The sequence below is a fragment of the Heteronotia binoei genome, chromosome 4, assembly GCF_032191835.1.
Source record: "Heteronotia binoei isolate CCM8104 ecotype False Entrance Well chromosome 4, APGP_CSIRO_Hbin_v1, whole genome shotgun sequence".
In the NCBI taxonomy this organism is placed as follows: domain Eukaryota; kingdom Metazoa; phylum Chordata; class Lepidosauria; order Squamata; family Gekkonidae; genus Heteronotia; species Heteronotia binoei.
The window spans coordinates 67,789,867-68,366,582 of NC_083226.1; the positions used below are offsets into that span (position 1 = coordinate 67,789,867).

Here is a 576,716-nt window from a genome sequence, read left to right on the forward strand (position 1 = left end):
TCACACTGCATCAAGGGTTAAACTATTGAGACCATGTTTTCACAGGAATCAGTTAATATACCATGGGAATGCAGATGGTTTGGCAGTGAGAAATTGAAATATCATAAGAATGACTCATAGGCAGATTTGTTGAAAGTATGATAAATTTCAAAATGGTTGCCAGAATTTTGGGGTGAAACTTTTCAAATGATAAAACTTTAATAAGTGAGTTAAATTTTGCAAATGTTTGTAAGCAAGGCTGCTGCTAGCAATTTCTGACTGATTTTCAACAGGATTACCTCAGGAAGACTCTTAGTAGAGGTTGCATATGCATGCTAGTTCTGTTTACAAGAAAATCAACAATATGTCTATGTTATAGCTTATTCTGAGGTTTCACTTATACCTCAGGTAACAAAGAAATGAAGACTAAAGTGTTTTGGACCCTGACCTAGTTTGACCTTATCCCTCCCCCATGGCATCTTCAGTTGGGACATGCCCTACTGTATGGCCAAATATGAGAGGTGAAAGACCCAGGCAGAGTGAACAAAAAGGTCTAAACTATGAAACAAATATTGTAAAAATAAGTAAAAGAACAGTTATGAAAAACAGGGCATATTAAAACAGCATGCACTGTAAAAACACAGGGCAGGGCAAAACTTCCAGGGAAATAAACTGGCTGGAAAACAATAAAGTTCCCTAATGTGATTATCTTTGCTGGACTCTATATCAACACCTAATCCTCTTCAAGCCAGACCCACCCCCACCTTGGGGTGATGGATCAGCTCCTTCCAAAAGCAACCTCACTGCTGCCTGGCTTCAGAGAATGAACACCTTCACTCCCTGTGCAGGTTTTCTTTCCACCTTCCCTGAACCAATCCTGAATGTGCCTAGGAAATATAGATGTGCAGGAAAAATTGCAGTAAGACCGGAGGCCTTTGTGTGGAGGAAAGACTTTCTGGATGTCAGCAGTCTGCACTACTCCACAGCCTCAGGTATGGTTTCCAACCTCCAAATGGTGCATGGAGATCTCTTGAAGTTACAACTGATTTCCAGACTGATTTCCATCCTCTCTTCACTATCCTGTCCACCCTACCACTGGACTTGAGAGGAGTGAACACTTCACCTACCAGGTCCCACTTTACCAGTGCAGCCTCAGTTGGGGTGCAGCCTCAGCCCTGCTGACAGCAATTGAGCCTTCCCGTCCCATCCTGCCCATCCTTGACAACTCACACCTGGGTTCACATAAGTGGTTTTAAAGGGCTCTTGAGCAAATAACTGTTCATGTGCTCATCACTAAAAGGTTTTTTAAAAAACAGGAAAACAGGAAGCAGAGGCCCCAAAATGCTTCACCCCACAAGAGAGTGATCAGACAACTGAAGAAGCACTTGTAAACTGATAGGTGCAGTAAATCCTGGACTTTCTGTGGTGTCAGGGAAGTAGGGGGTGAGCATGAGAGGCTGACAGCTGAAGGACAGGAGCCAGATGTTGCTGTCTGATCAAGTACTTTAGGTCAGGAGAAGCAATGATTGCAGATCAAAGTGCTCATTTGATCACAGCCTATCTTTACCAACAGTAATCTCAAATATTGTCTTGATGCGTGCTTCAATAGACATTCCCTTTAAAAATGTATGATTATGCTGTACAGCGTAGATGAGGTAAAGGGATTTTTAACATGTTGATGTGTTAAAAATATGATCCAGCTTTGATGCCTTACAAACCTTGAATGTACAATTTAAAATAGTTTGTATCAAATAAATTTGTTTTAAGCATGATGACATTATCTCCCCTAAATTATGCATTCCATTTTTAAAAATACAAAAACAATGGCTTGATCATAAGTGTTTTCATCTCTTTCATATCATTATGCTACATGACTGAGAGATATTTTTGCCTCGAAGTCCTTGGTTTGTTTGACAGCAGGACTTTTCCGGGTAGAGCTGCCTGCAATTAAAGCAATTATGTAGATTGCACATCTTTCTAGATAAATCCATGCTGGGTTTCTGTTTTCAAGTATAGCCTCAGATTTGCCTGGCCCAATGGGAGAAGACAGGTGGAGAATAAGAAAGACATTTACTACCTCAAGATGTTCCATAATGTAGCATCTTTCTGGTGTTGTAACTTTTCTTGGGATTCAGGCTACCAAAGGTCATTCTTGCAGATATCTCCTTTTAATTAATTAATTAATTTCAGTTATATGCCACCTTCATCTCCAATGGAGATGAAAAGTCCTTCCTTCCTTTATTTTATCTTCAGAACAACTCTGTGAGGTAGGTTAGGCTAAGAGTGAATGACTGGCCCAAACTCCTCAGCAAGCTTCCATGGCAGAGTGGGGTTTTGACCTGGGTCTCCCAGATTCTTATTTGACACCCTAACTACAACACATGCTTCCCCCAAAGTAAAGGGTATGACGCAATGGGAAATACTGATCAGATTGAGGTGTAGGTGTGTCTGAAAGAATTGAAATACATTGCATTAGACAATGTATTACCTGATTGTTACACTGTATATAAGGTACTGACTTGTCCAACATCAAATTAATGGTTTGTTTAAACCAGTACTATCAACTTCTCATACGAGAGGTTTACTCCTTTAGGGCCCTCCCGGCCCCGGAGATCAGGGGTGTTGAATGTGTCGGCCTGATGTGGGATGTTGGGGAGGGGTTGGCGATCTGGCTGGTGTACCGTCCGCCTAATGCACCGGCCTGCGCCTTACCATCCCTGGTGGAGGCCGCGGCGGGCTGGGCGTTGGAGTACCCAAGGCTGCTGGTCTTGGGTGACTTCAATGTTCATGCCGATGACGCGGCCTCCAGTCAGGCGATGGACCTGGTGTCATCCATGGCGACACTGGGACTCTCCCAAGTTGTCACAACGCCCACCCATCAGGCGGGGCACATGCTAGACCTGGTCTTCGTGGTGGGAGTTCTAGTGAATGATATTACTGCCAGAGCAGTGCCATGGTCGGATCACTATGCCCTTAAGGCTCGTGTGGGTGTGCCACCCCAAACCTGTTTAGGCAGAGAGCGTATTTTAGCTCGCCCGCGGAACCTGATGGACCTGGAACGGTTCCTGATGGCTCTGCAGGATCCCGAGCTCCCTGGCGATTCCTTGGATGATCTGGTGGAGTCCTGGAATGATAGACTCTCCAGAGCCATCGAAGAAATCGCACCTAGGCGTCCTCTGTGCCCCCGTTTGAAGTCGACACCCTGGTATAACCAGGGGTTGCGACAATTAAAGCGGGAACTCAGACGACTAGAGAGGCAATGGCGGTGTTCTCGAGACGAAACGACTCGAACATCTTATAGAGAGATTATGAAGTCCTATGAGGTGGCAATCAAAACCGCAAAGAGAACATACTTTGCGGCGGAGATTGCGTCCGCAACATCGCGCCCGGCACAATTATTTAATATAATTCGGAGTCTAACAACACTGCCGCAGGGCAGACCAAATTGTAAAGAATTGGAGATTGGCTGTGAAGCTTTTGCGAATTTCTTTGCAGACAAGATCGCGTCGCTCCTCCTCGACCTCCCTGCCACATTGGAGGCAGTTAGCAAAACCGAGGCTCCAGGCCTGTCTTCGGATTATGTCCTGGATGGTTTCAGCCCTCTCAGCTTGGAGGAAGTCGACAGGATCCTCTTATCTGCACGCCCAACAACCTGTAAATTGGACCCATGCCCCTCCTGGCTTATTAAATCCTGCCAGAGGGAGCTTAGATATCCTGTACGGGATATCATAAATAGATCCCTCACGGAAGGGCAATTTCCAACACAGCTTAAAGAGGCGGTGGTCCGCCCCCTCTTGAAAAAAACATCATTAGACCCAGCCCAATTGGCACACTATTGGCCGGTCTCGAATTTGCCCTTTTTAGGCAAACTTATCGAGAGGGCAGTGGCGATGCAGCTACAGACTTTCCTGGATGACGCTTCCGTCCTTGATCCCCTTCAGTCCAGCTTCCGCCCGGGCCATGGGACGGAGACGGTGCTGGTCGCCCTAGTAGATGACCTACAACGGCATCTGGATCGGGGCGGCTCGGCGGTACTGATGCTGTTGGACCTATCGGCAGCGTTCGATACGGTCGACCATCAGTTGCTGGCCCGCTGCCTCGCCGACGCGGGGATTCAGGGGTTAGCCTTGCAATGGCTTTCCTCTTTCCTTGAAGGTCGGGGACAGAGGGTCGCTATTGGGGACAAGCTGTCCCGTAGGCACACGCTCGATTGCGGGGTGCCTCAGGGTGCAGTTCTTTCCCCGATGTTATTTAACATCTATATGCGTCCCCTCGCCCAGATTGCCCGAAGGTATGGGCTGGGTTGTCACCAGTATGCTGATGACACCCAGCTTTATCTGCTTATGGACGACCGGCCGGTCTGCGCCTCACAAAATCTGGACCGGGCATTACAGGCTGTGGCTGGGTGGCTCAAGCAGAGCAGGCTGAAGCTAAACCCGGCGAAGACAGAGGTCCTTTGCTTGGGCCGTCGGGGTCCGGGAAGGGAAATACCCCTTCCGGTTTTTGACGGTGCGCCGCTGACGGCGACGCACAGAGTCAGGAGCCTGGGGGTACTTCTGGAGCCTTCCCTAACAATGGAGGCCCAGATAGCAGCCACCGCCAAGTCCGCATTTTTCTATCTTAGGTGGGCAAGGCAGCTGGCTCCCTTCCTGGAGCGCGACGATCTAGCAACGGTGATCCATGCTACGGTCACCTCGAGGTTGGACTACTGCAATGCCCTCTACATGGGGCTGCCCCTGTGCCGAACCCGGAAATTGCAGCTGGTGCAGAACGCCGCCGCCCAGTTGTTATTAGGGCTCCCAAGGTGGGAGCACATTCAGCCGGGACTTCGGGCTCTGCACTGGCTGCCAATATCTTACCGAGTTCGGTACAAGGTGCTGGTTATTACCTTTAAAGCCCTATATGGCCTAGGACCTGCCTATCTGAGGGACCGTCTCTTCCCACACGTTCCCCAGCGAGCACTAAGATCGGGGACCCAAAACCTCCTGGTCGTCCCCGGGCCAAAGGAAGCCCGTTTGAAAGTTACAAGAGACCGGGCCTTTTCCGTAATGGCTCCATCTTGGTGGAACCAGCTACCGGAAGAGGTAAGGGCCCTGCGGGATCTTACCCAATTCCGCAGGGCCAGTAAGACATCCCTCTTCCGGATGGCCCACAACTAATCGGCACAGAGCACTGAGTACTGAACATCGAACACGGAACATCGAATATTGAACATGCAACCGATGAGTGTAGCTGTAGGTCCGCTTTGTGATTTTAATGTCTATGTATATAACAAATGTTTAGATTTTTAACTATAACTTATGAAATGTTGATTTTAATGCTTAATTTTAGATTTTATGTTAGTTTATATGTTGTAAGCCGCCCTGAGCCACCTAGTGGGAAGGGCGGGATATAAATCTTAGATAAATAAATAAATAAATAAATACCCTGACTAGTACCAAGTTCTGAACTCAGTTCTCCATTGCACATGACCAAGGCCTTCCTAACTCCATTTCCTCAGATTATTTAAATGGGACATCCAATCTAAATCCTCAGGCATGCCAAAATATTCAGTACTTGCAGCTGCTCTGGACAACCAGCTTTTCCGCTTCTACCTGAGGGAGTGACAGATTCTCCCAAGTTTGTCTTCCATTCTTTCTGGCACTTCATCATTCTTTGCTGCTCTGGTCTCTGCTTCTAGATTCATCCTCTTGTTGAGTTCCAGATCAAGTTGGCATGATCTTGTAGCTGTGGTGCAGGGGTTAGGAGGGAGCAGGAGCTAATTAGGAGGGAGCAGGAGCAGCACATCCAGGATTATTTGTTAGTAGGCTGGGATCGGTTCATGCTCTTTAGTGTCCCACTATAAAAATGCATCAGCTGAAGCACTTTGGTAGAACGTTGAAATAGTATCTTTCCAAAACCTGATATTCTCACATTCTTCTTTCTCATCGGTAGTCTTCACACCTCTCCATCATCTTCACATTATGAGCCAGTTGCTGCCCCAGGCTAGGGTCAATAACTCACTTCTGTTTTCTGGAACAGCAAAGAGTGGCTTTAACTAGGGGTGAGCAAAAAAAAATTCGGAATTAATCGGTTTTGGAAATATACAGGGCCAAAAAATTCGGAATACCATATATTTCCGAATACCGGTATTCAGAATAGCCGCATATACGGTAGATGCATGGCTATTTCCGAATATACGGCCCCATTATACACTATGGCCATTGAAATCAATGGCAAAATAGGGTATATTGAAAGCCGCCTGGAGGGGAGGGGTTTGAGGGAGAGCCCCCAAATTTACAGGGGACTTGCAGGGAACCCTCCCCTACAAATCCCCAAGTCCCAAAAAGATTTGGTCAGAGGGTATCATTCCAGCGGCACCCAAAAAGGGTGCCCCTATTTCACCATTATACTCTATGGGCCATTGAAATCAATGGCAACATAGGGCATAACCAGAGGCTTCTGGGGGGCAGGGGGGTTGAGGGAGGGCCCCCAAAACTGCAGGGAACCCACTGGGGACTCTCCCCTACAAACCCCCCAAGTCCAAAAAATATTAGGCCAGGGGGGTCCCTATCTTTGGGCTCCCCAAATGGCCCATTGCCAACAATGATGGGGAAAGCCCAATTAGCCACTTCCTCCACTATAATTGCTCTGGCCAGAGGGGGGTTTGAGGGAGAGGCCCCAAAGCTGCAGGACAACTTCAGGGGACTCCCCAGCATGAAACCCCCCTGGCCAAAAAAGGCTACACCCATCTGTGGGAACCCCAAAAGGAACACTGTTCTCAATGGTGAGAAAAAACCAATTAGAGCCACTTCCCCACTGTAATTGTCGTGGGAAAAATGGCTTTGGGGAGCAAGGGGTTTTGAGGAGAGCCCCCCAAACTGCTGTGCAGCTTCAGGACACTGTTCCACACAAAACCCACAAAGCAAAAAAAAAAAATTGGACCAGGGGGTCAAATTCCTGGGGAACCCAAAGCCAAACCTAACTTCACACTAGATAATCTCTACAGGACCCAAATGCACTATATCCATCTATCTACTCTATGAACCCTGCAGGCCTGGAACCAATATAAACCCAGTTGCCAACATCACTGCCACACAAAACACAATCTGCTCAAGGTCTGCTCTGCAGACTTGGCTGCAGCAAACCCAGATGCCAGCTCTCCAGCTTTGCCCCAAACAACACGGGGAGAGCTGGCCAAGCACAACAAGCATGCTCGTTCTGGGTCTCTCACCCAAGTGCCAGCTTCCCTGCCACAGAACACACAATCTACAGATGCCAGCTCGCCAGCCCTGCCCCAAACAACGCGGGGAGAGCTAGCCAAGCACAACAAGCAGGCTGGTTCTGGGTCTCTCACCCAGGTGCCAGCGTCCCTGCCACAGAACACACAATCTACAGATGCCAGCTCTCCAGCCCTGCCGCAAACAACACAACTCTCAAACAAGAGAAGCGGTGGACCACACCTAGCTGCACATCATTCTGTATCTGACACAAAGCAAGAAGCATTTAGACTTACCTTGAGTGATGGATGGTTGGTTGGTCCAGGCTCTTTTGCGTTACCCAGGGTGCACCATGAGGAAGCGAGCCAGACTTGCAACCCCAATGAGGAAGATCACTGGGAGGGCCTGAAATTGTATGAGAGGAAGGGAACCATTCCTTCTCTCTCAGCTCAGCAGCAGCACACCAGCTATCACTGTCCCATTAGAGGGACCTCAGCATTGGTATGGCTGCTGGCTGCCTGTCATCATCACTGGCACCTCCCTCTTTCTTCCTCCTGCCCTTGAAAAAAAAACTGGGTTATCCTGGCTAGGCCTGTGGGTGCTGTTGGTTACAGTTAGGGGCTGCAATGGCCTTTTCAGTATTATTAGGCATGTGTGGATAAGGACTGGGGAAATTTGGATTGCTTTGCAGATTTTAAACCAGCATTCACTTTTGGTTTGGGGATGGATGAGGGTGCGGGGGGGATGCACTGCCAATCAATTTGTGAGTGAGTTTTTGGGCTGTCTTTGGACTCTAGTCTATTTTTAGTGGAGGAGCGTTTTACAACCACCTTCCAAGCGCGGGCCAAGAGAGGATGCAGGCACAAGTAGGGGCTCACTTCATTCACTCTCAAAGACTACTTTTGGGGAGCCAAACAGAGGCAAGTTGACCTTCAGGAAGACCAACTGCTCAACTGTTCAGGGTTGCAGGCGATTGCAATGTGGGCAGACAATGTCGCCCATATGCGAAAAGACGCACTCGCTCTGCACGCTCATCGGTGGGCATGAGAGGAATGCCTTGGCCACGGAGGAGAGGGCCAGCCAGACCCCCTCCTTCATGACAAAGTAGTCCAAAGGAGACGTTTCTTGCGACTCGTTGGGCTCTGAAAGATAGTCCCTCACCATCGAAGCACCTGTCTCCGCTCTCATGGGCCTACTGCTCCCAGAGGGGCCAACTAACTGCCCGATGAGTGTCATCTTGACACTCTTTGTGGCATGAGTCTGGTGGGAAACACTGCCTAACTGGGAAGGTTGGCGGTGAACAGCAGTGGAAGCGGCAGATGAGCTGCTTCCATCCCCCTCCTCCTCAGTTACCGGCACTGGGCCCGCCCTGACTCTGCATCGCTCGACCTTCTGGGAGAGCTCGTTTCACCAGCAATCGAGCTTGTTGGCCTGCTCGGCGACTGTGCCCTTAAGACACGGGTCTAACATAGTCGCCATCATGTAGACCTTATCCTGGGTGAAAGTCTGAAAGTGGGCCTCAAGCCCTTCTTGCAGCCTAACAACCAGGGCATGCACCACTGGAAGAACATCTGTACGGCCTTGAGCTGGCACTAGAAATGAGGCCAGGTCCCTATGGGCCATGTGGACCATGGGGATGACCAGTGCGATGCTCGCCGTGTCAGACGAGAGCATTTCTGTGTGGGTCTTGAAGGGCCCAAGAACCTCCACAGTCTGAGAAATGACCACCCAATCCACTTGGGTTAGACGTTTCTCATCCCGAAAGACCCTCATCTCAGAGTCAAAGGCATCCAGGGCTGCTCTCTGCTCCACCATGTGCTCCAGCATGGCACAGGTGGAGTTCCAGCGTGTGCTGGCATCACCAATCAGGCGGTGCCCTGGCACACCTGTCAGTCTCTGTTTCTCATACAGCAGATACAAGTCCGTATTGCTGCATGAGAAGTGACCCGTGATGTGCCGACACTTCTGGAGCAGAAGTTGGTATTCATGGGTTGCGGCTAGATACCGACAATCCAGGCTTTTTGTCTGGCCCAATGCGTCCTTAACCACGAGGTGGAGAAGGTGGGCCACACAAGGAAGGCGTTTTAGGCCCTGTCACTGGACAGCTGCCTTGATGTTGGAGCCACCATTAGTCACCACGAACCCTGGGCCAGTGTCCCCGCAGCCTACCCAGTCCTCTAACTGCCATGAGAGGATGGCTCTGAGAGTGTCCACCGTGTGCGGTGCATCGACTGCTTTGGTGTGCAGCAATGCCCAACAATAGCCGGCCTGGCGGCCTTGACCCTGCCTGCCCCTATTGCCAGTGCCACCCCCACCCTGCAGCTCTCTGGGTTGCCACCAATGCGCAGTCAGGGAGAGATACCCCTTGAACGCATGTTGGGAGCTCCAGATATCTGAGGTGAAATGAACAGTCCCCCCGGCAGCACGGGACAAATGTTCCCTCACCACAGATCTGGTTGCCCTGAAAACAGCTGGCACAATGATCCTGCTAATGGTGGTTCTAGCAGGAGCTTTGTACCAGGGTGCCAGGTACTCGAGCAACCCTAGAACCCCAGGATTCTCGACCACTGAAAATGGAAGCCCATGGGCAATCAACCTGGCAAGGTTCCAGGCGATCACCCTCCTGCCATACCTGATTACCCCTCCTGGCACACAGGTGCCACCCCCACCAGACATCTCAGGAGAGATGGTTGGCGTCCCTGCACTGCCACGGAACTCTCCTGGAGAGCTCTGGAGGTAGTCGTGATGGGACAGACCTCCTGGCTGGGTAGTGTTGGCTGCTTGGGCACCTTCTCCCCCTTAAGAAGCACTGCTGGGTGGTGCTTCTGGAGGTGGTTCCGCATCCCCCCCAGAGTCAGGTGGGCAGGATCCTGCCCACAACTGATCCGGGTCCTGCACAGCTGGCACTGCGCATAGTGTGGATCCTCCATAAGTTGGAAATGCTTCCAGACTTCGGAGGTGTACGGATGCCCAAGCTGACTGGCAGCTTGGGTGTCCGGAACCACCTCCTGTGAGGGGCAGACATATCGTGTCTTGGGGTGGCAGGAGGGGCTGGCCACTGGGGGGAAGTGGACGGAGATGGAGTCACCTTGTGTGTCTCCATTTCTTCCCCTCCACCCCATGCAGCCTCCCCTCCTGGCCATCCCCTGAAGGACTGCTGGTGCCCAAAGGAATCGAAGAAGGGGGCTGGTCCTCCTCAACCAGCTTCTCCTCCAGCTCCTGCATGACACTCTGCACCATCCTTGGGGTGATAGTTTTGGACAGAAAACTGTCCCCAAAGCTCATCTCCAAAAAGGGCTGCTCTTGCTGCCCCTCCTCCGGCTGCTGAGGCCGAGCGACATCAGCTGGAGGAGAGACTGCCCGAGCAGCAGACCCCTCCTCAGTGCCAGCACCTAATGGCACCTCTGCTGGGGGCACCCCAGCAGCAGCCTCGATGAAGGGCCCAAGGTGGGTCTTCTTCTTCATCACACTCCAGCCAGAGGTCGGAGTGCTGGAAGGTGGCTTTGGAGTGGCCCTACACACAGGTGTGGGGGCGAGACCTGGGTCCTCCCCCTCCCCTCCACCCCTCTAGTCTTCTCCTTGGCCTTGCCCACAGGGCCCCTCTTTTGCTGCCTGTCACTCATGTCACCCTTGGCCAGTCTCACACAACCTGAACTGAGAGTGGGTTTTTTTACAAACCTAGCTCACTGCACTGTACCCTGAACCAACAGGTGCCCTGACTTCTTTTTAAAAACCATCCCACCCCAACTTGTTCGTGTTTTTTTGGTCCCTAACCTGTCCTTCTTTGGGTTGGGGTAGTAGTCTGGTAAAGTTTAGGAGACTAGGTGATCCTGCCTCTACCTGGCTAAAGTTTTTAAAAGTAGGGTGACCATAATGTCTGAAGGCCAGCCAGGGACACGTTGGGGGGGGGGGAAGGTAGGGGTGCGTGCGCACGAAGCGCGCGCGCCGCCGGAAACAGGAAGTGACGTCACTTCCGGTGACGTCACTTCCGGTGACGTCATGCCACCACAGGAAACAGGAAGTGACATCACTTCCTGTGACATCATTTCCCCCAAATGACATCATTTCCCCCAAATGCCACTGCCGGAAACAGGAAGTGACTTCACAGCACTTCCTGTGACATCCCCAAAAATCCCCCAAATATCACCGCCGGAAACAATTTTGTTCTGAAATCCTGTATATACTTCATCAGTATATGGGATAAGGCACTTTCTCAACTGTGCTGCATAATGCAGCCTATTTATTTTGTCCTGTTTGCTCTGTTGGCTCTATCTGCGCCACCTTCATCACTTTCGGGGTGTGGATCCCCCAGTGGGGTGGTCTCGTGACTCCCTCCGCCGGCTGTTTCTGATAGCCCTGCGCCCCCTCTTTCATTTGATATGTGTCCCGTGCGGGTGCCACCCTCCCGCCGGGAGATGCCGCAAAATGAGCCCCCTTGAGGCTTATGGCGGCAGGGCTCGGGGGAAGCGAGCTAGACTGCTGTTCTTTTGAGGGGTTATAGAGTGTTTCGAGCCCGTCCCTGTGGCATCGGTCCCATCGTTGTGGGACCCAGGGGGCCGGCGCAGCGGCACGCCGAAGCAGCCTGTCACTAATAACACAGGTCAAGATGCAGGACAGGAACCCGGAAGTGACCGACAGGCTGCTTCAGCGTGCCGCTGCGCCGGCCCCCTGGGCCCCACAACGATGAAGGTGGCGCAGACAGAGCCAACAGAGCAAACAGGACAAAATAAATAGGCTGCATTATGCAGCACAGTTGAGAAAGTGCCTTATCCCATATACTGATGAAGTAAATACAGGATCTGAGAACAAAATTGCACCAGAAGACACAAACACAAAGCTCCCTTACACTGAATCAGTGCTTGGGTCCACCAAAGTCAGTATTATCTACTCCAGTCACAAACACAAAGCTCCCTTACACTGAATCAGTGCTTGGGTCCACCAAAGTCAGTATTGTCACATAAGAACATAAGAGAAGCCCTGTTGCATCAGGCCAGTGGCCCCTCCAGTCCAACACTCTGTGTAACATAAGAATATAAGAGAAGCCCTGTTGCATCAGGCCAGTGGCCCCTCCAGTCCAACACTCTGTGTAACATAAGAATATAAGAGAAGCCCTGTTGCATCAGGCCAGTGGCCCCTCCAGTCCAACACTCTGTGCCACATAAAAATATAAGAGAAGCCCTGTTGCATCAGACCAATGGCCCCTCCAGTCCAACACTCTGTGCCACATAAAAATATAAGAGAAGCCCTGTTGCATCAGACCAATGGCTCATCCAGTCCACCACTCTGGTCACATAAGAACATAAGAGAAGCCCTGTTAGATCAGGCCAGTGGCCCCTCCAGTCCAACACTCTGTGTCACATAAGAACATAAGAGAAGCCCTGTTGCATCAGGCCAGTGGCCCCTCCAGTCCAACACTCTGTGCCACATAAGAATATAAGAGAAGCCCTGTTGCATCAGGCCAGTGGCCCCTCCAGTCCAACACTCTGTGCCACATAAAAATATAAGAGAAGCCCTGTTTCATCAGACCAATGGCTCATCCAGTCCACCACTCTGGTCACATAAGAACATAAGAGAAGCCCTGTTAGATCAGGCCAGTGGCCCCTCCAGTCCAACACTCTGTGTCACATAAGAACATAAGAGAAGCCCTGTTGCATCAGGCCAGTGGCCCCTCCAGTCCAACACTCTGTGTCACATAAGAACATAAGAGAAGCCCTGTTGGATCAGGCCAGTGGCCCCTCCAGTCCAACACTCTGTGTCACATAAGAACATAAGGAGGGAAGGAAGGGAGGAGGGAGGGAAGGGAAGGGAGGAAGGAAGGAAGGGAGGGAGGGAAGGAAGGAAGGAAGGAAGGAAGGAAGGAAGGAAGGAAGGAAGGAAGGAAGGAAGGAAGGAAGGAAGGGGGGAGGGAGGGAGGGAAGGAAGGAAGGGGGGAGGGAGGGAGGGAAGGAAGGAAGGAAGGAAGGGAGGGAGGAAGGAAGGAAGGGAGGGAAGGAAGGAAGGAAGGAAGAAAGAAAGGAAGGAAGGGAGGGAAGGTGGCGAGGGAGGGAGGGAGCTGCCGGCGCTGGCCTCTGGAGGCCTCCAGGGACCAGCGCTGGGCCTCTCCTCTACCGGCGCTGGCCTCTGGAGGCCTCCAGGGACCAGCACCGGCTGCTCCGCGGCCTCCGCTGGTCGCTGGGGGCCATCCAGAGACTCTGGAAGGCCCCCAGCGACCAGCGGAGGCCGCGGAGAGGTCTTCGCTGGTCGGCGCTGGTCCCGGAAGGCCCTCCAGAGTCTCTGGAAGGCCTTCCGGGACCAGCGCCGGCTGCTCCGCGGCCTCTCCGCGGCCTCCGCTGGTCCCTGGAGGCCCTCCAGAGACTCTGGAGGGCCCCCAGGGACCAGCGGAGGCCGCGGAGAGGCCTTCGCTGGTCGGCGCTGGTCTCGGAAGGCCCTCCAGAGTCCCGGAAGGCCTTCCGGGACCAGCGCCGGCTGCTCCGCGGCCTCTCCGTGGCCTCCGCTGGTCCCTGGAGGCCCTCCAGAGACTCTGGAGGGTTTCCAGCGACCAGCGGAGGCCGCGGAGAGGCCTCCGCCACTGCTGCCGGCCCCGCGCGCGGGCGGGGAAGGCGGCGAGTGAGGGAGGGAGCTTCCCTGCGCGTGCGCAGGGGGCCTGCGCACGCGCAGGGACGCTCCCTCCCTCACTCGCCGCCTTCCCCGCCGGCGCCCGCGACCCACCGCCTCCGGGGCTGGCTAAACCGGGACCTCTAAATGGTCCCGGTATAGCCAGCCCGGGAGGCGGGAATAGGGGGCCAGAACCGGGACATTCCCGGCCTCCCAGGACGGTCTGGCCACCCTATAATTAAAAGGCTACCTTGAGATGAAGGCAATCCTTGTTATATCCTCCTAGTTTAACTTCTCCTAACTAGATCCTGGGACAAACCTGATTTCCTTGCAAACTAGAAATCAGGTGTCCCCTATAACTTGAGAGAAGCTGTGGTTTACCTGATGGAAATCTAAGGATGCACCAGCTTTCAGTGGCTGAAAGCAAGATGCACTGCAACCCTAGTCTCTTTAAAAAGGAGCCTGATGTGGCCTAGTAGTCACGCTGCTTTTTATGAGAAACCTAAAATCTTTTTAAATTGCCCCTATCTGGCCTAACTAAATTTTGAAAGAAGATAAAGTCCTCAACTAGATTTTTTTTTTTTAATTTCAAAAAACACAATCCCTAAAAACTCCCTTATTAGTGGGGCAGCCTATTTAGTGCCCTAGCCAAACCAAAAGCACCCTCAGACTCCAATAATAACTCTATAAAAACATGAACTCCACACAGCCCACACGCCAACCCCCTCACACCAACCAGAGGTAATTAAAAAAAACCAAATGTGACAGAAAGAAACTTAACTTTTAACCCCCCCCCCCCAAAAAAAAACCAGAACCAGGAAAAGGGACAATAGGATAGGAGAATGCAAAACCCACAGCAACAGTGCATAGATCCAAACAGATCACTAACAAAAGGCCAACAAAAACCTCAGGCCAAATCAGTCAACAACACCCCACCCCCCAATAAACCAGAACCAGGAAAAGGGACGATAGGGCAGGAGGATGTAAAACCCACAGCAACAGAGAATAGATCCAAACAGATAACTGACAAAAGGCCAACAAACTCAACTGTTAAAAAAGTGACCTTTTCAACAATGCCAATTAGGCCAAACAACTCCCCCCCCCCCAAAGAACCAGATACAGAAGAAAAAAGGAACAACAGCAGCAACAAATCAAACACAGAATCCTTTTTAAACAGTAAAAAACTTGACTTTTAACAATACAAGAACTTTACCACCCTCCCCGCTCCCAAAAAACTTTCACCCTAACCCCAAGAAATCCAAGCCACCCAAACCAGGAAAAGTAAAACGACACTGCACTTTTAAAAGTCCTCTCACTAAAATAAGATATGGGCAAACTGGAAAAACCCACCCCACCCCAGGACCCCCACCCCAGCAGAACCCCCTAACCCCAAACAAGCTACCCAGTACTCACCCACCCAAATCTGGATAAGTAAAGGGATTCTGAGTCTTAAAAAGTCCTTTTACTAACTAAAATAAAAACAAGAACCCCAAGACTATCTTACCTTAGACATCTTCTCTACCCCAGGCAAGTCAGGCAAGGCTGATAGAGAGCAGCAGCAGCTGAGGCCAAGGGCCAGCACAGCACAATCTCTCTCACACACCAACACAGCAGCAGTGGAATGGAGTCCAGTCAGGCAGACTCCATAAAAAGGTTCTCTGGCCCTACAAAGAGCAGTTTCAAAAAATAGCACTGCTCTGTGATTGGCCAGAGAACACTGTTTACTTGGATACCCAAGTAAACAAAAGAACAAAAGTACAACAATGTTCCTGATGGCTGGGGAATTTTGCAAATTCATGCTTTGGATTGGCTGCTGGGCCTGCTCTCCCCCTCCCTCCCTGATCCCAGGGAGGCTATGGGAGAGGCAGGAAAAGCCTTCCAAAGGTGGGAAAGGAGGCAAGCAGCTCCCCTGAGGCTGCAGAAGCTCCTTTCCCGCCTTTTTCATGGACTATATGGGGAGCCGTATGCGGCTCCCATATAATGAGCTCAAAGTGGATTCAAAAGTATACGGTGCCGTATACCTCCGAATCAGGGGTGATTCGGGGGTTGATTCAGTTCAACCGAACCGAATGCACACCCCTAGCTTTAACTTACTGTTTTACAGATCAGAAGCTGACTTGACCTTTTGCTCCTTCTTTTGAAATTTTGCATCTAGTGTTTGACCCTTCATTACCTCCCAGCAGCTCTTTGCCCTTTCTTCATCCATTGCTAATCCTGTGCATCAAAGAAGATTGTAGAGATATAAGGTAGCAAAAGACCATTTCATTCAGTCCCCTACTTTGAAGAATGACCATTCATTTCTGTGTCCTTGCATCAGATCACCCAACTGATAAATCAATTATGTATCATGCCATAAACTTTTTTATTTTCCTACTATTTAAAAAACCCTTGTCAGTTAAAGATAGCACACTACAGATGTCACTTTATTTTTACGGATGCAAAAAAGTGACTTTTATTTGCAATCTTTATGTTTTAAAATGTATTATTTTCTATTAAACAGATGTTCACAAAATGCTTCCTTCATAAAAGAGCAGATCACTATTAAAATGGAAAACTGTTCAAAAAGAGACAGATTATTAGTTCCTTTTAAACAAGCAATATAACCTTATCCTTCCATGTTAGACATATTTACTACTTACATGAAATGTTAACAACAGTGGTGTCATTTCTTCAATTGTTAGTATAAACAGTGTGAAAGAAGGACAACAATGTGTATGTGCACATGTGTGTGTGTGTGTGGTGTGTATTTGTGGCTAGCACCTTACTTACTTAAGGGCATATTAAGCTTTAAATAGTTTCAGAATTGAATCTTCTGTTTTCCAACAGAATAACTGAAACTGTTTTTTTGTTTAATCTGGTTTCCCCATGAGCTGTAGCAGCTTAATTTCCCAGCAATGAATTAGGTGGTGGCCTCAATATACATAAATATAGGTGGAAATGCACCTCCACTTTAAAAACCTGTTAAGGTTCCTCCAAGACATTATACGCTGAATCCCATCTCATACAAAACAAAGACACTGTCCCGCCCAGCCCGGTCGAGGACTACGCAACGGAGACCCCCCGGCGCCTGCCAGCCACTCCCGGCCCCCGCCGCTGCCCCGAGAGCCTCCCACGCCTTCCCAAGCCCCCGCGGCGGCCCCACCCCTCACCTGGGCGGACAGAGTGCCAACAGCCGCCCGAACGGCGCCTCTCAGCCACCGCGCCCATCTCCGGGTCCGAGGAGCCTGGCCAGAGCGAGATGTCGGGGAGCAGAAGGGAGAAGCTGAGCCCAGCACTGGGCAGAGAGGGGGAGAGCCGCCGGACCCGTGGTCGCGATAGACGCCACACCCCAACATGCTGCAGAAGTCTGAGGCGCCCGAGGCACGCCCAGGCAGCCCAGCCCCGGCCCGCCTCTCCTGGGCGTCAGGGGCTTTGAAGGGGGGGAGGAGCCAGAGAGGGGCAGAACCCAGGAGGGGGGAGGACTGAGACGGGGGGATAAAGGGAGGGAACGAGGAGGTCGGGGAGGAAACTGGCCGGTGCTTATGGAGGCTGCCTCCCGAGAGAGAGCAACAGGAGCCGCAGCACAGCCAGGAGGGGAACGGGGGCCTGCGATGAAGTAACCTGGCTCCCACCCCTGTTTCTGAGACCTCCGGGGAACGCCCCAGAGTGCCCGGGAGGGGCGATGGCAGCGCCGAAAGACCGGGAGAGGTACCCAGAGCGTGACAACGTGGTTGAGGAGGCGGGCACTCTCCCGAGCCTAAGACAGCCACGCCCTCATATTCCAGCCCCGCCCGGGTGGCACTCAAGTCGAGTGGCGACCCCACACATCGAGCCGGAGTCCAGCGACTCGTCAACGGATGAAACGAGTGAGGACTCCGTGATAAACTTAGAACTGACGTCCGCTATGGACACTAACCCCGCCCCCCTGGATTTGGCCTAATTTGGGCAGTGTCTGGCAGACCACCAGGCGCAGCTCCTACGGGAGGTCACCCAGCAGCAGACGGCGGCTCAGGCCACCCTGGTGCGGGACCTCCACCAGGCGCTCCTGCCCCGCCCGGAGCTGGCAGGGCCACCACCATTTGGCGCCGGAAGGAGCCCTTGGCCCCCTCTGACGAAGCTGAGGGCGGAGGACGATGTTGAGGCCTACCTGGAGGCGTTTGAGCGAGTGGCTGAGGCCGCTCGTTGGCCCAGAGAGCAGTCGGCCTTTATCTTGGGACCCTACCTGACAGGGGAGGCCCAGGCTGCCATGAAAGCCCTGGAGTGGGCCCAGGCGGCGGACTATACAGCACTCAAGGCAGCCATCCTAGACCGCCTGGAGATCACGCCCGAGGCCCACCGCCAGAAGCTGCGCTCCTGGCTTCCGACGGGGGAGACCCGACCACGCTCGGCGATAGCGACCCTCAAGGATGCTGCCACCCGTTGGCTCAACCCCACCACCAGCGACGGGCGGTGCATCGTGGAGCTGGTGGTAGTGGAGCAGCTGCTGCAGGTGTTGCCGCCGCGTACCCGCCATTGGGTGGCCTGCTGAAAGCCAACCCGCCTCAGTGAAGTCCAGGAGCTGTGGGAGAACTTTCAGGCCGCCGACCACCGCAGCCTGCCCCCCCGCGCAGAGGGTGGCAAGCCAGGGAAGGGCTCTCCCCAGCCCGGCGGCCGGGCCGCCCCAGGAGCAACACAAGGAAAGGCACCCGGGACCGGAGACCGCGGAGGCCGGGCGCGGCTGCTGCCGGCCCGCGCCGCGCCTGGACGGTGGGGGCCCGGAGGACGCCCGACGTTACCCGGACCGAGTCTACGCCCCGGGGGCTGCGAGGGGGAGAAGGAGGGACGCCCGCTGCCGGAGGCCCGCCGCACGGGGGGAGACATAGGGCCCTGCTTCACCTGTGGCCAGCGGGGCCATCTCAAGCGGGAGTGCCCCCTGATGGAGTGCGACGTGAGCTGGGAAGAGTCCTGGCAGGTGGCCGAGACGGGGACTTGCCCCCCCTGGACGATCCCGGTATCCTTGGGAGGGCGGCAACTGCAGGCCATGGTCGACAGCGGCAGCTCACTGTCCATGATACGGGCCCACCTGGTGACCGCCCCGCTGCCTGTCATCCGCACCGCCGCCATCAAGTGTGTCCATGGACACATTGAAAGGAGCCCAGTGGTGTCCATCCCGCTGAAGTACTTGGGCCGCTACTGGAGCGTGCCGGTCGCCAAAGTAACCAGCCTGCCCTACCCAGTACTGCTTGGGTGGGATGCTCCGTGTTTTGGAGACGTGGTGGAGGCAGCAAACCCTGACCAGCAGGGCCAGCCTGCCGGGGGCGGCTATGACGCCGCCACCCCCGCGGGGGAGACAGAGGATGCCAACCCCGGGGAGGGCCCGTCCACTGCAGAGCGTCCCACGACAGGCGGCCGAGATACGTGGCCGGCGGACCCGCAGTTCGTGGAGGCTCAGGCCGAGGACGAAGAGTTGGAGGTGTTGCGACGGCACGAAGCTGTCCGGGACGGGGTGGTCGTGGATGAGCGCCGGAGCCGCGCCTGCCTCGGATCATCTGGGAAGAAGGCGTTTGGTTCAGAGAGGTAAAAGGGCGGCTGGGCCCCGGGAAACAGCTGTTGGTCCCCCATCGGTACAGGCCCGAAGTTCTGAAGGGCGCCCATGACCACCAATGGGTGGGCCACCAGGGGGTGAAGAGTACTCTGACTCGGGTGTTAGCCAACTTCTTCTGGCCTTCCATAGCGCGGGAGGTCCAGGCCTACTTTCACTCCTGCGACATCTGCCAGCGCCTTACATCTAGGGCAGAGCCGCAAGCCCCCCTACCCCCTTGCCGGTAGTGGGGGTTCCGTTCAAGCGGGTGGCCATGGACTTTGTGGGGCCCCTACCCCGCACCCCTTGGGGGGCCCGCTACATCCTGGTCCTCATGGACTACACCACCCGTTATCCTGAGGCTATTCCCCTGCCCACCATGAAGAGTGCTGGTGTGGCCAGGGCCTTGATGCATTACTTCGCACATGTAGGGCTGCCTCGGGAGATACTCACAGACCGGGGCACACCCTTCACGGCGAGCCTCATGCGACAGGTGTGCCAGGCGCTGCACATCAAGCAGCTCTTCACCTCCGTCCACCACCCCCAAACTGACAGGCTGGTGGAGCGGATGAACCAGACCTTGAAGGCCATGCTGAGGAAGACAGCATACGACCACCCCACCGCCTGGGATCTCTATGTGGATCCGCTGATCTTTGCCATCCGAGAGACGCCCCAAGCGTCCCTGGGGTATTCCCCGTTCGAGCTGCTGTATGGGAGGCAGCCTCGGGGGATCCTGGGCCTGCTCGGAGAACAGTGGGTACAAGGCAGGGGAGGGCCAGAGGAGACCCCAGAGGAATACGTCAGGCAGCTGCAGGAGCACCTGGAAGATGTGCGGCGGGAGGCCCGGGAGAACCTCACACAGTCCCAGGAAGCCCAGAAGAGGCGGTACGACAGGGGCACTAGGGCCCGGGGGTTCCAGGTGGGAGACAACGTCCTGGTCCACAGGGGAGTGATGGGTCAGACCCAAGGGGACCCGTGGCGGGGACCCTTTCAAATCACCCGAGTCCTAGGCCCCCTCACGTACGAGGTCCAATGTGGGCCCCGAGCCCGCCAAAAGAAGACCCTCCACGTGAACAGCCTAAAGGCCTGGGTGCAGCGGGAGGCGGGGACTGAGCAGGGCCTCTTGGCCGAAGATCCAGGCAAGCTCCAGGACGGAACCCTGCCCTGGACGACCGCGGAGGGTGCCGAGGGAGGCCCGGTGTTGGATGCCGCCCTCACCCCCAGCCAGCAGCGGGATCTGCAGAAGGTCCTGGCCAAGTGCCCGGCGGTGTTCTCCGACCAGCCGGGCTTGACCACCCTGGTCAAGCACCGAGTAATAACCCCCACCGGCCAGGTGGCTCGTGCCCCTTGGAGGCCCATGCCACAGAAGCGCTGGGACGTCATCGCCCGGGAGGTGGAGGAGATGTTGCGCCTCGACGTCATCGAACCATCACAGAGCGAGTGGCGCAGTCCGGTGGTCCTGGTGCCAAAGCCCGATGGCAGCGTGTGCTTCTGTGTGGACTATCGGGAGGTGAACAAACTGGCCAAATTCGATGCCTACCCAATGCCACGGGCGGATATCCTGATCGACCAGCTGGGGGAGGCCCGGTACCTCTCCGCCTTGGATCTCACCAAGGGCTATTGGCAGGTGCCCATGCACCCGGCTGACAGGGAAAAGACCGCCTTCGCCACCCCACAAGGTCTGTTCCAATTCAAGCGCATGCCCTTTGGCTTGAATGGGGCTGCGGCCACGTTCCAGCGGCTGGTGGACAAGGCCCTGGCCCAGTGCGAGGGTTTCGCTTGGGCCTATATCAACGACATCGTGGTGTGTAGCCCCACCTGGGAGGCCCACCTGCTCCACCTCCGCCAGGTGCTCCAAGCCCTGCGAGCCGCCGGGTTCCACGCCAACCCGCGGAAAAGCCGCCTTATTTATTTATTTATTACTTTACATTTATATCCCGCCCTCTCCGCAAGCGGACTCAGGGCGGCTTACAGTATCATAAAAACAATCAATTCCATAAAACATATAAAACCATAATACATTTATCAGTTTAAAACTATTACACTATCTCAATCCAGTCTGGCGGTATTGGGTTCTGACTATGACCACCAGCTTCTGTAGGATGTCCGGTGGCAGCCCATTTTCAGTCAACCAGAAAAGCCTGTCTAAACAGTTCGGTCTTACAGGCCCTGCGGAATGCCGACAAATCTCGCAGGGCCCTTATAGCTTCTGGGAGGGTGTTCCAGAGTTCTGGTGGTTCCAGGAGCTAAAATACCTAGGATTCCTAGTGGGGAAGGGCCAGCTCCGACCCCTGCCAGAGAAGGTCATCACCCTGGAACAACAGCCCCGCCCGCACACCAAGAAGCAGTTGCGGCACTTCTTGGGATTCGCGGGCTACTACAGCAAGTTTATCCCCAACTTTGCGGCTGTGGCCACCCCGTTGACGGACAGCCTGCGGAAGACGTGTCCGAACGTCCTCCAGTGGGGGCCAGCCCAGGAGGCAGCGTTCGAGACGCTGCGCACTAGCCTCTCCCGTGACCCCGTGCTGCGCAACCCGGACTTCTCCCAGCCCTTTGTGTTGCACACCGATGCTTCAGGGACCGGTATCGGGGCGGCCCTGCTCCAGGGGAGCCCTGGGGATGAACGCCCAGTGCTATTCATCAGCCGCAAGCTCATGCCCGCTGAGCGGGCGTACTCCACCATAGAGAAGGAGGCCCTGGCGGTCAAGTGGGCCGTTGGGGCGTTGAAGTTCTACCTCACCAACAACCCCTTCCGGTTGGTGGTGGGCCATGCCCCCCTGCTGTGGATGTCGAGAATGAAGGACTCCAATGACCGGGTCCTTCGTTGGTACATGTCTCTTCTCCCCTTTTCCTTCACAGTGCACCATCAAGCTGGGGCGGACCACCGCGTGGCCGACTACCTCTCCCGGGTCTTCGAGGAGGAGGCTGAGAAGCAAGGGACACGGGGGGGTGTCCCGCCCAGCCCGGGCAAGAACTACGCAAGGGAGACCCCCCGGCGCCTGCCAGCCACTCCCGGCCCCCGCCGCTGCCCCGAGAGCCTCCCACGCCTTCCCAAGCCCCCGCGGCAGCCCCACCCCTCACCTGGGCGGACGGAGTGCCAACAGCCGCCCGAACGGCGCCTCTCAGCCACCGCGCCCGTCTCCGGGTCCGAGGAGCCTGGCCAGAGCGAGACGTTGGGGAGCAGGAGGGAGAAGCTGAGCCCAGCACTGGGCAGAGAGGGGGAGAGCCGCCTGACCCGTGGTCGCGAGAGACGCCACACCCCAGCACGCTGCAGAAGTCCGAGACGCCCGAGGCACGCCCAGGCAGCCCAGCCCCGGCCCGCCTCTCCCGGGCGTCTAAGGCTTTGAAGGGGGGGAGGAGGCAGAGAGGGGCAGAACCCAGGAGGGGGGAGGACTGAGACGGGGGGATAAAGTGAGGGAAGGAGGAGGTCGGGGAGGAAACTGGCCGGTGCTTATGGAGGCTGCCTCCCGAGAGAGAGCGACAGGAGCCGCAGCACAGCCAGGAGGGGAACGGGGGCCTGCGGTGAAGTAACCTGGCTCCCACTCCTGTTTCTGAGACCTCCGGGGAACGCCCCAGAGTGCCCGGGAGGGGCGACGGTGGCGCCGGGAGACCGGGAGAGGTACCCAGAGCGTGACAGACACTTAACTCAAATACACATTGAAAGTTATCATGTTAAGAAAGCTATGCAACACCACAGCTGAAAAGGTCTGTGGCTTTAGGGTTTACACACATACAGACACATACTGACACACAAACAACTAATCAAAATCTGATCAGGTGTATAATTTATAAATTTATAAACTTTATAAATTTATAAATTTATAAACTTTATAAATTTATAAACTGATCACTTTATAAACTTTGGAAGGGTAACTAAGCTTAACAAATTTACTTCCAACTTAGGACCCCAATTTTTTTCTGGCAACATCATGATATTCTGTGCTGCTCCCTGTTTTTAGTTTCTACTTATCTACAGTGTCACTATATTTTGTTTCTCCTGGGGTGACAGAGGTGGCAGAGGGCAACAAGGAGAAAGAATGACTTAGCAGATATGTGCTGATGGGCATGCTGACCTGTTGAGATATTATTCTATATTTTACTGTGCTGGCCACCGGCCCTGAGACCAGTCAAGGGGCCCTCATCTCCTCCCTTCCCCATCTGAGCAGTAGATGGGGCCCAGAGCCACCAGCCTAGACCCCACTTCCTCCCAGTCTGCTGCATAAAAGAGCAGATCACGCTGGCATCCAAAGTCTGCTGTCTTCATCAGCTTTCCCTCTGGCATCAGAGCCTATGATACCATTGCCTCCTGTTTCCTTGGGGTCATGATGCATAGTCTGCCAACCACATCTGCAATGAACATCAGGGAATAAGCACCTGGGCAGGGGGGTAACATTGCAGTCACTAGATGGGAGCTTCCACCCACCTGCAGAGACCTGCCTCCTGGCTCACACCCTTGGTGCTGCCTCACCTCTGCTAGCTTCCTGCCTCAGAGACTCTCCCCTTCAATTGACATCTCCACCACTGAGCTCCATTTCCTCATTGCTAAACATGTGTGGGCGGCACCTTTCCTAAGGGATTCTAGGGTTCAGTTCATTCAGATTCATTCAGCCCTTTGATGCCTAAAGACATTGGTCCCTGGATATAGATGGAAGGGAGAGAGCTGTGTGTCATCAATATATTGATGACAGTAGGCTCCAAATCCCCAGTGATTTCTGATAGTGAGTTCCAGGTTGTTCTCATATAATGCTAGGGATGATAGAAACTTGAAGTTTGCCATAGGTTAATGGCTGTAGAGCTAAACAGAAATCCCTGTTGGTTTCTGATAGCACTACTCTCTAGTTGTATGTAGAAAGGTAGAGGTACTGCTTAAAACAATCAAGAGTAGAACTGATGCAAAATATCTATTGTTGTGAGGAAGAACTGCAGGATACCGTGTTTAAAACACAAGAGATTTATTGCTTCATTCACCCATTGAATGAAGCAATAAACTCCTTGGCTTTCAAGCTGAGGGGAGATGATTTCACTTTATGGAAAAAATGGGCAGGATGAAGATGACCACTTGCCCACCTTCAACACAGATCATTGTTGGATATCTTGAGATGAGGCCATAAAAGTTGAGGACATGCACCTTGAATGCAACTGGGTAAAACTACAGGTCTCAAGACCAGAATACAGATTAGGTGAAGACTCAGAGGAGGAGGCAGGCTAACACCATCACAGAAAGAGGCATTTGAGACACCTTCAAGAGTTGCTTCTGGTGTGCAGGAAGAGCCACAAGACTCTGAGTCAGCCCACTCATCCTGGGATATAGCCCTGCCTTCTTATTTGGACTTGGATCTTGAACCCTGAACCCCAGAACCCGCTGCTGAACAAGAAGTCTCTCATCCACCAACTGTCCAAACCTCTCAAAGTCTTGGGCCACCTCAGCCCATTACAATACTCACCACTGTAATGATGCATGGCATCTTGAACTACTGGCAGTCTGCTCCTCAAGGGGCAACTTTTTGAAAGAGTATTTGAGGCACCAACTTCAAACCCAGATTTGTTGGTACAGCATCCAAGAGACATGACTCCTGCCTTGACTCCTGGAATTCATCCTTAAGCACACGTGGGAACACAAATCCAATTTCAGATAGGTCAAAGAAAAACCCTTCTAGCTAGAGGAGAAAGAATTAAAAGGTTTAGCACAGTCTCTGAAGGTGCATAAGCCAAGGACTGGGAATCAGGGAACATGAAGTCTGCATTGATCAGCATCTGTTTCAGAGTTCCGGCTTAGCTTCTGTCTATTCATGTGAAAGGAATAGTAATGTATATCCAGTAACTTTTACAATTTTGTTAGCCCGTGGTTTTGTTTCTTTCCTATTAGCTTCCATAACATTCCTGCTAATGTTCTCATACTGATTTCCCATGTTCTTGTGTTCCTAGAAACTATGGTGTTACATTAGTAAATAAAGGTCCCCTCCCCACAAGGATCTCACTATAACCAGAAAGGCTCCTGGTCATTCAGCCACACAAAGACCAAACACCTGATAAAGCTTGAGGGCTAACAGGACAAGGGGAAGAGCAGTGTGTAGGACAACACTGTCAGTGCCTCAAAAAACTGATAGCAACGGAAGGGCAGAACAGTTTGAGTGGTAACGGTCCTACCCTGTATGATAAGGTTATCATATTTTGAAAAACAAAAAATATTTCCTGACTACTTCAAATAAATGAGCATTATCACAAATCTCATTTTAAATATCCCTTTATTTAAGGCTGTTATAATTGGTACTAACTAGGAATATTCCTAACCTTCCAACTCCAAAAGACAACATTTTCATCAGTTCTTTTTTAATATAAACCCCAAAGGGGTTGGACACCAGAAGAAGAAGATATATCCTATAAAAACAGGATATCTAGTAACCTCAGGGCTTTGGGGGGGCAGGAACCCACAGGAATACAGTCCCAGCTGGTTTGGTTGTCAGGGTCTGTGGTCTAATATACAAATGAGTTCCTGCTGGGCTTTTTTTGCTGGGTAACCCTACTGAATAATGGATGGAAAGGAAGCAAGTGGACTAGCCCCTTTGCTATTATGCAGATTCCCCAACTGCTTCTTGGGTTGGGCAAGATACTTAGAGAGGTAAGCATCCCTGATCATATGCCTACCATTTATAGTTAGTCTCAATTATAGATTTGTTAATCTCAATTACTTCTCTTTCTCACACAAACTGGTTCCAGCAGGCATTTTGCTATATTGCTGAACCCAGCCCTGAAAATCATTCCCTCCTTTTGTAGGAGGAATACTGTGTTTTAGTAATGACACAACAAAGTAAGTGAACCAAACAGAAGTATTTCAGATGTTGTTTCAAACGGAACAAACACTTATAAAACAGCCATCATAACTGGCAGAGAAAGACAGTTGTCCAGTATAAATTAATCATCAGTTTTCAGGAAATAATCTACTGAAAATGCCTAAATTAATAACATTTTTCATTAGATAATGAATTTACCCAAAACATACATAGTCAGATTACTTAAATGTTTCATGCTGAAGCCTTATAGTGTGGCTTTGACAGAGATATCATGACCACCGTGTAGCCAAGGTAATCTCCAAAATTAATGCACATAGTTACATTCTTCATGGTTCAATCACAATATACAAATTGATAATAATTCACTTTTATATTTGTTATTAAATTAAATTGTATGTAAGGGACATATTAAGAATCTAGTTTTCACTATGCTATATAATGGCAATCCTACCAAATTGTACAAATACAGAGCTTGTAGAAAGGCCTATAATGAGGAAGGTAAATCTTCTTTAGAAGCCAATGACATGATCCTAGCTCTACTCTTAGACTTTTTATATGCATCTTATGGGAAAATGAAGCTTGCAAGTCACATTTCTGTCCCTGTAGGAGTTTGGAAAGATCTGTGGCCATCCTAGGCCTCTAGCTGGTGAGGCTCTACTTCCTCTTACTCTCAAATTGCCTACTTGTCTCTGGGTATTTCTGCTGCCACCTTCTAGGCTTAAAGGGTATCTCCTGCTGATGGACTAGCACTTCAGCACTCTCTACCATGACAGTGCTTGAAGGCTCTGCCTCTTTGCCTAGTTTCTTGCTTCACACTAAACAGCTACTAAGGGGACCAGCGTGCACATTTATGCACTCTGGGAGTGAAAGGACCTAGAGGCTGCCAACATTCAAATTATAAAGAGGTTTAAGATAGAAATCAAACCACTTACAAGGTCTGTGTACACAATTTACAGAGCAAGGATCAAACATGGAAAGACGAATAACACAAATCTTCTTTCCTTGCTTTTGTACATGCCCTGTGAGATGGTTGAATAAGGACAGACTACTTATTCTTGAAGCTGCAGTGTTCAGAAATCATTTGTTACCGTTGGGGCTCCTCCCCTTTGTTCAGTCACATGTGCTGTAGGTGGTGTACATGGCTTAATCCTTCATGCTAACAAACAGAACTTAAGAGCAGAACAGAACAGATCTGGACAGAGTTTTGGCTTCGTGACCAGAGGTTTTTTAACCTCTTGTCTGACCTTCCAGTTGTTGGCCATTCCTTTCATTTCTCTCTAACATAAAGCAAGAGGATCTAGCTGTGGCTTTCCAGATCTCTTTCTCCTAGATGTGAATTTCTGGCCAAGGTGTTAACTAGTAATGATTTGTCTTCTTCCTGCCAGAGCCATCCATATATCAATAGCATTGAATTGTCCTGTCTCTGGGAAGCTGACTCATTCCACCTTATCTTTCCCATTGCCAGTTGTTAACCTGTAGAAAGGCCCTTAGACCATGTAAAAAGTACAGAACAATTATTTTTACTGTGGTGTGAATCAAGGGTTATAATGTGTTTATATACATTTTTATTTTATTTATGCTGATTTCTATTCTGCCCTATCCCACGGACAGGCTCAAGGCAGATTACAAGAAGTTAACAATCACAATAAAACCAAAGCAATAACATCGGCTTTAAACAATGAGCAGCTTGTTTTCTGTTTTGCTTCAAGTTTTAGTATCTTGCTATGTATAACTTAGATGTACTCAAACATACTTATGTTTCCCAACTTGAGTAGGATATATTTCTAATCAGAAATAAAAAATAAGAGAGAGAGAGAGGTATTTTTAATGGGTCTCATATCCATATGGACAATGAAAATAGCTGATGCAGAGTTGAAAGTTATAGTCCTGTCAGTGGGAAAACTCGTAATGGCACTGAGTATACTCTGTAGAATTCTTAGACTCTGTATATCAATAATCTATATGTCAAAGTCTGCATTTACGAATGAATGCATTTGGAAATTCAGATATATCTCTTCTTCTGATAGAAATACAGATCAGAAATAAAAAGTATTTTTTACAGAAGCCATTATCTTCAATCTACTTATGCCATCTCAAGCCTATTGGTTTGGATGGGACTACTCCAAAAATAAATAAATAAAAATGAGCTGTATGCTGAAGAAAGAGTTATGTCAAATAGTACTCATTCTTCAGCACACCCAGAGGAAGTGAAATGAATACATACATCTTGCAGGAATTCACTTCATAAGCTTGAAACTAGTTCCAGTGCTCAAGACTAATGTGTAAGGGAAATGCTAAGCATAAATCAAAATGTTCTTTTATCAAGTGTTGAAGCTGAAAGTGAATTAACATCTAGCGATTTCAGGGTATAGCTTTATCGACTACTGATAGCTAGGCTTGCCATTTCCCAGGTATGGGTGAGGGATCTCCTGATTTTGCAAGATCCTACCCATTGCCTGTCAGCTTGTTGGTGATGAAAGCCCCACCCCAACAGCCAGGTTTAGAAGAAGTTAGCAAACTGTGTTTTGGAGTGTGTGTGCCTTTAAATCTCAGCAAGAGGAAAGCCACATGGAGTCTGGGGCAAGCAGGCAGAGTCACGCCTCTTTTCAGTGAGTGTGTGAAGTGTGTGAGAAAGGAAAAGAGCATAGTCCCTCTGTTTGTTTTCCATTCATTCCAGAAGTCATTTGTATAGTAAAGCATTAACCAGAACCTGATTATGGGATGGAGGAAAACTCCACGCCCTAGACTGCTTTATTTACTTTGGATTTCCCGTGTTAGTCTGAAGAAGTTGGTTGAAGTACAGCAGATTGTTACACTCAGCAACTCCTGTGACTAAATTGCCCCAGTGCTATCACAAAAATGTGGGCTTGAAAACTGTTTGTGTTTATTTTGGCTGCTTTGTGTGTGTGTGTGTCCATCCCTTAATAATACTATGCTTGGAAATGCTACCTTGCCTGGCAAGGGACTTGTGGGGGTATGACAAATTCCGCTTTCATTTAGTGGAAGTGTAGCTGCTGAAAAGCTTTTTGAAGGCAAAAAAAAAAAGATGAGGAAATGAAGACTATTCAGGACCTGCACTGCTGTATTTTATTTATTTATTTTAGGGAAATGGAAAGTCTCTAGGCTCCACCCCCAAAGTCCCCAGATATTTCCTGAAGTGGACATGGCAACCTTCACTAATATGTAGATTTTCTTTCTAACATTGGGACCATTTGTCAAATATCTTCTAGCATTGAACCAAAGATAGGCTCAAAGTAGTAGTTGGAAAACGTCTGTTTCCAGAATTTTTGTTTCTTTTACATTCCTTGCCTAGATTACTCTAGCTGCTCTTTGATTTCCCCCCGGGATAGGATATCATTGTGCTTGCAGCACTGCTGGAGTTGGGGAGGTGCAGCTATAGGCAGTGTTCTCTCTAAGCTGAGTTAATGTGAGCTAGCTCAGAGTTTTTTAGCCTCCAGCTCACACATTTTTTGTCTTAGCCCAGGAAGGATGGCTCCAGAGGAAACTAATTTATGCAGTAGCCAAATTGCTCATTCACAACTTTAATTTGCTCACAAAATAGAATTTTTGCTCATAAGACTCCAGGGAACTTTGGCTGTAGGCCATTTTAATCATCTTCTGGGAAAGTCAGTTGAACACTGCTTCATCATGGAATAGGCTGATGAAATCAGCTTCAAGAGGGGATTGGATAAAAATATGGAGCAGAGGTCCATCAGTGGCTATTAGCCACAGCATATTGTTGGAACTGTCTGGGGCAGTGATGCTCTGTATTCTTGGTGCTTGGGGGGGGGGGCAAAGTGGAAGGGCTTCTAGCCCCACTTGTGAACCTCCTGATCAATGTTCTCTCTAAGATGAGTGAGCGTGAGCTAGCTCACAGATTTTTAGCTTCCAGCTCACACATTTTTGTCTTAGTTCAGGAAGGATGACCCCAGAGCACACTAATTTATGCAGTAGCTCACAACTTTAATGCCAGTGGCTCACAAAGTAGAATTTTTGCTCACAAGACTGCAGCTTAGAGGGAACATTGCTCCTGATGGCACTTGCGGGTTTTTTTGGCCACTGTGTGACATAGAGTGTTGGACTGGATGGGACATTGGCCTGATCCAACATGACATGGCAGAGCCGGCCTCTAGTTTCTTATCTTGGAAGGTAAAAGCCTGGTGTTTAGGTTATTCACATATAATTGTTCTGTTGAAACATTCCAGAAAAGATGTGTATGTATGTAGAGGGAAGGGGGGATGTGCCCTAAATGTAATTGAGTTGACTGCTTATCTCCAAACAGTGGGCAGAGGGGAACCTTGTGTGTACGTGTGCACAGGGATATGTAGCCATGTTTGTTTCCCTCCATCCCATGCCCCTCAAATCTCAGAAGCATGTCATTCTCATTCATATAAATGACCTTGTTACTTGATCTAAGGCAATTAACTAAACTAAAGTTCTGTTGGCATTGCAGTTTGTCTGGCAGGTATGCATGGAAGGAGCAAGTTTTATTACTGGGCTTTTAAGAGGGCAGTGGCTGAGATGGAAAGAGTCTGTTGCCAAACATACTTTGAGTCAAAGGTAGGGAGAAGCAGCCCACTAGGGACAGCTGAATGTAACAGCAATTTTTCATTTTTGAGCTGCTCTTGCCTGGCAGTTATTGGAGCATATGTAGGGCACTGGCAAAAACAAACTAAGATTAATCCAGGATACCACATCTGTATATATTGTAAAACCATGGTTAAGAGTAGCTGTAAGTAGTAAATAGCCCCCCATGCATTTTAATGAAGGGGGCATGGCCAGTGTTGTCACTTCCTTTACTGGCTACTGTTTTTAAAGAAATTCTGGGGAGGGAGAGACTATTTATAGTTGGCTGTTGCAAACCCTTAGATACTGCTTTAAAAGACAGCCTTGTTGGTTTCTGGAAAGACTTTGAAAGAATTTTACAAAGTTCTACTGTATGTCCAAATGGGGGAGCTCTGCAGATAGGCGCGGGGCAGGTCAGGGGGCCTCGTCACACACACAAAAGGAAAAGCAAACCTTTGAAATTGAGAAAGGTCTGGCAAAGAGTCCTTCAAAAGCGCCTCAGGAATGCAAAAAAGTTTAAATCTAGACAAAAAAGAAGTGACTCTTTTAAGGTTTCTTAGCAGAGTCAGGACCTCTGAGTGTATAAATGGTAATTCAGTTCACAGTGCCCCTCTCAGCACAAAGCCGGCTGTCGCTGCCATTTTGCCAAATAACAATATAGCCCCTGCCTCTGAGTGTGCAAATGGTAATTCAGTTCATGGTGCCCCTCTCAGCCCAGAGGCAGGGACTGCTACCACCTCCATATTGCCAAATAACAATGCTGCTGCTGAACAAGGTCCCTCGTCACCCCCACAAAAGCAGTCCTCTAACCCCGACACACCAAAGGTTTACCTAGAAAAAGTTGGAGAGTGGGAAAGACATCTTGCAAACTTGCCAATGAATCAGTATTCAGAGGCCTTCAAGTTTGTAAACTTAGAGCAGTTAAGCCACCCCGTTCTCATACAAGAGGCAATACGGGAAGCTATTCAGGGGCTTTTTAACTATATGAGAGCCAGAGTCCAGGATGGTGATTTAGTGCAGCTCCATATCGATGGGGCAGGACTAAGCGATCCCCTGCATTCTGTAAGGAGGCCAGCAGGTGGCTTTCCTGCTGATGAGTTTATAAATCAGATGTCAAACCTCATGCAGAGTAATGCCAAAATTCATCTTCATGGAACCCTGCGCTTAATTATGACGGTGATAAGGAACAGGGGAGGGAGGGGTAATAGGGTCATCAGTACCGTCCTCTATAGTGAAGTTATCAAAAAGAAGCAGCAGCATTTATTAAATCCAGATCACAGCAACCATATTCTTTGCTTTGGGATAAGTCTCATTGGTGTCATGTCAGAGAAGTTGGTAACCATCTCCGAATTAACAGAAAGGGCGCGGCTGTTGTACAGAGAGCTTGGGTTTTCAGATGAGCAGGATATATTATTATCGGATGTTGCCACCTTTGAAAAACATTTAAAGGTAAATATAGGAGGGGTATTGAATGGTGGTAAAGGTTGGGAAATTTTTAGAACAGGGCCCCCTATATACCAGAGAACCCATTTTGTTTTGAATCATGAGAATCATTATTATGGAATAATTAATTTGAAAGGGTTTTATGGCCAGAAAATACAGCTGTCACGTGTGCTTGGACCTCAAATGTAGGCCTCAGCAGAAGGTACAATGCAATAACTGCAAAGTTTATTGTAAATCCCGGATCTGTCCTGAAAAACACAGGGATCTGCCAGATATCTGCAAAACAAAAATATATTGTAAATCATGCCAATCCTATGCTCCAAAGAAGCACACATGCCGTGTTTGCTGGTGTAAGCAATGCAAAGAGCCTGCTAGGGCTATAAATAGCCACCGCTGTTTCATGCCTTCTCTTAAAAAGGTTGAAATTGGCAACAATTATATTTTTTATGATTTCGAATATATGCAAGAGACCGGCATACATATTCTAAATTATATCTATGCAATGGGGCTAAAGGAAAGTGATACCTGGGAATTCAAAGGAGAGGGCTGTGTGACAAGCTTTGTTAAAAAATTCATCAACAAGAAATTCAAGAATTATAGCTTCCTAGCTCATAATGCGAAAGGGTGTGATAATTACTTTATCATTAGGCAATTATTAGCAGAGAAGATGGAAGTCGACCTGCTTACACAAGGGAGGAAACTCATGTGCGTCATGGTTAAGAAGCTAGGCATCAGATTTCTGGATAGCTTAAACTTCTTGCTAATTAAGCTAGCCAAATTGCCACAGGCCATGGGCTTCTCGGGATGTAAGGGGTTCTTCCCCCATTACTTTAACACAGCTGCTAATTGGGAGTATGTTGGGCCAATGCCTAAGATGGTGGATTACAGGATTGATAACATGATGAAGGATGAGAAAGCAGAGTTTCTTTCCTGGTACACAGAGAACAAAAGCAATGAATTTAACCTACAAAAAGATCTGGCCTATTATTATCAACAGGATGTTAAAATCCTGAGAAAGGCTTGTCTCTTGTACAGGGAGGAATTTATATCCATGTCAGGAATCGACCCCTTTAATCACATAACTCTCGTTGGGGTTTGCATGGCAATGTATAGGCACATGTTTTTGAAACCTGGTACAATTGCCTTCCTGCCACATGACCATTACCACAGGCAAGAAAAGCGTTTTTCAACCCCATCCATACAATGGCTGATGTATATTGAGCACAAGGAGGGTCTCCAGATACAGAACACCCTGAAAGGTGGCGAGCTAAAAGTAGAAAATTATTTTCTTGATGGTTTTGCGATGGTTGGGGGGTGGCCAACAGCCTTTGAATTTAACGGGTGCTTTTTCCATGGTTGCCCCACATGCTACAGCCCCAGTGATAGAAAGCCGCTGACAGATTCATTCTTTGCTGACTTACACTATAGAACCCTGAGGAAAGAAAGTTACTTGAAAAGCCAGGGGTATGCTGTTAGGTCCATATGGGAACACGAGTGGAGGAAGATGGTTACAGCTGACAGGGAGCTTGGAGGCTTTCTGAGTGAGAAGAAATTTCCATCACCACTGCTCCCCAGAGATGCTCTCTTTGGGAGCAGAACAAATGCTATTTGCCTCTATTACAAGGTTGAAGCTGGTGAAAAAATACATTACTATGATTTCACCAGCCTGTACCCTTTTGTCAACAAGACAAAGAAATATCCAATTGGGCACCCCCAAATTATTTATAAGGACTTTGCCCCCATATCTGAATATTTTGGTCTGGTCAAACTGAAGGTGTTGCCACCTCGAGGTCTCTTTTTTCCTGTATTACCCTACAAGTTGGGGGGCAAACTTCTGTTCCCCCTCTGTCGCACATGTGCAGAAATTAAGCAACAAGAGCGTTGTATGCATTCTTCACTGGAAAGAGTGTTAGAAGATGTGTGGTGCACAGTGGAACTGATGAAAGCCCCCAAGAAGGGGTACCAGATCATGTCTATTAGCGAGGTTTGGCATTTTGAGGAAAGCCCTGAGACCTATTTTCGGAATACATTAAAGTGCACCTCTGCCAAAAACAGGAGTCTTCAGGCTATCCTAGCTGGTGTACAGATGAGGGGAAAAGGGCCAAATACATACAGGATTACCTAGAGAAAGAGGGTGTTCAGCTGCGCCCTGAACACATAGCTGTCAATCCTGCAAAGAGGCAGATTGCCAAATTATTTTTAAATTCCTTGTGGGGCAAGTTTGGACAGTGTTCAAACTTGGTAAACACAACCATAGTGAGGAATGCTACCAAGCTTCTAGAATTTGCCTTTTCCCCAGCATATGATGTGTCAGGGTTTGACATAATTGACAATGAAACAGCAAGCATGTCCTGGAAATACACAAAAGATATAGCTGGCAACACGAACGTTCTGATTGCATGCTTTACAACATCCTATGCTAGGCTAGAATTGTATGAAATTTTAGACAGGCTGCAGGACTGCGTCATTTACCATGACACCTATTCAGTCATTTTTGTCAGTAGGGAGGGGGATTTTATTCCAGCTACTGGAGATTTTTTAGGAGATCTGACACTGGAACTCCCACCATCTGAACATATCACAGAGTTCATGTCAGCAAGTTCTAAAACCTATGGTTACAAATTGTCGGGTGGAAAGGTGTGCATGAAAGCCAAAGGCATCACCCTGGAAAGAGTGTTAGAAGACGTGTGGTGCACAGTGGAACTGATGAAAGCCCTCAAGAAGGGGTACCAGATCAATGTTTGTAACTGTGAAACAATTAACTTTAATACATTGAAGGACCTGGTCTTGGATTACACTGCTATGCAGATATCTAAAGAGATCAGAGTCCAGCAACCCTCCATCATAAGAAAAAAGAATCAGTGGCTTATTGAGACAGGGCCACTTAAGAAAACCCTCAAAATAGTTTATGATAAGAGGGTCCTTGTGGACAACTACAGAACATTGCAATACAGCTTTTAAAATGGATGTACAGTGGAAACATCCATTTTCTGCAGTACTGGCAGGGCCTAGCAATTGTGGCAAGAGTGTCTTTGTAAAAAATATGCTCAGCTTCAGATGATCTGGTCGCAGCTATATCAGAAATTGTGCTCAATACTTTAAAAGGGAACATTCCTCTTTCACCACGTCAGGTGTGCGTGTTGAGGAAAAGGAGACATTTCATTAAGAAACTGAGTGGCAAGAGAGTACCACTGAAAAAGAAGAAACAGCTGGTGAAACAATCTGGCGGCTTTATAGGGCCTCTGTTAAGCTTTGCTATTCCTCTCTTAATTGGCCTTTTAACAAGCAGGTGATGGAATATGCAGAAAAAATGTACTTGGTTCCTAGCCATCAGCTAGAACAATTAAGGAACCACCCTTCCTTTAAGGAGGAGAACATCAGAGCTAATGCAATGCATTCCCTAGATACTGAAATGAAGGATGTTCTCCGAAGGCCCAATTTAACAGAGTTTCAAAAAATAAGCCTATTTGATACTCTTCTGCAAAAATCTTTAGCTCACGTGAAGCAGGGGGAAACTGAAAAATCTAAACTGAACCTGTTTCTGCCTCAGACAGAGACAGCCTCTGGAGAAACCAATACAAGTTCTGATGTGGTCTTCCAAGAAATAATAGACAGCGTACCTGACAGGTTTAAGAACCATGCGATGATACTGTTAAACAAAATGAAACGAAAAAAATTATTTCTTCTTGGGATGGCAATGGAACCTTTGTATATCGAGGTGAAAATATAAAGGGGTCTCATCTTATGGATTTGGTGAAGGCCATCACTCAAACACATGATCTGCCTAGCCGTCACCAGCCTAAAGGTTGGGATGTTTTCATGAAGGCTATGGCTGAACTAAATGTTCCATCTTCTGTTGTGGGCAACACGGCTAATCGCCGTGCTTTGGAATACCTAAAGAACCCCTCCTCCATTCCAGAGACACCACAGCTGTCTTGCAGAGCATCTAAAAAACACAAAGCTGTCACACCCCCTGGCTGGATAACCTTGTAAACATGTAAATAAATGTTTTTAATTAAAAGAAATTTTGTTTAGTTAGTTTTTTTTTAAATGAACAGACAAAAGGGCTTTTTAAGTCCACAAGGGGACGCTTTATTGAAATACAATGTTGTTGTTGTGGAACTCACTGCAAGATATACATGCCTGGGGTTGCACAAAGAAGTTTAGAGCATGTCTGGGCATGCCCTTCTTCTTTTTTACAAATTGCTCCACCATTCGGTCATTCTGTGCTAAATCATCAGAGTATAGCTCTTGAATCTGCTCAAAAGAAAGGCCTTTACTGCGCAATTGTAGAAAAAATATGCAGTGATATCCACAGACCACAGAGTCAGATGCCTGTAATTGCCTTGGTTGGAATGCAGTCTCATTGGCATTTTTTTTCAAAAATCTCACTATGGATTTAGGAAATAAAACACTGCTAGGCGCATGTCCATATGAATCAAAGAACTCGCCACACCCATCCTCTGTCAAGTCTATGGCAAGCCAATGTTCTCCAGGGAGGTCATGTGGGTGGGTATTTACAACTAGCCCTGCTTGTCTTTGATCCACTCTCTGTTTGGGGAGCCAGTCACTTGGATACACTCCCAAGAAAGTCTTTTTGGTGTAAGGGTTAGTAGATAACACAGTTGTTAGCTGCAGGGTGTCCATGTTACATATAGTCAAACAAAACATTTCGCCTGTGGTTTATCTCTATAACATTGTCAAAAACACCATAGACTATCATGTTGACAGTGTGAGGCAATACTCTAGCAAACCGCACTTCAGCCCGCAGGTTCTCAGTTTTAATCGAGGAATAGTGATCTGGGGAAAGATCGAATGCAAATAGCATGTAGCCCTGTGCAAATTCCTCACAGTTTACTAACAAAGATCTGTCTTTCATATGCTTTCCAGTGGCCTGAACCAGCTGCATGTATTCCTTCACACAGTTTCCACCTTCAAAGTCCGGCTGCAGTGGTTTTGTGGGTACCTGTTCTCCATCCAAGTAGAGAGCAAAGAAATTGATGTCATAATGCTTCAAGTTAAATGGGTTTTTATTATGGGCCCCGCTGAAGGATTTGTTATCCACCAGTCCAATAACCAGCAGCTTGGGTAATTGCCCCAAAAACAAATTCTCTTGGTTGCTGACACGACTTCCTGCAGGGATGCTAAACACTTTGATGCCCATGCGGTCCAAAGGATATTTGGCATTAGCTGTGAACAGCACCTCGGCGTGGCCTAAACGGACACCCGGAGCTACTCTGACTTTCTTGACGAAAAGGGAGGCAGACAAGATGTTTAATTTGCAACCCCTGTTTAAATCATCTGCCATGAGGCAAAAAGTATGTTTACTGCGTGTCAGTTTAATTTTGACATCCACACCATTTAAGAGCAGTTTTTCTTGGAAAAACAGGTCACTGTGAAGCTGACCCAGCAAATCTATTTTTCTGCTTCCAGCCGCTAGAGCTGCTCTTTTAACAAACCCTTTGTTGTTCCCATCCAGGGTAGTTGATACATGTTGAGCAGCTGTGTCTTTGTAAAACAGGCCTGCAGAGAACTGAATGTTCAGAGTATCATTGCTGTAATTCAGCACAGCTTCTATAAACCCTCTGTATGGATATGTGTTATGTGACTGCAAGATGAGCCTGTCTCCCAGAGTCACATCCAGCTGGCTAAAGATGGACGCGATAGGGTAATTCACCAGACTAACCCTTGCATTTCTGTCAAGGTTTGTCCCATCTTCTTTCACAATTTTGAAGCACAGGTAAAGCAGGGTATTATTTAAATCCATATAATCATCACCATTTCCAGCGATGAAAAAGTCAAGTGGCGCTGATTCTGACAAAGCAGCCAGGGGTGGAAATTCAATATATAGACATCTCTCAATGCTGGTTTGCGTGGGGGCTATTTGGAAAAGGTCCAGTTCAGATTTGGCGCATTCTTCTGACCCACTGTGAATAAAAGCCATTGCTGTTTAAAATATATCTCGGGGGCTCGGGAGACATCTTCCTGACTTTCTCTTGGTCTTCTGCTTCTACGGGACCTTGTGCTTCACAGCTTTTCTTTTAAAGGGGCATGGGGGGGCAATTAGTTGCGCCCACGATGCCTTTCCTTTAGCTCCGCGCTGTCTTTTAAGGTACATGAGGCCTGAGCCCTCTTGTGGCATAGGGGGACTCACTTTATTTAGAACAGCGCCAGAAACGTGACCTACTACATCTTTGGCTATATTTCTGGCGGCGGTTCTCACATAGGGCTTCATGAGTTCATACCCCTTCTCAAAAGAGGAACAGCTTTTCTGAAAAAGCACCAGAAGATTCCACCTACCCCAGACCCATACATCACTGAGGCACCATGGTACCCAGAAAGAGCATAGCCAGCCTGGTTCTTGTAGTAATTCCTATAGAGGTCAGGTTCCCCATAGCTTTTTAAGATGACCATCTTTGCGTGCTTAAGAGACCAGGCTTTTCCACGGACGAAAGTGAAGCTTCACGATCACCTTACCAAACTGGAATGGCACGTTCTTGTTCTGGTCCATCTTTATTTCAATAGTGATGGTGTCTATGTGGTGCTTATTCACAGGAATATAGTGTGGCTTGTCATAGATATTATTGATACAGTCACCAGTCTCCCCTTGCACAGTGATACAATGCAGTAATGGAACATATGCATCACCCACAATTTGGTGATCCACGTAAATGAACAAAGTGTTGAACCCACCTTTGATGTCTGCTATAAAGTTTATATTTTGGATTGTCTTATCTGGGGGTGCCCCTAAAAGGTGAGCCAATTCTTTAGAAGCTGAAAAGGTATAAGTAGACGGTGCTCTTAGACCGATCTTCCTACACAGTGGGTCATAGTCCATGCTCAGTTCAGGAGGGAAAAAATGTGAATGTATGGTGTTGTTCAGTTTCACCACCAGGTCAGGAATGCTTTTATAATAGCTGCTACTGAATCTGTATTTCCAGTGTTTCTCCTTGGTAGCGATTACAACGGTGGAATCTTCGGTGAGTGTCTTCCAGCTGTGAGGATACTGTATTTCCACAAGCCCAACCTCCCAGGCCCCTGGAAGGTCCAGTGACCATGCTAGATGTGTGGTAAAGGCCGCTATAGTGTTCTGTGGAAAAACACTTGTGCAAGAGTTGCTAGGGAGCACAATAAAAAAGCTGATGTCAGCCATTTTTTTTTCTTTCTATATAGGATCACAGAGTTGAGAAGCAGGAACCCAGCTGTTAAATTTATCAGGCCACCCTAGCCACTTCACTAGATGCTGTTTTCTCTTCCCCCTGCCTTTGGAGGCTAAGATTTTCTCAATTCGATACACTCTGTCTGCTTTACTCTTAACTTTTTGTAGCTCTTCAGGATAGAATGAACCTAAGATGAGGTCTCTGGCATAATCTTTGAGCAAGTACACAGGCCTCTTGCCTCTACAGGTGACCTGTTCTACTGTAAATAGTTCATCTGTGAAGCTCCGTTCATATCCTTTTGCAAAAACTCCTTTGCTTTTAGACACATGCACAAGATCTCCTTTTCTAATGAAAGGCCTCTCCTTTACATTTGCCCCAACACAGTCTCCGTAAAGCGTTTTCCACACGGTCTAAGCATTGGTGTGGTTTACATCTGCAGGACGGACTCTGATTGTCCTGTGAAAGCTGTGGTTGTAACTTTTAATAAGCAGCGGCAGCACGTCAATATATCTGAAGGTGTTGTTGGCAGTAAAATACCTCCACATTTTTGTTTTTAATGTTTGATTTAAGCGCTCCACAATAGCTGCTTTGACTTCATTATGGGTGTAAAAGTGGTGGACTCCGTGTTGCTTTAACACGCTGCTTACAGACTGGTTTAGAAACTCTTTACCTGCGTCAGTCTGAAGCTTGGCAGGTATTCTACCTTGTTTAAAAATTTCCTTAAGGGCTTTTGACACCCTCCCCCCATCTTGTCTTTTAAGGCTGAAGCCCAGGCATATTTAGACAATATGTCAACAACTGTTAAAATGTACTTGTAGCCATCATTATTTTTGGAAAATTTCTGCATATCAACTAAATCCGCCTGCCACTGGGCATCGAGACCAGAAACCATGATCTTGTTTCTCTTAAAGCGGACATGGGCTTGCTTATGCAATGTGTAAGCATCTTGCTCTGAAAGCCAGTTAGTAACATGGTTTTGAGTGAGCGCTTTACACTGCTTTTTGGCTGCCTGGAAGAGAGGCCTCACCCCACCAAAGCTCCCTGCTTCTCCGGGTGTATAATACATGTGTCTTAAGGCCTCCTCTTCATCAACTGCCCCCATCATCGCCCTGCTTAACTCAGAAATGATCATACAAGGTTATAAAACAAATGCCTTTATTGTATCAGAACTACCTCTTCCGCTTATTATTCATTTTATTCTTCGTCTTGTCACACTGGGTAACTTTGGTACAGAAACACGACACACACGATAGATTCACATCAACAGGGTTACCGATGTGAAGATTACTGAAAGCCTTGATAAAATTCTCATCAAGCTGTCAAAATAAAATAAAAAGAACAGCTCAGTAAAAAAGCCCATCACCCGCCTTCATTATACACCCATTCACAAAAACTGCTTTAACTGATTACCTGTGAGTTTGACACCGCATTCTCTTGTTCCGTGGATTCGTCTAAAACCTCTTCATTTTCACCCCCCTCTGGTGTTTCATCATCATCTTCAAACTGCTCAGCAGGGTCCCGGTAAATACACCACAGTGGGTTGGGCATTTCCAAGTCCATCTCATCTTCAGGGCGGCTGGAAAGTGCCGTCCACACATCATGCCGGCTGCAATGGGTGGCGCTGGAGAAGGGGCAGGGGAGGGGGCTACACATGTGATTTTCGGCCTACTCAATTAATATGCAGGGTTGCTAGGTCACAGCGGGGTGGACGTAGACGCCGATTGGCCTGGCTACGTCACGTGGTGTGAGTCAGTAAGGTCATTTCCTGGAGGAGGTGTTTAATTAATTAAATATGCGGGGTAGCTACGTCACAGCGGGGTGGACATAGATGCTGATTGGCCTGGCTACGTCAAGTTGTGTGAGTAGGTAAGGTCATTTCCTGGAGGAGGCGCTTAATTAATTAAATATGCGGGGTAGCTACGTCATGGTGGGGCATAGATGGTGATTGGCGGGGGCTAGGTCATGTGGGGGTGGGGTCATGACCTGGGTGACGTCATTGGGGTCATGACCGTGATGACGCAGTTTCTGGTGATGTCGGCGGAAGTGACATCACTGGCCACGCCCCTTCATTAATTATGCAAGGGTTGACAGCGTTTCTGGTGACGTCACCAGAAGTGCCATCACTGGCCACACCCCTTCATTAATTATGCAAGGGTTGACACAGCTTCCGGTGACGTCGCCGGAAGTGACGTCACTTGCCATGCCCCCTTCATTAAAAATGCATGGGGGCTATTTACTACTGCTGTGGATAATAAATCAGCTTCATGTGCTGGCTTCAATTCCTTTCTCTACCATGTTGAGAAAGTTGTAAGGTCTTCCATGCTTTTAATACATACTGAAACTGTTGGGTGAGGTTGCCCAGATATTTGGGGTGCAGTGCCATCAATATGCTGAAGACACTCAGTTCTGTTTCTTCTTGATCTGAGTGAGTCAGTAAATTTCCTAAACTATGTGTGTAATGGACTACATTAGTCTAAACAAACTGAATTCAGTCCCTGCAAGACAAGAGGGAAGTAGCTGTTATTGGAACAGAAGATGCTCCAGATCTCTGTGCTATGTACCTTTGGAGTTACATTACCTTTGTAATGCAAGGACCTGGAAGCCTTTTCCCACCATTTATGCATGGAAAAGTACTCTCTACATATGCAAGAACAGAACAAGAAAGAACAGGCAGCATCTTCACAACATACCACCACACAATCTACTGGAGAACAGCTGCCATCCCTCAGACTCAACAATGATGAACAAGATTCTTACCATCACGTTCTATCAAAACAATGCTACAGAAACCAGAATCACATGGAACTCTCCTCCTGATGGTTGCAATGTCACACTGGATGTCTACATAGAATGCTTTCTCTGTAGGGCTGAACTGATGTGCTCAACAAACAACATTGCGAACAGCAGAACCTCAACCATGCTGAAAGGAAAGCCATATACAATCTCAGGAACAATCTAGATATTATAATTGAAGAGGCAGACAAAAGTGGAGCTATCATCATGAATACATCCGACTATATCCAGGAGGCTCAAAGATAACTAATACAGCTTTTTACCAATAACTGGGTTCAGACTCCACACAGGAATACAAAAAAGAACTAAACAAGATTATAAAGGAATTACTTCTCCACATTCAGGAACAAATCCTTTCAGACATACCACTTGAACCTCGACCAGGTACCTTTTATGTACTACACCAGAGGTTCTCAAACTTATTTGGCCTAACGCCCCCTTTTCAGAAAAAAAGTTACTCAGCACCCCCTGTAAATCTACCTTCAAGAAATGGACTAAAAGATGCAGTGACATATTTGCGCACAGGGTAAACAAAGATGTTGTAAAGAAGACACTTTGAAGCTTGAAATCCTAAAATTATTTTATAAAATCAACCATAGTAACATTCCCATACAGAAAGAATTTTTGAAATTTCTTTATAATTATTATCCACTCTCCCCTTGTCAGTTCCAACTAACGCAATGGGAAGATGCCACCGCCCAGCTGCTTTCAACCTGAAAGCAGCAGGCAGCAGTAAAATGGGGCACTCTTCAGAGGCTTCCTTGGAAGCCTCTGACAAGTGCAGTCAATGTTTGCTCTGGGAAGAAAAGCGGCAGCGTGGCAGCACCACCTGGGGCTCTTGGCTTGCCTGCTGGCTGGCGTAATCGTGCCACAAGGGAAGGGGGGAGTAAGAGGGTGCCCAGCAGCACCCCTGGCAGGGTGGTACCCTAGGTGATCGCTTACTCACCTACTCCCATGCGCTGGCCCTGCAAAAGCAGGGTTGCCACTTTTGGGAAAGTCAGGGAAATGGAAATTGGTCAGGGAAAGTCAAGGAAATTGTGATTAAAATATATTCAAGCAGTGGATTTTTGACCTGCTTCTGAAAGAGCATGATCTATTCTTGTGGCAACTGGAATAGAGCAGTAGCAAAATACAAGTACAACTTAATTATGCCCTTTCCCAGTTCCACCTTTTTCTCAGCTCCAACCCCAGCAACCAGCCTAATGTGTTTGTTGAGCTCTGTCCCTGCATGATTTCCAAGGTCTGCCTGTAGCATTGGCAAAGCAAGCCTAGTTTAAATGTTTAGCAATATACAAACTTTAAACATCTGTTTTCATTCCTACCTGCTAGTACTACATTTAACTTACATATAAAAATATGTTTTTGGGTCATGCTTGTGTATGGTATGGACGTTTTATGTCCTGCTAAACCCAGCACAGAGTTGCAAATGAGTTTGGCCGCTGTTAGATTTCACAGACAATTAGCACTTTCTACTCTGCACCATGCAAAGTAAATTTTGGGAATGTGATTGTTTGTTCCTGCTGGAGTTTACAGAATACCAGCTCTCTCACCCTCTTTCCTGACTTCTCCCATGCATAAAGGTTGCAAATGAGGATTGTCTGCTTTTCTAGATTGCAGAAATTCTACCTCCTTTCTTGCTGCTGATTTGCTCATTATACTTTCTGGAACCAGAAAGTGAATGTGAAACTTTCCCAGATTTGGAAAGTTTCTACTTGTTAGCATTCAGAGTTTACTTGAGTTGAAGTTTGCATCTTGGTGTAATTTTTGGTGCAATTGCAAAACAGATGTTGCTGCAGTTTATGTTGAAAAAAGCTGATATTAAATCTCTTACTTTGACAAATAGTTTTGCAGTTGAGACTTGTGTAGTTGTAGAGTGGAACATTTCATTAAGCCTTGCATTAATGCAACACAACTTATTCATTTTAAAACTTGTGGTTATATTTGAATGGTGGTCAGAGAAATTGACACTCTGACTGATTTCCCACTCATCTTACGCCGCTCCCAAGGTCCTCTTCTTAGCAAGGCTTCCCTCCGATTTCACACTATCTGCCCTGGGGCTGCAGCTAGCTTTGGCTTTTTCGTGCTGCAAACAGAAACCTTTAAAACCCAGTTTCTGTTTGCAGCGCAAAAAAGCAGACACTAGCTGCAGACAAAGAGTGTGAATCAGAGGGAAGCCCCGCTGAGGAGTTTGAGAGCCGTGTAAGACGAGTGGGAAATCAGTCTCTGTGTCTGGGACATTGCGGTTGGCTGAAATCAACAGAAGCAACCACCTGGTAACCAGAGGACTGTAAGAAGCTTGACGCTCTGCAGAAAACCTTGTGAGGAGCAAGCTACAGGCTGAAACTCTTCAGAGAAATTTGTGTAATTGCCTCAGTGCTTCTACTGTCCTGACTTGAACTGTATTGCTGAGAGAGAAACTACAAGCAACTTTGAGAAGCTGCTACCTATAGCAAGTATTGGCTAGGATTTTTGTTTCTGTCTTTCTTGTTGTCTGTATACCTCTATTTTTTTTTATTCTGTCTTGTAAATAAACTACATCCTTCTTATATTTTAATTGGAAGGAGTTCTGGTCCTCATTACCAGTCTAATTGGGTGAAATTGCACTAAGTAGCAGAGAAAAAGAAAACCTCTATTTTTGTTAATTGGAATTTTCCTCTAAATTAGAAATTTAGGACCCCTCCCAGAAACATGATGTTTTGACACCTCCCACCCTCTTTTCTTTTCTGTTCTTCCTTTATGCTTCCACCGCCCCCTTATTTTTATTCACCACCCCCAAATTGCACCCAAGGCTACTACCACCCCCCTGGATCATTCCAGTGCCCCCCAGGGGGCAATATCGCCTACTTTGGGAAACACTGTACTACACAAACCCTGCAACTCAGGATGCCCTACTGTCTCAGGTGTAGGCATTATCACCATGGGTGTACCTGGATATATACTCTGTTCTAGGACCCCTATGCCATCAATTCTGCTAGTTATGTTAATGACATCACAGAGTTTCTGAGGAAAATACAATCTTTGAACAACCTTCCAGAGAAGGTTTTAGCCACCATGGATGTGGAATCTCTGTATGACAACATCCCACACAAAGCTGAATTACAAGTCATAAGGAATATGATTTCTGACAAAAACCCAGCTGACTTTGCCACCAAATTGTGCCATTTTGTTCCTTCAGATAATTTGTTCCTTCAGATCATTGGTACAGCCATTGGCATCCACATGGCCCCACAGGACGCTAGCATCTTTTTCAGGGCCAGTGCATGGAAGTAGGCAACCTAGGCAATTACTTAGGGCACCAGCTCCCAACAGGGGCACAGGGCGGGCGCCCCCTCCCCATTCGCACCATCCCTGAGCCTCCGATTGGATGCTGAGGGGTCAGAGGAACTCAGTGCCCAGAAACAACAGGCTTTCAGGCGTCAGTGTTCTCTGAGGATCCAGGCAGTGATAAGTCATCTTGCACGGAGTCCAATGCACCAAATACTCCTTCCAAACAGAGCCGGTGAAAAATCAAATTGCAGCAAGAATTTGTCTGTAAAGTGTTTTGAAGCAATGGCCTTTTGTGAAAATTGTATAATGGTTCTTTGAAGCTTGTAGAAGCCTCATGTGAAACAGGGCATCATGTACAGCACTGTCACGGTTCTTTGTGCCTTGCTGTAACTTGATTTTACTCCGGCTCCATTTGGAAGGAGTATTTGGAGCGTTGGACTCTGTGCAAGATGATCCACGATTCTGGAGTGAGCGGCATTAACTTCAAATTGAGAGACTTGGGGTATGGCCATGGTCAGTGTTCTGATATTTAGAATATGTATTATCTCTGTATTATGCAGTAAGCATTCCTTGATTTTGTATAAAATTTGTGATAAATGTTTTTCCTATTGATAGAGGCTAGTTTTTCACGGATGCCTTTGTGCTGATCACCTGGAAATTGGCAACCTACAACTCAAACAGTTCAATGTATCATCAGTGACTTACAACCCCTACTGGAAAATGAAAGTTCTCTTTCGCAAGTACTGGGGGAGGGGCAGTTTGTTGAGCACAGATAGCCCCCCAATCTCAACTCCTTACAACATCTAATGTGAACATGGGCACTGGTACCAGAGCTTGCAATAAACCCAGATGCCAACTTGGTTGCCACATACACCCAGACAACACAATCACCGGACCTAACAACATCAACTACGCCATTTCAGGCTTACTCACATGTTTATCTTCTAACATTGTATATACCTTTATATGCCAGCAGTGCTCTTCAGTTCTCTACATAGGTAAACAGGTCAAATCCTATGCCAAAGGATAAATGGATACAAATCTGACATCAAGAGAAACCTGTAGGAGAACACTTCAACCTTCCAGGACATTCAATGGATGATTTCAAAATAGCTGTTTTGTTGCAAAGAAACTTCAGGAACAGACTAGAAAGGAAAATTGCTGACATTACAGCACTCAAAACAATGGCATCCCCAGGAGTCAACAGAGATATTGGTTTCTTATCTCACTATATATGCCAACCTCATTTAACCCTTGCATCTACATTCTCACCAATCCCCCAGAAGGGACACACATACTCTTTATTTCGTATTTGGAATAATAGATTAGAATACTAGGTTGTAATGAATAAGTAGAATGTAATGCAATTTGGAATGGTAGGTGGAAATGTAGTTCTCTGGTCTGGGGACAGGGGAGATAACTCTACACAACCAATCACCCCACTTCAAAGAAGATGCTGTAAGGTCACCTCCATGCTTGAGAGGAGATGGATGGAATGTAATGGCAGGGTCCCAGTTAATTACTCTCAGCATTCCACAATTAAGGGCACATCTGCCCATCAATCTCCAATGATGACATAATTATTTCCTTCACTATGTCCCCCCCTTCCCCGAATTAAACCAAACAAATGATAACCATATAAACGAAATGTTTTATTCCTGTTTGGTCCTTGAATCTGTTAGACATCTTAATTATGCTGTATGTTAATTTATTGCTCTTCCACTACCTATATGTATGGACTGGTAACTTCAGTTTCATTGTATCTGAAGAAGTCTGTGTGAACATGACATCTTATACCTTGAATAGAACTTTGTTGGTCTTAAAGGTGCCACTGGCTGGTCTCAAACTTTGTGCAGCTGCTTCAGACCAACACCGCTACCCGCCTGAATTACTTTTGTATGTTCAGTTGGCATTCATTGCTATTAGTGCCTTTCAAACTTCAGCTAATGTGCCAGACTTCAACTAATGTTCCCTTCCCAAAGAACAGGGATCTTGTCATTGTTATTCATGCCTTGATAAAATCTCCCATTTTGGGTCACAATAACATGGGACTGCTTTTGATGACCATGTAAAAATATGAGTTGGCTTTTAAAATTCAGTAAAACATGACAAGGGTTAGTCATAATGAGCAGAATATACCAGTTCTTGGGACACTTCATTGACTTCCACTAAATTTCCAAGAACAGTTCAGCATTTGGGTACTTAACTTAAAACAAAAGACTCTGGGCTCAAGGTAAATGCTAAATAGTCTTTTGTTTTGTATGTGTACAGACCTCTTAGTATGCTTATGTCATTGGCGAGTTCACCTCCCGTACCTTAAACATTTTAGTGTGGTCTGATAGCTTTATGGAATAGGACTTGGAGGAGAGGGTGGCACCATGTATGGGACTATACTGTTTTAGATTTTAGAAGGTAAGGCTAAGTAATGATTGATGTAGTGGCTTGTAAATAAAATGTTTTGCTGATTTTACCTACTTATTTTGATGTTTGCTGTTTTACTGTGGGATATAACCTTTCATATATATATATATATATATATATATATATATATATCAGATTGTAACTTGCAAGATCTAAGGAACCTGGTAGGTAATAAATTAGAATAAAGGGAAAAGACACCCTTCCTGCTAATCCTAAAATAAAGGATTTTAGTATATAGTATATGTAATTGATATATAGTATATAATTGATATATTTTTGAAAGTCCAAGCAATTTGGAACATTGCTATCTGTTCTGCCCTCTCAATACCTCTTTGTTGATATCAACTTGCATTGTTTTTGCAATGCAATAGGATTTGCATTTACAGGGAGCTAGCAAACACTTTTCAGATCCTAGTAGTGATGACAAACATGTTAAATACCATGTAATTTTATTTTTACCACAATAGACAAACATGACTACCTGTTTAGTTTGATTTGTTATTGTTTGCTAACATTCCAAGGCATATACATTCTGATTAGCAATGAGGAGTGGCCATTGCTTGTTATTGCAATGTTTTGTTGAGCTCTTTTGTACTGAACACAAACTTTAGTCGGCAAAACCCACACCAAGACGGTGTGACATATTGCATACCAGGCTTCCTCCCTGATCTCCACCAGCAGCATCTTTTTATGTTCTTCTCCCTCTTTTTTTAACATATAGCCAGCCAGAGGAAGACTTCTGTGAAACCTGGACGCTAGCTTGCTACTGTTATGACTTTCAGTTAGCCCCGATATGCTATCATTAGTCCTGATGTGTGGATTTGTGTTTGTTTTGTAATGGAGAGACTGCCGACACGGCTATTCACGTTTTAAACGTCTGCTCTCTGCTGTAGGTTGTTGTTTTGTTTTTTTAAAAAAAGATCCGTTGGAAAAAGTGACTGTGCGTAAATCAAAGCGGCTTTCCCGCTGTGTGATCGTCTTTCTAACAGTCGGAATGAGGAAGCGCTAGGACCGGGCGTGCTCCGGGAGACCCTTGGCATTGGGCGGGAGGGGAGTTGAGAGTCTCTTCCATGCAGAGACGGCTATTGCTGCTGCCATTTCCACTCACACACTCCGCACTCCCCGCTTACAGAAGGCGGGGGGGGGGAGCGTGAGCGGGAGGGAGGGAGGGAGGGAGGGAGGTTACAGAGCATGACTGAACGGAGGCGCTCGGCTGCCAACACTCACACACTGCCTGCTGCTTCTGCCGCCGTTGCTGTTCCTGCTCTGGGCAAGTGAGGAGAGCAACCAGAGGAGGAAAAGAGGAGGGGGAAGAAAAAGAGGAGGGCAACTCGGACTCGCAAAGCGAAAGGAAAGGAAAGGAAAGGAAAGCAAGCCAGAGACGCGACCCCCCCCCCCCCCCCGCCCGCCGCTGCGGTCCTCGCTCTCTTCTCCCGGAGGCTCTCATGGCGCAAGGCAAAAGGCTGAGGAAAGTGTGAGGGGGGGAGAAAGGTTCTTAAGTTTCTGCGCTTGGAAGGGAATTGGGAAGCGTGGCGAGGCGTTCATCTTTTAAGCCCCCTCAGGAGGCTCAGTGCACGATTCCAGGCTCTTTCGGGTTTCCTTCTTGAGGTAACTTTCGAAAGACTTGTGGCTGCCGCCGCCGCTGCTGCTGGAGGTGCGTGGAGGTGAGCAGCGCGTCTGGAAGGAAGCGAAGGCAGGAAGGAAACTGCGAGGAGAAGTTTTCAAGAAGACCAAATCTCGGGGGATTGTGGTTGTTGGCGTGGTTGTGGAAAAAAGCCGAGAAGAAGATGGGCTGGAAAGGCGGCTGCTGCTGCTGGGGAGTCCGAAGCGGAGGGGATCTGCTGTGGCTGCTCACCCTCTGGCTGGGCTTTCTGCTGCCCGCCTGCAGGACTCGCGTGTACACCAACCACTGGGCGGTGCGGATAAGTGGCGGGCTCCAAGAAGCCAACAGGATAGCTAGCAAGTACGGCTACATCAATATAGGACAGGTAACCGTCCGGCTGCAGGCCACGCGCTTTCGACCCCTTCGCCGGGCGGGCGGGCGGGCAAGGCAGCTGCGGGGGGGGGGGGGGGGCGGGAGGGCTGTGGCGGGAGGAGGCGGACGCCCCTCCACTCCCCCGCCCGGCGCGCCGCTTCCAGTCACAAAGGTCGCTGAACCCGGGAGGGAGCGCGCGCTGCGGAGGCGACGCAAAGGGCAGGTAAAGGTCTGCCCCTCGTTGCCTCTCTCGCCACGGCTCCCCTGGGAAAGCTCCCGAGGGGGTTTTGGGGGAGTCTGGCTGGAAGCTGGGGCGGGGGAAGGAAGGCGCATTTAAAAGCATGCCCACACTGGCTGGAGCAAAGGAACAGGTTCTGTTGTTGGGAGAGTTTGGATGGTTAAGAAGCTCTTGGGAGGAAAAGAAGCTTGCAGAAGCTGGGGGCAGTTTGCCTGAGCTTTAAGGGGGGAGTGTTGGAGTGTGCCCGCTGGAAAGGAAGGATTCGGTAAAGAGGTGACTTGTAAAAGATGAAAGGAGCCAAGGCTCTGCAGAGCCCAGGGCAAGATACAAAAAGGGGGAGTCAGCATTTCAGAAGATGATTATGCATTTACTACTCAAACTTTCTCCAAGGAGAAATACCTTGCTGGATTCAAGCCTACCTGGAAGACAGACTACTTCAGTTGGATGCAGTCCCCTAATCCCTGTTCCAGAAAGTCACCTTCACTCAGCACAGGCTCAGAAGCACTGTGCACTGGGTTCTTGCTTCACATTATTCCACAACTGAACACTAGCACTGTAAACAGGTTATGAGCCATGAGTTTTTCATCGTCTGAATCCTATTTCCTCCAGCTCTATCTTTCACTCCTTTCTTGCAGTCTTTGCCCTAATGGTGCTTACCAAAGAAATGTCAATAAGGTTGCTTAAGTGGGATCTAAAGGAACAGATTTCAGCTTGGCTTCAAGTCCAGAAAATAAGGAATGATAGTGTCTGTGAAAATAGTCAATCCTGTTTTTGTGGTCCATTGTTGATCATAAAAGATGATCCTCACATACAGAGCTGGAAAAGAACTGAGAGCATACAGGGGATAAAGGCACATTACGCGTTCAGCCAGGTGGATTTCCCAGCTGCCCTTGGAATTCTACCCCTCTGGCTGGGCCTGGGGCTCCCTCTCTTGAGTCAGAAAGCAGGAATTTGATGCATCTGCTGTGATGTTTGCTTTGCTTCTCTCTGGGCTTGCACTTAGTTGGCTTTAGGATTGTGGTACTTGATTACAGGGGACACAAAGTTTGTGTGTGCAGGCATAATTAAAAGTCAATGCGTTGTCAGTTTACAATCTGAACCTTCTTCACCTCCCAGACTCTTCCTTGCTCTTTGTGCAGTGAACTTTGAGCTCAACAAATGGAAATCAAATCTTCAACAAGCAGATGGTGTGTGTCCTCCTGCATACAGGGTCCAAGATTTTGCCTGGGCTTCTGCCAGTGTAACAGAAAAGGAGGAGGCAGGATTTAATTTGTGCCAAAGTTCATCTAGGCTGAGCCCCGGAATTTTTCTGTGCTAAGCTGGGGCTCAGAAATATGCGAAGGAATAATAACTAGGAATCTCTATGAACATGAACAAGACAGCCTTTCTCGTATCATAGGGTTGTGTGATCCTTCCCCTCCTCCACTTATCTGAGATTAGGCAATAAGACCTCTGAATCCTAGAATGAGGCTTTCCAAACATATTAGAGTTCCAGTCCTTTTCTATATATAAAGTTCTGGGAGTGACTATGTCACCCTTGCCCTCACTATCTAAAGGGTTAAACTGAAGAAGGGGGAAAGTTTCAGAGGTTACTCTGTATGTCACTGTGTTGTATGCTGTCTACTGGTGTTTTTTGCCTGATAGAAATGGAGGTAGAGCCATAGTTTTACAGCTGAAATATTCTGGGTCTGTCAAAGATCTTTTGAGTATCATGACATTTCTTTGCCCAGGATTTAGTTTTAGGAGTATTCTTTTAAAAAGTCTCTTAAATTCAATTTGACTTTTGTTTACTATCAATTTGACATGTTTACATTTTATAGAATTGATTTATTTAATGTATGTAGGCAATATATTTGACAAATGTAAAAACTTGGTTTAATTTAAATAGATTTATTGCGCTTGATCTGTATCAAACTAGTTAGGAAACACCTGGAATCTACAGAATCCTCAGATGTTTATTTAATGAACACCTGAATTCACTGGATCCAAAGCCTATCAGTGAGAAAATACTCGGAGCTGGGTAGGTCTAAGCACTCCCTAAGGAAATACCTCTGGATCTAACTTAGAAAACATTCTGCTGCTGCATAATTGCACACAAGAGGGGGAAACAATCACAGGATTCTGATTTCTGACCTATTCTCTGTGATAGCACCATCACACATTCAATGGCACTTAGCCCTCTGAGGTGTGAAGCATGTTACCTAATGCAAAGAACAGCATGGTTGAAACAACACACAATTGCCTTTTGCATTTATTTTTTATGGCTCCAGCACAGGATGGTGTTCTCTTCTGCTCAGCACATTTTATTACACTAATTAAAACATTTAAGGTTGCAAGCTTTAACCTATACAATACAGTCCTTTATTTGATGCAGTAGGGATCTGCAAAATAAGCTGCACTGTCATACAGTTTCCTCTCAGTTCCTCAGATCAAAGGACAGTAACACTTGTCCAGTTGTTATTTGTGCCATAAAATCAGTTCACACATATTGTATGATTGCAGTGAATGTTTCAAAAACGGCTTATAATAGTCCCTAGTATGAAGAGCTTCCTTCATCTTTTATGGAACTATGGTGCTAGTGGATGAGGTACTGTAAAACTCATAGAAGTTTGATTCTGCCACTGAAGCTGTATACACTGTTAAAACACCGTCAAGAAAGAATGATTTTTGGCCACTTTTTAGTAGTAGTTCTTGGTCAAATTGCTTGATCAAACAACTGAAGTAGCTAGTGCCAGTGGACACAAAAGTGCAGCTACTCAATTTGACCATAAAGGTTTCAGGAGCCTTGTTGGTCTGTAGAGGTAGATAGGGCTTTTTGATATAAAAAGTCCAACAGGAACTTATTTGCATATTAGGTCACACCCCCTGATGCCTAGCCAGTTGGAACTGCATTCCTGTTAAAAAAAAAAAAGCCCTGGAAGTAGAACAAAATTTGAGTCCAATAGTACCTTAAAAACCAACAAAATGTTCCAAGATATAAACTTTCATGAGTCCAAACTCACTTTATCAGTGGTATCTTTGATACATGAAAGTATATCTTCTGAAAAATATTGTTAGGATTTAAGGTACTTCTGGTCTTGACGATAAATATCGCTGGGCCCTAATAACTTCAGTAAAAAAACTTGCTTGACTATGTGGGTATATACAATAGCATGTATTACTCAATCTAACTTCTGTTTTCACATTTGAAGCATGGTTGTTTGAGCAAAAGTTTTTTAAAAACCTTTTCTTTATATGAAGAAACTGAATTAAAGTTTTGCAGAGGTATAATTTCTTCACATTTGGCAGCTATACAAATATTACTGAAGTTATTATTGTATATTCTAAGTACACAAAGTACTTGTACAACAATGAATAAATGTCACAGAATGCCTGTATATGACAACAAAGAAATGCACATCCCACCTGTGGTTTTTATTAAAGTACTGGTTAAAGCTGAGAATTTAAATATTAGATAATGGGAAAAGAGATAAACATAAAGGATAATGTGAATAAATAGAATAAATATTAAGATAGTGTGCAAATGCTGTACATATTTATTCCATTTTGTATATAGTATTGGGATATTGTGAGCAATGCTACAGTTTAATATACGCTTTATTGCGTTTCAGACATGAAACACAAAAGGCAGTTCATGGTCATACAAGAAAATGTTTATATGTTTACTTACCGTACTTTGGATATCAAGACTTTTTGTTGATAATTGTTTTTTCCCTACCATAGAGAGGGCCCTAATGTTTGTTTAGTTCAATTAATACCTTTCAAAAATGAGAAATACAAGATGAATAAAGTGATATACTTTAATGGAACCAGCAGTCATAGGAATATGCATACAAGTGTTAATAGTAGTAATTATAGTGAATAAAACTGGTTAATGTACCTTGCTGATTTTCTCACTTGAAAGAAATGATATGATTTTTACTTTATAGACATATATCTAGTGAAAAGTTACAGTTTATTTCCATTGCAATGACCTAAGAACCCAAAGTTCACTTGTTCTTTGTATTCCATAACACAGTAAATACTAACTTTTAAAGGCTGTGTTTTCTTTTAGGATAAAGAGTAAGAGGTCATAAGGGGAGTGGTGGTACTGACAGGAATGCGCTCCCATGGGTAACAGGCTATTTTTCATAATCCTTTTTCTACATGAGTTCCTACAAGATACGAAATGTTATATAATTCACCCATTTGATAAATATTGTGACATCATACTAAACATACCACATGCTGTATCTAGCATTTTGAATTCTTTGTTTCTTATCAGAAATGTTGATATTGTCTATTGTATAGAAGTTTCTGCAGATATCATATATGGGAAAAGTCTTACAGCAGTTTTTCTCTTGACAAGCTACATTTCAGTTCTGCTTCATTAAGGTTATTGTTCAATTTGAAAGTTTACTTAACCTTATCCAAACAAAGGAGGCCCATTATCACTATAACATTTTTGAGTTTCTTATTCTCTAGGATCAATTCATCTTAATAACAGTCTTTATAACAAATACATCTTTATAACAACCTGAATATTATGTGTTCATCTTCCTGGAATTTTCTTTCCAGTAACACATATTGCAATCCCTTCTTTCTCTGTATTCAGAGCAAGACTCTTTTTGTTCCTGATCATTCCAAGCAAAGCATTCCTCAGATGGCGTTTTATCATCATATTCACTCCTGTTTTCCACAGCATTTAGTTCTACAATCTGGAACAATCTTTTCTGTCCCTTTAATCCATATATTTCAGCTTTTTTCCATAAGGAAAAAATGGCCACTGCGACTACTTTATTCTATGTCAAACACTGGGTGCTTTCACACAACAACTGTTTACAAGTGGATTTTGCTGTTTTTACACAATAAAAATCCAGTTGCAAAGTATGTTATTTAGTGTGTGAATGTACTCATTGTTATGCACTATGTGTTCTAAAGTAACAAGATGCAGTATCCAAATTAGTATTAAATATGAAGATGCTTAACCTTTGTATATAAAAAAGATAATAAAGGATATATCTGGATTATAAAGAACATAGATTAAAAAGGAGTAGAATTATGATGTTTTAATTCTGATGTTTGTTTTTTCTTCTGTAAGCCATCTTGAGCCCGCTTGCAGGATAGGGTAGGGTATAAATAAAAAATAATAATTTAATGTACAATTTTCAAAAAGTAAACATTTGAGGAGTTCAGTAATACGAGCCATATCCTCCCCTAAAAAAAATGGCTAATAGGGATATGAACAAGGAGCAGAATGCTCTTTTGCAGATATTAAGAGTATTCCAGCACTATTAGTATAATGTAAAAGAGTCATTTTTATGTTCATTGTAACTGTGCCCTGTGAATAATGTGTACAATAGAGCCTTGCTACCTTGCCATTTGCAGGGGGTTCCGTTCCTGGAATCTTCACAAAAGGTGAAGTCTACAAATACTGGGAGGAGATGTGTCAGCTGCCTCCAGGTGCTGATTATGAGGTCAAAACACCCTGGGAAAGCGCTTCAATCCTTTATGGAGAGAGGCCCAGTTGGGCAAGTTGCATGTGGTGTCTGACTGGGCTACAGCATTGCTTACCAAGTTACACAGCAGTGTCCTGACCTGGATATCCCAGGCAAGTCTGATCTTGTGAGATCTCGGAAGCTAAGAAGAGTCAACTCTAGCAAGTACTTGGGTGCGAGACCTCCTTGTAATACTAGAGCTGGGAGGGCAGGAGTAGGCTTTATTTTGCTACCTCTCTGAATATTCTCCATTTTCCCAGAAGGGGTCAGTCACCAGAGGCTGCCATGACTTCCAGGTGTACACACACACAATATAAAAACACAAAAAAGTCACACAGCAGTAACCACTTCACCTGCCCAACCTGGGCAAGTTGAATGGCAATCCTGCAGCTGAGCATAGCATGCAAAATGCCTGGCTGGGTAGGTGAGGTGGATGCTATCGCACAAGATGCCAGACAGCAGATGAAGTGAGCATTGTGCAGCTCACCCAGCATGCACACTCCCTCCTCCCTGCATGTCTAGATACAGTTTTGACAAGCCAGTGATCATAGGGAGGCAGGCTAGTGTTCTTATGTCTGTTCATAACTAGCTGTATTTCAGTGTTGGGAAAACCTATAGTAAGGAAAAACTAAAATATCATGTTTAGATAATTACATTGGCTTCAAAAATTGTGCATGAGGTAGAATGGACAACGATCTTTTTATTCCTCTCCCCAAATACTAGAATTCAGGGACACCCGGTGAAGCTGATGGGCAGTAGATTCAGGACAGAGAAAAGGAAATAATTCTTTATTTAATGATTAGAATGTGCAATTCACTGCCAGAACATGTAGTGATGCCTGCAGGCATAGATGGATTTAAAAGAGGATTAGAAAGATTAATGGAAGATAGGTTTATTAAGGGCCACTAGCCATGATGATGAATAGGAACCTCCACACTGATAGACAGTAAATCCCAGAATATCAGTGTGTGGCAGATTACCTAGCAATGACAGGGCAGGACATGTCCTTGGGTCCAGCAGCAGGCCCATAGCCAGTAATATTTGGATAGGAGGGCCAGAGCGCTGGGGCAGGGGAGTGGTGAGCGAGGAACTTCAGCTGAAGCCCTTTCTGTCCTGAGGAGCTGCAGTCGTGGTGCTACCCTCCAAGCAATGCTCTTTCTGATGGTCCAGGCAGATGGTACATTCTGGCTGGCTGTCCACCATCCCTGCCCCATGCCTCACCACCCCTGCCCAAAAGGTCAGCCTATGTTGGAGTGTTTGCGGTACTGGATTGCCTTGCTACAGGGCAAGACAGCGAGCCCTTAGTCTAACCATCTTGGTTGGATCACATGATTTGTCTCATGACTCTTCAGTACACGTGCACTGTGGAGAGGCCTGCCTGCCTGATCCACCTGCTCCTCATCTGCCCACATGGTTCACTCACCTCCCTGTCCTTTAACAAAGAAATTGAGCCACACAAACTGGCCTTTTAAGTGGGAGCGGTGAGGTGTAGGGCAGGGGTGGTGGAGAATGAGGCAAGTGAGCATGTCTGGCATTGCCATATGAGCTGGCCTTTTGGAAGTTGGTGGTGGGGCGGACAGTGGCCCTGAAATGTCCCATTGTAGTTATGGGCCTGTCCAGCAGCAAGTCTTACTTAGATGGAGCAGAGTGGGATCAGGGACAGGAAAATGCAGTCAGGATAGCCTCTGCAACAGGACAGCCTTTGCAGTCTGCCCCAGAGAAGCTTAAAAGATGTGGAGGCCGTAAGCAAGCTTGGATGGGAGAACAATGACTCTCTAGGCCTGGGTGGGTTAAGGAAGGGCATAGCAGTGGATAGCAAGGAACAGAATAGCAAGGAAGAGGAGTCTGGTGCTTAGCTCAAGGGCCAGTTGTGAAGCTGTGTGTGTGTGTAAAGTCCTGTCAAGTTGCAGCTGACCTGCAGGTGGCCTCATAGTGTTTTCAAAACAAGTGATTAAGCAGAGTGTGCATGCAATTGAAAGCTCACAGCCTGAATAAAACTTTGTTGGTCTTAAAGGTGCTATTGGACTGTACTATACCATTCCACATCCCAGTGTACAGCTGGGAATATATAAAAAGGAGGAAGGGGAAATGGAAGGATTCTGGCTGGAGAAGAAGAGGGATGAAGGAGGCAGGTTGTGGTGTCATGGCTTTTCTGTGTAATGTACTGTAACCTTGAAGTAGTTTAAGTGGATCGGTGAATAAAGTAACCTGCATAAGAAAACAGGGACTGGGCTATTGATTTCAAGACCTCATGGGCTATAGGTATGGTGTTCACCTGCCCTCAAAGAGTGCTACACAGTACCAGGTGACATCATCAAGAGAAGTCCTCTAAGTCTTTTTTGCTGGCCCTACAGAGTAACTGGTTGGTTACTTTGTGAGTCAGGATGCTGGATAGGCCACTAGTCTGATCCAGCAGAGCCCTTCTTATGTTCTCAATACAATTAATGCCTCAGAAGAAAACACTGATAGAAGAATATGGTAGATATTGACAGATAAATTGTAAATTGATATAAACAGTTAGAAGTGCAGCACTAACAAGCGCTAGCTATATATTCTGCACATCCTGTTGTTATTTTGGATTGTGATAATATAGTTAAGTAAGTTTTAAAGAATCTTCCATTTTATTGTGTCTTTGGCTGTTGTATGTGATTATGTCAGTCTGAGGTTTCTTATTTGCATCCCTTAAAGACAAGGTAATTGTACTGAAGTCTGGAGAAGCTGTTCACTGTGTAACATGCACAGGAGAGAATGCCCCTCCCCCCCAAAAAAGGAGAGATTTGGAGGGATATAGTATGTTAATGTATTAAAAAGAGACACTGACTGCCAGATGTCTTATTTAAAAGAGACTTCTCAATGACATGCAATAACCTTGTACTTTTTACAGTCAGTGGTAGTTTTGAAATACGCATTTTAATATGATGAAGTTTCAGTTCAAGGGCCCAAAGGAAAAAGAACTACAGATAAGAAAGAATGAAGAAATTCTTCAGAACAGATGACTAATTAGAATGATTTTTTTTGAAGAAATTCTTAAGGGTTTTTTTTTTTTTTGCATGGTGTGGTGTAGTAAAATGCATAGTGTAGAGTTAACTGAAACCTGATTATGGGTTGGAGGAAAACTCCATCCTCCCTGGACTGTTCTCTTTTTCTTAGTTTCATTTTCTGTGTTGGTTACAATAAAGCAGTTGTGTTACATTCAGCAATTCATGTGAGTACAACAAATATATAATTCTCCTTTTGTCTTGGCAAATCTGAGCTCCCTCATTGGTTGGGACTGGATGAGACTGTGGTGCATCAGTGTTTGGCACATCAAACCATCAATTAACTGCTCTCACATTGCATTGACTGACTCCGCTCTCCACCATCCACTGGTGGCCCCAGGACAGACAGAGGATTGGCCCTCTGGGGAGAATGCTAGGCAGTGGCTGCTACTTGGCAACTAATGTTGCTTGTCTCAGTAAAAAGCAACTAAGCTTGTTTCTCACAGTAGAAGTCAGTGGGGAAAGCCCTTTCAAGTCCTATTTTAGCCTTTGAGGAAGAACTCATTGGTTGACTCCACTCCTCTTTCCTACCTAAGTGGCTGTTGCTAGCTAGCCAAGCTGATTCTGTCAGTAGAAGGCAACCAGCCTTGGTTCTGACAGTTGCTATGTCTCCCTACTCTCCCATTGCTAAGCTACCTGCTTTTGTTTTTTGGAGATCTGGAAGGTGCGAGGGAAATCGGTGGGAGCCACAGATCAAAATGCACCCATATAGCAACTGGTGGGGATTTGAATGCTTGAGCTGGGGAAAGCAGAAGCCTGGAGGCAGAGCAACTGCTAGTGGTCGAGAGAAAGAGATTGAGTTTCTAGATGCTCTCAATGACTGTGCTATGGAGCAGATGGTCTCAGAACCTACCAGGGGTGGGGCGATCCTGGATTTGGTCCTAAGTAATGCCCAAGACTTGGTGAGAGATGTAAAAGTGATCGCACCTCTTGAGAGCAGTGACCATAACATTATTGATTTCACCATTTGTATAAATAGAGAGTTGCCCCAAAAGACCAGCACAAAGGGGTAAATTCTCTGAGATGAGGAGGCATGTGAAGAGGAATCTGAAAGGAAAGGTAAATACAGTCAAAACCCTTGGGGAAGCTTGGAGGCTATTTAAAACTACCATCTTAGAAGCTCAGATAAAATATATACCACAAGTCAGGAAAGGCACAAACAGCTTTAAGAAAAGGCCTGCATTGTTAACAAAGTAATGGAAGCTGTAAAAGGTAAGAAGGACTTCTTTAAGTGGTGGAAAGCTAGTCCAAGTGAGATTAATAAAAGGAAACACAGTCAAATGCAAGACTGTGATCCGGCAGGCAAAAAGGGACTTTGAGCATATTGCAAAAAACATAAAAATTATAACAATAAAAATAACCAACAATAAAAATTTCTTCAAATATATTAGAAGCAGGAAACCAGCCAGGGAGGCAGTGGGGCCCTTGGACGACCAAGGGGTCAAAGGATTACTGAAGGAGAATAGGGAAATGGCTGAGAAGCTGAATGCATTTTTTGCCTCCATCTTCACTGTGGAAGACGAGAAGTGTTTGCCTGCTCCAGAACCACTAATTTTGGAAGGGGTGTTGAAAGGCCTGAGTCAGATGGAGGTGACAAGAGAGGAGGTCCTACAACTGATAGATGAATTAAAAACTAATAAGTCACCAGGTCCGGATGGCATACATCCAAGAGCTCTGAAAGAACTCAAAGTTGAACTTGTGGATCTTCTGACAAAAATATGTAATCTTTCATTGAAATCTGCCTCCGTTTCTGAGGACTGGAAGGTAGCAAATGTCACCCCCATCTTTAAAAAGGGTTCCAGAGGAGATCCGGGAAATTAGAGGCCAGTCAGTCTGACTTCAATACCAGGAAAGTTGGTAGAAACCATTATCAAGGACAGAATGAGTAGGCACATTGATGAACACGGGTTATTGAGGAAGACTCAGCATGGGTTCTGTAAGGGAAGATCTTGCCTCACTAACCTGTTACAGTTCTTTGAGGGGGTGAACAAACATGTGGACAAAGGAGACCCAAAAGATGCTGTTTACCTTGACTTCCAGAAAGCTTTTGATAAAGTTCCTCATCAAAGGCTCCTTAGAAAGCTCGAGAGTCATGGAGTAAAAGAACAGGTCTTCTTGTGGATCAAAAACTGGCTAATTAATAGGAAGCAGAGAGTGAGTATAAATGGGCAGTCTTCGCAGTGGAGGATGGTAAGCAGTGGGGTGCCGCAGGGCTCAGTACTGGGTCCCATGCTCTTTAACTTGTTCATAAATGATTTGGAGTTGGGAGTGAGCAGTGAAGTGGCCAAGTTTGCAGATGACACTAAATTGTTCAGGGTGGTGAGAACCAGAGAGGATTGTGAGGCATTCCAAAGGGATCTGTTGAGGCTGGGTGAGTGGGCGTCAATGTGGCAGATGAGGTTCAATGTGGCCAAGTGCAAAGTAATGCACATTGGGGCCAAGAATCCCAGCTACAAATACAAGTTGATGGGGTGTGAACCGGCAGAGACTGACCAAGAGAGAGATCTTGGGGTTGTGGTAGATAATTCACTGAAAATGTCAAGACAGTGTGCGGTTGCAATAAAAAACGCCAACGCCATGCTGGGAATTATTAGGAAGGGAATTGAAAACAAATCAGCCAGTATCATAATGCCCCTGTATAAATCAATGGCGCGGTCTCATTTGGAACACAGTGAACAATTCTGGTCACTGCACCTCAAAAAGAATATTATAGCATTGGAAAAAGTCCAGAAAAGGGCAATTAGAATGATTAAAGGGCTGGAACACTTTCCCTGTGAAGAAAGGTTAAAACGCTTGGGGCACTTTAGCTTGGAGAGACGTTGACTATGGGGTGACATAGAGGTTTACAAGATTATGCATGGGATGTAGAAAGAGAAAGAAGTACTTTTCTCCCTTTCTCACAATACAAGAACTCGTGGGCATTCAATGAAATTGCTGAGCAGTCGGGTTAAAATGGATAAAAGGAAGTACTTCTTCACCCAAAGGGTGATTAACATGTGGAATTCACTGCCACAAGCGGTGGTGGCAGCTACAAGCATAGCCAGCTTCAAGAGGAGGTTAGATAAAAATATGGAACAGAGGTCCATCAGTGGCTATTAGCCACAGTGTGTGTGTGTGTGTGTATTTGGCCACTGTGTGACACAGAGTGTTGGACTGGATGGGCCATTGGCCTGATCCAACATGGCTTCTCTTATGTTCTTATGAGGAATTGATCAAAGTTCCCTGTCAAATTTATAACTAAATGTGGCATTGCTATAGAATTAATTCAGAGTGCATATAGGTAGTATCCTAATTCTGATTTGCTATGTGGCACTTTAATGTCATCACATACACAGTGTGATCCCTAATTGGTTAGATTAATAGTTTCAGGTACAAGAAGAGACCGAATTGGGGGAAATGTTGCATATCACAAAACATTAAAAAATGAAATGGTTACTTTCTATAATTTAACATTGGCTAATATAAATGCACATGGATGAAATATTAACAATTAGCCATTTTAAGTATTTACTTGTCAGGCTAACTTTTATCTTGGAACTAGGAATAAGGCCTGTTGTGAGGAAAAATACAACAGGCTCTAGAAAGAGGCTCTGGGCAAGTGCACCCCACCCTTGCTGTCTTCTCACCCTCCCAAGTGAAGGCATTCACTCCCCCTGCCCTTGGTGTATCCCCCCCTCTACCACCCTCAACCACCTCTTCCTCTTGAAGAGCAGTTGTAATTTTGAGTAATCCCAACCCTCACCTGGAGATTGGCAATGTTGTTTCCACACAGGGGAATGACTGGTTTGGAGGCTGGAGTCTATGGCATTGCACCTGTCTGAGGTCCCACCTCTCTTCAAACCCACCCTCTCAAGGCTCCATCCCTCAAATCTCCAGGAATTTCCTAACCTGGAATTGGCAACTCTATCTCCTTCCCAGCCAGCCATCAACTGATCTTTTTCTGGCCTCCAGACTCCAGCTTTCTGTCTCCTCCCCCCTCCTGCAGCCTCTACCAATGAAAAGGACAGTCTTTCTCTACAGTGTGAGCCAAAGCAGCTTACATCATTCTCCTCTCCCCCTTTTGATATGCACAACAACCCTGTCAGCTAGGTTAGGCTGAAAATCTGAAATTGGTCCAAAATCACCCAGTCAGCTTCCACAGCAAGAACCTAGGTCTGGCAGACCCTGCTCTGAAGTGCTAACTGCCATGTCGCACTGGCTGTCTTGGGGGGCTGCTGCTGAACAGGAGTAAGCAACCAGGCCTAGTTAAGTCATGTCTGTCAGATGGCATCAAGTCACCGAGAGGGTGCTGCCAGGCCTAGGGTAGCCTACCTCCAGGTGGAGCCTGAAGATCTGGTATCACAACTGAACTCCAGACAACAGATCTCTCTCTCCCTGGAGTCTGTGGCATTATATTCAGCTGAGGACTGTCCTGTCCCCAAACTCTGGCTTCTGTAAACTCCATCACAAAATCTCCAGGAATTTCCCACCAACCTGGATCTGGCAGCCCTGGTCAGGACTGGGCCAATGAGTGTCTGTTTCCCTTCCAGCGGAGGAGGGAGAGGAGCCCTCAGCCACTCAAGAGAAGGCTTTCTCTGGCTCTTTCCCTCCTCCCCCCTCCCTCAGCTAATTGAAGGAAGACTTTCTCTCCTCTGCAAAACAGTCAGCCAATAGGAGAGTAGGGAGAGCCAGAAACTGCCAGAGACAAGGTTGGTTGCCCTTTACCTATATAATTAGCTAGCTTGGCTTGTGAGCAACAGCCACTCAGGCAGGAGAGAGGAGTGAACTTTACCAATGGCATGCAAGTATTCTTGATTTATGGTTTGATGGGCCAAAGGTTGATGGAACTTCTGTACGGGACCCCCATCAGTCCAGCTTTTGCCCAGGTCTTGGGGTGGAGACAGTACTGGTCGCCCAGGTGGATGATGGACCAAGGCGGTTCAGTGATACTGATGTTGTTGGACCTGTCGGCTGCATTTGACACGGTTAACCATCAGTTGCTGATTCACCGCCTTGCCGATGCAGGGATTCAGGGGTTGGCCTTACAGTGGCTCTCCTCTTTTCTCCATGGTCGGGGACAAAGGGTGGCGATCAGGGGACAGTCATCCCAGAGACACCCACTTAATTGTGGTATGCCTCAGGCCCTCTTCCCCAGATTGCCAGGAGGTATGGGTTGGGTTGCCATCAGTATGCTGATGACACCCAGCTCTGTCTACTGATGGACGGTTGGCCTGCCTCTACCTCAGAAAATCTGGATCTGGCATTGAAGACCGTGGCAGGGTGGCTTAAGCTGAGTCGACTGAAGCTGAATCCGACAAAAACAGAGGTCCTTTGCCTGAGCTGCAGTGGCCTGGGAAGGGGAATTCCCCTACCAGCTTTTGATGGTGCGCCACTTGCAATGGCGCCCAAGGTCAGAAGCTTGGGATGCTATTGGAACTTTCATTGACAATGGAGGGCCAGATAGCAGCCACTGCCAAAATCCGCCTTTTTCCATCTTAGGCGCGCAATGCAGTTGGTCCCTTTCCTCGACTGTGGTGACCTGGCAACTGTGATCCACGCTATGGTCACCTCAAGATTGAATTACTGTAATGCCCTCTACATGGGGCTGCCCTTGTCTCAAATCTGGAGACTGCAGCTGGTGCAGAACGCAGCGGCTAGGCTGTTATTGGGGCTTCCCATGCGGGAGCACATACAGCCTGGCCTACAGGAACTGCACTGGCTGCCGATAGTGTACTGGATTCGCTACAAGGTGCTGGTTATTACCTTTAATGCCCTACATGGCTGAAGACCTGTCTACCTTAGGGACCAACTCTTCCCATATGTTCCCCAGAGGGTACTCAGATCAGGGACACGGAACCTGTTATCGATCCCTGGGCCGAGGAAGGCAAGATTGAAGATCACTTGAGAGAGAGCCTTCTCTATAGCGGCCCCCTGTTGGTGGAACCAACTACCTGAAGAAGCAAGAGCCTTGCGGAACCTTGTTCAGTTCCTCAAGGCTTGCAAGACAGCTTTATTTCAACTTGCTTTTGTTAGCCACATATGAGGATACTCAAGAAGACTGAAACTGAACCTACTGGAATGTATTATTAGTACCAAATTGTTTTTAAAATGTTTTAATCGTTATATTGTTTAAGGTTTTAATTAGTTAATGTTTAATATTTGTACATGTTTTTACTGTTGTGAGCCGCCCTGAGCCTGCTTCGGCAGGGAGGATGGGATATAAATCCAATAAAATAAAATAAACTTACCCTCAACCAATGTGAGAACTTCATTTTGCCAAGACGAAAGGGCTTTTATATCTATTGGTTATTGGTCAGTTAGAGTTTTTAAAGACTGCTATAGGCAGGCATGGACAATGCACCAAAGGTAATTTGGGGTGTGTGTGTGTACACCATTGTGTTTGGCTGAAGCCTGATAGGGAAGAAGGAAGAGAGAGAAAGGGATCCCATTATACTTAGCAGTGATCACCTGTGAGTTGCACAATGGAAGGTGGGGATGAATTATGTTCTTGATTTTAAAATATCGCTATGTTTGTCGACGTTCACACCTTCAGGGTTGGGTATGAAAGAGTCCTCCTGTGTCTTGGCTATTAAAAGATACCTTGTAGTAATCAAAAATATAGGCTACAACTAACATAAGGTAATTCTTTGTTTGATAGAAAATTGGACAGTGGTCAAAGAATAGTCAACTGACCCATCATTTGGTGGTCTTGATATGTCAGTTCTTGATGTTCCCTAAGGATTTGTCTGAGATAGGATATTTTTGAAGTTTGTTTTGCCCATGTTGAATGCTGTAAGGCATCATGAGCCAAAATATTGGATTTAGACAGCCTTTGCAACAACAGATTTGATTTGGACAGCTTTTGCAACAGATCTGGGCTTATCTGTTTATAAAATATCTGTGTTAAATATGCTGTAAAACTTTCTCTCTGCTTTTAAACTAACAGATAGGTGCTAAGGCTGGATTTCAGATTCTGGGGTTTAATTAATGTGAATAATTATCTGCATTTATTGAAAATTATCTAGTGTGGTTTATAGTTTATTTTGCAAATTATAAAAGTAGGTTTGTACTGTTGTTGTTTTTTACTAGTGTATGTGTGTGTGAGTCATGGCTGACTTCTGGTGACCCCTACTGGGTTTTGGATGTTCAGAGAGGTGGTTTTTATTGATTGCTTCTGCATCCTTTTCCTTGTATTCCTTGGAGGTCTCCCATCCAAGAACTTGCCAGGGTTGACCCTTTTTAGCTTCTGAGATCTGAGAGCCAGTTTGGTGTAATGGTTAAGTGTGTGGACTCTTTTCTGGGAGAACCGGGTTTGATTCCCCACTCCTCCACTTGCAGCTGCTGGAATGGCCTTGGGTCAGCCATTGCTCTGGCAGAGGTTGTCTTTGAAAGGGCAGCCGCTGTGAGAGCCCTCTCAACCCCACCCACCTCATGGGGTGTCTGTTGTGTGGGGGAGAAAATATAGGAGATTGTAAACTGCTCTGAGTCAGAGAGAAGGCGGGGTATAAATCTGCAATTCTTCTTCTTGATGAGATCGGGCTTGCCTGGGCTAACCAGGTCAGTTGTATTATTCATGAAGAGTTGTCAGAGGACACATCAATGGAATGGATGGAAATAGCTTTTCTGAAATCCCCATGAATGCCTCAGGAATAAGAGAGGCCCTGGGAGAGAAAGCAGGAACAGAAAAATAAACACATTTCAGAAACATAGGGAAGGTCCTTGCCTGGTGGGGCTTGTGTTTGCCAGGTGGTTCCTACCTTGAAAAAGTTGTAATTGGAAGTTAACTTGGTTTCTTTGATTGATAGGTTGCAGAAGAAGGCAATGGCAAACCACTTCTGTTAGTCTCTTGCCTTGAAAACCCTATGTGGTCACATAAGTTGGCTGTGATGACAGCACTTTACACGCACAATTGAGCATGTGGCTCTCAATGAACCACAGAGTGCTATTCTACTAGAGGATGAATTTCTAGTTTGGAAAGAGTAATTTGCAGACAGGTGTAACTCTGAAATTGCGCATCATTTTTTCCAACACAGTTTGATTCCTGCCCCAACACAGTTTGATTCCTGATTCCTGTGCAAATACTAACCTTTTAAAAGATGTGTGATTTTTAAAAAAATCAGTAGCAAAACATGGGATGATATTCCTAAAGAAAGTATGTAGTGTTTTGTAGACATAACAATGTAGTTCTACTCAGTTACGGCAGTCTAAGTCATTGATTTTAACTTGCTTAGACTAAAGTAACTCTGCGTAGGATTGCACTGTGAATAAAGTACAGCTGAATTCCTGATCTTTCCTGTCATCTTGCTTTTGACTCCACCCATTTTTCCAGTCCTTCCTTTTAGAGCTTACGGTGAAATAAAATTTTCTTCCTCCTCCACTGTATCATTATGACTGTTTTGGGAGGTGGGTTAGACTGAGAGACAGTAACTGTCTTTAGCTCTCCCAAAGTGAATCTGGATCTCCCAGATACTAGTCTGATGCTAGTAAGTACCACACCAACTTGTGAAAAGAACACAGAACTTGAAAGCAGCAATGAAAAAACATCAGTATACTGACATATCAGTATTCTGTGAAGAGCAACCAATAAATTTTCTGCAGTGCATTTTTTTAAGAACAGGTAGTTTGTTGATGTTGCCTGTTACTTGTTAACGGATTGAAACTGAGAGCATGTCACAGAATAAGGGTTTGCCATACATGCATTGTCCTTTCTAGGGATCTCTGCCCCCCCCCCCCCACTTTTCTCCTGTCCCTTCAGGTCTGGAAAAGGCAACAGCCTTAACAAACTGCCATCTCTGGCTCTAGGGCTTTACTAGAGAGGGCCCAGAGTACCTTCCCTGCCCCCAGGCAACCCCCTTTTTAGTCATGGCATGCCATGATTCAAAAGACAGTTACTGTCTCTCAATCTTACCCAGGCAATCCCCTTGTTAGTTATGGCTTGCCAATCCCGTTATGGTGGGGGTTCCCTCAGTTTTGCAGACTCCACACCACCAGCCAGCTGGCTGGCAAGGGGAAGCCCCACCCCAACGGCCACAATGTGCCTTTCCACCTTAGAAGGCACAGAAGAAGCTCGGTGTGAGCTGGCAGAGCCATGTGGCTGTTCCAGTGAGCGTATGAAGCTGTGAGAAAGGAAGAGAACCCAGGACAGTCCCTTTGTTTGTTTTACATTCATTTCAGAAGTCATTTGCATAGTAAATAAATAGTAAAGAGTAAACTAGAACCTTTCATTTCCTGAGTTAGTCTGAAAAAGTTGGTGGAAATACAGCAGATGGTTACATCCAGCAGCTCCTGTGAGTAAATTGCCCCAATGAGATAAAAGTGTGTGTTTGCAAACTATGCTTATTTTTGCTGCTTTGTGTTGGCGTGTGTGTGTTCACTTTCATTTAGTAGAAGTGTAGCTGCTGGGGGATGAGGAAATGAAGATTATTATCAGGGGAACAGAACTGCTCTATTTTTAAAATTTATTTTAGAGAATGGGAAAGTCTGGCTCCACCCTCAAAGTCCCCAGGTATTTTCTGAGTTGGATTTGGCAGTCCTAGCATGCTCTGATATATGGTTGAATTTGAAATGTGAAAAACCCAGGCAGAATAACAAGTAAATGAGGACAGTTACAAAAATGGGGCACAATTAACATAGGGACACTAGAACTACACATAGTAAACTTACAAAAGAAGAAGTCAGGCAGAAAACAACAAAGCTCCCTGACAGGACTGCTTTATTTATTTTTTGCTGTATTTCACTACTTGATCCTGGTAGGCCAGACTCATCATACTATGGGCAAGGGATCAACTCCCTCCAAAAGCAGCATCACTGTCACTCATATATCAGGGAATGAACACTCTCCTCTGTGCAGTTCTGCCTGCTTCACAGGGACTGCAGAATTTTCACAAGGCATCAGTCCTTCGTGGAAGAGACGCTTCCTTGACTACAGGCTCCTTCTTCATTAACTCTAGGCCTATGATCATGACAGACTATATTGTTATTACTAGGAATTAGGGTTGTCAAGTCTGAATTGGGAAATACTTGGAGATTTTGGGGGTGGAGCCTGAGGAGGGCAGGGTATGGGAAGGAGAGAGGCTTCAATGAGGTATAATACCATAGAGTCCACCTTCCAAAGTGGCCATTTTCTCCTGGTGAACTGGTATCTGTTGTCTGGAGATCAGTTGTAATAGCAGGAGATCTCCACCCTTCAGCTGGAGGTTGGCAATCCTACTAGAGATGCCACTACTGTATTTCACACACATCAATACACTCCTCTCTCCTTCCCATAGTGCTTGTTGCAGCATTTTGGGAACCCAGACAAGACACTGTCAGTAGTGAGATACGCTCTGTTCTCTGTTAGAGTTGGTTTCAGGGGCTTCTCCCTGCCATGAGCCAGCTGGCTAATGAGGGAAAGCCCTCCCCTAAAGTGGAAGTGATGTTATTGCGATAGGGATGTCGTGTGGGGGATGCTCTGTTTTTTGAACAATTCTATGGTTTAAACCCAATTTAACCATAGAGTTTGTAAAAAAAAACAGAGTGTCCCAAATGTGATGACGTTCCTCACAGCCACTCCCGGAACGCCTCCCAAATCCCCCTGCCAAATTGGCGAGGGGACCTGGCAACCCTACTCTGTATCCATGTCAGTCTTCACCCTATTGCTCACCTGCCCTCTTGTATACCTGGCATGAAGTATACCTGGAAGGAGTATCCACTGTGGGAGACAAAGATTGATTCTCATCTTTCAATAATTCACAGAGGTCTCAGAGGAGGGACAGAATCTTGTATTTCACTTACTGGCAGGCTTATGAAAAAGACAAGCGGCTTCTGTTGTGCCATCCATTCTTCCCTTATGCCTTGTATAAGAAGAGACAGAGTATCTACCCACCATATTCTGGTAATCATTGTCTACATATACTGATAAGGTGATCAAATGTAGCAAAGTAACAATGCCATGTCAGTTAAAGGATCTGAGGACAGCTACAGTCATGGTACAGGATGAGGTCAAGAGAGCTCTGTATGGTACTTCAGTCTGTTACTGATTTGGTTGCTGTTCTGGTCACTGTAGGTGTTAACTATGAGCAGATATAAGATAATACATATGCTCATGAACACTTGTTCTGTATGTCTATGTGGTCCTGAGGATGGAGGTAGCCAGGCAGGGATACAGAAGACATATTAGTCAACCTCTCCTATGTGAGACTGCTTTAAAATCACCTGCATAGATATACAGGGCATTTGTATTTGTTTACGTGCTAGTCATTTGGATATTTATAACCTGCTTTTTTCTGTAGTGCAAGACCCAGAAGTGGCTTTACATCATTCTCCTCCTCCATTTTATCCTTACAACAATATCACTGAGTGATATGTTAGGCTGAAAAGAGAGTGAGTGGCCTAAGGTTACCTAATGAGCATCTGTGGCAGAGGGGGGATTTATACCTACTAGTTGAACTTGTATTCACACACAGATTTTTTTAAAGCCGTTTCATGAACTGGAAGTGACAGCACACTGATCTTCCATTGTGGGACAAGCTATATGAAATTAGTGCAATTTGATATAGAGATTTGGCCAAATTGGTCAAATGATCAAGATCAGATCCCGTAGTTACCTTTGTGGAATGTGGTGGGTTTTTTTTTCTTTTTCCATCCCTATTCCTCCAACAGCCACCTATGAATAAAAAAAAGTGAAGCTCAGCATTGGGAGACATGGACAGTAAGTCATATGGCTTGGGTGGCTGTGATGATGAACTGGAAGTGGATGAAATCATCCTTTTCCCACTTTCACCAGCAGAGCCTCTTTCTCAAAGAGTGTTGTGAAGCAGAAAAGAAGCATAACCTTTAGAACATATTACTTGCAAGTTTCAGTTAGATATGCCTGAAATACGTTTTGTGTGTGTGTGTTTTTTTTAAATGCAGTTTGTCACTTTTATATAACATTACAAGAAGTTCCATAGTGAATATAACAGATTTTTTTCTTCAGCAACATTACTTGCACAAATCAATAATGTTGCATTCCTTTCTAGATTGTTTGGCTCAAACGGAACAATATCCTCTGCCTTTAAGCAGTACTGGGAAACAACATCTCTGTTTGGATGACCAAATGGAACATGAAACTGATAGCTGTAATATAACCAGAAAGTACTCTGTACGAATGATGGCTGCTAATATCATTGATGGTGGGAGGAGAAAGCTGGCAAGCTCTTGAGTTGATGCTGTTGCATTATGCCAGCCTAACTATATTTTTTTACTGAACCATTCAGTGACCATGGGCAATATTTGATGCCATTGGGAGGCTGTATCAAACTGCACAGCCTTGAATCAAAATACATAATCAGAGGAGAGATGCTGTCAGGAAGGCTGCTTGATCAGTAAGACAGAGAAAAAAACTGATCAGTAAGAGGGAGGGAAGATAAATGCATACATTAATACAATTAATATAAAATCCTGAATCCAGTTTAAGTTATCAATAAGCAATGTACCGGTAACTGCTTGGTATAATAACTGTCAGCATAGAATGTAAAGGCAGCTCATTTAACATTACAATGTGCAAAAATACATTTATTTTAATACCTGAAGTATATATTTTGTAGTTGTAAAAAGTCTACATAGAGGGTACAGCAGTTGACTGCTAACTGCTCATGTGAGTATAAATTTAGTGGACTATTTTATTTAGATTGTAATGAGTACAAGCACAGAAGAATGGTGCTATAAAAGGTATATTTTTAAAAAGTGAACAAGTGTTGTCATATAAACTGCAGTTGTGTCTTTTACCTTTATGACAGTAGAGTTCCCTGTTCAGCAGTTTTTGCCAAATCTCCATTCTTTACATGAGATCTGACCAAAGTAATTTGAAATAAAAAAATGGTTCTCTCATATGTCTTTATGTTGATCGTATTCAATTTTAGCACCTATTAATATGGCAAGTATCTAGAGAGGTGTTTTGACTATGATAAAAGGGTAAGATCAATCTGTGTTCAGAATGCTAAATTTTGACTAGTCAATAAAAATGTTAGGATTTGTAATTAATTTTAATTCTTCTGCATCTGATAAAAATGGCAATAGTTGAGAAATATGTCATAGCATCAATTAAAAGATTATCTACTTGAGTATAGAACTTCTAATTGGTTTGCAGATGATTGTTCACATTTTGGTTTGTCTGACAGATTCCAATTTCATCACCATTTTCCTGCCTGTCCCACAATGATCCAACTGGTATTGAAATGGCCCTTGAAGTGCAGGTAGAACCAGGAAACAAGCTCGCATTATTCCAGAATGCCTGCACTTCTTTGTGTATTGCAAAAAAACAGTGTTCCCTCTGGGGCCAGCTCTATGGGGCATAGCACCCCAGGCAGCCTTGCTGCTCGCCACCTCCTGCCCCCACCCCACCATGGCACCACGCTGCATCCACCACCCCCGCAGCGCCTCCTCCTTCCTCCCTTTCTATTTTAATGCCTGCAACTGTGGTACAGCCCTGTGTTCCGGGGCTCTTGAAAAGCCTCTTCCCCCCCACCAATCAGCCAGTACCTCATAATGTAGAATTTTTGCTCACAAGACTCCACAGCTTAGAGGGAGTATTTCATAAAACCATAGTTAAGTAGTTAATAAACCAACTTCAAACTGTGGTTTTTGGTCCTGGTTTGATGGACTTATCTGACTGCATCTAATGGACATACGCACATTTTGAGAGAGTATAGTTAGTTAATAAACCATAGTTTTGTGTGATGTCAGTACTTGGTCTAAATTTTGCCAGAATGGGTGAGTGGCAGGAGATGATTAAATTGATAGCATTGTGCTATCAATTTGCTTTCTGTTTCTTTGTCTCTTAATACACTGTATTAATTTCCTGTTTGTATATTATTAGAGCTCTGTTAATTAGTCTATAGGATCTGATATAATACATTTTAAAAAATGATCTGTGACTGTTTTGCTTTGTTAATGCATTTCAGCCACAGGTTTACTTAACCTATGTATACTCTGTGGTCTTTATTTTATATAAAAACAAGTATATAGAAAACTGGATAAATTTTCATTGTCTAAGAGTGATGATATTTTGAGGAAAAACAAGTCAATTTCTTGATATTAGTCTTTTGGTTACATATACATGCTGCAAAAGCCACCCCTTGCCTTGAAGAGTCCTTCAATTCTGCTATATACTGTTGTTCTACTACTAACATTTAACAAATTAATAAGGGTGCCAGACTTTTTACATATCTTTTCAAAAACTGACTCTCTTTGAATGACTATCCTAGGTAGTATTTACTCAAGATAAACTCTTCCTCTGTCAGATGAAATTTAACAAATAGGCTTCAAGTTAAGTAAAAAAAATTCTGTTAAATCAAAATTGTAGAAGCAGGGTTGAATATTTATTCTTGCAGCAGCATAAAGTTTATACACTATCTCTGCATTGATTAAATAAATGCTATGTATGTTATTATTGAAATATCTTGAAATAGAAAACCATTGCTGTTTTCTGTGCTTTGTTAAAACTGTTTTACAGATGTTCACATGAATAGACTTTGATTCAGTACAAAGTCTAAGAGGGCTGTTACAATTTTACTGCTGTGGCAGTTGATGCTGATAAAATGAATGAATGAGCTGCTGTGATGGATATTTAATACCTCAACACATCACTTAGTGAATGGAACTCATTCCTAATAATACCTGAGTCGGAGCTTTATTATTTCTCAGTAAATTGTATTGAGGTTGGTGATGGGGAATTGTTTAATCAACTCTGATGCTGGAGACAGTAAAATGAAAACATTGCAGTTATTCTGACCAGTCATAGCCAGTTTCAGATTTGTAAGGCAAAATTCAGTGTTAAAATGTTTATTGATGATGTTGTTAAGTGTTCAGTGGAAACAGTATGACATTGATAGCTGCATCAGTAATCTTGAACACTGTCATAAATGCAAATGTATATTTTATGATGAAGTTAAATAACCATTCACATTTTGCTCAAGACCCAATGTCAATATATCAAATGCTTTCTTTCTTTTGAACCAAAGTTCTTGATGTGTATCAGTTTAACTATATTAATCTCAGTGATTTTTATTTCTTATCCATGCAAGAGTCTCTCTCTCTCGGCTTGGCTTCGCGAACGAAGATTTAAGAAGGGTGCAATAGTCCACGTCTACTGCAGGCTCGCTGGTGGCTGACAAGACCAATGCGGGACAGGCAGGTCCGGCCACAGTGGCTGCAGGGAAAAGTCTGATTTAGGGTTGGTGCTGTAGCAGTGCGATTCTTCCTCAATCTCCTTTTGTCCTCAAGACCAGCTATGCGTGCGTTCTCAAAAGAAGAGACAGCCTGGTGGATGGTGTGCCTCCATGCTTTGCGATCTGAGGCTAGGTCAGACCACTGGTGATGGTTGATGTGACAGGTGCCAAGGGATTTCTTCAAGGAGTCCTTGTACCTCTTCTTTGGTGCCCCTCTATTTCGATGGCCGGTGGAGAGTTCGCCATACAGGGCAATCTTGGGAAGGCGGTTGTTTTCCATCCTAGAAATATGCCCTGCCCAGCGCAGCTACGTCTTCAACAGCAGTGCCTCGATGCTGGTAACTTCCGCCCGCTTGAGAACTTCAGTGTTGGTCACAAAGTCACTCCAGTGGATGTTGAGGATGGTGCGAAGGCAGCGCTGATGAAAGCGCTCAAGGAGTCGCAGGTGATGACGGTATAAAACCCACGATTCGGAGCCGTAGATGAGGGTTGTCATCACAACCGCTTTGTAAACTGATCTTTGTGCCTTTTTTCAGATGCTTGTTGCTCCACACTCTTTTGTGCAGTCGGCCAAAGGCACGGTTTGCCTTTGCCAACCTGTTGTCGATCTCCTTGTCGATCTTAGCATCTGAGGAGATGATGCACCCCAGGTAGCTGAACTGCTGGACTGTCTTCAGAACTGATTCACCCACAGTGATGCAGGGAGGGTGATAATCTTCCTGGGGTGCAGGCTGGTGGAGAACTTCTGTCTTCTTCAGACTAACTTCTAGGCCAAATAGCTTGACAGCCTCTGCAAAGCAGGACGTCATATGCTGCAGAGCTGATACCGAGTGGGAGACGAGTGCAGCATCATCAGCAAACAGTAGCTCTCGGATGAGTTTTTCCATTGTCTTGGAGTGGGCCTTTAGTCGCCTCAGGTTGAACAGGCTGCCATCGGTGCGATAGCGGATGTAGACACCATCGTCATCATCTAGATCTACTGCGGCTCTTTGAAGCATCATGCTAAAGAAGATCGTAAAGAGAGTTGGCGCGAGAACGCAGCCTTGCTTTACACCTGTGCCTATTGGGAAGGTCTCTGAGAGGTCGTTGCAGTGTCTGACTTGGCCTCGTTGGTCTTCGTGTAGCTGGATGATCATGCTGAGGAACCTTGGGGGACATCCTAAACGTTCCAAGATTTGCCACAGGCCTTTCCTGCTAACGGTATCGAAAGCTTTGGTAAGGTCGACAAAAGTCACATACAGAGCCTTGTTTTGTTCCCTGCATTTCTCTTGGAGCTGCCTGAGAACAAATACCATGTCGGTGGTGCTCCTGTTAGCTCTGAAGCCGCACTGGCTCTCTGGGAGGAGTTCTTCTGCAATGGCGGGCACCAGTCTGTTCAGGAGTATTCTGGCAAGGATTTTGCCTGCGATGGAGAGCAGGGTTATCCCCCGGTAGTTGGAGCAGTCTGACTTTTCCCCTTTGTTCTTGTATAGGGTGATGATGATTGCATCGCGAAAGTCCTGTGGTAATTTGCCTTGTTCCCAGCAGGTGACAAGTACTTTGTGAAGTGAGCTATGTAGTACTGTGCCCCCATGCTTCCAGATCTCTGGTGGAATTCCATCAACTCCTGCTGCCTTGCCACTTTTCAGTTGCTTGATGGCTTTAACAGTCTCTTCTAGAGTGGGGATCTCATCCAACTCTGTTTTCACTAGTTGAAGTGGGGTGAGGTGAATTGCTGAATCTTGAACTATGCGGTTGGCACTGAAGAGAACCTGAAAATACTCCGACCACCGGTTCAATATGGATGCCTTGTCTGTGAGGAGCACTTGGCCGTCTGCACTACACAAGGGACTCTGAGTCTGATATGATGGACCATATACTGCCTTCAGGGCTTCGTAGAACCCTCTTAAATCACCAGTGTCTGCACACAGCTGGGTTCTCTCAGCAAGCTTGGTCCACCACTCGTTCTGAATGTCTCGAAGCTTGCACTGGAGGTTGCTACATACAGCGCGAAAGGTTGCTTTTTTCCCAGGACAGGAGGGCTGAGCAAGATGTGCTTGATAGGCAGATCTCTTTTTTGCCAGTAAATCTTGGATCTCTTGATTGTTCTCATCAAACCAGTCCTTGTTCTTCCTTGTGGAGAACCCGAGGACTTCTTCAGAGATCTGCAGGGCGGTAGTTTTTAGGTGTTCCCAGAGTGCTTCTGGAGAAGGGTCTGTGGGGCAACTGGGGTCCTCAATTCTTGACTGGAGTTTTGCCTCGAAGGCAGCTTTAACTTCGGCTGACTGGAGTAGTCAGTTAACTTCGGCTGACTGACCCTATGCAAGAGTAGATCAGTAGATACAGACTGTAAGATATTTTGTTGATAAATTATTCACACATGCAAAAGTGACTGAACAGTTACATATTTCCCTCTGCATTGCTTATTTTTTTAAAAAAAATCTGGGGACCCAAAGTGGCTTGTCACATTGTTCCGCCCCCCTCTACTTTATCCTCATAACCACAACCTTATGAGGATAGGGTAGCTGAGAGATTGTGACAGGCTTAAGTCACTCAGCAGGCTTCTATGGCAGAGCAGGGATTCTGACTCAGTCATTTTAGGACTTAGTCTGACACTGTAACCCAGGGGTATCAAACTCATTTGTTATGGAGGCCGGATCAGACATAAATGAGACCTTGTTGGGCCAGGCCATGTTTGTACCTATTTAAGATTAGGTAGCAGAAATATAAACTTTATAAAGGACACAGACAAACACAAAGATTTTTTTAAAAAAACTTAAAAGTACAACATGCTCAAAACATTAACAATGGTTGGTCTTAAAGGTGCTTTCTTTGTATCTCTTCCATGGGATCCTGGGAACTGGGCAAAGGAAGCTCCAGCTCTTTCCAGGAGAGGGAGGAGTCTCAGCCAATAGAAGGAAGAGAGGCTTGGCTCAGTAGCTCTGTGGTGTGATTGAGGGAGACTGGCAAAGCAAGCTCTACCTTCCCCCCTTCCTCCCCAAGAGAGGAGCCTCAGCCACTGGAGAAAATAGAGGTTTTGCTCAGTAGCTCCTGTGCAATTGAGCAAGCCTGGCAAAGCAAGCTGTGATGCAGAAGGAAGCAAGAGAGAGGGAGAAGGAAGCAGACAACAGCTAGTTGCTCGGGAGCCTGATAGGAGCCTTCTGGGGGCTTGATTCAGCCTTTGGGCAGCATGTTTGATACCCCTGCACTAGTATGCTGTCTTGCTAGGCTTGCTAGGACTACTTCTACAATGAAAGGTCTCGTGCTGGCAAGCTCAATTGACTGGCATGATCAAAGCAGAGGTAGAAGGGGGGAAAAAAGCTAGACGTGACAAAGGGTATCTCTAGGAATCACTTAAACTCTGTGATTTTACCATTCAGTTTCCAGTGATCCCTAAAGCTAACCTTTGTCACTTCTAGGTTGTATCTGGAAGTGATGTAGCAATATTGGTGCCATCATACCCCCCATGCCCCACCCTCAGTCCTCCTGAAACTTCCCAGGCTTGTCCTGAAAACCTTACCTCTTGGGTGATTTCCCCTTTCTCATTGTTGATCCTGGTACAGTCGAGGTCTTCCATACTATGCCAATGCCTTTTGGGGGTAGGGTTGTTAGGTCTGTGTTGGAAAATATCTGGAGACTTTGGAGGTGGAGCCAGGAGAGGGCAGGGTTAGGGAGGGGCCTCAGCATGGTACAATGCCAAACAGTTCACCCTTCAAAGAAGCCATTTTCTCCAGGGAAGTTGATCTCTGCCAGCTGGAGATAAGTTGTAAAAGCAGGAGATCTCCAGGCCCCACCTGGATACTGGCAACCCTGTTTGGGGTCAGAAGTAGCTGCTGGGGAAAATGGAAGGCAGTGAGTATTTGCTTCCATAGGAACCATGCCCTTGTGATTTGTAGGATCCAGCCTACCATTTCCCCACACAGCTTTTAGTTAAAATATTTGTATGCTTACCAGGATTTCCCATAGTGGCCACTGCAATTCTTTTTTGCATTGTGTTTTACCTTAACATTGACACCACTGGAAAGTTTACTTCAGTTGGTGCTGTACTTTACTTTTACTCTATGTAGAATTGTGATATTCTTAGCAGGGCAACTGGCAGTCTGTAAGAAGAAGCACTCCAGAAAGAAATGTTATCCTGCCACTGGGTAGCCCTGCCAAATTTGAAAGCAAGTTTACCCAGCTTGCTGAGGGTAAATTGTAGGTGACTGGGGAAGGCAATGGCAAACCACCCCGTAAAAAGTCTGCCATGAAAACGTTATAATGCGAAGTCAGAAATTATTGGTGCTTGCATGGGAATTCCTTTAACTTTTTAAATTGAGATTTTAACTTACAAAGGGAAAAAAAATTCAATTGCAATTTATAGATAATTTTTGCACTTTAATGTTACATCTCTTTTTTGAATTTTGTATATATTAGTACTATAGTGATGGGATCAATATATGTTGTCAAATGTGCTTCCTCCTCTGGACTGAAAATATCTTCAATAAATTTGTTAGTTTTATGGTTCCACAGAATAGGTTTTCCCATTGTGGACTCAGACAGTGTTCACTCTGGGATCTGGCTCTAGAACACCAAGCCCATATAATATAGTAAACTGTTTTCTCCTTCACAATCCATTTAGTCCTAAATAATTTATTTTTACTTTATTGATTGCCCACCTACTTAACTTAACTTAAGGCATCCACTGAAACAGTACTATAGTGCAGAATTTAAAAACTGCCTAAGGTAAAGTATACTATAAACAATATAGTAAGTGGAATTACAGACATGGAGGACAATCCAGTAAAAGCAGGATAATACCTAGAATAATTGCAATAGGCTACAATCCTATTCTGTTATCAAGGCAGCCTCCAGAACTATTGCACTTTGCTACAGTTCTAATCCTCTCATAAAAATGACTTCCTGAATGTTCTGTTTTACATATTCTGTGGAGTAATAGAAGTGTAGAAGTCTTCCTGACCTCAGGCAGGCTGTTCCATAAACTCTAGGGTTGCCAGTTCTAGGTTGGGAAATACCTGGAGATTTGTGTGGTGGAACCTGGGAAGATCAGGTTTTGGGGAGGGAAGGGAACTCAGTAGGGTATAATGTTATAGAATCCACCCTCCAAAGCAGGCATTTTGCTCCAGGGGAGCTGATCTTAGTTATCGGGAGATGAATTGTAATAGTAGGAGATCTCCAGATGCCACTTGGAGATTGGCAACACTAACAAAGTGAGAAGTATCACAGAAAATGCTCAAAAACAGGTAGTTGTCAATTTTACACATTTGCAGGCCTTTGATTCAGTGGGAGCTCACAGGAGTGCAGTTCCTGAACCTTTCTGAGAGTTCCACCTCCTTCTGAGAGTTCCACCTCCTTGTCCACTGAATAGTAGGTGCAGCTGCATAACAATCCCTGAATGAGCTCCACCACCTATTTTTCTACAGAACAACCCCTGCACATTTGTATGATGGCACATTCAGAAGACTTTGTTCAGATATGTGAAATAATCACAGCGGAGCATAGCAGGAGAGGTGGAGCTAGGGTTGCCAATCCCCAGGTGGAGGCAGGGGATCCCCCGGTTTTGAGGCCCTCCCCCCGCTTCAGGGTCTTCAGAAAGTGGGGGGAGGGGAGGGAAATGTCTGCTGGGAACTCTATTATTCCCTATGGAGATTTGTTCTCATAGAAAATCATGGAGAATTGATCTGCGGGTATCTGGGGCTCTGTTTGTTGAGATAGAAGCACCAAATTTTCAGTACAGCATCTAGTGCCTCTCCTCAAAATACCCACCAAGTTTCAAAAAGATTGGACCAGGGGGTCCAATTCTATGAGCCCCAAAAGAAGGTGCCCCTATCCTTCATTATTTCCTATGGAAGGAAGGCATTGAAAAGGTGTGCTGTCCCTTTAAATGTGATGGCCAGAACTCCCTTTGGAGTTCAATTATGCTTGTCACAGCCTTGATCTTGGCTCCACCCCTAATGTCTCCTGGCTCCACCCTCAAAGTCTCCTGGCTCCACCCCCAAAGTCCCCAGATATTTCTTGAATTGGACTTGGCAACCCTAGGTGGAGCTTCAGGCTTTTTGGTCCAGAGCCATTAAGCCTTCTGTGAATAATAATTAGTAGCTTGAATTGCACTCAGTAAATGATCTCTAATGGAGTAATGGGAGAATAGGTGTGGAGTGTATTTTCTGTCTGGTGCCCTGTAGTAACTATATTGCTGTTTAAACACTGTAGCGTCGACTCAGGGTGCAAGGGTGGATTTGCCTAATTCAAGAACAGTTTCCAAGGCTCTTATATAGTATTAGGAATAAGCAGGGCTTTTTTTGGTATTAGGAACCCCTGATGTAGCCAATCCTCCAAGAGCTAGCAGGGCTTTTCTTACAGGGCCTACTGTAAGCTCTTGGAGGATTGGCTATATCAGGGTTGTGTAGCCTAATATGCAAAGGAGTTCCTGTTATAAAAAAATCCTGGGTATAAGGCCTATTGTGAGGGAAAATAGACATGTTGTCTAGAACATGGGCTCTAGAAAAAGGCTCTGGATGAGTGCCCCCACCCCCGCTGTCTTCCTACCCACTCAAGTGAAGGCATTCACTCTCCCCACCCTTGGTGTCTTCCCCCCCACACAACTACCCCCACTCCCAACCACCTCTTCCTTTCAACTACCTCTGCACCTTTGGCACTCCAGTACTACCTCCATCTGTGAGATTTGCTCACTCCCACCCTTGCTGTCTTCCCACCCACACACCAACCCTTGGCCTTCACTCATCCCCCCATCCTTTCTGTTTTCCCACCCATTTCCAACCCTTGGCATTCACTCACCCCACCACCCTTGATGTTTTCCCGTCCACCCCCATAGCTGAAACAGATGCCAGCTTTTCCCCAGCATGTGTGTGTGTGTGTCCCTATGTCTGTGGTGGTTCAAAGCCTTGAAAGAAGCCCAGAATTGAGATGAGGAAGAATAATTATGGGGAGTGTGGGGGTGGGTGCATGACAAAGGTCACACAGACGTTGAAGCTCAGCATTCCTTTTGTTTGCAGTGCACTGCTGCTGCCTTTTCCTGTCATATTCAGCCTTGTGGCATTTAGCATCAGTGTGAGGTTGTGGCGTGATATGGGGTTTTTTGCCTGTCATGGTTGTGTTATGGTATAGCACAGAATATGTTTCTCAAGGCAGCCATTTTCTTTAGGGTAATTGAGCTGACTTCAGCTTTCCATCTCCTCCCCTCTCCCTGAAGCCTCTACCTATGAAAATTACAGTCTTTCTCCGCAATGAGGACTAAGGTAGGAGGGAAGTGACCTCAGCAGGGTATAATGAAACAGAGCCCACCCAGCAAAGCAGCCACTTTCTCCAGGGGAGCTGATCTCTACCATCTGTAAAACAGTTCAAATCTCCAGGAATTTTCCACCCTGGAGTTGGCAACCCCATCTCCTTCTGAGCCAACCATCAGCCTACCTGTATCTGCCCCTCTGACTTCAGTTTAATATCTCTTCTCCCCTCCCTGGAGCTTCTACCTAGGAAAATGAGTCTTTCTCCTCAGTGAGGACCAAAGCAGCTTATTTCATTCTCCTCTTTCCCTTTTGATCTGCGAGGAGAGGTTAGGATGAAAGTCTGTGACTGGTCTAAAATCACCCAGTTAGCTTCCACAGCAAGAACCTGGATCTGGTAGAGCCTGCTCAAGTGCTAACTCCTATGTCATACTGTCTGGCACAGGGGAACAGTAGCAAGCAGCCAGCCCTAGTGTAGCCAACTCTAGGTGAAGCCTGAAGATCTCCTGGTATCACAACTGAACTCCAGACAACTTATCTCTCTGCCTCTGGAGAAAGTAACTGCTTTGAAGGGGGGACTCTATGGCATTATATTCAGCTGAGGCCTCTCCCTTTACTGACAGAACAAACCTTGGTTGCCTAGCAACAGCCTCTGCCTAGCAACTTCTCCACTGGCCCAACCCTCACTGTCCTGAGGCGACGCTGAGATGAGGAGGGAGGGAAGGAGTGGCTGACATGACCCTAGTTGCATTACCACTTTTGTTCCCTGTCTCTTCACCGTCACCCTGTTGCCACCTATTTTCTCTTCCGAATGCCACAGGGAGTTGGTAGGCAATAGTGGGTGGGAGAGAGGAGTAGACTCAACCAGTGGAATGCAACGGAACTTGAATGGTGGTTGATGGGCCAGTGGCTGATGGAGTGTACACCACAGCCAATGGGAGGGCTGGAAAGTGCTAATATGCTTGTGCTTTTATATGTATAGGATTCTGGAGGGCAATCATTCCTAAATAAAAGTGTATCTTAGTTCATTTGAATAATTTTCTGTATTTACAAAGCTTCCATTTTTTATTTGCAGTGGAATAAGGTTGCCAATCTGTGACTGGGAAATTTTTGGAAGTTTGGGGGGGGGGGTTCCTGTGGAGGGAGAGATTTAGGAAAGGATTTCATCTAAAATCATGACTATACCGTAGAGCAAGGGTGTCAAACTCATTTGTTTTGAGGGCCGGATTTGACATAAATGAGATCTTGAAAGGCCGGACCATGTCAGGTTGGGCCGAGCCATGTTGGGCTGGGCAATGTGTGTACCTATTTAAAATTAGGTAGCAGAGAAATAAATTTTATAAAGAACACAAACACAAATACATATTTTTTAAAAAATTAAAACAATTTTAAAATGTTAGCACTCATTGGTCTTAAAGGTGCTTTCTTTGTATTTCTCCTGTGGGATCCAGGGAACTGGACAAAGAAAGCTCTGGCTCTTTCCTTCCTTCCCCAAGGGACCAGAAGGGGGAAGGAGCCTCAGCCAATAGAAGGAAGAGAGGCTTATCTCAATAGCTCTGCTATGTGATTGAGAGAGCCTGGCAAAGCATGCTATTCCTCCCCCCCTCCACCTCAAGGGAGGAGCCTCAGCCAATGGAGAAAATAGAGGTTTTGCTCGGTAGTTCCTGTGCAGTTGAGCAAGCCTGGCAAAGCAAACTGTTCTACAGAAGGAAGCAAGATATAGGCAGACATCCGGGGGCCTGGTAGGAGCCCTCTGGGGGCCTGATTCGGCTCCTGAACTGCATGTTTGACACCCCTGCCATAGAGTGTACCCTCTGAAGCTGCCATTTTCTCTAGGGGAATTCATCTCTGTATACTGGGGAGAAGTCTAGACCTCCCCAGAGGCTTGCAATCCTAAAACACCCTGTCTTTTTAAATGCACACATGTACGACTCTGACTCTCTGTACCATTAGAAACTGCTTTTCCAGGGTTTCCATTAAATGATGGCCTTTAGAGATTGTAAAGATTTTTTAAATACAATTACAGATTAGAAATGAACAGTAAGAGATACACATTGCTACATAAGCATGAACCCAACAAAACATAATGATTTGGAGAAGTCCTATAGGTTCCAAGTTTGTGCTGCTCAACATATTTTTTTTAAATGTTTGAAATTTGAGAATGTACTGTGGAAAGGGCTGGAACTATTAATGAAGCATATGAATTCTAGACATGTCAGATTGCTGTTTGGCAAACATTAATCTGTCCTTTGAAAGAGTGTCATTTCTCTGTGGCATTACATTTGATGTTTAACTCAATGTGCTGGTTCAGCTTCTTCAAAGTGGACATGGAACATAGCAAAGGACAGGGCTTTTTTTGAGCAGGAACGCAGTTCCAGCTGGCTTGGTGTCAGGGGGTGTGGCCTCATATGCAAATTAATTCCTGCTTGGCTTTTTCTACAAAAAGCCCTATGTGAAACAATGGTGACATCAGGGGGTGTCACCTAATATGCAAATGAATTCCTGCTGGGCTTTTTCTACCAAAAAAGCTCTGGCAAAGGTTACCTATGAAGCTAGCTGAAATTCATATTTAGAAATTTAGCTACTTACTTAGCAGTATGTCCTTGGTTCAAATCAGATGCTTTGAATCAAACTGATAGTGTTTCAAATACAGACCTGCATTATAGAACATGATGAAAAACCCTAGGCTTTGTGACACAAGTTTGATTCAAACGGGATGTTAATATCTACATTATAGTTAGTTGAAATAATTATGTTTTAATGAATAGAAGGTCATAATGTAAAACCAGCAACAAAATAAAGAGAAGATATCAATAGGAATTGACGTCCACAGTTTCAGATTAAAAAGGATCACTGCTGCAAATTAGAAAAGCTTAATTTCTCCATGTTAAAAATGCAGATAAAGAACAAAATAGATCTGATCCTAGGAAAAAAAATCTGGGACAGGAGATTTAGAAAAAAGTGGGCTTCAGAATAATGAGTTGAAATGGAAGAAAGTAATAAGTCCTAAGACTAATTATTTGACTACAGATATCTAGTTTACAGAAATGACCATTTACAGAGAAATGTCCAGTTTAAATAGTAATGACTGCATTTCTCCCTCTGAGGCAGAGGACATATTTGGCTGTGTAGTGGGAGAGCTATACTTTACCAATTTTGATGGACCAATAACAGAGGCGACGAGGCGTTGTCAGGAAACAGCTTCTAGTTTATTGCAAGCACGTGCAGGGTCTCAGACTCCAAAGAGACTGAGCAACAAGCATAGAAAAATCACAGCTTTTATAGGCCTTCAGAGCCTCAAACATACTTCCTCTTTTCATATAATACATACATCATCATTCCCCATCTAGGCCTGATACCCGTTTCCCTTGTCCCTCGTGACACCCTCCTAGTAGGTGTTCTCTGCCCATATTTAGTCATAGGAAAGGGGACTCGGAAGGGGACTCGGTCTTGTTAGTACTGTTCCTGGGTGTTACTCGAGGTCACTGCGGTCTGGGCATCCGGCCTTTCTAGTCTTATCTGGTTTCTCCCTATGTGGGGTGCAGGGGGAGAATACTGGGTACATATTCTTAGGGGCTTTCCAGCTCCTTTTCCTTTCTGGTAAATAACTCTTAACTTCTGCTTTTGCGGTTAGCTTGTGCAACTATGTTCTCTGCAGCTAAGCTAAGGCATAGAGGAGCTAGTTCCTCTTTTCTGAAAGCTCTGCTTTTCATTGCTAATACAAGCCTCTTGTGTCTGCCTTTATTAAGCCTGCATTTCTGCTCACACTTTGATTATAGATTATTGGAGCTATCAATCTGGGGGTCCTGCCACATCTCCCCCCTTTCAGGGGAACTTGAGATTTCACAGTTTCCCTGACCCTAAATGCATTGCGATCTAACAGCTTTCATCTCTTCATATATTGGTTCTCTGCAGGGTGGGGTCCTATATATGGGGTAGGCATCCTGAGCTTTGCGCGAAGCTATCGAGGGCACACACCTAATATAACCATACACAATAATACACACCAAAATGAATATAAGGAAGGCAATAAATCCTTCTTTCAGCCAGGCAAAATCAGGGAGCCAGCTGGTGAGCCATTTGAACAAGTCAGCTCCTGAGTTAAAAGCTGTATCTGCTCCTTGTGCTTCTTTTACTAGTCCTCGTAAGGTCTTAACTCCACTGAGGATTTTACCTGATTCATTAACATAGAAGCAACATACTTCTCCCAGATAAGCACATGCCCCACCTTGTTCGGAAAGTAACTGATCCAACACTCTTCGGTTCTGGAGCACAACATTAGCTATGCTATCAACCTCTTTCTGCAGTGTGAACAGAGATGAGGCTGTTTTCTCAAGGCCTTCTTGTAAGATTCGGGACAGGTTTCTTGTATAGATCTGTAAATCATAGACTCCCCAACCTGGGAACACAGAGCGTAAAACATCTAAAATTCCAGTACCCCAGGACCTTTTCCGTCTTTTAGTCTGCTGGCCCCAACGGTTGGAGGGGTATCCTAGATTTAAAACTTCATGGGCCATGATATCTTTGCGGTGCTGCCCTGCTAGTGTTAAGTGAGCCACCGAACACATGCCCTTCCAATGCATAGGTAAATATTTATACCCTGTATTTCCACACACCCAATAGACACCTGGTAAGTCAATGTAGATGCCATTGACTCTAGCATAGGAGGCATTACATAAGTTCTGGAACATTTCCAGGGTTTTAGGATATGTGGATGTGTTGCAGGCCTGTAGGTATGCCAATCCAGTTAGCCAAATAGAGGCATGTGCACTAATCCATGTGGGTGGATTGCCAGAGAGTAACCATATTATGCCTCGAGTGCCCAATTGCAAGGTGTAATTTTGAATTCCTGTTACTGAACAGTTAACACAAATTTGAGTGCCATTCCACATCAGTGGGGAAAGGGGACTAGTGCAATTAACATGAGAATCACTATATTTGCATTCCTTCTGTAAGTAGGCTGGTGAGGTGGAACGGTTGGTTTGCCACCCAGGTTTATCAGGGTCCAAATAGAGGATAGATGTACAATATTTAGCTTCCAGATATCCTACTGCTGGACCCGTACCATTTCCCACTATACACCACGGATACTGTCTTTGATGCTTGGCCACAATGGGGTGTAAATCAAACATGGTTCCATTTTCCCTATTACACGAAAACTATCATGGGGGTTCCAAAAAGTTTTCTTACCATCTGTCTTTGTGAACATTGGTTTCCCACAGGTTTGGAATCCTATATATATATCATTAGAAGAGTTCAGGATCCAATCTGGGCCACGGAGGGGATCCCAGGCTAGTGCTCCCCCTGCCGCATGGGTGTGGGCACAAAGCCAGCATTGGGAAAGGTTAGCTACTTCTGACACATATTTGATTGGTTCATGGAAAGGATGAGTCGGGGTCTTCTCATGGAAGAGGGGAAATACCTTTCGGGTGCCAGAGGGACCCATGCTCTGGGGCGTATTAGGGGTCGAGGTCGACACCGAAGGTGACGTACCGGACGGGGACGTCTGGTTTGCTGCTTGGAACTTCAGGGCACCTGCGGAGGCTGCTTGGTGTTTCTGGCAGGGGTCGGGTATGTGCATTGTCACACTCTTTTGGGAGCTCGAGGCCGTGGCCTGTATTTTCCAAATCACGGGGGCTTGCATCCAAAAGATCAATGCACTCACGCCTATAGCGGACAACATTTTCCCTGATGTCTATCACTCTCTGCCTGAGCTTTTTCTTCCTTTTACGCTCCAGGCACCACAGAGAACAGCAGAGAGATATCAAGAAAGATATGGTCCCAATAGCCCCTGCGCTGACTGGTATGATGAAACCGTAATCTAGAGGAGCTATTAGGGGAGCTATTAGACCCATTTAACGCTCAGGATAAGTTGTTGCTAGAAACCCAGGCTGTCAATTGTCTCTGGCGCAGCTTGCGGAAGCAAAAGAGGAAAACGAAATACAAAGCTGCTAAGAACCCTAAGATGAATATCACTATGAAGGCTATGCCTATGTAGGGTGCAACAGAGGACTTAGATTCTACATCAAACATTACAATACTTCAAAATACATAATCTTCAGTTCTTCTGCTGTGACGAGGTCTTCTTCCCTGTGCACTCCACCGTTTCCGGTAGGTGGAGCTCAGAGGGGATGAACCCTGTGAACCCAGCCGTTGCCGGTAGGCAAGGGTCCAGAGGATTAAGTTCTAGAGAATCTTAGTTTTAGTCCATCTCCGGGAACCGGCTGCACCTGCCAATCTGGAGCGGCTCGCTTCACATGTGTCCAATGGATCCACCTGGGCAGCCCCTGGACTTTTATCGCAGTTGGGGTAGAGAGCAGAACAGTAAACGGGCCTCTCCACTTCAGCTGGAGTGGTTGTGATCTCCAGACCTTGACCCACACTGTATCGCCAGGCTGGAACGGGTGGACCGGATTATGGACCTGCAGGGGCAGAGTTTCTAAGACATATTTTGACACAGCATTCATTGCTTTTCCCAATGACTGTATCTCCTGAAACCACACAAGGTTCCCTATCTGTGCTGGGTCGGCTTTTATTCCCTTTACAATCGGAGGGGGTCGCCCAAAAACAATTTCATAAGGACTGAGTTTTAAACCTTTCTTAGGCAAGCATCGGAGCCTAAACAGAGCGATTGGCAACGCATCTGGCCATTTTAAGCTTGTTTCTTGGCATAGTTTTGATAATTGAGCTTTTATTGACCTGTTAGCTCGCTCGCATTTTCCTGATGACTGGGGCCTATATGCGGCATGGAGTCGCCAATCAATATGTAATACCCGTGATACCTCTTGAACCACCTTATGGATATACGCTGGACCGTTATCGGATCCGATAGTCACCGGAAGACCCCAGAATGGGAGAATGCTTTTTAGCAAGTGCTTTACCACCTCGGCCGCTTTTTCAGTTCTGGTGGGGAAGGCCTCTATCCAGTTGGAATAGGTACACACAAATACAAGCAAATACTTCCAGCATCCTGACCTGGGCATTTCAGTGAAATCTGTAATAATACACTCAAAGGGGGTAGTCCCTGTGTGCTGGATCCCCGGGGGATGGCTGGGACCTTGTCTGGGGTTGTTACGTGCACAGGGAACACATCTGAGAGCTGCCTTTTCACATAAGCTATGCAGTTTTGGAATGTACAGCTGCCTGTCCAATAGCTCAGCCAAGGCAGTTTTCCCAAAATGCGTTCCCTCGTGGGCCTGAACCACTAAGGGCCAGGCCAAGGCTTCAGGCACGAACAAACGCTTATCGGGCAACTGAATCCATCCTTGCACACGTACCTGGGGGGTGCCCTGGGCTGTGGCCCAGCTTTCCTCGGCCGCACTATATCTGGGGGTCCATTCAGCCAGTGGGACCTGGAAGATGGGACACACCAGCTCCTCACTCCTGTCTACGTCTTGCATGGCAGCTTGTTTTGCAGCTTCATCTGCTTTTCGGTTTCCTATACTTACAGGGCTTAGGGGTTTTTGATGGGCCCGGCAGTGCATCACAGAGACCTTTCGTGGAGCCCATACAGCCTCCAGTAACCTCAAAATCTCAGCGCTGTACCTGATAGCTTTTCCTGCCGAGTTCATAAGTCCTTTTTCTTTGTAGAGTGCCCCATGAGCATGCAAAGTCAGAAAAGCGTATTTGGAGTCTGTGTAGATGTTGGCAGTCACTCCCTCCGCCAATTCCAGAGCTCGAGTGAGGGCGATCAGTTCGGCCTTCTGAGCAGACGTTCCTGGCGGCAGTGGTCGTGCTTCAACAGTGCTTTGGTGCGTGACGACAGCGTATCCAGCGTAGCGGTGCCCATCTTGGACGTAGCTGCTCCCATCGGTGTAGTACTCGACGTCCGGACTGGGTAAAGGTGCATCAGTCAGATCAGGGCGGCTGGAGTATACCTCGTCCATGGTTTGGATGCAGTCGTGGTCGACAGGCTGGTCACTGATTGGGAGCAACGATGCAGGATTTAGAGTACCTGTAACAGTCAGTCGAAGTCTTGGATTTTCACACATCATGGCTTGATACTTGGTCATTCGACTATTCGTGAACCAATAGTTTCCTTTGTAGTCCATTAAGGTGAGAACAGCATGAGGTACTTTGACTTCGAGTTCTTGCCCTAGAGTCAATTTGTCGGCCTCTTTGATGAGTTCAGCCGCGGCTGCAATGGCACGAAGGCAGCCGGGCCATCCTTTGGCTACTGAGTCCAGCTGCTTTGACAGATAGGCAACTGGTCGTTGCCAAGAGCCCAAAGCTTGGGTCAGAACTCCGATAGCCACTCCATTTCGCTCATGGACAAAGAGAGTGAAGGGCTTCTCCACATCTGGCAGCCCTAAGGCGGGTGCTTCCATCAGTAATCGCTTCAGTTCTTTGAAAGCATTCGTCTGTTCCGGCGTCCACAGGAATGGTTCCTTCTCTCCGGTTGAAGTTCAATAGTGATTGGGGCGTGATTTCGGGCCAAGCCTGGTGGATTGTCTTCGGCCCAGACGCCTGGAACTATGGAAGCCCATTCGTCCGACAAAGTGGCAGTCGGGGGATTCTGGAACAATCTCCATTCCTCTTCGAGGGGGCAGGTCAGCACATACATTCCTGCTGGGTCAGTGTTGAATGCCACGGTGGCTCGCCCATCTTTCTCGAAGTGAATGGCTGCCCGTAGCTTGGACAGGATGTCTCGCCCTAGCAACGGTACGGGGCACTCAGGAACGTACAGGAACTTATGCTGGACAAGATGGGATCCCAAGTTGCAAATTCGCTCCTGTAGGAACGGTCTGGGCCCTGCGCGTCCCGTGGCCCCGGCAATGGGCACAGTTTGCTTGGTAACAGGTGCAATTTGTGTATTTACTACGGAAAATTCAGCCCCAGTGTCAATCATAAAAGACAGTTCCTGGCCCCCTACTTTCATCTTGACCAAGGGCTCCCCGGGGCCAAGCGATAGAGAGCCCGGTCTGTCCTAATCGTCCCACTGGTCCTGCGGGCCCATGCTGGCCAGACCAATGAAATCCATATCATCCAGGCGGCCTCCTCTCTCATTCCTAAAGGGGCGACCGGTTCCTCGTAGTGGTGGCATTCCTCCCCGGCCTCTACCTCTGCCTTGGACTCTGGGCGGGGCCATTTGGTTTCTCTTCGGGCAGGATTCGCGCCAATGGCCCAATTCCCGGCAAAAGGCGCACTCATTGCGGGCCAAGGGTGGGCGCATGGGACCCGGCCCTGCGGGTCCGGTCTGGGGTCGGGGTCCGGACCGGGCTCGCCTGCCTTCTCGGGGTCCCTGATTTCCAGTGCGTTCCCCTATGGCGGCAGCGAGCAGGGCGGCTTTCATCTTAATCTTTTTGTCTTCTGCCCTTTTAGCCTCTTGCTCCCGGTTGACAAACACTTTCTGGGCTATCTCTAACAGCTGGCTGATGTTCATGCCTGCGAAACCCTCTTGCTTCTGGAGCTTTCGCTTAATGTCACCAGCCGACTGGCTAACAAAGGCACAGTTAACCATCCGCTGATTCTCGGCTTTTTCTGGATCAAAGGGCGAGTATAGTCGGTAAGCCTCGTAGAGGCGCTCAAGGAAAGCTCCGGGGGCCTCGTCTGGTCTTTGGAGGACCTCAGCAATCTTACTCATGTTGGTGGCCTTTTTGGCAGCTTCCTGCATTCCGGCCAGCAAATAGCCTCTATATGCCCTTAACAGTCTCATGTGGTTTGTGTCATTTGGGTCCCAACTAGGGTCAGCGTCAGGGAAGCTCTCCGCTAGCCACTGGGCGCGGTCCGCTGCATCGGCGGGGGTGGCTTCTTCGGCTTTCTTTTTAGCGGCTCTGAAAATACGTTGCCGCTCCTCAGTTGTAAAGAGGGTCAAAAAGAGTTGCTGGCAATCTAGATAGGTAGGGCAATGCGTGCCCATTATGCTGGTCAGAAGGCTGGTAAGCGCTTCAGGTTTTTCAGTATAGGAGGCTACATGGGTCTTCCAGTTAAGAAGGTCGGCCGAGGAGAAGGGAGTGTAAATATACCGGCTCTCTCCCCCCTGGACCTGTCCACCTGCACCCAAGAACTGAGGTGTCTGAATCTGCCGCAAGGGCATCACTTGAGCCTCAGAGGGGTGCAGTGGAGAGCCAGGAGATGGCAGAGCCGCCGCGCCCTCAGGCGGGGCCACTTCCTCATTCTCCGCCGGCTGGGTCTTTACCCGTACTGCACAGCCCGGGCTGAAATCAAGGGGGCCCGTAAGAGAATTGGATCTCTCTCGGCTTTTTCTGCCCTGAATGCTGGATATAGTGGGGCTCCATGGGGCCTTCCATGAGTACCCCGGCCATCCCTGGAATTCCCGAGCCAGGGCAGGCGACACCTGGGACCTAGTGGTCATTTGGTGCGTTCTAACGGTTCTCTCTGGTGCGCCAAGGGCCGGGCGGGCGCCAGATTGAGCCGGGGTTGGGCTTGGCGGGGGCGCAGCAAGGGGTGCCATGGGAACATGTTGTTGCTGGGGTCCCGGGTTTCGGCACCAAATTATGTAGTGGGAGAGCTATACTTTACCAATTTTGATGGACCAATAACAGAGGCGACGAGGCGTTGTCAGGAAACAGCTTCTAGTTTATTGCAAGCACGTGCAGGGTCTCAGACTCCAAAGAGACTGAGCAACAAGCATAGAAAAATCACAGCTTTTATAGGCCTTCAGAGCCTCAAACATACTTCCTCTTTTCATATAATACATACATCATCATTCCCCATCTAGGCCTGATACCCGTTTCCCTTGTCCCTCGTGACACCCTCCTAGTAGGTGTTCTCTGCCCATATTTAGTCATAGGAAAGGGGACTCGGAAGGGGACTCGGTCTTGTTAGTACTGTTCCTGGGTGTTACTCGAGGTCACTGCGGTCTGGGCATCCGGCCTTTCTGGTCTTATCTGGTTTCTCCCTATGTGGGGTGCAGGGGGAGAATACTGGGTACATATTCTTAGGGGCTTTCCAGCTCCTTTTCCTTTCTGGTAAATAACTCTAACTTCTGCTTTTGCGGTTAGCTTGTGCAACTATGTTCTCTGCAGCTAAGCTAAGGCATAGAGGAGCTAGTTCCTCTTTTCTGAAAGCTCTGCTTTTCATTGCTAATACAAGCCTCTTGTGTCTGCCTTTATTAAGCCTGCATTTCTGCTCACACTTTGATTATAGATTATTGGAGCTATCAATCTGGGGGTCCTGCCACAGCTGCTTCCTACCATCCAATCAGGGAGGCAGGAGCTAATTTTCTGTCTCTTCTTGACTGGTGTGTGGTGCACCCTCATTTCAGTTTCTGTTCCTGCCTCAAACGGAGAGCAGTTAGATAGCAGGCTCTGCCTACTATTCTTTTTTCCTAGGATTAGATCTATTTTGTTCTTTATCTACTTTTCTCTTCTTACAAACCTCTTTATCTAAATACCTGTTTTCAAACTCTCCTGTCTTTTTCTCACTGATCATCTGGCTGCCCTCCTCTCCTCTACCCTCTATTTCCCTGGCCAGCAAGAGAAACTGTGGACAACTGACTTCCCTAACATGATTGTCAAGCCTTGTATGGATGCCAGGGACTCTGAGGACAGCTTCCTTGAGGAAAAAGACATTGCATCAGCAGGCGCTCTGATTGCAGGAGGCAGCAATGGAACTGGAGCTGACATGCCTTTGTGACTCGCATGTGCTTCCAGCAACATGTCAGCCATTTCAGAACTGCAGAAGACCTCCAAATGCCCCCCTGTGCTCCAGCTCAGCAGCTTGCTTTGACCTATGGAACTGGTGGCAGATAGTTCCACTCAACGTATACCCATTCGCCTGAGGCGCCTCCCAAATAGCTCTATCAGATGGCATTTGACAAGAGGCTTGGTGTGACAAAAGGGAGCTGGGAGGCTTTCCAGCTCTGCAGGGGCCTTGGAATCCAACCATGCCAACCTCCTGACAGAAGATTCCAATGCAGGATTTTCTTTTCAGAGTCTAGACCTGCAATTCCAGCAAGACTGTTCTCTCCAGATGGGTAACATACCAGGGGCAATAAATATGCCTGTGTTTGAGAGCCAGTTTGGTGTAGTGGTTAAGTGTGCAGACTCTTATCTGGGAGAACCGGGTTTGATTCCCCACTCCTCCATTTGCACCTGCTGGAATGACCTTGGGTTAGCCATAGGTCTGGCAGGGTGTCTGTTGTGGAAGAGGACGATAAAGGAGATTGTGAGCCACTCTGAGATTTGGAGTGGAGGGCGGGATATAAATCCAATATCTTCTTCTTGCTGATTTTTTTTTTAAACTTCAGTGAAGCAAGCTGTGTGAGAGAGGGTTTATAATATTTGCTAGGCTGTGGCTCCTATTAATGTCAGAGCTGGATCCACCTTCTCCTCTCCTCCTCTTCCCCCCAGTTTGGACCTAGAGGGGAACAATGGACAACCAAGTCTGTCCACAAAAAGCCCTTGGATGGGAAGGCTAACAGGGATTCCTGCTGGGAAGAACAACCCCTGATGTCAAGGCAGAAGGGGAATTCTTAGCAGCCTTCATTTCTGTCTCATAGATCTTAATAAATATTCTATAAGATGTTCGTGTCACTTCATCATGAGTATGCTGCCACACTCGCTCTAGCTGTCTCAGCTCTTATTTCATCCTCCACAGTTCCAGGTTATACCATGGAGCTTCAAGTTGCCTTGAAGACTCTCAGATGGCTCATGGCCAGCAAACATCTGCTTCATTTCTGGAAGGTTAGCCATGCAAATGAATAATGCCCTCTTCCCATATGATGATGATTAAACATTTGTTACTAATGATGCAATATAAGGCTTTTTTAAAAATTGGGAAATACATTTAAATCCTTTGAGGGTTTTTTGCAACTAATATACGGGATGGGGGTTTCAGCTTTCCTCTCAAGTCTTCCGCTCCTTATAGATTTGCCATATCTACTGATAACATGAACATCCACTTTGCAGAACAGGTGCAAAGCCTTGGTTTATCTATTTTGTTTTTAGATTCCCACCAGCTGTCTATCACTTCTCATCATGTCACTTCTCCCTGCACAACACTGCAGAAAAGCTTCCATTCTTCCTTCTTGGTGGAAAAATCTGTTTTACTCTTTGAGGCCTAGGGAGGACAAGAACATTACTGTGGTATAGTGCCATAGAGTCCATCCTTCAAAGCATCTGTTTTCTTCAGGGGAACTAATCTCTGTAGTCTGGAAGTGACATATAATTCTGGGGGATTTCCAGGTCTAATCTGGAGGCTGGCACCCCTAGCTGTAATGTTTCTCACTGATCTTCTATTGTTATTCCAGAGCCTTCTATCCAACACACTGTCATCAAAATAATTCTCTTTTGTTCCTCTGACAATGTGATGTTCCTCCTTAAGTTCCTACAATATCTTCCTGTCCAAATTTTGGACAAATGCTTCATCCTTACCTTCAGTGTGACTTTCTGGCATCTGATCTCTCTAGTCACATACCCTAATATCCTAACCATAACCTTGCCCATAATCTGACCAGCTGATCAAAAGATTCCTGCTATCTGAAATGACTCCTCCTTTATTTCCTTGTTGCCACACATTGGAATTCTCTCCCAGAATACCTCTGTGATATCATTAATTCCACTTACAGTTCCTCCTCAAAACCCTTCATGTTCTGGGATCAATGTAGATGAAGAAACATCTCCTTCCATGTGTTCCCAAGTACCAACTAGCATCTTTTGGCTGCCATCTACTGGTTGTTCCCCAACCCACTGGCCCATTGGCAAGGACCAGACCATGGACATCTGTCATCATTGCTTGCACTTTTTGGAAATGGCTCCTGAAGTGGTACAAGGAACTCCTTCTCTGGAGATCTTCAGGAAGTGCTGCAAAGCTTGGACTTTTGATGGGGCATGAACTGTAAGCATCTTTTATTTTTTGGGGGGGAGGGGGAGGTATTTGGGGTTTTTAATCTGTAATATTTTAATTACCCCCTATAAACCTCCTTGTCCCAAGAGGGCAGGGTACAGATATTTTAATTAATAAATACTTGAAGGGTAGCTTGATCTCTGTTCTTTTCTAATGTAGGCTCTATTCACATCTGTCTTTTGAAATAAGAGCTGTTTGCTCTCTCATTAAAGAGCAATAAAACCTTATTTTTGTACCATATGCAGTGCTATTTTAGAGGGAGTGAATCTACTAATAAAAGAGGATAGCTATTTCCTTGTGTTACATAGTGAACAAGTATTTAGAATAGGTAACACTGCCCCTGTTCTTCAGGATTTTAGAGGGACCAGGGCAAATCATGTGCACTACTGGTTAGATTTAGGAATCAAACTAGTTTGTTCAATATCAAAGCACTCTATTCTAGTAAAAGGAAATAAGTAAACAGCATGCAAAGCATTTATGTTGTTTCTAGGATTACCTGGGAACTGGTGTGAGCTTGGGGAACACAAACTGTGTGTGTGTGCGCCAAGATTGTGTTCATGGTGACATTACAAACATGATATCATGTCATTCTAGGAATTGCTGTGGTAAAACCATAGATTTTTCTGGTGATTCCTACAGCGATGTGACACTGTTGTGTTTATTTTTAAAATTTTTCTTAGTGCAGTGGTGAACTTGGCGGGGAGGGCGGGGTATAAATAAAATTTATTATTATTATTATTATTATTATTATTATTAAAAAACAAGGGGTGCCAGCAGGAGGTCACCCAGCATCGAGGGAGACCTGGCAAACTTAACCTCAGGCGTCAGTGGCATCAAATGAAAATGACAAGGTGGCCAACCATTCGCTTAAGTAGTAGAGAAAATGATTAAGTTGTGGTTTGTTCGTGATGCAGAAACCCAAGCATAGCTGTACATCTATGGCACTGGAAAACATAGAACCAAGCTGGGTTTCTTGAGATATTATCTCTTTGCATTTCTCTTGCCCTGGAGTACTGTGTTCTCTAAAGGCCAAATAATCCAATTTTTAAAAAAATCCATTGCTTTCTAAGACTACATCTAAAGGTCAGTTGTACCAACTTCCTGAAATAGGCTTTGACCCTCATAATCCAACAACATCAACTTCAGCCACAAATGGTTAATAAAACTTGAACCAAATTTATCTTTTCTAAGATCTTCTGTTTTACCTTCCTCATGACTATCTTTACATGTTCCTTCAAGCAGCAGTTTCTTTTCTACATTTTATTCTAATCATTACTTATTGTAAGCTATGCTTCCCAATTTCTCACACATTCATGCAGAGAGTCTCTCAAGAATGAACTTCTGATCTCTGTTTAGTTTAACCACAAATTGCTTCATTTATCTCTTGCTCCTAGATGTTTTATACAGAGGATCTTCTGATAATATACTATGTCTTGGGTAACTACAACTTAGCAAACATTCTCTTTTCATTTTGTAAGGTTCCTTTTCCATCTGGCAATCTTCCATCTCAGCTGCAACATCTGTGCTTTTAAATCCACAGCCACGTTCTAACTTGTCCCCTAAGTTCACAAGTAACACAGGCATTGAATAAGGCTATATGGAGCAAAAATTCACTCTCGTTTCTGTACAGAAATAATGGTTCTGAGCTGTGACCTATGCTGTCCCTTTATTACTATTTGCTTTGTGGTGTTTTAAACTTTGTAACAGTAATTTAACTTCAAACTGCTACTGACCAAATGGGGCTCTATAACGTTTAGCCAAACATCGAATGCTAATCTATGGTGAGGTGGTTTGGCTGCTGTTTTGGAGCTGTCCTCATCACTCAAATCAGCAATGGGTAGTATGAAGAAATCATTATTTTATTAATTTTATTCCTTAAAATGCAATACTTAGAAAATGAGAAATAATTTAATTTATGAGTATTATATTACAGGTATGCATTAATTCTACTAGATAGGCTAGAGTGAAAAGCTCCTAACTAAAATATGCAACCTCTTTGATTTGTGCTAATTGGAGCGAGGTCTATAACAGAAGATAAAATTCTGTTCTTTAGCTTAATAACTATAGTAAGTGAAAAGTATAGCTAGAGAAAATAAATATTGTCTAGTTCTTGAATCAAAGCTCATGTAGAAGAGAACCTTATAAAACTAGAAAGACAAAAAATGCTTGGCCATTTATCCATAAAGAAATATTCTTGATATAGTGATTATGAGTAAGAAATGCCATGCTGTAAATTAATTGCACTGGTGATACACATATATATCATCAATATATCTATTCCCAAACCACACTGTAGATAATGTGATCGAAAGACCTGCAGAATGGAGCTTGGAACAGACTGGAGGGATTTGTCTACAAATCTGAAGTCTCAGGGTTGAGGAAAAATCTGCAATTTTTGTTAAAAAATTGGCCCCAATTTTGCACTTTGCACTTGGCCACACTGAACCTCATCTGAACCTCATAGGGTTGCCTGGTCAACTAACCTAGCTGGCAGAGGGGTAGGAGGGAGCCTTCAGGGAATGGGAAGGGCCAGGCAACATTGCTGTGTGTAACATCGCCAGCATGATGATGTCATGTAGAAGTGCGTCATAAGAACATAAGAGAAGCCATGTTGGATCAGGCCAATGGTCCATCCAGTCCAGCACTCTGTGTCACACAGTAGCCAAAAAAAAACAGGTGCCATAAAGAGATCCACCAGTGGGGCTAGAAGCCCTGCCACTGTGCCCCCCCCCAGCACAAAAATACAGAGCATCACTGCCCCAGACAGAGAGTTCCAACAATAAGCTGTGGCTAATAGCCACTGATGGACCTCTGCTCCGTATGCTTATCCATAACCCTCTTGAAGCTGTTTATGCTTGCGGCTGCCACCACCTCCTGTGGCAGTGAATTCCACATGTTAATCGCTCTCTGGGTGAAGAAGTACTTCCTTCTATCAGTTCTAACCCGACTGCTCAGCAATTTCATTGAATGCCCACGAGTTCTTGTATTGTGAGAAAGGGAGAAAAGTACTTCTTTCTCTTATCTTCTCTATCCCATGCATAATCTTGTAAACCTCTATCATGTCAGCCCTTAGTCAACGTTTCTCCAAGCTAAAGGGCCCCAAACATTTTAACCTTTCTTCATAGGGAAAGTGTTCCAACCCTTTAATCATTCTAGTTGCCCTTTTCTGGACTTTTTCCAATGCTATATCTTTTTTGAGGTGCAGTGACCAGAACTGTACAGAGTACTCCAAATATGGCCGCACCATCGATTTATACAGGGGCATTACGATACTGGCTGATTTGTTTTCAGTTCCCTTCCTAATAATTCCCAGCATGGCATTGGCCTTTTTAATTGCAGTTGCACACTGTCTTGACATTTTCAGTGAGTTATCTACCACGACCCCAAGATCTCTTTCTTGGTCAGTCTCTGCCAGTTCACACCCCATCAACTTGTATTTATAGTTAGGATTTTTGGCCCCAATGTGCATTACTTTGCACTTGGCCACACTGAACCTCATCTGCCACATTGACGCCCACTCACCCAGCCTCGACAGATCCCTTTGGAGTGCCTCACAATCCTGTCTGGTTTTCACCACCCTGTACAATTTAGTGTCATCTACAAACTTGGCCACTTCACTGCTCACTCCCAACTCCAAATCATCAATGAACAAGTTAAAGCGCATGGGATCCAGTGCTGAGCCCTGCGGCCCCCCACTGCTTACCATCTTCCACTGTGAAAATTGCCCATTTATAGTCACTCTCTGCTTCCTATTAATTAGCCAGTTTTTGATCCACAAGAAAACTTGTCCTTTTACTCCATGACTCTCGAGCTTACTAAGGAGCCTTTGATGAGGAACTTTATCAAAAGTTTTCTGGAAATCAAGGTGAACAACATCTATTGGGTCCCCTTTGTCCACATGTTTGTTCACCCTCTCAAAGAACTGTAACAGGTTAGTGAGACAAGATCTTCCCAGGCGTATCACACCAGGCACATCACACAGAGACACTCTAACATTTTGACCAATGCCGTCACTGCATAATGTGCCTGGCATGATGGCATGACTTCCATGTGATGTCATCACACTGTTGACATTGATGCAGGAGCAGGCTATTTGGGGATGGGGCTTTCCCCACTAGCCAGCTGGCTGGTGGGGATTTGGAGCTGAAATTGGGGGAAAATCCATCGACCTGGGGTCTGGCAACCCTGTTTAAAAGTCTTGGGATTAAAACTCTCCCATTCCAGCATTTCAGAATCTGATTTTTCTTTCAGCTTCTTTTTTGCCTTTTTTTGTTGACATTTTTAAATCTGCATTTTCAGTAGTGACCTTTCATTAACTTATTAGCTCAGACTAGATGGGGGGTTGAACTAGATGACCCTGGAGGTCCCTTCCAACTCTGTGATTCTTTGACTATTCATTTGATTACAATCACCATGATAAACAATTAAAATTAAACTTGGACCTTGGGTTCTATTTGTAATATAAAACTCAATGTCAAGATGGAGTTAGAGTTCAGTATTCAACAACAGAGAGCTTATATTTCAAGCATTCAACAATGGGAAAGACAGGTTGCTTACCTGTAACTGTAGATCTTTGAGTGGTCATCTGTGCATCACACTTGTGGGATACTGCGCCTGCGCTGGTCCCCGATTGGTATCTGTAAGAAAGCCCGGGAATTTTCCGCGGTCGGCGTCACTGGGCATGCGCAGGCGTCCCATTGCGCACGCCCAACGGCGCCATCGCGGTAATCCCACCAGTTCCTTCATGACCACTGAAAGCTCCTATTGAAGGGAGACCGTCAGCAGTGGGGAAGGAGGGCGGGTAGTGTGAATGCACAGATGACCACTCGAAGATCTACAGTTACAGGTAAGCAACCTGTCTATCTTCTTCGTGGTCTCTGTGCATCACACTTGTGGGAGATTAGCAAGCAAGGCATACCTGGAGGTGGGAAGACGGTCAACCGGAGACAACAGATTGTAGAACCGCAGTCCCCAACCGAGTCCTCTGTTGAGCATGCACGTCCAGCGCGTAGTGCTTCATGAAGGCATGCGGGGAAGACCAGGTAGCAGCTTTGCAGACATCCGCCAAGGACACGCCCTTCAGGAACGCCACCGATGTCGCCATCGCTCTTGTGGAGTGCCCACGAACAGGTCCTGGCAGTGGCCTCTTTGCTAGGAGGTAGCAGATCTTGATGGTCTCCGTCAGCCACTTCGAGAATCTCTGTGAAGAGATCCTGGCGCCCAGTCTGGGCGCAGTGTATGAGACGAATAACTGCTGATCCCTGCGAAAGGCTTTAGAGCGCTTTAGGTAGAAAAGTAAGGCACGCCTGACGTCTAAGGAGTGCAACCTCCGCTCCTCGTCCGAGGAGGGGTTAGGGAAAAAGGCGGGTAGCCAAACCTCTAGATTGAGGTGGAATTGGGAGGGCACCTTAGGGAGGAAGTTGATATCTGGGGCCAGGGAGACACCAGATTCTCTAAAGGCTAGGTAGGGGTAGTCACAACGCATCGCCGTGAGCTCCCCCACACGACGAGCAGAGGTGATGGCCACCAAAAAGGCAGTCTTCCAGGACAGGAGCTGCAGGGAGCATGTGGCCATAGGCTCGAAGGGACGCCGGGTTAGCATGTCTAGGACCAGTGTCAAGTCCCACAACAGAGTGGGAGGCTTAGATGGTGGATGCAGTCTAAACAGCCCCCTCATAAACTTTTTGGACTGGGGGTGGGCGAAAACTGAGTATCCGCCCACAGGTTCGTGAAAGGCAGATATGGCTGCCAGGTAGACCTTAATGGAAGAGAAGACCAGGCCTGCGTCGACTAGGGACAGCAAAAAGTCAAAGATTGCCGGCAGGCCTGCCTCCCTTGGTGCGCCTGGCCGGTCAGCCATAAAGTTCGAGAACTTCCTCCACTTCCTATCGTAGGATACCCTGGTGGAGGGTTTTCTGCTATTTATTAGGACCTCCTGGACCCTGCCCGAGAACTCTAAGGGTCTATGAGCCACGCCGTCAGTTTCAGGTGTGGCACGTTGTGGTGCAGCACCAGCCCCCCCTGAGATGACAGGAGGTCTGGTTCCGCTGGGAAGTGGTAAAAGTTTCCCCCCGACAGGTGTAGTAGGGAGGAGAACCAGTTCTGGCGAGGCCACCAGGGGGTCACCAGGATGCAACGTGGCCTCTCCGTTACTATCTTGTTGATTACTCTTGTCAATAGGGGGAGGGGTGGGAACAGGTAGAGGAAACGGCCCTCCCAGGGGATGAGAAGCCTGTCCCCCAGGGATGCTGGGTCGGCACCCCCTCTGGAGCAGAACATGGGGCACTTCTTGTTGTCTGCTGTGGCAAAGGCATCCAGCTGCGGGTATCCCCAAAGCTGGAAAACTGGTTGCAGGAAGCGCCACTGGAGTTCCCACTCGTGTGGTGAGGCCCCCCCTCTGCTCAGGGAGTCCGCCTGTATGTTGAGGACCCCTGGGAGATGTGCGGCCTTCACAAAGACGTCGTGCTGGATGCATTCCGTCCACAAGTCCATCGCCAGTGCACAGAGGCGACGGGACACCGTCCCGCCCTGTCTGTTGATGTACGCCAGGGCGGTGGTATTGTCTGTGAGCAGTGCCACCGTCTTTCCCGCCAGCTTCGGGCGGAATGAACGAAGGGCAAAGTGGACCGCCAGCAGTTCCAGGTAGTTTATGTGGTGCACGGCCAGCTTGGGAGGCCACTGGCCCCCCACGCACAGTCCGTCCATGTGGGCGCCCCAGCCCCACTGGGAAGCGTCAGTGGTGATGGTCACTGTGGGAGCCGGGAGGTGGAAGGGCGCTCCTTGGCAGATATTGTCCCTCGACTCCCACCACTGGAGCGATTGGAGCGTCGTAGGAGGAATAGTGAACCTCTTTCGAGGTGAGTCTTTGGTTGGGCGGAACTGATGGAGAAACCATAGCTGCAGGTCTCTCATCCTCAGTTTCGCGAAGAGAAGCACGCTTGTCGTCGCCACCATCAGCCCCAGCATCCGCTGAAGCTGTTTTGCTGTGCCCCACCCTTGACTCTGGAGCAACTGTACTGTGTTGGTGATGTCCTCTACCCTCTGGGCGGGCAGGAACGCTCGATGCAGGTTTGTGTCCAGTACTGCCCCTATGAACTGCACTGTCCTTGATGGAGTGAGTTTTGATTTCTCTAGGTTGACCTGCAGACCCAGGGCATCGAGAAGGCGTAGTGTGGTTGTGATGTGGGCAGACAGACTTTCCCTTGAACTGGCTACCAGGAGCCAGTCGTCTATATATGGGAAGACTATCACCCCCTGCAGCCGGAGGTGGGCAGCCACTACGCTCATCATTTTTGTAAACACCCTGGGTGCTGTGGAGAGTCCAAATGGTAGGGCCGTGAACTGGAAGTGCTGTGGGCCTACCGCAAACCTTAGAAACCTTCTGAACTCTGGGTGGATGCTGATGTGGAAGTAGGCATCCTTGAGATCTAGGGTGGCCATCCAATCCCCTTGGTTGATGAGGGGCAGGATAGATTGCAGTGTGGACATCCTGAACTTCTGGTACAGGATGAATTTGTTCAGATTCCGAAGGTCCATGATGGGTCTCAGCCCTTCATCCCTCTTGGGAACCAGGAAGTAGCGGGAATAGAACCCACCAGTTCTGTCCCCTGCTGGTACTTTCTCTATGGCTTGTTTCTGTAGGAGGGTGGCCACCTCCGCCAGCAGAGGTGGGGAGGGAGGAGTGGTAATCACTACGGACTGGTTTGGAATCTGAGCAAAGTCTATTTTGTAGCCCTCTTTGATGATGGAAAGGGCCCACCTGTCTGAGGAGACCCGCTCCCAGGCAGGCAGGAAAGGGCGGAGGCGGATAGTGAAGTGGGTGGGGGCGACGATGCGTGGTACAGAAGAGTCAAAGTCCCTGCTTGGAGGGGCGGGCGCCCTTAGGTTTGCCTGAAGGCTGGGTGCTGTAGCGACCTCTGTTGTTTCCCGAGTAGGCCTGCTTGTCGGGCTGCGAGGGACGTGGGCGCCACTGTTGGTCTGAGGACGGCTTGTGGGGGGGTTTCCTAGTCCAGGACCTGCTCCACTGCCTGGCTCTGGGTTGTCTGGAGGGTGCCTGCACCCCCAGGCTCCTGGAGATCTTTAGGTTTTTGTCTAGTTCCTGCAGGGCGTTATCTGTGGTGGAACTAAAGAGCCCGTCTCCTTCAAAGTGCAAGTCCTCGATGAGTGCCCTGGTGTCCTGCTGCAGGGCGGTAGACCTCAGCCAGGAGTGCCTGCGGATGGAGACGGCGGACATGATGGTCGAGGCAAACACGTCCACCAGGTGTTTCGCTGCTGTTAATTGCTGCTTTGCTACCTTCTGGCCCTCTTGTTGCAATCTCTTGGCAGCGGTTTTCTTGTCCTCGGGTAGGGAGGACAGGAGGGGGGACAGCTGTTCCCACATGGCGTACTGGTATCTGGCCATGCAGGCCGTATAGTTCGATACCTTGGTGCCCAGGGACCCCGCCGAGTAGATCTTCCTGCCCATGGTATCCAATTTCTTCCCCTCCTTGTCAGGGGGGGCAGAATGCACCCTGCGCGACCTCGAGGAAGACGAGACGATGGCTGAGTTTGGTTTTGGGTGCGTGAATAGAAACTCAGCCCCCGTCTCCTGGACCTTGTACATATGGTCCAGCTTCCTCGAGGACACCGGTGCCGAGGATGGCTTCTTCCATGGGTCCTTGAGTGCCTGTAGCATGACCGTGGTCATTGGCAGGGCTACAGCTGCAGAGGTGTCCCGTTGGATGATATCAAAAACGCTATCGTCCACAACTGGCTTGGGCTGTGAGATGGGTAGGGATTTGGTGGTTGCCATTCGTTTGACCATCTCTGCATAGGACCGCAGGTCTTCAGAAGGCGAGACTGGAAGGTCCTCCGCTGTGTTGGGATCCGGTGAGGGTTCCCAGGTTCTCTCCCCGTCGCTCTCCGACCCTGATGGCGAAGACTCTCTGTGGCCCGAGCGCTCCGACAGGTGTGGTGATGGCTCCCTCCGTGGCGACTGGGTCGGTGTCGGTGGTCGGTGCGGGGGCTGTGTCGGTGCGACGCGTCGCTCCGGTGGGATCGAGACCGATCCCGATGGTTGCCTGGATCGGTGTGATGTCCTGGAGAACGAGGACATTTCGGACCGATGCTCCCATTCCGGGTGCTCCGCTGGCTGGTACCAGTGGTACTGCGGGCAGCAGGGATACGTCGACTGCCATCTATGCTGCTCCCAGGGGGGTATCGGTGGGAAGCGGCGTGACTTGACCGACGGCTCCCTTCGTCTCACGCGCTTGGGCGCTGCAGGTGTCGCCGCGTCGGCCGGTGGTAGTGCCTCAACGTCCGATGCCGAGTCGATGCTCCGCCGACGAGAAGCCACCGATGGGGATCGACGGGTTAGGTCGATCTCCACTTCCGATGCTGGAGGCTGCGGCCGATGAGCGCTGGGCCCGGGGATCGGCGAGCTGCGATGCCGATGAGCGCTAGCCCTTGGAGTCAGAGGGCTGCGTGGCCGATGGACGCTAGCCCTTGGAGTTGGAGGGCTGCGTGGCCGATGGACGCTAGCCCTTGGCGTTGGAGGGCTGTGCGGCCGACGCGCGCTGGCCCCTGGAGTCGGGGGGCTGCAGAGCGGAGAGGGGGGAACCCTTCTTGGCGGCTCGGTGCCGATCGGTGCCGACACGTCGGGGGAAGGCGGAGTGGAGCGTGGTTGCTTTCGCTTCTCCTTACTCTTCGCCTTCTTGGAGGATTCGCACCCCGCTTCCTCCCGTCGCTTCTTCGTGGGCCTCTCGACCGACACCTCGAGGGCCCGTTTCGCGGGCTGCTGCTCCCTCGGAGCTTCCACGTCTACTAAGGTCGCATCGGCCAATGGGACCGTCGGGGGTTGGGCGGCCGCCATTTTTGGTACCGATGCCGAAGGGCCCGCCGTTGGTTTCGGAGGGCGAAGTGCCGAGGCAGTTAGTGCGGCCGAGAGCCTTGCCGCCCTGTTCTTCCTGGTTTGCTTGGAGAAGTGGAGGCAGTGTGGGCAGGCCTCCACACGGTGCGCTTCACCCAAGCAGAGAAGACACAGGGAATGGCCGTCGGGAGGGGCGATCTTCTTCCCGCAGGCCTGGCACCTCTTAAAAAACCCCCAGCGACTGTCCATAGACAGCGGTCGCTGGGAAGGTCCTCTCAGAGTCCTCTGAGAGGGGAAAAACTAGGGAGCAACAGGGGGGGGAGGTCCCGGAGGACGACCCGCCGCAACACGCACCCGAAAAAACAAAGACTTTTTTTTTTAAACTAACTAACTAACTAAGAACTAACTACTACTCTAAGGAAAACAACAAACAGGCTAATATTTACAGAGGCTAGGGGAAAAAAGGGTAAAACCCGAAGCTCACCGACCGGGAACACGAGGAAAACGCAGCTTCTTCGCGCAGCGGTCAGAAAGGAACTGGTGGGATTACCGCGATGGCGCCGTTGGGCGTGCGCAATGGGACGCCTGCGCATGCCCAGTGGCGCCGACCGCGGAAAATTCCCGGGCTTTCTTACAGATACCGATCGGGGACCAGCGCAGGCGCAGTATCCCACAAGTGTGATGCACAGAGACCACGAAGAAGATCTAGTATTTCAGATGTTTGATAGCAGAAAATTTATTTATCTAATACTCTAATTTATAGTTTATGTTAAAAGAAAGAGTACAAAAATGTTAGAAAAGATAAGAAATGCAAGTTTGGAATAGTAGGGTTTAAAATATAAAAGTTAAGTTAGTTAATAAGAGTTAATATTTGTTAATTATATTCTTATTCATAAGCGTTTCACATAAGAAATGACCTAGATTTGTTATTTTTTAAAAATATTATTAATGACATTTTGTTCTTGTGTTGAATCCTCTGTTATCAGTCTTCACTTAACTTCTTTAGAAAGCATCACAATTTCACTTGGCATTAATCCAAGATTTCAGTAAAAAACCTGGGCAGTAGTTGGTTCCACAGTATTTATAAATTCCACTGCTGATAATTGTAATTTCCATTAGATGGCATCAAAGACCACAACATAAACTGAGAAGCCAGTTTGTGCTGGTTTAGACTGGTTTTGGCTGAATATGAGCTCAGAGAAAATTTTCCTGTATTCCACCCCCCCCCCCATGGTTCCCCAAGCAGAATATAAATGCTGCAAAGACGAGAAAAATTGAGAAAAACTATAATCCAGTTTAAGACCATTAATTCAAAATGTTTTGAGAAACAGTTTATGCCATAATCTCAGATGTCTTTGAGAGAAAAACTAACTTTTTTCTTCAAGGAAAAGAAATAAGCATTAGATTACAGAGGCAAAACAATGAGTGGAGTAGTGGTAATAAATTTTAGGTTGTGAGAATCCTCTGATTAGGTATTTCTCATCAGTGTTAAATGAAGTCTTTAACTTGAATAATTACCTGCTATCGTCCCAGTGAAAACAAAAGCAAACCAGATCGCCATTAATCTGCGTAGAATTCTTTAAACAGAATGTCCTTATATATAAAGATAAATGTTAAAAGAAAGAGTACTGCCTGGAAGTCCAAAAGAAAAAGAAGGTTAAAAAGGGGAGGCGAAGAAAAAAAACAAAGTAATGGGAGACCCTTCTTGTCAGCACGAGGCACAAAGCACACAGCTACCATAAACTCACATTTCCAGCTGAAAATTCAATCTGGTCTGATCAGTTCTGATACAGTTCACTTTGTGAATGGCTTCTGACAAGGAGTGAGCAGATCTTATCTCTCACCAGCACTTTCAAATGCCCCTAGGGAGTTAAGGTCTTGGAGCCTAATGAGAAGACTCCTTAACTAAGGGCCATCTTGCCAGAAGTTCTCCAACAGAAATGATGCCTGTAGCTGTAATAAAGGAATGACTGCTGAACTCTTGTGGCTGATGGGGGGAGGGGGTTAGTAAACAACCACAGTACTATAGCCAAACCTTTCAACTCAGCCCAGTTCAGTCTGGTAGCAGCAGATGCACAATTGTGCCTGGTAAGGTTACCATCCCTGGGTTTGGAAATTTGAGGGTAGAGCCTGAGAGCTTTACGGTGGGGAGTGATCTCAGTGGGGTATAATGCCATTCAGTCCACACACACACAAGCCTTTATTGGCATATGTCAGCCATTTTCTTCAGGAGAAGTGGAATAAATATTTTAAATAAATAATAAATAAGCTATGTTGGAAGTGTTGAACTCATTTGTTATGAGAGCGGGATCTGACATAAATGTCACTTTTTTGGGCTGGGAATCATTCATGCCATAAAATGTAACATAAGGCACCAGAGATATAAACTTTATAAAGGTAATTTCAGATGTCAAATAGTAATAGCAGGTGAATGACAGTAGCAGGCTTGACTGGATTAGGTGTGATATGCAGAGGAGTAGTAGACATGGAGATATCAGCATTGGTAATTAGACAGGAAACCTAGGTTTCAACTCCATACAGGAGGATTCAATCTAGGAGGATGAAAAGAATAAATGGATACAAGTCTGACATTTCTCTCCTGTCCCCAGTTTTTAATTCTGCCCTCCCCAAACGAGTGTAGAAAACACAACTTGCACTTCTTATGCTAGTAATCAAAATGAATTCTATTGTTGGTTTAGGTAGCTGTGAGATGCAATATTTTTGCAGGTGTAGGAACCCTTTCTAACTGGTTCTCCTGTGAAGATAGTTAAGGGTTGCTAGGTAGTATGTTGGCAGTGCACACTCTATAGGCTTTATTCATTAACAGTAGCATTTTTTTCTGACAAAAATCTCAGTATTATAGACCATGGCAAACTGTAGAATGCCGCTGCCTTCATTTTTACAGCATGTGCGAGTTCTTTTGGTTGGAATACATAATAAAGTTGCATTGCACTTCAGAAGAAGTTAATATGGACATCTCTGCATGGCATTTGCAATCTAATAAAATATGTAGCACTGTAGGAAACAAGCAACCCAGTAACCCATAACAGCAGTCTGAACTGAGATAAAATGACATGTAAGAATCTTTGTTCCATATACATCTTGCTTTACCCTTTTTCAGTTCAGTGGCAGTTCAGACTTATCCATTAGTTTTTGAAGTGCAGTTGAGGATTACAGAGGTATGACTGACACAGTCATAAAGCAATTTTTAATTTATTTTTGAGAAATTATCTTCCTAATTTTTAAATTAAAACAATAAGTACTTCAAGAAATTGATTAATTTTTCTGAAGTTACTACAGAAATCCAGTTATGAGTTTATTCATTGTGAATGTTCAGAGAATTAGGTCAAGGGTTTTATTTGTGTGTGTGTGAGAGTGAGAGCAAGTAAGAGAGCTAATGTCATATAAATAGCTGAACACAATACCTTTTTACAGTTTATTTCCTTAAACATACTAGATGAAATACTTTAAAATAATCATATAGCTATTTGATGATTTTTATATTTGCCTTGTGAAGACAGTTTGGATAAGAGTTTGGTATGGAATTATTTAAAATACTGCATATAAATTAAACATTAAAAAGGTAGATATAGACTAAGCAGCTCAGTCATAATCTTTGGTTATGCAGTTACTGCCTCAAGGACACTTCATCCATTTCATATCATATGTCTCCCTTTTGAAAGATGAGCACTGGGGTTCAAGTAACATTTCAGAATAAGCAAGAAATTGCATAATTTATAAACCTTTTAAAAATAAAAAACAGACGAACTGCTTTTCATGAATTAAATCTTTCACTGTTTTCCCTTCCCACCATTTTTATTTCTACAGATTGGAGCACTGAAGGATTACTACCACTTCTACCATAGTAAAACAATTAAAAGGTCAATTATCTCAAGCAGAGGTACTCATAGCTTCATTTCACTGGAACCAAAGGTAAGATAATCCATCTGGCAAATCCTATAAAATGAAAGCATCTGCATTTTTAATTTGTAATTTTATGCCAGGAGATGTTTACTGGGATGGCATCTAAGATTACAAGAGGTGACATAGTATCTGTTCACCAGGCTTCTGCTTCAGATTATGATAGAATGAAGACTAACATATTGATGGCTGTGCTGGTCTAAGAACATCACAATTGGTTTAGTTTGTGGGAATAGTGTTGTCGTTGTTGTTGCTTGTAATCTGTATTTTGCTAAATTGAATTGTCACAAAGTAATGGTGTATTTATTGGGGGGTGGGGGGGGGGAGACAGGATAAGCAGTAACTTAAAAAAATAAATAAATCCAGAAATAAATTGTAGGAAAATAGGCAGTATTGCTGTGCTTACTTAAGTTGCACAGCTCCATTACTTGCTGGAGCACACTCTGGTGAAATTTGGCAAGCATGTTGGCTCTGCAGTCTGAATGTACCCCCAAAGGGTATATAGCCCACAAACCACTTGTTGACTTCAAAGTCTTTTGAATTTTAGGATTACTAGAAACATATGTTTTGAGGAGAGCTGCATATTTCACCAATAAAATGATTTGTGGATGTAGTTGACATCTACGTTTTACTTCTAAGAAGCAGGTTCTTTAATGGGTTCAGTAGTCTTTATTTAACACTTAGCATTTCCTGATACATAGAAGAAGGCATTGGAAAAGCTGCATCTGGTAATTTCTTCCTGTTGTGTAACTCTGCAATTTATATAGAACACCCATAAGGTGGGGTTGCCAATCCCCCAGTCTGGCCAGGGGTTCCTCCGGTGCTCCAATCAGCTGGCCCCCAACCCCAAACAAGGATGTCATCGTGCAATGTTCTTGATGTGACGACATCACTCAGAAGTGATGCCATAACAATTTCTCATGACTAATAATATGATGATAAATAACAATTTATCATGGCTAATAATATTTTATAATGTTTAAATATGTCAATACCAAGAACATTAACTGAATATGAAAAGCCTTGGGATTCCAAATACCTTTGTCACAAGAAAAAAACAAACACCAAGGATACTTTTATGTTAATTGATCATGGAGGGGAATCACATGCAAAAAGCCTTTGCAAGACATGCTGTTGTTGTCAGAATGTCTTGATAATTTGTTGAGTGGTAGCCAGGACTTCGCATTTGCTGAGGTTTAAACTTCAGTGTATTGCTATTGGGGGAAATGCAATGTGTTTCCCACTCAGAGGAGATTTAGGACAGGATGGCATTCTATATATTCTATGATTGTTTTTTTTTGTAGATAGGTTTTAATTTATGATAGAAACCTATCTGAAAAAAGAACAGTATATATATACATATAAGAACAGTATATAATATACAATTCTCCTTGGTTTAGCCGGTGGGCCTGAGAATTGAAGGCGAAGACTAACAGAGGGGGCTTTTATCCTTTTTCCATAGTGCAATTTTCTTGCAGAAAATTTGTCTTCTTTGCTGGGGGAAATTTATTGATAACCAGTATGTTTTTCGCAGCATGGGTTACTGCTTGGGGATGTTGATTTTGTAGGAAATGGTTAAAAAACCCATTTCCCCCTACATTCCCCCTCTTTAAATTGAAACTTCAGTGATTGCAGCTTTAACCATCTGTAGATTAAAACCATCTGAAGAAAGAATCACAGAACCTGTAGTTCTGCCCTTTGGGAACTGTGTGAAATGTATTTGGACATTCATCCATGAGCTGTCTGTAGTTTCACATAAAAATTGCGTTTTTACTATTCACAATATATTCTGCCTCACAAGTGTATTATTCTGTGAAAATTGGCATATGTATTATTTATGTATTAGATATTTGAAGGCTGATGCAGTTGTATCACTCACAGAGTAGCAAATACCAGCTATATAGCCCTCTACCCCCGCCCCAGCAGTTAAGACAGTTGGGAAGCCACTAGTTCTGGCATCATTTCCTCATCAGTAATGTATATATGGTTTGGTTTGCCAATCCCTGGTTTGGGGCAGGGGATCCTCCAGTTTGGAGGCCCTCCCCCTGTTTCAGAGTTAACAGAAAGCGGGTGTGGGAGGGGAGGGAAATATCTACTGGGTACTCCATTATACCCTATGGAGACTGGGTGTGGGTGTGGGTGTTTTGAGGTAAAGGCACCAATTTTCAGCGTAGCATCTGGTGCCTCTCTTCAAAACACCTTCCAAGTTTCAAAAAGATTTGACCATGGGCTCCAGTTCTATAAACCCCAAAAGAAGGTGCCCCTATCCATTATTTCCAAACAGAGGGATGGCATTTTAAAAGTGTGTGGTCCCTTTAAATGTGATGGACAGAACTCCCTTTGGAGTTCAATCATGCTTGTCACACCCTTACCCCTGACTCCACCCCAAAGTCTCCTGACTCCACCCCCAAAGTCCCCAGATATTTCTTGACCTGGCAGCCCTAATGTACAGGACTGGTGCCAGATCCTAGGCCTTAGGACCCACCCCCACTCCAGGCAGACCCAGGAAGGTGAGGCCACCGTGTCACCCCACCACTCTCAGATTTGAAGCCAAGAATGGTGGGGCATGCTTTCCTCCGAGTCCACCTTCCCTTGCTAGGAAAGGCGAGCTTAGAGGAGTGCACATGATAGTGCCCTGCCCAGCTACTCTCACTTTCAAGGTGAGAGTGGCTGGGCAGGGTGTGCTCTCTTCCAAGCCATCCTTCCATTGCAAGGGAAGACAGGTTCAGAGGAGCGCACACACACCAATGCCCTGCCCAGCTGCCCTCACTTTCAAGGCAAGAGCGGCCAAGTGGGTGCGCTCTCCTCCAAGCCCACCTTCCTGGCAGCCCACCTCCAAGCCCTCCATAGACCAGGTGGCACCCTAAGCAGCCACCTACCTGCCTGTTCCCACATGCCAGCCCTGCTAATGTATAATATTGACCTTCCTGACTCACTTGTCTGTCTGCCGTATAAGGGAGGCTCTCCATATGTTTTTTGCCTACAACTCCAGATGTTTTTTGCCTACAAAATCGGTGGCAGCCATGCTGGCTACGGCTGATGGGAGTTGTAGGCAAAAACATCTGGAGAGCCACTGTTCCCCACCCCGGGTTCAGGGGAAGGGTTCCATCAGGGGCTAGGCCAGTGATGGTGAACCTTTTAGAGACCGAATGCCCAAACGGCAACCCAAAACCCACTTGTTTATCGCAAAGTGCCAACACGGCAGTTTAACCTGAATACTGAGGTTTTAGTTTAGAAAAAGGGGAAGCGGGGAGAGCAGGAGAGGCTAAAATGGGTGGCGGGGAGAGCAGGAGAGGCTAAAATGGGTGGCGGGGAGAGTGTGTCATGGGTACTGGGGACCCTGCAGAAGAAGCTGAGCCTGCGGAAGAAACTGTGCCCCTGCCACCTGCACCAGTGCCCCTGCCTCCTGCTGGAGAAGATCCAAGCCCCCCTGCCTCGCCCTCTCGGGTGGCTCATGTGCGTGACCGCCTTCGTCAGGACCTCAGGGATCGGAGGAGGGCGGCACGCTCACGAGCAAGACGCTCCCTGAGCCCTGAGTTTTGAAAGGATTCTGGCTCTTCTAGGAGTGAGGATGCTTGAGTCTCAGCAGGATCCTGGCTGCCTCTCTGAGCCAGCAATTAGCCCAAATGGGCAACAGACAGCAGAGGGCTATATAGCTGTGGGCTTTGGGAGGAGGCTTTGTGGAAGCAACTAGTCACTTACCTGATGTTCTAGCATCCACTTCGGCTTTTGACTTTGGCTTCTGGACCCCCTGACTTTGGCTTTGACTTCTGGACCCCCTGACTTTGGCTTTGACTTCTGGACCCCCTGACTTCGGCTTCTGAACCTCTGACCTGCGATACCTGGACTGTGATTCGTTTTTGGCGCCTTGGACCCTCTTTGTTCACCTGCTACAGACCTTGGACTGCCCCTGGACTTTGCCTGACCCGGCCCCAGCCCATGACAGATTGCTTCCACCCCCACAAACACCCATTCCACAGGATGGATGCTGAAGCAAGTGGAACCACAGGACTACTGGCTGCCCTCCAAGCCCAGGTACAGCAGCTGACACAGGCAGTAGTGCACTTGCAGCAACAACCTGCGGCCAGTGCTCCAGCCAAGTGCCCAGTTCCCCCACCTGACAGATTTGGGGGTGCCGTGGAAGAATTTCCTGCTTTCCTAGCGCAGTGTCGGCTGTACTTTGAATTAAGAGCACGGGACTTCCCCAATGAAAAGACAAAGGTGTGTTTTATTATTAGTCTGTTAAAGGGGCAGGCGGCCAAGTGGGCCACACCCCTACTGGTTGAGTCCTCTCCCCTACTGACTGATTACCAGGGGTTTGAGGCCCACCTGTCTGCTGCCTTCTCAAACCCAGTCCAAGCAGCCACAGCCACCCGGAAAATCAGGGCCCTGAAACAAGGCAAATCCTCGGTGGCTCAGTATGCCACCGAATTCAAGCTCCTGGCCCAAGACTTGGCATGGAATGAGGCTGCTCAGATGGACCAGTTTACTGAGGGGTTGGCAGAGGAAGTCCTGGACGAACTGGCCAGGGTGGAGCAGCCACCCACGCTCCAAGAACTTATCACCCTCTGCCTCCGCATCGATGGCCGCCTGGAATGTCGCCGCCAAGCCAAGACCAGAGGGCGCCAGCTCCCTGCGCCGTGCCACTTGGCTCCTCTCCCATCCCCAGCTAGTACCAGAGACGAGGGTGAGCCTATGCAGCTTGGAGCTGCTCGACCCCGCCTGACTCCAGAAGAAAAGGCCAGACGCCGCACGCAGAATCTGTGCCTCTACTGCGGCATGGCAGGCCACTATGCCTCTGGCTACCCTGCTAAGCGTCGGATACCCGGACCTTCGTTGCCACCGCCGCCAAAAGGTCAGCCCCAGGCGTAAGTGGACCCTCCAGCCTGGGGCGACTAGCTGGGTCCTCCGAACAGCAGGCTGATACCCCGGGCCCGTTCCTGCTACCAGTCAAACTCCGTCTGCCCGATGGACGCTGGCTGTTCGTGTATGCCATGCAGGACTCGGGAGCGGCCCACTGTTTTGTAGATGCCGCCTTTGTAAAGCAGCACCAGATCCCAGTGCAGACAAAAGAGATTCCAACGCTGGTGGAGGCTATTGACGGGCGCCTCCTGCGTTCTGGCCCCGTCACCCAGGAGACCTGTCCCATCACCTTCCATGTCCAGCAGCACTAAGAACAGCTGCAGTTTGATGTTGCCCGCATGCCTCGCTTCCCGCTGATTCTAGGCCTTTCCTGGCTGAAGCTGCACAACCCCATCGTGGACTGGGCCCAGCAGGAACTACGCTTCCGAGACCCATGCCCCCATCTGACTCCTCCCACCACTCTAGCAGCCAGCATCCCGAGTGGTGGTCCTCAGCTCCCCCAGAAGTATGCAGATTTTGCCGATGTCTTTGAAGAGACAGGAGCTGATCAGCTTCCTCCTCATCGGCCCTATGACTGTGCCATTGATTTGGTACCTGGGGCGCCACTCCCGGTGGGGCGTCTGTACCCAATGTCGGAGCCTGAGTTGGCAGCTCTGCGAGACTTCCTGGACAAGAACCTGAAACGCGGATTCATCCGACCCTCAACCTCTCCCCTGTCTGCCCCAGTCCTCTTCGTGAAGAAGAAAAGTGGGGAGCTCCGGCTGTGCAATGACTACCGGGCCCTGAACAAGATCACCATCCGCGACCGGTACCCTCTACCACTGATCCCTGAACTCTTGGATCGCTTAAAGGGGGCCCAAATCTACACCAAGCTGGACCTCCGTGGAGCGTACAATTTGGTGCGCATACGGCCCGGAGACGAGTGGAAGACCGCGTTTGGGACCCGATATGGGCAGTACGAGCACCTGGTGATGCCCTTCGGATTGACCAATGCCCCTGCTGTCTTCCAGAGGTTCATGAATGACGTATTCCGGGACCTGACTTTGGCTTTGACTTCTGGACCCCCTGACTTCGGCTTCTGAACCTCTGACCTGCGATACCTGGACTGTGATTCGTTTTTGGCGCCTTGGACCCTTTTTGCTCACCGGCTACAGACCTTGGACTGCCCCTGGACTTTGCCTGACCCGGCCCCAGGCCATGACAGAGTGGGAGAGGCTAAAACGGTTGGCGGGGAGAGTGGGAGAGGCTAAAACGAGTGGCGGGGAGAGCGGGAGAGACTAAAACAGGTGTCGGGGAGAGCGGGAGAGGCTAAAATGGGTGGCTGGGAGAGGCGAAAACGGGTGGCGGGGAGAGTGGGAGAGGCTAAAATGGGTGGTGGGGAGAGCGGAAGAGGAGAGCTAGAGAGGCAAAAATGGGTGGCAGAGAGAGCGAAAGAGGTGAAAATGGCTGGCAGGGAGAGTGAGAGAGTTGAGCGAAAGAGGCTAAAATGGGTGGCAGGGAGAGCGGGAGAGGCTAAAACGGGTGGCGGGGAGAGCGGAAGAGGCTAAAATGGGTGGTGGGGAGAGTGGGAGAGGCTAAAACGGGTGGCAGGGTGACTACACGTGTGCCCAGAGAGAGGGCTCTGAGTGGGGCCTAAGGCAGGTGTGCCATAGGTTCGCCACCAGGGGGCTAGGCTATTACTATGGTGATTCCAACAAGACTTGATCACTGCAGTTTTCTATGTGTAGGGCAGGATAGAGCAGTCTGAAGAATTCTGCATATTTAATTTATCAACTGCCCTCATTCTCCTTGAATGCCAGATAAAAAATATGTAGGCCATGACACATGCAGAACATTTGTAAAAGATTGCTTTAGCTGAAGTGCTTTGGTGATGGTTTGTGTTGCTGCATCTAGAACAGCATGTTCTTTGCTGTGTGGGGTTAAAAGCATGAGTCTCTGATTTATTTTTTATTTGAAACTCTGAAAACCCCATTATCCAAAAATTAAGGTGTACAGTTGCAGTGAATCAGGAGCTTTTGGGCTTACTGGAAAGGTGTATCACATTCAAGGCAAAAACTGCCTGATTTGCTCCTACTAGAGTCAACTAAGCTCCATTCACTGTGCTGGTTTTCAGTTTTGAGGTTGAAGAAAACTCTGGTGGTAGTTGGTTAAAAATGGGAAATATTTGTTTATTTGCATTTCACAGAAAATCTGTGATGAATAATAAGCTATGGGAAATTACCATTTTGTAAACATTTTAAATTAGTCACTGGTATATTTACACCACAGTCATAAACAAATCAAACTGAACAAAAGATTAATAGAATTTCTTGTTAGAAATTTCTTTGGTTACAAGCAGCTAAAGATTGCTGATACAAATGAATCTAATTATTCACTCGAAGACTGTGATCTTACCTTAAAAACACTTGTTTTTTACTACCTTTGTTTTACAATTCACATTCTTTGCAATTATCCAGATTCTTGACAGGTATCTCAAAAAGTCTCAGCCTTCATATAATAAAGTGGGTTCTATGGATCGATGAGGCGAGGTGGTAGTGAAACATCAGCCCTTTATTGATTCAGCATAGTAAGGCTAAGCATAAGACTGAAGACTGGGCCCACAGGGCCAGCTTAGGTAATCTTCCATTGAAATCTGCCTCCGTTCCTGAGGAATGGAAGGTAGCTAATGTCGCCCCCATCTTTAAAAAGGGTTCCAGAGGGGATCTGGGAAATTACAGGCCAGTCAGTCTGACTTCAATACTGGGAAAGTTGGTGGAAACCATTATCAAAGAGAGAATTAGTAGGCACGCTGATGAACACAAGTTATTGAGGAAGACTCAGCATGGGTTCTGTAAGGGAAGATCCTGTCTCACTAGCCTGTTACAGTTCTTTGAGGGGGTGAACAAACAGAGGTCCATCAGTGGAATAGTTTCTGCAGACTTTTACACATCTCCCTTATTATTGTTTAAGCCAGTCATCTGTTTGTTGTATGAGCATTACACTGCTTCATAACACCTAAGAGAAACGTATACATCATGTTTGCATACATTTCAGAGAAACTGCAGATCTTTGCCACTTTTATGCCAGTGAAAATCTAAAGACCCTAGGTTCATAGCTCAGAAAATCACAAATCTAAAAGGAATAACACAGCTGCCTTTCTTAGGATTGTCTGAGTCACTGGGAAGCAGGACATTGTTGATACAATTAATAATTTAATAGCAAACTGTTTTGATCCAAAAATAATTGTTTTAGACTGTTGAACTATTTGGAATCTATATTTTAATGGAATGACAATTTTAAAAAGGGAAGGAAACTAAAATATTGAATTGACTTTCAAGGTTAAATGTGACTTATATGAGAAGTACTAAAATAAACATGATATTAAATGGATTATATGGATGGGCTTAAGGTTAAAATGTTTTATTTTATTGAACTGCAATGATACCTCTTTCACAAAATATTACGTGGTACAAATATATGGACTATATTCATAAAATGTTTGTGTTTTAACATGTTTTATCATACTGATAAAACTCTATGCCTACAGGCCTTGTATATAACAGTTCCTAGTTCTAAGTTCAGTCAAAATCCCCCAGAGGTATATGGCAAGGTACTTTTCTCCCTTTGTCATCACCTCATCCATGTAAGAATAATAATTTACTTTAAACAACTGTTGTAAATGCAGTTGAAGTAATAAAAGTAAACTGATTTGAACACTTGGGGAAAAAACTGTATAAATATTTTTTTATGAAATGAGTCACAGTGAATTCAGAAATGCTACAATTAAAAAAACCCCTAGCCATATCAATGTTATTAAGAGCTTCAATTTTACCTGGTTTCCATTACATTCACCACAACGGAACAGTAACCTATGTTTTAAAGTCTAAAAATTCAAATACATTAATTTGCCTTCCAGACAATGCCTATCAACACTTTGACTCACTGGAACATGATACCTGCCCGTTGTTTGGAGTTTAGGTTTCTGAGATGGTCTGATAAGATAAAATGGACGTGGGTATTATTACTTTTTCCACGACCTACTGTAGCTCAGAGTATCTGACCTGCCTCAAAGTGCTAACCCATCCTTGTAGTCCATCTTCCTCTTAATGAACAGCTTAAGTAAAAAAAAAAGTACAAAGTGCAGTCCTATTAAGTATATTTCACATTCCAATCTATTTCACTCTAATTGGAAATGAATCATTGTAAAGTTGTAGGTAGATATGTTTCTTTTTTCAGCAATGTACAAGGAGAGTGTCAGTATAATGGAATCTCACTACAGCTTTAGCACAGAGAAAGGAAAAGAAATCTCTGGTATGATGGCTAAACAAATGCATAAGCAATTAATAATATGAAGTGTTATGTATTATGTATGTGGCCTCATGTGAGAACTGAATTGGGTGTTTTTGCCTCGCTTATTGGAGTCAGACGACCAGAGCTTGGGGACTTGGAAACAATGGGCAGCAGGATCCTAATTCCTACTGAACCGCTCTAATCACGGGCCCCCTGCTGGTTTGAATGGACCAATAAAGTGTTTGCACGGGAACCCTGACGTGTATATACCGTATTCTTCGCACCATAAGACGCACCCCCCCCCCAAAAAAGTGTGGGGGGAAAGTGTGTGCGTCTTATGGAGCGAAGGTACGTACCTTCCTCCGGGGGGGGGGGCGATCCGCTGCCTCCGCCTCTGATCCCAGCGCTTCCCCCGCACCTGCCTGCCTGGCTCCAGCTCTGACGCTTACAGCAAGCGCCAGGATCGCTCCCTCCGCCCTCCGATCCCAGTGCTTGCTTTAAGCATCAGAGCTGAAGCCAGGCAGGCGGGCACGGAGAAAGTACACCGCCCCCTCCACAGCTGGCGCTCGCAAAGCGCTGGGTTTGCGGAGGGGACGGGTGCTTCCTCAGTGCCCGTCTGCCTGGCTTCAGCTGATGCTTAAAGCAAGTGCTGGGGTCGGAGGGTGGAGGGAGCAATCCTGGCGCTTGCTGTAAGCATCAGCTGAAGCCAGGCAGGCAGGCATGGAGGAAGCACCCGCCCCCTCCACAAACCCAGTGCTTCATGAGCGTCAGCTGTGGAGGGGGCGGCATGCTTTCCCTGCGCCTGCGTGCCTGGCTGGGAGACAAGCGGCAAGATCGCTGTCTCCGCTCCCATCGCAAACCCAGCACTTCACAGGGAGCGATCTCGCCACTTGTCTCCCAGCCAGGCATGCAGGCACCGGCGTGCTTCTCCCGTGCCTGCGTGCCTGGCTGGGAGACAAGCGGCGAGATCGCTCCCTGCGAAGTGCTGGGTTTGCGATGGGGGCGGAGGAAGCGATCTCGCTGCTTGTCTCCCAGCCAGGCACCTGTTTCTTAATGGTCCGGAGCGTCTAATGGACCGAAAAATACAGTAATCTTTTTGCGGCTTAGATACCACTGAGTTAAAATCTTAAAGTTCTGTAGCTTCATGTGACGTGATGATGAATTAGCCAAAGCAGAGTTCCAAATTTCTGACCAATGATCATCTGTTAACACAGTCCTTGTTCCAAGGCTGTTGATAATGAAGTGACTTTGGTTTGGTAATATGAAGCAATATTCTGTAGATTTGTGAAGTCAAACCTCGGAAGTCTCAATCAGTCATATCTAGTAATTTTTCAAAGGCTGTCTGAGGAGTCCACAGTATTGAGGAGAGATTTATCTGTGAAGCTACATGCTGCAATTGAAAATTTAAAAAAAACCATGGGATTTTTACGTTTAATCAATGTTCAAGCATTTTTGGAAATAGATCCTGTTTAGATGCCAAGTATTTTAACCTTGTGATCCTAGTGGATTCTTGTGTATATTGCTAGGTTGTGGGGAGGGAGATGACCAAAATATCTCTGGGACAGTCTCAGGATAGATAAACAGAAGTAAAGTTAGAGTCCTGTCTGCATAATCAACATGTCTAAGAATCTGTACTGCAATCGGAAGTATAACAGATCAAATCAATCAGTCCTAAAGGAAATCAACCTGACTGTTCCCTGGAAGCTCAAATACTTTGGCCACCAAATGAGAAGGGAGCACTCACTGGAGAAGACCCTGATGCTGAGAAAGACAGAAGGCAAAAGAAGAAGGGGACGGCAAAAGATGAGATGGCTGGACAGTGTTACTGATGCAACTAACACGAATCTGAGCAGACTTTGGAGGATGGTGGAAGACAGGAGGGCCTGGTGTGACTTTGTCCATGGGATTGCAAAGAGTTGGACTCAACTGTGCAATTGAACAACAAAGTAAATTCAAGCCTACTTGGGTGTAGTGCAGTTTCAAGATTTTAGAGCCAATCTTTTTTTTTATGGTGCCATAGAAAATCACTGAGTGTATTTTGGCATTGCTTCAGTATAGATGAAGGAATATTTAATGGAAGGGAGCGGAAGAGGAAGGGAAGAGGAAAAACAAACAATTTTATTAAATGATATTGATCATTCTAGTTGAGCAACAATTTCTCCCACCTTCAGAGATCTGATTTAATATCCTGAAATTTGTTGAGGCAGTTGAATTTCAACAAGTCTTTAATAAAAAGTGTGAGAAGAATGCCCAAATAGGGCAAAGAGGCATGTGGCCATTGAAAGGAAAAGTTTTGCTTAAGTAGTTTAGTTGTCAATGGAGATAGATTAACAGGAAATATTGCGGATTTTGAGGTGTTGATTTTCAAGCCTGAAATTTTGCTGAACTGCGATAGAAGGGCTTGTAGACATTGTAATGAGAAGTAAGGATCCGTGACATACAGCATGTCATCAGCAAACATACTCAACTTGAATTCTCGATCGCAGAATTTTACTCCTTTAATGAAGTCAGTGTGATGAATTTCCCAATAGCAGAGACTTGAGCATGTACACATTGATCCGTGATTGAATTCTTTGTACTGTGGCTCCAGTTAAAATAGCATTGAGAGAAGACTGACGAAGGGTAAAACCAACAAAACCATAGGAAATCCAGGAAATATGGTCTTTTGATCTCTTTGTGAGAAGTTGTGCAGAACGACGCCCCTGTCTCCACCCAGATTCTGAACTGCAAGAAGCAGCTGAAGGCAGTGCCTGAAAGCAGTGCCAGTGTCTGAGACATGACTTTAGAAAACAGACTGGGGGAGCGTCGTGTGGGTATTCGTTCTAGTATTTTGCTGTATGGACTTAATATAAACTGTGCACTAAAAGTTTGTTTACACACTTTTGTGTGAGAGTGATAATTCAGCTGGTGAGGTTTTGAAGGATATATTGTAGTTTCAAGGACAACTGACTGTACAGAGTATTGCAGTAATCCAAACAAGAGGTTACAAAAACATGGATTACCATGATCAGATTGTAAGAAAGAGAGTTGGCAAACCAGATGCAATTGATAGAAAGTACTCTTAGCCACTAAATCAATCTGCTTTCCAAACAGCAAAAAATGGGTTAATGAACTTCTTGAAGCTCCTAACTTGCTTTGTAAATACCAACTCTATTCCCTCCATCTTAAGTGGATCCAGATCCACCAAAACATCAGCATTCCTGAGCAGACTTATCTCCATCTTGCCTAGATTCAGCTTCCCTCAAACAGACACATCTGAAGTATTGGATAATGAAATATAGTATTGTGCCATCTTTATATTGATATCATCCAATCTCCAAGCTCCAGACAATTTCTTTCATTGGTTTGTTATATATATATTGCACACAGGGCAAGCAGCTTCACTATGGACAACATGGATAATACAAACTGATTGCCACCAGGACAAAAGAAATGGAAGTAACTAACCTTAAACATCCTCTAATGGTTAGCATACAAAACAAAACCTAGATCAACAGATGCATATTGGTTTGGAGCAAAATGAACACACTCATTTTGCAATTATCACTGAAAAATGAAAGAAAAATTCAGGTCCTGCACTGCTCCATGGACAAACTGTTTATTTCCCTAAATTATCTTCAGAGCCAGAATCCTTCAAATGAAGGATGCCATCAGCATATTCAAAAAATGGGTTCAAGAAAGCTGAATTAATGAAATCTGAATTTAATAGTGTTTGCTCCTTCACATGTATTTTATAACACAACTAAGAAGTAAGTAAAAGCTGACAGGACAAACAATGTAGGAATGGTCAGAAAAATGTCAATGCAGAACCCCAAATCTACTTCAAAAGTCCAGTTAAGATCTATTTGTTAGTCATGGTCAAAGTTCCCTCTAAGCTCGACAGTGTTGTGAGTAAAAATTCTACCTCATGAGCAAAAAATGCTGTGAGCGAGCCTACACCTGACTATCATATAAATTAGTTTTTTAGAAGATTATTTTCATAACCTTGTAAAAATCTTTTAAACTACATTTAAACTATATTTTAAGAATAAAAATATGATGCTTAAGAATTTAAGCATCATAAGAGAAAACAATAAAATCAAATTTCATTACAGAAATGTTGTCCTCTATGGGGGTAGACCAGGCCTCCAGAGAACAGGTTTGCCCACCCCTTTTCAATATAGGGATAGACCTGGCCTTTTCCCTGCAAGGGCCTAATAGAATAGGAGATAGGATCCCTAGTTTTGGTGGATTGCAACCTCTTTGGGGAAAGGGTAGCAATTCCTGCCCTAGCCTCCATTTTGCTGCCTCCAATCACAATCATTTTCACAGTGACTCATCTGGCTTTGGTGCTTGCACAAGGCCATAGCAACCTCCTTCCCTAACTAAGATTCGAGGAAGGGGGGAAAGGGTGAGAGGAAGAATATAAAGAAAGATGAAATAATGTTCTGAATGAAAAATAGAAAACTGGAGTAGACCTGCTCAGTACAGTAGCCCCACAATGTCATATCAGCTTGCCAGACAGGGCCAAACTAGGAAGCAGAGAACTGCTAGAGCTGTAGTAAAAAGTTAATGATCCTGCCTGCATCCAGGGAGATGTGCTTCTCCCAGCAGCCTAGACATCTTGGGAACCATCAGAGAATTAATGAGGACAGGGTTTAAGTATTCTTCCCCCATGATGACTCTCAAACAAAATTATTCTTTATTAACTGAATTACCATTTTTGTATCTTGAAATTACTCACAGATGGCAAGTATATACATTAGAATCATTAACTAATCCTAAAATGAACTGAAAATACATAATTGTATTTCTGAATTTTAAACCTCTATTAAAGAACAATCCTTTTTTTTCCTGGCCAGTTGGGAACCTTAGATGCATGAATCATCAGAACACACAGCCCTCTGGTGTACCACCCAGGTAGGATGGTGATTCTGTAGCTTGAGTCATAGTTGCAGGGATCCATGCTGTGCCTGATTAATAGTTCCTGACATACTGTTATCTTGGGCAAGTACATACAAGGGCCTTTGGACTTCACCTGTGACAAGGTCATAAGAATTATTTGGTCAGCCCTGGCAGGTCATAGATCATATGATCTAACAGAGCCATTGGCTACCTGGAGAAGGACATATCACATAAGAGTACTCCAGTGATCTGAAGCACTCTGAAGTAATTTCCATGCAGTTTGTGACACTGCTTTGACCAATTTGTCTCTTGTGCTTTCTTTATTTCACAAGGAACTTTTCTATGCATTTCATGTCGTCCTCATTGCCAGAATTATATATAATGAAGCAGGCATGTGAAAAGTGTACAACCAACTGGTAACTTTATTATAGCCACAAAAGGAACGTCAGAAGAAAACTTTAAATTCAACTGGCTGTTAAGACAGTCAAACTGCGCTGGAGCTGCTCATGCTAGAAGGCTTTTTTGCAGCAGTTCCTAGGTTGGCAAACTAGAAGGATCAATACACTACAGATTTGAACTAAATAGCCCAGAATTTGCTCTCACTGTGTCATACTGAGTTTCCACAGTGATAAGATATCTGAAAAATAGAAGTCAAGCAAAAGAAAACAAAAATGAGGAACATGCATACTGGATGGGGGATATACTTTTGGGAAGCAGTGTGTATGATCAAGATCTTGGGATCTTGGGATCCATCTTGGATGGACTGTAAATTAAATATGACCAGCCAATGTGATGCAGCAACAAAAAAGGCTAATGTGATCTTGTGGTGTATCAACATAGGCAAAACATCCAAATCTAAGATGTCACAGTCCCTCTGTACACTGCATTGGTCAGACTGGACCTGGAGTATTGTATGCAGTTCTGGAAACCTCACTTCAAAAACGTTATGGGCAGAATGGAAGTGGGTGCATGGAGAGTGATGAGGATGGCCAAGGGAAACCAAGCCACATAAATAAAGGTGGAGGGACTTGGGAATGTTCAATCTGGAGAAGAGAAGGTTGAGGGGGGACATGATTGTTCACTTTAAGTATTTGAAAGGCTATCCCTTAGAGGAGGGCAGGGAGCTGTTCCTGTTGGCAGCAGAGGATAGGACTTTAACTGGAAATTCAGACTAAGGAGTTTGTTCATGTAATTTATGTATTGTTCTGCTCCTGAGATATAGGTATTCCCTTGGAGAATAGGCCTGGGAAGGGAAGGGCTGTTAGTCCACAAAGTTGTTTGTCATAAAAGAGGTCACAAGAAGCCTGAGGGCTGGCAAGTTTAAGCAGAAGCTCAGGAGGTAAAGAAAGTGGGACCAGAGAATAATCTATAAGTATTTTTTGTTGACCTGAAGACCATAATATGAAGCTGGCTTGGACCAAATTCAGCAGTGGGGCCCTTGGATGACCAAGGGGTAAAAGGATTAATGAAGACGATAGGGAAATGGCTGAGAAGCTGGATGCATTTTTTTGCCTCCATCTTCACTGTGGAAGATAAAAAGTGTATGCCCACTCCAGAACCGCTGATTTTGGGAAGGGTTTTGAAAGACCTGCCTCAGATTGAGGTGATGAGAGAGGAGGTCCTACAACTGATAGACAAATTAAAAACTGATAAATCACCAGGCCTGGATTGCATACATTCGAGAGTTCTGAAAGAACTCAACGGTGAACTTGTGGATCTCCTGACAAAAATATATACCGTATTTTTCGCACCATAAGGTGCTCCGGATGATAGGATGCACCTTCCTCCTGGGGGGCGATCCGCTGCCTCCGATCCCGGCGCTTCCTCCATGTCTGCCTGCCTGGCTCCAGCTCTGACGCTTACAGCAAGTGCCAGGATCTCTCCCTCTGCCCTCTGATCCCAGCGCTTGCTGTAAGCATCAGAGCTGAAGCCAGGCAGAAAGGCACAGAGGAAGCACGCTGCCTCCTCCACAGCCGGCGCTCGCAAAGCGCTGCGTTTGCGGAGGGGGCGGGTGCTTCCTCCGTGCCTGCCTGCCTGGCTTCAGCTCTGATGCTTACAGCAAGCGCTGGGATCGGAGGGCAGAGGGAGTGATCCTAGCGCTTGCTGTAAGTGTCAGAGCTGGAGCCAGACAGGCAGGCGCGGGGGAAGCGCCGGGATCAGAGGCAGAGGCAGCGGATCGCCCCCCCCCCGGAAGGTAGGTACCTTCGCTCCATAAGACGCACACACTTCCCCCCCACTTTTTTTGGGGGGGGGAAAGTGCGTCTTATGGTGCGAAAAATATGGTAGCTTCGGTTTCCTCATCTTATTCAGCCTCATGTTGGAAAGGCTGTGGAAATGTTGGTTTCTTTGCACATTGCTGGTGGAAATTGTCAAGTCTGCTGCAATGTCTAGTTAAGTTTGATCCCAAACTCTGGTTCAGGAAAAGGATCCTGGGTAAAAACCACTCTGTATTCAGATGCTGCTAGCTTAAACTCTCCTTCCCCCACCTCCCTTCTTTTGTTATGTAGCAATGCTTAGAAATGGGAATATGGGAACAAGATTGTGGTGCCTTCTCAGAGATAGCCGGTGCTAAGGAAGCGCCCAAGGCCAGCCAAAGCTTGAGAACGATAAAGCAACAATAATGTGTGAATGTGCCCTGCATAGAGTGCCCCCCCTAAGGAATTCCTTTGATGTATACCTTAAATGTTTGCTCTTTGTGTATGCTTGCCAGTCTCTCAATCGTCTTCTACAGTCTAACAATATGTTACAATAAACTAGAAACTTTTTATCAAGAAGGTCTTGTTATTGAACATCAGACTTGACATTTTGAGAGACTCCCTTTTTGGAGTTCAACCTTTCCGGCAACTTGAAAAGCCTGATGGCCGACCAGACTCCGGACAACGGAGAACTCCCACCCGATATGGGACTGGAGGGAGCTGCCCCGTGGCACGTCTTAGACCCGAGAAGAGCCGTGGAATCCCCCCCCCCCGAGTTCCAACTGGTGTTGTCACCCCAGCAGTATCGACCGAGGACCTCGACCACCATCATGGATAAGGCCGCTCTACGCCGGGACGCCATCCTGATCCGCCACACCATGCTGATCCAGGGGGCAGGAACGGAGGCCGTGAACCCAGGCTCAGGGGAGACGGGTGAGACGGACAGCATCATCGTCGTCCAGGTCGGGGAGGACGAGGATGATGGGGCAGGACGCCGGGGGGCCGACAGTGGCGAGCCGAAGCCCAAAGACCAGTACGAGGAGGACTACAAGTTGTTCCGCTCGATGGTCCGTAAAGAGATCGATGGGGCCCTCGGAGGACTGAGGGACGAGGTCCGCGACCTGACGGTCCAGCTGGGGAGGGCCCTGGGGGAAACAGCCTCCTGAAGACCGGCTACGACCCAAGCGGGGACGCAAAGCTGGCCAAGCCAGCCGGCGACAGCCGCAGCACCAGCCCCTATGAGGGCAGGTACCACGCCGGTGCCTGCCCCCCAACCTCAAGCGGGGCCGCGAAACGTGGGGAGAGAGTTGGATGCCACCTTCGATGGGGACCCGGAGGAGGTGAATTATTTCGGGATCCAGGCAAACAGCTATATGCATTACTGGGGGCACTCCTTCCCCGATGAGTTCAGCCGGGTCGACTACTTGGGCTCGAAGCTGAGAGGAGCGGCCAAGAGGTGGCACGTGAGCCTGTGCGAGACCAGGACCCCGATCCTGGACAACGTGCACACCTTCCTGCAGGCCCTGCTGACCCAGTATGAAGACCCACTGCAGGAGTCGCGAGCGCTGGCGGCCCTGCGTGACATGCAGCAAGGGGCCCGACCCATACGCGAGTATGTGGCCGACTTCCAGGCCAACGTCGCCCGAGTCCGAGGGTGGAACGAGGTGATGAAGATAGAGCAGTTCACTAATGGACTGAATGCGAGCATCCTAGATCGGGCCCTCACCCAGGCTCGCCCAACTACCTTGGTGGGGTGGATTCAGCTGGCAGGGGAAGTGGAAAACAACCTCAAGCGGGTGGCCATGCTGCGCCAGCACCAGTCCGGGAAAACCCAAGCGAGAGGGAGACCCGCTAAGGCCGAGCCCCCCAAAGGGAAGAAACTGGCCGCAGCAGTACCGGTGGGGCCCCGCCGATGCTTTAGGTGCGGGGACCCGAACCACCTGGCCTCCAACTGCCCACACCCCCTGCCACTGCGGGCTCTGCTGGCCCCATCTAGGCCGATCGCCCCCACCTTGAAGAAAGCCCCCGGCCGCCCTAAGGATGCGGCGAAGAGCAGCGCGGTAGCGGTGCGAGAGGAGTTGCTGGAGGAAGAAGTGCTCCTGTCTGCGGAACTGGCCGACCTAGCGTGGGTGGAAGAGCCGGTGGGAAACGAACCCGACCTGCTGCCCTAAAGGGTGCCCAACAGCAGGTCGATCGTGACGAGGCGCCGCTGACGGTGAGAGTGACGGGGAGATTGTATTTTGTGACTGTGAAACTGCTGAACCCTAAACTACGGAGGTTCCTGCAGATACGAGCCCTTATAGACTCGGGGTGTAACAGAGAACTGATCTCCCCCAAAGTGGTGGAGGCGTTGGGACTAGAGAGCTCGCAGCTACCCCACCCCATGCTGTTTGAGCAAATGGATGGGTCCGTGATGTGCGGAGAGCCCTGCACACGTGAGACGCAACCATGTCCCATGGGGATCGAGGAGCATTGGGATCAGGAGTTCTTTGTGATTGCCCCTTCGTGCTCGTACCCGGTAGTGCTGGGGGTGGGATGGTTAGAAAAGCACGAACCCCTAATCCGGTGGAGGGCGCAGACCATCAGGTTCCTGGACCCTGGGTGCAAAACCCACCTCTGGAACATGGCGTGGGGACCGAAAGCCCCCGCCGCAAAAGAGAGGGCGTGTGTGACGGTGGAGGAAGTGCACCCGATCCCTGAGGTTTACCGCGACCTGATGAAGGTGTTTAGCGAGAAAGAAGCCAACCAATTACCCCCTCACCGGAGCACGGACTGTGCTATAGAACTAATCCTGGGGGAAACCCTACCCCGAGCCAAATTGTTTTGTTGATTAATAATTTAAAATGTTTAATAATGATAGTTTTACTTATTCAACTTATCTCTGTAATATTTCATCATTTGTATACAGGCTTTTTTTTATGTTCTTCCTTTGTTGTTATCTGTATCATAATAAAAGGGAGGTGATCTTATTGAGTTGCATAATAACTTATGCTGCTCAGTCATTGGGATAGAATGAATATATAAGATGTTTGTTAGGCAAAAGCATTAGCTCGCTCTTTCTTTCTTTCTTTCTTTCTTTCTTTCTTTCTTGAACTGGTAGGGTTCACTTTTAAGGGCTGTTGGTGATATGATCTATGCAGATGTGCTATTTAAATGTATTTTAAATGACTAGAACATTAAAAGGAATTTAGTATCTAAATATGCCTTTGTGCCTGTTAACAGCAATATTTTCAGATTTTATATTTATTTTAGAATACTCATGATAGCTTTTTTTAAAAAATTACTGTTTGTGTTGTTTGTACAATATTTGTTTGTATTGACAGGTGGAATGGATAGAACAACAAGTTGTAAAAAGAAGGATAAAGAGAGATTACAAACTTGGTGGTACCCAGTCCATGTATTTTAATGATCCCAAATGGCCAAGTATGTGGTACATGGTAAGTTCCCATAAGACTAATAGTTTTGTTGTATGCTGCAATCTTTAGTAGGCAGAATAGTATGCCAGAATTTTCTTATTTGTTTTATGTGAAATAATAAAGGTTAGCAAACTTGGTGACTTGCAACCAGTGCAAATGTGGGTATTTATAATTGCCCTAATTTACATTTAACCAGGATAGAGAGAGATTAGGAGCTATTTTAGTACAGAAACACTTCTCTTGGGGTGCTGGATTTAAATGCTCTTAATGAAAGCTTTTATTTTCTTAAAGTGGAAGTTTCTCTTCTATGATCTTGTTATAATTTAACTTACATTACCCTGTTGCTTAGTTGTCTGTTAACTGTTGACATTTTAAAATATACAGGTTCTGATATTAACAGTGGATACTTGAACATATTCTATGCTTTGATGCTTGGCAATGTCCAAAGTGGCATGAGGAATTGCTGTAAAAAAAAATGCTGCTGCATATCAGTATCTCATGCTTTCTCATGAGTGGGATTTCTCATGTTACTTTTCTATCCTGTATTAGAGCAAATTCCTGCAATTATTTTCATATCTATGACTTCCCCAACTAAATTAGCAGGGATCTGACATAGGCACGAACCGAACCATGAATCGTGATTTGTACTGTAATCCTTAATGCCATCTTTTTAGGTTAGCTATTGTGGTTTATTGTGAAGCCTTCTATTGTACATTCACCCAGTTGTTGACATATTCCAGATGCATAGTGTTTGGTAACTTTTTTGTAAAGACTGTAATAAATTACGCTGTACTGCAATTGTATAAAATCAACAACAGCCCATGCATATGCTTTCTCTATCATAGTGCCCACCTTAAGGAATGACCTACCTAAGGAGGTCAGGAAGGCTTCCACTCTTCTTGCTTTCTGAAAATTATGCAAAACTGAATTACTCAATAGAGCTTTTCTATACAGGTAATAGGATTGTTCTGTAATAAACTAGTAGCAAAAATAATTTGGGTAAAAAGTAGGAGCTGTGGTCTGTACTACTGTGTATAGCTCATACAGCCTGTTAACTGTAAGTGGGATGCTACTATGTAATTTTTGCTTTATTTAACACATTAGATAAAGCAAATAAAGCAGTTGTGAACTGCTTTGGATTCACTGTGTAAAGAAAAGCTATCTATCATCTGTAAGCAATGATAAATATACTGAAATAGAATACTACAATAGACATTATTCATTTCTAATCTAAAAACTAGCATTATTGTTTTGGAAATCTGACTATAGCCCAGTACAGTGTCATTTATTGCAGTCTTTACAAAAACGTTACCAGATACTATGCATCTGGAATATGTCAACAACTGGGTGAATGTACAATAGAAGGCTTCACAATAAATGGCTTGTTATCTTATGAAGAAGTAATGGAAGAAATAGTGGGCTGCAAAACTCAGTTTTTTCAATATCTGCAAGCTTATTTAAGAAACATGCTCGAGTGATATCGAACTCCACACAATCTTGTTTTAATCTGTAGTCTTTAATTGGATGTCAGAGGTTCTTCAACCACAAATTTGTTAATATTTTCTGGAGTTCCTTCATGCAAGTATTCTGGCAGCTGTTACAAACCTAAGTTTAGATGTAACATGATATTTTCACGCATTGACCCCAAAACTAGACTAGATTACTGTAATGCCCTCTACATGGGGCTGCCTCTGTGCTGAACCCGGAAGCTGCAGCTGGTGCAGAACGCAGCTGCTAGACTGTTGTTGGGGTTCCCAAAGTGGGAGCACATACAACTGGGGCTGCGCGAACTGCACTGGCTGCCAGTTATATACCGGATTTGTTACAAAGTGCTGGTTATTACCTTTAAAGCCTACATGGCCGAGGACCTGCCTACCTTAGGGACCGTCTCTCCCCATATGAACCCCAGAGAGCACTGAGGTCAGCAGGGAAGAGCCTGCTGACTATCCCCGGGCCGAAAGAGGTAAAACTACAGAGTACCCGTGCCTGGGCCTTCTCTGTTGTGGCTCCATACCTATGGAACCAGCTTCCGAAAGATATGCAGGCCCTGCGGGATTTTGAACAGTTCCGCAGGGTCTGCAAGACCATCCTTTTTGGGATGGCCTTCACCAATTAAAGAGAGAGACTGCTAAGTAAACTTACCATCTACTGTAATAGCACCAGCATATTAATTTTATCAATTTTAGAATTTTAATTAAATTGTTAAATTAGTCTTTGTTTTAAATATCATTGTATAATTTAATGTATTGATTTATGTTGTTAGCCGCCCTGAGCCTGCTCCAGCGGGGAGGGCAGGATATAAATAAAATGATGATGATGAACTATTCTTTTACAATATTTGGAAAACAAAGTTTTGAGAGAACAGATTTAGAATTAGTTGTGAGCCTTTTACTTGCTGCCAAGTTGTATTTCACAGCAGGCTGGAAAGAAGAAGGTGCTCTTAGCATTATGGATTGATTTGTCTAAGAGATAGCTGCTTCTTTGTCAATAACATGCTACACTAGACAGTTGAGAGATCATGCAGACAGGATTGTGTAAAATTGACTTTATCATATTTTAAAATGACAGATTTTTTGACAGAAGACACTCTTGTATTTATTATGTTCTTACATCCCATCCCATGAAAATAACACATCTATGGATGAGATTTTACATAAATTACTGAATCAGGCAAGCAATGTATTGGATCCCTTGGTAAAAAAAAAAGTAGATATGATAGAATGTCAGAATTTACAATTACATGAGAAGAATATCACTTGGCAACATCATTATATCTAATTCTAAACCAGGAAATAGAGTGTGGATCAAAAAAAATCTACCAAGTAGAGCCAGAGCCAGACATAGGTGGTATTTCTAGAAGTTTTGGGTAAGGGTTTGTTGAAAAAATATGACTTGTTTTTTAAAAACACATTGGGTGGTTAAAACAAACTGAAAACCATAGGAAAAAAGTCCTGTGTGCCATTTAAGAAAAATGTGCCATTCAGATTTCATGTGACTGGGAAGTATTGGTGGCCATTTTGGGAGTTGCTAGGCAACCCACATCTAACCTTGCTTAGGATTTCAAGCCTCAGTTTCCTGTCAGGAGGAGAGTGGAGACAGAGGAAGAAAAGAAAAATACAGAAGGGGAGAAAACTGGGAGAGAAGGTTCAGAAAAGTTAAAAGAGACAACTGCAGAAGGGGGAGAGGAACAGATGAAGTTGGGGAAGGACAGAGGGCATGAAGGATTATGCAGGAGAAAAAGAACAAAAATGGGTGGGTGGAAAAGACAGAAGAAAAGGGGAGAGGCTGCAGGCACAAAAGAAAAGCAAGGGGCAGAGAGTGATGCAAGTCCTTGTGTGTTCTCCTCTTAATTCTTTTCAGTGGATCAGAGAAGAGCATTTAAATGAAATTTTAGTCAGTTTAACATGTTCTGCTTTGTGGGTGGGGTCTTCCCCATCACTTGCTGGTGGCTGCTGCAGGAAAGACTGCTGGTGACAACATGGCCTTTTAAAGAATTGCCACATGAGCTATGAAACAGTGCCCAAGCAAGGCTGGCAAGTGAGACCCAGAAATGGGCACCTTACCAGCTGAAATGTTGCAACCCTTCCCCTCCCAATTTGGAACCATTTGAAGGAACTTGGCAGCAAGCATTATCCAAGAGAGGGTGGAACTCTGATGTAGGTGCCCCAGATTTCACTATTCAGAACTTAATTATTATTCATTAATTAGAGTAGGACAGAAAATAACTTCAAGCAAAATTTTGCTTTATCCCAGAAAAAATATTCTTAGGGTTGCACTCAGAGTCACTTAGTGTTTCTCCCACAAGTGAATGGGGAAAATAAACCTGAAGCTGATCTGTTCATTTGTTTCATAACAAAGCACAGAATTAATTTACAAGTACATGTGATGGCAAAGATACAAGTGTATCTTTGTGTAATCATCAAAGATACACAGTTTATGACCCTTAAGCGGCAAACAAGAAAAGGGCATTTCCCTTCCTTCAAACAATCAATGAGCATAAACCAGACATTTATTTGTTTATGTATTTAGATTATTTATGCCCCGCCTTTCTACACAAAGAAACACCCAAGCAAGTATACAATAACCTTAAATACTACTTGGGCACTTTTTTGTTTCACTGATGTGATGTGGGAGGAATTTGAACATGCTTCTTCTTCCATTGAAATGTTCTGCTTGTGAAAAATTTGTGTACTTAGATGTAATGGATTCATTTTGCTTGCCATGATTAAATTTTTAGAGTCACTGTTTGCTTCATATGCAGTCCTTTGGTTTAAGTGTCACACAGGAAGCACTGATAAGCAATAAAATTTTTATCCTAGAGTGCCCTCACTTTTATTCTAAGAAAATAATAGGATTTGACATTCAATAAGTAGAATAATCTGGTTTTGACCTGAGTACACCAAACAACAGAGATACAATTCAACAAATCCTGTTGCTTTTAGTAAGATTTTACTGTGTTTAAATGAAGATTGACACATTACATGCTTGAAATGTAATACTTCATAGTATCAGAGACCCTATTTTGTTTTAGTACATTACAGCCTATAAGCCAAAATGCCCTCGAAAGAAGTTGGGGAATTAACAGGTGGGCACCTTTGGCTTAAAAAGGATCTAGAATCTATGTATACAGAATTCCACTTCCAGAAATTATTGCTAAATTTACCAAGGACACTAATTAAGTAAAACAATTGATTTTATTACAGAAAAATATAGAACACACACATACAAGATAAAAGACTCATATAACATACATACAGACCTAATAAAAATAGAGAGAAATGCATAGAAGTAACATAAGGATGGACAAACAGGGTGATAATTACCGATTGTAGTCTTCAAGGAAGGCGCCAATGGTGACAAACGAGGACGATGGGAAGGAGACCCTCAATTGGCCAAGAATCGGGGATGTATCTAAACAGCAGGAATTGGGTACTGCTAGATGCACACCTGTGGGGAGTTGAGACTGTAATGGAGTCTGGCACTGCAGAAAGATAGCTGCTGGTGATGTTAGCCTTCCCATATGGATTCTGTGGTCAAGGCTAGAAACTGCTTGCCTGGACAGTTCCTGGCGGCACAACTTCTTCCACTGCAACGGCCGAGATGGTGATCGTACGGAGTGACTGGAAACCCATCTGATCTTCTTCGTGGTCTCTGTGCATTCACACATATGGGTAATCCGCAGGATTGGCCCCGACCTCGGAGAGTTCAAAGCAATCTTGATCGTAGATCTGGTGCGCCTCCCACTTGTCCTGGGAGGAGGCAGCTACTGCGCATGCCTGGACAAGGGGGAGGTGCTTAGCCACTCAGTTTCTTCCTTACCGCCGACCGGATCGCACCTTCCTCGTTGATCTCCAACTTCTTCATTGCAATCTCCAACAATTACCTTCTCTTCGCTTCAATTCTTCATCTTCTACTCCTCCTGGTATCGTATAAAAAAAAAAAAAAAAAGCCTTCTCTTACTATTCTTTCTGGACTTTCCCCTCCCTCCCCCCCCCTCCCCGGGCGGATGGAAGGAAGGGACAAGATAATCTTTAAACGCTGTACCAGCTGCTCATCCAAAATCCCCTCGTCCGACGGCCACTCTCTTTGCTTGTTCTGCCTTGAAGAGGCCCACCGTCCAGACTCCTGCATGCACTGCAGCCAATTTGGCAAACAGGCCCGCAAGAACCGCGCCGCGAGACTCAAGAGCCACCTCATGGAAACCACACTCCGACCGGCCATGCCGCATGGCGGACAAAAACAACCCGCGCCATCTTCCCCACACCTCGTGGGAGAGACGCAGTCGGCAGCTTCCGTGGCACAGAGTCCCTGTAAGCCTAAGACCGGCAAACACTCCAAGAAGTCGGACGACCCCAAAAAGCGCCGCCGTTCCGATTCCGCCCACTCGGACCCGACGGGTAGCGTTAGCTCGAAAAAGCACAAGAACCGCCCTCTCGACTCGGCCTCGAACCCGACCACCAAACCGAAGGCACCGAACCCGAGCGCCACTGCCTCCGGATCGATGCCGAAGACTCCGACGTCGAAGTCGACGGCAACACCGTCAATCACTCCGTTGGAAATCATCCGCATCTCATCGAAGTCGCCGTCCATTCCGAATTCCCCACCAGACCAGCTGCTGGATACGCACTCTACCGCATCCGTTAGGACCCGGCCTCTCGACCCCACTAAATTCATAGATCTCGCACAGCCAATAGACGCCCACGCGCTCATCAGAGAACCCTCGACCCCGAGAGCTCTCCCGACTAGACCACGATCTCGCAGTCGCAGACGCACCAGGTCCCGCAGTCGCCGACACACCAGGTCCCACAGTCGCCGCCGCACCAGGTCCCGCAGTCGCCGCCGCACCAGGTCCCGCAGCCGCCGACGCTCCCGCAGCCACCGCAGGGGGAGACACTACTATTACTCTCCATCGAGATCCAGGTCTCCATCCCCACGGAACCGAAGACGACACCGACGATCACCCTCCTACGATCGCCATTACCACAGCTACCAAGAGTCTCCTCGCTACCGAGATCACACACACAGACTCCAAACTGCATCGGTCGAACCGCTTCACCACCATGACGACCCTACGAGTCTCGGCGCCGAACCGAAACTCCCATCGCCACTGGGATCCTTACACGCGGCTCCCAAGACAACACCTCAGCCCAACCTGCACCAAGGAACCGACGACGGATCCGAGGAGGAACTCTCCGACTCCGACCACTCTTCGGGTTCGGACCTACAATCCCCAGACTCCGACATAGCCAAGCCAGCAGACCTATCACCGTCTGAGGGCCCGAGATCCTACCTCGACCTCGTAGCAAACATGGCAAGCTCGCTAAATCTGAAACTCAATACGGACGCTCCCAGAGTCTCGGACGTCGTATTTGATCTAGTGCATGCGGATCTTCCATCCAGCTCCTCTCTTCCCATGCTCCCCGTCCTCCTAGAAACACTCAAAGAAGCATGGGACAAACCGGCATCAGTACCGCCAACATCCAAGAGGGTTGAAGCTCTGTACAAGATACACGCACCTGATTCCAAGTTCCTGTTCACCCACCCGGCTCCGAATTCGATCATTGTGCATTCGTCTTCGAAGTCGAAGCAGACTAGACACCCGGTACCACCAGAACGGGAGGGCAAAAAACTCGACACGATTGGGAGAAAGATTTACGCCCTCACTACAGCCACAACCAAAATCCTCAACTACATGGCATGCTTTTCCGCATACACCCACAACCTGACCACTTCCCTCGCCGCATTGGTACCATCCCTGCCCGAGGCATCCCAAAAGTCAGCCACCACTACCCTGCAAGAGATGGCCAGAGTGAGCAAACAGCAAATCAACACTGCCCGTCACGCTGCACAGTGTTCCTCCAGAACCTTGGCCTCAGCCATAGCACTCCGCAGACACGCGTGGCTCAGGTCCTCCTCCCTCCAACCAGACATCAAATATAAGGTTGAAGATTTGCCCTTTGATGGCCTTGGCCTGTTTAGCTCATCTACAGATGACATCCTCACATCAGTAGACGATGGCAGGAAAAGGGCGAAACGACTGGGAGTCTCCCAACCTCTGACCCAATCCAATCGGCAAAGGAACTGGAGGTCCAGCCAATACAAAGGGACCAGATCCCCACGGCAACAGGAATCATGGAAGCGCAAACCACCGCAGTCCAAACCTTCCTTTCAAAACAGACGCCAAACAACCAAGAAACCTTCAACCACATCCAAACCGTCTCTCTGACCTCCCTCCCCCGAGCCGTCCAGTCTCCCTCCATCAGCCAAACCGATCAACACGACTACAACCATTCTACACTGCCTGGAGGACCATAACATCAGACGCCTGGGTCCTCGCCATCATTCAAAGAGGCTACCTAATAGAGTTTACCTCCACTCCAAGGCACCACCGATTCCTCACCACACCCCCGTCCGCACCCCTGCAGACAGAAATCGCGTCTCTGCTGGACAAAGGCGCGATAGAACCAGTCCCACCCCAATACCATCGCACCGGCTTCTACTCCCGGTACTTCCTGGTGCCAAAAAAGGACGGAGGACTCCGACCCATTCTCGACCTCCGCAAACTCAACCTACACATAACCTACAAGAAATTCCGTATGGTCACGCTTCAGGCAATCCTCCCGCTCATCCCAGAACGAGCATGGATGGCGTCCATAGACCTCCAGGATGCCTACTTCCACATTACAATCAATCATCATCACAGAAGATTCCTCAGGTTCGCCATAGGGAAGCAGCACTTCCAGTTCTGCTCCCTTCCCTTCGGCCTCTCCACAGCACCAAGGGTCTTCACCAAGTGCATGGCAGTAGTAGCAGCCACATTACGCCAACAACAGATATCAATCTTCCCTTACATAGACGACTGGCTGATCGTCGCCCATTCCAGGGAGCAACTACAACTGGACGTCTCGACCACTCTCTCCACCCTGGCCACCTTAGGCCTCCTAGTCAACCTCTCAAAATCCAAACTAGTCCCTACCCAGAGGATTCAATTCATAGGAGCAGACATCTCCACGCTCTCGCAAACGGCTTTTCTACCTCAGGACAGGGCACTCGCCATACTGTCACTGGCCAACACTATCATCGCCCAGCGCTCCCAAACAGCGCTCACTTTCCAGAGAATGCTAGGCCTCATGGCAGCAACCACAGCAGTTCTGCGGTTTGCGAAGCTGCACATGCGTCCCCTCCAAATGTGGTTCGTAAGGACTTTTCGCCCCCACACACAACATCAATCCACACTACTCACCCTTCCACTACACATTGTGCCATCCCTCAAATGGTGGACCAAGGAACGTCACCTCTACAAGGGCATGCCATTCAAGCAGACACCGCCCTCGGTGATTGTAACCACAGATGCCTCCAAGTGGGGATGGGGAGCCCACTTGGAAGACCTCACGGTGCAGGGCCAGTGGACAGACTACGAACGCTCTCTCCACATAAATTGCCTGGAGCTCATCGCAGTGCACAAGGCTTTGCGGTCCTTCCTCCCATCGCTAAGGAACCAGCACGTCCAGATCACCTCCGACAACATCGCCACAGTCTTTTACATCAACAGGCAGGGCGGCACCGCCTCCGTCAGACTCTGCAAGAGAGCCCTGGCACTGTGGCATTGGAGCATAAGCCAGGGCATCTTCCTCACGGCCGTACACCTACCAGGGGTCGAGAACACCCAGGCAGACGCCCTGAGTCGCCACTCTACCAACAACCACGAGTGGTCCATCAACAGCCGATACATCCGACAGATCTTCAGCATCTTCGGACAACCGAAGATAGATGTATTTGCTTCACCGTCAAATGCCCAATGCACCCGCTTCTACACGAGAGGTCCTCCATCCCACCTCTCCAGGGGGGATGCCTTCCTACAAACTTGGAACGGAACACTCCACTACCTCTTCCCCCCCATTCCACTTATCACCAGAGTTCTACAGAAGATTCAGGTAGACCACACAAACTGCATCCTCATAACTCCATGGTGGCCCCGCCAACCCTGGTTTACGACCTTGCTGCTCCTGTCCAACAACACCTTCATCCAACTCCCTCAAACACGGGATCTCCTCTCTCAACAGGACGGCAGGGTCCTTCACCACAACCCGGCATCGCTCAAATTAACAGCCTGGAGAATCAGTTTCTAGACTTCCCCCCGGAGGTCCGTCAGGTCCTAGTGAACTCCAGAAAACCATCTACTAGGAAATCCTATCTACTGAAGTGGAAACGCTTCTCACACTATGCCTCACAGCACAACTTCGACCCCAACTATGCCACTATACCTCAGGTACTAACTTACACCTTAACGCTCTCTAGAGCGGGTCTGTCGTATTCTTCCCTGAAGGTACACCTGGCAGCCATCTCTGCTTTCCACCCCCGCATCGATGGCACAACGGTATTCTCTCACCATGCGACCAGAGCTTTCCTCAAGGGCATCATTCGCCTACACCCACCAATCAAACAAGTTCTACCCACCTGGAGTCTGTCTCTAGTCCTGAGCCAACTCATGAAACCGCCCTTCGAGCCCATGGCTTCCATCCCACTACACCTGCTGTCATGGAAGACGGCATTACTTACGGCCCTCACCACAGGTAAGAGGGCCAGTGACATCTGCGCATTCAGAGCAGACCCACCGTATACGATATTTCATAACAGTACGGTGATCCTCCGACCTGACCCGACCTTTCTACCCAAGGTCGTCTCTCCTTTTCATCTAGGAAGACAGTCCACTATACCAGCCTTCTTCCAGCACCCCGCGGACGCGGGACAAAGGGCGCTCCACAACCTGGATGCACGGAGAGCCCTAGCCTTCTACATAGACAGAACCCGCCAAATCCGTAAAGACCCTAGACTTTTTGTCACCTACGCTACCCATGATAAGGGCAGCAGAATATCTACTCAGAGACTCTCCAAATGGATTGTTGCTGCCATCGAACTCTGCTACCAGCTGGCAAAACAACCCATCCCTCAACATATACGAGCCCACTCAACCAGAGCCGTGGCTACCTCGTCCGCCTTCATGAAAGGCATCCCTATAGAGGACATCTGCGCCGCAGCCGTCTGGTCCTCCACATCTACCTTCGCCTCGCACTACGCTCTCGACGTTCGTGCCCGGCGAGATGCCTCCTTCGGACAAGCGGTGCTACGGTCGATCTTCGACTAACCACTGTGAGTACCACTATCATTACGTTACGCTCTAACTTTACATATTCTTACAGATCCAGCACCCACCTCCGAAGAAATGGCTCGCTAATCACCCATATGTGTGAATGCACAGAGACCACGAAGAAGATGGACAGGTTTCTTACCTGTAACTGGTGATCTTCGAGTGGTCATCTGTGCAATCACACAGACCCACCCAGCCTTCCCCGCTGCTGGAAGCTAGTTAGCACAGTTATTTCCACCTATCCGGCGGCGGGAAGAAACTGAGTGGCTAAGCACCTCCCCCTTGTCCAGGCATGCGCAGTAGCTGCCTCCTCCCAGGACAAGTGGGAGGCGCGCCAGATCTACGATCAAGATTGCTTTGAACTCTCCGAGGTCGGGGCCAATCCTGCGGATTACCCATATGTGTGATTGCACAGATGACCACTCGAAGATCACCAGTTACAGGTAAGAAACCTGTCCTTCTCCTGGTTAGCACTCTTCCAGAGTCATGGAGTGCTGCTGCAACATTGTGACCGTTATTACTTACATAAGTCCCTTACATTCTGGTAGACAAAACCCATGTTTTCCTGGCAGATGTGTGTGAGTTGTGTCTCCAGGCACCCTGGCAACCAAAGAGATGACTACAGTGTTCTGAAATTAGGGGTCTTTTTCTCACAAGTCATTTGCCCCTTCATTATCATAAATCCTCCAGTCTCGACTAAGGCTAAATGTTTATGATAACACAAATAGTCTGAAGTAAAATAACTGGCTTCAGCAATCATTTTGTAGAAAAATAGATGGTGGCACTCATTCAGGAATTGTTATGCAGCTGCACCTACTATTCAGTGGACAAGGAGTCTCAGAAGGAGGAGGTGGAACTCTCAGAAAGGTTCAGGATCTGCACTCCTCTGAGCTCCCACTGAATCGGAGGCCTGACTGGCTTCCTCTAAACCTGTGACACACTGTAACAATATCAATATGAATCCTATTTCACATTCATCTGTTGCACTATGAAGACAGTACAAAAAGGTCTGAATCTTAAATATAGCTTGATAGATGAAGACTGAAATTAGGAAACGGAAAATACAATGCAGGTCAAAGCAGTGAGGAAAGAGAGAAACCTTTTATCATCTTATGATGACATTAATGAAGCAAAGCTGGAAAATCTTTCAGGTCCTAGGTAGCAATTTTACATACAGGATCACATTTTAGCTCCTTTATCTTGATGGTGGAGCTCATCTATATGGAATATATGGAATAAGTAATTTGATAGTGGCAATGCCATCACATTTAGGGATGGGCATAAACCGGGAGAATGTGGTTTGGTTTGTGGTTTGTGGAGTCACCTGTTCATGACCCATGAACTGTTACAAACTTTTCAGGACTAAATGAACTGGTTTGGTTTGCGAGGTTAATGATGCAGTAGAACTCCACCCCTGGCTTGCTAGAGGTGATCTTTGGCTGACTATCCTCTACAAGCTCTCCAAGATTGGTGAGGACTGGACTTAGAAGGTTCAAGTTATAGCCTCCCAAAGATTGTGCCGCCAGGAAAGTGCTTTCTGGGGAAGAGCAGAAATGACAGGTGTGGGTTCAGGAGGTTGACAAGTGCATAGAATGGACACTGTGCAACTTACAGGCACCACACATGCAGGAAACCTCTCCCTGATGCTTCTCTATATGCCATCCAAGTGTATAGAATGGACCCCTATGCAAACTATACACACCAAACACACAGGGAACCTCACCTGCCACCCATTTTTCTACAGTCCTTACAATTAATTTCTGGGGTCCTAGTTATGGACCAAAGAAGATCTCTCCAGTGTTCTCTTTGGAAAAGATAGCTGCAGTTACAGGAGTCTATGGAATGGCTCAGGAACAAGCCAAACTCACAAGGAAACTTTGACCTGAGCAGACCACCCACCCTCCCACCAGACACTGGAAGCAAGTCAATCAATCCCCCTATGCTTGCAGCCCACCCCCAAGTCTCCAAAAGCAGGTTCCAAAGGGCAGAAAGGCAGACGTCCCCCAGAGTTCTGACAGAAGGTCCCCAAAGTAACCGCATGACAGCTTAGCAGACACTCTAGCCACACCACATTAACAGGGAAGCAGAGGAGTGGCTTTTGAAGGAAGTACTGGCCACACAGGGCTGTCATCTGGTCCAATCTCTCTTGCATGGCCATGATCCCTGAGTCCACACCACACCCAAACTCCAGCAGGGTAGAGGAGTTCACAATCAGGATGTTATACAATGTTTGTCCTCAGTCATGGCACTTGATGTGAGCAGAGAGATGGGGTGGCTCACAGCCCTGAGTCCACCTAACATCCAAACCCTAGCAAGGGAGAAAATTTCACAGTCAACAGGGAATAAAATGTGAGTTCTCACTCAGCCAAGGCACTCAGTAACTAAGTCTCACCACTTGGCATGGGCAGAGAGATTAGGTGGCTCAGAGCCCTCAGTGCACATAATACTCAAACCCCAGCAAGGGAACAAAGATAACAGTCTGGAGAGTATGAACTGTATATCCTCAGCCATGGCAACCACAAAAAGAAACTGAACCAATCAAGCAAAAACCTCCAAAGGAAGTTTAGAATACTAGTAAGGGACCAACAGTTTTTTTAAAAATAAAAATCAATAGTTATAGACCTTTTGGGGGGCAGGAATGCACAGGAACACAGTCCCAACTGGTTTGGCATCAGGGGGTGTGGCCTAATATGCAAATGAGTTCCTGCTGGGCTTTTTCTACAAAAAAACACTGTGTGAAACAATGGTGATGTCAGGGGTATGGCCTAATATGCAAATGAGTCCCTGCTGAGTTTTTGCTTTAAAAAAAAGCAAACGTACACATGCTTATTACAAAAACATATAAAAACCTTGTAGGGGCACAAATGAAGCTTTTGGTGGGGAAATACCTGGAGATTTTAGGGGTGGAGCCTGGGGAGGGCAGGATTTGGAGAGGAAAGACATTTCAGGATACAATGCCATATAGTCTGATCTCCAAAGCAGCTGTTTTTTCCCAGGAAAATGATCTCTATTGCTTGAGCATTGGTTGTACTAGCAGGAGATCTCCAGACCCTACCTGGAGGTTAATAATAACCCTAATATACAAACCAAAACATATAGCTTGTACAGTATTTATTTGTAGAAGCTATAACTAATAGATCTATTTCAATAACCCTCATAAATGCTCTGAGAAAACCCTAGGCATTATTCAGTCTTTACTTGGCTGGGGCAAGAAACACCAATTTCTCTGCATAGGAAAGTATGCTTCCTTTAGACCCTCTACAATAAGAAGGAGGTATTTCCTGAATGGAAAATTGCCTTACTGATATCAAGAATTAGGAGCTATTTCATATGTCCCAAGTTTGAAGTTCTGAGAATGAAAATGAACACACATTTGATGCTAAGCCTTGGTGAGCCTAACCATAGCTTGTATGAAGCCATTCATGGTCCAAAATAATAATATATGTTCATTCTGACACAGTGACTTGGAACTGAACATGGATACTAAATTAATTCATTTTAGATATAAATACTTCACTTTTCTCCCCAATGAGGACCCAAAGCGGCTGCAACATTGTTCTCCCTAGCTCTGCCAACCCTCAGATGGGGCTCCCAGAATTACAGCTGATCTCCAGATTACAGAAATAATTTCCTTGGAGAAAATGGTTGCTTTGGAAGGTGAGCTCTGTGGAGTTATATTCTGCTGAGGTCCTTTCCCTCCCTAATTTAACTTTTTCCAGACTGCATCCCCATATCTCCAGGAATTCCCTAACCAGGATTGGCAGCCTTATCTTCCCCTCCTCCATTTTATCCTCACAAAACAACCCTGTGAGATAAATGAGGCTGAGAGAGAATGAGTAGTCCAAGGCTACCTAGTGATTTTCTGCAGCAGATTTGCCATGTAGCCCGGGTGAGGGTCTGCTGTCTTGAGAGAAATATGCCCTCCATAAACTCATGGCATTTATTTTACTGTTTTTGGATTCTGGCCACTATATTTCTACAGCACCAAAAAACCCACATGGCAGAGTGCAATTTTTAAATCTTCTGCAAAGTGAATTCAGCTCATAGACTTATTTGCTGACTTTACTGACATTCAGCTTTGGATAGGTAGGCATGCTTCGTAATCATATCTTCAGGGCTGTTTTTTGAGCAGGAATCCACAGGAATGCAGTTCTGACTGGCTTGGCATGGGGGGGGGGGGTGACCTAATTTGCAAATGAGTTCCTGCTGGGCTTTTTCTACAAAAAAGCCCTGTGTGAAAACAATGGTGATGTCGGGGTGTGACCTAAGTTCCTGCTGAGCTTTTTCTACAAAAAAAGCCTTGCATATCTTAAATTTGTCAGTGTGAACATTGTAATTGTTTCAAAGTACAAGAACAGCCCATTATGAACTCATAACTGTGGCAACCATCTGAAGAAAGTTAATGAAGGGTTTCACATAAGCATTTGCCATTTTCCTGCTTACAAGGTGCACCTTAACGACTCCAAGGCTCCCAATACACAGTGCATGTGCATGCATATGATGCTCTTAAGTGTTTTATTGCCATCAGCTACATGAGGTTTCTGCTATTATGATAATTTCAATTAATTTTATGAAGTATCATTCAAACATTTCATCATCATATTGGTTGTAGACTTTTAAAAGGTATATTGAATGAGTGGAGAAAATCAAGGGATATGTAATGATAGTTTTCACTCAGGTGTAACAAAGCTTAGGTAAGTTATATAAGAAGACAGTTCCAAATGTGTATGCAAAAATGTGTAACTATGATGATGTCTGTTATGCTGTCCCTGCACAGCAGGAAGCAAAATATTTCTTCCCCACACATAGTCTTTGTTTCTAGATAGCAAATTATCTTCTTATCTGTATACAGTCAGGAAAAGTATGTATTGGAAAAGCATCCTTAAATGGCATTAGACTAGATAAGCACATGAAAGTAGTTAGACACATTCAGAAAAGGAATCCACAGACCACAGAATTTCAAAATTATGCTTTCTACCTTCTTTGCAAATTTTGCCTACATATTTCCCCTGTTGGGTAGGTTCTAAGAATGACATAAAGCATGGTAAAACTGCACAGTGAAGGTGTCCCCAAGTTTGATCCCTGGCTATGGAAGAATGCAACGTCCACTCCTCCTCTCACTGCAGTGTTCTGAAAGGCATAGGGAGTAAATTGAGAGTCTATAGGAGGAAGGGGCATTGGTAAAAATCTCTCTCTCCTCCACTGCAGATGGAAAAGCCATTCCTTCAGAGGAGCTCCTGGTTGTCTGACAGAGCAGTGTCTTCATGTCCAAGCAAAAATCCTCAGTGGATATTGTTATGGCTCCCTTCTAGCTCATGGCAGTAACACTGTTTAATTTTTCGTGCCTGAAGGAGGGAGGCATCTGGAGGACTGTTGAGCTGTTGAGGTTTACTGTCGTGTTATTTTTAATGACATTCAGAAGTGAAGGGCATCGTGGAGCCTAAATAAATTAGACCATTGCCATTTGTCCATGCACTAATACTTCTGAGTCGCTACTGTGCTGGATTCTACCTTCCAACCTCTTTGTGAGTGTATAGCCTGGGCTCTGACTCCCTCATCAACCCTTACCATTGATGCCTCCCTGTCAGATTGGGAGGTTGTGAAGGTTTCGGAGATGGTTGCCTCTTCAAACGAAGTTATATTTTTACATCCTTGAGTTCCTTGCCATACATTTTGCCCTTACCTCCTTTGCAGATATCCTCCAGGGCTAGAGAGTGCTTGTTCAAACAGACAACGCAACAGCTATGTATTATTTGAAGAAGCAGGGAAGGATAGGTTCACAGAGTTTATGCATGGAAGCCATCATAGTTTGGACAGAATATAGCAATCTGTATCACTGAGGGCTGCTCTCATAGCAGGAGCCATGAATGACAAGGTTGACAGGCAGAACCTTCCAACAGGCTATGAGTGGTCTATTCAGCTCAAATATGTTATCCCAGGCTTCAAGGTTCGAAGGTTTCTTCAAATCAATCTCTTTGCTACATGAGATATAACAAAAGCCCTAGCATTTGCTCTGGCAGGCAGAAATGGCAGGTGTCCCTAGGGGACACTTTTCTAATCCAACAGAGAGAATGCTTGTTTTATGCTCCCCCCTTCCCCTTTCTCAGCAAGGTCATATGAAAGCTGATATTGGAAGGGACAGATTGCATCCTAATTGCACCATTTGGCCTCATCAGAGATGGTTCTTGTTCCTCCACCTTGTGGGGACAGATTAGATATCACTCCACTGGCCAGAGACCTACTAACATGGGGCCCCATGCTGTATCACCATGTTGCGCTCCTCCATCTCACTGTGCGGAGGATACGTTTTCAGGTTTAGCTTTCACATCCAAGGTGCATGACTTCCTAGTTCTGGTGAGAAAGCCTTCAACCAAATATTCCTATTCTAGGAAATGGATTTCATTTGAGAAGTGGGCTACTTCAAGGGGTTTGTTCCTGAGTCTGTCTCGGCAGGGAGGGCGGGGTATAAAAAAAAATTATTATTATTATTATTATTGTTCCCTTTCCTTGTCCCTTACCAGGAGTGCTTGAGTATCTTCTGTCTTTAGCTCCAAGATATCTGGTTGTTTCCTTGATTAAGGTACATCTAGCAGCCATTTCTACTTATCATGACCTCATAGGTGGTTCTCCCCTGTTTTCCCACAGATTGTCTCAACATGTTCTTAAGGGATTGGTTAATGTTTCCCACCCCTCTGCCAGCTGTTTTCCCCCAATGATCTCTTTACAACTCATTCTAGTTCAGCTCATGAAGCCTCCCTTTGAGCACTTTGCTTCTTGTACCTTGGCCATGTTTTCCAGGAATGTAGCATTTTTGGTTGCAGTCTGCCAGGTGGATGAGTGAATCGGCAGCCCTTCAAGTAGACCCTCCCTCCTTTCCTAAAGGTGTTAAGTGAAAGGATTTTTATACACCCAAGTTTAGAGTTTCTCCCTAAGATAGGGCCTTTTCACACTTTCCGGTGGAAACCGGAAGGGAGTCGGTATTGTGCCGCTTGCAGTAATACACATGTTTTTTTCCCCGGTAGGGTTCCGTGATTGAAGCGTGATTGAAGCGAGCCATTTCACACTGTTCCGCTCTTATCTCGCTTCCACCAGCGCCAGCCGGTTTCGCGCCGTTTTTCGCCCGCCGGCGCGCGCGATCTCCAGCTTTTTTTTTTTTTTTGGAACGTCAGTTTAGATCGATATAGCGATATATCACTATATCGACCTGTCAAAACAGCACCACCATAGGGATTGCAACGGAGCCTAGCCATCCCTATGGTGGTGCTGTTTTGACAGGTTGATATAGCGATATATCGCTATATCAATCTAAACTGACGTTCAAAAAAAAAAAAAAGCCGGAGATCGCGCGCGCCGGCGGGCGAAAAACGGCGCGAAAACTGCTCCTGGGTTAGATACTGGACATTTCACACAGCACCCCATAGCGATTTCAACCCGGAAGGAGGGGTTGAAAAGTGGAAGAAGCTGCTCTTTGTTTGTGACGACTCAGGCACGCCTCACTACCGGGACAGCCGCGGGAGTGTGTGAAAAGGTGAGAGTATTCCGGTAGCAGCCAGTTACTGAATCGGGTCTGTCTGAAATGCCAGCAGAAACCCGTTACTGTTCAGTAACTGGCCAGCTGCTATACCGGAATACTTAGGCTGTGTGAAAAAGCTCATAGTCTCCAAGTTCCACTTAGCCCAGGAAATTATCTTACCATTTTTCTTTCCTTCCCCTTCATCCAAAGCTGAGAAGGCCCTCCACTTGTTAAATGTTAGGAGGGCACTGTTGTATTATATTGATAGAATTATGCCATTTAGGGTTGACAAGGCTTTATTTGTCTGCTAATCTGGTCCCAAGAAGGACAGGGTAATCTGCAGTCCAGATTTAGGTGGTTGATTTCAGTGGTTTGGTTATGCTATGCTGCTGTTGACAGATCCTTCCCTCTGGATGTCAAGGCCTACATTACCAGAGCACAGAGTTCCTTGGCTGCCTTGACCACTAGTTGACATCTGCAAGGTTGCTACTTGATCAGGTGAGGACACCTTCTTAAAGTATTACATTCTGGATCTGTAATCAAAAAACAAGGCAGAGGTTGGAAAGGTGGTTTTTCAGTTGTTCCAGTGAGGGCATCATTCCACCTACTCTGGTGAGTAGCTAACTAAAATCCCATTGTGGACTCCACTGAAGACAGAAGATGAAGACAGTTGCACTTACTTGTAACTGCCGTTCATGAACATCTTCTTTTCAGACACACATTCCCTCCCTCGTGCCCCATTGTGAACTCTCAAGATTTTCATAGTAGTTGGTGTTTTTCTCCTTTACTTAATGTGGGAGCTTGAGGCAAACAGGAAGGAACTGAGGAAAAGCACTGTACTTCCAGAACACATGGCAGTTTAGATGGGAAAGGGCCATTCACATTGGTTCTAGAAGGCAGGGGTGTCACCTTTTGTGCTTAGAAGCTAGTAAAATTCCTGTCTGAGGTTGGTTTGCATGCAGCTGCAGTCACAATGTGTGTCTGCATAGAAAACGTTGATGAACAACAGTTACAGGTAAATGCAACTCTGTTTTGCAGAGTTGTATTAGTATAAGGACTGGGCCAGATTCTGGCTTTGTAGGAAAGATTGGATATATTCTGATCACTTCTCTGTTCCTCCCATCTCACACCCATTTCCACCCCCCCTCTATTTCATGGTTCACTACTAGGATTCCATCAGTGCAATGACTGTACCAACCCAGGAATGTTTTTGGTCCTTAGAAAGCATTGCTAACAACAAAGCGAGCGGAGATGACGATATCTCAATTGAGCTATTCAAAGCCCTAAAAGATGATGCTGTTAAAGTGATGCACACATTATGTCAACAAATTTGGAAAATGCAACAGTGGCCACAGGATTGGAAAAGGTCAGTTTATATTCCAATCCCAAAGAAGGGTAATGCCAAAGAATGTTCAAACTATCACACCATTGCACTCATTTCACATGCCAGCAAGGTCATGTTAAAGATCCTACAAGCTAGGCTTCAGCAGTATGTAGATCGGGAACTACCAGAAGTTCAACCTGGGTTTCGGAGAGGAAGAAGAACTGGAGATCAAATTGCCAGCATTCGCTGGATTATGGAGAAAACACAGGAGTATCAGAAAAATGTCTACTTCTGTTTTATTGACTATGCTAAAGCCTTTGATTGTGTGGATCACAACAAACTGTGGCAAGTCCTTAAAGAGATGGGAGTACCAGACCACCTCACATGTCTCCTGAGAAACCTGTATAAGGGTCAAGAAGCAACGGTCAGAACAGGATATGGAACAACTGATTGGTTTAGAATAGGAAAAGGAGTTTGACAAGGATGTATATTGTCATGTGGAATGCTGGCCTGGATGAAGCAGAAGCCGGAATTAAGATTGCCAGGAAAAACATCAAGAACCTCAGATATGCAGATGATACCACTCTAATGACAGAAAGTGAGGAGAACCCAAGGAACCTCTTGTTGAGGGTGAAAGAGGAGAGCACAAAAGTAGGTTTGAAACTCAACATCAAAAAAACTAAGATCATGACATCTGACTCCATCACACCATGGCAAATAGAAAGAGAAGACATGGAAGTAATGACAGGCTTCACATTTCTGGGATCCAAGATAACTGCAGATGGTGACTGTGGCCATGAAATTAAAAGACATTTGCTCCTTGGGAGGACAGCTATGGTAAACCTGGGCAGTATAATAAAAAGTAGAGACATCACCCTGCCAACAAAAGTCTGTATAGTCAAAGCGATGGTATTCCCAGTAGTACTGTATGGCTGTGAGAGCTGGACCATAAGGAAGGCCGAGCGCAGAAGAATAGATGCTTTTGAGCTGTGGTGCTGGAAAAGAATCTTGAGAGTTCCTTGGATTGCAAGAAGATCAAATCTGTCAGTCCTAAAGGAATTCAACCCAGACTGTACCCTGGAAGGTCAGATGCTGAAGCTCAAATACTTTGGCCACCAGATGAGAAGGGAGCACTCCCTGGAGAAGATCCTGATGCTGGGAAAGACAGAAGGCAAAAGAAGAAGGAAAAGAAAGGTCCCCTGTACAAGCAGCAGTCGTTTCCGACTCTGGGGTGACATTGCTTTCACAGCGGTTTCACGGCAGACTTTTTCCTGGGTGGTTTGCCATTGCCTTCCTCAGTCATCTACACTTCCCCCCCAGCAAGCTGCGTACTCATATTACTGACCTTGGAAGGATGGAAGGCTGAATCAACCTCGAGCTGGCTACCTGAAAACCCAGCTTCCACCAGGGATTGAACTCAGGTTGTGAGCAGCGTTTAGGACTGCAGTATTGCAGCTTTAACACTGCGCCAAGGGGCTCCTGCAAAAGAAGAAAGGGGTGGCAAAAGATGAGATGGCTGGACAGCGTTACTGATGTAACAAACACAAATTTGAGCAGACTTCGGATGATGGCGAAAGACAGGAGGACCTGGTGTGACTTTGTCCATGGGGTCGCAAAAAGTCGGACTTGACTGTGCAACTGAACAACAACAACAACAAATCAGAGAAACAAGATACTTCGGCCAGCTGTGCTGGCATTCCACTAGCACAAATGCATTTTGGACTGCTTCTGTTGCATATAGTGGGTGTAATTTGCAGACAGCATTGCACCATAAGCCTGGGAATAGATTCTGAGTTAATATGCTTTTTTAAAGACAGAAGTCATGAATCACCCAATACATGGGAAAAGATTAAGGGTCTCCACACTGTTACCCTGCCTGTCTCTCCCCCCTGCCCCGAACCATTGCCAAACACACTGCTCAAATATGTCTGACCAGTATTAGTAAGCTAAGCCCCTTTTCTTCCTTGATGATGTGCATTCAGTGACCCACTGGTTTTCATGTCACTACACACATATCACACATCATGGCAACAATATATCCAGCACAGGATAGCAATAATTACAATATGCTCTATAAACAGCTTTTGCACAATCTGTTCTCCATGTGAAAAAGGAGGTCAGATATGCTGAACAACTTTCTTACTGCCTTGAGTTCTAAAACTCTCCCTCGCGCCTGCACTTTTAAAATAGAAAAATAAATAATTAATAAATAAGTTCATATAAAGTGTTACAATGTGATTTGTTTCCTTTGGCATCTAAAATATTTTATGTGCCTTAACAATCAATAATAATTAAAGTAAAATTAACCCCTTTTATAGCACATGACTGAGCAGTTATGCCTTTGAGAAAGGTTGAAATGAATGCTGAACTGTGTTTTTGAAAGTGCTAGCCATTTAAATTGAAGTATCTGGTATTTAAACTTCTGTATAGTTTACTAAGTCATATACATTGCTGCTGTAATTTTTTTTGTCCATATTGGTTAATTCAGGTGCTAATTGGGTTTGGCCATGCTTACTTGTTAATCCATACATCATGAAAGAGCACCCAAGATATCATAAATTATGTGTCAGTCGAGTTAAAATGTTGTTATAGATAAGCATTTCCAGATAGTTCAACTAATCTTTGAGGAATGTCAGTTAACTTTTTCCAGTTCCTTCTCACTCTTACTTATAAGTCTTAGAGCTATACTGATCTTTATATCAATTCCTTTATATTCCAGGCAATTCTAGAACAGGTTTAAATCTTTGATTTGGTGCTACTATAATGCCAGAAAATGGTATGCCTTGAAATAGCCTTGGATTCATTTGTCCTTTCCTTTTTCTCCCTCTTTTCGCATACTATGAGCTACTGAGTTATTTTCTGATTTTCAGGAAATCACAGTTTGCCATTCCATCCCAAATCTGAACCAGGAAGAAACTCTAATTTGCAACATTGTGGCAAACGATGGCTTGTCAAGAACCAAGAAGCAGGGCCCGATCTAGGGGGGGCAGAGGGGGTAGCTTGCTCTGGGCACCGCCTGGGGGGGTGGGTGGGGGGAGCAAGCCAGGAGCTCTGCAGATCGGCCGCCATGAGAGATGGAGAGAGGGAGCCCACACCGTTTCCTTCAAATCTCCCTGTTCTCCCTAAGAGGTGGAGGACATCTTGGATGTTTCCCACCGTCCAATCAGGGAGGCAGGAATCTTAAAATCTTCCTCTTCCTGTGGCTGTGGGAACCACCCCTCTCTCAGTTTATTTCCTGCCTCGACAGGGAGAGCAAGCATTTAGGATAGGTTCCTATCCCTCTATACTTAATCTGTTGTCTTTTTTAAAAAAATCCTTCCTCTTTCTTTACCTTTCTTACTGTCTGTTCTTCACATCTCCTGGCTAACTCCTTCAGACTTTTCTATCTTCCACTTTAACTCCTCCAGCCTCCTCCGTTTTTTCTCCAGCTGATTCCTCCATCCTCCCCCCCCCTCATCTCACAAGGAGCGGCGCTGCAGCGGTCCCGGGCCGAAATCCAAGCCGCGGCTCGAAGAGAGGTAGATGGTGCATCGGACAAAAGACGCATTCATGAGCGACGGACCGGCTCTTGGCGCTGGACGCAGAGCCGAGAAACAGCTTCCTGGAGCTGGCATGACCACTGGGCTTGCCACGGCTGCCGGCAACGTGCCCTGTAGGGGCATTCCTCAGGGGAGCGGGTGCAAGTGGCGCTGGTCTTCACCAGCCACAGAGGAGGCTTCCTCGTCAGGGTCCTTCCCCGGCACCGGCAGCCAGTTTGCAGAGCGCAAAAAGGCGCGAAATGAGGCCGGCCAGCAGCCTTGCAGTTTTCAGGCGCGGGGGCCCTCTGATGGCAACCTCCTGGCGGGAGACTTCGACTTGGAGGACAGCCAACCTGACCAGGAAGCCGAGCAGACCTACCAGCCCCAGAGGGGCTCGGGTAACGTACCCATGATGGGATCTTCATTCCTTTCAGAATTCTTAGAGTCAACAAGACAACTGTGGGTTCTGCAGTCAGGGCAGCTGCCCATAAGAGATCGGGGCCCCCCAGCTCACGTTCTTCCTCCAGATCACCATCACCCAAGAGATCCAGAGATAGAGCCGGGCACTCTATGGCCCATAAGAAGACCTTAGTTAGTGATCAGCTAGAGAGTGAGAGATCCATGTTTGGGTGCCAGTCTGAGGATTCTTATGGGGGAGACTGGGAGGAGGGCGAATTCTTATCGGATGAAGAGATAGAGAACATTACTGTTCCAGAACCCTCTTCATGTTTCTTCAAGGCAGAAGAATTCCAGCCCCTCCTGGCTAAAGTGCTATCTGCCCTAGAACTCCAGGCGTCCCCAGAGGAACAGGAGTCTTCCAGTCCCTTGACTAATCCCAAAAATAAACCCAAGGGAAACACGGAATTTTTTCCCCGGTACCAATCTTCTGATAAGGTTTTTCCCTTCCCAGAGTTCTTTGAACTCCAGTTAAAATCTGAGTGGGCCAAGCCAAGCTCTAACAAACAAGTGCCCAATTTTGTTAAGAAGCTGTATGAGTTGCCTTCCTTTGCTAATGATATGCTTCAGGTTCCCCTGGTGGATGCCCCAATTGCAGCCTTGCAGTCCCATGGTTTGTTAGCCGAGGACGGTCATGGTTCGGTCCGTGACAACTGGGACAGAAAGATTGACCTAGCATTAAAGAGGAGCATGAAGCTACAGCCCTGGCCATCAAGGCGGCTGCCATCAACTCGATAGTGTTTAGAGCAGCAATCGTCTGGATAAAATGCCTAACTCAGCTATTGCCGTGGATAAAAGGATCCTGGAGGGCACCAACAGACTTCTTAGGGTGGCCGAGTTCTCAGCGGATGCTTCTTTGGATACTCTTACCTTCTCCGCTAGAGCGATGGCGTCAAACACCGTGGCAAGAAGGGGCCTTTGGCTTCGGGCCTGGCCGGCAGACATTCATTCAAAGTCGATCGTTTCAGCCTACCCTTTTCAAGGAGAGAAACTGTTTGGAGATGCCCTGGATAAGATCCTGGTGGAAACCCGGGACAAGAAGAAGGCCATGCCCAAGTATCTGAGATGGTCTGACAGAAGAGGGTTCGGATCTAATTCCTTTCGTGCCTCCACCAGCATCTCCAAACCTAAACAGGAGTATAGAAGATCATCCTGGGGACAACCCAAACAGAACTTCCGTAAGAACTTTACCAATCCCCGATTTCAGAGAAATCAGCCCGACAGGTCAGACAAGTTCGAGAAAGGCCCCAAACCCAATAAAGCATGACTGGGGATCCATCCCAGTAGGGGGCTGCCTTCTACATTTTCACCATGCGTGGGCGGCATTGAAAGGCTGATTCTTGGACTCTGGAAATTGTGTCATGGGGCTACCTGATAGAGTTCAAAAGGACTCCTCAGGATCGTTTCATTATGTCTCCTCTTCGTTCAAACCCGCGACGAAGAGACATCACCTTCAAAGCTATACAACATCTACTAGAAATCACAGCAATAAAACAAGTACCTCCGCAGCAGAGATGTCAAGGTGTTTATTCCATTTTTTTCACGGTTCCCAAGAAAAACGGGGACTGGAGGGCAATCCTGGATGTGAAATTTCTGAACAAGCACATAAAACTTCGCCACTTCAGGATGGAGTCCATCAAATCCATAACGGAAGCCCTGCATCATCAGGACTACATGTCATCTTTGGATCTGACAGAGGCCTATCTCCACATACCAATTCTTCCTGCACATCGCAGATTCCTTCTTTTTTGTGTAAATGGGCACCACTACCAATTCAGAGCCCTACCATTCGACCTCGCAATGGCACCGCAAGTGTTCACCAAGGTATTGGCACACCTAAGGCAGAGGGGAGTACATGTGCACCCTTACCTCGACAACCTGCTGATAAGATCCACATCGAAGAAGAATGCAGAGCAGGACGTTCAACGTACTATCAGTTGTCTTCAACAACACGGTTTCATAATCAATCTATCCAAGAGTCATCTATGCCCAATACAGAGACTGGAACATCTGGGCATGGTCATCGACATGAACTGGAACTCTATTTTTCTCCCAGAAGACAAGATACTGAAGACCAAGAGGTTGGTACAACAGGTGGTACAGGAGTCAGCGTTGTCTCTTCAGACTTTGGCACATCTCATGGGCCTTTTGATATCAAATCTGGAGGCGCTCCAGTGGGGACGTTTCCACACCAGACAGTTACAGATGTTTCTACGTCCATATCAAGTCCGGATCATGGAGAGGCGTGCCATGTCTCTGACGGTGCCCAGGAGCGTCAAGGAAAGTCTGCTGTGGTGGACCAAGGATGTCAGTCTGCGTCAGGGGAGAACCTACTTCACGGAGAGAGAGATACAGCTGTTCTAGGATGCCAGCCTCTCAGGTTTGGGGGCAACCCTCAACGAGATTCACACACAGGGTCAGTGGACGACCAAGGAGTCGAGCCTTCCGATCAACCTCCTGGAACTTTGGGCCATTCGTTTGGCTTTGCTACATTTTCAAGAACAGGTGTCTGGGCAGCAGATCCTAGTTCGGACGGACAATATAGCGGCCAAACAATCAAGGGGGATCCAGGTCCAGTTCCCTCCTCAAGGAGGCTTGGAAACTGTTCGAATGGGCGGAGATTCACTTGAAGTCGATAAGGGCAGAGCATATCAAGGGGACTTGCAATGTCAAAGCAGACTGGCTCAGTCGGGAGAGCATTCAATCGGGGGAGTGGTCCCTCAACAAGACTCTGTTTCTAAAGATAGTGGAGCACTTTGGTTCGCCGGTGTTGGATCTATTCGCGTCTTGTCAGAATCACCAGCTTCCTCGATTTTTCACGAGGTACTACCACAGTCAGGCAGAGTCCACGGATGCTCTGACATCTCCCTGGCCTCAAGGCCTGCTGTATGCCTTTCCTCCAATCCCGGTCATCCCAAAGTTACTCAGAAGAATCAGTCTGCTGGGGGCCGAGTTCATTTTGGTGGCTCCTTGATGGCCTCAACGTCACTGGTTCTCATCAATCCAACAGATGTCAATAACGGAACCATTTCATCTGCCAGCATGGCCAGACATGCTATTACAGGGACCAGTGTGGCATCCTCATCCAGACTGGCTGAGATTGACCGCCTGGAGGTTGACAGGAGATCGTTGTTAGATTTAGGTTATACAAGCGACGTGACGAATACCATCCTGGCTTCCAGAAAACAATCCACGACACGGATTTACAACATGTCATGGAAAGCCTTCCATAGGTGGTGTTGGAGAAAGAATGTGGACCCTCTGCTTCCTTCTGTCCCTAAGATTCTTCAATTTCTTCAGGACGGTCTTCATTCTGGCCTGAAATCGGCTACCCTCAAGCGTCAGGTCGCGGCCTTGTCTTCGGTACTCTAGCAGGTGGGCAATGTGAATCTGACATCACATCCTCATATTCGTCGCTTTCTTAGAGGGGCTTCTATGAGTTCTCCACCACAAACTCATCGCTTTCCTACCTGGCGACTGAATCTAGTGCTTTCAGCCTTAACAAATCCACCATTTGAACCTTTAATGTCTGTGCCTTTAAAGATGATGCACATGAAAACTATCTTCCTGGTGGCAATAACATCAGCCAGAAGGGTATCCGAAACTGGAGCCTTGTCGGTTATGCGAGAGTTATGTGTGTTCCACAAGGACAAAGTTGTTCTTTATCCGGACCCTACCTTCCAGCCGAAGATTTCGTCTAGGTTCCACCAAAGCCAAGAAATCAATTTACCATCTTTTTGTCCGGATCCTAAGCATCCCAAGGAGCGCACATGGCATACCCTAGACGTGCGTAGAGCAATCAAGGTTTACCTGATTAGAACTGAATCTATTCGTAAGTCAGATTCCATGTTCATTAACATAGCAGCGCCCAGATTGGGTCAGAAAATGTCCAAGTCGGCCATTAGTTACGCCATCAAGCAGTGTATAACGGAAGCGTACAGAGCATTACATCTTCAGGTTCCCGCAGGGATCACTGCGCATTCGACCAGAAGTGTGGCCACCAATGCAGCCTTTAATAAGAACGCCTCTGTCGAGGAGGTGTGTAAAGCAGCTACGTGGTCATCTGTCTCCACCTTTATACGCCACTACAAATTGAATGCATACGTGTCGGCGGATGCAGCCTTTGGCAGACGAATCCTGCAACATGTGCTGCCTGAGTAGGGCGATCCCACCCTGACTAACATACTGCTCTGGGAGCACCCAAGATGTCCTCCACCTCTTAGGGAGAACGACCCTTGGCACTTACCGTGAGGGGTCCTTCTCCTAAGAGGACAGGAGGACATCTTGCCCTCCCTTCTCCCGCCCTACCTTGGGCAGTATCTACTTCTGTATCTACTTCTGTAGCCTTCATCTAAGGTTTTTTCATGCTAATATCTGCTACCTGTTTTTTACCTATTTATTCCTATAAGGGTTTTCTAGTCGGTTGGCCTGATTAATGCCATTGTTTTTTCTCACCGACTGTTAGTAGTTTACATTAGGAGTGTTTTAGGTATGATATTCTTCTTACTGCTTCTCGGAGTCACCCAAACTGAGAGAGGGGTGGTTCCCACAGCCACAGGAAGAGGAAGATTTTAAGATTCCTGCCTCCCTGATGGGACAGTGGGAAACACCCAAGATGTCCTCCTGTCCTCTTAGGAGAAGGACCCCTCACGGTAAGTGCCAAGGGTCGTTCTCACCGCTGCTCTCCTAAGTCTTCCATATGACTTCTCCCCCCCTCCCCCCTGCAGTGCTCCAACCTCCCTGTTCTTGCCGCCGTCACTGCTCAGGGAGCGTGGCTGGGGAATCCTGCTTCTGGCAGAGGCGGTGAGGCACATGAGCACCAGGATTTAATTTTTTTACTTCAAGTATGTTGCCCCCCCCCAAAACGAACCTCTGCCTTTGCAGCGAGAGGTGTGTCCACAGCCCAACCACCCTTCTCTCAGAGCCCCCCCTTCCTCCCTCCTCCTCCTCCTGGGGCGGCTGGTGACTCCACCATTCCAGGGATAAAAGCTGGTTGCTGCTGTGCCTGCGCTTACCGATTCACCTATAAGGAAGCCACCTAGGAGGGCGGGGGCAGCTGCATGTGCTGCTCCCACCCTCTTAAGGTTTCCTCCTTTGCATGGGAATGTGGTAGCAATGATTGTGCAGACTGAGAGAGCATGTGCTGCTTGCAGCTGGGATCACGGCTTCGTTAGTTCTCTCGCTTCTGGGTTGGGCCCAGTAAAGGGGAAGAGAGAAGTCGGAGGGGAGGGAGGGCTGCGCAGAGGAAGCACTCGGAGCAAGGACTGAGAGGGCCCTTCCACACTCAAGCTTGTCAGCTTAAAAAGGATTCCAAAAAGGTGCAGTTGGGTCAGGGAGAGAGAGGTCTGAAAGATCTCCTCCTTCGCCTCCATCACCCACCAGCCCCCTCGGCAGCTGCTGTGCCTTCTTCCCTGGATGTAGCTGCTCAGCAGCATGATGACCTGCTTCTCTCTTCCCTCCCTTCTTTTTCTTTCTTCCAAAGTAGTTGTCCCACCTTGCCTCTAGTTCACCTCCCACCACTGTCTCTTCTCCAAAGCTGCATCAACCTCCTTCCTTCCCCCTTTCTCCCCTGTCACTCTTTAGAACAGCCCTGTTTCACAATGAGGCTTTTCCTTTCCTTTCCTCTCCTTCGCGCAAGACTTGTGCCTTGCAAAGACTTGCCAGGAGAGGGTGGGGCAGCTGTTCCTTTCTTCTCCTTCACCACTTCCTCCTCCTTCCTTCTGACACCCCCTCCCCCGACCGATAAGAATGGCCCACCCTCTCTCCCCCCCCTTTCTCTCTGTCTGTTTCCTTTCCTTTGTTTCTCTCTTATCTTCTTCGTGGTCTCTGTGCATCACACTGATGGGATTAGGCGCCAGCGCCGATCTCGATCAGTAAACTTGAAAGTTGCGGATTTCCGCGCTGACATACCAGTGCACATGCCCAGAAGCCCCACTGCGCATGCTTACTGAGACGGGAGTGGACATCCCGCCAGTTCTCTTCTGACTGCCGCGCTGATCAGTCAATCTTTTGTTGCTTCGGTTGGTGAACTTCTTTAATCATAGTATTTAAAAAAAAATTGTAAAGTTGTAGTTAGTTATAGTATTAGTTAGCTAGTTAGATAGGTGCTTTTGTTATGGGGCAGAGTGGGGCTCAAAGAACTTTCCTGTTTTTTTCCAAACCCCCCCTTCCCTCTCCCCCCAACCCATTTTTCTCCCTCCGTCTCTTGTATGGAAAGATGGTGGGGATTTTTCAGAAGGTGCTCCAAGTGTGGGAGTAAAATAGCCCCACCAGACGGACATTCGTTGTGCCTCAGAGAGCTGTATAGAACGGACTCTTGTGTGCATTCCGCTAAGTTCTTGAAGCAGACCAAAAAGAACAGAGCGGCACGGCTTGCAGCAGCTCTTATGGAGCAGGCGCTCTCCCCTCGAAAGATGTCCTCAGAATGGGCCGAACACCCCACCACTTCCGCTGAACCATCGACATCGAAATCGGTCAATACCGATCATCCCTCCTCTGACGCCGATCACTCTAACAAATGTCCAGGCTCGGCTGCTTTGTCGGAATCCTCCACATCTGCAAAAAGGCATAAGGAGGATAAGGGGTCGCATGCGGAGAAGAAGAAGAAAACCAAGAGATCGGATAAACCGAAACGCAGCAAATCTGTCTCTCCAGCTTCTCCGATTTCACCATCGGACCCGATGGCACCGATCATTCCACCATTGAAGCTATTTGCTTCACCGGGTCGTTGGCTAAGCCCTCCGATACTCGCCTCGATGTCGACTGAGCTAGACATTTCTTCCGATTCCGAACAGATCGAACTAGCGCAATGCTCCGGTACAGAGAGGAGTCCACCTGATCGAGCTCAAACAGCTTAGACCCTTCGATCCCGAAGTCCTCTTCTTTGGGGTTGATTGCAAGAACCAAGAAGGGATCGGTCCTCAAGAAGCCGCTCCCCTTGATACCGAGAGGTCGACCGTTCTCCTCCTTACCGCCTCCCTGCTCAGATTCCTTGGGATCAGCGTCAGTGGCAGTATTTATATGGGGCATACCCCATGCAACCTTCTTTTCCCTGGCTTCCTCCGTTTCAGATGGAATGGGATCAGTTTTCCGAGGCATCCTATCGATCCCAAAATTCATATAAACCTCCAAGACGAACTTCATCTGCGTCGGTATTGAAACCACCCGAGGTTGAACCAATCAGACATCATCGGGAACCCATTCAGCGTACCTCTTCGGAGAGAGCGAAGGTCGTATCTGCAGACCCTGTGTCATCCCCAACTCATCACTTATCAGAACATTCTGTTTCTCCTGATGCATCGCCTAGATCCCTGGAGGGGTCGTCCCCGGAGAAGCAAGAAACGTTGTCACCTGGGGAACCTTCTCCATTGCAGAAGATAGCGGAGGAACAGCCCGTTTCACCTACTGAGGATCTAAAATCATATGGAGACCTCATTAAGTGGATGGCTCAGTCGTTATCTCTCACTACTGTCCAACTGCAACCAGTCATCACTGATAATGTTTTTGACATTGTTCAAATGGATACTTCTACCGCAGTTGCTTTACCGCTCACCAATGTTATGCTGTGTCATGGGTGCTGGGGACCCCGCAGAAGAAGCTGAGCCTGCAGAAGAAACTGTGCCCCTGCCACCTGCACCAGTGCCCCTGCCTCCTGCGGGAGAAGACCCAAGCCCCCCTGTCTCGCCCTCTCGGGTGGCTCGGGTGCATGACCGCCTTCGTCAGGACCTCAGGGATTGGAGGAGGGCGGCACGCTCACGAGCAAGACGCTCCCTGAGCCCTGAGTTTTGAAAGGATCCTGGCTCTTCTCGGAGTAAGGATGCTTGAGTCTCAGCAGGATCCTGGCCGCCCTCTGAGTCAGCACTTAGCCCAAATGGGCAACAGACAGCAGAGGGCTATATAGCTGTGGGCTTTGGGAGGAGGCTTTGTGGAAGCAACTAGTCACTTACCTGACGCTCTAGCATCCACTTTGGCTTCTGACTTTGGCTTCTGGACCCCCTGACTTTGGCTTTGACTTCTGGACCCCCCGACTTTGACTCCTGGACCCCTGACCTGCGATACCTGGACTGTGATTTGGTTTTGGCGCATCGGACCCTCTTTGCTCACCAGCTACAGACCTTGGAGTGACCCTGGACTTCGCCTGACCCTGTCCCAGCCCGTGACATGCTGCACACTACAAAATCATCATGGGAGAAACCAGCGTCCACACTGTCTCATCTCGTTGTCTGGACCACATGTACCGCATCCAGGAGTCCAGTGCAGACTTCCTCTATGACCATCCTAAACCAAATTCAGTTGTGGTATCCTTGTCCTCTAAGGCGAAGAAGACACACTCTACTCCGCCAGATAAGAAAGGGAAAAAATCGGATAGCATGGGAAAGAGACTTTACTCAGCTGGCTCCTTGGGGGTCAAGATTGCCAACTACACAGCGTGTATGTGTCGTTATCAATATGCCCTTTGGGAGCAAGTCTTGAACATCTTGCCTAGCCTTCCAGAACAGAACAGGAATGTCCTCAAGAAGATCCAAAGGGAAGGAATGACTCTGGCCAAGCAACAGCTTAATTCAGCCAAACACTCCGGTGATACCTGTGCCAAGACCTTGACTACAGCCATCACGTTGAGATGCCATTCCTGGTTACGCTCTATGGCCCTTCAACCAGATACACAGGCTTACATTGAAGATTTGCCTTTTGATGGTACCGGCCTTTTCAGCTCCAATACTGATACAGTGTTACAGGAGTTAGACAAAAGTATTAAAACATCCAGGAATTTGGGAGTTTCTACACCTCGCTCTCAAATGAAACGACAATGGCTGAAACCATGGAATAAAAAATTCTATTCGAAATCTCCAGATCAACCTTGGCGTTCAAAGCCTACAGCAACATTCTCCAAACCATTTTATACGGCCAAGCCGAAATATTTTCCTTCCTCGACGCAGCCTTCTTGACAGAAAGGTCCCAAACAGCCCAAGCAGGGACTTTGACTGCGTTTTGCTTTCCCTTCTTTTCCCAACCTTCGTCTCTGGGCCATACACGCCTTTTTCCCTTTTTCCAGGCATGGTCCAAAATAACCTCAGACCAGTGGGTCCTATCCATAATCCGGCTGGGTTATGTGATCGAATTCAGTCAGAATCCACCCACTCCTACCTTTGTCCCTACCAGCCCCTCAAACACCTTGAAAGAAGAGGTTCAGTCTTTTCTTCTCAAACAAGCTATCGAACAGGTTCCCTTAAGCCAAAGAGGCCTCGGCTTCTACTCTCGTTACTTCGCAGTTCCAAAGCGGGACGGAGGTCTTCGTCCCATCATGGACCTTCGAGCTCTGAATTTGTTTATCACTTACCACAAATTCAGAATGACCTCTTTACCCAACATTCTCCCTCTTCTCAATCGGGGGGATTGGATGGCTACGCTGGACTTACAAGATGCGTATTTCCATATTTCCATTCATCCCTCACATAGGAAGTTCCTAAGATTCACAATTCGGGCAGACCACTTCCAGTACCGATCACTACCTTTTGGCCTTTCTACAGCCCCCAGAGTTTTCACCAAGACTATGGTAGTTATCGCAGCCCATCTGAGATTGCAGGGTATAACCCTGTTCCCGTACAGGGTATAACCCTGTTCCCTGGCTCCTTGTGGCAGGATCGAAGACCATTCTGTTGCGTCACATCATTATCACTCTCACTCTCCTGAGGGAGCTAGGCCTGCAGATCAACCAAAAAAAGTCACATCTTCAGCCCTCTCAGAGGGTACAGTTCATCGGTGCCATATTGGACACCCTCGCTTGCAGGGCTTTCCTTCCACCAAATCGAGCAGACGATATAATCCAGCTAGTTCGCTCTTTTCGTTGCAACCCGACGGTTACAGCTTGCCAAGTTCAGCGGCTTCTGGGTCTCATGGCTGCCACCACTTCTGTTTTGGTTTTTGCAAGGCTTCATATGAGGACCCTACAGCTTTGGTTCCTCAAACATTTCAAATGCAATCGCGACCCTCCTTCGCCAGTTTGGAGAGCCAGTTTGGTGTAGTGGTTAAGTGTGAGGACTCTTATCTGGGAGAACCGGGTTTGATTCCCCACTTCTCCACTTGCACCTGCTGGAATGGCCTTGGGTCAGCCATAGCTCTGGCAGAGGTTGTCCTTGAAAGGGCAGCTGCTGTCAGAGCCCTCTCCAGCCCAACCCACCTCACAGGGTGTCTGTTGTGGGGGAGGAAGGTAAAGGAGATTGTGAGTCGCTCTGAGACTCTTCAGAGTGGAGGGCGGGATATAAATCCAATATCTTCTTCATCTTCTCGTCGGCTGACCATTCCTCCAGAAGTCCTGTCTTCTCTCACCTGGTGGGATCAGAAGCATCACCTGGGGGGCGTGGCGTCGCACGCATAGGGAATGGACGCCTGAAAACAGAGCTCCTTACTTACCCCTGCCAAATCCACTTAAGCAAGCGCCCAGCGTTGTTGTTTGTTTTCTTTTTTTTCTTTAATTAGTATGGGAACAGTAGATGGTCAAAAGCCCAGATCAAAAAGAAATTCAAGGAACTCTGTTAAAGACTATTTTCCAAAAAAGCCCAAGGCTAAGGCCTCAGGAAAAGCAAGCAGCCCTGCAAGCAAGATGGCGTCGGGAGAAGGGGAAAACACAGCAGCAGACCTAGCTTCATTTCGTTCTGAGGTAATGGAGGCTTTTCAAAAACTGGAAAAAAATATGACTGACAAAATATCTGCCATGATCCAGCCCCTTTCTGCTCAATTGGAGGGTTTCAAAACGTCCTTAGAGAAGGTGGCAGAGACGGCAGATTCTGCTTTTAACATGGCTTGTGCAGTGCAGGAGGACACTCAATATTTTTATAAAAGAGATGAATGGGCCACTGATAAAATTATTGCACTTGAGAACCAACTGAAAATGGGGAATGTTAAAATTCGCGGGCTCCCTGAGAACTCTGCCTCTCCCTCTGACCTAAAATCTCTTATAGCCTCCTGGCTATCAAAGGCATTGGGTTTTTCTGAATCTGATCTTTGTGCCCTGGAGGCTGCATATAGAATTGGCCCTTTGCGCAGACAGAAAACTTCGTTGCCTAGGGACATTTTAGTCCGTTTCTCTTCTGCCTCAGTTAAATCCAAGCTGCTGCAAAAAGCCCGGGCTATAAATCCACTTCTGCTAGGAGATTACAACATCCAAATTCTACAGGATTTGTCTTCTGAAACCTTGCAAAGGCGGAAAATTTTGAAGCCAATTATAGAAATCCTGAACAGGGAACACATCAGATATCGATGGGTTGCTTCGTACAAGCTGCAAGTTACTGTACAGGATCGGTCGTTTGTCGCTGGAGGCCTTGACTCAGGCCTAAGCATGCTCAGTGATTTGAATCTTCCTGTTCCCACCGGCCTTATAGAAGCAGCCTCTCATGCTCACTCAATAACTTCAGACACTAGATGGCGTCGTGTGCCTATGAACCGTCCTGATCGGCCTGTTTCTCCTAGAAGCTAAACGCTGGAACTGTTGCTATGCAGAAATCTTCCCTTTTTTTTTGTGGATTCTTGACGTCCCCCCTTTTTTTTTTCCCCTGACATATAAGCTTTGCCTACTGAACTGCTGATTTATAAGCTTTGCCTACGTGTAACTCTGTCACGGCTTAGAAATATGCTGATGATTGTTTCGTGCCTATGAAGCAATGTTTACATACGAAATTGGGGGTTCCCCCCCCCTTTTTTTGGTTATTTATATCTTTTGAACACAATGTTATGAATGTGAGGGAGTTATTAATTCAAATCAACTCATTAAAGGAAATCTTCTTGGTTGATTGGGTATGCATGATTGGAAGAATGGGGTGACTTGGAATATATGGTTTGAGTAGGAGCTGGAATGGGGAGGCTGGGTGTTGAGTGAGGGAGTGGGAGAGAGGGAGGGAGAGAGAGAGAGTGAGGGGGGGTAGATCAGAGTGAGAAACTTGAATAGTATGATTAGGGTTTTATATCAATATATTTCTTTCTACTATGAGTTAATGAATTGTCAGGACCTTTTCCCTTCCTGTGTGAATTGTTGAATGGAAATGAATCTGTGAGACAGAGGATGGGTAGGGAATGTATGTGTGTGTCAGTTTGTGCCTTATGCTACTATGAAGGTTTGGAAACTTGTTTCCCTCACCATCATATCTCCCTACATAGGCTTATAAGTGGCTGAAGGATAGTTGGTGGGGAGTGTTTGGGGTGACCAGTATTTAATAGTGTTCATAGTTCTGTTTAAAGTTTCATTGTATTTTTATCATAGTGTCTTAAGTCTTACAATAACTTTGTGATCGAGATCTGATGCTGTTACACATGGTATATTAGTTTGCCTGTAATTATCTTTAATTCACTAACCTGAGTTGGTAAAAGGCACAGGTTTTATTATATGTGGCTTTCTAGGCATTTTAGCCTTGACTCGATCAGCTTTGTTTGACCTTTCATTATAAACTTTCTATACATTCGGCTCTGTTATTCTGTTTATAAATTTTATTTTTGCTGGGTTGATAGTGTTAAATATAAGCATTTTTGGCAGAGAGGGAGAATGGAGAACTTCAGTTTTTTTAATTAGCTCCATTTGGTAGTTGTTGTTAGTTGTGTGGTGTCTTCAGTAACGAAGACTTCCGCTTCAAATTTATCCTTTTAAGTAAATAGTTGTTGTTTTCCCAAGTTTGGGTTAACAGAGTTGGAGGGTGAGTTAGTGGCTAGTGTCTGTTAATGCTAGACCACTGGTGTTGGTTATGGTTTTTTGTTTGTGTTACGGGCAGCATAACTGTATTGAATTATTATGGATTTAGTTGGAAGTTTTTTAAAGCCTTTGATCTGAAATCTGTCCTCATACCTTTGAAATTTGATCTACAGGATTCGCCTCTAGCTATCCTGGTGGCACCTGGGTTCAAAGCTATGAATTGCAATAATTTTGATAACCTTGGTTATTTTCTCTTTCAATTATGGCAGAGTGCCACTTGAAATTTCTATCTCTAAACTGTAATGGGCTAAATAATTTAATTAAGAAAAAACGGGTTGCCTCTGCCATCTCTCGTCAGAAACCAGATATAGTTTTTTTGCAAGAAACTCACCTTAAGGGTAACCAGCCCAAGGTCTTCCAGTCAAAATTTTTTGCTCATCAATTTCAAGCTTACGGGTCTTCCAAAGCAAGAGGTGTGGCTATCTTAATAGGTAAATCAGTCCAATTCACTTTTGAAAATTCCTCAATTGACCCTAGGGGTCGGTATATTTTTATCAATGGGGTCTTTAATGGTAGCCCTTATACTCTGGCATCGGTGTATGCTCCAAATGATGGACAAATTGCATTTATTAAAGATACGTTGTCACAACTTCAAACTTTTCATAAAGGGCCCATTATTTTGGGAGGAGATCTCAACTATGTTGTCAATCCTTCTTTAGATAGATCTCAAAAAAGCCTGCTACCTCTATCTGCCAATAAATGGTCTCAATCAAAAGATTCGAATGGCCAAAATGATTTAGCTCAAATTTTTCAATCCTATAATCTGTCAGACATTTGGAGAAGCAGGCATCCAAAAGAAAGAGACTATACCTTCTTTTCTTCTCATCATCAAACTTATTCCAGAATAGATTTTCTTTTAGTTTCGGATTCTATTTCTAACCTTTTTTTAAAAGTAGACATTGGCCCAATGATTTGGTCTGATCATGCATGGTTGGAAGGTTATATGTCAGGAATCACTGAAAGATCTTTTTCTTTTAATTGGAGATTGGATAGTAAACTTCTGTCTATGAAATCGGTTACAGATTCCATTGAAAAAGACATTAAAGAATTTTTTCAATTCAATACTGAGTGTGGAGTACCTCAGCATATAGTTTGGGACTCGTTTAAAGCTGTAATTCGTGGCAGATTTTTGGCTATTGCCTCTTCGTATAAAAAAGAAAAAGACAAAATTAGATCTGATTTGGTTGCCAACATTACCAAATTGGAAGAGAAATTTAAAAAATTTGGTAGCAAAAAAACTTATTCAAAACTTCTTATAGAAAGGAAAAAATTAGAATCTTTTGACGTCTCCAAGATTCAAAAACAAATGGCTTGGACACAGATCTAGTCGTTAACAGGGACAAGTCTAAAATTATAGTCTTCACCAAAAGATTTAGAGAAATGAATTGGCGTTTTAATGATTAAAAACTGAAACAAGTTAAAACATACAAATATCTGGGGGTTGTTTTTCATCACACAGGATCTTACCAAGGGCACATTGAAAACGTACACTGTAACGCCCAACGCACGGCGCTCGCTCTGCAGGAGTTTTACACCTCCAAGGGCGTTTATAACGCCTTAGCGGCGATTAAGGTTTATAACGCTAAGGTTATACCCCAATTAATGTACGGAGCTGAGATTTTCCTGTATAATAAAATAACCAAATTGGAGATGGTTCAATCGAAGTTTGTACGATGTATCCTTCAGGTGCCAAAATATGCCTCATCTATTGCAAACAGGCTGGAAACGGGGCTTCCAAGCCTCTCCACAGTAATGTGGAATAGAGGTTTGAGTCTCCTTTTAAGAGTGCTGGCCAATCCGGATGACATTGTACACCAAATCTTCTACGACTCTTTTGTCAGCAATTGGTTGAGGAAATTAAATTCCAAATTAGAGGAATGTGATCTGAATATTGATTCCCTAGCCCTCATGTTCAAGAACGGGGCAAAAGAAATTATCAGAGACCGATTACTGGAATTGGAGTTAAAACAATCTCTGGCCAAAGTTGGGGGGATGTATATCCCAACCTTTTTTACAAGTGACCTTAAATGTGCCAGGTATCTAGAAAAGATACAGCCAATTAAGATCAGGCGGATGCTGTCCTTGGCACGCCTGAACATTCTGGACACAGCAGTACTAAGGGGCCGTTTCCACAAGATCCCGTTAGAAGACAGGATCTGTCCGTGCGGCCTGGAGGAGGTCGATACGGTTTCCCACCTTATTCTGAACTGTCTTTTCCATACAGAGGCAAGGTACAGACTTTTGCGGAACCATCTAATGCTAGCTGAATCTTTAAATCAGGCCCAAACCATTTACTTCCTCTTAGGGGATGGGAGTGATCAACTTTCTTTGGATCTTGCTAAGTTTCTATATGTTACCGACCTTGACAGGAAGAAATTCAATGCTGTCTGTATTTGAAAGAAGATGCTTTTAGTTAAGTGTTGCCTATGTCAGCTAATTTTATTACCACTTTGATGGATGTACAAGTTTTATATTGTTACGTTATATTTCTACTTGGTGTTGTGTTGTACTGTTATTGATGAGTTGTGTTGTTGCTGTCGATTGGCCTAAACTGACTGACTGACTGACTGACTGGCTTATATAAAACAAAAATATTGGTTTCGAACTCCTCAATCCCTTAAACTCCTATCATGGAAGGTTAAAAAGAGAATATCCTCAATGGCTATTTCTTCCATTCGTTCTAAATCCGGTACCTTGAAACATTCCACTAAGGATATTGTAGGAGTTTTTAAAAAATACTATTCATCTCTATATTCCTCCCAGCATCCAGCATCAGACCTTATTTCATCTTTTTTAGACACTCAGTTATTAAGCCTGTTTCTCCTGAGGTTAAATCCCTTTTGGACAAACCTTTTACTGCACTTGAAATACAGGAGACTATCAAGTCTATGAAATCCAATAAATCTCCAGGCCGAGATGGCTTTATACCAGAATTTTATAATTTTTTTAATACTTTGTTGGCTCCCATCTTGGCGGACGCCTGTAATCAGTTTGTACAGTCTGGTTCTTTTCCAGTTACTTGGTCACAGGCAAAAATCATTCTTCTACCAAAGAAAGACAAAGACTTGCTAGACCCTAGTTCATACAGGCCAATATCGCTCCTTAATTGTGATTACAAGATTTTTACAGCAGCCCTGGTGGCTAGGCTTAATACTTTTATAGGGAACTACATTCATCCTGACCAATCGGGCTTTATCCCACACCGTGAGTTAACGGACAATACTAGAATGGTCCTTGATGTTATTCAATACTGCCGGAAATTTAATATTGAGTCTTCTTTTATCTTGTCTATTGATTTTGAAAAAGCCTTTGATTCCGTTGAAGTTCCTTATCTTACAACCTTACTGCAGAAAATGAATTTTGGCCCGAATTTTCTGAAGATAATCCATTCTTTATATAAGTCGCCTTCTGCTATTCTTTCTATTAATAATTTGGATTCTGAAGAATTTAATCTTTTCAGAGGGACGAGGCAAGGTTGCTCCTTGTCTCCTCTGCTTTTTGCAATCGCAATTGAACCTCTTGCTAATGCTATCCGTAATACCAATATTATTGCTGGTATCCCTATTAGAAAGAAACAAATTAAGGTGTCTTTGTTTGCAGATGACCTAGTGCTTTTTGTTACAAAACCTAAGACTTCTTTACCAGCTGTCTTTGATTTATTATCTGTATTTTCTTCTATATCGGGTCTTCGAGTAAACCCATCTAAAACCATTCTTTATCCCATCACAATTTCAGATGCTCTCCAAGATTCCATCTACTCAAATTATCACTTCAAAAAAATGGATAGATATTGGACATATTTGGGGATCAATATACCTTTAAAATTGGGAGATATTTTTAAAGTCAATCATCATTTATTGATTAAGGACATTCTTACTATGCAAAAGAATAAAAATTCTTCACTCATTCCCTGGAACGAAAAAATTCAGATTATTAAATCTTTTATTTTTCCCAAATTTCTGTTTTTATTTCGAGCCATTCCTATTCTTATTCCTGAGGATTTATTTGTGGGTTGGCGTCGTTCGTTCTTAAGATACATTTGGAACAAGGGCTTATCTAGAATAGGGTATGCAACTCTTATTCGTTCTAAATCCTCAGGTGGTCTGGCTCTTCCGGATCTGCATAAATTTTATGAAGCTGCCATTTTAGGAGGCCTTGTCAGATACCATGATGCTGATTTAAATTCAGGCTGGAAGGTCCTAGAAGATACCTATCTAAATAACAAATCGTTTCAATCTACATTATGGGAATTTCCAAAGAAGAGACCTCCTAATATCTCCTCCAACCTTTTCCTTAAAGCAATTTTTCAGATTTGGGACAAACGCCGCCTCTCTTTAGCCCCTCCTATGTCTCCACTATCTCATTTTATGGATGTTTCTTGGTTTCAACCGGGGTTTTTTTACAAGTCTTTTCCAATTTGGAAAAAATATAATCTTTATAGGTTTGTGGATATTTTGTCCAATGGAAAAGTGCTCGACAAAAAATCTTTAGAAGAGAAAACTGGTGGGACAAAAATCCCATGGTTTGAATACTTGCAAACTAACAACTTGGTGACATCACTCTCAAAGAAATACAATTTCAATTGACCTCTTACTTTCTTTGAATCCTTGCTACAATCTCCTTTTTTAAAGCGGAAGGGACTGATTTCATTTATCTATAAGGGTTTGCTAGACATTGATGCTGTTGATTTGTTATCCTATCAAGAAATTTGGCAAAGGAATAGTTCAATTAATTTTCAGGAGGATGTTTGGCAACAAATCTGGTCATCTCTTTCGTTTGTTTCAAAATCATTGAATATACAATTACAAACTCAAAAAATTTTGTTCCGGTGGTATTTAACACCTCAGAGATTAAGCCATATGGCGATAAATCAATCCTCCAAATGTTGGAAAAATTGTGGAGAGGTGGGCACATTTATACACTGCTGGTGGTCTTGCCCGAGGGTGCAGTCGTTTTGGGCAGTAATTGTGGCAAAAATCAAGGATATCACGGGCTATAGTTTACCCTTAAGATTGGAACTCATTTTGCTTGACTGTTGGAAAGGTATTTCTATTACTTCTCTCAATAAATCCCTGATATCCCTGTTACTAGCTGCTGCTAAAATGGTGTTAGCCCAATTTTGGAAATCTCCCAATATTCCTCCAGTTAAAGCCTGGTATGCTAAAATCTGGGAGGTTTATGCTATGGACAAGATAGCAGATAGTTTATGCAATATAAATAATTCAGAAGGTAAAGATTCTCTGATGTACAAGTGGCTTCCATTTCTTAAATTTTCTTTTAGTCCTGTAGATCAGATGCGTACATGTATTCCTGGTAGATATTATGACATTATTAATTTGATGTAATTAACATATGGACAGAGTACTTATTTTTTAATTCAGCTGCCAAGTATGTATGTATGTGTGAATGTATGTATGTGTTGTTTTGTTTGTATTTTGTGTATATATATATATTTTGTTTTCTGCTGGTATGCTATGCTTATACACAAAGAATGATTGCAGATACAGTCATTGATTGCTTTATTTGTATGTTTACTAAATTCAATAAAAAAGTTTTTGGACAAAAAAAAAAAAGAAGCATCACCTGACGGAAGGTGCTCCCTTTCACAAACCATCCCCGTCAGTCACAATAACATCGGATGCATCTCTGTGAGGCTGGGGAGCACATATGAACGGTTTCTGTGTAGGGGACAGGTGGCCCAGTCACCATGCATACCACCACATAAATTTCCTAGAACTGTTGGCGATTTTCCATGCTATACAGTCCTTCCAGGGCCCATACGAGCCCACTCTATCCAAGCTATGGCGACTTCGGCAGCATTCATGAAAGGTGTCCCACTCAAGGACATTTGTAAGGCTGCCACCTGGTCCTCCATGCATACCTTTGTGAATCACTATGCGCTGGACTTACTCTTACATCAGGACTCTTCTGTGGGCCTTGCTGTTCTGCAGTCTATTTCCTGATGCTGGACCGTTGCACCCTCCTCCAGGTAGGATTTTGGCTTGTTAATCTCCCATCAGTGTGATGCGCAGAGGCCACGAAGAAGATAAACAGGTTGCTTACCTGTAACTGATGATCTTCGAGTGGTCATCTGTGCAGTCACACTCACCACCCTCCTTTCCCTCTGCTGCCGGTCCATCTTCAGGATCATGCAGCGGTCAGAAGGAACTGGCGGGATGTCCCAGTGAGCATGCACAGTGGGGCTTCTGGGCATGCGCACTGGTACGTCGGCGCGGAAATCCACAGCTTTCAAGTTTACCGATCGAGATTGGCGCTGGCGCTTAATCCCATCAGTGTGACTGCACAGATGACCACTTGAAGATCATCAGTTACAGGTAAGCAACCTGTTTTTCCTTCCTTTCATCTTAGAGAACTGCCTCGCATTGGTTTGAGATGAGGCTTCTGATCCCACCCCCTGGTTTAATTTCTAGCAAGCACCTTTCCCACATAGTAAATTCCATTAATTTTGGTGATGTTTACATTTCTACCAAGTAACTTTCCTCTGAAGTCCTGCCATGTAGGAAAAGCTCTTCTTATCGTGAGGATGGTATGTATAGTTATTTTGGTTCCCCCCTCCACCTGTTTGCTACCCTGTTGCATCAGCTTCCTGTGAAAAACAGTGACCACCAGCTATATGTAGCTCATTCCACTGTCCCTCATTCCTCGTTTGAAGAAGTATGCATGCACAGGAAAGCTTACATGCTGAATGAAACTTTGTTGGTCTTAAGGGTGATACTGGACTCCTACTTTGTTCTTTTGTTTCAGACTAACTCGGCTGCCTACCTGGATCTTCCTGCGAAAAGGATGATGATTATTCTTTTACTTTCTCACACCTCTTTCCCTCCAATGGCTCAGTTAGGTGAAGGATACTTGTGAGGCTGCTGCTTTGGTGCATTCAACTAACTGTGCAAAGCCCCTTGCATTGGGGTGATTATTCATGTTTTTACCCCTGCTCTTGGTGCATCAGCTTCCTGTGCAGAATCTTTTGCAAATGGGCAGGGATGGGGAAAGGCAAGAGAGGAAATGTTGACTACTGTGTGCTTCGATGGGGAGGAGGGGCATTGCCCTGGTATGCTAGCATCTTGTGCACTGTGCAGAATCCTTTGTACTTGGGGCAGTATAATATAGTGGGTTCTATGCATGGCAGCATCTCAGAGTGAGTGATAACAAGCTCTTTAATAGGAATCACATAGTAAAAGGTTACAATACAAGACTGAGGATATGGCCTACCAACTCAACTTATACATCTCTGGATTCCCGCGCTAGCACATCATTGGGTCATTCAAACCGGTGGAGGCCTGTGATTGGTCTAGGGCCACAGGGATTTGGATCCTGCAGCCCTTTGTTCCCAAGTCCCAAGCTCAGTCTGCCTAGCTCCAATGAGCCCGGTGAGAGTATCCAAAGTCTTCTCTTGAGTTTACATACATAACATCCCTCCCCCCCTTAGTTCACAAGCCCTAATGAACATGGTCTTTAAGGTATGCGGGCTTGCGGTGCTTTCGCATCGACAGCCTGAGCACTGGAGCTGGCAGAGACACAGTTTCTACACCAGGCATTCCTGGTGGAGGTCCTGGTGCCGAGGGGGATTCTGTCAGCTGGACGAGGTCCACCGTGGTCTCTGGTGCTGAGGGTGGTCCCGTCTGTTCCGCTGGTGCTGGCACCAATGTAGCAACGAGCTCTTCCACTTCCTCCGGCTCAGGGGTTGTTTTGCCTAGATCCGGGACCAGAGTGGTTGCATTCTCGTCCTCGTCTTTCCCCCCTGGTGCCTCTCATGCACATAATTGGTCAATGTGCCGCCTTATTGTGAATACCCCTTTTGAGATGGCTTCGTACATGACGACCCCTAGTACACAGGATACTCATGCTGGTATTCAGGCTGGCCCTCCCCCAAAGTTTTTGGCAAACACCATCCCCTATGTTGAATCCCTGGGGGGCCCAAACCGCCTCTGGTACCTCTTGCAGGTCGGGCGCATGATCCGGGTGTATGCAATCCAGGAGGGTTGTCAGCTGCCGGCCCATGAGAAGCTCTGCTGGGCTGCGGCCGGTGACCATACTGGGGGTGGAATGTTGCGCTAGGAGGCACTTGGCATGGTGCACTTTCCACTCCCCATATATGATGCGACGGAGCGTTTCCTTTGTAGCCCGCACCATTCTTTCCGCTTGGCCGTTTGTGGCTAGGTGGAAGGGGGCCGACCTTATGTGTTGTATTAAATTCCGGCCACAGAAATCCTGAAACTCAGCCAAGGTGAAGGCCATCCCATTATCGGATACCAACAAGTCTGGGAGGCCATGTGTGGCAAAAACCCTGAGGAGCACCCCTGATGCTGCCCAAGAGGAGGTGGAGGCTACTGGCACTACCTCTAACCATTTGGAGTAGGAGTCCACAATGAGGAATAATATAATAATATATGCATAATAATAATAATATATGCATGGTTAACAAACAAAGTAATGGAAGCTGTAAAAGGTAAGAAGGACTCCTTTAAGCGGTGGAAAACCAGTCCAAGTGAGATTAATAAAAGGGAACACAGGCAGTGGCAAATCAAATGCAAGACTGTGATCAGGCAGGCAAAAAGGGACTATGAGGAGCATATTGCAAAAAACATAAAGACCAACAATAAAAATTTCTTCAAATATATTAGAAGTAGGAAACCAGCCAGGGAAGCAGTGGGGCCCTTGGATGACCATGGGGTAAAAGGATTACTGAAGGAGGATGGGGAAATGGCTGAGAAGCTGAATGCATTTTTTGCCTCCGTCTTCACCGTGGAAGATGAGAAGTGTTTGCCCGCCCCAGAACCACTAATATTGGAAGGGGTGTTGAAAGACCTGAGTCAGATTGAGGTGACAAAAGAGGAGGTCCTACAACTAATAGACAAATTAAAAACTAATAAGTCACCGGGTCCGGATGGCATACATCCGAGAGTTCTGAAAGAACTCAAAGTTGAACTTGTGGATCTTCTAACAAAAATCTGTAATCTTTCATTGAAATCTGCCTCCGTTCCTGAGGACTGGAAGGTAGCAAATGTCACCCCCATCTTTAAAAAGGGTTCCAGAGGAGATCCGGGAAATTACAGGCCAGTCAGTCTGACTTCAATACCGGGAAAGTTGGTAGAAACCATTATCAAGGACAGAATGAGTAGGCACATTGATGAACACGGGTTATTGAGGAAGACTCAGCATGGGTTCTGCAAGGGAAGATCTTGCCTCACTAACCTGTTACATTTCTTTGAGGGGGTGAACAAACATGTGGACAAAGGAGACCCGATAGATGTTGTTTACCTTGACTTCCAGAAAGCTTTTGATAAAGTTCCTCATCAAAGGCTCCTTAGAAAGCTTGAGAGTCATGGAGTAAAAGGACAGGTCCTCTTGTGGATCAAAAACTGGCTGAGTAATAGGAAGCAGAGAGTGAGTATAAATGGGCAGTCTTCGCAGTGGAGGACGGTAAGCAGTGGGGTGCCGCAGGGCTCGGTACTGGGTCCCATCTTCTTTAACTTGTTCATAAATGATTTAGAGTTGGGAGTGAGCAGTGAAGTGGCCAAATTTGCGGATGACACTAAATTGTTCAGGGTGGTGAGAACCAGAGAGGATTGTGAGGAACTCCAAAGGGATCTGTTGAGGCTGGGTGAGTGGGCGTCAACGTGGCAGATGCGGTTCAATATGGCCAAGTGCAAAGTAATGCACATTGGGGCCAAGAATCCCAGCTACAAATACAAGTTGATGGGGTGTGAACTGGCAGAGACAGACCAAGAGAGAGATCTTGGGGTCATGGTAGATAATTCACTGAAAATGTCAAGACAGTGTGCGTTTGCAATAAAAAAGGCCAACGCCATGCTGGGAATTATTAGGAAGGGAATTGAAAACAAATCAGCCAGTATCATAATGCCTCTGTATAAATCGATGGTGCGGTCTCATTTGGAGTACTGTGTGCAGTTCTGGTCGCCGCACCTCAAAAAGGATATTATAGCATTGGAGAAAGTTCAGAAAAGGGCAACTAAAATGATTAAAGGGCTGGAACACCTTCCCTATGAAGAAAGGTTGAAACGCTTAGGGCTCTTTAGCTTGGAGAAACGTCAACTGAGGGGTGACATGATAGAAGTTTACAAGATAATGCATGGGATGGAGAAAGTAGAGAAAGAAGTACTTTTCTCCCTTTCTCACAATACAAGAACTCATGGGCATTCGATGAAATTGCTGAGCAGACAGGTTAAAACGGATAAAAGGAAGTACTTCTTCACCCAAAGGGTGATTAACATGTGGAATTCACTGCCACAGGAGGTGGTGGCGTCCACAAGCATAGCCACCTTCAAGAAGGGGTTAGATAAAAATATGGAGCAGAGGTCCATCAGTGGCTATTAGCCACAGTGTGTGTGTGTGTGTGTGTGTGTGTGTGTGTGTATATATATATATATATATATATATATATATATATATATATATATATATATTTGGCCGCTGTGTGACACAGAATGTTGGACTGGGATGGGCCATTGGCCTGATCTAACATGGCTTCTCTTATGTTCTTATGCCCCTGAAAGGGCCCCTCGAAGTCAAGGTGCAGGTAGGACCAGGAGTTGTAAGTGGACTCGCACTGTTGGGCCAGGGCACGGGGCGATGCCGGACGTGTCTCCTGGCATGGCTGACATTGGGCCACCCAGGATTCAATGGCTTTGTCAATTCCTGGCCACCAAACATGGCTGCAGGCCATTGCTTTCATGCGTACAATCCCTGGATGGGTTTCGTGCAGCGCTATTAGGACTCGTTGCTGCAATACTGGGGGCATCACCACCCTACTTCTCCACAACAGGCACTCCTTATGTACCGACAGTTTGTTCCGGTGGGATGCAATCACCGAAAATTCTGCGCCCACCCGTCCTTCTGTCCACCTCCTCCATACCCAGTCCAGAACTCGAAAGAGGGTTTTGTCTTTGGAAGAGCAGCGGCCAGTGTCCTTTGCATGTACCGGGAGGTCCAGGAGAGCTTCCTGTGACATGATCTGGAATGCCAGAGCTGGGTCTGGGTCCATGGAGGGCAGCGGCAGGCAGCTCAGAGCATCAGTGTGACCCATTGCTTTCCCTGGGCGGTACCTAAGATCATACTGATAACTCACCAGAAAAATGGACCACCTCAGCACTCACGGTGAAAGCATTTGGGGTGTTTGTCAATCGGAGGCGAACAGACCCAGCAGGGGCTTGTGATCCGTCAAGATAGTGAAGGGCCAGCCGTACAGGTAATCGTGGAATTTTTTTACCCCTGCCACGATAGCCAGGCCCTCTTTGTCTATTTGAGCATAGTTTTGCTCTGGCTTTTGTAAGGAATTATAGGCTACCGGGACCTCGCGCCCATCCAGCAGCCTGTGGGCCAACACGGCCCCGTAAGGCAATGCGTCGCATGCAAGCATGACGGGTAACTGCTCATCGAAGTGCGCCAGCAATCAATTAGAAGTCAAAATGTCTTTTACTGCCTGGAAAGCAGCAGCTTGCCGACAACCCCAAACCCATGGTGCCCTTTTGTCCAGCAGTCTGTGTAAGGGCTCTCCTACCACCATCTTGTGGGGAAGGAAGGCATGGTAGAAATGGATAATACCCAAGAACACTTGTAATTCAGCCCTGTTGGTGGGAGCCGGCGCATCACAAATGGCCTTTATTTTGTCCTAGGCTGGGTGAATGCCATTCGTGTCCACCGTATACCCCAGAAAATCTATGGTGGGCACCCCCAATACACATTTTTCCCATTTTATCTTTAACCCTGCCCCCTCGAAATGCTGTAACACCATTCGGAGGCGGTTGCCGAATTCGTCTTCCATGGCTGCCACAATCAGCATATCGTTGAAGAACGGCTGGACTCTGGGGATGCCTTTAAGAAGGGAGTCCATTAAGTTCTGAAACAGTTCCGGAGCCACGCTGACCCAGAACTGCAAGCATCTAACTCTGAAGGCCCCCCGGTGTGTTACGATAGTTTGTGCTTCAGCTGTGGCTGCGTCCACAGGGAGCTGTTGGCAGGGTGGGGTGTGTGTATGGGGTGAATGACTGAGGATGTTTGGCCGTGTTTCTGCTCATTCCTCAAGTGTATCTGCTTCCTGCGCAGAGCCTCTTACACTGGGAAAGGGGAAAAGATGATGCTCTGTCTCCACTCTCTACCCTGGTACATGATCCCTTCCCTTCCCTGCCACCCTTACTGCTGCTGTACTAGAGTTTGCTGTCTTACTCACTCTGCTTTAGTTTCAATACATCCATCCCCCCCCCCCAACCAAGGAAATAGGGGCAGCAGCACAGCCCATTCCTTAGGCAAAGGGAAATCAATTTGCTGCACTGACACGTCAAGTAGTCCCTCAGGAGAAGCCTTGAGGTGTCCCTTCCTTCCCCATCCACAGAGAGAGAAGATGGGGAGCCTGGGTGAAGGGTGGGGGGTCAGCCGGGCTCCCTTTTAGCTTTTGTCTGTGCTTGCCTGCCTCTTATTTTCTTCCTTTGGCAAACTCTACCCTTCTCTGTGTTCCACCAGTAGACTTGGAAGAGGCAGATACAGGCAACTTCACTCATTTCCCCCTTGCCAGTGTGCCCATTTGGAACTCTGATCTGATCTCCTTCTCAAAGTAATGCTGATAGAAAAAAATATTCAGCTTTTAAAAGCGTATTTTTCTGCTTCTTACTAAGTAATCAACTTATGACACATGATTTGTCTCCTAAAATTTAGTTTAAGCCTTTGCACTTGTTCCCCCCCCCTCATTTGTCCCGTGACCAGTGCCTCTGAAGCTGTTTATTATGTATTTATATCAAAAACATTGATCATATACATTTACATAAGGAAAAAAAATAAGGGGCGCCATTTTTTACTTTTGCCCCCCTCAAAAAATATGTAGATCCGGCCCTTCCAAGAAGTAACTAATCAGTTGACATGTACCAAGCCAATTGTTTGCCATTCCATTCTGCGCCAAGCAGACCTGAAAACAACTGTGAAAAGAAATAACGGATGAAATAAAATGGTGGTCATGTTTTAGAACAGAGAATAAAAATTATGTACAAGTTTATACTCTGTTCATATGATAGAGGAATCTGAGAGATTTCTTGGCCTCAAAACCTTTTCATTGTGACAGCCTAAGGCCCTAAGCCAACCTATATATTACAGTTACAAGGTAGAAGCCAGCTGAAAGAGCTCTCCCTTCAGGGCCACTTCACATGAAATCTGTAACATGTTGATTGCATAGTGAGTGTCCGTGTCTTCCTTTACATAATCCCAAATAGGAGTGATGGCAAGTGTTGATGTTACTGGCAGCAGCCAAGGTGTAGCAGTAAGCATTTGAGTGTTAGCATAATCCATAGGCCAAGCTGATTGGATACTCAAGCAACAAGGGTGAAGATACAGGAACCATGAGAATAAAATATATCAAGTTTGAATTATAATAAAGGTAACAAACCCATAAAAAAAGGATTATGAATGATGAAGAAGCATGGTACTAATCATGTCTGAACATGGTAACATGTGGTGTGCTGTGATGTTGTGGAATGGTTCTCATAGCACTGTTGGATGTTTCATGTATTCAGTATTTTTAAAAGTGATAATCTATAATTATAATTGATGCACTTCTCCTGGCCATTCCTTACCTGGTCTTGTCATTTGCCTACTCCCCCACCAGCTGTAACAAAAAGACTAAAGTTGCATGGAAGAGGGGAGATGCTATAGTGGCGAAAACCAACTGTCTGGGAAATGTAAAGCTATACGTAGGTTTTTCCAGATTGCAATCTGGCAGGCCTATCATTGTTCTTCTTTTCAGATCCATGTCTGTCTGCTTTTCAGTACTTCCAAAAATTGCTTATTTGTATGTATTGACTGTATTAATAGCATTTCATCTATAAAACAAGTGACTACATTTGGCCTTTTCTGTACAACATGAATAAGGCAGCCAGCCAATGAAAATAAGGATTTTGAGCTTGCTGAGGAAGCAAAAAGTTCAGGCAAGGACATTCTGCTGACATCACTAAAGGAGGGAGGACTCTTCTGGCAAGGATTCAAATCATTTCAAGGAAAGAGGGTTTATAATCTCACACCCATTTATGTGGCTTGTCTGAGCCAAGCAGCAAAACTTCTGAGTGATTTCCCTCAATAAGCTGGCTTCAGGCTATTTCTGTCTGCAGTTTAGAGTTGTCAACTGACTGGAGAAAAACGGCAGGTTCTTTAATAGAGACTTAATGGGATGTTATTTGCCAGGTAATATTATTTATTTGCACCCCACAAAGAACTTCAGTTGCCCATTTCCACGCATTAAGTCTCTACTAAAGGAAAAAAGAAAGGTCCCCTGTGCAAGCACCAGTCGTTTCCAACTCTGGGGTGACGTTGCTTTCACAACGTTTTCACGGCAGACTTTTTACAGGGTAGTTTGCCATTGCCTTTCCCAATCTTTTACACTCCCCCCCCCCCCAGCAAGCTGGGTACTCATTTTACCAATCTCGGAAGGATGGAAGGCTGAGTCAACCTTGGGCCGGCTACCTGAATCCAGCTTCCACCGGAATCGAATTCAGGTCGTGAGCAGAGAGTTCAGACAGCTGTACTGCAATACTGCTGCTTTACCACTCTGCGCCACGGAGCTACTAAAGGGCAGGGCATATTGTCCAGGCTTGCTGGCAACCCTGCTGCAATGTGGGACTTGAGCAAACTAGTGTATTTGTATGAAAGTATATATACCTAGAGAGCAATCCTAAGCAGGTCACTGAGAAGTTTAATAATTTTATTCAGTTTGCTTACTCACAGGAAAGTGCTCTAGAACTATAGTCCTATTTCACAATAAGATGAGGGAAGGAGGACCTATGAATTATTGACCATTAGTTGGTATGGGAGATTTCCTTATGGTAATTTTAGGAGTAAGAAATGTAGAAGTCAGAAAAGCTTTTTACTTTCATTTTCCTTACCACATTTATACTCCATATGCTAGTGTAGTCATTGTCCATCACAGCCATACTTGTGTGAGGCATTTTAATTAGTGTTGCACACTATTATTCATCAGTTGTGAAATGTCATAAGTGGCATTTATTTCAGAAGTGTTCAGCCTCCATTTGTTGCAGAGAGGGATCTGAAGTTCATCTTTGTGGGCTCTGTGCACTTCCACATGAGACTGCACATGTGCAGGCCAACCACAGCAAGGAATTGGGAAGCTTTAAAAAGAACTTTCTCAATCCCAAGAACACCTCCCCTCCCCTCACTCTATCTTGCAGGTTTTCCTGCCCAAAGCACTCTCCCCTCAGTTCTCTTCTTGCTACCATAGGGACAGGGCATGTAGCAGCAAGCTGACTAAACTGATGTCCATTCCTTTGCTAATGAAATATCTTTCAGGTACTGCATCAAATGGCTCTTTTCAAGAAATGCTGAGAAAGTGCTCTTTTTAAGAAGTGCCACATTATTTCAAGATTGCTCAGAATGATGAGTATGACTCATGTCTTCTTTGCCTAAGTAAAGGGTATAACCCTTCAGCCCGTATGGCTTGCCACTTGTTAACACCAAAGATGAGAGAGGGAAGAGCGAAACACCTCAAAGCAGCGCTTTGAGAGAAGGCTCTAAAAGCCATGGTCCTCATGGAGAAAAGATCAAGATAACTGATAACATTCCAATAGCCCCATCAGTTAGTTCAGTGCCAGGCTCAACCAAGCCTCCTGAATGTTTGACCTGCCAGCAGTTGGCCTTGGAGCCACCTGCAAAAAAAGGCTAAGAAGAAAACAAAACACTTTTAGATAGTTTCTCCAGGGTCCTTCTCATTGCCCAAATGAGCCTAAGCCTTGAAGAACAAAGTCACCTCAACATTGACAAAGCAATAACAATGATCCTTGATCTTGGGAATTTTCCTGATGTCGAGTAACGAAACCGGGCACCTCAGGGTTGAGATTGGATCAACATTGATCAGTGACACCAATAATGAAGTTGAGAAATTTGAAACCAAACACACCCTCACCTTTGAGGCATACAGATCAATCATTGGAAATATCCAGTGATGACATTTTTGAAGTTTGTCCCGCTAGCCCTCCTAGAAAGAAGTTACGTCATAGAGAGAATGGAAGACAAGAGGATAGATCTGTGAATGTCCCCTGTTTTTTGTTTTGTACTAATTGGAAAGATTGGGATTTTAACACTTTCCCATCTGGGGACCTACCAAGAAGCCATCAAAGTCAGAAGGGAGCAGGCATAAGAGGGAGAATCCTGTGTCTGATATTGATGATGTATCTCTCAAGTCAGGTTTCAGTGAACCATTAGAGACACTGTGTGGGTCACAACCTAATGTCACTTCTATGCAGGAGAGGGTGAGCGAACCTTCAGCCCCATCTCCTAAAGAGGATTAGAAGCTCTTCTCTGATCAGATTATAAGTATGGCAAAAGCTCTTAAGTTAGAATACTTATCAGTGAAGCCAAAGTCATCTGACCTTATTATGGAAGTGCTCTATGCTCCAGATTCTGGTCCAGTTGCACTGCCATTCATCCAAGGGATGAAGGAGGTAGCCATGGCAGCGTAGAACTTCCTTCAGTGACTGTCTCGGCAAAGAAAATGGAGAATCTGTATAGAGTCAAGGACACATCCAAATATCTATTTCAGCACACTAGAGCTAATTCCATGGTGGCAGAGGCGGCCACAGGAAGATCTGGTACCTGTTTGGCTCCCATGGACAAACAAGGAAGAAAAATGGACTCCTTAGGGAGAAAAAATTACTCTTCAGGACTCAGAGTAATGGGATTTATAGTTGCTAACTCTAATGGGCAGATATAATATGGTCATATAGGAGAGAATGTCTCCGTTTCTAGAATTACTTCCAGAAGACAAAAATACCTCTAGTGGACACTCTTAATAGAGAGGCAGAGACTAGGCAAGCAGCAACTGAATACTGCACAGCATGGTGCTGACTGCCATGCTGTGCTTTGGTTTCTGGAATAGTTCTAAGGTGGTACTCATGGTTATGGTCATCCACCCTCCTACTTGTTACCAGGTAAATAATAGAGGACCACCCCTTTGAAGGGAAAGAACTGTTTAGTGAACAAACAGATTAGGTCTTCAACCGCATAAGGAAATATAAAATTACAGCAAAATCATTTGGGATTACATCATCTAATAGTGCCCAACAGCACAAATACAGGCATTGGCAAAAATTCTCAATAAAGTAATTATACTAGATCTTTCAGATACTCTGACTCAAGGTTTACTAATCAGAATTACGCAAGTTAGAATTCTGGCCAACAATATGCCCATCACTGGAACAGTGGGGCCGCTAAGGTGAGGAATTAGCAATCCTCCCAGTCTCCCAGAGAGAACCTACAAAGAGGTTCTAACATACCATGACTAGATATGGATGCATTTTTCTTAAATAGATTGTTGCTGTTTTATGACTCTTGGTCTATGATAACTTCTGACAAATGGGTGTAATAAAAGTTGGCTATTACTTGGAATTTAAATCCATTCCTCCTTGCCACCTGTCTTCAAATATGTTTGAGAGTAGTTCTGCTATCTTCAGTCAAGAAATATTCTCATTGCTTGATACATCCATTGAAACAGTCTCATGTTTTGCTCCACTATTTGTTATATTCACAGCTTCATAACTCTCTACTGCGTCCCATTTTGGAGAAATCAGGAGGCTGTTCGGATGCCAGTTTGGTGTAGTGGTGTAGTGGTTAAGTGTGCGGACTCTTATCTGGGAGAACCGGGTTTGATTCCCCACTCCTCCACTTGCACCTGCTAGAATGGCCTTGGGTCAGCCATAGCTCTGGCAGAGGTTGTCCTTGAAAGGGCAGCTGCTGTGAGAGCCCTCTCCAGCCCCACCCACCTCACAGGGTGTCTGTTGTGGGGGAGGAAGGTAAAGGAGATTGTGAGCCGCTCTGAGACTCTTCGGAGTGGAGGGCGGGATATAAATCCAATATCTTCATCTTCTTCATCTTCTCCTGTAGGCTCCCGAGTGGTTTCTCCCCGAAAGACACTGAAATAGTAGCCAAGTTCATTTTTCTGGCCACCATGATACGCCAAAGGATTTTGTAGCCATAGTTTTAATTGATAACGATGTTTCTAAATTTTAACTGTACTTTTTGTATTTTATGGGTAATTTTATTCAGTATAATTTGGTAATCCTTTTAATCTGTATAACTGATTTCTTTTATGCCAGTAAAGGCTGATGATGATGATAAAGGGGAAATTGCTAGAGTATCACAGAGCTCTGACCCATTATGGTTTTTACTCTGGGTTTTTTGCTATACAGAAAAGGATGGAGGCATGAGACTTATTCTAAACTTAGTAACCATAATAAATTTATGAGAATTTCAAGGTTCAGCATGTTGTTCTTCCAAGAGATTATCCCCTTGCTAACTCCAGGACTCTAGTTCACCATCCTGGACTTAAAGGATGCTAATTTTCATGTAGACATACATAAAAATGCAGAAAATAACTAAGGTTCATGTACAAAGGTAACATACACTAGTTCAATGTCTTACCTTTTGGCTTGGCTGTAGCACCCAGGATTTTTGCTGAGTATGTCTCAGTCATTGTCTCCTTCCTCAGAGTTTAGGAATGTATGTTGTACCCATATTTTGATGATTGGCTGTTTGTAGTGGATTCACCCAGTCATTTACAAAGTAATGTTTCTATGGCCTTGCAAACTATTGAGAACTTTGGGTTGCTTAGTAACAAAGAAGAGTCTAGGCTTACTCCAACTCAGTCAATAGAGTTCGTAGGTGCTTACAGACTCCCAGGATGGCAAGGCTTACCTGTCTGTCTCCAGAGCTATTAAAATACAGTCACTGACTCAGCACTTTCTGTTGCATAGATTTCAATTAACCATGCAAATTCAAAAACTATTGGGATACATGGCTTCTACAACTAATGTTACCCACACACCAGACTGTTCATGAGACCACTGCAGAATTAGTTTATTAGGCACTTTCACCCAGAATCAGATTCTCAATTGAAGAGGCTCTTGATTCCTAGATCTGTCACAAGGAGCCTGTCTTGGTGCACAAAATCTTTGAATTTGATTAGAGGAGTCCCACTGGGGAGCTGATCGTATGACGCAGATATTCACTAATGCATCACTTACAAGTTGGGGAGCCCATTGTAGTGTTCAGATTACAAGTTGACATCAGAGTCTAGGATACTATTCTGGAAATGAGAGCAATAAGATGCACTCATTTCTTTTTCAGATCTCGTGAAGGGCCACAGTGTTCTGATAGCTTCATACAACACTTCTGCAGTGTATTGTTTAAACATACAGGGTGGCAGGTTCTATGAGTCTGTGCAGGGAAGCATCAAGCCTTTGTGGTCTGGTCATAAAGTGCAAATTATTTCTAACAGCTATTCATATACTGAGAAGACACAACATCCCAGTGCTGGGCCATGGAAGCCTCAATACTGGGTCACAAGAAAAGCCAAAGCTAGCCCTGCCCCCAGCAAAGCATAAGCTCTGCTTCCTTCCCCCGTTTCTGTGTTGTGCAGAGAAAAACTAGCCTTGGAAGACTGACACAGGCTGCAAAGCCTGAGTTCCATTAGGCTTCCTTCCTTCCCCCATCTCAGTGTTGTGCAGAGAGGAGCTGGGCTGCCTCTCTTTCCTTCTCCCCCCCTCCCAGTGTTTGAGAGAAAAGCTGGAGTGCACTGGCACTTTAGACCCATGAAGTTGTTCTTCAAGGCTTTCATGTGCCTTGTAGTGTGTTCTTTTGGGGAAATTTCACGGGAGGCCTGGGCGGCAAAGAAGGATGGGGATGTGTTTTTTCAACCAGGAGAGGCAGGGAGTGGGCATTCCAGTAGCTATTTTTTTTTACCAAACATGAAGACATGGGCAGAATTGTTGCTAGAAGGGGTCATCTGATGGTGAATAAGGCTTTTCTTTCTTTCTTTCTTTCTTTCCCAACAAGTGATGCTTTGTCTGTATTCTTGGTGCTGGGGTGGGGGGGAAGCAACAGTGGGAGGGCTTCTGGTGCCCTGGCCCCACTGGTGAACATTCTGGTGCTTTTTGGACACTGTGTGAGAGAATTTTGGACTGGATGGTCCCCTGGCCTGATCCAACATGACTTCTCTTATGTTCTCTCTTTCCATGTCTTTCTTTTCCTTTCCTTCAATTACATTCTTTCCTTTTGTCTTTCTTTCTTTCCTTCCATTTTTACTAGATGAAACTTTTCTGTTCATCCTACTGTTGTTGAAGACATAGGAGCTCTGCCAATGAAAAGTTGGCACCCCTAGTTTTAGCCAGCTGGCCTTTCTATGAGATTTCTGTGTGAGTGAGTGAGAGTGAGAGGTGTGGGGCAGAAAGAGATTATTGGAGATATACGGCAGTAATGGAAATGATGGTACTATGAATTTAGTGCCATTTTATTGGTCCTGCTTTTAACAGCTGCCTGACACCAAAATTAAACTCCTACTGCAGATATTAAAAAGGATGAAAGAAGTTCACTGGCTAAATATCTGCACAACAAGTTGCTTTTAAAGGCATGGGAAACACAGCCAGTAAAAAGCTGTAAGCCCCTCATAAATATCCTTTTTGGGATAACTGCAGAAAAACTTGTATGAACTTCATATAACTTGAAATTAATTCATTAATTGCAGTACAATTCTCTGCTACCTTTCACAGCAATTTCCAAGTGTTTCAGCCAAGGAAAAGTATGAAAAATATCTGTCAAAAGATTTTCTTGAAACCAAGCAAGCTTGGTTGTAGCTTGAGGCTGGGTTCCAGTAGTAGCAGCTGAAGGAAGGGCCTACTATATGTGTCAGCATATTTTGAGGTAGAGCAGCTGCCAGGGCTCAGGGTGGGTTCTACATAGTGCTGACATTCCTGATAGCAATGGCAACAGCACTCCCAACTGCAATCACTGGCCAGTGCTGTTGAGGAAGGGGTGTGTAGGTGGTGCATGTCATTAAACCTGGGCATTAGGAGTGCTTGCAAGCTGGAGAAGAACACACAGATAGGTGCATGTAGGTTTAGGGGTGGAAAGAGAGGACCCTAGGAATATATGAAAAAGTTGCAGACCGCCTACTTTCCACCCCCATTTTGGCTCAGCATGAGTTTCAGAGAGATTTTTCAGAAAACAAAATTACTTCAGAAGAAGAGGCAGGTTTAGGGAACTGCCCTGGAAGTGACATCACAGGAAAAGGTGGAGTTTTGGTTCAGTGTGCTCCGGAAGTGACATCACTTGACCCTTTTCTTGGAAGTGACACCACAGGAAATGACATAATTCCTGTCTCCCGGCTCCACCCCCAAAGTCTCCTGGCTCCACTCCTGAATTTTAGTGGGCCACGAAAAAAAAGTATAAAAATAACCGGGCCATGGGAAAGAAAAGTTTGAGAAACCCTGCCCCAGTGGACATTCCCAGCAGGGAAGCAGTTTTGATCCAAGAGCAGTCTCTTGACATACAATTTCATCACACCTATTTTTCAGGAATGGGGATACATGGAGGTGGACCTTTTTGCATCAGGAAGCAACACAAAGTGTGACATCTTTTGTTCCAAGGAGGCACTAGACAGCAGGTCCATAGGATATGCTTTTCAACGTAGGTGACATGAGTGCCTATTCTATGCCTTTCCCCCCATTTGGACTTATCCAGTGGGTAGTGGCAAAGCTACAGGTGGACAGGACATGGTGTATTCCCATAACATGCTGAGTTCAGACCCTGCTTCAGACCCTGGCAAGGATGTTCACATTAATCTTTCACTGGAAGAAGATCTCTTGACAGTAGGCCCATTGCACCATCTGGAGATCAGGGCATTGAAGCTAACAGTGTGGATGATAAAACCTCATCTAATTTAGAGGCAGAGTAGCTGAGGTGCTGTTAGCATCCCGTAGACCCTCTACTCATATCCTATGAATATGTGGGAAAAGTTTGTACATTGAGCTACTGAAAAAGTAATGTGCTGTAACTTTTTAATACCTACTTTCCTTAAAGATGTTTTGTCATAGTCATCCATGAAAGTGTACTTAGCAGCTATCTGGGAGACCCAGGTGTGAATCTCCAGTTGTGCCATGGAAGTTTGCTGGGTGACCTTGGACCACTCTCTTTGTTTAAGCTACCTTGAAAGGTTGTTGTGAGGATACAATGGAGGAGAGGAGAACAATGTAAGAGGTTATGTACCTTTGAGAATACTCTTGCTATGCTAGTACCTCCTCATGTGGCCTCCCACCCATAGAATCAAAGAATCACAGAGTTGGAAGGAGCCATACAGGCCATCTCATCCAACCCCCTGATCAATGCAGGATCAGCCTAGAGCAACCCTGACAAGTGTTTGTCCAGCTGCTGCTTAAAGACTACCAGTGAGAGGAAGCTCACCAGGTAGCTGATTCCACTGGAAGAGTTGTGTACACATGCTTAGAGAAAGTCACCGTAGGCCCAGCGCAGCCAAAGTGAAGTCATTTTAAAATTTATTTTATTTATTTACAAAACATATATCCCACCTTTCTACACCCACAAGGGATTCCAAGGCAGCTAGGAATTAAATCATATATAATAAAATATTTTAAAACCAGTTAAATCTAACCGCCACGCACAAAAAACCCACATCATTAAGACAATTAAAAACGGAGCTAAAGTACACATAAAAATAATTAAAACATAGGGCAGGAAGGAAGAATCACTGAGAGAATGCCAAACAAAACTAAAAGTGTACCTGCTGGTGGAAGCTGTCAACAGAAGGGGTCAGATGAATCTCCTAGGGGAGAGAGCTCCACAACCAACAAGGCCCTCTCCTGGGTTGCTACCCATCTAATCTCAGACGATGGGGGCACCTGAAGCTGGGTAACTTGTACAATAATTCAATAATTTCTATAAGATCATCAGTGCAGTCTTAATAAGTTTCCTGCTGAAGGAAGAAGGGTGTAACTCTGCTTAGCATTTCATAGTCAGTGACTGCTTAACTTTTGCTTTGAAATTTATAGGACTAAACATTTGGCTGAAGAATGCCATTATATGGAGAAGGCGGAATGCTGGAAAGGATGAATCATCTCTTTTTTTGTTCCAGTTTTGGATATTGGGTATATAATTTTGGATATATAAATCATTAACAAAGGACTCCTTAACTGACTTGCTGCTATTTTTACTTTAAGGTGTCCCAGCATTGTTGCTTACCTGTAGATTGAATGTAAGCTAGAAATAAGTTTTCTGAACTTCTTTCTTATTTCTAGCAACCGTTTGTTGTGTGACCTTGACAGCTTCTTTTGTATTTTAAATTGTGAGCTGCCCTGAGCCTGCCTTGGCAAGGAGGGTGGGATATAAATCAAATAAACCTAAAGATATTTGGTAAAGTGGGTCAAAGTGCCGTTCTTAAGCCACAAGAGAGTTTGCAGTGTGCAAATATCATTATATTTAATGAACATTCATTAATTTTCACTGGTTTCAAAGCAGAAATGTGTTGCTTCTTATTGGATAGTCTACTTAAGGTTTATTTTTTTAAAAAATATTTTATTAGAAGTCATCATTGAAAACAGGCACTCGGTTTATGTATTTGTTTTTATTCTTTCCTCTGTTTAGAATTTTGTATAGCCAGTTTACTCAAAGCTGGATAGTCTAGCCTAGCACAATCTCATACAATCTCAGAAGCTAAGCAGAATCTGCCTTGGGTATTTGGATGTTAGGACTACCAAGGAAGTCCAGGGTTGCTAAACAGTCAATAGCAAACAACCACTTTTCATCTCTTTCCTTGAAAACTTATAGAATTACCATGTCAGCTGTTACTTTGTTACTTTTTCTCAATTTCATCATGTGATCATTAATATAACCACAGATTTCTAAAAGATCACTGTCACCAAGTTAGGTTGTTCAAAGACTCATTTTTGCCTATGTATTCTAATTTGTTTGCAGTATATAAATAGTAAACAGTTATATAGTCTATTCGTAGCTCCATAAAATCTTTTATGAAAGGTTACTCATTAGGATATTCATAAAATTGTTATTAAAATAGGTAGACATCTCATTTTCAAAAGATCATGTCATTTTGAACCTTCTCAAAATAGTAGCCAACTTTTGCCCATGTTGTAGGAATTTATTTTAAAATTTAAATCCTATCTCTCCAAAGCTTGTACCATTACAAAATATAATGTATAATTAAAACACCAAATAATACCACTTTGAGAAGACAAAATCGACAGTTCACAAATCCTTCAGTAGGATATGAGAGATAACCATCTGCCTACTATTACTCAGTGCCTTCATGAATTAAATGGCTTTGCTCACTTTATGGGAGGCTGTTGCAAGTGATGATGTTCCTTTGACTACTTCAGTTGGGCCATTTTGAAGAATGTAAGGTATAACTACAAAGGAAGAAAATTGTAGTGAAAAAGAGCAAACTCAATCTTCTGTAAATCATGTCAGTAACAATTTATGTGCCAGTGTAAGGCCCTTTCTGCATTTGTGTTTACCATGACTATCGCCTCCCACCTCAATTACTTCAGAAACTTGCTTCTATATTCACTTGCATGCTCCATCAGATTTTTAATTCCTTCCACATCCTTTTCTAAGCATTCTGCTGTCACTCTGCTGTATCGCCATAGTTTCCAAGAGCAGTTTTTCAGAGGAGTATCCCCCCCCTTTTAGTTTGCTTACAAGCCTTTAAAAGCAGGCACATTTCCTTGAATTTTTTCTTCCCCCTCCCCTTGCTGACCAGCTGGTCTCTCCTTATTGGTCAGCTTTGCACCAGGCATGTCTTTTGAAACAGGAAAGTAGGAAAGTAGCTGCCTTTGTCTGACTTGTTTGCAGGAATAGCCAGTGAGTTAAGATACAGTGCCTTTCTCCACTTCTCCCCTTCATGAACCACTTCCTCTCTTGCCAGGTGGTTAGTGTTCCCTCTCACTAAACTTTTAAAGCAGTGCCTTTCAGTGATTTTTATTCTCCAGCCATTCCAGATTAGTGTTAAACTCTTTGACTACTAGTAAAGGTGGTGGTGGGGAGAATACTAATGGTGCCCTCACAGTAAATTCAGCTGGAAGAATTTCCTATCTCAAAAGGCACATCCAGTGCAAAACTAACCAGTCAGGAGAAACCAACCCCACAACACTACCTGGGTTTTCTCATCGGTATGCAGAATATATACACCACAATTCTTAATAGGAATTGGAGAGAGAGAAAAAGTGAAAATCAGAAGTAAGCTGTGTATGCAGAAAGGGCCTAAGTTGACAGGATTGTTTATACTGGTAGAAGAGGTATTTCAAGTAGGTGAGTCTTAGACAACTTTGGCCTTTATAGGACTTTGAATTGAGCCCTAAAAGGCACTGGAAACCAATGTGGGTATTTCAAAAGAGGGGTCATTTGCTCCAAACTGCCTACTCTTGTAAAAATACCACATGAAACCTGACAATTGCCATTGAAAAAGTTCTAAGTTTTGTCTATATGAACTCTCTGCAATCAAAGCAGGCCCTGTTTATATGATTCATTACAACAAGAGTATAGGTAGTTGACTTGGGCTGAGCTCATTATACCCATAGCAATAGTTCCATTTACATTACTTTTTTGAACCCATTTTAACGTGGAGAAAAATAAGCCAGGGTTCACCAGAACTCATAACTATGGCAAGATCAATAGCTTTGAAATAGAAGTGAAACCATTATATTTTGCATTGTATAAATGCCTTATTTAACTAGCACAGGTGTATAGATCATAACATTGTAAACCTGTCTATTCAGCATTAGGATTTCTGAGTAAACCGAAAATGAAAAGGTCAGAGAAGTCTCGGTAACCAAATTGTTGTTCAAATGTTTCATTTCATGAGATTGTAGACAGGAAGGAAGGAATAGAGTCTTATTGGAACAAAATACAGTCGTCCCCCCACTTATCTTCCACCTTTACACATTCCAATATGCTAATACATTATATAGAAGTTGAGATTCAGTACAAGTGGGAAGGAAAGGAAAGTGAAGAAACAGTGAGAGCTGTTGTGGTGAGAATGTGTTGCTATGATACTAGTTCTAAGAATTTATTTGTCCTCTTTCCTACTCATTCTTGCTGAGCCCAGGGGAGCTGGAGCAAATCACTACTACTGAGGGTCTGAATAGGTTACGCATTAGAAGAATTCATTCTCTCTGTTGTGCAGAGAGATGGGGTGGGGCCTCATGAGTGCCCAAATGTCAGTTTTATTTCTTTATAAATTGGTCTGCTTCTTACAAAATAAAGATATATATATATATATAAGAGAGATCAGATCAGTTGTTACTTAACATAAATTCTTCATTCTTCAACAAATGATACCTCAGTCTTTTGTCGTTATAGTTAGCTGCAATTCAATAAGCACCTTAAGCTGCCAGTATTTAAGAGGATTGTTTTGGTTACAGGTTCTTAGCTACTGTTCATCTCCTGCTGATGCTGTACTAAACATGCCAAGAACCCCCTTTTTTATAGATATAAAAGAATCTGGATGTTTCCAGACAGCTATTCCAGAAAATTGTACAGTATGAAACACTGCTTTCCTCCAACTTGAGTTTCTGTGACTATTTAGTACAGGCACTTTGTTTACATTTGTTCTGGTACAGTTGGCTATGCTGAAAAATACAAATGCAGTTTTTGGGTGTGTGAAAGGCCCCCCCAAAAGAGCTGTTTTATTGTCTATGATTTCTAACACTCAAGTAGTGTAATAACTATTCCTTTGTATGATAAGCAATTTCAAAAGAAATAACTAGAGCTCTGTTTTCATCTAATTATATATTGCTTTTTAAATTATCTTGCTGTTTGCTAATTAGAGCATTGCTTGTCTTTTCAGATCGATATACTCATTTGCTGATAATTTAGTTGGTTATGCTGATGAATAGGCTAATTATCTTCCTGCCCCTCACTATTCACTAATCTACCATTTTTTTAAATTCTTCCTCTAGCACTGCACTGATAATACAAACCTCTGTCAGTCAGATATGAATATAGCAGGTGCCTGGAAGAGAGGCTACACTGGAAAGAGGATTGTGATCACTATCTTGGATGATGGTATTGAGAGAAACCACCCAGATTTGATGCAGAATTATGTGAGTGTTGTTTAACCTGCTCCTTGACTGTTATGTGTACTGAAACTGCTATGTGTTAATCTATGGTATTAATCTCATTTGCATCTACTTAAAATACTTACTATATGTGCAAGTATTAATAATTTTAAATAACATAGCAACATTTTCATAGTTTTGTTAGCCTAATTAAAAATTAAATAAGATCAGATAATCAAACAAGTTTCTCCAGAGTTCTCTCCTCATAAAGAGAGAAACTCCCCTATAAGTTTTAAGGGAAACAAATACTATTCAAATACTGTGTTTCTCAGGCTCAGTGCTCCTGATTCATCTTTGGGTTAGAATCCAACCAATGGGACACTATGTCTGGGGCAGTGATGCTCTGTATTCTTGATGCTTGGAAGACAACAGTGGGAGGGCTTCTGGAGGTCTGGCCCTGCTGGTGGACCTCATGATGGAACCTGGGTTTTGGCCACTGTGTGATACAGAGTGTTGGACTAGATAGACCATTGGCCTGATCCAACATGGCTTCTCTTATGTCCTTAATGTTTCTAATCTTAGAAGTTAACCTATTTAAGGATATGAAACCTCGCAAGTTATTCTGAAAAGTAGTGCCTTAGAGTGGATTCAGTTAATCTCAAGCAATATAGCACAACACTTAAAAACATAATAGTGAAAAAAATGTGCCTCAATACATGTCAAGGGCTTGAGCACACCAATCCTCCTTCCCTCCCTTTGTGCCCAGCTGGGAAAACTGAAGACTTCTTAATTCTGGATACTCTGGTTCAGGATATTCGGAGACAAATATTTAAGTTTGAGGATTTCAGAGACTTGTTTCATCCACATCAAATCTTGGTTTGTTTATAACCTGGTTTTACAAACAAAATACTTATTAAGTTACGAATCAGTTCATCTCTTCTTGACTATCACACATGTTGGGAGTCTTAACTTAGTCTATAGTTAGAATTAACCCTATTAGGAAGTAAGTCCTTTAGCATTCCTGTGAGTTACTAGGATCAGTATCTCAGGTATGTAGATAAGACTGATTTTTATGTCATATACAATGACTATATAGGAATTAATCTCATGGCATCTAGAAGGAAGCTGGGAAGCATAATGGACTTGTGTGCCATTGTCAGCATGGTGTGCGAGAGTTTACTTATCCTTCTTGTAAACTTATCCTTCTTGTAAACCTTGCACACCTGTGAGTCAGTAGTTCTTTCTTGAAGGTGTTACTTATATGCCTTAAATCAGGAGTGTCAAACTTATTTGTTAGGAAGGCTGGATCTGACATAAATGGGACTTTGTGGGGCTGAGCCATGTTTGTCCTAAAATGTAATGCCAGATAGCAGAAATATAGACTTTATAGAGGACATAGGCCAACACAATTAAAGATATCATTTTTAAACTTATAATACAAATGTGCTTAAAACTCTTGCAATATTTTGTTTAAAACAGAAAGGGGGGATAGTGGAATTTTGCAATGCAATTTAAAAAAAAAATCAAGAAAAAGCACAAGGATTCCAACAGAAACTTTTAAAAAAATGCCTTCAGCCTGGGAAAACATGAAATGGCAAGGCATTGCAAGCTTCTCCCGGGTCTACTCAGATTAGCAATGGCTCTCCAGTGTAATATCCCTCTTTGGCTGTGGGTTTCCAAGTTAGAGTACTCACTAGGCACTAGTTCTCACTCCATTGAGAAGAGACTAAGCTGGCTCAAAGCATCAACACTTGATTTGAAACCACACAATTCCAGGAAGCTTCAGTTGGCCATAGGAACACTGGAAAGTTAAGCAGAGTTCCTCTCCATTGAAAAAGACAAAGTTGCAAGGAGAATGTGGAGTGGATTTTCTGTTCATGTCTGCTCTGCCCAGAAGCCTAGAAGAAAATCCATTCTGCATTTTCTTTGCAGCTTTGCTTTCGGCAAAGAGAAGGCAGAAGGAGCTGGGAACATTGTCGCAGCCTCAGAGCTTCACAGGGTGAAGACAGTTGGGGGAGAGGGGGAAGACAAGAGCCCCACAACTGATTGAAGCCCTGGGTGGGCTGGTTTGGCCCGTGGGCCGCAAGATTGACATCCTATTCTTAAATTTATATCGATTTTGAGGGCTCATGTTCTTGCCTGCATTATTCATTTCAGCCGTCATTACGGTAGAAGAATAGAAAGGAGAAAAGGACGAAATCTTGTACACTGTTCTGGCAGCCAGGGTTAAAAGTTCTTTCTCTTACTTCCCAAGTAAAAAAAACTAAGAGAGTTTTCAGTAAGGTTTGCTATTTATCCAAAATTAGTTTAAACTGAGTCACTTGGGATCATACTCTGACGATGAGGAACACTTTGCATAAGATCTATGACAACATATAGTCATTTTTGTTAGTTTGCATGGGCATGATGATTATTTCTTCATAAACTTTGTTTAATATGTCAGTTAACCAGGCCAAAACTTCAAAACCCAATTAGCGCTCAGCTTTTCAGAGCTTGCTAGTCTTGCATCCGTTGTAAGGAAATTGTAGAACAAATTTCACTAATGTTTCAATGAGAAATAATTACATATATCAATGAACAAGACTTACAATATGTTGACATGGAATGAGTTTTGAGTAAAAATAAAATTTAAAATAATTATTTGCCATTTCTTTCTGCCATATCAGTTCACTGGAGCAACAAATATAAATAGCTTTTTGTGCTGTTTTTACAGGGAAATGTGACACAACAAAGCCACATTTCATACCCATTAAAACTCATATGTTCTTCCGGATGATAAGAAGTGTATGTCATTTAGGAGTTACTGTTAATAAAGAAAAATTTTTCCAGAGTGGTTTATTTTTCTTAAGTATGTTCAGATTTGTAATAAACATATAAAAATATTTCCTTAAGGCAAGTAATGTTCTCATAGAATCATTTAAATAACTGTGCCTTTTAACAAGATGAATAACAAGAGTGCTTTTGTTTGATTGATAAGGTAAATAGGATTCAAATGAAAAAAGCCGTGAAATACAGTAATGAAAAATTACAGTAGGTTATGCTGGTGAGAAGAGGGTCCTTCAATCCATTTTAAACATTTCTAAACAGAATTGGAAATATAAATGTTCTAAATTCTTTGAACATGCAGTTCCTTCCTAAATCAGGCAGTAGGCACAGAACTACAGGAATGTTAGTTAATCAATTGCACTCCTGTAGAAACCTGCTGAGGAATGCATGTGTTAAATGATTCAGTGGCTAATTAATGAGGATTTGCCATTCATTTTAATTCTATTTCTTGTCCCCTTTCCTCTCTGTTTTGGCTACAGGATCCGGAGGCCAGTTTTGATGTCAATGGTAACGATATTGACCCCATGCCTCGGTATGATGCCAACAATGAAAACAAGTAAGACCAGAGCTCAGTGGAACATATGACATTCTAAATGTAAATGCCTTTATCAGTCAAATGTGTTTATTTTGAAAAACATATACTAATAGCACAGGTGTAACACCAGACAAAATTCTATTTTTGTTAGGAACTTTTAATTAGTAATACAATACACAGAGCTTTTTTTGAGCAGGAATGCAGTTCTGGCTGGCTTAGTGTCAGGGCTGGCTTAGTCTAATATGCAAATGAGCTCCTGCTGGGCTTTTTCTACAAAGAACCCCTGTGTGAATCAATGATGATATCAGGGGATGTGGCATAAAATGCAAATGAGTTCCTGCTGGGCTTTTTCTACAAAAAAAGCCCTGACAATGCAAGTGTCCTTTATATGTCTTGTATTCAATTTTGGCTATACCCGTGACCAAAGGCAGCATCAGGTGAAGGCCTCAGACTCCTAAACCCTATTTGGCAACTGGTTGGCCACTGTGGAAAACAGAAAGTGGACAAGATAGACTCTACTTATGTTTTTATATATGCCTCCAACATACAATCATATTCATTATTCATTTTCCTCATTTTATTTACCCGTATTTAATGTCTGTGTGAAAGGGGCTATTGAACATCTTGAATTATATTTGGAACTGTTATTTGTTTTCAGAATAATTTTGGTGTAGTGGTTAAGTGCACAGACTCTTATCTGGGAGAACTGGGTTTCATTCCCCGCTCCTTCACATGCACCTGCTGATATGACGTTGGGTCAGCCACAAGTTCTCTCGATGTTCTGCTCAAGAGCAGTTCTGGGAGAACTTGCTCAGCCCCATCTACCTCACAGGTGTCTATTATAGGGAGGGAAAAGGAAAGGAGATTTGTAAACCACTCTGAGACTCCTTTCCCTAGTGAAGGGTGGGGTATAAACCCAATCTGTTCCCTTCTTCTTCTGTTAATTTTTGAAATTTGTTTGCAGTTCTGATGTTTGAATGGTGCTGAAATGAAATTGTGTTTGAGCAATTTAAACATGGTTGCCATGGGAGAAAATGGCCTGCCATCTCATATGCTATGCTTAACTTAGAAAACTTAGGAGGTAAATTTGTGTAAACTTAAAATAGACTGTAGGTTAGCTGTGTGACTAAGATAACAGGACAATTTAAAAGTGTTCAAGGGGTAAACATCACTTCTTATGTAGATGTAAAAGTTAGGGAGGTTAATATGGCTTCTCATATGTTTGGTGGCTAGATATTTCTAGTTTAACTATAGATTTCTCCTACTTTATTATAAGATTTAGACGTTACAATGAACTTCAGGCTAGGGATAAAGTGGCCAATTACAGCCAGTCTTCACTTTACCTTTTCTAGGGAAGGTAAATTGAGTATGTGGTGGCAGGGCAGCTCCAGGACTTCCGTGATGATACATCTGCCCTTAACCCATTTCAATCTGGTTTCAGGCTTGGGTTTGGTACCAAAACAACTTTAGTTACACTGGTGGACAATTTTTGTTTAAAGTTGGACAGGGACATTTATCACTGTTGATACCGTTGGATCTCTCAGCAGCCTTTGACACAGTTGACCATTCCATTCTTATACACTGGTTTGAATATGGAATTGTTATTAAGGGCGTAACCCTTTGGCGGTTTCACTCTTTTCTGTTTGATGGTATACAAAGAATCTCTACTGGGGGTACAGAGATAACTGGATGGAATTTACCTTGTGGAGCACCATAGTGCTCTATTCTCTTTGGGGTTAGGTATCATCAGTATGCATACGTGGTCAGGTAGCTAAGGCAGAATGAACCAAAGATGAATCTTAACATGACAGTGGTAATGCTAGTCAGGATTGATATTCTATTCTAGAGGGTCTGAATCCACTTGTCCTAGATAGAATGACACTAGCTCTTTCAGAGCAGTTTAAAGGCTTGGGGTGCTTATGCACCCTGCATTGCTGATTGAAGAGTAGATTGGCATGGTGACCAATAGTGCCTTGTCAGCTATATCTGATTTGGCCATGTTCATTCATGCTTTTGTAGCCATATGGTTAGACTACTAATAATGCCCATTGTGGGGAGAAATACAACAGGTGTAGAAATTTGCTGTGGGTGACTGTCATGGCTTGAGGGGTGCTGGGAAGGGAAAGGAAAGATAGAAGTAGGCAAGGCATATGTCAAGAAGGCAGTTGTTAGAAAGGGAAATGGAGAAAGTGAAGGAATGTGGGGTGGGTTATCAGAGAAGGGGTAGATTAAGAAAGAAGGGTTTGGGGGCAAAAGAGATGGAGTAGATTGCTTTCCATCTGCTCCCCACCCTCCTCTGCAGCCTCTTCGTAGGATTACAGTCTTTCTCTACAGTGAGGACCAAAGCAGCTTACATCATTCTCATCTCCCCCTTTTGATCTGCACAACAATCCTGTGTGGCAAGTTAGGCTAAAAATGTGTGACTGGTCCGAAATCACCCGGTCAGCTTCCATAGCAAGAAGTGCCACCTGCCACCTGCTCTGAAGTGTCAACTGCCATGTCACACTGGATGTCATGGGGGGATGACCTCAGCAGGGTATAATGACTCCGAGTGTATCATTTTCTCAAGGGGAAATGATATTCAGGGGAAATGATACAATCTGTATTTGGAGGATATGAATGTTTAATACTTGAATATGATTCGCTGCACTTCCATCACCAATATAGCACTTTTAACATCATTATAATAGTTTTAAATGGTTTTATGTTTTAATGTATGCCTGTTGGTCTTGTTCACCATTCTGAGCCTGCTTTGGGCGGGGAGGGCAGGATATAAATGGAATAAAATATATAAATAGATACGTCTGCCCATCTGGAGAGCAGTTGTAATTCTGGTATTGGCAACAATGGTTCCCCAGGAGGGAATGGCTGGTTCTCCAGTGGTCCCAGTAGTGGGTCAGTCCTGACCTATGGGAATATAGCTCCTCCTCTATATAGGCAGGGCCAGCAAAGCAAGTTCCTTCCAGGAGGGGGTGTTGTTCCCCTTAACTTTCAGTTTTGCTTGGCCCTGCCTCCAGAGCAGGATGTGCCAGCTGAGCTTCGACTCAACTTTGCAAAAAAATAAAATAAAAAAATAAATAATAATAATAAGACCGCAGAAGCGATGAGGAAAGGGACGGGGCAGCTTACTCTCCCCCCTCCCCTGAAGCTTCCTAGAATCCGGCAGAAGCCAGGAGACCCAGGAACGTGGCTGCAGTTTTCCCCACGCCTCCCTGAACACGGTGGCGAGTGGCAGAGACTGCAGACAACCGGGGTGGAGACAGAAGCACACACGTCGGTGGCCCCATGGACATCCCGAGCCTCTGTCCGGACCCGGCAGCGCGCACAGGGGAACAGGATGGCAACGAATTCCTCCTCCCTCCTGAGGAACAGGTAGGGTCCCAGAGATCTATAGAGGAGGAGGAAGTCCAGGAATGGGGGAAATTAGGGCGGCCTGTGCAAGGTTGCCTGGGGGAGGACTTAATGAATAGTCTGCCCCCCCCCAACCCTTTGTCTTGCCGGCATAACTGAGCCTTAAGGGCCCCTAGTGCCAGAGTTTTTCCAGAAGGCGCAACAGCACTAGTCCAGAGGCTGATTACTTCCATAAAGGAAGAGCAGGCGAAGAGGAGGTCCAGAGAATGAAAGGGAGTCCCACAGCCCAGTAGCAAGGCATGAACAGGGCCTACAGGGTGTGGAAGGGGAAGGAAAATTTAGGCAGGAAAAGCAGCCATTTTGTGTCAACTCTTTTTTCTCCTCCAGTATTCTGGGCACTTCAAAATGGCTACCCCATCTGAATTCCCCAAGGGCAAGGACACAGCTATATGTGATTTGGACTTCTCTGACTCCCCCTCTCAAGAAGACCAGACAGAAAGCCCAATAGTGGATTTATCTGGAAGAGAGGCCAAGGCAAATCTTTTTGCCTAGATCCAACAGATAGTTAAACAAGAAGTAAAGGGGATCCTAGTTAGACTTTCCAAGCTGAAGTCTAAAAAATACACAAAAAAGACTAAGCATCTGATAGAGGAGGAAATTGAGACTGCCCCTTCCCAGAGAAAGAAGAGACGCATAGATTTGGAAAGTTTTCAAGTGTCTGAGCTAGGGGAAGACTCTGAGGACTCAGAACTATCTTCCTCAAGGAAAGAAGGGGAGCTTTCTGAGGAAGAGGTGGAGATAATTCAACCATCTCAGAATAGGTTGTTTCCCCCTGACATTGTTCACAGCTCTTCCCTAAAATTGTCAGAGCCTTGGAACTGAATTATGACCCTAAACTTAAAGAGGAAGAGGAAACAGATTTCCCAGTGGGGTCAGAGAAAACTATTCCTAAGGCCAGATCTAAGCCACAGCTGGTACCACTGCCAGCAGGGTTTTTTTCCATTATGAAGGCAGAATGGGAACATCCAGCCAAACCAAAGGCAACCTATTCAGTTTTTTCCAAGTTTTACACTCTTATTCCAGAGGCCATAAAACGGCTCAAGCTGCCCAGAGTGGATGACCCAGTTAACAGCCCCACCTCCTCTTCCATCCTACCATTGGATGCAGATGGCACACCAAAGGACCCCACAGATAAAAGGATTGAACAAGCCCTATGAAGGGATTTTGAAGCTTCAGCCACCTCTTTGCAGGCGTCAGTGTCGGCTTCTTTGGCTGTCAGAGCCATTTATTCGTGGGCTTCAGAACTGGCCAAGGCGGAACAAGACGTGCCCAAGGAAGTTAAAAATGAGCTAAAGAAGATTGCCTTATCTGCGGCCTTTGCAGTGGACACTACTCTGGACGCTATGCAACAATCTGCAAGAGCCATAGCCTCGAGCGTGACGGCCCAACGGAACACTTGGCTGCGAAACTGGGACGCAGATCTGTCTGCAAGAGCCAAAGTAGCAGCAGTCCCTTTTAAAGGTGATTTACTCTTCGGCCAAGGCCTAGAGCACTACCTGGTGGAAGACAAGGATAAGAAGAAGGTTCTTCCATCCAAAAAGCGGGACAGAGATAAGAGACGCTTCCAGCCCTTTTGGGATCAAAGGAGGGACTCCAAGTCGAATTACTCCAAATCCTACAGGGGAAGATGGCAACAGAAGCCCCGTGGTTCCAGATCTTCATCTTTCAATACCAAAGGGCAGTCCTCCAAAGGCCCGAGGAAAGGCAGTATAGAATACAGTATAGAATTCAAGACAGTTCCACGGCACAGATTCCTGGAAGTTCTCAGGAACAAGTCTCCTCAAAAACATCAGCTTTTGCTATCAGCCATCCTCCATCTCCTCGAGATAGGGGCTATACAACCGGTGCCGGAGGAGGAGAGGACCCAGGGTGTCTACTTGATCTTCTTCATCGTCCCAAAAAAGAATGGGGATGTGAGAGCAATCTTAGACCTGAAATGGCTCAGAAAGGTGGAGACGAAGAAGTTTCGGATGGAAACCTTGCGGTCGATCCTCCTAGCCCTACAAAAAGGGGACTTTCTGGCATCGATAGATCTATCCGAGGCCTATTTACACATACCAATTTGGCAGGGGCACCGCCGTTTTCTGAGATTCTCTTACGATGGCAGCCACTACCAATACAAGACATTGCCATTTGGCTTAAAGTTTTCACTCAGAGTCTTCACAAAGATACTGGTGACTCTAGTGGCAGCCCTGCGTCTCAGGGGAGTGTTATTGTTTCCATACCTGGATGATAACTTAGTCAAGGCACCATCATTTACGCAGACGAAGGCAGCCCTGGAGGAGACAATGGATGTTTTATCCTCCCACGGATTTGTCATAAATCGAGAGAAGAGTTCCCTCTCACTAGCTCAATCCATCCTTCACCTGGGGGTACAGATTGATACCAGGAAAGACAGAGTCTTCCTCACCCAGGAAAGACAAGCGAAACTGACACAACTGATCCATTCAGTGTTGCAGGCCAAAACCACGCAAGTGATGACTCTAGCAAAATTGGTGGGACTCTTAGTCTCGTGCCAGGACCTTGTGCAATGGGCATATTCCCATACACAACCCATCCAGTTCTTCCTACGTCTCTTCCAGACAGCCATTGCTCAGAGTGCCAAAACGGGTGAAAGTGGCCTTGCGATAGTGGTTGTCGCCACGGCGGTTCCAAACTGGACAGGCTCTGCAAGAACAAATTCGAACAGTCGTGACGACAGATGCCAGCTTGTTTGGCTGGGGGGCACATGCAAAAGGATAGATGGTTCAAGGGTGCTGGTCCGGTCAGGAGACCTCCAACAGTATAAATGTCCTGGAACTGAGGGAGATCAGACTAGCTCTGCTCCACCTTTTGGACATAGTGAAAGGCCAACATGTTCTAGTCCAAATGGACAATATGACGGTGAAAGCCTTTGTGAACAAGCAAGGGGGGACGTGATTGAAACTCTTGCAGTGGGGACGCGATTGAAACTCTTGCAGTGAGAGGCAACTCTGCTGATGGACTGGGCGGAGACAAATCTTCTGTCCCTGAAGGTGACACATGTTGTGGGAAAGGACAACATGTTAGCGGACTGGCTCAGCCATCAGACCCTGGATCCAGCAGAGTGGTCGCTGAACAAGATGGTCTTCCGTTAAGTTTCCCAGAGGTTCGGGTTTCCAAAGGTGGACTTGTGTGCGTCGGAACTAGACCATCAAGTTCCAAACTTCCTGTCAGGAACAAAAAACTCAAAAGGCCATGGGCACAGATGCGTTGCACGCAGAGTGGCCCAATTCTCTTCATTATGCCTTTCCCCCAGTGCAGGTACTGCAGAGGTTCTTGCTCAGGGTACAGGAATTGGGGGCGGAGGTAATAGTAATAGCACCTTTTTGGTCGAGAAGGGTCTGGTTCCAGAAGGGTAGCTGAACCCTGTATACTTCCACTAAGGAAGGATCTTCTGCTACAGGGAGAGGCACTGTGTCCACGACTGGAGATGCTAAGCCTCACAGCGTGGAAGTTGAACAGAGGCAACTGACTGAGTTGGGGTACCAAAAAGGGGTTGTAGATACCATGCTGGCCTCTAGACGAATGTCTACTAATAGAGTGTACAATGCCACTTGGCAGACCTTTGTATCCTGGTGTCAGGAGAACAGTGCAGACCCAATGGCTGCTAAGATAGCAGACGTGCTAGCCTTCCTTCAGGTGGGTTTGGAGAAGGGACTTAGTACCAACACCCTCTGAAGGCAGGTAGCGGCCATTTCAGCGGTGAGAGGTGATAGGAAGGGCAAGTTGCTGTCCAAACAGTCACACATCAAATGCTTTTTAAGAGGTGTGTCTCTCCTTAATCCACCGCAGGCACACAGGTTCCCTTTCTTGGAATTTGAATGTAGTGCTTGAGGCATTAAGTCACAAGCCTTTTGAGCCTATGGCTTCATGCAGTTTAAAGATGCTTACTTTTAAAATGATTTTCGGCACGCAGGGTGTCTGAGATTAAGGCATTGTCTATACACAAAGATCTTTGTGTTTTCCACCGAGTAAGGTGGTCTTGAGACCTGACCCGGCCTTTGTCCCAGAAGTTAATTCACTGTTTCATAGATCGGAAGAGCTTATTCTTCCTTCCTTTTGTCCCAATCCGCAGCACGAAAAGGAGAGACTATGGCACTGTTTAGACGTTCGCAGAGCCTTAAGCTTTTACCTGGACAGAACTAAGCCTCTAAGGTCTTCTGATTTCTTATTTGTTTCTTTTAGTGCCAGAGCCCTGGGTAAAGCCATTTCTAAATCTACAATTAGTAGATGGTTGCGAGGCTGCATCATCAAGGCATATAGAGCCAGGGGATTGGACCCTCCATCATGCATCACAGCTCACTCCTTAAGGGGAGCAGCCACTTCGGCAGCTTACAGAGCTTTCCCTTCTATGGAGGTGCTCCGTTCATTCCTTTACAAAGCACTACCATATTGATAAGCTTGCTTCAGCTGAGGCGGCATTCGGTAGGAGGGTGTTGCAGGCTGCTATTTGATCCAAAGGACTGAGTGGGCCCACCCTCGGGAACAGCTGTTATAAGTCCCATAGGTCAGGACTGACCCACTACTGGGACCACTGGAGAATGGAAGATTCTGTTCACTTACCGTGAAGTCTTCCTTCTCGGAGGTCCCAGAGTGGGTCAGTCCTCCCCGCCCGGTTTGGGATTGAATCAGTCTTTGCATCAATACACTGGGAGGCCCGGGAGTTTGGGCATTTGTCTTTCTGCTGAGTTTACTGTGGACCATGTAATTGCACACGGGGAGTTATTGGTTATGGGCATTCTGGTTTGGTTGTACCAAGCTGCTAAGTTCCACCGTTATGAATAAAGGAAGTTGGATGATTCTGTGTATGCTTCCTTGATTTCGGGACTGGGAGGGGACGGCAGATATTACTGTGGTGTTCTTCCCTCGGTTGCAGTTTGTTTTCTAGTTTCTAGTTGGGAGTTGACTGGCTTGAAGACGAACTGAAAGTTAAGGGGAATAGCACCCCCTCCTGGAAGGAACTTGCTTTGCTGCCCTGCCTATGGAGAGGAGGAGCTATGTTCCCATAGGTCAGGATTGACCCACCATGGGACCTCCAAGAAGGAAGACTTCACGGTAAGTGAACAGAATCTTCCTTTTGGAGGGTGAAGGCTATGGCATTGTGCCTCTCTGAGGTCTCACTCCTCCTTAAACCCCGCCCTTTCCAGGCTCCACCCCAGCTGGGGCCACTCCCCTCCCCAAGTCCAGAAAATGCTGGCCTTTCCTGCTAAACCTATCCTTGTACCATTGTCCTGTCTGTAAGGCCCCAAAAGGGCAGTACTTGCTCATTGGAGGTGCCATGTGCGCTCATAGGGTACGGGTAGGTTTCCTCACAAGAGAAATAGAGATTCCCCAGGGCTGTCAGGTCAGGTGAATAGTATTGTGGAGGTTTAAGTCCTTTCTCCCTGCCATGTGTAGTCCTGATCCAAATTGGGCCCATGCATAATGTGGAGGAACACGTTTGCTGACCTGACCTGGAACATACTGAGGAAAAATGGACTGTGTAGTTAGGCCCTGAGTCAACTAAGTTATTTTACAACTTATCTTATTGGTTCTAAAGCTGTTGTACAGATATTACATATATTGAAAGTGCTTTCTGAAATGCATAAGTGCTACAGCTTCTGCCTGCATAAAACAATGCATTTAAATTGTTCAATAACCTTCCTGTTTGGTGTCAATTTAATATGTCCTTGTACTGTGGTCTTCTCTTGCTGTATTTACCTAAAGCTTCCGTCTTGATGAAGTAAAAGCAAAGTCAGTACTATTGACTTCAATGGGACTAAGCGGATAGTTGTGAATAAATTCTAAATATGCAGAATTCTTGCATATGCATCTAAAAATGCATGATGCTAGCTGTGGTTCTCTAGAAACATCTTACAGATTTCATCTGAGAAGAAGAAAAAACCTATTAAATACAGACATTCTGTCTATCTTAATGGACAGTGTTGCTTACTTTAAAATATTTGTTTTGCCTACAGGCATGGAACCCGTTGTGCTGGAGAAGTGGCAGCTACTGCAAACAATTCACATTGTATAGTAGGAATTGCATTTAATGCCAGGATTGGGGGTAAGTTTTAATTATTTCATGTCATTGAAACAATAACATGATTTTTGTTTCTACATAATATTTGAAAATATTCAAAAAATATAATTTTATGATTTTATGGTAGTGTTTTTCCTTGTAAGCTGCCTCAAGTAGAACTCTATTGAGGCAGCATATAAAGTAAATGCTTTTGATAGGGAAATGTCTATGAAATACAGTAACTATATAGAAACGTACTGATGGCATATAATTATGTAGTGATAATCTGTATTATCATTCACCTATTCTAAATGGCTAATACTAATAGTTTTAGTATAGATATAACTTGGAAAACTTGTCGGTTTTAGCCATTGCAGTGATTCACATTAAAACACTATTGCGTATTCTGGTATTAACTTTGGTGCCTTAGTGAGAATGCAGGGGTAGCATCTGTGTTACATTTCCTTTTACAAATTCTGCTGTGCCCTTTTGGTATGGTATTCTAACGGGTGTGAATAGATACTGTTTTTCAGTGGTTGAAATATCAGAAATATGTTTCTTCTCATATGGATCTTAAATGTTTGAGGCTTATTTGAGGCTATTCCATGCTTCTTTGTGGATTCCTTGTTGTTAATATGGATAAACAGGGTAAGAGTCATTTTTAAAGAGAATTTGAGAAGTAAACTGAAGTCAGAAGAATGGCAATAAAATTTAGAATTAAAAAGGTAAAATGTGTTTAAAAAGTGTAAATTATGAAAAATGTTTTTCCTAAGCATTAAGGCTGATATACTATGTTAAATAATGTAGCAGAAGTTTCCTGTTAACAAATACCATTCAATAATATTATAAGGTGTAAACATTAGAGACCTCCTTTAAAACTTCCATAAAGTAGAAAATTTGGCCATGTTGCTACTATCAGAAAAGCACTGTGGTGGGAAAAGTTCAAGCTCATCCCTCAATATCACGTGCATATCAAAGTCTGTTCTTTGGGCTCTATACATGTAGGTTACCATACAAATGCAGGCATCGGAAGGCTGCCATGCCTGAAATGGTGGTATGAACTTGAGTGATTCTGAGCTACACTGCATATTTATTCAGGAGTCTGCAGAAGGCAAGTTTAAAGACTTATAAAGCTTTGAAACCGTATTGCAAAATACAACTGCAAGCAACATTTTTGCAATGACTCAGTTTATAGGTTTAGCTACCCTGATATTTATTCCAAAATTAGATAAGAACATTCAGAAGACACATTTTAATTCTTCTAATTTTCTGTGCCACAAATCTTTATGACCTTCCATGTATCAAAATACCAGCATCTTTTCGTTAAGGTACACAGTGTTATTAAACTTTCTCCATTAAATTAAATATTAGTATATTGAACATGACTAATGATCTTTTTTGTCGCATTGTTAAAGTTTCTCTGTTCCCAAACAATTTTCATTTATAAGAGAACTAATTGTTAGTAAGTCATATTTCTTCACTGTAGTTTCTGTTTATACAACTTAATTCTTTTCATCAGTTGTGTGCAAACACATTTATAGAACCATATTTTGCCTGATAAGTGGGATCTTTATTATATAGAATTATAGTTACAAGATTTAATATATATCAAATGCCTAGAAGTGTCACATATAGAGTGCCTGACTACAGGCTTACAGTCTAAACCAGTTTCAGAATGTAACTGTGTTGATCTGCAGTAGAACAGCTGGATTCAAGTCCAATACTACAACAAAATTCAGGTATAAGCTTTCAAGAGTCAAAACTTCCTTCATTAGATACAAGCAGAATAGCAATATCTCTTATATCCTAGTCAGAAGGTGGGAAGAGTGTTGCAAAGAAAGAAGTCAACAAGCACCTTATACCGGCTACCTACTGATCAGCCAACATATCTGCATACCTCCAGTCACCATCTTCAACACACCAAATGCTTAGAAGTGGGCACAAACTGGCTGATGAACTAAAGTCACAAATTTTGGCTGGTTCTTTGTGAAGTGATGTTCATCAACTGAAGAATCAGTATGAATGCCATGAATTTTAATGCAATTCATGGTGGTTTCTGGCAATTCTTAAAGAGCAATCGCAAATTTAGAACGATGAACTCTTCTAGGGCTGAATAGGGACATAGGATTCTTATTTCATCATAGATGGTAATTTTACACCTCCAAGGATTTCTCCTCTGCTCTAATAAAGCTTATTACAATACTCATGGTACTTCTGCTTTTTGAGTTCCTTTTTTGCAACATCCCTTCTACTTTCTGACTGAGATGTAAGGACTCAGAGATCTTCATTCCAACTTGTATCTGACGACTGGAACTTTGACTCTCAAAAACTTATACCTTGAAAATCTTGTCTGTCTTTTAAAGGTGCTACTGGACTCCAATCTAGCCATTCTGAAATGTACAACATATACATAAGGAGAATGAGTGGAGTGAAAGGAAGAAAACCAGAGCTGAAATGTCAGTGATTTTTAACCCTCTCATGGAAAAAAAATCCCCAACTATGCTACTTTGACTTAGGGGGTCACAGATCCCACATTACAGCAAAAAACCAGTGGAATCCTGATAGCTCTCAGTCATGGCAGCTACTAAGAAAAATCAGGATTTAGGAATAACTTCCTACAGAAATGCAAGACAAAGGAGAGTAAAATTTGGAATTGGGATCAAAAATACCCCTCATTGAAAATGGCAAAACTCCACAAGAACATAAATGGAGTCAAATTGACCTAAGGCTCCTTAGTAAGCTCGAGAGTCATGGAGTAAAAGGACAGGTCCGCTTGTGGATCAAAAACTGGCTAATTAATAGGAAGCAGAGAGTGAGTATAAATGGGCAGTCTTCACAGTGGAGGACGGTAAGCAGTGGAGTGCCGCAGGGCTCAGTACTGGGTCCCATGCTCTTTAACTTGTTCATAAATGATTTGGAGTTGAGAGTAAGCAGTGAAGTAGCCAAGTTTGCAGATGACACTAAATTGTTCAGGGTGTGAGAACCAGAGAGGATTTTGAGGAACTCTGAAGGGATCTGTTGAGGCTGGGTGAGTGGGCGTCAACGTGACAGATGAGGTTCAATGTGGCCAAGTGCAAAGTAATGCACATTGGGGCCAAGAATCCCAGCTACAAATACAAGTTGATGGGGTGTGAACTGGCAGAGACTGACCAAGAGAGAGATCTTGGGGTCATGGTAGATAACTCACTGAAAATGTCAAGACAGTGTGCGATTGCAATAAAAAAGGCAAACACCATGCTGGGAATTATTAGGAAGGGAATTGAAAACAAATCAGCCAGTATCATAATGCCCCTGTATAAATCAATGGTGAGGTCTCATTTGGAATACTGTGTGCAATTCTGGTCACCGCACCTCAAAAAGGATATTATAGCATTGGAAAAAGTGCAGAAAAGGGCAACTAGAATGATTAAAGGGTTGGAACACTTTCCCTATGAAGAAAGGTTAAAACGCTTGAGGCTCTTTAGCTTGGATAAACATCGACTGCGGGGTGACATGATAGAGGTTTACAAGATTATGCATGGGATGGAGAAGGTAGAGAAAGAAGTACTTTTTTCCCCTTTCTCACAATACAAGAACTTGTAGGCATTTGATGAAATTGCTGAGCAGTCGGGTTAGAACGGATAAAAGGAGGTACTTCTTCACCCAAAGGGTGATTAACATGTGGAATTCACTGCCACAGGAGGTGGTGGCGGCTACAAGCATAGCCAGCTTCAAGAGGGGGTTAGATGGAAATATGTCCATCAGTGGCTATTAGCCACAGTGTGTGTGTGTGTGTATATAAATTTTTTGGCCACTGTGTGACACAGAGTGTTGGACTGGATGTGTCATTGGCCTGATCCAACATGGCTTCTCTTATGTTCTTACCATTTTTGAAGCAGATGACTCAGGGAAATCTATAAAACTGTTTATTTTTAAGAAAACAATCATTTTTAATTGTTACAACATTGAAACAACACGATTATAGTGGTATAACAAATATAGACAAAGGGAAGCAATTAGCTCAGAAAGCAGGTGGCCAGTTTAGTGGGTCATCTAGAGTAACATCCTCCTGTAAAGCTGAGATGGTCAAAACAGAGCTTTGGAAACTTTGATGAACAGTTCAGTGCAAAGGTCAGCTCAGGGTGCTGGGGTCATCAGAAGTACTTCCCCCACCCCAGATATGCAAAGTTGAGAAGATTGTTCTGAGGCTTGCAAAATAAGAAGAACAAGGGGAAGCAATTAGCACAGAAAACAGGTGACCAGGCTTCATGGCTCCTTCAAGTCTGAAAAATGTGAGATTCAGAGGCTGCCTTCAAACATGTCCAGGCTTATCCTGCTGGGGAATGGAACAACCCCATTTCCAGAACCTCAGTACAATTCAATTTGAACTTTTCCATGAGGCTTTGGGCATGAGGGATTCTTTGATAACACAAACACAGGGCTTTTACCTGCTCCTACTATATACTCAACAGGTTCAGGTTGCAGAGATTGGTTTCCTTGGGGGCCATTGCAACCCCAAATTCCAAAAGTGGTGTAAAACCTCAAAGCAAAAAAAGTCTATAAATATGTTTTCACTGCTTGCTCCACCTCCCAATAAAATGGAGATAATAGGTGTTGGTCCATTTATTTAAACATGGGAACATTTTTTCAGTATTTGTTGGGGTAGTTAGAAACCCCAGTAATGATTATGCATAGTGCTAACAAGCCAAGTCTATTGGGAGTCAGATGGACCCTATTTACAATTTTGATAAAACTAAAAACAAAAAAGAAAGGCAGTTGGGAGGGAGATAGGGACTTCGGGCAGTGCAGTTCATTGAGGAGAAGGCTCAACAGGAGTTTGGTTCCTGTAGAAAGCTTTAAATTGGTAAACCAATTTGATGACTTCCTGTGTCAACCCTCCCCCCAACACACACACCAATTGCTTGGAAAGGGTAAGTAAAAGAAATAAGCTTCAAAATGTATGAGAGGAAAAACAATTGTCTTTTAAAACAGTGGCTCCCAACCTTTTTAGCATCAGGGACCAGTTTCATGGAATACAATTTTTCCATGTACCAGTGTGTGGGGAGGTGCTGGGGTTTTTGCCACCCAGGCTGCCCCCCCTGCCCCCACCCCATCCCTGCTCCTCATAGGGGTCTTTAAATGGGGGGAGACTGGGGCTGCTTCCGCCGCCTCCCTTGCAGGTGGCCAGTTGACAAAAACGGCCAGTCTGCCTTCCCCTCCCATTTAAAGATTCGACCAATCAGCTGCTCAGGGGGGGTCTATAAATGAGGGGTAGGTGAAGCTTGCAGCAGCACTGCCCCTTCCGTCCACCCAGGTCCAGCCTCTTCAGAGTGAGGCTGCACAACCTCTTTTATCCGCCCAGGTCCTGGATGGGCAAAAAGGGCAGTGGGGCTGCTCTGCCTTGGAGCAAGGCTGCAATGCCTCTTTCATCTGCCCAGATCCCAGGTGAGCAAAAGGGGCAGTGTGGCACCTCTGCCTCATGGCCCGATTGCTAACAAGCCATGGACCAAGACTAGTCCATGGCCCAGGGGTTGGGGACCCCTGTTTTAAAACTTATGCTAGACAAGAAATTCACTTGATTTCAATAGACTAAGACTAGATTAATTCTGGATTGCCTTGTAAGGCTGTGGTCAAGTGTGCAGTTTCCTGGGCTACATTGAACACAATGGAACTTTCCTTCAGGAAGACATGCATAGGATTGTATTGTAACTTGGTTATGAAAACACTTTCCGGTCAAAGGGTAGATTGTAGGCAGCAGGAAGTTGTAACTAGCTGATAATGCTCAGAGGTGTTATAATGCATTATTATCAACAAGCAGCCACTGTCCAAATTAGGTTCTGGGCTAACTGTGCTGTTTGTAAGACCAAGTAGAATGGATTTTATTGTGCTTTCTTTGTATTTCTCCCATGGGATCCAGGGAACCAGGCAATGGAAGCTCTGGCTCTTTTGTTCCTTCCCCAGGAAACCAGGAGGGGAGGAGCCTCAGCCAATTGAAGGAAGAGAGGCTTAGCTCAGTAGTCTGCTGTGGGATTGAGAGAGCCTGGCAAAACAAGCTCTGCCTTCCCCCTTTCCTCCCCAAGAGAGGAGCTCAGCCAATGGAGAAAATAGAGGTTTTGCTCCATAACTCCTGTGTGATTGAGCAGGCCTTGCAAAGCAAGCTGTGATGCAGAAGGAAGCAAGAGAGAGGGAGAAGGAAGCAGATGGCAGCCAGTTGCTCGGGGGCCTGATAGGAGCCATCTGGGAGCCTGATTCAGCCCCCCAGGCCACATGTTTGGCACCCCTGAAAAGGTTTCATAACTGGACCTATATAAGATAGTCATAGCCTACTACCCCTAAATCTCTCAGATTTGGGTTGCAGTGAGTCTAGCTTATATTTTCTGAAAACACTTTGGTAAGAATCTTAGAAATTCTTTTTATCTTTTAAATCTGAGATAGGATAAAGGATAACATATTATTTATAATTTCATTGACATATACTAGTGTTCTTTGTGTCATTGTGATTCTTTAATTATTTTGAGAATAATTAGATTAATTTTAAATAAAGCCGTTAAAAGATAACATTGATTGAATTTTGGCTTGGATACAAGGTTTTTATTTCATATGGAAGAAATAAACTTCTGACCTCTCTTCATTCCGAGGGCTGACTACCTGTAACTGTCAGAGACAAATTATCAGAGTGAATAATAGCCTTAGTACAGCATTATGGCCCATTATTTATTCATGTTTTATTTATAATTTAAATGTATAGACTGTCTTTCCCTAAGTATACAGGGCTCAGCTGGTGAACAGCAGTGTATTTATTTATTTATTTCCATTGATTTATACCCTGCCCCTCCCATGAACAGCTTGGGGTAGCTTAGTGGTTAATTCAGTTTTGTGATTAATGTATTGCTTTGAAATTCAAAGAAACACTTAGTTTTCATGTACCTATTTTAAAAGTAATGGTTTTGTCCACAAGTGGGATAAAACTATATGATAGTGTTACACCCTTCTAAATCCACCGAAGTCACTTAGCCAGTGTATGAAGTATAAATGACTGCTAGTGAGGCCCCATTTCATGTATCTGATTAAGATGGCAGTAGTCCACAAAAATAAAACTGCTGGAATAAAACCTTGTTAGTAAACAAAGTAGCACTGGGCTCCTCTTTATTAGTGCACTTTTGAGTTTCTCTAGCTTCATGAGAAATAATTAATGAAGTGCAGTGAAACTTAAAATGCCCCCCCCCCCACACACACACACAATCCTGGATGCCACAAGGGCAAGAAAGTGACACTAGCTGGGTGGAAATCTTTGCACCTGTGGAAGCTGGTCTGGATCCAAGCAAAATGTTCAATAAGGTATTAACTCAGGTGGGTAGCCTTGTTGGTCAAACTTAAACTTCGCTCTAACTGCTAGAAGCTGGATTAAATAATAGAATATAGTGAATATTTGTATTTTTCCATTCAAATGGCTTTGCCTGGTTCTTTTGTTAATATAACTGCAATCTTAATCAATGAAACAATGTTAATGAAAGTTAAGTGTTTTGAACATGAAATAAAAAGTTGTTTCATATTTACCAAAACTATCAATATGATAAGGAAGACAAAAACATATTGTAAATGCCCATAGCTTAGTGGCAGGGAATATGCTTTGCTGACATAAAGATCTATTCTATTACTGGAATCTTCACTGAAGTCCCTAATGAAGAAGTGCTTGAAGTCTTTGCCTGAGATCTTAGAGAATTGTTGCCTGCCAGAGTAGACAGTAAACACTAAAGGCTAATGATTTGGTTTAGTATAGGCAGCTGTACAACAACTAATTAATTTTTTCTGATATTTCATGGCATTGCAGTCTTGAAGATTTCACTTCTTAGGATAAAATATAAAGAACTGTGACCTGATTTAAAGTAAACTTCACAGTGAGATGACTATTTGTGCAAGTATTATCTCACAAAGTATGGGCAGCTTTTATGTGAACTTCACAGTATGATCATCATGCAGTTTCAATTCAATTAGAAAAAGGAGAGGAAAATCAGAGCTGTATTAACAAAACAGCCAAGCTCTGTTTTAATTGGAACTTTAAGAACTGGATAAACACTCAAGCTAATTCATACCAAAGGCAGGAGCAAAGCTGCTCAGTTTTATAATTAAAAGATGCTAATTTGGCTTTAAAATAGAAGTGTACTTATTAAATGAGGAAATAGTTTGGCTGTGTTCACTGCAGGAATGTCAAGACATGTATAGCATGTGATGCTGCTGTGTCTTGACTCTTGTTGAATCATACAACCTGCATTGTAGATTATATAGGAGAAGTGGACTGAGATGCAAATGTTGACCTGGTACCAATTGAGAAATGAAGCTCTATATTAGTTAAGCTGTGCAATTAACAGAGGCGAACACGTATTTTGACTAGTTCCAGGTAGAGCACACAATCAGCATTTAAGATTTTCTTTTTCAAAGAGAAATGCTTAACAACTTCTGAAATAAAAGAAACAAGATCTATATACTATTAGCTACGTGTAGCCACAATCTACAAATAACTAAATCTGCAAATCAGGGCCACATAGAGGATAAAGAGATTTTTATGCACACTTGGGGGTTCCCAGGTGTGCAGAAAAATATCGAATGTTTAAGAAAATACATGGGTGGGGATTTAAATCCACCAAAAAGTAAAAGGACTGTTCTCTGAACTTGGGCAGAGAATACTCTTTCCTTGCCTATTTGATGGAGCCTCAGGGCCATGGCGGACCATATGGCAGCAGATGCCAGGAACTGCTCTGGGTTTTCCCATAGTGGTGTGGTGCCATGAAATGCTGTGGTGGCAGCAGATGCCAAGAGTCATTTGGGGCCCTGCTACGGCAGCAGCAGATGCCAGAAGCTGTCTGGACCTTACCATGGCAACAGCCACAGGGAGCTGGTCCAGGCTCAGCAGTAACAGGCACTGGGAGTAGCTCTGAGCTCAAAGTGACTCCCTGACGCTGCCACCACAGAATTTCAAGGTGGGTGGGCTGGACTCATGAAAGGAGGGGGAAATCAGATTCACTGGACCTGACATTCTGTTTAAGCTCAACACGAAACCTGTGGGCTGTCTAAAGCACAATTAATATTACAATTGCTGAACAGAATCTTCCTGAAAACTGTGGTATTTGGCTTCCATACAACATTCAGCACCAAAATTCTGACATGCCATCACATCTCCACCACCACCACTTCTATTTTGCTATAGAGAAATCCAAATTCTATGCGTGTGATGCTTTAACTGGCAGGGCATGAGCATAAAACTGACAAGCTGATAATTTTAAAGCTGTTTTCCAGAGGTTACCACATGGTCAATAGTTGTGTGAATCAGGAGTGTTATTCTTTGGCATAGGCATCACAGCAAGAAGAGAAAGTTCAATCCCAACCATGAGTAATGTTTCAATGGACAAAATCAAATAAAATTCAACTAATATTGAACAGTGTTGCTCTTATGTTTGTGATGAATATGCAGTAGGCTTCCCAACCCTCCTGCCCTGGCGGGGGACCCCAAGAGCCCATCTCGGAGGAGCAGCCAAGAGGCAGCAGCAGCGCAGGGGAGGGCGAGGCAGGCCAGGAGCATGGCGAGCCGCGAATCCGGGCCCTTCTAGGACCCGGACTCGTGGCTCGCCACACCCCCGGACTGCCTCCACCCCCCCTCCGATTCCACCCCAGAGGCGGAGCGGGCGAGGCCTCCGTGCCGCTGCCGCCTCTTCTCCGCTCGCCATGGCTGCTCCTCCGAGATGGGCTCAGACTGAGCCCATCTCGGAGGAGCAGCCACGGCGAGCGGAGAAGAGGCGGCAGCGGCCTTGCCCGCTCCGAGACGGGGCGGCTCGCCGTTTCCCCCCCTCCCCCTAGCTCCACCCCAGTGTCTCCTGGCTCCACCCCCAAAGTCTCCTGGCTCCACCCCCAAAGTCCCCAGATATTTCTGGGGTTGGACTTGGGAACCCTAATATGCAGTATCTCAGAGTGCTAGAATGCAACTTTGAAAAGAAGTTAAAGGGTAGGAAGAAATTCATAGTAGCATAACCTACAGAAGTTGAGTTTATAGAAGTATTTAAAACCCAGTTAGTTTGCTTGAAAGCCTGTTGTAACTTTTGAAGTCCAAGCAACAACTTACTTTAGAACTAAAATTCATTGTTTTGGTGCTTGTACTATCTCACATGGGTTCTGCATGGGTTCAGGTCTCTTACCACAGAAAGGGTTTTTTTTTTTAAGCTCTAAAGAAGCAGAGGGTTCTTTTTTCCCTCTCCCATGCTGCTTCCCCACCTTTTTGTGGCATGAAAAGTAGGAAGGAGCTTCCTTCCCTCATGTTTTCCTTTCTGCCACATCTGAGAGAGGTCCTCCTGCTCAAAGCTCCTTCTTTGAGGAAACTTCAAAAGACTGTATACTTTTCTGAAAACAGGAGGCATTTCTATGTTAAGCCCAATTCTCCACCAGGAAAAATTAAGAATAATATTAAAGATCAGACAGTGGCAAAATATGGCACAAAAAGTTCTATTTTAAAAAACCTATATCTTGTGAGGCAAAAATTCTTCACTCTGATGACCATAATCTCTACTCTGCCTGAGTGAGGAACATAATGTCTCCAGGATCCCCATCTGTAGAAAGTTTACTCCAAAGGAAAAACACAGAAGGTGGGAAAGCAGGGTGTAGGGATAGGAGGGCCTTCTTCTTTAGAGCTTCAGAAGAACCTCTCCACAGGAGGCCTGCGCATACACAGAACCCATGTATATGATGGCCAGTCAGTGAATAATAGTTACAGTTAAGTCAAGTAGGGTTGCCAACCTCCAGGTGGGCCCTGGAGATCTCCCATTTTTACAACTGATCTCTAGCTGGCAGAGATCAGCTCCCCTGGAGAAAATGGCTGCTTTGAAGGGTGGACTCTATGGCACTGTACCATGTTGAGTCCTATCCTCTGTCCTCTCCTGGACGCACCCACAGAATCTCCAGGTATTTTCCAACTTAGACCTGGCAACCCTGGAAGTGTGAACATGTTTTCATAAAGCTCAATATTAGTTGAATTTGATTTGATTTTGTCCGTTGAAACATTACTCATGGTTGGGATTAATTCAGTGGCCCTTTTTTCTTTGATTTTTTATAAGATGTTTAAACTGTTTCATGTTCAAGAAGAGGAAAGTAATTCACACTAAAATCTGCATAATCCTTAATACTTTGTTTTTTTTCTTTTCAAGGAGTACGGATGCTAGATGGTGATGTTACAGACATGGTGGAAGCAAAATCACTAAGCCTCAATCCCCAACACATACACATTTACAGTGCTAGCTGGGGGCCTGATGATGATGGGAAGACAGTTGATGGACCTGCTCCTTTAACACGTCAGGCTTTTGAGAATGGTGTCAGAATGGTATGTTTACATGCATCAATATTCTTTTTATGGATTAGTTACATGAGAACGGTAGATATAATGGTATATAATGAGAGTATGATGCATGTAGGGATTGATAGAAGTTACTGGTTTTCCTCTAAAATGACTAATTTTCCTAATTATGGTAACTGGTTATTGAACTAATTGTGGTAACATAAAGACACCATTTTGGAAACTGAATCAAATCACTTACATACAGGCAGGGCCAGCTCGCCCACCAGGCAAACTAGGCAGTTGCTTAGGGCGCCGGGAGGGTGGGAGTGCCAAACTGGGCTCCCCCGCCTCCCAGTGCCCCAAGCAGGCACCAAGTGTCTCCACCACCCACATGCCCACTGCCACCACCCGCTCCTCCTTCCCTTCGCTTTGCCTTCCTGTCCCCTCCTTTTGCTTTTCCCCACGCCCACAATGTGCCTGCCTCCTCCCCCACCAGCATGCACACCCACTGCCACCACCCATCCTCCTTTCACTTCCCTTTGCCTACCCCCCGAAGCCTGGGCACTGCCAGCTGCGGAGTGCCTGCTTCTTCCTCCACCTGTGCACCCACCCCCTGACGGAGCCCGCCCGCCACTGTCTGCCCCCTTATTCCCTTCCCATCTGTTCCTTTGCCTCCCCCCCTGCCCAGGTGTGATCACAGCCCGCTGCACCTGGGCCCTGCCGCCGCGGCGCACTGTGATCATGCGGGGGGAGCGACAGGACAGGAAGGGAAGGAGGGGATGGGCGAGCATCACACCTTGGCACAGCGCCTTGGGGGTTGCAGCATTGCAGGGGGGGCGGCAGGGGTCACCTGCCTGGGGCACCATATGCTGTTGAGCCAGCGCTGCATACAGGTTCTTTGTTGTGGCTTGGATACAGGTTCTTTGTTGCAGCTTGAATGTGACTTAGGAAGTGTTATTTCATCGCTCCCCACAACATCATGGTGTTTTCATGCACTTTCTGAGGTTTCTCTGGTTTTTCTGCAATCTCCCCATAATCCACTTTGTTGCAGTGCTTTGGGAAAGACTGCAGCAAAGCCAGTTTGGCAGCTATGTGGATAGGTAAGACTGGATCTTTTCAGTCCCACCCACAGTAGTACCACTTTTCCTTTTGGAGACCCCTGTAAAGGCCTTTTCTTTGTCTAACACAAGCCCATGTTTGTAAAACAAACAGCAATTGAATATTGTAATATAACAACCCATCTCTCTGAATTTCCTTTCATTTTTAAAAAGTAGGTTTCTATGCAGATCTCCACAAATAAAGAGATTAGAGGCTTTTAAAAATGAATGTCAGGAATTCAAAGAACCTGGTGGACAACATGTTATAATGTCATAAATATATTTATTTATGTTTAAAGCTTAAAATTCTGCTAGTTGCCCAGGGAGTGGAATAGCCACTTATTGGAGGTGGGGGTGGGGAGAAAATATGAAAAAAAAATCTGCTATGTGGAAGCCCCATTGCTGCTGAGCTCTATTGGCAACCATTTCAGCAGTGGGGAAACTGCCTATCCCTGTATGGAAAACCTCTTAAATATCAGTTTACTCCAGGCCATGACACGTGAGAGTTTATCACTCCAAGGACTCTGAGCTTGCCCAGGGGTCTTGGAATATGTAATTTCCATGTGTCCAGAAACTCAAAACAGTTTTATTTTGTGTTGTGATTTATTCAGTGCCATATGCTGTAGTGCACATCAGTAAATATAAGGGGAAAAGATAAAAGCTGCATGTGTACAATGGCCTGTGTAAATTCTTTTAAAAAGAGAATGATAGTTTAATAGTACTTCAGTTTTAGTGTAGAAATAAGATCACATGATTTGGAACCCCAGAATCTAGGCAGAAATTCTAATGGGGAGATTTTTATTATATCTCTAGTTCTTCATATATCTGTTTTGCTTCAAGGCCCAGCGTATTTTTGATACATGGAAACTACATTTCCCTTGATGCTGAATATTGGTTATGCCCACACATCCAGACTCTTAAACAAACTGTGTCCTCAACTGGCTCATGGGACAGAATCTTCTCACTGTTGTTCAGGTCAGACACTTGGGAGTAACTAGGCCCTGATGTACACTGAGTAGTTATATCACTGAGATGCATGAAGGGTTAGATAAAAGGTCCAGATCCTTTTTTGAATTTATTTCAGGCCTCACATGAAGCCTGTAATTTAAGATACCCCATTTCCAAAACTGGGTAATCACAGATTTCTGTTTCATCTGGACTTTACATTAACAAACAACTTTTTGCAAGGAGGAATAGGAAAGCATTTTCAAAGAGCCAAAATAATCCATTTTCAGCAGCACATTTAATTTTTAAAATACAGGATTTTTCATTAACAACAAACCTAGTCACCATTAGTAGTTAGAAGTTTCCTCTCAGGTGTCCATGTAGTAGCCTAGTGTATAGCACATTCACTAGCAGCATGCATCCCATTATTTGTAGATTTTAAAAATAAATAAATAAATGACTAAGCTTAGTTCATCATTTACCAGATTTTTAGCAATCACTGAAACGTCTGTACTTTTGACACCAGAAACAAAGCTGTGTGCAAAAAGCCTTATCCCTATATACCTAAACTGGAAATATACATAATCCAAAACAGATTTAGTTGGGCATACAGTGTGGTGAAGTAGGCATAGCATTCAGTTATAAATTAAGATATGGACTCAGCAGATTTTTTTTTTGCCACTGTGTGACACAGAGTGTTGGACTTGATGGGCCGTTGGCCTGATCCGACATGGCTTCTCTTATGTTCTTATGTTCTGTACTCTATGTGGACGTTCTTTTTAATTTAGTGAGTCTTTTATCCTTCGGCTAATAGGCTTCCCAATTCCCAGGTCTTAGCGGGGGATCCCCCAGTTTTACAGGCTTTCCCCTGCCCCCAGCCAGCTGTACTCTATATGGACATTCTTTTTAATTTAGTGAGTCTTTTATCCTTCTGCTAATAGGCTTCCCAATTCCCAGGTCTTAGCGGGGGATCCCCCAGTTTTACAGGCTTTCCCCAGCCAGCCCCCAACCAACTGGCCCCTCCCACACAGCCACCACGTACCTGTAAATCTCCAGCAGGTTTAGAAACCTGCAAAACAGGTCTGTTTTTAAAATGTGTGTGCCTTTAAAGTTAAGCAGGAAGTACTTCATGGGGAAGGGTCAGCTGCAGACCTCGTCAGAGCACAACCCCTCAGTTTGTTTTGCTTTCGTTTCAGAGCAAGTAAGTGTGTATGTAAAAGAGAGCAGCGTAGCCCCTGTACTTTTCAGACCTCGTTGTGGAGGCACCAGAGACAGTTAAATGTGCGTGTGTGTGTGTGAGAGAGAGAGAGAGAGAGAGAGAAAGTACGCACAGAGCCAGTAAGAGGGTGTGCGTCTCTGTGCTTGTTTGGCATTGTTTTCAGAGTCTTTGTATAGGAACTTGTTTATGTAGGGTTGCCAATCCCCAGGTGGGGGCAGGGGATCCCCCAGTTTGAAGGCCCCCCACCCACTTCAGGATCATCAGAAAACGGGGGGAGGGGAGGGAAATGGTTACTGGGAACTCTATTATTCCCTATGGAGAATTGATCTGTGGTTATCTGGGGCTCTGGGAGAACTGTTTTTGAGGAAGAGGCACCAAATTTGTAGCATAGCATCCAGTGCCTCTCTTCAAAATATCTCCCAAGTTTCAAAAAGATTGGACTAGGGGTTCCAATTTTATGAGCCCCAAAAGAAGGTGCCCCTATCCTTCATTATTTCCTATGGAAGGAGGGCATTTAAAAAGATGTGCAATCCCTTTAAATGTGATGGCCAGAACTCCCTTGGAGTTCAATTATGCTTGTCACTCCCTTGCTCCTGGCTTTTCCCCCATTGTCTCCTGTCTCCACCCCCAAAGTCCCCAAATATTTCTTGAGTTGGACTTGGCAACCCTGTCTGCTAACATTTCCCTTGTCTTGAAAATGGTCTGTAAAAAAGGTGTGTTGTAAACTCTAATTAGCTGTTTGCATTTGCAGAAGTTCAGTTTCCTTATTAAGAGGAAAAATCCAACTAACGATTTTAGTATTGATTTTAAGAGCTGTACAAGACCATCTCTCAACCAGGCTTGCCAGCCTCAGTTCTAAACTAGGCTTGCCAGCCAGAGCTGGCAACATTCCAAAACATGCTTGGAGGCAGAGACAGTTGCTCTGACACATGATATCACTTCCAGATGAAAACTGGAAGTGACATCATCATATTGGTTAAGCCATCACCCTGCTATGATGACATCACTTCTGCTTTTGTGCTGGAAATGATTGCATACTTTGACAGGATCCCCAGATTTTTCCTTACCAGCCAGGGCCATCTTAACAGCATTATGGGCCCTGGGCAAAGCAGTGTACTGGGCCCCTACAACAACTACTAACAGGAATAAAATGTAAATGGCTGATAAATGGTCGACCTATACAAAGGATCCTTGTATAGGTCTACAAGACTACATTCAACAGTTTCTCAACTTGCACAAATAAAAAGCTTATTCATTCATATATTCACAAACTATCAATACCTGGTTATTAGTACTGCATCATACACAGATTAGTATGGGGCCCCTATGCTTGTGGGGCCCACGGGCAAGTGCCCATCAGGCCCATGCATTAAGACAGCCCTGTTACCAGCCTCTGAAGCAGTGGCAATGTGTGGGGGCCAATGCTAGGAAGCCACACTATTTTAAACAGATTTCTACAACTAACTAGTAGAATACTAGTGGTATACTCACCTGTATATGTAACTTGTCACTATAATCAGCCACTGTACCAAAAGACTAAAAAGTAGCAATCGTTACACTGATTTTTTAAAAAAGAGATCTAGAAGAGAGCCAGGAAATTACAGGCCAGTTAGCCTATTGCCTGTCTCAGGCAATTTAGTAGAAACTGTGTTTAAAAATAGAATTGTTAGGCACACATAGGAACAAATCCTGCTGAGGAAAAATCAGCATGGCTTCTGCAAAGGAAAATTCTGCTTCAGCAGTGCTTTGGAGTTCTTTGGGAAACTGGCAAAACATGTGGATTACAGTGACTCAGTGGACATTGTATACTTTGATGTTCAGTAGGTTTTTGACAAGGTGCCTCACCAAAAACTTCTGAGCTCTGAGATGTACGTTTTGAGATTCAGTGACCAGCACTCAAGACCAGCTATGCGTGCGTTCTCAAAAGAAGAGACAGCCTGGTGGATGGTGTGCCTCCATGCTTTGCGATCTGAGGCTAGGTCAGACCACTGGTGATGGTTGATGTGACAGGTGCCAAGGGATTTCTTCAAGGAGTCCTTGTACCTCTTCTTTGGTGCCCCTCTATTTCGATGGCCGGTGGAGAGTTCGCCATACAGGGCAATCTTGGGAAGGCGGTGGTTTTCCATCCTAGAAATATGCCCTGCCCAGCGCAGCTGCGTCTTCAACAGTAGTGCCTCAATGCTGGTAACCTCCACCCGCTTGAGAACTTCAGTGTTGGTCACAAAGTCACTCCAGTGGATGTTGAGGTCTTGAGGACAAAAGGAGATTGAGGAAGAATCGCACTGCTGCGGCGCCGGCCCTAGATCAGACTTTTCCCTGCGGCCACTGTGGCCGGACCTGCCTGTCCCGCATTGGTCTTGTCAGCCACCAGCGAGCCTGCAGCAGACGTGGACTATTGCACCCTTCTTAAATCTTCGTTCGCGAAGCCAAGCCGAGAGAGAGACCAGCACTGCACACAGTAATCCAAATAAGGCTGCCCCATAAATATGTACAAGGGTATTACAATATTGGCTATTGTATCAAGCCCGTAGCTACAGTGGGGCACTGGAGGGGTCAGGCCCATCCGTCCAACCTTCCAGCTGTATGGCCCCCAATCTGTGCCCTTTGCTCACTGCCACTCTGAACAAGTAGTAGCATTGCTGCTTGTCTTTTCACTTTTTCCCTCTCCCCTTCCCTAACACTGCATGCAGAGCAAAGGGTGGGGGGAGAATCAAGCGGTCTCTGTCTCTCTAAGAGAAGGGCATATAAGAAAGGGTTAGGGAAATCGGAGTTGCTGTGACTGTCCAGGCAAAGGGGCATTGGCTTGTAGAACTCAAGGCAACTTACAGTGCCAAGAGCCCTGGGCCACCAAACCAGATGGTCTCCTGGCCCCCGAAACAACAAATTCTGCTGTAGGCCCCACCAAACATCAAATCCTGGCTACGGCCTGGCATTGTATTTTCAATACCTTTCCTAATAACGCCCAGCATAAAGTGTGCCCTTTTCACTGCTGTAGCACACTGGGTCGACCCTTTCATTGAACTATCCACTATGCCTAAGTTTGTTTTCTTTTTAGTCTCAGCAAGTTCAGACCGCATTAGACTTTTCTTGAAGTTGGGATTTTTTTTTAAATTCCAGTATAGATCACCTTACACTTAACTACACTGAACTTCATAGGCCATATTGTTGCCCAGTCACCCAGTTTGTGGAGATGCTCTTGGAGCTCTTCACAGTCATCCTTGGTTTTCACCATCCTGAATAATTTTGTGTCATCGGCAAACTTGGCCACTACATTTTCACCCTTGGTTCCAGATCATATATGAAAAAATTAACTGTACTGGTCCCAATAATGATCCTCGTGTGACCTTACTCCTTAATTCCCTTCATTGTGAGAACTGTCCATTTATTCCTACTTTTTGCTTCTTGTCATTTAACTAGTTTTTAATCCATAAATGAACCCATCCTCTTATACCATGACTGCTAAATTTACTCAGGAGGCTTTGTTATTCTATGTGCCTAATAACGGTTTCAACTAATTTGCCTGGAACAGACATTGGTCTGTAATTTCTGGCTCCCCTCTGGACCTCCTTTAAAAAAAATCAGTTGAACGTTTGTTATTCTGTAGTCTTTTGGTACAGTGACTGGATTTAGTAGATCAACAATCTCACATCTGAGTTCCCTAAGAAATCTAGGATGTGAGCCATCAGGACCTGGAGCCTTACTGACTTTTAATTAACCCAATAGGTCTAGAACTTCATCTCTCATCTCCTCAGTTTGACTTAGTTCTTCAGACTCTGTTCTTGAAAATCCTCCTTTTCTTAAGCAATCCTTTTATTCTTTGTCATTGAAAATGTTCTGTTTGCTTATGCTATTCAGCAGTGTTGATCCTGTGAACATAGGGGAAGGTATTGGTGAAGTTCTTACATTGTGCAGGGGGCTGGACTAGATGACCTGTGGGGGACCCTTCCAACTTTATGATTCTGTGATTCTATATTATTCTGTTGGATTGACAGATATTACCACAAATCCAGAATGTTCTGAAACCCATAATATGGGCTATAAAATTAAAGCTACTTCTGATATCTAAAAGCTGTATAATTTTGCAAAAGTCAGTTTACCAGTTCTGATTATTTACCACCAACTGCATGCTTTGCAGTGCCAGATCAGTATCCCCAGGAGGTACTACACAACTTTGGCATGGCATATCATCATTCTTAATGTAATGCAGCATGGGAGGATAAGCTTTGAAACTTAAATCAGACACTTTGGCTTTTTGCCTAGGTTGGCACAGTGGCCTTCTTGTTGTTTCCACTACACCATTTTCTTCAGTGAACTGGATAAGGGCCAAAAAGTTTGATGGACATTAATGATCAGATGTTGTGCTGCTGAGCCTCTTGTGAGACTCTGCTTGGTGCCTCCCCTCTCATCATCACTGCCCCTTTTCATCTCTCTCACTTCATCAAGTTTGGCTTTGGAGTGTGTGTTCAAAGTGTTGATAGAACAGAAGGTTCACTTACCATCACAAAACAACTGTCAGTCTTCAGAAAGTGAATAAAGAATTTTGGATTATTTTTTTAAAAGAGCTTTTAAAAATCCAAAAAGCATTCCAAAACTACTATAGCAATAAAAGATAGCTATTTATAAATCCTAAACATTATGTTCCGTGGGAACTTCCCTACTAATAGCTTGATCCTACATATGTTTAGGTCCCTGACTTCAGTGGCTCTTATTCCTAATAAGTGCAAAAAGGATTAGTGTCCAAGTGTGCTTTAGAACAAGGTACCAGACTATAATTCTTAATAAATTTAAAGCAAACTTGGATGCTATTTATTTCATTAGGACTAGCACATAACTTTGAACAGGAATGAAGCATTTTATATTTCTTTTATTTCCTGATAAATGTTCTGCTACTGACATAGTGTGTTGTTTTAAAAAGGAATTGTATCACCTGCCTTCTGTGGAATGCATTCCCTTTCTTCATTTGAACTGAGGCATGGCATAGAACTCACAAAAATGTGTATTTCTCCAGTGTCTTTCATTGTGTTACTATTAAGATTTGAATAACAAAGAATCATTACTTACTAAAGGATTTCAAAAGGTTTTTTTTTCAGATTTACTATATAAACTGCAATTGTTACATCCATATATTTTGCCTTAAACTGTTAACATTCTTTGAAACTGATTTGTCATGCTTGTTTATGACCCATTCCAACTTCTGTACCTTCTTCCTGTTTCAAAACCACTGCATGATATCACAAGAGGCAGCTTTTTAATAACTCTCATTGTTGATATTGTCACTGACTTAAAAAAGAGCTGGGGAGAAAGAAATTTAAAAAAGGAAATTATAACTTACTGTCTTAAGCATTTATTTGGCAGATGAAGATAATGTGAAACATTACATAGTAGGAAAACTTGAATATGAGCACAAAAAGATCAAGAAATGATATTTTCACATGTCTATTTCTCTTTTCATGAACACACACGTATTAGAGCATGCATAGCTTGGACATATTTTAACTGAATGCAGTAAAGTCATGAATGCAGGAAAGGTAATATAAGGTTGACCCTGATTGTACAGTCATTATAGCTCAGTCCAAGTATAAATCTTTTATATTCATTTATACTGGAAGTTTACAATTTTATGTATGTTACAACCTCATTGTGTAACCTTAGCAAGTCACTTTCCTTCAGCCTTACTTGCTAGATGTCTTTGTGGGAATAATTTGACAGAAAATTAGAGTGATGCAGAACTCTCATGTGGTAATGTATTTTTCTAGTTGGACGATTGGTCCAAATGTACATGTAGGTCAGTGCAACATAAGTGGATAAAAGGCACTTCTATAGCATTACTGATGTATTATAAAACTTTAATCACTGTTGGATTCTCTGTTCTGTAATAAGACAGAATCTCTAAGGAAAGCTATGCAGCGCTATCAGTACTCACACCTCTCTGTGGAATCACTAACATATAATTAGATTTGTCTTTGTGAAAAACTAGAAGTGTAGTACAAAAAGTGTAAATAAATAAGAAGGGTTTCCCACCCCCGAGGCTTTCTTATAGAAAGGAATTCAGAAGGAGCTGGGGGAAAGTGGACATGGAAAGGGACTGAGTGGGTGAACTTTGAGTTCCATTGCTACCAGAGGTACCATGTAGTTTAGTAAAAGTTAAATTAATATGCAAACATAGTGTTTCCCCTTTCTTTTAGCCATGATTCAAATTATACAAATACACAACATTCCCATTTCCTTAACTGTGTTTGTTTCTTGAAGATGCTTTCTTGTCCATTTTCAGAAGTTATGGTTACATTGGCACCAAGATTTGCTTTTAACCTAGATTTGGAACCAAAGTTTAAGCCTGATTAGTATTAAACATAGTTTATGGTATTGCAAACAAAAGCTTTAACTATGGTCAATGATAGCAGGATGAATTGTATGCAAGCCAGAGGGGCTGGCGGAAGGAATAGATAATCCCACCACTTTATTTTGATAGGAATATTAATATGTATAGGCTCCAAATGTTGTATTGGTAAGGCAGATAAATCTGTTTATTTCTCAAGTCTGTATCAGCATTCCAGTGATATGAGTTTTCAAAGAAAATTTGAGTTGGAAAATTTTTCAGTTCAAAATTAAATAATTTAAATAATCATAGCAATATTTAAATAATGTTAGTCAGATACACCATATATAAACCTGGACCATATAGAAGCACTGGGGTTTATCTGTGCTTTATATCCCACAACTAGCCCATCTAACATAATTATTTTGCAGCACAGCTGCCCCAACTACTACTATAAACTGTTTATATTTACATGCTTGGGATGAAAAATGCCCCATGTCAAAATACAGCACTGGAAACTTTTCTGGAAAATCCCCACACTGGTTTACATAAAAACATAAAAGCCCTGCCAAATGAGATAAGTAGTCTACCTGGTCCCACATATTTTTTCAAGCGGCAGCCAACCAGTTACTTTGGAGATAAAACAAGCAGGGCATAGAAGCCCGGGCCTTCTCCTGATATTGCCTTCTAGCACTGCTAGTAGCTACTGATGGACCTACCCTCCATGAATCTGTATGACCCTCTTTCAAAAAGCACTGTATGCTTGTGAGCATCACTATGTCCACTGTGACTGAATTCCACAGTTAATTAGTCAGTGTGTAAACAGTGTCAGTGTGTCAAGTTTTGGCTTTTCTGACACTGTTGATCATCAAGTTAATTGGATGTCTGTAAATTCTAGTATTTTGGGTAGAGGGAGGAAAATCTCCCCATGTGTAAGTCTATATGTTGTATCCCCCCAAGTTGTCTCTTTTCTAAACTGAAAAGTACCAGTTTCTTCAACCATAGGAAAGGTGTTTCAAACTGTTGATCATCTTACCTTCTTCTATACTTTTTCCAGCTCTGCAGTATCCTTCTGGGGATATGGCAACCAGAACTACACACAGTATTCTAAATTAATCTGCATTATATATCTGTATGGATATTTTATTTTCAGTGCCTTTCCTAAGGCACTACACAGAGTTTAGCCTTGATCTGGATGGCCCAGATTAACCCAGTCTTATCAGATCTCAGAAGCCAAGGAGGTTCAGCTCCAGTTAGTATTTGAATGGGAGACTACCAAGGAAGCTCAGGGTTGATAGACAGCATCAGGCAATAACAAGCCACCTCTGGATGTTTCCTGCCCTGAAAGCTATATGGATCATCAGGCCTCAGATTCAGTGGGAGCTCACTGGAGCACAGCTCCTGCACCTTTCTGAGAGTCCCACCTCCTCCTTCTGAGAGTTCCACCTCCTTGTCCATTGAATAGTATGTAGAGCTGCATAACAATCCCTCGATGAACTCCACCACCTATTTTTCTACAAAACGATCCCTGTGGATCATCATAAATTGTCTGTGACTTAATGGCACTATGTATCACCATACAGAATGTGACAATCACTTTCTGTCAGCCTAACCCACCTCACAGAGTTGTTTTCAAGTTAAAATGAAGATGGGGAAAACATGTACATTGCAGCGAGCTCACTGGAAGAACAACATAAACATGCACTGCATAGATTGCACTAAATAAATTTGAAAGTTACTTTACCAGAATCTATGCAGTCAAATGTGAATGTAAAATGTTAAGGTTTTTTTTTTTTAAATGGTAGCACCTCACCATGAGAAATTTCAAACTTCTGTCCATGGGTGTTTCAAAATACTTCTTTCTGGAAAAGGGAAGGAAGACTGTTAGTAGTATTAATAGCTCTTAAACACTTACCTAAAATGAAAATATTCAATATTTGTGGTTATGTTGCTGACTTTATTGCACTTGGGAAAGTAAAATGTCTTGCATTCTATAGTTTCAGATTTCAAGTTCTAGCCAGCAGCACTTCTTGTTTTGTTATCTCTGAGCCTGCTTCGGCGGGGAGGGTGGGATATAAATCCAATAAATTAAATTAAATAAAAATAAATAAATGTTTTAAATACTAATTATTGAACTTCAGGGAAAAGTCTGAAGCTGTTTGACTGTTATTCCAAAGGAAAACCTTCCAAGTTAGTGCATAATGCTTTATGAGTCTTCAGTACCTTTATGCCTATTTCATGCATACAAAATAGGTTGTTTTTATTGTACAGAACAAGACTATTCAAGAACTCTTGCATCTTTTCTGTATCTCTCACTTAGGTGCTTTTTCTTTTTCCTTTTGACAACAAGAACCTGATTTAGATAAGCACATGCATAAGAAACTTGAGGGAAGGGTCAAGATCCTGCTTTAACATAAACTGATGGAATTCCACTCAAGGCTTTTAAAAGTTCAACATTAACAAAATATTTTATTCAATATAAATGCGAAAAAGTCGAGTAAAATTTCTGAGGTTAATCAATTTAGGCACTGACTACAATTCATGTTTCAAGCAACTGAGAGTTTCTTAAATTTTTCACAATCTTTAAGAGGCTTTCCCCCAGTGTTTTCTAAACACTCCAGTATACTTTTTGTGAGCATATTTGACTTTTGGTTTCCAGAAGGCAGGAATACTCTGTCAAGTACCTAAGTTGCTTCACTAAACACAGCAGTACTCTTCTTGAGGTTTTTAAACTGACTCGTCAAGATTTAAAAGGCCATTTCTAAACACACCAAACCAGGGATCTCTCTGCTCAGCAGCAAGAGGCATCTCCCTGTTTTAACTGGGTAGGAAAATTCTTCACTCAGTAGATCTGCCCCCTTTTCTAGCCTGAATGGGAGTTTTTACTTAACTACCCACTATTCCTGCCAACCTTCCCAGTACTTCACTGCTCTCTGTCAGGGCTAAACACAAACCCTGTCAACACTGAATCATTCTCTTCCATGCTAAACTCAGACTCATTAGCATCCAACTCATCAGGGCTAGACTGAATTCTCAGTATTCAGTTCTGATGTCTTTCTCTGCATGACTCTTGTTAACCAATCAGATCTCTTGGAACTGTATGTCACTAAAGGCTCTCTGGTTCTTTGAGGAATTAACTCGTCATGTCCATTCCCTGTTTACATAGCATTTAAAAGATTTTAAAGTGCAATCCATTACAATATCCTTCTGCTAGTGAGAACAAAACACATGTATTTTGGGATATTGATTACTGATACCTTAATCCAATGTATATTGGGATTGAGATCCAAACCAATGCTCAAAAGAAAAGAAGGGGAATAAGCTTTTAAACAAGCAAAGGAATTTATTAAATCAACAACAAAAATACCAAGTTAAATCAGGCAGATAAAGATAGAGATGGTATAGTGAGGAAATAAATGCATATGTGATGTACAAACACTATATAAACCCTTTTCCTAATAAACTACCTGCTACTAAGGGAGGAAATCAAAGGGGACGCTCAAAGACATACGAGTTCACTTCCTGAAGACAGTGGGCAGCTCTAGGAGGGAGAACTGAAAAGGCTGGAGAAGGTACAGCAAAGAGACAGAGAGAGTCCTTGGAGAAGGGAAGAAAGGGGGGGGGCAACCATACAGTTGGGATACTATAGAAAAATCCAAACCAGATATAAATTGGATGAGCAGAGAGATAACTTTTTATACAGTTTTGCTAAGACTGAGGAGAGGGAAAGGGTTGTTGACATTGGTATGTAGGAGTGATGAAAATGTTATCTTTATGAAGATGAGCTAATTTGAGAAGAGTTTATTAGTGCACTTTGTGCTGGGGAGCTTTTCTCTCTTTGCATTAAAAGTATCGAAATGTTCCCTTGAGGAGGCTGAGGCATTAGATATTGTGAGTACTGATAGCTGAATATTTCACATGATTAAGGGGGTAAACTTTCCTGTCCAGCCCTTAAGAAAAGGAAGAAATAGCTGGGACCGGTCTGTTCTTTATTGTCTTGGTTATTTGGGCTGTTGGTTTATATCAAATTATCTGTGAGGAGACTCCTAGGTTCTAGAAAACAGCACTTCAGTTAACTACCACCAGAGATAGACCTTTGCATATTGAATGGATGAGCTGCCTTAACATTCCTTTCATGCCCTCAGCATGATTTACTGTCATTGCGGTATCAAAGGACTTCATTTTACCTTGCTGGGCGCATACTAAGATATGCATGTGTACAGGGATCAAAAATGGGGGTCCCCATGAGGGAGGGTGTTCCAGGAGCATCAACCTATTGATTAAAAATTTCAGCAGACAAAATGGTAGCTGTAGCAATAAAATCTAGTACAGTCGTAGTATGAAAAATAATCTTTTGCATAAGCAGTAAATGCAGAATAAATAAAACACCTGTATTCTTGGCCACATAAGGACCATGTGGTCTCTTTAGCAGAATTATGTTGCTCAGGCTTGTGGATTTTTCAATTCCTGTTCTCCTCAGCTATGTCAAAGTCTTTGTCTATTGACAGTGCAAGTTGAAGGAGCAAGAGAATGTGTATGTGTAAGGTGCTATCAATCCAAGCAAGGGGACTTCAAGGCAAATGAGAAGTGGAGGTGGTTTGCCACTGCCTTCCTCCACAGAGTCTTCCTTCCAAGTGCCAGTTGTGCTTAGTTTCCAAAGTCTGATTAGGTCAGGTTATAACAGGGGTCCCTAACTTTTTTGAGCCTGTAGACAAATGGGCAGTGTTGGAATTCTGACCAGAGTCATGGATACAACTACAAAAGGGTTGCCACATGAAGTGAGACCAATCACTCAGATAGGACTGTCAACTTCCAGGGATATCTCTCTGAATTAAAACTGGTCTCCAGGCAATATACGTATATCAGTTTCCCTGGAAAAAAATGGCTGCTTTGGAGGGTAGACCCTTCTTTAGAGGGTACACTTTGTTGAGATCCCTCTCCTACCTGGACCCTGCCTTCTTCATAGTCCACACCCTCAAATCCCCAAGAACTTCCCAATTTTGAACTGCCAACCCTACAAAGAAGCCTAAGTGCAGAGGAAAAGAGGGGTCATCTTAAAAATACACTGGGAAAGAGGAGTGAGAGAAAATTAAACATTGTGGTGGCAGCTGCCTCTGAAACAATGTTATTTTAATCTGCTCAGTCAGTTGGCTCTCCAGTGGCCAATCAGAAGCCCTATTGGGACATCCAGCTGCACCCACTTTTCGAAAACACTTGGCAGTAGGCTTCCCAAATCCCCCGCCTGGGGGGGGGGGCCGATTTGGAGCCTCCTCCCCCCACTCACAAAAAATCTGGAAAGCGGGGGGGGGGGAATGGCGGCCTTTCCACCCAGCCCCGATCCCAGCAGCTTCTCCTCTCCCCTTCCCGTTTCATCTTCTCGCTCTCAGCAGCCGCGTCTGCCTGTCTGAGGCGTCGTCTCCATCTCTTCCTCGCCCTTCCCACAGACTCCTCTTTTTCAACCCCCATGCCCCTTCCTGGCTTTTGCCGAGAAAACTCGGGTCAACCATGGTGAGCGTCGGGTTGTAAGGAAAGTGGGGGGGGGGGCTGTGAAGAAGGAAGGAAGGGGGGAGCAAAAGAGGGAGGGCAGCTTCTCCCTCAGCATGGCGGGGCGTTGGGGCATGGGAGGTGGAGGAGGGGCAGGCTTGGGGGAAGCGCTGCAGTCCTACTGTGGCAGAGGAGCCGCCATGGAGCCCGCCCGCGAGCTCTTCGAAGCTTGCCGGAACGGCGACATGGAACGCGTGAAGCTCCTGGTGTGGCCGGAGAACATGAACGGCAGAGACACGGCTGGCAAGAAATCCAGCCCCCTCCATTTTGCCACAGGTACGACCAGCCCTGGCCCTTCCTTTCTCCCTCTCCTCCACCCCCTCCTCTCCGGGTCTCTTGTGGGGACTCTTCCCCTTCCCTCCTCGAAGGTGCTGTTTGTTTATCTTAAGGCTGGAGTGGAAGGAAGGGATCATTTTCCCAGCAGCCTCTTTGGGCTCGTCCAGGCTTTGTGTGTGGAGATGAAAGGTGGAGACTGGCATCAGTGTGACCTCTAAGCTGTGGTAGTGTGAGCTAGCCCACAGATTTTTAGCCTCCAGCTCACACATTTTTTGTCTTAGCTCAGGAAGGATGACCCTAGAGCACAATAATTTATGCAGTAGCTCACAACTTTAATACCGGTAGCTCACAATTTTAATGCCAGTAGCTCACAAAGTAGTTTTTTTGCTCACAAGACTCCGCAGCTTAGAGGGAACATTGATCAGTACCCAAACTAGATGGAAATATGGGGCCAGGGTTATGGTTCAGTAATTAGACCTCTCTTCCCCCCTCTGCCTGAGGGAGCTGTTTTTTGAGGTAGAGGCACCAAATTTTCAGTATAGTGTCTATTGCCTCTCCCCAAAGTACCCCCCAAGTTTCAAAACGATTGGACGAGGGGGTCCAATTCTATGAGCCCCAAAAGAAGGTGCCCCTATCCTTCATTATTTCCTATGGAAGGAAGGCATTTAAAAAGGTGTGCTGTCCCTTTCAATGTGATGGCCAGAACTCCCTTGGAATTCAATTATGCTTGTCACACCCTTGTTCCTGGCTGCACCCCCAAAGTCTCCTGGCTCCACCCCAAAGTCCCCAGATATTTCTTGAATTGGACTTGGCAACCCTACTTGGCAGGTGCCAAGAAAGGTGTTGGTGGTAACCATGGGACCCACAAGCACCACATTGGGGACCCCGAGCTACATCATGCCACCTTCTTTTCCCAGCAAGAGAATATAAACAGCTTTAAAAATTCCAGGATTTGTGGAAGAGGTATATAACCTCTGGCAATTCAGGAAGGTAGACTACAATTCATTTAGCATATCTTTGAACCAGTGGCCAACTCTAAATCTGCAATTGTTAAATATTCATGCTTGCAAATAACAGTAACTCAATTCCAAAAGACTGGGATTGTTGACTGAAAATTTGTTTTACAAGGGTCCATTTTACAATGAACACCAACCAAAATGGAGTGTTTTGTATTGCTACTTTGAACATGTGTTCTTGTGAAAAATAAAATACAACCCATCAGTCATAATAAACATCTCACAGTGTTAATACTATAGAGTTTTAGAATGCTGACTTTAGGTATTTGATTTTCAACAATTCTCCAAAATAAAAACACTGACTCTTGCCTGAGATGGTATCATCACATTTCTCTGAGAGGCAGCCTTGCTGAATATGAACGGAAGTTAGTTAATGAGTCTTTTTTTTAGTAGTTTTCTTTAGTCAGTTCAATAATGACCAAATTGGCCGAGGAAAAGAAAACTGAATTTGAGATGGTAAGAAATACGCAGGAAGACAGATGCAGTGACCTGAAGTGATTAGAGCAGTAGGGTCTCTGAGCAACAGCAGGCAATTGGTGCTAATACATTTATAATCCAGGGAGAGGCACACATAGAAGACAGAGTGCCCTCATGTTTTAAAATTTATTTTCAATTCATATATTTACATTAGTTCAAATTAGTAATTATTTAAATTGATAATGTTTTTCAGTCATAACTTGTATGAGGTAGGAAAGGATGTAAAAAGTTAGTTTAAAGATATTAAGAGGTTGTGCATCATTCCTCAGAAGCTTTGTGAGATCAAAACAAATATAAACAAAGATCTATGAATTCAAAGAATTTCACTGATTTATGTAGATTTTCACACAAAAAAACCCTCTATTGATTAAACCAAATTCAAATCTGATTTAGGGTTGGCCAATACTGGACTATAATCAAAGAGGGGGAATGGTACAGGTGCTATAGGGTATGATAGAAATATCACAGTCCCAGTCTGATTTGGGACCCATAGCATTTGAAAACACTAAGGAGATCCAGTCACAATTTTTCTACCATTTATCTACCATCTTGTCTATCCCAAGCACATTTTTTTTTCTAAATTGTATTATTGTAAATCGTTTGTATACTGTTTCTCTCTTCCTTTCCATCCCACCTATCTATATAGAACAGCTATAACGCATTTATTTAATGTCTGCCCAGATGCAATGTGAGACCGACCATTCTATTAACTATTCTTAAGATTTGTTTTTTAAATGGAAATGTTTGCTAATATGCCTGCTTCAAAAGTCAAGAAAACACAGGCTATTGAAGAATGAGAAAATACAATATACTGTGGAGAAGGTCCTTCAGCCTATAGTATGCAAGAAGATGTGGAATTTACTTTCCATCAATTACATGCTCTGCTTTTGTTTTGTTTTTTTAAGTACCCTTGTATTACATGAGAACAGATTTGCCCATGATTCTCCCCCCTTCTCCAGACTGCTTTTACATGGAAAGAGCCAATTGATCTTTCTCTTGTCTCAGCTTGGTTATGAGTAAGTGTGTGTGAGTTTCTCTCTGGCTGCATGAAGATGTCACAACACATTTCATAATGGATACTAACACAAGTCCATCAATGGCTGCTAGCCATGGGAATCAAGGGGACATCCACATTCAGAGGCAGTAAACCTCTGAAACCCAGTGCTAAGAAGCAATAAGAGGATAGGGCCACATCTCTGGGCCCTCTTTGTTGGCTCTCCAGGGCAACTGGTGGGCCACCGTGTGGAAAAGGATGCGCGCTAGATGGACCATTGGTCTAATGCAGTAGGGATGTTCTTATGTTCTGTGCCCTCCCTTTCCCTGATTTGTTCACAATGTATGATTGGAAGCTTTCTTCACAGAGTATTATTGAAAGCTTTCTATGACTAAAAGGTAACTTTGTCCAATTTTAAATGCATAATGATACGACGATAGAGATAGTCCTTGCAGGCAGTGATAGCTGAGATATATTTGAACAATATCTGATATGAAGAGGTATCCCATTTACAGCACCCAAGAGGTACTGGGCACACCTTTAAATGAAATAGTAAAAAATTTTACAACCTAAGTAACAGTTTTGATTTATGAGGTTAAATTATTTTCTAAGCTGAACTTTGTTTCTTCTTCATTCTCACCCATCAAATAATTGAAAATGTAATCAGCTAAACAATATTTAACCCAAAGTTAGCTAGTCATAGAAGGAAATAATGTATAAATTCAGGGAACCTCACAGGGATGAAGGTAGCGATCAGTTTTTAGGATACCAATGATTCTGATAAATGAGGATAGGATTGATTTTTATTATTTAATGATGTTGTTATGCCCACCCCCCACCCCGAAGCAGTAAAGAATAACCTGGACAGACTAACAACAGAACAGTAAAAAGAACCTAACTGTTCTGTAGTATGTGAAAACAGTCAGTACACTGGGAAGATAAGTTTTATTGACTGGCAGTTGTGCTGAAAATAGAGCCTTTGGAATAGTTGGTAGCTTGGATTGGACTACATGTGTAGGGTTGCCAGCTCTGAGATAGGGAAATTCCTGTAGATTTTAAGAGTGGAGCCGGGGAGGGGGGAGGCATTAGTCAAGGGAGGGACTTTAGTGGGGTAAAACGCTATAGAATCTACTTTCCAAAACAGCCATTTTCTCCAGAGGAACTGATTTCTGTAACCTGGAGGCCCATTGTAATTGTGGGAGACCTCCAGCTGCCATCTGTAAAATGGTAAGAACAATATGAACTTTCTTTGACTTTTTTTACTATGATTTTTTTGATGTGAACAAAAACGGTCTGGTAGAAAATTTTTCTTTGGTATGAACATGACTAAACTGTAATCTTTATGAAATATATTAAATAGCTGTTATTTTATGAAAAAAGATGAACCTGTCTCACAAAATGTTAAGTCCTTTAAAATAACATTTAGGAACCTGCTAAACACTCTTGAGTGTTTCATACTGTATTTGTTCAGTGATAGAGAAGAGGTCAGGAAGGTAGTCTTACACATTTACAAACTAATTACCTTTTCCATATTTATTTTAAATAGGGCCGAGGCAACTTGGGTTCCATTTATGTTTGGGCTTCTGGAAATGGTGGAAGGAGTAAGGATCATTGTTCCTGTGATGGCTACACCAATAGCATCTACACTATCTCCATCAGCAGCACAGCTGAAAGTGGGAGAAAACCTTGGTATCTAGAAGAATGTGCATCTACGCTAGCTACAACATACAGCAGTGGAGAATCCTATGACAGGAAAATAGTATGTCATATTTTCCACATGATCAAAGCATATTTGTATTGCTTACAAATGTTGTGAAAGATGAAAGTATGTCTACTAGGGATTTATGTAAATTAATAAATTTATTATACTAGAAAACAAAAGTTGGTCAGGTCACCAGGCACATTTAAAATAAATTATGAAAAATTTCACTTTTCAGCCAATTCTGTTATTTGTGCAACTAAGAAATTGGTATGCACAACCACTGAAATCTCAACTATTGTTGGTGTCTTATTGAGCAAAAATTGGTTTTGTTCTCTCTCAGTTTTAGTTATCCTTTACCCTTACCAGTTCTGTATAACATTTTCTCAATTCCAGTCTCTTGCTGCTAATAAGGAGTTAAGGTCGGCTGTTTTTCAAAATATTGTCTATCATTTCTTCCAGTAATCTGGGATATTAGCCATCTCTCCTGGAAACTTTGCTGTTTTCAAATGATTAATTTAAAGACAAAATCTGAGGTAACTCTTCATTCCAGTAATGTTTTCTATTTTTTCCTTGCTTTTTTGGGGTGGGGGTGGGGAGGAGAAATTTTATATCTGTGTTTAGATTGTTTCCTTAGAATCCTTGATAACTAAAAATAATACGAAAACAAATCTTGCCATTTCCCAGAAAATAAAATTCCTGTGGTCACATTTCTCATCATGTTTTAATAGGAACTTTTGTAATCCTTGGTTCATAGTAAAATATTTGCTCTTCTTGTGCAATTTTGTTATTTTCCAATTCCTATTTCCTTGAAAACAGTGTTAAAATATAGTACACATGACTTCCAAAGAATGTTACTAGATAAGGTCAACTGCTTACTTTCCTGAAACCCTCAATTATCCTGCCGTAATCTCCAAATGTGCGGCCTCGTGGCACAGAGTGGTAAAGCAGCAGTACTGCAGTACTGTGGTCTGAACGCTCTGCTCACGACCTGAGTTCGATTCCAGCAGAAGCTGGGTTCAGGTAGCCGGCCCAAGGTTGACTCAGCCTTCCATCCTTCCAAGGTCAGTAAAATGAGTACCCAGCTTGCTGGGGGGGAAGTGTAAAAGACTGGGGGGAAGGCAATGGCAAACCACCCCGTAAAAAGTCTGCCGTGAAAACGTTGTGAAAGCAGTGTCACCCCAGAGTCGGAAACGACTGGTGCTTGCACAGGGGACCTTTCCTTTCCAATCTCCAAATTGTTTAAGAAAACCAACTTTAAGGCTCCATTTTTAGAAAATGCTTTGTATTGCTTGTTATTGCCTTCCCTTTTACTTTTAGCTGAGATGCCATGTAATAACTTTGAGTATGTATTCCTTTGTGAAGAGTTGTCCCTGCCATTGAAATGAATGATAAATCAGAATCCTTGAGTCAGAACTCTTATTGGATATGAACAGGCTATAGAAAGAAATAATAGCATTGCTTATTTCTATATTTTAAAATTATGATCAACTGTGGTAATCTGAAGAATTTATTGTCCAAGGCAGCTAAGTAATATACAGAGTTAAATAATATGACAGCAGACTGCCACAATTTTTTGAGGAATCAGTAAGTGAAATTAAGTATTAAATATATTAATAGAAAATCTTTATTTTATTTATTTATTATTAAAATTTATATTCTGCCCTTCCCACAAATTTAAACTGAACATACAGACATTTCAAAACCAAAAGCTGCAATCCTAAGAACACTCTCCTTTGGGTAAGCCTCACTGAATAAAATGACTTCTAAGTAGGATTTACCCCAAAAGTGACTACAGGGGTTTGCTTTGCTTTTTGTTTTTGCAAAGTAGGGGCTGGCATTTTCTATCTGATAGGTTTGTTTTTTGTACTTAGTGATGAGACAGAATCTGAAACTGAGACAGGCAGAATATTGGATTTCTGATCAGACCCAGATTTCTTGTGTTGGATAACCTGACCTTCACTAGCATTAATCCTTTTTGCAATGCTCATCCTGTGAATTTAAGGGGAAGTATTTGCAAATTTCCTGCATTGTGCGGGGGGTTGGACTAAATGACCCTGGGAGTCCCTTCCAACGCTATGATTCTATGATTCCTAAATTGCAGACGTTTTACTATTTCCCATTACCCTTACCAAAACTGACTGAAGTGACTAGAGATGGGCATGAACTAGGAAAACATGTTTTGGTTTGTGGCTCGTGGTAAGCCATGTTTGCAAACCACAGACTATTGCAAACTTTTAAAGGCTAAATGAACCAGCTTGGTTTATGAGATCTGTGATGTGGTAGAACAGAGTCCCCACAGTGTGCTAGATGTACCAAACTCATAGGAAATATCTGGCTGACTCTCCTGTAGCTGCCCTCCAAATTTGATGAGAAGTGGACATAAAGGGGTCCAAGTTATGAACTCAACATCCAAGAAGGTGCCCCCATGAAAGTGTTTTCTGGGGGAAATGGCTGGAATGACAGGCACAGGTTCAGGAGTGTATAGAATGGATCCTGTGCAAGTTGGAAACATGAAATTCACAGGGCATCCCCCCCTGATACTCTTCTATATGCCCTTCAAGTTACGTCCAGATTGGATTTAGGGGTCTGAGTTATAAGAACATAAGAACATAAGAGAAGCCATGCTGGATCAGGCCAACGGCCCATCAAGTCCAACACTGTGTCACACAGTGGCAAAAAAATTTATATACACACATACACTGTGGCTAATACCCACTGATGGACCTGTGCTCCATATATTTATCTAAACCCTTCTTGAAGGTGGCTATACTTGTGGCCGCCACCACCTCCTGTGGCAGTGAATTCCACATGTTAATCACCCTTTGGGTGAAGAAGTACTTCCTTTTATCCGTTTTAACCTTTCTGCTCAGCAATTTCATCGAATGCCCACGAGTTCTTGTATTGTGAGAAAGGGAGAAAAGTACTTCTTTCTCTACTTTCTCCATCCCATGCATTATCTTGTAAACCTCTATCATGTCACCCCGCAGTCGACGTTTCTCCAAGCTAAAGAGTCCCAAGCGTTTCAACCTTTCTTCATAGGGTAAGTGCTCCAGCCCTTTAATCATTCTAGTTGCCCTTCTCTGGACTTTCTCCAATGCTATAATATCCTTTTTGAGGTGTGGCGACCAGAACTGCACACAGTACTCCAAATGAGACCGCACCATCGATTTATACAGGGGCATTATGATACTGGCTGATTTGTTTTCCATTCCCTTCCTAATAATTCCCAGCATGGCGTTGGCCTTTTTTATTGCAGACGCACACTGTCTTGACATTTTCAGTGAGTTATCTACCACGACCCCAAGATCTCTCTCTTGGTCAGTCTCTGCCAGTTCACAACCCATCAACTTGTATTTGTAGCTGGGATTCTTGGCCCCAATGTGCATTACTTTGCACTTGGCCACATTGAACCGCATCTGCCACGTTGACGCCCACTCACCCAGCCTCAACAGATCTCTTTGGAGTTCCTCACAATCCTCTCTGGTTCTCACCACCCTGAACAATTTAGTGTCATCCGCAAACTTGGCCACTTCACTGCTCACTCCCAACTCCAAATCATTTATGAACAAGTTGAAGAGCATGGGACCCAGTACCGAGCCCTGCGGCACCCCACTGCTTACCGTCCTCCACTGCGAAGACTGCCCATTTATACTGACTCTCTGCTTCCTATTACTCAGCCGGTTTTTGATCCACAAGAGGACCTGTCCTTTTACTCCATGACTCTCAAGTTTTCTAAGGAGCCTTTGATGAGGAACTTTATCAAAAGCTTTCTGGAAGTCAAGGTAAACAACATCTATCGGGTCGCCTTTGTCCACATGTTTGTTCACCCCCTCAAAGAAATGTAACAGGTTAGTGATACAAGATCTTCCCTTGCAGAACCCATGCTGAGTCTTCCTCAATAACCCGTGTTCATCAATGTGCCTACTCATTCTGTCCTTGATAATGGTTTCTACCAACTTTCCCGGTATTGAAGTAAGACTGACTGGCCTGTAATTTCCCGGATCTCCTCTGGAACCCTTTTTAAAGATGGGGGTGACATTTGCTACCTTCCAGTCCTCAGGAACGGAGGCAGATTTCAATGAAAGATTACAGATTTTTGTTAGAAGATCTTTTGTTAGGGGAGTTTTGTTAGGGCAGTTATGGCTCCCCAAAGAAGATTCCTCCAGGAAAAATATCAGCTGCAGGTTCAAAAGTGTGTAGAATGTAAGCTACACACAACAAATACACAGGGAACCCCACTCTGCTGCCTGTTCCTCTACAATCTCTCCAAGTTGGGCTCAGATTACATTTCTGGGGTCCAGCTCTCCAAGCTGGGGGTGAATTACATTTCTGGGGTCCCAGCTATGAACCCTCCAAAAAAGGTCTCCACAGTGCTCTCTGGAAAAGACTGCTGCAGTTACAGCCAGGAGTCTATGGAACAGCTCAGAAGCAAATCTGTGACACTAGTCTCACAGGGAAATTTCACCAAGGCAGACTTCTCCCCAGCCAGACACTAGAAGCAAGGCAACCATCCCCCCTATCCTCACAGCCCCTGAAGTCTCCAAGGCAGGTTTTGAAGGCAGACATCCCTCAAAGTTCCAACAAAGACTCCCCAAAGTAATCCCATGGCAGCTTGGCAGATGCCCCTAACCACACCACACAAACAACAGAAGCAGAAGAGTGACTTTTGAAGCAAACATTGGAGTGGTTTATGATGCAGTCTCTCAGGATTGCTCCTAGTGCAAGATATGGTTTATACCAGGGTTTCCCAAACTTTTCCCTCCCATGTCCCAGTTATTTTAACACTTTTCCTTCGTGACCCACTAAAATTTGGGGGTGGAGACAGGAGACAGGAAATGATGTACAAACATGCTTAAAACTCTGGCAATATTTTGTTTAGAAAAGGTAGAAGAATAGTGGGATTTTGCAATGCAATTTAAAAAATAAAACATAAAGGAAAAGCACAAGGATCACACAGCAGAAAACTAAAAATATAAAATGCTTTCAGCCTGGGAAAACATGAAATGACAGGAAGGAAAGAAGGAAGGAAGGAGAGAGAGAGAGAGAGAATGACAGAGAGAGAGAGAAAGACAGCCAGAAAGACAGAAAGAAAGAGAGAGACAGGGGGAAAGAATGACAGAGAGAGAAAGAAAGACAGCCAGAAAGAAAGAAAGAAAGAAGGAAGGAAGGAGAGAGACAGGGAGAAAGAGAGAGAGAGAAAGACAGCCAGAAAGAAAGAAAGACAGGGGGAAAGAATGACGGGGAGAGAAAGCTGGAAAAAAAGGCAGAAAGAAAGGAGAGAGATGGGGGAAAGAATGACAGAGAGAGAGAGAAAGACATCCAGAAAGAGAGAGAGAGAAAAAGAGACAAAGACAGAAGAAAAGACTGACTGACAGAAAGAGGGGTATGTGTGTGGAAAATAAAGCAAATAGGGTTGCCTTCCAGCTCCCTTCCGGACATTGAAATAGACCTGGGGTGGGGAAGGGAGGGAGGAGGGGGGGAAGTAGGCATTTGCTTCCCCCTCCTCCCGTGTCATGCCTAGTTTGTCCCCCTCCTCCCTCCCTTCCCCACCCCAGGTCTATTTCAATGTCCGGAAGGGACCTGCTCAACCCCCCCTCCCCCATCACCTGATCCTTGGGGAAAACTGTGCTGAACTCACTCAGCCCGGGCAGGCCAGCGGCAGCAGGAACCAGCCCCATCCCGAAAGGGCTCCACTGCTGCAGCCAGTAGAGCCAAGCCCCATCGCTGCCAGCCTCTCCCCCCCCCACCACTGCGGGATCAGAGGGACACTGAGAGGAGGCTTGGGAAGCTTTGGCTCAGGAAGCTTTAGCAGGGCTGGGCTGATTTGAATCACGCTGAAGGAAGTGAGGGAGGGGCGAAACTCCTTCTCCTCCAGCCTGCTTTTTCAACAACGTCGAAGTGGGTAGTGTTATGTTTTGAAACCGTAGTCTATGTACTGCGCGGCGAACGCTATAGAGGCGCCCAGTGGAAACCCACTGGTCCCCGGATGTAGCTCGCTAAGACGCTCCGCCCATCAAGATCTGTGGCGGGAAGTTTAACTGGCCGGGATTTGACCTGGCATGACTGAGGGTTGTTCCAGGGAATGTATATAAGCGGGACCCGGCCCACGTGTTCTCTCTCTTGTAATGTACCTCCGAATAAAGTATGTTGCCTTCAACACGTCTCGTCACTCAGTACTTTACAGTGGCGATGAGGAAGGGATACTAGCCAGGTAACTCCCAAAGAGGGACTTCGCGGACCTGGCCGGAGACAAGGAAGGCACACCGTCTAGGGAGACGGAAGCACCCGCCACCGCAGCCACTATAGCTAACCTGGGCGGAACGACGGGTCATCTTGAGTTCAACCCCGCTAAACTGGAGAGGTGGGAGACCTACACAGAGTGGGTCGATTGCTACCTTCGAGCGAACATGATCATGGACGACAGCCGAAAGAGGGACGTGCTCCTGAGCGTCTGTGGGGAGGCCACATTTGAGATTGCCAAGGGTCTCTCGGCCCCCGCGAGGATCATGGAGAAGACATACAAGGAGATAGTCAGACTCCTTACCGGGCACTTCTTGCCCTAACCATCTATCATCGCCCGCCGATTCCTCTTCCACAAGAGGGACCAAGAGGCGGGAAAGTCGGCTGCCGAATACCTGGCCGATCTCCGCCAAATTGCGGGAAACTGCAGCTTTGACAAGCTAGAGGAAGCCCTGAGGGACCAATTCGCCGGGGGCCTCAGGGACGAACGACTACAACAAAAGCTCTTCGTGAGGAAAGACCTCACCCTCCAAAGCGTCTTCAACGAGGCCCCCGCGTTCGAGAGAGCCATGGAAGCTTTCCACAACCCGCGGGCAGAAGCTGTCCACCAAGAGGAGACGGCGCAGAGCAACCCAGAGGACGAGGAGACACACCGGCTACATTGCCAACCAGGCACGGGGCCGAGAGCGACCCAGCAACCACGAGCAACCGAGAGACCGGCCACCACCAAGTGCACCAGCTACGGGGACCCACACGAGCGTCGGGACTGCCCCTACCGCAATGTGGACTGCCGGAACTGTGGGAAAATGGGCCACATCGCGCAGGCTTGCCGGGACAAGGTCGCCCGCAGACGCCAGTCCACCAACCAGGACTCGACCGAGGACTACTCGACCGCATCGATTAGCCTACAGGTAATGAACTTGCCCAGCAATACCCCTGACAATGTCAAGGTATCGATCCGGATCGAGGGCAGCCCCTGCCTGATGGAACTGGACTCTGGCTCCTCCATCTCCATAATGGCACTTGTTCTGCTGGGCACATAGCACTGTTATGTTCCTTGCAAACAATCATCCCCACCATAATTGCCTTTCCACTGCAGAGATTCTCTAAGAAAATCTGACTGCTACCTGTATTTGCAAGTTTTTCCTGTCATAGGAGACAATGGGGAAGTGGGGGCAACCACTTTGGGATCCCATAGAATGGGAACCCCTCGTCCAATCTTTTTGGAACTTGGGGTTCTGTGAGGGAGAGGGTCCTGCAGCTGTCCAACCAATTTGGGGGGTTCTCTCTTCTCCCCAGAGTCCATACATTACCCTGTATTTTGCCATTGACTTCAATGGCCCATAGGAAGCAATGGTGGAATGGGGGCACCGACTTTGGGTGCCCCTAGAATTGGATCCCCGGGCCCAGTCTTTTTGAAGCTTTGGGGTTCTGTGCGGGAGTGGCTCTTGCAGCTGCCCTGAAAATCTGGAGCCTCTACCTCAAGCTGCTTCCCCCCAGCCTCCATTCAATTTACCCTATTTTACCATTGACTTCAATGACCTATAGGATATAATGGGGCCAAATAGCTGCTGAATTTCGATGACTATTGGGACTACTGTATTCGGCAGCCAAATCAGATCAGAGAATCTGATTCAGCTGTATACAGCCCAAATACAGCTGAATCAGCAATTTTTCAGGGTTGTATTCTGTTCTACAGAACTAGATGTCCTTTACGGGACATCATAAATAGATCCCTCGTAGAGGGGCACTTCCCAACGCCTTTGAAAGAGGCGTTGGTTCGCCCTCTCCTAAAAAAAAGTACAGCAGACCCGGCCGAATTGGCAAACTACCGTCCGGTGTCTAACTTACCATTTTTAGGTAAAATTATTGAGAGGGCAGTGGCGTTGCAGCTACAGAGGTTCCTAGATGACGCTTCCGTTCTTGACCCGTGCCAGTCTGGGTTCCGACCGGGCCATGGGACGGAGACAGTGCTGGTCGCCTTGGTAGATGACCTCCAGCGGCATCTGGATCGGGGCGGCGCCGCGGTACTGATGTTATTAGACCTGTCGGCGGCATTTGATACAGTCGACCACCAGTTGCTAAAGCGTCGCCTCGCCGACATAGGGGTTGGGGGGTTGGCCCTACAATGGCTTTCCTCCTTCCTCTCTGATCGGGGACAAAGGGTGGCCATTGGGGGTGAGCGATCCCAGAGGCGCACACTTGACTGTGGGGTGCCTCAGGGAGCAGTTCTCTCCCCAATGTTGTTCAACATCTATATGCGCCCCCTTGCCCAGATTGTCCGGAGGTTTGGGCTGGGTTGCCATCAATATGCGGATGACACCCAGCTCTATCTGCTAATGGATGGCCGGCCTGGCTCCGCCCCGGGGAACCTGGATCGGGCCTTACAGGCTGTGGCGACGTGGCTCAGATTGAGTGGATTGAAGTTGAATCCAGCGAAGACAGAGGTCCTTTGTGTGGGTCGTGGCGCTCGGGGAGGGGAAATAGCTCTCCCAACTTTCGATGGCGCACCATTGGAACCAGCGCGCCAGGTAAAAAGTTTGGGTGTTTTACTGGAGCCTTCATTATCAATGGAGGCCCAGATAGCAGCCACTGCCAAGTCAGCATTCTTCCATCTGAAGCGGGCAAGGCAGTTGGCCCCCTTCCTGGAGCGCCGGGACCTCGCAACAGTGATCCATGCAACGGTCACCTCAAGATTAGACTACTGTAATGCCCTCTACTTGGGGCTACCTCTGTGCCGGACTCGGAAGCTACAGCTGGTGCAGAACGCGTCGGCCAGGCTACTGTTAGGGCTCTCGAAATGGGAGCACATACGGCCGGGGCTGCGCGGACTGCACTGGCTACCAATTATCTACCGAGTCCAGTACAAAGTGTTGGTTATCACCTTTAAAGCCCTATATGGCCGAGGACCAGCCTACCTAAGGGACCGTCTCTCCCCATATGAACCCCAGAGGGCACTGAGGTCAGTGGGTAAAAACAAAATGACCATCCCTGGGCCGAGAGAGGTCAAACTCCAACATACTAGAGTACGGGCCTTTTCAGCGGCTGCACCGGCATTGTGGAACCAGCTTCCGGAGGAGGTGCGGGCCCTGCGGGACCTCGGCCAGTTCCGCAGGGCCTGCAAGACCGCCCTTTTTAGGCAAGCTTATAACGACACTGACTGCTGAGTTGCCTGGTGTAAGAACCGCCATCTATAAGACTACCTAAACTGGCAGAACCAGCGCCATAACAGCTCAATCAATCGCTGCCAGATACACTCATATATATCTAGGCTAACGAAAATCATGTATTTTAACTTAACTGACTGGTTTTTATGCTTAATTTTAATTGTTAAATTTAAAGTTTTATCATTTATGTTAATGTCTAAGTTGTTGTTAGCCGCCCTGAGCCGCCTAGGCGGGGAGGGCGGGATAGAAATAAAAGTTATTATTATTATATTATTATAGATGCACACCCCTAATTGCTGTAACTCTTTGGAGACAAGGATACTTATAGCCGCGATTTGAGGGAGACAGACATCGTCCCCTTCCACAGAGGCAAAAGAGTTGTTAGCACTGGCCAGACACACAAAGAGTTACTAACACTGTGGAGAGGAGGACACTGACAGCAGTGATTTAGAGGGTGGGGAAAGCATCCTCCTCTTTCACATTCCTATTGCTTCTCCTGCCTCCATTGGCCCTCCCAGCCCAGCACCAGAAAGCATATATTCCTCCTACCTTCTCCAATCCTAGGGCCACAGTTTGGAAACATTTCCATACCCTCTCCAGTGATCACTGTGTGTCAGAATGCCAGGTGTGCCACACTTATGTCTGGAGGAGTGCAAACCCACTTCAACATGTCCACCTCTGTCCCCCAGAGACACCTGCAAAGGGTACACTCAACTATGTGGCCACCAGAGGAAAGAGTGGCAGACAGCAAGAAAAAGAAGAGGAACACTCCCTCTCAGCAGGGAGAAACAGAAAATGAGCAGGAGAACCCTCCAAGAAAGGCTCCCAGCACTCAGGCTCCTGTGGGTGGGACATGAATGTGGGCCACCTTCAAGAGGTCAAAAGGGCTACATGGAGGGCCAGGAAGCAGTCACTTACCTTGTTGATTGTGAGATTATTGCTGTGGATGGCCAACCCTTCTCCCTTGTGAAAGATCAAGCCTTTTGCCAGATGCAGTGGTGATGGTCAAGGCTCAGAATGGTGCACTTCACAGCAGATCTCTGGAGTAGCCAGCAGGACTGTCAGGGCATGGCACAGGCCCTGGAGGGAACAGTCCTGTCTCTGGGCTACAGAGTAGTTCTGCTCAATGTGCATGGGATGGATGCAGACCACACAATAGAAAACATCACTGTCATGTGATACAGAGTAGCCTGAGGAAGTGGATAGGCAGTGGCAACATCTATGGCTACCTGGTCACAAACGACAGCACAAATGACAGCATGCTGGCAGAGGTGAAGCATGTTTGCCTCAAGGGCATCTTCTGCCTGACACACAGCTTGTGCTGAAGGATGCTCTTAGGCTCGGGAGCACTGTCAAGGCCACCTGGGACACTGTCTTTGAGATGTGGTCCTTGCTCAAGACCTGCAGGTGCCTGACCACCCACTTCCAGAGCAGCATCAAGTCTGCCTATCTGCTGCACGAGAGGCAGGGGGAAAGGGCAGGGTACATTGAACAGATAATATTGACTTTTATTTGGACTCACCTATATTGGTAGCCAAAAAAACTCTAAATTTTTTTTAGAAACTCTGAAAAACCAGTGTATTTTTTCAGGGTTTTTGTTGTTGCTATTGTTGTTTGGGTAAACTGAACACACATCCCTAGTATACATGCGTGTGTTAAATTAGTCACAAGTTTCAGGGTTCCCTGATGTGGAGAGCTTAATACTTAGAATCTTTAGGGAAAGTTAATGGAGCTACAGTTGACTTGTTCTAAATACCATAAAGTAGATGGTGAACTGGGCATGCATGCTCTGGCAACATATATAAAGAGACCAATCCTAACCTGGTCTATTCAGAATTAGTTCAGTTCCTTGCTGCTTATTCCCAGGAAACGTTTCATAGGATTGAACTAATCTGAAGGCAGAATGAGCAGAATGTGGCTATTGATATGAAATTAAGTCAGCAGCTGTTTAATAGGTGCCTGCACAAAAAGAATCTGGATTTTTATGTGCATGGAAGTATACTTAACAAATCTCTTTTCTATTCACTGTGTGTTGATCTACTGAAAACACATCAGGGCTCAGACCCAATTTAGATTATAATTCTGTATTTAATTAAGCAATATTCTATATACATATGGATGACTGAGAACACTGGATCCTGTTATGTAAATACTTACTACTGTTGTTCCCCCATCCCCTAAATAAAAATGCCATCACAAGCAAATGGGCTTAACTTTGATTTCTTTAGTAAATAGCTGATTTTAGCCTAACTATAGCCAAAACTCCTAGTTCAGGCACCTTAGTGATTTGGTTGCCAAAGCCATGCCAGCATTATGGGCAATCCTGCCCGGCTTCAAGAACAAACCATCATTGAATTGGTCATAGCTTTACTTTACCTGCATACAATGGTTTGCCAAGAGGAGCTGATATTCTAAAACCCTTCCCTCCATGATAGCAAACACTTGGAGCGATTTCACATTAGGCTTGTTCCAGGTGGAGAGCCCTTTTGCTTCTGGCGCTTCTCTCCATTTTTGCACAAACTGCCGTGGAGCTGCGAGTTGGCGCGCCACTTTCCTGCAGCAAGCAAGATCGTCTTACAAGTGGTTTCTGCTTGCCTTGGGAGAGCAGTGTGCCAATTCCCAGCTTCGTGACAGCTTGTGCGAAAACAGAGAGAAGCACCAGGAGCAAAAGGGCTCTCCACCCGGAACAAGCCCTAGTGCAAAATTGGTACTGGTTTCAGACTGGTGAAGCCCCAGTTCTGAGGGGCCCCTTCTCCAAACCCCTGACTAGTAAGACATGAGAGACTAGTATGGAATTCTCCCCCATTATAAGATGTGTCAGGGTGCTTACCAACCACTCCAAACTTGATCAAAAGCCAACAGTTCAACACAAGGATTGCCTAACCAGTGTAAACTTAGGCCTATTTACTTGAGTATTACCCATGCTAAAAAGTGGCAAATGAAGTACAAAAAAGAAAACTTTCAGGGCCAATCCAGATGAATTTAAAAAATTCCTGCATAGGCCCTGAGTGACTTGCTAATCCTGCCTTGCCCAATACAGGCATGGGTGAGTTGGCAGCTCCAAATGGCAAGTTTTATTCCTGAGAAGGAGTCAGTCTATAAAGTTTCTTGTTTCCTTCCCCTGAATGAATGAAGAGTCCGGTCTTTTGGTTTCTCCGTTTTGTGGAAAAAGAGAGCAGGCAAATGCAGCTCTGAAGCCATACAGGGCAAGAATTGGATGTTATTATGGAAATACTTTAGAAGAAGAAGCGACTGGGACTGATTCCACACTCAGCTTACCCTGCTCTTTCATTCGTCTTCTCTGCGCAGCATCCCTCGGATTTCTCACTATCTGCGCTGGAGCTACAGGAAGCCTTGCGGCTTTCACACAGCAAATGGAAACCACTAAAAACCAGTTTCCGTTTGCTGCGCGAAAGCTGCAACACTTCCTGTAACTCCAGTGCAGATAGTGGGAAATCCGATGGACGCCGCGCAGAGAAGACAAACAGGAGAGCAGGGTAAGCTGAGTGCGAAATCGGTCTGGATGTATATCCCACCCTTCACTCAGTCTCAGAGCAGCTTACAGTCACCTTTCGCTGTGACGTAGGTGAGGCTGAGAGAGCTCTTTCAAAAACTGCTCTTGAGAGAACAGCTCTGAAAGAATTTGCGACTGACTCAATGTCACACCAGTAGGTTCATGTGGAGGAGTGGGGAATCAGAACTGGTTTCCCCAGATTAGTTCCTAACCACTACATTAAACTGGCTCTTATTCCTTTTAAAAATGTTTTAGATGCTTTCTACAATTTCTGTTCTTTATAACAGAATTTGAAATAAACTAGTAGTTGCAGACTAGAGCATTTTGCCATTAGTAAGAAAAAAACCTGTCTCTGCTTCCACTTGCTTTGACAAACAGGTATGATTCCACATGACACTGAACATATTTATGCATCATGAGGTGCCAGGTAGATAAAATAATAGTACCTTCAGGATTTCATTAAGGTTTTGTTTTCAGTGTGGGGAACTGTTGAAGCTGTCATGTACTTATACTTCTGCAGTTTCAAGACATGAAATATGAAATACCTTGAAATAAGAGGCCTATGGGAAGTGCAAAGAAAACAGCTGGTTTTGAACATAAAAACATAAGGGAGGCCATGCTGGATAAGACCAGTGGCCCATCTAGTCCAACACTTTGTGTCACACAGTGGCCAAAACCCAGATGCCATAAGGAGGTCCACCAGTGCAGCCAGAACTCCAGAAGCACTTCCACTGTTGCCCACCAAGCATACAGAGCATCACTGGCCCAGACATACTGCTCCATCTATATGTTGTGGCTAATAATCACTGATGGACTTCTGCTCTGTATGTTTATCCAATCCCTTCTTGAACCTGTCTATCTCTGTAGCCACCAGCCACCACAACTTCCTGAGGCAATGAATTCCACATGTTAATTACTCTTTGGCTGAAAAATTACTTCCTTTTATCTGTTCTGCCTTGTCTTACCCCCCCTTGAATTGGAAACGCTTGTGAGTGGTCAGTGTTGACTCTAACTTTTGCCTTACCTCCGTTGTATATTTCCTGTATAGCGTGTAAGAACCATTCCTATAAACCTATCTTCTTTAATATTTGCCACAAGAATTCATGTGAGAGAGTATCAAAGGCTTTATAAACATCCAACTTTAACAGAGCTATTTTTTTCTTTTGGCCATGGTGCAGTACATTTAAGATATTCGTAATGGGATGGGCAATAGATCTACCCTCAATAAAACCGTATTGGTCCCTTTTATGATTGACGGGATAATTCTCTTAAGTCTATTTTCTAAAACCTTAGCAAAGATCTTATAATCTTGATTTAGTAAACTAATGGGCCTATACGAACCTACTTCTTCCGGGTCTTTCTGGGGCTTTAGTATCAAAATTATTTCTGTTTCCTTCCATGAGTCCGGGGCTTTCTTTCCTTCCAAGACTTCGTTAAAAACTACCTGCAATTCTGGTGCTATAATTTCTACCATTTCTTTATAAAAGTCAGAAGTAAAGCCATACAGCCCTGGTGATTTACCTTTTTTAAGCGCTTTTATTACTTCCTTTATCTCTTGGAGTGTAATCTCAGCTCCCAGTGAGGCTTTTGCTTCCTCCTCTATGATTAGCTTAGGTGCGTCCCACACCTCCGTTATATTCTTTTTCGTATATAATTTTTTATAGAAGTCCTCAAATGCCTTAGTGATTTCCTTAGAGTTTTGAGTTGTATTATTATTAATTTTAATACTTCTAATTGATTGTTTTGCCTTTTTAACTTTCAAATAATTAGCTAACCTTTTTGCTGTATTAATGCTATTCCTCTGGAAGTCGTTCCTAACCATTATTTCCTTTTTCCACATTGTTGCCATATCTAGGGCCTCCAATTGTTTTTGAATCTCTTTAATTCTAATCTGTAAACTAGGATTACACTTTCCCATTATTTCTTTTTGTAACTCCTCCAATTCATTAAGTTTTGTTTGCCTTTTTTTATACCATTCACTTTTTATGTCTTTTTCTTTCCTAACCAAATGGCCCCTTATTACTGCTTTAGCAGTGTCCCATAATATATTAGTTGACACAGTTCCTCTATTTTCCTTAAAATATAATTTTAACTGTGTCATTAAGTATTCCCTATCCTCTTCTTTTGCCATTACCAGGTTGTTATACCTCCAAGGTCTGTTTGTCGAGGGAAGATTTAGTTATAATTCTATACCTAGAGGGGCATGGTCAGAAATCAAAATTGGATGGGTCTTGATCTCTTTAACCACCATATTATTATTTTTTTCCAAGATTATATAATCTAAGCGGGATGCTGTTTTATGTCTACAAGAAATGTGTGTCGGGCTGGGTCTCGTGTCGGTAAACTCATGAGCGTCCTTCAAGCCCCAATCTCTTAGCTTAATACTATTGTTCTTGGTTATGTCCGTATTTAAATCATCCACTACAATTAGTTCGCCCTCTGAAAACTGTTGTATCTTCTTAAAAACAAAGTTTAAGAATTTCCTTTGTCTTTTATTTGGTGCATAAACATTTACTATAGTGATTTTTATGGCTTCCAGCTTAAACTTAACTAACAAGTATCTACCTTCCTTATCTACTAATTTTTCAATGTTCTCCACCTTAATATCCTTACAAATCAATGTAGCCACGCCTCTAGCTTTGGAAGACCCTCTTGCTTCTGCTAAAACCTGCCACCTCAAATCTTTTATCAATGGTTTTCTATATTTTTTTTGTGAGTTTCCTGTAGGCACAACAGATCTATTCTTTGTTCTTTAGCCATTTTAATTACTCTGAATCTCTTAAGATTTGATGTTAGACCATTCACATTCAGTGAAAGGACTCTTAAAGATCTATCCATTCTCTTTATTTGTAACAAACTTGGACCCTATTGGCTGAGGGTATTTTACTATACTTCTTACTAAAAACCCACCCCCCATTCCCTTCCCCTGTGGCACAGACAACTTTCTGGATGAGACAATCATCCTGTCTTCCACCTTCCAGGGGGTACACACTCCGCCCTCCCCTTCTAGCTTCTAGCTAAATTTAGCTCAAAATGATTTATACTTCCCTTTAGTAGTCCGTTCTTGGCCTTTTCTCTTGTCTACTTGAGCTTCCTTCTCCCGGGTCCACATCGAGATCCACTGTTTCTTCTTCTTCCTCTCTCGGGTCTCTCAGGTCGTCTGTGGCGATGCCCAGGCGAGTAAGGAGATCTCTTGCTTCCTTAGGGTTGCGGGCCACCAGCCTTTTTTCGTCTTTAAAAATAATTATTGAGGAGGGGTACCCCCAAGAGAATTTAATCTTATTGTCATATAATTTTTGCCCAAAGGGTCTCATTAGCCTTCTCTTTCTGATGGTTTCCTGGCAGAAGTCTTCTCTCACCCAAACTTTCCTTCCTCTAAAAGAAAGGTCTTTCTTTTTTTTCAAAGTCTTGAAAACTATCTGCTGAGTCTTTTCCCTTGAAAATGTAATTATGACTTCCCTTGGGGCACCATCATCTTGTCTCCTTTGCAGCCTATGAGCTCTCTCAATATCCTGAGATTGCAGAGTAACTCCTTGCTCACCCATCCAGGCTATAAGAGTTCCTTCCAGCAGTTTATTATTTATTTCCTCTGAAATTCCACCCAGGATCAAATTCGCTCTTCTGTTACAGTCAGAGAGCTCTGTAAGCTGCGAGTTCAGCTGGACTATTTTCTGTTTGTTAGATAAGGCAAGCTCGTTAGCCGAAATGGCAATGTTCCGTGTGTCTTTGAGCTCTGCAGTCAACTCTGAAACTGCTTCTCTCACTGACTTAATTTCAGATCTTATCTGGTCCTGGGACGACATTATTAAAGCCTGGAAAGCAGTAATTTGCTCTGATAATTCTTTAATTGTCTTAGCCATGTTGTTTTTTTCTGGAGTTACGCACGACCACTGAGTAATTAACCTGGGCGTTGCCTCGTTAATTTGATAGTAAGAGTTGTTATCTTACCCTCTGGGACCCCAGAAAGGAATTCTTATGTTCTTCAGACCTTCGTAAGTAAGCTCCTTCTTCAAATAGTCTTGCCAAAAGGCTATTTTCATTCTTTTGAGCTATTTAAAATTCCAATCCGAAGGGGAGGACGAGCAAACAGCCGGCTTCCTCAGCGCATGTGTACAGACCCCCCCCCTTTTATCTGTTCTAAACTTACTGCTCATTAATTTCATTGAGTGCCCACAAGTTCTTGAATTGTGAGAAAGGCAGAAAAGTACTTCTATCCCTTGCATAATTCTGTAAAGCTTTATCATGTCACCTCAATCACTGTTTCACCATTCTAAAAAGCCTTAACCTCTTTAAACTTTCTTTATGGGGAAGGTGTTCCACCCTCTTAATAATTTCAGTTGCCCTTTCCTGCATCTTTTCCAATGCTATATCTTTTTTTGTGGTGGAGTGACTAGAACTGTACACAGAACTTAAAATGAGGCCACGCCATGGATTATGATTATGATATTATGATACTGGCTCATTTGTTTTCAATCCCCTTTCCAATAACCCCTAGCATAGCATTTTCCTTTTTATTGCAGTTGTACAGTAGGTTGACATCTTCAGTGAATTATCTACCGCAACTCCAAGGTCTCTCAGACCCCATCAACATTTATTTATGGCTAGGATATTTGGCTCCAATATGCATTACTTTGTAGTTGCCCACATTGAACCCCATTTATCCCATTGACACCCACTTGACCAGTCTCAAGAGATCCCTCTGGAGCTCTTCACAGTTCTCCTTTGCTCTCACTTCCCTGAACAATTTAGTGTAGGGGTGTTGAACTCATTTGTTATGAAGGCCGGATCTGATATAAATGAGACCTTGTCGGACTGGGCCATGTGTATCATAAAATCTAATGCCAAGTAGCAAAGATATAAACTTTATAAAGGACACAGACAAGCACAAAGATTTTTTCAAAACTTAAAATATGTTTAAAAGATTAGCATTCTTGCAATATTTTGTTTATTTTCAGTTTCTGATAACTGACACCTCTTGCTGTGAATTATTGCATCAAAATATGGAGACAATGTCTGTGCTATAGCAATCTTGAGTATGCTGTTCAGGTGTTGTTCAAGTATGTGTGTAAGTTGCAAACATACTTTTGATTACAGAAATCTCATGGTCAATGCTTTGAGCCTAAGACCCAGGGGAAAACATGAAATGGCTGGGCATTGTGAGCTTTTGTATACAAGTTTCTTCATGTGCTCGTCAGCTAATGGAGGAAATACTGGTCTGACCTTCTGGGGCAACAGAAAACAATTCTGCACTATCCTCTATATGACAGCCCTTCAAGTATGTGAATATGTTGATCATATCACCTCTCAGCTGCCTCCTCTGCAAGCTAAACGTACCCAGCTCCTTCAACCTTCATGGGACTTGGTCTCCAGACCCCTCACCATCTTTACTGCCCTCCTCTGAACATATTCCAGCTTGTTTATATCCTTCTTAAATTGTGCTTCCCCAAACTGAACACAATACTCTAGGTCAGTGGCTCCCAATCTTTTTGGCACCAGGGACCAGTTTTGTGGAAGACAATTTTTCCATGGACCGGAGTATGGAGGGTGGCACTGGGTTTTAATGGACAGAAGCTTAGAAATTACATCTACAAGTTCTTTTAGTACCCTTAGGTACAGTTCATCTGACTCAGAAGACTTTGTTTCATTTAAAGAAATCAGATGTTTATGTACTACCCCTATGCAGATCCTAGGCTACAACTCCCTTCCCTCATCGTATGTTCTGTTTTTACCATGTTGAGCACTGTTTCCCTTATGAGAGAAGACTGAGGAAAAGTAGGAATTGAGCAGGTACACCCTTTCTTCATCACCTGTTACTTTCCTGTTCTCGGAAGGGGCCTACCATGTCCTTGTTCTTTTTCTTACTTTGTACATAAGAAAAGAATGTTTTTCTGTCGTTTCTAGCATCTCTCACTAGCATAAGCTCATACTGAGATTTAGCTTTTCTAATTATTTCTCTACAAGCACTGGTTATTAGTTTATTTTCATCCTTGGTTATAAGACCCTCCTTCCATTTCCTAAATGAGCCTTTTTTATATTTCAAGTCTTTAGAGAGCTGTTTATGGAGCCACCTTGGCTTCTTTAAGCTGCTCCTAGTTTTCCTTATAGGAATAATTTGTGATTGAGCCTTCAATATTTTGCTTTTAAGAAACTCCCACCCCTCTTAAACTCCCTTCTCATTAATTATTTCTGAGACTTGGTAATCATCAGGTGGCAAGGCATGCAGTTTGCTTCCTCTCAATGAATTTCAGGTATATCCACTGCCTTCTGTGTTCTCGTGGCTTAGGGAAAGGTGGTGGTGAAGCAGCCTGTGGAGTCTCCTCAGGATCCTAAACTGATGGGGCTCTTGCCTTGCAAAGTTACTCTCTTGGTGGTCCCAGTGACAATGTGCTGTCATCCCACATGAATCAGCAAGGAAAGATAATAATCCATTGGCTTGAGTAGTCTTCGTATCCTTTCTGTCAAATCTTGGATGTGTGCACCTATATGCTGGGGTCCACCTCTGCCACCTCTGAGTCACTGACATGGCTATTAATGTTATCAGACTCAGCTAGTTCAAGCTGAGGTTGACCCACAACAGTCCTCTTATCCCATGACTGTTGAGTTTACTTAGCAGTGTTTGATAAGGACATTTTCTGGAAGTCTATGTAAACATCTACTGAGTCACCCTTGTCCACATGTTTATTCCCATCCTCAAAGAACTCTAAAAAGTTAGTAAGATAAGATGTTCTATTGCAGAATTCATGCTAATTCTTCATCAATAGCTTTAGTCATCTATGTGTCTACTAATGCTATTTTTAATAACAGATTCCACCAACTTGCTCTGGAACCTTTTTTTTTTTTTTTTTAAGATGAGGGTTATATTAGCTACCTTCCAATCCTCAGGAATGGAGGCAGATTTTAGTGATAAATTGCATATTTTTGTCAGGAGATCCATGCATTCCCATTTGAGTTCCTTTAGAATTTTTGGATGTATGCCATATGGGTCTGGTGATTTGGCAGTTTTTAATTCATTCATCAGTCATAGGACCTCCTGTCATATCACCTCAATCCAGGTCTTTTGACACCCTTCCTGAAATTGGTGGTTCCAGATTGGCCAGCATCTCCCATCTTCCACAATGAAGATCAGTGTGAAGGACTACACTTTTTAAAAGCTTAGTATATCTGTATAAACAGCTGAAGGACTGTGAACAGTTAATTCTTCACAGAAACAGAGCCTTGAGTGGCAGGCTGCTCCAAGCGATAGGATTGGTTAGCATCAGTTGAGCAGAGAGAGACTTTAGAGCTGAATGCTGAGGAGAATTCATTTGGAATTCAGCCCTGACTTGGAGCAGTTTAAGGCAGGAAAACTGCAGAAATTTGGCAAGGATGAGTAGGTAGTTAGACAAAAGCTCCTATATGGATCAAGGAAAGGGGACAGATCTTCTAGAGAGAATAGGAATTTTCCTACCGAGTCTGAACAGGTTGATAGCTCTGAAGAGTGCAGAGATCTCTGGTCTGGTGTGGTTAGAAACTGCCTTTAGAAACCTTAAGTTATTAAATACTCAAGGCAAGGACTCCAACTCCTTTTCTTGATTTTTCAAGAAAAGGAGTTGGGGTCTTGGAAAGAGTGTGCCAGCCTTCTGGAAACCATAATAGTTAGAGAATATTCAAAGTGTACTGAAGTGTGTTGGGAAAACACTGGAACAAAAGCCTATCAACATATTTTATTTGTTTATTAGATTTTTATTCCACCCTTCCCTGCACACAGGGCTCAGGGCAACACAGATAAAACATAGATAAAACAAACATATTAAAACACATATAAAACAATAAAAACAGTTTTACAAAATTAAGCACACTGAGATGGCCCATAAACCTAGGAGCACGCTCTTATGGGGTCTATAAAACTGCCCAAGATTTTAAAAAGAGCAATGAGCGATCACTCCCAGCAATTGCTGAACATACTAGGTCTAGAGGGTAGAGCAGGGGAGGCCAGAATAACCAAAGGCCTAGCAGAACATCTATGTTTTACAGGCCTTGCAGAACTGAAGGAGATCCTGCAGGGTCCTGATTTCACTCAGGAGAGTGTTCCACTAGGCTGACACCTGAGCCAAAAAGGCCCTGGCTCTTGTCAAGTTTAAACAGATGACTTAGAGCTGGGAACCAGCAGCAGCTGTTGTTCTGAGGAGTGTAATGCTAGAGGGACATGACAGGAGAGGTTGTCCTGTAGATATGTAGGCTCAGAGCTTTGAAGGTTAATACCATAACCTTGAACTGGATTTGTTATTCCACTGGGAGCCGGTGCAGCTGGTGGAGCACTGGTTGGATATGTGCTCTAAATGGTGCCCCTGTAAGGACACACACCACTGCATTTTGAACTAGTTGGAGTTTCTGAGTCAACATCAAGGGCAACCCAGTGCAGAGTGAGTTACAGTAATCCAGCCTGGAAGTTACCATTGCATGGGTTGCTGCAGCTAGATCATTAGAAGAGAGATAGCAATTAGTTGCCTGACCAGCTGGAGATGGTAAAAAGTGGTTCAGGCAATGGCCATGACCTGGGCCTCCACAGAAAGTGAGGCTTCCAAGATCATGCCAAGACTCCTCACCATCAGCATTAATGGACCTCTGGCAGGGGTTGGGAGCTGAATCCCTAAATCCACCCCTCCATGACTCAGGCATAGGATCTCCATCTTTGATGAATTTAAATTCAGGCAGCTCTACTGCAATCAGCCAGCCATGGCTGCTAATTCTCTGACCAGAACCTCTGGAGTGGCATCTCATTTGCCATTCATCAACAGATATGACAGGGTGTCATCAGCCTACTAGTGACAACCCAGCCCAAACCTTCAGACCAGCTGAGTGAGGGAGTGCATGTAGCTGTTAAATAACATAGGGGAGAGGATCGCCCCTGTGGGATGCCATGCACCAAAGCATAGCACAGTGAAACCCTCTCTCCAATCACCACCCTTTGCCCCTCCATCCATGGAGAAACTAAGTAACCCACCACAAAGTGGCCCCCTCATATCCCCAACTTGGTAAGACAGTGATCCATTAGGTCATAATCAACCATGTCAGATGTTGCTGTTAGATCTAATAATAACAGCAATGCTGACCTTCCTTGGTCAAGATTTCTCCAGAGGAGGAGAGCTGTCTCCATCCCATAGCCAGGGCAGAAAAAGCGTAAGAGACTCTCACTAGTCTGAAACATAAGAACTAAAGTCTGAGCATGTACTGATTTTACCTCACCTTTCTCCTCTGTTGAATAAAATATTTTGATAATTTGGAATATAAAAAAACATCTCAAGTACAATTAAAGTTAAAGGGGGCTCCCCATCCTTCCCTCAGGTTCCTGGACTGAGCAAACAGCCAAAATATTATACTGTGACAGGGTGGAACTGCCAGAAATTTTCAGAAAAGAAGAAAACAGATATTCCAGAAGTATTGCTACTGAACTTTAGACCAGAAATTAAAACTCCCAAAGTGGTACAAGACAGAATTATTTTACTGTTGTATGCAGCTAGATGGACTGTAGCCTGTAAATAGAAAATTGATAAAACTCCATCTTTAAAAATCTGGTATAGTAAACTCTGGAGTTTGTATATTTTGGCAAAACTTAATGATATTATAAAACCAATGAAGGACTCCGACAATTATTCCGATATAGTAACAGTCTGGTTTCTACTTTTAGAATTTTTGCAGGAATGATCAGAGACACCTTATGTAATAGATGCATTTCATTTATGCTAAATATTTGAGATTATACTGTGAAAGTGGGTCTGACACTTGTACTAAGTATGTGCTTGTGATTCTTTCTTGCTGGGGGGAAAGTGTAAAAGACTGGGGAAGGCAATGGCAAACCACCCCGTAAAAAGTCTGCTGTGAAAACATTGTGAAAGCAACGTCAACCCAGAGTCGGAAACGACTGGTGCTTGCACAGGGGACCTTTCCTTTCCTGTAATTGTAAACATAGTTAAGTAATACTTTTCTAGTGTTAACTAACAAAATGATCAATAAGATTTATTGGGGGGGAAGAAGAAAACAGATAACTAAGGTGACTCAGTCAGTAAAGGGAAATAAAAATGGAGGAAAATCTTGCCCCTGAGAGAGGGAAGTGGAAGGGGGCATGAGGCAAAAATGCATTCAGCTTCTCTGCTATTTCCCTGTCATCCTTTAGTAATCCTTTTGCCCCTGGCTATCCAAGGGCCTCACTGCCTCCCTGGCTAGTTTTCTGCTTCTAATGTATTTGAAGAAATTTTTATTGTTGGTTTTTGTTGAATTTTTCTCAACAGGAAAAATAATGGATCCAAAGGTAAATTTGGTTAGGAAAATAGTAATGAAGGAATGGGTCAAATTTCCTACCCCTGTGACAATCTCTCTCTGAACTGACAGGTGTTATTTATTTTTTAAAAACCCACGGTCACTTTGTGAATGCTTTTTCCAACACCAGACTGTTTAGTGCTCTATTCATCTTAACTATGGGGATGCTCCAAGGTTTTGGCCATGGGCATGAGGAATATCCCACATCTTTAGGCAGTATTTTATCTAACTTCTCAGCAAGAAGTACACCTTCTGTGCCTTTCAATGTTTTGGTCAATGAATGCATAGGCAGAGGGATGAATGGCATGAATTAGGCATTTATTTTTTAAATGAATTCAATTGAATTGTATTAAAATAATTCAATTATATAGATGTAGACACCATAGAGTACTGTATACCTTTAGCTCTCATTATCATCACAACATTTCTGGCTATTGGCCTGGGAGGTTCAAACCATTCTTTTACTTGCATGTATTAGCTGCGGCAAAATGTTTTAACCCAGGATTTAAGGCCAAACCCATGATGAATAGACAAGTGGTGGTGTTCTGACTGACATCAATATTATACATAAAGATCCTAAATTCAAAAGCATTAACTTTGTTATAAGCTATTTGTTTTATTACTTTGAGAAAGTAAGAATTTGCTTTTCACATCATTTTTCCTTCCTGCTTGCTGCATTCTGATTCCAAGTTATTCTAGCATGTGCATAATTCAGCTACAGTGGCATGTCAACTTCTTGGTTGCATGTTAACTTTTTTTCTGGCAGCAGCATTTATCTTTTCAATTGGTATTTCATGTTATTATTTTTATTTCATAGACTTTGTACATTGTTCTCTGGGGTTGTGTTTTATAAAAGATCATTGTATGTACTTACCTTAGAACTAATTAACACTGTATAACACTAGGGTGACTTCATATACTATTGGAATAAGCCACTACATTTTGTCTTTTTTCCCTTAAATTTTAGTGATTTTTTTTCTATATAACATCATATGAGAAAAGCAGTCATGGTTTTGCATGTATTTTCTCTCTGGCATATCTTTTGATTTGATTGTAAAGGCTGGAGCCTATGAATTGTTGCTGGAAGAAATCAATGAGGAAAGAGGGAAGGGGAGCTTTTGCCTGATTGTTCCTCCATATATAGCAGTCCCCCTTCATCATATGGTACTTTGTCCATGACGATCCCTCAACCCCAAGTGTTGCCTTTTCAGTAACAGGGCGCTCTCAATGATGGGAAGGTTTGTCTCTGTGAGGGCTTTACGTAGGATACAACCTAATATTTCATTTTTTAGGGTTATTGTTAAATCACTGTTAATGACTGAGGAGAGCCTATCTAAAAACCTTCGTTTTAGGCCAGTAACTATTTTTAATTATTTATATATTTATCATATTCTTGAGTCAAAATTCATTTTTTAGACTGAATCATATCATTTAAAATTCAGTTCACACTCCTGTTGGTAAGCAGTATACATCTGTAAGATTAAGACTTGCAAAGTTACTGACTGATTTCCCACTTGCCTTATGCCGCTCTCATGTTCCTCTTCTCAGTGGGGCTCCCTTCCAATTTCATACTATCTGCTCCGGGGCTGCAGCTAGCACCGGCTTTTTTGTGTGGCAAACAGAAACTGGTTTTTAGAGGTTTCTGTTTGAAGCATGAAAAACCTGACGCTAGTTGGAGCCCCCAGATAGTGTGAAATCAGAAGGAAGCCCTGCTGAGAAGAGGAACTTGAGAGTGGCATGAGGTAAGTGGGAAATTGGTCTTTCTTTTTTGCCTCTCATGTCTACTTTCCAATCAAAGTTTTAACCTATTAATTCTTCAGAACGATATATTGTACACTTTTAGCACATGTGTTTAAAACATGTGTTCAGCACAAATTAAAAAAACACCTGATGGACTGTGTCTTGGAGAGTAAAACCATACACACAAGGTTAAACTTAAACATGCTTGTTTGATATAGTGGCCTTATATACATGACATATCTGTGTGCAGCTCCCTGCCGTATACAAGGGAGGGGGTGCTTGTAACCAAGTGTGCAAGCCCCATTCCTGCTATTTCCCTCACTTGGTATAAGTTGTTCCTGTGCTTGAGAATTATTGAAAAACAGCATTCTCTATCAGGAGTGCAGATCCTACATATGTTCAACTTGTAGGCACTGTGTTGATGCATGGTCAAAGGACAGATGTGAACTAGAACATGACCAGAATACTCATTCTCATATTTTTATTTAATTATTTATACAATTTCTAGTCCTCCCTCCCCACAAAGGGGCTCAGGATGGGTAGCAACAAGTAGCATAAAACAATCAAAGACATCATAAGCCATTTAACAATAAAAAATTAAAATATCAATTAAAATAGTTTAAATTATCAATTAAAATGATCAAGATGGCAACATTATCAAGATGGCTACATCCCACATGAGGCCTGACAGTTGGAAAAGTCAGGTCAAATGAAATCACTTCTGCATAATATTAATAGTATTGTGGGCAGAGAGTGGGGCCATTTTGAACAAGCAGGCCAGATGGTATGATGTTCATTGCCTCAACCAGCCTTACTCAGCTTCTATGTACATAGTTGAGACATAGTGTCTACTCCTGTTGCTGAAATGAAGATAGTAAAAGCTAGTACTCTTGTTATACAAAGTGTAAAACTAATAACAGGGTAAAGTTTAATTTTCCATGCAGTATCACCATATAGTATTGAACTCATTCAATCTTTTGATTGACATCAGTGATAAAACTCATGGTTTTCATAGCATTGGATTTTCAGTACTGTTCTGTGAAGTAAATGGTTCTCAGATATTCTCAAGTAAAGGTTCTAAATTCTTTTTTTCCTACCCACTCAAGACCAAAGTAGATCATCCGTTTGGCATAATTTCCAGTTGTATATGCATTCTCAAATGTGCCAAGGCCCGATTCAGTTCAGGAGCATGGTGCAGGAGGCGGAGGATCTTCATTCTTCCCTCCTGTGCTGGTTTCTCAAGCCAAAATGGACATGGAAGGGTCTTGTTTGCTCTAATGTCAGGCTATAATGAGTACATATGCAGCCCCACAGCAAAGCAAATTACAGCTATTTTGGCTTAGGAAGGAAAGCTGAAGTCTCTCCTGGCCTGGCACTGCAGTGTCAAGCTGAATCAAGTCCCAACATATCTGGGAACAGTTGTTCCCTGGTGGCATATATTACTGCAAAGGAACTGCAACCCAACTTATGTCAAACGTATCATTTAGTTTGGCCCTCAGTACTTGAACCACTCATAAGTTATCTGGCCAATTGGAACATATTTTCATGCCTGAAACAATGGTCTGAATTCCAAACTCTGTCTTTCCCCAGGTCACTACAGACTTGAGACAGCGTTGCACAGATAGCCACACAGGAACATCAGCCTCTGCACCTATGGCTGCAGGAATCATTGCATTGGCACTGGAAGCAAAGTAAGATTTGAGTTATACCTTTAATGTAAAGTATTTAGAGATTAGGTTTTGTGTATTTAGATGATTTTTGGTTTATTCAATTAGTTTTACCCTAAAGTATCTGAGATGGAACTAGGATATTAAGCTAGATACGGACTGTAGCCAGAGATATCCCTGATGGTGGTGGAAAGTGCTATCAAGTCACAGCTGACTTATGATGACCCTGTAGGGTTTGCAAAGCAAGAGACATTCAGAGGTGGTTTGCCATTGACTGCCTCTGTATCTCACCCCTGGTATTCCTTGGGGTTTTCCCATCCAAATACAAGCCAGAGCTGATCCAGCTTAGCTTCCAAGATCTGACAAGATCAGGCTAGTCTGAGCTATCCAGGTCAGGGCAATAGATCCCTGGGGTAGAGAAAATTGGGAAGACCACTCTGTGCTCCACACTTTTGAGAACCTTGCAGTTCAATTAATGAAGGTGCTGATCACCTGGGCAGCAAATAAATCAGCCCCACTCTGTATGGACCTTACCAGACAAGTAAACAATTATTTCTTTGGTCAAAGCACAGGGATATTTCCTCTGCAGATGGTGTGATTTCCTTGGGCAGTAGCTGATCTGTTCCAAGTGTCAGATCAGTATGCCAAGACAGCTGAAGTCTCTTAAGGCTAGAGGGAAGAGCTTTTCACAGATGTTATGTCCAGGGCTTTTTTTGTAGCAAGAACTCCTTCGCATATTAGGCCACGCACCCCTGATGTAGCCAATCCTCCTAGAGCATACAGGGCTCTTAATACAGGGTCTGCTGTAAGCTCCAAGTGGATTGGCTACATCAGGGTGTGTGGCCTAATATGCAAAGGAGTTCCTGCTACACAAAAAGCCCTGGTTATGTCCCCCTTGGCTACTGCAGTAATATTCTGGTATATTCTTAATAACTTGTCATGCATTTATGTTAAGACAGTTTCAACATTTATAATTGATTAACATTTCAGGTATGTATACTACAACAAGCGTGGTTTATAGACTATTCTATACCATGTATCATGAATAAAAATTCCACTCAAAATTAAATGGTTTTAAGTAATATCAAGAAAAACATGAACTAATGAACTCTATGGTTATTATAAGCTTCTGTTCGTTACCTGTAAATGCCCGATTTACAGTGCAGTCCTAAACAGCAAGATTGGGGGGGGGGGGCATTTGAGTAGGAACACATAGGAACTCCATTCCCACTGGCTTGACATCAGGGGGTGTGGCCTAATATCTAAATGAGTTCCTGCTGGGCTTTTTCTACAAAAGAAAGCCCTGCTAAACAGAATAACGGTTGATTTCAATGGATTTAGAAGAGCATAATGCTATTTAGGATTGCACTGTAGAGGTCAAGCTAATCTTATTGAATTTACAAGGCATGAGTAAGGAAGTGCATAAGAAATTGAAAAAGAGGCACTAAGAGATTTTAATTGAAAAGCTGATTCTGCTTTGAATAGATTAGCATTGGTGTCATTGTAATTAGATTGTTAATGCAGTGCTTGGAGAAAAGTTAATATAACTGTATTTTCTGAAAATGGCTCTTTCCATCATATTTTAATCTCAGTTGTAAAGTAGTCATAGTTTTTCCACACCAGTCTACAGAAAAAATCAAATTTGTGTGAACCAACATATATTTAGAACAGTTATATAATAATGTAATGCATTTATATTGCCAGATTATTTGAAATTGGAAAGAAATCACTAACAAATTTTCAACATGTAAGGGCACCTAAAAATCTAAGTAATTCATTGTTACTTTGAGTCTAAAATTTATCACATGTCCAAAATTCCTGAATAAATGATAATGGTCTATACCAGTCATCATTTTATAGTGCTAAAATAGTGTATTGTATATGTTTTCAGGAATAATTCAAACTTTGATACAATATGCTTTTCTTGAGTTAAATGAAAAGCAAGAATCTGGTCTTATTTGCAACATGATCCTCAGATGCATACTTAAAAATATGTACCTTAATAAACCTACTTAGTATTTTCTTTTAATAATAGAATAGCTGTTGTTCACTTCTAGAGCTAGGATAATATAATTATCCTTAGTATATCTTAATAATTAGTGTTTCATGTATATTTAAAGGTTGAGTTCTACTTAGCATAATTTTATTCTGTATCTATAACATTTTTCCTCTACATTTGATTAATGTTTTTTATCTTTTAAACTCAGTCCTCAAGAAAGTAAAGTTATCTTATCTCTTTGAACTGTGCAGTTTAATATAGTTGAATAACCCTTAGAGCAGCAAAACATATTTTGTTGTTAGTAAATTTGTTGAGCTTGAGACTGGCAGCTCAATCCTATGCGGTAAGGAGTATCAGTCTGATAACACAGCTTCCTCCTAATCTTAGAGGTCTATGTGATAGTCACAATTCAGACACTATTTCTGACTGATACTGGGACTCTGAGATCACCTGGACAGATTATCCTAGTACAAGGGCATCGTTAAAAATATCTGAGAACTGGGTCATCATGAGAATACAGTGTGTTTTACCTAATTATATAGCAAGAGGTTTGTCATATTCCTACTTGCAGGGGATTTAGAAGTACAGGTAGTAAGCCAAGCATTGGAATCTCAAATACTGTTGCACTTCCTGGGACACAGTATGAGGCGGAGAGGGAACATGTATGCATGATACATGTGATACATCAGCGACTGAGATCTTTAGAGTGAAATTTTCCTAAATCTGTAGGCTTCAAAATGTAGGTTACATATCCAAGGGTTACTCTACTACTTTCATTTTTATTTATTAAATTTATTTTATATGTTAAAATATTTATATCCCACCTTCTTAGCCCAAGGAAACTTTTGGGTCCTTTCCCCCCACTGTTTCAGTTTATAATCTGCTAACACATCTCTAGTCTTCATGCTACATAAGACTGTTTATGGGGTTATATGTATTAATCTTGCTAAAAGGCTTAGTATTTATCTGCCTAATATTGCTGTTCTGGAAGTTACAGAAAGAATAGTCCATGCAGACAAACAAGGTCCTTGATGAGCATAGCCACAGCTGGGCATTTTGGGGCAGGCCCCCTCTATCCTGAGCAGTGCCTCAAAAGGTGGGAGCATCAGCCACACTTATTTGTCTTGCTACAGGAAAGGAGAGGATGCCAGTATGCTCTTTGCTCTGCAGCAGAGAGTGCATCCCAGCTGGCTCTCCTTCTCCCAACCTGGAGTCTCAGGCCAGGAGCCAGCCAGGGCAGCGAGTGAGTAACCAAACAGGGACCCAGGAACAACAGGTCAGATAGGCAGGGGAGCTTTCTGTTTGTTTTCTGTGTGGGCAGGGAAAGCCTGTTACCATCCCTGATATCAGCCTCAGTGTGCCTGCACCAGGGGAGGAGTCATGGTGGCTGTGTCACATGATCAGGTCACATGACTCTTTCCCTGGTGCAGGCACACTGAGGCTGAGGTTGGGGCTGGTGGCTGGCTCTCCCTGCCCACACAGAAAGCTTTTCTCCCCATACAGTTCCAGCGATGCTGCAAAGGAAGTCTCCGGTACATGACTTGTCTTTGTATGGTTCTTCCCTTCACAGGGTGGTGAGCCACTGAGGTCACCTAGCATGGAAGGCGGGAGATGAATCCACAGCTCTGAAAAAGTGCAGCCAAGCCATGGGAAGCTCTCAATCAGTTCAACTTTCCATAGTTATAGGAGTTTAAAATGATCTTCTAACAATAGCTAACTGTTCCACTTGATAAGGGTGCGCATTCTTGGCTACTAATTGTCTTATAACTTCAAGCACCACATAAAGTTATCCGTACTTGAATATATGTATACACACACAAATACACAAGCTGTTAGTTCTGCTACTTTTCATCCTAACAAAGTCTATTTAAAAATAGTGATTACAGGTATACACAAATAACTTTTGGCACTCAACCAGTATGCCCATCTTTCTGTGAAGCTTGACATTCCTGCCATACTCTGATGCTTCTGCACCTGGATTTCAACATATCTATTTATAAACGTTAGATGACTTCTAATCCACTCAAGGCCATATAATTATGTTACTACTTTGTTTCTTGTTTCTCTCCACGGCTATTCTATTCTTGGGCTCTAAACTCCTTTTTTGGCATGTTTAGTTGAGAAGCCAGAGTATCCGTGTTTTTATGTACAAAAACATCATCTGTGATTTTTATGGTCAAGTCTAGCAACTTTCTCCCTCTGTTCTCAGCTACATCCATAACAGGATAACCAGTAAGCACAGACTGGAAGAACAGAATTGTCACATGGGTTCAAATGTAAACTGCATAGTCATTCAGATGTATGGGTGCCAGGCCAAGAAGGGCCTTAAAAGCCCACCAGGTCCTTAATGCAGCCAATGCATAATATTGATAGGCAGAATATGTGTACTATATCTGGCACCAGCTAAGAAGTGGGGAACCACCCTCGGTGTCAACTGCAGTTTCTGGTTTGTTTTCAAGGGCAGCCACATATATAGTGTTTAACAGTAGTTTAGGTTTCTAGTTACTGTAGCATAGATCAGCATTAGAGATTAGTATGAACCAAAAAACTAACCAAGGTTCAAGCGCAAGCCAGGCCAGTTCATTGTTCATTTCAAACCAGTTAAGTTGGTTGCATCATTCTTGAACAAAAACAAATCACCTTTTTTCCCTTGGTGTCCAGGTGGTTCATTTTTGTGGTTCATTCCTCAGACAGCCTGGTGCCATTTCAATCCCTAGCCAACACTGGGGGTGGACTTGTGGTTTCAGGGACCAAACCTGAAGCTAGAGCTGAAACTGAGCTTTTTTAGGAGCACCTGCTTTGGGGTGCTATAACTCAGACATCCCAAATCCAATCTTCACCAACCTTGGAGAGTGGATGGAGGAGAGTTTGCTGAAGATTCCCTGTGTGTTTCATGACTAGGACTCATTAAGGGACTGTTCTATCACCTCCTGAACCAAATGAACCACAAACTAGTTCAGGGAAATTGTAGTTCATATAAGTCCATAGTTTATTTCAGGAGTGGCCAAGGGTAGCTCTCCAGATGGTTTTTTGCCTACAACTCCCATCAGCCCCAGCCAGCATGGCCAATGGCTGGGGCTGATGGGAGTTGTAGGCAAAAAAATATCTGGAGAGCTACCCTTGGCCACCCCTGGTTTATTTGGTTCATACAATCAAAACACCCATGAACCAATATAAGCTACCATTTTTCCATTTCATACCCATCCCTAATCAGCATGGCCAAGTCAAAAAGAGAACCAAGTTCTGTGCACAATGAAGTTTGGGGGGGGGGCGGATTTTTGGAAGCAACATATTACATAGAAGGGCAGATCTTTAAAAAAAAATCAACACTTGATTGACTGCCAAAAATATTTTATCTGTCAACAATTGGGAGCATAATTCCTTTGAGGACATAAGCACTGCCAACCAGCATCACCTCTATTTTCTATGAATTTAATTTCAGGTTGTTTACCTTAAAATATCTTAGCCACAGCACCGATTTAGGAGAGAAACCACCACTTCTAGAGGCTTAGATTAAAAGATAAATAGTTTGGTGTTCTATCTATCTATCTGTCTGTCTGTCATCATCATCTGACATTGTGTATAGTATAGCTAGGAAATCCTAAGATTGTCTGGTGGCCAGAAGTTCTAGATCTTTTAGCATTATGCACCACTGGGTGGTGAGCTAGACTTGTTTTCAAGGCACAAGATGTTTCAGAGGTGGTTTTACCATTGCTTGCCTCTGCATCATGACCTTGGTATTCCTTGAAGGTTGCTTTCCCAAATACTAGCTAAGGCAACCCTGCTTAACTTTGGAGATCTGATGAGATTCCAAATAAGTATGTTATGCCATTAAAGGTCTGGATGGAAGATCAGATGAGATTGGGCTAGCCTGGGCTATCCAGGTCATGGCTATATCCAATTCCAAAGCTACAACTGATCGCCTGTAAAAGTTTCATATAATTATTGATCATCAGGAATAACACTAAAGCTTGTAACACCCCCCAGGAGAGATCCCAAAGAGCTGATTCAGAATCCTAAGCCACCACTCTCTGTGCATAGTCTGACCCCCAAAAAAGATTGAAATCCCTTTTGTGCTTTTCCTCTAACATCAATACCATATTTCATATTGTCTGGTGTACCGTGTTGGAGGCAGCCAAAAGATGAAGCATTATTAATAAGGAAGCATATCTTATTAGCACATAGAAGATTTTTCACCAGAACCACCAAGGCCATCTTCGTTCCACAGTCAGTTCTGAAGTAAGATTGAAATGGCTCAAGGGTAATTTTTTATAAAAGCCAGTCCTTTAGTGGCTTGTGCCTCCTTTTGAACAATAACATAGTGTCCTGATCTTTTGGCAAAGAATGATCTGCTCTCCAGTGGTCCCAGGAGTGGGCCAGTCCTCACTCGTGGGATCTCAGCTCCTCCTCTTCCATTGCAGGGCTTAACAAACTTGACCTGAAGGGGAAGTGCTGGATCCTCAGCAGTCAGTTTTGTTAGCCCTGCAATCCAAGCAGGACGTGCTTTAGAGCCCCCTTGAGGCTCTTTGACCTGAGACAATAAAAAAAAGAAAAAGAAAGAAAGGAAAAGAAGAATACCTGGAGTCAGTGGCAGAAATCACCCAGCAGGGAGATTAAGACGAGCCGCTGTTTTTTCTCCTCAGGGAAAGCGGGGAGGGAAAATCCCTCCCGCGCTTGAACGATGCACCGCAGTAGCCTCTCTGTCGAGGCACGCGTTCGCACCTAATTGTTCTTCCCGGCCTCTTCCCAGCCCGACGGACGCATGGGGCTGTGGATAGGTCTCTCCCAGATGCTCCCAGCAAAGGCACCCCGGCAACCCCGGGGGCCTGCGGGGCAGCAAGTCGAAGGGAAGACTGGCGGAGACCAGGGAAAAAGGTAGAGGACTCGTGTGTTTCACGTTGCCCTCCCGAAGCGCCGTGGACAGCGCAACAGCGCGGTGGTTCCCAGAAGCGGCGGTAAGCTCTGTGGGAAGGGGGGGGAACCCTTAGGGGATTTCCAGGGGGAGAGGAGGTCTGCAGACTCCCAGAGCCCCTTTTGTCACTGCTGGCAGCTTAAGCCCACGGGGCTGTAAAGGAAGCTGGGATTCAGACTTCGCTGTTCAGCGCTTCCCCCCCCCTCATCCTCTCCCCTCATTCCCTTCTTACCTCCGGCTTCCCTGTTTGCTCCTGCATCCAGGAGGGGTGACCTCGGCTGGAAGGGGCCCCTGAAAAGGGAAAGGGAGTTAAAAAACCAGTCAGGAGCTGGTTAGGGGGGGGGAGGTTTTTGGCGGGAATGGAAGCCATTTTACTTATACTACTTGTGTCTTATAGGGCCATTCACTCTAAGATGGCCGCCCCCGATAGATTTCCTATGGGAGCAATGCTGGAGGAGGGCACATGCGAGTTGGAGCTGGCTGATTCACCAGCACAGGAAGAGGGGACAGAAGTACATCAGGCTGATCTTTCAGCAGATGAAGCTAAGTCTAATCTTCTTTCTTGGATCCAAGAACTGGTCAAAAAAGAGGTTCAAGCTGCCTCTGTGGCCACCCCAACCCCGTCACTTAAGAGGGCAGCCAAACAGAAACATAGAGAGGTAGATAAGGAAAAGGAAGGGGTTTCCTCCAGGCCTCCCAAGCGCAGTAGGTTAGAATTGCATTCAGCTCCCTCTGATCAAGAAGAAGAGGATTCTGACTTGTCTGAGGGCTCTTCGTCACCTGACTCAGGAGAACTCTCTGAGGAAGAGGAGGGGCCGGCCTCTACTCATTCCAAACTGTTTCCAGCAGACATGTATCCACGCCTACTGCCAAAAGTGATTAGGACATTGCAGATACAGTATACTCCAAAATCCAAGGATGAGGAGGATGCTGAGTTTCCTGTTGCAATGGAGGATATTATACCCAAGTCAGGTTCAAAACCACTACAGGTCCCGTTGCCCTCTGGGTTTTTCTCAATAATTAGATCTTAGTGGGAACATCCAGCCAAGCCTAAGACGGTGTCGTCAAACTTCTCTAAGTTTTTCTCCTTCATCCCAGAGGCGACCAAGAGGCTTAAGTTGCCAGTAGTTGATGACCCAGTCAACAGCTTGGCTTCTAATTCCATTCTACCGATGGATGCGGATGGGATGCCAAGGGATCCAACGGACAAGCGCATAGAGCAGGCCTTACATCGTGATTTTGAAGCCTCCGCTAGTGCTCTAAAAGTGTCAGCTACCACGTCTCTCTTCTGTAGGGCTTCGTACATGTGGCTTTCCGACTAGCTAAGAGAGAGGATCTGCCTAGGGATGTTAAGGACTCACTTAAGAAAATTACGCTAGCCACTGCCTTTGCATCAGATTCGACCCTTGAAGCAGTTCAACTCTCTGCTAGGGCTATGGCCTCTAGCGTTACGGCTAGGCGGAATACCTGGCTCCGTAATTGGGATGCTGATCCCTCAGCCAGAGCAAAAGTGGCTGCGGTTCCCATTAAAGGGGCCTCGCTCTTCGGGGAAGGTCTAGACAGATATCTCATAGAGGACAGAAATAAGAAAAAAGTCCTGCCCTCCAAGAGACGTGAGAACAGGACGATGCAGAGATCCCAGTCCTTTCGTGGAAATAGGAGAGATTCAAGACAAACCTCCTTCAAACAATACAGGGCAAAGTGGCAACCAAAGGCCAGAGACGGCAGACCTTCCTTTGGAGGAAAACAAAGTCAACCAATTAAGGGACAGAAGAAGTCCACCTCAGCATGACTGGGCGGTCCCAATGGACCACGATCGGATAGGGGGACGGCTTCAAAGATTCTCCCACGTGTGGCATCAAACGGTTTCGGACAGATGGGTTTTGGACACAGTTACCAATGGTTACTCCCTAGAATTTTCTCCTCCTCCACGTCATCGGTTCCTGGAGGTACAGAGAGCTCAATCTCTCGAGAAACATCATACACTACTAAGGGCCATCGATCATCTGGTTCAGATAGGAGCCATCGAATCAGTACCGGTGCTGGAGAAGTTTCAAGGTGTATATTCCGTCTTCTTTGTAGTGCCCCAAAAGAACGGAGATGTTCAGGCGATTCTGGACCTGAAGTGGGTAAACAAGTCGGTTGTTACAAAGAAGTTTCGAATGGAGACTCTGAGGTCCATACTGCTAGCTGTTCAAAGGGGAGACTTCATAGCCTCCATAGATCTGTCGGAAGCCTACCTTCATATTCCTATAGCCAAGGGGCACCGCAGGTTTCTTCGCTTCTCCTACGACGGGCATCATTACCAGTACAGAGCTCTGCCTTTTGGCTTAAAGTCCTCGCCCAGAGTGTTCACAAAAGTATTAGTCACCCTCGTGGCGGTCCTCTGGCTACAGGGGGTTTCCCTGTTTCCATATCTGGACGACACTCTGGTCAAGGCCCCATTGGAGGAGCAGACGAAACTAGACCTAGAGTTGACCATAAGGACCCTCAGATTGCACGGATTTGTAATAAACGTTCAGAAGAGCTGGCTTCAGCCGTCCCAGTCTCTGACACACTTGGGGGTTCAGATCAACTCCAGTCTGGACAGGGTTTTTCTGACGCCAGAAAGACAGTCAAAGATCTCTCAGCTGATTTTGGAAGTCCAGCAACGGAAGCGGGTCAAGCTGATGTTACTGGCAAAGTTGGTGTCGTGTCAGGACATAGTTCAGTGGGCACGGTTCCACACGAGGCCACTCCAGAAATTCCTGTTGCCCTTCCAGAAGCAAATAGGTTCCAAAAGTCTGATTTCACTGACATTACCACCCGGCCTGTTGAAGGATCTTGGATGGTGGCAGATGCCTGACCGCTTTTCCTGGGGTCAGGAATTGCGGGAACCCAAGAGGGTGGTGTTGACCACAGATGCCAGCCTTTTTGGCTGGGGAGCTCACCCAACTGGAGTGGTGACACAGGGTCAGTGGACCGTCCAAGAGGGCAAGGAAAGCATAAATCTTTTGGAGTTGAGAGCCATACGTCTAGCCTTGCTTCAGTGGAGACAAAAGTTAACAGGAGCTCACGTCCTGGTCCAAACAGACAATATGACGGCAAAGGCCTATGTGAATCATCAGGGAGGCACCAGATACCGGAAACTTCAGGACGAAGCTCAGGTCCTGTTCAGATGGGTGGAAGCCCATCTTCGATCCATCAGAGCCATCCATGTGGCAGGAAGGGACAATGTGGTAGCAGACTGGCTGAGTCGGCAATCCTTGGACCAGTCGGAATGGGCTCTTCATTGCGAGTCGTTTCAAGAGATCTGCCAAAGATTCGGGACCCCGGAAGTGGATCTCTTCGCCTTTGCCGACAATCACCAGGTGCCGCAGTATTTTTCAAGAACAAGAAGCAGAGGGGCGGCGGCTGTCGACGCTCTGAACTCAGACTGGCCGAGAAAGCTGTTATACGCCTTTCCCCCGTTCCAGATCATACAGAGATTTCTGCAGAGGGTTCGGGAGCAGAAAGCGGAGGTGATTGCAGTGGCCCCCTTTTGGCCCAGGAGAGCCTGGTTCCAGGACCTTCAAAGTCTGTCAGTACTGTAGCCGTGGCGAATTCCGTTGAGAGGGAATCTTCTAGTTCAAGGCAAACTGCATCATCCACGACCGGAAATGCTGCAGCTCACTGCCTGGAGATTGAGCGGCAACAGTTGATTAGTCTGGGTTATTCGGATAAGGTGGTAGACACCATGTTGTCCTCAAGATAGAGCTCCACTAACAGAAGCTATAATGTTACCTGGCAGGTTTTTCGTATCTGGTGTGCGAATAAGGGGGAGGACCCTTTGCATGCCTCAGTTTCCGTTGTACTATCTTTTCTGCAGGAGGGGCTAGAAAAAGGCCTTAGCACTAGTACACTGCGGAGGCAAGTGGCCACCATAGCAGTGGTCAGAGGGTCTAGGAAGGGCAGGTCTATCTCCACACACCCGCATATCAGGAGGTTCCTGAAGGGGGTGTCCTTGGTTAATCCACTGCAGGTGCATAGGTTTCCTTCCTGGAATCTGAACACCGTACTAAAAGCGCTTTGTGGCAAGCCTTTTGAACCCATGGCATCGTGTAGTCTCAAGTTGCTGACCTTTAAGGTGGCATTCTTAGTGGGCATCACCTCGGCACGCAGAGTGTCGGAGCTTCAGGCTCTCTCGATTCATAAGGATCTCTGTGTTTTCCATCAGGACAAAGTCGTGCTTCGCACTGACCCTGCATTCATCGCGAAGGTGAACTCACGCTTTCATAGGGCGGAGGACATCGTGCTGCCTTCCTTTTGCCCCAATCCAGTCCATGAGACAGAGAAGCTGTGGCATTGTCTAGATGTCCGTAGAGCCCTTAGTTTCTATCTGGACAGGACCAAGGGGTTTCGTCAGTCCAACTCTTTGTTTGTTTCCTTTAGGGTTTCAAACAATGGTCGCAAGGTGTCAGCCTCCACCATTAGGGCTTTTCCTTCTTTGGAGGTAGTGTGTAAGGCAGCGACCTGGAAGTCAGTTCACTCCTTTACTAAGCACTATAGGATCGATAAGGCGGCCTCGGCCTCGGCTGCGTTCAGTAGGAAGGTGCTCCAACACGTGGTCTCAGGACAAAGCTGATGTGCCCGCCAGGGACTTGGCTTTTTTATGTCCCATGAGTGAGGACTGGCCCACTCCTGGGACCACTGGAGAACGGAAGATTCTATTTACTTACCATGAAGTCTTCCTTCTCTGTGGTCCCGGAGTGGTCCAGTCCTACCCACCCAGTTGTGTGAGGGGGTATGGGATTTGTCCGGAGACTTTGGAGTTGGAGGTGGACACTGTGTTGGTTACTGGGTCCCTCGCTAGAGCCCCTTGTGGAAGGGTTCAGGATAAGCTCTGGAGGGAGGGGACGGTTTTGTTTTCCCCAGAGATGTTCTCTCCTATTGTTCTTGGAGTTGTTATTAAGGAGGTAGGATAGCTGGCAGAAGAACTGACTGCTGAGGATCCAGCACCTCCCCTTCAGGTCAAGTTTGTTAAGCCCTGCAATGGAAGAGGAGGAGCTGAGATCCCACGAGTGAGGACTGGACCACTCCGGGACCACAGAGAAGGAAGACTTCACGGTAAGTGAATAGAATCTTCCGTTCCAGTTCTATAAATGCTTAACAGTATTCCCCCTTTTCATGTTCATGATATAATACTAAGTCATCATTAGAAATAGAATAGTTGGGAGGAAGTAGATTTTAAGATCCTAAATATTTGGTAGGATTGGTAGATACATGAAGGCCCATGACAGAATATAAAATGCTGAAGACACTACTGGATCAGAAGAAGTTTTTTGGCCAATGAGGAGGAGAGAATTAGGACATGCATGTCAGAGTCTGTCTAATAATATACCTTCTCATAGCAAGAATTTAGTTAAAGATGCACTGTCTAATCTGTCTTTCTAAAATAAATGTGACTAAAAGAAAGTAAAATTAAATTAGCTAGCAGAGAAGGAAGAAAAGCTGCATTTTTCTGTCAACAAGTCAGGATGTGCAAATGATAAAGTGTATTTATTTTATGCAGAATTCAGCTTGAACTGAAGGAAGAATTAACCCATCTGCTTCTGTCATCCACAAAATATAGCTTAACTTGGATTCTGTATACACTTACATTAATTATCCAGTTGTTATAAATAAAAAATGCCCATGATGTTTCCTGTATAACCTGTATAATTTGCTTTGTCACTTATTTCAAAACCTAAAGCAACTATATGTGATGTGGGGAGCTGTTCATCTACTTTTTTGCTTATCAGAAGCTGATACACATAATCTCTTTTTAATGGTATCTAGTGTTGTATTATTCATGAGTGCATATAGACCTCAAGCTTATGTGTATAGGAAAATAATATGCTAAATGAGTATCATCTGTCTGTCTGTCTGTCTGTCTATCTATCTATCTAACACTGCTTATACAACTATTGCCTTAAACAGAAGTTTGAATCAAAAATTATTTTAAAAGACCTTAGTATTATTTCTCTTGTACTTCATTATTGCACCTATGAATTTTGCCAATACTAAATCAATGAAGCTTGGATGAGGCCTGGATGAAGCACAAGCCAAAATTAAGATTGCCGGGAAAAACATCAACAACCTCAGATATGCAGATGACACCAAAAAGTGAGGAGAACCTAAAGAACCTCTTCTTGAGGGTGAAAGAGGAAGGTGCAAAAGTAGGCTTGAAACTCAACATCAAAAAAACTAAGATCATGGCATCCGGCCCCATCACACCTTGGCAAATAGAAAGGGAAGACAGACATCACATTTCCAGGATCCAAAATCACTGCAGATGGTGACTGTAGCTATGAAACTAAAAGATATTTGCTCCTTGGGAGGACAGCTATGGTGAACCTAGGCAGTATAATAAAAAATAGAGACATCACCCTGCCAACAAAAGTCTGTATAGTCAAAGTGATGGTATTCCCAGTAGTTATGTACGGCTGTGAGAATTGGACCATAAGGAAGGCTGACCACAGAAGAATAGATGCTTTTGAGCTGTGGTGCTGGAGAAGAATCTTGAGAGTCCCTTGGACTGCAAGAAGATCAAATCAGTCAATCCTAAGGAAAATCAACCCTGACTGTTCCCTGGAAGGTCAGATGTTGAAGCTGAAGCTCAAATACTTTGGCCACCAAATGAGAAGGGAGCACTCACTGGAGAAAATCCTGATGCTGGGAAAGACAGAAGGCAAAAGAAGAAGGGGATGTCTAAAGATGAGATGGCTGGACAGTGTTACTGATGTAACTAACATGAATTTGAGCAGACTTTGGAGGATGGTGGAAGACAGGAGAGCCTGGCGTGATTTTGTCCATGGGGTCGGACTTGACTGTGTGACTGAACAACAACAGCAACAAATCAATATATGTAATTCTCAACATGACCAAATCTTTGGATACTTAAATCCAGAGACTAGATCTATGAATGAACAAGACAGATCTTTCTACAAACCTGAAAAGGTCTGAGATTTGCAGAAAAATCTGAAATCTAAAAACAAACTAAAAAAAACATTGGGGAGAGGTTAACCCACTCTAAAGTTGGTAAAAGGAGAGCAGGTGGCTTTAAGAAATGGATGCTCTCAGTAGCCATAGCTAGGAAACTATAGCAATACAGCCAGCTTTCATTTCTGTCTATAAAAGGCAGAGGGAGGAGGCAGAGCCCTTTCCAGGGCTGTTTTGGCCTTTGAGAAAGAACTCATCAGAGCCAGATCTCATAGCAACCAGTGGATAACTTGTTGCCACCCAATTTATGTGACTCATCCAGGCCTGGCTACTTCTTCCTGTTCAACAGCCACCACCCCACAAAATCCAGTGTAGTGTAGTAGTTAGAGCTTCAGACTAGGATGTGGAAGACCCATGTTAGAATCAGCAATTTGCTACAGAAGCTCACTCAGAGATCTTGGGCCAGCCACATACATTCAGCCTAGCGAACCCGATGGGGTTGCTGTGAGGATAAAAAGGGAGAGTAAAGTATGCAGCTTTAGGTCCCTTTTGTGAAGAAAGGGTATATATGAAATAAATTAATAAATAATAAAAGATAGGTTGTGGATGGCTGAGAAGGAGACAAGGAAAGGGGAGAGGAAATGAGGATTGCTAGGGGAGGGGAAGAGGAAATAGTGCAGGAAGGGGTATATGAGGGAAGCAAGGTGTTCCTGGCAAGTCCTTATGGGCCTCCTACCTTGCAACTGGACTTGACTCAGTGGCTGGCACCACACAACTGGGCCGGAGAGGTCCAGGCGAGAGGTCGGAGAGAGCTGGAACTGACTACAGTAGCTAGTTGCTTCCCACTGCTTCCACCATGGGAGCACCGCCAATGGCCTCCTTACACCTATCCCTACCCACCGTACCAGTGGTACCCTCCTCATGAGTTCGCAGACTGGGACCAGCAGTCCGAGGCATCCCATATGTCCAGGCTGTCTCATCACTCTAGACGGCGTCCTTCGGCATCGGTTTCTGTCCCACCTGACAGACGCGGCGTAGTGGTGGAGGAAGTCCAACCTCAGTCGTCAGTGTCGATCCGGTCGCCCGTCAGAGAGTCAACGCTGGTGCTCTCAGAACACTCTCTACACAGAGAGTCTTCATTGTCGGACTCCGAGGTCGGTACCAACGATCCAGACCGGGCTTTGGAACCTTCGCCAGTGTCTCATATGGCTGAGGATCTTCCCATCTCACCATCGGAGGATCTGAAGTCGTATGGGGACCTGGTGAAGAGGATGGCACTCTCCCTCTCGCTTCCAGTGACACAGCTGCAACCCGTTGTAGACGATACCGTGTTCGACATCATGCAGTGGGATACGTCTACAGTGGTTGCCCTGCCAGTGACGAAGGTCATCCTACAGGCGGTGAAGAAGCCCTGGGCGAAGCCTGCTTCTACACCCGTATCATCGAGACGGTTGGACCATATGTACCATGTCCAAGAGTCCAGGTCTGAGTTCCTTTTTACACACCCAAAGCCCAATTCGGTGGTTGTTTCCTCCTTGTAGAAGGCCCGCAAGACGCACTCCTCTTTACCAGACAAGGAGGGAAAGAAGCTGGATAACGCCTGGAGGAAGTTCTACTCTGCTGGGGCACTGGGAGTAAAGGTATCTAACTATGCTGCTTGGAGGGGCCATAAAGGTAGAACAGGGGTTTGATTCGAGGGACCTGGCTCCCCCTGGAAACCCTCTAGCTATGGGCCTGATGCAATATAGGATCCTTTAAACCAGGGGTAGCCAAATTGCAGCTCAAGAGCCACATGTGGCTCTTTCACACTTATTGTGTGGCTCTTGAAGCCCCCACCACTCCGTTGACCAGCTTGGAGAAATCATTTTCTCTTTAAATCACTTCTCCAAGCCAACCCAGCTTGTCTGGTGGATTGAAGAATGCATTTAAAGTTGCTTTTTCCCCCACCTCTCCCTCTTCCCTCCCCCATCTATTTGCCTTCCTTATTTCTTTCCTTATCTTGCAGCTCTCAAATATCTAATGTTCATGTCTTGTGGCTCTCAAACATCTGGCATCCATGTTTTGTGGCTCTTGAACATCTGACATTTATTCTGTGTGGCTCTCATTGTTCACTGCAATAAATTCTAAATTCTTTGACCCCTTACAGTTCTTTTGGGGACTTCAGTCCCCACCTCTCATATTTTCACAACTGAAAGAATCCTTTGAGGTCTGCTGGGAACTGAAGCTTCTGATTTCCATTATATTAGTTCAGTGAGATTGTCGGTGCTGTAAGGTAATAGCCACCTCCCCCTAACCATTGAAGGCCAGTTTGAATAATTCAGTCTTACAGGCCCTGCAGAATTGTGGCAGTTTCCACATGGCCTTGGTGTTTTGGGGGAGGTAGTGGGAGCTATTCCACATAATGGGAGCTATTACGGAGAATGCTCTGGCTCTAGAAGAAGGTGCTTGGATCTAGAACAGAGCTGCTGGTAAGGTGAGTGAGATTTGGGCTGATTCCGCATTTGGCGTTTGCCTCCCTTTCGCTCCGAGGTTGTTCCATGCGAGTGTGATTTCCCAATTCCGCACTATAGGATTTCTCCCGGATTCAATTCCCAATCTGTGTGTTCTGATTCTGCATTACTGCTGCTCCTGGAGTTTCCCTCACAATCGTAGCAATTTCCCCCTCCCTCATACGTTTCCCCCCTTTTTTTTAACACACATGCGGGTTCACGTTACAATGCGATCATCTTTGTTTGCGTTACAACATAATGCCAGAGGCATAATACTGGCAATGTCACGTGTTTTCCTTTCACCCTGCCATTGGCAGGTTATCGAAACCCCGGGAAATCTGAGTCGGCGATCCACCATTTTTATCCACACATGCTAAATGTTAAGCACACAGTTTTCCATTAAAAGCTATATCAGATGCATGAAGGTTGGGGGGGGGGGGGAGATTTGTGCAGAGGGGTTAAGGGAGAAAGTTTCCCCAACCTATCAAAAATATAAACCTATTAACAAAATCAACTTCCCATTCCCATTTGAGGCCATATTGGGGGGGGGGGGTCAATAAAGGTGACAATCGCACATCTTTAAAGTAGTTCATGTAACATCGCTATTTATTTAGTTGCATTGTACAATCTTATTTGAAAAAAAATTATAATAGTCAGGAGTGATTTTAATCACAGGGGGGAAGAAAGTAATCACAATGCAATGACACATTATCAAAATCACGTGGAATACCATAAAGAATGGGGGCAGGTGGAAGCAAGGGATGTATTCAGTAAAAGAAAATTGCGTTACATTGTTACATATTTTTCGCGTTGTGACGCGAAACGCGATTTGTTTAAAAATTACTTTGTTTCAGGAAATATTGGATAATTTTCAAAGGGAGTAAAATTAAGGAAGTATGATGACATAACTGGGCAGAATCATGGGCATGGAGTTATGTGGTGTGTTCTACTGATGCAAGAAGTTTAACAGCGCATTGGTGTGAGTTCCGCACATAAATTTCGAACCCTGAAACGGCATCAAAAATAAACTTCTCGCATTTTGCCCATCTCCTAAATGCGAGACGACACCACTTTGGAAGCGAGTCAGACTGCCACCCCAGGTCAAGATATGTGGAAACCAACATCTGCCCCAGGGGAAACACAGCGCCGGAGTCAGAGCAAAGGCTAATGCGGAATGCTTAGGAGCATTACCTAGGGTTGCTGTGAGAGGTAACTGTGTGTGCCTGGTGCCGACTGGAGAGGGGTTATTGATTACTTGTGTGTGTCTTTTGTATAGCTATTGCTGAGTGAAAAGAGCTTGCTTGCCTGGGGGTAATTGCTGGACCCACCCTCTGTTGTTGTTCTGGCTGTTGAGTCAGAGGTGGGTGAAGTCTTGAGCCTTTAATTTGCAAGGCTTATCCTTGCCAGAGGCACGAGCCAAAGCTCTTGGCCTGTGGCTCTTAGCCTGGGGGTCTTGCCTGGGGTTTCTATAGAAAGCTGGATAGTTACCCACAAGTAGTTTTAAGTGGCAGTTGGTAGTGGGATTTAAAGAGAAGTGAAGATAAAGAAAATTTTGAAATGAATTGCAGCAGTATGGCTGGTGAGGGAGCAGAGGCAGTGACGTGTAAAGACTGTGGGATGTTTGTATTTCTCCCTGAGAGTAGCACGAATTACACTTGCAGCAAGTGTAAGTTAATGACCCGCTGGAGGAGAAGATACGGACACTGGAGGTGTCACGGCTGGGGCTGGGTCAGGCAAAGTCCAGGGGCAGGCCGAGGTCTGTAGCCAGTAGGCAAGAGGGTCCGAGGCGCCAAATCCGAATCACCGTCCAGGTAACGCGGGTCAGAGGTTCAGAAGCCGAAGTCAGGGAGTCCAGAAGTCAAGAGCCGAAGTCAGGGAGTCCAAAAGCCAAAGTCAAAGCCGGAGTGGATGCTAGAACGTCAGGTAGATGACTAGTTGCTTCCACAAAGCCTCCTCCCAAAGCCCACAGCTATATAGCCCTCTGCTGGCTGTTGCCCATTTGGGCTAATTGCTGGCTCAGAGAGGCAGCCAGGATCCTGCTACAACTCAAGCATCCTTGCCCTTAGAAGGGCCAGAATCCTTTCAAAACTCAGGGCTCAGGGAGCGTCTTGCTTGTGAGCGTGCCGCCCTCCTCCGATCCCTGAGGTCCTGACGAAGGCGGTCACGCACACGAGCCACCCGAGAGGGCGAGGCAGGGGGGCTGGGATCTTCTCCAGCAGGAGGCAGGGGCACTGGTGCAGGTGGCAGGGGCACAGTTTCCTCTGCAGGCTCAGCTTCTTCTGCAGAGTCCCCAGCACCCATGACAGGAGGCATGATTGTCCACACTGCACTGTATAAAGGAAGGTGAGGTTTTTCTTGATAAAACGCATGAGGCGCTCTTGAAAGGACAAGAGGAGGGAGAGGAAATGGTAGCAATTAGAAGAGAACCCAACATAGGAGGAAGGTTCCTGGAAAAATGTAACCTGAAGGAGAAAGAAAATCAGGAGATGTTTTGAGCCCCTGCTGCTCAGCAATAGGTTCCAGGATCTCCCCACAGTAACTGATTCTGAAGCACTGGAACAAGGGCTACTTCCCCAGCCTCCACGAAGCTTGAGGAACATGACTGGCTATGTCGATGGTGTCATCAGGAAAGTTTCGGATTTCTGGACCATTGCTTACGCTTCTATCAGGAGATGGTTTGCACCTTACGGCGGTAGGAAAAGGGTGTCTGGTAACAGCCTTGCTAACCTAATAAGGAGGGCTTTAAATAAATTGTAGGGGGGAGCGAGACAATAATTCAAAGGCTCGTATGATGCCAGAAACTGGGGATAAGAACATTAAAGATTTGCAAAGAGTGGCACATATGCTAGGTAATGTTAACTTGCAGGCTTGTACGAAAACTAAATACTCGGGATGCATAAAACATGGATTCTGATGTCTCTACACTAATGCACAGAGTATGGGAAACAAACAGGAGGAACTGGAAGTCCTAATAAAGGAAGGAGATTATGACATAATAGGCCTTACTGAAACTTGGTGGGATGACACTCACAACTGGAATATTAGGATTCAGGGGTACAACTTATTTAAAAGAGACAGGCAAATGAGAAAGGGCGGAGGCATAGCAGTATATGTGAATGAGGTATATACTTGTGAGGAAATATGTGAATCTGCGCATGGCAGCTCAGTTGAGAGTCTCTGGGTAAAACTAAAAGGAGTAAGAAATAACAGTGATGTTATTGTTGGGGTCTACTATAGACCACCAAGTCAGGCAGAGGACTTGGATGAGATACTTCTACAGCAGATTGCAAAGTTCTCCAAGAGAAGGGATACTGTGATCATGGGAGATTTCAGTTACCCGGATATCTGTTGGAAGTCCAACTCTGCTAAAAATGAAAAGTCAAATAGATTCCTGACTTGTCTTGCTGACAACTTCATTTTCCAGAAAGTGAAGATGGAAACAAGGGGATCTGCTATCTTGGATTTGATTCTCACCAACAAGGAAGAATTGATTGAAGAAGTGGAAATAGTGGGCACCCTGGGCAGTAGGGGCCATGTGATTTTGAAATGTAAAGTCTTAGGGAAGGGAAAAGCTATACATAGTCAGACTTACAGGTTGGACTTCAGAAAGTCAAACTTCGATAAACTTAGAACTATGCTGGGTAAAATCCCATGGTCAGAAATACTTAGGAGGAAGGGGATTCAGGAGCGGTGGGAGTTTCTTAAAAGCGAAATACTGAAAGCTCAATCACAGATGATTCCTATGAGAAGAAAAAATGGAAAAAACCTAAAGAAGCCGAAGTGGTTCCATAAACAGCTCTCTAAAGACTTGAGAAATAAAGAAGACTCCTTTAGGAATTGGAAGGAGAGCCTTATAACCAAGGATGAATATAAACAAATCACTACTGCTTGTAGAGAAAAAGTTAGGAAAGCTAAAGCTCAGTATGAGCTTAGGCTGGCCAAAAATGCTAAAAACAACAAAAAAGGTTTTTTTCTTATGTTCAGAGTAAGAAAAAGAGCAAGGACATGGTAGGCCCATTGCGAGGGCAAGAAAGTGAAATTATAACGGGTAATGAAGAGAGGGTGGAACTGCTCAATTCCTACTTTTTCCTCAGTCTTCTTTTATGAAGGAAACTGTGCTCAACATGGCAAAAACAGAAAATATAAGGAGGTTATGAAGTTCCAATCTAGGATCAGTGTAGGGGTAGTACATAAACACCTAGTTTCTTTAAATGAAACTAAGTCCTCAGGGCCAGATGAATTGCATCCAAGGGTTCTAAAAGAGCTTGTGGATGTAATTTCTGAGCCTCTGGCTATTATTTTTGAGAATTCTTGGAGAATAGGAGAGGTGCCAGAAGATTGGAGGCGGGCGGGTTTCCGGACTACGTCGCCTTGGGCTCAGCAGGATCCGTGAGTTCTCCTGTCTGCAGCCACTCTGAATCAGGCGGGTGGAGGGGTGCCACAGATGTGACACCCCCAAAGAGACCCTGAAGGGGGTCTCCTTTCAACATGGGGCCTTTACAGCAAGGCAGGCATGCAGCAGCAGCTGTTCCTGTTCTCCCTGTACGCCCCAAAGCTCCCCCCGTCGTGATCGCCATTACAGCAGAAAGAGTTGAACGCCCGAGTGCTTGCTTCTCTTCTTTTCAATAAGCTTTTGATCTATCACTTCTCTGCCTCAAGCATGACAATTCTACGTGACAAGTAAGTGTGCTTTCAATACCACTGGCTAATGGGTCATTTTACATTTCAACGAGCGGACAGTTCAAAGGAATGGAAAGAGGCTGATATCTCCAATTTCCCTGTGAATGAGGTCTCAAAAAGTTAAAGAACATTTTTAAGTACTGGAAATACTTTGCATTAATTTGAATATGGATACTTAAATCGACCCAGATTATAATTGAGAGACTGTTATCTGGCTGCAACACTGTCTGAACAAACGAGATATTTGTTAGAGAGATTTCTCCTTGTCGTCTGATTGAAATTGAAATGCTAACACTCAAAACTCCAGCTGGAGGAGATTAGGAAGGACGGACGATCTGGGACTCTGAGCTACTTTTCAACTTGGATTAATAGACTGAGTTTGTTGACAGAGAATAATGGCTCTGCTAAGCGAAATCTTCTACAAAAAGAATATTTTAAGCAGTTTAAATTATCTGAAGCAAGATCTTGGTTCATTAACAGGGTTGATTAAGAAACAAAAGGGAGCTTTTGTGCTGAAAACTAACGAAATCTCAAATCTACATGAGCAGAGTGCTAAAGAGAACCTGGTGATGTCTGTGGAATTGAAATGGGAGAGTGACTCGTTGGGAAACAAAAGAAAATCAAAATGAAACCCTATGGCACACTTAAAAAAGAAGACCGGAAATGGAGATTGACTGAAGCTATGCCAAGAGGAACAAAGGCTGTGGAATTTTTCCCACTTTCTTTGAGAGGGATGACTGCATTAAGCAGTAAGAAGGTGCATTTCAACTAGAAAATCATGATGTGGAAATCTTTCAGGAAGAAGGGCTATTTGAACTAGATCTCTCTCCGTAGATAGTTGGATATGGACTTCTCAAGAAAATCTGATATATGATATTAAAAGGCTAAGTGGGTTTTTTTTTTTTGTAATATGGACGTAAAAGCTAAAGAACTGAAAAGTTTTTGAAAAGAATTTTATGTAAAAATAGTTAATGGATCACAGCTTTAACTTTTAATGGATTAAGTTTTAAGAAGGCAGACAGCATAATTATTTTGTAATTTGGTAAACTTGTCTTTAACAGATAATGATATTAGCTTTTTATGTTTGCTATCGATATGGGTAAACCTACAAGCTAGTTTGTAATTGTTAAGAAGGTAGACACCATAATTATTTTGTAAATTAGTAGATCTCCTAATATGTTTGTTTGAAGAAACTGTCTATAATGAGATAGATAAATTATTGTGTTCTATTTCTAGCCTGTTAAGGATAAAGATATTTGTCTTAGACTGTATTAAGGAGAGAGAAGGTGCATTTTAGTTATAAATCAGAAGATAGATTTCTTTTTAGGAAGAAGGGTCTCTTGAACTGTCTCTTTCTTTGTGGGTAGTTGGGTATGGAACTCTTAATAAGAATAGATATGTGACTTTTAAAGGATAAGTGAGATTTTTGGGTTGTATTAAGTTGGTTTTTCTAGAGTAATAGGGACATAAGAGTTGGATTAATTGTTAAAAAAGGCAGATAGCACAATTATTTTGTAATCTGGCAGATTTGCTTTTAATGTGCTTCTCTGGAGAAACTGTTTATATTGAGATAGACAAATTACTATGCTGTATTTTTTTTAGCTTGTTAAGGATAAATATATGAATTTTATGTGCTTATTTTAATATTGTTAAATTAACAAATTAGTCTGTGCTTTCAACATGGTTAAGCTAAACCAGCCACTTCCGTGTTGAGATTACGCTGACTTTTTAAATACTTATTTGTGTTGAAGAAGAATCATTTAGACTTGTATTGCAAGTAATAGTTCAGTAAAAAATATTATAATGAAAGACAAAGATGGTAAAATACATGGAGAACTCTAAACTTGCAGGTAGAACGAATTAAGTATTCTGAGGTAGAATTATAACTGATATATTTGTATTTTTCTTTGCTTCTGTTTTTCCCATTCTGTATATGCCCTTCCCCCCTTTTATGTAGCTATGCTTCTGCTTCTTCTTTTTGTAGTTAAAATCAATAAAAATTATAAAAATGAAAGACTGGAGGTGGGCAAATGTTGTCCCCCTCATCAAGAAGGGGAAAAAAGATTATCCGGGTAACTACCGACCTGTCAGTTTGACATCTATACCTGGAAAAGTTTTAGAACAAATCATGAAACAGTAAGTCCTGGAACATTTAGAAAGAATGGATGTGATTACTAGCAAGCATGGGTTTCTCAAGAACAAGTCATGTCAGATTAACCTGATCTCTTTTTTTGAGAAAGTGACAACTTTGCTGGATCAGGGGAATGCTGTAAACATCGTTATCTTGATTTCAGTAAGGCTTTTGATAAGGTTCCACATACTATCCTTGTTGACAAGTTGGTAAAATGTGGTTTGGATCCTGTTACCGTTAGGTGGATCTGTAACTGGTTGACAGATTGCACCCAAAGAGTGCTTGTGAATGGTTCCTTATCCTCTTGGAGAGGAGTGACAAGTGGAGTGCCTCAAGGATCTGTCCTGGGACCTGTTTTGTTCAACATTTTTATCAATGATTTGGATGAAGGAATAGAGGGAATGCTTATTAAATTTGCAGATTATACTAAATTGGGAGGGGTTGCAAACACAGAAGAAGACAGAAACAGGATACAGGATGACCTTGACAGGCTGGAAAACTGGGCTAAGATCAATAAAATGAATTTTAACAGGGATAAATGTAAAGTTCTGCATTTAGGTAGGAAAAATCCAATGCATGGCTATAGGATAGGGGGGACTTGTCTTAGCAGTAGTATGTGCAAAAAGGATCTAGGGGTCTTAGTGGATCATACGCTGAACATGAGTCAACAGTGTGATGCGGTGGCTAAAAAGGCAAATGCAATTTTGGGCTGTATCAACAGAAGTATAGTGTCCAGATCACGTGATGTGATGGTATCGCTTTACTCTGCTCTGGTAAGACCTCACCTGGAGTATTGTGTTCAGTTTTGGGCACCACATTTTAAGAAGGATATAGACAAGCTGGAACGGGTTCAGAGGAGGGCGACGAAGATGGTGGGGGGTCTGGAGACCAAGTCCTATGAGGAAAGGTTGAAGGAGCTGGGCATGTTTAGCCTGGAGCGGAGGCAGCTGAGAGGTGATATGATCACCATCTTCAAGTATTTGAAGGGCTGTCATATAGAGGATGGTGTTGAATTGTTTTCTGTGGTCCCGGAAGGTAGGACCAGAACCAATGGGTTGAAATTGAATCAAAAAAGTTTCCGGCTCAACATTAGGAAGAACTTCCCGACCATTAGAATGATTCCTCATTGGAACAGGCTTCCTCAGGAGGTGGTGGGCTCTCCTTCCTTGGAGGTTTTTAAACAGAGGCTAGATGGCCATCTGACAGCTATGAAGATCCTGTGAATTTAGGGGGAGGTGTTTGTAAGTTTCCCACATTGTGCAGGGGGTTGGACTAGATGACCCTAGAGGTCCCTTCCAACTCTATGATTCTATGATTCTAGTGCTGGTCAATCGAGCTTCTTTCGGTTCAGGGATCTTAAGGAGATTTTGAGTCCCTGAATGTAGTGCTCTCTGGGGCACGTATGGGGAAAGGCAGTTCTGAAGGTATGCATTTCCAGGCCCTGCTCCTTGCAGTCTTTTGAATAGCTAGGGTGCCAGATCTGTGTTGGAAAATATCTGGAAACTTTGGGGGCGGATCAGGAAGAGGGGAGTGGCCGCAGCATGGTTCAATGCCATAGAGTCCACCCTTTAAAGCAGCCATTTTCTCCAAGGGCAGTGATTTCTGTCCATTGGAGATCAGTTGTAAAAGCACCGTGATTTGCAACCTTCAGTATATCAAGGTCCTGTTCTGGATAAAGCCTAAGGGGAAACGAATGATCAGGTCGATGGGTTTGTTGGCCAGGACTATGGAGATTTCTGTTGCCTCTTTTACATTGTTATTTAAGTGTGGAATACAATGTTTGGAGGTTGGCTTAAGAAGCCAGGATTCTTGACTTCCCTCTTTGCCTCTGGGAAGAACATATGAAGCTGCCTTATACGGAATCAGACCCTTGGTCCATCAAAGTCAGTATTGTCTTCTCAGACTGGCAGCAGCTCTCCAGGGTCTCAAGCTGAGGTTTTTCACACCTCTTTGCCTGGACCCTTTTTAGTTGGAGATGCCAGTACTGCGCACACTGTGCTTCACCTAAAAATTCCTTTGCGCAGGCCTGAAGGGCATATCCACATCCACACAGCCACTGTGGCCGGATCTGCCTGTCCCGCATTGGTCTTGTCAGCCACCAGCGAGCCTGCAGCAGACGTGGACTACTGCACCCTTCTTAAATCTTCGTTCGCTAAGTCAAGCCGAGAGACAATGTTTGGAAGGACTGTGAAAATTTTTCTATAGGATACGGGAGACTTGTCTTACTATGTGCAAAAGGATCTAGGGGTCTTAGTAGTATGTGCAAAAAGGATCTAGGGGTCTTAGTGGATCATACGCTGAACATGAGTCAGCAGTGAGAGCTATGAAGTCTGAGCATGGATTTATTCCTTTTTTGAAAGTGACATTTACTCATACACATCTGTTTGTAAGTGAGGGATTTGGGAGAGGTATTTGTGGGTTTCCTGCATTATGCAGGGGGCTGGACTAGATGACCTTGGAGGTCCCTTCCAACTCTGTGATTCTATGATTCTGTGACTGCTTGTGAAGAAGTTCAAAAACTATTTCATATAAGGATGTGTTTTCTTCTGTAAATGTTTTCTGTAAACTTTATATGTGATTGGTAGCCTACTTGTTTATATTAGAATTATTATATTTTAAAAGTAAAACAGATTAAATTTTTGGAATACAAATTGGACTACAGAATTGTTTACTAATGCTGTAACCTCTTAGTAAGTAGTGTTTGCAACAGCCAGGGGCTTTTTTCTCCCCACCTGGAGGCTGGCAACCCTATTAGCAAAGATCAGATGTATTGCTGCCTTAATTTCCTAGGAACTGAGGAAAGTGTTTGTGTAAAACAGGGAAGTGTTAGGGTGGTACCCTCATCCTTGTTGTATAGTTTAGATCCAGAGACAACCGTATGTCAGTGATTTTCCCTGTGCTACCGAGTTTCTAAAATGTGCACTATGTCCTCATTTAATACCAACCACTCTAGCTTCTACATCTATGCATTGCTTTCTACTCCTGAGTGCCCTTGACATGCACATTTTCCCCATTCTCCTTAAATGAATTTCCTGAATTTCACTGTCAAGTTCTAGAGTATCTAGACCAGTTAACCCATAATCCCTTACGGGATCCTGAATCAGATACCCTCCAGGAGTTTCCCCCAGGAGTTAATTTTAAATTTATTCTGTAGCTTTTTATATATATTAAGTGCCAACGATCAGATTTCATAGCAGTTCAATTGGAACCCCCCTCTTTTGTACAAATTTGATTTGTCAAAAGTTTCCTAGTGCCTAACAAATCTAACACTTCCTTCTGACATCACTGTTCATTCATGTATTCCATAATTGCTGGGATTATTTAAATAGCTAGTCCTGCATATGGAACTGAATGCATTTCTGTGAATGTTATCTTGGAGGCCTCCTGTTTAGCCATCTAACTTTTTAAATACAGGACTAAAAGATTATACCTTCTCCCCTCTTGTCAGGAGCCCCTTCCTCCAACTCCAAAAGAGTAATCTTGGCATGAGATAGAATCAGTTCACCCTGTGAGAAACTGGTCATTCCCTCCTCCTTAGCCTGAGTCCTCATACCTTGAGAGAGACCCTCATTCTCCCTATCAGTGGAAGAGCTGCCACCATGTCAATCTCTGCAGGATCCAGAGTGTTTTCTCTGCCAGCCTGTCTGCTTCTGTCAGTCTTAGCCCATGGCTTCATTGCTGAGGCTGAATTGCTCATATTTTCTCCCATTCTGCTCTGTCCATCTCCTTGGGTACAATAGGTCTCCTTACAGAAATATGCCATGTTGCTAATATGAAAAGGCGGTATGTGAGGGACACTATTATAAAGATGGTGGAGTGGAACAGCCAAACAATCCAAAACACTACTTAGAAGAAAATAAGCATAGCACAGATTGGTTCTGGACAACACTGAAAGTTAATGTCTCCCAGGTTCTGTTCCCTAACTATAAAATTAAAAAAGCATTACTCTTCCAGTCAAAATAATTTTACCATAATATTATGAAGACTGAATTCTGAAAATACTGTGTGTGGGGAGGGGACATCATATTTGCTGCAGCTGTGATCCATTACATACAGTAGTTAAATGTGTATATAGGACCCATAGTGATACAGCTGATTCTATATCACAGTGTGTTTAATTAATGGTAAACATTTTTAAAAATCTGTTGAAGTTTTGCTATCTGCAACAATGGGCTTGTCAAGTGTTTACTGTTCTTCTCTAGTCTTCAAAAGTTACACTTAAAATGTGAGAACTCTCTAATTATATGTTTCTTCTATTTCTAGGTTTTCAAATTCACTTTCTTTTTAAACTCCTTTCAGAAGTACTGGGACATAGTAATAATTTCTTGTGGTCTTATGAATAAGATCTAACTGTTGTTATTACTTGGCCGACAGCTGCAATGTTCAATGTTTTAAGAGAGGGGTCCCACCTTTCTGTCTCATTTTGTTGTATATTAAATGTTTCTTGGCTTGTGAACTCTGAAAGCAGTAAGCAAATGATGATGAGCTATTTAGAGATGCTGCTCAGCTCTGGAAATGTGGCCTTCTTTTTCTACCAGGAGAAATGAGCAAGAATTCAGTAGCTCCTTAAAGACTAGCAAAATTTATGGCAGAGTATGAGCTATTTCTTGGGACATTAAATGAATGCTAAGACTATTAAGGCCCTGATCTGGATAGCCTAGGCTAGTCCAATGTTGTCAGATCTTGGAAACTAAGAGTAGAGCATGATCAGTATTTGGATGGGAGACCACCAAGGAATACTAGTTATGATGCAGAAGCAGGCAGTGGCACCCCTAAATGTCTGTTGCCTTGAAACTCCCTAGGGTTGCCAGGTCCAAATCAAGAAATATTTGGAGACTTTGGGGGTGAAGCTGGGAGACTTTGGGGATGGAACCAGGAGACTTTTCCATTCCAAATAAATAAATACAGCAGTGCAGTTCCCCTGAATACAGTCTTCATTTCTTCCTCCCTTTTTTTTTGTCTTTTTTGTTCCTCAGCAGCTGCTAGATGAACACACACACACAAAGCAGCCAAAATAAGTGGGCAGTTTCCATGCCCACACTTTTGTGATCTCCCTGGGGCAATGATGTCGATAGCTTTATTCACCGGAGTTGCTGAATGTAACAATCTGCTGTATTTCAACCAACTTAATGTGAGAGAGATCTAGGGGGTGAAGTTTTCCTCTATCCCTTAATCAGGTGCTAGTTAAGTCTTTAGTATCCTTTTTAAAACAATCTCTTTACCATCTCAAACAGCTTCTGAAAGGAATGCAAAAGGAAGGACTGGGCTGTCTGGCTTCCTCTCACACACATGTGGCTCTGCTTCCTTGCCCTGTCCCCCTGCAGCTTCAGTCTTGTGGAGATTTAAAGGCACACACACCCATTCCAAAACAGAAGCAGTCAGCAACCTTTTAACCCTGTCTGAGATCTAAAGACACTTGGGGTGGGGCTTCCCCCACTGGCCAGCTGGCTAGTGGCAGGGAGGAGCCTACAAAACAGGGGATCCCCCACTAGGATCTTGGGACTGACAAGCCTGAAACCCCCACAGGGTTCTCATAAATCAGCTGTGACTTGATGGCAAAAAAAAAAAAATCACGATTAATGAGTTCCTGTCTGTGACTTTCATAGAGAAAGGATCCTATTTTGACTTGTTTTACAAACACTTTTTTCTATATTGCTTTAAAATAAGCTTCCCTATCTCTGTATGTCACACAGAAAGATACAATGCAGTGGAAAAAGCACCGTTATGCCTTTCTAAATCCATTGAAGTTTGATGGCATTCTGTTTGTGATTGCATTTAAAGTTACAAAGTACAGTTTTCCCATAAGCACGTTTTCTGACATACAGATTAATGTCAGAAAATAATGTGTGATGCAACTCCAAGAAAAAAAAAATAGAAATACTTTGATAGTTCTATATTTCTTTTTCTGTCTCCAATTATTGTATTGGGTTTTTAGGATGAGGTTTTCTGAAATATTTTGGACAAACAGTTGGAATTGTGTTTCTTTTGAAAAATATTGTGTTTATTGCATTGATCATTGTATAAAGCAGGGGTGGCCAAACTTGCTTAATGTAAGAGCCAGATAGAATAAACATCAGATGTTTGAGAGATGCAAGAGAAGGAAGGAAGGAAGGTGAATAGATGGGGGGAGAAATGGAAAGAAAGCAACTTTAAATGCATTTTCCAAACCACCGCATGGCTTGGTTTGGAGAAGTGATTAAAGAGACAAATGCCTTTTCCAAGCTGGCCAATGGGGCGGTGGGGACTTCAAGAGCCACACATCATGTGTGAAAGAACCATATATGGCTCCCAAGCCACAGTTTGGCCACCCCTGGTATAAAGCACGATGGTATAAAGTATAAGTTTCAGTTCTGACCCTTGATATGGTAGCTATTGAGTCTCATCAATATAAAAATTGAAAAGTATAAGTGAAATCAAAACAATTATTTTGTTTCTTGAAGACAACAAGCTCTTGTACCGATATAACTTTTGCTTGCACAGGAAAACCTTGCCATAGTAATATGACTTTCATAATCAATTTCATTTTTCCAGTTGCATAAGAGGAGAAGTAGAAGTATCAGAAAGCTTCCAAATAACTTTGAAACAGAATTTCTGTTAGGATATAATCCTATATATAAGAAACCCTTATGTGCTGGCATTTTCTGACTCTCCCACTGGCTGTGGTGAATACCACATCAGCCATAGGCAGATCATCTGCCACTCAACTGTACTTACCTCCCATTGGTTGAATCTGCTTCTCCTGCCTGCTGGGCCACTGGGGAAGCTGTTAGGCAGTGGCTGTTGCTACGCAACCAAGCATTCATTTGTCAGTAAAAACCAACCAAACTTGGTTTTGTCAGTAACAGGCAGTGGGGGAGGCCCTTTCTAGCCCTGTTTTGGCCATTGAGGGAGAACTGATTGGGCCCAGTCCTTACTACAGTTGCCAGCTTCCAGGTTGGTAGGAAATTCCTGGAGATTATGTGGTGGAGTCTAAGGAAGCCAGAGTTTGGGGAGGAGAGAGCCCTCAACTGAATATAACACCACAGAGTCCACCCTTCAAAGCAGTTATTTTTTTCCTGGGGGAGAGAGATCTGTTGTTCAGAGTTCAGTTGTGACAACAGGAGAACTTCAGGCTCCACCTGGAGGTTGACTACCCTAGTTATGGCAGCATCCTTTGGGTGACTTGATGCCATCTGCCTAGCATGACTTAACTAGGCCTGGCTGCTTGCTCTGTTCAGCAGCCAAAACAATGGACTGCAGTGTGGAGAATCCAAATCAAAAATGCACTACTTACAGGCACAACAACACAACAATAAGAATATTTTAGTGATAGCCAATCATACACAATTTTTACACAGATTCCAGAAATGAATTCCAAATATATATGTGGACAACAGCAGGTCGAGCCAAAGTGCACCGTTTCAAATCTTCATCAGGTCCAAGATGAATGAATAAATATATAGTCTTGGTATCACTTTGAAATGGGACCTTTAACCTGGACTCCAAAGAGTTTACAGTCATAATAATCATTATCACTTTTGGAGTGGGACCAAAGCAGGCTCCAAATAGCTTGTAATCTTATAAACAAGAACTTGTGTTTGTATGGGAATCACCTCAAACATTCACACGTAGCTGAAGCCTACACTAATTACACAGGGCATTTTTTTGTAACAGGAACTTCTTTGCGTATTAGGCCACACACCCCTGATGTAGCCAATCCTCCAAGAGCTTACAGGGCTCTTAGTACAGGGTCTACTGTAAGCTCCAGGAGGATTGGCTACATCAGGGGTGTGTGGCTTAATATGCAAAGGAGTTCCTGCTACAAAAGAAGCCCTGGTCCATAATCATATGAGCCTCATGATAATGAGTTAAAATAGAATACACTGGAAATTACAAAACTATGTAACCTTCAACCAGTTAGTGTATCACATGTGTTAGTTCTGAAGTTTTTTGTGACAAAAGGCCATCTGTGTTTGAAACCAATTGTATACAGCTGAAATTAGCCCATCATTTCTGTCTTTGTTATATCAGAAACTTGTACATTAATAAATTAACATCTATGTAACTCTAGCATTCCTAATATAAAAGAAACAAATTGTATTAAGCAAACAAATGCCATAAATATTCAATTGATTTTAACTTACTTCCTTGTGGTATGTGCAGAACAAAAGTAGTATAGTATCCAAAAAGGTTTCAGATGGGCAGCCGTGTTGGTCTGAAGCAATAGAAGAAAATTGGAGTCCAGTAGCACCTTTAATTCCAACAAAGTTTTATTCAAAATGTAAGCTTTCGTGTGCATGCATACTTCGTCAGATGGTGAATGGGGTACAGACAGAAATGGGGTACAGTGAACAGTGTTACATATAGCTGGTGAGCAGAGGTTAAGCATGCAAAATAGTAGAAAGAATCTAGTGGCAAAATAGTGAAATTAACAAACTGAAAGAATAGCAGTTTTGGTCTGGATAGTATCAGTTGTGTGAGAAAACAGCAAAGGCAATCAACATGTCAGAAATGGAGAACAATGGTGAGAGTCCACCATCCCAAGATAGTAAATGTAGAGTTTGTTAATTGCTCTATTTCAGCTCAAGCATGGGTTAAACTGAGAATATCTTTTTCTTAGAAGCATTTCTGTCCACCTAATTTACTTTTTAACATGTAGCATAGCATTATAAACATCATTCCACTTTGCCAATAATAAAAAAAATTAGAATATAGTGCAAGATGGGTTTAGTATATGTAATGAGATAAACAACCAACATCCCTTATTCCAGTTTGTCAATACAGAAAAGACATTATTCTGATACACTATTCTAAAAGAGAAATACATTGGAATACAGTGGATTTATAGCTCTACTTGGTGAGAATGAGTTTAGCATATTTAATGAGATAAGAAACCAGTATCCCTGTTCAGTCCCGGGCTGGTGTTTGTTCTAAGTTTTATAAAAACTTGTAATTCAGCAATTTCCCTTTCCACTCTATTCTTGAAGTTCCTTTGCAGTAAAACAGCTACTTTGAGGTCACCCACTGAATGTCCTGGAAGGATGAAGTGGTCTCCTACAGGTTTCTCAGTTTTGTAATGTCAGATTTGTGTCCATTTATCCTTTTGCATAGAGATTGTCCTGTTTGCTCTGTATAGAGAACTGAAGGGCATTGTCAGTATTTAATGGCATATATAATGTCAGAAGATGAGCAAGTGAATGAGCCTGAGATTGTATAGTTGATGCTGTTAGGTCTAGTGATTGTGTCATCTTGGTGTAAATTGCAGCAAAGTTGGCATTTGGGTTTATTGCAAGCTCTGGTACTAGTGTCCATGCTCAAATGAGATGCTGTATTGTTGTGGGTGAGGAGTTGTTTGAGATTCAGGGCTGTCTGTGTGCAAGAAAAGGTTTGCCACTCCCCCCTCCCACCCCAGAACTTTTGAAAGAGCGCTGTCACTGTCCAATAAATGTTGTAAGTCATTGATGGTACATTGAACTCTTTTGAGTTGAGAGCAGTGTTCCCTCGAAGCTGAGTTAGTGTGAAGCTAACTCATAGGTCGTTTTCGCACTCACCTTCCGCCGGCGCGACCCCCCTCTTCACCGCGCAGGATCTGCGCGGATTTCGCACTAAACGCTGCGGAGCAGCCAGAAAAGCCGGAAGCTCCCGGCGCAAAAGCCGCTCAAACTGAAACCGCCAAAAAGCAGTTTGGCGTTTGCGCGGCTTTTGCGACGGGAGCTTCTGGCTTTTCTGGCTGCTCCGCAGCGTTTAGTGCGAAATCCGTGCAGATCCTGCGCGGTGAAGAGGGGGGTCGCGCCGGCGGAAGGTGAGTGCGAAAACGACCATAGTTTTTTAGCCTCCAGCTCACATATGTTTGTCTCAGCTTAGGAAAGATAGCTGCAGAGCAAACTAGTAGCTCATGAAGTAGTATTCTTGCACATAAGACTCCACAGCTTAGAGGGAGCATTGGTTGAGAGTTGTGTGCAGGGCCGGCTCACCCACTAGGCAAACTAGGAGGTTACCTAGGGTGCCAAGAGGGTGGAGGTGCCAAATTGGGCTCCCAGCACCCCAGACAAGCACCTAGTTTGCCTGCCTTCCCCGCCCGCCGGCCACTACCACCACTGCTGCTGCCGCCTGCCCCTCCATTCCCTTCCCTTCGCCTCCCCCCATGGCTCTGAACCCCCCACACCTCTCCCCTCCCCATTATGCCTCCCCACCCCCAGCGCCTCCCCCCTCCTCCTCCTTTCTGACCCTTCCTCACCCCATGTCGATTTCAATGCTGGAACCGGCTCTAGTGCTGCATTCCAGCTATCTAAAGCCCTGTCCCATGCCCGATCACTTGATCAGCAGGCAAAACCGCAGGGCCAGGCCATGCTTACAGTCTGTCAGGACAAGTGTCCTGAAAGGGCAGCTCTGCTGCCACTGACTCCTCCCCTCCTCACTTCCTGGATGGGAGAGGAGTAAGCGGCAGCGGAGCTGCCCTTTCAGAATACTTGTCCTGACAGACTGTGAGCGGGGCCTGGCCCCATGGCACGGTTTGCCTGCCAATCAAGTGATTGGCTGGAGGGAAGGCTTTAGATAGCCGGAAAGTGGCGCTAGAACCATTTCCAGCATTGAAATCGACGTGGGATAGGGAAGGCTTGGGAAGGGGGAAGAGGAGGCGAGGCAAGGAGGGGGAGGAGGAGGCGCGGTGGGGAGGGGAGGAGCCATGGGGGTTGCACGGAGCCATGAGGGGAGGCGTGGGGGTGCTTTTGGGGGGGCACCAGGCAGCAAGACTGCTTAGGGCGCCATGGGGCGTTGGGTCGCCCCTGGTTGTGTGTGACCACTAGTGGTGTTCTATTATCTTTCAGTATCTCAGTTATATGTTTTAATACTTAAGGTACCAATATCTTCACAATTATTCTGGTTGATATCCAGAGGAGTCCTTCCAAATGCAAGAGCTTACTTTCCACTGACATTGTGGGATTCAGGCTGCTTTTTGGCTTGGCTGTAAAATACAAGAAAAGCCCCATGCTTTTTGGCTTGAGCTTGCCCAAGGCACCTCTTTACTGCAGCCCCCTTCCCTCACGGATTTGTCTGTGCAGGTCTCATAATTTCCAGCATAGTCATTGGTGTGGGCAAAGTGAAAGAGCTGGTTGGATCCAACTCACAGAGGGAAGGAACATTAGGAACATAACACAAGAGAAGTGTTATGTTACAAAGATGTCCTTCCACCTGACCAAAGCTTCTGGAATCGAAGCATATATCTCTCTGTATATAGAACAGTGTGCACATATCACGGCTAGCCTTAAGGCAAGAACCAGTCATCATAAGCAAGGAAACAGTGTTGTTGCATAGGCTAAAACTCAATCTGACCCTGAAGACTGTATAATTCTTCAAGGTCAGGAGGATCTTCCAGCCAACCTGAGTTTACAGGATCTGGAACAGAGGTGTCAAACTAATTTGTTACAAGGGATAGATCTGACATGTGTCACTTTCCTGAGCCAGGCCATGCATGCCATAAAGTGTAACATAGGGGTGTCAAACTCATTATTTATTTGATTTGATATAAATGAGGCCTTGTTGGGCTAGGCCATAAGTGTCATAAAATGTAGTGCCAGGCAACAGAGATAAAACTTTATGAAGGGCACAGGCAAACACAATTAAAGATGTTTTTAAAAAAAACCTTAAAATAAAACATGCTTAAAGCATTAGCACTTGTTGGTCTTAAAGGTGCTTTCTTTGTATCTCTCCCATGGGAGCCAGGGAACTGGGCAAAGGAAACTCTGGCTCTTTCCTTCCTTCCGTAGGAGACCAGGGGGGGGAGAAGCCTCAGCCAATAAAGAAAGAGAGGTTTGGCTCAGTAACTCTGCTGAGTGATTGAGAGAGCCTTGCAAAGCAAGTTCTCTCTCCCCCACATCCTCTCCAAGGGAGGAGCCTTAGCCAATGGAGAAAATAGAGGTTTTGCTCTGCAGCTCCTGTGTGATTGAGCAAGCCTTGCAAAGCAAGCTGTGATACAGTAGGAAGCAAGAGAGAGAAGGAAGCAGATGACAGCCAGTTGCTCAGGGGCCTGATAGGAGCTCTTCAAGGGCCTGATTCAGCCTTTAGGATGCATGGGCTGGTAAACACGAAGTACTGGAGATATAAATTTTATAAAGGTGATTTCAGATGCCAAATGGCAATAGCAAATGAGTGACAATAGCAGGTTTGATTGAATTAGCAGAGATTGTGATATGCAGAGGGGTAGTAGGCATGGAGATACCAGTGTTGGTAATGAGACAGGAAACCTATGTCTCAATTCTGTCCAGGAGGATTCAGTCTAGGAGGATGAAAAGAATAAATGGACAGTCTGGCATTAGAAACCAGAACATTCTGTTGCTAAGAGTAGCAGTGCTCTTATAATAGAATTTTAAAGATAGATTAAAAAGAGAGACTACTGAATTGCAATTGATAATGAAGTTCAAGACAGTGCATCTTCTTTGGTCTGAATTGAGAGCTACTATTACCAGTGTGTGCTATTATCATTGGGCATCTGAAATCACTCCACTTTCTAAGGACCAATCCAAGTGCTCTAATTCCTAATCAGGGTCTTTTTGAAAGGAAATAAATCCAGATAGGAACAGAGAAATTCAGTCTTTTTCGTTAAACAACTTTTCAGATTAAGTCAAAATAATTTTCTCAATGTACATTGTGCTTGTCAGAAGAATCAGAAGAATCCACCCACTTTCGCTCTGAAGAAGCAGGAGCGTGCTGGCACACAAAAGCTTATACCTATAATAAAACATTGTTGGTTTAAACCAACCATATGACTCTGACTTTGTTTCCCCTCTCTGTCCTTTCCCCTGCTCTTGTCTCTCCAAAAGAGGAGGAACAGCCCCAGAGAAAGAAGCAGAAGCTGTGTGTGTGTGTGTGAGAGAGAGAGAGAGAGAATTGTCTTTCTATCTCTCCCACATGTAACAAGAAGCAGCCACAGAGCTTGCTTGCTCTCTCTCTCTCTCTCCTCCCCCCCTCCGAAGCAGAAGCTGTGTGTGTGTGAGAGAAGGGGGGACTGGGGGAGTGAGGCAAAAGGCAGGAAGCAGGAAAGAAAGAGCCACTGAGGGAACTGGGGAAAACCAAGCTATTGTGCAGCTGCAGCAGCAGCTCTGGAAAGGAAGCAGGAGATGGAAGTTGCTCGGGGGACAGATTTGAGCCCTGCGTGCACCAGATGTGTCCTGTGGACTGGACCACATATTTGACACCCCTGATTTAAATACTTAAAAGCTCAACCTGATTTGCCGTATTGATAGCTCACCATACAGGAAAATAGCACATAGATTCATAGGTTCACTGGAAGATACTACCAGGGAAACCCCCTGCACAAAATTTTGTAATAACATTTGTGGATTAGTACTAGCAGCTTTTCTGCCATTCATGGCTTTCACTGACTTTTCTTGTAATGCCAGCCTTACACTGAGTGGAAGAACAGTACCTGTACAGATACACTATTGGAGGAGATAAAAAAAGATTAATAAATGTTCTATGGGAATGTATAAAACAGTGACACACAATCTTAAGAGCATTAAGTTCAGACCTACTGTTGTGAAGCTCATCCCTATAGACCTGGTAAGGAAAAGTAGCAGAAATGTAATACTTGGATTCAGACTGTCTGAATTTGCAAACCCGTTACATAGTGTGTTTTGGGAAATCAATGACACCATAATCTGGCTCCAAATTATATATATAATTTATTTACATCACAGTCCTTGGGGGGAAGGAAGAGAGAGAGAAATATATTTGGATTAAAACAGATTAAATAGCATAAGAACATAAGAAAAGCCATGTTGGATCATGCCAATGGCCCAACCAGTCCAACACTCTGTGTCACACAGTGGCCAAAAAAACCCAGACACCATCAGGAGGTCCATCAATGGGGCCAGGACACTAGAAGCCCTCCCACTATGCCCCTCCCAAGCACCAAGAATACAGAACATCATGCCCCAGACAGAGAGCTCCAACAATACACTGCAGCTAATAGTCACTGCTGGACCTCTGCTCCATATATTTATCCAATCCCCTCTTGAAGCTTTCTATGCTTGCAGTCACCACCACTTCCTGTGGGAGTGAATTCCATGTGTTAACCACCCTTTGGTGAAGAAGTACTTCCTTTTATCGGTTCTAACCCCACTGCTCAGCAATTTCATTGAATATCCACAAGTTCTCGTATTGTGAGAAAGAGAGAAAAGTATGTCTTTCTCCACCTTCTCTGTTTCATGCATAATCTTGTAAACCTCTATCATATCACCCCTCAGTTGACGTTTCTCTAAACTAAAGAGCCCCAAGCATCTTAACGTTCTTCATAGGGAAAGTGTTCCAACCCTTTGATCATTCTAATTGCCCTTTTCTGCACTTTTTCCAATGCTATATCTTTTTTTACCTATCTTAATATTAAGTAGTTAAATATGAAGTTATTGATCAAACTATGTTTGTTAATAATAGGAACAGTAATTTAAAACCCAAAGTATGTTAGGCTTGGTAGGCACTGTAGTGCCCTCTAGTGATGACATGGCACAACAGCAGTTAAATCCATCCACTTAGTTAGACTTCAGGACATGGAAGAAGTCTGGAAAAGCTAATAAAAGTTAGTCTTTAAAATAAGGACCAAATACAGGAAGGTCATTACAGTGGATAAGTCTTGAGATGTAGACTTCTCTCTCCCATTCTTCCCATAAGAAAGGAAAAATGAAACACAACAGCATGTATAAATTTATGCTGCTTATTTCAGGACATGTCCTTCTTGTACCATAAATTAAAAATACTCTTGTCATTTTTCAGCTGTTTGGATTCTGTGATTACTGAAGCATTTTTAAGATGCATGTGAATTTGCATTTATTATGCTGGTTAACTTTTTCTACATATATGAAATAATTGCATATGTGCACAAATGAATTCTGCTACACAGTAAACTCTGCTACATAAATGAAATCATTTCATTCTTTTGATTTTAAATTCAAACAAGTAAAAAAAATCCTTTAATTATAAACCTGTTAATTCCAATAAACTTTTTTTTTGGGGGGGGGGGTAGGGGTGTTGTGCAAGCTGCAGTATTTGCTTTAATGGCATTCAGTGGGAAACTGATGAACACCTATCTAAATGTAGAAAAAATAGATTGGTTGGAATCAGTGAATTGGATCCTGTGGTTCCTTTGCATGAATTGAAGGCACTTTAGCTCACAAGGTGATATCAATTATTCTTCCATATTTCCCACTCATGTTTCAGTGTGCTGCACTGCATCTTAGATGGTTCCCAAGTTATGTAGACTCTCAGTGCCTCCTTTTTTAGTGGTGCCATGAGTTCTAAAAGAAGTATCAATTCTCATTCCTGAATCTGGCTCAGAATTGTTAGAGAAGAAACCTGATAAACTCCAGAAAGAGACAGGAGTACTGCCCAAGGGAGAACAGGGGATCTGAGGAAACACCACCACCATGGGGTTTCCTTCCAATCCAGGAGCCCCTCTGGCTCCTGAGCAGGGTTGCCAACCTCCATGTGGTAGCTGGAGATCTCCTTGGATTACAGCTGATCTCCAGGCAAAAGAAACCAGTTCCCCTGGAGAAAACAGCTGCTTTGGAAGGTGGACTCTATGGCATTGTACCCTCTGAAGTGCCTTCCCTTCCCAAATACCATTCTCTCCTGATTCCACCCCCCCCCAAAAAAAAATCAGGGATTTCCCAGTCCAGAGCTGGCAACCCTATTCCCAAGGCTGTGCACCATGAGCTTGTAGTGAGAAGCGCTAATGCCGTTTGTGAATTTGACCAGACTAATGTGCTGCAATTTGAATGAGCATTGGTTCCAGATATTGAAAATAAGTGTGTCAGATGAAGGCTATCAAAACACACTTAAAACCAGAAGCGTGTCACACTGTAACATTGCTGAAATATGGCATTTTTGCTGAGAGAGTGCAGGATGCAACGAGGCTTTTCTTTCCTCCCAGAAGGGAGGGGTGAACAGAGCTTCGTCGCGTCCTGTGCTCTCATAAGAGAACGCTTTAAGGAGACACCCACGCTGAAGCTGGTAAGGGGGTAAGGGGAGGCTGCCGTTGTTCCTCTCAGTGTGCCTCTGTTGGAACAAGTCTGGAACCGACTCTGAAGCAAGGTGCCTCAAAGCAGAAAGAAGTCACTGGATCCAAGTCATGTCCGATTCTTTGCAATTCAATGTACTTACATGTAAATACAAAGAAAGCAAATAATTTTATATTTAAATAGGTATCAACATTTTTGTCCCAAAAGAGGCCTTTAATTCAATTCTCCCTTCTGACATATATATTTTTGAACACTGCAATATCAGAATGAATATAGTGCATGTTATTCAGGACATAGTTCTGGAATTCAACTCTACATGCCAGGTTGACCTATGTATCTGCTTTCAGAGAAGGGAAAAATGCAAAACATATTGTAATGTTCCCTTGAATGCTAATATCAGAATGAAAGTTGATGTCAACATCTCATAGCTACCTTTTTATGTCTCAGTCCCTCATTTAAGTTCCATAACATTTCCAAGCAAACCAGGAAAGATAGCACTACATAGAATATCTCTCTTGCAGGCCAAGTCACAAAAATTAATATTGATATATATTCAAGACACAATTCTGCATATCAGATTAGAATCTTAGTTCAGTCCCTGTGTCTGTTTTCAGAAGGTCAGAAAATGTGCGGATTAGATTGTAACAACAAAAGCACAACTTTTGAACATTGTATTTTATTACTTATTTATTTTAAAAATTGTATTTAATTTATTTATAGTCTGCCATTGTCACTGAGTCTCAAGGCAGATTACAGAGGATAAGTTAATACAATCAACAGGATGAGACATTCAATAAACAATGAAATAGGATTTGGGTCATAGAACCAACCTGAAGTCTAAAAAACAGAACTGAAGCAAAGCATAAGTGTTAACATGACACATTCAGTGATGCAAATTATATATGTTGGAGAATCAAAGGCATGTAATGTATTTTGGTTCCTTACAAAAGTTTGGTCAAGCCAGCCTGGGCAAAGAAACCTTGGCTATAGGCCACTTGGCTGAATAAATGTATCTTGAACTCTGAGAACCAAGGACACTAAACTGCAGCATGTGATCTTGGTTCCCTGGTAACTAGAGAGAGTGGTTACATCACTCTTGGACTGTGATTGGCTCTAGGGCCCAGAGGCAATCAGACTCCATTTCTCTAAGACAGCTATGCTTTTGCCTAAGAGTTGGCTGTTGAACTACTGGCAAGTCATCATGTCAGTGGTTAAAATAGCAGCTGTTCCTGAAGACTAAGGCCTTGCTTTGTTGGAGAGGATGCTGACTTAATATCTATGGGAACTGTTGGTAGCTATTTGCTTTTCAAGCAGAATATTAATATTCTGAATAAGTGTGGTTTTCTTGTTTTGAATCCCTTTACTGTCTTGTCTGCTTTAAATATTTTTGCACATTAAATAAAACATTTATTTTATTAACTTGGTGTGTTTTTTGTCTCCATAGCCTCAATAGCTAAGTCCAGAAGCCTTGAACTGCTCTACCCATGTTCAATATTTAGTTTGGAAACTCAGAATTCCAGAAAGGGTTGACTTTCTGGAGTAATTCCCTGAAAGGCTCAGAGGTCTGACCTTTTTAATCTGGAGTTCAAAGATTAATCAAAGATTCTGGTGTTAGCCTACTGTTTTAGCCTGGAGAGAGGGTTTACGATTTTTCAGGACTTTTGGTAACTTGTTTGACCCTGTCTTTAAAATAGGTCTCTCTTCTTCCTGGGCTTAGGAAAAGAGGAATCCATGACAAGGCATTTTTAGCATTACAACAGAAATCAGCTCTTAGACTATTCCTTTTTATTTTATTTCCTCATTCACTTACTGGCCAAAAAAGATTTTTCTCAGTAGCCAAGAACAACTCAACATGTAGTACTGGAGTATTGAGTTCCAGTCTAATACTGAACTGATATAATGGGGTGTAAAGGGCACTCATGGGATTAGATCTTTAATTAAATCATGGTGGATGACATGCTGTCTCTAGTTGCCTAATGAAACCGAAGCATAGATTTGATATAAAAGGTTTGCATGCATGAGTTTTTCATGTATATTTCTTCCCTATATAATTAGTTTTGTAAATTTGAAATGTTATCTTAACTTTATGCCTACCCTAGCTCAGCAGGAACAGAAGAAACTCCAAACTCCAGAATGTGTGTAGATCTCACAGATTAGCAATGCAATTTGGTACAGAGATGCACCTGCCTAAACCCTCTGAAGTCAATGGATTTAGATTGGAGTAACTCTGCATAGGATTGCATTGTTAATCTATATCAGCAAATTAGCAACTAATAGTGTTTACTTTTCACATAGAAAATATGTTCAAATACAACATTTTGGAAAGCTAAGCTCCTCATCAGACAAGATTGCCTGGAACACATTAAATAGATTTGAATAATTACAGGTGATATCAGATGGCTGGTTTGGGGCGGCTTGAAGCAGCCCCAAATAAAGCTGGCTGGAAATAGAGCGCCCCAGACCTTCCGGATGGTGCTCAAAAAAGGGGCAGGCCGTGGGTGCCCAGGGAGTGTCTGGAATGCTCACGCATCCCGTTCACGGCTCCTCAGGCACTATTCAGGTGCTTCCCAGCCTTCCAGATGGCCAGAAGCCACTTCGGAGGCGCCCCGGCGAAAAGGCACCACTTTTGAAATGGTGCCTTTTTGAGGCGGGTGGATCGGCCTTGAGGATGGGGTGAGTATGGGATCAGGACAGCTGCCAGGTGTTACTGTGCGGAAGGGGGGGTTTGGTCACCTTCTGAGGCACCTCTGGGTCAGCCCAAAGTGCCGGTCTGTTAGTGGCCTACAAGTATTAAGTTGTGTACTGAATACCAGACACATAAAGTTCTGTGTCTGCTCAGAGTATTCATAAAATTATTCACTTTTAATACAGGTTTTTAATCCTTCATATGGATGATTCCAAACAGCTTTTATATGTATCATCATAATCAGAAACATGAAAGCATTTGCTCATGGTAATAGCCAGACAGAAGTTTGGTAGGTGATATGTATTTAAGCTATCATTTCCTATGTTAAATTTTGCCTAATTTTCATTTTTAACATTAATGGCAATAGCCAGGCAGAAGTTTTGTGGATATTTAAGCTATTGTTTCATACATTATTATTTTTAGTTTTTATCTTTAACAGTAATTGAATCTTCTGTGGTTCATTTTTAAAAAAACTCTTGCCCACACTAAATTTTGTTGTTCAGTCACACTGTCATATCCAATTCTTTGCAACTCCATGCACTAAGTCATGCCAGGCCCTCCTGTCTTCCACCATCCTTCGAAGTCTGCTCAAATTCATGTCAGTGACATCAATAATGCTATCCAGCCATCTCATTGTTTTTATTTATTTATTATTTACTTTAAATTTCTATCCCGCCCTCTCCGCAAGCGGACTCAGGGTGGCTAACAACACTCATATTTACAAGTTAAAACTAATAAAATATAGTTACAATTTAAAACCATTACGTGGTGCTGTACCACTGCAATAGATGCGAATTCTTCTTTTCTGATGGTGATCACATAGTAGCTCTATAATGATATGGGGTGGCAGTTCTCTCCCGGCTAGATATCAAAGGCCTGTTGGAACAATTCAGTCTTGCAGGCCCTGCGGAAAGTAGAAAGATCCCGCAGGGCCCTTATGGCCTCCGGGAGAGTGTTCCACAGTTCTGGTGCTGCCACCAAGAAGGCCTAGCCCATGTCAAACGCAACCAAGCCTCCTTTGGTCCAGGGATGGACAGTAGATTTTTTTGTCCCTGAACGCAGTGCTCTCTGGGGAACATGTGGAGAAAGGCGGTCCCATAGATAGACAGGCCCCTGACCATAGAGGGCTTTAAAGGTCAAAACCAACACCTTGGACCGGACTCGGAACACAATAGGTAACCAGTGCAGCTCTTTCAGCACTGGCTGAATGTGCTCCCATCGAGGGAGCCCCATTAACAGCCATGCCGCATCATTCTGCACTAGCTGAAGTTTCCGAGTCAGCGTCAAGGGTAGCCCCATGTAGAGAGCATTACAGTGATCTGTTCCAGAGGTGACCATAGCATGGATCACCATTGGTAAGTCGTCATGCTCCAGGAAAGGGGCCAACTGCCACACCCGCCGAAGATGACAAAAGTGGCTGCTACCTGGGCCTCAATTGTAAGAGAGGACTCCAGGAGCACACCTAAGCTCTTGACCTTAGCAGCCGGTATTAGTGGCACCCCGTCAAGAGCCGACGAAGGGATTCCCCCCACCCCGGACCACCTCGGCTCAGATAGAGAACCTTCGGATTCAGCTTCAACCGACTCAGCCTGAGCCAAGATGCTACGGCTTAAAGAGCCAGGTCAAGATTTTTCAGGGTACAGTCGGACTGGCCACCCAGCAATAGATAGAGCTGGGTGTCGTCTGCATATTGGTCATCTGCATCTTTTGCTGTCGTCATCTTCTTTTGCCTTCTGTCTTTCCCAACATCAGGGTCTTCTCCAGTGCTGATGTTGACTGTAGCCATGAAATTAAAAGATGTTTGCTCTGGGAGGACAGCTATGGCAAACCTAGACAGTACAATAAAAAGTCCATATAGTCAAAGTGATAGTATTCCTAGTAGTAATGTATGGCTGTGAGAGTTGGACCATAAGGAAGGTTGAGCGCAGAAGACCAGATGCTTTCAAATTGTGGTGCTGGAGAAGACTCTTGAGAGTCCCTTGGACTGCAAGAAGATCAAATCAGTCAGTCCTAAGGGAAATCAACCCTGACTGTTCCCTGGAAGGCCAGATGCTGAAGCTGAAGCTCAAATACTTTGGCCACCAAATGAGAAGGGAGCACTCACTGGATTACTAGATTATAAATAGTATTGTTGTTAGAAACTGATGAGGAACCACATGTGAAAAAGACAGCATTTTCAAGGAAAACAATTTTAAAAGTATCAGAAAGTTGCATTACTCTCAGTGATACCTGTTAATTCTTTTGATGGAAGAATGTAAGAAGGGTCCATGTTAAAATGGAGATTCAGACAAGAATATTTTGAATTATCTCTGTGGATGAAATACTTGTCTTGAGTTATCTGATATCATTTATGAATATTTGCTTTTTAATCTTTTTAATCTTTGTTGTTATTTTCAGAAACTGTCTTTTATTCCACTGGTTTTGTGGGCAGTTGACATGTTAATATGCCAGACATCTATAATCTAGTTGTAAACTATGCTGATTGCCAATTCAGAAGTATTGTCAGACTCAGAACAGAAAAAGGAGCAATAACTATAATGCAAAACTAATAGTGGCTTCTTCATATTACTGAGTTAAAGAAAAAGAAGTCCATCAATTATGGAGTTGTTTCCAACATTTCAGCTACAGTTACTGGAGTACTTAAATCTGGACATTATTTTGTTGGGAATATATATTAGACATGCTTTGGTTCCAATTATATATTTTCAGAGTTTTAGGTTATCAAAAGAAATCAAGGTTATGGTCAAATGATCTATGGAGGCTCTCTAGATCAGAGGCAGTCAACCTTTACGGTCCAAGTGCCAAATTTCATTAAGGATGTTATCCTACAAACAAAAGGGGGAGATGGATAAGAGTTGGCAGGCCACAGAGGCAGCTCTACCTGAAAGGTGCTAGCACTGAGAGCTTCTGTTCTTCAGAAAGGCAGCAGCACCCTATGTGCAGCTGATGAGCACCAGGGGCTGCAAACAATTTATTAAAATGTGTGGTAGTCTTGAAATTAACTCCCCTGGGCTATGTTGGTAGGCTGGATCCTGTGATCCATGGACAAAGAATCACAGACCTGTCCTGCATTCCCCTCCCTCCAAAAGTACTTTCCAGCTTGAGAGGAAAGTTCATTGCCAGGATTGCAGCACCTGAGGAGTCTAATAGTCTGTCAGGGGGCTATAGTGGGAAGAAGGAATGGAACAAAATCTCTTTGCCTGTTCCATCAGCAAAATTCCACTGACAGAAGAGGCAGGAAAGGTGACTTCATTCACTTTCCCCGTCCCATAGCAGCCTCCTGATAGCATGGTGGGAGGGTTCTGTGATCCCAAGAATAAACTTTTTTGGAGTCAGAAAGGCCTACTCTTTGCCTAACAGCTCTTTCTAACCCCAGGGAAGTTGATTCTTGGGAAATGTGGGAAAGATCTGCAAACCATTGTTGCCTTCTGCTGACTAATTGCTGGATCTACCCCAATGTGGGCAAGCATTATTGGTGAAAAATAAGTAAGTATATATAAAAATGTATGTATATAATTTATCTCTAGATAATATGAATGATTTTTAGTTACCTAAAAGCATGCTGAATGCTTTGGATATGAAGCACTTCCTGCTTGTTAAAGCATTCTCTGTCTTGCATAGGGCTTTCTTCTTCTTTTTTGCAGGAACACACAAGAACGTAGTTCTGGCTGACTTGATGTCAGGGGATGTGGCCTAATATACAAATGAGTTCCTGCTGGGCTTTTCTACAAAAAAGGCCCTGGTCTTGCACATGTGAGACTGAAACGTTAACAGACTGTGCCCTTTTGTTTTGAATACTTTTTGCTTTGAGATTCACTCATCCCCCTTTTGATAACATTACTCTATGACTGTTTTTCACTGTCTTTCTTTAGTCGACTACTGACGTGGAGAGATGTACAACATATCATTGTAAGGACTTCACGGGCAGGACATCTGATTGCTAATGACTGGAAAACCAATGCTGCTGGTTACAAGGGTGAGAACTTCCTTTCCTGTTCATTATTACAGACAAAACAATTTTCACCTTTTGGGGGAAAAATAAATGCCTTTTCTGCCCTCTAAAGGTTGTGTAGCTTTGATCTGTTTTCATTAACAAAATAAACACAGCTAGAATGGAATTATAGAATCACAGAGTTGGAAGAGGCCATAAAAGCCATCTAGTCCAACCCCTGCTCAGTGCAAGATCAGCCAAGATCATCCTTGACAAGCGTTCTTTATCCTTTTGTGGTCACCTGCCATTTATATATATCTGTACCTTTGGTTAAGATAAAAAGAGCCTCTTTGGAAAACTGCATGAAGGTTAATATTAATTGCTCTTTGAAGCAAAATGACTTTCAGATAACTCTTGTTCTGGGGAAAAAACAACAAAAATTTTAAACCATGCAATTTTACAGTATAATCACTACACTATTACCAGTACAGTCTTGTACATATTTAAAAACAAGTAAATCTAACATTATTTAATGAGGCTTTTTCATACACAAATATGCATAGCATACTATGAAGTTGCTTTTTAAGCATTTTAAGCCGCGCCTTGCCAAAGGCTGAGCACATCTCACAGAGGTCTGAGAGGAGCAGAGCAGAGCAGCTCTGATAGCTGAGACAGCTGGAGAAATTGCTGAGAATTTCTTGAGTTTTGAAGGACTACATTCTAAGGTTTGTGGGGCTGCCTAAAATTCTAAGGTGTGATAGCTGGGGAACTGCTCTTTGTTTGGTTGACTGCTCTTTGTTTGGTTGACTGCCTTAAGGGTGAAAGAGATTGAGAGTGATTGCTGCTGATTGAGAGTGATTGCTGAGGAGTGCCTCTGCTCCACCTCTTTGCATTTTAAGCCGCGCCTTGCCAAAGGCTGAGCACATCTCACAGAGGTCTGAGAGGAGCAGAGCAGAGCAGCTCTGACAGCTGAGACAGCTGGAGAAATTGCTGAGAATTTCTGAGTTTTGAAGGACTACATTCTAAGGTTTGTGGGGCTGCCTAAAATTCTAAGGTGTGATAGCTGGGGAACTGCTCTTTGTTTGGTTGACTGCCTTAAGGGTGAAAGAGATTGAGAGTGATTGCTGCTGATTGAGAGTGATTGCTGAGGAGTGCCTCTGCTCCACCTCTTTGCATTTTAAGCCGCGCCTTGCCAAAGGCGCGAGCCTTTGGCGCGAGCCGAAGGGCGAGAGCTAAAGGGCTCTTGGCCCGTGGCTCTTCGCCTAGGGGCTCCCTAAGGAGCAGGAAACCAGATCCCTGGCTTCCTTGTTCTCCAAATAAGGTAAGTTCCCAATAAGGTAAGTTGAGGTAAGGTAAGTTGACCCGCCAGAAGGGGAGCCACTTAAACAGCATTTAAAGAGGACTGTATATTTTAATATATATATATATATATATATACAATGAAGATAGAATGCCAGCAGGGGGTTGGGGGCTTTCCAGTGTTTTGCACTGAGTGTCACATGTATGACTATCTGCCCAAAGGACAGAAGTCTTGGGTGTGTGCTCGATGCAAGGAGCTCCTGGTCCTCAGGGAACGAGTTCGTACCCTTGAGGCCGAGGTGACTGCCCTGGAGAAGCAGAGACGGTCAGTTAGGCACTTGGGGAAGACTCTCGGGGGCGTATTAGATGAGCCCCGCTCTGAACGTAGCAGCCCCGTTGCTGCCAGAGAGCGTGAGGGTCGAGAGGGAGCAGGGCACCGTGCTGAGGATAAGGGGAATGCGCCCTCAGAAGGGACCTCTTCTTCGGTTGGTGAGCGGGAATCCTTTCGCGCCAAGGAACCATCCCTGAGCAGGGGGAGAGGGGGGGTATTGGTAGTTGGTGATTCGCTCATTAGGCAAGTAGACAGCCGGGTGGCGAAACCGCGTACTGACCGTATGGTGACTTGCCTGCCTGGTGCGAAGGTAGCGGACATTACGCGTGTAGTAGATAGACTGATAGACAGTGCTGGGGAGGAGCCTGTGGTCGTGGTGCATGTTGGCACCAATGATGTGGGGAAATGCAGTCGTGAGGTCCTGGAGGAAAAATTTAGGCTGCTAGGCAGGAGACTTAAGGCCAGGACCTCCAAGGTAGCCTTCTCGGAAGTGCTACCTGTTCCACGTGCAGGGCAGGAGAGACAGGCACAAATTAGAAGTCTCAATGTGTGGATGAGACGATGGTGTAAGGAGGAAGGGTTTAAGTTTGTTAGGCACTGGGATGCTTTCTGGAACAAGCGGGAGCTGTACAAAAGAGACGGTCTCCACTTGTCCCCGGATGGAACCAGGCTGCTGGCGCTTAAAATCAAAAAGGTGGCAGAGCAGTTTTTAAACTAAATCTTGGGGGAAAGCCGACAGGAGATGAAATGTCTCTGGTTCGGGAGGACTCGTCTCAAAGAGATGAAGGGTTAGCTATTATTTTTCTACCGGGTAACGGACCGGAGTTGTCCACTGTGAAGGTGACAAACAATATGGACTGTCTGCCAGTGTCTCAAGGCGGCAGGAGGAAGGTGGCGGGCCTAGCTCGCCTGGGAAATTATAGATGTTTGTATGCAAATGCTAGAAGTGTTCAAAGTAAAATTGGTGAATTGGAATGTTTAGTGTTGGGAGAAAACATAGATATTGTGGGAATTTCAGAAACTTGGTGGAATGAGGAGAATCAGTGGGACACGGTGATTCCTGGATATAAGCTATATCGGAAGGATAGGGAGGGAAGGGTTGGAGGTGGGGTGGCTCTGTATGTCAGAGAGGATATACGGTCCAGTAAGGCTGAGATCAGAGAATTAGATTCACTTTTAGAAATGCTTTGGGTTGAAATAGAGGGCCCAAAAGGAAATTTAACTATGGGAGTTTGTTATCGCCCACCAAATCAAAAGAGAGAGGACGATTATAATATGATGGAAGGCTTAAAGATAGCGGCTAAACGTAAAAACTGTGTTGTAATAGGTGATTTTAACTACCCGCAGATTGATTGGGTCAATATGTGTTCTGGTCAAGAGAAAGAGATTGAGTTTCTTGATGCTCTCAATGACTGTGCTATGGAGCAGATGGTCTCAGAACCTACCAGGGGTGGGGCGATCCTGGATTTGGTCCTAAGTAATGCCCAAGACTTGGTGAGAGATGTAAAAGTGATTGCGCCGCTTGGAAGCAGTGACCATAATGTTATTGATTTCACCGTTTGTATAAATAGGGAGTTGTCCAAAAAGACCACCACAACCACATTTAACTTTAAAAGGGGTAAATACACTGAGATGAGGAGGCATGTGAGGAAGAAACTGAAAGGAAAGGTACATACGGTCAAAACCCTTGGGGAAGCTTGGACGCTATTTAAAACTATAATCCTAGAAGCTCAGATAAAATACATACCACAAGTTAGGAAAGGCACAAACAGGCATAAGAAAAGGCCTGCGTGGTTAACAAACAAAGTAATGGAAGCTTTAAAAGGTAAGAAGGACTCCTTTAAGCGGTGGAAAACCAGTCCAAGTGAGATTAGTAAAAGGGAACACAGGCTGTGGCAAATCAAATGCAAGACTGTGATCAGGCAGGCAAAAAGGGACTATGAGGAGCATATTGCAAAAAACATAAAGACCAACAATAAAACTTTCTTCAAATATATTAGAAGTAGGAAACCAGCCAGGGAGGCAGTGGGGCCCTTGGATGACCATGGGGTAAAAGGATTACTGAAGGAGGATAGGGAAATGGCTGAGAAGCTAAATGAATTTTTTGCCTCCGTCTTCACTGTAGAAGACGAGAACTTTTTGCCCGCCCCAGAACCACTAATTTTGGAAGGGGTGTTGAAAGACCTGAGTCAGATTGAGGTGACAAATGAGGAGGTCCTACAACTGATAGACAAATTAAAAACTAATAAGTCACCGGGTCCGGATGGCATACATCCGAGAGTTCTGAAGGAACTCAAAGTTGAACTTGTGGATCTTCTAACAAAAATCTGTAATCTTTCATTGAAATCTGCCTCCATTCCTGAGGACTGGAAGGTAGCAAATGTCACCCCCATCTTTAAAAAAGGTTCCAGAGGAGATCCGGGAAATTACAGGCCAGTCAGTCTGACTTCAATACCGGGAAAGTTGGTAGAAACCATTATCAAGGACAGAATGAGTAGGCACATTGATGAACACGGGTTATTGAGGAAGACTCAGCATGGGTTCTGCAAGGGAAGATCTTGCCTCACTAACCTGTTGCATTTCTTTGAGGGGGTGAACAAACATGTGGACAAAGGAGACCCGATAGATGTTGTTTACCTTGACTTCCAGAAAGCTTTTGATAAAGTTCCTCATCAAAGGCTCCTTAGAAAGCTTGAGAATCATGGAGTAAAAGGACAGGTCCTCTTGTGGATCAAAAACTGGCTGAGTAATAGGAAGCAGAGAGTGAGTATAAATGGGCAGTCTTCGCAGTGGAGGACGGTAAGCAGTGGGGTGCCGCAGGGCTCGGTACTGGGTCCCATGCTCTTTAACTTGTTCATAAATGATTTAGAGTTGGGAGTGAGCAGTGAAGTGGCCAAGTTTGCGGATGACACTAAATTGTTCAGGGTGGTGAGAACCAGAGAGGATTGTGAGGAACTCCAAAGGGATCTGTTGAGGCTGGGTGAGTGGGCGTCAACGTGGCAGATGCGGTTCAATGTGGCCAAGTGCAAAGTAATGCACATTGGGGCTAAGAATCCCAGCTACAAATACAAGTTGATGGGGTGTGAACTGGCAGAGACTGATCAAGAGAGAGATCTTGGGGTCATGATAGATAACTCACTGAAAGTGTCAAGACAGTGTGCGTTTGCAATAAAAAAGGCCAATGCCATGCTGGGAATTATTAGGAAGGGAATTGAAAACAAATCAGCCAGTATCATAATGCCCCTGTATAAATCGATGGTGCGGTCTCATTTGGAGTACTGTGTGCAGTTCTGGTCGCCGCACCTCAAAAAAGATATTATAGCTTTAGAGAAGGTGCAGAGAAGGGCAACTAGAATGATTAAAGGGCTGGAGCACTTTCCCTATGAAGAAAGGTTGAAACGCTTGGGACTCTTTAGCTTGGAGAAACGTCGACTGCGGGGTGACATGATAGAGGTTTACAAGATAATGCATGGAATGGAGAAAGTAGAGAAAGAAGTACTTTTCTCCCTTTCTCACAATACAAGAACTCGTGGGCATTCGATGAAATTGCTGAGCAGACAGGTTAAAGCGGATAAAAGGAAGTACTTCTTCACCCAAAGAGTGATTAACATGTGGAATTCACTGCCACAGGAGGTGGTGGCGGCCACAAGTATAGCCACCTTCAAGAGGGGTTTAGATAAAAATATGGAGCACAGGTCCATCAGTGGCTATTAGCCACAGTGTATGTGTGTATATAACATTTTTTGCCACTGTGTGACACAGAGTGTTGGACTTGATGGGCCGTTGGCCTGATCCAACATGGCTTCTCTTATGTTCTTATGTTCTTATGTTTTTTAAAAGTTTGGTGTAGTGGTTGAGTACTCAGACTCTTGTCTGGGAGAACCGGGTTTGATTCCCCATTCCTCCACTTACACCTATTGGAATGGCCTTGGGTCAGCCATAGCTCTCATAGGAGTTGTCCTTAAAAGGGTAACTGCTGTGAGAGCTCTCTCAGCCCTGCCTACTCACAGGGTGTCTGTTGTGGGAGGGGGGGAAGGTAAAGGGGATTGTGACCGCTCTGAGACGCTGAGATTCAGAGTATAGGGCGGGATATAAATCCAATATCATCTTTTTCTTCTTCTATTACCAGCGCAATCCTGTACATATTTATAAACAAGTAAATCTAACATTATTTAATGAGGCTTTTTCGTACACAAGTATGTATAACATACTATGAAGTTACTTTTTAAAAAGTTTTATCCTAACAACATATATAGGGAAGTTAATTTATTTTAATTCAGTGAGGCGTTTCTCTGGAATGTTATTGTGAGTGTAGTATTTTTAGTTATTTATGTATTATTAGATTTATGAATCACCCATCCCTGCAAAGGCAGGGCTCTGGGTGATGTATAAGAAAGAAAAAAAAATCAAACTTAAATAAACAATTAAAATAGCATTTATATTACAATCTAAAATCAGATAGTAAAATCCTATCATTATAATCACAGACTATCAGCTACTGTGGAAAACACCAGGGCCAGAACTAGGGGGGGGGGGGGCAGAGGGAGATGCTTCCCCCCCCCCGACAGAGGGGGGGCGCCAAATTGGGTATGGAGTCCATTGTATTCTATGGGACCATAAGATAGAATGGCCCATAAGGGGTCATCATTTTTTAATTTTGCCCCCTCCCTCAAAAAACATGTAGATCCAGTCCTGGAAAGCACAGGGAGGGTGCCAGCCAAGAGGGTAACCATTGCTGTCCTCAACCAAAAGGTCTGCCTTACAGGCCCTACAGGACTGCAAAAGACACTGGAGGGCCCTGATGGTATTTGGAAGAGAGTTCCACCAAGTTGGAGCCGGGACCGAAAAGGCATTCTAAGTAAGATCCTAAGCAGAGCTATCCCCTTCTAAGCCCATTTGCTGCTGTGGAGCTCCAGCTGGCACTCCTCCCTTCCCCACCAGAGACAGTAAACTCCCTGAAGCTGAAATAAACCCAAATTTAGGGGAGATACATTTTTGACAATTCTCATTCTCTCACCAGCTATTAATCAACCTACTTTTTATCTGCCTCCCATCTTCAGTGATATTTATTATTTATTTAGTTCATTTATACCCCACCTTTTTCTACAGTGGGGATTGAAGCAATTTACATTATTCCCCTCTTGTCCTTTTTAGCCACACAACAACCCTGGGAGGTAGGTTAGGCTGAAAGTAGGGACTGGTCCAAAATCACTTACTGAGCTTCCAAAGCAATATGTGAATTCAGACCTGCGTCTCCCAGACCCTAGTTTGAAGTTCTGCTACACCACAGTGGCTTTCAATGGGTAGCTGCTGTTGAACTGTAGCAGTCAGATGTAGTTGAGTCATGCAAGTCAGGTGGTATCAGATCACTAGAAGCTACTTCCAAGCCTAGAGTTTTCAACTTCCAGGTTAGACCCGGTGATCTCCTAGAATTACAACTGAATTCTAGACTCAGAAATCTGTCCCCCTAGGGAAAATGACTACTTTGGAGGGTGGACTCTGTGGCACTATATTTGACTGAGGCCTCTCCTTCCTCAAATCCTGTTTTCCTCAGACTCCGTCACAAAATCTCCAGGAATTTTCCAACTTGGAACTGGCAATTCTAGCTAGGCATTGCCCTGCTGAGTCCATTCTCAAAGGCCAAAATGGGCCCTACCCCATTCACTGCCTTTTTCCTCATATAAATCCAGCCTGGAATATTGAGGTTAGCTAGTGGAAGCCACTGAGAGAATTCGTTGCTTAAAACTACACACATTCCTTTTATCATTTTTGGATTTAAAAAAAAAAAAAAAACACTCCCCAATGCATTTTTTTAGATTTCATATTTTTTTTCTGCAAACCCAGAATCCTTCTCAGGTTTGTAGAAAGATCTGTCTTGTCAATGCATAACTGCAAGCCATGGATTTAAATATCCAAAGACTAGCCTACTTTGCTGTTAGAATTTAAGATGTGGGGGCCTGTGAGATGCATTAGGGGGGGGAGGAATCCCACACACACACACCCCAAGTCTCTTGCCAAGCATGAAACAGTAATTCCTGCAAACCATTCAGTTATGTAGTAAATTTATCAGTGAATTTGATCTTGTGATCTTTGAAGCAATACATCGAGTTCCAGCAAACCTAATTCCTGGAGTGATGGAATTCATGTAAGCAAATAACCATGCAAGCTGGGATGGGCTGCACTGAGGTGTAGGTAAAATTGCCCACTCTTCCAATCAGCATAGCTCTGCTAATGGTTAGGGTTGTCAACCTCCAGATGGCACCTGGAGACCATCCACTATTACAATTACTCTCCAGACAGCCAAGATCAGTTCCCCAGGAAAAGATAGATGCTTTGGCAGGTAGATTCTATGGAATTTTCTCCACCAAGGTTCCTGCCCACCAAATCTGCAGGTATGTCCCAACCCAGAGCTGGCAACCCTAGCTAATAGAAAAGGCTGGAAAGATCTCAGGACTCAACTTTCCCAGACTGGCATGCATCTGGGGGAGGATGGGAACACCACAAAGATCTACTGACATCAGCATCTTCAGTTTCAGATCTAACCATTGATTACAAATGACTAAAATGTATCATACATTGCAGAATATATATTCTATTATAGAGTTCTGCATCTTCTGTTTGAGATCCCAGTTTAGGTTCATGTAGTACATGCCAGCACCTCAGGGGCTTCTCCACCCTTCTTAATGTCACGGATGAAAGGAGACAGGGCTGGAGACCAGGAATAAAATGTGACTTGACAATATTGGTCCTGGAAAGGGGAAAAAAATAAATTAACCCCCACCTTTGTGGAACTGAGGAATCAACTTTAACCTAAATAAAAAGCATTGTGAATAGTTTTTAGTAAATTATTTTGGCAATGCAAGCTGAGCAAATGGTTCTAATAAAACTCCAGCTTTCTTTAAACCTCTTGTTAGTTTTGGATGAAGGAAAAGCAAATGATTTGGATTAAATGGCAACATTCAACTCTGGGCTTGGTGCAGGGAGGGGAATGAACACAGCTGCTGGCAAGAATGAAACAGTATTTTACTATTGCACGTGGCAATATTTAGTGTAATATTTCACTATTGTTCTCAACTGCTGCCAAGAGTAACAATTAAAGACCCATTCTTCATCAAATGAATTACTATGATTAGACTGAGTCCCTTGTGGAAATGTGCTATCATTCTCCTGATGGCAGAAACTATGGCATGTTCATAAGAAGGTATATGTGAGAAGCTAGGGTAATAGGCTTCTAAAAAGTAGTAAAATCAAAGCATGGGGGTGAGTGGGATCTGCTTTTCCTTCATAAATGCTAGATTTAAAAAGGAAAGTATATAGGGGAGAGGAGGCCTATTTCTTCAGAAATGGAAAAACTCAGGAGGGAAGGGAAACAAAACCTGAAGGAGGCTTTTGCTCAACACAGGGTCAGTGAGAGCTGGCACTTCTAAGTGGGTCAGCATGCCTTTTCAGTGGACTTGCTTGCATAGCAACGCTGTGCCTTAGAATAGTTACTCCTACTGATTGACACAGAGAAGGGGCCAGAAATGTAGCCATTGGACTCTGCAGTAGAAGAAGATAAATTAACAAAAAAAAATATTGGTGTTCTTCACCTTTTTCCTGATCCATGGGAGTTTACAAATGGGTGGAAATGGACTGTTGCTATTCCATACAACTACTTAGCTTATAGTGCTCATTAAATGCCATTATCCAGATTAATCCAAAGTATTATTGCAGCTCATCCTGTTATAGCTAATGTCTCTCAAACTTTTATTTTATAGTTGCTTGAGATGAGACACAGTGATACAATCAATCAGTACCCAAGATAATTTATAATGCATCTCTGATCATTACAAAAAGTTTGCCCAGCTGAAAGATAACCTGCATGATTATGTCTGCTTCTCAACCTGTTATTCTTCCTTAAAGAATATTTTATACAGAAGACCCATTGTCTTACAAAAGCTAGACAACTTACTTTTTCCTCCCTGTTTTGAAGGCATCGAAACTATTGATAACTGTCTGCTATGTAGGATTGGTATGGAATTTCTGCTTTTGCCTGCATATGTAGCCGCCCTGAGCCACTTGGTGGGAAGGGCGGGATATAAATCATAAAATAAATAAATATGTTCAGTTACCAATAGGGACTGATAATGGTAATACAGGGGAAATACAGTGTAATTCCAAATGGCAGTTTCAGAATAACAAAGGCAGGTTAATATTTTCCTGGAGTGCGGTCAATATTTATATTCCATTATAGAACACCTCTTCCAAAATTAGTGGTTCTGGAGCTGGCAAACACTTCTCGTCTTCCACAGTGAAGACAGAGGCAAAAAATGCATTCAGCTTCTCAGCCATTTCCCTATCCTCCTTCAGTAATCCTTTGACCCCGTTGGTCATCCAAGGGCCCCACTGCCTCCCTGGCTGCTTTCCTGCTTCTAATATATTTGAAGAAATTTTTACTGTTGGTCTTTATGTTTTTTGCAATATGCTCCTCATAGTCCCTTTTTGCCTATCTGATTACAGTCTTGCATTTGATTTGCCACAGCCTACGTTCCCTTTTATTAATCTCACTTGGACAAGCTTTCCACCACTTAAAGGAGTCCTTCTTACCTTTTACAGCTTCCATTACTTTGTTTGTTAACCATGCAGGCCTTTTCTTATACCTGTTTGTGCCTTTCCTAACTTGTGGTATATATTTTATCTGAGCTTCTAGGATTGTAGTTTTAAATAGCCTCTAAGCTTCCCCAAGGTTTTTGACTGTATTTACCTTTCCTTTCAGTTCCCTCTTCACATGCCTCCTCATCTCAGAGAATTTACCCCTTTTAAAGTTAAACGTGGTTGTGCTGGTCTTTTGGGGCAACTCTCTATTTATACAAATGGTGAAATCAATAACGTTATGGTCACTGTTCCCAAGCGGTGCGATCACTTTTACATCTCTCACCAAGTCTTGGGCATTACTTAGGACCAAATCCAGGATCGCCACACCCCTGGTAGGTTCTGAGACCATCTGCTCCATAGCACACTCATTGAGAGCATCAAGAAACTCAATCTCTTTCTCTCGACCAGAACACATATTGACCCAATCAATCTGCGGGTAGTTAAAATCACCTATTACAGCACAGTTTTTATGTTTAGCCACTATCTTTAATCCTTCCATCATATTATAATTGTCCTGTATCTTTTGATTTGGTGGGCGATAACAAACTCCCATAGTTAAATTTCCTTTTGGGCCCTCTATTTCTAGAAGGGAATCTAATTCTCTGACTTCAGTCTCACTGGACCGTGTACCCTCTCTGACATACAGAGCCACTCCACCTCCAACCCTATCCTAGATAACCTTGTTCAATTCCATGACCCTTAAGTCTCATAATCTTGCTGATATTTCAGTGTTGATTAAGAACCATGAAAGAACTGAGTAGGGAGAGACCAAGAACAAATGTTGCATCAGCCTGTGATGTCACTAGAGCATTTTAGGAAAGATGACTTCAGCTTGAGACTTCCTTCCGAATTATATGAATATCCTGGCTTACTTTAGAAGGTTGTCATAAGGATTATTAAAATAATATACATGAAATACTTTGATTTGAATCCACTAGCACCTTAAAGACCAAAAAGATTTTCAGAGTATAAGGTTTTGAGATTCAGTGTTCTCTTCATCAGAAACAAGTAGAGAGGCCAAAAAAGAGGAATGCCCAAAAATAGGAATCCCTACTCTTGTCTGACAAAGGGAGCTATTAGCCATAGTGTGTGTGTGTGTGTGTGTATTTTGGCCACGATGTGATACAGAGTGTTGGACTGGATGGGCCATTGGCCTGATCCAACTTGGCTTCTCTTATGTTCTTATGTTCTTGAATTGTTCCAGAGAGACCTAGTTTGGTGTAGTGGTTAACAGCTCAAATGCTAATCTGGGAGAACCAGGTCTGATTGTCTACTCCTCCATGTGCACATGCTGGTGTGACCTTGAGTCAGTCACAAGATCTCTCAGAGCTGTTCTCTGAGGAGCAGTTCTCAAAAGAGCTGTCTCAGCCCCACCCCCTATTTCACAGTGTGTCTGTTGTGGGGAGGGGAAGGGAAAGGAGATTGTAAGCTATTCTGAGACTTCAAGTGAAGGGCAGGGTATAAATCCAATCTCCTCCTCCTTCTCCTTCTCACAGCTACTCTCTGAAATGATGAAGTATCTTAAATACCTAGTAAAAGTGTTATATACTATTATATTGTCAATTTTAATACTAAAATGTATACATAAATCTGGAATAGCAGAAAACACAAACTTTTGCATATTGGGCTACCATCAGGAGGTCTACCAGCGGGGTCAGAATTCCAGAAGCCTCCCACTGTTGCCTCCCAAGCACCAAGAGCATTACTACCACAGACATGGTGTTTATCCAATCCCCTCTTGAACCTGTCTGTGCTTGTAGTTGCCACCACTTCCTGCAAAAGTGAATTTCAAGAATTACTCTTTAGGTGAAGAAGTACTTCCTTTTTCTTTTCTAAGCCTACTAATTCATTTCATTGAATGCCCACCTTACCACCTTCCACTATGAAAACTGTTTATTTTTATTTACTCTGTTTCCTGTTAATTAACCAGTTTTTAATCTTCAAGAGGACTTGTCATATCCCATGGATGCTGAGTTTACTTAGCATCCTTTGATGAGGAACTTTATCAAAAGCTTTCTGAAAGTCTAGGTAAACAATATCTACTGTGTCACCTTTGTCCATATGTTTGTTCACCACCTCAAAGAACTCTAAAAGGTTAGTGGTTAGATCTTCTTTTACAGAATCGATGCCGATTCTTCCTCAATAGCTTTTGTTCATCTATGTACCTACTAATTCTGTCTTTAACAATGGATTCCACCAACTTACCCAGTATTGATGTTAGACTGACTGGCCTGTAATTACCCAGATCCCCTCTGGATCGTCTTTTAAGGATGGGGGGTTACATTAGCTACCTTCCAGTCCTCAGGAATTTTGGAGCCAGGTTTTAGTAATAGATTGCATATTTTTGTCAGGAGAGCCCCAAGTTCATTTCTGAATTCTTTCAGAACTCTTTTTTGTACACCATGTGGGCCTGGTGATTTGTCATCTAGGACTAAGGAGAACTAGTGGATGCCTTGTCTGTCATGATATGCCTGGATGTCTTAACAGAAGTTTTGGGTTGCCCTTACCTGGGGGTTCTAAGCTGAGAGCTTTAGCCCTATTCCTTTAGAACTGAAGAGGGTATAATGCTTAAACAATTATATCGTCACTGTTGTCCATTACAGAAAAAGTACTGCATTCAGCCAAAAGATGAAGAGAGCATAATATCCAAGCAGTCTTAAATCCCTTCCAGAAAAAGGTTTAAGGGAGGGGGCAATCTGAATAAATTTGAACCTAGGGTACACTTCACTGTCGTTGTACATATCTAATACTAGGTTGGAGAGAGTGACTTGCAAACAAATTGAACTATGACATTTCCCATTTTAATTGAAGTGTGGGTTAACAGGTATCTCTACCAATACCACAAACTACCGTATATCCCTTTGTATTGAACTTTTATCACTAGTAGAGAGCCATTTTGGCCAATTCCCACTACTACTGCAGTCTGCTGTATCACATCCAGAACTGTTCCTTGGGATCTCCTGAACCCTGAGGGCAGCATTTTAAGAGTTCAGTACTTTGCAACAGTAAAGGAGAATAAGGAAAGGTATGTTCAGGAGGGACTCTGCTTGTGGCACTTCAGGTACAACCCACCAATTGGAATCCTATGTAACTGCCTCAGGTTGAAGCCATTCAGTATCTTTTGAGAGACAAATGTAAGTACACTACTTAGATCAACAAAGGACCCACACTATTCATGGTCTCATAACAGTACAATGGTATAAAATTGCTAATCTATTCAAGAATTTAAAGTTAAGAAATCACTAGCAAACCACTCAATAGAGTTCCCAAGGAAAGCATGCAGCATTTTATAGAATGATTAAGGTATAGTTATGATAAAAGGTGTGATGTGTATATTAGGACCACATTCATCTCCAGCCCTACCATCTTTCTTTTTCCGCCTCTGTTAAAAGAAAACCTAAATGCTTCTCAAATGCTGCTTTTAAGAAGGAATTCAGAATGACACATTTCCACTTCAACATTGTTGTCATTCTTTCTATTGAGAGGCCTCTCAGTTACCTAACACATAGCTGGCTGGAACATTTAAACTGACTGTCATAAGTCTGTGGCTTTATATTTGTGAAGTGTAAAATTTGTTTAGTCAGATAATGTTATACTGGACAATAACCTCTCTATGTTGAGTCATAATCTGTAGATGAGTGTTTGTCACTTAATAATCCAATTTGATTGAAATTAATATATTGTAGCTCTAAGCAGATATATTTAGGTTTTTGATATTTTAAACTGATAAATACTGTTCCAAAATGTACCTTTGTGTCTCTTCATCATAGAATTCCAGTTATGATGAGCCTGATGTCTGAACAACTTCCTTCTTAAAGGAAGAAACCTATGCATCTTGCCTTATTATTTTTAAAATATTCTACTTTCAAATGTTCATGAGTCAGCCTGAATTCTAGAATATATTATTAGGACATTGTCCCTTGGTTTACAGGGAATATGAGCGGGATGAAGAAGGGAACTATGAAGGGAATGAACTGCTGAAGCACTGAAACTGTACCATAGATAATTTTCAAGTCACACACTGAGGCAACAAGAACGGCAAATAAATGTTTGTTTCCTTCTGCCATTCCATTTGCAAATAGCTTAACTCAGGGCTTTTTTGAGCAGGAATGATCAGGAATGCAGTTCCAGCTGGCTTGGCATTAGGGGGTGTGACCTAATATGCAAATGAGTTCCTGCTGGGCTTTTTCTACAAAAAGGTACTTTTAGGATTCTGAATATGTTGGCAAACTCAGAATATCCACAGCTGGAGACAGTAATTGTTGTGCATGCTGATCAGTAGAATATACGAATAGGTTCCTGCCTAGCTCATTGGAGCCTGTAGGACTGAGCTTGGGGACTCAGGAACAATGGACAGTAGGATCCAAATTCCTGCTGCCCTGCTCCAATCACAGGCCCCCTGCTGTTTTAAATGATCCAATGGCATCCTAGCATGGGAACCCTGAAGTGTATATAATTGGCCCTGTTGTCCCAGTTCCTTAGTCTTGAGTTCAGCCGCTGCCATGCTGTACTTAACAAAAGAGCTTTGCTTTGATCACTGCTGCCTCGTCTCGTCCATGCGTTGAACCCACTATATTACAGTAATCTTTCTATATGAAGACTATACTTCAGCTTTATAAGTGAAATCCAAAATAGTTAACTGAAATTTAAGCCAATAGTCTTCATAGTTCCCTTAGACTTATCTCATTCATCTAGATTTTCTTTTGTTTCTTTTAGAAATAGGGCTGTTTGCTGGTGTACAACTGACTCACTGTAAATTGTGTACCTTTGATCATTTTGTCCAATAAAAGTTACACAGAAGATACAATACACTGTATGCTGTGTTTATCAACACTGGTCTCTTGACCCTTACTCAGAAAACAAACCTGTGTATTCATTTTTAGCTATTTACATTTCATTTCAATCTTCATCTTGGTGAAAAACTCTTAATTAGTGACATCTACAACTTCCAAATATATTTGGAGACTACCATCTTCCAGGATTTTTGTGCATATTCTGGATTCATGTGGAGTCTATGCAGTCTGTGGAACCAGCCAAAAACTTTCAGTTTTTCCCCTCTGTGGGATTCTAGGAATGGATCTTTACATGTTTGGGGTCTGGAAGACTGGGATTGTTTGCAGTCATTCAGTGCAGCGTAGAACTGATGTACTGCTTACAGCTTTTTGTCAATGGAAATCTGCCTAGAAATTCCTAGAAAAAGTTTCATGCTGCTGAACCTCGATCACATTATTTTCTGTAACCATTTCTTAATTTTGATGATGGTGTTTTTGTGTGACATGGCTAATATTTACCTTAGTTTTCCTGAATAGTTCCAGTAATCCTTGGGAAGGCTAATTATCATTTTTGTGGATCTTCTCATGGCACTTTACTTTCTAATGGGAAAAGCTATGGGAGGCACCTTAATTAGAACTATTAGGATGTGGAGTGATCTATCAGGAGGAATACACATACACGTAGAGTTTCCCTGTATGAAGCCAATGATATTTAATGCCTAACTCACGGAGTTTAGCTGTGGTCGGTTTCAATTCCTTTCTGATCTTCAGAAACTCTGGTAGGAGGCCAGAAAAGACTCGTATCTAAGTTCTGATATTCCAAACAATTTCTTTCTCTAGCTTGTGTTACTATCCAGTGTTTGGTTCTGTGGTCCTTGAAAACTAGAACAATATCTCAATAGTATACTGGAGCTTTTGCTGGTTCCTCTCATTGTCTGCCCACATGATAAGCCTTTTGAATCAAAGGAACAACTTCTTGCTCTAATTTTAAAGCACCCACCAACCAATTTGCCATAAAATCTATTTAGTTCCATTCCTGCTTCAGCATTAGGTTTAAATCCCCTGAATTTCCAAATTCCAAACTGATCTGGGGAAGTTTGGTCACAGCTAGACTAAGGCCACCTGGGAACAGAGTGAAATAAAGCACTTCACACAACCTGGAATCAACTGAGATGGATAATGGCTACTAAACTGCATATTAATCCCATTGAAATGGATTGACAAATGAACTGAGGTGTCTTCTCTTCTGGATGGGGTTTCACTTCCCCTAGTGGAGCAGGTGAGTAGCTTGAGGGTGCTGCCACGTCTGAGCCTCCTGCTGGAAAAGCAGCACTGCTCAGAAGCACCTTTCACAAGCTTCAGCTGGTGAGCCAGCTGAGGACTTTCCTGGGGGAAACCAATCTTGCCAATGTGCTGCATGCCCTAGTAACATCTAGATCAGACTACTGCAGACTGTTCTACATGGGGCTGTTCTTGAAGAGTGCAATTGGTGCAGAATGCTGTGGCTGGAATTGGGGCTCATTTTACTTTTTTATAACAACCTGCCACCAACTCTCCTGCAGCCCAAGTTTGGGGTATCCTTGGCGTCTGCTTGCTGGGTTGATCTTGGCTGAATCCACCTGATCCAGGAAAGTTCTAGGCTTCAGTACTGCAGAAACATGCAGGCTAAATAGAGAAGGGGAGATGCATAAGGAAAGTCTCTTGTTTTCTGTGGATTCTTTCACACAAGAGATTTGGCCTGACCTAGCTCTGCCTCCCATTTGAATTAAATGTGCATGATCATGCAAGCACATCTGCTCTCCAAGTCGTACCCGTTCTCACCCTGTCTCCAGAGGCCTCCTAATCAGATTAAAAAGCCACCTGGATCTTCCTGGTAGTTTCCAAACCCTGAATCGCATTTAGATTGTATATTCACTGGCCATCTAAGTGCCTGGGCACAACTTATAAGCAGAAGAGCAGTGTGATCATGCCAAGCTGTTTCTGATGCTTTTAGGGGGCAGTTTCCTAACCCTGCTCTGAGGAGCGCTTGTTTGCTTCTCTGCTTGAGCGTACACACTGGGGGACTTTTTTTAAAAAACAACCCTTTCCACAGCGAGTCCATGGTTGAGGCACACTAGCTGTCTGAATGGGCAACCACGGACTGCTGCTGTGATCCTGCCTCTTCAATAGCCAGTGTCTGATCCCTCTGAAATGAACCAACTCAAGCAGCTTTTTTGGAGCCAAGATAATATTGCGTCAACATAAGAACATAAGAGGGGAGTTTCCGGTAACGGCACGGTGCTAACAGACGTGTTTGTAGGAGCTCCGGCTCTGCAGCATCTGTGCTGGTCTTTTGGGGGGGGTTCTTCAGTTGGTAAGAACTCGGTGGTGCCTCTGTTGGAGGGGCACTCGTGCGGAGGAGTGCTGGGTGCTCTGTGCCGGTTTTTCTGAGCATAGAGCCCGTTCAACATATTACTTCAAGCCCGGATAGACCAGACGCCTTAATGGCGAATTAGCTGTGACCACCGGAGAAGGGGAGTAGGCGAAGCGGCATTTGGAGGACAGAATAAATGGTGAAGAAGGGGGGGAAAGTATATCTGACCCTAAACTGAAGATATAAACGAAGGAAAGAACTTACTAAGTGCGTTGTTTTGCCCCTACTCTCAAGTGGAATCCGACGCTGGGGGGAAAGAGACCTGGTTTGGCGAATGCACAAAGGTAGAAAGCGGAGGAGTGGTGGAGGACTACTTTGGCAGCAACGGCAGAGGTTGGGAGTCGTAGACTGGCTATGATTGTAAAAGTTTGTGAAGAGCACTGAGACAGAGGAGGTGAAGAAGGGGGGAAAAGAGGAAAGAAGCAGGAGATTTCTGACGATTTAAAGGGAGCCTTCACAAACCTCTTTTCCTCTCCCTTTTCCCATATGCTTGTGCATGGCGATTTTCTTAAAGAGACAGGGAGCTAAATAAAGGCTCAACAGTGGTTATAATATACAGGGTGGAAATAAAATCACTGGACCTTTGAAATGAGTTGAATCTGAAGATGGGAGACTTTTGATGTTAGTATAGAGTTTCCAGGAACGCAAGGGCAGAGGTGAGGTGGAGAGGCTGGAATTCCGTTGGCAGAGATGTGGAAGAACAGGAATGGATTTACTGAACTGGCTTTTTGAACTGGTAGCAGAAGAGAGGAGCAGAGATTGAGATTAAGAAGAGGAAGAGGAAGAAAAAGGAGAAGAAGAAGAGGAAGACAGAAGGATAAGCGGTTGGGAAACACTAAGGATTCAAAAGAGACAGTTAACAAATAATTAATGGATTGAATAATTAACTATTGTTAATTTGATTACTGCTGATTTTCTGTATGATTTTCTATATGTAATGAGTTAATGTGAATGTTCAGGTGAAGGGTGTTTGGTGGTAAAGAATAGTAATTTAAGGATATAAAAACCAACTGGTATGTGAGAGTGTTAAAGGAAGGTGATGTATGAATTTTGAGTGAAGTAAGGCGAAGTAGTAGTATATGAATTGGAATTGGGGTGTCAGTAAGACCTTGGATAATAGAAAAATGAGTATGACATACAAGTAAGACAAAATAGATAGGTTAGTCCCACTATTGGCAACTTTAAAACTGATGGAGATAATGTCCTCACAGGAAGTTATAGAGGAAGTGCAGAATTCTATGCAATTGTATTTTATGAATGCATTGAGTCAGGTGCAGGCAAATCTGACAGAACAATTAGATGGAGTAAATAAGAAATTAGATGGCCTGCAAAAGCAATTGACGGAAGTAAAGGAAGAGATTCATGGCTTGACACAATCTGCAAAATATGTGGAAAGAAAGTTGGAAGTAGTGAATGAAAAGTCTGAGGAGATTGAAAAAGTTCAAAAATACAAAGGGGACAGATTAGTGAGAATAGAAACGGTGCAGGTAGAGCATATTTCAGGAATGCAGAATATTCCAGAGGATAGGTATGACCATATAAAGGAGGTGATAGTAGAGATCTTGACACCAGTTCTTGGTATGAAGAAAAAGGAATTGGAGAAAGATATAGAAAATGGCTATAGAGCTTGCCTTATTTTTTTCAAGGAACACCGCCTGCTGAGAGAGGTTTATATAAGGTGTATTAGGAGGAAAATGAAGGAATTGGTCTGCCAGATGATGAGAGACAAATCATTAAAGTTATATCGTTGGCATATTACACCAATAAAACTGAAGAAAGTGTATTCCGAAACTGCTGGTTGCTTTGTTGCAGGGAAACAAATTGATACCATGCAATTCACAAACAAAGTAAGATGATTTGAAATGCCAATGTTTTTTTTTTCTTCTTTTTTGGACCACAGTTTAGAAGAAAGAAAGTTTTCTTTTTCGTTAGTTCTAGACTTAGCTGAGGTAGATACTCTGATGGAGATACTAAGAGAAGAAATTAACAATTAGATAGAAGGAAAACGGAACTTATTGTATTAAAGTGTATTCCAAACTTGCTGGGGGTTTTTTGTTGTTGTTGTTGCAGGGAATTAAATTGATACTGTGTAATTTATAAATAAAGTAAGATGACTTGAAATGCCAAATGTTCTTTTGGATCACAGTGTAGAAGAAAGAAAGTATTTTTGGTTGGTTCTAGACTGAGCTGAGGTAGATACTCTGATGGAGATATTAAGAGAAGAAATTAACAAATAGACAAACAGAAGGGAAATGAAACTTATTGTATGAATGGTTATGGGGGAAAGATAATAAGAATATAGTGTAAAAAGGGGTTAACTGTAGTATGTATGATTTGGTTTAGGTTAGAACAAAGGATTTGTATTCTAATGATATAAGTATATAATGCATCCCGCTGTCTACATCCCTAAGTTTATGTTTTGTGTGTATATATATATATCGTTATTGTTGTTGTTAAATGTAATAAAAAGTTAAAAACTCAAAAAAAAAAGTCACATCCTAGCATGATTGTGTTGTAAAGTGCATACAAATATATTTTATCTTTCTGTGTAAAGAAAGTATTAAGAGTTTTAATAAAGACAAGTGTGTAATAAAAAAAAAAAACATAAGAACATAAGAGAAGCCATGTAGGATCAGGCCAATGGCCCATCCAGTGCAACACTCTGTATCACACAGGGGCCAAAAAACCCCAAACCCAAGTGCCATCAAGATGTCCACCAATGGATTAGAAGCCCATCCGCTGTGCCTCCCCCAAGCACCAGAATACAGAGCATCACTGCCCCAGAGAGTTCCAATGATAAGCTGTGGCTAATAGCCACTTATGGACCTCTGCTCCATATGCTTATCCATTCCCCTCTTGAAGCTGTCTATGCTTGTAGCCGCCGCCGCCGCCACCTCCTGTGGCAGTGAATTCCACATGTTAATCACACTTTGGGTAAAGAAGTGCTTCCTTTTATCCATTCTAACCCAATTGCTCAGCAGGTTCATTGAATGCCCATGAGTTCTTGTATTGTGAGAAAGAAAGAAAAGTACTTCTTTCTCTACCTTCTCTATCCCATGCATAATCTTGTAAACCTCTATCTTGCCACTCCACAGTCGATGTTTCTCTAATCTTAAAGAGCCCCAAGCGTTTTAACCTTTCTTCACAGGGAAAGTCAATTTCTCAGAGTGCTAGCATCCTGTGTTTCTAACCTACTATTAAAGTAGTAAACAGGATTCTATCTCTGTTGGAAACTGGGCACATTACTAAAGTGTAAAGAAAATCCAACTTTCACTAATCTTACCACCTGAGTAGCATATAGAAATAGAATATATGTGTGTGTGTGTATATATATATAAAATATATCTAGAAATATCTTATAAAAAGAGTGAAACTGTTTAACAAGATAGCATAAAAGTGCAGGGTTTTTAAAGTTGGCATTCAATTAAAGATTTTAATTTTCTAATCCTGTACGTTTAAATTCTGCCTCAGTAGCTATCATTCACAACCAAAAGTCCAGTACAGCTTTTTTAGCAAATGACACTAGTTAAAGCTCTACTGTCTTAAAAAGTGTTAGATTTGTATCCTATATTTTCTTACATGAGAATTCAGTAGATCTCAGTAATTTGGCAATTGAGACTATAGTGAAAACTACAGCAGTAGGTAAGTACCCACTAGATTTCCCCCCTTGTGTTCAATGTGTCACAAATTATTTTGTTACCTTCCATGAAGGGTGATCCCTTGTTGCTACATTTCCAAGACAACCACTAATATAAATGTACTGCTGAGCCAAGCAGTATGTATCACAGATTACCTTGTTGTTTGCCTTACAAGAAGATTCCTTCCTGCCACACTACAAAGATGACCATTTATATACAACCCAGCATCAGCATAGGGGTAATACATAAACACCTAGTTTCTTTAAATGAAACTTCCTCAGGGCCAGATGAACTGCATCCAAGGATTCTAAAAGAGCTTGCGGATATAATTTCTGAGCCTCTGGCTATTATTTTTGAGAATTCTTGGAAAACAGGAGAGATGCCGGAAGATTGGAGGTGGGCGAATGTTGAAGGAGAAAAAGGAGGATCCGGGTAACTACCAACCTGTCAGCTTAACATCTATACCTGGAAAAGTTTTAGAACAAATCATCAAACAGTCAGTCCTGGAACATTTAGAAAGGATGGCTGTGATTACTAAGAGCCAGCATGGGTTTCTCAAGAACAAGTCATGTCAGACTCACCTGATAGCTTTTTTTGAGAAAGTGACTGCCTTGATGGATCAAGGGAATGCTGTAGACATCGTCTATCTTGATTTCAGTAAGGCTTTTGATAAGTTTCCACATACTATCCTTGTTGACAAGTTGGTAAAATGTGGTTTGGATCTTGTTACCGTTAAGTAGATTTGTAATTGGTTGACAGGTCGCACCCAAAGAGTGCTTGTGAATGGTTCCTCATCCTCTTGAAGAGGAGTGACAAGTGGAGTGCCTCAAGGATCTGTCCTGGGACCTGTTTTGTTCAACATCTTTATAAATGATTTGGATGAAGGAATAGAGGGAATGCTTATTAAATTTGTAGATGATACTAAATTGGGAGGGGTTGCAAATACAGTACAAGACAGAAACAAGATACAGGATGACCTTGACAGGCTGGAAAACTGAGCTCAAACCAATAAAATTAATTTTAACAGAGATAAATGTAAAGTTCTGCATTTAGGTAAGAAAAATCCAATGCATGGCTATAGGATGGGGGAGACTTGTCTTAGAAGTAGTATGTACGAAAAGGATCTAGGGGTCTTAGTGGATCATACACTGAACATGAGTCAACAGTGTGATGCGGTGGCTAAAAAAGCAAATGCAATTTTAGGCTGTATCAACAGAAGTATAGCATCCAGATCACGTGAAGTGATGGTATCGCTTTACTCTGCTCTGGTAAAACCTCACCTGGAGTACTGCCTTCAGTTTTGGGCACCACATTTTAAGGATATAGACAAGCTGGAACGGCTGCAGAGGAGAGCGACGAAGATGGTGAGTGGTCTGGAGACCAAGTCCTATGAGGAAAGGTTGAAAAAGCTGGGGATGTTTAGCCTGGAGAGGAGGCAGCTGAGGTGATATGATCACCATCTTCAAGTATTTGAGGGCTGTCATATAGAGGATGGTGTTGAATTGTTTTCTGTAGCCCCAGAAGGTAGGACCAGAACCAGTAGGTTGAAATTAAATCAAAAGAGTTTCAGGCTCAACATTAGGAAGAACTTCCTAACCATTAGAGCAGTCCCTCAGTGGATCAGGCTTCCTTGGGAGTTGGTGGGCTCTCCTTCCTTGGAGGTTTTTAATAATAATAATATTAATAATAATTTCTTTATATCCTGCCCTCCCCGCCGCAGCAGGCTCAGGGCGGCTCACAACATATAATAAATACAAAATTGCAATATAAAACATTATATCATTACAATATATAATTTGCAATAATAATATTATCTTGATTTCAGTAAGGCTAGATGGCTAGATGGCCATCTGACAACAATGAAGATCCTGTGAATTTACAGGAAGGTATTTGTGAGTTTCCTGCATTGTGCAGGGGGCTGGACCAGATGATCCTGAAGGTCCCTTCCTACTCTATGATTCTATATACAACAGAGTCCAACAGAAGAAGAAACTGAACAAGGGCTGCATTTAACTAGCACAGAAAAGGCAATGTTTCCTCAAACTTTTCAGATAGTACTCTGTAATTTACAGTCTGCAGAGGTATATGCCCTTTCCTCCGTCTTTTCAAAGGAGATATGAAGGTAATTACAAATTTACCATCTTATTCAAAAGGCATGTCTTACCCTGTACAGTGCTGTTTTAGACCCTAACTAGACATTATGAAATGAACAAGTTTGCCATGGAGACTTGTTGATGGTGCCAGTTTGTAAATAGATGAGCAAGGCCCAGTTCAGATTGGGACTGCTGAACAGGAAAATAAAAAATCCCTGCCTTATCCCCATGCTGTTTTCAGTGGCCAAAGCACCCTGGTGTCAATTGGAGTGGGAGCATTATTTGCTCCATTGGGAGTCAACAAATACATTGAATACTTGCACGTGCAGATTCCCCACAGATCAAATAATGATCCTCCCTGCAGCCCCCTCCCCAGTCATTTCAGCCACTGAAAATAGCACAGGTGAGAAAGCAGGAATTCTTCCTTCTTCTGAGCAGTGGTCCTAATCCAAATCAGGCCCTGCTGTCTGCTTATGTACAAACTGCTTCCAAAAGCTAGAAGCTACAGTATAACCGCAATTCTCCATGATGAATTCATGCAGTTCATAACATCTAGTTCAAATCTAAGAAACCTTGGAGCATTCATGAAGTATCTAGAATTTATTAGGCACAGAAACAATGAGTGCAACCTATGTAGCACTTCTAAATTATGCACAAAAATAATGTTCTAATGGTATGGCAACAGTGGGTGTACACTTTTTTTTAAGATTCAGGGGATCTGCTACTTTTATCAGCTCTGTAATGTCTTCCCAAATTGTTATTATTTAGTCTGTGAAAATGATGGGCCTGTCTCTGTACCTGCAGCTGCTGGCCAAACCCATTTGATTGGGGACTTTGAAGTGCAGACATTGCAGACAGCTGAATATCAGCTGTCTGGAACATTTCCATATGGAAATCCTTAACAGTACCTCTGACTGTTTTGATTTGGATAGAAATGTTTTTCAAAGGCAAAAAAGTAGATGTGCACATTTTTAAAATGAAGGATTACATTTTACTCATACTAATCACTGGTCACAAAAAGTAAGTTTTGAAACATTAAGTGTGTTATCAGTCATGGGAAATTAGCATAGGAGTTGCAACCTTGGCTAATAATCTCTCTGAAATGAAAAATTAGGCTTCTTAAATAATAGTTGGCAGAACAGTGGTTGTTTCTTCTGCAAATCATTTGAAAAATGAAATATACAAGTCTACCAGTGCCCAGCATTCAATTTTATGAATCAGAATTCTAAAAAAAAGATTAGTCTTTTTTGATGTGCTTAGCAACGTAAATAGTGATTTTTACTAGCTACTCTAAAATGTAAGTTTTTTTCACTGAAGAGCTCTCTGTCTAGCTCTAAACACTGGGGAGAGGAAATTTCCAAAACAATATGTGTCACACACTCAAAGTTTCACTGTAGTGAGCTTCATGTATAATATTAATAATTAAAATAAACCAGGTATGCGATGAACTTAAATCCTGACAGTTTTTCAGTACTGTATTTTAAAATTTTATTAAAGTCTGGTTAAAGATGCTCTGAAAGCTAATTCTGGACTTCTGGGCTCCATCATCTTGGCTTCAGAGGTGTCCGCAGATCGTCGTCCTGCGGCACCTCTGAGTTTGGCTGTTGGAGGGGTGTCACAGAAGTGATGCCCCCATAGAAAAGCCCTGAAGGGGGCTTTTTGCTTCAGCATGGGACTTTTACGGGGAGAGAGGGGCTCAGTGGCGGCTGCCCCTGTGCTTCCTGTATGTCCTGAGGCTCCGCAGTCATGAAAAGCTGGCGCACCAGCAGAAAAAGAAGAACGCCCGACTGCTTTTTTGCTTTCATTTTCTCCAGTACGTCCTTGATGTAACGTCTTTCTACTCCTAATGTGATGATTCTACTTGACAAGTAGGTGTTTTTCTAATTCCGTTGCCTGATGGATCACTTTACATAACAACGAGAGACTAGCTCAAAAGAAGAGAAATGAGGCCTCTGATAGTTACGAGCAGTTTTAACTATTTAAATTGGATTGAATACAACTACTAAAATCAACCCAGATTATAATTAGACATATACTAAGGAGATTATTATTAGGTTGCAATATGATCTGAACATAAAGGAGATATATTCTAGAGAGATCTGTCTCTGTCGCCTGACTGTATTTGAAATAATGGCATTTGAAATCTCAGCTGCAGCTGCAGCTGTCGTGGAATGTGGATTAGGAGGAGTTCGAAGCTATTTTACAATTTGAACTAAGAGACTGAGTTTGCTGTCAGAGAAAAATGGCACTGCCTAGCGAATTGTCTTATAAAAAGATATATTTTTAAATATAATTTCTCTGAAACAGAATCCTGCCTCTTTTATGCAACTTATTGAAGACCAAATGAGTTGTTTTATGCTGAAAGCTAACGAAATTGCAAACCTACATGAGTTGAGTGCTAAAGATAGTTTGCTGACATCTCTGGAATCGGAATGGGAAAGTGATATGCTCTGAAACGAACAAAGGAAAATCAAAATGGTCTCCTATGTCGCCGTATTAAAACAAGACTGGAAATTAAGATCCAGTGAAGTCATGTTGAGAGGGAAAAATGGTGTTGAATTCTTCCTTCCACTGTTGAAGGGGCAGGCCACATTGAGAAGAGAAAAAGTACACTCCAATCAACAAATTAAGGTGTGGAAAGCTTTCCAGAAGAAGGATTTTTATTTTTATTTTTTTAATTTTTGTGAATGGTTGGATATGGAACCCTGATTAAGAAACTCTATGGCCGTTTTCGCACTTAGCGTTTGCTCCCCTTATTCCGCGGCGCAATTATGTCCGGCTCATTTTCCTCGTTTTCGCACGTGGAGTCTTTTGCGGAGTCGCTTTCCATGAAGCCCCGGCTCAAATCGTTTTCCCACTGGCATCGAATTGACTTTGATGCCATGTCAATCATTTTTTTTTAAGCGCAATTCTAGTTGCGTAATTTTAAAAGGCAAACTGTGATTAAAAGGGCTGTCTCTGATGTAATATGGATGCAGAAATTAAAGGAACCTAAAAGTTTATAATCTTTGGGAAGAAGGATTCCTGTAGTTTGGTGGGGGGTGGGTGGGTTGTGGGTAAACAAACATGCAACTATTAATAATGAACAGATATCCAATTTTAAAAGAATAAGGGAGATTTTGAAGTAAGAGAATTGGTAAAATTGTAATTAAATATATAGTCAATTTGGATTAATGCTAAAGAGTGCAGATAACATGTTTTTTATATATTAGATGTATCTACAGTATGCTTATTTAGTGAAATTGCTCACTCTGATGTAAGAGCTGGATTAATGGTTGAAAAGGCAGATAGCATAATTGTTTTGTAACTTGGTAGATTTGGTAACTTGGTAGATTTGTTTCTAACATGCTCTTTTGGAGAAACTGTTTAGACTGAGATAGACACACTATTAAGTTGTATCTTATGTAATTTGTTAAGGATAAAGATATGATTTTTATGTGCTTGTTTTAATAAGGATTGTGTTAAACCAACAATCTAATTTATGCCTATAATAGGGTTAAGTTAAATTAGACAAAATTGGCGTTGAGATAGTTTTGAAAAAAAATTAACTATATTTCTTTGTGTTTAAGAAGAATTGTTTAGATTCATTTTCCTACTACTAGTTTATTAAAAACAAATTTTTTGATAATTAAAGAAAGGAAGGTAAAATATATGGAGATTTTTTATACTTGCAGGTAGAATGACTTGAGTATTTTATTGGGAGGTAGAATTATAATTGATATATTTGTACTGCTTTCTGTTTCCCCCCCCCCCCATTCTGTCAATGCCCCTTCCCCCCCTTTTTTATGTATTCTCTGCATTGCTTTTCTCTTTTGTAGTTTAAATCAATACAAATTATAAAAATGAAAGCTGATTCTGCCAGTATAAGCTCATGTGTATTGTTCTGTTGTTGACCATTATTGTAAAATGTCAGATGTAAAATTGTAACATTCTAGATTTGTAACTGCTGTCATACAAGCCACACTGTTATATATGTAGAAACATTATTATACATGCAGGTGCAAAGCCAGTTATGAAGAAAAATACAAGCTCTATAAGGAGGCTCTGGGCAAGTGCCCACCACCTTTGCTGTCTTCCTACCCAAGTGAAGGCATTGCCTCCCCTCCCCCACCTCAAGGGGAGCTGATCTCTGCCATCTAGAGAGCAGTTGTAAATCTGAGTGATCTCTGGTGGTTTCCTCAGTAGGAAATGACATTGTACCTGTCTGAGGTCCTCTCGCCTTCAAACCCCATCCTCTCCAGGCTCCACCCCTTACAGCTCTAGGAATTTCCTAACCTGGAGTTGGTAACCCCATCTCCTTCCATTTATCTGCCTCTCTGACTTCATTTCCATTGCCTTCTCCCTCCCTGCAGCCTCTTCGTAGGAAAAGGACAGTCTTTCTTCACAGTGTGGGAGGGAACAAAGTAGCTTACATCATTCTCCTCTCCCCCTTTGATCTGGATAACCCCATGAGGCAGGTTAGATTGGAAGTCTAGATTGGAACAAAAGGGGCGGGAAAAGAGCAAATAGGGAGGGCGGGAAGAAGGAAAGGCTGGAAACAAAGTGAACGGTGGAGGTGACGGAGGGGAAAGAAGCAAAGAGGGCAGGCGCTAGCAGGCAGGCACTAGCTAGGAGTCCCCACTCTAGATGGCACCGGCAGGAATCCTCTGTGCCATCTGGAGTGGGAATTCCAATCTAGTGCTTGGCAGGGAACCTTTTAAAAGGAAAAGTTAGGTGGGGAAAGCCTAATATGGTACCCCCCCCCCGCCCCAGGGCAGGCATCCTGGCAAATGCCTAATTTACCTAGTGGAAAAGCCAGCCCTGGGTGTATCCTGATACGTGGAATGTGTGGCTGTTTCTACACATATAGAAAACGAGTTAGAGGAGGGAGAAAAGGAAACTCCCCACCCTCAGCTGGAAGGAGTAGCATGACTGACATGAGCCCTGAAGCTAATATTTCTAAAGAGCTCTGAAGATGGGTTCAAGTCCCCTCCTGCAAATTACATTTTGCCAAGTACACACAGAAAAGGAAACATGGCCATTCCAACTACAAATCCACACTGTTCTGTGGCTCACTCAGTAAATGCAGTGCCAACAGAATACCCAAGACTGATGCCACGCAAGGGTTCAAATCTTTGTATAGGTCAGGACCACCAAATTTTCACTAGGCAAGGAGAATCTGGACACCCAAGACAGCAGCAAAAGATTACACAATGATACCTTCAAAAAGGGCATTCCCATCAAGACTACTAGTTCCCTGTCTGGAAGTCCTAACTGTAAATAGTTGCTACTAACATTTTATAGGGGTCCCAGGGTTAACGAGGCAATATGCAGAATAGGTATATGTGACGAGGCGAGGAGCAGTCACAATTTAAGACCGGGAGCCCTCCCACCTTTCTTACTTGTGTGGAATGCACTTCCCTTTGGTGTCTGCATCCTGAGACAGTTCCTGTAAGGGTTCTGAGTAGGGATGGACATGAACCAGAAATATAGGAGTTCATCCTAGTTCAGGTTCATGAGGTTCATGGATCTTCCCTCCTTTCTGTTGGGGGCAGTTCCCCAAAGCCAGCAGAATGGAGGGGGAGGGGAAAGATCTTCCAAAACCCATTTAAAGGAAGCATTCCCTCTAGATGGGTTTTGCAAGTGGACTTCACATGGGAATAGAGTCCAAGTGGTGAATTCACTACTTCCAGGTGAATTTGCTGCTTGAACTCCACTCCCATGTGGTGCACACTTGCAAAACCCATTCAAAGAGAACGTTTAAACATCTTATTAGTTCACTTGTGAGTTTCATGATTTGCAAAACCCATTCAAAGGGATCCCTTTAAATGGGTTTTGCAGGCTGTACCACTGTGGCAGCACACCTTGGAGAAGGCATATAAAGAGACAGAAGTTTCTTCTAATGCCTTCTCTAAGCCCTACCACCAGCGCCAGTGTGTCTACCGACACGAACCCACCTGGGAAGTTCATTGGGGCTTGTGAGAAACAGGTTAGTATGAACCAAGGTTCATGAACCATGAACTGAGCCTGGTTCATGAGGAATTTCAGTTTATAATTTGATTTGTGCCCATCACGAGTTCTGAGCAGAACAGTTTTAGAAATATGTTTGCTTTCTTGGTTGGCTGTTCAGACTCAGTTTCCCTTTCTCTTTTCTGTGAGGTTCCCATCACCAAAGAACACATCACCTGTGTTCTAAGTATGCTTAACATGAGCCAGAAAAATACTGCCTATGCTACATGCCCAATTATATGAGCTGTGGGTGGTCTGGTAGGAGTTTATATAGTTATTTGGCAGATTGTGAATGGCTACAGTGGTGCTTGAGGGCAGGATGGAGGAGCACTTGAATTTTTTCACTTGTGTTGGACTCTATGTAATGTAGTAAAATACACCAGGATGTTTGTTGGTGTAATCTTGCACCAACAATGAGTGTTGAGGACATGCCCAGAGCCGGAGAGGCTTAAAAGGCTAAGCCTTGCTCAATCTGTGATGTGCCTCTCTATTCAGATGTGGAACCAGTAGAGCTTGGCACTGGCAGTCCTCCAGATATTTCCAGATTACATTGGTCCAATTTGTGGGTTGCCAGTTGTCACAGATATCCTTTTTGGGGAAACATGACAGTGCAGGAGCAGAGGGAACCCTTAGGGGCTAGTCACTTGGTTACCTGGACTGGTCAGCCATTATCTGTGGGAAAAGGGAAGAATTATAGAGAATTAGCTCTCCTATAATAAAAATAAAGAGGGTTCAGAATATTGTGTCCTGTAAAAAAATTGTCTAAAAAGCAAGGACAAGGAATAACCATGGAAGGACAAGGAACAAAGACAAGAAACAACCATGAACAAGAATCCGTAAGAAGTTTGAGCAAGATTGAGCACATCACAGATTGAGCAAGGCTTAGCCTTTTAAGCCTCTCCAGCTCTGGGCATGTCCTCAACACTCATTGTTGGTGCAAGATTACACCAACAAGAATCAGTAAGAAGATGCCACTCTCTTTGGCATCATTCCCCGCCCCCCTCAAAACTAACCCATCATTTTTGTAGACAGAAGTCTGTAAAAATTAGTGGATGTTCTCTAAACATTTTACCACGTTTACTTGGACAGGGAGCAAGACTGTTTCCCACTAGCAGGCATGTTGATCTCAGCATTACACAAATAGCTGTTCTTCAGAAACGCAGACAAAGTTCACCAAGCTAAAGTACACTGAGGGCTGATATGAGTCTCTCAAAGATCAATAGGATTGCCAATCCACAGTTGGTGAAATACTAACAAACACTGTGATATGCTGGCTAACACATTTAGTAAAACTTTTTGCAAGAATCATACAAACCTTTTATCACATTATAAAGAAGTACAACCATTTAATATTACAAAGAAAAGTCTGTCCGATTAGCACCTGGATATAGACTCATCCGTCAAAGTCTTCCTCAGGAGTATTCCTATTTGTTTCAAAGTTATCGGCCTCTTGTTACAATTCAGTGTGTACACTGGGAGTAAGCCAGTTCTTAACCTCTTTTCTAAATAGATGCAAAAGCCTTCTGAATTTGGCAGGCAAAGTGGAATGGAAATAATTTAAAAAATATATATTAAGAACTTATCTCTCAATGTCACTTAAGTGTTTATATTTATATTAGGAGCAAACCAGTCCTGAAACTCTTCTTTAAGCAGTTGCAAAAGCCTTCTGAATTTTGCTGGAGAACTGCTCTCTACAAAAAGCTTGAAAGCTAATTCTCCTTAAAACCATTCTAGATAACTCCATGCAGCTGTGTATAGCTGTGTACAGGTATAAAGGAGTTGGGGCAGGGGATCCCCTGATTTTGAGACACCCCCCCCACTTCAGGGTTATTAGAAAGTGGGGTGGGGAGAAAATGTCCACTGGGCATGCCATTATACCCTGTGGATACCAGTTCTCACAGGGTATAGTGGAAAACTGATCTGTGGGTGGAGAGAAAATGTCCACTGGGCACGCCATTATACCCTGTGGATACCAGTTCTCACAGGGTGTAGTGAAAAATTGATCTGTGGGTATCTGGGGCTCTAGGCTGGCTGTTTTTAAGGTAGAGTAACCAAATTTTCAGTATAGCATCTTGTGCCTCTGCTCAACCCCCCCCCCCCAAGTTTCAAAAAGATTCTATGAGCCCCCAAAGAAGCTGATCCCTATCCTCCATTATTTCCAATGGAGAGAAGCCATTTAAAAGGAACATGGTTCCTTTAAAAGTGATGGCCAGAACTCTCTTCAGAGTTCAGTTGTGCTTGTCACAACCTTGTTCCTGGCTCCACCCCAAAGTCTCCAGTTATTTCCTGAGTCAGACCTGGCAACCCTAGAGATCAATCTGGAAATCAGCTGTCCTATGCAGGCCCATAGCCAAGATTTTTAAGTTGGGGCATTTGAATTGGGGGGGGGCACTTAGCAGCTCCCCTACTCTTTCTGGGTGTACCTGCCTACCTGTCTGCTCCATCCCCTCACCCCCCCCCATTCCAGGCCACCTCTCTTTCTCCCACCTCCTATGTAATTTAAATCACATCCAAGAGGGGCATCCAAGACTTCCCTTCCAACCCATGGTCTTTTCTCCCTCTGCTACTTGAGAGCTTCTCCCTCCCTTCCTTGCAATTCAAATCATAGGGGGCAGCAGGAGCAGCTGCTGGTTTCCCATGTGATTTAAAGGGCCCATGGGGCTGGGGTAGGGTGGGAAGGCCATGGTTTGGGGGCCCTGAGTTGGGGGCATCAGGAAGTTGGGAGTAGGGCCCCCACAGGCCCCCTGTAGCTACAGGTTTGATCCTAACTCACAGAAAGACAGAGTATAAGTAAAATAACTAAATATTAAATATAGCTGAAGATGGGAGGCAGATAAAACGAAGGTTGATGGCTGTGTGGGAAAAAGAGAAGGAAGCAGGGAAAAGTGAGGATTTGGAAGTTGCTAGGAGGAGAAAAAGTAGATAGTGTGGGAAGGGGATACCAGTGAATATAAGGTGCCCTCTGCAAGTCCTTGCAGGTTCCCTACTATGCAACTGGGCCTGGCCCAGCTGTCAGCACCATGCAAATGGACTGTAGTTTTTTCTGGGTAGAGGGTGCACAGGGGAATGAAAGAAGGAAAACAGAAGATGAGGGCAGATAACGATAGGATGGTGGGTGTTTGATAAAGAGAAAAGAAAGGAGGAGAGGCTATAGGGGGGTTTCATTAAAGTGGAAGAGAAATCACTGGGTGAGGGGAGAGATGCCTCCTAGCCTTGCAAGATATGAACAGGTCTCTGTTCAATTTTTTCTAGATTCTTCCCCCCCCCCCCCAGGCCTTTGCATCTCTGATATGGAAACAAAGCAAGTTTGGGTCACAGAAATTACAAGTATAGACAATGACTGTAATGACTATTATGTTATCTAAAGGACAAAAAAAAATTTTGTGATTGTAACAATTTTGCTTATATTTCAGTTAGCCACCTATATGGATTTGGATTAATGGATGCTGAAGCTATGGTGAAGGAAGCAGAAAAGTGGACAACTGTCCCACCTCAGCATGTGTGTGTTGAGAACACGGATCGTCAAATAAAGTAATACTTACTGAAAACATTTGCTGACATATGGTTATACACAACAGAAAAAGCTCTGATCTAGCATTCATCAAGAATGGGTGTTGCTGGTGAATCAAATGTTCGATACTCAGGCATATTTTTTTATTTTTTATTTTTTTTATTTATTTATGATTTATATCCCGCCCTTCCCACCAAGGTGGCTCAGGGCGGCTCACAACACATGGAATCCAACATAACAAAATTAAGTTTAGGCATTTACACAATTAAGACATTTAAAATCTAAAAACATTAAAACAAGGCAAAGCAAAGCATTAAAACAAAGCATATTGCTGTGCCCTGTCCCTTCCCAGAGGAATTTGCAGGGACCATCTCCCACACCTGACAGAACCTTATATGCCAGTCTACAGAGCCATTGTACACAACAGGCAGACAAGCAGGCCAGCTGTCTGCAGACCTCCAGAGCTCGCTCCCAGCAGGAGAAAGGATGGATGTCATCAGTTGGCAACACCAGTTGGCAGAAATCCAACAATGGCTAGAGACATCAAGCTGGCCAGGTGGAACACACACAGGAGTATATGGCCAAGAGCAGTGGGCAGTGCCAATTAACTGAATAGTCTAGATAATCAAATGCTAGATGGAAAAGGTTTTACTGTAGGCTGTGTTTGTACATTTGGTTTCCTGCCAGCTTCCCTTAAACTGAATACCACCATTGAGGAAACTGGTACAACAATCTAGTTACTCCCGTCCCATATCCCAGAAGGAGATTCTTGGCTAGGACATCTGAATTCTCCACCATCCAAACTTATGTTTAGAGAAAATGGCCAAGAAGCCCATTTTAATTTTATTTAAAACATTTATTAGCCATCTTTCTACCTAAGGTGGTGTACAATGTAAATAATAACAAAATATAATAAAGCAGTAAATACATAAAACCACTACTTCAATAATTTAAAACTGGTGGTGGGCAGAAAAAATGAATCAAATGCTGTCATGAAAATGTCAGGCCAGCAACCAATTTAAGAGTTTGGATCCAGAGTAACAGCACATCTGGCAAAGGAGCTCCAGTTAAATCTTGGATTCAATACATATAGTAGCAGCATAAGCCACTTTAGGTCATACCCAAACCCAAACCAACATGTGCGGCCCTAATGTATATCTGCCTTCAGCTTGTGCATTGTGTGATTTAATTGTCCCCCATTTCTCAATAAACTCATCAAATGTTTTAGGTTATAAAATTATCAAATCAGATTTCTGTTGTTATTCTTAAAATGTGTACATATTTAAAATGTTTACATCTCTTTTTATTTGGGGCACAGTACCTCTATGCTGTGGGATTTTTGTGAACCCAGAGGCTATAAAAGGGAGGGTGATGTGAGAAAAAAAAAAACTGTGACATTAGATTTGGATGAAAGTAGGCCACAACTTAATTGGACAGAGCAAGAACATAAGCACAGCATGGTGACTGATTCAGCATCAGGCGACCCACCTGCCACCCAATGTACTGATCCATGCACTCGGCCTGCCTGCATTGCCAAGGGGTAACACCACAGAATGCTGAATTTTCAGGGCCCCACATGGGCACTGGCCACAGTCACCTAAAAGTGAGAACCAACCAACAGCCCCTGCCTGGGCATGCCACTTAATGCTCCACCCCCAAGACCCATTCAGGGAGTCCCCAACTCAGAGGAGACGGACATGCTGGCACCGCCTCCCCCTAAAAGGATCTGTCCCAATGCCTAAACCACCTAAAAGCTGTGATAATTACAAATAACAATGGACATGAAACAAAGGGGGGAACGGAGTGAGAAAAATGTTACCACCGACAAGGTCTCAGCACATGCTGCAGCTGCTTTAAATAGGGAACAGCAGAGTACATCCATGATGCAGTCCCCTGGCTCAGTCCTCTCCTCCCTCATGACAACCAAGCCTGGGAGCAATTGGCCCGAATGCCAAATTTTGCAGGGGAAACTTCAGAGCCATGCAGCTAGCCCAACTCTTCTCCTCCCCCGCAAGCCCTAGGCCACAAAGGTAGCTCCAGTGAGTCTGCTGTGGTTTATATAATTCAGTAGAATCCTGTTTCTTCCCACCTCATCACATTCATGCACAGAAATAGTGCAGCAGGACCATTCTTGGACACAGGAGATGTGAGTACAGTTATCAGAACTCCAGCACTCAGTCTTCATGCTGTTTAAGTTATTTGTAGATTTTGGGGTAATGAGTGGAAGTTTCTGCCCAGTTCTCTGTTCATATTCTTATCAATCAATATAGACATAAATTCTCATTACAATATTAGAATTTATCTTGTCCAAATATTTTTTTTTTAAACCCAAATGATAATTATACCCTCATGGAAATATATGGAAGAGAGACAACATTTTACTAAATACAGTTTAAAAACTTGTTTTCTTAGGATCTCTTGATAAGCCAGATTAAGTAAGGATGCCTTTGATTCCACCAACTTCCTCTGTTCTCTTAAGGCCCAATAAACTTTTTTCCTTGGACAAGTACTGTATCTGTATGAGAAGGAAGCTATCCATGGAAATTAATATAGTTTCAGATAACCAAACTACCATGTAAAAGGTGCTATAATTTGATATGCATTGACTAAGGCTTTTCTGATATTTTGTTATTGCAATAAATATGTTTGAACAATAGTACTAACGCATTAGTTTTGTGCTATCAATTCTATCTCTTTTGAGAAGTTGGAGTTTTCATGGGTGATAATGAAATTGCAGTGAAAAGTTCTGGAAGTATGTGTGGTAGTTTATGATCTCATTTGGTCACATATTTTTAGACTAGGAGGAAGTTACTTTTAAAAAAAAGAAGAAGATATTGGATTTAAATCCCACCCTCCACTCTGAATCACAGAGTCTCAGAGCAGCTCACAATCTCCTTTATCTTCCTCCCCCACAATAGACACCCTGTGAAGTGAGTGGGGCTGAGAGGGCTCTCACAGCAGCTGCCCTTTCAAGGACAACTTCTGCCAGACTTATAGCTGACCCAAGGTCATTCCAGCAGGTGCAAGTGGAGGAGTGGGAAATCAAACCTGGTTCTCCCAGATAAGAGTCCTCACACTTAACCACTACACCCAACTGGCTCGCAACATAAATTACTTTTAAATTAATCCAGATTTTTAAACTAAAGTTTATTTTTCATTAATTCATTTTTAATTCCATAATGCTTATTCTTTAGTTAGTAGTACTACTGTAATATACTTCAAAGAAGAATACAGGAAAGCTTTGGGGGAAAAGCTGGGCATTTAAAATAAAATATATGTTAAATCTATTAATTTCTGAATCATTGAAATTATATATAAATTTTCAAAGCATAAAAGTTAGTTATAACAACACAAGTTCTGTTATTCACTGGCTATAATGTTGTTGTTTTTGAAACAGAACAATACGACCAGATAGCATTCGTAATGGACCAGATAATGGTGTTCGATCAATATATAAAGCCACAGGCTGTGCAGATAATCCCAATCACCATGTGATTTACCTGGAACATGTAGTTGTGCGTATCACTATAATGCACCCACGACGGGGTGACCTGGCAATTTATTTGACATCTCCCTCTGGAACAAGGTCTCAGCTTTTGGCTAACAGGTAAAGTAATCACATTCAACTATCCATCTGGTCAGAACTTTAAACACTTTTAAAGGTTTCGATCCTTTAGGTGGATCTGTAGCTGGTAGACAAATCACACCCAAAGAGTGAATGGTTCCTCATCCTCTTGGAGAGGACTGACAAGTGGAGTACCTCAGGGATCTGTCCTGGGACCTGTTTTGTTCAACATCTTCATAAATGATTTGGATGAAGCAATAGAGGGAACGCTTATTAACTCTGTGGATGAAACTGATTTGGGAGAGGTAGCAAATACAGTAGAAGACAGGGTCAGGATGCAAGATGATCTTGGGCTGGAGAACTGGGCTAAAACAAATAAAATGAATTATAATGGGAATAAATGTAAAGTTCTGCATTTAGGTATGAAAAATCCAATGCATAACTATATGATGGGGGAGACTTCTCTTGGCTAATAGCCACTGACGAACCTCTGCTCCATGTTTATCCAATACCCTCTTGAAGCTATGTTTGTAGCTGCCACCACCTCCTGTCCAGATCATGCAAAGTAATGGTATCGTTTTACTCAGCTCTGGTTAGACATCACCTAGAATATTGTGTTCAGTTTGGGGCACTACAATTTAAAAAGGATATAGACAAGCTGGAATGTGTCCAGAGGAGGGCAAGAAAGATGGTGAGGAGTCTGGAGACCAAGTCCTATGAGGAAAGATTGAAGGAACTGGGTATGTGTAGCATGGAGAGGAGATGACCAAGAGGTGATATCACCATCTTCAAGTACTTGAAGGGCTGTCATGTTGAAGATGGCGCAGAATTGTTTTCTGTTGCCCCAGAAGGTAGGACTGGAACCAACGGGTTGAAATTACATCAAAAGAGTTTCTGGCTCAACATTAGGAAGAACTTCCTGACTATCAGAGTGGTTTCTCAGTGGAACAGGCTTCCTCAGGAGATGGTGGGCTCTCCTTCCCTGGAGGTTTTTAAGTAGAGGCTAGACATCCATCTGACAGCAATGCTGATTCTGTGAATTAGGCAGATCATGAGAAGGAGGGCAGGAAGGGTTGCATCAGTGCTTAGTTCTCATGGCCCTTCCTTACATGCCCAGGGAAATGCTGATTGCCACTTTTGGGTCTGTCAGCAATTTTTCTTCAGTCCAGTTTGGCAAGGGATCCTAGAGATTTTTGCCATATTCTGGGCATTGAGCAGGGGTCACTGGGGATGTATGTTTGTAGGGAAGGTATTTATGAATTTCCTGCATTGTGCAGGGGGTTGGGCTAGATGACCCTAGAGGTCCTTTCTATGAAAGAATAATAATACTGCAGAAATCTGAGATCCCCTGTCATAGTGTAATCTTTGGTGCTAGGAGCATAAAATTTTGGCATCACCTTTAGTGATGAGATTGCTGGAGAATATAGAGAAAGTGACACAGGAGCAATATTACAAGAAGGCAGTTGATAAGGCAGTAATTTGAATAAAAAGTACTTATATATATTTCATTCTCAAGTAAGAATAGATGGATATATTTTCTACTATATTTTTTTGTATCTTGCTTCATTTAAAAAAAGCATTTTCATGAGTCCGTGTATATGGCCCTAGGGTAGTCAGTGAATTTGGCATGGCACTTAGTTTCTTGGTGATTATTTAAACATACATTGAAGAACATAGAAAATGTGAAAATAGGATTGCCAGGTGGAAACTGGCACAGTTCGATATAGGAAACTTGGTGACTATTTTTTCTTTATGTCTAATAAATAAACTGAGAAAATACCAGACATATAAATGTCTAGTACAGGGGTGGCAAACATGTGGCCCAGGGGCTGAATCAGGCCCCCAAAGGGCTCCTATCAGGCCCTCACACAGCTGGTTGTTATCTGTTTCCTTCTCTCTCTCTCTCGCTTCCTTCTGCATCACAGCTTGCTTTGCTAGGGTTGCTCAATCACACAGGAGCATATTAGGATACACCCTCTGATGTCACCATTATTTCACACAGGGCTTTTTTTGTAGAAAAAGCCCACCAGGAATTTATTTACATATTAGGCCACACCCCCTGACACCAAGCCAACTGAAACTGCATTCCTGTGCATTCCTGCTCCAAAAAAGAGCCCTGATGATTATCAAGATGAATTGTCACAATCAGATATTTGACTGGTAGATAGTATTCTGCAATTAAAGATCTAGTCAGGTTCTTGGGAATTACAGATCTATCTTTGCAGGATTCTTGCTGTTCCAAGCAACACTGTCTTCTGGAGCTCAGCTGGTGTTATTTGCTCAGTTCCCAGAATATCCAGTTGTTTCTTGAGACTTTTAGGCACTGCTCTAATAGCTCCAATGACAAGTGGAATGATGGTTACCTTCTTCTCTCAAAGGTGCTCTAACTCTGTTTGTACATCTTGGTATTTTGTGGTCTTCACCTGTTCTTTCTTTTCTATTCTGCTTTCTCCTGGGGTTGCAATGTTAATGCTTTTCTAGTTTGCAGCACTCAAGGTGGCTTACAATAGAAGTAAAATAACAGTTTTAAAACATGATTAAGATTGCCAAAAATTAAAACCAAATTAGTCAAATGAAGTCCTTAATAAAATTGTGTTCAGTTGCCTGCTGAAGATCAAAAGTGATAGAGCCAGGCAGAATAAGGTCTCTGGGGAGGTTGTTCCATAATAGTGAGGTTGCCACCAAAAAGGCCCTCTCTCATTTGCCCACAAGATAGGTTTCTTTGATTGGTGAGATAGTTTGGAGGGCCTTTTGCTGTATACTCATGGGGTCACCATGAGTCAGTTGTGCCTTGACAGTATATTGTTGTTGTTGTTATTACATTTCACTATGTTGTCACTTCCGAGTGCACAGACTTGGCAACCCTACCCTCCGCTTGTATTTTTATGAACTCCTTTGCAGTATTACATTTCACATTATTATTATTAAAAGTTATTTATTATTTAATATTATTCATTAAGGTTATTATTAACCTTTTCAACTAAGAATCTAAAACCTCTTGATCAACCAACCAGATTCTGAATTTATAAACTGTAATACACCAGTTCTCTGAAATATTTTACTCTTACCCTCCACTAGGGCTGCCAAGCTCCTGCTGGGGGCAGGGGATCCCCCCCCCCACCCAGGAGGGCCATAAATCACTGGCAGGGAGCAGACCACCAGGAGGATCCCCACCGTCAAAGAGCTCCATCGGCATGCACCATTCCCAACTGGAAGTGACATCATCACACCGGGGAAGTCATGCCAGGGACGCTCTAGGACTAGCACTAAGAACTCAATGGTACCATCTAGGATTTGTGGGGAAAGCTCTATGGTAGAGTTTTACCGCAAATCCTAGTGTGTTCCCAGTGTGACGCTCTAGGAATCACAATAAACCTCTATGGTACTATAGAGGTTTATCATGAGTCCTAGAGCGTCCCTAGCATGACGTCCCCAGCGCTATGTTGTCACTTCCAGGTGCACAGACTTGGCAACCCTGCCCTCTACTTGTATTTTTATGAACTTCTTTGCACTATTATATTTCACTTTTTTTAGTAGCAATACATTTCCATTTTCTTACAAAAATTCTCCCTGTTCTTAATTTGATATAGTTTTTGTTCTTTTTCATGTTGTTTTGCCATTTTTGTCTGAACTGGATACTGATGAACCAGAAGGCTCAGAGTGTTTCTGTTGATCTAATTGCTAGGAACAAGTCCTGTTGTAATGCATTAGGATCACTCTAGGCAGGCACTCAGTGAGTGAAAAATAAATAGGTTCTGTGGCTCTAGGGATATAAGTGTTGCTGGAAAGTAAGAAGTAGCATAAGAAAGTTTTAAGTTTTTAAGAAAATTAGCTTTTATTCCTTTTAAATTGCATAACAGTGTGATATATTCACTTCTTATGAGAAAAATATTCTCCTGTGTACAGGATGTCTTTATTTAAAACCATTACTGCATACAGGGCAAAGTAAAATATGCCCACAGCAATAAGAAAGGCATTCAGATTCAGTATTGAGATTACTGTAGGTCTAGCACAAATAAATTGCATGACTCCAAAGAATTATTGCATTTGAGGACTTACATCAAGCACCTGATGATCTAAATGTCCTAAGTAAAGAAATTTTGCAAACCAAAAAGTAGTGTTGCCAGGTTCCTCCTGGTAGCTGGTGGGGGATGGAAGGAGGACTTACTGGGATCAGGGGGTTTCATCCGTTTCAGTAATGTGCCCACAGAACTTTCAACGTGACCTGAAAGTGATATAGGCATGTCAGGGCGATGCTCTGGTTGTCACATAGGCATGTTGCTAAAATGTTGGGTGTTCCTCACTCTTTTTTTTGCAGTAAGTCCCCCCTGCTGGCCAGTTTATCAACAGTAGAGAGTTGGGGCCTGAGAGTGGGGTACACGCTCCCCCACTGGGGGGAGGGTGGGTCTGGCATCCCTACTAAAGAGACATAGGCAGATTTTGATGATGCTAAAACAAATTTTCTTAAAGCTTTTGTGGCAAGATAACAGAACAAGCAGGGATTACTTTTGGTGGGGTTTGCTATGAAAAACTGCAGTTTCCACAGGATGGAAGAAGATAAATTGATTAAGACAATGATATAGGGATATAAACACAGGCAAGTAATCTACTGATAATGAATATTTCATTTCTTTACATGTTTGGGTGCTAGTCCCTAAAAACGTATGCTAAATTAAAACATGTTAAGTGCTTGTTTTTTGCTGCAATGTATTATCATTCTAAAAATTATTTCATTTCATGTTGTCATTTATCTATTGCATTACTTATAGGTACATTTATAAGAGGAAAATATTAGAAGAGATCTCTGATAAAGTTCAAAAAACATGCCAAGACACAGTGCCACTTTAGGTTATGTTAAAAGTGGCATATCCAAGTAAAAGAAAAACTTACCAGCATTGCTAAGGAACCACTCATTATTAAATTAAACTGTATAATGCAAGAGAGATGTTTACAAATTGGAATGGTTGTAAGGACAACTGTGTCTCAAGAAGGAAAAACAAAGGGGGGAAGGCTAATGGAAACATCTCTGTTGCTATTTTTATTTGAAAAGATAGCAGAAGAGATTATCAGAAAGGTCTTAAAGTGAAGCAAAAAGCAAAAGGCAAAAAATGGATTTAAAAGGTGGACATCTCTGAATTGTAAGTATAGTTTGGAAAATGAAAGAAATGCCTAGGATGGCTGTAGTATTTACTCCCTTTTTAGGTAGCTTCCCAATCCCCAATTTTCCAGGCTCCACCCTGCCCCCAGCCAACTGGCCAGCAGGGGAAGCCCCACCACCACCGCCTTTAGATCATGTGCCTTTAGAATTCCGCAGGTTTAGAAGCCTGCAAACACCTTGTGTTTTAAAATGTGTGTGTACACCTTTAAATTTGAGCAGGAAGTGAAAGCTGCATCAAGAGGAGCCAGCAGCAGAGCCATGTGTGTGTGAGAGAGTGTGTGAGAAGTTCCTCTACTTCCTTTGCTTTCGTTTCAACTAGAGCCAGTAAGCGTTTGTGTGTGTGAGTGTGAGAGACATCTTTGTATAGAAACTTGTTTATGGGATGGAGGAAAACTCTAGCTCTCTCTGTTTGCATTTGCCTGGGTCAGCCTGAAGAAGCTGGTTGGAAATACAGCAGTGTAAAGCCCCAGTGAGATCACAAAAGTGTGTGCTTGCAAATTCTGTTTATTTTGGGTGCTTTGTTAGTGTATGTTCACTTTCATTTACTGGAACTGCAGCTGCTGAGGAACAAGGAAATGAAGATTGTTCAGGGGGATTGCACTGCTGTGTTTTTATGTATTAGGGAATGGGAAAGTCTCTTAAAAATCATATTTCAGGCTTCTCCCTGAAATGCTGAACAGTTGAGTTGCTGCTAGAGTTATGCATAACCTTACTCTTGTAAGAAGAGTCCATCTTGTCCAGCATCCTATCTCACACAGTGACCAACCAGTTCTCCTGGACAGCCAACAACAGGGTATAGAGGCCATTACTTACACTCTTAATTCGTTTGATCCAACCTATTTTTAAATAACATGTAGAAGTTTTTTCTATCATCCACAATAGAGGTCTGGATCTTTTTGATTTACTCTTCAAAGTCATTGGAGATGTATCTGCTTGTGTGAATAGAAAAGCACTACGGGTTGTAGAAAAACTAACATTAACTGCTGTGGATATTTTTCAAGACTTGGCATGTCAGATTTTGAGAGAAATGACTGTAGTAACTTAACAGTTGAGAAAGTTTTCATACTACTTAACTGCTCCAGATTGTTCATTGAGAGCATTTGGGTTTCCTTCAACAGAAAGGTAGGCTAATAGGGACTAGATTAAAAGATTGTTGTCTTGAATTTCTCTGTTGCTGCTTCTTCCAGTCTGTAAGCTGTCACTGGAACCCCTATGAAAAACAGCTGTTCAAAGAACAGTGTGTTGGATTATCTTTAGGTGCAAAGCTCATAAAAGCACTCTGTAGCTTAAAAATACTAGTTCCACTTCATGCCCCATTAGTCATACATGTCATGATCCATCTTCAAATCCAGCTGCTAGTTTAGACTGAACTGGAACACTTTATTAACAGAAGCACAGGGGGGTGGTCTCTTAACATCACAAGACTCAAGCACAGTAATTTCAAATATGTGAATTCTGTGACCTAGAATATCTGCTGATAGAATTGTAATAGCGCAAATACACATTCCCATGATAGTGTGGCAGCATAACATTCCTTAACATGCCCATTTTATATCATTTATTGTACCTTTCTCTAGACACATACGCCACCAAACCTCTCACCAGTCATGTAGCACTAGCAACCTGTCAATACCAGTGCCAGAAAGCCACAGCAGATCTTAGCATCTATGCTCTGTTGTCAGCATTCCAGAGAAACTGTTTGGCTAATGTGTGAGACAGGGTGCTGCAGTAGATGAACTGCTACTCTGACCTAGCAGGGTTCTTCTTATATTCTAGCAACAACACTATTATAATCATAATATATAGTACAACTGTATGTTTGGATCTAAGAAACTGCAGCAATTACTTAAAAATCATACCTATATAATGTGAAACTTCAACTCATTAAGTATGAAATTTTACCACTGTGATCACTATGCAGATCCACAATCTTGGATCTGTGCAGGCATGCTGTAGTAGAAGCTTCCAAGGCTTCCCAAAGCTCTAGAGAGTGCTGTTCCCTTCTATTGGCTTTCTAGCCGAAATGATCATATGATTGGAGGGAGAGCACCTGTCTCGTCTGTCCTCTTTCTGCCACTGCAGAGAGAAGATCTTCCAGCTTTCACTGGTGTTTCTTTCTGGCCAAATCACCTTTTTTTTAGCCTAGAGAATGTTATGAATTCATAGGTGTGAGTCAAAATGGCCCAAAGGAAATTGTTTAAGATGGGGCTTTTTTTGTAGAAAAAGCCCACCATTTGCATATTAGGCCACCCCTATGACATCACCATTGTTTCATGCATGGTTTTTTGTAAAAAAAGCCCAGCAAGAACATTTGCATATTAGGCCACACCCCTGATACCATCCCTATGCGTTCCTGGCTCAAAAAAAAAAAGCCTTGGTTTAAGAAGTGTATCCAGTGTGATACTAAGATGGCCCAAACTGATGGCTGTTCCTGTTGCCTGTTATGCAATGGTGAAGACCATAATGCATTCACTTGCTCTATTTTCAAACAGTTCACCCCAAACACAAGACTTGATACAGCTTCTCACTTAAAGGCAGATCTTTAGGAAGAGGCTTTGGGAACCGCAGCTGGGGAAGAGACATTGCCCCCATCTTCAGACAGGACCAGATCTACGTGGTTTTTGAAGGGGGCAAAATTAAAAAATGGCGCCCCCTTATGGGCCGGTACCATAGAATACAATGGACCCTATACCCAATTTGGCACAACCCCCCCTCCATCGGTGCCTGGGGTAAGCACCCCCCTCTGTCTCCCCTCAATCTCTTTCTCTCGACCGGAACACATATTGACCTAATCAAACTGCAGGTACTTAAAATCACCTATTACGACACAGTTTTTACGTTTAGCCACTAGCTTTAATCCTTCCATCATATTATAATCGTCCTCTATCTTTTGATTTGGTGGGCATAACAAACTTCCATAGTTAAATTTCCTTTTGGGCCCTCTATTTCAACCCAAAGAATTTCTAGAAGGGAATCTAATTCTCTGACCTCAGTTTCACTGGACCGTATGCCCTCTATGACATACAGAGCCACTCCACCTCCAACCCTTCCTTCCCTGTCCTTCCGATATAACTTATAGCCAGGAATCACTGTGTCCCACTGGTTCTCCTCATTCCACCAAGTTTCTGAAATTCCCACAATGTCTATGTTTTCTCCCAACACTAAACATTCGAACTCACCAATTTTACTTCAAACACTTCTAGCATTTGCATACAAACATCTATAATTTCCCAGGCAAGCTAGGCCCGCAACCTTCCTCCTGTCGCCTCGAGACTTTGGCAGACAGTCCATACTGTTTGTCACCATCACAGTGGACAACTCTGATCCATTACCTAGTAGAAAAGTAACAGCTAACCCTTCATCTCTTTGAGATGAATCCTCCCAAACCAGAGACATTTCATCTCCTGTCAGCTTTCCCCCAAGATTTAGTTTAAAAACTGCTCTGCCACCTTTTTGATTTTAAGCGCCAGCAGACTGGTTCCATCTGGGAACAAGTGGAGACCGTCTCTTTTGTACAACTCCCGCTTGTTCCAGAAAGCATCCCAGTGCCTAACAAACTTAAACCCTTCCTCCCTACACCATCGTCTCATCCACACATTGAGACTTCTAATTTGTGCCTGTCTCTCCAGCCCTGCATGTGGAACAGGTAGCACTTCTGAGAAGGCTACCTTGGAAGTCCTGGCCTTAAGTCTCCCACCTAGAAGCCTAAATTTTTCCTCCAGGACCTCATGACTGCATTTCCCCACATCGTTGGTGCCAACATGCACCACGACTACTGGCTCCTCCCCAGCACTGTCTATCAGCCTATCTACTACACACGTAATGTCCACTACCTTGTCACCAGGCAAGCTAGTCACCATATGGTCAGTACGTGGTTTTGCCACCCAACTGTCTACTTGCCTAAGGATCGGATCACCAACTACCAAGATCCCCCCTCTCTCCCTGCCCAGGGATGATTCCTTGGCACGAAAGGATACCCACTCACCAACTGAAGAAGAGGTCCCTTCTGAGGGCGCATTCCCCTTATCCTCAGCACGGTGCCCTGTTCCCTCTTGAACCTCATGCTCACTGGCAGCAGTGGGGCTGCCATGTTCAGAGTGGGGCTCATCTAATACGTCCCCGAGAATCTTCCCCAAGTGCCTAACTGACTGTCTCTGCTTCTCCAGGTCAGTCACCTTGTCCTCAAGGGTAGAAACTCATTCCCTGAGGGCCAGGAGCATCGAGCACACACCCAAGACTTCTGTCCTGCGGACAGATAGTCATACATGTGACACTCAGTGCAAAACACTGGAATGCCCCCACCCCCCTGCTGGCATTCTACCTTCATGATAGCTTTTTAAAAATATACAGTCCCCTTTTAAATCCTGTTTGTTTATGTGGCTCCCCTTCTGGAGGTCATCTTGTTTGTTTGTTTGTTTGTTTGTTTGTTTGTTTGATTTATATCCCGCCCGCCCTCCCTACCAAGATGGGCTCAGGGCGGCTTACAACATAAAAGCATATAACAATAACATTAATAAATATTAAAATACATATTCAATAATTTACAGTAGGTAAAACAATTAAGACAGTTAAGACAAAGGAACAGAAACAGTCTATTAATTTGGCCTTATTGGGAGCACAAGGAAATTAGGGATCTGGATTCCTGGTCCTTACACAGCCTCCAGGCTAAGAGCCACAGGCCAAGAGCCCTTTAGCTCTCACCAAAGGCTCGCACCTCTGGCAAGGCGCAGCTTAACAATGCAAAGAGGGTGGGGAACACAGGCACTCCTAATCAATCAGCAACAATCACCTTCACCTTCAGCCCACTCAACCAAACAAACAGCAGTTCCCCAGCAACTACAAATTCAGAATTTTCAGCAGTGGCACAAACTCAGAAATTCTCAGCAACTTCCCCAGCTGCTCATCCTTATATTAGTTATTCTCTGCTCTATCTCAAGAGCTTCTCTGCTCTCTCTCAGAACTCTCTGAAATGAGATATATAGCTATAGATAAACTCTTTTTTTCTTTTGCCTTATTATCTGTTATCTAATACCTTAATCATCATATCCACAAATCATCAAATCATTCTTTTCTGTGTCACACAAAAATTTTATAAAGGGTTTCCAATTGTTAATAAAAGTAGAAACTGTCTTTTCTCTAATCAAATACAAGCAAAGGATCAAACATGGTGTAAAAAGTACAACGATACAAAGAAACCACCACATGCTGAGAAGACAAATTTGATACAAAATAGTAGTAATAAAATCAATATATTTGAAATAAATTGGGCTGGTCATAATTGTTGATGTTCATTTTTCATACTCTTTGGAACACTAAGCACACTTACATATACTCATTTCAAATATATTGATTTTATTATATCATTGCTATTTTGTATCAGATTTGTCTTCTCAGCATGTGGTGGTTTCTTTGTGTTGTTGTTTTCTCTAATCAAAGCAGTAAGTTTAGCCATCTCAGCAACTTATAAGAATGTCATCAACCATTCCTCTATAGTAGGTATTGTCAAACTTTTCCATTTTGAGAATATAATTATCTTGCAGCTGTTGTGCTGTATAAACACAAAGTTCAATGGCTGTTTTTGAACTGTATCCACCAGACCCTGGGGAAAGGCTTCTGGTTTCATTTATATGTTAGTCTTTAAAAACTTCTGAATCAATTAATGCACGTGTCCAAAATGTCTTGACTTTATTACAAGTCCACCATAAATTATATGGATAGGGCTGCCAAGTTCCTGCCAGGGGCGGACGATTTCCCAATTTGGCGGGCCCCAACCCACCAGCAAGGAGGAGGCTACCAGGGGGGATCCCTGTCCCCAAAGAGTCCCACCACCACGCATTGCACACAGCACAATGACTTCATCCGTAAGTGTCATATCAGGCCAGGCACATCACATAGGGACAATCTAGAAAATAATGGAAAACTCCATGATCTAGGAAATCATGGAAAAATAAGCATTTAGTGAATACTCTTGGAACACTGGTCAGCCCAAAGGACAGGGCAATATCCTGGAAATATTTATGACCACATGAAAAATGGAGACATTGCCTAGAGGTAGGGGCAATAGAAATAAGAAAATATGCAACTTTAAGATTCCCAAAACAGCAAACTGCATATGATTGCATACCTGAAGATCCTAGGATGCATTGTTTTACTGTATTTGGATGACTAGTTATTCGCTGGTGATCCTAAGAGAACATAAGAGAAGCCATGTTAGATCAGGCCAATGGCCCATCCAGTCCAACACTGTGTCACACAGTGGCCAAAAAATTTTTATACACACACACACACACACACATATATATATATATACACACACACACACACACACATTGTGGCTAATAGCCACTGATGAACCTCTGCTCCATATTTTTATTAACCCCCTCTTGAAGCTGTCTATGCTTGTAGCCGCCGCCACCTCCTGTGGCAGTGAATTCCACATGTTAATCACACTTTGAATAAGAACATAAGAAAAGCCATCCTAAATTCACATGTCTATTTCACGTTGGGTGTTCTTGATAATCCTGGCCTTGTCTTTAGTTGGGACAACTCCTCCTTGTCCCTCACACAATGCAGTCTTCAATGGGGCAGTGTTGGATTTCCCTCCTATTACATTACCATTTTGGCAGGGATAGTACTCTAGGGCTTTGGAAAGCTTTGGAAGCTTCTACTGTGGCAGGCCTGTACAGGTCCCAGATAGGTGAGTGCACTGCAGATCACTTGAAGAAAAACATTTACAGGTAAGTGCAACTCTTTTCCTGCATGTTACCTTTTTAATTTTGATTTTTATGCATATTGTTATTGCTGCTGCTTCTTTTCTTTTTTAAAAAAAGGTTATTTGACCATTCCATGGAAGGGTTCAAAAACTGGGATTTCATGACTACTCATTGCTGGGGTGAAAAAGCAGCTGGTGACTGGATTTTGGAAATTTATGATACACCATCACAGCTGAGAAACGTCAAGACTCCAGGTATGAATCCTATTATTCTTTCCTTTACAGATTTTATTTAGGTAAAAGATATCTCAGGGAGCAAGGAGGAACATATGGGAGATAACATTCTGTGAAATATGTATAAACATGAACAAAGTTTTAAGTCCAGTAGCTACTTCAAGACTTCCATATAGTGCTAAAATTTCATAATTTTTACAATTAAGAAAAAGCATTCACTATTTATTTATTTATTTATTTATTTATTTATTTATTTATATCTATCTATCTATCTATCTATCTATCTATCTATCTATCTATCTATCTATCTATCTATCTATCTATTCCACCCTCCCCTATCAGGCTCCAGGCAGCTAACAACAGTTAGCAATTAAGAATGATACATTTACACATCACTCTCCAATTTTAATATATGTATTCGCCTCTCATGAGTTTTCCCAGGGAATTAAATCCAAACAAATGTTGACCATGTGAACTTAACTTGTTACCTCAGTTTGGTCTTTGTATCTGTTAAAGCATCGTCATTATGTTAAATGATAACCTTATAGACCAAGCTTGTTATTCCTCTGATAAATATCTTCATTATTTGCATGCTAATTTACTACTCAACCTCTGCCTATATGTATGGACTGGTAAATTCCATTTCATTGTATCTGAAGAAGTGTGCATGAACAAAAATCTCATACAGTGAATACAACTTTATTGGTCGTAAATTTGCCATTGGACTCATACTTTGTTCTTCATACCAACATGGCTACCCACCTGAATGTATAAACATGATCACAGACACTTGAACTGGATATGAAAACAAATAGGCAACAAGTTTAATTAAGCCAAACATCTTGTTTTCCATTCTCTATGAGTTGTGCTTGTCATGTGGCTTTTGAATTTTGCTTCTGTGTTTTTGAGCCATTTTCAAGTGGAGCCTTTTCCTGAATGCCTTCCATAAAGGATGGTAACCAAGGCAAGAATGATGTTTGCTAAATTCTAAATCTAAGTAAAGGTACCAGTTGGCTCACCAGCTGAACCTGGGAAAAGCACTTGATACTATTGCTACCTTCACAAGCAACACTATAGGATCCTGGTGTACACCCAAACAATGCATTTGACATTTTGATATGACAGAGAACCCTCCCTCATTTCTAGGTCAGCCAGTCATCAACACTTCTGTCATTAGAAGTTTTAATTTATTAACCCTCATCCAGCCAAGAATGTACTCACATTCAAGGGATTCTACTGCAGCTTTTACAGATTTTATTGGTGTTATTAAAATATTAATGCTTCTGTACTTCAAAGCTTTAGACAGTCCTCTTGAGGAGTCACATGTGATGTATTAAAGAGCAGAAGGGAAAACTTTAAATCTAGCAATGCCCTACCAGTTCAGAGACACAGAGGAAGAGTGCTAGTCACCTAATGCTGCCCTTTGGTATCCATTTTAAGACAGACACTAAATCATTGTAAAACAGTGCTTCTGGTTCCTAACTATCCAGAACAATCCAGAAGAATGTGATAGTTACTTGTGTAAAGTACTACTCTGCAGGACAGAAGTACCAACATGATCAATCTCTCTTTGTCTGTTTCCAGGCGTAGATCATCTACTAGGATGATCCACTAAAGTGGTTCCTATCCCAAACCTTGTCCTTCACCCTGATTAGTTTGGATCCAGTTTATCCCTCAGTTAACCCATAACAACCTTTTCCATTACCTTGTTGAAAAATTGTAAATTATCTCATGTCCTGTAGTTATGGTTTCTTTAGGGATGGCCAGATAATGGCCAGCACTACTGGCATCACACTCTTCTCCAGTGATGTAGTAACAATATTTGCAGCAAAAAAAAATTAGTGGTCTACAGGTCTTAACCCACTGGCACAGGTTATATTCATGGAAAAGAACTCCAAACCCATGGAAACAATGGCTTGGATCCATACTAGTGTTTTTGTGGGATTTCCATCTTTGTCTTTCATGTCTCCCCAACCCTCTTCTACAGCAGCCACAAATTCATTAGAATGATCAATCAAGGTTTGAAAAGAAAACCTTGTACCAACAATAATATAACTCATGGTATTCTGGAAACTAATTCACGATGTATAGCCATGTTAGTGAAGCAGGGCTGAAATAAAAAGATATTAAGGTAATTGAAAGTCATCAATTAGGCACAAGGGCAAGAAAACAAAAGGTCAAACAGATTTTAAAAGTGCTTGCTAGATGCCTCTGTGAAATAATTTTAGATTGCGAAAGTAAGGAAAGGGAAGTTAGCAGTGTGTCCAGCTTGTAGAAGCGTAGAACTGCAAAGGAGGAAGTTAATCCTTCACCTACCCGCTTTGCCGCAGCTGCCTAAAAGACGAACTAGAAACCTGCTGGAATAAGCGCTAAAATAAGCATTGAGCAAATGTACCTTGGAAAATGTCTCGGAAGCAAGTCAAAGGTGCAAATGTGTTTTTGATGAAGGATATTGCTGCAAGAGTGTTAGCAGCATCAATGCCGTGTATGGAAAGACCCTCCCTGTCTCCTCCTTGTTCCTTTAGTAATATGACGCTTGTAATGATGTATGGGATATGGGGGTGGTCCTTTCCTGTAATTGTTTACTGGAAATGATTGTCTGTGACTATAAAAATGTAGACCTTCCTAAAATCGGGGCTTCCGGATTCGTTTAGACATGAGTCTGATCTGGAGTCCGTATACACGTTAAATAAATGGCTGTTTCTTCCTGATTTCGCCTGTGGCCTCGTTTCTGCCTGACCACCAATGGCTAAGGTTGCTGCTGCATTAGTTTGTAGCAGTGAAATAAAATAGGAAGCCAGTGGCACCTTAAGCATTAATAAAATTTATTCCACCATAAGCTTTCGTGAGTTAGAGCTCACTTCAATAGCTACACGTCAACAGCTATCTCACTTGTTACTCTAAGATGCCACTTGACTTATGTTCTACTCCAAAAATGAATTTGCTCTATCTACTAGAACAGTGCCCCCAACCTTTTTTTTTGCACCAGGGACCAGTTTTGTGGAAGACAATCTTTCCAAGGACCGGTGGGAGTGCTGGGGTTTTTTGCTCCCCCAAGCTGCCCCCGTGCCCATAACCTGTCCCTGCCCTCTATGGGGGTCTTTAAATGAGGAGTAGGCAAAGGTTTCTGCCTCACTCTGCGACCTGGTTGCTAATAGGCCATGGACCGGTACTAGAACATAGCCTGAATATAGATATTATTTTGCACTTGGTTATTCATAGGTAAAATGAATTGTCTACATTGAAAACTACTGAGTGTGATACAGAAATTCTGTGTGTGGATGATATTTGATGATCCTTTGACTCACGGAAATAGCATGATGTTGCAGTCAATCAAGTGATAACCACGTATGAGTGAACATGGGTTTTTTCACTCCATGTCGCCATTATTCCTTGTCACTAAGAAAAAATACTTGTAGATCTTAGGAGACTTTTGAATTTGAACAGAATGCAACAGCAATATCTTCTTCGTGGTCTCTGTGCTTCACACTCATGGGATGAAGCGCCAGTGCCGATCCCCAATCAGTAACTCCAAAGTTTGGGATTTTTCGCTGCCCAACTCTGGTAGGCATGCACAACAGCCCCAGTGTGCATGCCCACCCGGTGGGCGTGAATATCCCGCCAGTTCCTTCTTTACCGCCACGTCAGATAGACTTGTTTTCATCACTCCAGTCAGTAGTTATTTACCTTCTCCAGGCTTCTCTTCATTTTTCTTTGTTCTTCATTCCTGTTACAAAAAATATATATTATTAGAGACTATTAGTTGGTTGTTTCAACCCTTCGGGGGTTTTTCCTCCGCCCTTCTCCCGCCATCTCTGTCGATGGAAAAGTGTTGGGGGATTTTCAAGAGGTGCCTTAAGTGTGGGAGCAAGATCCCTCCTCCGGACGGACATTCTCTTTTTCTGCTGTGCCTTGGGGAAGGTCATCGGGTGGAATCCTGTCATCACTGCTCGAAATTTTCCAAGCAGATGAGAAAAAACCGAGTGACAAGACTTTTGGCGGCTCTGGTAAAATCGGCTCTCACACCACAGATGTCGACATCGGCATCGACCGGCACTTCAATGGCCACCCCGGCATCGAGATCAGTTCCGGTCTCGTCGAGCCAACCGACCCAACCATTCCAAGGAGCCAACCACCCCCACAAGCGTGCGGGCTTGGCATCCCAGTTGGAACCATCGACCCCGGCCAAGAAGGCCAAAGGGGCCTGGTACTCTCGCTCTGCTGAGTAAGCATAAGAAGAAAAAGAAGCGCCAAGACAGGCAGACCCCTTCTCCACCACCGAAGGACCCAGCGATCATTTCGGGGGAGCCTCCGGAGAAAATCCTCACTTCACCGATTTGACCAAAGAGCCCCTCGGGTCCGACGAATGTTCCGCAGACTTCCCTTTCTGGCTCCAACCAGGAGGTTGACCCTATAGAACGGTCAGCAGACACAAAGGAGGGCAGCGATCCTAGCTCGGCATCAAACTTAGAAGTCTCACAGCTGAGGGATCACTCGACACCAATGATGCCCTTGATGCAGCCTGAAAGATTTGGGGAGCCTTCGGACCCTTTTAGATGTCCTCATCATCTGCATAACTGGGACCCGCAACCATGGACTTATCCATTTGGGGGCTATCCCTATCATTCGCCATACCCTTGGTACCCTCCTCAGAACCCAGGCCTCACATCACTCTAGTCTCGGCACACTCTCCACAAGGTCACCGAGGTTCATCAATGCTGATGTTGACCTCGAAGTTGGTCAGGAAGCTGGCACACTCCAGTGATCTCGATGTCAAGAAAATCTCAACTAGTATTGACACCCCAGGATTACCATCAGCTGAGAGCGTATCTTCATTGCCATCGACCTCAGATGACGATGGGGAAGGGCAGTCGGGCCATCAGCTGGAGGGATCGTTCTCAGAATCCAGAATAGCTGAGAATCTTCCAATCTCTCCTTCTGAAGATTTGAAATCCTATGGGGAGCTTATTAAAAGAATGGCACATTCCTTGTCTTTGCCTGTGGTCCATCCTCAACTGGTCATTGATGACACAGTCTTTGACACTGTGCAGAAGGACACTTCAACAGCGGTAGCCCTTCCCATTACTAAGGTCATCTTGCAAGCCATCAAAGATCCTTGGTCCAAGCCTGCCTCAACCCCTATCTCGTCCAAGCGTATGGATCACATGTATAGGATCAGGAACAGGTCGCAGAGTTTCTCTTTAACCATCCACACCCCAACTGTAGTAGTGTCGTCCAAGGCCAAGAAGACCCACGCCTCGCCTCCAGATAAAGAGAGGAAGAGGATTGATACTTTTGGCAGGCACTTTTATTCTGCGGGCACACTTGGAATTAAAATTTCTAATTATTCTGCCTGCATGGCGAGATACCAGTATTCCCTCTGGGAATAGCTCTCACTGCTCCTAGCTTCTCTGCCTGAAGATAAGAGCACGTTGGCCAAAAAGGCCCAGAGGGAGGGAATGCTCCTGGCAAAATAACAGCTGCAGGCTTCAAAACATATGGTGGACACTGCAACTAAGACGCTTATCTCGGCCATTACATTGCGTCGTCATTCTTGGCTTCGGGCCACCGCTCTCCAGTTTGACACAAGATCCTGGGTCAAGGATCTCCCTTTTGAAGCTGAGGGTCTCTTCAGCTCTTCTACGGATGCGGTCCTACAAGAAATGGACAAGAGCATTAAGACGTCTCGTAATCTGGGAGTACTTTCATCTTCCTCTCGCCCTGACAGGTCTCGTCCATGGTCTAAGCAATGGCCGCAGAAGCCCTACCACACTACCACACTAAATCCCCTGAGAGTTCATGGAAGCCGCGTATGGGACAGCATGAAGACCAAGTTTTCTTCTTTCTTTTCTCACGTGGGAAAGTCTAAGGCTGGCTGACTCTACAAAGCATCCTTCCACTCATCAACAAGGGAGATTGGATGGCTACCCTGAACTTGAAGGATGCCTACTTCCACATCAGCATCCTCCCCAGTCACAGGAGATTTCTTCGGTTTGCCATTGGGACGCACCATTTTCAATACCAGGTGCTCCCTTTTGGGCTCTCTATGGCCCCTAGGGTCTTCACAAACACCATGGTTGTTGTGGTGGCTTACCTTCGTCTCCAGAGTATCATCCTTTCCCCCTACATAGACAATTGGTTGGTTGTTGCTGTGTTCGAAGCTTCTCTCAGAGTGCACTAGGACTTCTGGTGAACAAGAAGAAGTCTCACCTGATCCCAGCGCAGAGTTCAGTTTATAGGAGCAATTTTGGACACCAACCAGCACCTAGCATTTCTTCCAGATTCCTGAGCATTGGATATCATCTCCCTGGTTCAACTTCTTCAGGCAGTGAGATACGCTTCTGTTCTGCAGATCCAACGTCTCTTGGGCCTTATGGCGGCCACTACCAATGTTCTGCACTTCGCGAGGCTGAGGATGCGAATCTTTCAGCTCTGGTTCATCAGGCATTACAATTCGATGAGAGACCTCCCATCCAAGATTCTGCAGGTTCCTTCGCTGGTGCTTCGCTCTCTGGATTGGTGGAGGATGAAGTCCAATCTTTGCGGAGGAGCTCCATTTCATCTCTCCCTCCTCTTGCTCATGATAACAACAGATGCATCACTGTGGGGGATGGGGAGTGCACTTCAGAGATCTCTGCATAGGCGGCCCATGGCCCCCACCAGTGGCTCACCATCATATCAGTTTGTTAGAGCTCATGGCAGTCCATCTGGCCTTGAGGTCGTTTCTACCCCTAATCTATGGTCAGACCGTAGCTGTGATGTCGAACAACATGACAGCTGTCAGTTATATAAATCATCAAGGGGGGGACTGTGTCCAGAAGGCTGTGTGCATTGGTGATGCAGCTTTGGGAGACCTGCATAGCTTCTCAGGTCTTCATTGTAGCCAGCCATCTGCCAGAGGAGCTCAATGTTCGAGCGGACTCCCTGAGCAGGGGAGACGTCTCCCATCACAAATGGGATATGAACTGGAGATACCTCGAACCTCTGTTCCGGGAGTGGGGTCATCCCAGAATAGACGTCTTTGCCATGGCGAACAATTGGAAGTGCGAACAATTCTGCTCCAGAGGAGGGACGGACCCAAGGTCCCTAGGGGATGGTCTTCTACTTCCGTAGGCAGGCAAGTTCCTATACCTGTTTCCACCATTGCCTCTTCTCACCAGATTGCTTCAGAAATTGGCCCAGGAGTGTCCGGAGTGCATCCTAGTTGCTCCGTGGTGGCCTTGACAGACTTGGTTTCCTGTCCTCCTAGTCATGGCAAGGGGGTGTCACCGCAAGTTTCAGTCGGAACCAGACCTCCTTTTGGCTCAAGGCGGCTGCCTGTTTCACCACAACATCCCTCACCTCAAATTGACGGCTTGGAGGGTCAGCTTCTAGAATTCTCTGACAGAGTGCAACATGTTATGTTGAACAGTAGAAAGATGTCAGCTCACCGCTCCTATGCGGGAAAGTGGTCTAAGTTCCTGTCCTTTTTGCGGGACAAGGATGTTGATGCACGTTCTGCTGGTCTGGAGTTTGTGTTTGAGTTTTTACTATCCCTTGTTGAAGCTGGACTTAATTGTTCTTCAATTCAAGTATATCCAGCTGCCATCTTGGCTCATCACGACCCTGTGGATGGCGCATTGGTTTTTACACACCAGCATACAAAATGTTTTTTGAAGGGTCTTCTGTGGCTTCACCCGCCATCTAAGGTTCCTCCTCCTGCTTGGGATCTGACAGTCCTTGACCGGCTTTTGAGGCGGCTCTTTGAACCCTTGGCTACCTGCCTGCTGCATCTTCTAGCCTGGAAGACTGCCTTCTTAGTGGCCGTCACTATGGCCAGGAGGGCGTGAGCTAGTGGCTCTGCAGTGTGATGCTCCATACATTTCTTTTCAGGACGATGGGGTATCCTTGGCCCCAGACATCTCGTTCCTCCCTAAGGTGGTGTCTAGTTTCCACCTCAATTTGGAAGTGTTTCTGCCTACTTTTTACCCTTCTCCTTCTGCGGAAGAGAGACATCTGCACGCCTTGGATGTTAAGAGGGCTTTGTTGCTTTTTCTGCATCGCACCAAGCCATTTAGGAAGGATCCCAATTTATTTGTCTCCTGTGTGGCCCATAGGTTGGACTCCAAGATCTCTGCACAGAGGCTTTCTAAGTGGATCACGGAAGCCATTAAATTCTGCTACCTTTTGGCTAAGCGTCCCTTACCAGGGCCTCTCAATGAGCATTCCACTAGGGCTATGGCCATGTCCATAGCGTTTCTGAAGGGTGCTTCCTTGGCAGACATCTGCTTGGCTGCAACCTGGGCATCTCCTCATGTCTTCATACTACATTATACCCTGGATGTCCGGAAGTGTTGCAGTGCACAGCTGGGTACCCTGGTCCTTCAAGCCGCTACTTCTGCATAACCGCCAGCTCCCTCCTCCAAGCCTAGCTTGCTAATCTCCCATGAGTGTGAAGCACAGAGAACACGAAGAAGATAAACAGGTTTCCTACCTGTTACTGATGATCTTTGAGTGGTCATCTGTGCATTCACACTATCCGCCCTCCTTCCCCTCTGCTGCCAGTCATTGTACTCTTGATAGGTGGTGACGGGAAGAAACTGGCAGGATATTCATGCCCACTGGGTGGGCATGCGCACTGGGGCTGTCGCGCATGCCTACTGGGTTCGGGCAGCGAAAAATCCCAGACTTTGGAGTTACCAATTGGCGATCGGCGCTGGCACTTCATCCCATGAGTGTGAATGCACAGATGACCACTCAAAGATCATCAGTTACAGGTAGGAAACCTGCTTTTCCTCACCCTTGACATAGTAAGGATGTAACAGCATAGGGCAGGGGTGTCAAATTTATGACCCGCAGGCCACGCCTGGCCAGCCAAGGGCTTTAATCAGGCCTGTGGCTTTTTTATCCCCCTCCTCCCCCTCCTATCACCCTTTGAAGCTCTGACACTTATCAAAGTTACCAGCTCCTTCTGCCTTGACTTTGCCGGCTTCAGCAGGAAGCTCTTCTAAGTTTACAAAGCTGCAGAATGTAGAATGGATTTCCCATTAAGGTCTCTGCGCCCAGATTGACAGTAATCTATCTAGGCCCAGAGACCTTAATGGAAGATCCATTCCGTGTTTTCTTTGCAACTTTTCTCTGTGCTACACTGTATTTCAGTGGAATGGAGTTCAAGCCATTTCGCTTTCCAGCACAGGCATGGCCAGTTGAAGCTGTTTCTTCCAGCAGTTGTCTCCTTGCAAATAAAGGGTTGATGCTTTGAGCCAGGTTGTCTCTGCTGAATGGACCTGAGAACTGGTGCCTAGTGAGTTCTCTAACCTGGGTACCCACAGTCAAAGGGGGGGGGGATATTACACTGGAGAGCCATTGTCAATCTGAGTAGACTCAAAGAATGGGGAGCTTGCAATGCCCAGCCATTTCATTTTTCTAGGCTCAGAACATTTTGTATTTGTAAAGTTTATATTTCTAGTTTCTGCTGTGATCCTTGTGCTTTTTCTTGATGCTTTATTTTAAAAATTGCATTGTAAAATCCCACTCTTCCCCCACCTTTCCATTTTAAACAAAATATTGCAAGAGTTTTAAGCATGTTTGTATTGGGGGGGGGGTGTATAATTGTGTTTGTCAGTATCCTCACAGTACATCTTTCAGTTTATTGATGGTACAATTGGAACAGAAAATGGAGACAGGTACAGTATTTGGCACACATCATTTTCCCAATATGTCTCTCTTATAGGTAAATTGAAAGAATGGTCTTTAGTACTTTATGGGACATCCACTCAACCTTACTCCCAAAGAAATGATTTTCCAAAAGCTGAAAGGGTACGCTCAAGTGCAATTGAAGATCCAACAGAAGATTATGGGACAGATGATTATGCAGGTAACAATGAACAATATTTTCCAAGATATTCACCAATGTAATTCTATTGAACATTTGATCCCATATTGATTTGTTGGGTACTATCTTCAAGGCAGAAAAGGGACCAATACAGACACAGATCATGGAAGTCTATATCATATATTCACATTTTTTAAACTTCTCACCTTAAAAGTCACACACACTATAGAGCCCAAATAAACAATTGGGTCTAGACTAAATTTTTCAATGGCAAAATGTAACTCCTCCCTCTTCCCTCCTCCTGCACTACTAATCTCCAGAAAATGTTCATAGGTGTGCACTTAAGAAACCCTAGGTATCTAGTGGGCTTTCCTATACCAGATCATTTAATTCCTAGCCAGAACTACACTTCAGTAAAGCTGCAGGGTCATTCTGGGCACAGTAGACAAGTAAATACTATTAGATAATCTCTGCTTCCATTCTGAGCTTTTTATTAAATCAAAATTATTGCATTTTAACATAAATCCACAAAACATTATACCATCCATCCATCACTGTTATGTAGATAATTAAAGGAGAGGAATTAAATGAGTCTATAAAAGTTTCTTTTTCCAAAAGATAACAAGTCATAGGCAGGGTTTCCCATCTGAGAACAAAGTCTCGATCAGTACAACATCCCATATTTATAGGCTTTTAAAACCATCTCCTAACAATAGCTAGCTGCAAGGGTGCATATTCTTGGCTAATTTATTAAACCATACCTTTATATAGCATATAAAGTTATCTCTACTTATAATATCTTCTTCAAGTATATTAAAATGTTAGTTTATTCTTGCTACTTTTTAATCTTAAAGTCTATTTAGTCGTTACAAGTTTTTCATACATATGAATATCTTTTGGTCTTCAACCAGTACTCACATCCTTGAACTTCATTTCTGTGAAGTTAGACATTTTTGTGTCCTGGCCTCAACAAATTTTTTCTATTAAAAATGGGTTAGACAGCTTCTAATCTACACAAGGCCATATAATTTTGTTACTACTTTGTCTTATTACTGCTGGTCATAACTATTTTGTTCTCCCTTCTTAGCATGCTTCCCTGAGAGGCCAGGTTTGCTCTGTTTATGTGTGCAGCAACCTCCATGATCTCTCTATTTAAGTCCAGCAACTGTTCCCCTATATTTCTGGCCATATCTGTGACACAGTGTTGTTGTTTCCCTGTAATAAAAGGTCCATGTAATGCAGAGTGCAGTAAGGTAGGATGTGGTGGGCCTGGACCAGACCATTGCAATGACTGTCTACACTACTACTACAAATCTAAAAACAACACAAGGTAAGAAGAACATACTTATATAATAATTAACCATTCACCCACCACATTCATTGTAATACACCTTTCTTCTTTAACTTAATAAAGTTTATTAAAGCTGGGTTGCATTACTGATTCATGAGACTGTTACTAAGCATTAAAATTTGTAATATTAGTCCATTTTAATGTATTGAACAAAGTTACAGTGAGCAGCTATTAGCACTGAAAAGCTGAGTTACATGAACATTTAATATTAGAGGCATGATACCAGATACATTTTTTTTTAGAATGCAGTGTTAGGACAGGGTGATTGAGAACAAAAAAACAGCAGAAAGGATGCTTAATTCCACACCCACCACTTCTCTGCTCCAGATCACACACATCCATGTTTGTCGCTCTTCTGGGATTTCAAAAGTGTGCACCCTCTCATATGTGTACCTGATTCCACATTAGTATGGAAGCTGCTTGAAGGAGAAAGTTGGAACAAAGAAATGAGAACTAAATTTCCCCACCTTCCCCCCTCCCACACAATTTTTTATTCACAGTTTCTTATTTTAAAAGCATTGGGCTAAAACTAAAAGGAAAAGGTGAAGGAGAGGGGGATATAAAGGCTTCCAATTTTCTCTACAACAAATATAATTTTGCTTACAAAATTTTCATTGCTTATAATTACAAACACAAAATCTCTCTCTTTTCATTCCCCTTAGGCATATTTCTTAGTCAGAGAAACCACAAATCATCAAGCCATCCTTATTTCTTTTCATGCAAAAAGTCAACGAGGGGGTTCCAGTCTCTAATAAATGATGTAATTGTCTTTTCCCTAACCAGTACTGTAAATTTAGCCATAGCTGCATTGTCCAACAGCTTCTCCAACCATTCTTCTACTGTAGGTATTGCCAGACATTTCCATTTCTGTGTGTATGTCATTCTCGCTGCCATAGACATATATAAAAACAAAGCTCCACGACTTTTTTTCAGCTGATTGTCCATTAAACCTAACAATAAACTATATCTTAGTCTTTAAAATCTTTTGCATTAAATAATGTATTTGTATCCAAAAGCTTTTAGCCTTTTTTTTTTTTTTTGCAATACCATAAGTTGTGGCTTTTTTTCAATTTGGATCTATTGGACCCTCCTCAAATTTAAGGATTCCTGAAAAATCCTGGATCCCAGTACCGGTAAAGAATTTGGATCTGGGATTTTTCATAAATCCAAAATTTGGGCTGGGGGGAGGGAATAGACCAAGAAAAAAAAGAACTAAAAAAAAAAACACAGCGGTGGCAAAGCTGCAAAAAACCCCCACAAAAAACACCAGCTTAGCAGCAGGATCACATTGTTCCTACCACTCAGTTGTTTTGGGGGCTTTCTTCTGCAGAAGAAAACCGAATACAGTTGAGCAATGGGAACAATTTGCTTCTACCACTCAGATGTTTTTGCGGCTTTGCCAGTCTTCCCAGTAATTCCCAAATATATCCAAGATTTTTTCAGGAACTTTTGTTTTGTTTTCCAGAAAATCCTGAATACATACGGGATACCAAAAGATACCCAAAAATATTAATAAGGTATTTTGGGAAGTATATTTTTGGCTTGGATGCACCACTATTTTCATACACTATGGATGATCTACATACTAGTATGTCACAAAATAAAGGAGACAGTAGGTTTTGAAGAGTCACCTTATGTGTCACTGTGCTTGATGTTATGTGGGTATGAATTCTGGGAGTTAATGAGCTAGAAACTGTTGTTAACTATTTCATATACATGTTTATATTGCACTTATAGGAGGCTAAAAAAAGGTGTACTGGGAATGTAGGCAGAAAACCAAGAGGGGCCTTGTTTCCACTTCTCTAACAGTAGTTAGTATTTTCATCAATAACACTACAGTTGGAAAGCTGCTGTTTTAACAGGTTCAATCAGTTTTTCTTTTACAAAACACACTCTTAATTATTGCTGTGCCTTTTTTTTTGCAATGCAGAATCTGTGTTCCCAATTGTCCAACTGGCCACTACAGTGCAGATAAGAAGCGTTGCAAAAAGTGTTCCGCCAACTGTGAAACATGTTTTGGAGGTCACAATGACCAGTGCAATACTTGCAAACCTGGTTACTATATCCATGAAGAAACCAGAAACTGCATTTCCAGCTGCCCAGATGGATTTTACCTGGATAATAGTCAGTATTTTAAAATTATTTAATATGTTTAAACACCTGCCAGTAAGAAATATTCATGCCAATAAGGACTAGATACCTTTGCATAATGTGAAACAAGAAAAACATGGATTTCCAGAGAGATTTGTTGTTTCTACTTCAGGCACCATGTGCAAATTTGATTCAGCAAAAAAATGGATTTAAATCTTTTCTAGTTAAGGCTCTAATTAACTTTCCAGGTGACTACTGAAAACTTACAATTTCAAGCTTAGATGGCTTTTAAAAGAAATGGGTATCAATTTCATTGATGGTTGAATGAGATTGCCATGTTCAGAGGCAACATAACTCCAATTGCCAGTTACTGGAAGGAAACAAAAGCAAAGCAACACTTTGGCCATCCTGAGCATTTGGTTGGTCATTGTGGAAAACAGAATGCTGGACTAGATGGACTGTTGGTTTGATCTAGTAGGGTTCTTTTTTTGTTGTTCAAATGAAACATTAATGGCCTTTTCCCAAAATATGAACTGCAACAAAAAATGGTATTGCACCAGCTACTTATTTTGCAAATGCTTGCAAAAGCAATTGGATTTATACCCCATCCTTGATTCAAGAGTATCAGAGCAGCTTACAGTTTCCTTCCCTTCCTCTTCCCACAACAGACACCCTGTAAGGTAGGCAAGGCTGAGAGAGCTCTGAGACAACAGCTTTTGAGAGAACAGCTCTGAGAGAACTTGTGGCTGACCCAAGGTCACACCAAGCAAGCTGCATTTGGAGGAGTGGAGAAACAAACCTTCATCTCCCAGATTAGAGTCTACTCTTAACCGCTACACCAAACTGGCTTTACTAAGAGTAAAAATGTCACATAATAAGAACCTTCAGTAGCAATGCATAGGAGATGAGGCCAAAATAATAATTTATTAAGTCTATAGATTTAAATGTTTTAAACTGTACCACTAATTGCTTCAAATAGTTGCTTGAGCATTTTTTTAAAAAAAAATCCAACTAGCAATGTATTGCCACAGAACAAAAATAATCCCGCCATGTAAAATGTATTTTATTGCCCTTAAGTCTTCTCCCCTTGCCCCTTGGTAGCCCATACCATTAGCTGCTGTCATCTTTCCAGCCCTCTCAACTATCCAACAAACAAGAGGATAAGTTCTTTGCAATGTTCAGAAACACTGTACCATGAATACAGTGAAGAAAGAGACTACTGTTCTTTACCAGCAACATGGAAGGATTCCATAAATTGCATTAGCAGCCCTATTTTCTTTTTTAAAAGAAAGGAAAGCTAAATCTAAGGAAGATTGTCCAGAGCTGACAGCAGATGGATAATAGCAAAGTATTCAATTCATTTATGATTGATGTGGGTTGCAGTTCTTCTGGAATAATACTTTTGCCATCACCTCCTGAGGCTCTGACCTCTCAAGCTGAGGCAACAGACACTACAACTCCTCCATAACTATGCCCTAGCTATGACTTTATCTTCTTTTGCAGCCCTTCTGTTTCCAGCCATCTGGATCTGTGTCTGGTTTATAGCCCAACAGTTCTCTGTCATAACCTACCTCAAAAATTTACTTTGTCTGCTAGCAGCTGGATTATCATCACTTAGGGTTGCCAAGTCCAATTCAAGAAATATCTGGGGACTTTGGGGGTGGAGCCAGGAGACTTTGGGGGTGGAGCCAGGAGACATTAGGGGTGGAGCCAAGATCAAGGCTGTGACAAGCATAATTGAACTCCAAAGGGAGTTCTGGCCATCACATTGAAAGGGACGGCACACCTTTTCAATTCCTTCCTTCCATAGGAAATCATGAAGGATAGGGGCACCTTCTTTTGGGGCTCACAGAATTGGACCCCCTGGTCCAATCTTTTTGAAACTTGGGGGGGTATTTTGGGGAGAGGCACTAGATGCTATACTGAAGATTTGGTGCATCTACTCCAAAAAACAGCCCCCCCAGAGCCCCAGATACCCGCGGATCAATTCTCCATGATTTTCTATGGGAATAAATCTCCATAGGGAATAACAGAGTTCCCAGAAGACATTTCCCTCCCCTCCTCCCGCTTTCTGACGACCCTGAAGGGGGGGGGAGGGCCTCCAAACCGGGGAATCCCCTGCCACCACCTGGGGATTGGCAACCCTAGGGGTGGGGTGGGGGTATTCTGCCCCCACTATTGCCAGTCCTTCTTTCTATCTTGTGGGGGAGGGAATTATGTGGTCCATTAAATCATGTAATTGGATTACCATGCAGAAACAGCTGCAATACAGAACAGCTTAAAAACCTTATAGAATTGTTTTGTCATTCAGAGGTATAATGTCTCTGAACATGGGGGTTCCCTTTAGTTACTATGTCTGACAGCTGCTCAAAGATCTCTCTCCCTGTCTATAAAAATCTTTGCTGCCTAGATGAAAGACTTTAACTTGAGCTCTTAAGAACAAGAAGATCATTAAATGGCGCACAACAGAAATTATTGAAAGAATAAATTTCCCTTAAAACAATGTTGTGTTATGTTTTATTAGTTACACTCTCTTAGCTAGAAATTTAAACTTAAATTTAAACTACAGTTTCTATACCAACTTTGTCAGCCCAGTAACATGAAAGACTGTTACAGGAATTGTTATTACCCATTCCTAGGAGATCATCAGGTTGATGCAAACAGTAATTTAATGCCTAGCACTGCACCAGGAGGACAGTAAGAACCTGACACATACCCCACCTTCTTGTTAGTGTATGTATTAAAAAGGCAGGGCCAATTAATCAGAATAAAAGAAAGACTTTTCTGCGTGGGAGATGATTGTTTCATTGGAAGGTACGGAGAAGCACCTTTTCAGATAGTGAATAACTTTCTTGTGAACCTCACTGCCATTGGATATAGGGACAGTTGTTAGCCTAGAAAGCATTAAAAGGACATTAGACAAATTCATGGGAAAAGAGTCAGTGGCTATCAGTTATGAAGACTGAAGTGGGCCTCCGTCTTCAGAGCATACCTTGGATGTCAGTTTCTGGTGGGCCATAGCAGCAGCGGAAGGAAGGCTTTTCTGGGCCATGCCATTAATCATTGTGCAGAATAGGATTATGGTCCGCAGCGCTGGTGTTGCTGCGGCGGCGGGCGCGGGCGGGCGGCAGCTGCGCCTTGCCCTGGGCCGGAGGAGCTGTTGCTGCGGCGGCGGTGGGCGGGCGGCGGCTGCGCCTTGCCCTGGGCCGGAGGAGCTGTTGCTGCTGCGGCGGCGGGCGGGCGGCGGCTGCGCCTTGCCCTGGGCCAGAGGAGCTGGTGTTGCTGCTGCTGCGGCGGGCGCGGGCGGGCGGCAGCTGCGCCTTGCCCTGGGCCGGAGGAGCTGTTGCTGCGGCAGCGGCGGGCGGGCGGTGGCTGCGCCTTGCCCTGGGCCGGAGGAGCTGGTGTTGCTGCTGCTGCAGCGGCGGCGGGCAGCAGCTGCGCCTTGCCCTGGGCCGGCAGCGCTGGTGCTGGTGTTGCTGCTGCGGCGGGCGGCGGCGGCGGGCGGCAGCTGCGCCTGGGCCTGGGCGCCGTTTCCCCTCTCCCGCTATCGGATTTTTTGAGAGCGGGGGAGGAAGCGGCAAATCCGGGGGTCCCCCGCCAGGGCGGGGGAGTTGGGAAGCCTATCATCACTGCCCTAACTGTGCCTGCATTTCCCCTGTTTGTCTGTTCGTTTATATTCCTGCACCTCTTCTCAATTTATATCTTTTGTAAAAGTGACACTGCAGTTTAGTCCTCTTTTTATTTTCAGGACATCTTCAATCTGTTTTGGACTTATGAACCCTGTCATCCACCAGCTCAATCTTCTTTCATCCTTTCCCCATTGTTTCTCTTCCTCTATTTCTATACTCTTTAGTCAAGCATGTAGATTTCATTTTCATGTGTGTGTGAAGTACTGCTATCTCTTCAGAGGATAAAAGCATCTATAAATATAAATTAAATCAATAACTGAAAGAAAGCTTTTCCTGGTGTTTCTGTTTTCTACACAGTAAATGTTTATCAGTCATTTGTGCAGGCTAAAACAGTTCCCATTTATTGTTGTTAGTCAATGTGGTGTAGTGGTTAAAGGGCCAAATTAGTACCTGGAAGACCCAGGTTCAGATTCCCACATGCCATGGAAGTTTTCTGCTTTACCTTGAGTCATTCACAGTCCCTCAGCCTAGCCTACCTCACATTGTTGTTGGTAGGGTTGTCAGGTCTGTGTTGGAAAATATCTGGAGACTTTGGGGGTGGATCCAGGGGAAGGCAGGGTTTGGGGAGGGGCCTCAGCATGGTACTATGCCATAGAATCCACCCTTCAAAGCAGCCATTTTCTCCAGGGGAGCTGATCTCTGCCACCTGGAGATCAGTTGTAGAAGCAGGAGATCTCCAGGCCTACTCTAGAGAATAAAATGGAGGAGAGGAGGCAACTCTAGAGAATAAAATGGAGGAGAGGAGAACAATGTAAGCTGTTTCATGTTCCCACTGGGGAGAAAGGCAGGGTACAAATAAATTAATATATATAAAAAATTAATAAAATAAAGTGAGGACTTCCATATATTTTAGCAATGTAACTTCTTCCTTTAAGTCAATGAAGTAGTTCCCTTAAAGCAGTTCCCATTTATTATCCCTCATTTTTTCCAAAAGAAATATTTCTTAGATATATGCAGTTATTTCAGATTATTTGATAAAGGTTATTATTTTATCCATATGGAATGCTGAACTTTATTTTAGCTTTCAGTTCCTGTTTATTGTTATCAAGTAAGAAAATAAGCAATGAGATATATCTGTTACATTTTATTGTAGATAATTGAGCTGGATTTTCTGAACAGTATTTTTCTTTCAGATAAAATTGTCTGCCGAAAATGCAGTGAAAACTGTAAGACATGCACTGAATTTCAAACCTGCACAGAATGCAGACATGGCCTAAGGTAAGGAAATGATAGATCACGCTATCGTAGGAACCAAGGATGCACATGTATACATGTAAAAATAAAGCTGCATAATACGATTATTTAACCCTTACTTTGCATCACTTTTAAATATCAGAGAGTTGTTTATTGTATCCTTGCACAAATAAGCTCCTGGATAATAGTGGATAAAAAGCCTTAAGTAGAAGGAAAATAGATGCTTTAACTCTTGCAGTTTATTTTTCCTTTCTTTTTGACATGTAATATAACATTTATCAATAATGTAGAGGAAGAATTGATAAATGAAAACTTTGGATGCACTCCCCTGATAGTTACAAATTATTTACTTTATCTTTATTGTTTCTCTTTTGATGTCAGTTTTTTCACTTATCTTAAGACTTAACGTCTATTATTCTGCAATGTACTGTTAGGTTATAGATCAAGATGGGTAACCACAGCAACAGAAAAGAGCAAAAGAGCTCTTTTCTGTTGACCACAGCAACAGAAAAGAGCAAAAGTCCAATAGCACCTTAAATTTGTGGCAGGGTATGGCAAAGAAACCCTCAAAAGATTTCACCAGTCTTTCAACAACTTCCATTCCACCATTGTTTTAACTATGAATTAGTCTATACAATATATAAGTTTCTTGAACACCACAGTACAAATATATGAAAGAAACACAAGCACCACATTCCAACATATCAGCAAACATATTTACACCTCAGTTTAGGCCACTGTATGTCACAGAATGTTGGACTAGATGAGCCATTAGCCTGATCTAACATGGGTTCTCTTATGTTTTTATGAATATGCCTCTAGCTACCACCTCAACCACAGCAAACAATCCATTGTCTACAGACAAGCCTTATGCTATATTTTCATCTGCTTTAACCCCTCAGACAGATATATTCACTTGAAAGATCTACAGCTGGTGTTTTTGCAACTACAACATCTCCCTGATATGGTTAGAAAGATGACTGGAGGAAAGGATACTCAGGGACAGCTTGCTACAAGACAACCCCAAAGAAAATGACACCACTGGTAGTCACATACAACTCAAGCCAGTCCAATGTATTATTAACAACCTACAATCCATACTGGATAGTAGTACTTCCCTCACAGGGGCATGGAGCCCTTTCCTTGCCAACATGGCCCAACCTTTTCTTGCTTACAGACAGCCTGCTAACCTACATTTCTCACCTGCAATAATAAACTACTTAACAGCAACATGAACTCTTGTATCAAGATCTGCAACAAACCAAGATACCAGCTTTGCTCTCATATAGATCCTAGCAACACTATCACTGGACCCAACAAGAACTTATCCGAGAGCTACTGTTTGCTGATGCTGCTGCACTTGTCTCCCACTCGGTATCAGCTCTGCAGCATATGACGTTCAGTCTGTTCAGGAGTATTCTAGCAAGGATTTTGCCTGCGATGGAGAGCAGGGTTATCCCCCGGTAGTTGGAGCAATCTGACTTTTCCCCTTTGTTCTTATGTAGAGTAATGATGATTGCATCACGAAAGTCCTGTGGTAGTTTGCCTTGTTCCCAGCAGGTGACAAGTACTTTGTGAAGTGTGCTATGAAGTACTATGCCCCCATGCTTCCAGATCTCTGGTGGGATTCCATCAACTCCCGCTGACTTGCCTCTTTTCAGTTGCTTGTTGGCTTTAACAGTCTCTTCTAGGGTGGGGATCTCATCCAACTCTGTTTTCACTGGTTGAAGTGGGGTGAGGAGGATTGCTGAATCTTGAACTATGCGATTGGCACTGAAGAGAACCTGAAAATACTCCAACCACCGGTTCAGTATGGATGCCTTGTCTGTGAGGAGCACTTGGCCGTCTGCACTACGCAAGGGACTCTGAGCCTGATATGATGGACCATATACTGCCTTCAGGGTTTCGTAGAACCCTCTTAAATCACCAGTGTCTGCACACAGCTGGGTTCTCTCTGCAAGCTTGGTCCACCACTCGTTCTGAATGTCTCGAAGCTTGTGCTGGAGGTTGCTACATACAGCGCGAAAGGTTGCTTTTTTCCCGGGACAGGAGGGCTGAGCAAGATGTGCTTGGTAGGCAGATCTCTTTTTCGCCAGTAATTCTTGGATCTCTTGATTGTTCTTGTCAAACCAGTCCTTGTTCTTCCTTGTGGAGAACCCGAGGACTTCTTCAGAGGTCAACAGGATGGTAGTTTTTAGGTGTTCCCAGGGTGCTTCTGGAGAAGGATCTGTGAGGCAACTGGGGTCCTCAATTCTTGTCTGAAGTTTTGCCTGGAAGGCAGCTTTAACTTCGGCTGACTGAAGGCTGCCAACCTGAAACTTCCACCGGGGGATACCGCCTCTCCTGAGTGTAGATTTAAAGTGAAGACGGAGATTGCAGCGTACAGGACGATGATCCGTATGACATTCTGCACTGGGCATTACTCGGGTGTGTAAGACATCTCGAAGGTCTCTCTGGCGCACCAGAATATAGTGAATAAGGTGCCAATGCTTGGACCATGGGTGCATCCAGGTTGTCTTCAGACTGTTCTTCTGCTGGAAGATAGTGTTGGTGATGCTGAGCTGATGCTCCGTGCAGAATTCTAGCAGTAGGCGCCCGTTATCATTACAGTTGCCAATGCTGTGTTTGCCAAGTACTCCTTTCCAGGCTTCCGAGTCTTTACCTACTCTGGCATTGAAGTCGCCAAGGATGATCACCTTGTCCTCTGTAGGGGTCTTCCGTACGAGGTAGCATAGATCAGCATAGAACTTGTTCTTTTCTGCAGAATCTGCTTGAAGGGTTGGGGCATACACACTGAAGAGTGTTGCATGCTGCTTGTTTTGAAGTGGGAGGCGCTTAGACATGATGCGATCTGAGTGACCTGTTGGCAGGTTTTCGAGTTTAGAGGCAATGGAATTCCTGACCATGAAGCCAACGCCAGAAAGGCGGCTCTCAGCCTTTGACCCGACCAGTAGAGGGTATAGCCAGCACTGTGTTCTTGAAGACTACCTTCCTCAGGGAAACGGACCTCACTGAGAGCTGCTATGTCGATATTCAACCTGAGAAGTTCGTGGGCAACTAGAGCAGAGCGTCGTTCAGGGCGACCACTGTCTACTGTGTCAAGCATGGTTCTGATGTTCCAACACGCAAGCTTTAGTCTTTGCACACTTTGTGAGGCAGGTGCATGCCTTTTCTTTGTTGTTATTTTTTTACCGCAAGTAAGGATTCCCGTTGACCGCGGCTAGCCAACTGGGGGGGGGGGGAGGAGACGAGCTTTATTTAGGCCACCTTTTCTAGGCCCCTCTCCATATGGAGCAAGCAGTGCTGTCCCTAAATAAGACTGCTTGGTTGTTCAGGGTGCTGCCGAAAAATGCTTTCGTCTCCGGGTCAGCATCAGGCGACCAATACCCTGAACCGCCTACATGCAGGATCGGGACTGCGGCTTCCAGTGGCATCTTCCACCTGCCGTTTCGCCCCTTGCCCATCGCTGCAGGACTTGGTATGTTGTGGGTTGTGGATGTGGATACCCTTCAGGCCTGCGCAGAGGAATTTTTAGGTGAAGCACAGTGTGCGCAGTACTGGCTCCACCCTTTCACCTTGGGGTCATCTGCCATGGCCCAGTAAGACGGGACGCCGGCAGCTAGTCCTCCAGGTGGTAGATGTTACATTAACGAGCTCTGTCTGCCCGGGCTTGATGTTAGAGTTTTCCTTCTCTTGGCTGGCGAGGTTGGTGAGCCCAGCCTGCCCATCCGGTTATACCGCCAGACATACGGTTGCACCATGACGTGGCAAACTCTGTGAAAACGGGGGAGGACCAGCAAGAAGGTGTTGCCACGGATGCAGCAATGTAGGAGAGGCCATTGCAGTGACCATCTGCCAGGCATAGCCAGACAGTGACCACGCAGCATTCACTACACCAGGAAAGGAGAGGCGATGTATTGCGTGTGCACTTTCCCGGGGGGGGGGGCAGGACACCCGGAGGGAGCCCACCCCCCCAGGGGTAGGATTATTATTATTACCTAAACCATCAAGGAAATTCTATAAAGACACAGTTCACTTTTCAGTTTTCAAACTGATCTATAAATTTAAGTTACAAACATGTGAAGACAAATGTAAAACATCATAATCCACAGAGAAATAAATATTTCCAGAGCACATGATGACCCTCTTTATGGTGGTACCTCCTAAAGCAAAAATGACTTGTTAACATAACTACACAGTTGCATTTCAAATTGGAAGATTATTGTGGGAAGGAAGAGAGAAAGCAAAGTCTCAGTAGGCAAGTTATTCTTCTAGTCCGTACCATAATTTGTATGTCTAGGACACAATACCTGCCTCTAATGCGTAATTTGAGTGGGGATACTTACAAACTTCTTCCATAACTTGGATTTCTTTCTAGATTTTGAGGTTCTAAATTACCTTTTGCTTGTTTGGATATTGGAATTGAAGCACTGGATATCTCCGTTCTTTCTTTTCCCTTTAAATGTCAAGACTTTGTTCAAACTCCTGCACACTAATAGATTGCTACAGAAATGGTTTTTTGAATCTTGTTTATTATTTGGACATCTGCCCAATTCATAAGAACATAAAAGCCTGCTGGATCAGACCAGTGATCCATCTAATCCAGCATCCTGTTTTGCACAGTATATCCAGTTACTCTGGAGGGCAAACAGGGTACAGAGGCTAAGGCCCTCCCCTGCTTCCTCTCAGCATGATTTTAAGAGGTTTTCTCTTGATGGGCACAAACTGCATTTTTGGGGTTTGGTTCATGGCTAAACCACAAAATATATGAACTGTAAGGACGGTTCAAACTAAATAAATTCATATGGGTTTGTGACCCTTGCTTGCGGGATTTTAAATCACTCCAAGCCATTTAAACCAAACAGCTGAGCAATGCTCTGCCGCTCAGCTGTTTGGTTTAAATGGCTCAGAGCAAAACTCAAGAAAGCCCCTTTAAACAGCTGTGCAGCAGAGAACAATTTTCTCCATGCCTTTTAGCTTTTTAAATGGGCTTTCTTGGGCAGCAAGCTACCGTATTTTTCGGTCCATAAGGCGCTCCGGACCATAGGACGCACCTTCCTCCTGGGGGGCGATCCGCTGCCTCTGCCTCCGATCCCGGCACTTCTCCCGCGCCTGCCTGCCTGGCTCCAGCTCTGCTTCCAGCAAGTGCTGGGATCGCTCCACGCTGCCCCCACTGCAAACCCAGCGCTTCGCAAGCGCCGGCTGCGGAGGGGGCAGCGTGCTTCCTCCGTGCCTGTCTGCCTGGCTCCAGCTCTGATGCTCCCTCCGCCCTCTGATCCCAGCGCTTGCTTTAAGCATCAGAGCTGGAGCCAGGCAGACAGGCACGGAGGAAGCACGCCGCCCCCTCCGCAGCCGGCGCTCGCAAAGCACTGGGTTTGCGGAGGGGGCGGGTGCTTCCTCTGTGCCTGTCTGCCTGGCTCCAGCTCTGATGCTTAAAGCAAGCGCCGGGATTGGAGGGCGGAGGGAGCGATCCCGGCGCTTGCTTTCAGCATCAGAGCTGGAGCCAGGCAGACAGGCATGGAGGAAGCACGCTGCCCCCTCCGCAGCCGGTGCTCGCGAAGCGCTGGGTTTGCGGTGGGGGCAGCGTGGAGCGATCCCAGCGCTTGCTGGAAGCAGAGCTGGAGGCAGGCATGGGGGAAGCGCCGGGATCAGAGGCGGAGGCAGCGGATCGCCCCCCCCCCCCCCGGAGGAAGGGACATCCTATTGCCCTTCGCTCCATAAGACGCACACACTTTTCCCCCTACTTTTTTTGGGGGGGGGGTGCGTCTTATGGTCCGAAAAATATGGTAGTTGCCAAAGAAAGTCTTCTCTCCCCTGTTTAAAGGTTATTTTTTGGGTAACAAGCTGCAGAGCCTTCTGTCAAAGAAAGTTCACTGAAACAGCTGAGAGGCATGGAGCCATTTAAAGGAACTACACCAGAAACCCTAAAACAGCTGAGCAGTGGGAAGCCCCAGCCACTAAGCTGTTTGTGTGGCTTTCTGCTCTGGCCAGGAACTGGCACAAACGCCACAAAATGCCTTAAAAGTTCATGGAAGTACCAAATTCTTACTCTGTATCTACATTGCCACTTAACACCTAGTACACTAGCTCCTTGATCTTGGCTGGCAGACTTCTACCATTGGCATAATAGGCACCTGTACCTCATTTTCTTTTTCCTTTTCTAAGGATCCCTGCCTCCCTCAGCCCTCCAGTTGTCCAAATGGCTTGCCTTTACTGACCAGCTCTTATTCTCAAGTTCTAGCCCTCTCCCACTAATATGTTCCCAAGAATTCACCACCTCATTCCTTTGGGATGAGTTGTTTCAAATCAGAAGCTCTCCAGCGCCCCCAAAAGTTAGTTTAAAAGCTGCTCTGCCAACTTTTTGATATTGTGCTAACTGACTGCTTCTCTTTTGGTTCAAATGAAGCTCATATCTCAGTTCATGGTGCAAGCAAAGAGTCTCTCCTAAAGAATTAGTTCTAATTTCCTTGACCTGAAGCCTTCCCACAATGACACCCTCCAGGTCAATAATCATAGGCTCTAAGAAACTAACTAATGTATTCCCTCATGGCCAAGAGCTCCATGCATTGAGCATGCACCCACAATTTCTGTGCCTTGGGCAGATAATCGTACATTTGACACTCTTTGCAAAACTCTGGATAGCCTTTACCCATTTCTTGGCATTCTAATTTCATAGCTGCTTTGAGGGCTTTAAGGGCTTTAATCCATTTTAATGGATTGCAATTAATGTGAAATCCACAGGAAATTTACTTTGCTTTCACTTATCTTAAATGACTTCTGCAAGATTGTGTCCAGTGCGTGTTAGGATTGAAATCTAACACACACTTGAAAATAGTGAGGTTTTCATAAACTGATTTTGGAAAATTAAAGTGCTCAGTATAGTATCCTGTGAGCTTTGTTATATTTTTGCAGTTTTCCTTATGTTTCTGTGTAGTTTACAGGGTTCCAGATGTGTTATCCGCTGTGAAGAAGGAAAATATTATAATGGCAGGGAGTGTGAGCCATGCCACCATTCTTGTGCTTCTTGTGCAGGTACCTCTTCCATATTTTTCATCTGTTGAATGATTTTCAGTAACCTTTTCTACACTCTGGAGTAAACCCTGGTTTTCTTGGGAATTGATCCACAAGCATTGGAATTAGTTTGGGCATCACAGCTGTAAAGTCACACATGGCTTAAATAATAAGGATTTTCAACAGAGGGTGCTGTTGTCATCATTGTCATTACTGGTGACATCACAGCACGCCTCCTTATTGTTCAAAAATGGCCCTAAAATATTGCCATAACTCTGTAGTGTTGTAATGATAGTTTACCAAGTTCTGTGAATTCCCAGTCAGAGAGAGAGAGAGAATCTAGACCTTTCCCTTGTGGAGATAAAAGGGGAAGGCCTATCTTTACAACGGAAGGAGCTAAAGGGCTCTCTTTTTTAATGAAAGCTGGGAATTTAGAGAACCTGCTTAAACTGTTATTACAACACTACAGCATTAAATTGATATTTCAGAAGCTTTTAAAAAAAATTGACATCAGTGTCTTGGTGAGGGGATGGAGCAGTTTAATGATTTCAACACACATACAAACACACTTCTCTGGCTCATATTGGTCCAGGAGTTGTGTGGGGAGTGCCTGAATGTCTGTAGAGAGATTGAAAATGAGGCCTTATTATATCATACAGTAGTAGCCTTAGATATGTTTTCAGCTGGCATCAGCAAGTAAAGCATGTAGCCTGGAAGCAAAATATTGTTGAGAAACCTGAGTTATCAACTAGATGGTGAAATCTCAGTACAGTAACTTAAGGCTAACATGGCTTCACATAGGTAGGGCAGCAGTCATCCCATCTGAGGCAGTTGCAGCTTCCTGACTCAGCACTTCATTGCACAGTGGGAAAGTACCTGACACACTTCCCTCAGACATCTGTGTTTATAATTTCGCACTAGACTTTTAATCCTGGTTTAGCCCTGTCTCCAAACTGACATTCTACACTAGAATAATAGAATCAGATAAACCAATTCTTTGACTCTATGATTCTATTATATTAGTGTAGAGTGTCAGCTTAGGGACGGGGCTAAACCAGGATTAAAGGTCTAGTGCGAAATTGGACTGTACAAAGCCTGAGCAGTACATGTATCTGGCACTGCAATGGGTTGTTAGGATGGAGTAATCCAGGTGGCAGGGATGCCAGTAGGGGGCAGCCTGACTCCACCTCATACTGGTAGTTATTCTTTCCATTGCATTTCCTTTTCTGTAGATGAATAAAATTTTGATCCTTTTTTGTGCATTGCAGGTCTTTTTCTGTAGATGAATAAAATTGTGCATGTAGTTTTGTTTATTCCACATCTGACTGCAAGGGGATTTTATTATAATAAGTCTTTCATTTCCAACTGTTTGCAATATATTATCTATCAAATGTTTGAGTACATTTATAGAAAATATGACTGGGATCTAAGGCACTGGAACTTTTTAGATTTCTCTTATCTACCACAACTCTTCATAATGTGTTAGAAGTCATTCCACAGAACTCCTCATTTTCTGAAGTGGTTTTTCTGTGACCATACATTATTCTGCTGGATAGAAAGTTTGAGAAGAAACCACTGTATGTGCAAGTATATTTTGGCTCTCATGGAAGCACTCCTGCACAAAGTATTTTGCTCAACTGTATATAATGCATATATAATACCTAAATGTTGAGACTATGTTAATATATTATCTTGTTTGTTCTGTTGGCTTTTGAGGCCCAGGAGCAGATGCTTGTATAAACTGCACAGAAGAGTATCTTATGGAGAATGGAAGATGTGTACTGGCTTGCAACATTGGCTACTACTTTGATCACTCTCTAGAAAATGGGTACAAAACCTGTAAAAAGTAAGCAGTATTTCTCAAATGCTATGTCTTAAAATGAATGCATGATCTGTTTTATTTAATATTATTAAAGCATGGCTAAAATGGAAGGGAAAGCAGCATGGTATTGTTTGATCTGATCAGATCTCAGAAGCTAAGCAGCATCAGTATTTGGAAGGGAGACTAGCAAGGAAGGCAATGACAAAGCAACTCTGCTTTTCACTTGCCTCAAAAGTTCCTTGTTAGAGTCACTATAAGTCCAGCTGCAACTTGATGGCACTTCACATATACCCACATGATTAAAATATTGAGTTGAATATTTTAGTAATGTATTACTGGAATATACACTGTATTAATTAACCAACACTTTTGGACATTATTGAAATATCCATATATGGGCTGTCCGTATGATTTCTGGCTTGTGTACAGTATATGTAATCATTACTTTCCTAAGATTTTATTAGTAGGACATTTGAAATATATATTGTTTTCATTGAGAGAATCCAGCTCTTCCACACCAATTCCGAAGTGGGTGGGCTTTTAGGGAAGGTTGCATTCTTTCAGGTAGTGGTTAGTGGTTTGGTTGCTGCCATCCTTGTGGAATTCTGAGGGTTTGTTACTCTCTGGTCAGTTTAGTGGGCTTGTGAGGGCCAATAGGCTGAATGGATGAAGTAACAATAGTACCAGGGATCCCAGTCCTGGTGGGGCGTGGGAGATATGGCAGTGGGGGAAGGTTGAATGTTGGAAAGGGTCGGAGATATGCTCAATCCTGTTCCTACCTTCATTCCATCCTGAGAAATGCAGGCTGTAGGGATAGGGATGATTACCCCTCTCTGATACTGTTGCTGTGCCATGCCAGGTCTATCAATAATAAGATCTTTGTTCTGCGGGATTACCTGGTGAAACAAGAGAAACCTAGCTTGCATGACCGAGACCTGGGTGTGAGATGGTGAAACAGTTGCCTTGAAGCAGCTGACCCTCCCCCCCCCTCACAGCTGACCCTGGACCCCCCACACCCGGTTTCTTCCCCCCGCCCCTTTTTCTCAGTTCTTTACCAGTCTTAGATGGGCAGGGGGGCATGGCGTTGCTGATCCGGGATTCTTATTCCTTCAGGGCACTCTGTGACACAAAGATTGCTGGCACTGAATGTGTGGGCCTGGTGTGGGATGCCAAGGAGAGCTTGGCCATTTCACTGGTGTATCATCTGCCTAATGCACCAGTCAGTGTCCTGCCTGGCCTGATGAAGGCCGTATCCACCTGGGCACTGAAGTATCCTAGGCTTTTAGTCCTGGGCAACTTCAATGACCACACTTAGGATGCAGCCTCCCTGCAGGCTAGACCTAGTGTCATCCTTGGTAGCACTGGGGCTCTCCCAATTTGTTTTAGCTCTCATACTTCAACCAGGGCACTTGCTGGATCTTATGTTTGCCTCAGGGATTATGGTGGTCTGTATTACCACTTTGCCTTGAAGGCCTGACTATGTACACCTGGCCCTCCCTGTGTACGCAGTAAGCGTATTTATGCTCACCTGTGGAGCCTGATGGACCTTTTGTGTTCCAAAGGGTCCTGTGGGATCTGATTCCCTCTGGTGGCCCATTAGATTAACTAGTGGAAGACTGGCATGACCATCTTTCTGAAGCCATCAACATGGTCGCTTGCTGGCGCCCTCTGCCCCCATGCTCACTCGGCTCCTTGGTATTCCTCAGAGCTGAAACGAGAGCTAAGATGGGTGTGGAGAGCTAGAGAGAGTGTGGAGGAGAGTTCGCAACGAGGCCACAAGAGCATCCTACAGGTCCTTTGTTCAGACCTATGAGATGGCTATGAAGGCCACAAAGAAAGAGTTCTATGCAGCCTCCACTGCATCTGCAAAATCAAGCCTGGCACAATTATTTAGACTCATTTGATCCTTGCCTCAAGGCAGTCTAAATGCTAAGGAATTGGCTATTGGCTGTGAGACATTTGTGAATTGTTTTGCAGATAAAATCTCATTGCTCCACTGTGACCTCCCAGCCACATTTGATACAATATGTGAACTGGAAGCCCCTTGCCCATCTTTAGGTCCAGTCTTGGACCATTTCAGCCCACGCTCTTAGGAGGAGATTGACAAGACCCTGGTGGTTGTAAAACCAACCACTTGCCCCCTTGATCCCTGCCTGTCATGGCTGGTTAAAGCCAATGGTGGTGAGGTCAGGATTCCCCTACAGGAGATTATCAACTCATCCCTGTTATTAGGGATGTTCCCAGGGGCTTTGAAGGAGGCAGTGGTTCATCCTCTCCTGAAGAAACCGTCTCTGGACTCTGCGGTCCTTACTAACTAACACCCAGTGTCAAACTTGCTGTTCCTGAGCATGGAAGAGGAGAGGGCAGTGGCAATGCAACTCCTGGCTTTCTTGGAGGAAATGGACATCCTTCCAGTCAGGCTTCCACAGTGTTGGTCGCCTTGGTGGATGACCTTTGGAGACATCTGGATCGTGGTGGTTTGGCACTGCTGATACTTATCAGCAGCATTCAATATGGTTGACCATGAGGTGTTGGCCCATTGCCTAGCCAATGTGGGGGTTGGGGATTAGCCTTGCAGTGGCTGACTTCCTTTCTCCATGGTCGAGGACAGAGGGTGGCCCTCGGGGGGGGGGGGGAACTGTCCCAATGACACCCATTGGAATGTGGAGTGCCACAAGGGGCAGTCCTTTCCCTGATGCTATTTAACATCTATATACGCCCTCTCGCCCAAATGGTCCGATGGTATGGACTGGGTTATCACCAATATGCTGATGACACTCTGCTTATGGATAGCTTCCCAGGCTCTGCCCCCAAAGAACTGGGTGAGGCATTGCAGGCCATGGCTGTTTGACTGTGTCAGAGTCACTGAAACTGAATCCATCAAAGATGGAAGTCCTGTGTCTTGGTTGGGGGGGTGGGGGTCAGGATCAGGCTCCAAACGGTGCCCAACTGGTGTATTGGCAGAGGTGAAGAGATTGGAGGTACTCCTGGATGCCTCTTTATCTATGGAGGCACAGGTTGCCACCACTGCAAAAGCCGCCTTTTTCCATCTGTGGTGAGCTCAGCAGCTGGTTCCTTCCCATGATCTGGCCACAGTGATTCATGCAAAGATCACTTCCAGATTAGGCTGTTGTAATTCTCTCTATGCGGGGCTACCCTTGATCCTGCTCCGGAAACTCCAGTGGGTGCAGAACACAGCAGCATGGTTGTTATTGAGGCCTTTATGGATGTGGATGCACCCAAAGCTGTGTGAGCTACACTGGCTACCTCTTGAGTACCGGATCCATTTCAAGGTGTTGGTCCTTACCTTTAAGGCCCTATATGACCAGGGGCTGGCATATCTTTGAGATTGCCTCTCCCCATATGAGCCCCGCACCCTGGGTTTTGAGATCTGTTGCTCAACATCTTCTTGTGGTTCCTGGTCTTAAGGACACCTAACTGGCTTCAACAAAGGTTAGGGCATTTTTGGTCCTGTCCCCTAACTGGTGGAATGAGCTCCTGCTAGAGATCTGGACCCTGCGGAACTTACCAAGATTTTGCAAGGCCTGCCAGACAGAGCTCTTTTGCCAGACTTTTAACTGATCTGGCAGGCATCCCTTTAGTATTAACTTATCTTCCCCCATCACCTTACCATCATAGTGACAGTGATGTGCTCATAGATATACACTGATGTTTGGCTTGCCATCTGTTTGTGATGTTGCATTGCCTTTGTTTTTGCACTGTGACGTTTTTATGATGTTTTATTTTTTATCTGTAATAGATGTCTAAATTTATGTTGTAAGCTGCCCTGAGCCCACTTGCAGGAAAATTTGGGATATAAATCTAAAAATTAAATTAAATTAAAAATTAAATAACTAAAATGGATTCTGAGAAAGGATGCCATCTCCTGTCCCCGTTAGCAAGCAGCCAAAATCTGGAAAGAACCAGGTTCACTGACTTCCATTAGACTTCAACAGCAACACAACAGGGTCTTGAATACCACAGAATAAAATTTTATATAATTTTAATTTATTTTTGTATACGTTGTTCATTCCTACCAACAACTAATGGAAGCGAGTAGGAAGCAAGCAGAGCTTTGGTCTTTGAAAACTAGACTTCACCAAATTCATACTAGAACTGATGCAGCATGATAGATAAAAGACTGAGCTACAAATCGAAGCCAGAAGTTCTGACATCAGTAAAAAATCCACTAGAGGCAAGCCACTTGTAGTACAATTAAGAAAATTATTAAAAAGCAGACTTGACTGTAATGGATTTGAATGTAACTCTGTTTAGAACTGTTCTGTTGTTCTCAGCCTTTGTTTAATACAGGGTTTATAATACTTACCTCCCGTTATTGTATTTATTGTCATTGATAGTGCAGAATTCTAACTTTTGTTCTTGCTAGTAAAATAAAGATGTTCAGTCAATCAACAAGCAGATCACAAAATATAACAGCATTTGAGTCAAACAGCAAAAATTACTAGTAAAATAATGTAATGCACTGGAGCTGGAGTGAAGAACTGGAAGGGGGAAAGCATTCTAGTAGGGGGAAAGACACATCATTCTAATAGACACAACATCCTGAGAGCCAGCGTGGTGTAATGGTTAAGAACAGTGGACTCTAATCTGGAGAACCAGGTTTAAGTCCCCACTCTACCACATGAAGCCAGCTGGGTGACCTTGAGCTCTCTCATCCCCATCTACCTCACAGGATGTCTGTTGTTGGGAGACGAAGGGAAGTCAATTATAAGCAGCTTTGAGACTCCTTGAGGGAGTGAAAGGCGAGGTATAAAAACCAATTCTTCTAATAGAGGCCACCAAGAACTCCTTTGCATATTAAGCCACACACCCCTGATATAGCCAATCCTCCTGGAGCTTACAGTAGGCCCTGTACTAAGAGCCCTGTAAGCTCTTGAAGGATTGGCTACATCAGGGATGTGTGGCCTAATATGAAAAGGAGTTCCTGCTACAAAAAAAGCCCTAGAGGTCACTTCCCAAGTTGACCCAATACACCACAGCTTTACTTTCTCTAAAATAATGCCCTTGAGAACAATTATGTTTTGCATACTTTGTAAAGCCTTACAGGACTGTTATAAGGATGACACCAAAATGATTTAAGTGTTAAATTTTTAAATCTTTCCTTTAAGTGTTGAATCTGTCCACGTGGGTCCCATAGAATTCATTTTGGACTTTTAAGGCGATTGGTTGTTCTGTCCCCCATATATGAACTATATAATTTGTCATCTTTGCAATGTATTCCTACTTACTACAATGTAGTCCATACTTACTAATATTTAAGGATCTTACATGAAGCTTAAGGAACCAAGTAGAGAGCAAACAGAGAGACAGTGTGGTTAATTTTTGCTATTTATTTATAACTTGCTATCTTTTCATTAGATGTGATGCCAGCTGCTTCGGGTGCAGTGGTCCAGGAGAGAAAAACTGTACGAGTTGTCCAAATGGCTATATCTTAGATACAGGTGTCTGTGTAGTTGGCCTAGTTTGCAAGGATGGTAAGTATTTGTATGTGCCTCCAAATAAATTATTTTTGTTTGATTTTTTTTTTACATTTCTCACACTTGTTCACTATACAGTCATTTTGATATCAGAATAAACAGTTGCATTACAATTTCAGATTTATAAAAAGGGTCAGTATATGCTAATAGATCTTTTTTTAATTACAAATAATTAACAAATTTAGTTCATTCCTGAGTTCCCCTTCCATGACCACTTCTGGGAGAGGGAAGTGATTTCTGCTGCTTCCCGTTCCAGATCTCTATGCTGATCTCACATTATTCCTAAGAATCTACCAACTCTCAGGGCCTTTTGGGGGCATGCATGGGTCTGGAGCAGGAAGGAGAAAGCAACAAATACCTGTTCAGTGACCTGATTCCAGTGAAGGTTCTTTGGATCCAGCTTCAATCCAACTCTTTGTAACTTATGTGTTTATCTATTTAAATGTCATGCCTGACAACATCATCATAAGATGTCAAGATAAGAAAATAAGCAAAACTTGGAAATTTTCATTCAAAGCAAAACGAAATTGTCAGAAGGAATTGCCTGGGTTTTCTGAATTATACAATATAATAATTGTTAGAATGTTCTCAGCTTTAGCTGGGGGTAGAACAGGGACTACTGGTAGACTCTGCCATCATAACAGGTCTAGTCAGAATCCTGCATACTCTCAGAAGAGTGTTCTTAGGATTGCCCTGTTATTGTAGTAAATGTATATTGCTATACTTAACACTTTCCTGTCCTGGAAAAATATTAAGTTTCTGCATTTATATTTTGCAAGTTATTGCTATTTATTCATCCAGTAAAAAGAAAAAAAAAGCATGTATAATACAATATGACAATATGATGGGAAAGAATCCTGGAAAATATCTCATATATATATATAAATCTGAGCTGCAACATTACCTTCAGCAGCAGCTAGAAGGCAGTTCCTGTTGTCACTCTCACTATACCATTTTAACAAAATAATGTCTTGTTGGACCAATGCCTTATAGGGGAAACTATGCATGGACTTGGTCCTGATTAGCCAAATTTTATATGAATGTTGAGGGAGAGAGTGCTTCCTGTGAACAATATTGTTCCTGGAAAACCTCTGTGGTCTTATTTGTATTAATACTGAACAAGCATACACATTCAGGTCTGAGGTCCTGCTTAAACTCTGGTATATGCATAGTATCTTTTGACTTTCAGAAGATGAAAGAAGTATCAGGAGATGTGGAGATACTGAAAAGGGCTTTCTTCTTGTTATAGGAGTAACAAAATATGGTCAACCATTTGCCAAGAAATGACCAATAAAAGTGAACACACTTTTAGCAATATTTAGCAAATTTCTGGGAACGGAGTTGTTTTTTACTATGACCTTTCTTTTCTTGATATGTTATTCCATGGAGATATGGAATAAAATTCTGATACATCAGAAAGCTCTGCAGCCAACAAGTATCTGTGTAATTTTATATCCACCATGGTAAATTATGCTTATAATCTCCATTCATGTAATTAGAGGAGAAAATCTGTGCCCTTCCAATAGGTCCTTGTACTGCCACCCCTAAAACTGAAAGCCAAACTACACATTCATGTTTTTAAAGAACCAATTTGGGTTCCCCATGGCTACACAAGAGCTGTGAGAAACAGTTTTTAGTTTTATTTTTTAATTTATTACATTTATATCCTGCTCCCCCCCCCCCCCACACACACACAGGACTTGGACTGGCTAACAGCTTTTAAAATACACCAATAAAAACAATGCAAATATACAATAAATAATCTATAAAATACAGAAGGGTTAAAAATCTATCCCCATTAAGATCTATCCACTATCAAGCAGGGTAGGATGTGTGAATGGTAAAGACATAGCTGAATTATACCACCTGCTTAATGGATCCAGTCACCCAAAGGCTGCCTGAAAAAGAGCTAGGGAAAGAGCACTGAGAGAGATTTATAATGGCTCCTCCTCATACCACTTCCCTGGAGGCTTTCACCAACCAGGAAAGGCAGAATCTAAGGAGCAGGAGGTAGGTCGTATAGCCAATAGAATCCTGTCAACATTTACCTGGGAGAGTACATTGAAGGAGTCCAAAAATGGACCCAATTGCATTCACAGGGCCCTGAGATTCCCTACTGACTCCAGATCTGGCAGCCAAGTCTTGGTAAAGAAGCAAGGTTTTTATCTTAAAAGAACATTGCAAATGTGTTACAGCTAGTAGCAAAATTTTCAGCTGCCTAAGGGGTAATTAATTGCCTAATAATACTAAACAATTGAGTTGGAAATGACACAGCAGATGCAATGGAGACATAAAAGAGCATTTTGCTGCCTTCACTGCCACTCCATAAGCCTCAAGAGCACTCTATAAAGTGCTGTCATTGCTTCATCACAAATTTGTTGCTCTAGCTGTCTAGGCCCCCTATGTGCCATCCTTAGTTCATCCTTATACCAGGGAGACAAGGTAGTATGGGGATAAAAAGGGCACAAGGGGGCAACTCAGTGGACTCATGAAGGCCCAGATCCCAGATATCAATGAGTTCATCAAGAGAGGTGGTGGCAGAACTAGATAAATACCACAGAGTGTTCTGGAATCCAGTTGGATCCATGAGCCTTCATGGGTGAGTATAAATAAGCTCATCAGTCTGTGACACAAGTTCACAAAGTACCACTGAATCCAGATAAATCCCTGCACAGAAGATCAAATTCAGTGTATGGCCTGCTCTATGCAGGGGAGGGGGCAACCTGAGAGAGTTCTAATAATGCTATGGCAGTCATAAAGTCTAAGGAGGCATCAGGCAAGGCAGCAGCAGTGTGAACACAAAAGACCCCCAAAACTATCAATTTGGGGGAACACAAGGCCCACCCCACCACTGCTTTAGCCAGTCTCAGTAGGGAGCCAGCTGGTAAACTAGGCAGACGGTAAACCAGCAAGACTTCCACCCTCTCCCTTGCACCCCACACCAGGCCTACACATTCAGTGCTGGCAATGTTTGGTGCAGGAAGTCATTCAAAGGGGAAAGAATCTCAGATGATAATGCCACCCCACACATCTTCCTGTTCATGGTTGATGAAGTACTCTGGAGGAGTTAGCTGAGTGACAGCCACCACTTCATCCTTGTCCACCCAGATCTCAGTCAAGCATGCCAGGTCAAAATTGCCTATCCTAATAAATTCTTCAAGGGAAGCAGTCTTATTCATAATTGATCTGATATTGCACAACATCAAGCTTGAAGAGGAGGGCAAAGGAGACTAGGTCTGCACATCATCATTCTTTGGGATGGGAAGGAGATTAGAAGGGAACTGAGCATGTTCATATCACAGTCTCCTAAACCTAACTCCCTGCCCACCACCATTCCTCTCACTCCCCCATCTCACAGGGATTCCATAGACACATCTCACAGCTTACTCTGGTTTTCCTCCACCTGTGGGAGGATCTAACCAGCAGTGCAGCAAGTCCCCATAATCAACCAAACCCGCAATAGTTCAAGCCAAGCAATGGACTTCCACCCAAGTCGATACCCCTCCCAATCACCAGCAAGCCATGATCTGCAAAAGCTATTGCCCCTGCAGGGACAGAGTTGCAGCTTCTGAACACCACCTGACATTTTCCTGATGTTCCACCAAGGCAGTTTTAGTCAAATGAGCTATGAACATGATTATGGGAGGAGGAAGGGTTCCTGTCTTCCTCCCAAGCCATTTTCTTATGCTGAAACAACAGTGGATAGGAGTTGTTTTCCTGTTTTTGCTTCTCCATTTAGAGTATTCTATACACAAAGAGCTACCAAAATGCTAGATCTACCATGTCCCTCTCAGCAACTGGTGGGTGGCAGGGGGTGAAGAGTTGCTAGCTCCAGGTTGGGAAGTTCCTGGAGATTTGATGATGGAGCCCTTGGGAGAACAGGGACCTCAGTGTGGTACAGTGTCATACAATCCATCCTTCAAAACATCCATTTAGTTCAAGGGAACTGATCTCTGTAATCTGGAGGTAAGCTGAAATTTCAGGAGATCTCTAGGTCCCACCTGGAGTCTGGCAGCCTAAAATGATGAAATAACTGTTCTGACACAATTAAATGGCTTGGGTGGAGAGGTAGGAGCCCTTCTTTCCCATTTGGTGGCATGCCAGGCCTATTTGGGCTCTTTATTTTTTAAAAGCTGTTCCCCACAGCTGTTATGCATCTGACTCAACACCTTTAAAACATGAATATATACCTTGGCCCTATATCACTTGCTTCAACATTAATGCAATTAAACTTATGCCAGTCATAGCAGACAAAATCAGGCTGATAGTGTAAGTTCTTTATTTCAAATAACTGTTTCAGAATTTGCTATAATCCATACCCAGAAATTGGTTAAAAAAACCCTAATCATATTGTATTCCATATATTCCAAATATTCCATATAAACTGTGTCTATTCTCATCATCATTTTTGCCATCCAGAAGGTGGTACGTATATTCTGGAGTAGTATGGCATAACAGAATGGTGGATGTGCATCTATTACAGCTAACAGAGCATTCCTGGCCCCTTCAACTAGAAATTTCACATATACCTTAAAACCATTTGGCAGCCACTGACAAGCAACTATCTTAGATTATCAGGGGGGTCTCCAGCTTTGATATCAGCCAAAGTTTTCCAAGTGAGTTGGACAAGGATCAGATAGCTCAGAAAGGATATGAGATGTCTCAGTTGATCAACACGACATATCAACATGACACAGAAGTGGTCTTGCTACCAACTTATTCATATTATCTGCTTTTATGACATCCCAGTAACACTTCTTCTGTTCCTTCTAATCACCTGCTGTGCAAGCCTTTATGGTATTGGGCAATTTTCTGTATGCCTCTTGTTGTGATTGTTCTCATGTCCTCCCCAAGAGCTTAACTTAGGTGTTTATTCATATTGGATGTTGGTTTGTATCCAGCTTTCTTCTCCTACAAACTGAAAATCCCAGCTTACAGAATTTTAACTTTTTTCTTTTGACACTTTCCAAGTTGGTTCACTCTTTATGAGACAATTTCCAGTTCCTATGATAAAGCATTTTTTAAGTATTTTTCTGTACTTCCTTTCTTCATTCTTTCCACAAAAGCAATTCTCATCTATAAATCTTCCCCACTTTGCTGTTCTGCACAAGAGAGAAAACTGATAAACCAAAAGGCACAGGGGTAATATTCAATTAAGTGAGAGCAGCGCTTAATGTTCTCCTGCTGAAGCCAGTGAGGATTGAACAAGCAGAAAGAATCCCAGCTAAGATTTATTAGACTCATAGAGAATCAAATAGCTACTGTCATACTTTGACTTATGATTTTAAAAAAAATGCTGGCATTGTTCCTGTTTTCTTGTTACTTTTCAGGAAGAAACTCAGCTTTGTATGTGCATACCCTGCTTCCTTTCTGCAAGGAAAAAGTAATAAGTGAACAACATGTACCACATTTATTTGAGCATGAGATCTCTGAAAACCCAGCTGAAAACCTGCATTCTTTTCTGAGACAGATTGGATTCTCTGTGTTCAAGTAAATGCAGTACTCCTCAGTTGACTTGTTATTTTTTTCTTACATGGAGTGGGAGGAAAGATTTCTTCCCCTGTATAACAAGTGAATAGATCTGTGAAGTGCTTTCAATTCTAATACAATGTCATTAGTTATGACTTTGCATTGGTACAGTGGGTCATAAACCCCCACGGTAAGCACTTGCTTTTAGAGAAGCAAGTTAAGGTACTAGGCTATATAAACTTTTGTGTGTTTATATTATGTGTACTTTCATGTGACATAGCTGTTTCTTTTATTCATAATACTCAATAAAATATCTTCCACTGTGTTTTTCACTGTTTTCTAATATTTCTCTGACTTTTTTTCCCTCCTTTCATAAATGGATACAAATCACTCCTTGCTGGAACACAATGTTTCTTCTTGAAAACAAATGCTGTTGTGACTGAAATTCCTTTTGATGGAAACAAAATTTCCTATTTACTACCTGTTCCTGAATGGTTTCTTCCATCAAATATGCCTGTCTGACAAATTCCATCAAATATGCCTGTCTGACAAACCTTCCTCCACTTGACACTACGCTGTTCCAACCTTCAACTTCTCTCCATTCTCTATGATCACTGGAAGCAACGGAAGAATCTTGGGCTGAAGGAGGCTTCTGTATGCTAGTGAAAAAGAATAATCTTTGCCAGCGGAAAGTACTTCAGCAACTTTGTTGCAGAACATGTACACTCAAAGGGTGAAATGACACTCTACGAGTTTTCTCGTCCTGTAGACTTATAGATTAATCCATACTATTAAAAATGAAAAAAGCAAACCACCTTTTTCTCTCTCTTTCTCTCTCTTCCCTTCATCTGGGAAGACAGTGAACTGTATGTTGGGACTTAAAATAGAAAAACTACAACACGCCTACCTTTCATAACTGGGTGCTTAGAACAAAGCATCTTGGATCACAGTGTCAGTATGGTGTGACCAAAGCATTTGATGCCAAAATTAAAATTATTTGATTTCCTGTCAACTTAAGGATATCCCTGGGTTTTTAAAAACATTGTCCTTTTCTTTTTCCTGCTTGTTTTCCTTCAACACATGTACAATGTTTCAAGAATACAACACAAGTTTACATGGATTAAAACTGAACAAAAAGTGCTTGTATTAGTCTTTCTTCTGTTCACATTCTCAGAATAAAGAAGGATTTTAGATAAGAACGCAACCCTGAAGGAATTACAAATATTTTTAATTACAGGACTGTGCTCTTCTTCCATTGTAATGCCCTTTGAAAATATGAATGCTTCTGCATATGATTTCATGTAATTTCTTAGGGGGGGTATGCAGTCTTTTGCATTATTGAGCATTTATGCTACTTTTTGCAAAAACTTAAACAACTGAAGTCAGACCATCCTTTCCATTTTGGAATCTGATATTTGTCATAGTGACTTTTAATAACATTTTAAAAGGTGCAAAGTTCTTAAAACTTGAGGGCTTTCTTTCTGCTGTGAATAAACTCTTAAAGGTGCAGAGCCCTCTTGCTAATGTAGCTTGCATACTTGAAACTAGAATCAGCAAGAACAGTATTCATAGAATATTTTTTTTATTTAAATCTGAAACCATTCTTTTAGAAAACAGTAGCATTACTAGCACCCAGTTCCAGCAACTCCTTGCATGTAAATGAGTTGCAGTGCACACATGGCTTTCCTCGGGGCTTTTTTTGTAGCAGGAACTCCTTTGCATATTAGATCACAAACCCCTGGTGTAGTCAATCCTCCAAGAGCTTACAGTAGGCCGTGCAATAAGATCCCTGTAAACACTTGAAGGATTGGCTACATAATAGGGATGTGACATAATATGCAAAAAAGTTCCTGCTACAAAAAAAGCTTTGCTTCAGTGAACAGAACAACTCTGCTCCTACATTCTTTCCATGTATGTAGAGTTGCCCTTTCCATAAAAACAAACAGCCAAAGCCAAATTTCCATCACGTAGACATAGTGTGCATGCAGTTCCTTAAATAGATGAGCAATGCCTTATGCACGGGTTTGCATTCATAGTACAGCTCGCATATTCATGATAGTCTGGTTTCTCACACCAGCTGCATTCTCTGGATTGTGGCAATGGCCCAAAAGGGAACACTGCTGAGACTGAGATTGCAATAGAAATTCTACAAAACCTGCATGATTGATGCCTATAACTGGAATTAATTTACTGAACCAAATGCAACTCTTGATGTAGATACATTGTCAATGTTCTATCAAGAGTGACCCAGTTTGGTGATTGTGCAATAATAGATAACTTATAGTTTTAGGCCTCTTATTCTTATACAGTATAAAGTGGAGGAAATGTCCAAAACAAACATGAAACTCCAATATTGTAATTTCCAGGCAGTTTGGAAATATTGAAATATAGTTCATATATTCTTGTTAGCATATGATATAAAAAGCATTTGTTCATCATAAAATATATTAAACTTCTAATATATACTTTGAGATTAAAAAACACAAAGCCAAATATTTCTTTTCTTCTGAAAAACTTGTCACAATATGTGACTTTGCAATTTAAAATGAATTTCATTTTTATACATAGCTAAAATCAAAGAGAATGGAGCTTACTGGCTTACTTTTTAAAATACAATAATGGACCCAAAGTGTTTACAAATTAATGTGCCAGTTTCTGTTGAAATAAAGCTGAAATGTTGTGGCAGATATCTTCATCTGACTCACCACAAAAATATTTCTGCAAAGTATCGTATTTTTGGACCATAAGACGCACTTCCCCCCCCCCCCAAAAAAAAGTGGGGGGAAAGTGTGTGCATCTTATGGAGCGAAGAGATGACAGGACGTACCTTCCTCCGGGGGGGGGGGGGCGATCCACTGCCTCCGCCTCCGATCCTGGCGCTTCCCCCGCACCTGCCTGCCTGGCTCCAGCTCTGCTTCCAGCAAGCGCTGGGATCACTCCACGCTGCCCCCACCGCAAACCCAGCGCTTCGCAAGCGCCGGCTGCGTAGGGGGCAGCATGCTTCCTCCGTGCCTGTCTGCCTGGCTCCAGCTCTGATGCTTAAAGCAAGCGCCAGGATTGGAGGGCGGAGGGAGCAATCCTGGCACTTGCTTTAAGCATCAGAGCTGGAGCCAGGCAGACAGGCACGGAGGAAGCACCCGCCCCCTTCACAAACCCAGCGCTTCGCAAGCACCGGCTGCGGAGGGGGCGGCGTGCTTCCTCCGTGCCTGTCTGCCTGGCTCCAGCTCTGATGCTTAAAGCAAGCGCCAGGATCAGAGGGTGGAGGGAGCGAACCTGCCGCTTGCTGTAAGTGTCAGAGCTGGAGCCAGGCAGACAGGCACGGAGGAAGCACACTGCCCCCTCTGCAGCCGGCACTCGCGAAGCGCTGGGTTTGCGGTCGGGGCAGCGTGGAGTGATCCCAGCACTTGCTGGAAGCAGAGCTGGAGGCAGGCGCGGGGGAAGCGCCGGGATTGGAGGTGGAGGCAGCGGATCGCCACCCAGGAGGAAGGTGCGTCCTATGGTCCGGAGCGCCTTATGGACCGAAAAATACGGCATATGGTTAAAATTATAAAGTGTCATTCATTTCCTTGGACTTCAGAGTCTAATGGAATCTAGTAATTCATTTCCAATCCTCTGAATAGTTATCAGAATAGCCTGTGTAACATGACGACATGGAAAAGGCAATGAGAATAATAATTTCATAAAGTTAATGAAGTCCACAATATCTTGTCAGCTAGCTAGTTAATTCCTTGTGTTCTAGTGATACCTGCCTGATTCTATTGTAAAACATACAATTATAATATGATGAGCCTTATTACCAGTGCAGCCATAACAGTGAGAATACAATTCTTGCAAAATGTAGTCAGAACCAATATTCTGGGCTAATCCATCGAACTCAGCAAATTGTTTTGTGTTCCCCCTTCTGAACTTCCAAAAAGTCCTACTACTGTTGCTATCTCTTAAGAATGAGCTACAGTAAACGGGGAAAGGGAGGATGTACAGAAATAGGTCTCTAGTCAGGCACTCAGTTTCCTAGAACTTGTTTTGAAGGTAACTAGATTGGACAGAACATCCACAAATAAACTGTGACAGCTCTCCTGAAAAGTAGATTATTTAAATTAGAGGTACTACCAGTACCTTTTGACTTGAGATTAGTAAAGCAGGAAAAGTTCAGATACAGCTTTCCTGAGTTTTAGTCCAGTTAAAATGAATGAAATTAGTTACAAATAGTTTTAAATTTCAGAGGGTTGCCATATTGGTCCATGGTAGATATGAGTCCATAGCACTTTAGAGACCAATAAGATGTATGGGGTAAGAGCTCTGAGAGTCAAACCTCCTTTCATCAGATACAGGTTGCAACAGAGATCTCTTGTATCCTTATATCACAGTCAGAAAGTGGGAGGGGTGTTGCAAAGAAGGAACTCAGGGTGCAGAGGTACAACACACATTGTAATCAGCTTGATTAGAGCAGAGGAGAAGAATTCAGCTTAGGGGTCCATTCTTCTAAACTTGTGAATGAATTCAAGTGCAACAATCTCTTACAATATTTCCTTGAAGCTTCTCTGTTTGAGTACTGCCAATCTTATGTCAGCAGTGGAATAACCTAGAAGATTAAAATGTTCTTCCTCTGTTTTTTTAGTGCTGTGATTTTAAATACTGGATTTATGTCCGTTTATTTTTTTGTGTGTAAGGACTGACATGTTTGTCCAATATAGAGAATGAAAGTGCATTGTTGACACTTGATGGCATATATAACATTAGAAGATGAACAAGTAAATGAACCTAAGATTGTATTGCTTGTGTTGTTAGGTCCAGTGATTGTGTTGTTAAAATGAATATGGGAACAATTTGTTGCAGGCCTTTGTTATACCCTTGAATTTTGTTGGTCTCTAAGGTACTACTGGACTCATTTATAGTTTTAAGTATGAGTAATTGTTCTGGATTGAGATTGGTGACTGCATCTTTTACAAAACCACAATGGGCATGATATGCTAGACTATTTGGAGCCCAATCCAATACACAAATTCAGAAATAATCACAACTGTCTGTATTGGTTTAACTACTAGTACAATCTGGACAACCTCATTTCTCTACTAACATCATTAACTAGAAAATAATGCTTTCGAAATTTAAGTTAATGGTATATATATTATATAAAGATATATATATATATATATATATATATATATATATATATATATATATATATATATATATATATATATATATATATATATATATATATATATATATATATTCCTAATTGTGATATAATGTATTGGATTGTAAAGAATTTATTTGGATACATACAAATGCCTCTAACACGACTAAAGCAAAGAATTTGATTTTTTTAATACTGACACATTGTTAAATCCAAATATGTTTTTATGAGGAATACTGTACATGTGTAAAATGTCCAGTTGTTATTTGTAAAATAGGGTAGTACTGTTGTAATTGATATTGGCCAAAATCAATGTCATTCCATATTTTTTTCTATTAAATTAACCTATGGTCTTGTTCCCTTGGTCTAGCAAAGCACATTTATGAGCCATATATTAAAATCTTATGCTTGGAAGGGGAAGTAGATTTTTTGGGCTCTACCCCCTTTTTTTCCAATGAACAATTTGATACTAAACCGAAACTGCTGAAATAAAGTAAATGAATGTTTTAATTTAAACATATTGGTCTTTGAAAAGAAATATTACTGGTACTTTAAATGATATATTAATGTATTTGAACACTGGTATAGAATATTTTGAACATTGTTTAAGCAATTACAAATTTTATTCCCATTCTCATTATACAATTTGGTACATTTTATAGACTAAATTTAAATAAACAAGATAATGTAATGTCTCACAGAATTAGCAATACAATCCCTGTGTTAGCAGGCAGCTGCTAGCATAAAGAGACATCTCATCTCTGGCCTTGCATCTCATTTTCATTCCCTGTGCTGGAAAAGCTTTGGGGCTGACTCCATGCACTTAATCCAGAACTATGAGACTGAATCTCAGTCCCGAATAAACACAGATAGTATGAACATGGTCTTCCAAAGCTACATCATTCATGGGGTTACTTTACAAAGTGCCACATAAGTATTTCAGTACAAACGGAACAAATACTGATGGGGGTTTCTTCATTTACACCATGTACCCTTCCCCACACTCATTCACTCCTCCTGGCAGCTCCCATATCCTCTCCCCATTCCCTGTTTCTTCCCACTTACCAACAATCCTTTATTTTTTCTCTTCCCTCACAGTTTTTAGCTTTATTGTTTGTTTGTTTGTTTGTTTATATCACTCCTTTATCCCATGAGGAACCCAAAGCAGCATACATAATTTCCTCTCTCCCATTTCATACTCAGAAGAACTTTATGAGGTAGATTAGGCTGAGAGAGAAACAATGGACCCAAGGCTGTAGCAGAAGGGGGAGAGTTGAACATGGGTCTCCCACATCCTAGTCTGAAACTCTAACCACTACAGCACACAACTTTTATGCAGTGGCTACTGTTGAACATTAGCAATCAGCTGGGCCTGCCACTGCTTGCTATCAGACCTAGTCCCTCCCTCAAAGGCCTCCCCCTGCCTTTTACTGACAGAAACCAAGGCCTGAAGGCTAGCAGTATTGTTGTGCTTGCTTAGCAACCACCACAATGGCCACAGCAAAGGGCATACATTTCTTAAAGGTATATGTCCTGCTTCTATTATTTTGGGGGCTTTAACCACTCATATATATATATTTAAGATTTTGGATTTTTCTGCATACCTCAGGCTTTTCTCAGATTTGCAGAAAGATATACCTCATCAGTCTCTAGATTTAATTATCAACAAATGGGGCCATGTTGAGAATTAGATATATTGAGAGTAAGTACCTTTATCTCTTGTGAACACTTACCCCTACATTATGAACTCTTGAAAAAATAATGTGGGTACAAATATTCTACTTAAGAACCTGCACTGGACCCAGTGCAGAAACTTTATAGTAGGTCCCAAACATGCAAGTTTTAAAATTGTTTATATACATCTTCGGGTCTATGAAGTCTAATGATATTTATTGATATTTTATGGAATGTGCTTTTGAAACCAAGAACAGAATAAGCTCAGTTGAGTTACTTTGTCAACTATAGATCATGTCTGTATGCTAGATTATGCCTTGGATAATTTCATAAATTTTTTCACATTCCAAGGCATTTTAATATCTGACTACACATTCTGAACAGATGTTTAATTATACTCTCCTATTTACATGAATACAAAATTCACAAATTATCTTTTTTCACACAAGTCTCTGATAGAATTTCCCAGACTATTGACAATTTATAGCACTTTTCCCCTGGATTTTTGGATATTGGGTGTATATCTTTCAGCTGCAGCATGACCCAATTAATATTGCTTGCTGGAATCATACCTTCCCAGTATGGTGACATGACTGTGATTTCTAAACAATAACTGTGCCTTGTCAACTCAAGCATGGTTGCATTAAAGAACAGTGCCGCATCCTTGCTCCATTCCTCACAATGATGACACTTCAAAGAAAATGGAGATCAGTGCTTCCAACATGTTGGTTTAATGTATTTGGCATGCTTCTGGTCATTTTTTAGCACAATTAGGGATCACCAGTCTGAACACTAGTTCATGCATATGGGATAATAACATGGCAATGAGGTAACAGATACATGAAGTGATAGAATGGACTGCACTACTCTAGATGGAAGGTAAAATTTGGGGATATTCGCTATAATAAAAGCTCTTTGAACACAAGAAACTAACAAGCAAAGAGCAGGTGCAGAACCTTGTTCCTTCTATATTATCTTTGGCCCTTTTCACACTTACCAGTGGAAGCCGGGAGTCAGTATTGTGCCGCCTTGCAGTAATCCAAGACAGGGATGGGAGTTTTCAGATACAAGGTTTTTTTTCCGATAGGGTTCCGTGATTGAAGCGAGCCATTTCACACTGTTCCGCTCTTATCTCGCTTCCACCAGCGCCAGCCGTTTTTGCCTGCCGGCTCGCGATCTCGGCCTTATTTTTTTTTTCAGAACGTCGGGCAAAGATCGCTATAGCACTATAGCGACGTATCACAACAGCAACACCATAGAGATGGCTAGGCTCTATTGAGATAAGTTACCAGGTTTCAGCGGCGGCGATATCTGGCATCTTAATGGAGCCCAGGCATCCCTATGGTGATGCTGTTGTGATACGTCGCTATAGCGCTATAGCGATCTTAGCCCGACGTTCCCAAAAAAAAAAAGCCGGAGATCGTGCGCCGGCGGGCGAAAAAGGGCGCGAAAACTGCTCCCGGGTTAGATACTGGGCATTTCACATAGCACCCCATAGCGATTTCAACCCAGAAGGAGGGGTTGAAAAGTTGAAGAAGCTGCTCTTTGTTAGTGACGACTCAGGCATGCCTCACAACTGGGACAGCCGCAGGACTGTGTGAAAAGGTGAGAGTATTCCGGTAGCAGCCAGTTACTGAATCGGGGCTGTCTGAAATGCTAGCAGAAACTCGTTACTGTTCAGTAACTGACCAGCTGGCATACCGGAATACTTAGGCTGTGTGAAAAAGATCTTTCTGTCTACATGGAATGTTTTATATGTAGGAATATTCAATGCTAGAATCTACCATATGCTATTGAAGGGAGTACAGTCCATTCTATAATCTCAAAACTTTGCTGCTCATTACCACCTTTTAATCTTTATGGTTTCTGTGCAGGTACACATAGGAGTCACACTTGTGCTGGCCTACTGTGGAGATCTTTCTTTAAAGCTCTCTAGAAGTTTTGGAGTGTTTTTCCCTTCCCCTCACGAGCCAGCTCCTTCCTGCCCAACTGGCACATGATGGGGCTGTGAGAGCACCCCCTCCCTCAGTCCTTTCTTTGCTACCACTGAGATTAGATGTTTCACTCTCTTCTGATGCTTACAAGTTTTTCCTCAAGTATTTTCCTCTTCTTTGTACTGTCTCTCAACTTTCTCAAAAAGAATGTTGTTTCACCGTGGGTTTTTTCAACAAACAATGGTCCTGTTTGAAAAGTGTACTGAATGCAGCCTTAAAAGGACACAGTCAAATGACCATGTTCATTGTCTCCAGTGCCTTTGCAAGGACCATAACATCTCTGCCCAATTTTGCAGGCAGTTCAACCCTAAAGCTCACATGGACTGAGCCTCCAGACTCAAAGCTGCCATTTGACAGAAGGTATTGATGGCTCTGGGTAAAGACCAGATCCCCTCCAAGGAGTCAGGACCAGCGTGTAGGGTAAGGGCTGCACTCCCCCTCAGGGTCAGTGCTATCAGGATCAATTTGGAACTAGGCTCACAATTGGCTCCAAAGAAATCTTTGGCTCCACAGAGTTCCTCAAAACCACTGCCTCAGAAGAAGTTGAAGTCTAAACATAATGCTTCTCACTCTTGCTCTACCCAATAGGATCTTTCCTCCTCCTGATGACCCCAAACACCCTATCCAACCCCAAGTCCTTCTGTCTGCAGATAATGAGGTAGTTGAGGTTCATTCACAGTCCCCTCCTGTAACAGAGGGCCTCCCATTGAAGAGCATCACAAATCTTTGTGTGACTCCTAAATTCCACACTACTTGGGGCCACCTCCTCCACAATGATTCCAGTACCCCCACCACCTATATACTGCCTATGCAATGGAAAGAGCAACTGCTGCCTCCTGTGGAACCAGACACCTGCCCATGCTGGGCCCCATCATTGATGCTGTTCACCATAGACCTAAACCTTTTGGAACTGGATGAGGACAAACTTCTGTCCTTAGATGGCTCTGCCACTCCCTCAGAACCATCACCCAATGGGTGCATTACAGACTCCTAACCTATTTCTTCAATGGAGGATCTCCATCTGTACTTAGGACAATAGAAAAGACCAAGAGTTCAATAGCACCTTAATGACTAAGAAAGTTTTTGAAAGGTATGAAAATGTGAACAGAAACTCACAAAAACTCATACCCTGCACAAATTTTGTTAGTCTTTAAAGCGCTACTGGACTCTTGCTCTTTTCAGCTGCTACTAAAATGGCTGCCCATCTTGATCTATACTCAGAACAGTTGTTTCATATGGCTAAATTTCTCAGCCTTAATGTGATCTGCTCAGAACTGACTACATTGGACCCTTTTCTGAAAGTACTTTACCTATACAAGGCAGGCTTGGTTACTTTCCCTCTGGTCCATGGCTTACTGGACATAGCCATATCCAAGTTCAAGTTGGATTTCATTTTGATACAAAATCAGTTCCAGAGAGTCAGCAATAATAAAAAGAACACATGCAGTGTGACAAGCACAAAACAATGAGTGCAGATGGGGGAGGGGTGCAGAGCAGATGATCTCCTCTGACAGACAGGCAAAGTTATTGAGACTGAATCAGCTGCCTGTATATCCCAAATACCTATAGGCAGAATTTAGCAATTTTATTAGTTATCTCCGGGGAGAGTCTGCAAGGAGGGGAGAGATGAAGTTGTATATATCTTCCTGGTAAAGTTGGCAGAATTGGAGCAATATACAGATGTTGGATGTTGTTATAGAATGGGGAATGCTGTAGAACATGTTCAATACTTTCCCTTTAGGATATGGACAAAGCCATTGATGGAATGGGGCATGATGGTATCTGCCTTCAAGGAGGGCTGAAATTAGAGCATTAAAGTGTGCCAGAGTAAAGATTTTCTGATGTTTGGAAATCTCAAGGGATCTTATATAATCTGCTGGTTGAAAACACTTGACATGCTGTAGAATAACTGGATATTTCTATATCTGTGCCCTATCTGACTGTAGGGAATAATCCCAGAACTACTGCTCAGTGGTTTCTTTTTGTCTTTTGATACCCAAGATGCAGTAAAACTTGGGGTGAGAGACCATGCTTCTGGAGTTTCTTCTCAATTCTTTGCCAGGTAAAGTGTGGCTATCAGAAAGGATCAAGGGTACTAGACACACTGGATTGAAAATGAGTTTTAGCTAGTAGGTGGATGCAAGTAGCCACATATGGGTCTCCAACAAGATCAGCCTAGCATCTAATCTGAGAAGGGCATTTGGAATACATCACAGGACTTCAAAGATCATTCATAGAAATTTGGATTGTACGTCTTCATGTAAGTGCCTTTCTTTGTAAATACAAAGCTGGGAACCATGAAAGAGATGGGTAACAACCTTTCTGTAATGTACTGAGTTGCAAGACTGGTTGAAGGCAACATCCTTTATTCAGTAGTCCATTACAAGAAAGGGAACACGCGGGCCGGGTCCCGCTTATACACATTACTCAGAACTGCCCCCCAGTCTGACCAGTCCAATCCTGGTCAGTCAAACTTCCCGCCACAGATCTTGATGGGCGGGGCATCTGGCGAGCTACATCTGGGGACCCGCGGGGTCGCCTCTGTAGCGATAGCCATGCGGTACATCAGCTTATGTTTCAAGACATAACACTCCTCCCCCCCCCAGTTCAGGACACATAGTCTTGCAAGTAAGCGGGGGCCTTGCGTTCCCTGGTCGACCTCCTTGGGGTTACTTGTGGAGTAGGAGTGATCACCGGGGCTGCCGGGGCCGTGGCTGCTGCAGCGGACGGGGCGGTGGTTTCCCTGCTAGGGAGTACCGCCGGCCTATGGTTGTCTGCGCCCTGCTGCTCTGCTGGTGTCCCTACTCTTGGGGTTTCGCCCCCGCTCCGGTGTGGCCTTTCTGCCCGCTCAGTCGGAGCTGTCGGCAGGGGCGGGGTAGCTCTCCACGGTGGGGCGGCTGCTGGTTCCTCCTCGTTCCGTACTGCAGCCGGCTCTTCCGGCAAAGTGCGGTGGCGCATCTGATCTATATGCCTCCACAGAATTTGGCCCCCCCCCCATTGAGACGTCATAGTGGCGGGACCCCATCACGTGCAGCACCCAACCCGCTATCCACACGGGGCCACTAGCATGGTTCCTGACGTATACCGGATCCCCCGGAAAGAACCTCCTAGCCATTTCCCTGATTTCGGGAGAGCTGCGGAGATTGGTGGCCCAGTCAGGATGCAACCGGTCCAGCCTAGTGATCAGCTTCCTCCCCATTAACAACTCTGCTGGGCTCACCCCTGTGACTGGGTTGGGGGTGATTCTATTGTCAAATAGGAAGGCGGCCAGGCGGTGGTCCGTCGCCCTGTACTATGCGTCCCAGGGCCTCTTTAGTGGTGCGTACCATCTGCTCTGCTTGGCCGTTGGTGACCGGATGGAAGGGGGCGGACCGTATGTGTTTTATTAGGTACTCTGCAAGAACTCCCAGAATTCCCGGGAGGTGAACGCGGTCCCGTTATCCAAGACGATGGTGTCAGGAATCCCGTGTGTGCAAAGGACCCTGCGCAACGCTCGGACCGCCGCCATTGAGGTGGCGGCTACCGAGATAACTTCCAACTACTTGGTGTAAGCGTCCACCAGAATGAAGAATGTTTGGCCCTGAAAAGGCCCCGCGAAGTCAATATGTAACCTAGACCACGGCCTCCTATTGGCTTCCCAGCGGTGGACCAGGGCACTGGGTGGTTCGGGCCGGGACTCCTGGCAGGCTTGGCACCTTCGAACCCACCCCTCGATCTCTTTGTCCATTTCCGGCCACCATACATAACTGCACGCTAGGGCCTTCATCCGTACAATCCCGGGATGCATCTCGTGTAGGGCCTCCAGCATTTGCTTCTGCAATGGGAACTATCACTCTGCTTTCCCAGAGAAGACACCTCTTGTGCGAGGAGAGTTTTTCCCTGTGAGATTTGAAGGCCCTGAATTCTTCAGCCTGTTTTCCCTCGGGCCATCCCCTCCCCACCCAGTCGAGAACCCGCGTGAGTATTTTGTCCCGCCCCGTGGCCTTCGCTACCTCGGCGGCATGTAGGGGTCTCTCTGGTAGTGTTTCAATGAGCATCACATGGTGGGCTGGGGCCAGGGCCGGATCCATGGAGGGCAGAAGAAGGCGACTGAGGGCGTCTGCGTGACCCATCACCTTGCCCGGGTGGTGAACCAGGGCATATGCATAAGAGTTCAGGAACTGATTCCACTGCAGGACACGCTGCGACAGAATCCGTGGCGTCTGGCGGTCTGGGGCGAGGAGTCCCAGAAGCGGCTTGTGATCCGTGGCGATCGTAAAACGTCTACCGTACAGGTAGTCATTAAATTTATGCACCCCCGCCACAATTGCCAAGGCTTCTTTATCGATCTGGGCATAGTTGCGCTCTGCGGGGGTCAGGGTTCTGGAGTAATATGCTATTGGGACCTCCCTCCCATCCAGGAGTTGGTGACCCAGGACAGCACCCACCCTGTATGGTGACGCATCACATGCTAAAACCACCGGAAGGGCTTCATCAAAATGGTGGAGCACGTTATTGGATACTAGGAGCTCATTGATCGCTTGAAAGGCGGCTGCCTGCTTCTTTCCCCAGACCCACGGGCATTTTTATCTAAGAGCCTATGTAGGGGTTCTGCTAAGGCCGCTTTGTGGGGCAATAACGAATGATAAAAATTTAATAACCCCAAGTAACTTTGTAGCTCCGCCCTGCACGTGGGGGCCAGGGCCTCCACAATGGCCTTGGTTTTGTCCGCCGTCGAGTGGATCCCTGCCGCATCCACCGCAAACCCCAAGAACTCCACCCTTGGCACCCCGAGGGAACATTTTTCCCGCTTAACTTTCAGTCTGGCCGCCTGGAATCTGCGGAGGACCTCTCGCAGCCGGTTGCTGAACTCCTCCGCGTCTGGTGCGGCGATCAGAATGTCATTGAAAAACGGTTTCACCCCGGGGATCCCTTTGAGGAGAGAATCCATCAGGCTCTGAAAGACCCCCGGAGCCACACTCACCCCAAATTGTAACTGTCACACTCTGAAAGCCCCCCTGTGGGTCATTATGGTCTGGGCTTCCACTGGGAGCTGCTGGTACACTTGGGCCAAGTCCAGCTTTCCAAAAATCTTTGACCCCGCCAGGGCTGCCAAAATGTGACTGGCTACTGGGACAGGGTAGGGGTTATCTTGTAGTGCCTTGTTTATGGTGCACTTGTAGTCGGCGCATACGCACACGTCCCCATTAGGCTTCACCGGGGTTACTATCGGGGTTTCCCATGTGGCGTATGAAACCAGTTCTAGCACTCCCTGGGCTGTGAGGTGGTCCAGCTCTGCTTCGATTTTGGGCTTCAGAGCGAACGGAACCCCCCTGACCTTTAGCCGTATCGGCCGCACATGGGGGTCGAGAGGTAAGGATATGGGGGGACCCTTGTAGCACCCTAGGGCCCCATCAAACACCTCTGGAAATTCCCTGCACACATGCTCAAACCCTTGCTGAATCCCCAACGGACGAAACCAGGCCAGGCCCAGCAGAGTGGTGAGCTGGCATTTGACCACCAGTATATCCAGGTTCCCCCTAAAGCTTTTAAACTCCACCCTCACCGTGGCCCATCCCAGGATCTGTATGGGGTTCTTTTGGAAGTTCCGTAGTATGAAACCAGCCGGTCGCAGCCTAGGCCGGCCACGTGGGCACAGTTTTCTTGCGATAGGGTTAGGAGTCGGACTATCTCCTCATACGTCTTCTCCGTGAGTCTCGCGGGGGCCGAGAGACCCTTGGCGATCTCGAATGTGGCCTCTCCGCAGACGCTCAGGAGCACGTCTCTTTTCCGGCTGTCGTCCGTTATCATGTTTGCTCGAAGGTAGCAATCGACCCGCTCCGTGTAGGTCTCCCACCTCTCTGGTTTAGCGGGGTTGAACTCTTTGAGGCGACCGGTCGCTCCGTTCTGGTTAGCCATAGTGGCTGTGGTGGCTGGTGCTTCCATTTCCCTGGATGGCGTGCCTTCTCCGTCTCCAGCCAGCTCCGTGAAGGTCCTCTTCGGGAGTTACCTGGCTAGAATCCCATCCTCGTCGCCACTGTAATGTACTGAGTTGCGAGACGGGTTGAAGGCAACATCCTTTATTCAGTAATCCATTACAAGAGAGGGAACACGCGGGCCGGGTCCCGCTTATATACATTACACAGAACTGCCCCCCAGTCTGACCAGTCCAATCCTGGTCAGTCAAAGACAAAACTCTTTCCTTGGAAGACCTTGATTACTGCAGGGATATAGGAGGCCCCTTTTGTAAAGGAGAATCTCAGAATGATTAATGATGCTCTGTGGGCATTCTCTGTAGTATACATTGTCAGTGCTTTCCAGTGTCCAGACAACTGGAAGACTATGTCGAGCTTTTTAAAGATTTTTGTTTGTTCAATGTTGTGGCCCTATATTTACCATGTATAGTTTTAACCAGGGCTTTTTTTTTTAGCAGGAACACAAAGGCATGCAGTTCCAGCTGGCTTTGTGTCGGGGGTGTGACCTAAGATGCAAATGAGTTCCTGCTGGGCTTTTTCTACAGAAAAGCTCTGCTGCTGCTGCTGCTACTACTACTACTGATGTGGAAAGGATTTTTTAAAATGAAAGTTGAGGTTTCCAGGAAGTAAATTACTCCCCCCCCCCCCGGCAGATCCACCTATTTTACATATTTGAACGTGCTACAAATATTTGTCACCTAGATTGGCATGGTTTCCCTACAATAGTAGAAACAGCAGGCAAAGGACTTTAATTATGCTCCAGATTTACTCTAGGGAAAAGTAGAAGCAGTAAGGTGTGTGAGACTACTGTTGAGAGTACTTTATTTAAGATTACAGTCCTATTGAGGGTTTTTTTTTCCTTCATTCTTTCTAGAAATGTGGCCACTGTCTACAAGTGCTACCTCTACCCAGTGCAGTGACTGTGACAGAGGCTCAAGAAACAATAAAAAGCTTACACAGTGCAGTAGACATTACAAAAAGAGAAAAAATAATGGATAATATATGATTTAATAAAGGGCTAACATTCTATTGACAGATTCTATAGCCAGAGGAAATAATCATTTAAAGGAACACACAGAATTTTTTCATTGCAAAATATATTTGCATTGTATTGCTGGTGACTTTTATTGCTGTGTAAAAATCCTGTCAATTGCATTGTTGCACAATTATTCTCTTAGAGTACCCAGTGGTGCTCTAATTGTTTCATTATATGGCATAGATCAGAATCACGTTCCAGATCCATGCCCTTAGAAAACTGGTTGTTTCCCCAAGAGATCACTTGTATTGCAATGATTCCATATTGCTTTCCTGTATATACCACATCAAAGTTACTATATTTTGAATAGCTGCTTTGAGGCAACAGAGGATAATTTTAGTGATTAGAGGAAATCACTAGCAGGAAATCCTCAGTTACATCTCTGTATTTAGCAAGGCTGTCTCTCAGTAGTGCTGAACAAATGGATAAACCTTTATGGTAATATCTTGAAATCAAAGTGCAGAAGGTGTTCTTTGGCAGCAGGTAGCATTCATCTTTTTGTTTTTCAAAAATGAAAATGTGTTTGAGGGGAACTTAATTCTGGCTCTCTCCTCCTTATCTTACTGTTCTGCTCTGCAGTAAACTGTTCATTTTTCTTGTAGTATCCAAGCTGGGTTGAAGATAAATGCTGATGTGCAGAAAGGTTATGTGGCAGTGTTTGCCTCCCTTCATGGTCTATTTTTGTTATAAAATATAACTCTTAAATTATTAAGTAATGATGTTCTCTACATGATCCCTGATTTGTTGAGATCACATACTAATGGAGAAGCTCTTTAAAACTGGGGGGGGGGCAGCGGGTACTGAAGCAGCAACAGCGCTAGTGAGTCTTATGCTTTTAAAGTACTCAAAAGAAAGACAAGTTTGTCTAGGCAAAGCCACCATAGGTTTCAGTAATAATCTGTTCAGATTTTTAATCTGGCACAAAATGCAGCAACTCTGCTTTGTAAGACTCTGCTGTCTGAATGCCTAACTAGACATTACATTTTCTACATGTTACTCAGAAGTTCAGTGTGTTGAGAGCCAGTGTGGTATATGACTTGGACAACAGAGCCCTGGGTTCAAATCCCTGACTGGCTGAGATTCTCAGTGGTTGAACTCATTGGTTGAATTTAGACTACCTAGTCTCTTTCAGCCTAGCCATTCTCAGGGTTGTTGCATGAGTTTACCTCACCCATGAATACCACCCTGAATTCCTTGGAACAAGGGGGAGATTAATGTGATGGATGAAACACATTTGTCTCAAAGTTCAGGAAGAAAGGAAATTCTAATAGATGCTTTTCCAAATTTGTCATGGAAAAAGCAATGAAAAAGTCCAGTGGCAATTTTCTGCCAGCAAAAGAACTGGCAATGTTCACCACTTCTCTTCTACTTCAGGCCCCCAATTCACCCTTCATACTGTTCCTGAAGAGAATTCCATGTGCTGCAGCAGGAGCGGGGAGGCAGGAAAGTTCTGTTCCACTAAGAGAAGTGCATGGCATTAGTGAAAAGTTACTGCTGGATTCATCCTGAAATGAAACTCTACGTTTATCAATTATATGGGGTGAATGGGACTCTTATTGTATTTTTTTATGTTTTTAACTTTTGAATTGTAAGCCATCTAAACGGCAAGGGAAAAGAAGTGTATAAATATTTAAGTAAATAAATACAGTAATACAATATCAGTTGCATCACAAGATCACTTTATAATCTCCACTCCTGCATGGTGCATGGTCTCCACTCCTGCATGTAGAAGGCTAAATATTAAAGGAAGAGGAGATAAATTGCAGTTTTCATCACATGAAGGAAAGAAAATGGAGAAGAAATCAACACCATTAAAAATGACAGGGTAATATCAGTTTGAGGAGGTTGTGAGTTCTGTGGCAAAGGAGGGAGGAAAAGAACATTTTTAAACATATTGTGGAATTCTGAATTGTTGGCCCTATCACTGACCTCACCTCCAGAAACTCATCTGGATACATTTTTCTCCTGCTTTTACTCTGAGGAGATCTGGTAGAACACACGAGTCTCCCCTTCCTGTTTTCCTCATTGCAACACTGTGAGGTAACTTAAGCTGAGAGAAAGTCATTGTCCTACAGAGCTTCATGGCTGAGGGGGGATGCCTATGATGTTTCTCCCCATTCAAACTTAAAACTGGATGGAGTTTGCGATACCATGTTCCTTTTGCAGGAATTCTGTTACAATATCTGTGTAAGAGCTCCAGTGGTAAGGTTACCATCTTTGGTGCCATTGAGAGGAAAGTTTTGGGAAAACCTGGAATGCAACAGCTGCAGCATTTCCAAGCATACTGTTGCAGTGGTGGTGAGAAAACCTGCACCTGTTACATTTTTGGCATTCATGAATTGCTTAAATACACAATAAACTTGTCAGAAAAAAGATGGAAACTCTGCCCACAAGTAATTTCTGTCTTGTGTCATGTTAGAGGGGTTCCATTTCCATTTGACTTATTCCAGCAAAACAACAAGAAGCAAAAGCAACATAAAGCAACTACCTGTGCCCTCATCTATCAATTCTTAGTAGTCTGCTCTATCTTTCATCCAGATTCACTAGTCTCCATTTTGACATGGAGTCTTTAGTTCTGACTGGCTACAAAATAGCCATAGCCAGATATGGTTGAGGCTGGCATGTAGTTGCTCTAACTGCCATCCAAGCCACTCGGGCTGAACATGTTAAAATATGAATATGGTAGAAAGGAATCGAGATATTTTGCAAAGGAATGACACTTCTCACTAATCCGCTGAAATGGAGAATAATGGTAAACATGTCAATAATGGTTATATCTGGATTTCAAGAGCCAAGGAAGCTGTAAATTGCTGAGGGGAAATGAGGTACTAGGAGTAGTCCACCATCTGGCATATCGAAGTAATTTTCTGACATAATGCCTGTCTCCAATTATCACCATAGAGATACCCTGGTCATGGGAGAGTGGAATGATGCTTGGTATGTCACAACACAAGCATGTGCTACACCAGATATAAATATGATAAATATGTTAATATCTTCATTAAAATTTGTGTTATTCTTCAGCACTGAGCAGTAAAACAGAACATGCATATTATTACTTTCTTCAGTTTATAAACAAAAAATATGATTAAAGGCAAAGTAGAGAAGTTCAATATTTTCACTCCCTGCCAGGTGTGAATGTGCTAACAATTCTTGGAAATCAGGGCATGCTTGCAAATCCCTCCATGTACAACATTTATTTGTTACAGACCATTCTAAATTGGTTTGGAGCCATGTCTGCTCAGAATTTCATCAGAGAGATGCCACTTCCTTCTCTCTGAAGAACGTAGTACAGCAAGTTATGCCCACAATTTATTTTATTCCTTTTGAATTCCATCCAACCCCACCTCTGTATAGATTCCTCACTTGAGGATTCTTCTATATACAATCTATATTTCCCATTATTGGTTTTCTCTATTACCTTATTATACAATATCAAGTACATAGGTCATTATTATACCAATAATAATTCCTTTCTGCTCACATATACATGCTCTCTCTGTCTCTTTTTCTACTCTTCTCACCTTCTATCCAGTCTCAAATATATATATGTGTGTGTGTGTGTGTGTATGCCATAGCTGTCACACATGCTATACTTGACTACTATGGATTTTTTCCAGCTCACCTGAATGACTTGCTCACAGGAGCAGTGTAATGTATGAACCTGAGTCTGATGGAACATGGGCTCCCCAAGCTATGATTGATCAAATCACTTCCTTTAAATTGTTCTCCATCTTCTTTCACAAAGTTTTTGAGGCCCAACATAGCTTTTTTTTCTATGCTGTTTGCTGCTTTAACTTTGCTTTTTCTTAGCCATTTTTGTAATCAAACACTTTCTTCTCCAAATTACTAATGGTATTTTCATACATTATCAAAAGTGCCAAAAATGGGAATACAAGTCACACTTTCTCTTTTAACACTCCCAGGAGGTTTCAAAAAGAGGCGTGGAGAGTTGTGTATCTCTGTATCAAAAGAACCCATGTCTGTCCAGAACTTTTTATTCTTGTCCCTTCAAAAAATATTTTAAATTTGTTACATTGGTACTATCTTATTTGAGGGATATTTCTAAGGATTGTTTACATAGCACAAAGTCATTAGAAGATCTGTATGGGATGTACTGTAGGCTTTAATTCCTATTGTGCCATATACAGGTGAATCGCAATCACACACAGTTTTGATCTTAGCAAATAGCATCCACCCTCAGATCTCAAACTACACCACTACAACATTTCTTTCTTATTGTTTCTTAACATCTAGCAATGTATCATTTCAAAGAACTTCTATATATTATAGTCAAAATAAACTACCCTCCTAAGAAAGTATTTGAAAACAGCTGTTGTATGAATTTAGGGTATTTGCAATATCTGCTTGCCTTTTTTGTTTTTTTAAGCCAGTGACAACTGATCAGATTTTTGCTTCATTTGCTGGTATGATGTCTTGCTTTATAAAGACTGTTCCTGTGACTTATAAAGGTAATTAAGTAACCAATAAGTTTTTATTTACCAGGAGAATATATTGATCCTGGTGGTCATTGTCAGTTCTGTGATGCTTCCTGTTCTAAGTGCACAGGACCAACTCCAAAGGACTGCATCAGTTGTGTATTCACAAGGTACGTGAGTATGAACTAGTTATGAGTCTCTAACACTTCTAAAGATTGCACCTTCTTCTATGTGTAGTACACCAGTTTTCATGCTGCTTTCTGAGGTGAATTGCAAGTTGAACATGTGATTATTATTTATTATTTATCAAAATTGACTCAGCCTATGGTTTACAAAATGTCCAATTGAACCAAAAAGTGTTATGTATTTGGAAGCTTGCAAAATTATGGGAGAATTTCTGACAATTTTGTATAGACCTATACAATAAGAGATTGGAGGGGAGGGTTTCCTCACCTCCTAACACTGATCTGAATATTTTTAACACAGGCTGTTCCTACAGAAAATGACTTTACCTTTTTACTTCATCTATCGTAAAAGCTATATACGAGTTCTCCTTTCTCTCTCAAATTCTATTACTGCATTACCCTTTCTTCTCAGCATTCTAGAGGTCATTCCTAGGGTTGCCAAGTCCAATTTAATAAATATCTGGGGACTTTGAAGGTGGAGCCAGGAGACTTTGGGGGTAGAGCCAGGAGACATTAGGGGTCGAGCCAAGATTAAGGCTGTGACAAGCATAATTGAACTCCAAAGGGACGGCACACCTTTTCAATGCGTTCCTTCCATAGGAAATAATGAAGGATAGGGGCACCTTCTCTTGGGGCTCATAGAACTGGACCCCATGGTCCAATCTTTTTGAAACTTGGGGAGTACTTTGGGGAGAGGCACTAGATGCTATATTGAAAATTTGGTGCCTCTACCTCAAAAAACAGCCCCCCCAGAGCCCCAGATACCCACAGATCAATTCTCCATTATTTTCTATGGGAATAAATCTCCATAGGGAATAATAGAGTTTCCAGCAGACATTTCCCTCCCCTCCCCCCGCTTTCTGACGACCCTAAAGCGGGGGGGATCCCCTGCCCCCACCTGGGGATTGGCAACCCTAGTCATTCCTAATACACATTCAGTGGCTTTTGAGTTGTACAAATACCCAACAGGAAGTAATGAGGAGCAAGAAAGAAAAATGAAATTTAACAATTTCTCAGTACAGAAATAAGACACGACAATAAAATAAAAAACTCTGGAACACGATATTTTTAATTTAGTGGAAACAGACCTTTGTGAAGCAGAGTCTCCTGGGTCCTCTGGTACTTTATGGCCTATAAATGGCTTGGATTTAAACAAGTAATGAATGACACTTATATAATGCATCCTGACATTCAGCAGAGAGAAGTTCTTACTATGAGCTTCTCTTTCATTTTGACAAAGGATGAAACAAGTCTTGTGGGTTTTGTATTACTGGAAGTTCTTTGGAAAAACTTTTGTATGGGAAATATACACAAAGCAATATTTCATGGTATGTTAAATCTGGTGTCAGGATATTCCCTTATTGAAAATAATTATATAAAACAGTAGAAGCATGGAACAGTGTTACCAGATTGGTTTGAGCCTTGAAATAGAGATAATTTATGCACAAGATATAATGGAGAAAAGGCATTCCTTTAAAGCTGTAAAAGGGGAAAACAGGGCTTGAATGCCATTCTGTCTGGGACCTCTTGAAAGGAGATGGGTGGAGCATAATGTCAGGGTTCCAGTTAATTACTCTCATCATCCCACAATTAGGGATACATCTGGCCATCAATCTCCAATTTTGACATATACAACTGGCCATCAATATCCAATTTTGACATATTTGACATATTTTTTTCACTATGTGAAGAAATTAAACCCAAATGGTAACCGTATAAACTAATCTTGTTATTCCTGTTTGAATTTGTTAAACATCTTCATTATGCTATATGCTCAGTGCCAGCCTGAGGATGCATGGTGCCCCAGGTAGTCTCCCTGTCCAGCAGTCCCCCTGCAGCTGCCCACCACCACCTCCCGCCCTCCCTCCGCAGTGCTGCACTCTGTCACCCGCCCTTCCCCTCCTCCCCTGAAGCATGATGAGGCTTGGCCTTACCAGCTTCAAGGCAGCCGGCATATGTGCTTTTGGGGGGGGGGGTGGAGTGCAGCGGAAGGGAAAGAAAGGGAGGGGGCTGGCAGCAGCAACCACAGCAAGTTTTTGGGGGCAGAGTGTGGCAAAAGCGAAGGAAGAGGGCTGGCTGTGGCTAGCAGCAGCAGCAAACTTTGGGGAGGGTAGGGGGTGGACAGAGAGAGCAAAAGGAAAGGAAGGGGGCTGGTGGTGGCTAGCAGCAGTGGCAAGCTTTGGGGGAGTGGGGGCGGGCGGAGCGAGTGAAAGGGAAGGGTGGGGGCTGGCAATGGCCGGCGGCAGTAGTGGTGGCAGGAGGGGAAGAGAGGCAAACTAGGCAGTTGTCTTGGGCACCAGGAGGGAGGGAGCCCAATTCGGCACCCCCACCTTCCTGGCAACCCAGGCAACTGCCTAGTTTGCCTAGTGGGCGAGCCAGCCCTGTGTATGCTAATTGACTACTTACCCTCAACCTAGATGTATGGACTAGTAATCTCCATTTCATCGTACCTGAAGGAGTGTGCATGCATACAAAAGCTTATACCTTGAATAAAGCTTTGTTTGTCTTATTGTCTTGTTCAATAACTTGTTTGTCTTTTGCCACGCTCTGCCCCCCAAAACTTGCTGTGGTTGCTGCTGCCACCCCCCTCCCTTCCTTTCCCTTCCATTGCACTCCACCCTCACCATTAAAGTCAAACTTTGTTCTCCTGCTTCAGACCAACATGGCCTACTGCACCTGGATGTATTTAGTGTTGATTAAGTTAGAGCTAGGATCTCCTGAGGTGACACTGCAAACTGAACAGAGCAAGGAATGCAATCAAATTGTACAGCAAAACAGAGGTTTAAGGCAGGTCCTTGAAAAATTATTGATTCTTCTCTTATTTTTAATGGACCTTTGGAACACTTCTATGGGCGAGGCAGAAGGCATGGGATCAATGGTGACTGCGAAAAACAGACATTTGGCAATATAAAATAAGTTCAAGGCTTAGCTGTCCTTACTCTATCTTGCCAAATGTCATAAATAAGTTCCACGTGGAAAGGAGAACAAAGTGCAAGGCATATAAGTCATAAATAAAACCAAGCATGGAACTGGCTTTCAGAGGTTCTTTGAGCCTGTTATTTAAAAAGAAGATACTGCTCTACTGCTTGGTATTGGCATTCTATTTTCCTCTCCTCTTTTGTAATAGACTTTTGGATGATGGACACTGTATTCTTCAATGCCCTAAAGGAAAATTTGAATTTCAAAATCAGTGTCATTTGTGCCATCATACCTGTAAGGAATGCAATGGAAGCGAGCCTAACAAATGCACAGCTTGTGGAACAGGTAAGGGAATGCTCTGTTTTTAACGACCTTCCTACTCTTGCTTTTACCTCATAACTTTTACCTCATACCTCATTGCTTTTACCTCATAGTGGATACAGCAGTCACTTACATGATTATCTTGCAAAAGGCACTAGTTAGCTTTTTAATACTGAGACATAGACAAACAGACAGACAGACAGGTAAGTAAGTAGGTAGGTTGATAGGTATAATTCATTTTGTACATCTAATGTTTTCTTGGCTCCCATGCCCTTCAATTTATATTGGGAACTCCAGTACAGTACTGCATTCCAGAGGCCCATATTGGAAACTACAAAAAATCTATTCATCAGTCAATGGGTTCAAAGACTAACACATTTTCTTTCCCACTCTTCCAGTATCCTAGCCAATGGCTGGATAGAAGCAGCTGCCATTGGTGAGGAGGCAGGGGGGCTAAGGTTACTCTCCTTTCCTGCAGAGGTTCGACAGAGTAGAGACGAGTTTCTGCAGTCCCCTACCATGCAATGGTACCAGGTGGCTGCATTAATGAACAAGTTAAAGAGCATGGGACCCAGTACTGAGCCCTGCGGCACCCCACTGCTTACCGTCTTCCACTGTGAAGACTGCCCATTTATACTCACTCTCTACTTCCTATTAATTAGCCAGTTTTTGATCCACAAAAGGACCTGTCCTTTTACTCCATGACTCTCAAGCTTACTAAGGAGCCTTTGATGAGGAACTTTATCAAAAGCTTTCTGGAAGTCAAGGTAAACAACATCTATTGGGTCCCCTTTGTCCACATGCTTGTTCACCCGCTCAAAGAACTGTAACAAGTTAGTGAGGCAAGATCTTCCCTTACAGAACCCATGCTGAGTCTTCCTCAATAACTTGTGTTCATTAATGTGCCTACTCATTCTGTCCTTGATAATGGTTTCTACCAACTTTCCCGGTATTGAAGTCAGACTGACTGGCCTGTAATTTCCCGGATCTCCTCTGGAACCCTTTTTAAAGATGGGGGTGACATTTGTTACCTTCCAGTCCTCAAGAACAGAGGCAGATTTCAATGAAAGATTACATATTTTTGTCAGGAGATCCACAAGTTCAACTTTGAGTTCTTTCAGAACTCTTGGATGTATGCTATCTGGACCTGGTGACTTATTAGTTTTTAATTCGTCTATCAGTTGTAGGACCTCCTCTCTTGTCACCTCAATCTGACTCAGGTCTTTCAGCACCCCTTCCAAAATTAGTGGTTCTGGAGTGGGCAAACACTTCTTGTCTTCTACAGTGAAGACAGAAGCAAAAAATGCATTCAGCTTCTCAGCCATTTCCCAATCCTCCTTCAGTAATCTTTTGACCCCTTGGTCATCCAAGGGCCCCACTGCCTCCCTGGCTGGTTTCCTGCTTCTAATATATTTGAAGAAATTTTTATTGTTGGTCTTCATGTTTTTTTGCAATATGCTCCTCATAGTCCCTTTTTGCCTGCCTGATCACAGTCTTGCATGTGATTTGCCACAGCCTGTGTTCCCTTTTATTAATCTCACTTGGACTAGCTTTCCACCACTTAAATGAGTCCTTCTTACATTTTACAGCTTCCATTACTTTGTTTGTTAACTATGCAGGCCTTTTCTTATACCTGTTTTTGCCTTTCCTAACTTGTGGTATATATTTTATCTGAGCTTCTAGGATTGTAGTTTTAAATAGCCTCCAAGCTTCCCCAAGGGTTTTGACTGTATTTACCTTTCCTTTCAGTTTCCTCTTCACATGCCTCCTCATCTCAGAGAATTTACCTCTTTTAAAGTTAAACGTGGTTGTGCTGGTCTTTTGAAGCAACTCCCTATTTATACAAATGGTGAAATCAATAACATTATGGTCACTGCTCCCAAGCTGCGCGATCACTTTTACATCTCTCACCAACTTTTGGGCATTACTTAGGACCAAATCCAGGATCGCCCCACTCCTGGTAGGTTCTGTGACCATCTGCTCCATAGCACAGTCATTGAGAGCATCTAGAAACTCAATCTCTTTCTCTCAACCTGAACACATATTGATCCAATTAATCTGTGGGTAGTTAAAATCACCTATTACAACACAGTTTTTACGTTTAGCCACTATCTTTAATCCTTCCATCATATTATAATCGCCTTCTATTTGGTGGGTGATAACCAACTCCCATAGTTAAATTTCCTTTTGGGCCCTCTATTTCGACCCAACGCATTTCTAGAAGGGAATCTAATTCTTTTACCTCAGTCTTACTGGACTGTATACCCTCTCTGACATACAGAGCCACCCCACCTCCAACCCTTCCCTCCCTATCCTTCCAATATAATTTATATCCAGGAATCACCGTGTCCCACTGATTCTCCTCATTCCACCAAGTTTCTGAAATTCCCATAATGTCTACGTTTTTCCCCAACACTAAACATTCCAACTCACCAATTTTACTTCGAACACTTCTAGCATTTGCATACGAACATTTATAATTTCCCAGGCAAGTTAGGCCTGCAACCTTCCTCCTGCTGCCTCAAGACTTTGGCAGGCAGCCCATACTGTTTGTCACCATCTCAGTGGACAACTCTGAGCCATTACCTGGTAGAAAAGTAGCAGCTAACCCTTTACCTCTTTGAGATGACTCCTCCCGAACCAGAGACATTTCATCTCCTGTTGGCTTTTCCCCAAGATTTAGTTTAAAAATTGCTCTGCCACCTTTTTGATTTTAAGCGCCAGCATCTTGGTTCCATCTGGGGACAAGTGGAGACCGTCTCTTTTGTACAGCTCCCACTTGTACCAGAAAGCATCCCAGTGCCTAACAAACTTAAACCCTTCCTCCCTACACCATCGTCTCATCCACACATTGAGACTTCTAATTTGTGCCTGTCTCTCCAGCCCTGCACGTGGAACAGGTAGCACTTCTGAGAAGGCTACCTTGGAGGTCCTGGTCTCCTGACTAGCAGCCTAAATTTTTCCTCCAAGACCTCACGACTGCATTTCCCCACATTGTTGGTGCCAACATGCACCACGACCACTGGCTCCTCCCCAGCACTGTCTATCAGCCTATCTACAACACACGTAATGTCCACTACCTTCGCACCAGGCAGGCAAGTCACCATACGGGCAGTACGTGGTTTTGCCACCCAGCTGTCTACTTGTCTAAGGATCGAATCACCAACTACCAAGACCCCTCCTCTCTCCCTGCCCAGGGATGGTTCCTTGGCGCAAAAGGATACCCGCTCACCAACTGAAGAAGAGGTCCCTTCTGAGGGTGCATTCCCCTTATCCTCAGCACGGTGCCCTGTTCCCTCTCGACCCTCATGCTCACTGGCAGCAACAGGGCTGCCACGTTCAGAGTGGGGCTCATCTAATACATCCCCAAGAGTCTTCTCCGAGTGCCTAACTGACTGTCTCTACTTCTCCAGGTCAGTCACCTTGGCTTCAAGGGTACGAACTTGTTCCCTTAGGACCAGGAGCTCCTTACATCGAGCACACACTCAAGACTTCTGTCCTGTGGGCAGATAGTCATACATGTGACACTCAGTGCAAAACACTGGAAAGCCCCCACCCCCTGCTGGCATTCTAGCTTCATGATAGCTTTTTTCAAAAATATACAGTCCCCTTTTAAATCCTGTTTGTTTATGTGGCTCTCCTTCTTGAGGGTCTACTCACCTTATTGGGAACACAAGGAAATTAGCGATCTGGGTTCCTGGTCCTTACAGAGTCCCCAGGCTAAGAGCCACAGGCCAAGAGCCTTTTAGCTCTCACCCTTTGACTCGCACCAAAGGCTCGCGCCTCTGGAAAGGCCCAGCTTAATAATGCAAAGAGGGTGGGGAACACAGTCACTCCTAATCAATCAGCAACAATCAGCTTCAGCCCACTCAAACCAAACAAACAGCAGTTCCCCAGCAACCACAAACTCAGAATTTTCAGCAATCACACAGTCACACAAACTCAGAAATTCTCAGCAACTTTCCCAGTTGCTTAGAAAGCCAAACCTCACCCTTGTAGCACTTCTTCTCTGCTCTCTCTGAGCTCTCTGAATTGTCAGCCAAAATGTAGGCATGTCATAATAGATATAATTCTATATATTTACTAATATATATAATTATCACTTCTGACAAAATGAACTAACTTGGCAGGAGTTCTAAACAAGGTGAATCAGACAAACCATGCACAGATATCAGACTGTAACTGCTTTATGCAATAGGGCAGGGGTGGCCAATGGTAGCTCTCCAGATGTTTTTTGCCTACAACTCCCATCAGCCCCAGCCAGCATGGCCAATGGCTGGTGCTGATGGGAGTTGTAGGCAAAAAACATCTGGAGAGCTACCGTTGGCCACCCCTGCAATAGGGTGTTCACAGCACCAGAACCCTTCACAGAATGAATATACTGCTATCAGAACACTTTCAAAGAACTTTTCTTTTTCGATTCATGCTTTAACACTTAGGTGAAAATGACCACAGGCAAACACACAAGCATAATGAACTCCAAACAACCAAATTGTACATTAATTAGCCAAAGTCTGGGAAATATAAACAGGTCTTAAATGTCACAAGTGAGGTATGACCTCAAAGAAAGTATCTGGTAATCACCCACCTCTCCTTAGAATATGGGAGTTTGCATATTTACCTGCATGTCCTGGTTGTAAGAATCTTTGGCTGGCCACTGTCGCATAGAGTTGCCAACTGTGGCTTGGGAAATTCCTGGAGATTTGAGGGTGGTACTTGGGGAGATGAGAGTTTGAGGAGAATTGGGAGCTAGGTAGAGATATGGTGCTCTCTGAAGCTGCCATTTCCTGCAAATGAACTGATCTCTGAAGTCTGGAAATCAGTTGTAATTCCAGGAGAACTCCAGGCTTCAACCTGAGGTTGGTAACCCTAACACAGATTATAAAAGTTGACCAGTGTGACTTATCCAAGGCCATAGGCTGTAAAAGGTAGAGGTTAGATTTGAACCCCCCCAAACCTAAATCCTAATTCCACACAATACTTCTAAACCTTTCCAGACCCAGGAGGACCCATCTCTAACATGTAGGCATGGGCCCATTATGGGAGGTCGCATGTCAGAGTCAAGTGACAGGAAGAAGAGACATAAGAGCTGTGATGAGAGGAAAGTTCTGTGCCGCAAGCACACATGGAATATTGGAGGATGGACCGACTGAATCCATCCTGAATCAATTTCCTTTCCTTCCTTTTACTCATTCAAATGTTCCAAATCAATACAATTCCAGTTGATTTGCAGCCTAGGGTATTGTACATAAATTTCTCTACAAATGATTTACACATGTACTTCATTAATGTTTTTCTCAGGCTGACCCTATTAATATCCTTTAAAGCAGGGGCTCAACCAGCCTGCCCGGCACTTTAATCCAGTCTGTAAGTGGGCTGTCTTCTCTTCTCCACCCCCCACTTCCCTGCCCAAGGTGCTGCTCAGTGCAAGGAGTACAGTGCAGAGCTGACTGAGTGCAGGGAGCAGAGGGTGAGGCTGCCAATCTTCCCAGCTTGCTTCGAGTGCCTCTCTGCCTCCCAGCCACTGCTCCCAGCCTCTTATTGAAAGCCTCTGTCGAAAACCTGGTGGAACATCTCTGTCTTACAGGCCCTGCAGAATTGTAGCAGAGCCTGGACATTATCCGGCAGAGAGTTCCACCAGGTAGGGGCCAGGACTGAGAAAGTCCTGTCCCTAGTTGAGGACAGTCTGTTAGCCAAATTGCCCTCAAGAGAGGTTTGGGGGAACTAGTTAGGTGGGCGAAGATGGCAAAATTGTACAGAAATGATAACCTATATATACCAGAGTCAGTCCTCCCAAGAGCCTATTTAAATAATTAGAGGATTTTTATACTAAAAATAGAATTTATTAGAAAATACTCAAGCATACAAGATTCTCAACACACATATAGGCCTAAGAAAAAACCTATAGGAAAATATAGAGACTTTTGCATTAGCAGGAATTGTTGCGATGAGGGGTAATATTAATACCTGTCTGATGAGTAAAGAAGAGAGATTCCTCAGCAAAGATGAAATAAGGGAGGGGGAGCAAGAGACTACCAGCATCACCCACAATAAGGGGCCCAAAATGATCAGGATTGGGGGTGGCGCCAGCAGCAAGACAGGGATACTGTCGGAGCCACACGTGAGTGGCCAAAAAGCTGGCCTTATATAGCCAATTTCATATCCCAAGGCAGGGTCTTGTCATGAGATTTGCCTGCTCAGTGATGGTTCCCAGGGAATATGACAAAAGAATTTGATAGGTGGTGATGGTCTACAGAGTGCAAACCATATTCTACAAAAAGAAACTGGAGTGGTTAGTTTAGAATCTGATATTCACTATTGTAACAACTTGAGGAGAAACAATGGGATGACAAAAGGGATGGGGAAGAGGGAAGGTGGGTGGCTGGCAATGGGTGATCATTCCAATGAAGTTCTATTAAAAAAGAGATTTTCTTTGATGGGTGGCAGGAAGGTTTTTTTGTTTTTGAGAATGGCATTGCAACAGTCCTTTGTTAACTGTCAGGCATTCATATCTGCATTTCCAAAGCTTATGCAAGGTTCTGGAATGTGATGCATGAGAAAGAAACCATCTCTGCATGACTGCTTGCAGGGGAGTGTGTTGTCTTCTTGAAACACCTCAGGAACATGGGTTCTCTCAGAGTGCTTCTGGTCTTGTCTTTGGAGACAGAGGTGCAGTTGCTGTTCTGCAGGGCTGGTCAGCTAGCAGATGAGGCATGGTCCGAGGTTCACATGTCCTTGTGGGAATAGGCTACCCACAATATAGCAGGCAAAGATCAAGTTGGATCTGGCCTGGCTTAACATTGTATAGTTCATGAGGGCCGAGTGCCCATAGCTAATCCCGCATAGGTGCCAGATTGTCACAGTCCATAACAGTTCGGTGTGGTTGGAGAGGGGGTCCTGGGCTAACAAGTAGAGCTTCTTTGGGGCTGGGGATTACCAGCAAATTGTCACCGTCAGAGCACAATGCCCTACCAGGGACATAGTGGAGAACAATGGTCCCTTAGATATGTTGGTCCCAGACCTCTCAAGGTCTTAAAGGTCAATACTAAAACCTTGAACCTGACTTGGTACTCAATCGGAAGCCAGTGTAGCTAGTGCAGCACAGGTTGTATATGTGCCGTCCATGGCATTCCGGAGAGGATTAGTGCCACCGCATTCTGGACATGTTGGAGTTTTCAGATCAGTCTCAAGGGTAGAGCGAGTTATAGTAGTCTAATCTGGAGGTGACCATCGCATAGATCACTGTAGCTAAGTTCAAATAAGACAGGAAGGGATCCAGTTGACGGGCCTGGCAAAGATGGAAAAAAGCCACTTTGGCAATCTGCATAACCTGGGCCTCCATTGAGAGGGTAGCATCCAGTATCATGCCAAGACTCTTGACAGATGGTGCCAGTGTCACTGGTATTCTGTCAAGGGTTGATAATCTGCACTCCAACTCCATTCCTGGTCCACACCGCCACAGGACCTCCATCTTTGATAGGTTCATCTTCAACCTACTCCTTTTTAGCCAGCCCACCACGGCCTCTAATCCCTCAGCCAGATTTGGCAGGACTGCAGCTGACTGGCCACCCAACAACAGATATAGCTTGGTGTCATCCATATACTGGTGACACCCAAGCCCAAAACTCCATGCCGGCAGGAAACAAAGTGGCTACACAGTAAAAGCAAAACTACTGTGCAAACACAAAATGAATCAACAATAATAGAATAAAGTGTCCAAATAATTTATAAATATACCCCAAATACAAGGGAAGTATATTTTATGAGGGAATGGATTCCACAATAATTTTCAAGAAGATTCCATGGAGAATGCAAAAGGTCCATTCAAAAGGCTTCCCCTGGAAATTCAATCACAATCAATTTCACAAGATGTGGTTGATCCATTCTCCCAAAATAAAGGCTCCAAAGTTACAAAGTTCCTTCCTTTACGTGTTCGTCGACTTGGCCGCCCTGAGCCACTCGTGGGAAGGGCGGGATATAAATCCCGGAATAAATAAAATAAAAATAAATAAATAAATAAATATACCACCTTTCGCAAACAAACTTCATCCAAGAGCCATCCTGTAAACTCACAACAATGACGTGAAACTAAGACATATTCAGATTCCAAAAGACACAAGTTCATGAGCTTGTGCCTTTTGGAAACTGAATATGTCTTAGTTTATTGTGGAATCCATCCCCCCATAAAATATACTTCCTGTGTATTTGGGGTTCTTTATAAATTATTTGGATACTTTATTCTATTATTGTTGATTCATTTTGTGTTTGCACAATGGTTTTGCTTTGATCAAAACTCCATGCCAGCTGGGCAAGGGGGCACATGTAGATGTTAAACAGCATTGGGGAGAGGACTGCCCCCTGGGGAACCCCACATACTATGGGGCACCGGGTGGACACCTTCCTCCCCTGGTCTGCCGTCTGTTGAAGAAGAAGAAAAAGAAGAAATTGGATTTGTATCCTGCTTGCACTCTGAATCTCAGAGTGGCTCACAGTCTCAGAGTGGCTCACAACAGACATCCTGTGAGGTAGCTCAGAGTGCTCTCACAGAAGCCGTCCTTTCAAGAACAGCTCTGCAATAGCTATGGCTGACCCAAAGCCATTCTAGCAGCTGCAAGTGGAGCAGTGTGGAGCAAACCCAGTTCTCCGAAATAAGAGTTCATGCACTTAACCACTACTCCTTTATTCCCACATTGGCAAGGTCGTGAGCCAACAAGTCATAGTAGACTGCTGGATATGAACAATGATTCACTGTGTTACACAAAAGCCCAAAAGTTACCCAAGACGATCCACAGTTATCCAAGAAGATCCACAGTAGGGGCATATAAACCAGAATTTTTCCTTATTGTTATCAAGCAGCAACTGGCATTCAGAAGCATATTGCCTTTAAACACAGAGGACTCATTTAGCCATTTTAGTTGAAAGTAATTGATGGATCTATCCTATGAATGTGTCTAACCTCTTTTCAAAGCCATCAAAGTCAGTGGCCATCACATCCTCTGGACACATTTTAATTATGTATTGTATAAAAAGTATTTTATTTTATTTGTTCTCCATCTGTTGCCCAAAAACTTCATTAGAAAGATGTCCTCTCTTTCCACTTTTCCAAGCTGTGCAATCTTTCAATTTATACATGAACACACCGCATAATGAAATGAGGGAAGTTGCAAATGCAAAGAGAAATGTAATACAAAGAGAAAGTCTAAGTCCTCCCACTTATATGCTGATATATGCTGAAAGTCTAAGTCCTCCCACTTATATGCTGATAGAAATGTTAGATTTAATGTGAGATTAATGATAGAAATGTTAGATTTAATATTAGAACACAACTATTTTAGGTTTGATGAGACATTTTATATGCATTTATATGCAGAAATGTGACACCTAGCTTAGCCTATCTGTTGATGCAGGACTTTGAAACTAACCATATTCTGTCTGCTGAGAATAATCCCTTTGCTTCTTCAATCAAATTATGTAAACGTTTTATTGATGACATATTTCTCTTTTTTGAAGGAAAAAATAGAATTTATGCCTTTCTTGAGTGGCTTAATAGCCTACATGACACTATAAAATTCAAAATGAATTATAATGAGAAAGCTATCATTTCCCTAGACACAAGTTTTCATGGATAAGATGGATAATGCTTGGAGTCAAAATGTATCATAAGCCCACAGATCAAAAATCTTATTTATTTATTTTTCTTCTTTTCATTCTCATCATTTAAAGCACAATTTGCCATACGGGCAGTTTCAAAGGGCAAAGTGTAACGCTACTCTGGAGAAGGACTATAAACGTGAGGCAGAGACAATGAGTTTACAATTTAGAGAACATGGCTACCCTGAGGCAATGATTAGGCAGGCCTTAATTAAAACAAACAATACAAGAAGAAGCGAGCTATTAGAATACAAGAGGAAAAAGGATAGAAAAAGTTTAGTTTGCGGTTTCCAATATTCGTATTTTGCAAATAACATCAAAATAATTATCTGGTGGCACTGGAATATAGTAGCACACTTACCAGGTAGCTGGCTCAGGTTGACTCAGCCTTCCATCCTTCTGAGGTCAGTAAAATGAGTACCCAGCTTGCTGGGGGGAAAGTGTAGATGACTGGGGATGGCAATGGCAAACCACCCCATAAAAAGTCTGCTGTGAAAATGTGAAAGCAATGTCACCCCGGAGTCAGAAATGATTGATGCTTGCACAGGGGACTACCTTTACCTTTTTAGGTTTCAGAAGGGAACAGAACATTAAAGAATTTTTACTAAGGGCACATATCTGTAAGAGGGAAGGTCAGTTACATGACCAAAGACTAAAAGGGTTCTATTGTTGTAAACATTTCCTAGCATGCAAATACTTGCAGGAAGGGGAGCCTTTTAGAATTAGGATTAAAATGTAATTATTTTGCCACATGCAAATGAAATATGTGGGAACATCCACATATTCATATGTACTTGAACATAGATCACATCTTACGCATAAGGTGGCAAATGCCCCAATGGTGGATCATTATAGCAGGACAGGGCATAATGTGGAAGAAATTAAATTCTATGTTATTTTTGTATTTCAAGGGAACGATAAAACAATGAATGTACAACGTTTTCTTCTACAACAGGAGGCAAGATTCATTTTTCAGTTGAAAACTTTTGAGCCTTAGTCATGGCCTTAATCATGGCATAGAGTACGCTGTATGCAGTCTCTTTAAGGAGGTTAATGATTCTTCAGGAATCATTAATGCAGGGTCTTTAAAAAGTCGTATGTAACAAATCAGAGCTGAGAACCTATTGATTACATTGTAAACTATAAATCTTGTGTCTGTGTGAGAAGTTATTGAAATCGGGGTGAGTAGATTTTAAAGTGTGTGCATGTAGATGTATGGATATGAAAATGTTTATTGGCAAATTTCTTACTTGTAGTTTGTTATAGTTCCATTTTAACAGCCTGATAACTGAAGAAGAAGAAGAAGAAGAAGACCAGTGCTGAAATATCTTGGAATCTAGAAGGGGCGTCTTATGATGGCTGTAAAGATTTCCTGATCCTTCTACTGGAAAGAATTCTAGAACATGCTATTGACTGTGTTATGGACTTTTTTTAGGAGGAAAGAATTATGAAGACTATAAAGATTTCTTAATCCCTCTATTGGAAAATTTTGGAATAAACTATTGACTGTGTTTGGGATTATTGTCTGAAGAGAAGAAATAGAAAAGTGTTTTTGATTTTGTATACACTGTTTTAAGATTGTAAAAAAAACCCTTTATTTGTTTGAGTCTATAATTTTTTTCCCCCAGCAATATTCTATCTGACTGCTTTAATGCTGAAACCCCTTCCTCTGTGTAATTTACAGATAAGAAAGGCAACAACCAGTTCCTGTACTTGGGGGAGTGTCGAGTGAGCTGCCCCCTTGGCTACTATCATTCAGAGGACAATGTCTGTGAACCTTGCTCTGAGCATTGTGAAGTGTGTCTTGATCAAACCGACTGCAAGAGATGCTTTGAAGGATACTACCTGGCTGATAATAACTGCCAGAAGCACATTTGTAAAACAGGTAAAATTTTGTACATAATTTTTACTTTAATAATGTTGTGGAAAATACAACATATGTTCACTCCATTTTCATCAAGGTTTAAATAGCATAAAATAGACCTCTCCCCCACCAATGTTATTAGAAGTATTACAACCGGTTCAACACTCTTCCTAAGCAGGACTATCTTCACTGAATATGGTGGTTTAAGATGTTTTCCTTTTGTAAATCCATAACTGGGGTGGAATATGGGGTATGTTATTCCCCCATTCACAAATATCCAGGCTGCTAAAGCTTTTCCGCTCAAACTCTGCCCTCTCCCAGATCCACCCCCAAAGTCTCCAGGTATTTTCCAACACTGACCTGGCAACCCTAGTTGATGCACAGGGACATATGGAAGGATATGGACCTTCAAATATGTGGATCCTAGGTCATGAGGGATTTCAAAGGTCATAACCAGCACTTTGAATTGAACTGAGAAACAGACTGGCAGCCAATGAAGCAGCCTCATAATTGATAATGTATATCCCCAGCAGCCAGCTCCTGACAGCAGCTGGGTTGTCATATTCTGGACCAGTTATAGTCTTAGTCCAAGTGAGACTCTCCACAAGCTTAAATTCAGGCCTTCCCCTTTGAAAGTCAATTGCAAAATGCATTGAGTATTTCAGATAACCTTCATAGTGGTCATAGTAAAATGTTGCTTTTGAACATCATTTCACCTTGTATGTGTCTTTTTGCTTTTGTTTTTGGAGCTGGTCTTTATCTGCTTATCATAGATAAATTATGCATTCCAGATCTCCTCCTTCAGATCTGTAGTATCAATTTGTTGTTATATTTTTTCATGTTAGCTACAAAATCCTTTTAAAACAAATATTTACAAAAGCAAATTGCACTAGGACAGATTTAATTAAAATATAAGTACGTGCATAGCATGAATTTCTTTATCCAGTCTCCAGTTTCTCAAATATATAGAGTTTCTGTATGCATTCCTCTAATTTTGTACTCTTATTAAAGTGTGGCTATATTTATTTAAAAACAATGGTATTTATTTATTTATTTGTTCGATTTATATCCCGCCCTATCCCACCAAGGCGGGCTCAGGGCGGCTGGTAAAAAAACAGGAAAAAGCTAGTGCAAAAATGATAAATTCAAAGATATAACTTTACGTTCTTGAAAAATATTTGACATTGCTGGTAAACTTTAAATTGCTCATTGAGGATGCAACATTTGCAGATAAATTGGGTCTGATTTTAAATTTACATACTGATTAAAAATAACAGAAATGCATCAAATCTTATAAGTTGCTTAGATTGCTGTCCAGAACCTCATGCTTGTACAGGACCTCTGACAGAAGTAATGTCCCCATAGCCTGCAAGATATGAGAATAGGTGCTCTGTCTCCATACCATCTCACCTCTAGTGAAGAGCAAAGCCATTAGTTTAGTGACTTGCTATTTCCATAATGTGTAGCAATTCCAGTTATACTGATTCTTGGTCAGGGGTCATTTTGTAGAAAAATAGGTGGTGGAGCTCATCCAGGGATTGTTATGCAGCTGTACCTACTATTCAACTATTCACAGCTATGCTCCTGTGAGCTCCCACTGAATCCAAGGCCTGTGCTTGGTGCTAAAAATATGAATAAACAGGTTGGTTCATATAAAATGGTAATAAATTAGGGATAAGGCAAATTTACTCTCTCAGTCTTCTTTTAAAGTATGTCAGTGTCTATTGGGAGGCCTTACCAGGTAGTATTTTGCCATGACGCGTGTTTAATGTAAAATCTCTGTGCCATATCTATGCTCTGTATATTTCCTGATACACTGTGGGTATAAAGTCAGATGTAAGTATTCATCGCATTGGTAGTTTTATTTGGACTTAAACAACAATCCTCACTTTCTGGGAATAAGCCCCATTGAACACAGGCATGCATAGGACAATGCTGGAAATAACTAGATTCATTGTTGTATCCTATTCATTTGGGCAAATTAAACTAACATTATCCAATGTGCAGGTGAAGTGAAGGATCCTGACACAGATGACTGTGTTCCATGTGCAGATGGATGCCAGACTTGCAGCTTGGGTATGTTTTATATTTAGGTTTCATACCTTCATAGTTTCATAGAAGGCATTGGCTCTCTAACCATATGTTCAGGAGACTCAGTTGCAAAAAGGCCAGCAATAGTGACAGTGCCATTATTATTTCACACAGAATTTAATAATATTAAAGTTGCGGTGCCTATATTTGTATACGTATTGTTATGAAGTAGTCTTCAGTACATACAGAACTGTAGTAACATGCTGTGGTGAAGAATAGAGTTCAGTAAGGAATTTCAAAAAGGAATATTTAATGTCAAGTATATTTCAAAGCTACCTGAAAAACAGCTTGCTGGGGGGAAAATGTAGATGACTGGGGAAGGCAATGGCAAACCACCCCGTAAAAAGTCTGCCATGAAAACATTGTGAAAACAACGTCAGCCCAGAGTCGGAAACGACTGGTGCTTGCACAGGGACATTTCAAAGCACCGAGATCCTGTAGCCCTTACAACATCTAGTGCCCTACACTGGACCTGGAGCTGCATCAAAAATGCATCCAGCCAATTCAATGAAACCTAGAGAAGCATTACATTGTGGTAATGGACCTACAAGTTTGTGTAGAAGGCTGTTTATATGCTTTATATAATTTATAGTTTAAGACTGTAATATACAGATTCCAGCCTGTTTTTCTTGTGATAGGATTACTTATGGGGAACTTCTTGCCTATGTTATTGTCTTCACTCATCAATTTGGTTAAATTTGCTATCCTCTGCTTGAAGTGACTGGTTTTATAATGCCAGCTTCCCAGAAGGCAATTCAGGGCAACAGGGATTCAACAGCAAAAACAAAGAGAGGAAAAGAGTTTGCTATCTATAAAGCAATTACAGAATCCCATAAAACAGAGTAATTTTTCTGTCTTTCCCAAATAGTATTTTATTAAACACAAAGCAGTAGAAGCAAGAATGTTAATCTAGATTAGGAACCCTAAACCTAGCTGATCCTGGAAGCATTTACAGAATTTTACTAAATTTTTGGCAGCTGTCATAAAATTACATTGTAACTAAGGTGTCAAGAGGGTCTCTTGTCATTGCTTATTATATAGCTATATGCACTGTAGTAACCTCATGCCTGGCTCCTGCTTGCATCCCGTCCCTGCTTACTGGTGCTATCTCTTCTCTGTAAAAAGCACCTATTGTTCTACCTAGTTTCTGGGGAGCCAGCCAAGGTCTAGTTCCCAGGAATTAAGTCTGAACCTACAACAAGGCCTGAGAATGGAACTCTGGGGGGAGAGTCGAGCAGCTTGGTGCCTTTCGCTTTGAAATGTAACAGTCAACCTAAGGTATATGAAGAGATGCATTCCCGCCGTTGTCAGTTTTCATAAGAAGCATCCTGCCTTGCATCTCCAGTATTTCAATAAACAAATCTTGTTTAACCACAGGAGTGTGTCCAGGGACTTGACATCAGGTAATAAACCTTAGGCTTCCCTTTTAGTATATGATGGCTTGCTATTTATGCCTTTTGTCATGAAAACAGTTGCTAAGAAAAAGAAAGGTTAGTGGGTGCAACTACAGAAAGCTGACATGGAGGCTCCAAGCATCATTCACAAAACAGCCAAGAGCTTCTGAATATATGCTCCTAGTTGATGCAAGGGCAATACCTTCTATACTCTTAGGAAGCACCTCCACTGCACCAAAGAAGTCTGAATTAGCTCTTTGCTTTGGGGAAGAGACACTGGTTCCAAATAGATAGGAGACCACATGATGTGGTTTTCAACTCCAGAGAAAGACTATGTCTATAGCCAAGTCCAGGTTGCAAGGCTGTGGCACCGTGGTCCAGGATCAGCTCACCACTTTGTTTGTCAATTACCTGGCAGGAACTGACCCAAAGCTCCCTTTTTAGTGCTCCACTCTTTGAATTTTATCCCCACAGATCAAAAAGTGAGTGGGTACCAGGGAAGACATTAACAGGTACTAAGGCAATGTTGAGCAGCAGATTGGGAACTGCTAATCTAGCAGTATAATCCTAAAAATACTTCCTTGGAAGCAAACCTCACTGACTAGACTAGAGTAGCATCTGACTAGACTAGAGTAAATCTGTTTAGGACTGCTGTCTAAGTTATTCTGTCCACTATAGAATGGCTTATCATGTCTGTTGTGGGAAAATTCATGACATACTTCAAAACTGATCAACAAAAATTGTGTAGGTTAAACAGGCCCCGGTTCATGATTTATTAAAAAGTTTTCATTGATCATGTCTGTTGAGTCTTATTACTCCAGAAACCATATGCATTTTGTTCCAAAAACAGGAAAGTGGGGGTTCAGAAATGACCCATTAAAAAGTCCTTATCCAAAGACTTGTGTTTATTAAATTTGTATGTTATCTTGGTACTTCACAGACTAGTCTATACCTGTATTACCTGTCTGTTCCCCAGTTAAGAGAGCAAAGCTTTGAAATATAGTGTTTCATCTACAGTTAGATAATAATGTCATCTCCATATACTTTTTCATCTCAATTTTAAAATAGTTCTAGTGCTTTTGAACATCTGGTGAAATGCATGGCTATTCAAAAACTATGGAAACCTGTCGGAAGACACAATTTCTTGTCCTCCACATGACAAGTGGATAAAACCTCTCCCTTCATCCCAGTTTAATAGCTGATGAGATTTTGGTTTAGTAACTTTGTTCTCAGATTTCTCTTATATGATCAGAAGCCATTAGCGTCTGTAAGCTAAGTGCCAAGTGTCATATACTGCCAAATGTGAATTAGGGCAAAACCAGGGTAAAAATGCCAATATCAAGACATATAATAATAAAAGTTCACATCAGTTAGGGAATCCAAAAATTTATTACATTCAATCATTTAATTTACTTATTTATAACATTTTATGCTGCCTCTCTATCTGAACAGGATTCCCAAGGTGGTGAACATGAAAATATTAAAACAAAGTTAGAATTCAGTGGCCCCTTTAAGACCAACAAAGCTTTATTGAAGGTATGAGCTTTTGTGTACACATACCTTGAATAAAACTTTGTTGGTCTTAAAAGTGCCACTGGACAATTTTGTTATGTTGGTTATTGTAGATTTTCTGGGCTCTGTGGCCGTGGTCTTGGCATTGTGAGACCTGACATTTCACCAGCAACTGTGACTGGCATCCTCAGAGGTGTAACCCAGAAAACTGAAGTTCTCTCAAATTGAGAAGAAGTTGGTAGGCAAGTAATTTATATCGACTCAGGCAGGTGGGGTAGGGCTGAATCAATTTCATGTGGGTGTTTCCTGGGCTGTGACATGCTAATGGAGGAGCTTACTTGAGGAGGTTCTTTAATGAAAGTAAGCTCCTGCATTAGCATGTCACAGCCCAGGAAGCACCCACATGAAATGACTCAGCCCCAGGGCTCATTTTGTAGCAGGAGCTCCTTTGCATATTAGGCCACATCCTCCTGATGTAGTCAATCCTCCAAGAGCTTACAGGGCTCTTAGTCCAGGGTCTACTGTAAGCTCCAGGAGAATTGGCTACATCAGGGGTTTGCCTAATATGCAAAGGAGCTCCTGCTACAAAATGTGCCCAGCCCTATCCCACCTGCCTGAGTTTTCTGGGTTACACCTCTGAGGATGTCAGTCACAGTTGCTGGTGATACATCAGGTCTCACAATACCAAGACCACGGCCACACAGTCCGGAAAAATCTACAACAACCAGTGGACTCCGGCCATGAAAGCCTTTGACAACATTTTGATATGTTGCTTCAGACCAACATGGTTACCCACCTAGATCTATGAAAATATTAAAACATATGAACAATTAAAGAACATTTAAAATGATAAAATAATACCATAAATCACATAAAGTTCCTTGAAGTTCTGTACTCTGTGTTAGTTCTTCATCTCAGTAAAGTTTCCTTTCATGCTTTTTAAGAAGATTTTCTGCTATATGTTCATTCCAAACATCTAAGAAGTCTCTAATCCAAGTCACAACAGGATCCCAGTGTACTTATATCCAATTAGAAAAGGATCTCTTACTTGTGCACATTGTAACATCACAAATACAGAATGAGAGAGAGTTCTACAAGTAAATGAAATATTTTTTTTAAAAAAAAATAATCCCCCATGATATTATTTATTTACAAGTAGGGAACCTCCAAGACTTGTGGAAAGGAGGAAGAATTCCATCCTCCCCCCAACACACACACACTTGGCCAGCCAGTCACTCACTGACTAACACACCCACTCATAGCATCACTTCTCCATCCATAGCTGATATGGAGAGTGGTAGTAAAACCCATTCCTTCCCCCTTGCCCTCTTGCTCCTCCCTTACCCACCTACCTATCTGCCTTCATCACCAGTGGAGGAGGCATAGCTTCCACTTCTCCTCCCTTCTCCATTCAGTTCAGTGCTGTACACTACCAGGACATGGGGGCTGGCAATGAATGCTTAAGCTCCCCCTCATCCCAAATGTCACTGGCCAAAATGCCTGCTATCTCCAGCCACCCTCTTCTTTTCATCCTGAAAGCTGGAAGAAGAGAGAAGGAGGGGGTGCAGGCAGTGGTACTGCCCTAACACTGCTGAGCTCCAGCTTTCCTCCTCTTTCAGAGGTGAGAATGGAAGTGAGGGCAACAACATAATCAGTGCTCAATACATGCCTTCCCAGTGCTCAAACTGATGCTTCTACATTTTGAGGTGTCTTGTAAGCTCCCCCTTTTTTGTGATCAGTAAAGGCCTCTCTAGGTTTGTAGAAAAATGTGTATTCTGTTCTCCTGGTCAGTCAATATTTATGGGAGTCAGGTTTATCAACATTTATCATCAGCATTTATAGTCTTCCTCTAGATTAGAGGATTGCATGCTGGCCCCACATCTTTTCAATTTATTTTTTAACAGATTTGGCCCAATATTTAAACAATCATCTTCCCAAACTTGGAAGTCAAGCTACCCCCTTACTCTTGTATGCTGACAATTCCGCCATTCTCTCATGTTCAAGAGTGGGCCTGCAACGATATCTGAATGCCTTTCATAATTACCGTAAAAGTAACTCTCTTATCGGAGGATGATGGAAGACAGGAGGGCCTGGTGTGACTTTGTCCATGGGGTTGCAAAGAGTCAGACTCGACTGTGTGACTGAACAACAACAAACTCTCTTTCTATTAACTACTTCAAATCAAAAGTAATTGTCTTCTCAAAAGTTCACGTGCTCAGAAATGGTTAATTGGCAACCAATCGATTGAAAAACTCAAAACTATAAATATCTAGGGGTTATCTTTAATTATAAACTCAGCTGGATATCACATTGTAATAGGACTGCTAACCTTGCCAAGTGTTCCATTTCCCATATTAAGCATTTTTACTTTATGAGGGGCAATCAGTTTGTTCCGGCTGCACACAAAGTCTTTTAAACCAAAAGGCATTTAAATGCTTTTGGAGCTCACTTCTGGTCAGGCCATGGGGCATTTAAATGTCTTTGGAGCTCACTTAAGTAAACTCTAAAGGTATTTAAATGCCTTCATGGCTGGCATAAACCTCAGAGGTTCATGGGCAGATCATGGGCACACATTCTCCTAAACCCTTCATTCCTGAAGCATGAACTGGCTGATTCAGCACAAATTTTGGTTCATGCTTCAGTTTGTGCATATTTATGACTATTGCAATAAATCATACTGCTGCTGCTGACAAACTGAAAGAAATTAACCTGAAAACTTTCCCTCCAATAAACTTTGGGATTTGCTACCACGCTCCAAAAAAGAACAAAAATGGCATTTAAACTGGCTACAGTTCACAGTCTGAGCCATATTCATAGAAATCCATCTTTAAAGTTCTGACCAACCTAAACCCTGTTGTGGTATTTATTCTGTATATTTTATAATATAGTCTGTGTTACTTTAGCTAGTTTTGTATGAGAGCCACTGGGGAAATGTAGTGGTAATAATATAAACATTTGCTTTACATTAATCAAAGCACAACTAATATCCCAGAAAGGAGTGGCTCAGAGAACCAGAGGGACCCCAAAGTTGAGTGCTGCATGACTTTGATTTTATAAATTCTGGGGAGGAAGTTCAAAGGAAGGCTGACCAGGAAAGATCTTCCAGATAGGATGACTCCTCCCACCATTGTCAGTACAGTCTTGAGGAGAAGACAGCCACTCCAATGCTGCAATAGTGAGCATTGTATCTCATTCTGCCATCTGAGTTGCACTGGCGATGCTGTGCATTAGAGAGAGACTGCAGGAGTGCAGCCTTTTGATTCTTTTTCAGTCTTAGCAATCAGGTGCAAAGGCCAAGTTTTTATCATTCAGGAAGAAAAAAACTGACAAAAATTCCTCCAATGCACTGAAGCTTGCAGAATACAAAGGTTGTTAAAGGGAGCAGAAGAAAAGATTCATTTGCATAAAAGCTTGGTCCTCTTTCAAGAACAGCACTTAAACCTTTCCAGTTGCTGTTCCAAAGGAACTTTTGGCTTGCTTCAGTGACAAATGCTCAGGTCCTTTAATCAAACTGCCTGGAAGTGGCAGGGTTTTTAGAATAATATTATATAGTCTTATGACCTTGCTCAGAAATATTTTCTTGGTGACATGTAATATAAACTACCATACTAAAGCACTATAAAGCAAAAGGTAGATTAAACTGGAAGCATTATTTACAAAAAACACATAATGTTGCATATAAGATACTTTTAAATAGTAGTCTTGGAAGTGTACAAGAACTATAGGAGTGTCCAGCTGTCAGTTTCTCATAGTCCTTCTCAGAAGTTTGATTGATTGTAAAGCTGCAAATAGGTTGCAGCAAAATCCAGCTCCTGCAGTATTTAGGAGCACCTGTTACAAATTGTACTGAAGATAAATTGAAATGGCATAGAACAGGGTTTCCCAAACTTTTCCCCCGTGGCCCAGTTATTTCTACGTCTCCTTTGTGGTTCACTAAAATTCAGGGGTGGAGCGAAGAGACTTTGGAGATGGAGCTGGGAGACAGGAAACACTGGCCAGGAGTTTCCCCACCCCTCTCTGATGTTTCCAAATATCACAGGGGCAGGGGAGTGTGTCTGACTGGTGTGCAGTCACAGTATCACGCTCTGAGCGTCCTCTGGGCAGAAGATGCTCAGGGAGCGATACTGAGGCTGTGTGCTGACCAGGAGCTTTCCCTGCCCCTCTCTGGTGTTTTTGAACATCAGAGAGGGGTGGGGGAACGTGCCTGGCTGGCATGCAGTCTCAGTATCGTGCCCTGAGTGTCCTCCAGGTGGATACTGAGACTGCGTGCTGGCCAGGAGCTTTCCCCAACCTTCTCTGGTGTTTCTGAACATCAGAGAGGGGCAGGGGAGGGCTTCTGGCTAGCATGCAGTCTCTGTAGCGCTCTCTGAGCGTCCTCTGCCTGGAGGAAGCTCAGAGAGTGATACAGTCAGTGGCGGTGGCATGGGGTGCAGGGGCTGGAGTGCAAGAGGGGAGGGGGCAGTCAGGCCACCCCTGGCAACATGGCATTGAGGCTTGCATGGCCCGGTGCCTGGTTGTGACCTGGCCAATTCAATTCAATTCAATTTATTGCATTAGCACATATTGCCATAGCATCAAACAACCAGATTCAGCAATAAAACAAAAGAAACAAGAAGAGAGAAAAGAAAGAAAAAACCAGAATACCTCGTGCAATAAGATACAATAAAACTCAATTTTAAAAACCAGATATAAAATTTAAAACATCTTATTTAAAACATCTTATTCATCATCAGGATTGTGTCTGAGAAATTTTCTTATTTTGGCTTGTTTCATTAGGGTTTGGGGTTTTTTTTTAGTGTTATGGGAATTAAAATAGTTTCTCCAGGTGATGATGCAGCTATCATAGTTCCAGTATTCTGTTTTTATGCATAAACCTATTCACAGTAATACATTTACAGGTGCATCACAGTTGCTAACTTCTTTAAACCTGCCAACCACGGGTATGTGCCTAATATGCAAAGGAGTTCCTGCTACAAAAAAAAGCCCTGTCTCTAAGTACAAACTGCACTCTCTGCAGGAGAAGGTCTAACTGCTAGCATAACAATATGCCTTTCGTTGTGATGGGAACGTCAATGTATCTACTGAGGTCCAACCATTGTTTGTTTTATAGATCCCTACAAGTTGATTTTATGAACATGAGATATATCATGCCAGCATTCACCTCTACACTTGGCCTCCTTGGAGAACTGATAGTTTTAGTTTGCCTGCTTTAAAGGAATCACAATTCTAAAATATTGCTTTCAGCAAGATAGTTCAGCTCCTGTAAAAGCAAAAGATTCTTGAAGTACTTGAGAAGATGATATGATAAAAAAGGGTTCCTGATTGAATACCAAATGTAATATGTTAAGGTTATGTGAGGTCTACAGGGAGCAAGTGAGTCCTGATGAGATCAGAGAAACTGATGTTCGTTGGATTTTTTACTTGCCCAAGTATCATTGGTCTTTAATCATATTCACTCAACATTTCCAACTGCCTGACCTTAAGGCAATAGGATTCATACATTTAGCACAATGTTTAGAGAATAGGAAATGGACTAGCATAAATTCTAACAAATGATATGAAGTCTAGTTCTGAAGTCAGTGGCTAGAGTGTTAGGCATAAACAAATTCAGAATTTTGCCCAGCCACTTATTGGGTGGCTTTGAGGAAATCACTGTTCCCTCAGCTTCAGGAGCAACTGATTATTTTACTAAAATATTAATATCTTATCCTTCAATATTGTAAAACCCCCATATAGTTAACAACAATCAATTAAGGTAAACAATATTAATTAATACCCAAGCAAAAATGGCATAAAAAGGGCTTATATGGAGAAGCTTACACCACCAGTAACATAAAACACAGCAGAAGTCTACATGCATACAGTTATATGGCTAAACCCCTTGCAATGGGAAACCTCATATTTTGTCAAGGTTTCCAAGAATGCTCATACACATGAAGGCTGTGTTTCAGATTTCACACACTTACATCAGGATGGAATCTGCTGCCATTATCCTGTTCCTTCTCCCCATGTGCATTTGTTTGTCATTTTAAAAAGTTTACAGTGAACTACTAAAAATATGCAAAGTCAGATCTGTTATGTTGAGTAAGATCAAGACAATGCAATAATGAAAGGCATATCAGCAAACAACATAAACTGACCTAAAATACCCAATCACCTGTTGACTACAAGGGAAATACATATACAAATAAATAGGTATCAAAACATTCACGTTTTTCTTCAGCCACAATTTCTTAAGCAACTTATTGTGTACTCTATCTTAGCTTCCCATCTGCCAATATAAGATTAGTGGTTTTGGCCTACCTAACACAGCTGATGTATAGATCGGAACTGCTATAATGGATGTAGAAGGTTTTTTAAACACATGAAGTATGCAAATTAAATTCTAGATAGCAGCAGCAATACAACCCAATAACAGAACTCTCTGTTCCTGTAAACATTGTAGATGCTTCCGTTCTTTGTCTGAGGAAGTGAAATCTAGATAAATGAAAGATTGGTACAGTCTTATTCTCACTGTGTGTTTTGCTTTTGATTGCAGATGCCCCAAGAATCTGTACATCATGCATTCATAATTATTATATGTAAGTTCTCGCTCTACCTATTCCTTTTTTTACTTTTTTCTGATAAAAAATAGTGCTTTCTTTGCAAAGTTGTCAAGTGCTCTGATACAGATATTTCAGAGCTAAGAAAAGAAAATGGTGGATTTTTAAAATTAAAGCAGATAATACACATAGTTAGGAACATTGTCTAATATTGCCAATGCTCATTTTCAGGATGGAATGGATGTTTTTTTAATTTTTAAAAATGATCCTTCTACATGGAACATTTCCAGTGGGAGAGTTGTGCATGTTTCTTCCAATTCAATTTCATACCTAAGATTCATGGTTTTGTTGCTTGCTTGCTTCAGAAAAAGGAACACCAGTATCATAAATGTTTTTTTTTAAATCTTCAGGTACAAGCAGAAGTGTTATAGAAGTTGTCCTCAAAATACCTACAATGATGAAAATCCTCTCCTTTGCATAGACTGCCAACCACATTGCGGAAGCTGTGACCAACATGGGTGTTACTGGTGTACAGAAGGCTTTTTTCTCCTTGGTAATACACAAGCTCATTGAAAATGTCATTCTTTACCCAGAAGGAAAAATGGGTTTACATTTGAAAGATTCTATCTATAATCTTGAATCTATGGTATTGCGGGTCCTCTTCCCATCACTGTAGTTTTTCCCCAAATAATCAATCCCCTTATGGAAATACAGGGCATTTTCTGGTTTAAAGGTTCTAACATGTCCAAATTCAACACATGATTCATTAGGAAGTCCTTGTAAACTGCTTCCAACACTGCTGCATGAAGAGATCATTTTATTTATTTGCAAACTGTCTATGCCACCTCTCCATAGAACCTGCACAAAACAGTTTACAAAATTAAAGATAATTAAAACATAATTAAAATTTATTGACAGTTAAAAACTCCGCATTAAGAATCCAGCATTAAAAACCTAGCTAGATCATAACATGGAAGAAAGAGAGGAACATGTGCCAGGATTGTCATGTAATGACAAATCATCAGTCTCAGAACTTTACAAAACTTTCCCTATAGTTCTGTATGCTTTATTTAAATGAATGGGAGTTATAACACTGGTGATACGTCTTCACAGCCATGCTGGGGTTTTGTTTTGTTTTTTCATGGGTTTGTATGAACTAATTTATGTCAAAATGATTGGGGATAAACATGGAATTATTAAAATATTCCAAGACTTGTGTTGACCTCTATGAAGACACATTAAGCCCTTTATAAGACTAGAACATATGTACCCCCCATTGTGAGTTGGCAGCACGTACACATCTTGCTCATGCTGGATTTTCTATGGTCAGAGGCTAAGCATACTGATTTTTTATATCATAAGGAAGACGGGTTGTGGCTCTGATTTATAGTTTTTCAACATATTCATGCACTCCAAGCTGCAACAGGAATCCAGAATGCCAGAAAATGTTATCCAGAAATGGCTCCACTAACAGGGCAACTCTCACCTGAGTAAAAAGTATTATGGGAAGAGGCTGTAGAGAATTTGGGCAGTTTATTCCTGAGGAAAAAATAATCTCTGTATATATATATCGATTTAGTTTGGGGGCTAATGTGCATATCCTCTGCAATAGTTTATGCAGATTACATCTGGATTGTTTAGATCTAGCAATGAGCCAATCAAATAAAATATGTGAAGCTGTTCTTAGTTTACACCAACTATGGATAATGGTTAATAGTTATTGATAAGTACACAGAGCTGCCAGAAGCATATATGAGTCCTGTGAGTAGAGCACACTGTATTGTCAGTTCTCCAACTAAAGGTGTTAATGTGTGCCTTGCTGACATCATGATATAAAGGCTTTGTGTTTATGCTTCAGATGCAAAATGTGTGAATGACTGTGGAGCAGGTTTCTACAGTGATGAGATCACAGCAGAATGTGAACCATGTCACAGGACCTGTGCAACATGTGAAGGGTTCGACTACAATGAATGCACTAGCTGCAAAGGAACTTTGGAACTAGTCCATGGAAAGTGTGTGAAGCCCAAAAGCAAGCAAGTAGATGGGAAATTCTGGAATGGTATATTGTTCTAATTTCTCCAAATCTTATAAAGTCTCTCCCATAGTAACCATTATTGTTTTATGATAGAAAGGGAACCACTGGTCTTTCAAAATCCCAGAACATATTTTGTTTATAAAAATCTAAAATATTGCATTTAGTTTTCTATGTGTGTCATCACTGTTACATACAGAGATTAAAACTAACCATAGCAGTCAGAATTTCTTTTTAATACATAACTTCCACACATTAGTTATTTGATAGAATATACTGAGTAGCAATGAGCCTCACTTGAAGCAAATCACATTCCATAAGTATATCAAGGTGGTGCTTCTTAGTTTGGTTGAAGAACTGGGTTTTTTTTTTTAAGTGGCTTTGGAAATAGCAGTAGCCTGAATAGTCCCAGCTAGCCTAATCTTACCAGAGCCTGGAATTAAAGCACACTTGGCCCTAGTTAATACTTAGAGGGGAGTCTACCAAGGAAAATTGGGATTGCTATGCTAAGGGAAGTTAATGGTAAACCACCTCTGCTAATCACTTGCCTTGAAAGCCTCATGGTCCTGGAATTCCGTATGAGTTGATGGCAACTTGACAGCAGAATGTTATTATTATTTGGAAACAACAAAAAAGAAATAGTCTGGTTATAATCAATCAATAAAAGAAACATAACATTTTGCAGCATAAGATGCATGGGCCTTCTTGTCTCCTGCTCTGTTCCATCTCCATAGTTTCAATACTTATTGTCACAGAGACAATGGTCTGTGACTATAATTCCTAAATTTTTAAATAAAAAATGGAAGCCCAGCAGTACTGGCCGTGTAATTTATCAGGAATGATTCTGGAGGCTGTTGTCTTGGAAGACTATAGGAGGCCAGGAGAAAGCTGAGTCAAATGGCTTCCCCAGTGCTGGCAGTAGACCAAGCAGCCAATATTCAGGTAAAGACAATGTTAACAATGGGTGTGGCCATTGTCATCACTGAAGCTTAGATCTAAGCCAAGCAGTCCCTATAGCACTGCCAGCACTATGGCGGTTGCTTGCCTCAAGTTGCTGTGGGTGTTTTAGCATACCAGTCTTCTCCTGCAGAACACCATTGTAAGAACTACAATTTCATGGATGAAACCAGTCAAGGGAGAGAAGGGCTTTTAATTCCCGACCCCCCTTATTTGTGATGTTTTCCTGCTACAGATTACACTACATCAAAGTAGTGTTTTAGAAGTTTATGGATTTCTAATTAAGGAAACATGATTATAGTTTAGTTGAATGCTTAGTAAACTGTTAAATTATTAAAACAATCTGATTCACCAGCTGATTCAAGATTTTAACCATAATCAGTATGACCTATACAACAACCAATCAATAATATTAATGTATTATTGATTAATATATAGTAAATTATCCTAATCACTAAGTAATGTCATATACTTTTGCCTCTTCAGAGACTATGATTCTCTTTCTTAAGGCTGAATAATCATTATCAATCCTGTTTTAGTGATAGAGAGAGAGAGAGAGAAGTTGCACGCTTCAAATGGCTTGGGCTCTGCAAACCTGAAAGGCCGCTTCCTCCTTTATGCCCATTCACAATCCTTACAGTCAGCCAAGAACGATCTCTTGATTGTGCCATCCGTGCATCAAGTCCAGGTGGAAAGGACAGCAAGAGAGGTGTTCTCATTGGCTGCTCCACAGTTGTGGAAGCACTTTCCCCTGGAGGTTCACCAAAGAAAAAGCCTGAGCATTGTCCGGAAGCGATGTAAGACTTCTAAAAAACTATTTTAAAATATTGTTAGTAGGGTTGCCAGGTCTGACTCAAGAAATATCTGGGGACTTTGGGGGTGGAGCCAGGAGCAAGGGTGTGACAAGCATGATTGAACTCCAAATGGAGTTCTGGCAATCACGTTTAAAGGGACTGCACACTTTCTCTCCATTTGGGAATAATGAAAGATGGAGTACCTTCTTTCGGGGTTCATAGAACAGGACCCAGTCCAATCCTTTTGAAACTTGGGGGTGTTTTGAGCAGAGGCACCAGATGCTATGCTGAAGATTTGGTGTCTCTACCTCAAAAAACAGAGCCCCAGATACCCAGGAATCAATTCTCCATTATACCCTGTGGGAACTGGTCTCCATAGGATATAATGGAGTGTCCAGCAGGCATTCCCCCCCCACACACACACACAACACACTTTCTGATAACAGGAGGGCTTCCAAACTAGGAGATCCCCTGCCCACAACTGGTGATTGGCAACCCTAATTGTTAGCCATCATGAGTCAGGAAAAATGGATTGTTTATTCTAATAAATAAAATAGGATGGACTGTATGATTGCTTCTTGCAGCGTCTGTAGAAGTATAAGCAAAAATGTAGTGAGAAAGTAGCACAACCGAAACTAAATGTGAGCTGGATTGAGTCTACAAGCACTGATTTTTGAAAACTGCACCATTATTTCTAGTCCATTTGGATCCGCCCAAAGATCAATAGACTCTTCCATGGCATACAAATCTCAAGACCACCATTCTAGCTCACCTGACACAAAACAAAGGACTCATGTCTGCCTAACTCCTCAGGCAGTCACATTCCTTTAAAAGTGCTGCACACCAGAGTCTCCTTTCTGATCCAACAGCTGCACAAAACGCTAAATGCAACTTGTAACAGTTTTACCACATAAAAATGGCTTAGGAAATTGTTCTTAGCAGTTGAAATAATACCCTTCTAGTATATTTCATAATTTGTATAATTAGGACAATTATACTAATAGAATTAAAATTACTTCAGGGTTTAAGTGAATCTTAATATAAAGTTATAAATTATAATGTCAATTTAGCCTAACTAGAATATTCATTGCCACAAATTCTGTTTAACAAAACATTTCACAGTTCCATAGGGCAACTGAAGTGATCGTCCAAGAATAAGTTTGGGATCATGACTGGATAATTCTATTTAGGTGCCAAGAAATCATCATTACTGAATTAATCATCATTAATGAGCTTTCATTACTTTGTGTTTTGGCACTAATACTTCAAATGTTGTCTCTCAGAGAATGCCCAGAACTCTTTCTATGATTACAAAAAGATATTTTGCATTTTGAAAGATGGTTCCGTAGAGATTATCATTAAAATCTCTTCTCACATGTAGAAGTGAGATTTCTAAACAGAGAAGGGGAAAAACTCAGTTTGTATTCCTTGCATAAGTATAAATGAAAGAATGATCAAGTTGTGTGGGTGTGGGTGTGTGAGAGAGAGAGAATATTGACCCATGGGACCTGATCCAAACAGGTTTCTATGTGCAGATTACCTCCTCTATGATCATGGGTAACAGGCAGAGAGGAAAACCCCAATACAGACCCTTTATGTGCCTCATCCAATAATTTGTTTATACAGTCACAAAACTGCCATGCATCACAGAATCCCCATCATCCCTCAGTCCCATTGTGAAAAGAGAAGAAAATGCAAATATACAATCATCAGTGTGTGGGGGCTATGGTAGAGAAGGAAGGGACATGTGTGAGGCTAGAACTCTAGTTTCAGGCTGCAGGTGTATATAGCTACTTTTTAATAGGATGACATATTTGCAAATCCTCTGAGGAGATTAAGAAATTCAGTCCCTGAGCAGGATAAACTGTGATGAAACATGAAAGAATGGATCTAAATTTGTCTGGTATTCAAGGGTAAGTCAAGAAGAAAAAATTGTCTGGGCCTATATGTGTAGTTCAAAACATCTGTATTCTATTTTGTGTACCAGATGATGAAATTATTTTGGGAGCCAGGAGACATAATATTGAAGAACCTGATTCATTGTTTGAAAACACACAGTGGTTCAATGCAACTAGATGTTTAACAAGCTGAAGGGGCTTTATTGTCACAGATGTAACATCTCCAACCTTTTAAGTTCATTTAAACCATAGAGCCACCATATTTTTTTGAACGCAGCAAAAGAGAAAATCAATTAAGTGTGATGTCTCTGTGCATGTTAAAAAAAAACTAAACTAAACTAAAAAGCCTGCAGATATTTTACAGTTGAGCTGGTTCCAAAACCTTTATCAAAATAAAATGTCAAGAGCTACTTCATACATAGTATTGTGTCCTGGACAGGGTTGTGGATTGGGAAGTACCTGGAGGTTTTGATGATGGAGCCTGGAGAAGAAGGGATTTGGTGAGGAGGGTTGGACCTCACTGTGGTATAATACCATAGAGTCAATCCCTTTCTCCAGAGGAGATGATTGCCTGGAGATCAGTTCTAATTGCAAGAGATGAACTGGAGGTTGGTAATCCTAGTCCTGAAATACTTTCAAATTTTGATACTTTTTCCTGAAAATATGAGAAAATTTAAAAAGTGTTTTCAGCTTTGTGTGCCTTTCAAAATTCATTTCTAACATTATTCTTGACATTCTGCTTTTATTTATTTATTTGATTTATACCTCCCACAAATTAATTTGCATGTTTCCCAAAGGCTTATGGGGATGTTTTTGAAAGACCCACAATGACCTAGGTGATATACAGCAGGACTGGGCTAGCAGAAAGTGGAATCATTGGAAAAGTGCTGAAGGCACTACTCTTGAGTACTCTTCTAAGCTTTCTTGCCCCATGGAAGGGAACTCAGAAGGCATGTAAATGCAGTTGAGTTAAATGCAGTTGAGTTAAATGCCCTCTGAGCTGTCTTTTGCTAGGAACTGCCACACTCACTGCCCTGTCTCTTGCCTGCCTCCTCAACTGAGAGCTCTTGGAGAGCCAACATACTGGCAGCCAGTCACTTGTGGGGCACGAATGGAAAGTCAGGGACATGGCCACAGGATGCCCCACAGATGCTAAGGGCCAGCTCCCCATCCAGAGTTCCCATTGCTTATTGCTTCTGGGTGAGAGGAAAAAATGCCTGGGGAAATGGGGGAAGTTGTGATCTGTGTCCCTGACATAATGATGGTGCTTCTGGTGCAACACAAAAATGAAATTATCACACTGGGGTGAAAGCTAAAGCATAATTTCAAGAGTGATAACATTACTTCTGGGTAATGCTGGAAGCAACTTCATTGCTCCAAGCTGACTGATTGCCTCCACCCCTCCAGGCTGTGAGTCCTTGCCTGCCCTATCTTCTGCTGGTTCCCTGACAACCCTAGACATCACATCATCAGGAAAACATCCTTCCCTCCTGATCCCACACCCTCACTTGTCACCAGCTCCTAAAGGAAATGATTAGGCTTTAGGGGTGACTATATTAATAGAATACCTAACCCATCTAAAGAATCCAGCACAGGAACAAAACCTCAAAATTAGAACTTTTAAAAAGCCTTTCCATTTTCTCATTTATTGGTGCAAACAATTTTATTAGTAACTTATAGTAATATATTCAATTTCTTATATCATTAATAACTACTTTTTTTCTCTATCCCATATATTACTTTTACCTACCCTTCATGCTTTTTACATTTCCAACATCTGTCTGGCATCTTGTTATTCATCTTTGCCAATTTTTTAGGAGTCATATACCATCTATACATCATCTTAAAACAGTTTTCTTTAATACTTTGACCTGTTGAGAGTTTCATAGAGTTCTTCCACAAATATTCCTAAGTTTCCTTCTGTATTTCTTTATTTACATTAATTGCCCGTTTAATCATTTGAGATTTCACTACTTCATCTTCTGTAGACCATTGTAGAAGTAATTTATATACTTTTGAAATTAATTTATCATTGTCTCCAAGCAGAACTTTTCCCATTTCTGTTTGTTCTTTTCTTATTCCTTCAGTTTTAATGTCATTCTCCACCAAGCTCCTTAGTTGTTGCATTTGAAACCAATCATATTTATTATTCAACTCTTCAGCAGTTTTCAGTTCTATTTTGCCACTTTGTATTTTTAATAGTTGATTATATGACAACCATTTTTCTTCACCTATCTCAGCTGTTATTTGTATTGCTTCAGCTAGTACTATCCACAACGGTCTTCTCTCATCTCCATACTTCTTATATTTCATCCACGTATTTAACAAATTATTTCTTATGTAATGGTGAGAGAGAAAAACGTCCATCTTCTTGTTCCCATAATACAAATACGCGTGCCAGCCAAATTTATTTCCATGATCTTCCAGCAGTAAAAGTTTTTTGTTTTACAGCGTTATCCATTCTTTTATCCACACTAAACAAACTGCTTCCTGATATAATTTTAAATTCGGTAATTGAAATCCACCTCTCTCTTTTGCATCTGTCAAAATTTTCATTTTAATCCTTGGTTTCTTCCCAGCCCACACAAATTCTGAAATTTTTCTTCGCCATTTATCAAATTGTTTACTATCCTTCACAATAGGAATAGTTTGAAACAAATACATTATTCTTGGTAAGATATTTATTTTAATTGCAGCTATTCTACCCAATAATGACAAATTAAGCTTGTTCCATTTTAGCATGTCTTCATCCATTTTACGCCATAACTTCTCATAATTATTTTTAAACAGATCAATATTCTTCATTGTTATCTCCACCCCCAGATATTTTACCTTGGAGGTGACTTCACAGCCCGTTAGTCTCTGTAATTCTTGTTGCTTGTTTATCTGCATATTTTTACACAGAATTTTTGATTTTTCTCTATTAATACAAAGTCCCGCCAACTTCCCATCCATTTTCTCATTTATTAATAGGTACATTCATATAAATCATAGGCTATGAAATTATATAACACAGGATTTAAGATAAAACACAAAACCAAACTATCAAGCTAAATAACCCTCTCATCTCCAAAATTATAGTAACTACCATATTAACAACAAGGATGGAATTCTGAACTGTGAAAAAACATCTGGAAAATCACATGGAACTATAATTTATTAATTTAGAGAACTGAAACACTGTCTCTCCAGAGGCCTTTCAAGGCAGCTCACAACTAGAACAAAACAAGGCCATTAAAACACAGCCATTAAAAATTATAGTGATTAAAACAAGTCACTAAAAGGAAGTCAGGGTGTAAAAGCTGCCAAAACCTGCTTTTTAAAAAAGCAATATAGTAGACTATAGCAACTTTCCTCCCCAGCCATCTCCTCTGGACTGATGCTGCAGTGAGAATCACCTGGAAGGATTAATCCTTTCCCCATGCTATTCAACTAAGTTTGAATTATTCATGCAGGTTTCGGCAGGGCTTTTTTTTGTAGCAGGAGCTCCTTTGGATATTAGGCCACACCCCCTAATGTACCCAATCCTCCTGGAGCTTACAGTAGGCCCTGTGCTAAGAATCCTATAAGCTCTTGGAGAATTGGCTACATTAGGGGTGTGTGGCTTAATATGCAAATGAGTTCCTGCTACAAACCCCCCCCCCCCTGGGTATCTGAGTAGTGCTGACTGACACAGGGGTGGGTGGGGGACAGACTCTGCTTGTTTCACACCCTTCCTCACTGTGCCTGGCTAGCAGTTATCCTAACACCATCTCTCCCTTGTTCACCCCTAGATATCATCAGATCTTAGAATTGTGCAAATCTCAACACCTTCTTGCCCTTTGGTTTTCTAATGTATGGAGTAAAAGAAAACTGTGCAGAAAGTTATATTATGTTATATTATATTCTGTTTCATTCCCCTGAAGCTGCATAAGTATATTTTACATTTTCATTTATTAAATTACTGTTGTAGCTGTCACTGAAATAACTAGACTGAAAAATGCTGGGTAGCTGACTTCATTCTTAGCTACTCTATAGTTCCCACTAATTTTTAATTCTGATAAGTTCCAGAGACTGACTAGAATGCTTGGATTTTATTATATGAATATATTGTTTACATTATGCCTTATTAAAATCTGAAAATCCATGAGAAGAATGAAATCTAAGAAAAAATACTCCCACTGGTGGGGGGAACTGTAGCTCAATCAAATCACATTCATGATACACACGTTATTAACTAAATAGGTTATCAACTTAAGGTATGTGTTCATTGCTGTGATTCTGCAAAGCAGTACCATTTTCCTCCCACCAATCCTCTCCTTATCAACAGGTTTGCTTCTGAAGGAAAAATGAATTCATCAGTTTTCAGGGACAGTTATACCAGAAAATTTACATGAGATAATTCTATTCATTTTCAGTTAAGAAGCACAAAAGCCACACTGTCCAATATGAATAAAGATCTTATTTAGAATATTAACACTGCATTGTGAAAGGAGAATCCTTAATGTTCCTGAACTCTCAGGCAAAAAAACCCAAGTAATTCCAAGCACTAACCAGAAATAAATGTACAAAACACAGAGATGTTTCATTCATATCTCTGTGTTACCTGACCTTAAATTACAAGTAAGCAAATGCGGACATGTGCCATTAGTGTAGTTCATTCTGTTTGCAGGAATTGGGTGTCTTTAATGAAAGATGTCCGGGGTCTATTGCACTATACATCTCAGGTGACATGGAGTTAGATCCAAAGAATTTTGAATTGAAAGAGTTCGTGGAGTGGATTGGCCCCACTTTCTCCTGCAGCTCCTTACTTGCTCTGAGAAGGTGTTTCTGAAGGCTGAGGGACTCTGTTAAGAAACAGTGTGAGATATAGCACAGGGGCTGCAGCAAGAAGGGGTAACAGGCAGAAATAACTTCCTCTCTGTGTGAGTTTTTTGCTGTAATGGTGGAAGCAGGAGAGGGGTTATTGCTGACAAATTCACTTAAGCTACAACTCCTGCTCTATATACCACTTTGTTCCTGACCAGAGCTGGTCCTGCCACTAGGCAAACTAGGTGATTGCCTAAGGCGCTAGCCTCTTGGGAGCACCGAATTGGGTGCCCCTCATGTGACTCTATGATGTTATCAGTGCGGGGGGGGGGGGGGTGAGCACCGGAAGTTAGCCTTGCCTAGGGTGCCAGAGCGTCTAGGGCCATCCCTGTTCCTGACCCTCAGAAGCAACTTTTCAGAAGATAGGGGGGGGGGGATAGGTCTGTTCTGTGAATTCCTTCCTTTCAAGTTTCATATGTTCCAATTTGATTTTGTTTTAAATTAAAAGGTGCCTACTAAAATAATCATTAATTAAGAACATAAGAGAAGCCATGTTGGATCAGGCCAACGGCCCATCAAGTCCAACACTCTGAGTCACACAGTGGCAAAAAATTTTATATACACACATACACTGTGGCTAATAGCCACTGATGGACCTGTGCTCCATATTTTTATCTAAACCCTTCTTGAAGATGGCTATACTTGTGGCCGCCACCACCTCCTGTGGCAGTGAATGCCACATGTTAATCACCCTTTGGTGATTAATTAATTAATTAATAGGAATGTCAACCTACCTGCTTTTGAACAGGTATAAAGTCAACTATTGAACAAATATAGTATCAATTATCACTAGTTTAAGATGCATTGACTTCATTTATAGCCCACCTTTCTCTTTGAAACGCAAGGCTGATCACACCACTTACAACAGTACAATAAAAATGGTATAATACTTGCAACAAACCATGCAATAAAAACTAAATTATAAAATCAGAGAATGATTAGAAGACTCTATAATACATACAATAAAGCTTAACTACAAAATTGGAGAACAGTCTTGTGCAGCGCATTTATCACTGTGTAAGAGGTCAAATATCGATCAAGCTGATAACTGTCCATTGTCTGTCCTAGCAATTTTCCTATTAGCCATAGAATCCTTGTAGCTGTTTTCCTTGGAGCTGCACCTAGGATTTGTTTTGTTAGCATTGCTAAATACATGTAGGTAGTGAATACTACAGAGGGATACTGCTGGATAACTGATCAAAATTATACTACTATAACTTTATACATCCAAACAAACGACTGCCTATTAGAAGACTTTTATGTTATATTAAAAGTTGAAATCTTTCATACAGGAAAGATATCATGCACACTTCTGTTTCCCAATGACATAAAACATTCAGCAACATTATGCAGGTTTTCTCATCTTCTCCAGCACAGAGGGATTAATAACCTCGCCAATGTGATCTTTCATGTACCTTAAATCCCAGGCAATGTCAAAAGCAGCTCTGAAATTAAGTATTTATTAAGTGTTTATATCTGACTGGATTGGAAGGCAGTAAAATGGTTGGGTGATAAGTGTTTAGTATGGCATATGCTTCACACAGACCCTCTATTCCTAGTACATATTTCCCTCTGGTGGAGAATCAGAAATACTACCCTGTCTGGAAACTAAGTATATCACAAATATTTGCAAAATATCATGTTCACATGATCATTCTTCACTGGAGAAGCTCAGTTGCTGCTTAAAATCCACAGTGGATTTTATTATCTGATTGGAATTTTATAATAGATGTTTACAGAGCATGTAGTAATGGCCTCCCCCCCCCCACCACTCATACCAGCATATTGTCACACACTGTAGTTTTATGTCACACTGAGAACAGATTTGAGTCAGTTTCCTGCTGCAAGGTAAAAGCTATTGGGATGGATAATGACCTGTATACATGTATTCTGTGCAGTATTTGTAGCAAAATACAGGGTGCCTGGTTGCTTCGAAAGGGCCTATTGCATATAAATGGTGTGTACATAGGTACTTCTCTGACCTTTAGATGAGCATATAGGGACCCTGAGTTGGGTCAAAGGGCAGCATAGAAATGTTTTGAATAAATAAATAATGTGCAGGGAAGAGAAGGGATAGCAGATACAACTGTGTTCCTTTCTGCATGCATTCATTTGAAGCAAGATGGTCATAGGAAAAGGTCAATTCCTCTTTTATCTGATTCATAATGTGTTGTTTATATATTATATGTACATTGTTATATTGTATGATATTCAATTGAATCAGTATCATTTGCATTTCTGTCCAGTTATCTTTAATGAGGTATTTTTGGAATGAGGTATTCTGGCAAGAATGCAAACATCTACAAAATATCACATTATAAAATCATTTTTTCTTTCTTTTCCTGATATAGCTACAAGTACTCAGTTTCAGCCATGTGATCTTCCATGCAAAACCTGTGAAAAAGCGGCTTATATATGCACTTCATGTCCTCAAGGTAGCAAAAATTATTTTTACAGCATTATATCTTGGCATTATTAAATATTTTGGTATCATAACTAGTTCTTGAAATTTTACTATTCTTCCAGATATATGCTATTCAAATACATAGTTAAAAGTTAATGAAACTCTAATAGCCCTTTTTCCTCCAGAAAAATAACACAATTTTACTTCTTATACTGCTTGTTTATTCATATACATTCATATACATCCTATACACATTTTGAACTATGGCACTTTAATTTAATTTTATATCTGATAGATTTTTAATTGTTAATTAATTCTGAATTGTATCTAACTATTTTAACTGTTTGAATGTATTGATGGATTTTAGTGTAATCATGGTGTAAACCATGTCATGTGAGCCGCCCTGAGCCCGCTTCGGCGGGGGAGGGCGGGATATAAGAATTTATTATTATTATTATTATTATTATTATTATTATTATTATTATTATTATTATTATTATTATTATTATTATTATTTTGTTTATATTGTTAGTAGGTCATTCATGTCAGAGATTTAGTGGGATTTCTAAAATGCTAAGCAAACTTTGGGTCTGTCCCAGTAAACTGCATGCAGGTAATAGCATATGTAGAACAGGATTTCATTGGGTCATATTTCTTTGTGCTGTCATTCTTCAAAAGGGCTAACAGGTTCCCACTTCAGTGGGAGACCTCCATGCCCAGCCAGTTCTTCTGGCTATTGCTCAGCTGGGTGGCAGAAGAAAAGGGGCAATCATCAGCTTCCTGACTTGGTAACATTATTATTGCCACCCTCTGGAAGTGAAATTGCATTGTTGACAATCGTTAAGCCACAGAGTTTTGGCTGAATGCTACAGTAATGTCACTTCTGTTCACATCCAAAGTTATGTCATCACATTGCTGGCAATGCTATTAGGTCAGTTGCAAGCCCCCCCCCCCCTCTTCCAGAGGTTACCAGCCTCATGCTGACAACTCTATTCTTCAACCAATTCAAGGCTGCCTTTGAAACATGGACCCCATTCATGTGTGCATATTCATCATTCATTGACAAAAACATCCAGTGCTTACTGTTGTGTCCATCAGAATAAGAAGCCAGCATGGTTTTAAATTAGAGCACAGTTTAATAACTACAATTCTTTCTCTGTTTGCAGCTGCAATAACAACTTACTTTTTTCTCTGTTCTTGCGCACACTAAGTCCCAGAGTGGATTAGGGCAGTCTAAAGCACAGGCCTGGATTAAAGGAACAGAGTTGTTAACAAATATCACAATTACTAGCATAAGGGAAAGCACCACTGACAGAATGTTTGTGTCACTTGTTGTCACCTGAAACACAGCATTTCTCAAAAAAAAAAAAAAAAAGCTGATTCATACATTCAGTGATAAATTTCAAGGAGTGAATAATGAAGTGATAGGGTTGCCAGGTCTTACCTGGCTCCTGATGGGGGAAAGTTTCTCACACGTACACAGTGTGCATGGCATGATGGCATCACCTGGAACTGCCATCATTGCACTGCGCACATTGTGCAGGGGCACTCTAGCAATTTGGGCAAAAATTCTATGGTGCCATAGAGTTTTTACCCAAATCGCTCAAACATCCTATTGTGATGTGCCTGTGTGATGAAGTCACTTCTGGGTGACATTATCACACTGGAGACATTGGATGCGATGGAGCTCTTTGGGGTGGGGATCCCCCCCACCAGCCAGCTCTGTGTCAGCAGGTTGGGGCCCTGTAAAACTTGGGAAAATCCTGTCCCCAGTGGGAGGCTGGGAACCCTATGAAGTGATGAAACAGGAAATAAAGTGCAGGCATTTGTTAGCTGGACTTTGTGGAAGTGTCAAAAAGGAGGTTGGGAGTTTGCTAAACAAAGCTGCTGGAGGAAAACATTCTATTAAACCAAAACAAATGTGGTCCTTTTAGGATTGCAATTGCAATCTTGTAATGAGAGCATAAAATTATGTTTTGGCATTGGTGATAGGCCCTGTGGCTGCAGGTATAGTTTGTGGGGAAGGCTAACCAAGCATGCCATAGAATAGGATCCTGGACAAATTGGAGGCATTGCTATTATCTAATCAACTGAAAGAAATTATTTTTAAAGACACCTATATTTTTATCTTGCTTTACCAAGAAGCAGCATGGATCAGTTGTTTTGGACACCAATTCCTTGACATTCATATACATCTCCAGTGCTATGAAAAATTGTGTAGGAAAAGCATCTGGCCAAGATGGTCTGGACTTCTCTCAAATTTCCTACTACATTTTTATGTAACAGAAAATACCAGCAGTCTACTAAGTACAATGAAAAAAATGACTTTGCAAATTTATGCTGCTCAAAAATAAAATAGCAATACAGGATATCTGCCTGCTTTTTAATTTGTCTGACAGACTCTGTGACCACAAGCAAAGGAAAGACTAATCCTTTGGGACCCCAGATGTGGTTCAGTATACAGCATGCATTTTAAATAGCTCTTGAGTATCTATTCAGTTCCATAATCTGGAATCCTTAGAAATGTCCTTCGCCCTTTTAAGGCTTAACGAGGATCTAACAAGAAGGGAATACTGCCTGTATACTGCAATAGCCACTGAGAGACTTGGATGTGTCCAATACCACTTCACATCCCTACTAATACATGAAGCATATTGGCTAGCCTTGAACAAGTAGCTCTCTTTCATCCTAATGTTCATTAAAGGATTGTGAGAATAAGATCATCAAATATATATTATTTGGCCATCCTCTGCTAGCTGGAGGGCCTTTCTGCTGAGGAATGTGTATGTATCTTCTTTTGCTGATTTTTATACCTTGTGCTATTGCTTCGGAGGGGGGGGGGTGTCCCCTGCAGCATTTCAGTGGGTTCAGTGGGAAGGGGGGAGGGAGGAAAAGTTCTGTTCCATGAGCAAAGCAGAACCCACTCAATTTATGCAGAATAAGACATTTTCCCACTTCAAACATTTATTATTATTATTATTAGTAGTAGTAGTAGTAGTAGTATTATTATTAATTATTGATATCATATGCATATACAAAATATCACATGTTGTTTGGAAGTGAGAAAGTAGCTTAGCAAGCACATCCTAAAATTTGCTTTACCCATGTTGCACAAAACACTCAGCCAGGAGCTGAGTCCCCAGCCCAGTTAAGAGACTCAGCAGTCAGAGTTCTAAGTGAGGTGATCTGAAGATCTTTTATTGCATATCGATAACAAGGAGAAAAACACTTATCTCTCTGTACCAACAAACATCTGTTCCCTGAGTTTTCCTTCGCAAAACATAGTATTTTTATACCTTTCTAATAACAAAGCTGGCATGGTTAACATAGAGTACAAAGATGATGACTGGTTCCCAAGTTCTCGCTTTTGGCTCTTTGTCATCCTTCATTGGTCCAAAGGACCCTTGCCTCTATTCTTGGACATAGGAATTCCCCCAGGATGAAACCCCTTGATCTGTACCCCAGTGTCTGCTCACTGGCATTAGGGTGGAACCTTGTGGTTTTTTAGAATATGCTCATTGCCAAGGGAATTTCTCACACTCATAGTTTTAGATATTCAGCTTGGTTCCAGAAACTGTATAAAAAACCAGAACTTCCACTCTACAGTCATCCTGGCCTTTAAGCTAGGAAGCCTGTCCAGAGGTATGAAAATTGTTTATAGTTAGCAGAGTGCATGATCTTCCAAGTTTCAGCTAGTGGAAAAATTCACTTCTCTACTGTAAAATCTCTTGCAATATACTCAAGTTTAGTAAATCCTTTTGGCTCAATGGGGAATCATATCTTCCTTTTAGATAGATCCCAGTAGGCAGCCGTATTGGTCTGAAGCAACAGAACAAAGCAGTAGACAAGTTTACCTTTAAGACCAACTAAGTTTTATTCAGAATGTAAGCTTTCGTATGCTCTTAAGCAGACTTCATCAGACAAATGGGAATGGACGCAGCAATTCTTAATATAAGTGTGTAGTGTGGAATCATGGGAATGTTTTTAGCAAATTAAAAGAATCACAAATAGGATCTGTTTTTGTTAGTGTAGGACAAAACAGGGCTGAAAAAACAGTAGGTGATAAAAAGCAGACTGCTGTTGTAGGGGTGCCATAAATCTAGGTAACATTCTGGCTTTGTTAGTTTAAATAGAGGGGATCCTATTTGTGATTCTTTTAATCTTCTAAAAACATTCCCATGATTCCACACTGCACACTTATATTAAGAATTGCTGTGTCCATTCCCATTTGTCTGATGAAGTCTGCTTAAGAGCATACGAAAGCTTGCATTCTGAATAAAACTTAGTTGGTCTTAAAGGTGCACTTTTCTACTGCTTTGTTCCAAATCTTCCTTTGTTCTGGAAGGCTTAAGGCTATGATCACTGTGTTCTTTGGCCATTCAAGTAATAGGATAATACTGATTCATGTGTGTTAAGGCAGGCTTTATCATTTGAGTTAGTGCAATGTGCTTGGCACTCTGTGCATGTTCTAGTGCAGATCTGAATCTGCATCCTACACCTAAAAGCATGGAATTAGTTTTTCGGTAACACTGCATCCTTTTTATTGTTTTCAGGGAAATTTCTTTTTGCTAAGTCCTGTATCTCCACTTGCCCACAAGGAACTTTTAGAAATATGAGGAGGTGTGAGAACTGCACAAGGGATTGTGAAGAATGCATTAGAACCAACTATTGTTTGAAGTGTCGATCTGATTTAGATGAACCACGTTATTTGTACAAAGGTCAATGCCTCCTGGAATGTCCTGAGTATGTTCTCTTTTGTACTAATTACATTAATTTATGCGAACACCCAGTTTTGCTTCATCTATTTGTGTGCTGTTCTCACCTCATGTATTATATGTTGAAATGTATCACAGTCTTCTTGGTATGGCTACATAACATCTTAGATGTCTTTTTATTATTCATAGTGCCCCCATTCCAATGTTTTCTGTTGATAGCTTTGACAAGCAGAGTCTTAATTTGTGGCCTAACTCCGCTAGAGAATAAACAGAGAATCCAGCTGGCTTGTTCTTCAAAAGTTCCTATGAGCATTAGATACACAGAATAGCAGTTCATCTTCTGTCTTAGTTGGCATTTCGTCATGAGACCAGCTCCAATGTGGTCATGTGAAAAGGCCAACTGAGTATTCAAAAATTAAAGGCAGAAGACATATATAATTTCCATGAATGTTCTCAGAACCATTTTAGAGTTTGACAATCCCAGTAATAATCTGCAATAGGAAATGGGGCCCCCTTTTTTGAATAATTAGAGTTACCTAGTAAAGAGTGAATAAAACAAGTTTTATGGAATTCATCTCACTTTTCCTGTCCCCATGTAGATCTCTGCATTCCTCAAAAAGCTACTCCTAACAGTCAGTGGATCTTCAGGAATACAGCATGATATAATGCAGGGAGCTGCAGCTGGAGGAAAAACTGGCAGAAACCTTCTCTTGCACAAGTTCTTCAATGAATGGAGCTATGCAAGAGTGTAGAACAGCAACTTCTGCCAGTCCTTCATTCTTCTAGCATTCCTCTACATCACATTCCATTCTGTTCTGGAGGGACCTCAATGCTCAGGCATATATTTTTGCGGTTCAGGAAGCTCCAGAGGGAAAGAGGAGATGTTCACTCCATGGACACTTTCTGTTCATGGTTCACAGGATCCAAACCATACAATCCAACCCATATATGATCCCATATGGAGGCTCAGTATGGTTATCATGTGAAACCATGGTTTAATTAAACTAACTCTGGCTAGTGTGGTTGTCTGAATGCAGGGCTCTCCATTACCTGTAGTTAATTAGGATTTGTCATACCAGCATCTGAAATGTGATTTGACGTTAACCACAATTAGTATTTACTATGGCTCTGTATGATGTGTGACAAATATACCTATAATTTGATTTGGGTTTTTTAAAATTCTTTTAGGGGCTTTTTTGTTGAAAATGGGGCCTGCACAATCTGCAGCCAATCCTGCAAGACATGTAAAGGAAATGCCACCACATGTCAGTCCTGTGAAAATCCCTTGTTCCTAGAGCAATCAGAGTGCAAACATACCTGCTCAGAGAAGCACTTTACTGCTGATGGAGTTTGTAAAGAGTGCCTTGAGAGGTGTCAAGAATGCATAAATGAAAACGCATGCAAAGGTACTACAAAGAATCAGCAGTTGCACTGAACCAGGTTACACAGTTACACTGAACTCAGTTTGCTAAGTTGATACCCATCTAGAAATACAGGGGATATATCTGTGGGGGAACTTCCTGGTTCTTTCATTTTGGTTTTTTGGGGGGCATAATAGGAAATGTGGAAGCAGTGCCAGAGGGGGAAAGAATTCAAGCAAATATGCACAATATTGGAGACATAGCATAGAGGAGAGAATGTTGAGATCCCTACTGGGGAGAAAAGTAGCATACAAATGAAGCAAATAAATATTGTGTGGTTCATGGTGCTCCCTCCCATAAATCTAGAGGATCCACCAATACTTCAGTTTGAGAGGCTCATGTTTTGGTTGCAACTGAGAATATTACCCTTTCTTGAGGAGAAGCAGTACACTGTTTCTTGGCTGTTCTCTGAGAGATGGATTTCTGACCCCACCCCAGGGGAAGAGATACTTCTTTGCCATACTCAAGAGCCTCAAGGTGGAAATGCAAGCTTCACAGACACAAAGGGGAAGCTTCCCCACCTCTGGGGTGGGATCAGAAAGCAGCCTCTCACAGGCAGCCTCAGTCAACTGCTTGCTATAATCACAGCAATGCAGCATCTCAGGGACTCCAAGATAGTACAACTGTAGACCCATCTGTCCCCCCATACACACACTTATTGCCTGTCAAGACACATTATGTCTCATGTTAGCTGTGTGAGTTGTTAATTCCTTCCACAGAGAATTCAGATGCCTTTCTGTTTTGTGGACTCTGACCCTGGAATCTTCCTGGTCTGCCATGTATACCCACCTGGAGATAACCATGTGCCAAGTTTCTAGTAGAGGTTTCTGTAAATTGGTGTTGTGCATTAATATATTTATTTTAAAATATGCAGCTAGGACTATTAACATGGAAACATATGACTCTGACATCTTTGGGAGGGGATATATTCTGGCTAAGAAGAAGAAATTATTTACTACTTGTTGAATAACTGACAATAGTATAAAAAATGTTGAGTACTATTTAACTGACAAAGCCTGCAATACATATTCAATATAGGATAGAGTGTTCAGTATTCTCATGTTCTGTTTACATTAGAAGCCATTCATTTTACTTATTTCCATCCTCAGTTTAGCATAAACTTCCATTTAAATGTTTGTTTTTCTGCTGCATGTCTCCATGCACAAAAATTCTGTTATTTTGGAAGAGCAACATTTGGCACTGCACACATACAGACTAGTAGAAGATGTGCAACAATGGTAACCAAGTGAAATGATGATGAATGGTGTCTCGTGAAAGCAACAGAAGTTGTATGCAGGTTAAAGTTACATTGAGAGTTACATATGTACACGTTTATCTGAAAAGTATACCAAATGAAAAAGCTCCCTGCCCATCTGTACATTATTTAAGATCAGCATCAGTTAAAATAAATGTTCCAATAAGAAAACCCCGTATTTTAAAAAGATATACATTATCTTCAAAAAGCCATTTCCAACAAGTAATGATGACATAAAATTGCAATCTTAATTTTAACAGTGGTTTAAAAAAATATACAATTCCCTATTACCATGTCTCTTTGTTCCTCACTGGAACCAAGAACAGTTTTCGATCCAATAGTACTTTTGGCAATGCCCAAACATCAACATGCAGATTAATATGCCCTCCCAACTCTATTGAATTTTAATATGCAGGGATATCACTCTCAGCCACTAGGTCTAATACTTCTAAAGGATGTACAAGTAGGATTGCCAGCTCTTGGTTGGGAAATTTAGGGGGTAGAGCCTGGGGAGGGTGTGGTTTGGGGAGGGGAGGGACCTTAGCAGGGTAAAATGCCAGAGTCTACCCTCTGAAGCAGCCATTTTCTCCAGGCTGATTCTGGTCATCTGGAGATCAAACTGAAATAGTGGAAGATCTTCAGGTGCTATCTGCAGGTTGGCAACCCTAATGTACAAAAAACTTTTTATAGCAAGGGAAGTTATATTGTTACTGGATTGACTAATGTTTAACAATCTCAAAATATATTTTCAGTCCTGCATGAGTCATACTGAGGCCACAGAAAGGTGGTGTCGTAGGGGAAATAATGTTTCATTATGGGGGATATTACCTGAAGGGGAATAATATATGAATTAAAAGCTTGCCTACAGCATTTTAAACATTAATTGGTCTAAATAATGATCTTTGCCACATTCTCATACAGAGGTATGTATGCCCAAGCCCATCTAAATCAATGAGTTCAATCGCTTTCAATTCTGTGTTGAATTGGCTCTTACTCTAAATTTCTTGTTCTGTGATACAAGCACAGCAGCTAAGATGTTGATCTTCTGTTATTGAGTGAGCACATGCTGTTTTGTTTCTCTGACACAGAAGGAAGGAGGAATGAGGCTGTTTTTCCATTCCCATCATTTCATTCTGTGACAGCAGGTTGCAATGTCACTTGTAAGAAGTATTGGCCTGGCAAAAAAAAATTTCTCATGACCTGATTCTTAAGCACAAAAAGGCAAGCAGCAGGAACAGAACTCTTTGCAGCAAAGGTCTACATTAAAGTTTTCCAAAATTTTCCAGGCAACAATATTTAGCAAACTGAGGAATTTTGTAGCATATAACAGAAAAAAATGTGTTATTTGATAAATTCTGATATATTTTACTCTCTTGTTGAAGTATGTGAGCCTCCATTTCTCCTGCACCATGGGAGATGTTTGCATGATTGCCCCTCTGGCTTCTTTGATGACACCATCCACTGTTCTCCCTGTTATGAACGCTGTGAAGCATGTGATGGGCCAGATTCTGATGACTGCACAGAGTGTCTTGATGCTTTTGTTCTCTATAATGGTGAATGTGTCGACGAATGCCCAGAAGGCACTTACTATGAAGAACAGAATATAGCCTGTCAAGGTATTTTACAAGTCAGAGGTAGAGAAGGTTAACACCAAAGGTGGTTTTGGCAGAGGTCCAATTAGTAATTTTTAAACTGCCAGCATGCCATGATAAATAATAAAAATTAAAGACTCTTCTCAGCTCAAAGTAGCCATTTACTAGGATTGTCAATCCCCAGATGGGAGCATCCCCAAGTTTGGAGGCTGCCTCCCCACTTCAAGGTTATCAGAAAGCTGGTGGGGGGCGGGGAGGAAAATGTCTGCTGGGCACTCTGTTATACCCTATGGAGACCAGTCCCCATAGGGTGTAATGCAAAACTGATCTGTGGGTATCTAGGGCTCTTATTATCTTGCTTTGCCAAGAAGCAACATGGGACAGTTGCTTCGGACACCAATTCCTTGACACTCGTATATATATCTCCAGTGCCATGAAAAATTGTGTAGGAAAAGCATCAGGCCTAGATGATCTGGACTTCTCTCATATTTCCTACTTCATGGGGTCCAGTCCATGATCCCCCAAAGTAGGTGCCCCTATCCTCCATTATTTCCAATGGAGGAAAGGCATTTAAAAGAAGTGCGGTTTTGTTAAATGTGATGGTCAGAACTCCCTTCGGAGTTCAATCGTGCTTGTTACAACTTTGCTCCTGCCTCCACCCCTAAAGTCTCCACACCCAAAGTCTCCATATATTTCCTGAGTCAGACCTGGGAACCCTACCACCTACAAAGGAGATTGTCTGCTGTATCTCTGTGCTTTGACCATACCTTCTTTCAGTAAAGCTCTGCTGGGGATACGTAAGTGTGCATCTGAGTCATCCATTTTTCTGATATGGTAGGGTTGCCAGGTCCTCCCGAGTCACCAGTGGGGAATGGGTGTAAGGTTGCTGGATCCAGATTTGGAAACTCCTAGAGATTTGGGGATAGAGCCTGGGAGGAACAGGGACTTCAGTGGGGTCCAATGGCATATTCACCCTCCAAAACATGTATATTCTCCAGGAAAAGCTGCTTTCTGTAGTCTGGAGATGAGCTGTAATTCCAGGTGTCATGATCCTAGGCCCAATGTAGCCTACAGTCTCCAGGGCAGCCTGTATTAGAGTAGCAATCAGGCCTACATTTTCCAGGATCCCTTCTGTCCCTCTGTGAGCAGCAGTTCTGGTGGGAAAATCTGCCTAGTGGAGAATAGAGGGGTGAGACATTGGAGGAAAGGATAAGAGGCCTAGCTGAAGAGGAGGAAGTGTTCTCTCTGGAAAGGCTGAGCTGGAGAGAGGCTGCAGCAGGAGGATTCTCTCATCCAAAGAGGGTTGAGTTGATTTGAAATCAGAAGGAGGGAAGGAGTTTTGGGGAATTTCTAAATTGTTTTCTCCGCAGTTCCTTGTGGAGTTCCAACTGTCATCATTCTCTTGATTAAATTATAAACTCACTGGGTCCTCTGGGAACAGCAAATGCTGCACAACAGAGCTACATGCAAACAATGTAGAGAGCTCTACATGCTTGCGAACATCACCTAGTATCCACAAAGGCAGGATCATTCCACTTTACTCACGTAGATGCTCCAGAAAGAACAGAAAGCAGCTGAGAGAACAGAGAGCAACTGAGCTTTAGGAGAAATAAATCATCTGGATACTTTTAGAGAATCTGGGTGGGGAGGGAGAGGTTTTGAGTGGTGGGGTAGGATATCCAAATTATTCAGTTGAGAGGTTAACATCAAAAGGCCCTTTTCAGCTTGTACTTAATGTCAATGAATTTTTGAATTTCTTTGCCAACCTCAACTGTCACAATAGGGGTTGCATCCAGTAGTACCCACTTGTTCCCACTGCAGATCCCCTCACTGTGGTCCTCAGGGTCTCCTATCCCCCAGGAGCAGCATTTTGTGGAGATCAGAGATCTGCACTGAGAATAGGGATCTAATGAAACATTTAATCTGGATTCAACCCTAGGAAATACATCTGTAACTATTTATGATTTATGTAATTCCAGAAACATGCTACATGCTTTTTAAAAATATAGAAGTGACATGGTCCCTGTCCAGAAGCTCAGCAATCTGGAGAAGGCAGGAATGCTTGGGGGAAGTATGGTACAGAGAATCAGACTGCAAAGTAAAAGTTATTGGGTGTGTGGGAATTAAAATGAAAACTGATCAAGTATTTGTTACATGTCTGATTTCAGATTGTAACAAGACATGCCAGACTTGCTTGTCTTCCACTTTCTGCACTACTTGTCGAGAGGGACTGTTGATGAACCATCCTGGTCAATGTGTGATGCAATGCGCCCTCACTGAGTATTATGATGAATATACAAAGACATGCAGGCCTTGTCACTGGAAGTGTTTGAGTTGTACAGGCTTTGCTGAAGATCGTTGCCTCAGCTGTCCAAACCACTGGCATCTTCTCAGTAAGCATTTTCTACTGTTCAACACATCCAATACATGACCTGAATGCAGGGCTTCATGGATATTCAGAGTGGGTTTTTGGGAATGGACTTCTCTGAGTCATATAAATACAGAGGAAATTTATTTTTACATAAGTCAGTCCCTTCAACTAGGCTTCCCAATCCCCCGCCCCAGGCGGGGGACCCCCTGATTTGGAGCCTCCTCCCCCGTTCGCCAAAAATCCAGAAGCGGGGGGAAAAATGGCGGCCCTTCCCTTCCCACCCAGTCCTGATTGCAGCAGTTTCTCCTCACCCCTTCCCTTCCCACCCAACCCCATCGCAGCAGCTTCTCCTCGCCCCTTCCCTTCCCACGCAGCCCCATCGCAGCAGCATCTCCTCACCCCTTCCCTTCCCCTCCCACCCAGCCCCATTGCAGCAGCTTCTCTTTGTCCCTTCCCTTCCCCTTAGGCTTCCCAATCCCCAGGTCCCAGCCGCTTCTCCTTGCCCCTTCCCACCCAACCCCATTGCAGCAGCTTCTCCTCGCCCCTTACCTTCCCTTCCCCTCCCACCCAGCCCCATCGCAGCAGCTTCTCCTCGCCCCTTCCCTTCTCTTCCCACCCAGCCCCATCGCAGCAGCTTCTCCTCACCCCTTCCCTTCCCACCCAGCCCTGATTGCAGCAGCTTCTCCTCTCCCCTTCCCTTCCCCTCCCACCCAGCACCATCGCAGCAGCTTCTCTTTGTCCCTTCCCTTCCCCTTAGGCTTCCCAACCCCAAGGTCCCAGCCGGGGATTCCCGGTGTTACAGGCTTTCCCTAGCCGGCGGGGGAAGCTCCTCCCCCACAGCCACCCTGTACCTCTAGATCTTGGGCAGGACCTGCAAACAGGTATAGTTTTAAAATGTGTGTGTGCCTTTAAATTGGAGCAGGAAGTACTTCATGGGGAAGGGTTAGCAACAGCAGACCTCGTGAGAGTGCAGCCCCTGTTTGTTTTGCTTTCCTTTCGGACAAGTCAGTGTGTGCGTAAAAGAGCAGCGTAGCCCCTGTACTTTCCAGACCTGGTTGTGGAGGCACCAGAGACTCCTGCTTTGTTCTACTGCTTCAGACCAACTCAGCTGCCCACTTGCACCAGAGACAGTTAAGCGTGCATGTGAGTGAGAGAGAGAAAATGGGGGGAGGGGAGGGAACTCTATTATTCCCTATGGAGACTTATTCTCATAGGAAATAATGGAAAATTGATCCGCGGGTATCTGGGGCTCTGGGGGGGGGCTGTTTTTTGAGGTTGAGGCACCAGATTTGTAGCATAGCATCCAGTACCTCTTCCCAAAATACCCCCCAAGTTTCAAAAAGATTGGACCAGGCGGTCCAATTCTATGCGCCCCAAAAGAAGGTGCCCCTATCCTTCATTATTTCCTATGGAGGGAGGGGATTTAAAAGATGTGTGGTCCCTTTAAATGTGATTGCCAGAACTCCCTTGAAGTTCAATTATGGTTGTCACACCCTTGCTCCTGGCTCCGCTCCAATGTCTCCTGACTCCACCCCCAAAGTCCCCAGATATTTCTTGAATTGGACTTGGCAACCCTACCTTCAACAGAAAAGGATGGGTGAACCTGTACAAGCTGGAAGAGCTGTATGAAAAGAATACCTGAGTCTCAAGCCATCTGCCTTAGGGGACTTGCCAAAAGGGTTTTGTTAAGTATAAACAATTTTTATTAGTAACATATGGTAGTAGAACTATATCTACAACTTATAAAAAGCCTAAAGTGAAAAAAAAAACATCATTCTACCCCACATCTTACTTTTCTCCCACCCCTCTCCCCAATAATTGACCCCCGCCAGTGTTATTTTTTTTAAAAAAAAAAAACAGATATTAAAGGTACCTTTAACTATCAAGAAAAAACAAAAATTGATTAAGAAAAAGATCCCCCCTTCGAAAGTTATATTCTTGTCTTAAAGGTCTTAATCTTCAAAAATTGTCCAATGTCCTTTTATTTTCCACTCTTTTTCTACATATCTTCTGAATTTCTTCCACTCCCGATTAAAAAGTTCTAAATCGCAGTCTCTTAGTTTTCTTGTTAGCTTGTCCATTTCACTCCATGACATAACTTTTATAGTCCAGTCCCATTTTTCTGGTATTTTTTCTTGCTTCCACAACTGCGCATACAATGTCCTAGCAGCTGAGAGCAAGTACCATATTAAAGTTCTATCTTCTTTTGGAAATTTTTCCATTTGTAATCCCAGCAGAAAAGTCTCTGCTTCTTTGTTAAATTCATATCCTAGGATCTTAGATATCTCTTGTTGAATCATCTGCCAAAACATTTTAGCTCTTTCACAAGTCCACCACATATGGTAGAAAGAACCTTCATGCTTTTTACATTTCCAACACCTATCTGGCATCTTCTTGTTCATCTTTGCTAATTTTTTTGGAGTCATATACCATCTATACATCATCTTAAAACAGTTCTCTTTAATACTATGACATGTTGCGAGTTTCATAGAGTTTTTCCACAGATATTCCCAAGATTCCATCTTTATTTCTTTATTACCAAAAGGGTTTTGTTGTTGTTGTTTCAGAGGACTTTTCAACACCAAAGCCATTATCTTTTGTCCTAATTTGTTAGTACTGTGTGGGTCCCAGCATTAACTAGATTGCACCTGGCAGCTGGCCAAAGATTTCTACCAACTATTGATAAGTCCTAACACAGTAAGAATCAGATATGACTAATCACTTAGAAAATTAGGAAATGATAGTTATATCTTTTTCATGTGAACCAAAGTGTTGTAGAGACTGGAATAGTCTTATGGAACCTGTAGCACTTTGGGAATTTTGAGAACAGATAGTGAGCATCACAACAAAATGGCTAGTGAGACCAATTTTACAAATGGCTGCTGTGGTGCCATAGGAGTATAGTACAATCACAAAAACTGGAGGGGGGGGGAACTTTGGCAAATGTTAGCAGATTCCAAGTCAAGCATCCTGCTATGCTGGAAGGCAGCTGCTACCTTCAGGCACAAAGGTAGTAATTCTTTATCTTTTTTGAAGCACATTGGCCCTTGCTTTGGGATACAAGCGAGCATATAAGGATGGGCACCATGTTGCCCACAAGCACCATGTTGGTGTATCACTGTTGTGGAATTTCAAATCCCCAGTGAGCTATGAAACACACTTGTTAGCCTAGGGCTGGTCACATTCTCAGCCTAATCTACTTCACATGATTGTTGTGAAGAGAGATTGGGGGAGGTACAATCTGCATTGAAGGTCAGGATAGATAATACATGTTGGTGTTTATATCCTAGAGAAAAAAGGCAATGTTGTATATGTACTATATCTGGTGTTATTGTCCATGCAGGTACAACTTGCGTAGAAGTCTGTCCCAAAGGATATTACATGGACAGAGATGAACGTAAATGTTATCCTTGCCACAAGAACTGTGAGACTTGCAGTGGAAGACAAAGCAGACAGTGTCTCTCTTGCCACCCAGGCTGGTACAGACAAGAACGTGGATGTGTACACATCTGTACAACTGGGTAAGGCCCAGGGATCTAAAACTGGAAAGCTATATTGGGCACCATGTAATATCACTGCCCCTATCAAAAAATGCCCTGGAATAATCAAAATTGTATGTAATAATCTTAGTAATTGGAAACCAAAAGAGCTGACAAAAAGATTAAAATATCCACAGATTCTGCTGCTCTTCTAAAGAGAATGTATACCTTTTAAGACCTGGAAATCATTAACAACTTGATTCCAGCATGGCAAGAAATGTCTTAGCCAAAATGGGGAAACTGCATTACTTTTCATTGCTAGTTCACCATTACCTATGGCAATGACTCCCAAAACACAAACCTCTCTCTCAGTTCCTCCTCTAAATCCTCATTTTGTATGATAGAGTTACTTGACTATAACAAAACACAAACAATGCTTAACAGCTGATAATATATATTTGAAAAGTGATCAGATGTAAATTAGTATTTTCCTTCAGTGCAAGTTTTTGCTTCATTTTTTGTCTTTTTCAGATATTATGCAAACAATGTCACTGGTTCTTGTGAAAAATGCCACAAAACTTGTAAGGAATGTGTAGGGCCTCAAAACACAGATTGTCTGTCCTGTGATGGGTATTTATTCCTTCTGTCCTCCAAGAATGAATGTCATATCTCCTGCCCTGAACATTACTTTACAGACGATAGTAAAAATTCCTGTGAACGGTGCCATCCAACCTGCAGTTCTTGTCATGGTAAGATATGACATTATACTGTTATGGTGTCTTGAAAACATTATCAAAAGTTAATAGCTCTTCTCTTATTTTTGACTGCTGCAATGTAAATTCCTGTGTGCTCACCTGTAATAGCTGGATTGTTTTCTGATATTCTGCAAACCAAAATTCTTCATGTACAAGACTTATACTCCTTGATTGGTTTCTTAAACTAGTTGTTGAAGTGCCTGCAATGTAGTGTTAGCCTTCTGTAGATATAAATAGTTGAGATAAAAGGAATTAATCAAGATATCATTGAAAATGTCAACTGCAAGATCTATCCAGGATTTTAAAATTCAGGCTGGTCTGAGGATAGAATCAACTGCTTCCTTGTTCATTTCTAGTGCATGACTATAGTCCTAAGGGCAGTTTCCTGGGAAGAGGCCCAATCCATCCATTTTTTTCTCTCACTGAGCTTTTCATAGTGAAAATGGCAATCCTTTGTAGAACAAACAATGAGAACACTGGATATTATAAAGAAATAATTAGCTAATTCTAGGATTTGGATTAGGAATGTACTGAACACCAACTTGAGCATTTTGCTACAAAATCAGGTGTGAAATTAACAGTTTCTTTCCAATAGTATCTCCTTTGGGAAGCTTAAGGTAGAAGATGAGAGGTACCATTTTGGCCACTTTCTCACTAGCCATTCCTAGTGGTTTGTATTGGTTTACTTTCAACACTGCACATGAAGTGTTAAAAAATTATGTAGTTCATTAAGACTATAGTCCTAAGGCAGTTTCTTTAATTTATGCAGGTTATTAAATACATTTGGGCTTTAGATTCTTTGGATGTGTTAACTGCCATCAGGTCACTTGTGATTTATAAAGTAATGACCTCCAAAACGTACTATCATTAACAGCCTTGTTCAGGTCTTGCAAACTGAGGGCTGTGTTGAGGTTTTTTCTTTTCCTGCTGCCTTCAACTTTTCCTAGCTTTATTGTCTTTTCAGGAGACTATTGTCTTCTCACAATCTGATCAAAGTACAATAGCCTCAGTTTGGTCATTTTAGCTTCTAGAGAGAGTTCAGGCTGAATTTGATGTAGAACCCACTTATTTATCTTTCTTGTGGTCTATGGTATCCCTAAAACCACATTTCCACTTTATTCCAATCAGCTTTCTTCACTGTCCAACTTTTGTACCTATACATAGTCGTAGGGAATACTATGACATGAATTACCTTGATCTTGGTCACCAGCTTCACACTTAAGAATCTTTTCTAGCTCCATCATGGCTGCCCTTCCCAGTCTCAATCTCCTTCTGATTTTGTAAGTGTAATCTTCCTTTTGGTTTATGATTGCACCAAGGAATAGAAAATCTTTAGCAATTTCAGTTTCTTAATTGTCAGCCTTAAAGCCCCAGCAGTCATCACTTTTGTCTTCTTGGTGTTCAGCAGTACTACTGTTTTGGTGCTTCCTGCTTTAAACTTCATCAGTAGTAATTTCTGCCAGTAATGTGGTGTCATCTGCATATCTCAAACTGTTCATGTTCCTTCCACCAATGTTTACTTCACGTAAATCTAAATCTATTCTAGCTTTACTTACAATCAGGGCTTTTTTGGTAGAAAAAGCCCAGCAGGAACTCATTTGCGATTAGGCCACATCCCCTGATATCACTATTGTTTCACATAGGGCTTTTTGTAGAAAACCCCCAGCAGGAATTCATTTACATATTAGGCCACACCCTCTGACACCAAGCCAGCTGGAACTGCGTTCCTGTGTGTTCCTGCTCCAAAAAAGCCCTTCTTACAATAGGTTCTGCATATAGACTGAACAGATAGAGAGATTCTTGTCTGACCCCTTTGCCAATTGGAAACCATTCTATTTTCCCATATTCTGGCCTAATAGTAGCCTCTTGTCCAGAATACAAGTTGTGCATCAAAACCATCAGATGTTGTGACACACCAATTTCTTTAAATCAACCATAGCTTTTCATGATCCACAAAGTCAAAAGTTTTGCTGTAATCTACATTAGCTGATTTTCTTCTGAAATTCTCGTTTGCTCCAATAATCAACATAAATTTGCAATATGATCTCTAATGTCTCTTACTTTTCGAATTTAGCTTGAACATCTGGAATCTCTCATTCCATATATGGTAGCATTCTTTGTTGTAAGATTTCAAGCCTCACGTTACTCACACAAGAAATTAATGCCACTGTGTTACATTGCCTTTTTCAGAACTGGAATGTAGATTGAGCCCTTCCAATCTGTGGTTCATTGTTTTGTTTTCCATATTTGTTGGCATTTTCTTGATAAGATCTTGATAGACTTTGTTTCCTTGGCCTAATAACTCTATGGATAGCCCATCTATTTCTGGCAGCTTGTTTAGGATCTCAGACAATTCTCACTGAAAGCACCATAAAATGTTTCAACACTAGGTCGTACCAGTAACTGCATCCAATACAGACATGAGATTCAGTGACATTTACTTATGAATGGGATTAGTGTTAACAGAACTATGTCAGAAAGAGTTAGATATTTTTTCTATGGTTTATCCTTTCAATTTTTGTTGTTGTTATTAAGGAAAGGAAGCAGTCAGCTGTACATCCTGTGTGTGGAGCTATCATTTAGCTGGTGGAATCTGCTACCCGGAATGCTTTGTAGGAGAATACAAAGTCTCAGAGGTACCATGTTCACAGATGTAATCTACTCCCCACAGTATAAATTCAGTGTTAGGCAATATGAAATTTCCCTTTTGCATATTCTTACAAGGCTCTGTGTTTATGTATATGTGTGCATAAATGAGCAACAGCCTTTTACCCCTTCTGGCAAAGCTGGCAACATAGTTCATGAGCAGTCATTTCAAACTGGAAAAGTATGGCAGATAATTAGGCTGCTGTGAAAAGTTACCACATGGCTGGTTTTAGCAGGGCAGGATGACTTGTTTTGCTTTCCAGCATTTTTTAAATGCAGTTCTATTATAGAGCTGTTGGGCAGTACTGAATCTTAAGCACATTTTCATAGATCATTGGTCGTTAGTTTTGTTTTCCTCTGAGAAAAGCAGCCACTGCAAGGAAACAATTTTTAAACTGGATGGCACTACAAAGAAACATGCAAGCCACTGGCAAACAAATTTTTTTGGCTGGATCTTAGAATGAAATGAGTATAAAAACAAAGCATAACAAGCAAGAAGATTCTATCTCTACCTTGATCTCAGCCTGTCTTTAACATAACCAGTTGCCTTAACTTAGATATGTGTAAGCAAACTTCCATGCACATATTACTTGGTGAACAGAGAACTGCATGACCAGATGGGCATAGTGCATATAATTCCACGGCCCAATAAAGCATCAAGGGACTTCTGCCAATTAGCTACTTAGGAGAAAGATCAGTCTCAGGTTGGAGGAAATAAGCAGAACCCAAATCCAAAATTCTTCCTGTGTTTCTGATTTTCACAAGGACCCACGAAGATGTGAAAAATGCCATGAAACTTGTACAGAGTGCAAGGGATTTGGTCCTTTCAACTGCACCGTGTGTCCTCCTGATACTGAACTCTATCTGGATGAAAGTCGTTGTGTGTCCTGCTGTAAGAGTCATGGGCCTGAAGAAGTGGAAGATTGTTGCGATTGCAGTGAAATCCGAGGTAATAATAATAAGCAGAAGGAGGAATAAACACTTTTGCCTTTTTTCCAGTTTACACTTTTTAAAGTAGTTCATAAAGTCTGAGATTAAACCCTTTTGATGGATTTCACATCTCTGCCTATCCTGCTTTGTTGTATATCCTTGGTGGTGACAGTTCAGATGCTGCATGCAGTTGGGAAGACTCAGGCAACAAAGAAGGGGGTTTTTTTAAATGTTGCATCTGCTGCACAGGTTGCTATCAAGAGGAAGCAGTTTTTGGCAGTGCATACAGAATACAGCTCCATGGCGCAGAGTGGCAAGCTCTGCTCATGACCTGAGTTCGATTCCAGCAGAAGCTGGGTTCAGGTAGCCAGCTCAAGATTGACTCAGCCTTCCATCCTTCCAAGGTCAGAAAATGAGTACCTAGCTTGCTGGGGGTAAAGTGTGAATGACTGGGGAAGGCAATGGCAAACCACCCCATAAAAAGTCTGCCATGAAAACACTGTGAAAGCAACGTCACTCCAGAGTCAGAAATGACTGGTGCTGGCACAGGGGATTACCTTTAGAGAATATTTAAATAGCCTTAACAAGATACCCAGACTGAACTTTTATAAGAGTACAGTTGATTAGGGATAGGCAAAAAAGAACCAGGAAAGAGCAGTTCTTTTTGGTTTGTGGGTTGTGGTGTGCCCAGTTTGTGAGCCACAAACTGTCATGAACCTTAAAGAACGAAATACATTGGTCCAGTTTGTAGTATGGTAGAACAGCTCCCTGCTGTGCCAGAAATCTCCAGCTGACTCTCATAAGAACATGAGAAGCCACGTTGGATCAGACCAATGGCCCATCCAGTCTAACACTCTGTGTCACACAGTGGCCAAAAAAACCAGGTGCCATCAGGAGGTCCAGCAGTGGGGCCAGGATACTAGAAGTCCTCCCACTGCTGCCCCCTCTAAGGACCAAGAATACAGAGCATCACTGCCCCAGACAGAGTTCCATCAATACGCTGTGGCTAATAGCCACTGATGGACCTCTGCTCCATATATTTATTCAATCCCCTCTTGAAGCTATCTATTCTGGCAACCATCACCACCTCCTGTGGCAGTGAATTCCATGTGTTAATCACCCTTTGGTGAAGAAGTACTTCCTTTTATCAGTTCTAACCCAACTGCTCAGCAGTTTCATTGAATGTCGTATTGTGAGAAAGGGAGAAAAGTACTTCTTTCTCTACCTTCTCTATTTATTTATTTTATCAAATTTATATCCCACCCTACTATAATGGGCTCAGGGTGGCTAACAACAGTTTAAAACCACATAGAATATTAAAAAATAACATACAAAAAATCCATTCCACACATTTTAACCATAAAATCCAAGATGCACTTCGATGTTTCTGAATATCTGTATTTGTCCAATGGAATTGTCAGGACTGTGGGGCATTTGCTACCTTCCCTTAACCGTTGAAGGCAAGCTTAAATAGTTCGGCCTTATGGGCCCAGTGGAACAATCCCATGCTTAACCTTGTAAATCTCTATCATGTTACCCTTCAGTCGATATTTCTCCAAGCTAAAAAGCCCCAAGCATTTTAACCTTTCTTCACAGGGAAAGTGTTCCAACCCTTTAATCATTCTAGTTGCCCTTTTTTGCACTTTTTCCAATGCTATAATATCTTTTTTGAGGCGCAGTGATCAGAACTGTACACAGTACTCCAAATGTGATCGCACCACCGATTTATACAGGAGCATTATGATACTGGCTGATTTGTTTTCAATTCCCTTCCTAATAACTCCCAGCATGGTGTTGGCCTTTTTTATTGCAGTCGCACACTGACTAGACATTTTCAGTTAGATCTACCACGACCCCAAGATCTCTGTCTTGGTCAGTCTCTGCCAGTTAAGACTGCATCAACTTGTATTTATAGTTAGGATTTTTGGCCCCAATGTGCATTACTTTGCACTTGGTCATGTTGAACCTCATTTGCCACACTGATGCCCACTCACCCAGCCTTGACCCTTAGGAGCTACTCGCAATCCTCTCTGGTTCTCACCACCCTGAACAATTTAGTGTCATCCACAAACTTAGCCACTTCACTGCTTACTCCCAACTCCAAATCATTAATGAACAAGTTAAAAAGCATCAGACCAGTACTGAGCCCTGCGGTACCCCACTGCTTACCACCCTCCACTGAGAAAATTGCCCATTTATACTCACTCTGTTTCCAATTAATTAGCCAGTTTTTGCTCTCCTCTACCTGCCCTCCATGTGTGGTGAGGATTGGATTTATGGGGTCCGAGTTACAGTTCCCCAAAGAAGGTTCCCCATTGGAAACAATGGAGATAAAAAAAACAGCAAACAAGCAAGGATAATAGAAGCCCAGCAGAACAGAATTAAAGTTCCAAAGAATCTTTGCACTAAAAAACTGAAGGTGGCCATTTTTGCAAGCCCAGCAGAACCAGTGCCACTGTGACAGTGCAACCAACAGGACTAAGGGTGGGGGATTTTTCAGTCTGTGGGGGACTCAACTCAGTGCACTGATTACAATGCCAATAGTGGCTTAATATTTTGTTACACAGTCTATAAAGTTGTATAATGTGTAGTTGAGTTTTTGTACTGCCAGGGCCAGCTCGCCCACTAGGCAAACTAGGTGGTTGCCTAGGATGCCAGGAGCAAGGGGACTCCAAATTGGGCTTTCCACCCCCTCCCAGTGCCCAAGACAACTGCCTAATTTGCCCCCCTACAGCCAGCTCCTTCCCACCTGCCACACTCCTGCCCACCCCCCCAGAAGCTTGCCCTGCCCTACCGCCACTGCAGCCAGCTCCTTCCCTCCCCCGAAGCTCACCTGCCGCCACCCACCCTGCTCCCAAAACTTGCCCTGCCACCCCCACAGCCATCTCCCTCTCCGTCCCCCCCAAGCTTGCCCTGCCACTGCAGCCAGCTCCCACCTGGCCCTGAGAAGCATACTAGCTCCAAGGTCTGCACGTGTTTTGAAGAGACCAGAAAGGAGGGGGAAGAAACTTCCTCCAGACGAGGTCTCTTCAAAACACCCACAGACCTTGGAGCTGGTATGCCTCGGGGGTCCTCGCAGTGAGCGAGGGGGGGGGGTGCCTGCCTTTGGGCTGGCAGGCACGAGGCTACTCGCAAGTAGTCCCGTGCCTGCTGCTTACTCATGAGTAGCACTCGCATCTACTCATGAATAGGCCCACAGCAGGTGTGGGGACTCAGGGGCAGGCAGAGCTGTGCTGCCTAGGGCGCCAGAAGGGCTCGGGCCGGGTCTGTGTAATAATTAGAGACTCATAACTTTGCTCTATACAATTTATTAGCATATGCAGTATCACTTTGAGTACATCCAACATATTTATCAGTTGTTTTTTGCTCTTGAGATGTTGTGAGCCTTAAGTGTTTTTGTAGTTTAAAACAACAGTGTTTCCATGACTGGAGAATTTTGTCCCTCTGTTGCTTTGAAGTTTGCATAGAGGCAGTCTGCCTAGAAATGTATCCTTTCATGAACTGGTGCAGATCTCCATGAACTTCTTGAAAGTTAATGGAAAACTCATGCTGGTTGAACTGCCACAAACTTCAGTTTGTAAACCACAAACTGGCACAAATTTAGTTTATGAGCCAGTTCACGCCCATCTCTACAGATGATCACTTGAGAAGCCAGAAGGCATCCATGCATTAGAGCCACATAACATAACGGATAAGGATGAGCCAGTCAACAACCTCAGGGAGCCAACCAGCCCTGACAAAGGCCTCCAAAAAAGCAAATGAACTGCCACAACTATTACAGCATAAGAAGAGCCTGCTGGTCCATTCAGTCCAGCATGCTGTTTCACACAGCAGGGAGGCAGCTGCTCTGGAGGGCCAACAAACAGGGCAGGGAGGCCAAGGCCAAGGCCCTTCCTCTGATGTTGCTTCCAAGCACTGGTTTCCACAGGATTGCTGCATTTGACTGGGGATGGTTCCTTTAGGCACCATGGCTAGGAGCCATTGATAGACCTATCCTCCATGAATCTGCCTAATCCCATTAAGGCCATCTGTTCTCAAGATGCCCTGACCTAAATGGCCTAGGCTAGCCTAATTTCATCACATCTCAAAAGCTAAACAGGGTTGGCCCTGGATAGTACTAGGATGGGAGATTGCTAAGGAAGTCCAGAGTGGCATGTAGTGGAAAACCACCTCTGTCTCATCTGGAAAACCTTGTGGCATTGACAGCACTTGAAACACATATTCTTATGGCCATAATTACATTCATTGACAGTGAATTCCACAATTACTTGTTGAATAAAGTATTTCCCATTTCTGTTCTAAATCTATTGCCCATCAACTCCCTTAGTTGTCTCAACTATTCCTGGACTGGACCAGTTCAGATTGCCTTTGAGGCTTACATGAATTAGCATGGTGGGAGAAAGCTAGAACCTTTTTTAAAGTGGAAGGAATATTCCTGGAAGGAGGATCATTCAGTCAAACAAACTCACCCTTGCATTCTGAAATCATATAGTAATCTGCTAAGGGGTTTTTGTTTTGTTTTGTTTACTTTAAAGGTGCAGCTACTATATGCATTTAAGATAAACTGGGGGCATCTGGTAAAGGAAAAATTGTTGTGCTAGATTGGTATTAAAATTGTTTGCATTAGTTATATGCGGATTTTTAACTTGTTTCTGAGGAGATAACAATGTTTTTGTTTGCTGAGAGCTTTTGCTGTTTTGTTAGCTGCCTCAGGATATAAGGCAGGATATAAATGTTTTAAATAAACTACCACAATGCAAAAATGTTTTTTTTAAAAAACAAACAAACAAACAAACAATTTTTGCATTGTGGTAGAGTTTGTTTAAGATCCTATTCTTCTACTCCCTGTCTCAGAGAAGCAGTAGCAGGAAGTACAAACATACCCTGGGTCTTTTGTTGGCATTTCTTCAGTTAAACAGCTGATGAACTATTTTTTAAAAAAATAAAAGGGGTTCAATGTTAAATTCCTAAATAAGTATAGGTATTTCTGAGTTTATCTATAGATAGTCTGATTTCCTTTGTATCTGATTAAGCAAGTCCTGACAAAAGGACTGTTGTTTGTGTAAAAGACAGAATTCCTACATACATGCACTTTTGAGTTCTTGGATACATTCTAGTCACTAGACCAGGGGTGGCCAAATTGTGGCTTGGAAGCCATATGTGGCTCTTTCACACATATTGTGTGGCTCTCAAAGTCTCTGGCCAGCTTGGAGACTTCCTTCCTTCCTTCCCTCCCTCCCCCCTCCCTCCAACATCTGGTGTTCCTATTTTACAGCTCTCAAACATATGTTTATTCTATGTGGCTCTTATGTTAAGCAAGTTTGAGCACATCTGCACTAGACCAAAGTCAAAGTGTTCTCCAGGAAGAGTTGAATACCACCAGTTCCTATCCCATATTTGTTTTGTCTGTGCTTGTCTTTATGAACATATTTATTTTATTTAGTTAAAACATTTTTACCCTGCACTCTCATCAAACGGATCTTCTGGATAGTTTATAAAATATATAAATGCCAAAACAATAAAATAACAAAGCTGCAGTAAACAAAATAAGCAAAAAATGTAGCAGCAAAACATTTATTAAAGATCTAGGAATCAAAAGTTGTAGCCATGTAAAATAAACTTTAAACATCATGTATATTCATTAATTTTTTCCCCAGGTGAGTGTATATTACGCACCAAATTGAACTTGCCTGATGAATATAAAGGGAAAACTGCAGCTTTGGTTGTTGCTTTGTCAATTTTGTTTATCCTCACCATTGGAGCTATTATTTTCATCTGGAGAAGGTCACAAGCCAAACCCATGCCACTGAACCAAGGTGGATATGAAAAGCTGGCAGACAATGCAAAGACACTCACTTCTTTCAAAAGCAATCACTACCAGGGCACCAGTTACCCAGGAGATCAGGTGATTGAATACAAAGATCGAGACGATTATGATGATGACGACGACGACGATGATATTGTCTACATGGGCCAAGATGGCACAGTCTATCGTAAATTTAAATATGGACTTCTGGAGAATGATGCAGAAGATGAACTGGAGTATGATGATGAAAGTTACTCCTTTAGATAGTCTTTAGTTAGAGCATATGTAAATTTCTGAAAGATCCTAATTATGAACTCTGCATAAGCTCAGACTGTCACATAACAAAATGATTTATTTACATATCTGTACCTGGTGTGATAAAAATTCTCCTTGCTACTTGGCAGGACAGTAAGACAATAATTTTTTTGAGTCACTACATGCACTCTGGGATGTTACTACTCGATAGGCTGATTGTCTGTATCCACTGATAAATTATTTAAATAAAATCTCTTCTTCTAAACTTCTGCCATTAAATTCAGTCAGTTTTAATGGTCACAATACCTAAACTGAATTAGAAGGCTATGTTCCTCTTGAAATAAGATAATTTTGTATCCATATGCTGGCTAAAATGGCATGCCCTTCTATACACCTTGTTAGTGCTTTATCCACTTTGCCAATAGGCTGCTCATTTTGCAGGGCATAGTGATACTGCACAGAAAAGTATTGGACTATTTAACTGTTAGCAATCAAAAGACCTGTGGATGCATTGCAGTCAGAAAACTGGTATCCTCAACCATATGCAATTGAAGGAATTTGCAACAAGGAGTATAAACTCCGTCAACTTCATACAGTGGATGGGCCATAAATATGCACTTAACAATCTTTACTATTTAGGTATATTTGGGTATAGTTAGATACCTTACAGCCTGTTTCTGTGATTCTTTGTTTTTGGTTGGTAACTCTTTACATGGCAAAAGAAATGGTACTCTAGTATACTTATACTCAGGAAACAGTTTCACACATGCATATGGATGGTGTGATGGCTGTAGTCATCAGTCTGCTGCACAGATGATCACAGCCAAAACTATATGATATGTTACTTTTCCATAGTGGGGAAACATCAAGGATATGTTGCAGCAACCTACATGTATGAATCAGTCCTAAAAGTCTTGTCAATCAGTTAAAGTAGGTGCACTTATATTTAATGGTAAATTTAATTGGAATGAGCTTTAGTAATATTTTCTATGGCTGTGTCATTATAGATTGCCGTGTAACAGAATTTGTGATTAGTAGTTTTTCTTTCCAGTCTGCATTTCTGTTTGGTACTGTCTACCAAAACCACTAAAAATCCCCCATGTTTGAAAAGTTTCTTTTTCTGGTATTAAAGTGCAGTTCTCATGGAGGTTGCTGTGACATCAGTCATAGTAGAATGTTTTTGTTACATTTGCAACCAACTGGATGAAACTAAATATAAAGTAAATGTATACTTTAAAATATGAAATCAGCATTTATTTCTTTGTAATGTTTTTGAGTTGTCTGATGGGGTGTAGATATCTACGAAAAGTTAGATTGGAAGAAGGTACTTATCTCTATTGATTCCTTGGAAGAGGCCTGAAAATCGACCTTTTTGTTTGTTTTGCTTCATTTCATTTTGTCTTTTTGAATATATAAATGCAAGGAAATTAACCATTCACCATCTCTTAATCTTTATGACTCCAGAGCAAGGGAAAGGGAGTAGCAAAGATTATTCTAAGCCATAAATTAAAATGTCAAAAGGAAGCATGTTTTTAAATAAAATATAAGATTTGTTCATTTATAAATTAATACATTAAACTAGTCTCCATTCTGTCAACAAAAATATTTCTACAAAAACATGCTCACCATCAAAAGTGAGCCATCTGGACAAGAGCAGCTAGATCACAATTGATTAGAACAATCCCCCATATGGTATTACAGCGGTTCTAGGGAACTAGCTTTCAACTAGATCCAGAGATTGTGACATATATATATATATATATATATATATATATATATATATATATATATATATATATATATATATATATATATATATGAATAAGAGAAAACAGAAGGGCTGCACCAATTACAAAAATAAAAACAGGAAATATAGCCAGTGGTGCTGTGAATAATATTGCTCAGGTTAAAAAGTTCCTTGTATTTCTCTGAGAACTTCTTCAGGGGAATCTGCTATTTTTTCAATATTTTCCCATCCAGAATGAGGCTGTGAAATTATTGAAAGATTAGAAGCTCCTCCTGAAGAAGCTCTATGGAGAAGACATAGGAAATTTAAAAACCTGAACAATAAATATTCTTCTGCACTGTCCCATTGGCTCTTTAGGCTTTTTTACTTCAATGCAAATGTGAGTGCCAATTTCTGTATTTAAAGTCCAGCCCAATGATCAGCTGCTGTGCCAGGCTTCCAGGTGTTGCAAAAGGCACATCTGGAAGAAACACTGACCAGCAGGCTTTAATAGCAGACACTGTGCATCCAGGACCCTTACAGCAATGTTAAAGTGTTTTACATGATAATCCTTAATAATAAAACTGTAGTGGTACTAGCAGAATAGAGCTCTCCCATTGGTTAAAACTTGATTTGCAACAACCATTGACCTATCACTCCACACCTCTGCACACTTATTGGTTAACTCCCCTATCCCCCACCCACATCAGCCCCAGAACATTGGAAACAACTGCCAAAACCCTCACATACACTCTTGCCTCTGACAGGCACATATCTCAGACACTTTGGTGGCTACTCTCCCTCAGAAACTCTCACAAATGGCTAACTATGTCCTATGCCCCCCAAACTGCCTCCAGGCTGCCAACGTCTATGTGGTTCTGCAGGCCAACAACAACATGCAACTCCTCTCTTTTTCACCAATGGCCTTAAGCCGTCGCAAATGGCCTCCAGTCCAGCAAGTACCTTTGGCCAGCCCCTAAATGACCCACACAGCTGGCCAACCACAGCGCCCAGCCCTCTATCTCCCACAAATGCCCTTAGCAGATTTCACATGGGACCCTGCCATTCTGCCACACATTCCACAACATCATTGGGGCCTCTGCTGCCAATATTTCTCTGACTCCACCTGCAAGGCTCACAAAACAGCCCTCCCGGCTGCCACTCCCCTTGAACTGCCTCCCAAGTTCAGAAGAGAAAAACAAACAACTGTGTACACAAGAAATAAATAATATCCCAAATCTATTAGTCTATGTGTCAATTTCTGTTACAATCAAAGATACCACATAACACAGTAGACAATAGTTCATAAGGGAAAGTCCCACTGCAGAAATAAAATAGTTCCATTTCATTAGAAAATAAATAAATGAATTAGTGAAATCCAAATTCATATATCAAAGTTCATATGAGACATACAGTCTATGCAAATTCTCCAATAATTTCTGTGTGGAAGTTCAGGTAGCACCGATCACTCTTCTCTGCCCTTCCAAGGCTGCACTCACAGCCCAGCTCCTGTATATCCACCTTGGACGGCCTCAGAGCTGCTGCCATAAAAGCCCTCTCCTGACTCCTTGATGGCACACAACACCTCCAAAAGGGCTCTCCAAGTCCTGATGCATCCCGACAACTCCTCAGAAGCCCAACCTCTACCAAAGTTCCCAGCAACTGCTGGAGCCACTAATGCCTGTGTCAGCCAGGAGGGGGGAGGGTGGATTTCGCTACCGTGCTGGATTGCCCAGCAAGGATTTTTTTGCTGAGGAGGGAGAAAGTTGGCCTCTGTTGATAAATGCTTTACCTTGCTCAACAGAGGCAGGGGCTGTGCCTTAGGCATGGAGCCAGGCCATTGGCGGGGGTGGGGGGGAGGCAGCTTTCAAAATACATTGCACAGTGGTGGCCAAAAAGGCAAATGCAATTTTGGGCTGTATTAACAGAAGTATACTGTCCAGATCATGTGAAGTGATGGCATCGCTTTACTCTGCTCTGGTAAGACCTCACCTGGAATATTGTATTCAGTTTTGGGCACCACATTTTAAGAATATAGACAAGCTGGAATGGGTCTAGAGAAGGGCAACAAAGATGGTGAGGGGTCTGGAGACCAAGTTCTACGAAGAAAGGTTGAAGGAGCTGGACATGTTTAGCCTAGAGAGAAGGTGGCTGAAAGGTTATATAATCACCATCTTCAAGTACTTGAAGACCTGTCATATAAAGTATGGTGCAGAATTGTTTTCTGTGGCCCCAGAAGGTAAGATCAGAACCAACAGGTTGAAATTAAATCAAAAGAGTTTCCGGCTCAACATTAGGAAGAACTTCCTGACAGAGCAGTTCCTCAGTGGAACAGGCTTACTCGGGAGATGATGGGCTCTCCTTTGGAGGTTTTTAAACAATGGCCGGATGGCCGTCTAACAGCGATGTGGATCATGTGAATTTGTGGGGTGGGCAGTATTTGTGATTTTCCTGCATTGTGCAGGGGGTTGGACTAGATGACCCTGGAGGTCCCTTCCAACTCTGATTCTATGATACTGTGTGGGCAGGGGAAAACACATAATCAGCCTCTGCACAAAATCCCATTAATACCTCAAATAATGCCAGACTCCACCCCCAAATCAGCCATTTCCTCCTGGGAGCCACTGTTGCCAATCTCCAGGTGAGAACTGGAGATCACTCAATTACAACTGTTCTCCAGATGGAAGACATCAGTTCCCCTTGAGGTGAGGAGGAATGAATGCCTTCACATGGTGGGTGGGAAGACAGCAAGGCAGGGGCACTCGCCTACCGCCTGTTTCTAGAGCCAGTTGCATTTTTCTCCACAGCGAGCCTTGCTCCAAGTTTAGATAGAAGTTGTGTTTTAAACTGCAGCTCAGTTACTATCTGTTGTTTTACTGGCTAGTAGGTAATCAGTTGCACAATCAGAGCTGGCCAGCAGCATTTTTTTGTCAGCTGATTTTATCCACATGCCCACAAGGCTTCACCCCTCCCTGGCAAAATTCTACTCTGATTCTATCTTGGCTGAACTGGGGAGGGTAGGCAGGAAGAAGTGAGCACTATATTTGAGTTAAAGGTGTAGGAATTAGCTCCAAGATATACAGCACAAAGACGACCACAACAGCCTTGAGATGGGAAATTTAACAATACAGGGAACTTTCAAAAATTTTAATTAAGTATGGACAATGCTTAAAGAGTTAAGTACTTATTACCATAAACTAAACTTCAATATTGTGCTTTGATACCGGGCTTGATGGAAAATGTGCCTTCAAACTTTCAGTAGCCCATTCCAACCTCTAAACACAACTCTGAATGTTTTTGCAGCAGCAACTGATCCCTTGAACAGGACTGATGATGGTGCTGTGGGTGGTCCTGCTTTTTGTGTGGTATACAAAATTACTGGAGAGGGTCTTAGTGGGTGGTTGTTGTTCTCTAGATGATATTAACAAAACTTACCTCTAAGCACATTTGTCTGGAGGTTTATGTTCCCACAGAGTTTAGTGAAATCTACTTCTATCAAAGTATTTAGGACTTCAGCCTTAGGGTGCAACACAGCCCACCCACACTGCAATCCCATTAACTTTTAACAGGGCAATCCTTTGCCAACTTCACTGTGTCATCTAGCCATTAGGCTACAACAACAGTGTACATTTTGTTTTACAAATATTGCTTCAGTAGTTGAGTCAACAAAGGCTCCCAAAACATAGGATATCCAAACAAATACCAAGTGCGGTAACAGATTTAATCATCAGCAATCTCTTAAGAATAAACTCCATTCATACAAATAGCAATCAAAACACTTTTTGTATCTTTTGAATAGAACAAAAAATGTTCACTCGTTATAATGAGAATTTATTCTTAACAGGCTGGCGATGGCTAAAACTATTTCATTTTACACTTTAAAAATTACTGCAATAGTTTTAACTCGTATGATAATTTTAGTTTTATTATAAAGAAAGTGACATAAAGCAGTTTCAGAAATGAAAGATGACCAGAAATATCATTAAACTGTTAATCACTACACATTATTTTATGACTAATCCTGAACTGGGGCCTTGGTATACAAATTATTAAACCTGCATAGTGGGGTCAGTTACAGAGTAGAATATTTGTATGAATTTGGGTCAGCCCCCAAGTTTACGCACAAATATATATGTATCTTAAAAAAAGAATTACTGGCAGGGAAAAAAACCACACAAGATCTTATGATGCTACATCCCATCTCTGCCGCCATTTTGAAGGGACTAAAGGGAGGGGGAGTCACTGCTCCAGCCAGGTAGTGACAGGAAATAGTACCAGTCCCTGCTTGTCCAGTGGCTGGGAAAAGGAGGAACTCTTGTGTTGCTGCATGAGACACAGAGGTGGAGACAGAACCACTCTGTGAAGCAGGCAGGTGACTGGGCAGGCTGACTCACAAGGGATCAGCTCAGACAGCAGAGGAAGAGGATTGGCCCCCTGCTTATACAATTAAAACTTCTCCATGACCTTCTCTCACATATTCATTTGCAGGTTCACCTTTCACTCAAGTAGGCTGACAATGTGGAAAAAGTTGATTCTTCAAACAGCTGCCCTCCCCCACCCCCCACCAAACAATCACAAAAGCAGAACTAGAGTAACATACAAAGCACAGGTTCATAGATGCTCTGGGATATATAAGAAATATGTAACTTCATAAACTAAAAGCAGCCCTTTACAAACCGGACTGATAATGACTGAACGTGCCCAGGAAACATGGAATGTTGAGTCAGTTAAAACAAAAAGAGCGGTGGGTGGGTTTATCTATTCAAGTCACTGGAAATTCAAAACATCCTTAGGGAAGGGATTTTCTAAATTAGATATCTTTTCTGCCCCATGCATACACACAGGCTCTCCACTTGTTAACTCCAGTTTTTGGAATCTGGAATGCAATCGAGTATTATTGCTCACAGAACCAGTGTGGGAATACCTATATAGCCAACTATGTAAGATGCCAGCTCAAAGTACATACAGATATTCTTTGTGTAGCATAATAGAAGGCATCCCAATGTTTTCAGAGTTATTAGAAAGGGAAAATATACATATCTCAAATGTATCAGTTATCATGATGGGTAAATACTTTGGTGCTTTCTCAACTGATCTCCTCTCAATCACGCCACCTCAAAGAAGAGGTTGCAGAACTGTTGCCTCCACACGAGAAGAGACAGATGGAGCATAATAGCAGGATCTGAGTTAATTGCTCCCAGCATTCCATAGTTACATACATCATCAGTCTCCAATTTTGATATATTTATTTCCCGCTAGCCTTGCACAGATAGCTTCATCTTTGTCCAATGGCTGATGCCCCAAGTTCAGCAGTTTCTACTTCCAGGTAACATGGCCCAGATCGGTAGAGCAGGAAACACTCTTAGCAACCTTTTGTAATCCTGATGTAACTCTGCTCCATCCCTGGATGGTTCCATCCGTTGAAAAAATGGAACTGTTTTAGGTCTGAGGAGGGACAGCATCCCCACCCAACATGAGAAGCAAAGCGAACCCTCATTCTTTTAACGTATTTACTTAGAATAGTATTAGCCAACTGAAGGTATTAAAGGCTTGCAGGTTGCTTAGGCCCTTTAAAAAGTAGTCAGATGAACTAAAGTCACCACTACATAATCTAAGCAAATAAAACATTTATATCTGACAAGTTTTAAAAATGTAACTCATTGTATAGATCAACTACCAACTGAGTAACCCCATTTGGACTTTGGATCATAGACTTCTTTAAAATTAACTCTAGGTGCAAGTAACAGAAGGATGGAATGTGCTGTAACATTTTATTACAGCAGTTAACAGAACTGAAGTATATACAAAACTAAAAAGCATTCTGGTTGTTGAATTAATGCTTCAAGGTGTCTTTTCCTTACAGAAATGTGCCACACTTTCTTCTCATTATATAAACAATAATTACTTGCCGTGATTAATATGTCATCCCAGGCAAAAGATTAGCCAGCTTTAAAACTAATATATTATACCTTGACACTGGAATGTTAACACTGTAGTTTATTCGTTCCATTCTCTGTACCATCCAATGCAACATACCTGATTAGGACTGTTCACAACCAGGATTCCTAGCAAATGATATGATTTGTTCTGGTACAAATACATAAGCAGGGTATGTACTTTATTTCACTAAGTACAAAAACAAATCCTTTAACAAAAAGTACAATGATAATTTTATACACACATAGATATAAAGGCAGAATCCAGTAATACATACTTGATTTCATTTACAGCTATATTTTGGTTTCATAGTTTGGCTACTGATTCTTTGAAACATCTACCAAATTTTCTAAAGTAACCCAAAATGTATGCTAAATGACTAGGGTTTGCAACAAGTTAAATAAACAATATCACAAGGCACCAGTTTTTCAAAATAAGACAAAACTAACAACATACACAGAGAGGGGGGAAATAATGCATTCAGACTGCCAAAGTCATAATCACATCCCATTAATATAACCAATGATCAACATGCTTACTTCCAAGTACTAACTTTTAATAATTCACTGCAAGGCGTGCCTCCATAAACCCATTTGCAAAGTGCCCCAAATCTCTGGCAAGGGCTCAGCATCACATGAGATGCCTGCCTCTTCCCCTCAACTGAATTAAGATGCTGCTGAACTTTGTTGACAGCAGAAACAGTGCAACAGACCCGTTTATATCAGCTTTAAAATTCTGTGAAACATGAAAGATGCATAAAATCATACAGCACATGTAGGGGTGGACAGGCAACAATACCAATTACAAATAATTTAAAACAGGGATATAAAATTTCCAACTTCTGCTGTCAGATTTACAAACATTTCAACAAGAAAGTAAGAGGCACTCCCCTGCAATTCTCAGCACAAGGGGCAAACTGTCAAATCAGACAGGAGCAATAGCAGCTACTAACCTCATAGTTAACCCATTTTTGATCTCAAACAAATGCCTAGAGAGGCAACTACATGTTGCGTTTAGCAGACCTATTTTATAGGATGCTTTGTTTAATATAAAAGCTCCAAAATATGAATACATGATAATTTAATAGAACATACATTATACATACTTTTTAAAGGCAATTTTGGTACAGAAAAAGATTTGTAAAAAACCCTAAACGTATTATGATTGGTAACCTTTGCATTTAACTTGACTGATGCTTCACAATCTTTGTATCTGATAGTTTTTACCTTGTGAAGAACACAGTTACTTTCAAGTTATTTTAATTTTATTCGATTTCACCAAGAAGTCTTTATATTTTTGACAGAATTTTCTTAAGAATCAAGGCTATCTGGTTGTTAAAGGATGCTGCTGAAAAAAAAGCTTTTTAATTGAAGATTGTCTATGAAATGATGGCCTGAAAGTGACAAGCACATGTCTGGGAGTCACTCGGGATAATGGTTAGAAAGCAGGGCCGGCACGTGGGAGTCAGCAAACTAGGCGATGGCCTAGGACGCTGGCTCCCACAGGGCGCCTCTGCCGCCGCCCTCCTCCCTCCCTTCGCGGTGCTGAAAGCCAGCACTGCGTGCCACTCGCCCTGCCCCCCAAGGTTAGGTTGGTACTTACCAAATTCAATGGCTGTGTGCGGCTTCTAAGCCTTTGAAGATCCTGTGGGAGGAGAGTTCGCTCCCCCTTGCTTCCAGTTCCAGGAAGGAGAGGGAGCAAACTCTCCTCCCGCGGGCCCTTCAAAGCCTTAGAAGCTGTGGTGCAGCCACTGAAGCTGGTAAGGCCCAGCCGGGGGGGGGGGGGGAGTGCGGCTGCGATGGAGGGGGGGGGCACAACGGAGCGACAGCTCAGCCTGGGGTAGGTGGGCGACAGAGCGCAGCACTGCAAAGCAGCACTGCGAAGGGAAGTGGGGAGGGCGCTCGCTCTTGCTGAGGCTTTGCAAGCCTTGGCAAGGTGGGGGGATAGGGGTGCCTGGCTCTCTCCTGCCCTCAAGCACAGTCTGATTATGTAATCATGACATCGTCTGGCCATGCGCTACGCGTGCGCAAAAGTTAAAAAGAGGGGCGGGGGGCAAATTTCGGCCTGGGACGCTGGAAACATCAGCCCCAGGCCTATTAGAATGTCATACTTGTACCAGGGAGATTAAGGTTAAATTCCACACTCTGCCATTAAGCTTATTGGATGACCTTGGCAAATCTATACAGCTAAAGAGAAATTATGGACTGGAAGTAAAGAAGAGAGATGCTAACGATCAAAAGCTGAATGTATGTACTACTGTAAAGAAATATAAACATTGGATCTCAAAACACTATATGCCAGAAAAAGTGTTCAAAAATGGAAGGGCTCTCCTCCTGCTTAGTTGTCGGCAGCTACAACCAACATAAATGGGTTTCTCTTCCACAGAGCCCTGGGTTTTTTGCTATCCATATGTTGCAGCAATGTTAGAAAAAGCAGAAAAGGCAGGATTTGCCTATTCCAAATGAAACTAATTTTTAAGGTAAAATCAGTTTTGTCTAGAATGGGCAAATCCCACCTTTCCTCCTTTTTCTTACATCACTGCAACTGCTTTTATTAAAGTAGCTAAGGAGCAAGCTAGTCATGAATACCAACAATACTCCTTCAAATTCCAAACCCAGCAGTGCTGCTAATCAGTTTTTCTCAAGTGACTGCACCTAGAATAACATTTCTTGTAATAGCAAAGACCACAGTAGGTCCATCTATTACTTATTCTTCCACCCTTCTTCCAAGGAGTTCGGGGCAGCATTTGATTCTTTATATCCTTTTTCACCTTGAACAACCTTTGAGGTAGGTTAAGTCATGACACTATGATTTGCCAAGGTTACCCAATAAGCTTCATGGCAGAGTGTGGAATTTAACTTTAATCTCCCGGGTACAAGTATGACATTCTAACCATTATCCCGAGTGACACCTCTTCTAGGGGGAATAAGGAGACAATTAAAAGGCAGCTCTGATTAGATTTAAGTGTTATAGCAATGCTCTATGAAGTAGATTCAGTAAGAATGAGCCTGGACAACACATTCCATCATTCCATGAATCAAAACAAGCATATTTGTAGTTTTAGATAAGACTTATAATTTAAATAGCATTTCTACAGCAAAGCACTCCTCTTGAAATTAGCACTAGTGCATTCACTATTACAATCATGGGCAGTTAGTAAGCAGTACTTATCTCCAAAAATACTTTTGATAATTACAAACCTAAGATCCAAAAAGAACACCTTGCTGAATAAGCCAGTAAAACTATGTGTGTCCACTCTACATTTATCTTGAGTTTCTCCTTGCTGCAAGAAGCATTAGACTTTAAAATCAGAAACCAAATTTAATTCAGCAGACCAGATAGCTATTATTAAGAGGGATTAGAAAGGACTTGTGCTTCCAAGTTTAGGGGACCAACTGTTGCCCAGCCTCAGAAAAGCTAGTAATAATAACAGTTTATACATATTGCAACACATGCAATGAAATCGTTGAGTAAATTCCAACATGCCCAGTAACAATATGTTGGGGGGGGGGGGGGAGATGAAAATAGCTTAGTGTTGGTTCCAAATGGCTGTCTGACCATTTTAATTCATTTCTAATACAAACTGAAAATACTAAACCATAGAAGGACTAAGTTACACAATTTTTTCTCTAAATAAGGAGAACTGTTGTAAGATCAGTGCAATTTAAACCATTACAATAAAGATATATAAAGCAGCCTAAATCAATGACCGTTAACTATTTTGCCTTCTGGCACATGAAAAAAGTTGTCATCTTTGTATTTTTGATGTTCTGGCAAGTCTAGGGTTTTTTCAGCTTCTTCAATGTCACTGTGAATAGCTGCTATGAGTGCACCTACAAAGGAAGAAAAAAACCCCTCAATATAACCATTTCACAAACTACTTCTAGATAAAACACTAGGAAAATGTTGCTTCAAAAATATCACATGAAAACAAATAAAGAAAAAAAATTACAGGGGTGATGTGGCAAATGGAGAATCATCAGTTAAAATGTACACCATTTCCAGTTAGCCTGCAACTTCCTTGGTTCCCCACACATACATACACTCACTGTACTCGTTCAAGCAATATGTGTCAAAGAGCAGGAAATTGTTAGATTTTTACAATACTCGTTCGAAGAAAGAAAAAGATGCCCTTCAAACTGGTTCTCTGTGTATAAAGTCACTTCACTACAGTGCAGGACAAAGGTATGACCTTGAGTACGTTCCTCCACAGCTAATTCAGCAGAGATAATCCTGACAGAACAGCAAGATCTCTGCTACATAAGGGTTCAGGTCTTGGGAATACCAGCCTTGAGAAGAAGCCATGGCTTAAGAGTAGACCATCTGCATTGCATGTAGTGTTAGCAACAACCCTGGTTTAGGATTACTGAACTAGCCATGTAATATTTTGTCCTATTTCTTCTGTATTCTGTGTCAAAGGTTTGCTTTAAGACACAATGACCTCAGCTGTGCATATATCTTACCTATTAGGACACAGGCATGTTTAAAAGGAACATAGAGTAGACATATACATAGCTTCAGTGAGTCCCTTTCTTAAGCACCCAATGGCACCAGGGGAAGAGATAACAAGGACAGGGCATCTTGCCTCTAACTGGAGATATGCTAGAAAGACATCACAGGAGAAAAAGACCCTTCTCTCTCACGGAAGCAGAACTGCCCAACAATGAAGAATCTGGGCCAATGACCAGCAAGGGACAGAAAGCTGAAATTGGTGCATAGCCAGATGTAAGTAGAAGAGTTTCTGCATGATACCTACACCACCATCTCAGCACATTAGCTAACTTATTGGTGGGTGAGATTTCATGTTTGGTGTCAGCATGAATGGAATCCTGAAGTAAAATCTCAGGAGGGTGAGTGGCCTATTGTGGGTGTGTGCCCTTTGGGCAAAGATGGGTATGATACTGATTACTGGTTTCTGTTATGTCTTAATTCTAGTCACATTATTTGTAATCAATAAATCTTATCCACTTCTAAGACTGGGATGAGATAGGAATAATTAGGTTCCGTTACCTCAACAGCCATGCAGGCCTGATTAACCTTGGTACAAGCTGATGAGTGACAGGAAACTGGGGTAGCTGAGGATTTGGCGAATTTAACTTATAGTAAGGTCTTTTAAAGAGGATCTCCATTAAAAAGGACCAGGTAGAGGGTGACAGGATAGACCTCTGCCCAAGGCTCTGGAGAACCACTATTAGGTCAGATAGCATTGACCTTGATAGACCAATGGTCTGACTCATTAAAAGACAGCTTCATGTATGTTCCTACGGATGTAATGGATTTAAATCCTCATACATATTATGTGATGTATAAAGAAAAAAACAGCACCCAGTATATTTACAGGGTTGGAGAGAAGAAATGAACCACACAACCTAGTGCTGCTTCCTTCTGCTACAATTGATTAAAACAATTCACAATTGAAGTAAATAATTTGATTTGATTGTAAAGCAGCTTAGAAGCCATTACTACAGAAAGACAGTGTGTATACACACACACACACACACACAACATTCAAAGATAGTTTCCCAAAGCCAGATCCTAAGGCCTAGGAGCCAAGTAATTTATGCAAATCCTAAACCAGACAAAAGCAGTAATAATTAGGAAGTTCACCCCACTGCAGTAAACTCTAAAAAAAAAAAAGGAATTTCAGTCGGAGTAGAATTTTTTTTGGAAACGAAAGTCCTTTTCTTTAACAAGGAAACCCAGAACGTTTAGCAAAGAAAAATACACGTTCACATGGTGACATGAATAATCAGCCATAAATAGGAAGAACATGTGGAAAGCTGGGCAAGAATGAATGAGATCATTTATCAAGTGAAATATTTTTAAGCCACCTTTCTCAAAAACTCAATAAAAATGTTATGTAGTACCAGGGCCAGATCTAGGTGGGGGGGGGGGGGCAGAGGGGGGGTGCTTGCCCAGGTGCTGATGGAGGGGGGGCCACCAAATTCGGTATGGAGTCCATTGTATTCTACGGGACCATAAGATAGAATGGCCCATAAGGGAGCATCATTTTTTAATTTTGCCCCCCCTCTAAAAACATGTAGATCCGGTCCTGTATAGTACATTAGACCAGCAAAACAAATAGGGCACCATCTAAACCAGAGCACTCAAAGGCCATCAAAAGCTCTCCAGCTCCTTCTAAAATCACAAATGGGGCACTGTGTACCTCAAGAGAAACTCATTCTAGGATGATGCCACACACATCTTCCTTATTGAAGGAACTACCAGGAGAAACATGGATAGTTTATTGTTATTGCAGTCTTCAGACCAGACATACAAAAGGAAAATATAAATATACAAAGTCCCCAGAACTTTAAAACACTTTAATAAAGCATAAAAAACCAGTTTAAAATGGTAGAAACACTAAGTGCCACACAGATTAATTAGTGGGAAAACTGCATCTTCATGCCATGTAAGTTAGGCAGCCATATTCTGATGGCAAAAAACCACTAATTAGCATTTATAGTATTTATTCATTCAATTTATGTACTACCTATTCCCTACGATATAAGGCTCTAGGTGATGTACAGCCAATTAAAACAAGTTTAAAAGCAAAATGAACAACTACGTTCTTTCAGATGGCATCAGATATTTTTATGCTACCTTGCTCTGGACTGTGGGGAACAACTACTTCCTGGAAAAGCCCAGTCAGGGAAAAGGGTGCAACTTCCACAGACTTTGCCATTACATATGACACAGAATATTCCATAAAGCAGATTACCTTTGGTATCTCATTAAAGTGGAAGATAGAAGGCACAATGTTACATATGTTGGACCAGTCTGACAAACAGACGTGAAGGTCATTGAAGGTATCACTTAGCAACAACGAAGATTGTTCTATTGAAAGCTTTTAGGAGAGCATTCAAAACTTACTTAAAGAATCAAAGTTTCTTTCCGGTCTTATGTAGCCAAGAATAATTATACTAAGATCTTCTCCATAGAAATCCTCCTTGAAAGAGTGAATGATGTGTGTTTCCTAAAAGAAAGGAATAGTTTAGAAATTCCCCAGCTCTTAAACCTGTTCAAGATGCATTTTTACTCCAAGATTAAATTTGTTAAAAGTAAAGAGCCTTGCAGCTCTAATACCTTGCACAAGTCTATGTCACCTACATAAATTATGTAGGACAAAGAAACACTCTTGTTAATACCAAAACTTGCATTTTGTGAAAATGAACTAATTACAAATTCACTGCTACCCCAAACTCTTCTGATCGAACAAGTTTACCAACATTAACCTGCTACTTCCTTCTTGTTGTTCAGTCGCACAGTTGAATCCAACTCTTTGCGACCCCATGGACAAAGTCACGCCAGGCCCTCCTGTCGTCTACCATCATCCGAAGTCTGCTCAAATTCGTGTTTGTTACATCAGTAACACTGTCTAGTCATCTCATCTTTTGCTGTCCCCTTCTTCTTTTGCCTTGTCTTTCCCAGCATCGGAGTCTTCTCCAGTGAGTGCTCCCTTCTCATTTGGTAGCCAAATTATTTGAGCTTCAGCATCTGACTTTCCAGGGAACAGCTACTTCCTTATGTTCTCTTATAACTTGACCCCATTTGTTCATCTCCATTCTCTGAAGTCCTTTGGTCTTCTAGCAGCTATAGAGATGAAGTCAATGTGGAAAAATCTGTGCCATCTCTGTCAGTTCCCTGCAATGGGTTCTTCACCAAAGTTTCTTATGACAGAAAGCATGTATACAGGCATGATTGAATAAGGCTGGGATAGACAACTCCCAGCAAGTATGCTGACAATGGTGCACCACACCATTTTGCTTGGCACCCAAGTAACTGAGGCACTAGCAACAATGCTGGTGTGAGCAGGGTGGGAGAAGGCAACAGGCATAGCTTATGCCTATCACTGTCCCTCAGACTTGCAGGCACAGTCAACCTTAAGGTGAATCCATGAGAACAGTGTCAGAGGGCTGAACTTGCTCTGAGTAAAACCCCTTGCCTTTCCCCCTGCCTAACACACCCTCATGAGAGGTACACATTTTATCTTTTGGCAGCTGGGCCAAAAAAGTTCCCTATCTCAGGAACAATGTAGTCCAGCAATCTTAAGAATTATGGCTTTAGTTCTCAAATAAAGAAGATTTCCCAAGGCAAGTCATATACCTTTGTTTCCTAATTTCGTTTGAAAGTAATTATCAACATGAGATCTACAACCTGTAACGACATAATTTATCTGAAGGTACAACTGATACAGCTGAGTGAAACACACACACTTCTGTGCATCCTTGTGATGTTATTAGTAAAATGCCTAGTGAAAGGTTTTCATACTCTGCACCAGAGAGATGATAGAAATCGAAACTCCCAAAACAAGTCTCTACTGGACAGGGCCACAGTGTCTCATTGCACAAGAGTTCTTACTACAGATTTCTTAATATTCCAGTAATACGGATTCCAAAACAAGTTCCTACTGGACAGGGCCACAATGTCTCATAAGAAGAGTTCTTACCACAGATTTCTTAACATTCTTGTAATATGGATTCCAGCCAATACTCAAGACCATTTTATGCACATCTCCATTTGCAACAGAAGCCCATCCATAGTATATGCCCGTAGGGATATCAGAAGGGAAATTCTCAACTGTTCCCTCAGAAAAGTTAGCTGAAAAACAAAAGCAAAAGCTTGCAGTCATGCCCAGCATCCGTAAGTCACATGTACTTTCTTTGGGTTTCCCATTTTGGCAGGCATGACTAGAATTCAGATGAATTCCCTGTAAATCAAGGTGGCCCTGACTGAAAAGGAAGGGAATTTAATTTCATCTTTTTCTTCATGACTTAAATCACTAACCTAATAATCATCAAGATGGATTGAATTTCCCATTTTGTAATTCATACCATAACAGCAACACATTCTACTTTCCAATGAGAAGTGGGAAATCCAAGGAGTGTGAATTCCAGCCAGTGTAGATTTTACAAGAACATAATCTGACAAAACAAAAACATCTTCAGCATAATAAACGAAAAAAAACCTTTATTTTTAAGATAGGAAATTTACTCCTATCTGCTCCAAGCCCATTCCCTCGATTTTATTTTTTAAATCCCTTAGAGTTTCAGATTTTTGTTTGTTTTGTGAGAGAGCAGGCACCCAACAGCCATGGAAGGCTGGAGGAGAAGAGGGCTGTACAACCAAGTTTGCAAAAAAAAAAAAAAAAAGTAGCTTAACTACTAGTTCTGTGATGGGTTGAACCATTCTGTAAAGTTACAAAACAAGCCAGATCGTATTAAATTCAAAATAAAAAGGGAAATTAAAGGCCGAGTGGGATGCGCACTCACAGGAGTGATACAGGCGCTCAAGTCCCCCGCTTCCCCCCAAATCAGACTAGTAGTTTTTTTTTTCCTCGTCTCGCCAAACACAACCTGGAAGAAGGGAGAAGGAACCAGAAGGCTCGAGAAGGGCAGAGGCAGCGAAGAAGCCCTAGCGGCCGGGATTCGCAGTCGCCCTCCCTTCGACTTAGGCCCGGCGGCCGGCGCGGGAAGTGCCCGACCCACTCACCTGTGGGGATGCCGAGCTCTTTGGAGCCGCGGCCGAACCCGCGCACCACCTCTCCGCGACAGAAGTAGGGCAGGTGCTTCATCGAGGCGGCAGCCTGGCCGGAAGACTGGCTTCTGGCGACACAGGCAGCCAGTTTCAAGCGGCGCGGTGGGGAGCTCGAGCACGCCGCACACCGCCGAGCAGCCGGCGAGAAAAACACGCGGGGAGAAAGCAGGCGGAGCATCACGCGCCCACCGGAGAAGAGCAGAGGCGGGGCGAGGCAGTGCGTCAGCGCTTGGCTAACATTTCCCGTCAGTCAGCCTTAGAGCTCGAAACCAGCTCCGTCGGCTTTATACTCGCAAGCCCAACCGCGGGGACTCCCGTGTGCTTTCTGGTCACAGAGAGGCGGAAGGTAGTTCCGCAGTGTGAGCGCATGCGTCAGGACAAAGGCCTCGTTTTCTGTCGTTTTAGAGGGCGAAACTTGATAGAGGCTAAGAAGTACCGTCCTTTACCCCCCGCCCCATCTCAATTGGTGCCTGCGCAGATGCAGAAATATGCAGTGGAAGGCCGTGTCCTGCGATTCTTTTCGCCTCTGCTGAGGCCTCATTGTGGCGTCATCAGTTTCCGCCTCTGACATCAGGCGTCTGCGGAGCTTAGCCGGGCGGCTGGGGAAAGGGAGGCGCGCCGCAAAACGTTCCAGTTCTGGATCAGAAGGAAGGAACTCAATGGCTGCCTGTTATACGGTGCAGTCCTAAGAATACGTGCCCGGGAATAAACTTCATTGGGTAGGCTTGGTTACGATAGCCAGTAACATTACTAAGCATGTAAAATATATGTCTTTCAATTTGACTTTTTACAGAAAAAACTCACCGCTTCCAAGTCCAGTATCAGATCACATGGCAAAGTCAAGACCACAGATTGTACCTTTAAAAACCCGCACGCAGTACTTGGCAGCGCAGCGATGGCGTAAAAACGTGGAACCCAGGCATCCATCTTCATGAATCCACGCGATTTTTTTAACGTGGAAACAAAACCACCACCTATTGTAGATAATGTATTAGTCTGTAGTCAGCACCACAGAAATCATACTTCCATTGGCTTGTGGTGCCCTATGACAGAAAAATGCAGTTCCAAAGCATAAGTCATGAGTATTGCTTTGTCACCATCAAGTCATGGATCGTATCCATAGCCACATATTACACCAGAAAAATCCCAGATCCGCTGCTTCATGGTCCTGATATGCAGGGCTGGCTCACCCACTAGGAAAACTAGGCGGTTGCCTTGGGCGCCAGGAGGGCTTCCCCGAATTGGGCTTCCCCCTCCCAGTGCCCAAGACAAACGCCTAAATTTGCCTCTTCCCCACCCTCTCTGCTGCTGCCGCCACCTCCAGCCCCTTCCCTTCCGCTGTGCTCTGGCCACCCCACCCACTACGCAATCAGAGGAGTGCACTTCAAAGAGGATGAGCCCTACCGGCTTTGAGGCAGCCAGCATCTGAGTGTTTTTTGAAGAGAGAGCTGGAGGAGGCTTCGCTCCCCCCTCAGTTCCAGTTCTGGAAAAGAGGGGGGAGAAGGCTCCTCCAGCATTCTCTTCAAAAATGCTCAGATGCCGGCCGCCTCGAACCTGATAGGGCCCAGCTTTGTCATGGCACACTCCCCTGATTGATTTGGGGGGGGGGGGCAGAGCGCTGTGGGGGGAGGGCGGCGGGCAGGGAGCCTGCATGGGGTGCCATGTGCCCTAGGACTGGCACTGCTGCTATGGTTCAAAACTGTGGTTCAGAAGGAGATCCTCATGGATCCTCAGGGGTTTTGTGTTGGGTTGCCCCAAACTCACTATCCAATAAAACAACATCATAGACACAGATTGTATGACAAAAACCATGCATCCACTGCTTTGTGGCACCACTGTGGTGCAAAAAGATGGTTCCAAAGCACAGATCTTCAGGATTTTTATACCTGGTCATGCCAAATTCATTAGCCAATTACATATGTCCATGGTTACAGTTTGGGAGAGGTTGTGGCTCAGTGGTAGAGCATCTGCTCAGCATGCAAAAGATCCCAGGTTCAATCCTGATATCTCCAGTTAAAAGATCTGGTAGGACTGAATTGGTACTGCCAGAACACAAACAAAAAGAAGAAGTTGGATTTATACCTCACTCTTCACTACCTGAAGGAGATTCAGAGAGGCTTACAATCTCCTTCCTTCCCCTCCTCTCCACACAAAAGACATCCTGTGAGGTAGGTGGGGCTGAGAGAGCTCTGAGAGAACTGCTCTTGTGAGAACAGCTCTGTGACTGACCCAAGGTTATCCAGATTGCTGCATATGGGAAATCAAACCTGGTTCTCCAGATTAGAGTATGTCGTTCTTAACTACTACACCAGACTGGCTTAGCGTGGTCATCCAACTTCTTTCCTAGCAAAGACATCAACTAATCTATACCACATTACTATACATGGTAATTTAAGATTCCTGCTGACTTTAAACCAGACATTGGGAAACTGGTATCACTTAAAGCTCATCCATCACATTAAGAATTTACTGTACAGTGAAGTAGTTACTAAATGTGGTATCTAAGATACTTGCTAAATGATTATCAGATTTTGAAAAGTTGGTATCATTGGATCAAATACATCCATTTTGTTCAGGAAATTAAAAGGTTTTAATAGGATTTTGAATAAAAGTGCAATTAATTTTTACTGTTTTGAATTTCATTCTTGTAATCTTTAGTGTGTGACAAACTGCTGTTCTGAATAATGCTTTTTTAGAGTAGGGAGCACTGGAGATGAGTTTATTGATCCAAGGGGGTGGTGGTCAGAAAACTAGAGGCCTTCTACTTACTGTAAGGTGATGCACATTGGAACAAAAAATCTCACTTTTAATCACATGTTAATGGGATCAGAACATGCAGAGATTGAAAGAGATTTTAGGTCATAGCAGATAGCTCAATTAAAGTGTCAATCCAGTATGTCATAGCTCTGAAAAAGGCAAACTCTTTGCTGAGGATTATTAGAAAAGGGATTGAAAATAAAACAGCCAATATTAAATGCCCCCGTATAGATCTATAGTGTGGCATAATTTGGAATCTGCACAGTTCTGGTCACTGTATCTCAAAACCGACAATGCAGAAGTGGGAAAAAGTACAGAAGAAGGCAACCAATAATATTAAGGGGTTGGAGCATCTTTCCTATAAGGAAAGGCTGAAGAGGCTGAACATAGCTGTTTAGAAAAGAAACAACTAAAGGTGACATGATAGAGGTTTATAAAATTATGCACAAAGTGGTAACGCTGCAGTACTGCAGTCCAAGCTCTGTTCGATCCTGGCAGAAGCTGGGTTCAGGTAGCTGGCTCAAGGTTGAATCAGCCTTCCATCCTTCCTTCAGTAAAATGAGTACCCAGCTTGCTGGGGGGAAAGTGTAGATGATTGGGGAAGGCAATGGCAAACCACCTCGTAAAAAGTCTCCCATGAAAACGTGATGCAACGTCACCCCAGAGTTGGAAACGACTGGTGCTTGCACAGGGGACTACCTTTATCTTTTAAAGGGATTTGACAGAAATACCTTTTATTTTATCTCAAATATACTCAAATATACCTCTCAAATTGGAGGGCATCCTGTGAGGCTCATAGGATGGATAAAATGAAAGAGTTTTTTACACAGTTAGTTATTAAATGTTAAATTCATTGCCAAGAGGATGTAATTACAGTCACAGGCATGGATAACTTCAAAAGGAGATTAGACAGGTTCATGAAGGGTAAATCTATCAATGTCTACTAGCCATAGTAACTGAGGCTGGTTTCACACTGTGAAATTGACATGAGTTTATTCTGTTTGACCCGTTTCTTGGCTACTAGCTTGACAGCAGCTGCTGAAGTGGCAGGATCCCAGCAGTGGTCAGTGGTTGCCCATTCACACTGCTAGCCTAGCTCAGCCACGGACCCACTGCAGAAAGGGTTGTCTTTTTTTTAAAAGGCCCCTGTATGCACACTCAATCGGAAAAGCACATAAGTGCACCTCAGAGAGGGGTTGGGAGGGGCAAACACCCGACCTTGACCTCTTCTGCTTATGAGTCGCCCCAGGGTATTCAGACAGCAGCCGATTATGCAACCTACATCTGATTAAGGGGGATGCTACCGGGAAAATCTAGGTAGCTTTTTGATGCAGATAGGAGGAGTCTGGAGACAGGATGAGTACGAGTGCTGCTGGGAAGGCAGATGTGCTCATGTGATAGTGCACTTTTAATCTGAATGGGAGGCGGGGCTAGCTCGAGGTAAATCTCCTGTGTGAAACCACCCTGAATCAAAATCCCACATTCAGAGGCAGTAATCCTCTGAATACCAGTGTAAGAGGTAACATCAGGGGAAGCCCTCAGCCCTAAAGTTCTTTGTTGGCCCTCCAGAGTAACTAGTTGGCCAGTATGTGAGACAATATGCTGGACTAGAGGGACCAGTGGTCTGATCAAGCAGGGCTCATATTCTTGATGGATTAGTTTCTAGTCCATGAATGCTTATGTGCAGTAGATTTGGCAAATATTGTTTGTGCTGCAGAGAGCTAACCTAGCTATTCTTCTGATGAAATAGGCATATACATGAAAGCTTATACCCAGAATTAAACTTTGTTGGTCTTAAAGGTGCCACTGGACTAAAACTCTAGCTACTCTCTGTTAGGGATTACTGTCTGAAATTCTATTTCTTTATCTCAAACAGTGCGATAGATCACTGGATCAAATAATCATTGAGAGGCATTTAACATGAAAAGCAAAAACATTTAGTTCTACAGGGAAAGGGTACTGGGAGGTGAAAAACAAACACTATAGAACTACAAGCTTGCACTAGAAGATCATGTGCTTAATGGAGGCTACTTCCTCCTTCTTGACCTCTCTGTCAAGCATGCTATTTCTGTGTATTAAATCAATACAGTTATTGGAATCTAATTCCTCTATCTCTGTTCTGAAATCTCTTCTTTCCCATAGTTGCATTTCAAAGCTTACTCCTCCCCCCCCTCCCTTTTTCTTGCCTTCCTTTTCCTTTCTCACCTCTGGGTAGAAAATGTAGGAATGCAGTAATTTGATGATAGAGAGAAAGGAGGCGCCTCCCCCGAACCTTTCCCATTCACCGCTTATCAAGAGAAGCAGGAATGTATGGAAACCAGGGAAGTTAGTAGATGGTATTATTTTTGAATATTTATATCAATTCACATGTGCATGTTGTGGCTGGAAGCTATCTTTTCTATTTCCTTTGATGTAGCCTTTAAAACACTATGCTGTGTGAAACTCTGTATAACTCTCAAGGTACCATATCTTGAGCCAACAACAGATTTTTAATAAAACGAGTCTTTGTATCAAACAACTGCTTGTTTATTTGAAATACCGATGCTTGACATTTTGAGAGTGATCCTTTTGGAATTTAATTGAACTGGCAACTTTCTGACCAAATGGCAGAGAGAGTTCCAGATAACAGTGAACTCCCAAACCCTCTGGAGAGAGGATGAGGCAAGAGCCGAGAGGACGAGATCGAGGTGCGGACCCCCACCGTGGCACATACTAGACACTTGACGGGCCATGGGGAGAGGATCTCCCCTGCATGTGCAGCAACTTCTCATCACACCCCAAAATTGGGAGCCGCGAACTTCCACCACCCTGATGGAAGAGGCACCAGCTCGGAGGGAAGCCATCCTGACATGACACTCCCGTAGAGTAAGGGTAATGATCGGGGAGAGCGGCCCAGAAAGCGCTCGCGAGAGCACCTGACCTGTCGGCGGCAGGGAGCGAGAAGAACCCCAACCTGATGAGGGGGAGGAAGGTGAAGCCCCTGAACAACCTGGCCCTGATGGGGAAGATGAAGAGATCAAACCTGATGAGCAAGGAATACTCCAGGCGGTGAGAAATGAGATGGCCAACATGGTGAGGGGCTTGAGGGACGAGGTTCAAGCCAATGCCACCTTCATGGCACATGAAATTAGAAGGCAGCTTGACTGGGTACTGAGACCCGCCGACCTGAGGGAGCACCAATACCCCCTTGGTAAGACAACCTGCCACACCACCAATACCAATCCCGATGCCACCACCGATGGCGCCGCCACAGGTCCCTCGGGACTACGGTCGAGGATGGGAGCTAGCTGCAACGTTCGATGGGGACCCTGAAGAGGTGGAGTACTTCTCCATCCAAGCCAATAGCTACATGCACTATTGGGGGAATATGTTTCCTGATGAATTCAGTCGAGTGAACTACCTGGGGTCAGAGCTGAAAGGGGCCGCCAAACGATGGTACATGAGTCTGTACGAGACCAGAAGCCCCGAATTAGATACAGTAGCCACTTTCCTACAAGCTTTACTCACGCAGTATGAAGACCCACTCCAGGAAACTTGAGCGCTGACAGCCCTCTGAGACATGCAGCAAGAGTCAAAATCGGTGCGTGAATATGCAGCCAAATTTCGGGCAAACACGGCCATAGTTCGGGGCTGGAATGAACTGATGAAAATAGAACATTCCAGAGAGGCCTGAATGCGAACGTGCTGGATAGAGCTCTGCAACAAGCTCGTCTCACCACGCTGGTGGGGTGGGTGCAATTAGCAGGTGAAGTAGAAACTAACATGAAAAGTGGCCCTGCAACATCAACAGCAGCAAGGGAGCAAGGGGGATGTGAGTCTTGGTCTGGGGCAAAACCTGAAGGAAAAAAGGCTAACCCCCCTGGGGGAGCCAACAAGCCAGCTACTCCACGCAGTTGTTTCCAGTGTGGGAATCTAAATTATCTGGCTGCTAACTGCCCAGAACGACCTCAAGGCCCCCCCTTACTCCGAAGCCCAGCGTGTCGGCACCAAAGAAGACTACCAGTCGTCCCAAAGAATCGGCGAAAGGGAGCACCGTAGCCACTACTTCACAGGATGAGGAAATCATCATAATCGATGAGCTGAGCGAAATGTCCTGGGAGGATGAGCCGGCGGGAAACGGGAACGACCTGCACTGAGAGGTGCCGAGCAGCAGGTCGTGGAACTAATGGCACCGTTGAGGGTGAGAATAACAGGATCTTTATTTTTTGTTCCATTGACTTTACTAAACTTGAAGCTAAAGAGATTTGTGCATGTATGGGCCCTGATTGATTCGGGATGTACCAGAGAAATAATTACCCCCAAGTTAGTGGAAGCTTTGGGTCTCCCCAAGATCCCCTTACCACAACCCATACAATTTGAGCAGATGGACGGGACAGTAATGAAAGGAAAACCATGTGTTGATCAAACTCAAGCAGTGCCAGTGAGCATGGAAAGCCACTGGGATACCAAATTCTTTGTAATTGCCCCTTCTGCATCTTTCGATGTGGTATTAGGAGTGGGTTGGTTGGCGAAACATGAACCAGACATTAAATGGGGAGACCAAACTATAGACTTTACCGATATTAAATGCAAACGCCACCAATGGGATAAAACGTGGGACATGGAGCCACCCCCCAGAAATGAAAGACTATGTTTAACAGTAAAAGTACGCTCCATCCCCAAGGAGTATAAGGATTTAAAAAGGGTGTTTAGCGAAGAAGAACTCCCCCCACACCGGAATACCAACTGTGCTATAGAATTGATCCCAGGGCAAGAACTCCCCAAAGCGAATCTGTATTCCATGGGGTGGGCAGAGAAGGCTGAATTAGGGAAGTTTTTAGACAAAAACCTAAAGAGGAGTTTCATTAGACCTGTGACCACCCCACATGCCGCCCCAGTGTTGTTTAGAAAGAAGAAGGACGGGGGACTCAGACTTTGCACAGATTTTCGAGGGATCAATGGGATTTCTACCTCGAATGCCTACCCCATACTTCTAATTAAGGACCTATTGAGCACCGTGTCTGAGGGGAAAATCTTTACCAAATTGGATTTGCGATATGCTTACTTTAGAGTACGCATAAAAGAAGGGGATGAGTGGAAAACTGCATTCAATACTCCCATGGGACAATTTGAGTACCTAGTCATGTCATTTGGATTACAAGGGGCTCCTGGAGTTTTTATGAACTTCATAAATGAAGTACTGCTGGAATACTTATATAAAGGGGTCGTATTGTAACTGGATGATATAATTATTTATTCCAAAGACTTAAAATCTCATGTGAAACTAGTACGTGAAGTACTCAACACTCTATATGAGCATAAACTATATGCCAAATTGTCTACGTGTGAGTTCCACAAAACAGAACTGGATTACTTGGGGTACAGAATGTCTGGGAAGGGGTTAGCGATGGACCCCGCCAAGATACAAGCAGTACTAGATTGGGAACCCTCGAGGACACGTAGACAGCTCCAATCTTTCCTTGGTTTCGTGAATCTTTACCATAATTTCATTCAGGGATTTGCACACACCGTGTTACCATTGACAGACCTCCTCAAAACAAAAGGGAAGGATCCAGAAGCAAAAAGACCAAGCACAAAACTAGAATGGACAGCCAAGTGTCAGGAGGCGTTTAATAAACTGAAAAGACTATTCACTAGTGAACCCATTCTTAGCCACCCAGATGAACTGCGACCCTTTGTGGTCCAATGCAACACCTCCGATGTCACTGTAGGAGCCATTTTAATGCAGTCAGATGATGACGGAAGGCTAGGGCCCTGTGCATACATTTCTAAAAATTTTTCCCAGGAACAACGGAATTGGTCCGTATGGGATAAAGAGGCATTTGCAGTAACTTTTGCGTTAAAAACCTGGAGGTCTTGGCTAGAGGGAGCCAGAGTCCCATTTGAAATTTGGACAGATCATAAAAACTTAGAGGCACTTATGCGACGTCAGAAACTAACTGAAAAGCAAATTCGGCGGGCAGGATTTTTCACCAAATTTGATTTTACCTTAAAACATATTTCCAGATCCAAAAACTTTTTAGCGGATACTTTATCTCGACTTCCTCAACACAACAGTCAAATTGAAGAAGTCATTGACTCTGTCATATTACCCAGTCATCTAGTGGGGGCAGTCACTACCCGATCCAAAGCGAAAAGAGAAGAACATAGAAGAAACATAGAAGAAAAATGGGTAGGAGAAAGACTGATCACCCTACCTGTTCTTCCAACACATAGTTAAATTACATTCTTTCCCTGATAAGATTATTAGTGACAGAGGACCGCAGTTCGTTGCCAACTTCTGGCGGGAGTTTTGTAAATTAACAGGCATGGAGCAAGGTCTGAGCTCAGCGTACCATCCTCAGACTGACGGACAAATGGAGAGGGTGACTGCTCTTCTAGAACAGTATTTACGGTGCTATGTAAATCACCAACAATCCAATTGGGTAGATTTGTTGCCATTTGCGGAGTATGGATATAACAACAGTGTCCACAGTTCCACCAAGACTTCTCCTTTCAGAGTAGTGAATGGTTATGAAGGGAAGCCTTTCCCCTTGTTACCAGGAGGAGATGCCACAGAATTACCTTCATCTTTTGAACACTGTTGGGGAAACTAAGGGAAAGTATGGAAGGTAATACAGGAGAATGTGGAAACGGCTAAGAACACTTACAAAAGACATTATGATAAGAATCATGTTCTAGTATGGGACTTCAAAGTAGGGGAGACAGTTTTCCTATCGACTAAGAACTTACCAGTGTCTCAGCCTTCGAGGAAATTAGCTTACAAATTCCTGGGGCCGTTCAAAATAAAGGGACTCATCAATAAAGTCACCGTGGAATTAGAACTGCCAAAAATGTTTAATAAAATCCACCCTGACTTTCATTGCAGCCTATTACGCCGGGATCCTGGAGCTATGTCTTGGCACCATCGACCACAAGCTCCACAACCTATTCAGATTGGGAATCAGAGTCACCATGAAATTCTAGAAATTCTAGATGCCAAATTAAAAAGAGGGGTGCTGTACTTTTTAGTTAGATGGAAACATTTCCCACCTAGCCACGACGAGTGAGTGGAGGCTTCAAATGTGAAAGCAGCACAATTGGTAAAGAAATTTTACAAGTTAAATCCAAATAAACCCCGGAAAAAATCTTAGGGGGGGCAGTATGTCAAGCATGCTATTTCTGTGTATTAAATCAATACAGTTATTGGAATCTAATTCCTCTATTTCTGTTCTGAAATCTCTTCTTTCCCATAGTTGCATTTCAAAGCTTACTCCCCCCCCCCTTTTTCTTGCGTTCCTTATCCTTTCTCACCTCTGGGTAGAAAAATGTAGGAATGCAGTAACTTTGATGATAGAGAGAAAGGAGGCGCCTCCCCCCGAACTGTTCTCATTCACCGTTTATCAAGAGAAGCAGGAATGTATGGGAACCAGGGAAGTTACAACCACATGATAGTAGAGGGTAGTATTTTTGAATATTTGTAGCAATTCACATATACATGTTATGGCTGGAAGCTATCTTTTCTATTTCCTTTGATGTAGCCCTTAAAACACTATGCTGTGTGAAACTCTGTATCACTCTCAAGGTACTATACCTTGAGCCAACAATGGATTATCAATAAAATGAGTCTTTGTATCAAACAACCGCTTGTTTATTCGAAATACCGATGCTTGACACTCTCTGCCTGAACAAAGGAAGTCACCTGACTAATTGACCAAACAGACAAAACAGGTTTTCCCGCTTCTAGACCTTGATTGATAGCAGTCAGTATCTTCTTCCCAGGTCATGCAGACAATAGGGAATCAGGCACAGTGTTAACCCTATAATGACTGGAACTTTAGAACAGTGCAAAGGACATACAGAACAGATACATATTTCCAACACTCTTGATGTTTTCTGAACAATTGACTCAGTTTTTTAAAGGTGTTGCTATGATCCTAGCTCAAGAAAGAACTGGGATAAGCATAAAATATTTTTTCTAGTATCCACTAGATGGCATAGATTACCTACTCTTCACAAAAACATGGATTGGTCTTGTAAAGGCAGTCTAGAAAAAATTTATGAACATGTTTGATTATTTTGCTATGTCATTAACAACTAGGATCCATACCCAATAGTACTCTGCTAACATGAACATATCATATCTGCTGGTATCTTCTGCAAGCTCCACTTAGTTTCTTCACTCAAGACAAGCCAACAACACCTCATTATGTTCACTGATTTATTGCTATTGTGCTAGGATACCTTGTGTCACTGAAAAATGCTAACATAGCACATGATAAGTCCAGAGTTCTCTCTGTACTTCACAGTGGCAGTTGTCACCTGCTTCATGCTATGGGCTGCCTGCCCTTGAAGGCACACTTGAATAGCTCGTGCCCAGATGGGAGCAGCGAAACGTAATAGGAAACAGTACACAAGCATTCCAATGCACGCTTGCACACTATTTTGTGTTATTCTGATTGGGCCTAATTAAAGGTTTTGCATGGCTTTTGTTTTGTGTATTGCTCCAGATCAGTGATTCTCACTGTACTGCACCCTCTCTTTAACCTCATGATAGCCCGTAATTCAAGAGGTGCATGAGAATGCAGTGATGAGGAAAGTTGACCTACTGAAGTTGCCCCTTCTGCCTGTGACACAGCTGTTAAGGACACAAACCTTCTGTTACAGGGGAGGAAAGGGGGGAAGGAACCCTGCCGCTATATGCAAGTCATTTCATTTCCTGCATATGATAAAATACATTCTAACAAATTGAAACGCCTGCTTACTGTCAACCAACTAGTGTATATGTTATCTTCTTTCTACAGGATACACAGATGGTTGTTGTGGGTTAGTAGGGGGCTGAAAGTTAAATCCATCATCATATCGAGGGCAGTGTGTACAAGTGGTGGTAGTATTGAGTGGGAGGAAGGGAGCTATACGTGCAGACATTTTCCTTGCGGCCACCATGTTCTGAAGGGGCTGCAAAAGTGTGTCTTTGATCTGCACACTGAAATGGTGGGGGGGCACAGCAAGCCATGGGTTCAATTACTTATGCCTTGTACCTTATTGGCCAAATATATGCAAATAATCTATTGTTTTTGGTTGTGTAAATTTGTTAGTGAATACATCGTTTTAAAATGCTGGGTGTATGAAAATTCTTTATATTATTCTCAGCACAATAATCACATACCAGCTGTTCATGTAACTCTTTTACGGTAAAATTCTCAAATGATTGTTTGGGTTATAGATATGATTGAAATAGGATTTAACATTAGCAAATTCAGGGACAATACAATGGCTGCGCTTAGGATTGCAGTGTTCATTCTACTTGTTTGGGGGAAAGGATCACACAGCACAGGATGTGTGGTTCTCTGAATGTGCCTGAGTGGAGGACCTGCAAGTGCCATTTTCTGCTCAAAACCATGTCTCCATCCTAATTTTTTTCTTCCATATGTTTTCCCTTGCAGCTGTGAAGGGAAATTTTTAGGAGGCAATGGCAGGATGGGGAAGAGTTAAGTTAATTCAGTCTCCCACAGCTAGTTTTTATTTTTTTAAACTGAAAAGAAAAATCCCAAAGCTGCCCATGATGTGTCAGTTGGACCTCAGTAACAGTAAAATCAGATCTAGCAGATGTGTGACAAGATGGTATTGATATAGGAAGTGAACAGTGAAAGCTTCTCATTGTTATGGCTGCAATAATGAGATGAAAATAAGCAATCACCATCATGTGGCTTTAACTGGAGCTTTATTTCATTCATTCACATTTTGCAGCCAATCACTATTCAAGGTGTGACGGAACCGGCCCGATTCTGCCTTCAGACCCGGTCCCGTCAACTCCCTAATGAGTCGCCAACTCCTGGAGGCAGCTATTTCTCCTTCGGCCACTTGGGCTCGCTGCCACCACCTGCTCAGTCTAGGGGTTCGGATTGAGAGGAACAGGACTCCCAATCCCCCTCTCCGGCTCTGAGGCCAGGCCTCACGGTCCTCTGCCACCCTGTACTTGGGATTCACAGAGACCACAGCACTTCTTCGGGGAACACCTGGAGGGTTGGCACCTTATCCAACCACAGGCCTTCCCCCTTTCCCCGGGGCCCCCTTCATGAAGCGTGGTCTAAAGCGGTTGGGGATCTATGTGGTACAGAGTTTGACTGCCAGCATTCAAAACAATAAAATATTTAATTAAAAGAGAAAAAGGAAAGAAAAGAAAAACAAAACAAAAACAGTTGCATGTAAAAGTTTAGCACAGCACAGCACCCACACAGCAACCAGCATGACAAATAAAAGGTGGTTTTAAACGCATCCTACTGTCCCTGGTCTAAACTTGCCCTGCCTTGTGGATGACTTACTCGGTCTGACTGCCTGGGGTCCTCCTCCTCTTGAGTAGGCCTCTCCCACAGTCAGGAGCCCACACACTGGCAACCTTTTCCTTTGAGTGCCAGCTGAGAACTGGCCTTTTCCCCCTGACTCAAATAAAAACAACAAAAGAACTTCCTGCCCCTCTAGGAGGCTTTCCCCCTAGAGTTGCTGGTTTAACTCCAGAAGGGGGGAGGCAATGAGGGGAAGGCTAAAGAACTTCCTGCCCCTCTAGGAGGCTTTCCCCCTAGAGGCTAGGGTTGCCAAGTCCAATTCAAGAAATATCTGGGGACTTTGGGGGTGGAGCCAGGAGACTTTGGGGGTGGGTCCAGGAGACATTGAGGCGGAGCCAGGAGCAAGGGTGTGATAAGCAGAATTGAACTCCAAAGAAGTTCTGGCCATCACATTTAAAGGGACAGCACACCTTTTAAAATGCCTTCCTTCCATAGAAAATAATGAAGGATAGGGGCACCTTCTTTTGGGGCTCGTAGAATTGGACCCCCTGGTCCAATCCTTTTGAAACTTGGGGGGTATTTTGGGGAGAGGCACTAGATGTTATACTGAAAATTTGGCGCCTCTACCTCAAAAAACAGCCCCCCCAGAGCCCCCGATACCCGCAGATCAATTCCCCATCATTCCCTATGGGAATTGTTCATGGAGGTGCCTAATGGCTGTGGGGGAGGGGCTTCCCCGCCGGCCAGCTGGCTGGGGGAGGGGGGAAGCCTGTAAAACCGGGGGACCCCCCGCTGGGACCTGGGGATTGGAAGCCTACTAGAGGCGCTGGTTTAACTCTGGAAGGGAGGAGGGGATGGAGGGAGGCTAGGCCAAAGCCTACTTTAGTAGTTTAATGTTCCCTTCCAATGAAGCACCAACATTGACTAAGATGGCGTTTCTCCACACAAGGTAAATGTGTAAAAACAAACTTCTACTTTCTTGGACACTGGAACTTAAGAAATACCTGTTGCTATTTTTAGGGTGATAGGTTCCACACAGTAATTGATGTTAAAATTTGTACATAGCCTAAAGACCCAGCTGTACTGAAACAAGAAAAATTGGAAGACTGAAAATGCAGGATTTTGCCAACAGGCCTTATGAAATATATGTTTTCCTTTTAATATGGTCTTAATGGGGTATTATTTACCCCCATGCAATGAAATACTTCAGCTGCCCCATTTCCACACTTCCATTTCTATATTAAAAGGATAGAAATTTGTTCTTCTTCAACTAGTTGGCAATCATAGTAGCAAGTGAGACACTATATACAAGATTTCTTTTTTCATATATATATATATATATATATATATATATATATATACACACACACACACACAGATAGACAGGTGATAGACAGACAGATAGATAGACAGACAGACCTTTTGTCTTGGCACAGTGGAGCTCTTCCATTGGTTGGGGGTATGCTCCATCAACCTTTGGCCCATCAAACTATCAATCAAGAGTACTTCTGTGCCATTTGTTGAGTCCGCTGCTGTCTCTCACCCAAGTGGCTGTTGCTATGTAGCCATGGAGATTCTGTCAGTAAAAGGCAACTAACCTTGGTTCTGGCAGTTTCTGGCCCTCCCTACTCTCCCATTAGCTGAGCTGCCTGTCGCACTGCTTCACAGAGGGGAGGGGAAAAAACTTCTCTTGATTGGCTGAGGGAGGGAGAAGGAGGAAAATAGCCAGAGAAAGCCTTCCCTTGATTGACTGAGAGCTCCTCCTTCTCCTCCTCTGGTAGAGAAACAGAAACAGGGGGAGAAATGGTGTCCCACAGCAGCAGGCCAAATACAGAGATACAGATAGAGAGGAAAAGTGAGACACAGAGAGAGACGGAAGTCCTGTGATTAAGACTGACAATGTTATCAGAGAGAGTGTTGGTCTGAAAGGTATCACTAAAGGCCTCTGAGGTAGAACTCTTTGGGGCCAGTCCTGACTAGGGCTGCCAGTTCCAGGTTGGTGGGAAATTCATGGAGATACTGTGGTAGAGTTTGAGGAGGGCATAGGAGTTAGGGTGTCAGAGTGGGGTCTGCCAGACCCAGGTTCTTGCTGTGGAAGCTGACTGGGTTATTTTGGACCTGAGACTGTTGTGCAGATCAAAAGGGGGAGAGGATAATGATGTAAGCTGCTTTGGTCTCCCCCCCCCCCAGTGTGGAGAAAGACTGTCCTTTTCCTAGGTAGAAATTACAAGGAGGAGAGAGGCAGTAGAGATCTGAAGTTAGTGGGGCAGATAAAGGGTAGGAGATAAGAAATTCCTGGAAGGAGATAGGAAGGAGGTTTGAAATTCCCAGAGATTTAAGGGGTGGAGTTTGAGGAGGGATGGGACTTCAGACAAAGTTGCTGTGGGATGACACTCACAACTGACACTCACAAACTTGGTGGGATGACACTCACAACTGGAATATTAGGATTCAGGGGTACAATTTATTTAAAAGGGACAAACAAATGAGAAAGGGCGGAGGCGTAGCAGTATATGTGAACGAGATATATACTTGTGAGGAAATATGTGAATTTGAGCATGGCAGTTCAGTTGAGAATCTCTGGGTAAAAATAAAAGGAGTATGAAATAACAGTGATATTATTGTGCGGGTCTGCTATAGACCACCAAGCCAGGCAGAGGACTGAGATGAGATACTCCTACAACAGATTGCAAAGTTCTAAGAGAAGGGATACAGTGATCATGGGGAGATTTCAATTATCCAGACATCTGTTGGAAGTCCAACTCTGCTAAAAATGAAAGGTCAAATAGAGATTCCTGACTTGTCTTGCTGACAACTTCATTTTCCAGAAAGTGAAGAAGAAAACAAGGGGATCTGCTATCTTGGATTTGATTCTTAACAACAAGGAAGAATTGATTGAAGAAGTGGAAATAGTGGGCACCCTGGGCAGTAGTGACCATGTGATTTTGGAATTTATAGCCTTAGAAAAGGGAAAAGCTATACGTAGTCAGACTTACAGGTTGGATTTCAGAAAGGCAAACTTCGATAAACTTAGAACTATGCTGGGTAAAATCCCATGGTCAGAGATACTTAGGAAGGGAGTTCAGGAGGGGTGGGAGTTTCTTAAAAGTGAAATACTGAAAGCACAATCACAGACTATTCCTTTGAGAAGAAAAAAATGGAAAAAGCCTAAAGAAGCCAAAGTGGCTCCATAAACAACTCTCTAAAGACTTCAGAGTATGTTCAGAGTAAGAAAAAGAGCAAGGACATGGTAGGTCCATTGTGAGGGCAGGAAAGTGAAATTGTAATAGGTAATGAAGAAAGGGCAGAACTGCTCAGTTCCTACTTTTCCTCAGACTTCTCTTCTGAGGGAAACAGAGCTCAACATGGCAAAAACAGAACATATAAGGAAGATATGAAGTTCCAACCTAGGATCAGCATAGGGGTAGTGCATAAACACCTCGTTTCTTTAAATGAAACTAAGCCCTCAGGGCCAGATGAATTACATCCAAGGGTTCTAAAAGAGCTTGCAAATATAATTTCTGATCCTCTGGCTATTATTTTTGAGAATTCTTAGAGAACAGGAGAGGTGCCAGAAGACTGAAGGCGGGCAAATGTTGTCCCCATCTTCAAGAAGGGGGAAAAGGAGGATCCGGGTAACTACCGACCCGTCAGCTTGACATCTATCCCTGGAAAAGTTTTAGAACAAATCATCAGTCAGTCAGTCCTGGAACATTTAGAAAGGATGGCTGTGATTACTAAGAGCCAGCATGGGTTTCTCAAGAACAAGTCATGTCAGACTAACCTGATCGCTTTTTTTGAGAAAGTGACTACCTCGCTGGATCAGGGGAATACTGTAGACATTGTTTATCTTGCTTTCAGTAAGGCTTTTGATAAGGTTCCACATACTATCCTTGTTGACAAGTTGATAAAATGTGGTTTGGATCCTCTTACCGTTAGGTGGATCTGTAACTGGTTGACAGGTCACACCCAAAGAGTGCTTGTAAATGGTTCCTTATCCTCTTGGAGAAGAGTGACAAGTGGAGTGCCTCAAGGATCTGTTTTGGGACCTGTTTTGTTCAACATCTTTATAAATGATTTGAATGAAGGAATAGCGGGAATGCTTATTAAATTTGCCGATGATACTAAACTGGGAGGGGTTGCAAATACAGAAGAAGACAGAAACAGGATACAGGATGACCTTGACAGGCTGGAAAACTGGGCTTAAACCAATAAAGTGAATTTTAACAGGGATAAATGTAAGTTCTGCATTTAGGTAGGAAAAATCTAATGCATGGTTATAGGATGGGGGAGACTTGTCTTAGTAGTAGTATGTGCTAAAAGGATCTAGGGGTCTTAGTAGATCATACGCTGAATATGAGTCAGCAGTGTGATGTGGTGGCTAAAAAGCTAAATGCAATTTTGCACTCTATCAACAGAAGTATAGTGTCCAGATTATGTGAAGTGACGGTATCGCTTCAAGGTAAGACCTTACCTGGAGTATTGTGTTCAGTTTTGGGAAATTCACCACATTTTAAGAAGGATATAGACAAACTGGAACGGGTACAGAGGAGGACTATGAAGATGGTGAGTGGTCTGAAGAAAGGTTGAAGAAGCTGGGCATGTTTAGCCTGGAGAGGAGGCAGCAGAGAGGCAGAGGCATAAACTTTTCAATTTCCCGGGGGGCAGGGGGTGGCTGGTGTCCAGCCAGAGACATTTGATCCAGCGACATCATAGGAAGGAGCCAGTGACATCACAGGGAGGGGCCTCCATTATCACTACCTATGAATTTATGTAGAAGCTCCCTCCCCATAAATTTAGGGAGCACCCCCTCCCAACAATGCCCAGGCCAAACCCAGGAAAAGGTAGGAGTTGGCCAGTGGTTATAGTATCTCAGAGGTCTCTTGCTGTGTCCTGTTTTTGAAATTCACTTTTAGAATAGTCACTTTAAGATCTGCAAATATACATATCATGTGCATAGGACAACTAATGGTCACAAATTTGACAGTAAAAGGCAATACAGAAAAGCTTTAGGGGAATGTTTTATAAGTTTTCCTGGATGTTCACTTACAGCAGACATTTCCCTTCCCCCCAGCTGTTTTCTGATGACCCTGAAGCAGGAGGAGGGATTCCCTGCCCTCAACTGGGGATTGGCAACCCTATGCCTAGGTGGTGAACAATTGTCAATACACACCTACTTGACCAAGTCTTTAAGAGTGTAGTAATTTTGAAAAAAAAATAGGCTGGGGCCATTAATTTTCAAAAAGGTCTGGTTCAGCATCCACTTAAATGAATGTAAACAATCACAGGCTTGAAGAAGACACAAAATATCTATCCTCAAATACTATAGCAATATGTATGCAACATAGCAATACAGTGTTATTCTTCCCCCAATTTATTCTCCAATCATTAACTAGTTGAACAAAGTCTGAGTCCAGTAACACCTTTAAGACTTAATAAGTTTTATTCTGGGTATAAGCTATCCTGTGCTAACACACTTTGTCAGATATATTGAAAACAATTTCCTCAACCCTTACTTACAGGGGTTGGGTGGTTGTCAGAAAAGCCAAGATGCATAAAATACTGGGTGATTATAGCTGATTACAGCTGAGACTGGATGTGAGAAAGATCTGTGAATTGCATAAAATTAGCATGCAAACACAAAAGTTAACAAACAAATATGGGAATAAGGTTTGAGGTTTCAGTGTTTAGCTATAAGTCAAACAACATTCCATTATGGGTACAACTGAGAAGCTTAGTATGTCCACTCTTTAACATTCACTGAAAGATTTCTTTAAGTATTACATATAGGTAAGAAAGGAGGGGTAAGTAACTGAACAATAAATCCAGCTAAGATTGGAATAACACATTGGGTAATATGTGTAAATCACAGTAAATTGGTATACAGATAATAAGGTTAAAGTAGTCCCCTGTGCAAGCACCAGTCGTTTCCGACTCTGGGGTGATGTTGCTTTCACAACGTTTTCACGCAGACTTTTTACAAGGTGGTTTGCCATTGCCTTCCCCAGACCTCGGAAGGATGGAAGGCTGAATCAACCTGGAGCCGGCTACCTGAACACAGCTTCCGCCGGGATCAAACTCAGGTCATGAGCAGGGAGCTCAGACTGCAGTACTGCAGCTTTACCACTCTGCACCATGGGGCTCTTACAGATAATAAAGCAGTCAACAAATATGAGAACTGAGTTGGAGCCCAGTGGCACCTTAACACCAACAAAGTGGTGTCTATAGCCCCGTTCACAGTGCCTGCTTACTTTTTGATATTTTTTCAGACACTAGGGTTTCCGGGGTTACACACACATTTCTCTGACAAGAGGCATGTTTTTGCTAGGGGGTAGGATGGGATATAAATTGAGATGAGGAGGAAGAAGGAGGAGGATGATATTATTGGATTTATATCCCACCCTATACTCTGAATCAGAGTGGCTCACAATCTCCTTTACCTTCCCCCGCCCCAACAGACAGCCTGTGAGGTAGGTTGGGCTAAGAGAGCTATTACAGCAGCTGTCCTTTCAAGGACAACTCCTACGAAAGTGATGATTGACCCAAGACCATTCCAGCAGTTGCAAGTGGAGGAGTGGGGAATCAAATCCGGTTCTCCCAGAAAAGAGTCCACGCACTTAACTTCTGCACCAAACTGGCTGTCACCAAATATGCTGGGTTCAGTATATGCTACAATTTACAGCTGCTGTTGATATCTAAATCATTCAATTTTCACTTATACTCAGAAATCAAACTTTCATTTCATTTCATGTATTCAACATATCCTGCCCTACCCACAAAACGGGCTCAGGATGGTTCACATCATAAAACCAACAACAGCAAAACAATAAATAAGATCAATTAATAGCAAAAAAAAAAGGGTCATGTCAGATCAAACAAGTATGTGTGCAATCTAAATGAGACAGTGTACATGCACACAAAGGCTGATGCCCAGAATAAAACTTGGTTGGTTCTTAAAGGTGCCACTGGTCTCAAAGTTTGTTCTGCTGTTTTAGACCAACATAGCTACTCCACCTGAATCTATTAGGAAATTTTTAAAGGCCTCTGATCTTCATGTCCACCCACACTCAATCTCACTTTCCCCCAAAATGTAAATCAGAACCAAGCAAGTATGTTGAATCCACCAAAGAGAGCCTGCAGTCTGACTGTCGGTACATTGAAAGTGGGTGTAGCCAGCCAGGCTTTGTTTTCCAACAGACACCAAACTCATAAGGTTTGATATGTCCTGGATATCAATACTTAAGTCAGTAATCTAGAGAATCCAAAGATACAACTGAAAACTTTTGCAAATCGCAATTACCTTACAATATCAAGGGTCCTTCAACATTCTAGATTGGCTGGATGGATGAAAAAAATAGCCACCTTTTCTAGATTTCAGAGAGATCTGTATCTCCTGTGTGCTGCAAAAGCTATTCCCAGGAAAGAAAGTTACCAGATCTCCCCACCCATGTATTGATTTACCCAATTAGAGCTTACCAATACTGGTTAATATGCATATTGACACCTAGCCTCTGGCAGGAGAAGCTCAATTAGCATTTCTAAAGCTGAGGTTGTAAAGTCATTACATCACTTTGCAGCCCAGAGGGAAAATCACACATAGACTCTACCACCCCATTCATGCCTTTGAAGATAAATTGGAAGCCTCCAAGTCCTGTATTGGTTGCCCAGAGGGGGCTCAGCCCCTGTCGGAAAAATCTGGGGGGGGGCTTGAGCCCCGTGTAGTTTACGCCTACGCTGAGAGGTGATATGATCACCAACTTCAAGTATTTGAAGGGCTGTCTCATATAGAGGAGGGTGTGGAATTGTTTTCTGTGGCCCCAGAAGGTAGGACCAGAACCAATGAGTTGAAATTAATTCAAAAGAGTTTCTGGCTCAACATTAGGAAGAACCGTTAGAGCGGTTCCTCAGTGGAACAGGCTTCCTTGGGAGGTGGTGGGCTCTCCTTCCTTGGAGGTTTTTAAACAGAGGCTAGATGGCCATCTGACAGCAATGAAGATGCTGTGAATTTAGGAGAAGGTATTTGTGAGTTTTCTGCATTCTGCAGGGGGCTGGACTAGATGACCCTGGAGGTCCCTTCCAACTCTATGATTCTAGGTACAATGACATAGACTCCACCTTTCAAACCCGCCATTTCCTCCTGGGGAACCACTGTTGCCAATCTGCAGGTGAGGGCTGCTCTCCAGATGGCAGAGATCAGCTCCTTTTAGGTGAGGGGGAGTGAATGCCTTCACCTGGGTAGGTGGGAAGACAGCAAGCATGAGGGAGCAGTCACCCACCGCCTCTTTCTAGAGCCTGTTGTATTTTTCTTCACAATGGGCCTTATTCCTAGTAGCATATAAATTGGATGTAAGAGAATGTGTGCTGTATTTCAGGAGTTGTGCATGCCATGTTTTGTTTTGGATTTTTAAAATACATATAGTTACTGCAGGGATCTTGCAGGAAGGGCAGGGGAATTCTAATATTTCCTCTGCCCCCCCCCATCAGTTTCCCAACCATTAATTTGACCCCACCCTGTTTTTATCTGGCCTAGTCTCCAGTTCCAGGAATGGAAGCTGATAGATGTGGTATTCCTAATGAAGTGGATCAGCTTGGTTCAGGACAGTTTCTTGTGGGAGGTGGAAACGCCTTCCATTCTATTCCTTGTAGCACCATTTCCATTGGATTAACCAGTTTATTCCTGTTGAAGGAGAAGAGGAGCAGGGCCCAGACATCATTTAGGGAAGAGAAGTAGCAGTACAAAACAATATGCTGGTTTTTCCAATTAAATGCAGCTATTCCTTAGCAGCATCTTATAGATAATTCATTGTTTTTATGCAATCAGAGACCAATATAAATTAGTAAGCGGGTTAGCTGTGCATGCTAAATGCAATAATCCTTTCCCTGAGCTTTGAAAGGAGCTGTCCTTTCTTGATCATAGTGATATAGGTCTTTATATTAATAGAGGATAATCAAAACAAAAGTTCTTAAAATGCGCTGGTTTCACATAATTTAGTCTAAAATATAGCCAAGGATAGTTTTTACTATCTACCTATTGGATCTACAACAGACCCTTCCTCCAGGGTGTTTGTTTGTGCAGCCACACTGCAAAGTAAGTTAGAGAGTGATTGACCTAAGGTCACAGAGTGGCACTAAAACCTATGTTTTCTCCATTCCCGCTCTCTCACTCTCTCTGACCACCCCACTATGCTAGCTCTCCTGTCAATATTTAACTTCCCAAACTGAAACAGCAGCCCTGGTATAAAAATGAGTCCAAAAAGAATATGTTTATAGCCTCTGAGCATGACTGCATGTAAAAGTGCATACCTGAATTTAGAAAAAATGAGTTTATGAGATCTAGAAGGACAGTTGAGTTGGATCTTCAGGAAGAAAAGGGATATAATCCTTGCTTTAAAAATGCAAATTCCTTTTCAGTATTTAGTTTTACAGGGCAAAGGGGTGAGGGGTAGATTAGTGTATTTTTTATGCCACAAACTGGATTGCCAGCAGCTCCTTAGCCACCCTCCTTCCACTGCCTCCAGGTTTTTTTTGGGGGGAGGCTGGTTTTAGAACTTCTTGCAGATCTATGGTAGATACACAGAAGAAATCCCATGGGAACAATAACCTTAACATCAAGAAGGAAATGAATGCACTGAGAACTTCTCCCTGCATGCAATCAAGTAAAAGCAGGCTCCAGCTGGTGCCTGCTGTATGACTCATTCAGCAATGTCACAACTCCCCGTTTTCAATATCAATGGTTTTGAAGGTTAAAAAAGCAATACAATACCAGTCAAGATTTCATTACACTTGCTCAAACATTTAAGGAATTGGCAGCTCCTCTAAGCCTCCTACAAACCTCACTACTTACTGTATTCCTCCAGTTAGTCTTTTATGCTATTTTGTTGAGCTATTCTCTACAGCATTGGTCTTCAGCCTTTCTGTACCCAGGTTCACTATCAACATTAAGGCAGTAGTATGGAGCCCACAAAGCTGAAAGTATGTGATGCAAAGTCTTGTGATTGTCACGTGACAGGAAGTGTCAGAGGCATGACCTTGCTAGTAGGGATGGTAAAGCTACACTGCAAGCATGTACAGAGAAATCACAGATTAAATGATGGGGAGGGGGGAATCTGAAACTGGCTATACTAGAAACAATCCTGTCCACTACTGACAGTACTGTCTTAAGTTACAACCTTCCAAACCCACTAACATCCATGGACTTAGAAAGGTGTAAATTTGATTAGCATGGCATTGTGGGTGACCTCAAAATATGTCATCCTTGCATTCTACACATAGCAGTGGGTTGTTCCAACAAGCAGCAAAAAAGACAAAAAGCTGAAGCAAACACAATAGCAACAATTAGCTGTAAGCTAAGATCCTGACTACCCTGTTCAAGCCAAGGAGAAAACTTTGCTGTGAGACACACTGCCACTAACCTATTCTGGGCTACTAATAGGCCAGAGGTTTCTTTTAGGTTCAGCCAGTTAGTTTACTCCTTTCCCCTGAACCTGATAACTGCAGAATGACCAAATCATTTCCTAAGGTCATTAGATGCCTGCTGCAGCCTAAACGATACATCATCATCTTTAGCTTGAAGTTTCACAACTGGTGTCATAAAAATCTTTAATTAAAATTTTTGGGCTTTTAAGCCATGTTTGTTTGTAAAAACTTATCTCACTAGACATTTTGCTGTCCTTTGCTGCTGGAATCTTTAGTAATCAGACTGTTATAAAACTAATGAGCTTCTTTAGGACAAAATTCTGTCTGTATCTGTGCTATGTAGGTGGAACCTCAGTTTGTGTCTTTATGCTGGCGTCACTGGAATTTCCTGTTCTCTGTGAAGTAATTGGAGAATGACATAATTGTATCTGTTTATTATACAGTAAAGGTTTTCACATTTTACTGACTGAATATCCTTTTTCTCAATTTATGTTCTGAGGTCGCTGCTCTATCTCAATAGCATCTCATCTAGATAAATTATAGTATATATCCTTTAACATTTGCAATTACTTCTGCTTTATCAAACAAAATACTGTAATTTTCTTCTATGGCATGCTGGGCAACTGCTGGTTTTTCTGGTTGTTTGAAACGTATACAGCATTTGTGGTTTTTAAAAAAAATAAATTTTATTTTATTAAATCTAATCCAATATAAAGGGAGCAAATGGAAAATATATAATAAAAATATAAATCTAACATACAAGAATCCAATTTAGACCATTGGATACATATAACAAACAATTTACAAAAAACAGTACATAATATGCTAGGTATTAAGAATTGAGAAATAGTCTATAATTCATTCTATTAGGCAAAAAAGAAATTTTCCCAAAGAATTCCAAAACCGGGGCCCAAAGCAAATCATAATCTATAACCAAATCAGTATCATTATCAAAGAAAGGGTTATCCATTGTCTTTCCCATTACATACTGGTCCCATAATTTATCATACCACATTTCAATCTTGGGGGTATATGGGGTTTCCAATTTTTAGCAATTGTCATGTGAGCTATCGCCAACATTGTTGAGATTAAAGATTTCTGATCTTTACTCGCCAACTTTTCAGGCCAGATATCAAATAAAAGAAGTTTAAAATCTACTGGAATAGTTAGATTGAATATAAGTTTTATTTGCTCTACCACTTTATTCCAAAAATTTGACACTGTTGGACATTCCCACCACATATGATACAGGGAATCTGGACTTGAGACCCTAGAGCAAGGGTGCCGAACTTATTTGTTATGAGGGCCGGATTTGACATAAATGAGACCTTGTCGGGCTGAGCCGTGTATCATAAAATGTAATGCCAGGTAGCGGACATATAAACTTTATAAAGAGCACAGACACACAATTAAAGGGTTTTTTTTGCTTAAAATAAAACATGCTTCTTCCGGGGGAGGAAAATGCCGAGCTGAGCTGTCTCTCATAACGGGAGCAGGCTGGAACTTCTGTTCGGGGGAGTGGAGGGCAAATTAATGCCTACTGCCTACTTTTCTCAGTTAGAGATTAGTCCAAGACATGCACAGAAAACTTTAATGAGATTTACCTTGGTTAAAAGGGAGCCTCGGGGGGGACTTCTTTGAGGCTTTGAGGGGTCTCAGGGAAAGTTGCATAGTCATCGTCTGCAGTTCCCATTACAATGCTTTCCCCCACTCTCAATGCGAGGACATGACAGAATTTCTGCAGTGATGGTATGCTTAAAGATATGGAAATCTCAGAATCTGAAATTGGCAATGCTAGTGTTGACAGTTTGGGGAGGGGGGTTAATGTTCCTTTATTTGTGGCTTTAGCAACATCCTGATATCACATAGAAACCAAGAGATGTAATGATAAGAGGTTTGCCTGTTATATTCCACCCACCTGCCCTGAGCCTCTTCTATGGGAAGGGCGGGCTAAAAAAAAAATCAAATAAATAAATCATTCAGCTGCTAAAGGTATTTGAGGCCTTTCAGGGGGAAAAAACCACCCCGATACCTCTTGTAATAAATGAGAAATATGTAGCCTCACAGTTCAACTCCTCTTCTAATATGCTGGCAACAATTTTAAACCCAATGACCATTTGACTATTTCCCTCTTGGCACCAGTGGTTTTTCATTTACTCCTTGCTAGATTAACCAGGAGCATAATTTCTCTCATGCAGACATCATCAGGTTCTTTGAAAAGAAGTAACACAATGATTCCTTCTCCTCAGAGCTGAGAAATTCCACAAGTGATGACCATGTCTGCTCCTGTCCTGAGTTCATGAACTTGGCAAGCAAGAAAGTGAAAACACTTTTAAGGCTCAATCAGATAGCAGGTGCTGAAATAAATACATGTTTTATTTCAATATATAGGAAAATGTTTCTGGATGTTGAAAACAAAGCAGTTTATTATGAGGATACAATCAAACAGTTTATTATGAGGATACAATCTGAGCAGATTCTGGACATTTCTCAGTTTCAGTGATACTTATAGTGATGCATTGTGATGTCCTAAACAAAAGTTGTTATGAAAATGAATCAGGAAGCTCTTGGGTATGCATGTTTCTTCTTTCCTTTCCTCCTCCCCCACCCAGCATTGAAGACTTCTGCATTGCAACAAAACACAATGTGTTGCAGCATCTGAATCAGGCAAATTCTAAACTGCAATTAAATCAATGTTAGTTTGAAACCAATCTAGGCACAGTGCTTGGAGGTGTTGGTGTGGGGGTGGGGAGACAGTATGTGACTTCCAAGTCTTCTTCTTGTCCTGGAAGAAACCATAGTTTTCTCTTGACTAAATACAGCCTCTGTTAGAGACCGATTGGGTGAGAGAAAGAAAAGGCAAGTAACAAATATGAAGAAAACTAGGAAAAGATCCAGGAAGAATTCTGATTTACCATCACCAATCACTCCTAAGTCAGCGTAACGGCTGCACATAGACAATTTATTTTGGAAATAACTGGTGAACAATAACTGAACAAGTGCATCCAGAAAAACTCTCATCTTCATTTAATTCTTACAATTTCAGAAGTCCTCACAGAATTTTTATATTGCAACACTGGGGATAGTGGTGGATCTCTTGTCTCATTATCAAGGCAGGGATGCCAGATCCAACTTTAAACGCTGAATAAAAATAAGAATTTTGTACTTTATTCATGACTCATAAATCAGAATTCCAAATCAATGCAGGCTCAGATATTAGCTGTGATGATTTTGTGCAATTCTTTGCTCGCTCTTATCATGTCTAACATGAATTCTAGTTTGACTGTAGATCTCACAGGAGAGATGTCAATAGCACTGTGTGGCCACATTTGTATGGACAGTTGTAGACAGATCTCCCTGATCAATGTGGAGAGAATCTATGGAACTGTGGTGGCTATCAACTATAGATTCCCTGCTTTACCTGGCTATTTATTTAATTTATAGCCCACCTTTCTTACTGAAAATCACACTAATTACAAACGAAGAAAGAAAAAACAGTCAGCCAGCATAAGTGTCCTCCTCAGCTGTTTGGTTATACTGTGTGTCTAATCCCTTTATTAAAAATATACTTCCATCATGAAATGATGGAAGTATGGGTGCCTTGTCTGGCCTCCTCAGGCAGGGTCTTCCACATGGTGGAAGCCACTACTAAGAATGCATACTTATGGGTCATTGATGATCTAGTAAAATCGCATCAGGAATAAAATAAAGACTCCTTTTCTGAAGATTATAGATATTCTCTTGATGGACAGGATCTTTCCAAAGTTTCTGAAGAAGGCTGTATCCAGACCATTGTTGAGGAAACCCTGTTTAAACAGAAGTTCTGGCTACACCTGAAGTTGACACAGAAACTTGCATTAATGCAAAATATGGCAGTTCATCTTTTCATTGGAATGAGGCAATATGAATATATTACATCTAGAACAGGGGTGTCAAACATGCAGCCCATGGGCCAGATTAGTCCCTTGTTGGAGGGTTCATACCAGGCCCATGAGCAACTCACTATCATCTGCTTCCTTCTCTCTCTCTTGATTCCTTCTGCATCACAACTTGCTTTGCCAGGCTTGCACAGTCAAGCTACAGAGCAAAGCCTCTATTTTCTCCATTGGCTGACTAGCACATGAAGCAACATATGTACAAAAGCTTGCAATGCCCAGCCATTTCATATTTTCCTTAGGCTCAAAGCATTGACCATGAGATTTCTGTAATGAATGTTGGTAAATCAAAAGTAGGTTTGCAACTTACAGATGCACGCTTGAACAGCACCTGAACAGCATACTCAAGATTGCTGCAGCACAGACATTGTCTTCAAATTTTGTTGCAATAACGCAGAGCAAGAGGTGTCAGTTATCAGAAACTGTTAAATAAACAAAATATTGCAAGTGCTAATATTTTAAGCATGTTTTAAGTTTTAAACAAATATTTAGAACATAAGAGAAGCCATGTTGGATCAGGCCAACGGCCCATCCAGTCCAACACTCTGTGTCACACAGTGGCAAAGAAATTTTATATATATACACACACACACTGTGGCTAATAGCCACTGATGGACCTGTGCTCCATATTTTTATCTAAACCCCTCTTGAAGGTGGCTATACTTGTGGCCGCCACCACCTCCTGTGGCAGTGAATTCCACATGTTAATCACCCTTTGGGTGAAGAAGTTGTGAGGAAATGACCCCTCCTTCCCCAATATCGTAGTCACCAGCATAGTTGCCAGGGCGCCTGGAGAAGTGAGCTCACACACACCTTTGGCCATAGGGTGTGAGCAAAACCATCCAGGGACTAAAAGGGACTCATGTGTGCAAACAGCCTAAGTGTGCAGGCATTCTAAACCGGTATAGAGTGCTTGCCAATGTGCACGGACGTTTCCCTGTCACTGCTTGGGCTTGCCATGGTAGGGAAGAAGCTGCGCCACCACGGAGCTATCCAGGCGACCGTTGTTGAGGCGTTGAGCATGGAATCCACTGTGTCTCGCTAACACCACTTGTAGCCATCTTCCTGCCAGGCTGGACTTCATTCCTTCATAGTGAGAAGCTCACGTACACACCCTGAGTCACCCTCAGCCCGCAAGCAACCCATTTGCCCCAGGAATGGATTAATAGCTCAACTGTTAGTCCTGATTGCCTAGCAATACCCTAAACAATAACTCCTGCCCAGAAGATGATGAGAAAAGATGAAGAACGTCTCCTCCATCAACCAAGTCTTTTGTCTTACCCGGGTGATACCTAGGTCAATATTTGATTCCCTATTGTCACCTTCCCAGATAAGCCCACTTAATCCCAAGTACCTAGCCATTTCCATACTGACACCCTTGGAGCCGCCCCAGGCCTTATTGCAACTTGGAAATTTCCAGGTTCACAGGACTAAGGTGAAGTTCATTGGTTAAAGCTGGCACCCAACTGGATGTCACCAAAGGACTCACCATTGGCTCTGCTAATGTCCAGCCTTCATGGTCATCACAGAGCCTCCCATTCCTCCTCCCCGTTGCCTCCCATCCCCTAAGGGCTGAGGTGAGGCCTTATAACCTCTGACCCAACTCCACTCATGTGTGCATCTAACAGTATCCCAGTTCCGCTGTCTAGATCCATCCCCAATTCTGGCCACAGTTTTGGGTCCATTTCCCCTGTCCTCTTATGTCGCCATTGGAACCTTCCTTGAAGACTACGATGGTAAATATCACCCTGTCTGTTTACCCTTATATGTTCCCCTATCAATCTATCTGTGTTTCTTAGACCTGTGTGAATGTGTGATTGTTTTGTATTTTTATCTTGTGTGAAAGAACTATTATTCTAAATAAATTACAATTGGTTTTTATTAAATTAGAGTCCTTTTTATTGAGCATTTACCCTCTGGATGGTTGAGCCTGGTATAAATTGGTAAAAAGATTCCTAATGAGCCAGGTGCCCACCTAACTAATTCCCCAACCTCGTTTTGAGGGCATTTGGCTTAACAAAGTATTTCCTTTTATCCGTTTTAACCTGTCTGCTCAGCAATTTCATCGAATGCCCACGAGTTCTTGTATTGTGAGAAAGGGAGAAAAGTACCTCTTTCTCTACTTTCTCCATCCCATGCATTATCTTGTAAACCTCTATCATGTCACCCCGCAGTCAATGTTTCTCCAAGCTAAAGAGTCCCAAGCGTTTCAACCTTTCTTCATAGGGAAAGTGCTCCAGCCCTTTAATCATTCTAGTTGCCCTTCTCTGGACTTTCTCCAATGCTATAATATCCTTTTTGAGGTGCAGCGACCAGAACTGCACACAGTACTCCAAATGAGACCGCACCATCGATTTATACAGGGGCATTATGATACTGGCTGATTTGTTTTCAATTCCCTTCCTAATAATTCCCAGCATGGTGTTGGCCTTTTTTATTGCAAACGCACACTGCCTTGACATTTTCAGTGAGTTATCTACCACGACCCCAAGATCTCTCTCTTGGTCAGTCTCTGCCAGTTCACACCCCATCAACTTGTATTTGTAGCTGGGATTCTTGGCCCCAATGTGCATTACTTTGCACTTGGCCACACTGAACTGCATCTGCCACGTTGACGCCCACTCACCCAGCCTCAACAGATCCCTTTGGAGTTCCTCACAATCCTCTCTGGTTCTCACCACCCTGAACAATTTAGTGTCATCCGCAAACTTGGCCACTTCACTGCTCACTCCCAACTCTAAATCATTTATGAACAAGTTAAAGAGCATGGGACCCAGTACCGAGCCCTGCGGCACCCCACTGCTTACCGTCCTCCACTGCGAAGACTGCCCATTTATACTCACTCTCTGCTTCCTATTACTCAGCCAGTTTTTGATCCACAAGAGGACCTGTCCTTTTACTCCATGACTCTCAAGCTTTCTAAGGAGCCTTTGATGAGGAACTTTATCAAAAGCTTTCTGGAAGTCAAGGTAAACAACATCTATCGGGTCTCCTTTGTCCACATGTTTGTTCACCCCCTCAAAGAAATGTAACAGGTTAGTGAGGCAAGATCTTCCCTTACAGAACCCATGCTGAGTCTTCCTCAATAACCCGTGTTCATCAATGTGCCTACTCATTCTGTCCTTGATAATGGTTTCTACCAACTTTCCCAGTATTGAAGTCAGACTGACTGGCCTGTAATTTCCCGGATCTCCTCTGGAACCCTTTTTAAAGATTGAGGTGACATTTGCTACCTTCCAGTCCTCAGGAACGGAGGCAGATTTCAATGAAAGATTACAGATTTTTGTTAGAAGATCCACAAGTTCAACTTTGAGTTCTTTCAGAACTCTCGGATGTATGCCATCCGGACCCGGTGAAAAATTTGTGTTTGTCTGTGTCCTTTATAAAGTTTATATCTCTGCTACCTGGCAATACATTTTAGGACACATATGGTCTGGCCCAGCAAAGTCTCATTTATGTCAGATCTGGCTCTCATAACAGTTTGACACCCCTCATCTAGAACATTTTCATCAGTTCCTGCTTCTAGATTCAGTTTAAGGCACCAGTTCTTAGATTTAAAGCCCAAGGTCCAGAGTGCAATACTCTTTGCTTAGTATACCATCCATTAGGACTATAGAGACATTTCAGTGCTTTCACAGGTATTTTTAGTTACAGTCCTCTGGAGTGGCCTTCCAAAGAGGAAGCCTGAAAGTCTATTTAAGATAGATTTTTATTGCAAAGATGGATATAGCATCTGAAATATGACCTGTTGGTTTTGAACTGTATTACTCTGTATTTCTACATCAACTGCTTTAGATCAATGGTGATAAAATGGTATTGCATGCTTCAACAAATAAATAACTATGGACCAGAAGTATAACTAGAACTAACATTGCTACCTTTTAGAAAGAAGTTCTTTCACTGTGACAGAGACCTAAAATCCAGTGGATGAAGCTTTATCCCATACTGCAGATGAGAAAGATGTACAGTATTTACATCTGATCTGGTCAACTGTGCTATGGGGCCAGTGCCTGGTTTGCATGGGCCCTCCTTCCCACATTAACTTACAAACCTATGTGTAAGTGGTAAGCTGCAGAACTGCAGTTCAAGTTTTGCTCACAACCTGAGTTTGATCCCGGCAGAAGCTGGGTTCAGGTAGCCGGCTCCATGTTGACTCAGCCTTAAATCCTTCCAAGGTCAGTAAAATGAGTACCCAGCATGTTGGGGGTAAAGTGTAGATGACTGGGGAAGGCAATGGCAAATCACCCCATTAAAAAAAAGTCTTCCATGAAAACGTCATGATGCAACGTCACCCCAGAGTCAGAAATGACTGGTGCTTGCACAGCGGACTATCTTTACCTTTACTATGAAATCAGCTGTTTTCTATTATGCTTTTTGCTTCAGCAATTTCTCCACATTTCCCCCTGTAAACTGAGGCATGTCCAGGGCTTTTTTTAATAGAAAAAGTCCAGAAGGAACTCATTTGCTTATTAGGCTACACCCCCTGATGTCACCATTGTTTCACACAGGCTTTTGTGTAGAAAAAGCTCAGCAGGAACTCATTTACATATTAGGCCACACCCCTGACTGCAAGCCACCTGGAACTGTGTTCATGTGTGTTTCTGATAAAAAAAAAGCCCTGGGAATGCCCAGCACTGATCAGACTTCTGCATTCTAGTACTGAACAATTCTGTATGATATTGTAAGTTACTACTAGTAATCTCAGAAGACTGGAGCTGTGTTTGTAATCAACAACAGCCCTGGTGCTAGACTTTCCAAAGCCAAACCTCACTCTGCCGCCCCTCTTCCACCCCCGGTTTCCTTTTTGCGTGCACATAGCGCATACGCTCCCCTGATGACATTGATGATGTCACTGACATGCCCCCCCCCCACTTTACCCAGGCTTCCAGCGTTCTAAGAACTTAGAATCCAGAAGGCTGCCAGGCACCCTCACAAACTTCGCCCAGGCTTCCCGACCTTCGGGAAGTCTGGGTGAAGTCAGGACTGGACGCCAGCGGGCAGTCGTGGCCTTGTCTCCCCCCCCACTTTGCCCAGGCTTCCCAAGCCTCAGAGAGCCTGGGCAAAATCAGGACCGGAGCACAGTGGGCGCTTGCAGCCTCACCCCCCACACACACACTTCACCCAGTCTTCCTGAGCCTCAGGGAGCCTGGCCGAAGTCAGGACCCAAGAGGGCGTGTGGAGAGGGGGCGTCTCGTGGTGCTCCTAGGTCAGGTAGTGTCCTAGGCTGCCGCCTAGTTGGCCTACTTCCACACACTGGCCCTGATCAACACTATTGTCTGTGGTTGTATTTTTGTGGGTCAATTGATTGCAGTCTGTGAACTAAAAACCATGGGATACCTCTCAGTTTTTCAGTACCTGAACTTCAAGACAGGGCACTCTGACCCACATACACTGTTGGTGCTATGAAAAACAATAATAAGTGCTTGTGGTCATGATCTAGCAGAGGACTTGTATTTTTATAGCTCCTTCACTGGTAGCAATTTGACAGATTCTGTCTTTCCCTCACTGAGGGTTGCTTATAGTTACTCTGCAGTGAAAGAAAAACATTACTACTACAATGTCCACACATTCTGATACATTGTTAACAGTATATTAAATGGGGTCTATCCATATTGTATTCTTACATAATACCTCAGGTCTGGGGAGCACCCATAATTGTGTCTTTTTTAATTGTTGATGTTTCAAGATCACATGATGCTTCTCTCTCTCTTTTTTCATATGCATACCTAAGACTGAAGTGGGTTCTAATCCACTCTAGTGAATGTGGGTCACAGAACCAGTGAGTAAAAACTCATCTAAGTCCATTATTACTAAATAAAAGGATCTAAAAATAATGTGGCATAGACTAGGAGCTGGGGTACCCAGGGTTCACTCTCCATTCTGCCATGAAACTCATGAAATGACAGCTGCTGTCACTCATGCTAACCTTCTTGACAGGGCTGTTGTGAACAGAAAGAACAATGTATGCTGCTCTGAGTTCCTTTGAGGAAAGGCAGGATAATAAATATTAGTGAATGAATAAATAAATGTATACTAAGATAAAGCCATCTACATGGTTTTAGAAGTGTTCATAAGGGCAAATGTTATTGAAAATTGGGAAGGCACCTGGGCTTTTAATGAATGATGTTCATTCTAAGGGGAGGGGTGTGTCCTTCTCTGCAAGCATGGTTACCAGCTTTGGGTGGGGAATACCTGGAGATTTGAGGGGAAGAGGAGGGGTAGGAGTTCAGTAGGGGTACAATGCCATAGAGCAGGGGTGTTGAACTCATTTGCTATGAGGACTGGATCTTGACCTTGTTGGGCTGGGCCATGTGTGTCATAAAATGTAATGCTAGGCCAGGGAGCTATAAACTTCAAAGTTGGCACAGACAAACACATACACTCAGCCTAATCCACCTCACTGCCTTGCTGAGGCTCAGCCAATAGAAGGAAGAGAGGCTTGGCTCAGTAGCCCTGCCTTGCAATTGAGAGAACCTGGCAAAGCTAGCTCTTCTTCCCCCACTTCCTCCCCAAGGGAGGAGCTTTGTTCTGTACCTCCTGGGTGATTGAGCAAACCTGAAAAAGCAAGCAGTAATGCAGAAGGAAACAAGAAAGAGAGAAGGAAGCAGATGACAGTGAGTTGCTCCTGGGCCTGATAGGAGTCCTCTGGGGACCTGATTCAGCCCCCAGGCTGCATGTTTGACACCCCTACCATAGAGTCTTATCATCCAAAACCGCCATTTCCTTCAGGGGAACTGCTCTCTATTGCCTGGAGATCAACTGTAGTAGCAGGAGATCTCCAGCCCCACCCGGAAGTAGGCAACCCTGTCTGCAAGTGTCCCAAGCTCCCTAATATCAATATAATAAAAATCCAGTAAGTGTAATCAGAAAAGGCCTATCGTGCATCTAATGATGGCATAACAGCCCCATCACAAAACAATCCTATCATAAATGTATCATGGTAAATCATCCTGGGATTATCCACGCCCCACCTCTGCTCAAAATTGCTAATGCAGCTTTAGAATTCTACTCCAAACAGTAATGAAGCATTATTGAGAGAATGCGGGAGTGTGGGGAATCACTGGTTTCCAAGTTGATGCTGGAGGTAAAAAAGAAAAGAAAAAGGCCAAAAGCATGTGCAAAGTTCGAAATCAACAGGCGACACGTAAATTGCAACCTTACGTTGCAAGAAAAAAAAAAGTACACTCCCCTTTTTACTCGTTAAACTTTACTTTCCAAACGAGTGTCTTCTTGCCATTGCTTTCAAAGGGGCTTACTCCCGAGGGATGAGACCAATACAGCGATGGAGAAGAGGGTTGCGGAATCGCGAAGCAAAGCTCGGCTTGTTCTGCTCCCTGTCCTGCTTGGGTTTCTGCCATCCGCCCTGAAAAGAAGGAAGGAAGCAACGGCCACAGGAAGGCAGGAAACTCTAGCCTTCTATGGGGAGTGGGTGGAGGGGAGGTGCTTCCTTGGCTCGATTCCGAAGAAGGCGGCTTGACGAGAGCGGCGGCTAAGAGGAGGCGAGTTCAAGCGCAGGGTGGAGCAGCGAGGCAAGATGAACTCCGCGCCTCAGCTGCAGCTCCGGCTCAATAGCAAGACCGGCTCTGACGCGTCTGCGCGGCGCTTTTCCACGCTCTTGCCCGAGTCGCTACAGGTAAGGACTCGCAGGACCTTTCTTTCTCGTCACTTCATCCTAATATCTTTTTCGGCCCGCCAGGATCGAGTTCAGTCAGGCTTGTCTCTCAGGTCCTTCGGGGAGACTTTGCCACGTGCATTAGGGGGGGGGGGGTCTTGGTCCTGCTGTGCTCGGGGCTTAACGCTTTCCTTTCTAGCCCCAATGGACTTTACTAACAAATCCGAGCGCTCATGCTTTAAGGCGAAGGTGGAGAATGAGCCGCAGCCAAGTTATGCTCGGGCTTCGTGAGGCTCCCAAGACCCACCTCCGAAGCCGTGCGGGGAAAGAAGGGACTCAGTGTCTGCACTGCAGACCGTGTGCTCGGCAAGCCCCCCTCTGCTCTTTTTTTCGGCAGGGAAACATGTTCAGTCTCTAACAGAGGAACAGCAGCATCGAGTATTTCCTTTTAAGGAGGATAAAACAGGAGTGCAGCAGCACCTTGCAGGCTAACACAACGTATTCCGGCAAAAGAGACTATAACTCAAAGCTCGCTTAGGCTGCGGTGAGCTTTGTGAGTTTGCAGGATACCCCCTGGACTCCAGCTCACACATTTTTGTCTTAGCTCAGCACATAATATATGCAGTAGCTCACAACTTTAATGTCAGTAGCTCACAAAGTAGAATTTTTGTTCACAAGGCTCTGCAGCTTAGAGGGAACATTGCTCCTGCTGTATTGTTTTGCTGCGGCAGATTTAACGGGGCTACCCAGCTGGCGCGATCACCTTGGAAGGGGAAGGACAGAAAAACCTTTTAGGGACCACAGTAAGTTCCTTTCCTGGTACTGTGGTGGTGTTTAGTTTGGTAGTGTCCCCACCCCTATCCTGTCTGTTTTCCTCTAGATAAGTCAAGAGCTCCCATTGTTAACAAAGAAAGACAGAAATTGTTGTTTTAAATTCGCTTGCCTAAGTGCTAATTTGTCCTGTAAGCAAGAGAGAGTTCCTAAAACTTTGTTTTGTCATGACCTATATAGATGAATTACATTTCAGACCTAAGAATTGTTGGGAGAGGCTGAGGGGTAATTATATCAGGATTCAAGGTACAGTTTGTACAGTATGAATCTTCAAGAGCCAGTTTGGTGTAGTGGTTAAGTGTGCAGACTCTTATGTGGGAAAACTGGGTTTGATTCCCCACTCTTCCACTTGCACCTTCTGGAATGGCCTTGGGTCAGCCATAGCTCTGGCAGAGGTTGTCCTTGAAAGGGCAGCTGCTGTGAGAGCCCTCTCAGCCCCACCCACCTCACAGGGTGTCTGTTGTGGGAGAGGAAGATAAAGGAGATTGTGAGCCACTCTGAGATTTGGAGTGGAGGGCGGGATATAAATACAATATCTTCTTCTTCAACATATTCAGCATTAAAAATAGAGTGATGACTGTTGTATGTCTAAGAACTATAGCAACATTATGAACAGAGTTCAAACATGTTCTTTTATCAAAAGTAAACAGATTTGCATCTCTGACAATGATACCTTGTGTAATTTATAATAGCTACTTGACATTTTGTAAATTTGAACTAACTAGAGCTAACTGCAGCAGATAAGGAGAGCCAGTAGCCACACCCTGAGTAACACCTGTGTCCTCAAGGCTGAAATTGTGACATGATCCTTGGCAGCTTTCAAGGCAAATAGGACACAAAATAATTTAAGGAATCTAGTAGGAAGGTGGCTTTTCAAAATTACAAAGTTATCTTTTTTAGAAAGTCTAATGCAATTTGAGTTTTTCTCAGGGGAACATGGGTAAGGGTTTTTTTTAAATTAAAATATCTCTTTTAATGCACTAGAAGCTGCATAAATTTGATTTTATGCTGAATATTAAATGTGCTTAGCAGTGCTACTAGACTACTAAACTTGTGGTGGTAACTACTTTGTTCAAGCATCTAAATGTGTCCTGACTGAGAGTGCTGTCTCTTCTCTCTACATATGGCAAGAGACTCCTAATAGCTTTCTATTGTGCATCAGATCAAAAACTGGAAGCTGCTCAATTGGAGTCCTGCATTCAGCTATTGATGTTCATGCCTGCAATGAAAGTGAGGTTTATATATGATACCTGTGTGCAGAACAATAGGTGAAGTATCTAAGAATCTTTTGTTTCTGCATAAAGTAAGTTTGCTGCATGAGAACTGGCTACTTTTCCGTTTTAATTTGTGGGAAAGTGATGTAACTTGAAAAGTAACACTGTATGCAGATGAAATACATTTTAATACTCTTCTGAATGTAGTTTTGCTAATTTGCATCCTGTTTGAAATGTAGACACAGAAGTGTGGAATATAAATTTTGTAGATAAATATGACGCAGTAGTGACTTTTCCTTACAATTTTGAATTCCCATTGGCTAATCCATGGACTGGCTGGGCTTCCTGATTAGTAAAATTTTTAGACCTTTTTTGATCTGAAAACTTCTGTCTCATTTTTTATAGAATTGTGGAGTTTCATTTCTGTACAAAGCTGCATGCTTTTGGTATCATTTAGAAACATGGGCTAAAAATACCAAACCCTTGCAAAATGATAGAGAAGTTTCAAATGTCTTAAAAGGAGAACTTGTGCACATACATTTTGTTGTACTGAATTAACACTGTGCCCTGCATTTATCGTGTGCTAATCAGGGTTTCTGACCACATGGCTTTATGCTTCTTTTTTATGACTTTTTCCTTGGGCTTGCTCTTCCTCATCCAATGAAATGTTCTCTCTCAAACAATTTTATATTTTCTCCCTTTCTGTACCTTTCCCCCTACTTTCAGATCCTTCCCCCAAATCTACATTTTCTCTATAGGCTTAGGTTTATGTTTTAAAGCTTGATTACAGTTGGGAATAGGGATTAAAGTACCTACATCCCCCTTGCCCATTAGATTTATTGAAAATTTGAGGGCAGAATACTGTTAAGGAACTCTATACACTAATGGTAAGAGTATAACAATAAGGATTATACGTACTAAATATCAAGCGGGACTGTGTACTAGGTATGTGTAACAGTCATCTTTAAAAAAAAAAAAACCAAGAGGGTACCTGTCCCTTGTTAATAACACCATACAAGTTTTCCTGAAGCATTAACTTTATCATACAAATGATCTGAAAATGTACCATATTTGTGCAATATTAATATTAAATATAATCACAATAACCTGGCAGAAAATGCCCTGCACTTTTAACAGAGGGTTAATGAGATGTTTACCAGGTGACAATATTTATCTCCCACTGCCCATATCTATGCATTAAGCTTCTAGGAAACAGGTAGGATATTTTTTCTCCAGGCCGTTGGCAACCCTAACTGCAACAAAAATTTTTTTAAAGGAGTTATGTTTTTCTTTACTGAAATTTGAATGTTTCCAAGAGTGGGCATTTGGACCTTGCTGAATCTCCTTCGTATTATTGCAGTCCCTCTGTACCCCAGTTTTAAATGACACCCTTATAACAAACTTCTTGGTGCCTGAGGGGACACCAAGTACCTGGGCGAAGCCAAAAGTCCTGTTTGTTAGCCTAAGCCTGGTGAGTGGTTGGGAATGAGCAGCTCGAAGTATTTGCTGGGCACCATGCCTTATTTTCTAGGCTGTTCTGAAAAGAATATCTGTTTAATGGGAGTAGGAGGGGTTCGTGGTTCTTAAAGAGCAGTATGAGTTACCTTTTGGATTCTGTGCTGCTCCAAACAGGTCTTTTAAATAAGACTATAGATAACAGATTTCAAGTCCACCAAGAACAAAAGACAGTATTGTGTAATAGCACAAAGGCCTTTTCTGTTTGGGGCTGCTCTTGGCTGATTTGTCCTTTTAAAATTCTCTTCTCTTCCTTTTTAATTTGTAAGAAGTAATTATCCTGCCATCGCAAGTGGGCCTGCTAAGCTTCCGTTTCTTTAATAAGGAAGTGTAAGCAGAAGCCTGTGATTATTATAAGCACCATTCTGCTCAATGGCATTTGTGTTAGAGGGCCACAGAACCCTGCAGGTGTGAATGGAGGTTGCACTGGTATAATGCTTATAGGGTTGGTGAGAAATAGTGCTAAGTAATTTATTATTAACCCAAAAGGCCACCCAACTTTTCATAATGAGCAAATATATTTTCCAAACACTACCTCTTAAAGTAACCAGATTTTCTAGCCCTATTACAAGATTTCTGCTTTCTAGAGCGAGTCTGCTGTGGACTAGCAGAGTTCACAGACTTCAACACAGAGCAGCCATAGTTTTCTGTGTGTGAAAATTCAGCCTTTATTCTTGAAGCATGGAATCTTGCAGGAAATGTCTCATTGTACGTGATCCTTTTATCTACCATTGGCATATTGACCCGAACAATAGGTCTTTTGTCTTTACTGTTAGTAGTCACAATTCTTACAGAAAACTTTCACCAGCCCCTCTCTTCCTCAAGGGGAAGAAGAAACATGAATACAGATCAGAGCCAGGTGGATGGCTGTGTTAGTTGAAGAACAAAATTCACAAAAATGTATACCCAAAAAATGTTGTTTGTGTCTAATCACTACTGGACTCTAATCTTGCCACCCTGGCATGTGCACGAGTTGAACATGCAAATTCATTTTGTACTTATGCAGGGTTCTTTTAGGGATGCTTATGTTTATCTGAATGTCTTAATACATGCATGTGAACAGGCGTTAACCAGGCAAAGCTGAAAGTTAGAGTTGTCCAATACAAAATGGCCATTTTTGTAGATGGTGTTCTTCTGAAACTCTCCAGTTATGTTGTGCACAGGGAGGGATCATCAGTTATGTTGTGCACAGGGAGGGATTTTTCCACCCATCATTGAGTGGGGAGAATCACCATGCATAACTGCTTGTTGCCTTCAGCCCATATTACAGAGGGAGATTAGAAGGAAACCTAGCCAAAGAAGCTCCAACTCCAGAGACCAGTATGCAGAAATGGAGCTCCCCTTCCTTCTCCTTGGAGTAATACTGGATAAAATCTATTCTTCCTGGAATATAAATTTTGTGAAATAAAAATAATCAGGGCTTTTTTTGTAGAAAAAGCCCAGCAGGAACTTTTTGGATATTAGGCCACACACCCTGATGTCACCACTGTTTCACATAGGGGTTTTTTTTGTATAAAAAGCCCAGCAGGACTCATTTGCATATTAGGCCACACCCTCTGGTGCCAAGCCAGCTGGAACTGCGTTCCTGTGTGTTCCTGATCAAAAAAAGCCCTGAAAATAATAAATAAGCATACTTGGCTCACCAATGTGGGAGCTGCTTTTCCTTGCTGCAGTTCTTTGTGATTTGAGGTATGTATGTGAATATCACAAACCATCTAAGCAAAACCAATCACATGGATATTTCCTACATGACTGACAACTTCCTGCCAGAGTAGAATACTCTACAGGGAAATGAATTCCATATGCTTTGGTATGTAGGGGTGAATAAAGCTGACATTCTTCTCATGTTGAGGTGTGAGGAAATAAAAGGTGTGTCTTGCATCATAGCAGCAAGTTTCCCATGATGTCTTCCCATGTTATTCTACCACTGTATGTGTCCAGGATGAATGATGTGGTGTTCCTTACTGAAATCAAACCATGTCATTGGATCACATCTTTGGCTTCCAGTTTCCAGTGTTGCAAAAGCATCTTGGAAAGAAGCTATGGGGAAGTGAATCCTATCATATGTTGATACCAATGATGACTGAATTGCACCTATCCCATTGCTCTCTAATGCAGCACAATATGAACAGAGAATTCTCCAGGTCTCACCTAACCCATACTTGAAGTGGGTGGTCATAGGCCAGCCCAGCTACTGTCAATGTATGCTGCTGTCAATTCCCAATCCATAACTGTGGAATATTTGCCAATTTTTAGGGCTACTTGAAGGATAATTGGAATGATGTGTATGAACTCTTTCAAGCGCTTACACTAACAATTATAATTCTCCATAAATGTGCTGCTCTTCATTTCTTTTAGCCAGGGCTTTTTTTGTAGAAAAAGCCCAGCAGGAACTCATTTGCATATTAGGCCATGCCCCCTGACATCACCATTGTTTCATACAGGGCTTGTTTTGTAGAAAAAGCCCAGCAAGAACTCATTTGCATGTTAGGCCACACCTGCTCAAAAAATCGATTTTTGCTGAATTTCTGATTATGGCTAATAATATTTCCATAGCTAGTAACCTTTTACATACAGATGTTTAATCAAGCCTTTTTAAATGTGATCTACTCATGAATCTGCATCAGAAGCCTTGCTGATGTCCTATGATTGCCAACTGTAAAGGCTGTCCTTCAGTGACTTGGTTGGCCAATCCGAGCTGCTAGACTGCTTTCTGAAGAATATAGTGGTCCCTGAGAATACTCCTACAATTGTGTTAATATATTCCCAGTTGTGTCCCCACCTTTACCTGGAGCTCCTCACTAAAATTGTTGTCCCTTTCAGCTTGGTAGCAGCTGAAGGTATTCCTACATCCAGGGGTCGTTTTGCAGAAAAATAGGTGGTGGAGCTCATCCAGGGATTGTTTTGCAGCTGCACTACTATTCAATGGACAAGGAGGTGGAACTCTAAGAAAGGTTCAGGAGCTGTGTTCCTGTGAGCTCTCACTGAATCTGAGGCCTGCCTACATCTGTTTGAAACAAGACACCTCCCCTTAAACACCTTTGTTTGAATAAACTATCCTAGCCATATAAACTTATTATAGCCTTGAAAATTACTGTAGTTATGAGAGCTAACCCATTAGGCTTTGGTTATCCCAACTAGGCTTTCTTTCTTTCTTAAGAAAACTTTTACCTTTACTTGCACATTTACAGTATTTCTGCTGAGATGCGTTACAATAAAGATAACAAGCCAGGTATATATAGGATCATCTAGACTAGTCTGTTTCTTCCTTTTTTAGATATCTTCATCTTTGGTATTTTCTGCTGTACCTACTACATGCAGGTGCTAATTCCAAATCTTCACTACAGTGAAGGGCTCCCCAGCCACCAGGCCACGGTCTGGGACCGGTCCATGGCCTGGTAGTAACTGGGCTGCAGAGTGAGGCAGAGTCCTGGGTGGGTGAAAGAGGCAGTGCGTCCTTGCTCCAAGGCAGACTCAGAGCAAGGCAGAGCAACCTCTTTCATCCGCCCTGGTCCCAGGCTGGCAGAAGGGGCAGCACTGCTGTGACCTTAGCTTACCCCTCATTTATAGACCCCGGCCAATGAGCGGATCAGTGGGGGTCTTTAAATGGGAGGGGGAGGCAGATTGGCCTTCAGCCACCTGGCCACCTAGCAGGAAGAAGGCAGAACCAGCCCCAGTGTCTCCCCATTTAAAGATCCCCAGGGGGGGGAAGGTACAGGGCATGGGTGGGGGCAGCATGGGGTGGCAAAACCCCCAGCTCCACCCCCACACACACACCAGTCCATGGAAGAATTGTCTTCTATGAAACCAGTCCCTGGTGCCAAAAAGGTTGGGAGCCACTGAGTTAGCCTCTCTCTTCCAATAGGATGATAATGTCTAGTAAACCATTGCTCCTTCCCTTACATAGCTAAAATAGTGGCTTATTTTTACTAACGTTTAGTGTAGTTTTTAAAAAGTTAATAACTTTATAATAATGCTATCAGGGACTAATATTTTTCAAAACTGAAGAGATGGTCTCCAGACAAGAATATCTTTGACTGTTAGTACCCCTACCCTGTCATACAGGTTTATAATGCATATACAGTGGTGAGATCCTTTAAGCTTCCTTGTGTAGTTTCTTTTCAAAACCAGTTTCCATGGCTTAGTTCAAAGCTGTGTTTCCACTGTAAACAAATACCAGGCTTTAATTAAGTGGCTGGTTGTTAATGCTATTTTCATAGTGTGCTTTTCATTCTGAAAATGATTTAAAAATCATTTTAAGCTGCTTGATGTTCTAACTGTTTATGCTCTGACTGGGTTTTAAATGCTGCCTAATAATAAAAATCATTTATGGTGTGTTATGTTTTATTTTGTAAGTTACTTCAGGCAGCTCCTTGGAGAAAGGGCAGAATAAAAATGTACAAAATAAATAACCAGTATCTTACAACCGCATATACTTCTGAAAAATGTGTGATAGGTGGATATGTTAAAAGAGCCGTCTCTATTACATTAGGCCAAGCATGATGAGCAGAGCACCCTTTTGGAAAGTTAACATAAAATTGTAACAGACTATGAGAGTCAGTAGATATTTGTGAATCCCGGAAGAATAGAGCTGAGCATAGAGACCAGACACTTATTTGTCCAAAGGAAAATGTCACCTGTCAAAAGGTAGCAAAGAAATAATTAATACTACCATTACATTTAACTAAGAAGGGTTGCAGTTTAGACATAAGAAATAACATTATGGAGGTGATCCAGCAGGTACATTCCTTTATTAATCAATCTAAACACATGATGGTTTTCATCTTCCAAACTTGTCCTGTTTCTGCAACACTACAAACTATTATGGATACAAAGTTTGTGCATAAATTAAGCATAAGGTACTGAAATAAAGAAGCCTGCTTTAAGGCTTGTATCATTTCCTTGTTAATTTTCTTTAAGTGAACCATGTAAACCATCTTAATAAAATAACTGTCTGCATAGACCACTGTTATGATGTAAGGCAATGACTTTTCTGAATTTCCTTCATTTGAGGTTTTTAAGCAAAGGCTAGATAGCCATCTGAAAGCAATGCTGATTCTGTAAATTAGGCAGATCATGAAAAGGAGGACAGGAAATGATGATGCTTAGTTCTTGTGGCCCTTTTTTACTGATTGATTGAAATACAGGAGTTGGTGCAACAACGGTGGACTGAGATGATTATAGGATTTTTTCTTGAGGGAAATATAAGCAGTGGGGAAGCAGGCTTAGGCACTACCTGCCCAGGTGCCCCTTGACCAGGCACCACCCTCAGATGGATGACAGGTCCCTGAGCAATTCAGTCTGGGAGATGGGGGCCAACTGGGAGTACCAGCCACCCCTACAGGACCAGTGGAACATGTTCCACCACCACCCAAAGCCCCACCAGCACCAGTTCCCATGGCTCCCCCCACCCTGCAAGACTCATCTGGAACCAGAAGCTTGGAGATGAAGTTTGATGAATATCCAGGCACCCTGGACTACTTTCTCATTCAGGCCTGGAGTTTCATGTGAGAATGGGAGTATCTCTTCCTGTCAGAAGCTGGTAAGGTGAATTTTCTGGGATTGAAGCTGCCACAAATTGGTACATGACCCTCTATGAGGCAAGCACCTGCAACTGCACACAGCTGGCAGATTCCTACAAGTTCTTTGGCTGCAATTTGAAGACCCACTCCAAGAGATGAGAGTCTGTACACAAGAACTCGGCAGAGTTCTGATCCCATGCTACCAAAGTTTCTGGGTGGAATGAGCAGATGAAAGTGGACCAATACCAGAAGGATTGAATGCCAGTTTGCTAGACTGGGCCCTGATGCAAGACAACCCTGACACCCTGCTAGGGTGGATCCAGCTGGTGTGCAAGACAGAGAACTGACAGCAAATTGTGGCATTCCAATGGCAACAAGTGGGTCATGATGGTAGAGACTCAGTCTGGGGACAAAGCAAACGGAAAGAAACCCCCAAACACTTCCAAACATGAATGGAAAATAAAGCAAAGACTGTGTTTCAAATGTGGGTGAGGAAATCACTGCAGACTGCCCCTCCAGACCTTGAGTCTCCCTTATGACCCAGAAGAAAGAAGATGGGGAGAAACAGCTAAAGAATGGATGCCTCAATGGAGCACCTCACAAAGGGAAAGAGGTAGTGACTGTTGCCAAGTATGCCAAATTAGAGGACCAGGAGTTGGCCAACGTCTCTTCCTTTGGCGGTAAGAATAGTGATGACCAGCTGATGGGAAATGCCAACAACCTGCTGTGAGAGGCGCAGAACAGCAGGACTGTGGAATTTCAGTGTCACTGAGTGTGAGAACAAATGGAAGTTTGTATATCCTCATCACTTCAGTAAACCCTAGATTAAGGAAATTCATGCGAATAAGAGCTTTGTTAGACTTAGGATGTACCAAAGACCTAATCACGCGCCCCCCCCCCCCCTTAGTGGAAGGGCTGGGGTTAGGTAAGGTACTCCTAGATAATCCTGTCCAGTTTGAACAGGTGGATGGTACCCTGATGTGGGGGCGAACAGTGCACCATGAAACTGAAATAGTCCCTATGCATCTGGGGGCACCATTGGGAGGAATGGCCATTTGTTATAGCCCATCTGCCAGTTTCCCAGTAGTGCTGGGGATGACATGGCTGAAATGCCATGACCCATATGTACAGTGGAACGTTCGGTCTGTATGTTTCCTGATCAAACGTCAAACACACATTTGGGACATGGAGTGGGGCCCTAGCACTCTCCTGGATTCTGAACACCTTCTCCTCACCCGAGAGGAAGTGAAAGGGATCCCTGAAGAGTACAGAGGCCTAAAATGAGTCTTTGAGGAGAGCTACCCCTTCATTGCCCCAGGAGAGCCTTTGCCTAAAGCCAAACAATATTCCATGAGTAGAAATGAAAGAACTGAATTGTGGACATTTATGGATACGAACCTATCCTGAGGGCTCGCCTATCCGGCAAAATCTTTCCATGCAGCCCCAGTACTGTTTAGAAAAAAGAAAGATGGGGGATTGAGATTGTATACTGACTAATGCAGCATTAATGCGGTCTCTATGTCGAACACTTACCTAAAAGACCTACTAGGAGTAGTTGCAGAAAGTTGGCTTTTCACAAAATTGAGCTTAAGAGACACTTACTACTGTGTGCACATTCAAGAGGGGAATGAGTGGAAAACAGCATTCACCACCCCACTGGGCCAGTTTGAGTACTTAATGGTGCTGTTTGGGCTACAGTGGACCCCTGGGGTTTTTATGAACTTAATAAATGATGTGATAAGATTTTTTGTACAAGGGGTTAGTAGTGTAGCTTGATTATGTTTTAATTCTCAAGCTAAGGTGTCCCATGTGAAATTGATGAGGGAGGTCATTGCGACTTTGTATCAGAACAAATTGTTTGCAAAATTGTCCAAATGTCAATTCCACAAAACTGAGCTAGATTTCTTGGGATATTAAGTGTTGTAACGGGCTGGGAATGGACCCTGCCAAAATAAAGGCAGTGTTGGAATGGGACCCTTCCCGCAAGATAATCAGTTGCAATCATTTCCGGGGTTTGCAACTTTCTATAGATGCTTCATAAAAAACTTTGCACAAGTGGCACTACCATTAAAGGGTTTGTTAAAAATGGAGAGGAAGGGCCCAGAGCATAAAAAATGGAGGGCAAGACTAAGCTGGACTGCAGAGTGCCAAACTGCCTTTGAGCACTTAAAAATGCTGTTTACCTTTGAACCTGTGTTACAACACCCCTGATGAGAACAAACAATTCGTGGTCCAATGCGATGTGAGTGATGTGGCTAAGGGTGGGGTGGGGGCTGAGCCTTCAAAAAAGGGGAGGATGATCACTTTCACCCCTGTGCTTTGGTGTTGAAAAAATTTGATGAGACTGAGAAAAGCTGCTACCATTTGGCTAGTTCTAAAAACTTGGCACCAATGGCTGGAAGGTGCCAAGGTGCCATTTGAAATCCAAACTGATCATAAGATCCTGGAAGTGCTCAAAACCATGTGCAAATTAGGCACCAAAAGGTTGAGTTTTTCTCAATGTTCAAATTCATCCTTAAGCACCTCTCGGGGGGGGGGGGGGACGACAATTTTTTGGCTGATGTCTTGTTCCGCCTCCCACAAGAGGGAGGAAATTATTGACACTATGTTTACACAAGCACAATTGGGTGGGACAGTAACCACACGGAGCCAATCCTGGAAAGCCACAAATGCGCCCCTTGACCCACCTATTATAGAAAAAATCAAAACAGCTGGAGAAAGAGGAAGGGGAAGAATTTAAAACAGACTTTGAGAGCAAGGCTGATGGGTATCTGTATAAAGATGACAGGCTGTATATTCTGGAAGCACTCCAAAAGGACATTTTTAAACATTGTCATGACAATCCACTTGGTGGACATTGTGGATATGTAAAAAACATTACACTTCGTACACAGACAATTTTGGTGGCCAGGTATAATGAAAGACATTTCACAATATGTGGCAACTTGCCCCATTTGCCTCATGGCAAAGAAGAGAGGGGGATGAGCTCCCTGTCAACTCCAGCCTTTAGAGACAGCTACTAGATCTTAGGCAGTGATTTCTATGGACTTCATCACTGATCTACCACCTAGCAAAGGGAAAATAGTAATCTTAGAACAGATGTGCTTGGCAAATGTGCTTATATAGAAATAAGGGACGTATAACCTCTCTATATAACCTGAAGACTTCTGCACATGTCTAAAAGTTGTTTGTTACACTATTAAAAGTTAACACTGATGCCTTACTAATGGAGTTTTGCTACTGAAGTCCCTTTTATTGAAATAAAGTTTTGTTTGCTCCTGGAATCTCACTGCTTGTGTTCATCATTGGGAGTTGGCACACCAGCCTAAGAGTCCATTTGGCTGACAGGACTATAGAATTTGCAAGTTTTTTTCCTAGTTGTAGATCACAATATTTACATGTTGCCCATTCAAGGCAGATAAAATCAAAGTCAGAAACATAAAACTATGCTTTGACAGATGTGGCAAGCAGAGTGGTGTCATTTTTTTTTGTAGTCTTAGCTGTATTATTTGATCAGCCCTATCATCAGATACCTCTAATGTGTCTCTAAGGTGGTACATACTGATCTCTATTCTAGCTCTTGAATAACTGAGAATCCAAGCCAAAGCCTCTGTTCCTTCCAAACTCATGAGTAAACATTTCAGTGTTGTAATATAATCAGTTCTTATATCACTACATCTTGCTTCTTTTATTTCATTTATTCTCCAAGACTTCTTTACAGGGTTTCATAGAAGTTAAGAGACTTTGATTAACTCTGGGTTTTTTTCTTTTGGTATTTTTGTGTTTTATATGCACATGTGTGAGTGTTTGTGCTCCTGGAAGTCATAGTGACCTCTGGTGACTGACCCTCCCACTGGGAGCATGGAGAATATTCAGGGAGGTGGCTGAGTAAATCTTGCCCCCGCCTCCTGGTATTCCAAGGAGGTTTCCCATCCAAGTACTTGCCAAAATCAACCCTGCGTAGCTGCAGAGATCTGATGAGATTTGGCTTGCCTGGGCTATCCTGGTCAGGGCTGCTCTGGTTTTCTTGACCTCCATAGTCATACTGTGTAGGAATGAAGACTCTCGACACGTGTATTGAGGAAGTGAGGAAAGCTTGCTCTCTGCAAGTCCTGGTTTTATTTATACATCTCAGGCAGTTAATGAAACAGGAAGCAAGCATGAGGTTATGTCTTCATAGCCCCCAAGATTCGATACAGCCAGCAATTTATCAAGAATACATATGTCAGTAAAAGGAAGCGAGAATATGAGTGTAAGATGTCTGTGCCCTTTTAGCCTTTCAGACACAATGTGGGCGGCTCAGGCTGATATGCCAAATGTGTGATCCACCCACATTTCTGTCTTCAGGCTTTGTTGGGTCTGGGGGCTCAAGCGCGTGAGCCCCACAGTACTGCTTTCGGCTGTATGTTAGGGCACACATACATGACCATATCAAAATGTACCAAAGCCCTGATCTTTGTTATATTTGTAAACATGTGTCCATTTCTTATGAAATTCCTATGACTTTCTAGATAACAATTGTCATCAGTGAGGCATTCAAAGAGTAGGCTGGGAGAGGGCATTCAAAGAGTAGGCTGGGAGAGGAGCCAAGAGATATTAGGGGAGCATGATTGTGACAAGCATAATTGAACTCCAAAGGGAGTTCTGGCCATCACATTTAAAGGGACTGCATACCTTTTAAATGCCTTCCCAACTTGGAAATAATGAAGGATAGGGACATCTTCTTTGGGGGCTCATAGAGTTGGACCCTGCAGTCCAATCTTTTTGAAACATGGAGGGTGCTTTGTGAAGAGGCGTCGACTGCTATGCTGCAAATTTGGTGCTTCTACCTCAAAAAACATCCCCCCGCCAAAGCCCCAGATACCCGCCAATCAATTCTCCATTCCCTATGGGAATCAGTCTCCATAGGGAATAATGAGGGTCCAGCAGACATTCCCCCCCCCACACCACTTTCTGATGACCCTGAAGTGGGGGGAGGGCTTCCAAACCGGGGGATCACCTGCCCCCACCTGGGGATTGGCAACCCTAATGCATATTGATTCAACTTCACACAACCTAATGCGTATGGTGGGTACTGTGTTTGTGCCATTTGCATCTGGGGTTATTTGAAAACTTCCTTGTGCCTCAAATTATGTCATGAAAATTATCATTCTGTGATGCGGACTGTTAGCAGAGCTGGGGAAATAAATCAGTTGCAGAGCAGCATTCCGTGAGGTTTACTGCCAGAGCTGTAACAAGGGCAAGGCAACCTCGGGTGCACAAAGCTAAAGGCACAAAAATTTGTATCATGACTAAGATAAATGTTACATTATTATTACTCTTGGTATTTATGAATCTACCTTTTAACCAAAATAAATGAAAGTATAGGGGGTGCAATTTAAGTGTCTCCTCAGGTGCAAAATTAGCTAGTTATGGCTTTGCTTACTGCAACAACAGTTCAGCAGGAAGTACCAACTCACTCTAGGATCCTCTAGTGGCAGAGAGACCTTTAGAATATATTAGTTGCAAACAGAGAGCAAGAAAACAGAAAACTAGAGGACACAAACACATCATCATACAAAAGAGTCATATGCCTATTGGAATAGAGCAATGTCTTGTGTACAAAGAAGATCTTGCAGGGAGTAGCAGGTTCTAGCCAGACAAGACCAGGACAGCCAAGAGCTCCTGGACAAGGATTCCATCTGGGCCTTGATCCAAACCAAATAGAACAAAATGAATACTTGGTTTGCTGTTACCATGAATCTATAATAATAAAAAAGTTGGCCTCTCTGTCCATGCTTGCTTGTTTGTTTACTTTATTTATATCCCACCTTTCTCCCCAGTGGGATCCCAAAGCGGCTTACAGCATTTTCCTCTCCTGCAATAAAGAATAAAAGTATACAATATACACAAATAGAACCCATTGCAACCAAAATACAGACACATTTTGGCCAAACCAGCCTTTTTTGTGGTCAATGCAAAATAGGGTTTCAGCATCAATTGAGAATGATAAACACAACCACTGAAATATAGAAGCACAATGTCCCCAAATATTATATAAACATTTTACACACTTTTAAATCTATAACATATAGTAACAATATTTATTTAACCATTATTCACATCCATACAATAACAGAACACAATCCCATGAGAAATCTTCACTTCCTCTTCATGAAGAAAGTGAAAAGAGTGACAGTCCCTTCTCTCTTATTCTTTGTGTTAGAGCTTTTAGCATCCACTCTTTCTTGCTCCCATGGTGAACTTTTTCAAGCAATGAAATGGTCCGTTTGATTGCTTGAAAAAGCTCACTGTGGGAGCAAGATGCTAAAAGCTCCAACATGGAGAATAAGAGAGAAGGGACTGTCACTCTTTTTCAAGAAGAGGAAATGTGTAAAATGTTTATATAATATTTGGTGACTCATTGTACGCTTATATTTCAGTGTATTTGTATTTATCAGTTTCTTCAGTGGTCAAGCAATATTTCTACATATAGGCTCGATTATACACTATAGAAAGATAAAGGTGCAAGCACCAGTCGTTTTCGACTTCGGAGTGATGTTGCTTTCACAACGTTTTCACGGCAGACTTTTTATGGAGTGGTTTGCCATTGCCTTCCCCAGTCATCTACACTTTCCACACACACACACCCCCCCCAGCAAGCTGGGTACTCGTTTTACCGACCTTGGAAGGGTGGAAGGCTGAGTCAACCTTGAGCTAGCTACCTGAACCAGCTTCCACTGGGATCGAACTCAGGTCGTGAGCAGAGGGCTCTGACTGCAGTACTGCAGCTATACCACTCTGTGACATGGGGCTCTTACTATACACTATAATATAAAGACAATTAGTTAATCAACGTAGGGCCAAAAAAGGAGTTTTATAGTTACAATCAATTGACGCAAGGCTTCTGAATTGGATAGAGTCAGAATCTATATTGCATCCTGAACAAGCAGGATTTAAGAGGGGTTCTTCAGCTCTTGATCATTGTCTTGTACTGTATCAAATATTCTCAGACAAATAATATTCTCTCCCAGGAGGCAATTTCTAAGCAGCATTTATGGATCTTTTTGATTCCGTCCTAAGATGCTGTCTTTAGGCTAAGCTTGCTAAACATCAACAGATAAAAGGCTTCTCTGGCTAATTTTTAAATTGTATGAAAATCCAACAGCCAAATTTGCTATGGATCAGAGGAGCAGCTGACTGGTCCTATTTCATAAGGTATTAAAGAAAGCTGGCTTCTAGCCCCTCTACTTTTTAACCCTTATGAAATGAAATGATTATTTCAGAAATTAGCACTTCACACACCTATATTGGCTGACTATGAAACCTGTTTTGCTTTATGCAAACTTATATGAACATATGAAGCTGCCTTATACTGAATCAGACCTTTGGTCCATCAAAGTCAGTATTGTCTTCTCAGACTGGCAGCGGCTCTCCAGGGTCTCAAGCTGAGGTTTATTCACACCTATTTGCCTGGACCCTTTTTTGGAGATGCCAGGGATTGAACCTGGGACCTTCTGCTTCCCAAGCAGAGGTTCTACCACTGAGCAACCGTCCCTCCCTAGACGACACAGTGCTACTAGCTAGATCAGACGTTGGTCTTCATTAGGGTTGCCAGGTCCTTTGGACCAGCCAGTAGAGGATTGGGGTGAACTTGCAAGGAGCAGGGAGGGGAGAAGCCAGAAATAAATGCAGTGTCACTTCTGGGTGACATAGGCTCATCACATTTATTTACAGCTTCTTGCCTTTTGGGGGGGAGGGTAATTCCCCACCACTACCAGCTAGCTGGCTGGCAATGGAGAGGAGTGCCCAAAACTGAGGGAACCTTGCCCCCACCGGAGGATCTGGCATCCCTAGGCTTCGTAAGGCATTAAATTCATTTATTGATTATTGTATAGAGGAGGGAATATCTGTCCCTGTGCAAGCACCAGTCGTTTCTGACATTGCTTTCACAATGTTTTCACGGCAGACTTTACGGGGTGGTTTGCCATTGCCTTCCCCAGTCATCTACACTTTCCCCCCAGCAAGCTGGGTACTCATTTTATCAATCTCAGAAGGATGGAAGGCTGAGTTAACCTTGAGCCAGCTACCTGAAAATCCAGCTTCCACTGGGGATTGAACTCAGGATGTGAGCAGAGTTTAGGACTGCAGTATTGCAGCTTTAACACTCTGTGCCACGGGGCTATCTGTAAATTATGGTAAATCTAAAATAATGGGTTTTTTTCAAAAAGGCCTTGTTCTAGACAGAGACTTGGACTAAAAAGGGGGGAATAGAACAGGTGGCTCATTTTAAATTTCTGGAGTTATGTTCAGCCATAATCTCACCTAGGAAGACCATTTTTAAAAAATTTAAAAGGAGGCCAGTAGGTACCTGCAGCCATTAAGTCTTTTAATGCTAAAATAATTTCTCAGGTTTTGTTTGGAGGAGGCATTTGAATAAATGCCAGTACAGTAATCTGGGCAAGGCGTATTATATCTGTAGAACTAAGATGATTGGCTAAAGCCCCATTTTCAGAACACTTCTGCAACAATGACTGTAGATCACCTTTTGTTATTATGTGATCAATGGAATGTCCCCAGGGCTCTTTGAATTACCCCTATTATGACCAAATACCAACTTCTGGTTTAGTCCTGTGTGGTATCTCTATTGTTAGCAAATTTTGATGCAGAAATAACTTGATCTGTTGCAAAATATTTGACAATAGTGATCTCCTTAAAATACTACTTTAAAAAGTATTATCCTGATGACTTTATGAGAAATTGTATAGGTCCACTGTTATATTTTATCCAGTGCATTTGAGACATCTCTGAGACACATGTATTTTATTCTGTATTTTGCCTTTTGCCTGTTCTGTCATGTTGTGAGCATTAGCCCACTCTTCCACCTTTAAAATGGACTGTGTTCACTCTGACCCTTTTTCCAGACTCCCTGGACCCCCTTTTTATGTTACCATTTATGGACTGAGTTAACTCTGGCCTAGTGTCAGAGATGTAGAACTCTTATTGTTATGAACTTATATTATGTGAATACAGGCAAGCTGCTTCTATGGACATGATAAGCAGTAATGACAAATACCCACTTGCCTACTTTCTATAGGCAGTGGATCCCGTGTGATTCCAAGCATTTAGCAACTGTGCCAGCTTCAATATGGACATTTTACTCTGTGGGGCCGAGCAACAAACATTACAGCTTGACTAAGAGGCCTCCCTGCTTGTTCCAGCCAGTGCTGTATCTATGCATTCCTCCTGCACAGAAGGATTTCAGATCAGGCTTCCCCAAGGAGCTGCCAAGGTATGCAGAATGGCACTGCACTTCTGTCCAAGGAAGACAGCATCTAAGATCAGCTCTTAACCAGAAGCCATGCTGGAAGGAATCCTGACTCCATCTTGTTGCTCATGAGGACAGAGCTAAGAAAACACCCCAGGTGTGCCAATGCAGATTAGGGTTGCCAAGTCCAATTCAAGAAATATCTGGGGACTTTGGGGGAGGAGCCAGGAGACATCGGGGCGGAGCCAAGAACAAGGGTGTGACAAGCATAATTGAACTCCAAGGGAGTTCTGGCCATCACATTTAAAGGAACCGCACACCTTTTTAAATGTCTTCCTTCCATAGGAAATAATGAAGGATAGGGGCACCTTCTTTTGGGGCTCATAGAATGGGACCCCCTGGTCCAATCGTTTTGAAACTTGGGAGATACTTTGGGGAGAGTCACTAGATACTATACGGAAAATTTGGTGCCTCTACATAAAAAAAACAGCTCCCCCAGAGCCCCCGAAACCTCCAGATCAATTCCCCATTATACCCTATGAGAATCAATCTCCACATAGAGAATAATGCTCAGCAGACGTGAGAGGATGCAAGGACTACAAGTCCCAGCATGCACGTCGCGAAGGGAGGCTAGACTGGAGAGAATAGCAGGCCGGCGGTGGGTGGGTCTGGAGGAAGGGAGAAGCTTGAAGCCAGGCAGGGAAAGAGACACGACGCCGTTCCACCCCCACCCCCGCTATCAGATTTTTAGGGAGCGGGGGATTAGGCTGCTAATTCAGGGGTCCCCCGGCAGGGCGGGGGGGTGGGTTGGGAAGCCTAATGCAGATGCAAATGTGAAGAGCCAGTAGTTGGACAATAGAGCTTGCTACAACGCCCACACATAACAAGAAGCTAGTTCCTGCCAGCCATTGAAGAGATTGCTGGACACAAGGACGATGTCTAGAAAGATCACCGGCCAGGATGTAATCTTGTAATGCAGATATTCCCCATTGTGTTCGCTCTAGTGTTACAATGAGATAGCAATCTGGCTCTAAATTGACCAACTTTTTTTCTTTGTTTAGGGTTGTTTTTCAATAGGTAAACCCATCAGTACTTGCTAATCCTTTCAAGCTACTGGGAGCCCCTCTCCCTGTCTGCCCCTTTTGGTGGCATCAGCAGTCACATGTTCTGACATCACTACGGTGTCACAGGTCAGCTGGCCTCCTTGTCACAGACCACATGACCTCATCCCCTGAGGTAATATAAGGACAAGCACATGGCAGTTCAGTGTGACTTGTCTTACCCTGCCGCAGACTTGCACCCCCAAACTCTTTTTGGGCCACTCTCCACCTTTTTGTCTTCTGCTTCAAGGATCCATGGGAACAGGTCGTATCACCCCTCCATTCTGCAATATTCTTAAATGTCCCTATGTCAAGCGTCGATATTTCTCAATAAGCAGTCTTTTGTTTTAAATCAAAGCTGTTATATTTTAGAAACTCAGAAGCTATACCAAGGACACAAGCCTTAGGAATAATGATGTATACAGAGTTACACAGTTGCTATATAGGATATCTTCAAAGGTTACATTACAGATGCATACTTGAGTCACGGGTTGCTAAACACTATCTCTTTTATTACTAAAGAATTTAGGTTACTAAAAACACCTCCCATTCTCACACTTCTCTAGCAGAAGATAAGAGTTGTCTGTGTGAACCTGTGGGAGAGGCGACTTGAAAGTGGTACCAGCCAGGCTGTAGCATAAACATCCTTGGGCCAGATGGATTTATTACTTGCCCCATGTTTGTAAATAAGGGGGGAGCAGTAAAAAGCAGGAGATCTGCTCTTTGTCTGAGAACCCATTATGTCAGAGAAATAAGCGTGCTTGATATACTGCCCCCCCTAAGCCCCTCTCTGGGGTTTTGAAGGATATTTAGTATAAAATTGTTTAATCAGCACTGGCGCTCTCACATTTGAGCTAATTACCCATTCATTGTGTGCTGTTTCATCTAATTAAAAAAATACAATACACCCCGCTTCAGTTTAGCATCTAAGATTTCTTTTACTTCATGGTGATTCTGATCCCCCACTGGTAAAGGCTTGGGAGCTTGGGGTCGGAGGTGCCAAGATGTGGCTCCAGGATCCCTCTGAAGTAAACTGCAATGAAAGATGGGATGTATCTTACTAAACAGTTTGGGTAATTCAAGTTCTACAGTCACTTTATTGATTACTCGTTTAATACGGAACGGTCCCAAAAACTTGTATGCCAGTTTTTTAGAAGTTTGTGGTAGAGGCAAGTTCTTGGTAGAGAAGAACACTGTATTACCCTTTTAAAAATCCCAAGCAGGAGAATGGTGCTTATCGTAATGTTTTTTATAGTTTTCTTTAGCCAATTTCAGATTTTCTTGGATGTTGTTGCAAGCCTTCCCCAACTTTCCCCACCATTGCTGAAAAGTTGAGGGTATTGCAGGCATTGTCTCCTCTCCCGGTAATAGCAGAAAAGGTTTCCCTTCATACCCATTCACTATCAAAAAGGGGGAAGACTTGGTGGAGCTGCGTATGCTGTTATTATATCCATATTCAGCAATTCTGCCCAGTTCGATTGCTGATCGTTTACAAAGCATCTTAAGTATTGCTCCAGCAGCGCGTTTACCCGTTCCATCTGACCATGGGGGTGATATGCAGAACTCAAGCCCTGCTCAATCCCATTTAGTTTACAAAACTCCCGCCAGAAGTTGGCAACGAATTGAACTCCTTGGTCACTAATTAGCTTATCCGGGAATGAGTGTAGTTTCACCACGTGTTGGAAGAATAGTTGGGCTAATCTTTTAGCCATGGGTATTTGAGAGGAGGGAATGAAGTGAGCTTGTTTAGAGAAAGTGTCCAAGTACTACAAGAATTACGGTCTTTCCCTGAGAAGGGGGAAGTTCTACAATAAAATCCAATGAGACTATCGACCACGGTCTGGAGGCTGTTTCCAGTGGCTGTAATAACCCTGGGGGCTTCCCCCCCCCTTCTCTTAGCCATTAAACATATTGGACAAGAAGCCACATAATTAGAGATGTCTTTTTTCATAAAAGGCCACCAAAATTGCCTATTCACTAGATGCAGTTTTTACATACCTGAAGTGCCCCAATAACTTGTTGTCATGACACATTTGGATCACCTCTTTACGGAGGCTCTCTGGCACATAGAGTTTACTGTCTTTGTACCAGAATCCTCCCTCCCCTTTCTTTACCCCTTCGGGTATCGCATCTGCTTCCTTTTCCACTTCAGCAATCAGTCTTTCACCCCCCCCCTTCTCTTCCAGTTTTCCACGCTTTGCTTGTGATTGGGTAGTTACCACTCCCCCTGCCTGGCAGGGGGAGATGAGCGAGTCTATCACCTCCTCCCTTTGGCTGTTATGCTGGGGGAGTCTGGATAATGCGTCGGCTAGAAAATTCTTAGATCCCAGGATGTGTTTCAGCTTCAAGTCAAATTTCGCAAAGAACCCCGCCCATCGGATCTGTTTCTCAGTCAATTTTCTGCGACCTGTAAGAGCTTCCAGATTCTTATGATATGTCCATATTTCAAATGGGACCTTCGCTCCTTCTAGCAAGATCACCATGTTTTTAGGGCAAAAGTTACAGCAAACACTTCTTTGTCCCATACCAACCAATTCCTCTGATCTTGAGAGAATTTCTTAGAGATGTAGGTGCATGGCTTTAGGGACCCCTTCTCGTCTGGTTGCATGAGGTTGCGTGAGGATGGCCCCCACAGCGACATCGCTGGCGTCACATTGGACCACAAAGGGTTTTAATTCATTGGGATGAATTAAAATAGGTTCACTGGTAAACAATCTTTTCAACTTGTTAAAGGCTTCCTGACAATTTTCTGTCCAATTTAATTTTGCTCCTGGCCTTTTGGCCTCCGGACCTTCCCCTTTGTTTTAAGAAGGTCTGTCAAGGGGAGCATGGTGTGTGCAAATCCTTGTATAAAATTACGATAAAAGTTTGCGAATCCAATGAAGGATTAGAGCTGTCTACAATGAAGGATTAGAGCTGTCCTTGGGGGTTCTCAATCCAGTACCACTTGTATTTTGGCGGGGTCCATTGCCAAGCCCCTCCCCAATAGTAGCTTAAGTAATCCAATTCGGTCTTATGGAACTCACACTTGCATAATTTGGCATACAGTTGGTTTTCATAGAGAGTTGTTAAGACTTCCCTCACTAATTTCACATGGGAGGGGAGATCTTTCGAATAAATAATTATATCGTCCAGGTACACCACTACCCCTCGGTAAAGATATTTCCGCAGGACTTCATTTATAAAGTTCATGAAAACTCCCCTTGTAGTCCGAATGGCATGACTAAGTACTCAAATTGTCCCATTGCCTGCTTTCCCCGGTGACAAGTTTGTTTGTTTTTGGTGGGGGGGGGGGGTGGCTGCCACACTCCCCTTCAGGCTGGGAAAGCAGTCACCCAGTCATTAAGATGAATGCTGGGGGTGGCCAACTCTTCCACTTCATCATTGTCAAGCTTGTTTTTGTAGATGGGTAAATCCTGGGTGCAGTCTAACAAGCTTACTTGTATGGGTGGGTGTTTGACAAGGTAGAGGTTTGCATAGGTAGATGTTAGTCCATGAGGTAAGTGTTGCACTATGAGTTAGAACTTGGTGAAGTCCAAGAAGCAGATGAAGATAGGTTGATGATTGGCTGGGAAGGAAAGAGGGTTGGGAAATTCCTGGAGATTTGAGGGGTGGAGCCTGGAGAAGGTGGGGTTTGAGGAGGAGTGGTATCTCAGACAGATACAATGCCATAGACTGCACACTCCAAACCAGCCATTTCATCCTGGGGAACAATTGTTGCCAATATCCAGGTGAGGCCTGGAGATCACTCAGAATTACAACTGGTGGGCAGATATCAGTTTCCCTGGAGAAAATGATACACTCTGAGTCATTATACCCTGCTGAGGTCACCACCCTATGACAACTGGTGTGACTTGGCAGTTGGGATTTCAGAGCAGGATCTGCCAGACCTGGCTTCTTGCTGTGGAAACTGACTGGGTGATTTCAGATCAGTCACAGACTTTCATTCTAGCTTGCCTCACAGGGTTGCTGGGCAGTTCAAAAGGGGGTAAGGAGAATGATATAAGCTACTTTGGTCCCCACTGTGGAGAAAGACTGTACTTTCCTAGGTAGAGGCTGCAGAGAGGGGGGAGGAGCTAAAAAGCAATCCACCCCATCTCTTTTGCCCCCCATCCCTTCTTTCTCAGTCTACCCCCCTTGTCTGATAACCTACCCCACATTCCCCAGTTTTTCCATTTTCTTTCCCAAGAGCTGCCTTCTTGAAATACCTTGCCTCCCTCTATCTTTCCCTCTCCTCCCCATCCCCTCCCCCAAATGCCATGACTCACCCACAGCAAATTTCTAGAGTCCATTGTATTTCTCTTCACAAACGGGTATATTACTAGTGAGCAATAATGACAAAAAGAGCTGTGTTTGCTCTAGTAGTTGGGTCTCATGGTGGTTGAAGTTGCCATCCTGTTGCCTGTACAGGGAGCTGACCATTCAATGCTTGCTTTAACAACAATTACATTGCTTACTCAGAGCATGTTTAGTCACCAAAGGAATATCCCAACTGGCTAGAAGTTTGTTGCATGTCTTAAATATGCTTAGAATAAAGTTTATTCGAGGTATGAGCTTTTGTGTGCAAGCACACTTCTTCAAATAAAATGCAATAGAAGAAAATCATTCAAACTTATAAACAGGGCTGAAACACAAATTAGCATATAATATAATATTTTGAGACAAAACAGGAACAACAAGCAAAGTATACAGGGTGAACAGCTTTATGGATCCAATTAAGAGGGAACAATGGTTAAAGCAATAAATACGTCAAAATAGAAGATAAGTGTGTAAGAGACTCTTTTCTAGTTGTGGGAAGTTAATTGAAATTCCCTGTTTTAAGTAGTTATATTGTATGCAGATGAGAAATGTAGTCTTAAGAGGAGACATTCCTCCTTTTCCATGCACATTAAAGAAGACTCTTGATCTTAGAATCTTGGCTACTGGGAGAGAAACTAATTCCAGTTTGGGTAATTCCTGACATAATTTTCTTTTAAAGATTCCCAGATTTTTTTTTTGCACATTTCTTTAAGTTACTAAGTACTTTCCAAATGAAAATAAACTGGTGTTGGAGTGACAGTTAATATAATAGATGATATGACATTGCACTGGCGCTCTCTATAATATGCCTGGTCCTCTAAACAGTTGTGTTTACAAGGCTTCAGCATAAAGTGGCTGTATGAAAAGTCTAGGCCCTGAACTGGAATGTGAACAATGACAGACTAAAAAGGTCTATAAAACAATTAGTTTATTAATGTTTTAAATTGAAGTTCATGGCCAAATTTTCCTTTAATGTTTTAAACAACCTAATAGTGATTATAACTCTAACTCTTGATTGAAAACATGAATGCACGTCTGTTCTCTAAATCTGTATACATTTTGCTTTCATTTACAGGATAACCATCTACTTCTGAGAAATGCAAACTGAAGCCTCCAAAGGTATATGCGTTTTCACATTCTGGAGAAAGTCACTTCGATGCCTGAAGGTTCTTAACACTCTCTGAAATGCTGAGAAGGAAACTTCGCCACTGTCATATCCTACGCTTCAAGTTTCTCCTGGTGTTAGTTTTTACAGCAGGGGCTTTGTCCCTTATCAAAATTCATCAGAAACCAGATTATCTGCATCATGAGAATCTGGAACTCGTAGGTGAATACCCCAACAATAATGTAAACTGTACCAAGATATTGCAAGGTGATCCAGAGGAAATTCAGAAAGTAAAGCTGGAGTTGTTAACTGTGTCTTTTAGGAAAAGCCCTAAGCTAACAGCAAATGATTATATTAACATGACAACTGATTGTGCCTCTTTTATAAAGAGACAGAAATATATTATGAAACCTCTGAGCAAAGAAGAAGCAGAATTTCCACTTGCATACTCAATAGTGGTTTATCACAAAATTAATATGCTAGATAGACTTCTGAGATCTATATATGCACCCCAAAACTATTACTGCATTCATGTGGATAAGAAGTCCCCAGAATCCTTCTTGGCTGCGGTGAAAGGAATTGCTTCATGTTTCAACAATGTCTTCATTGCCAGCCAGCTAGAGAGTGTAGTGTATGCTTCATGGAGCAGAGTGCAAGCTGACCTCAACTGCATGAAGGACCTCTACAGGAGGAGTACAAGCTGGAAGTATTTGATCAACCTTTGTGGTATGGATTTCCCAATCAAGACCAATCAGGAAATAGTAGAAAAGCTAAAAGCTCTCAAGGGTGAAAACAGCTTGGAAACCGAGAAAATGCCTTCATACAAGGAGATACGGTGGAAGAAGCATTATGAAATTGTTGATGGTAAAGTGAAGAATATGGGAATAGACAAACAACACCCACCTATCAGTACACCTATTTTCTCTGGCAGTGCCTACTTTGTTGTAAGTAGGAGGTTTGTTGAATATATATTGGAAAACAGCAAAATCCTTTCTTTTATAGAGTGGGCTAAAGACACTTACAGTCCTGATGAGTACTTGTGGGCTACGATTCAACGAATCCCTGAAGTACCAGGTGCTGTTTCTGCTAGTGACAAATATGATGTGTCTGATATGAATGCCCTTGCCAGATTTGTCAAGTGGCATTACTTTGAGGGGGATGTTTCCAAAGGTGCCCCATATCCACCCTGTAATGGGGTTCATGTCCGTTCTGTGTGTGTCTTTGGAGTTGGAGACTTGAACTGGATGTTGCGAAAACACCACTTTTTTGCCAACAAGTTTGACACTGACATAGATCCTTTTGCAGTCCAGTGCTTGGAAGAATATTTAAGAGACAAAGCTCTGTATCAACGCAGACATTAAGATGTAAAGTTATGCCTGGTTTAAGCCCTCTCCCTCTGAGAAGGAAATCAAAAAGAATATTTTTATTGTCTGTTGATAACAGTAAGGTGTGCCTTTCTTTTCGCTTGGGCTTCCCCCTTTCTCAAAAAACACAGAACTCACAGGGTGGTTACTTAGCTGCTGCTACTGTTTTATGTGCTTCTCCATAACTGTCCCCTAAAGATCCCTATCTGCTTATTCCATTGTAGCAGAACGTAGGCCCAAAACCTCAAGGTTGCAAAGTTAACACTTTGCTAGCTAGCCATTTAGTTTGCTTTTATCATATCTGCTATCCAAATAATGTTGACCCTAATGTTGCCAAGGCATTTGTTTTTGTAATGCAGAATATAGATGCCCAATTGAAAGGTGCAAGAATCGTAAGAGAGAATCCCAGGGAGTGTCTTGAAAGAACTGGTAACACATGAAAAGGGAATTGACATTTCCACATTTCTATTTTGCCTAGTTAAGTTGAGTGTAGAGGCACCCAAATCTTCCTTTTCCTGAGTATTCTAATATTTTAAAAACTGCACCACCAACATAAAGTCTTGTATTTAGTGTACTTAAAAAAACAACAATAACTCAAAACAAACCTTCTGTGTATGGTTTATTGAAGCATAAAGTGTGTATGTATATATTGTCTTCTGAATCAAGGTTTGCAGCTGACACAAGAAGTAGTCAGTCAAATAAAAATTTCTCAGGGAACTATTCTGTTAATACAAACAATTCATTATATATTGCATTATGTCATCGGTATGTTGCTTTATATCCTTTTCAGAAGTTTTTCTCCATTAACTGGAGTGAGATTCTACCTTAGCAATATTGATTCTTCTGTCAGAAACTCATAGCCGTAAAGTAAACCATTCCTTTTAGCTGTTAGTGGGTTAAATGCTAATAAAATATTCAAAATTTTAAATAATATAAAACCTCTTGTCATATAACTGATAGTTGATATGTTTTAGACAACTTTTCTTCCCAGTTCTATCTGAGGGTAAGCCAGGCTATCTTTGTTGCCTGTATAGACTGTGTATTTCAAAATGTGTACTCCTTCCTGACCATAATAAAAACATCCCAAAGATATTTCACATTCATTGGAAGGAATACCTCTCTTTCTAAAAGCAGAAAATCTGTATGAAGATGATTTAGCGCATCACATGAAGCAAACTGGCAACAGATCTAGTTTAATATTACTGTTGAATACATTTAAACAAACAAACAAAAGCTTGTCACTAAATAAGAATTTCATATTTTAATTCAGTTGTGTGTGGTGTTGTATCTTCTGCTTTTTCTGGGCAGTGCAGTTTAGGTTCTCAGTGAGTGCTGCTGTAAATTATTCTGATCCAAAGATGTACAGTGGTGCTCAAAAGTTTTCCCTTTTAGACATACCTCAGCCTGCTTACAAATCACTTCCAAAGACTCTAAGGAGCTGCTTGAGATGTAGTGAGGTATGGAGGGGCCAAGTTAATATATTACTGTAGAATTAGACATTCTTTACGTGTCCCATAAAATTAAGATAATTGTGTATGAGGTATTCCATTCCTGCCAACAGCAAAATATTCTTGTTTTATTCTTTCTATAATGATTTGTTTGTACAAGGTGAACCCAAGACTGTAGAAAAACTAAAAGCAGAGGGTACATAGCCATATTCTCATGGCTATAGGTTCTCAAGACATAGCAACATTACATTGGTCACAAGTCACTTTTATTTCCAATGATTCTCCCCACCTCCCGTTTATATTTCTGTTGCCAAATTGCCTTTTATGCCACAAAGCACATTTTAAGGTTGGGGTTTTTTGCCATTTCCCCTCTAAAGATCACTTGACTATTCTGTGAGCTCTCTTTGTGGAACCTTCTTTTGTGGCCATGATAACTGCTTGCTGGTATTGACCCAGCATCCCTTCACTATGAACACAACAGGGGCTTTTAGTAATTGTTGCAGTTGCTGATGTTGAGGTCTGCTCCTTAGCCGCTATACCAAGGTGGTCCTCCATCCTATCTTCTGCCACACCTATGCTCCCAGAAGCATTTTATTTATTTATTGCAAAATGGTACAGATCTACTAGATTTGTGAGCAAAATCCTCAATGGAAGGGTGTCTTTTATTACTTCAACTGAATAATGTTCAGTTGCAAAATGGTACAGATCTACTAGATTTGTGAGCAAAATCCTCAATGGAAGGGTGTCTTTTATTACTTCAACTGAATAATGTTCCTTTTCCAAACAGCATGTTTAGACTTGTGTAAGAAACAAACCAGTTCAGTTGGATCCAAGTTCCTGCAAATATAAAGGTCATAGCAGGGTTCTCCTTCCACTTGTTATAAAAGATAAAAGAACTCTTGAAAGTAAATATGTCATGAAGCATAAAGCTACAGCTGTAGGGCAGGGACCTCAAATGAAATTGTGTGCATTCACCTCCAGAGCCTTCATAGGCAGAGCAAACACTTGAGCAATAGAGGGAACAATATCATGCAGTATCTTCTCCTTGCTGCAGCCTTCCTATATACTACATGACATTTTGTTTAGGAGGGTGCACCCCATTTCTCCCTCCTCATCTTCAGTTGCAGCTTTATGGGGAGGAGAAGAGTAGCCCACTGGGAGAAGGTGGGTGACATTTTCTCCACTTTCCTTCTGTTCATAGGTGCTTGAGTTATCTTGGGTAGTAATTGACAGGGTGCTATATTTCATCACTGGTGGTCTCAAGATCAACTGATTACAAAAAAAGTTGACATTTTAAAACCTAGAAACACATTTGATTGGCTGTTGCAGAAGAAACAACTCATTTTGCAAGAGCTCTAAGTGTACAATCTGTTGGCTGCATGCTATTCTTGGCAAAATAGGGTATTCCCAGTTTCAAGTCCCTATCACAGACAGCAGGAGGAAATGTGTCATAGCAACCTTCTCCCCTATTGCACTACAAAAGCTACACAAAACTCTGGAGAACAAACCTATAGAGATGAAACTGCTTAACTACTAGCCTGATCTGAACCTCTGAGGAGCTGAAATCAACAGGCTTATGTGTACTCAGATCTATGCAGGAGCAAGTTGTGAAGCAGCCATTCTTGGAAATGGCCCTATTGAAAACTGCAGTTTCTTTCCAAATCAGTGGGGGGTGGAGTGGCTGTTTTTTCAAGCAAATTGCACCATATTTCAGAAAACGTAATACTGCCTATACACTGAAGACCTCCCAAGCTTCAAGTGAATTGGCTGAGGTGACCAATTCTGTAAGCCTCTGAACAAGGCTCTCTCAAGCTGTCCTACTTGCCTGCATTTCCTATGGGAAAAAAATCCCATGCTTTTTCCAGGGCAAAGAATCCAATAGCCAAAGTCACAAGAGCAACTAAATGCAAAAGCCTCCAAATGCAAACAGTACCAGCAAACCCAACAACCAGTGTCAAATCTGGGAATCTGCTTGTCTTGATTAGGCAGACAGTTCTACTGCTCCCTCTAAAGTCTGATCCCAATGCCTGAGAAAACTGCCCCCACCCAACCCCTGTGGCTCAGGAATTCTGTAAATTGAAGAAAAACAGGCGTAGGAGCCTCAAAATGCTGGCCCTAAATATTTCTGGAATTTTCAGGATCTGATTACTGGTATCCAGACAATCAAATATATCTTTAAAATACTGATTAGGGTATTTTTTGGATATATAAATCAAACTGGAAATACCTGGATGCATGTCACTACACTCGTCTGTTCCTGCCTAGCAACTTTAATATTGTTTTCCTCTTGGTAATCAGCAGAAGGCAATGCAGGATGGTATACTGGTCAATTCATAATAAATATAGCTTTCAATATGTTTCTTCCACAGTGCTATTTAGTGGTGAACTTTCTGGTTTCTTTTGTCAGGTTGGTTCTGGAGTATAACTAAGAGGGAAAGTATTGAAAATGGCCTGTCTCAATTGGGACAACTGTGGTAACATTTGTTTTAAAAAGTTACTATAATAATGACAGGATAAAGATCTGTACTATAATGTACACCCATGCTCAGTAGAAGAATTTTGTCTGTCAGTAAAACAAACCCTGCTGTTTTTTATTATGAAAATGCTAGCTCAAATCAGAGAAATTATGTGAAATTTTGTGTTTGAAACCTGTTGATCTTTGTGTCATTTTTAGCCATAACCAATAACAAAACAAATTGCTTTTTAAAATTTCTAAACTGTTCATATTTAAATTCTTGTGGCTTCCTTTGCTGTGGAAAAAGAAATAACTATAAAAGTGAACAATGTGTTAATTCTGGGCCCTGGCTTTATTTTGATTTTTAATCAGCCACAGGTTCTGATATGCTTGCTGCGCCAACATTCAGTTGCAATGGACACATTTAGCACTGAATGAAGCCACGTATCCTGCAGTTCAAACATATGTGACTATGATATCTTGCTACTTTGAAAAATAGCCTTTATTCTTTATAAACTAAGCAAGTACAGTAATGAACAATTATAACTGCAGCAACAATAGCTACAAAGCCATATCCCAGTATGGTATATGTACTCTTAATATTACAATCAATAGAAGCTGCATTTAAATCAAAATCACTATTTGCATAGCCTGTATCTTTTATATTTTCAGCTGAGAGTCAGTTTTTCCACTTTTAATAAAGCACGCTAAATGCAGGGCAAGATTGTGACAAATTCCCAAAGCTTTTACAAGCTGCAGGTCTGTTGTTCAAGTTTACAGTGTGGAGATTCAGAGGACAGGTCAGCTAAAGAGGAAATGACAACAGGATGGCTGCAGTCTTAGAGATTTTTCCATTGTGCTGACAACTTCATTAATAATATGGTGTTTGCCAGAACTGCTGCAACTATGGTAGTGAATGCTTTTGCTATCAACAGTTGTTTCAGTGTGCTTTGAAAGGCTGTAATAATGGGCTGTCTTTAGAGAATGGGAGAAAGTTCAGCAGTCTGAAAGAGACCTGATTGTACAGATGGCACTGTTTATGTAATCTTTGGCTGTGATCATACACACTAAATAAAGCACTTTCAATCTGCTTTCAATGCATTGAAAGAGGTTTTAAAGTGCATTATTTAGTTTGTGATTTCAGCCTATGGCCATCTTCTGAAGTTCTTTCTTGTATGATTACCAAAGATGTGGAAACTCCTTCTGGTTAAGCTCACAATCTGGGTCCATGCAGGGAACAGATTTTTCATACTTCAGTATGAATGTTCATCCCATTCTCCCAGCCCCATGTGTCTATGGGACTGTTGTGTGCACTGGACTATTGGGTAAAGATGATGATGATATTGGATTTATATTCTGCCCTATACTCTGAATCTCAGAGTCTCAGAGCGGTCACAATCGCCTTTACCTCCCCTCCCCCACAACAGACACCCTGTGAGGCTGAGAGAGCTCTCACAGAAGCTGCTCCTTCAAGGACAACTTCTGTAAGAGCTATGGCTGACCCAAGGCCATTCCAGCAGGTGCAAGTGGAGGAGTGGGGAATCAAATCCGTTTCTCCCAGATAAGAGTCCATGCATTTAACCACTACACCAAACTGGGGGTGATATGTACAATTAAATATTGCATGATAGTATCATTTATGAAAGCAACCTCTTTAGCTGACCAATTTTGCTATTGTTCTGGTCTCTGTAAGAATGCACCTTTGAGTATAAAAACATGTTTGCCTAAAAAGCACGAAGAGGACTTTTGTTAACATAACTCAGCATGGCTTATATGCAGTAGAATGAGACAGAAGACTACTTCAGAGTGACCACAGGTGCTCAACCAGTTTCTTCTGTTCTATTTAAATCTTACTGTGAACATAAATTGATCTAGCAAGCAAAGGTTGGTCCTTTACTCAATGTCTCTGATTTCTGCTTGCAGAGAACTGTTTTATACAAGGCACATGAACCTCAACATTTCCCTTTCTGCAGCTTGAAGTGGGGAAAAGCCCTTTCTACTACTTTATTGCAACTTCACTATGCAGCTTTTGACTACTTCTAAGTATAGCATTTGAAAATGCAGCTGAGGAGGATGAGCAAGACCTTTGCTTTCCTAGATGGACAAAAAACTGTGACTCCAGACATATTATTTCCCAAGTTCGTGCCATACTACTTGGGCAATGTCCAATTGCTGCATGAACATTGGTGGAGTGGTAAAGAGCAATGATCAGCCAGATGAATGTGAACATTAGTATTATCTGCAGCCTCTCTCTTTATAAAAACATTTTCAATATACGATTAATGTAAATCATCCTTTCAAAAATCCTTCATCAGTTTTAATGTTATTTAAAACTAAATCCCATCATGTACCTCCCCCCAACCAAAAAAAAAGCAAGAAGCTCGTTCAGTTGGAAAGGAAGCCATCAAATGCATTCAGGGTAGAACATTTCAATTACCTGAAATGCTGAACAAACTGTGTCTACAATCAGATTGAAGGTCATGCATATTTGCATAAACTCTGATTTTCTTCTGCTAAATGTCTGTGGGCGCCATCCTACAGGCTGGCTTAAGGCTGTGAGTCTGTGCACACTTACATGGGAGCAAAGCTCACAGTGGGGTTTACTTCAGAGTAGACATGCTTAGGCTAGAGGTCCAGTTTGGTTTTACTACACTGTAATTCTATACTTCCTCTAAGGAACTTAGGCTGGTGTATGTAGGTGCTCCCTTCAACATTGTATCTTCTGAACAACCTTGTGAGAGAGGTTGGCTGAGTAAGAATGATGGCCAAATGTCACCTAGTGAGTTTTATGGTGAGCAGAGATTGGACCTGCATCTGCTGAGGTCAAGTCTAACATTAACTGCACCCAAACACTAGCTCTCATATCTCAGTTATTTCAATGTAAGTAACTGTATATCAGATGTCAGCCCAATTTCATACCCCCCCCCCCCCCAAAGCAGTATTGACCTGCTATAACACTGGGAGAACAGCTGTTCTTTTCGGTTGGCAGTCTTTGATTTTGCAGAATTTCTCCACTTCTAAAATGAACAGAGGCATATAGTAAGGATCCCTGACCTGGATAGCTAAAGCCTAGATCAATCTCATCAGATCTCAGAAGCTAGGCAGGGTCAGCCCTAGCTAGTACTTGGAAGGAAGACCTCCAAGGAATATCAGGGTTGTGATACAGAGCCAGGCAATGGCAAACCACCTCTGACAGTCTCTTGCCTGGAAAACTCACTAGCAGGGCTGTCAGACTCCTGGCCCACAGCCCCACCCCACCCATCCAGGGCTTCAGTCAGGCCAGTGGCAATTTTCTCCCTCTCCCCCTCCTGTCCTCAGCCTTTGAAGCTCCCAGGCTGCCAAAGTTCCCAGCTCCTTCTGCCTTGTCTTTGCCTAGTAGCTCTTCTGGGCTTACAAAGCTGCAAAGAAAATGCAGAATGGATTTTCAGTTAAGGTCTCTGCATCCTGACAGACTGGTTATCTGGGCCCAGAGACCTTAAAAGAAAATCTATTCCATGTTTTCTTTGCAACTTTGGAGTGAAGATCAAGCAGTTTTACTTTCGCAGCATATATGGCCAGTTGAAGCAAATAAAGGGTTGATGCGTCGAGCCGCTTGTCTCTGCTGAATGGACCTGAGAACTGGTGCCCAGTGAGTACTCTAATCTGCAAACCCACCGCCAAAGGGGGATATTACACTGGAGTGCCATTGTCAATCTGAGTAGACCCAGGGGTGGGAGAGAAGTTTGCAATGCTCAGCCTTTTAATCTTTTTCTAGGTTTAGAGCATTTTATATTTTTAGTTTCTGTTGTGATCCTTGTGCTTATTCTTGATGTTTTATTTTAAAAACTGCATTGCCAAATGACACTATTCCCCCTCCTTTCCATTTTAAACAAAATAGCACAAGAGTTTTAAGTATGTTTGTATTTTAAGTTCAAAAAAATAATATCTTGTGTTTATCTGTGTCCTTTATAAAATTTATACCTCCACTACTTGGCATTATATTTTATGAAATGCATGGCTCAGCCCCACAAAGTTCCATTTGTGTCAAATTCAGCCCTCGTAACACATGAGTTTGACACCCCTGCTCTGTGGGGTTGCCATAAGTCAGCTGTGACTTGACAGCACAACAAAAACAAAGACACACACACACCCCAACACATACACACAAAACCCCCCTAAGGAGTCACTGATCTCATTAAGCATTGCTTATATGCAAGCAGCAGCACCATAATCATCGAATGAGGCACACTGCCTCCTGAAAGCAACCCTTTTATTCTCATGTTCTCCAGTGAAACCATTGCAGGCATGATTCCTTAATGCTAACATTAAGGTGCAGATAAAAGGATGCTTTGTACCTAATAATCTATTCTTGCTCCTGAAGCCTGGGACCCAAACCTGTGTATCCTGTACCTGTTCTCAAGACTTGGAACTGGAATCTGGACCTTTGGCCCTCCTGCCCTGGTGCTGGACAGGCCCTTCAGACATCTAACTCCAGATCAATTTGTAGACCTTGCTCCTGTGTATTTATTGTCATAGTATTTGTATATCCTGGAAACCCCAGGTAGAGCAACAGTGTCAGGGTTAGCCCTGAATGCAATAATCACCTGTTTTGATTGCCTGAGTTCCAATTGTGTGCAGAAAAAGGGAAGAACACTCTGTAGCTCAGCTGTTTGGACCACCTGAATTGCCTACTTAACTTGCCTGAGTTCCAGTTCTGCTGATGGTGGGTGTTTACTGAGTGTTCTAAATTGGATCATAAATCTTGTTGCACATGTGCACTGCTACTTGAGAATGACAGTTATATTACATTGCCTTAGTAACTTGTGACACTCCACATATGTTACAGATCATGGTGCCTTGCACTGTAATTTTGAGTTATCAGCCAGCTGCCTAGAGTGGTGATTAATGCTGCTGATCATACACATGCAGAAGGAGAACTTGAAATACAGCTGGCTTTAAATTGGCAGTTTAGCAGTAGTTCAAGGGCATGGGTGATAGTTTACAGAGAAGATTGTCAATATCATGTAAAATAAATTCAATTCAACTAGAATTTTCAAGTGTTAAAATACAGAATACCCCCCAAAAATTCTTTCTTAAAACATTTCAGACATTTCTCACAGTCATAAAAGTCCTGGTAGGCTGCTGTTCTGAAGGGCTACTGGGAACAGGGGACAAGTCAAGGAAATTCTGTGTGATTTTAATATGTGTATCTTGGCATCTGTAAGCTTTTTGATCTATAATTTCTGCACTATCAATTCAGTGGGTTGGAGTGGCATTTTTTTAACCTTGTTAATTTTACTATTATTTGTCCTTGCAAACTGGTGTTGCATTGCTAGCTGCCTTGAGTTAGAAGAGATGAGCCAGGATATAAATGTTTTTAGTAAAATCAATGGAGCCTCATCAGTGCTGAAAGTGCTGCAAGGGTCACACAGCTCATACCCAGTTGATGGCGGCCTCAACAGGTGTAAACTTACTGGTTACTTCCTCCACCAGCCATGTCAGAGCCAAACAAGCTTGTAGGGCCATTTGGGCCTGGTCAGGAGGAGGTGATGGGCCAATTGACACCTGACAGTTGTTTCAACTGGGATGTCAGGCCTTTCTGACCAAAAAAATCCGGTGCACAGACCATATAGAGATCCTGTTTTGGCATGTCTTGCCACAAGCTCAGTGGCTATTCTATTTTTTGTGGAGGCGCAGCCATTGGCTTGGGAGAACTACCATTTTGTGACATTCACAGAGCCAGAAACAAGGTTTGCACTGAAAGGTAAATCAAAACTCTAATTATTTCAACTTAGTTGTGGGCTTCTGTGAACATCATGAGCTCCAAACTACTGCCTGTAAGGGGGTGGGGGAGGGAGAGGGGAATCCATATAATGTGATTGATGATTCTGTTGTTTTTTTCGCTCTTAAAGCTGTTTTATCCTTTCATTGCTCTGTTAGCAAGCACTACTGTTGATTCATGCATATGTAGAACAGTTATTGTTCAAACACATTCCCTGCAATTTCATCTAGCTACTTGGAGCCAAGAGCCAATTATGGTCTTTGGCAAGAGCTCAGGTAACTAGCAATGCATATAAAAGCTGGATTGTCTGAGGCATACACTGTCCTATAGATCAGGTGAAAGAAGAAACACAAACACAGCAGTTAGCTTTCTATCCATAATGTTTTTGAGCATACTTTGAAGCTGCAGTAAAGAACTTTTTGAGAGGGGCAATTCTTCATTTTGCTCAATTAAATTGCAGGTTGGCCACAAATACAAGAAATTCCAGTCTGGCTGATATTTGAAACAGTCTTCAAATAATTGCACCTTAAGGTATGATGGGGAGATGAGGACATCCAGCTAGTCTGATTTAACCTTGGATTTTTTTTTTTAACTATGGATAGTGTTTGCAAAAATGTAGAAATTGTCACTTCTGTTACACCACAGTAGATTATAACAGACATGAAGGCATCAGCATCTGTGAAAACATGTATGGTAACAAATGTTTTATATATGTAGAATCATAGAATCATAGAGCTGGAAGGGACCTCCAGGGCCATCTAGTCCAACCTCCTGCACAATGCAGGATACTCACAAATACCTTCCCCCACATTCCTCCAATGATGCCTGCTCCATGCCCAGCAGATGGCACACACCCCTCCCCCCCCAAAAAAAAAAACCTCTCCAGGATTGCAGGCCAAACATGCTTGGAGAAAAATTGCTGACTGACCCCTAAGTGGCGAACAGCATTCCATGGGCATATAAGAAAAGGTCACAAAAACTAAACACTGATGCCAGTTTGGTGTAGTGGTTAAGTGCGTGGACTCTTATCTGGGAGGACCGGGTTTAATTCCCCACTCCTCCTCTTGCAGCTGCTGGAATGGCCTTGGGTCAACCATAGCTCTGGCAGAGGTTGTCCTTGAAACAGCAGCTGCTAAGAGAGCCCTCTCAGCCCCACCCACCTCACACAGTGTCTGTTGTGGGGGGAGAAGATATAGGAGATTGTAAGCTACTCTGAGTCTCTGATTCAGAGAGAAGTGTGGAGTATAAATCTGCAATTCTTCTTTTTCCTGCCTCCCTTCTCATGATCTGCCTAAGCTCAGAGAATCAGCATTGTTGTCAGATGGCCATCTAATCTGTTTTAAAACCTCCAAAGAAGGAGAGCCCACCACCTCCCAAGGAAGCCTGTTCCACTGTCAGAATGTTCTTCCTAATGTTTAGTCAAACACGCCTCTGATTTAATTTCAACCTGTTGGTTCTGGGGCCATAGAAAACAGCCCCACATTATCCTCTATATGACAGCCCTTCAAGTACTTGAAGATGGTGATCATATCACCTCTCAGCCACCTCCTCTCCAGGCTAAACATATCCAACTCCTTCAGCCTTTCCTCATATGACTTGGTCTCCAGACCCTCACCATCTTGGTTGCCTTCCTCTGGACATGTTCCAGCTTGTCTATATCCTTCTTAAATTGTGGTGTCCAAAACTGCACACTATGTCTAACCAGAGCAGAGTAAAGTGATACCATCACTTCATGTGATCTAGACATTATACTTCCATTGATACAGCTCAAAATTGCATTTGCCTTTTTAGCCACCACATTGCATTGCTGACTTATGTTCATGACTAAAACCCTGGTCATGACCATTGATCAGAGACAAGCTGGCTCAAAGCATCAATCCTTTATTTGCAAGGACAGAGCTCCAGGAAGTGTGAGCTTCAGCTGTCTATATAGGAATGCTGAAAGTTAAACTATCTCCACTTTATTGAAACATATTGCAGCAGAGACAAAGCTGTAAGGAAAATGTGGAATGGTTCTTTCATCAAGGTCCCTGGGCCGTATCTATCTGGGCACAAAGACCTTAATGGAAATCCATTCCATGTTCTCCCTGCAGCTTTGATGGCGAGTCCATTCCATGTTTTCCTTGCAGCCTGCAAAGACAAGGCAGAAAAGGCAAGGAACTGAAAGAGCAGGGAACTTTGTCAGACTCAGGGCTACAAATGGTGAGGACCAGAGGGGGAATGAGGAAGAAAAGAGCCCCAAGGGGATGATTAAAGCTCTGGGCAGGCAGATCCCCTTGTTTCCTTCCCCACTTTCTGGACAAGGAAGTTGTCAGCAAGACAAGTCAGAAATTTATTTGCCCCTTTATCATCATCATCTTATTGGCATACTCAATCATAATACAAAATAAGGACAGACAAAACATACAGACAAAATATACAGTCCGAGATCAAGAACAATCATCTATTAAAATATATAGCGAAACATGACCAGCATAGACTTTAATGGACTTCTCCAGAAATTATATGGTTTAGGTGCTACTGGACTTTTGCTCTTTTCTAGTGCTACAGACAGACTAACACAGTTACCCATATTGATCTGTGCAGAATTTGCAGTCCAAACAATGTAGCTGAATGTCACAGCACACATTAGGATCCGTGCCCAATTTGTCTTCTTAAAAGATCTTAGGCAATGTATCTGGCTAATGTCACTTTCTGTGATACTCTGGTGAACCACTGTTACTCAGGAAGATGTTACTGATCTTATACCAGTGGTCTGCAATGTCAGCTGCTTATACCTCTCCTAACTTAAGCAATTATATATTCTTTTCTAAGGTCCTCAAGTAAGCAAGCAATCCTAGGCAGCTTGACTTAGAATCCTACTTGGGTCTAGTCAGTGGGACGTCTTCCCAATAAAGTGTTCTTATCTACAGTGCAATCCAAAACAATTATACCCCTCTAAATCCATTGTAGCAATGGGCTTAAAAGAGTGTATCACTTCTTAGGACTGCACTGTAGGATACTTTTTAAACTAAAAGGTAAATGTAGTCCCCTGTGCAAGCACCAGTCATTAGGCAGCCTAATAGGTGGGGTGGAAGCCAGGTGGCCAAGCCTGTGGCATGGGAACAGAATTAGGAAGAGGAGATAACGTTTTACTTGCAGTTGGCGTCAGGAAGATACCTGCAATTTGTTTTACTTTGTTGTTGAAAACAACCGTCCTCAGAAGCCAGAGCAAGGAATCTGCTAATGGCTTGGAATTGTTACAAGTGGTAACCATTGGGGAAATTACTTGGACTGAATATCCTTGTTGTGCCCTTTTGTTTTCTTTCCTTTCTCTTCTTTTGGTCCTGTAATTGATTCAATAAAAATGAACTGTGTATCTTTTGACTCAGGAGTTCCCTTCCTGGTGCAGTAATTACACCCGTAGCTGGGTGAGAGAACCCTATCTGGGAGTGGCAGTCTCCTTTACATGGTGGTAGTGGTGGGATAATTCTGCACAAAAGGTGGGAGTTTGGACTTAAAGCTGAGGGTGCAAGAAGCTGTTGAAATTTTTTTTTTTAGCATGGCTGAATGCCAGAATCAAGACTTACCATTTTTGGAAGATATGTCTTTACAGACTCTGGATGTTAGTGGCAAGCCAGACTGTCTAGCTGATTTTTATTGGAAACCTAGACTCTTGTTAAGAGAGAAGTTGAGGTCTGAGATAAGAGATGGTTTTAAAGAGACTGTTGAACTTTTAAATAGAAAATTAGAATATACATCTGAACAGACCTTAAAGAATTATTGACCTCATAGAAGTGGTGTAGAGTTTGATGCTGTTTCTGTGAAGCAAAGGCTTAATAGCAGTGGAAGAGGACGTCGGCTATATGACTTTGCTGAACGTTATGCCAGGCTTCAGAGCCGGAGGAGTATGTTTGCAGCTGAGCCAGCGCAAGAACGAAGGAGCCATTCGTTAATTACTGACTTTGAAGATGCTGTGTCAGATCGTAAGTCTTGGCACCCTAGGGATGGATGTCAGCCAAATGGTCCTGCTCTTTTAAAGTTTGGGGAAGGAAGAGGCCAAACTGAGCAGAGACCTAGGAATATTGATGGCTTACAATCACAGTGGAGTGGCAGACAAAGAAAAGAGGGACTTACAGCTCTGCATTTTGATAGAAGTATGTTTCCTGTATATAAGGCTGGAAGTCACATTTTGGCATTCTTTAACCTGTTTGAATTTTCATGTCAGGATTATGGTGTGCCAGAGCACCTGTATATGTCCATTTTGAGATCTCAAGTTACTGACCCCTTGGCAGATCTTTTGGGTTAGATGCCCCTCTATCAAGCTGGAGATTATTGGGGATTTAAGGATCTAGCAAAGCAGAGGTTTCTCTGGGTCCTGAGGCCTATAGAAAAGCTTTTAGAAAAGTGGATAAGATAGGCTTCCCAACCCTCCCGCCCTGGCGGGGGACCCCAGGATTTCCACCCTCTTCCCCAAAAAACGGAAGCGGGGGGAGGGGGTGGAAACGGCGCCGGGGAGCATGGCCGGCCGCCGCATCCTGGAGCCTGCGAGGCCGCCGCGCTGCTGCTGCCCCCTCTCCTCCCACCGCAGCTGCTCCTCCAAGATGAGCCCAGGCTGAGCCCATCTCAGAGGAGCAGCCAAGAGGCGGCAGCAGCGCAGGGGAGGGCGAGGCAGGCCAGGAGCATGGCGAGCCGTGAATCCGGGCCCTTCTAGGACCCGGACTCACGGCTCGCCACATCCCTGGCCCACCTCCACCCCCCCTCCGCTTTCACCCCAGAAGCGCAGCGGGCGAGGCGGCAGCAGTGCGGCGGCCTCTTCTCCGCTTGCCGTGGCTGCTCCTCCAAGATGGGCTCAGATGAGCCCATCTTGGAGGATCAGGCACGGCGAGCGGAGAAGAGGCCGCCATGCCGCTGCCGCCTCGCCCGCTCTGCTTCTGGGGTGGAAGCGGAGGGGGGGGTTGGAGGCGGGCTGGGGACATGGAGGCGGGCGAGCAGAGAAGAGGCGTCAGCTGCGCGGCGGCCTCTTCTCCGCTCGCCGTGGCTGCTCCTCTGAGATGGGCTCAGGCTGAACCCATCTTGGAGGAACAGCCAAGGCGAGCGGAGAAGAGGCCGCCGTGCCACTGCTGCCTCGCCCGCTCCGCTTCTGGGGTGGAGGCGGGCCAGGGACGTGGAGGCGGGTCGGGGCTCGTCGTTTCCCCCCTCCCCCTAGCTCCACTCCAGTGTCTCCTGGCTCCACCCCCAAAGTCTCCTGGCTCCACCCCCAAAGTGCCCAGATATTTCTGGGGATGGACTTGGGAACCCTAGGATAAGACCTTGTGGGCAGAGAATAGCCTGCCAGTGGTTGCAGCCAAGTTGGCTCAAAATTTGGATTATTGGCTGGCCTCTAGAGACATGACCACTTTTCTTGAACTCAGACAGCTAATTCTACTTGAACAATTTTTTTCCTTGCTCCCAGAAGAACTTTTAGCTTTGGGTCAAGATAAGGAGTTGGTAAGGTTGCAATAAGCTGCTGAGGTTGCTGAAAGGATGAAGTCTAACAGACCTAAAAGTTGGCAAAAGTTATTTGTCTCTGGGACTAATATTGATAGCCAATGTACCTTTACAGGAAGTGAAGAAGCTGGGGAGTTTAGAGGCAATCTGGAGACTTTATCCCCTAAGAATAGCCTTGCTGCTCCTTCTTTGACTGTAAGGCCACAATGGATTGCACCATCATAAAATTTGTGGGAGTTTTTGTAAAAAAGCAGGGCACCGAAGGTCCGAATGTAGGGCCTGGAAGGAGAAGATCCAGTCAAGATCCAACGGCCCTGCAGTGCGGATGATTCAACAAGAACAACCAGTAGAAGACCAGGAGGAAGAAATCCAGGAGTTTGTTATATCTACTACATTGGCTCAGCTAGCTATGGTTGTTTCAGTTGCACCAGTTACTCTGCAGCTATCAGCTGGTGCACCAGATACCTCTGTCCCTGAGATAAGAACAGTGCCTGCCTCTGTGGCTTTAGTGGACGTGCATGTGCCTTGTTGGGCAGAGATGGAGTTTTCACATGATATTTGTATTAATAGCATTAAGGTTTCATCTTGGAGAGATAGGGAGGGGGGTGGATATTTCCTCAGTCCAAAGGGATTTGGTTTGTCCAGACCAGATTAAAAGCTAAAACTGTCCAAGTGACACCTTATGCTAGTGCTACTCTGGAAAGGCAGTTAGCTGAAGTTCAAGTTGATTATAAGGGGTTTAGTGAGAAAATGATTATGTTGGTGCATGATACAGCTCAGTGTAAGATTCTGTGCTTAGTAGGGAATGATATGGGGTTTCAAGTTCATTTTGTTAAGGAAAGATCAGGAAATAAAACTGTGAGTGTTCAAACTGAGAGTGTAGGAATAGAGTCAGCTAATTTTGACTGCCAAAACCTCTGTTCATTTATTTATTTATTTTATTTAGAATTTATATCCCGCCCTTCCCACGGGTGGCTCAGGGCGGCTTCCAACAATAGATCCAACATAAAATTAAGCAATATTTAAACATATAAGGGAATAAACATTTAAAACAGATCATCTGGCCTGGCAGCCATTCAGCCTGCTATTTTAGCTGATGAAGGGGGGGATAGTGCATCAACCAAAGGTTTATCAGAAGGATATCAGGAAGAGGGGTGTGCAGAGCAAGATCCCTGTAAAAAATTGTTGGCTGGGAGTATTGAAGCTTTTAAAACTGCAGTCATGATAGATGAGAGTCTGGCAGATTGTCAGGCATCTGTGGGTCAACTTCCTAGGACTACTACTGGGGTACGTTTTGTTCTCCAGGAAGGGCTACTGTATAGGAAACGCTTTGCTTCTAATGCCAGCTCTGAAGTTATTAAGCAGCTGGTAGTGCCCAAACAGTTTCAACCAGTGGTGCTGAGATTGGCTCATGAATCAGCTTTTGCTGGACATTTTGAAATTAAGAAAACTTTGGAAAAAGTAGTGTGTTATTTTTACTGGTCAGGTGTTTATCATTCTGTCAAGATGTTTGTACAAAGTTGTGATGTCTGTCAAAGGGAGGGGCATGGAAGAGATATCCCTCCAGTACCATTGCAGTCAGCTTACATGGAAAATGCTGTTTTTGAAAAATGGGTTATAGACATCTTAGGACCTTTTGCTGAAAAGAGTAGATCTGATAAACAGTATTTGTTAATGATTATGGATCATGGGTCCAGAATGTGTTCAGCTATTCCCTTGGCTAATGTTACCACTTCTAGTGTGGTTAAGGCTTTGGTTCAGGTGATGTGTCAATGGGGGATCCCTAAAGTTATTTGTTCAGATTTGGGGAGCTCAATTACAGCTAAATTGACTCAGAAGGTTTTTTGAATTGGCTAAAGTCAAGCATTATACATCTATTGCTTATTGCCATTATCAAAACTCCTTATCCGAAAGGATGCATCGTACTCTTGGGTCTATATTACGTAAGTATGCGTTGGCTTATGAAGACTCATGGACTCAGACCCTTCCTTTTGTGTTATGTGCTTATCACGACACTGTTCAAAGTAGTGTGGGTCTGTCTCCTAATCAGCTAGTGTTTGGGAAACAGCTTCCCCTGCTGTCGCTGTTGAGACAACAGTGGGAGGGAGTTTTGGTAGACCAACCAAAGTTAGTGGTCGAATATTTTCAGAACGTGCAGCATACCTTGGCAGAGGTATGGAAGATAGCTCAAGAGCATTTGAAACAGGCACAGGAACAACAGAAGCGGTTTTCTGATAGAGTTTTTTCCAGATGAAAAGGTTTTGATGTTGTGGAGAAACGCCATCTTAGTCAATGTTGGTGCTTCATTAAACTCCTAAGCAGGCTTTGGCCTAGCCTCCCTCCAACCCCCCCCCCTCCCTTCCAGAGCCAAACCAACAACTCTAGGGGGAAAGTCTCCTAGAGAGGCAGGAAGTTCTTTTGTTCTTTGTATTGGAGTTAGCAGGAAGAGAAGGCAGTTCTCAACTGGCGCTCGAGGGAGCATGTGCTGAGCATGGGGGCTCCTGCCTGTGAGGCCCCCAGGCAGTCAGACCAAGTAAGTCATCCCCAAGGTGGGGCAAGTTTAGACCAGGGACAGTAGGATGCGTTTATAACACCTTTTCTTTATCATGCTGTTTGCTGTGCGGGTGCTGTGCTGTGCTAACTTTTTATATGCAACTGTTTTGGTTTTGTTTTTCTTTCCCTTTCTTTTTCTCTTGTAAATAAATATTTTTTCTGTTTCGAATACTGGCAGTCAAACTCTGTACCACATAGATCCCCAACTGCCTTAGACCACGCTGCTTTATAAAGGGGGCCCCGGGGAAGGGGGAAGGCATGCAGTTGGATAAGGTGCCAATCCTCCAGGGGTGCCCCAAAGAAGTGCTGAGGTCTCTGTGAAACCCAAGTACAGGGTGGCAGAGGACCTTGAGGCCTGGCCTCATAGCTGGAGAGGGGGATTGGGAGTCCTGTTCCTCTCAATCTGAACCCCTAGACTGAGCAGGTGGTGGCAGCGAGCCCGAGGGGCAGGAGGAGAAATAGCTCCCTCCAGGAGTTGGCGACTCAATAGGGAGTTGACGGGACCGGGTCTGAAGGCAGAATCGGGCCGGTTCCATCACAGATGTTGAGACCTGTTAGACCTAACAAAATGACAGTTAAATGGATTGGCCCTGGAGTTGTCTTTAGGCGATTGTCTGCTGTCCGCTACTTGGTTGATTGCCCAGTAGTTCATTCTAGTCCTAAGGAATACCACATCAACTCATTAAAGAAATACTATGACAGAACTTTGGATATGCTTAGAGTGCATGCTGAAGAGAAGGAAGAGATCCCATGAGATCCTTTGGATTTGTTAACTGACTTTAAACGACCAGAGTCCCTAGAGGAGGTATTGTATAATCCTGGGCTGTCGGAGGAGCAGGCAAATCAGTTGTATGTTCTTTTGAAGGATTTTGATTCTGTTTTTACTTCTCAACTTGGCAGGACTCATCTGCTGACCCACAGTATTAATACTGGGGGTGCAGCACCAGTTGTTAGTAGACCTTATAGAGTGAGCCCTTCTCATGATGCAGACACCACTAAAGAAATCACTGACATGCTTGAGATGGGGGTTATTGAACCCTCTCAGTCCCCTTGGTCTAGCCCAGTGGTTTTGGTGCCAAAAAAGGATGGGGGAATTAAGTTTTGTGTGGATTATTGCAAGCTTAATTCTGTCACTGTACCAGATGTATTTTCCCTACCTAGGATTGACGATATAATTGAAAGGTTGAGTCAAGCAAGGTTTATTACTCTTTTTGATTTAAATAAAGGTTATTGGCAGATACCTTTAGATGAGGACTCTAGGGTGAAGTCGGCCTTTGTAACTCATATGGGTTTGTATCAGTTTAAAGTTCTTCCTTTTGGTTTGAGGAATGCTCCCAGTTCTTTTCAAAGATTAGTTAACTCCTTGCTACAAGGGCTATTTGATTATGCTATCGTGTACATTGATGATGTATAGTCAAATGTGGGCAACATCTGCGAGTTGTTCTGGACAGGATTTATGCAGCTGGGCTTACTATTAAGATCTCTAAATGTCAGTTTGCTAAAGTCGAAGTTTCCTATCTAGGTTATGTTGTGGGATCAGGGGCTATTAAACTCCTGGAGGCAAAGGTCCAAAGCATTTTGGAATGGCCTGTGCCTCAGACTAAGAAGGATGTTCGAGCATTTTTGGGTCTTACGGGGTTCTATAGACATTTCTTAGCCCATTTTTCCACTTTAGCAGCGCCATTGACAGATCTGTGTAAAAAGGGCTTATCTGAAAAGACTGAGTGGACCAAGCAGTGTTAGATCTCTTTTGAAGCTATAAAGCAAAGTCTGGTACAGTACTCGGTATTATGTGCACCTGACCCCACTCAACAGTTGGTGGTACAAACAGTTGCTAGCTGTTTTGGTCTGGGGTGTGTATTAACCCAGAGGAATGCCAAGGGAGAATTGCATCCACTCGTGTTTCTAAGTAAAAAATTATTGCCCAGAGAGCGACATTTGTAAGTTATTGAGCTGTAGTGTTTTTCCATTGTGTGGGCATTGACTAAGCTGCAATCTCTTTTGTGGGGGCAATGTTTTATATTGCAAACAGATCATTCTCTGCTATGCTGGTTAGATAAAGTGAAAAATACCTATCAGAAATTGTTGCGTTAGAGCTTGGCCCTTCAGGATTATGATTTTCAGATCACTCACATCAGTGGTGTTAAGAACATCATAGCAGATCGATTGTCTAGAGTATATCAGAGTGTTGAAGGCAAAAATCACTCATAACGTGGTATTGGGGAAGTTGGGTGATTGAAACACATGACTGTTCCATGGTAGTCTTGAAATGAACAT

General features: G+C 43.4%; 4 protein-coding genes across 6 annotated transcripts; 2 read left to right on the plus strand and 2 right to left on the minus strand.

The window, feature by feature from the left end:
- Window positions 1–36,759: 36,759 nt before the first annotated feature.
- LOC132570113 (uncharacterized protein F54H12.2-like) lies at window positions 36,760–38,055 on the minus strand. The gene has a single exon (XM_060236546.1). The coding sequence runs from the start codon at window positions 38,053–38,055 to the stop codon at window positions 36,760–36,762; it is 1,296 nt and encodes a 431-aa protein (XP_060092529.1).
- A 10,866-nt stretch (window positions 38,056–48,921) lies between these two features.
- PCSK5 (proprotein convertase subtilisin/kexin type 5) lies at window positions 48,922–478,538 on the plus strand. Of its 2 annotated transcripts, XM_060237482.1 has the most exons (37): window positions 48,922–49,740; window positions 108,352–108,456; window positions 127,979–128,092; window positions 191,056–191,199; window positions 194,460–194,536; window positions 203,905–203,993; window positions 215,117–215,289; window positions 234,675–234,887; window positions 261,378–261,478; window positions 307,152–307,255; window positions 339,792–339,909; window positions 343,287–343,496; window positions 355,443–355,579; window positions 365,271–365,414; window positions 366,600–366,702; window positions 368,654–368,847; window positions 373,637–373,721; window positions 380,632–380,729; window positions 382,425–382,554; window positions 387,910–388,025; window positions 413,802–413,904; window positions 417,047–417,183; window positions 428,495–428,695; window positions 430,682–430,750; window positions 440,210–440,252; window positions 440,624–440,766; window positions 442,072–442,272; window positions 453,094–453,177; window positions 457,700–457,889; window positions 459,050–459,267; window positions 461,920–462,153; window positions 464,298–464,522; window positions 467,844–468,021; window positions 468,511–468,728; window positions 471,270–471,385; window positions 472,143–472,329; window positions 477,968–478,538. In XM_060237482.1, exons 1-37 carry the CDS (start codon window positions 49,540–49,542, stop codon window positions 478,381–478,383), a joined length of 5,619 nt encoding a protein of 1,872 aa, XP_060093465.1. In that variant the 5' UTR covers window positions 48,922–49,539; the 3' UTR covers window positions 478,384–478,538. The 2 variants fall into 2 exon arrangements, with proteins under 2 accessions (XP_060093465.1, XP_060093464.1); XM_060237481.1 differs by lacking the exons at window positions 413,802–413,904; window positions 417,047–417,183; window positions 428,495–428,695; ... (12 more) ...; window positions 472,143–472,329; window positions 477,968–478,538 and adding an exon at window positions 394,119–394,637 and having other exon boundaries at window positions 48,929–49,740.
- Window positions 478,539–489,085: 10,547 nt separating this feature from the next.
- Window positions 489,086–495,730, minus strand: RFK (riboflavin kinase). Its single transcript, XM_060237478.1, has 4 exons — window positions 495,527–495,730; window positions 494,484–494,635; window positions 492,908–493,010; window positions 489,086–489,867 (listed from the first exon to the last, which is right to left on the minus strand). The coding sequence occupies exons 1-4, from the start codon at window positions 495,606–495,608 to the stop codon at window positions 489,737–489,739; spliced, it is 468 nt and encodes a 155-aa protein (XP_060093461.1). The 5' UTR covers window positions 495,609–495,730; the 3' UTR covers window positions 489,086–489,736.
- A 34,559-nt stretch (window positions 495,731–530,289) lies between these two features.
- On the plus strand, window positions 530,290–557,856 carry GCNT1 (glucosaminyl (N-acetyl) transferase 1). 2 transcript variants are annotated; one of them, XM_060237479.1, is made up of 2 exons: window positions 530,290–530,577; window positions 555,360–557,856. In XM_060237479.1, the coding sequence occupies exon 2, from the start codon at window positions 555,470–555,472 to the stop codon at window positions 556,748–556,750; it is 1,281 nt and encodes a 426-aa protein (XP_060093462.1). In that variant the 5' UTR covers window positions 530,290–530,577; window positions 555,360–555,469; the 3' UTR covers window positions 556,751–557,856. The 2 variants fall into 2 exon arrangements, with proteins under 2 accessions (XP_060093462.1, XP_060093463.1); XM_060237480.1 differs by lacking the exon at window positions 530,290–530,577 and adding an exon at window positions 532,550–532,690.
- Window positions 557,857–576,716: the final 18,860 nt, after the last annotated feature.

What these genes read in the sequence shown, in the direction of transcription:
- GCNT1 (XM_060237479.1), top strand. Translation starts at nt 555,470, where the DNA reads ATGCTGAGAAGGAAACTTCGCCACTGTCATATCCTACGCTTCAAGTTT.
- LOC132570113 (XM_060236546.1), bottom strand. Translation starts at nt 38,055, where the DNA reads ATGGCTTTTATTCACAGTGGGTCAGAAGAATGCGCCAAATCTGAACTG.
- RFK (XM_060237478.1), bottom strand. Translation starts at nt 495,608, where the DNA reads ATGAAGCACCTGCCCTACTTCTGTCGCGGAGAGGTGGTGCGCGGGTTC. An exon ending in AGAATGTTAAGAAATCTGTG is followed by an intron (nt 493,011 to 494,483) that starts GTAAGAACTCTT and finishes CCTTTCTTTTAG; the next exon opens with GAAACACACATCATTCACTC. An exon ending in AAGAAACTTTGATTCTTTAA is followed by an intron (nt 489,868 to 492,907) that starts GTAAGTTTTGAA and finishes CTTCCTTTGTAG; the next exon opens with GTGCACTCATAGCAGCTATT.
- PCSK5 (XM_060237482.1), top strand. Translation starts at nt 49,540, where the DNA reads ATGGGCTGGAAAGGCGGCTGCTGCTGCTGGGGAGTCCGAAGCGGAGGG. An exon ending in ATGCCAGACTTGCAGCTTGG is followed by an intron (nt 430,751 to 440,209) that starts GTATGTTTTATA and finishes TTTTGATTGCAG; the next exon opens with ATGCCCCAAGAATCTGTACA. An exon ending in AAACCACTGGCATCTTCTCA is followed by an intron (nt 464,523 to 467,843) that starts GTAAGCATTTTC and finishes TTGTCCATGCAG; the next exon opens with GTACAACTTGCGTAGAAGTC.